Raw genomic sequence first — 576716 nt, forward strand, 5'->3', positions numbered from 1 at the left:
ACACGTATACAATGGTGCAATTTTTTAAAAGGTGAGAAAATATATATGCTGTGAAGACATTAGTGGTATAAATGCTGTAAGACTATATTAGTACCAAAAAACCCATAAACTTTATAGAGAAAATGTCAGTAGAGACAGGGAGGATTTTTAAAATAATGAAGCATTCAATATATACCAAATACCAATATGTACAGACAAGAGGAAAGTACTAAAATTCATGAAAGAAAAACTTATATAACTGAAAAAATGAATAATAAATGAATAACAATTATAGTCTTAAATATATTCCCTCAAAAAGTAACTTTTAAAAACTGGGCGGAAATATTCTATTAATATATGACTTAGTATCATATAATACATACAGCTTGACAACTCATATCTGTACAGCTCACCAAAGAATAGAAAATACATATTTTTCAATAGTGCATGGAGAACTTTCTAGCATACACCATATGCTAAGTCATATAGTAATATTAATATATTTTTATACATGGCTGTTATAAGAATTAGATTCTTAGAATGGGTGTAACTTAGAAATAAAATTTTGGAAATATACAAATATTAGAAAATATGCCACTGTACTCTTAAATAACTCATAGGTCATAGAAATCACAAAGACTATTACACAAACATTTTGAACTAAATAAAAATGAAACCATAACGTTCAAAATTTATTACGTAGCCATTAAAGTACCATTAGGAGTGAAATTTATCACTATAAATGCCTATAATAGGAAAAAAGATATATTGCAAATACATAACCCAAGTGTGCTGGCTGGTTTTGTGTGTCAACTTGACACGAGCTGAAGCTATCACAGAGAAAGGAGCCTCGGTTGAGGAAATGCCTCCATGAGACCCAGCTCTAAGGCATTTTCTCAACTGGTGGTCAAGGGGGGAGGGCCCAGCCCATTGTGGGTGGTGCCGACCCTGGGCTGGTAGTCTTGGGTTCTATAAGAAAGCAGGCTGAGCAAGCCAGTAAGTAACATCTCTCCACGGCCTCTTCATCAGCTCCTGCTTCCTGCCCTGTGTGAACTACAGTCCTGACTTCCTTTGGGGATGAACAGCCATGTGGAAGTCTAAGCTGAATAAACCCTTTCCTCCCCAACTTGCTTCTTGGTCATGATGTTTGTGCAGGAACAGAAACCCTGACTAAGACACCAAGCTTTGAACATAAGAAAGTAGAATAAGGGTAAAATGTACTGTGACCCCAAAACAACAAATGGAAGTCATAATAAATATTAGAACAGAAAACAATGTTCTCTCTCATGTGTAGATCCTATGGGAGCCTAGAAAAGGGCCACTGCTGGAAAGGTTTCTTTAGGGATGAGGGAGGGGTGAAAACATATGCCAAAGGAAAGCCTAGAGGGAGAAAATAGGGGGTAAGAAAGTTAAAGCTGGAAAGCAGTGATAAGTGGAAGGAAGGGATGAGGCAATAAACAGGAAAGTTAATCAAAATGAAAACTGTATGAAGAAGGTATATGTGAACCTACTTCTCTTGTCACTCAAATAGTGTGTGTGTGTGCATGTGTGTGTGTGTGTGTGCGTGCATGTTTAAAAAGGAGTTAGAAGGGAGTTATTCTATGTGGTTGGACAATATATGGTTGAGCAATGCTTTCCCCAGAAGCTATGAGTTACTAAAAAAGAGACTCGGTATCAGATGTGGGACACCTCCATATGAGCTATTGATCAGGAAATCCCCACAGGACCCAACGTCAAAACACAAGTTCTCGTTATTCTTTTTGGTTGACCAGAGCTAGATGATAAGGCACTGGCTATTTACAAGCAAAGCAAAATTGAGGAACTGAAAGCAAGAACAGTACCAAAGAGATAAATTAACAGATGGATGAATGGGTGGATGGATGGATGGATGGATGGATGGATGGATGGATGGATGGATGGACAGACAAATGATCACTAGTTGCCTTTGAGAATTGTTGGATCAGTATGCATTCTGGTGCAAACCTAGAAATGCTTTCATAGAATAACTAGCATAATTGAAAAACAGGAATGGGAAGTTAATTCTTGAAAGAGACAAGTACTCATAGGAGGTTATGTGACACCAAAAAGCCTTTACCCAGACTCCTTCAAATGGTATTGGATGTGTACTTTGGGCAGACTATATTATGGGTGGAATTACATTATGGGTGGTGGGATAGGGCAAACTTGGAAATAGTTATTTAGCAAGTGGGACACCAAATAGAGATGTGAAGTCTCTAGGCACAAGAACTGAAAATATACTTTATAGATCTTTAGGTCCTAAGAGGACCAGGACCAGATATTTTCAGTGGGCCCAACTGGCACCCCTCTTCACCTGTATAGTGAGTGGCAAGACTGCTTACACATCCACCTCTGGAAAGTGAGTAATTTTAGGAGAGCTTGAGGGCAGGTACATTCTGAGTATGATGAAAAGAGGAACAAGAGTTGAAATAAAGGTGATTCAGGGGGTAAAATCTGAGGGAAAGATGGTCGGGAGACATAAAAAAGACTTCTATGAGATTTGTTTTTCTCTCATAATTGAGAGTGTTTGTGGGATATGTAACCTCCTGTTCTAACTTAAGCCTGAGCAGGGTACAAATTGATAGGTATGACTCTATCATGGGAGGGTAATGCTTTGGACATGATAGGCATAAGCACCTGAGCATGGGACATAAAGATGTAAGGACATAAAGCAGTTTCTTTTTTTCATTCTAGTCGCCACAGCAAACAGAAAATATTAGAGGAAACAGAACTTGAAGAAGACAGTGGAAGGAAATTCTTAGCAAAACTGAGAGCAAAAGAAACATAGTTTTATAAGAGATGTCTCTTCTCACGGTCAGGTATCACTCTCTGTTTTCTGATGAGAAAACCAATTTAAAGCCAGAAATATGAATGTCTATCGCAGAGATGTCAGGACTCGCAATATCAGGGTTGAGAAGAGGCTTAGGGATAAGAACAGTCCCATAAAAGTTGCACTAGTACTCTGAATTATGTAAAACACAAGACTCGAAAATAAGAGGCAGAAGTGGGATTGTTTATGGGGGTCCATTGTGAGCTTTGGCCTAGCTGGGGTATACTAAGAAGGAACTGGTTAAGGTTCTCTTTAGGTTGTTTATTTTAGTGTAGTATTATTAGGAACATCTTTTATAACGTCAAAATGTACAATGATGTCATCCTTCCAGGTGGGGGAGCTCCAGTAAAAAAAAAAAAAAAAAAGGCTCTCCCAATAATGTTTGCAGTAGCTACTTTCTTAGCATCTTTTTCAGGTGAAGTGATTATCTCTGGCTTCAGTGACATAGGAGAGTGATGTGCACTGTGGAGAGGAAAGTGAAGACAAAACGAAACAAGTTGGAAGGAATGTGCTCTGGTTTGTTTAATTCAGTCTCCCACTTGTGAACAACTTTGGTCTAATCTATAATGGCTTTCTGCCGGAGATAAGCTCAAGTTATGTATCACATCTTTTTTCCTTTTCCTTTCCCCAAATTGGTTGTTTTATTTCCTTGCATTTCAAGTGTTATTCCCATTCCCAGTTTCCCCTCCACAAACCTCCTAACCTCTCCCCTGCCCTGCCCCCTGCTTCTATGAGGGTACTCCCCTACCCATCCACCTACTCTCTTTTTCTTTTTTTCTTTTTTTTCTAGCATTCCCCTATAGTAGGGCATCAAGCCTTCACAGGACCAAGCGCCTCCCCTCTCATTGATGCCACATAAGGCCATCCTCTGCTTTACATGCAGCTGGAGTCATGGGTCCCTCCATGTGTTCTCTTTGGTTGGTGATTTAGGCCTTGGAAGCTCTAGAGAATCTGGTTGCTCTTCCTATAGTGTTGCAAACCCCTTCAGATCCTTCAGTCCTTCCCCTAACTCTTCACTGGGATCCCTGTGCTCAGTCAGATGGTTGGCTACAAGTATCTGCATCTGTATTGGTTGGGCTCTAGCAGAGCCTTTCAGGAGACAGCTACATCAGGCTTCTGTCAGCAAGCACTTCTTGGTCAGCAATAGTGTCTGGATTTGGTGGCTCCAAATGTGATGGACCACCAGGTGGGACAGTCTCTGGATGGCCTCTACTTCAGTCTTTGCTCCACTTGTTGTCCCAGTATTTCCTTTAGACAGGAGCAATCCTGGCTTAATGTATTTGAGATGGGTAGGTAGCCCCATCCCTCACCCAGGGGCCACATCTAACCTCTGGTTATGGTCTCTAAAGGTTCTCTCTCCCCTTTGTTGGGTATTTCAGCTAATTCATCCCCATTGGATCCTGGGAGCCTCTTGGTTTCCCCAGGTTCCCCATACCCCACTACTACACACCTCTGTTCAATTTCCTGACCCTCTGTATATCCCCCCTGTCTCTTCTCACACATGATCCTATCCCCGTTTTCACTCCCCCTCCTCTCGCCCGCCAAGGTCCTTCCTCCCTCTGCCTCTCATGATTATTTTGTTTCCCCTTTTAAGTAGGACTGAAACATTTACATTTCAGTCTTCCTTCTTCTTGAGCTTCATATTTGGTCTGTGAGTTGTATCTTGGGTATTTGGAGCTTTTTGGCTAATATTCACTTATCAGTGAGTACATACCATGTGTGGTTTTTTGTAACTAGGTTACCTCACCCAGGAAAGATCTTTACCAGTCCTACATCGGAGGAAGGGCTAATATCTAATAATATGTGTGTGTGTGTGTGTGTGTGTGTGTGTGTGTGTGTGTGTGTGCAAAGAACTCAAGAGGTTAGACTAAAGACTTCCGGGGGGAATCACTATCCCTGAACTCAAGCAGTATTACAGAGCAATAGTGATAAAAAAAACTGTATGGTATTGATACAGAGACAGATAGACCAGTGGAATAGAAGTGAAGACCCAGAACTGAACCACACACCTATGGTCACTCGACTTTGGACAAAGGAACCAAAAACATCCAATGGAAAAAAGATAGAATTTTCAGCAAATGGTGCTGGTTCAACTGGAGGTCAGCATGTAGAAGAATTCAGATCGATCCATTCTTATCACCCTGTACAAAGCTTAAGTCCAAGTGGATCAAGGACCTCCACATCAAACCAGATACACTCAAACTAATAGATGAAAAAGTGGGAAAGCATCTCGAACACATGGGCACTGGAGAAAATTTCCTGAACAAAACACCAATGGCTTATGCTCTAAGATCAAGAATCGACAAATGGGATCTCATAAAACTGCAAAGCTTCTGTAAGGCAAAGAACACTGTTGTTAGGACAAAATGGCAACCAACAGATTGGGAAAAGATCTTTACCAATCCTACAACTGATAGAGGGCTTATATCCAAAATATACAAAGAACTCAAGAAGTTAGACCGCAGGGAGACAAATAACCCTATTAAAAAATGGGGTTCAGAGCTAAACAAAGAATTCACAGCTGAGGAATGCCGAATAGCTGAGAAACACCTAAAGAAATGTTCAACATCTTTAGTCATAAGGGAAATGCAAATCAAAACAACCCTGAGATTTCACCTCACACCAGTGAGAATGGCTAAGATCAAAAACTCAGGTGACAGCAGATGCTGGCGAGGATATGGAGAAAGAGGAACACTCCTCCATTGTTGGTGGGATTGCAGACTGGTACAACCATTCTGGAAATCAGTCTAGAGGTTCCTCAGAAAATTTGACATTGAACTACTTGAGGACCCAGCTATACGACTCCTGGGTATATACCCAAAAGATGCTCCAACATATAAGAAGGACACATGCTCCAGTATATTCATAGCAGCCTTTTTATAATAACTAAAAGCTGGAAACAACCTAGATGTTCCTCAATAGAGCAATGGATGCAGAAAATGTAGTACATTTACATAATGAAGTACTACATAGCTATTAAAACAATAACTTCATGAAATTCACAAGCAAATGAATGAAACTAGAAAGTATCACATCTTTTTCATGCAGTAAATTGGCTAGAAGCACCAAATATTGCCAACTTGCTGTATATAAATGGAATGACACTTAGTGGCCAAGTACAGAGGCTGCGAACAAAGATTTCAAAGGGGACTGAACAGCTGAAGAGAGGCAATGGTTTTCAGTCAACCAGGCAATCAGTCCCCATCAATAGTGTGATAAAAATTCAGTTCGGCCCCTCATATGAACCATAGGCCCCGATGCCTGGATGACTGGAAGAGAGAAACATGGCTGGGATTCCCTGACTGCATCCTAGAAGTCTTTGCTTTTCCATACACAATTAGTCATGAACAAGGAGGAAGCAGTTCGTATAACAGAGTTTCAGTTATTTCTTATCTCAAGATTGCTTATAGATGTGTTTGAGGAACAGAAAGGCTTTTTCCCTAAACATATGAATTCCCCTTTGGTCCCCGTCTTATTTTCCAGAACTTTCTGTCCATCCATCCCATTAGCCAGTGAGCTCTGTGAGATCAATGATTGTGTGTCTACTCTTGTCTGCTGTGTCACCCAATCAAAGGCAAACTTTAAGAGTAGTTAATGTACAGAATTCAGAATCTTTAGCCACATGGGTCTGCTTCCTCTAGCTGCACATCATGGAGAACTCCTAGGGAATGCAAGACTAACAATAGGATGCCTGTTTCCAGAAAAATGAGACATGTAGAGGAGTGTGCGCAGCTAGTTTTTTTTTTTCTTTTAACTGTGACATTAGCAGCCATGTGTCATTCATGTGTCAGATTCCTTTGTATAAACACTAGTTCCCTTGGGTGAGTTAGGTGCTTACATACTGAAGCAATGTTCTAATTTCCTTGGAATCAAATTTCACAATTACACTGCAGAAACTGTCACGGGTTCAAACAGGACCCACCATCTCAGGGGCTTATGCTACGCAATGTGTTTAAACTGCTGGGCTCGAAAAACTGGCATCTTGGCTCCCTCCTCCAGGAGCTGTGGCTTCATTATACGCTGATTTGTACTTACAATGCTAAGGAAGGAAGGGGAATATTTAATGGGTGAAATCAAGAATCCCTCTTTTGTACACCATCCCTCAAAATGATCCTTATTTGTGTGTTTCACTCTTCGTTTGGTTTCTTCAGATCAAAGAGATTCAAAGGAAGAATCAAAGGAGGAATGAAAACATAAGCAAGTATGTTTGTTTCAGCATTTCCTCAACCTCTCCTGGTGACAGCTTATTATCAAGGAGGGAAGAAAAATCAGCACTGAGACCTGATCTGTCATTGTTTTATATATGACATTTCACATGTTAATGTTATTCAGGAACTATTTCTTCAGGGATAACTAACCTTGTGGGGGATATTAAATGGGCAGGAAGCTCTGGTCACAGTTGGACCAGATGTAGTTGCCTACATCTGGAACCTAAGTTACGTATGTTAGTAGATATAGACCCACTATAGAGCTTCCCAACCAGTAAGTTTACTTAAGCAGAAGCTCTAGGTTGAAAGAAAGAAATCTGTCTGAAACCAGAGACTGAATGCAGTTCAGAAAGTCATCCAACATCAGCATCTGGCTTTCACACACTGCAGTACACCTATGCATATGCATCTGCTTGCATATATGTGCTTATGTACACACACACACACACACACACACACACATGCTGTGCTACAAACAAAAAACAATAGTATTATTAAAGACATCTGTTCATGTGCAAATCATTATGAGCAATATCTGCTTTACTTTTTTGTTTGTACTACACTAATGAGGTTTATAAGATATTTCTAACTTTTGTTGCTTGTTTCTGATTTTCTAAATACCTTGAGCTAAACTCCAGGTATTATAGTTTCAAGAAAGTTATACAACTTTCTAACTTTCTCCACTGAGCAATCTAACCCATGTCATGCCTTTCCCATAGAATTTGAAATTCTTTACCCTGCTACTTTCATGCAGGAAGGAGTTCTATCCTCTGAAGCCTTGGACTGACTGACATCTGAGGGATGGGAGCCATAAAGGGATTAAGGAAGGCAAATTTAAGGAACAGAAGATATCTTAACAATTATGAGTCTTAATTATTAAGAATTTACATTCACATGGGGCACACTGACTATTACAATTCAGAATGTGCAATAAGCTAATTTGTAACCTTGAACAAATGGATTAGTAAAGTTTCAGTTCCACTCTCTGTAGAATAGAAATAAATATAATATTGTTTTAAATATTATATGTGGTAAACAGACTAATTCTCCAGCATATAACTTCATAATCACTAAGGAACATACCGGAGGGGAGAACAATTTGGTTGTGACTTTTTTAATATAGCTTACTTTTTATTGGATAATTTATGTATTTACATTTCAAATATTATCCCCTTTCCCTCCCTCTTGCATCCCTACTCCCTCCCCATGCTTCTACGAAGATGTTCCCACCCACCCACTCCCATCTCAACACCCTGGCATTCCCCTACACTGGGGAACCAAACCTTCACAGTACAAATATCTTCTTCTCCTATTGCTGCTGGACAATGCCATCCTCTGCTACAAATGTGGCTAGAGTCATGGGTCCCTCCATGTGTATTCTTTAGTTCATGGTTTTGACCCTGGGAACTCTGAGGTGTCTGGTTGGTTGATATTGTTCTTCCTATGGGGTTGCAACATCTTTAAATACACTGACTATCAGGCTCAATCTGGCCGATCTGGCTGGCAGTGGAGATGTTCCCATTCCTCCTACACAGCTCCATGTGAATTCCTCCTAATGTCGTGCACTCAGTAGAAAGGACCACAGTCCTCAAGCAGAGGAGGACCATCTCAAAATCATTAAGGGCCATGAGTAGTAGCATGCCCAGGCTAAACCTCCAAACAAGCTCTCAAGAAATAGATCTGTAAGATACCTTGTGTATTGTAGACTATTAGTAAGGAGCAGTATTGCTAGCTCATATTTTAGTGACTCATATTCTGTTTTGTATTTTGAAATGGTGTGTTTCCAGAAATTCTGGAGAAAACACCTGATTTTGCTTTTAAGAAGGCATTTATATACTTACCCAAATTAGAAGTATCTATGAAAAGAAAGAAGCTAGGATGGGCTTTGGAAATATATTTTCTATGTATACATTAAACACTTTTATTTAAGATTTTATTTCCTGTCAAATATTACAAAATATAATCATTGTTTTTATCAGATAGAGTCTGGCTTTGTGGTTGATCTTTCAGTTTAACCATAGGTCTAGTCAATAAGATTCTGTTACATAAATATTCAATAAACTTCAGTTTCATAAGACTTTTATTAGAGGGCATTATCTTTTTATTGTAGACAAGCAAATAGGCCACCAAGATTCCATCTCATGAAAGGATGTGCTCCAGTTGCCAGGAGGCATCCTAGGCAAAAACCACCCAAGGACACACACACTCTGCCGAGTGGCTTCATGTATAATGACTAACAAGGCAGAAGCTAAAGGGCACTTTTGGCCCTACCAGGGAACAACTCTATGTGGGATGTAACTTTGTTAATCCTGTATCCCTGTTCAGCTTCTCCATCTACCTAATTCTTCTCTCACCTCTCCTCTCCTATCCTCCTGAATGCCAAATATTTCACAAACCAATTGGTTACTAAATATTCTGTGATTGGGCAATGCTTTACTCTGTAGACTCAAGTAAGTAGAGTTGAATGGAAAAGGTTGCTTCTAGAGATAGAAAAGGCCTTTGAAACAAGAAATAAAAGGGGGCAAAATGGCATTTTCAAACATAGAACATTGAAAGGTAGGGTCAGTGACAGTAGAAAAAACTAGTGGGTTAGCATAGGTTACTCCAGCTTATCTTGGATATAAAAAGATAAAGGCAAAGAGAATTTATTATATTAATTAAAATTGTTCTCTTTTGGAAAGTTCTCTGTTGGCTGTCTCTTGATTGCTTACAATGTCGAATAACAATTTTCTTTCAGTTTGGAAATACTAAACTTAAGCCACGGCAGCTATACTTGATTTTTTTGGTGTCTTTGTTCTTCTTGCTTTAATACTCCATGGAAGACACTAATTCAAAACAATGACCTTCTGTGATGTCTATTGAACACCAAGCTGTGACATAGTATGTAGGATCTAAGGTAATGTATGAGTTCTTATATTTGAGGAACTACTTAGGAAGACTCTACCCATGTAAGCATTTATACTCCTCCATACATGCAGTTGTAGTCACCAAATAACTAAGTAAGAATGTAATTTTTAAGTGACAGAATCTGATCCAATATAATCACATGGCAAAAATAAGAGACATGTACCCAGAAAATTAACAATTGATCAGGCAAATTTGGGGAAACAAGATTAGCTTTTGTGGACTGTGAAGATGGTATATAAATACTCTCATATGTAAGCAATTTTTTAAAAAAAAATAATTCTCTATGGAAGAGAATTGGTAGACTGGACCTCTCCCTTCATGATAAATGAACTGATTCAATTCCTGTTACTAATCCCACATGTCTTTGCAGTTCTTCTGGAAATTGAAAACCCAGAGTCTAAAAAAATCACTGTAACTTTAGCAGGATGGAGAAGCCATGCTGGTTTAAACGCGGCTGACCCAGCACCTTAAGGTCATCATGATGTATTAGTACAGAGCATGTTTGGTACACTAAGAAGATCTGGAAGGTTGTAGATAAGAAATCTTGGCACAGACAAGGGCCACACTGTTACTGCACTGCACAACTACCTCCCAGACAACTTTCCACCTGCAGAGCTTAGGTCAGACTAAATCCTCGGTCCTGAATGCATACCAGGAAAGGAAGCTAGACAGACATTTTGCCATGGCCCAACAAATGATGTGATAAAACAGAGAACTCCTCTGCATGCTGCAGTAAGCATTCATTCATTCAATATCCATTTGATCTGATTCAGTCATTCATCCATTCACTGACAAATGTCAGGAGGGTTGTTAGTCCTGCCTCTGGAAGTCACTAAGATCTATCGGGATATAGAAAACAGAACACATCAACAATCAATGAGATAATTGGCATTTAGACAGAATCTATATCAAAAAAATAGGCTGAAATAGGGAACCAACTCCATAACTCAGGTTGTGGGGAAGTACTTTCCAAGGAAAGAGATAAGAACTGGAAACCTAGAGCCAGTAAAATTTGGCCAGAGAGAAGGGTATCAGGTGTGTACTGGGGAATTAATTTTAGGAAATGAGAAACAATATGCCAGGGAAATCAGAGAATGCAGAAAACATGACTCATGAGAAGAAGTGGAGAAGGTCACATGATGACAGCAGACTTTGAATGTGTTATTTTTTTCTTTTTATTTCACACAGTATATTTATTTTTATCATGTTTTTCTCCTCCCCCAATCTTCTCCCATCCTCCTTGTCTCCCTATCTACCAGGCTTCACATTCTGTCAGTATCTCTCTCTTTCTCTCCAAATAATACAAAACAAAGTGGGAATTAAAACAAACAAAAATAACACAAAATACCAAGATAACACCCCAAAAACCTAACAATCAAACAAGCATGGAATGAATTCTGTATACTCTGGGGCATAGGGACTGCCCAAGAGTGTGGTTGATATACCTACTAACTGTACTGGAGAAAACTGATTTGGCCTTTCTCAACAGGGATCAGTAGTAAATAACTTTGTTGTTAGGGGTGTGACTTTGTGTCCCCGTCCCCTTCTCAGTGCTGGGATTTCTGTCTGGTTTGAACCTGTGCAGGTCTTCTGAATGCTGACACACTCTCTGTGATTTCCTATGTATTTCTTCTTCCTTTTTTCTCCTTCACCTTCTCCTTCCTCTTCATCTTTTTCTCCTTCCTCTCCTTCTCTCCTTCTTCTCCTTCTTCTCTTCCTTCTCTTCCTCCTCCTTCTTTTTCTTTTTCTTTTTCTTCTTCTTTATCAAGTCTTCTTATCTACCTTCAATAGAATTATTGGGCAAATGTCTATAGCATTATAAAATGTGATAAGGCTCTTTTCAGTGGCAGTCCTATAATTCAAGTAAAAAGCAGTCTGGAAAGTGGAATGATAGAGGACACGTCTTTTGCAAAACTGAACAAAGGAGCTGGGTACTCTCCCCTTGGCTAATGCTGATAATTATCTGTGAAGATCTCTTCTGCTCCCAAGATGAGTTTCTGCAGGTTTCAAAGGAGCTCATTCCAGAGCAGCTGTAAGGGGTAGACAAGAGGTTCTCAACACCTAAAGCTGTCTGGCTTAAAATAAAGTATTCTGAAATTCAGTCTGAATGAACATCTTTGTAGAGGCCCTATTTAATATTTAAAAGTTATAAAGGCTAAAATCACAGCTATATTCATCATAAAATATTTATAAACAAGCCCATGGTTTAATTTTATCCTTATTCTCCATTTGCAACTTAACTGTGGTAATGAATTCAATGGAATAAAGTATCAGAAGTAAAAAGACTCTTAGCAGCTACTCCGTGCTCCCTTTTACATCAGAGGGAGGATGCCGACCCAAAGATATGACAGGACAGGGACAAGGTCACATAACAGATGAGAATCAAAACACAGGTTGAATTTTTTTGTCTCAAATTTTATTTTCTTATAGTAGAAGCTAGATTTGGCAGTATAGATTTGTATGGTTTTTTGTTTAAAAGTATGACAAATACTTGTTATTGAATGTCCCTTCATAATGAACCATAAATGTATGAGCATATCCATTTTCATAGAGCTTAATTCTGTCCCTTTAAGAATAATACTACATCATTTCTTCTAGTGACCACAATTGCAGTAGCACTTTAATAATACACCACCTAGTGGAGATGTGAATCGAAGCATATTTCCCCTTCATGGATCACTCCAGAAGAGAAATACCTTCCTTGGGCTCACATTTTAATCAATATCATTATCTCCCTGAGTGCTACATGATTAAAAATAACACCGAAAATTGTCCTACTTCCAGAACCCAGCAGGGAGGATGACACTGCTCAAAAGCAAGTTGGTTCACAAAAATGAAGGTATGTGAGACCGCACTGGAAACTTACCTGCAATTTATGCAAGGAGAAAACAAAACAGAAGCAGGTTAACTGTGCTGCCACTTTCCCATGACAAAGATACCCAAGGGGACATGGAAAGCAGTGGATCTAAGCTGAACACTTTACCTTACCTAACTTGGAAAATAAAAATAAAAATGGAAAAAGGACAAGAGTGGGAATGAGACAGGAAGGGAAGGGAGGGGACCATAGGGGAGGGGACAGAAAGACTGAAAGAAATCTTCTAGAGCAAGAAAAATCTAAGCATGAAGAAGCAACAAAAGCATGATCATATCTTAAATTGGAATTGGAATATAGTGTGCTCAAGTACAGAAGACGTTGGTCCCTATCTTTGTTTTGGATGGGGAGGATTGAGCAATGGCACACAAACAAGGAAAACCCTTGGCAGAACCCTTAGGGAGACCAACAACTAGAATGGCAGGTTTGGTGGCTTCCTCTGAGGCAATGGAGGCAGATGAACACACCTGCCAGGGTTTTGTTATTAAAAGAGAAAAGATATACCCTTGTATCTAAGGCTTTCTTTGAGTGAGAGTAACACCCACAGTTGAACATAGCCACCAAGGAACAAGGGCCTTAGCTCTGAAGGTTCATGTGGACAGTTCAGGATGGTACCCACCACAGTCTCCTCTCCTTGCCTCTTTATAAGGTAAGGAAGACATACTCTCATCATCTTCCAAGGCTGCATAAGTCAATATGCAGCACTCAATGTTTTACATATGCCAATGTCAATCATATCTTAGAAGCCTACATGATGATAAGATGGAAACCTAATTTGTTCTTCCCTGATATTGATCACATATTTACACATCACTTTGAGTCTTGACCTCACTGTAGCTCATTTCCTGTAAAGTGAGGATGGTAATAGCATCTCTTTCTTGAGAAATATTATAGAGATTTAGTGAGTTAGTGACCATGAACTAGCTATCCATTCAAAAAGATAGTTTACATTGTGCACAGGTGTTCATGCACACACACACACACACACACACACACACACACACAAATTCTCAACATCCTTGTCTAGCCGATGGCTTTAGAAACTTCAAGACACATTTTGGGGATCTAAGAAATTAAATTTATTTCTATAATAGTGCTGTGACATCAATTACCTTTTTCACTCTTTTGTTTGCTTGAGTGGAAAAGTTGAGTTTACCAAGATTGCATGACATATGTTAACATGATATATATTGAGTTTTTCTTTCTGTATTAATATGTGATATAGTTACTAATACCATTTAAAAATAAAAACCATTTAAAAATAAAACATATTAAATAACTTATTTTGTCTAACTGCCAATGCAATTACTATTGATCAAGTCTTTGAGGATCTAGATAATTATCACAATAAGGCTCCAAACCAAAAGTATTTGAGCACAGACTAGGGTGGACTCATTTGCTGCCTTCTAATTCTCTTTTCCTTCCTCTCCATACCACCAACACTGGGACTATCCCTCCCTGACTCTTAGAAGGATGCGCTTAGCTTTGAACAATAAGATCAAGACAGGATTTAATCCTGGTGATGGGAATGAAAGAGCAAAAGCAAAAACAAAAAAGAAATCTCCATTAACTTTCCTAAGTTCATCATTGGGCATATTCCTGAATTCAGAGACAGTTTCATTTCTCCCTGGAAATCAACTCTCAGAATGCAATGGCTTGGAACTCTGTCTTAAATAGTATTTCAACAAAATGCCATCAATCTCGAGTCAACAACAAAGTGAAAGGAAGAGTAGGACCAGGCTTCGCAAGAGATAGGAAAACTGAAAACCAACCAACAAACAAACAACAACAAAAACCAAACAGTAATACCTGTTCACAAGTTCCACTGGCCCTGCTGGCACCTTTTAGTAAACTGATAATTACTCATGGTTCTGTCTTTAGATTGGAAAATGGAGGAGATGATACGAAGACCTTTGGTCCCCATGAAATTCTATCCTGTTACCAACCAGAGTGTTTGTCTTCAGCCCAACAATTCTCATTTTAAGGTGACACGTTCACCTTTTATTCAGGGATCAAGGAAGAAGATAAAGAATATACAATATGCTCTGTCCCTCAAACAGTCAAATGGATGATTCTGGAATATTAAGTAATGCACAAGAAAACTGTTCACTTCAGTAAGGACTTGAGCCATGAATAAATAAATACACAAGCAAGCAAACAAACAAAACAGAATAACCAGGTAGCATCAGATGAAGCATGTTCAGCTGCCTAGGAGCTGACTGTTTGTTCCTGGGCATTGGCATTGGCAGAACAATGTGAGCTCTGTTGTTCAATATGTTATCGGGTGAGGCTGTAATGATTACTACAGAGGTGAATCACTCCTGTCAGTTTGACAGCTCAGCAGAGCAGCAGCAATACCATGTTAAGCTTGCAGAATTAGAAGAAGAGCCACTTTTACAAAACCTATAAAGACCTTCTGCTTTTCCTCTTTCTGGGCCCTTACCTCTGAGATTTCAAGATGGAGGAAAGGAAATAGTAATAAAGATGTAGCTTGATTACAGAAAATGCTTCATAAGAAAGAACAATTAAAACTGTTAAGAAAAATTAAAATAATACATAGCTGTTCTGCACTTGTACAGCGTCACTCTGGGCTCCAGAGCTCAGGGTCACATGTGACTCATAAATCCTACAAGCGTTCTATACAACACTACACACAAGGATGTGACCCTCCCTTCCCATACTAAGTCAATATTAGCCCAGGAGGGCAAATGGAGCAGAGATGATGGAAGTGGGTGTGGGAGTCCTGTGAATACTTATGGTACTGACAACACCAGGACCAGCTGCAGGGAGACAGATCAACTTCACTTGAGGTGATTCAAGGCTTATATAGACTTGGGAACTGGAGGTCAGAATATCCAGGATGGGCAAAGGCATTGGCTAAAGGCTTAAGACACTGAGATGCCTCGTGAGCATGGAGAAGCATGCTGGGAATCTCAGGAACTAGCTGAAGGGATTCTTATTGGAAGAAAGGAAGTTAAACGTATAATCTTAATCAAGGCTACCTGACATTCCGAAGGCCGAGGTTTGTGTGGGGATTTGAGCTCCTCAGACAATGTCTGAAAAGAAGAGGCCCCTTTGGTAAAGAGAGTCTGCCATTTTGTGCTGAGTCCAGAAGGCTATCAGAACAATAGTAGAATTTGACTTTATTTAGCAGGGCAACACCCTTCCTCAAAAGAGTATTCTCCTAGTCTTCAGGAAACCTGAAGACCTGTGTGGTTTATGAGCATTTGTTACAAAAGAGGATGTCATCTGAGGATGTTGCCATAATAAAACATCATGACCAAGTGCAACTTGACAAAGAAAATGTTTATGTCAGCTTACAACTCTCAGGTCATATTCTATCACTGACATAAGTGATAGCAGAAACTCAAGGTAGAAGGGGAAACTAAAGCAGAGACCAGCGATACTTCCTGGTTTGTTTATGATGGCTTGCTCAGCCTGCTTTCTATACAATTCAGGACCCCATGCCCTCCCACATCAGTTACTGATTAAGAAAATAGCCCACAGACTCGCCTGAAACTAGTATATGGGTGCATTTTTTTCAGTAAAGATTCCTTCTTATATGACATTATTTTGTGTCAGGTTAACAAAAACTAACCAAGAAAATGTGTTTCTCCATCTTTCTGTTAGAATTACATACTCTTTCTAGGCAGTGTCTTTTAATGGCCAAGATGTGGGAGTTATAGGTCAAATAAGAGTCACCCAAACATGTCATAAGCATTAGATTGCAGAACTCTGGAGAGGGAGTTAGGGAGTAAGAAGTTGTGTCAATCACTTGATGGTGCTTTTGTGCATTTATCTTAAGATTGGGCACAACAAATGGTCTTCAGGAAAGAAAAAAAGAAAGAAAGAAAGAAAGAGAGAGAGAGAGAAAGAAAGAAAGAAAGAAAGAAAGAAAGAAAGAAAGAAAGAAAGAAAGGTTATTCAGAGACGAACGTAGCAATGAGCAAGAGGAGGAAGGAAGTGGCATGTGAAAGGGGTTGGTCAGAGATTTTAAAAGACTGAAAAAATGAGGAAGCATTACCAGAGCTGAAAATGTGAGCAGAGTGAAATAGCAAAATACTAACATGTATAGGAAACTCTGAAGTAGACAAAAATCATGGAGGACAAGGAAACATGACAGATAGGGTAAGCCCACACAGATGCACTGTGTGTCACTGAAGATGAAATATTCAGAGAAGCTATGAAGAACAAGAGGAAAGAAGAGTGAGATTTCTTCCTTGCAATTTTGACATCTCAGAGATACTTTGTCCTAGAGAGAAAGCCTGCTGAGAAGTCCTGACAGACTTTTGCTTTCTGGCCTTTTTCTCACCAAACAGCATTTTCTGTCTCATCTGTACCTTTGATGCTGTCTTGATTGCTTTTGTAACTTGGATACCTACTGTTACTGTGATAAAATACCAGACAATAGTAAGGGAAGGAAGAAAGAAGGGAGGGAGGGAAGGAAGGAAGGAAGGAAGGAAGGAAGGAAGGAAGGAAGGAAGGAAGGAAGGATTTATTTTCGCGCGGAGTTTAAGAGTCTATCCATCACAGTAGGGAAGTCAAGGTGCTGGAAACTCAAGCATCTTTATCACTTCTATTCTCAGGGAAAAGAGAGTCATGAACTGCATCCTTTGTATTTTTTCCAAGTTGAAAAATATTCAATTGTATGAATGAGACTATATGTGGCTGCTTGTTTGTAAGCACACTGTGTATAAAGGTGCCCTTGAAGGTGGCAGATGCCCTGAACTGTCTGGGAGCAGCCTGGGTGGGTGCAGAAAATTGAACCCAGGTCCTCTGCAAGAGCAGCAAGGACTCACAACCCACAAGCCAGCTCTTCTTTAATTTTTTTCATTTTGAATAATGAAATTTAATGTAACTGATACATAAAAATATAAATTTACATAATAATGAGACATGTTTCTATACATGTGTATATTATGTATCATTTAGAAGAGTAAACACTTATCTCCTCAGAACTTATTATTTATCATAAAAACACTCAACATGTTTCCCTACATAAAAAAGTTTGTATTTATTCTTTGTAAACATCTTACAAGTATATAATATATTATGAACACATTCACTTTCTTTCCCCTACCTTCCTATAGGTCCCCAGACACACTCCCCTCTAAGTCCACGCCTCATCCATATTCCACTGCACCCAAGTCGTGTTACTCCTATCTTCTTCTTGATGGAGTCCAGAACTCAAGCCCATAGAATAGTGCTATCCAAATTTAGGGTGGGTCTTCCCTCCTCAATTAACCTAATCAAGTAAAGTTTGTACAACAGGTTCAACAATGTTCTGCCTTCTTGGTTATTTCACTGAGACTGGCTCATCACTAGATTGTCAAGCCATTTTGAAGTCCATCAGAGCATCTCTCCAACAAGGCCATCTTTTTTTCTGCATAAACTACCTTTCCGAGGCTTCCAGAAGTCAAGAGAGCAATTATAGACCGACCCAGGAAGCAAATGCCACCCTGGACAGTTCTCACTCCATACTCTTCACCCCTCTGCAATTGACAAGTTCTTCCATTTTCCTCAGCTTTCAAGTGGTTTCATTATGAAATTCTGCATGGCGAAAGCAACCCGCATCTCACTATTATCTTCATTTCCAACTTCAAATTTCCCAGAGCCTCTCTGTGATAAAATATGAATGTCAATTTTGTCCTGTCCCAAGATGCTCTCTTAATTTAACAATGGATTAATAGACTTATCAGGTAAGACTTGAAGAAGAAGTTAGCTTGCAAACTGCCTTGGAAGAGCTGCTTAAGTTTTATTCGTTTATTTAAATTGCTTTTGTTTAAGTTTTGAGTAACATGCTATTTTTTTCACAACAGTTAGCCTAATTTTCAATCAGTTCTTTTAAACTTATGCTTTTAAACAATTTTTATACTGATTTGACTTCAGAACACTCTCTACTAAAATTATAGCCAATACTCAAATACTTTGAGAAGTTCCATTCTCCACTAAACAGAACAAAAGGGTACAAAAATTAAAAGTTTAAAGCAGTAAATACTAAAACTTTTTTCCTTCTCCCTTCTTTCCTCTTGTACATGTCTGTTCCAACATTATCTTTGCCCTCAAGAAACTTTCTCTGATCCCATTAAATGGTGTCCTTTACTTTTCCTATCCACTGACCTCTCTCTTCTGGCCTTTTATTTCACAGATTGTCTTAGGATCCCTCTCAGTGTGAATCACTGCTTTTAGAAGAGAGAGAAATTGATCCAGCAATTTTGGGAATCTCATTTTTGTAGCTGTGTGCACTTGTGTCAAGTGTTCTAATTCCCACTTTCTGGTCCCACTAATGTGATGTGGCTTAACCTCAGAGCCCTTCTCCCACACAACAGCACTCCATAGATTCAAGGAAAGACTGCACCCACCCACTTTTCTGCCCTTGTACTACCCAGGCCTGCTGTGAAGTCATTCCACTCCTGGGGCTTCATACACAACATATGTTGCAAGCATTCTATGCAAAGGGGGCTGAACTAATAGAATTTGCAGGTCTGTGAAATACTTTATTGGATAAAGTATTGGCCCTGCAAGCCTGAAGGCTAGAGTTTAGATCCCCAGAACACTCAGAAGTGTCAGATGGGTATGGATGCTCCCTATAGTAGCAGTCCTCTGAAAGTGGAGACACTGATCTCTGAAGCAAGTCGACTAAATGGACTACTCATATGGATGCACTCTTGCTTCAACTGAGAGATTCTGCTTTTGAGAATAAAGGGAGATATGATCAATGATGGAGGAAAACTCCAGATATCAAGTTCATGACTACACACACACACACACACACACACACACACACACACACACACCTTCATATATATTACACATATCACACATATGCATACAAGAAAAATAATGGAGTTCGGCATTGTTGTCAATGCCTGTTAATTAAACATTCATATGTTGAACAAAGCATCTTTCTATATAAAGTAAAATGAAAAGACATTAAAGCAAAATATTTGCTGATTCACAATGAGCATTTCATGTTAGTCGTACTGCTTAGTGAAGATCTTTGGAAAATATAGCATGCAGGTGACTAATGCAAAGGAAACAATCATGTGGCAAACTTGAAGTCAAGTTCAAAGACCTTCAGATGGTTACAGTTTAGCATGCTCAAGAGAAAGGGGGATAAGGAAAGTTTAAGATGCTACAACACGGCACAGTGGTCATGGGCCTTAGGGTAATAGCACTACTCTCTGCTCTTATCAAAGTCTTATAACTTGGGTAAGTGATTCCCCAAAGACTGATGTGCTGAAGGTTTGATCATAATCATACAGCACTATTGGAAGGTGGCAGAACTTTTAAGAGGTGGGGCCTAGAAATTGGTCTTGATGACAGTACTAAGGCACTGGTCCAAAAAATTGCCCATGATCTGCCTTTTCTCTAGACATCTGCTGTGACATTCTGGTTCTAGTGTGTGTCACAGTTTTCAGCTACACTGACCCAAAGTTGCTCTACCAGGAAAATGGAGGGTCATTTATAAAAAGTCACAACAAATATTTAATAAGTAATTATTGTGTGCTCTGCCCTCTTCTTGATGTTGGTGTCACAGAGATAAATAAATAAAAGGGTATTTTCTCTTCCTGTGACATTCCCACTTAGAAGGAATAAATGAGTGAGATCAAATAACATTTAAAGGTATGAAAAAATAAAGCAAAATAAGAAAGCAAAAAAATCACTAGGCACTGTGCCAAGGAGAAGGGGCTCTTAAAAATATTAAATCTATGCAGAAGTGTACTAAATACAAGGCTGTTCGTTATACTAAATAGGCTTGTATCGGCAAACATAGTAATACCAGGAGTAACTCAAACATCCATCTGTAAGGGCCTGATGAGTTAAACCATGATACATTTGTGTGACAAAACACATGGTCAATAAAAATAAGAGTATTATAAAAATATTCAGTTCTGTGATACTGTATAAAAATATACTGTTAAGAAAAATTAAAAGCTTGCACTGAATAGTTCACTCAGCAGTTAAGAATGCTTGTTGCTCTTGCAGAGTCAATTTCTAGAACCATAAGACTACTTACAACCATTTGTAAGTCTAAAAGTTTCTTACACCTTCTTCTGACATCCGTGGGTACCAGACATTCATGTAGTGGACAGTGGTGGACATAATACATGCAGGCAAGACATGTATACACACAAAATAATATAATATTTTATTTTTAAAGTAGTTTTAGAGCAGCCTTTGAAGTGTTACATCTATTTTGAGAATTATTAAAAAAGAAATATATGTGATTGATAGGTAGGTAGGTAGATAGATATATGATTGATAGATAGATAGATAGATAGATAGATAATAGGTAGGTAGATAGATAGATGATAGATAGGTAGGTAGATAGATAGATGATAGATACATAGATAGATACATAGAGATATTTATAAACAGATATATAGAGATGGCTACAAATACAGGCAGGAGAGAGAGAGAGAGAGAGAGAGAGAGAGACAGAGACAGAGACAGAGACAGAGACAGAGACAGAGACAGAGCGCAAGCTTAAGAGCTGGAGATACGGTTCAGTTCCTACATGTAGAGCTTGCAAGCATCTTCAGGGTCCTGGGTTCAATCCAATCTCTAGTTCCACAAGAAAGAAAGAAAAAAACAAAAGCATAAATATTATTAATGTTTATGCTTATCAATATAAGAGGTATTTGTTTGTTTTCGTGTGTCATTCCATACAATTTTAGAATTTGCAATATGTAATTTTTAATTCATAAAACAAATACATTTAGAATTTTCATTGCACGTAAATTAAATTTTTTCCAGGGTAGGTCATGGTTTAGGAATAATACCATAATAATACCTAAGGAAAGTTGCTTGTTCAGAAGACGTGGCTTCTGATATGCACGGCATCAGAGCATGACTTGAAATAGGAGTCAGAAAGAAAAACCATGCCATCTGTTCTACCCATGTCACCTGGCAGACATTGCCTCCACCACCAAGAGTAAAATCTGCAGGAAGACATTCAACATGAGAAGCTCTATGAGTACCAAGAGTGGCACCACATGGGACCAGCTGCCAGGATTAGCCTTGAGATCATTTTAGCACAGAGAGATGGCCCTGCAGTGAGACAAAATATATATTTGTGAGTGCCAGAAGGGGACTCACCCCAACAGATCATAGGAGTATCTTCAGAAAGGAAAAAAAATAACATATGACAAAAAGAACTGAAAAGACCTAGAAGCTTATGTGAAGATGTACATTTATGTCCTCACATAAGTGACATGACCTTCCAGCCAATCTTAAGCCTAAACCCTTTGATCTGAGCCAAGCCAGGAGCCTGTGTTGATTTCATTTAAGCTTAGGGTCCCCACTTCTCTGAACATGTGTTTTGTAAAACCTTCATCTGTTACGAATCAAACTCATATTTTTAACCGGTCTCCAGGGGAGGCTGATTCAAAGCCAAATTCAAGAACATAGCAGACTGAGTGGTCCGATAGCCATGTATAGGACCTGCAGCCCACAAGCCTCATGAAGTCTAGGATAGATACTATTTCAGTCCAAACTTTAAAAAAAGGCATAAAGTTATTTAAAACATTGTGATATTTTCTACGATTTTTTTATAACTCAGTTGTATGATCTTAAATCTGAACTTTGTAGATGAAACTGTCTTATCCAGACGTCTAAAAACCACAGGACCAAAGGTTAGGGGAGAGGAAAGAAGGTGATTTCCTGGTTGCTGATTTTTTTTTTTGGCTTCGTGTTATGTCTTCTTATTAGTAAATGTCATATGTTTAGTGATGAGAAGCAGGGTGGTTTCTGATAAATGGTCTATATTTTAAAAAATAATAGATCAAGATGAAGAAAACAGGGTTTTTCACACATGGAAGATTTCATATACCTGAAGCATTATAAGAGCTTGTACCTCACTATGGCATGTACAGTACCCCAACAAGAACCACAGAAGCCTTAAGCCTGCAACTTCTTGATACCCTATCCATTTTTTTTCTTTATTAACTTGAGTATTTCTTATTTACATTTCGATTGTTATTCCCTTTCCCAGTTTCCAGGCCAACATCCCCCCTGACCCCTCCCCCTCCCCTTCTATATGGCTGTTCCCCTCCCCATCCTCCCCCCATTACCGCCCTCCCCCCAACCCCAATCACATTCACTGGGGGTTCAGTCTTAGCAGGACCAAGGGCTTCCCCTTCCACTGGTGCTCTTACTAGGCTATTCATTGCTACCTATGAGGTTGAAGCCCAGGGTCAGTCCATGTATAGCCTTTGGATACCCTATCCCTTAACCATGCAGGTTCAACTGTATCTTTTAGTTTCTTTCTCCCTTGCCCAGTGGATTTCTAAAGTAGAAAATTGGACAGGGAAGGCAATGTAAGAAAAGGGTTGTAAATTATCCAGTATTCTGAGTTTGCTAGCCCCATGCAGCTGCTATGGCCAGGCCTTTGTTTTGATTCTTTGCATCACTTCGAGAACCAACCATGCCAATTCTCCTGGCATTTTTACAGTGCCATATGTGTATACAGTATGTTAGATCATGTCATCACTGATAATTGACTGCTAAGGATCTGTTCATTTGAATAGAATACATACTGATACCGAAAAAAAGCCCATCTCTGCTCATGGATCACTGTCATTGAGGAAAAGTGAAAACTTATGACTTCCTACTGAGTCACATTCTTGAGATTTTTTTATAAGCCTTTAAAACAACTGTTTGTAAGGAAGAAGAATTTACTTGTTAATATGATAGGTCAGAGGTCAGAGCCACAATTATGTACTATGAAGTCCATGGGCTGGGACCTCCACATAAAACTGTAACCCAACTTCTACTACATAGACTATGGGCAGAGAGGCAAGTCAGGATTAGCTCTTAGCAGACATGTCACTATCTTGTCCTCAAACCCCATGGACCACTTATTCAGCTTCCCTTGGACTGACTCTCTCTCACTCTCGCTCTCGCTCTCTTCCTCCATGATAGGTATGCTTCATGTTGAACTAGGTTCACAGCTCACTTACCTGCAATGCATTTTAATAAACAACATGTTTTAACCAGCCCCTGTGTTCAGAGCTTATTGTGGTTCCATGCCTCTAGCAATGTATAAAGAAAAGCAGAATAAATATGACTTTCTCATAATTAGTAGAGCTTATCAGATAACAGATTCTTCAGAACCAATATGGTAAGAAGACTGCAGAGAGGAGGCGTGGAAAGAAGATGAGTTCTTGTCTTTGGCTAGATGGTCAGGAAAGTCATCGCTGAGAAGGTGAGAAAGAAAGTGATACGGTTGTTGTGGAGAGCAGTACAGCAGATCTGAAGTGGATAAACGTAAAGAGGAAACATACCCATGTCTGTAGATGAGGCCAATGTGGCTGGAAACAAATAGCTGACAGGTGGAAGATCAGGTCACAGCTGCAATTATCTGAGTTACAATGTGTACTTCAGGAAATTAATTGCAGAGGCTCATGGTGATGGCTAGGTTTACTTGAAATGAAAAAAAAATCACAACCCCTGTAAGAGGGATGCTGGACGAGTATGAGACAGAGAGTGGAGTGATGTTCTGTGAAGGTGGAGACAGTAGCAATAGGCAAAGGAATACCGGAGGGAACAGAACCTTGGAAAGAGCAAGTGCACAGATTGTCTTCTCATGCCTCCTGGATGAACCAGGGCAAGCCAGGATAATGGCTGCATCTCAAGGTCTTTAATTTGATCCCATTTGGAAGTTTCTTTTGCCATAGAAGGTAGCATCATAAGTCTCGGGATTAGGTTATGCACACAGCTAGAGGATCATCATGCACCTACCACAGGTACCCTGAGAGTATGTTGAAAATGAACTTGGGACGGAAGAGTAGAAATGAAAAAAGCAGTTAAGTGGCTCTTGTGACATCTCAGGCAAGAGTCAATGATGCTTTACTTCAGGGAGTGGCAGCAGAGGTATTGCAAGTCCTATCTTGAATGTTTTGAAGATAAAATCGATGTGTTTTGCCAGTATGGAGAGTAAGAGAACGATAAAAATGAAACTTGAACTTCCAGCTTCCCCAGTTTGGGAAGCTAGAAAAATAAATAAATAACCCTATTGAAGGAACAGGTTTGGAGGGAAAGTAGTAAGTTTGGTTTTTTTACATATTAAATTAAAAATGTCTGTGAAAGAGCCAAACTGATGTTTCAACATTGTAGTTAACTGTTAAGAGCTGAGACTATCCATATGAGTCAAACTAGACCTTGTCATGATTACATACTGAGTTATTATATATTTTACTTTAAATACCATTTACCATTCATTTAGGGCTCTTCTCTTGTCCGGTTTCACTCTCCATGATTTCAGCTCCCTGTAGTCAACTGTGGTCTGAAAATGTAAAGGAGAAAATAAGTATTTTACAAATACCTTGCTAAAGCCTTTTATCATGGCTGTGTTTTGCTGTTACTCATTGTTGCTAATCCCTCACTTTACCTAGTTTATAAGTTGAACTTTTCCATAGACACATAACTATAGGCAAAAAAAATCTTTATCTAAAGCTCAGTCCATATCTGAAATTTGAGGCATTTAAGATAAAGATAGACAACTGTAAATTACATGGGAGTAATGTGGGGTAATGCGAAGCTGAGCAGTAGTGAGCCAAGATTTGGGAGCTATTCAAGCTCCTGCTGTAATGCCATCAAAACATCATCATAAATATCCACAGTATCATTTAATACTGACACACCAAACACAGCCAATATAGCTGTGTGTCACAAGGCTGACACAAAGTTTTCTTATAGCTCAGTTTATAGTCTAGTTGAGTGACCTGAACTCTGGTTCCATCAGGCTTACAGAATACCAGGTCCAAGTGCAGCCTCCTTGAGTCCATCTTCACATCCTTACTCAGGACATCTAGGTGGTCACAGTAGAAGGTAAAGCAACAGTGAAAAGAAGACACCATGGTAAGTAAGTATATGTGGTGTGTGTATAGAGTGTTTGTTTCCAGCTAAGTATTCATGGATCATTTACCATAGATAGATATGATTCTGCTTTATTCTATTAATACTTTACGAAGTGGAAAGAAAATACTACTATTAGTCTTATTTTATTGATGAGAAAACTGAAGTCAGGAGAAACTAAAAATTTTCCTCATTTCATTATTTTTATTATTATTTTATTTTTTTTACAATCTAGCCATTCCCCTACCCAATCCTCTCTCCCACAGTTCTTCATCCCATTCCCCCCTCCCCCCGCCAACCCCGTCTCTAAGAACATGCTCCCCAACCCTCAGGCCTCCCCCATTCCTGGGACCTCAAGTGTCTTGAAGATTAGGCACATCTTCCACTGAGGCCAGACTAGGCAGTACTCTGCTATATATGTGTCAGGCGCCTCAAATCAACTTATGTATGCTGCTTGGTAGGTGGTTCAGTGTCTAGGTGCTCCCAGGGGTCCCAGTTAGTTGAGACTGCTGCTCTTTCTGATTTTATAACCATTCTTTTTGACCCTTGACCTCAGAGTCCTGCTGGTACCTACTGTTTTTGTTGGGGATGATCACATGGACTGATGAGTGATCATCAAAAGCAATAATGTCAAGGTGTTGCTGATAATGCCTAGACTTTTGTTGAGATTATTAGCATAGGCTCTGGGGCCAGGATGCTCCAGATCTGGACACTGGACATGTCAGCAATGTGACTTTGACATGATATTTGACCTGAGTATAACAGTCCACCTCTACAGATGGAGAAACAGACAGCATATAAATCATAGATCACTGTACTGGTTGAAAATAATGCATGAAAGGCTGGTTACTCGTGGCCTATGCAGGCCCACATGGTCTGTTACCCTGTATCCCCCAGGCTCTTATGTGTACTACACTCTTCTACTCTGAATTTGCTCAAAGATACCATCTCTTTTATACAAATCTGGCTGCTCTGGAACATTTTTTAAAATGTTCATCTTCCAGAGAAACTCTTCCCACACATCTATCTATGATATGGAAATATTGTTCTTATCCACTGAGGTCTAATTTTAAACACTTGTCCCACTGAGAAATTTTCCAGCAAAATATAACCCTCCCTTCCCCATCACTATCAAATTGATGTATTTCACTTGTCTTTTCATGATATCAACAATCATATGAATATGCATTGTTAACTTATATCTCATCATTATTATATCCTCAACTAGAATTAAAAGTATGTGATGTCTCTTGCTCACCATTTAAGCTAGAACTCTTAGAGCAATACTGGGTCAACAGAGAAAGCTCAGTAGACATTTGTTTAAAGGAAAGAAGGAAAGTGGAGGAAGGGAAAAAAAACAGAAAGCTCTTGGCATGCCACTTAACATATAGAGATATTTTGAAAAGTAGTCATGCTATCATTGAGTAACTATTAATTTAAAATCCACTCAAAGCTCCACACTTTGCTAAACTATGTTAGTTGGCCTTGCAACAAGGATTTTTAAGCCACTGATGAATATGGAGTCAAAGCATAAGGACAGTATAGTCCTTGACTCACTTATTAAACCCAGGACTAACAAACACATTTTTAATATCTTGAGAAAACCCACTCCTTACTGGAATCTGTCCCATTCACACAGTCTTTTCTCTAAGTACCTATCGAGCTCAGTGACCAAACAGATGGACTCTGCATTGTGTCTGGGAGTCAAGCCAGCTCTTGCTGTGCTGGCTACAGCAGAGACTCTTACAGAAGTGGGTAGAATTCACCAGTTTCTAAAACGGACTGAGTTCTCGGTCCCATTTCCAAATTTGATTCACTTGCGTTCTGTATTTTAAATGGACTCCTCATTGTCTATCTTCACTTAATGTTTGTTCTTTTTCCATCTGAGATGAGCTACTCCAGTGCTTTAATTATCCTCTTGGCAGAGGGCAGACGCTGAGATGCAGACTACCCTCAAGTCAACGCTGCCTCCAGATTTAGCCAATTTGAAAAGAGTTCTCAAACTACTAAGGAGAAAGCAACAGGTTGAGACAGGAGATGATGGTGGGATTTTAAAAATAGTGTTATTCAGTAACATTTAGCCAAAGATGGTGACAATTAGCTATTTTCATCTAAAATCAATCTCTCTCTCTCTCTCTCTCTCTCTCTCTCTCTCTCTCTCTCTCTCTCTGTGTGTGTGTGTGTGTGTGTGTGTGTGTGTGTGTTTGTGTGTGTGTGTGTGTGTGTGTGTGTGTGTGTGTGTGTGTGTGTGTGTTGGGGAAAGGGATAGATGAAAGTGAAATGAGTCAGCCAATACTCTGAATTCTATAGTCCTTTGCTTATTTTCATTATAGTTGTGGGTTTGTTTTTTTTTTTTTTTGTAGTTGCCACTAATACAGAAAAAAATCATTAATTTCCTTTTCTATGAAAAAGGTTGAAATGTAAGAAAACAGGAAAATACAGAGATAGCAAGTTTTTCAAGAGTCCTAGCTAGATGGAGACACAGTGAAGGTGACCTAGAATAACTGACTTAAGATACTTTCACAGTTTAGATGCCACTATTCTGCAACATACACAGAAGTCTCTGATTATGTTCAACCCAAAGGATGGCTTAAGGGCAATTCACATCTCAGTTAGATCTTTCATTCCTTCCATCCTCCTGCCCCACATCTGGATGAACATACTCCTCTAGCATAGACTATATTTGAATCTATCCTACCTGGAAGTCTTTAGTTACATGTTTCGTGTATTTCTCTGTCTTACAGTCAATCGGCAAGCATGTATTTCTTTCTTCTTCTCTCACTTTATTCACAAGGTCTTGAATAGCTCATGGACTAGTGCATGAAAAAAAGAGAACAGAAGAATGAAGTTGGATGTTTTAAAGTCATAGCCTTCTTTTTCATTGTCAGATCTTTATGCAAAATAAGAAAAATCATGTCTCCTCATAGATACCCTGTTATGACCGATTTTTTCCACAAGGGTCTTAGATTGTTGACCTTATTGCCCATATGCATAGAATACATTGCAAACTTGCACTTATCAAAACATACATGTCTTGTCATTTATAAATTTTCAGATTTTCAAGGTAAAACTATGTTCCTGGCAAATGAACTCATAGTTCAGCAATTGACAACTTGTGATAACGTCAGTAGACTACTCCAATCTTATAGAAGAATTTGTAGACAATTTCCTTTATGAAGAGGTTATATATCTAATTCTAGACTTGTTAATTGACCAAAGAAAGGAAAATCCAGTGTTGAAACTTTTTAGTGTCCTCTAAATCTCTCAGCCCAGAGCCTGTTTTGAGCTCAAGTTAAAAGCAAGCATCTATACCATGAATATGAAAACTCAAGATTAAAGAAAGCATCAATCATCTGATTTTCAAAAAAAAAAAAAAGCCTAGGTGACTGGTGCCAAAAGCCTCATAAATGAGCAGCTGTCTGAAAAGAACTTGTCTCTTGTGCATTTAAATACATTCATCTTGAAAATGTGACCAAGAAAGCCATGAAGCCGAATGTTTGTTTACTGTTGAAAGCCTGGATCTTCATGGTGCCCTCCTCCACTGGATTCTCCTACATCTGTCATTTTGTAGTAGGTTGCCAGAACTCCAACATGGAAATGATCATTACAACTTAAATAGGCCATTTCAGCTAAAGAGATAAATCCAAATGGGAAGTTAGAGGGAGACATAAATCTGCCCTAGACAGTATTAGAAAAAATAAGGTCACTATGGAGAACGTATTTCTGCTTCTAGGTGAGAGACTGAAAAAAAAGCTTAATGTTTAAGATTATCTGTGGGGTTCATAGTGAAAATGATTAGCTGAATGCAGAAATTAAGAATAGTGGAAAATGACCAAACAGTATCTTTATACTGTAGCAAGATGTTGAAATGTCTGTCTGTCTGAGGAAGTGTCTCATCTCTTTATGTAGTCCTGGCCAACCAGGAACTCTATATAACCAAGCTGGCTTTGATCTCACAACCACCTACCTCAGCCTATTGAGAATAAAATGGGTGCGAGCACACTTGTCTTTTTGTTGTCGTTGTTTCTCTTTGTTGATTGAGTGAAGGTCTTCATTACTAAGATATTTTCTAGAACCAAAGATATATTGGTATGGGGCTCCAAGTTGTGACATATGATAAAGGAAGATTTCCAGTCAATATTTCTTTGGAGGATGTTCATAGTCAAGAAATTCAGAAAATGACTTGCAGTGCTTTAAGCCCATCAGCTCTTCTAAAATCTCTACTTGTCCTCTTTTTCTCCTGTGGGGGTCTCAGTTTGCTTAGGAGATGAACAGAAGATTCTATTCTCTTTAGAAATGAAAATAAATAAATAGGTAGATAGATAGATGGATAGTTAGATAGATAGATGAATAAATATGATACCTTCTCATCATTGAGTCAAACCATATATTTTGCTTTCTGATTTTGCTTTTACAGATTGTGAAAAATAAACTCTCCACCCTGAGCAATAAACTCTGTATCTTACCCACACATACAATTTGTCTAACACAATGCGTCTACGGCTTGCCTTGAAAACCAACTTTTTGTCATACTAATAGGCGTATTGCTAGTCAGGAGATTGTTCAAACACAGAATTACTTTTGAAAATGAAGGCACTATTACAAAATTGGGGGAAAACACATGTTGGCAAAATATAGTCATTGTCTCTGTTACTTAGTCATTAAATATCCATTGAATTCCTATTATTTCCCAGGTGCATTCTGAGGCACTAAAATAAAAAATAAGACAAATTGGTCTTTTCCCTGAAGAAGCTTATAAAATAGAGATATGACTCCAGTATAGCTACAATCAACCCATAGTTTATCTATAGTAAACCTTTGTGGTTTGTGTGATATGGATTCCATATCAAAGTTAGGTATTAAGATAGCTTGCCTTTGATAACGATGCTCAAAAACTCAGGATGTTTTCATTTATTACCATGGCATCTACTACAGACTATCAAGGTGCCCTTTCTGTGTCATCAAAATGACATTCCAGATGTGTCCAAAGAAAGAAAGAGTAATCCCCCTTTTTATTGTGAGTGTGGTTTTCTTTATTTTGCCTAAAGTTCTATTATTACCAATTATAATAAATAATAAAAATAATAGAGATGATAATAATGATTGTGATAAATAAAAGTAAGGATGATGCCAAAATTCCGATTGCTTGGAGTAAACTATTAGCCATTTCTGCCTTTTTTTTCCTTTAAGAGCATAACTAAAGCCACATATGGCTCTGTGGTTCTGTGTGTACCTGTTACGAAGGAACCTCGAGTAGGCAGATTTCCAGGGCAACGGGTCACAAAGTAAGTTCAAGTTTAGACTGGGCAACTTAAAGAATTGTCCTGTCAAGTTGTTCTGTCAAGAAAGAGAGAGGAGGAGGAAATGGTTGGGTAGAGGATGGAAAAGAAAGGAAATGGAGGAAAGGACTCAGTGGCCAAGTGTTTGCCTTGCACCTACAAAACCCTGGGATCAATCGCTGTAATATATACACACATAGACACACACACACACACACACACACACACACACACAAACACACACACACACACACACACACGAACTACATTGAACATAGTGAAGAAAACTAGATCTCACCAGACTCCCTTCAAGGTTCTGTCTTTTCTACGGGATTCTCTTTGTCCAGTCCCTGTTGGTAGACCCTTTAAAGCTCTAGGCACTATCCCTGACATCATCTCTTTCCCAAAGCTCCAAAGCTTTAGAAAATTTCCCTCTTATGAACTTTACAACACTTTGTCTTTGCTTGTCATCCTGCCCATTGATTGCTTAGATCTATGTAACTGAGGGATGGAAGACAGAACATGCCTATGTTGTTTGAGGCCAACTAAACATAGCTCTAATTGGAACTATAATTCAGGAGAAAGCATAGATCTGCAGGAGATAGATAGATAGATAGATAGATAGATAGATAGATAGATAGATAGATACATACATACATACATACATACATACATAGATAGATACATAGATACATAGATAAATACATAGATAGATACATAGATAGATGATAGAGAATAATCTCAATGAAAATTCTTATACTAGACTTAAATAGTTTTTTTCTACTTGAAGAAATATGACATATTTTGGCTATGAAATTAGAAAAATGAAGATACATGATTGAAGGCTTATTTGCCTGAAAGAATATGGAAGGTGAGACCATCATATGCAGTTATAGATGGCTTTTCAGTGAGCTGCTTAAATTTCAAAGCCCTATGAGCCCTAAGCATGATTCTATTAGAGAAAGAAAAAGACCATACTATTCTCTTCTTAAAACTCTGTTAGAAAGGTCCTCACACCACCAGGTAAAACCGAGTGAGCAGCAGAATAAGTAAGACTGAGAGCATTGATAGGTAAGAGATTGTGACTTATGTCCCTTGCTAGTTGTGTGATCTTACATTAGTCACTTAGAACCTCTGGGCCTCACATTATTCTGCTGCAAAATGGTGGTGTCATAGCCTGTTGGATTATTTGAACTACTGCATACTGGCGACCTACTGAGCTTCCACTTGTTAGATTTCCCTGATTTCATGTCTAGGATTTAATATTGTCCAGTCCTAATACATACACAGGGACACAAACGCCTAAGAAGAAGAAGAAGAGTTAGAAGAGTTTTGAATCAATATCTCTCAACCCTTGAGAGTGAGCAGTCCCATCTACAGGACTTGTTACATTAGGCATTGGTGAATCCAATTCCCAGTCTTTCTGATCCATAAAGAACAGGATAGGACTGCCAAGTAAATATTAAGAAGTCCCCAGATGGCAGAGATAATTTCTATCCTCAGCCCAAATGCAAAGATTATCATTAAAGCAGCATTACATATACATATGCCAAACACACAGAACCTAGATGATTCTTTGGAGCTTAGTAAATGCTCAATATGCGTAAATATTACTTTAGGGTGCTCTAAGTAAGGCAATGAGAGAAAATGCAATTTTCTGTAGAACAAACCCCAGACTGCTTTCAGTAGTAGTAGCTCCTTGATAAACACTTCAGAGACTCAATGCTTCTCATTCACTCACTACTTGCTAAAAGTGCTCTCTTCTCTTGAGAATTAAAGTTCCTTTCTTCTACTTAACTTTCATTTTGAAGTTGTTCCAGTATACCATATGTTTAAAGAGTAACCCTGGATTTTCTAAATGTGCGCTACTAGAAATGCAAATACAGAAGAATGTCTGTGGACTTTTTTCAGGCAAATAAGATTTTACTCAAGAAGTCATCTGTTTTCACCAAAGACACAAAGAAAAGAAGGGCTAAAACAGAGAGACCTGAAAAAATGATTTGAACATCTAAATTTTAAAAAAATAAATAAATTCTTCATTGTGGGGTTGACTATGCATCAGAACAATGATGCAAAAGATCACAGGATGTGGACCAATTTGCATCTCAAGAGTGTCTTAATATCAGCATCAACAAAGGAAGAGACTAAGAGTCAGGTAAACTACCTCTCTGTCTAACCATGAAAAGTACAAGGATACATTTTTTTAAAGTTCCAGTGAAATTCTAGACACTGCTACCAGTTACACACTTCTGAAAGTAACTAGGAGAATTCTGCCTTAGTAATAAGAAAGGAAAAAAAGTAGCTTGGCCTCACATAAGGAGGTTCATGGACGCCTTCTTAGGAATCATTTTGCTGTAGCTTGTTTCTTAGGACTCCTGCAAAACTAAAAGTTGAGTTAACTTTGTGGTATCTGAGTCAGCCATTAATTCTTTTACCCATTCACTGTCAAGTGTTGTGCTGACTCCTGGGACACTGATGTCACCTCACTTGATTTTTGTCTCTGTCTTGTCAGGCAGAACAGTTTTAGTAGTGGAGATGCTCTTGTCTGACACAGAGTTTTAAAGAGACAATATCTATTGGTACAGAGGATACCAATTTTCTATGGTGTCAAGGTGTATGTTCCAGGCTTTTTCTCCAGAGAGTTCAGTAAATACAGGGTGAAGCCAGAATCTTAATTTTTACAACCTTTTCAAAGACCTAACATGTCCCGAAAACACTGCCCTGTTAAAGGGCTTCATTCTTTGCAGATGGATTTCTCATGCAGTCCCCTAAGTGAAAGCAAGACAGATTGTATTCCCTTCCATTTTAATAAAAGAGTGAGTCAAAATTAAATCTCTGTGCTTCACTTGTTTCCTCTGGTATTTCGAAGGCCTGTGGGGAGCGGTTTTAATTAAGTAATTCAAGGAGAGAACACCTGTTCAGGTACATCTTGGATTTATTTGGAAAACAATGATTAAAAACCAAAGTCCCACTGTTACTTGGAAGAGATAAGTATTTGTTTGTTTGAAAGTACAGATAATATTTGCAATGCAGGAGAGGACCATGGGTATGTGCATTCAACTGCGTGGAGATCAAAACTTAACATTGATCCACACTGAGAAGGCCAAGCTATCATCTCATAGAATTAGTCCAGCAACTGATGGTGGCTTTGGGTAGTACTGTGATTAACACAAACCTAAAATCATACGTCTTTGGTATAGAAGGTATAACATTGTGGGGTGAATATTTAGTCTTCCAAGCATTATCAGTCCCTGCTCCTTCTAGCCAAGGGTACAAGTCAGGACAAACCAAAGGAAACACGGGACCAGAGTTAGAACAATTCTTTTTTTTTTATTATTGGATTTTTTTAATTTGCATTTCAAATGTTATTCCCTTTCCCATTTCCCAGACATAAGTTCCGTATCCCATCACCCTCCCCTTCTTCTATAAGGGTGCTCCCCTCCCACCCCCTTTCCCACCCACCCCAACATTCCCTTACACTGGGGGGGAGGGCGTCCAACCTTGGCAGGACCAAGGGTTTCTCCTTCCATTGGTACCCAACAAGGCCATCCTCTGCTACCTATGCACTTGGAGCCGTGGGTCCGTCCATGTAGAGTCTTTGGGGGGTGCTTTAGAACAATTGTAAGATAGAGAAATCATCAGGCTCCGCTCCACCTGAGGCCTTCCGGGACTGTGAAAGACTTTCCAACACTGACTATTGTCCCAGAAAGCAAGATTATATCTACAAGGGCTGATTTTTTCTCTCTCTCTGGCTCTCTCCACATTCCCCAATGGCACAGTCAAATGTTCTGCTAATGGTCTTTATGTGTACTAAGGCTTTTGCCCTCTCCCTACAAGAGAGGTGGGGAATGTGGGCACACTGTACATTGTCAGAGTAGCTGGACAAGACACTAGCACAACCTACAATAAGAGAGGCATTAAATACAAAACTTTAGTTTCTCAAGAAAAGTTAACTGGACTCATGACACATTTACAATGGTTAGAAGTTTTTAGAGTCTAGCTTGGTAGGAAAAAAAAAAGAGGTGAAGAAGTATCTGGGCTTTTGTCAAACCAGAATACTTTGCATTGATAATCTATGCTCATAGAGTTGAAAATTAGTTTGGGATGATCAACATAAAGTATGACCCAGGAAGCATTTAGAGAGATGCTTGGTCTTCATTCTCTTGTTAATATATCCACACAGCAAATCTCTACAACTGAGTTACCCATTAACTCAAAAACCACATACCTGCTGTGCCAGTGTGTCTCACCAGTTGACATCTTTTGAACTAGAGCTCATACAGATCACGGAGGGAGTGCTCACTATTGATCAAAAGACATCTAATTCCTAAGAGGTCATCCTCACCCTACAGGGATACAAAGTGATGTGAACCACGTCGTCCTCCATATAAAGATATCTCTGTCCACCTCCTCATTGACTTCTTGTAGAAAGCAAGGGCGATAAGGTTGCATTGGCTCTAACAAAGCAGTCAGGCCAAGAGTAAATGCTAAGCACCCGCTACAAAGGATTGGTTTTATTCAAGCGTTCCTTTTTCTAATAAAAGGACAGAGGAATATTGATGAGTAATGAAGTAGAACTGTAGTTATCAAATGCAAACTAAGAACAGTATTTCTCACTGATAAAATGATAAAATTGACAACATGAAATGTGAGAAATGAGGGCTGGCAAACCATGTACTGGAGTCAGGCATAATTAGCTACATTTTGAGAGAAAAGCATAAATATTGGCCAATGGCAATAATATCTATCATGTATTTTCAGACAAAATACCCATCTAAGGAAATTATGCAAACATGGTCAATTATAGAGGACTTGTAGAACTTTTATGAAGTGGGAAATTTTTTAAAACTAAACATTAAAATGACCTTGTAATTGGGTAAATTACAATTACTCAATTATAATTAGGAGAATAAAAGCTTGAAAATAAAACACCAATAAAAAGTAATCCATCTTAAGATAAAAAAAAACAGATCAGGGAGACTTAAGTAGGGAAAGAAAATGAACAAAACAGAAGACTAGAGAAGGAGAATTGATAAATAATACTCAGATGTTAGAAGACACCATGGGAGCTATAGTATTTCATGTCTTCTTAAAATTACTATATATGTATATGTTTATATGTATTGTATAAATACATACTCATTTATATAGCTTCATTTAAGTCATGCCAGTTGGGGAGACAATGCCCCCTTTAAGTAGACTTTCCTGTGTGAAACCTTTTGAGTTGTTGGTCAGGAGAGTCCAAGAGACCCCAAAACAACATAGACTATTGCCAGAAGGTAAGACCCTATTCCTGAAGACACCACCTACTTTGAGCACAGGATTTCAAGAAATGAATCTGGATCTAACCTGGAAGCCTATTTATTGAAGAATAGCTCTCATATTTTCAGAAGAAACTGTGCAAGTTACCAACAGAAAAATGTAATCAAAATCCTCTCCAGCCATAATGCCAATGAACACAACAATGACAGCCATCCAAAGATATTCCAAAGGGGGAAACAGTGGTACTTAAATCCTCAGAGTAACCAACAGTTACCTAATTGGACTTAAGGATCTCTTCATACAACGGGACATGGCTAGCACTATAATTTAGCCAACTACCTATGGCTGCTGAGACCATGGAGCCTAGATGAGAACTACTACCAGTTTCCTAAACCAACATAATCCCTCACTGCCTTTTGAATACTGACACTTACACAGGTAAGTGTGTAGTTCTCATGCCTCGTTGAAGAAATATCTCCTTACAACAGACAAAGAGGGAAAACCAGAAAACTGCCATTAATCAAAATGCAGAGACTAACTGATAGTGGATGCCTGGCTACAATTAATACATTTACAACACACCCCCTACACACAGGGCTCAGGAAACAACAGAAGAAATGAGAGACAGATTGCTTAAAACCAGAGAATTAAAACAGCTGCTGTGAGATAGTTTCTTTTAAAAAAATACAACAAAAGGAAGAGAAGAGGAGATCTTGATGGAGTGGGGAGGGTGTAATGTGATCAAGATACATTGTATGAAAATCTCTAAAAACATTTTTAAAAACTATATTAAAATAAATTTTAATTAAAATTACCTAGAAGTCTAAATATATAGTCTCCAAAGTTGGTGAAATATCACTCCACATTGTAGAGTTAAGACCAGTTCACATCTTTCCTTTTCGTTAGCAATCATTCCTAAATTTTCTATAATGAAGATACAACACATCAGAAACTTGAGAAGCATTCATTTAGCCATAAAAAAGATTTATATGGATGAAGATGGTTTTCCCATAGCTTGCAGTAGAATGATGGTTTCCACCTCAGCCTCACTCTCAGCTCTTTCAACTCTTGCCCTGCAAGTCTCCAAATATTTCGCAGTAGCTTTCTCCCCCAGACCTTTACTCTAGGAAATTGTATTACCTTCGCTGTCGCTTACTACTTCCCACTAACATGCAGTTGCCCTAATGGGTAAAGTGTATCCCTGTCCCATTTCTTTTTTATTTTAATCCAAGGAACAAACACAGACACAACAGGAAGCCACATCTAAACATATCCTCAGAAGCAAGGCAAGTTTTCACCAGGCCTTTTGGTCTCACTTCATGACACCACCATGACCCATAAAGAGCTGTCTCTCCAGCAGAGCTTAGGAGAGCAGAAGAGCTACAGTCAACTCACAACATCCTTGTGGCAAACCTTTGTGTTAGACCCCATGTAGATTTAAAGATCACTTGTTACTGCAGCAAAACTGACCGCTACATACAGGACAAGGTCATATTCTGGAATGGTTGACTCAGTAAGACTGCTACACAACATGAACTCAATTCCAGTTTCAGTCAGGTCCAATCCTCATAAATATGATTTCACAGCACCAAGAACCTCTTTCTTAACATTTGTTACAACCGCAGTATCATAACGATTGCATGATTGTCAGAGTGCTATCCCCTTTACTGTATATTCCCTGAGAACATGGGAATATAACTTTATTTATTCACCACGTCTCCCCAACAGCTAGCATAGTTCTCCGCAGTCTTTGATCTTTGATCCAGGATAGGTACTTGAAAACCTATAGGAAATGCAGGCTAACTAAGAAACAACATTGAACATAGAGTTGAGAAGCATATATCCACAAAATAAATATTCTAGAACCTAGTGTATTATAAGTCAGAAAATATCAGGAGTTTTTTTTTTAATAATGAGACACCTGTCTGGGATCTCCTAAATAAGCAATAAGAATAATAATGATAAAATACTTTTACTATTAATGTATCTTTATTATTAACAGCATTGGAGTAAGTGTATGTCATTTTTCTCCAAATTCAGTACTTGCAAAACCATTCATCTATGAACTGGGAAAGCAAAGCTTTGGGACAGATAACCCTAAAAAACCCATAGGTCACCTGAAGGTGGCAGTCGTTAGAGGCCTGAGCCTCAAATGGAGCAAGAATGACCTCTGTGCTGGTGCAATAGCTGTCAGGACATCACTTATAAGGCCACCTATATAGCTTTTGCGTCTCTGAGAGTAGGCGTGCCTAAGGAAGCTCACTTGTGAGTTGAAAGAAGAATTAAGGTATTAGAATCAGCCGGGAAATTCTTGTAAGATAGAAACAATGGGGAACAGGTCCTGATCCCCTAACTTTGTCTCAAGAAGAACCAAGAAATGCCAAGCGGCAAGACCACTCTGGGAATCGGTGAGGGGAATTTTTTTAAATTCATAGTCCTGAAGCTTGAAGAAATCCATAGTTTAAATGCCCCCCAGATGATATTCAGGAATCATAAAGTCTGGCAATCTCTCATCAAGAAAGATAATGCTAATTTTTACTTCCAGAGAAGGAAAATAAAATCTCATAGTGGAAACTGTATGGTAAGTACTACTTTTTAAGAGCAATTTACATCTTTATCTGTAAGACCACCCATGGATTCCATGGACCAGCAATTACCTTGGGAGAGTAACTACAATGTAATTTAACACACACAACCTGCATCTATCTGCTGGCCATTCCTTTCTCCTGGCTTCTTCACAGCTAGGAGGCTACAGTAGAGCCATGTCAGGCTAGGTGGGCAGATTGGTTGTTCATGGTCTCTGCTGAGAATAATCAGAAACTAAGGGTGCAAATATGGTTCAGCTTGACACTACAGGTGGAGCCCCCTTAGCCTGGAATGAAGCCCACCTGTAGCAGCTGCTGAGTTAAAGCCCCCAAGTCCTGATATTTATCCTCGATATGCCCACAGCTGCTTAAGCATGCCCCAGAAGTTGGAAAGTCTTCACGTTCCCGTGGTCTGGCCAAAGTTTCCAGTAAATTGCAGGAGTTTATGCAGGCTGGCGGGGACCAAGGCCAACCCAGTATCAACTAACAACCCTGCTTAAGCAGCCTCTCTGAGGCCCCGGAACTGGTTAGGCCAGTCCTGCCAGGAGCCAAGGAGGGAGAGGAGGGAGGAGGTGCTGGGATTGGAAGGGAACCAAGAATGGATGAGGAAGGGTGGGACCTAGTAGGTTTCTGCTACAGGCCACAAGAGAGCCAAGGAAATCAGGAAGGAGAAATTGTGCTCAGGTGTATAAAATTCAAGACTGAACTTGTAGACGTGGTTGGGGCTATTCTGCCCAAACGAGAGACTTAAAAAGGAAGTTCTCCCTACCATTCCTATTGGATGGCATACCTGGGGGATGATATCATGTTTTCCTGATGTCCCAGGAGAATAGAGAAGGACAAAGAGTGCTGATATCTGCCATAGAGTGGATCTTGCTGCACCCTGGAGAGAGGAGGTAAGACAGCAGGGAAGAAGGGAATGCTCTTTTCTCTTCAACTATGTCATTTCTTGCTGGTCTCGAATTGAAAGCTGAAACTAACCTAAGAGGCCTGGGTCTAGGGGCCAGAGTTGTGTCCACCAGTAATTCCAGGAACCTTCATTCCTCTGTCTGCCTGAGATGTTCTTAGTCCAAGCTAGCAGACTCATGGTATATAGGCTCCTAACTATGAGAGCTATTGCAGGTGGTGATGCTGTGAATAGAATTGCTTCATGTTGGTGAAGAGGCAGCCTTAGTAACTCACCTAGTTACTCATGGTCTAACTACATGGTCCAAAACATTCACTACCCTTTGTTTATAAATAAGTTACCTGCATCAAGATAAGATATCATAAGGTATCAATCAATACTCTTTCAGATCTCTTTACAAGTACTTACTGTAGGAATTTGAAGGAAACAAAAAGAATGTAAGAACCTAAAAAAAAAATATGTGTCATAGAATGGTGTATAATAAAATTGGTAATGGTAAAGGCTGATTGAAATCTTATATGCAAAGCATGACTATGAAATACATTATATATTTCTGCAAGCCTATGAGGTAAGTTGTTATACCTGTTGTTATGGCCAATGAAGAAGAAACTCAAGGATGCTAACCAAAGCCAGTTTTCGTTCAATGCAGAGTCCATGCTCTCTGCATTGGCATGGATGAGGCTGTCTTTAGCCAGTAGCCTTTCTGATTCAGAGGGTGTGGGGCTGGTGCAGGACAACTTGAGTTTGTAAAGAGCCTCTTTCCAGACAGAACCAAACTTATAGCATCACCCCCTGTTTCCATTCATATCCTCTCAGGACTCAGGCTTTTGTGACCCTTTCTTGTGGATGTGAAGACCATTGGCAGCCTGTGGGCAGAATTATGCGGTCCGTGTGACCTGTGGCATTAAGAACTCTGAGGCTGTGTCACTGGAGTGGGGCACTAATCTGGAAACTGTAGAACCGGAAATAGAAAGGGGAAGGAGATAAACTTGAGAACAATGAACTGGCCACTGCATTGGCGTCCTGGGGCACCTAGAATTAAATCTCTAGTCACTGCTCATGGTAAATCAGTTAGGCTGGCTAGCCTGTTCCTTCTCAGGATCTATACACATGGTCATCCCTCTGCCTGGGATGCTTTTCCCCAGGTTTTCCTGTAACTGAATCCTCTCATTCCTCCAGGTTTCAGCTCAGATGTTGTTTATTCAGTGAACTCTTCCAGATCATGGCATCTAGACTACGGTCCCTCGCCTGTTCATTGTTTCTATACTGCCTATCACTCTTAGAGGCTTCTCTTATTCAACTGTTGTCTCTAATGCAGTGGTTCTCTACCTGTGGATTATGACTCCCACAGGGTATATCAGGTATTCTGCATATCAGATATTTACATTAGGATTCATGACAGAAGCAAAATTTCAGTTATAAAGTAGCAAAGAGATAATTTTGTATGGTTTGGGGGCACCACAGCATGAGAAACTATATAAAAGGGACGCAGCATTTGGAAGGTTAAGAACTACTACTCTAGGGCTGGAGAGATGGCTCAGGGGTTAAGAGCACTAACTGTTCTTCCAGAGGTCCTGAGTTCAATTCCCAGAAACCATATGGTGGCTCGCAACCATCTGTAAGGGGATCTGATGCTCTCTTCTGGTATATCTGAAGAGAGTGACAGAATACTCACATACATGAAATAAATAAATAATAATAATAAAATTAAAAAATAACCACTACTCTAAGAGTATAAGAGTTTCAGAAGGTCAGAAACCTGCCTCTTTTTTATATAAATTGGCATTTCCACATTCTTGGGACTAAGCAATATTGTTATTTATAGCAGATGCCCAGTTAATATTCAGTGGGTGAGTGGATAATAGAAAACATGTGGAGATCTCTAGGTCACTAGTTTGCCTCCCTCCCATTCAACACCTCCATCCAAGAGGAGACAAGTATGTGCCTCTAAAAGCTGATGGTATTCCAATATCTCAAGAAACAGCTGGTTCCATTCTCAGGTGATACAAGAAAAGTGGTAAAAAGGCACCAGCTCGACTCTGTTCAATGAGGAACAGAAAGACTAGATGTGCAGGCCAGGGGGATAAGCTGCACAACCTGAGACTCACTGTAGTTTGCCCTCTCACCTATACAGGAGAGACGGAAGGGATCTCATGTTGCCTGGGTACTTATCATGCTGATCTATCAGAGAGCATGGACCACTTATACTCCGGCTTTTCCAAGCCATCTTTGAAATTCATATCAGACTCCCTCATATATCAGATGCTTTGGGTGTGTCACTCATTTTTAGGATGGCAAGAGGATCATATTTGAAACTAGAGGATGAAAGTGCTTTCTGTGGGCTTTACTGATCTCTGAAACTGGTGTCTCCATCTCCCCCTCCCCCATTTCTGGTCTCTATGAGTGGAGTGAGAGCCATATTTCTAATAGCAAATGGGTGAAATTCAAGTGGTGAAAGTGCTCTCCCAAATATGATTGGATTGGTGATATAGGAAGCATCACAGACTCTCTCTTGCCTTCAAACTCCCAGCCCGGCAAGAGATGGGGAGCAGAGTAGACACAGGGAAGAGTGTTGATTTTGGAGGATTTTGCTTGCAGAAAGGCTGCAATTGCAAAACGGGGTCTATCAGAGAGATTCCTTTTCCCAGACGGGTACCTCAAAAATCAAACCGCATATCTTAACTAGTGCCTAATACACTCACATTTCAGAAAAGCACGAGACCAGCTTGCACAGTTCTGTTTCTGGCATGCAGAAACCATGGCTGGCACCATTTCACACACTGCTGGGTTTTATGGGTCCCTGTGAGCCCTTCCATGCTCTTCTTTGTAATGGCTGTTAAGCCTTGCCAGCATCAGACCTGGCCCTGGCCTGTGTGATTTAAGAGGCAGCTGATTCCCTCGTGGGCTCTGTGATTCTTTCTAAGATATTGTGTATGTTGTTCCATTCTGTTCCCTTGTATAATTCTTGATTTGCAGAATTTTAGGGAAAAAAACTTTTTTAATCAAGAAAATAAGTGTTTAAATCCAGATCCAGGCCCGAGTCCTGTTGCTTTCTGGAGAAGTAGGAAGCCAAAAAGCAGTGTTGTATGTGTGGAGAGAGTCACAGTCAGTGTCTACATAATCTTTTCTCAATGGTGCTGTGATGACAGTAAGGGCAGAAGTGGCAGTGCGGCCTTGTTGAGACATTTCTAGTTTCTAAGGGCTTGCCTTCGATGACCTTATTTAATTTCCATTCCTCTTGCTGCCATATTGGGATAAAGAGTCTGTGAGGTTTGGAGGGTGGGATAGCATGGCATAGCAAGTGATAGATCCCAAAGTTGAACAGTGCACAGGTTAATACGAGAGTCTGTGTTCCTACACATGTAGGAAGGAACACAGCAGTCTACTGTAAAGACCACATAGAACTCATCTTTATGCATGGTGTCAGCCAATGAGATCACGTAGAACTCATCTTTATGCATGATGTCAGCCAATGAGATGGTGCAAAAGATGATCAATGAAAATTATCAACATACCTCACCCTCATCTTCCTTACCGAGGTTTGCAAATGTGTTGGAATGTGACTCCTTTTCTCTGGACATGTCCTTGTAACCTTTAATAACTTGACAAATACTTTCATAGAGACAGACAGTGCATCTTTCAAGGAGAAATATAAAAATTAGCCCAGTCATAGCCTATGCAGTCTATACAGTGGGAAAATGAACCGTTTTTACATTTCTAAGCCTTTAGAAGAATTTTAAGACACTTCATCCTGCCATAATAATGCTAATCATTTATTAATTTATACTTCATGCTTCATACATAGCACTGATAGAGGGGCTTATCACAGGTAATATCATGTGTTAAGACAATTTATCATAGTGGCTAAAAAGCATAGGTTCACAGTTTCAGTGCCTGGCTTGGTCTGTTTTTAGCTGTGTGATAGTGATCAATTTTTCAACCACTCTGTGTCTTCTTTTTCAGTTTCTGCTGCTTTTCCTATTAGTATTTCATGAGACAGGTCCTTTCAGGATTTCTAGGGGGGGAAACTGATGAATAGTTAGGTCAAATGGCTAAAAGATATAAGACTTCCAATTTCTATAATAGTCTCAATCCAGGACCCACTCTCTTATTTCATTTAAGGTTCCAAGGAGATAAATTCCTTTAAGAATCCAGTTTAACAAAATGTATAGTCTAAAACCTGACTATCTTCCCTCCATATTGGCAATCACTTACTGGCCTTGTGTCATCGAGGGGCAGTGAGTGAAGCAATTGACTGAGAATACGTTATAGATCTAGAATTTCACCTAAGGCTCAGAACTTTCTCCTTTGTTTAGAACTCTTTCCAGGGCCAGACAATGAACCTCGCTTTGGGGTGAAAGTTCGTCAACTACAAGCAATCAAAGGAGCTCCTGATGCCATGATCAAGTGCAAGATATGATTGGCATGGTTTTTAAAGCAGCTTTCTTCTATCTCTGTAATAAAATTGTCCAACATGGCTCAAGTCTTTTAATATCAAATCTCTGGAGGTACCACTCACCCCATTATTGAAAGAAACCGCCCTTAGGTCTAGTTAAAGATTATTATTTGTCTATGTGCTCTGTAAACCATTCCAAAATTACCACTTAAAACTGGAGCTGTTTTCCTAAGTCAGTCTTCATACTTGGTTCTCCACAGAGCACACAGAGCTCTCTGATAATTCCCAGGTACTAATAGTAATTAATAATTGAGAATAGCTTCCTTTTTATTGAATTTTGCTGTGTGTGAATTTAATTGGTGCATGTAATCTTAACTCAGCCACACTCTGGAGAAGGTTCTCACCCATCTGACGCTCCATATTTTAAGGGAATCTGAAGTTCAGGGAGCACACAAGCTCGGCCAAGGTCAACAGACTGAGATTGGCCACACTGAACGGAAACCTCAGAAGCATTCGTGGCCTGTGACCCAGTACATGTGCTTCACCTCTGGGCTCAGCTCCCACAGCAGATTGCTATAGCCTGAATCACCCTTCAGAGATAGTTTGATAGCATGTTACAGATTAGCGTTGGAAAAACTTGTCCTGCTGGCTGCCTCATGGGGCAGTCTGTGCAAAAACCTGTCTTACCTGTTTCCCCTAGTCCTTCTGGTTTTGCCCTACCTGAGTCTTTATTTTCCTTTACCTTCTTCTCTGAACATGGTTGAGCATTTCAACTATTCTGTCTAACTTTCATCCAACTCTACTCATTGGAGATACACAATAAGATGTGAAAAATGAGGGTAGAGATTTTTTCTCCCACCCTTTTTCTTTGAATAGCACTATCCCTGCTTTTTTTCTGTTTGTTTGTTTGTTTGTTTGTTTTCTTCTTTGTTCTTTTCTCAGTATGGCTGGATGGGAAGCTGCATTTCCTAGCAGAGCTCACAGCTTATTTTTACTGTGGTGAAATAGTTAAAATGATTGGCACCTTAGTTTGAAGCCTGGCCTGCAAGAACCATCATTTAAAAAGTGTGATTGCATATAAGAAACATTCCTTTCATAATAGATATTTATGCAACTGGGCTGTTACCATAAAGTATGTAGAGGGAGGCAGATAAATCTAATTAAAGTGTGGCCACCACCCTCTTTGCTTCCTGTATGAGCATGGGCACAGTATTTCTACAGTATTTTCTAATCTCTGTATAAACACTATTTATTTCATTAATGTTCACTCCAATCTAGCAAAGTAAATACTTCAGTCATCGTTTCACAGATATGATTGCTTAGGCTAGTTTAGGTAGATGGCAAGGTTGGATTTGAACACAGACCTTTCAATGTCAACATCCATTCTCAGGGATCAGTATAGCGATCATGATATCAATTTGATGTTCAACTCTTCCTTTTCTACTTGAAGACCAAGTACAAATCATCCTCATGTTCTTTTGGAAGCTCATGCTGGGGTCATTTTTTAATGATCCATCCAACTGTCCTGCTCCTCATTTGCCAACCTTCTGATTAAGGATGGAGCAGCCCCAGCCTACACCCTCCCTAGCCTTGACTCCTTACCCCTTCTGTTCACCCAGCTCTCCTGTCACAGGAAGATAAAGCGTCAGTAACTGTAAGTCTTGTTTCTTTCTAATAATTGAAACATCTCCCAAATAAATGCTAATGCTCACCTCCAAGGGAGAGATGAACGATGGCTTTTTTTCTGTCCTGCTGTATGGCAAGATTCCCTTCTCTTGTGTTTCCAGTACACTCAGAGTTTTGAAGGGGATTTGCAAGCACAAGTAGAATGGGTCACAAACTTGGATCTTGGGATAGTATCATTGGGTGGTAAGCTCATGACTTTAAAGACCTTCTCTGTCACATCTGTTACCATGCTCTGGCATCCACAGTTCTGGCCACACCGTGCTCAAATGTGTCTTTTTTAAATTGTTCTGGGTTAGCTGGTTCTAAATTAGCTACAAATTTTTCAGATTTGTTGACTTATGAGCAAACCATAATAATTTGAAACACTGCTGTTCTTGTAGGGACATATTTTCTTCTATTAAATCTCTACTAAGGGGTTTTCATACCAAGTTGGTCTGGACAGACACTGGTGGGGAGCAGACTGTATGGTGACAATCTGAGCATCCCAGGGACATACTCCTCACCTACATGGCCCTACTTCCTTGAAGTAAAAAGTGAAAAGCCCAGAGCTGTTAGATTTTCATTTCTTGAACAGCAACAATGTCAGAACACAATAGCAAATGCCCATGCCATCTATAGATCTGATTTAATTCTCAACTCAACATCTATCAGGTAAGAAGAGCTGATGCACAGAGCTGGTAGGTGGTAAATCCAGACCTCAGTGGCAAAAGTCTCCAATTTCAATCTCTTATCCTTGAGCTACATAGTGAACCTACCTCCTGCATTTGCCCAGAAGCATTCTATGTAAGATACAAGTTAACACTTCTCTGGGCTTGTTTCAAATTGGATGCCCACTTGAATTATCATGTCCATACTATACTGTGTCCGGGGTTAGGTTTCCTGTCTCCTTTAAACCTTAGAAAGGGTTTCTTAGGAATTGTAAGTTATGAGACTCAAGAAAGAAAAACTCTTGTGTGGTTCAGACTCTGGATGTTTAGATCAAGTATGTATTGAAAAGACAAGGAGCTGTTCTTGGCTTCAGGTTTTTACTGCAACATTCATACAATATGGCATAGACAAATGCAGGCTTCACTAAGACCAAACACAGTTGTCTTCATGGATCTGGGGTGTGTGTAGAAAGAAAAGTTCTCCAAGTGAAAAATGAACGAGAGTTTCTTATCATGAATAGAGTAAATGTAGAAATAAATACAATGAACTCAAAGCACTGTAAAGAAACTCCAGCTAGGCCCTGCCTCCTGCATGCTGTGAACCTAAGACAAGTTCTAGTTCTTTTTAAGAGTGAGTACAGACTGGCAACAGTTAGCAGGCACAGAGCAGGATGGACCCCGGGCCTGGAGATGGATGGTAGCAAAGCAGTGTGAATATGCATACTGAAACATTCAACTGTCCACTCCGAAATGGTGAGAATGGCATATATTACAGAGGCAGCTCTTCATGTGTAGTTAGGAAGCAATCTTTATGCTATAGTGGCAAGTAAGGGAAACACAGAGCTAAACTGAATGTTATCATCTGTGAATTGTTAAAGGATTATAGATATATACATTTCTATTGTTTTATGGGCAGGGTCCCCTCTGGAAGAATTTGAGTCTGTTAAGGGAAAGAGATTCTGGCAGTTGGAATGAAAATAAATGGAGCTCACTGTTCATGGATCACCATTTGATTTGTATTCTGGTGACATGGAGAGCTTGTTCGTACAATTTTATCCCTTCAAAAATGTTAGCATAAAATTGAGACTTCTTGAAGGAGTGGTTCTCACTGTGCCTGGACCTGGATTCTAGTTGTTCAAAGTAACATCCCTAACCAGAATCATGGACATGGCATGACATTATTATAGACCACCAGCACTCCCAACTCCATGCCATCAGAATCTGCTTCCTCCCGCCCCTAAGTTCTGTGTCTGAACATTATAACCTGAGAATGCGGAGGAGACAGATACTTAAATCATTATCTCTCGGGTCCAGCATGAGCCTGGTAGTTTAAGACTCCCCAGATGATTTCACAGGCAGATGACATAATGTAAAAGGGGAACACTGAAGCAAATTAAAGTAAAGCAAATTTGCTACTGTGTGATTTCATTTTATTCAGTGTGAGGCCCCATTCTTAGGAGCACTGACTAAAATGCTGTATTAGGTCTTGTGGATGTCACACAGGAACATACAATGGTGAGGCCCTCCTGGCCTCGGTAGGGAAGATGTCCACACGTATTGGCTTTGAATACAATTTCCTCCCTAGCTAAAATGGAATTGGATTGGGATGCAGCTTTGTGGCAGTGTGATTGCCTAGGGTGTAGCAGCCCCTATATTCAACACTTGGTACTAAATGAAGAACAAAAATAATAAAACAGACTTTACCATCTAATGCTAAAGCTTTGAAGTCTCTTTGTCAGCAACAGAGCATAAAGTCAGGGTGATAGTTTAAAAAAAAACCTAAAAGTCAGAAAGATGTAGATTTGAAGGCCTCTCTGAGTCTCTGCCAACTAAGCTTCCTACCCAGCCTGTAGGGCTACCATATTCAAGCCCGAGAAAGATAAGGGATGCTACTTGCTCTACTGGGGTTGAGCAATAATAGGTGATAATTATGTTTGTGCCCTCTCGTTTGCCCACTCCGTGTCCTCAGCTGTCACTGTCTCTTTGTGCTGATTCATTGGGTCTTGAGCATTTCATGACCAAATGACATTTCTCATATTGCATTTGAAGCCAAGGAACTTGCATTCTGCCTCCTCCATATCTTGACAGACAGAAGGGAAAAAAAAACTACAATCTCTAACCAAATGATCTGCCATATTTCTAAAATATAACTGAAACCTCATTACATGGATGAACGGCTTTCCATCAACTCACTCCAAGCTTTGGTATTAATATAATTGTTGTGGGGATGTTGTGATTAGCCTCAGAGGCAGTCTAGAAGGCATCACTGTTAGTAACCTGAGCTGGCTGCAAGTTTAGGGAGAGCTGATGGGACACTGGATTTTTTTCCCCAGGTAGATGATGCTACGTAAAGGACTCTCTTGATCCTTTCTTCTGGTGACAGGTATCATTTGAAGGCAGGTACCTAAATCAAAGCATAGTTCTCCTCTATAGCAGTCAGAGCATTTCAAAGTGGAAAGTTGGACCTGCTTTGATCTCTGATTATGACCGTCACAGCATCACACTGCTTTGAAAACTGTCAGAGTATATCAACACTTTGAAAATAAAGCATAGCTATATGGATAGGCTCTGTAAAGTCTAGCATCTCACTGCTCCTCTGAATCGTCTTCTCCAGCTCCCACTTGTCTGTTGTGGTCTTGAAGAACTTGCTTTATGTGAGTCCTGGTTCCGAGGTCAGGGATGAAGCCTCATCTGGTATAGTATCATGTGTCTAGGACAGATTTTCAACATGTACTCATAGAGAGAGTAAACATGATCAAGCATATCATACAAGGGTTCCCTGCCTACTTTACACTCGGTGCTTAGCTCTGTGCCTCCCACTGAAGTGGAAAACCTGGTATTGTCTGTCTAGGTAGCAAGGTATTTCCCAATGCTAAGCTCTGCCATCTTCTCTCCGACTTCCACTTGCCTCTTGGGGAAGCTTACTCTCAGCCAGTAGTCATCTCCTGTGCTAAACTGTCATACTAGACTAATTTCTAAGCAACCATGATCCTCACTGATGCCGCTGCTCCCAATTTAACTTCTCATTGCACTCCCCTTTGTGCCATGTTTGTGTCCTCCTATCTAGCGTCTTGAGGAAACAGAAATGACGAAAACATGTGGTTGGAGATGTGGCGTATAAATAGGATTTGTGTGTACACGGATGCCTGGTCGTACTTCATACAGTGTTTCTTTCATGTGGCTTGGGCACATTACACATATCCCTCCCTCTACTCCTCCTAGTCATCTAACACCCTCAGGCCTCCCATCGCTTAGACTATTGACCATACATATATTCCTTGCCGTACTTCTTAGACTTAATCCTGTACCCTGTTGATGTTTTTTCTAGCACCCATGGTTCTTTATGTAGATTCTCCATGTTTCCAATGATGCATTTAATGTGATTTAAATGCTTCCCCCATATCCAGGAAGCTTTATAATAGCTAACTTTCCCTTAATACTCCACTAAGGTCATGAAAATGGCACCAGGAATCTGCAGAAATAGCACACTGGAATCACTACTGGGCATCTGCAGCCTCCCTGGGACCTTGTATATGTGAAAGGTATAGGCAGAGTGAGGAGGCCCAGCCTCCTTAGTCACTGGGATCCTGGGAAGGTGTGACTGCAGAGCCAATACATAGAAACTATGCTGTGTCCCATCATGTTGCCAAGGACTGCCAGGAAGTCTGTGGCTCCTGCTCCCACTCTGCCTCATGCAGGGCCTCTCCCTGCTTAAATTAGGTCACATCTCCTGGGAACAGGCTCCTGGGAGCTCTCATCCATGACCATCTGCCAAGAAAACAAAGGATATGACAGCAAACTGAGAGGGAAAGCAAGTGTCAGAAAAGCCAAAGGTATGACTTAGAAGAAGCTCTGAAATCCCCAGACATGATCAGTGACCCGGAACAAGCCTCAGCAATTTCTGGAGAACTTTGTAGTAAGAGGTGCCATCTTCTTCTGTCCAAAGCAGAAAGGTGGTACAACTTCCTCTGATGACTGGAATATTCTAGGTGAGCTACCTGCTTGCTCTCATCCCCTAGTCTCTTTCCTGTAGCTAACCATGTTTCTATTTTGATCTTGTCAGAACATGGATGTTTCTAACTGATAAATCCTCCTAAACTTTTTTGTGGTATTTGCCCCACCCAGAAAGCCTGCCGGGACTGTCCCCAATCAGCTCGTGGTTTCAAGGATTTAACTTTAATGCAGTCAGGAGAAAGGCTTACAGGGATATGGATATAGATCATTGCTCCAGATGAAATAGGGTTTGGCCTGCTACAATGAGGAGAAACACATTAACATCTAAGTACCCAAGGAGTCTGGACAGCACGGCTAGCTGGGCCTCTGATACATTTCATGTCTTGCCACCTGTTAACTATACCTCATCTTCATCCTGAAAGATAAATGGACAAGAATGGATGAGTGGTTTTCACACCATTTTCTTTGGAGCTTTAATATCTGAAAGAGATGGTTTTGAATTACTGTGATAAATAAAAGGTCAGATTCTGAGACATTCACCTCACTTGCTGATTCTTATGTTTCTCACATTCTTACACACACACACATACACACACACACACACACACACACACACACACATACACACACACGTACACACATGTACACCAAGAAAACTGCAAGCACCCCTGTTCTCTTTTACGTTCCACCCCTCTATAAGGAGCACAAAGCCCTATAGGTAACAAGAAAATAGACTGGACCACGGCAATGTTCAGAAGTCATTGAACCAGATGACCACTGAAGTCAACCCGCTCCTTGAGTCTTCAGCTATAATATGGGATGAACATCTTCTAGCCATCTATTAGAAAGAAGCATGGGGCTATGTGACTAGATTGCCTGGCTTTAAATGTGGCTTTTACTATCACATTTCTGAGTGTCTGTTGAAATATTTAACCTCCCTCTGTGTACTTACCTCACAAATGCATTGTCATTAGAGAAGTAAATATATAATATCCTTAAAACAATGAAAGATACAATAAGCATTCATGAGTATGGACAGTTATGATTTTATTCCTTAACAGTAAGTCAGTACTTTTAATCTCCAGGGGACCAGAGATTCCTCCATAGGTCTATTAAAGCCATGCGCTTGCTCCCTGGGTAACTGTGTACCAGAACATCTATTGCATTCAATAAAGAACATGTGGCCCATGTCCTCAGTGGGAAATTGAGGCTCTAAACAAGAAAAGGAACCACCATTCAAAAGAATGCAATAAATACAGAGACTGGTTCCTCACCTTCCCAGTTCCTAGGCTGGCGCTATCGTCAGGACTATCATCTTAGCATAGACTTAATGAGATGGTCATGGACAGTCACTCCCACTGTTTTCCTCTGTGGGCTACTTGTAACAACTGGGAAATTTTCTGAATGTCAGTATCCATCTCTGTGAAACAGTACTGTGTATTTCAGCAGTTCCTGAGAGACTAGAGAGTTACCAAAGACTCTGTGAACACAGAGCAGGTGAGCAGCCATCAGTTGACCCTGTGTTTCTCAGTGACAGAAGACACATGAAAGTCTTCGAATGCTAAAGCTTTACCTCCGCAATACAGACTTGTCCTGGAAGTTAGGTGAGTGTGCTTGATGGGCAGCTGTGGGCTAAAATGTTGGGAGAAATATGTTTGAGTATTTCTGTGATGTCTCCTTGCCTAGATATCAAAAGAAAAAGGGCTCCCCTATAGTACTTGCCTCAGTCTACCTTTCCTCCCCATTGTCAGTGCTATCTCTTTGAACTTCTTTTACATGTTTAATAAGCCTTTTATTTTTTAATTTTTTTATAATTTTTATTTTTAGTTGAATATCTTATTTATTTACATTTCTTTTTTCCTTTATTATACTTTTTACTGGATATTTTTTATTTACATTTCAAATGTTATCCCCTTTCCTGATTTCCCATCCATAGCCCCCCCACACTTCTTCTATGAGGGTGTTCCCCCACCCATCCCCTACCCCTTCCTGCCTCCCCACCCTGACATTCCCTTATACTGGGGGATCGAGCCTTGGCAGGACCAAGGGCTTCTCCTCCCACTGGTGCCCAACGCCATCCTTTGCTTGCATATGCAGCTGGAGCTATGGATCTGTCCATGTGTATTCTGTGGATGGTGGTTTAGTCCTTTAAACTGTCATCTGATAGGTCTTGCATGAGGAAACTACTTGTGAGACTGTTTTGGTGACGTAGGACTTGACTCTGAGATCAGCAGACTTGCTCAAATCCAGCAAGCAGCACTGCCTATCTAGAACCCACCTGGGATGCTTAAATTGGCCTCTAAATTATATTTGAGCATGTCTCCAACTAAACCATCTTCTGGGCTTTGTGAAACACCTGTGACAAGCCTTGTCTCAGCACACAGTAGCTTTAGATCTGAAGCTGGAATGGAGTCTTCTTCGGGTTTTCTTAAAAGAAAGCACCACCATACGTTTTGGCCATTTGTTAAAACTGCAAAAGAAAAAAAAAAGCATCATCATCATCATCATTGTCATAGTCATAATCCCCATTCTCACCTACCTTCATCTGGTATTGGCAACCTCTTTCCCTAAATAGCACAGAATTGATGTAGGGCATATGATCCTGGCCACTTAAAGCCTTTTATCTAATTGGTACATTTTCACAATTGCACAACTAACAATGAGATTTATTACTGCTCTGACTCTCTGCCTATGTTTCTGTGTGTGTGTGTGTGTGTGTGTGTGTGTGTGTGTATGCATGTGTATGAGTGTGTTTTATAAGTGAGGATACACATGTATGTATGTATGCGGACACTTGCCTGTGTATGTACCTGTGAAGGGCAAATGTTGACATTCAGATGTCTTCCTCAATTGCTTCTCCACTTTTGCTTTTCTGAGACATAGTCTTTCCCTTAAAGGTTGCTGTTACAGCTAGACTAACTAGATGACCAATTCCAGGGATCCACTTGTCTTTGTCCCCCAGGGCTAGGGTTATAGGGCATGTCAACATATCTGGCTATTACTGGGTGCTAGGGATACAAACATGGGGCCTAACGCATGCTCACCAAGCACTGTACCCACCAAGCCATATTTCCCCCCAGGCACTTCTTTTTTTAAATGCAATGCCTTGCTGTATAGATCAGGCTAACCTCAAGACCCTTCCGTCTACACACAGATGTCATCACCCCTAAGTTTATAGTGTTCGTTAAACATCATAGTGCTGTTTTATAACCTATTTGATGACTTTGAAGCTTAATATATATTTGCTTACCCGGGCATAGCTTAAAACCTACTGGTATGCATATGCATAAATGTGCATATCAGTATACATGCATATTGAAGGGGAAATAATTTACATTTTATAAAGTATTTTAATATACTTAGATAATTAATAAAGTTATATGCACCATGTAAAGTTTAGGGAACATGCATGCATTGTGTGACACTTAAATCAGGCTAGACATCTCTTTCCTCATTCATCTTTTGGAAAAGCGTTTTACTGATACAACCAGACCTGTCAAACAGTGAACAATCTGGCAATTAACGAGTTCTGATAAATGGCTGTTCATTAAATTTTATGATACATAGAGCAGAGCCAATCTATTTTAATGTTAAAAGAACACAATATTTCTCTTGAATCATTTGCAAATGTTTCAAGCAAGGTATACATTGACTTAAGCATAGTTCAAGGGGATCTAGTTTCAGGAATTGCAATTTTCTGAGCAACTAGTGTAGATGCTTCCATGGCAAATAAATAATTCCATTTGCGTCACCTGGTGGCCTGGTAATATGACTTCCCCTGAATCACTCACTACTGTATGTGCAAGGCCTCCAGCCTCATAAAAGGTATGAGAGCAATATGGGTGTATAAAGGAAACAGAATACTGTGGTTCCTTGAATTTCCTCAGGCTGATTATGAGTACTCTCCTCGGAACTTCCAGTGAGAGAACAATAAAATACATGAGCTGCACAACCAAAATCAGATGGGAGATTTGAGCAAAGAAGACAGAGATGAAGGAGATAATGAGCACACTGGGCTAATGAGCTCTGAGAGGCCAGCTTGCTAAAGCAAACACTAGCAAACACTGGTCCTGTAGTTCTTTATTTTTCCTGAAGCTTGATGGCTTTAGGCTGAGGCCTCTAGAGCCAATCTCTCTCCACGGTCTGACAAATTTCTGAAGGAGGGAAAGAGCTAACAGGAGCCAAAATAGAACCTCTACCCTCTAGCCTCCCATTTTCTCCATCAAATCTTAGCGTCTAGGATTTTAAGAGGGAAACAAAGAATTACCAGTCCCCCTGGTTTTAGAGAATGGTTTACAATCTTGTTAAAAGTCGCCCATGCATGTAACTGAGACCCAAGCTTGCATTTGGATCTTCAAATTTTCATGACTATAATAGTTATATAGGAAACCAAGGAAGAGATATCTTGCCTTTCTGGCTATGTGGACACCTCTTAAAAGGTTTCTCGTTGCCTTAAACACAGCTAAATACTTTGATCAGGTTGGGATGTTGTCACTACCTCCAGAGTAGCTGGAGCATCCTGATGCCACCTTGTAATTGAATTGCACCAATCATGGGTTGGTGGCATCAATAGCTGTTCTCCCATCCCAGAATTATTGTCCATTTAATTCTCAATACCTGCCAACTGTAGGAGTACACACCCAAATTATGTTATTCCCATTCTTTAAGGCTACACATGCAAAAGGAACATGTCCTGGGCTGTGAAACGTAGACCTGAAACATACTACTCTGGAGTTCTCAGCATCTCAAACGATAGGAAAAGCAGAATGACTTAATGTCATTCCTGAATCTTAAAATCTACAAATCATTGCTTCCACCCCACAGGATCCCCTATTCCCTTGGATGTCTTATTCTTTGTTACTTGTAGCTTGGCCCTCTCGTCTTCATTCAGATCTGTGAGTTCAGTTGAAAGGCCAGTGCACAGGCTCTGTCTTATCTGTCTCTATTTCTAGCCACTCCTCCCACAATCACATTCAAAACTGATGTGCATACAAATATATGAACACACATAAGTGATTTCCCTACTGGCATGTTCTTTGGTAATGGCCATTTTTCTCTGTTTTTACTCATCACACTGTGTTGTATTTTAGAACTAGTATAGGTCAATAACCATGATATTAACCAACATGTTTCCACATGTAGCACTTCACAGATGCTGGGCTATAAGATGTCTTTATATATCATGTGTTTTACAAACTGATTAGAGTTACCTCATAAGACAGTCACTTCTGTGCCTAGATAAACAAGCCTGGGTCAGATGATTCTTAGACACAGATGTCCCAGATGAGCCTGCCTCTTGGACCTACCAAAGAGGAACTTTATCTCTTTCTCTCGAGTGTCATTAAAGGAGGTAAATCTCTCATGGTCTTCTTTATAATATTTACTTGTTTAGCCAACTTCATAGGCTATCAATACATGAGGTTCATATATGCCTACAGTCAAGTTCCAATGTACCTAATCATGTTCACACCACTAACCACCCAAAACCAAGCCCTGTGATTAGAACTAACCTTGCAAGTTGCCCAGTCCACCTCCTCCTTCTGCCCATCTCCATACTTAATGCAGGGGGAGATTCTGTCATTCATAATTGGTCTCAGCCCATGCTTTTCTCACACCAAATCTTCCTGGTGCAGTTGAAGCTCCTGATTCCTCCTTTTAGAGTCTCACCCATTCTCTTAATATTGGAGTACATGAGGTGGATACAGTATGTAAGGAATTCTAGAAGTACCCAAAGAATCTAGTTTAAGTTGCCCTTTTCTCTATTTGGTGAGCTATGAAAACACTGTCATATATTGTGCTAGCCATAGGTGACCCTGGGAAATAAATGACAGAAGGATTTCTAAGCCAGTCTCTACAACTGATGAGCCACTGGCAAAAACTTTACTCTTTAAAAAATAAATATCAATGAACCTTCTTTTTTTTTTATTAACTTGAGTATTTCTTATATATATTTCGAGTGTCATTCCCTTTCCCAGTTTCCGGGCAAACATCCCCCTCCCCCCTCCCCTTTCTTATCGGTGTTCCCCTCCCCACCCTCCCCCCATTGTCCCCCTCCCCCCAACAGTCTAGTTCACTGGGGGTTCAGTCTTAGCAGGACCCAGGGCTTCCCCTTCCACTGGTGCTCTTACTAGGATATGCATTGCTACCTATGAGGTCAGAGTCCAGGGTCAGTCCATGTATAGTCTTTAGGTAGTGGCTTAGTCCCTGGAAGCTCTGGTTGCTTGGCATTGTTGTACATATGGGGTCTCGAGCCCCTTCAAGCTCTTCCAGTTCTTTCTCTGATTCCTTCAACGGGGGTCCTATTCTCAGTTCAGTGGTTTGCTGCTGGTATTCGCCTCTGTATTTGCTGTATTCTGGCTGTGTCTCTCAGGAGCGATCTACATCCGGCTCCTGTCGGTCTGCACTTCTTTGCTTCATCCATCTTGTCTAATTGGATGGCTGTATATGCATGGGCCACATGTGGGGCAGATTCTGAATGGGTGTTCCTTCAGTCTCTGTTTTAATCTTTGCCTCTCTCTTCCCTGCCAAGGGTATTCTTGTTCCCCTTTTAAAGAAGGAGTGAACCATTCACATTTTGATCATCTGTCTTGAGTTTCATTTGTTCTAGGCATTTAGGGTAATTCAAGCATTTGGGCTAATAGCCACTTATCAGTGAGTGCATACCATGTATGTCTTTCTGTGTTTGGGTTAGCTCACTCAGGATGATATTTTCCAGTTCCAGCCATTTGCCTACGAATTTCATAAAGTTGTTGTTTTTGATAGCTGAGTAATATTCCATTGTGTAGATGTACCACATTTTCTGTATCCATTCCTCTGTTGAAGGGCATCTGGGTTCTTTCCAGCTTCTGGCTATTATAAATAAGGCTGCAATGAACATAGTGGAGCACGTGTCTTTTTTATATGTTGGGGCATCTTTTGGGTATATGCCCAAGAGAGGTATAGCTGGATCCTCAGGCAGTTCAATGTCCAATTTTCTGAGGATCCTCCAGACTAATTTCCAGAATAGTTGTACCAGTTTGCAATCCCACCAACAATGGAGGAGTGTTCCTCTTTCTCCACATCCTCGCCAGCATCTGTTGTCCCCTGAGTTTTTGATCTTAGCCATTCTCACTGGTGTGAGGTGAAATCTCAGGGTTGTTTTGATTTGCATTTCCCTTATGACTAAAGATGTTGAACATTTCTTTAGGTGTTTCTCCGCCATTCGGCATTCCTCAGCTGTGAATTCTTTGTTTAGCTCTGAGCCCCATTTTTTAATAGGGTTATTTGTTTCCCTGTGGTCTAACTTCTTGAGTTCTTTGTATATTTTGGATATAAGGCCTCTATCTGTTGTAGGATTGGTAAAGATCTTTTCCCAATCTATTGGTTGCCGTTTTGTCCTAACCACAGTGTCCTTTGCCTTACAGAAGCTTTGCAGTTTTATGAGATCCCATTTGTCAATTCTTGATCTTAGAGCATAAGCCATTGGTGTTTTGTTCAGGAAATTTTTTCCAGTGCCCATGTGTTCCAGATGCTTCCCTAGTTTTTCTTCTATTAGTTTGAGTGTGTCTGCTTTGATGTGGAAGTCCTTGATCCACTTGGACTTAAGCTTTGTACAGGGTGATAAGCATGGATCGATCTGCATTCTTCTACATGTTGCCCTCCAGTTGAACCAGCACCATTTGCTGAAAATGCTATCTTTTTTCCATTGGATGGTTTTGGCTCCTTTGTCAAAAATCAAGTGACCATATATGTGTGGGTTCATTTCTGGGTCTTCAATTCTATTCCATTGGTCTATCTGTCTGTCTCTGTACCAATACCATGCAGTTTTTATCACTATTGCTCTGTAATACTGCTTGAGTTCAGGGATAGTGAACCTTCTTACGTCTATGTTAAGCTTGTCCATTTTTGCCATTGACATTTCTTGTCTAGATGCCTTATAAAGCCATCCATCCAACTCAGGAAGATTCCCTTTACCCTTTTACACTCCCACAAAGCATTATACTTTATCAGCCTGTCACTTTTTAAAAACCCGTCTTCATATTGAAATATTGAAAATACAATAGTTATTCTGGCTTTTTTATAGATCAGTTTTGCTACTTGGCAATTAAACAGAATTACAAAATGTATTTGGATGACTGTCTCCCTCACACCCTCTCTGTTCTCCTTTCCATCCCTATCAAGACCATTCATCACTAGCAGATCCAAGATCTGTGCCTCTGGTATTCATATTGTGCTAACCAGGAACTCTGATTTGACTTTTGGATTAGAACTGTCCATTGAAGCCTCCTGGGGTCATCCAAATGTAAGCAAAATATAATACCTTTTGTTAAACTACAGGACAGCAAAAGCCTGGACAATACTAAATTCTCTGGACTGTCTTAAAGGTTGTTACCACCTTCAGAAATTGTTCCTTTACCTCCTTACTCAAGATATACCCAGGTCTGACTTCAATCTCATTATTGAGGCTAGAACACTGAACAAAATTGATTAGTCCTTATGAAATTTCTTTCTACTAGAGAGGGCTAAAAACACATATTCAAAGAAGGGAGGTGCCAGGAAGTGGAGACACCATGAATGAAACGAGACGAGGTAGAGTAGAGTAGGATGGGAGGACTGGCTTAGGAGTCAGAGATCGCCTCTCTCTGCCTGTCTCTTCTAGAAGGGAAGAAGATGGAGAAAGTGCTTCAGGCAGTGATCAAAGCAACTCAAAAGCCTTGGGACAAGCTTGTCACAGTCAAAAAGGGGAGGTGCTGGAGAAACCAGGCAGGGAGGGAAGGGGGCAGGACCAGGCAAGAACTAAACAGATGCCAGATGATGCAGGACCTCCTACACTGTGCAAGGGGCTGGATTTTAATATACAGCGCCTGGCTTTCAGATTCAGAAGCTAAAGCACAAAGGGGGAGGGGCTTAGTCTGGGTCACCGCAACACTCCATGGTTGAGAACTCATGCATTTTCATTCTGGACAGTTGTTCTGTTTCTTGGATCTGCCACAGCCATCAGTGTCCCTGTCACTCAACTGAGACCTTTGGTGGAAGCTGACATAGCTCTCTACTCTGTACTTTTTTATTTTCACAAATCCTTTCTCTGATGTAGGATGTCTCTCCTAATTACAAGGAGTAGAGTCCAATCATGTAACTATTTTATAAACAAAAGAAAACGCAGGAGTGACTCCAAGCCAGTTAAACCCACATCAGTCTTTTAAACACTGAAATGCTCATGGTTGCTCAGAAACAAGATCTGGTGGGTGGCGTCTGTTGTCTTCTGAGCTGTCTCTGCCACTGCTGCTTCCTTCCTTCCTGCAAGTTTCTGAACTCCTGCTTCTCCAGTTTGATTCACATCTGCTAGAGACTCTATAGCACAAACATTTAAACTAAAAGGAGTTAAGTCAATTGTCTGATGTATCTTTCTCAAGTATTTAAATTCTTGGACAAATGAAGAATTGGTCAGCCCATATATATATATATATATATATATATATATATATATATATATATATACACACACATATATATATGTATGTATGTATGTATATATATGCATGCATACATGTATATGCACATATATGTACACGTGTATACACATACATATATATGTATGTGTATATGTGTGTATATATGTGTAAATGTACATCAATGTGTGTATATATGTATATGCATACATATATACCTGTGCATATGCATATCACTGTATGTGCGTATGCAGAGATCAGAGGACACCTTTCAAAAGAGGTTTCTCTGTTTCCAATCTATGGGTTCCAGGAATCAAAGTTAGATCATCAGGTATGGAAGCAGTCTTTATCCACTGAGCCATCTTCCCAGCTCATAAAGAACTCACATTGCTACAGAAGGGTACCTTCCTGACAGTCTGGGCTGCAGTGCATCTTAGAGGCCTCAGAGCACTTTGTCCTTCCCCTACCAAAGTCTTTTCCTCATTGCACCCCAGTTCCCTGTATCTCTGTCTGAACCCCAAGAGTTCACAAGCACTCTGAGGTGATTATGTTATCAGGTAGGTCCACCACTACACTTCAGAGCCTTGAACAGTACTTGGCACATAGCAAATATTTGGTTAGTATTTAGTATGCAGAATACTTAATATATGCAGCTTGTAATGGGTTGCCATGTCTTATGATATTATAGTCATGTTACAGTAGTGTCAAAAAAAATACCTTCAGTAGAAGCCATACATAAGTTCACATCTTTTTCTGGGTCAATGACAATTGGTCCTAGACCCTCTCTTGATGCTGGGCAAGCAAGCTGCAGCTTCCAGTTAGCTCATCTGCAATCTCAAAGGGAAATAGCCAGGGCTCACAGTGTACTGAGATGAACTTATTGGAAGCATTTGCAATCTATAAATGCTTTGTTATTATGTCGCTGTATATAGGTGGAGGACAGTCATATTGACTTGAGTTGAAATCAACTTCATTACAATGTAGTGTGATGTGTGGTAAATATTATGGTTGTAACTTAGAGCACTGACCAACAGAATAAGGAAATAATAAGCAATCAATTGAGTTCCAATTTCAGTTCATAATCTCAGCTGAGTGATGAGGATGAATACAGTAAGATTAGCAAAATCATTAAAATAATGAGAACGTTCTCATGCTGGGAGCTGAGAGGTAACCAAGGGCTTTGTCTGCTTCCAAACTCCATGCCTTTCAGATGCCTATGGTTTTCCTGCTGAGAACAGAGTAGGTGCTGCTCAAATGAGGCTGTCCCTAAGGTCCTGTAGTGACGAGATCTCTGTGAGGGAGCAAGTGGGGAACAAAGCCGTCAACAGTGTCAGTTGATATCATTTGGAGGCAGATTAGTATCTCACAAGGAAGCATGGAGATATGTGGAGTCTAAGCATGAAATTAAGTCTGGGTCCATGTTTTTCCACTTGCTAGTTCAATGGTTATTAGGAAAGCGGCTACTCGTTAAGACATACAAATAATCTTCATTACCTTGTGTGAGGATTTCACTGTTGCAATAGGAAGATCTCTACAGCACCCACAGTAGGACATCCGGAAGGAAAAGTCTAGAGACAGTCAAGCTAGGAGTACAACTGAAAAATGAGCATTCTTTGGTTGCTGTAACTTCTTTTGTGTGTAAAAAGCTAAAACTCACAATCGGATGAACCAGAAATGACTGCAGATTCTGGCTCGGCTAATGCATTTGCCAGGGTCATTGACTCAAAGTATAGAGCAGACAGATTCCAAATTTTAAGAGAATGGCTTGCTCCTCCCTGTGTGCAGTATGGACTGGGAGGTCAGGATCTAACCTATACCCCAACATCTCCAAAAAAGAGTAAAGGAGGGGGAAAATACATCATTTGTTTGGCTCATTTAGTCTCTCTGTGGTCCTATCTGGACCGCTCCTTTCATTACTGGTTGCAGGCCCTATCTAAATATACGGGAGCTTGTGGAAGGAATTAAGTAGCACACAGTGAGCTACCAGTTACAGAGCATTAGAGAGATTGCATCACCCCTTACCTCAGTTTTCTTGATTTTAAACTGAGATCAGTAGTTCTTACTACAAGAACCTTTGCCAGAATGACACCAAATCATGCGTGGGAGGAATGAGCACATTTACTGGAAGGTAGAACCTAGCTAGTATCATTGCTGTTATGAAGACTAATCAATGTCTGGCAGGTTCCTTGGCTATGGGCAACTGAAATGAGTTTTAACGTAACTTCAGAAAATGATGAAGTTTATTGGAAAGATGTGAGGAAACTTATGGAATAGAAGTGAAGAACAAATGCTTTCATTGTGAAGGAGCCCAAACTGGGTCTCCATGGCAGAAATTTCAGGAAGTGACTTCATGTGGGGCCTTTGGCAGGCTAAGGGCTTGGCCTTCCTTTTGCCTTCTAGAAAACTCCATTAAAGGGAAGGGAAGTTCTTGTAAAGGAAATTTGGGTAGTATTGCTAGAATAAAAGAGGGTAGACCTTATGTGGTCACCAACTATCCATTTCCTCTCTTATTTAGAAATGAGTCACATGCAAACCAAACAAGACCCAATTGTACTGGCTTTATGGGAGTAATTAACTGATGTGATAAGCCCGTGATGCCCTCAGGGCCATGTGTTATAGCCTTCCTCTTTCCATCCTTAGCACGCTAGTCTCTCATCCCTGTACTAAACTGCTTTTCTCAGAAGTCTTATGGGACACAGTCTTTCACGTCATAACTGAGTGCCCAGATCCACAAGAAGGGAAGTGGCTTGCCTAGCTATTAATTGAGCTGAATCTCCAATTTAAAGCTGAGCTATTCCACTAGATCTCTTACCAATGGCTGAACATAAAGTGATACAAATTTAGTATCTCTTACTCAAAATGATTTGACACCCAAAGTTTTCTGGATTTGGAGTATGTGGAGGTTTGAATATGCTTGGCCCACAGGAAGTGGTACTGTTAGGAGGTGTGGCCTTGGAGGAGGTATGTCACTGTAGGGGTGGGCTTTGGATGTCTCCTCCTATGCTAAGGCTCAACCCTTTGAAAAAGATAGCTTCCTTCTAGCTGCCTGAGGATCCCAGTCTCCCCTGATTGCCTTCAGATCAAAATGTAGAACTCTCAACTCCTTCCCCAGAACCACGTCTGCATGCAGGTTGCCATGTTTCCTGCTATGATGATAATGGATGTTTACTCTGAAACTGTAAGTCAGCCCCAGTTAAATGTTTGTCCTGGTCACAGTGTATCTTATAGCAATGGAAACCCTAATTAAGACACGGTATTTGCATATATGTAGTAAAATACACTAAAGATAGGATTTGAGTCTAAATGTGAAAGCATATCCCAAATCAACTACTCCCCAGTAATGTACAAAGTAGATATTAAATCCACTTCTACTAGATAGGTAAGAGTATGACTCACAAAGAGATCAAGTGTTTACCTACCTAGGAAATGGAAGCAGTTCAGTCTGACTTCAAAGACTTTACCCTTACCATCATTGGACTTATTCGAGAATTCTGAAGTTTTCTTAGCTTTAGGTGCTTGGCTCACCAGACCTGCTCTCTGCATAATGGAAGCTCAAAGGGAACAGGACATTGTGTTTCTGTTCAGTTCCTTATGTGCTGTTGAAGGGAAAAGCCAAGCTGAAATCTTGTCAAGCCTGTGACAGAGACTCCTAAAGGATGATGATTGCGCTACAATGCCCCGAGTGGAAAAACACATTAAGAGTAGACTGGGGCATCTGAAGTATTTCACTTTTGGTGGCTCATCAAATGGTTAGAAAGTCAGCATTTTGTGTAATAGGAAAGAACAGATTTAAGTTATCAATTGGTTTCCATTTACTAAGGGGTATGCTCTGTGTCCCTGGACCCCTGATAGTTGTGAAGGCTATTCCTACAACAAACAATATCTCTATTTGACCTATGAGAGTTGGATACCAAAACCCTGTCCTCCAACCACAATGGATGGCAAGGTAGGACCACATCCAGCATATCTTTAAGCTCTCATATCAGCCATCTTCTCGGGCTCACCACAAGGAGCATGATAACAGATCTAGCAAGTTAGGAGAGTTCGGTGCAGTATACCAGATTCTAGTCTTGCATTTGACTCAATAAGCTCCAGATGACTGGACAAGCTGGACTTTCCGAACCTCAGATTCTTTGTCTATAAGATAGAAGGGCAGACTGGTCTTTAAAACCATTTATACTTTATTCTACCACAGGACTAATGAGAAGTCCTCTCAATATGGTTGTTAAGAGTTGGAGCCGGATGTAGATCTCTCCTGAGAGACACAGCCAGAATACAGCAAACACAGAGGCGTATGCCAGCAGCAAACCACTGAACTGAGAATAGGACCCCCGTTGAAGAAATCAGAGAAAGAACTGGAAGAGCTTGAAGGGGCTCGAGACCCCATATTTACAACAATGCCAAGCAACCAGAGCTTCCAGGGACTAAGCCACTACCTAAAGACTATACATGGACTGACCCTGGACTCTGACCTCACAGGTAGCAATGAATATCCTAGTAAGAGCACCAGTGGAAGGGGAAGCCCTGGGTCCTGCTAAGACTGAACCCCCAGTGAACTAGATTGTTGGGGGGAGGTCGGCAAGGGGGGAAGGATGGGGAGGGGAACACCCATAAAGAAGGAAAGGGGGGAGGGGGACGTTTGCCCGGAAACTGGGAAAGGGAATAACACTCGAAATGTATATAAGAAATACTCAAGTTAATAAAAAAAAAAAAGAGTTACTATTAATATTAGGTATGGCAAAGTAGTTTTTCCAACACATCTGCAAAATCAATTACTACTGTTCATGTGCACTCACAGAATCAATTTACACACACCCATTCAAATAGAAGTAGGCTCCTGTGTACTTTGCTGTACACAAAGTGTCCCCATGCTTAATTGCTGATGACAGATTCCTGAAGCCCCTATATGAGTCCCTTCCATATGGGACCCTTTCGACATAAGACTTTGTATCATTTCTCTATCATCATGTCTCTGCTGTTTCATTGCCCTTTCTGTCTCTCAGAATGTACCAAACTATCAAGTTACATTTTTTGAATGTGTTAGATCATCTAATAGGTCCCATGGGTGAAATACAGTAGAGAGAACAAGTGATTCTATCAAGTACACCATAGCTGTTTAGTGGAGGAAAATGTCAAAATTATTTATCATCTTCAGTCCTTGTATAGATACTTCTTGTTTTCTATCATAAGCTGAATCCCTTTCTCCCAACCCTGTATCAACCAATTTTTAACTATGCGTTATTTAACTCTTCAAATGTCCAATGCTTCTCTATTTTCATGGACTATTAACATCTGCCCTAGCTTTACCCACACATTTGCCAAAAGCTCTTCTTGTTGAGTGTGTGACAGTAAGAGTATCACTGGGGACCCTGAGGTCAAGAGCAAAAAAAAATTTTCTATAAGGTCACATAGAAAATCTATTCCAAGAATAACCTGAGGTTTTAACAATGAAATGAGACTCAAAAATTGCCCTCGTTTTTTCCCCTTAAACAATTGTTCAAAACTTCATCTCATATTTAAAAGGACAAATGGCTTCTATAAGAGTACCATCTAGTTTTTCAATCTCACAATGTAAATGGGAACGTGTCTATTTTTAGTTCCATAATTAAACCTTTTTGTATACCTGTATAATTTCTTACACACTTCACTCTCTCAGAAATCAGTAGAAGCAGGTGCATCTTGGAGATTACCCAAATGATACTGACTAAGATCTTGGTTCTCTTACCAGCTGCATGGCCTTGGGCAAGTTCACATTTATCTGAAGAGATTCTTCATCATCAAAATGTGGGGAAACAAAGAGATATTTCCTCTGGCTATGAGGTTAAATGATGTGGAATTCATGCAGCACAATGCTTAGGAGATAATGGGAGCTCCTTAACCTATTGTATAAATCAAGTTCAACTATTTGTCGATTTTCCCAGTGTGTAGAAGGTTCTGTTGGGAAAGGAAGAAATGACTGACCCATTTGTTCCTGGAGCAAATATTTGAATAATTGCCATGAATTTCCTTTTTTCTTAATTTTTTTAAATTTATTTACATTTCAAATGTTATCCCTTTTCCTAGTTTCCTAGCCATAAACCCCCTATCCTACACTTCCTTCTTCTACATCTATGTGGGTGTTCCCCCAACAATCCACCCACCTCTTCCCACCTCCCTGCCCTACACTGGGGACTCGAGCCTTGGCAAGACCAAGGGCATCTCCTTCCCTTGGTGCCTAACAAGGCCATCCTCTGCTACATATGCAGCTGAAGCCATGGATCTGTCCCTGTGAACTCTTTGGATGGTTTACTCCCTGGGAGCTCTGGTTGGTTGGCATTGTTCTTAAGGGGTTACAAACCCCTTCAGCTCATTCAATCCTTTCTTTAACTCCTCCATTGGGGTCCCCATTCTCAGTTCGATGGTTGGCTGCAAGCATCTGCCTCTGTATTTGTCATGCTCTGGCAGAGCCTCTCAGGAGACAGCTCTATCAGGCTCCTGTCAGCATGCACTTCTTGACATCAGCAATAGTGACTTGGTTTGGTGGCTGGACGGTCTTTCCTTCAGTCTCTGCTCCAAACTTTGTCTCCCTATTTCCTCCTGTGAATATTTTTGTTCCCTCTTCTAATGAGGACTGAAGCATCCATACTTTGGTTGTCCTTATTCTTGAGTTTCATGTGGTCTGTGGGTTATATCTTGGGTAATCCAAGCTTTAATGCTAATGTTTACTTATCAGTGAATACATACCGTGTGTGTGTGTGTGTGTGTGTGTGTGTGTGTGTGTGTTTGAGTTAACTCACTCCAGATATTTTCTAGTTCCATCCATTTGCCTAGAAATTTCATGAAGTGATTGTTTTGAATAGCTGAGTACTACTCCATTGTGTAAATGAACCACATTTTCTGTATCCATTCCTCTGTTGAGGGACATCTGGGTTCTTTCCAGCTTCTGGCTATTATAATTAAGGCTGCTATGAACAGAGTGGAACATGTGTCCTTGTTATATACCATGAACTTCCTATTCAAGTCTCCAAACCCAAAATTCCCACTCTCAGCCAAAATATCATGTCTTCAGATAGGTCGTTCATAGCCACTATAGAAACACTGATCTCAGCTTGTGTGCTTTCTTCATGGGACTGTTCACAACTCAGCCAGTTTTGTATGATTACACATTTACTTGTTGACCAGAGAGGTCTAGACTTTGATTATATTCTCATTATAAGTCCCTAGCATTCAACCCAACATTGAACGAAACAGAATTTTTAAAAATTTCTTTTATTTTTTAATTGTGTGTGTGTGTGTGTGTGTGTGTGTGTGTGTGTGTGTGTGTGAGAGAGAGAGAGAGAGAGAGAGAGAGAGAGAGAGAACTTTCATGTGTGCAGGTATTTGCAGAAACCAGATGATTCCCAGGAGATGTTACAGAAAGCTGTAAGCAGCCAAAAGTGGTGTCAGGAACTGAACTTTGGTTTTCTACAGGACCAGTAAGCATTTTTAACTACTGAGCCATCTCTTCATCCCACAAATCAGACATTTCAACTGTAGATACAGTTCATTTCTGGGTACTTCTTGAGAAAGAAAGCAAAACTTCGCATGAACTGATTCACAATCAAATGCATGAGTGTAAGGATTGCTAAGTGAGAGTTGTAAAACTACCCTTTCTAATCACATATTACTGAGCTAAATGTAAGTGCCTACCAAGCATAGAAGAGGAAGGGATGAAATGACAGGAGGTGAAAGGCATGAGGGCCACATGGTAGAAGTTAGTACTTGAGTGACACGAACATTTGCAAAGCACTCCTAGAGCAGTGCTTCTCTGTTTTTGTTTAGAGTAACTCTTTTAAAAAGAGCCCCCATTCTGAACCGAATGCCAAGGTTACTAACAAACATGCTATGGTTTGCACCACCAATTTTTCCCTGCCATTAGAACGCCCACAGTTATGTTCCTCTCATTGGAAGGAAGAGATGTCACTCACTATTTGGAACCAAGTTTGTAAGAAAAAAAGACAGAGGGGAGGGTCTTCTTTTATCTTTTATCTTTCTCCCCTGAAAGGTGGAAATCTTTCAGAGATCATTTCTGGACCATTTTCAATGACATGAGCAATATGTGTTCATCCATGAGTAATGTCTGAAAAAAATAAATAAACCAAAAAGAAAGTAAAATTTCCCATGCTGTGATTATAACATTGATATTTGGTGTGTATGTTTCTACTTCATGGTACATGTTTGCATGGATATGAAAGTATATAATTATTAAAATGTATTCTTAACAGTGTACACTAAATATTTTTCATGCCAAATAACAAATTTCTACCACATTATATTTATAAACACATAATATTAAATCTAGTGGTGATAACACATGCGTAAATATACATACATAAATATACACATGGAAAGTGGGGAAATAAGAAGAAACATTGCAAAAACTATTTCAAAAGAGGTATATGGGACTGAAGCATTGAGACAGATGAACAACAGGTCCAAATCCTCATACTGCATAGATAAGAGACACGATACCAGCCACAACCCTGTTGCAGAGTCATTTTGCTCTTCTGTCAAATGTGAATAATCATGATCATAGTTTCCCATGTTGGTATTAGGGATGAAACAGTCTAATTAAAACTTTTAAAGCCAACCTGGTCTCCATAGTGAGTTCCAGGCCATCCAGTGCTAACATCATGAGACCCTGTGTCAACCATAAAATAAAACAGGGAGTGTTTATGTCCTCACAGCATTCAAGTAACACTTACCAAATAATGTTAGTAGTGTATTTATGATAGAATTAAGCCAGGTAGAGCAGAGGAAGCTTGAACAAAGGAAGAAAAGAAAGAACAGGGCTTATGGCATTTAGGGATTGCTTGTCCCTAGAATGAGAGACTTACATAGTCTCTAGAAGGCTGAGGTAGGGATGGAGGGCTTAGGAGAGGTGATGCTACTGACTTTCTGGAAAGTCCTGATTTTACCCAAAGCTGTGGATCTGTGGATTGTTACAGCGAATCAACAAAGGGCTATAACAATCATCAGAGAGTAACTATTCCTGATTGGACTAGAAAGCTTGTTTGAGTAGAGAACCTAGTGTGGACAGGATCATTGGTCTCTGGCCTCCAAATCAGGGAGCCCTCTTGAGACTTTGAGGAAATGACCTCACAAGTTCCTCTTCCAGAATTGCCAGGGAAGAAAATGAGGTTCGTTATTATCTCCACCTATAGAAACTTGGATGCTGAGAGCACCAGCTAGAGAAACCTATGATTTGCAATTTTTTTCTGTTGTTGATTTCATCACATTGTTTAGGTTCTAGCAGCTGTATTGAGGTAGAACTGCCATATAATAAACTATACATATTGAGAAGATGATATTCAAGTTTATGCATATACAATGAACTAGAGCCAAGATCATGGAATAGTAATCACCCCTCCACTGTTCTTTTGTACACTTTTAATTAAATTTTAACTCCATCCTACTATTCTCCTTTTGAAATGGTTGTATTATTCAGCCATTTCACACATTTCAATGAAGGTTAGAGACCTTGATTTTATTTCCTTCATGAACTGCTTTTTCTGGAAGGAAGATCTTATAATAATTTTCACCATATCTTACTAAAGATTTTGGTGCCCTCTTGCTCCAATACCAGTCAACTTCTATAAAGGTGGGTGCATCTCTTTTTTTTTTTTTTTTTTTGGCGTTTTTAAATGTATCTGTGGGTATGCATGCCACAGCGTAAGTGTGGAGTTCAGAGGACAGAAGATAGAGGACATCTTACAAAAGTTGATTGTCTTCTTCAATCGTGTGGGTTGCAGAGATTTAACTCAGGCTATCAGGGTTGACAGAGACCTCTACCCACTGAGCCATCTTTCTGTCCTCACACAACTGTGTCTTTTCATATGCCTTACTGCAGATTCTGAGTGTTTTACTTGTAAGTAAAATTTTATAAGAATGTAACCCAGGGAGTCTCATCATCAGTGCATGTATTTACAGCTGTCATATATTCTGCTAAACTTATCTTTGAGTCAGCATGCAATGACCTTTGCCTCTTAATCGTTTTTCAATTTTATTAGCTCTTTGAGAGTTTCATATGATGTGTTTTTCTCATATTTGGTCCTTCATCAATTCCCAGATCCATCCCTCTTCCCTACCTACATATCTTCATGTTCTTTATTTTTTTTAAACCCAATAAGACTAATTTGTGATACCCACATACTTTTTGCATGTGTTAGCCTTCTACTACAGAGTGGTCAACTTACCAGGGGCTGCGTTCCTAGAGAAAACTCTCTTCCTCTCCTAGTGGCTAACAATAGACAGTAGTTCTGAGTTTGTGGGACTGTATGCCTAGCTCCTCTCTCAATGCTAGGATTGTGTCAGTTTGGGGCTTGCACAGATTTTGTGGGTGCTGTCACAGCTGTTGTGAGTTTCGATGTGTATCTGTTCTGCTCTACCTGGAATTTCAGGTTATGTCTATGTCTGGCTCTTAAATTCTTTCTGACCCCTCTTCTGCAATGATCCCTGAACTCTGTCTTATAGCCTTTTATTTAAAGCTGTCCTTATAGGAAAAATGCATAGCTGATTGTTCTGACTATTGGTTTTCATTTCCAATAATTTATCCTCTCTTAATTCTTCACTTTTAGCCTTTGTGAACTTTTAGCAGAAAGTAGAAGTTTTTTTGTAGGCAATATAGAGTTGACTCTCTTTGATTTATCTATTTGGACCATCTATTAATTTATTTGTTTGATTAATTTTTGTTGATTTTTAGATAACCTCATTTAGGGCTCTAAAAGGTAAAGTACTAATAACACAAGAATATACCACCAAGCCCAGCTTAATCTATGCCTTTGATTAACAAATTTAATCCGTATTTATTAACAAGGATGAACTTTGTCCTATCATTTAATTTATATGATGTCGTGTTTTATTTACACATCATCATTCTTGTGATTTGATGGTTTTCCATTGTGTTGTTTTGATTCCCTTCTCTTTCTCCTCCATGTGTCTGTTCTTCTAGTATATTTTGTATGTTAATATTTCCATAGTACCATTGTCCTTTTTAATTCTAGGGTAGGTCTCCTGAGAACTATTATGGTAGGAAACAATGGCCTACCCTGCCCACTAATAGAAACTTTTTGGCATTGTATCATATCTTTTAATTTTCCCATGGAATTGGAAATAAGACAATTGGAAAGGACCTGGTTTAATTAGCTAGACAACCAAGATTTCTCTCAGAGGTTCTGTGCAAAGAGAAAAATACCTCACAAAGTTCCTAGTTTAGAAAGTAAACCAAACTGCACCACAATAAAGGGGCCAAGAGGGGGAATTGTTTATGAAAGGAAAAAAAACCAAGCAGAGTAAGAAAGTTGTACTTTCATACTTCACTGTAACACACAGAGAATGGTGCATGTCTGAATACAGGCAGATAATTAAACTAAAGACATTTTCACTCTTAAGCTCCAAATCCTGGAGAAGTCTGGGGAATGATATGCTGGGACTGGTCACCAGAAGGGGTTAAGGAGTTGAGGCAGTAGAGAAATGAGTGTCTCACAGTATTATATTAACAGCAAGACTAGAGTCATGAAAGAGAAGGCTAAGAATGCAGCTAGAGTAGAAACAAAGGCATTCACATTAATTCATGAGGACAGTCTAAAGAATTTGAGGTTTATTCTCATTGTAAAAAGAATGGGTAACTTTAAACACAATTTGATATTAAAGATTTCTAGCATCAAAGACACATAAATGAAGAAAATACCAGTTTTCTAGCTAAAATAATTATGGCTCTAAAATTATCCTCTATCCTATGGTACCTTTCCTTGGATGGAAATATGAACTCCTTTATATAAAGAGTACATTTATTAAAGGTCTACCAGGATCCAAGATCTACTAAATATGTCCTATTTCTATTTTTCAAATCATTAACATTAACTCAGAGGTTAAATAACTTCCCCAAATGTATACAATTTTGGAGTAGACAAAGTAAACTAATAAGGCCAGAGAAAATATCTCTATCAAAAATTTCTCTATAACATTTTGCTATAAGAGTATGTTCAAAACCTGTTTTCTAACCTCCATAAATAATTTCAGCTTTTACAAGGAAAATAGGTCATTTTATGGAAGGAGAAGGTAATGGAGAAAATAATTGGAGATAAAGGCCATGTGCTAATGGAATTCTAGGGCCAGTGACAGAGTGCCCATAATGGTTACCCAGATATTACTACTCCACCTAACCGAGGAACATAAGCCTGCTATAGATATCTGACCCTGATTACCACAGAATCTTAGAAACAAAAACTAAGATTCAGCTAGCACAAGGACAGAGCTATCTAATCATACATAAAAGACCTTCAGAGTTAAAATTGGGATGATAATTTGACCCAGAAATTCCTTAATTCCACTTCTTCAGGTATGCTCAAAAGATCTGAAAAGTAACACTCAAAGGGCAAATAAAATTGTAAATGAAGGGCCCTAGTGAGTCCATTAATAATCAGGGAAAGGTAGATAAAAGCAACCCTACATGACCATGAAATGATGGCCGAATAACTTTGTGCATCTATTTAAAAAACAAAACAACGCCACCAAAAAGGACAGGAATTTTTGATACAAGATGTAATGCAAAGAATCCACAAAAACATCATTAATGAAAAAGTCAGGTATGTCGTACACGGAAGATTCCACTTATATGCAAATGCAGTTCAGCCAAGCCGAAAGAGACAGGAAACCCAGCGAGCTGTTGCTAGGGCCCAGGGCAGGTTGTGGTAGTGAGTGATTGCTTGTTGGCCTGGCATTTTTCCCTTTGGGATGATAAAAACCCTGGGATGGTATTAAACAGTTGGCCACATGTTGTGAATATGCAAATACCACCGTACAATTTTAAATGATTAATTTTATGCTGTATGAATTTTACAAATTTCACTGCCAGCATGAAAAGCACCCAGTCCCTGGGTGGAGGAAGAAAATCTTAATGTTTATAAAGATAATATTCATCTCTCTCTCTCCCCTCTCACCCTCCATTTCTTCTCTCCCCTCTCTCCCTATATCTCCCCTCTCCCCTCTCTCTCTATACAAGATAGGACCAGAAATGACAGGATTCTGGTTTGTTTGGTTTTTTTGATAGTTTCATGCATTTACAGTGTGAACTTCAGTTCCTTTCACCCCAATCACACTCTACCATGCTCCTCCTCCTAACACTGGAGTCTACATCCCAGCAAATCTCTTCTTCCATGGCACTTTTTCTGTACAATCCACCGAGCTTAATTCATTTCTTACCTGATCATGGATGGGAGGTTATTAGGTAGAGCAAGAACAACTTACCAACAGTCACACCACTTAAGAAAATGATAGCCTCCTCCACAACCTTTAAATGGCAAAAATCCCTCTTGGAAGTGTGGGGCCTCATGGACCTCTCCCATCCTGATGATCCAATGTTTAAAAACCCAATTTTCTGTGGATTGTCATAGCTGCAGTGAGTTCATGAATTTAGTGGCTACATAATACCCCCAAAACATCTTTTCCTTACACATCTTCCAATCCTATGGCTCTTACTCCCAGAGGGAACACTCTTCTGAGACCATCCCTAAGCCTTGAATCCCCTTCTTTGATCTCCTTACTCATTCTCATAATTACCTACCCCTCCATCATAGTAAGGCAAACAAATACCAAAGGCCTGTAGAGGATTTGTGTTCTAGTGGCACATGAAATATATGCTTATCAAATAACAAGAGTGTGAATCCAAGGATGTAATTCCCTGAAGGCGTGCCATGTTGGCCCAGGAGAACAGGCAAAAACTCCTTAATGAAGTGACAGTTGAGGAGTTTTCTGAAGAAATTTTTTAGGGACACAAGAAGGCATTGGAAGGGAGCAGCATTGTAGAACTAACACAGTTTCCCTCTACAGAGGTCAGGATCTGAGAAAAGTTTGTGAAGCAGAACTGTAGATGTTTGAAGACATATATTTATGGCAAAACTAGAAAAAGCCTTAATCAAATGAAGCAGATCCCATAGACCCCCTGAGGATTTTAGTCCTAGCCTTCAAAAAGGTACAAAACAGCCTCCAACTAACCCTGTTCACAGTTTTGCAATCCCTGTCCTTATAGCATCTCTTGCTTAATGTTTGTCTCTTACTCCTCTTCAAATTCCAAAGAAATAGACCCTGCTCTCTGATTGGTCATGATACACAGCCATATAAAGTATGTTCAAAGCCTTCAAGTACATGGAATACCATACTGAAAATGCCACTCGGGTTAAATTGGTGGAGCTTACACAAGAGGTAATCCAGATGAACTATCAGCCGCTCAATATAGAAAAGGGAGAACTGGGGTCTGGGCCGCTCCTTCTGAGACCTCCTATGTGAACTTTACTGCCTACAGATGGTCAACAGGTAACTAATGCAAATATCAGTTTTTATCCTGGAGAGTCGGAGACTTTTACAGATGAACACTTTGGCTCTTTAATTCAGACTGCCCAATCAGTACTTTGAACTTTTAATATTTATAGGTGGGGACTATCTATTTAGAAAGGAAGGCTGGAGAGTTTGCCAGGTTAGTGTGCTGACTGGGAGCATTCTAGAGTAGCCTGCTACCTGCAAACAACCATGCCCATAGTCATTCCCTCAATAGCTGTTGACCTCTTTGCTTCTCTCGGGAAAGGTAATTAAAAAAAGAAATGAATGTCCTCCAGGTGGCTTATCCCTATCTTGTCTTTTTCCCATAGATAACTTTGTTACTTGTAATAGTAGTGACATGTTTATTTATTTGAACTGGAGAGAGAGAGAGAGAGAGAGAGAGAGAGAGAAAGAGAGAGAGAGAGAGAGAGAGTCTATCTGACATTTGTTCAAGCTAAAGATGTGGTTGCCCATGAATTCAGACACCTGAAATCTCATGAATATTAATTCACATAATTCTTAGACATCTATAAGAAAGAAAGCAAATGATATCTAGACCTAGAGAGATGCTCGGTGGTTAAGAACACATGCTGTTCTTACCTGGGACCTACATGCACCCACATCAGGTAGCTCACAATGCTCTGTATCTCCAGCTTCAAAGAATTAAACATCTCAGCTCTCCAGGCATCTGTACCCATATGCACATACTACCACCAAGACACACATGTACATAATTTTAAAAATGAAATCCTGAAAATGTTTATGATCTAACAAAACCAACAATGGGAGAGGAACGAAATGCTTCCCAGCATCCTGTTCATTCTTCCCACCTTTTGTATTCTTCCTGATTGTATGCGGGTGGCTACATCTAATATCCCATTATCCCTAGAGAAAGGTCTTCCAAAGCTCGAACAGATTCCTTATTTGCTGGCCAGGTGAAACACTGTCACCAGTGGGCACAGCCTAAGGTAGTTCACAGAACAGCTACCAAAATAAGGATGATTCAGAGACGCTTCTTGGCCATGGGAGAAGCCTGTTGGCTACTCATTAACTTCTCAACAATAATACATTCTCCTTAACTGTTAGGTGAGGTGTGACTTCTCATGTGCTTATGGTAGTGAGTGCCTGTGGACCCAGGTTCATGACAAGCCCACACCTGTGATTGGTGCAGTACCTTTGTGCAGAGGCAGAAATAGACGTGTATCAAGAGTGAAGTACTTACAGGAGAGCCTCATATTGGCTTGACCTTCTGTACTAGAACTCAGCACAACAGACTAAAGGTTAAAATAGAGGCACTCATGCTAACGTTCTGTGTCACTGAAACTGAGTGATTATCTAACCTTCTGAGAAAACAGAAAAAAAATCAGAATGTATTAATAATTCTCCATGTTTTAATCCTCAACAAAACAGATAAATAATGACCCGATTTTAACCAATTGGTCAATCTTCCTTTGCTCTATTGCTTTATTCCCACTGTAAAAAAAAAAGCCTTGAAAATGACAAATTATTTAATTATTTTTGCTCTTTGTTTCTGATCTTTTAATCTTTTTGTTTTGTTTTCTATGAGCGAAGTGAACACATGTCAGTGTCAGAGGAGTAATTGGAGCAAATTAGGTGAGAACTTAGGAGCCCCACTTGGGTCCTTACTCAGTTCAGTGGCTCAGATGACTGCTCCCCAGGTCTATCAAGTCTTAGCCCCCAGCGTGGTACTATTAGAAGACTCTTTGGACCTTTGGGAGGTGGGGCTTTTATACCAGGGGATGTTTACTTCACCGATGCACACCTTTGTAAAGGATTGTCCTACTCTACTTTCTTCCTTTTTACTTCTGGGTTTGTGATGTAAGTGGTTTTCTCTGCTACACATTTCTGTGTATCATTCTTGCCAGAGAACCAAAAGAATGAGGTTACCTAACCTGACACTGTAACACATAGACCACAAACCAGAATATTCTGTTTATATAATTTTCTCATAAGTTTTCTGACAGAGTATTTTTATTTTGTGTACATAAGTGTTTGTCTGCCTGTATGTATGTACCTCACATGCATGCCTGATACCCACAGAGGCCAAAAGAAGGAGCCAGGCCTTTATGGTAGTTATGAGCTACCATTTTGGTGCTGAAAACTGAACCTGGGTCCTCTGCCAGAGTAGAATGTGTTCTTAGACACTAAGCCATCTCTCCATCCTTTCTCTAATAGTCATTTTAACACTAAATGAAATTAGGTCATGAATCAACTAGTGTATTGAAATGTGTTTTCTTTTTTATTACTTTCATTTTTTTACAGTCCAGTCATTGCCCCCTCCCTGTCCACCTTCCAATAGTTTCTCATTTAATACCTCCTTCCCCTGGCTTCAAGAGGATATCCCCCACCACCTCGATAGGCCTCGCCACTCCCTAGGGCCTCAAGTCTCTCAAGGCCCTAGGCACATCTTTTTCCACTGAGGCCAGACCAGGCAGTCCTCTGCTATATAGTGCCAGGGGCTCAGACCAGACCATGTATGCAGCTTGTCTGGTGGCTCAGCGTCTGAGAGAGCTCAGGGGCCCAGGTTAGTTGAGACTGCTGGTCTTCCCATAGGGCCCCCCTTCTCCTCAGATGGTCTTGCTATGGGGTTGCCATCCTCCTCAAATTCTTCCAGCCTTTCCCCAATTAAACCACAGGGATCCCTGACTTCAGTCCAATGCTTGGGTATAAGTATCAGCATCTGACTCAGCCTGCTGCTTATTGGACCTCTCAGAGGACAGCCATGCTCAGTTCCTGTCTGTGAGCACACCATAGCATCAGTAATAAATATGGTCAAGCCTTGGCGCCTCCCCTTGAGATGGATCCCAGGTTGGACCAGTCACTGGACTGCCTTTCCCTCAGTCTCTTCTCCATTTTTGTCCCTATAATCCTTTTGGACAAGAGCAATTCTGGGTCAGTTTTTGACTATAGGATGGCAACCCCATCCCTCCACTTGATGCCCTGTCTTTCTACTGGAAATGTGTTTTCTAATTTTCTAACTCATGCTCCAAACATTGGTTGGCTTTCTCCTGTGAGATGGTGCTTACTTTGAACAGTTTGTGGTATTTGGTTACCCAGGAATAAATTTCCTCCAGGAAAGAAAGGATAAAAGTTTGTTACCATTACTAGAGAATGTTCAAGTAAAGATTTTCTTCTTCTTCTTTTTTAAGTTCAAATAGAGACAAATGCACCTTGTGTTCTAGGCGAATTCTCTGACGATCTCTTTTGTGACCCTGTCTCATTCCTTATAATGCATTCCAGCCTAGGGACATTCTTCTGTAGTTGGAGACTTGCTTTGGATAATGCACTTATAACACCTGCAAGGAAAAGGCCAGCATTAGACAACTAATCTTTAAATCTCTTCACTAGATTTGGGAGTCAGAAGCCAACAGTCAGGTATAGATATTAAAACCCAGAACTGATAGCATACTGTCCTTGCTCCATGGCTTTTGTAATTTAAAGTTTAATTAATATTCTCTGGATTTGTAAGGCTCTGTGAAGTGTGTGCTTATATGGGCTTTGACTTATAATTGATATACTCTTTTAATGATGCCTCTTTCTACCCAGCACACACATGTACATGCATATGTGCACCTATACACACAAATACACATACTTACAAAATATGTTCTAGAAAGTATTATTGTCACTCTAAATGATCCAAATGTTTGCAAAGCACATATTCCACGCCATCTCCAAATTTTGCTGCAGTGTAATTTTCCTTGGGACATCTTTCTTCAAATGTATCCATACCTATTGAATTAGTTTGAGCCTTCAGTCAAATACACTATCAACCCGTACCTTTAGCAGCAAATCCCAAATATAAATTATGATTCCAGTTTCTCTGTACAAGCCCATCCTTTTGTCTTAACTCCTCTGCACTTTACCTCTTTGTTCTTAGATGTGTGCAAGTTAAATGTGCACATGTCTACCTCAGCCATGAGTTTGCAAATATTTTGAGAACAGAAACTAATTTTTTTTAAACTTTCAAGTCTGGTTTGTTGCAGGTCCTTGAATGTCACAGGAAAGACTTTATGGAACAGAAGTAGCAATTTTCAGATGCTACTTCTATTCACACACTTCTTGAATATATCTCAAAAAATCTATTGTTTCTTGAATATTTGTTGCCTGTAGAAAATATAAAATGAGTCAATAAGTAGGTCCAGCTTTCTGAAAGAGTTAAATCTAAAAACAAGATAGGATATGTATGCAGATTACCAAAATTCAAAATAAGATGTGTTCAAGTTAGAACATGGAGAATAATAGATTAAATCCACCCTGTCAATCTTCACTCTACTGTGGATATTTTCTCTACTACTATTAGTTATCTCATCAGCTATAAGCAACCTACCAAAGATAAGGAGGGATTTTTCTGTCTGCAGAAAAATTTTTTCAATGTCACACTGATGCTGTTCTTTAGTGGAAAACAAAGTCAAACAACTATGCTGTGATATTCCTGTCTTGTCAACTCAGAAACTAAGTTTCCACTTTGAATAATATTCAATAATTTTATCATCTACCAATGACAGATTTTTTTTTAATTTTCATGATTTCTAAAAGCCAGGAATAGATACATTTGATTTACAGATTCCATGAAAATCACTGTGAGCTCCAGCTCTCTCTGACTTGCCTAGAAAGTAATTTCCTTGTCCACTGTTTAGAGGGGATCACCAAGCAGACCTGCAAATGTATCTGGGGAGAATACCAACACTCTTTAAAGAACGCCTTTTCTCTAGTTTCCTGCTGGTTCTGGTTTACAGCACACCATCTGGGCCAGGCAGGGTACTATCTTCTTTGTTAAAATCACAGTGTGCTCTTTGCATCAAACCTCCTTATTAAAGCAGGAGGCTGGAAACAATCAGGGTGGTAGGATTCTCCCTCTCAGCTCATCTATTTCTCTTCTGTTTACTTATTCATTCACTTAGGTATTCATTTATTCAACAAATACTGATTAATTGCCTCCCCTTTTTATATACTCTGCCTATTTCCCAAAAGAATTGGAGGCAGGTTGTAGAATCAAATAGAATGCAAAACAGCATACCCAGGGATGCAAAAAAGAAAGAAGAAAAAGGCTTTATCACCTGCTCCCAAGGTGGTTAGAATTTGTCCCTGGTTTGTCACAGAAAAAGAGTTGTGTGATGACTGGAATTTTCCTCTCTCCCCACTCAAACTATTCAAATGTTGTGGAGAATATCTCTTTTTCCTCTGACTCATCATAGTCTCTGAGAATCCTTTGGAGTTATTTTACTCAAATACCTGCGGCACAAATCAAAAACTGAACTCCTTTGTTCCACAATGGGGGTATCAGCATGCCACCCTTACATTTTGTTTAAATTATGTAAAAATATATGTGTGTGTAACTTTTGCTATGTTTTATTGTTTGACAGATCTGTACATTTTTTAATCTACCAAAGAGCTGAACAAGAGTTGGCCTTTGACATGTCATCATAGAGGGGGGCTCACTCCAATCCACAGTGACTCTCGGCAATTGGCATCTATTGGTGTGGAGGGGGCGTGTTATTATTTTCAGTCATGTAGTCATGCATAAGTTGTCCCTGTCCTGCTTAATAACGACCCGATCCATTAGCTAAGTAACTCATATTAAACTCAGAAGGCTACATACAGAATGGAGATATATAAGCATGGGCAGGGCTTGTTGACAGGAGAAGTTGAAAACCCTAGGAAAGAGAAAATAAACATGAAGTAAATGACTAAACAACTTCTTCTTCTTCTTCTTCTTCTTCTTCTTCTTCTTCTTCTTCTTCTTCTTCTTCTTCTTCTTCTTCCTCTTCCTCTTCCTCTTCCTCCTCCTCCTCTTCCTCCTCCTCCTTCCTCCCTCCCTCTCTCTCTCTCTCTCTCTCTCTCTCTCTCTCTCTCTCTCTCTCTCTCTCTCTCTCCCCCTCTCCCTCCCTCCCTCCCCCTCCCTTCTCTCTCTGCTTATGTGTGTGTATGCTTTTCTTGAATTCTTTACTAAAAAAAGCATTTCCATTCCACTAGTGGAATATTTGTATCAATAAGTAAAAATGAATTAAATAAATAACATTGCCCTCCCAGGAAATAATAGCCTCTGAGTTACAGAATTTTCCCTTGTATTACTAGGAAGATTAAAACTGGCACCACTCTGAAATAGAGAATTCTTTTGATTGTTTCAATACAAAAGGAAATGGAAAAGGCCAGACCCACTCTGAGTATGAGCGCTATGTGATTTTTTTTTCTGAGTATCAGCTTAAGCCACCTCATTGATTCACTCAGTCACATGCCAGCACTTGTGAGCTATTGATTAACTAGCTGAATTTCATAAGGTTCAGTTTCTTTTCTGCTTTAAAGACATGAAAGTTCTTTGACTCTCATATATATTGATTTCATTTCAACAAGTCTGACAGAAAGTCATCTACAGTTACCCCTTTTGCAACTCTCAATCGACTTCCTCAAGATCAGTGGTGGAAGGTTTGCAAGGGGAGTGTTTAACAGCACCACATTTCTTATAAATAATAGGCTACGCTGAACTGAAAGAAAAAATGATTGATGGGTCAGTTAGAAAGGCTTAAAATTCAGGAATGTTTTAACACATTTACTAAATCCCCTGCTTTTGAGATGCTTGGATATAGGTCATGGTAATTACTTATTTTCAACATATAGCATGTTTACCTTACCTTCCTACTTCTCGAGAACTATGGACTTGGAACATAGACTGTACAAAAGGACTACGTAACATTAAGGACAGTGGTGTTCAACTGTTGTATGGTGTTCCCTGCATCTGGTTGAGTTGGTTGTTTTTTCTGGCAACTTCGTTGCTCCTATCTCCAAATTTATCACCACCCACTTCTCTCCTCCTTTGACTTGGATCATACCCTGCCCACTAAATTAATATTAAATTTTCCTAATGCTGTGTATCTCAAAACTGTGCCTTGAGAAATAAGGTTATCATAAATAAAGATCATAGTGAAATAGGTAGACCACTTATATGACTCAGGTGCTTATAAGAAATATCATGCGGCGTACCATACAAAGGGGAAACGTCTAAAGATGAGGTCATAGATCTGAAGAAAGTAACAACCACCCCACTCCACAAAGAGATGCTAATTGTCAATGGTCACTCTGATTGGGATCGAGCCCCCATCCATGATGACATGTCAAGTGACCCAATCTTCTTGTGCAGCTCTTGAGTAGATAAAAATGCATAAAACTGTCAAACAATAAATTAATAACAGTTATGCACATATTCCTTTTTAAATAATTCAAACAAAAAAAGTAAGGGTAGAACACTGATGCCCCTAACCATAGAGCCAATGAGTTCATTCATTGATTTATGCCACAGGTATTTGCATACAATTACTTCAAAGACTCTCAGTAATTATGTTGAGTTGGAGGGAAAAGTTATGTGTGTCTACAAAGCAGGAAATATCAAAGATTGCCCTCAAATTACTGAAGGCTCAGAGAGACACAAGCTAGATACTATCTTGAGGTCCTCAGAATGAATTAACCCTCAGGCTTTCTTGGACTTGCAGCCTCTGTTGTTGAGGCTACCTAGTACACGGGACGCCATTATGAATGACTCTTCTGTAATATGAACACCTCTCTTCTCTTGGACTGCTGTGGAAGGACAGAGCTGGAAGACTGACACCGCTCCACTTTCTAACACATCTTTTCTCCCAACTTTTGTCAGAGCTAATGTAGTTCCTGTTACATTATCTCTGCAAGTTTAGTCTGTGACTTGTAGTTTAAAAAAAAGTGTTCTGCACAGGTGTTCTTAGTATAATTTTTAAAATCATATATAGATCACAGATATTTTTTTCACTGAAGATGCTTGATAATAGCATCCTTTGTCTTTCACATTCAAAGATGTTTCTTTGTTACCTGTGTTTGACATTGATACTTCAGTTGGATATAAAGTTGTTAAATGGCGCTTCTTATCCCTGAGGATTTTACTGTCCTTCAAATTTCATGAAGTGATTTCCTCACTTTATTCAAGAATTAAACTGTTATTGGTTGATGCTCAATGGACTCTTCTTTAAGTATAGGGTATTAATGGCAACCATTCTATGTGACTTCTATCCTGGGTTAGTGTCGTGCCAACAAAATATACAACCATTTTTCTGTGTTATAATTTAATTAAATTATACTTATTTTTGAGACTGTACCTCATTTAGCCTAAGGTGGACTCACACTCACTGTGTAGCCAAGGATCACCTTGATCTCCTGATCCTGCCTGCACCTCCCAAATGCTAGGATTATAATTGTGTACCACTATGCCCACCTTTCAGATGGTAATTTTTAATGTATGTCACTTTCTCCACCCAAAATTACATATTGCTCGTATACTGCCTTTGTAATCCCTAGTCTTGACAGCATGCTTTCCCACTTGGTTTGAGCTCTCTCTCTCTCTCTCTCTCTCTCTCTCTCTCTCTCTCCTCTCTCTCTCTCTCTCTCTCTCTCCCTCTCTCTCCCTCTCTCTCTCTCTCTCCCCTTCTCTCTCTCTCTCTCTCTCTCTCTCTCTCTCTCTCTCTCTCTCTCTCTCCCCCTCTCTCTCTCTCTCTCTCTCTCTCTCCTCTCTCTCTCTCTCTCTCTCTCTCTCTCTCCTCTCTCTCTCTCTCTCTCTCTCTCCCTCCCTCTCTCTCTCTCTCTCTCTCTCTCCTCTCTCTCTCTCTCTCTCTCTCTCTCTCTCTCCTCTCTCTCCCCTCTCTCTCTCTCTCCCCTCTCTCTCTCTTTAATAGATCAAACAAATCGAATATATCCTTTTGAAGAACAAGAGTTTTGATTTGATCTACAGTGTTAAATCGCAGGTGCTTCCACTAGCTAGAGCAGTCATGAGTTCCCAGGGAAATCTTGGTCACAATGTGGTTCCTTCAGGCCATGTTGTATTGAGGGCGATTGGTGGTTGTTGATGATTTCCTCTTTCATTCTTCCTTTGCTCTTCCTAGCATTTAAATATTCATTAAAGTTGGAAGGGGGCACCTGTGTAAATATTTATCCTTATTGCCTAGCCAGTAGAAGAATTTTATTTAAAATGAGGTAAATATTTTTCTTAAGGATATGATTTTAGAACAGTTACATTCGCAGTAAAATTAAAAGGAAGATACAAATACTTCATACATATTTCACCCCTCTCTCCCTCTCCCCTGTCTCCCTCTCCCCTGTCTCCCTCTCCCCTGTCTCCCTCTCCCTCCTTCCCTCCCTCCCCCTCCTTCCCTCCCTCCCTCCCTCTCTCTCTGTGTTTCTGCTTTAGGTTTTGCTGGTGTGATATTATTTTTTCACATTTTCATGGGTGTAGTTTACCTTCTCAGGTTGGAATTTTCCCTCTAATACCTTCTGTATAGGCTGGATTTGTCGATAGGTATTGTTTAAAATTGACTTCGTCATCAAATACCTTGGTTTTTCTCATCTATGGTGATTTCACTGGGCATAGTAGTCTAGGCTGGCATTTGTGGTCTTAGAATCTGCGAGATATATGATCAGGCCCTTCTGGCTTTTAGAGTCTCTGTTGAGAAGGACTGTATAATAGGTCTGCCTTCATATGTTACTTGGCCTTTCTCCCTTGCAGGTTTCAATGTTCTTTGTTTGGTAGTGTTTTGATTATTATGTGGTGAGGGAAATTTCTTTTCCTTTCCAATCTATGTGGTGTTCTGTAAGCTTTATGTACCTTTAAAGGCATCTCCTTCTTCAGGTTAGAAAATTTTTCCCCTATGATTGTGTTAAAAATATTTATTCTGAGTCGTTAAGCAGGATTCTTCTCCTTCTATTCCTATTATTCTTAGGTTTGGTCTTTTCATAGTGTTCTGGGTGTTTTATGTCAGGAAGTTTTTGGAATTAACATTTTCTTTGACAGATGTATCAGTTTCGTCTACTGTATCGTCCATGACAGAAGCTCTGTCTTCCATGTCTTAGATTCTGTTGATGATGCTTGCATCTGTAGTTCTTTCTCGCTTCCCTAGAGTTTCCATCTCCAGGATCCCTTTTGGTGTTTTCTTTATTGCTTCTATTTGCATTCTTGGGCAGGTCTTGAACAGTTTTATTCTTTTTCTTTACCTGTTTGTTTCTTTGTTTTTATTGGATTTCTTTAAGGGATTTATTCATTTCCTCTTTAAGGACTTCTATCATCTTTCATCTTCATAAAATTGGTTTTAAGGTCATTTTGTTATGCTTCGGCTGTAGGAATGTGTATGAATATCTAGGGCTTCTCTAGTAGGATATCTGGATGTTGGTAGCTCCATATTTCTCTAGCTATTGCTGACTGTTCTTATGCTGGCCTCTAGACATCTGGATTTAGGTAATTATAGGTTTAGGTTCTGATTTCTGATTGTATCTTTAATAGGTGGATGTTTTCCTTTGGTTTCTGTTTTGTCTCTGGTCCTCTGGCCTTAGCATCTTGTAGTTCTGGTGAAGGGCAAGTTCTCAGGTCCAGTAAAGTGTCTCCACTGGGGTTTGGGGTGCCCATGATGTCTCTGGGATTCTGAAAATCTGGAAGCTGCTATGCCCTCTGGGTTTCCAGGCATCAGGATGGCCTGTGGTAGAGCAAGAGGCTTCTGGGGCTCCTAAATATCAGCGTGGCCTTCCAGCAGTGCAGGAGACTTCTGTTGGAGTTGTTAGCTGGGTTATGGAGATGGTTTGTTGTGTCTTGCTTTGTTTTGCTTTTTGTTTTGTGTTTAGACAGAGATATAAAGGAGCTCAAGCTACTCTGGAAATCAATGTGTATAACAGTATAGCCTTATAGCCTTGTGGCAATCCTCCTGCCTCAGCCTCCCAATTTGTAGAATAATAGGTGTAAGCCACCATGCCTGCATTGTGGCTATAATGGTACAGAGCATTTTCACCATCAAAACATTCCTCCATATTCTGTTCCTTTGTCACTTCCCCCTCCCCATCCCTGACAACCACAGATCTTTCTGTTGTCCTCAAATCTTGATCTCTCCCAGAATACCGTGGAGTTGAAATCACAGAGTAAGTAAACTGTTCTTAAGGTTTCTCCATATCTTTTCATGCCTTTGTAATTTATTTCTTTTTAGCTCTGAACAATATTCTACTCTCCAGTTCTACTATGGCTTACTGTTCACTGCTGAAGGAAATATCAATTACCTCCAATTATGAATAAAGAAGAAATATCCATGTGCTGGATTTTATACCAACATATAAGTTTTCAACTCTTTTAGAATATATACTATGAAGCATTATGGCTGGATTGCATTTTAAAAGTGCCTATAGTTTTCTAAGAACACAATTTTTACTAAGCAGCTGTGTCATTTTGCATTTCTAACAGTAGTGACAGTATCTGTCATTTTACATCCTCTGTAATTTGGTGCTATAGACGTCTTAGCTTTGGGACATTCTAATGAATGTATAATAGAATCTGAGTGAGGCTTTAACTTGTCTTTCCTGTTGAGTGACATCATTTTATAGACATATTTTCCATATGTGCATATTTTGGGCGACATGTCTCTCAGAAATTTTGCTTATTTTCTAATCAAGTTATTTTTTTTTCTTTTTTTTTTCCCTTTTTTTTTTTATTAACTTGAGTATTTCTTATATACATTTCGAGTGTTATTCCCTTTCCCGGTTTCCGGGCAAACATCCCCCTCCCCCCTCCCCTTTCTTATGGGTGTTCCCCTCCCAACCCTCCCACCATTGCCGCCCTCCCCCCATAGACTAGTTCACTGGGGGTTCAGTCTTAGCAGGACCCAGGGCTTCCCCTTCCACTGGTGCTCTTACTAGGATATTCATTGCTACCTATGGGGTCAGAGTCCAGGGTCAGTCCATGTATAGTCTTTAGGTAGTGGCTTAGTCCCTGGAAGCTCTGGTTGCTTGGCATTGTTGTACTTTTGGGGTCTCGAGCCCCTTCAAGCTCTTCCAGTTCTTTCTCTGATTCCTTCAATAGGGGACCTATTCTCAGTTCAGTGGTTTGCTGCTGGCATTCGCCTCTATATTTGCTGTATTCTGGCTGTGTCTCTCAGGAGCGATCTACATCCGGCTCCTGTCGGTCTGCACTTCTTTGCTTCATCCATCTAGTCCAATTGGGTGGCTGTATATGTATGGGCCAAATGTGGGACAGGCTCTGAATGGGTGTTCCTTCAGTCTCTGTTTTAATCTTTGCCTCTCCATTCCCTGCAAAGGGTATTCTTTTTCCTCATTTAAAGGAGTGAAGCATTCACATTTTGATCATCCGTCTTGAGTTTCGTTTGTTCTAGGGATCTAGGGTAATTCAAGCATTTGGGCTAATAGCCACTTATCAATGAGTGCATACCATGTATGTCTTTCTGTGATTGGGTTAGTTCACTCAGGATGATATTTTCCAGTTCCAACCATTTGCCTACGAATTTCATAAACTCGTTGTTTTTGATAGCTGAGTAGTATTCCATTGTGTAGATGTACCACATTTTCTGTATCCATTCCTCTGTTGAAGGGCATCTGGGTTCTTTCCATTTTCTGGCTATTATAAATAAGGCTGCGATGAACATAGTGGAGCACGTGTCTCTTTTATATGTTGAGGCATCTTTTGGGTATATGCCCAAGAGAGGTATAGCTGGATCCTCAGGCAGTTCAATGTCCAATTTTCTGAGGAACCTCCAGACTGATTTCCAGAATGGTTTTACCAGTCTGCAATCCCACCAACAATGGAGGAGTGTTCCTCTTTCTCCACAACCTCGCCAGCATCTGCTGTCACCTGCGTTTTTGATCTTAGCCAATCGCACTGGTGTGAGGTGAAATCTCAGGGTTGTTTTGATTTGCATTTCCCTTATGACTAAAGATGTTGAACATTTCTTTAGGTGTTTCTCAGCCATTCGGCATTCCTCAGCTGTGAATTCTTTGTTTAGCTCTGAACCCCATTTTTTAATAGGGTTATTTGTTTCCCTGCGGTCTAACTTCTTGAGTTCTTTGTATATTTTGGATATAAGGCCTCTATCTGTTGTAGGGTTGGTAAAGATCTTTTCCCAATCTGTTGGTTGCCGTTTTGTCCTAACCACAGTGTCCTTTGCCTTACAGAAGCTTTGCAGTTTTATGAGATCCCATTTGTCAATTCTTGATCTTAGAGCATAAGCCATTGGTGTTTTGTTCAGGAAATTTTTTCCAGTGCCCATGTGTTCCAGATGCTTCCCTAGTTTTTCTTCTATTAGTTTGAGTGTGTCTGGTTTGATGTGGAGGTCCTTGATCCACTTGGACTTAAGCTTTGTACAGGGTGATAAGCATGGATCGATCTGCATTCTTCTACATGTTGCCCTCCAGTTGAACCAGCACCATTTGCTGAAAATGCTATCTTTTTTCCATTGGATGGTTTTGGCTCCTTTGTCAAAAATCAAGTGACCATAGGTGTGTGGGTTCATTTCTGGGTCTTCAATTCTATTCCATTGGTCTATCTGTCTGTCTCTGTACCAATACCATGCAGTTTTTATCACTATTGCTCTGTAATACTGCTTGAGTTCAGGGATAGTGATTCCCCCTGAAGTCCTTTTATTGTTGAGGATAGCTTTAGCTATCCTGGGTTTTTTGTTATTCCAGATGAATTTGCAAATTGTTCTGTCTAACTCTTTGAAGAATTGGATTGGTATTTTGATGGGGATTGCATTGAATCTGTAGATTGCTTTTGGTAAAATGGCCATTTTTACTATATTAATCCTGCCAATCCATGAGCATGGGAGATCTTTCCATCTTCTGAGGTCTTCTTCAATTTCTTTCTTCAGTGTCTTGAAGTTCTTATTGTACAGATCTTTTACTTGCTTGGTTAAAGTCACACCGAGGTACTTTATATTATTTGGGTCTATTATGAAGGGTGTCGTTTCCCTAATTTCTTTCTTGGCTTGTTTCTCTTTTGTATAGAGGAAGGCAACTGATTTATTTGAGTTAATTTTATACCCAGCCACTTTGCTGAAGTTGTTTATCAGCTTTAGTAGTTCTCTGGTGGAACTTTTGGGATCACTTAAATATACTATCATATCATCTGCAAATAGTGATATTTTGACCTCTTCTTTTCCGATCTGTATCCCTTTGATCTCCTTTTGTTGTCTGATTGCTCTGGCTAGAACTTCAAGAACTATATTGAATAAGTAGGGAGAGAGTGGGCAGCCTTGTCTAGTCCCTGATTTTAGTGGGATTGCTTCAAGTTTCTCTCCATTTAGTTTAATGTTAGCAACTGGTTTGCTGTATATGGCTTTTACTATGTTTAGGTATGGGCCTTGAATTCCTATTCTTTCCAGGACTTTTATCATGAAGGGGTGTTGAATTTTGTCAAATGCTTTCTCAGCATCTAATGAAATGATCATGTGGTTCTGTTCTTTCAGTTTGTTTATATAATGGATCACGTTGATGGTTTTCCGTATATTAAACCATCCCTGCATGCCTGGGATGAAGCCTACTTGATCATGGTGGATGATTGTTTTGATGTGCTCTTGAATTCGGTTTGCCAGAATTTTATTGAGTATTTTTGCGTCGATATTCATAAGGGAAATTGGTCTGAAGTTCTCTTTCTTTGTTGTGTCTTTGTGTGGTTTAGGTATAAGAGTAATTGTAGATTCGTAGAAGGAATTCGGTAGGGCTCCATCTGTTTCAATTTTGTGGAATAGTTTGGATAATATTGGTATGAGGTCTTCTATGAAGGTTTGATAGAATTCTGCACTAAACCCATCTGGACCTGGGCTCTTTTTGGTTGGGAGACCTTTAATGACTGCTTCTATTTCCTTAGGAGTTATGGGGTTGTTTAACTGGTTTATCTGTTCCTGATTTAACTTTGATACCTGGTATCTGTCTAGGAAATTGTCCATTTCCTGAAGATTTTCAAATTTTGTTGAATATAGGTTTTTATAGTAAGATCTGATGATTTTTTGAATTTCCTCTGAATCTGTAGTTATGTCTCCCTTTTCATTTCTGATTTTGTTAATTTGGACGCACTCTCTGTGTCCTCTCGTTAGTCTGGCTAAGGGTTTATCTATCTTGTTGATTTTCTCAAAGAACCAACTTTTGGTCCTGTTGATTCTTTCTATGGTCCTTTTTGTTTCTACTTGGTTGATTTCAGCTCTGAGTTTGATTATTTCCTGCCTTCTACTCCTCCTGGGTGTATTTGCTTCTTTTTGTTCTAGAGCTTTTAGGTGTGCTGTCAAGCTGCTGACATATGCTCTTTCCTGTTTCTTTCTGCAGGCACTCAGCGCTATGAGTTTTCCTCTTAGCACAGCTTTCATTGTGTCCCATAAGTTTGAGTATGTTGTATCTTCATTTTCATTAAATTCTAAAAAGTTTTTAATTTCTTTCTTTATTTCTTCCTTGACCAGGTTATCATTGAGTAGAGCATTGTTCAATTTCCACGTATATGTGGGCATTCTTCCCTTATTGTTATTGAAGACCAGTTTTAGGCCGTGGTGGTCCGATAGCACGCATGGGATTATTTCTATCTTTCTGTACCTGTTGAGGCCCGTTTTTTGACCAATTATATGGTCAATTTTGGAGAAAGTACCATGAGGAGCTGAGAAGAAGGTATATCCTTTTGCTTTAGGATAGAATGTTCTATAAATATCCGTTAAGTCCATTTGGCTCATGACTTCTCTTAGTCTGTCGACATCACTGTTTAATTTCTGTTTCCATGATCTGTCCATTGATGAGAGTGGGGTGTTGAAATCTCCCACTATTATTGTGTGAGGTGCAATGTGTGTTTTGAGCTTTAGTAAGGTTTCTTTTACGTATGTAGGTGCCCTTGTATTTGGGGCATAGATATTTAGGATTGAGAGTTCATCTTGGTGGATTTTTCCTTTGATGAATATGAAGTGTCCTTCCTTATCTTTTTTGATGACTTTTAGTTGGAAATTGATTTTATTTGATATTAGAATGGCTACTCCAGCTTGCTTCTTCTGACCATTTGCTTGGAAAGTTGTTTTCCAGCCTTTCACTCTGAGGTAGTGTCTGTCTTTGTCTCTGAGGTGTGTTTCCTGTAGGCAGCAGAATGCAGGGTCCTCGTTGCGTATCCAGTTTGTTAATCTATGTCTTTTTATTGGGGAGTTGAGGCCATTGATATTGAGAGATATTAAGGAATAGTGATTATTGTTTCCCTTTATATTCATATTTGGATGTGAGGTTATGTTTGTGTGCTTTCATTCTCTTTGTTTTGTTGCCAAGACGATTAGTTTCTTGCTTCTTCTAGGGTATAGCTTGCCTCCTTATGTTGGGCTTTACCATTTATTATCCTTTGTAGTGCTGGATTTGTAGAAAGATATTGTGTAAATTTGGTTTTGTCATGGAATATCTTGGTTTCTCCATCAATGTTCATTGAGAGTTTTGCTGGATACAGTAACCTGGGCTGGCATTTGTGTTCTCTTAGGGTCTGTATGACATCAGTCCAGGATCTTCTGGCCTTCATAGTTTCTGGCGAGAAGTCTGGTGTGATTCTGATAGGTCTCCCTTTATATGTTACTTGACCTTTTTCCCTTACTGCTTTTAATATTCTTTCTTTATTTTGTGCGTTTGGTGTTTTGACAATTATGTGACGGGAGGTGTTTCTTTTCTGGTCCAATCTATTTGGAGTTCTGTAGGCTTCTTGTATGCCTATGGGTATCTCTTTTTTTAGGTTAGGGAAGTTTTCTTCTATGATTTTGTTGAAGATATTTACTGGTCCTTTGAGCTGGGAGTCTTCACTCTCTTCTATACCTATTATCCTTAGGTTTGATCTTCTCATTGAGTCCTGGATTTCCTGTATGTTTTGGACCAGTAGCTTTTTCCGCTTTACATTATCTTTGACAGTTGAATCAATGATTTCTATGGAATCTTCTGCTCCTGAGATTCTCTCTTCCATCTCTTGTATTCTGTTGGTGAAGCTTGTATCTACAGCTCCTTGTCTCTTCTTTTGGTTTTCTATATCCAGGGTTGTTTCCATGTGTTCTTTCTTGATTGCTTCTATTTCCATTTTTAATTCCTTCATCTGTTTGATTGTGTTTTCCTGGAATTCTTTCAGGGATTTTTGCCATTCCTCTCTGTAGGCCTCTACTTGTTTATTAATGATTTCCTGTGTTTCCCTAAGTGTGTTCATGTCTTTCTTAAAGTCCTCCAGCATCATGATCAAATATGATTTTGAAACTAGATCTTGCTTTTCTGGTGTGTTTGGATATTCCATGTTTGTTTTGGCGGGAGAATTGGGCTCCGATGATGGCATGCAGTCTTGGTTTCTGTTGCTTGTGTTCCTGCGCTTGCCTCTCGCCATCAGATTATCTCTAGTGTTACTTTGTTCTGCTATTTCTGACAGTGGCTAGACTGACCTATAAGCCTGTGTGTCAGGAGTGCTGTAGACCTGTTTTCCTCTCTTTCAGTCAGTTATGGGGACAGTGTGTTCTGCTTTCCGGCGTGTAGTTTTTCCTCTCTACAGGTCTTCAGCTGTTCCTGTGGGCCTGTGTCTTGAGTTCACCAGGCAGCTTTCTTGCAGCAGAAAATTTGGTCTTACCTGTGGTCCCGAGGCTCAGGTTCGCTCGTGGGGTGCTTCCCCGGGGGCTCTCTGCAGCGGCAGCAACCAGGAAGACCTGTGCCGCCCCTTCCGGGAGCTTCAGTGCACCAGGGTTCCAGATGGTCTTTGGCTTTTTCCTCTGGCGTCCGAGATGTGTGTGCAGGGAGCAGTCTCTTCTGGTTTCCCAGGCTTGTCTGCCTCTCTGAAGGTTTAGCTCTCCCTCCCACGGGATTTGGGTGCAGAGAACTGTTTATCCGGTCTGTTTCTTTCAGGTTCCGGCGGTGTCTCAGGCGCAGAAGTCCTGCCGCTCCTGGGCCCTCCCCCACGGGAGCCCAGAGGCCTTATACAGTTTCCTCTTGGGCCAGGGATGTGGGCAGGGGTGAGCAGTGTTGGTGGTCTCTTCAGCTCTGCAGCCTCAGGAGTGCCCACCTGACCAGGCGGTTGGGTCTCTCTCTCACCGGGTCTGGGAGCAGAGAGCTGCTGCGGGCCGGGATCCGCGGGTGTGGGACTTCCGGTAAACACAGACCGTGCCTCCTAGAGAAATTCTGCTTCCGTGTCCCAAGCTCACCAGGCAGCTTTCTTTCAGCAGAAAATTTGGTCTTACCTGTGGTCCCGAGGCTCAGGTTCGCTCGTGGGGTGCTGCCCAGGGGCTCTCTGCAGCGGCAGCAACCAGGGAGACCTGTGCCTCAAGTTATTTTTTTATGAATTTTAGGTGTTCCCTGTTAGGTGTTTTTTTGTTTGTTTGTTTTATTTTTTGTTTTGTTTTGTTTTTTATAAAATAGGATTTTTGTTGGGAATAATTTCTCCCTGTCTGTCTTATTTTCTTGACTGTCCTCGTTTTGGAGAACAGAAATTCTCTTGTTTTATTTGCTTTGATGAAGTCAAGGTTATTGATAGTAGCATGCATATAGGTGTTATATGGCTGCCAATTTGATATTTGTTCTTTTGATATGCTTTGAGACAATGTTGTGAAAAATGTAAGATCTTTCCCTTGATAATTTTAAGTTTTGCTTGTGGTGTCTAGGTGTCCACTACCATTTGTTTAAAATAAAGGTCTTAGCTCCAATGTTCCACCTTTTCTCATTTGTAAAGATCTGTTGACCATGTTTGTGAGGATATACTTCTAGGTTGCTTATGTCCCCTTGACTCTTTTCTTAGTTACTGTACTAATAATACCTTGTCCTGACTTACTTTAGTTTAGAATAAGTCTTTCATTTATTTTTGTTCTTAAAGTCTTAATTAATTGTATCTACAGACTGTACTTACTAATGCACTGCTGTGTGATCTTTTCCTATCTGAACAGAGTATGCACTAGTCAAGCCAGCCTTTCTTTCCCACCCTGCTCTCCAAGCCCTTCTCAATGCTTGCTGATCACTATTCTGCTGGCAGTTGTCTCTCCTCAGCTTCTGCATGTAAAAGAGAATGGAAGGGACTTGCCTTTCTATGGTTGCCTTATTCCACTTAACACGTATTATTATTATTATTATTATTATTTTTATTATTATTATTATTATTATTATTCCACTTATTCAGACCCCTGCATTCTGTGGCAGATGGCATGCTTTCCTTCTTCTTTGGAGCTCCATTATGTGTATAGATGATTTTTTTACCCATTCTTCTGCCAATGGGGACCTCCGCTGGTCCCATATATTTTCCAAAAGACATAGACTTTGTCCTTTTCACCACATTGATAGATTTAATTCCAATTGTCAGTTTTGTCTTTTATTTCCTGTACTTTGAACATCAAATCCACAAAATTATTGCTTTGTATCAGTGTCTAAAACTGCCTTACTCCCACCAGTTGCTCCTAATTTTTTCAAAGCTTCTGGTCTTAAGTTTAGGTCTTTTGATCCCTTTTGAGTGGAGCTCTGGGGAACAGGAATGAGACATATCAAGATTCCATATGTTTCGCATGTGTATATAACCAGTCTCTCCAGCAAAATCATCAAGACAGTGTTCTTCTTCTGTTACGTTCAGCCTGTCCTTAGCAAGAGCCAGCTGTCTTCAGGGTCCCAAGCTTTCCTTCTGGGATTTCTGGCTTGCCACATGGTCTGTACATCTGTTTCTATCCCAAGATTATGCAGGACTGAAGACAGTGACTAACACAGACATCTTGAAAGTAATGCTGGAATGCTATCCGCTCTGTTGTTTTGCTCGAGGTTTCTCTGGCTAGTCAGTACTTTGTACACTGCGTGTGAATTTATACTTGTGTTCCTTAGGCAAATCGTGTCATAAGTATTCTGACATTGATTGAACCTATGGTTAGCTTAAATATCTCAATATTAGTTCTCCCAGTCATGAGCATGGAAGGTTTTCCTTTCTCATTTTTTTGTCTTCAATTTCTCTCCATGGTGTTTTGTAATTTTTGATATGGATGTATTTCATTTCCCAAGTGAAGTTTATTTTGTTTTCTGCGGCTACTGTAGAAGGGTTTGCCTTCATGGTTTCCTCCTCATTTACTTTATTAGTGATATAATGAAAGCTGCTGGCTTTTGTACCTTTCTGTTTTATTGAATTAGTGAATTCTAATAGACTTTTGGGAGATTCTTCAGTTTCCCTATACATATCGTTGTGAAAATAGGATAATTTGACTTTCTCATTTCCTGTTCTTATGCTTTTTATTTCTTTCTTGCCTAATATTTTATCAAAACCCCCACTACTATATTGAGCAAGAAAAATTAATATGTCTTATTAATAAGATATTAATAAGAATATCTTGTTCTCCATCTTAGAAAAACTTCCCCCCACTTGTCTGGGTTGGCTGTGAGTTGGTCTCAATGGCCTTGATTATGTTGAGGCATGATCTTTCCTCCATACCTATTTTGTCAGGACTTTGTCAGGGATTTAAATTTTGTCCAATGCAAAATATGCATCAATTGAGACGATGAAATGATTGTTCATCCTTCGTGTGATGGCATGTGTATTGAGAGGCACATGCTAAGTCATTCTTGGAGCACCTTTGTCTGGTTTTGCTACACCAGGTAGTGAAGCATCACATAATGAATTTAGAAGGTTTCCTCCCTTTCAATACTTTGGAACAGTTTCAAAATTCTTTTTTTAACATTTCGAAATATCAACCATAGATGCCAGGGTTCAAGTTGCTAGAATAATTTTGTTCATCATTGGGTCCTTTGTTGGAAAAATATCATTATATAATCTAATTACTTATCAATCTGGTCAGGGTTTTCATAGTTTTATGGGTAAGTTTGAGGAGGTCATATGTGCCGAGAAGCCTGACTCTTTCTTCTAGCTTTCCCATTTATTAGCATGCAGGTCTTCATATTTATCTGTAATGGTCCTTAGCAGCTCTGTTGAATTATACATAATATCTATTTCTTATCTGTAAATAAGAAATTTATTGCTTCCTTCTCCCTTCTTCTTGTTTACTCTATCTAAACTCTTACCAAACATATCTTCTCCAAAAAGAATTCTTTGTTTGTTTTTAATGATTTTTATAATTCTAGTATAAATTTTGTATTTTTGGTGTTATGATTGCTTCTGTCTTATTAATTTTAGGTTTACCTTGTTGCTTTTCCTACATCAATAAGATACATCCTTTTATTTTATTTTATTTTAAAATCTAAAATTTACTTTTTAGAACGGTTACCCTTTGCTCTTAACTGTGTCCTTTTTTTTTACACTCCAGATTTTATTCCCCTCCCTGTCCACCCTCCAACTGTTCCATATCCCATACCTCCTACCCACCCTCCCTGTATCCACAAGGATATCCCCACCCCATCCACCCCTATAAACTCCCTGGGATCTCCAGTCTCTTGAGGATTAGGTGCATCTTCTCTGACTGAACCTAGACCCGGGAGTCTTCTGCTGTATATGTGCTGGGGGCCTCATATCAGCTTGTGTATGCTGCCTGTTTGGTGTCTGACAGATCTTGGGGGTCCAGATTAATTGAGCCTGCTGGTCTTCTTACAGGGTCGCCCTCCTCCTCAGCTTCCTCCAGCTTTTCCCTAATTCTTCGACCACAGGGATCAGCAGCTTCTGTTCATTGGTTGGGTGCACACATCTGCATCTGACTCTTTCAGCTGCTTGTTGGGTCTTTTGGTAGGCAGTCATTATAGGTCCCTTTTTGTGAGGGCTCCATAGCCTCAGTAATGGTGTCAGGTCTTGGGGCCTCCCCTTGAGCTGGATCCCCCTTTGGCCCTGTCACTAGACCTTCTTTTCCTTAGGCTTTTCTCCATTTCCATCCCTGCATTTCTTTCAGACAGGAAGAATTATGGGTTAGAGTTTTAACTGAGGGATAGCAACCCCATCCCTCACTTGATGCCCTGTCTTTCTGCTAGAGGTGGGCTATACAAGTTCCCTCTCCCCACTGTAGGGCATTTCATCTAGGGTGCCTCCCCTCTTTGAGTCCTGATAGTCTCTCACCTCCCAGGTCTCTGGTACACTCTGAAGTGTCCTCCCTACCTCCTGAGATCATCTGTTTCCATTTTTCTGCTGGCTTCAGGGCTTCAGTTCTTTTCCCCCACAGAATACCAGATCATGCCCACCCCACCCCCCGTGTCCTCTTGTCCCCTTTCCCTCCCAGGTTCCTCCCTCCCACTCCCCTTATGGTTGCTTTCTCATCCATCCCAAGTGGAACTGAGGTGTCCTCACTAGGGCCCTTCAGCTTTTTGACCTTTTTGAATTCTGTGAACTGCATCTGTCATATCGCACAAAGCTCAAGTCCAAGTGGATCAAGGACCTCAACATAAAACCAGATACACTCAATCTAATAGAAGAGGAAGTAGGAAAGAGCCTTGAACTGTTCTCTTAATTATGCTTTAGCTATACCCACTAAACTTTGGAATGTTCTGTTTCCACTTGATTTTTTAAATGCTTTCATTTTCTTTTTGGTTTTTTGTTTATTTGTTCATATGAAAATGAATTGTTAGTTCTCCATGAATTTTCAAAATATCTGAAATTTATTTTATTATTGATTCTAGTCTTATTCCATCAATAAGAAAAGATAGTGTTGTATTTCTCCTCTGTGTGGTTCCTTTTAAGTAGTTTCTCTACCACTGGCCAAGGAATCAGAAGCTCCTTTTGTTTGTTTTTTTTTTTTTTTTTTTTGGTTCTTTTTTTTTTTTCCGGAGCTGGGGACTGAACCCGGGGCCTTGCGCTTCCTAGGCAAGCGCTCTACCACTGAGCTAAATCCCCAACCCCACCTTTTGTTTGTTTTAATCAGGGAAGTTTTTTTTCCTTATTTTGAAATATAATGCCTAGTTTTGTTTAACATATTATCTAGATTGGCAGTTCCAGCTTTTAGAGGTCGAAATATGTTTCCTTGCTCCTCTGGCTTTCAAAGTCTCTGTTGAAAAATCTCTGATTCTGGTGGGTTTTGTTATGTATTATTTGGTGCTTCTTTGTTTCATCTTTATCATCTGTATTTATATTTTATAATATAAAATAAGGAGGTTCTTTTTAAATTTCATCTCTCAATCATTCTAGATGCCTTCTAAATCTTTATAATAATCTCTTTTCTTTTTGCTTTCATTTTATTGAATATATGATTATTCCTCTAGCCTGAAGTTCTCCTAGCTCAATGATTTATAAATTTATTCTTTAATGATATTTTATATATTATCTCATATATTTTATTCTTATTTTAATTTGTTTGAGTGTTCCAATTCATCTTCCTGTCTTCCACATCTGATAGTCTGTCTGCCACTTCATATAGTCTGAGTATTTTTTTGACTTAATGAAGTTTTTCTTTCATAAAGTATCAGGATATTGATCAACACTTTTGTCTCTTTACTGAGTTTCTCTTCCTTTTGTGTGTTCAATATATATGTATGTAAGTGTATATGTGTACATGCTATATGCGTATGTACATGTTCACATATGTGTATTTGTATATGCAGGCTTCACACATGTGCCATATGTGTGAAGCCCACAGTTCAAGTGTCTTCCTCTAATGGTTTGAACCTCAATTTTTGAGACAGGGCCTCTCATGGAAGGTGAAACTTACTGACTGTGAGAGACTGGCTGGTAAGCAAGATCCTCGGACCCTCCTGTGTCTTCCTTCCATAGAATTTCAGGCATGGATCTCACAACATTCAGCTTTTTACATGATTGCTGGCCATCTGAACTCAGGTCCTTATGCTTGTGTGGCAAGCACTTTACGGAGCATTCTCTCTAATCCATGCATCCTTCTCCTCTATCCTGTATTGCTTTTATGTCAGGCTCACATTTATTTGTAATCCCTTTGGATATATTTAGGAGCTGATTTATATCCTATTTAATTTTGCTAAAGCTCATGGCAAGCATTCTTTTGAATTCTCCATCTAGAATTCTATCTAATTCACTCTCATTGGGAGCTACTACTTTTGAGGTGATCACGTTGCTTTTATTTCTCATGTTTCTTGGATTTCTGCTTTGGCATTTGTATTTCAAGATATTTCAGTGGTTGTGTTTTTTATATATCAGTGACATCTTTCATTTGAAGTATTTGCAGGGTTCATGTAAAACTAGGTTGCAGCATAGCAAATGAATGATTCCTCTAGTGTGGACTAGTAATATAATTCATTAGTTAACCCTCATGTGCATGGCCCCGGGCATGATTTCCCAATGACATTCCAAGAAGTGAATATTAACGGCTTTATAAGACCACTATGCAAATATCATAATAGTTCCCTTAAACTTCAATTACTAGCAAGAGATAAAGGAATCAGGAGAGTGTTAAGGCCAAGTCTGGAAAAAAAAATTGTCTTAGTAGAGAAAGTTTAGATAGAACAAGGAAGCAGAGGTACTGTGAAAATCCTCAGTATTTAAAGATTATTAGAACTACGATACATGTTAATTAAGAAGTTAGTAAAACGGGAGAAAAAAAGAAAAGCAGAGTAGAGATGAGATGGAAAGTAGACAGGCTGTAATGAGAGGAATAGTATGAGTATTCAGTGGAATGGGTGTGACAACATACTAAAAAACATAAAAATCAGTGATATAAAACCAAAATCTTGATGCTGGGGAGATATTTTTGCAAGAATAAAGTTTGGGAGCTTTTTGACTTTTTTGTTTGTTTATTGTTTGTTGTTTGTTTTCAGGGTTTCAGCATATGCCTTTAATCCCAGTGCTAGGTATGGGAAATGCTTTTGTTTTCTATAAAAAGTAGCTAGCCCACCAAGAGTCAATATTGCCTAAACCTCCCTACCTGTTAAGAATTCCATGTGAGTGTTTAAAGTTTTTAAGACAAATATGTAATAAGAGAAAAAATTAGGCCACACATTCAGTGTCCCTTCCTTAGAGGGATGGCTCTGTGATCTTCTCCATGTGATGTTTCACATAGTAAGCTATGCCACCTGCACTGAAAGGGAAGTGCCAGCAGTCTGATGCTCCAATTCAACCCTGCAAAACCAGACTTGAGGGCATGCACTGCCTCAGTGGAGACAGTTCTATCACACTCACTGGATTCCATTTCTTCTCATTATCACCAGGCGTCAGCCCTTCCTTGGGTTGTTCCCAGACATCTGCATGGAAAGTTGCTTTGGGGACATTTCCACCTGTTCCTGTGCCCTGATGTCACATTTGCTCTGCTCTTGTTTGTTTTTTCCCCTGGAAACATTCCTCCTATCAGGTCCTAACTGTGTAGATATCCACTCCCGTAGTCTGTTCAGATGAGGTCAGTCCACATGTCTTTAGTATGGGGGATTGACACGGCTGGATTGAGTGTAGCAGCATACATCTTGGGTCCTCTATTGCCATTTGCAGTTGTGGATGTCTCCTGCTTGAGACAGTCTGTCTAGGAGGCCCATGAATAATCTCAACATTATTTGCATCACACAGAAGCCTCTGTCTCTATAGCTTGTGTTGGCTTTGCATCTCTCTATCATAGTATATTATATCTCTGAAGTCTGATCCATCATTCTGCAGGTTGTACCTATGGTTTCTGTCAATGTATATGGAACAAACGCTTCCCTTGATGGTTCCCACTGACTACAGACCAAGCCATGTGGTGACCAGGTCATAGAGTCTTCTGTTACTTGACAGAGCTCTCAGCTATCGAATTCTTCTCTTCTTAGTTGTAATCTCTCATATAAGGAAAGACTATTCTTGTTTACCTTAACTCTTTCAGCAACCTTTAGGGAAGGCTCCTAATCTTGTGTCATACTTGGAATTTGGATTACTTTCTATTCTTTGCTTAAATGATAATATTGCCTATCCATGAATATGAAACATCCTTCTGTTCTTTTGGTTTTTCTTTTTTATTTAATCAGAGTTCTGTCATCTTTTCTGTACAGATAAGTTTCAATTTCAGTTGATATTGGTTGTGTTTCATTTTTAAGGATCCTTACCTTAACTGAGAACTGTTTTTGCTACTTGTTCATCACACCTATACATCAAAGAAGTGGAACTCATATTGACAACCCAGAAGAATCCTGAGAATCATTTGTGAGAGATTCCTTCTTTCCTTTGTTCTAAATCAGTGAAACAAAAACACTGATTTTTAGACTTATCTACATAACCTAGAAAATGTGTGTATATATTTAATAACTTAAAAGAGTTCCCTTTAATCCTGGTTTACTGTCGGCCATGTAAAGAGCCTGGACTGTTGGTGCGATTCTGTTAAATGCTTTTGCTACAACAATTTATAATTATGTCATCTTTTTCTTCTTCTCTAACCTATTGATGAGATGGTTAGCTGATTTTCAAAAGCTGAACTGTCCCTTTTTTTTTATTCTGGATATAGTTTGTTTACATTTCAAATGTTATTCCCTTTCCCAGTTTCCCATCCATAAACCCACTATCCCATTCTCCCTCACCCTTCTTCTATGAGGGTGTTCCCCCTCCCCAACCATCCCCCCTTCCTGCCTCCCTGCTCTGACATTCCTCTACACTGGAGAGGACGGGCAGTCTTGACAGGACCAAGGGTTTCTCTTTCCATTGTGCCCAATAAGTCCATCCTCTGCTACATATGGAGCAGGACTCATGGGTCTGTCCATACGTAGTCTTTGGGTAGTGGTCCCTGGGAGCTCTGGTTGTTTAGCATTGTTGTTTTTATGTGGTTGCAAGCCCCATCAGTTCCTTCAATTCTTTCTCCAACTCCTCCAATGGGGACCCCACTCTCAGTTCCATAGTTGACTGCAAGCATTCACCTCTGTATTTGCCATGCTCTGGCAGAGCCTCTCAGGAGACAGCTATATCAGGGGCTCCTGTCAGCATGCACTTCTTGGCATCAGCATGTGGTCTGGGTTTCCTGGCTGTATGTTTATGGGCTGGATCCCCAGGTAGGGCAGGCTCTGAGTGGCCATTCCTTCAGTCTCTACTCCAAACGTTGTTTCCCTATCTCCTCTTATGTATATTTTTGTGCCCTCTTTTAAGAAGAACTGAAGCATCTACACTTTGGTCATCCTTCATCTTGAGCTTCATGTGGTCTGTGGATAGTATTTTGGATAATTGAAGGTTTTGGGTTAATATCCACTTGTCACTGAGTGCATACCGTGTGTGGGATTTTGTTGTTGTTGTTGTTGTTTTTGTTTTTGTTTTATGATTGGGTTACCTCACTCAGGATGATATTTTCTAGTTCCATCCATTTGCCTATGAATTTCATGAAGTCATTTTTAATAGCTGAGTAGTATTCCATTGTGTAGATATACCACATTTTCTGTATCCATTCCTCTGTTGAAGGGCATCTGGGTTCTTTCCAGCTTCTGGCTATTATAAATAAGGCTGATGTGAACATAGTGGAGCATGTGTCCTTGTTATATGTTAGAGCATCATTTGGGTATATATGCCCAGGAGTAGTATATCTGGGTCCTGAGATAGTACTATGTCCAAGTTTCTGAGGACCTTCCAGACTGATTTCCAGAATGGTTGTACCAGCTTGCAATCCTACCAACAATAGAGGAGTTTTGCTATTTCTCCACATCCTCACCAACATCTGTTGTCACCTGAGTTTTTGATCTTAGCCATTCTGACTGATGTGAGGTGGAATCTCAGGATTGTTTTGATTTGCATTTCCCTAATGACTAAGGATGTTGAACATTTCTTTAGGTGATTCTCAGTCATTCGATATTCCTCAACTGATAATTCTTTGTTTCACTCTGTACCCCATTTTTAATAGGGTTATTTGGCTCTCTGAAGTCTAACCTTTTGAGTTAGTTCTTTGTATATTTTGGATATTAGTCCTCGATCAGATGTAGGATTAGTAAAGATCTTTTCCCAATCTGTTGGTTGCCATTTTATCCTAATGACAGTGTCCTTTGCCTTACAGAAGCTTTGCAGTTTTATGAGATCCCATTTATTGATTCTTGATCTTAGAGCATAAACCATTTGTGTTCTATTCAGGAAATTTTCCCCAGTGCCCACATGTTTGAGGGTCTTACCCACTTTTTCTTCTACTAGTTTGAGTGAATCTGGTTTGATGTGGAGGTCCTTGATCCACTTGGATTTAAGCTTTGTACAGGGCAGTAAGAATGGATCAATTTGCATTCTTCCACATGCTGACCTACAGCTGAGCCAGTATCCTTTGTTGAAAATGCTATCTTTTTCTCACTGAATGGTTTTAGCTCCTTTGTCAAAGTTTAAGTGACCGTAAGTGTGTAGGTTCATTTCCGGGTCTTCAATTCCAATCCACTGATCTACCTGCCTGTCTCTGTACCAATATCAAACAGTTTTTATCACTATTGCTCTGTAATACAGCTTGAAGTCAGGGATAATGATTCTCCCAGAAGTTCTTTTATTATTGTGGAGTGTTTTTGCTATCCTGGGTTTTTGTTATTCCAAATGAATTTGCTAATTGCTCTTTCTAACTCTATGAAGAATTGAGTTGGGATTTTGATGGGGATTGCATTGAATTTGTAGATTGCTTTAGTCAAAATGGTCATTTTTACTATATTAATCCTGCCAATACATGAGCATGGGAGGTCAGTCCATCTTCTGAGAACTTCTTCAATTTCTTTCTTCAGAGACTTGAAGTTCTTGTCATACAGATCTTTCACTTCCTTGGTTAGAGTCACACTGAGGTAATTTATGTTATTTGTGCCTATATTGAAGGGTGTCATTTCCCTAATCTCTTTCTCAGCCTGTTTATCCTTTGAGTAGGGGAAGGCATTTGTTTGAGTTAATCTTATCCAACCACATTGTTGAAGTTGTTTATCAGGCTTAGTAGTTCTCTGGTGGAACTTTTGGGGTCACTAAGTATACTATCATACCATCTGCAAATAGTGATACTTTTACTTTTCCTTTCCAATTTGTATCCCTTTGACCTCCGTTCATTGTCTGATTGCTCTGGCTAGGACTTCTAGTACTATATTGAATTAGTTGGGAGGGAATGGGAAGCCTTGTCTAGTCCCTTATTTTAGCGGGATTGCCTCAAATTTCTCTCCATTTAGTTTGATGTTGGCTACTGGTTTGCTGTATATTGCTTTTACTATGTTAAGGGATAGACCTTGAATTCCTGACCTTTCCAACACTTTTAATGTGAAGGGATGTTAAATTTTGTCAAATGATTTCTCAGCATCTAATGAGATGATCATGGGTTTTTTCCCCCTTTGAGTTTGTTTACAAAGTGGATTACATTGATGGATTTTTATATATTGAATCATCCCTGCATCCCTGGGATGAAGCCAACTTGATCATGATGTATAATCATTTTAATGTGTTCATAGATTCAGTTTGTGAGAATTTTATTCAGTATTTTTGTGTTGATATTCATAAGGGAAGTTATTTTGAAGTTGTGTTTATAGTACATCTTTAGAAAACATTTCTTAGAAGGTTTATTTGATCCCGATTTAACTTTGGTATGTGGTATCTACCTAGAAAATTTTTCATTTCCTCCAGATTTCCCAGTTTTGTTGAGTATCGGCTTTTGTAGTAGGATCTAGTAATTTTTTAAATTTCCTCAGTTTCTCTTGTTACGTCTCCCTTTTCATCTCTGATTTTGTTTATTTGGCTACTCCCTCTGTGCCCTCTCATTAGTCTGCCTAAAGGTTTATCTATCTTATTGATTTTCTCAAAGAACCAGCTCCTGGTTTTGTTGATTCTTTGTATAGTTTTTTTTTTCTTTCTACTTGGTTGATTTCAGTTCTGAGTTTATTTCCTGCTGCCTACTCCTCTTCGGTGTATTTTCTTCTTTTTGTTCTAGAGCTTTCAGGTGTGCTGTTAAGCTGCTAATATATGCTCTCTCTAGGTTTTTTTTTTTTTTAGGTTTTTTTTAGGTTTCTTTGTTTGTTTGTTTTTTGTTTTTTGAGGCACTCAGAGCTATGAGTTTTTCTCTTAGCACAGCTTTCATTGTGTCTCATAAGTTTGGGTATGTTGTGCCTTCATTTTCATTAAATTCTAAAATCTCTTTAATTTCTTTCTTTATTTGTTCCTTGACCAAGTTACCATTGAGTAGAGCATTGCTCAGCTTCCGTGAGTATGTGGCCTTTCTGTCATTTTTTTTGTTGTTATCGAAGACCAGCCTTAGTCTGTGGTGATCTGATAGGATGCATGAGAATATTTCAATCTTCTTGTAATTGTTGAGGCCTATTTTGTGACCAATTATCTGGTAATTTTGGAGAAGGTACCATGAGGTGCTGAGGAGAAGGTATATTCGCTTGTTTTAGGATGAAATGTTCTATAGAACTATGTTAAATTAATTTGGTCCATAACTTGTTAGTTTCTCTATGTCTCTGTTTAGTTTCTGTTTCCATGATCTGTCCATTGATGAGAGTGGGGTGTGAAATCTCCCACTACGATTGTGTGAGGTAGAATATGTGCTTTGAGCTGTAGTAATGTTTCTTTTATGAAACTACCCTTGCATTTGGAGCATACATATTCAGGATTGAGAGTTCATCTTGGTGGATTTTTTCTCTGATGAATATGAAGTGTCTTTCCTTATTTTTTTGATAACTTTTGGTTGAAAGTCAATTTTATCTGATGGCTACTCCATCAAATAATGGCTACTCCAGCTTGTTTTTTGGAACAATTTGCTTGGAAAATTGTTTTCCAGCCTTTTACTCTGAGGTTGTGTCTGTCTCTGTCTCTGTCTCTGTCTCTGTCTCTGTCTCTGTCTCTGAGGTGTGTTTCTTGTATGCAGAAAATTCTGGGTCCTCTTTACGTATCCAGTCTGTTAGTCTAAGTCTTTTTATTGAGGAACTGAGTCCATTGATGTTAAGAGATATTAAAGAATAGTGATTGTTGCTTCCTATTAGTTTTGTTGTTACAAGTTGAATTATGTTCGTGTGGCTCTCTTCTTTTAGGTCTGTTGCAAGACAATTACTTTCTTGCTTTTTCTAGGGTGTAGTTTCCCTCCTTGTGTTGGAGTTTTCCATCTATTATCCTTTGTAGGGCTGTATTTGTGGAAAGATATTGTGGACATTTGGTTTTGTCATGGAATATCTTGGTTTCTCCATCTATGTTAATTGAGAGTTTTGCTGGTTATAGTAGCCTGGGCTGGAATTTTTGTTCTCTTAGGGTTTGTATGACATCTACTCAGGATCTTCTGGCTTTTATAGTCTCTGGTGAGAAGTCTGGTATAATTCTAATAGGTCTGCCTTTATATGTTACTTGACCTTTTTCCATTACTGCTTTTAATATTCTTTCTTTGTTTTGTGCATTTGGTTTTTTGACTATTATGTGATGGGAAGAATTTCTTTTCTGGTCCAATCTATTTGGAGTCCTGTAGGCATCTTGTATGTTTATGGGCATCTCTTTCTTTAGGTTAGGGAAGTTTTCTTCTATAATTTTGTTGAAGATATTTACTGGCTCTTTAAGTTCTCTTCTTTCTCTCTTCTATACCTAGTATTCTTAGGTTTGATCTCATTGTGTCCTGGACTTTCTAGATGTTTAGGGTTGGGGACTTTTTGCGTTTTATATTTTCTTTGATGCTTGTGTCAGTGTTTTCTGTGGTATCTTCTGCCGCTGAGATTCTTGTTTCAATCTCTTGTATTCTGTTGGTGATGCCTGCATCTGTGACTCCTGATCTCTTTCCTATGTTTTCTATCTCCAGGGATGTCTCCCTTTGTGCTTTCTTTATTGTTTCTATTTCCATTTTTAGACCTTGAATGGTTTTCTTCAATTCCTTCACCTTTTTGGTTGTGTTTTCCTGTAATTCTTTAATGGATTTTTGTGTTTCCTCTTTAAGGACTTCTACTTGTTTACCTGTGCTGTCCCGTATTTCTTTAAGGGGATTATTTATGTCCTTCTTAAAGTCCTCTATCATCATCATGAGATGTGATGTTAAATCTAAATCTGCTTTTCCAGTGGGGGTTTTTTGTACATCCAGTATTTGCTTTGGTGGGAGACCCAGGTTCTGATGATATCAAGTAGTCTTGGTTTCTGTTGCTTAGGTTCCTGAGCTTGCCTCTCAAGATCAGGTTGTCTCTGGTGTTAGCTGGTCTTACTGTCTATGACAGTGGCTTGACCCTCCTGTGAGCCTGTGTGGCAGCACTCCTGTAGACCTGTTTTCTCCCAGCAGGATCTGAGTATAGAGAGCTGTGGGACTGGGTCAGCTCTGGGCACAGGCAGTAATGGGAAGGATCTGTCCCAAACTGCTCCTGGGTTTGTGTATCCTGAGGGCTCCAGGCAGGTTGCTCCGGGCAGAAGTGTTGGTCTTCCCTCTGTTCTCATGTGTATCAGCATTCCTGACAAGTACCTTTCAACTCTGGCCACAAGTAGAGACCAGAAGTATCCAAGCCGAACTATTCTTGCATAACAAAATAAATCTCACTTGATCATGGTGTGTAATTTTTTTACTTACTGTTAGGTTTTATTTGTTAATATTTTACTGACGGTTTTGCATTTTTTGGTCCATAGATATTTATTTTGTTCATATTGTTATCATCAGTGTAGAATGTGAGCTTTTAAAGTTTCTTATACAGAGAATTAGAAACTAGAAGTATAAGAAATTTTTAAATTAGGGGAGTTTCTTGAGTGGATACTCGAGACATTTTCCCCTAGGGGAAATAATCAAATGCCTAGTTCTGTCTCACACATACTATTTTTACAAATTAGACATTTATGCTATTTTTATATATTCACCTTTTCTCAACCAAATGAGATTGGAGTAGGGTGAGAAATTATAGTAGCTTAAGAAGTGAATTGTGCTATTAAATTCTCGTACTGATAGAAAAATGAAAGCTGTTATATATGATATCTGAGTTTATGGATGAATAAGGCAGAATAGCTCCAACTACTATTAAATTATTTATCATACCAGGTTTACATATGTATGTGTACATACATATGTACTGTCACATATACAGCTTTCATGTAATTTTCATAAATCTATATAAAATAGATAATAGATACTGTGCTTATGTTGGAAATAAAGTAAAACTGAGAGATATAGTAACTTCCTAAAAATCTAATAAACACTTAAAGGTAGCAGAGATAAAAATTAAAATCTGGTCTATCTGAATCAATTTCATTGATAACGAATCAAGCCTTACAGGAAATCTGTGGCTTCCTTCTTTAATGGTTGCAAGTGAAGTTTGTATGTATGGGACTATGTCACTGGCACCATCCACTAGTAAAAGTCCCAAATCTTGATTATATTAATCTGCATAATATAGGTTTCCACCTCAACAAGTATAACAAGAATGTCAGGGCTAAGCTTCATATGTATCCTCAATGAATACCAGCAGTTACCAGTTTGTAGTTTTCCTAGCAGGCCATTTGCATTCCCAAAATTTAAAACAGTAATGTATAGTTGACTTCTTGAAAACAATAAGTCAGTACCCAATGGGTTCATGATAATCTGACCTCTAGCTTCCAGAAATTTATTTTTTCATAAAGAAAAAACAGAATTAAGACTATATTTTTATTTTACAGTATAAAATAGTTTAATGATATATGGATCTACCTTTAATATATGATTCTTACTGAAAAATAAGTGAGGTATTTTTTTCCATAAGATGGTCACAAACAGTAATCCTTTCGTCGAGTAAATTGTCAAATGCAGATGGAAGAAACTGCCTGAAGCCTCATTCTGAACCTTGTAGCAATGTTTACTTTTCAAATTAAATGAGAGAGAAAACATGAAGTGCATAAAACAGGCTGTTGGATTTTCCTTGAGTTAATAACCAACTGTTCAGTATCTTCAAGCCAGAATTTATGGGGAAAATTAAGCAAGAATTTCTTTATTTTTTGTTGATTTTTTTTTATCTTAAGAAAAAATTATCATCACCCCCACTCCATTATCGCTTCTCTTGAGAATAAAATGTAGTTGTGTGTTTGGTTTTATGTGGAGATTTGTAGGCAAGATAGAACTGAAATCAAGGTCTATTTCTTTCTGGATCATGTGATTCCATGATGATTGAGATATGTTTCATTTTTCCACCCCCTAGAAGTGTAACTCCTTTGTTCTGTTCAATAACATGTATGCAGCAAAATATGGAGCCTCATCATGATCTGCATACAAGAACTGCCTAGATGCAGTGCAATCTTATCATGCCCCTAGAGCTTTCGAAGCCATCAGTCACTACACTGTACTGTAGAACTGGTAAGAATATTCTCAGGATTTTTAGTATCTCATTAAAGACACGGGTGAAACAAAATTTCAGAATTATGAGACTATGAAAAAGTAAGAATATGTGGTAATTTGAACCTTGACTCTTCTGAAAATAATTGAAGGTATCTATCCAAAAGAATTTCTCTAAAAATGCAATCTCAAGGAAAGGAGACCATTAATCCATCCTGAAGTTGACAGAGAACCAGAATGAGACTGCTATCCTGTGGGGGTGTTTTGTTTGTTTGTCTGTTTGTTTGTTTTGTTTTTGTTTCTGTTTTCTCTTAGTTTAGTTTGTAATGTGCCACTGAGGCATAAATGGGAAGAGTTTACCATCATGACTGGTATCATGGCAACTAGAAGGTACACAGGTACCAAGACCAGGACTAATGCTAGAAATTAGTATGACCAAATCCTCATGCCACACAGATAATAAAATGAAGACGATAACCCAGAAAGACAATGAGATGACAGCAAGAAACCGGTAGCTGCTACTATTAAGTCTGTTAGAATGGAGAGCTATCCACTTATCAATGAATGCACACCATGTGTGTTTTTCTGTGATTGGGTTACCTCACTCAGGATGATATTTTCCAGTTCCATCCATTTGCCTATGAATTTCATAAAGCCATTGCTTTTGATAGCTGAGTAGTATTCCATTGTGTAGATGTACCACATTTTCTGTATCCATTCCTCTGTTGAAGGGCATCTGGGTTCTTTCCAGCTTTTGGCTAGGCTGACAGGAACCGGATGTAGATCTCTCCTGAGAGACACAGCCAGAATACAGCAAATACATAGGTGAATGCCAGCAGCAAACCACTGAACTAAGAACGGGACCCCCATTGAAGGACTCAGAGAAAGGACTAAAAGAGCTGAAGGGGCTCGAGACCCCATATGTACAACAATGCCAAGCAACCAGAGCTTCCAGGGACTAAGCCACTACCCAAAGACTAGACTGACCCTGGGCTCCAACCTCATAGATACCAATGAATAGCCTAGTAAGAGCACCAGTGGAAGGGGAAGCCCTTGGTCCTGCCAAGACTGAACCCCCAGTGAACGTGATTGTTGGAGGGAAGGCGGTAATGTGGGGAGGATGGGGAGGGGAACACCCATATAGAAGGGGAGGGGGAGGGGTTAGGGGGATGTTGGCCCGGAAACCGGGAAAGGGAATAACAATTGAAATGTAAATAAGAAATACCCAAGTTAATAAAGATGTAGGAAAAAAGAAAAAAAGAATGGAGCGCTATTCCCAAGATGTATGGCAAGGTTTTAGTGATGTCTGGGTGAAGTTGGATGTTCTCAGCAGACTTGTACTCTCTGGGGGGCTTGCTAATATGAAGGCACAATCCGAGATAGCACAGACTCAATAGTCCTGCTTCCGTCTTGTTGTGGCATAAAGAAAAACTCTTTGTAGATGAATCAAATGCTAGAATCTATTGAAAATGTCACATTGTGGCAGCAAAAGTCTTCTGTTCTTGGAACAAATTACCAAGAGATATTTCATATGCACTGACTGCTGGTCCCAGAAAGAGCAAACAAAATCAAGGTGTAATTAATTTAGAACTTGCTTACATTCAAGTTGAAGAGACTTCTAACACAATACTTTATGTTTAAATTAACTTATGATAAAGAATTAAATCCATTTATTTGTGATTACAAAGAATTCCATATAGGCAAATGAAAAAGAATGAAAGAATTGGAAAGGCTCCTTGGAAAAAGCATAAAAGATTCACTCAAGCCCATAAATTTCTGTGTTACCTAGTATGTTCTAAGAATGACAATAGGTACTGTTCCTTTTCTTTCTTTGTTTTATCTCATATATAAAAATTACATTATTACAACTGAAAGGACATTAAAATTGTCAGTGAATTAGCTACTGATAGCCTCCCCATATTACAGTTGAAGTCAGAAAGTTTGTGGAACTGAAGTAAATTGCCAGTTCACACAGGTACTAAGAAGTCTAGTATTAGAAGTGATAATTGTGTAAGCAAGCCACACCCCCCTAACCCCAAATTTACATTGTCTTCTTGGCCTTGATAAGGTTTATAAAACCCAGAATCACTACTGCTTTTCTTTATAATACTTCTGAGGTAGCAACGCAAGTGAGACTCTGTACTGCCTATAAACTGTCCTTTTTTTTCCTCCAAGATGACCTTGTACAAACCTAAGTTTGCTGGATTCTTTAATACATCTAGCTACACCATGAAATTCCATCTGAACTGAAGTTTAATAAGAGCTCAGAAAATACTAGTCCAAATGAAGTTCTAAGACGGTGGGAAACGTATGCTGTAGAATCGCCAAGAGCAATGCTATGCAATCAAGGAACAGTAAATACTATCTTCACTGCTAACTGAGCTAATAAAATAGCACTTGATTGATTGGTCATTCTAGGCTTGTGTATGGGATCATAAAAGGCAATGGCAGCCGACCTGGCATAAATCACATGAGCAATCTTCTTGCACAAATCACACAACTTTTGGAATACTAGGTGTTGCTCTAAGACTGTAACATCTTCCTTATGCTAAGACCTCGATTTAATATAAGCCATAGTGAATCAACCTTGTCTTCTCTATCTAGGAATTCAGTGCCTGTTAAAAATTGTAAATACCGTCCTGAGAAATTTAGAAGAAAAGCAACATTTTCTTCCTGGTTTGGATTTTCCTCCTTGGAAAGATCTGTTCTTAGAAACTTCCTTCAGCTACATTTTCTCCCGCTTCAAAGGGTGCATTTTACAATGGAATTATAATATTCTAAATCTGTATCTGTGTAGAATATTTGGCCTTCTGGTGAGAAAATACTCTTCTCTTAGGAGGTGCATACTCCTTGTAGTGAAAAATGCTGGCTCCAACATTTGGCTGCTCATATCACCTGGCACATCCAAAGTATCCCCTCTTGTGGTAACAGTGTTTGTCCCAGGGGCAAGCATCTTGCCAAAACTGAATGACTCCATCTCTTCTTTGGGGCTTTGGCAGGGTGACATACATCAGGAAGGCATTTCTACTGAGACTTCTAGGCTGATTCTCTGTAATTTTAACTTTTTACATTTAAATTTTGAAATTTTTTATTTTTATTTTTAAATTTTTATTTTTAATGATTCTTCTTAAATGCTTAAACCTCCCTGTTACTTCACCACCCACCAGAGGGGTGGGGGCAGGGAATGGACCTGTTTAGAAAGGGTTCTTTAGAACAACTCCTACTATGCTGTCTGGAAATTGGGAGTTCAGTACACAGATCAGAAACAGCAGCTCAATCCACTTGCAAAAACTTCATGGATGTATCAGCCATCCAGTTTGGTAGAGTTGGGATAGCAAACATGAATCAGCAGTGGTAACGCTACCTTGCCTGGGCACAAGTCAGCATGAGGGACCAGGGAGGAACTCCAGGAGAAGTTCTCTGTTGTACCTCTCTCAGGGAAGTGTAGATCAATGAAGACACAAGACCCACAGCGAGCTCTATTAGCAAGCCTGTTCCAGCCTCCTTCACTGCCCATGGAGTCCTGTGTTCTCCACAGGCTTGCTTTAGCAGAACATCCTTTCTCCTGTGTCTACTTCAGTAAAACATTCCTTCAGGAATCTGCCTTAGTCTTTCACCTGTGTCCACTTCAAGAAAACACTCCTTTATGTTTTTGCCCCAGCAAAACACCATCCAATACATCTGACTTTCCAAAGAACCCTTAAGTGTCCACTTCTATTCTGTATGCATTTCTAGAGTTGGCAAAGCCTTAGTTGCCTTTCAATAGAGTTATCCTTCCTATAACATTGAAGGAAAGAGTTGGTAATGGTATATGGAATCTTTGGAGATCTGAACCATTTTTTTCTAAAATACTGAATTATTTTTTTTCTTAAGTTATTTGAGTTAGGTGGGAATCAGTTTAAGAAAAATTCAAAAGGATTGTTGACCTCAATGTAGCACTCGGAAGCTCACAGATTAAAAGTTACAAGAGTCTCCATCTGTGCTGAGAGCTGGTCTCCTAGGAGCACTCTCACTCCTAAGCCCATAGGTGGGACTCTTCTTTTGCTCCACTGACTGTCCAAGGAGAGGCCTGCCTGGAGCAGGTGGGGCACAGGAGCCACAGGGAAGACTAGAACAGGACTCTTCCTGTTTCCATCTGCACCCAGAGCTGAAGGCTCATTGCCCCAGTGTAGGGGAATGGCAGGGCATTGAGGTGTGAGTGGATGAGTGGGAGCATCTTCATAGAAGAAGAGGGAGGGGGAGAGGAAATGGGAGACGGGGAACCAGGAAAAGGAATAACATTTGAAATGTAAATACTAATATATCTAATGAAAAATTAAAATAAAGAAATAAAAGAAATTACAAGATAGTCTTGAATGTGACACTGACTTGTAACCTCAAAAAATTACTTAATCTTTCTGGAATAGAGTCTTCTTCATCAATAATATGCTAACAGTGATTCACATAAATTCTGAGGCAACCTTTCATCATCTTATTTGTGACCACATGCATCACTTTAACCCTATTGATCTATGGTGATCTACAACTTCAAAGGTTTAGAATTGTTTATTGGTTAATTTTCTCTGTGGGGCAGGCTGACCTTAAACTTAGACATACCTACCTCTGGCTCCAGAGTGCTGGGATTAAAGGTGTTTGTCTATATTCCTGGCTCTGGTACTTTCCTTATTGCCATGATAAAATACCTTACAAAAACAACATAAGAAAGAAAAGAAATGTTTAGGCTCATAATTTGAGGATACCACTCAACGCAGTAGGAGATGGTGTGTCACTGAAAGCATATGGTAACAGGAAAGTGCTCATATCAGGAAATAAATGCTGGTACTCAGCTTCTCTTTGCCTATCTTTTTATTTGGTAAGGGAATCCAGTCTGTGAGATGCTGCTGTACACTTTCAGAGTAGTTCTTCCTTCCTCAGTTGAACCTCTCTGGAATCACCCTCATAGACATGCCTAGACGTGTATCTACTAGGTAAATCCATATCCAGTCAAATTGTTAATGTAGATTAGCCATCACAAAGCATAAACTATCCACCGTCCTAGCAAGCATATCTAGCTAGTACAAAGCTTTTATTTCTAAATGAAGAGTAGTCCTCTCTGTTTCTGGATATCATTCTTCCTTTATCCCAGTCATCTACCTTACAAACATGTGACGTTTGTACATGTGAAGTAGCTACAAGGCCTGGACAACTAGAAAAATCTACTGTGGATGAAAATGGCCCCTGTAGGTTCATATATTTGACCACTTAGTCACTAGGAGTAGAACTGTTTGGGAACTGCTGTTGAAGCAGGTGAGTCACTGGTTTTAGGTTTCAATAACCCCATCCCAAGCCCAGTCTCTCCTTCTCTCCATCCATCTGTTCGTCCATCCATCTGTCTGTCTGTCTGTCTGATCTATATGCCTGCTGCCTGTGGATAAGGATGCAAAGCTCTCAACTACTGCTCCTGCTCCAACATACTTTCTCTCTCTCTCTCTCTCTCTCTCTCTCTCTCTCTCTCTCTCTCTCTCTCTCTCTCTCCCTCCCTCCCTCCCTCCCTCCCTCCCTCCCTCCCTCCCTCCCTCCCTCCCTCTCTCTCTCTCTCTCTCTCTCTCTCTCTCTCTCTCTCTCTCTCTCTCTCTGATGCTGCTGCCGCTTCTGCTGCTGCCCATAGGTCAGGATATAAATCTCTCAACTACTGTTCTGGCACTATTCTGGCCTGCCATGATGATCATGGACCAATAACCCTCTGAAAACATAAGCAACCACCTAATTAAATGCTTTCTTTTGTAAGTTGCCTTGGTCATGGTGTCTCTTCACAGCGACAGAAGAGTAACTAAGACATCCACTCATCTACTTAGACAATTCAACTTGAAAACTTGAACTCAATAAATAGAGCATTGTGTACAAAGGCTGTTACAGGCTTTTTTTTATTTATATTCCTATAGTATCTTTGATTCCTGAAAAAGATACAGCTAAAATATCTAATACCTTATCATGGAAATTTGCATCTCTTATATGTGACAGGCTCTGAAGTGAAATACTTCAACATGTTAAACTAGAAACCATATCCTAGTTCTTCTTGGTGTTTTGTGTCGTTACCACATAGATCCACTTCTCTTCACATTATGCACAGATTGTTAAAGCCAATCATGGTGAGAGTACTAAAGGTGTGGAAGAGGAGAGGAGAACTTCAGGATCAAAACTAAGAGCTGCTAGTGAATGTGTGCTTTTTGATAAGAGGTCTCTCTGAGGAGAGAAGTGACAGTCTCTATTATTACTGGCCTTATATAATGATTGTGTTCAGCCATTCACCTAAGTGTCAAGAAAGGCTGTACAAAATATAGCCATATACCTTAAACTACATACCTTAAAGCAGCTCTTAAAGTGAGACAAAATGAACCTAAAAGGTCCTTGTATTTGTGAGGGTCCAACCAAAAAAAACCAAAAAACAAATAAAACAGGCACAGTTAGAGATAGATGTTAAGAGCCCTATTTTGGCAAACCAGCTTATGTAGTTGGGGTGGCTGGGCAAGTGTAAAGTCTCTGGAAAGGTCATGAGGAAAGGCACATCAAGCCACTGAGTCAAACCCAGCCAGAGCTTCAGGATAGTCTTTCTGATTTAAAGACAATTAATCTTTGTCTTTTTTATTTTCTTTTAACAATGGGGAGGATGTCATATCCTTTGGAGCTAGAATTACATGCAATTATGAGCTGCCTTACATGGGTGGTGGAAACCAAACTCAGGTCTTCAACAATATCATCTGGCACTCTTAATTGCTGAGCCATCTTCCAGCCCCAAGTCAAATGATCTTTAACTATTAGGGACTTTTATCACACCTACAAAGCACCTTCACAACATCCAGGTTGATGTTCAGTTAAATACCCAAAATTATAACCTTGCCAAATACATATCAGTGTCTCCAAATCCTTTCAAAGAGTCTATACATCAAAACCTTTCAAGCAGTGTATGAGACTAGATTTTCCTTCATAGAATAACTATAGCAACGTAATAACACAATGGATAAAATATATAAGCAGATATGAGAATCCAGCAAATGTGTTATCTTAACACTAAAGATGTTTTTAAATCCTCGTTTACTTTTTTTGTTATATAAAATGGTTATATATGACTTAAAATGTGGCATATACATTAGTACAAAGTAGGTATATTATCATTTAAAATAAAAATTACATTAAAATTTCTAAAATTAAGTCTCTCTTCAAGGAAATAGTTATACAATCCACATAAACAACTCATTTGAGTCCTAAATAATTTTGAAGAATGTAAAAGATCACCAATTCACAAAATCATATGAGAACCACTGTCCTATATAAATAGAATGAATATATTCCCAACAGCTCATTAATTCTCCTTACATTTGACATTAATCATTATAGATGCTATCTACTTCACAGCATAAACAATGCAAAACCTTGTCCATAGTTTATGAATATAACAATTAATCTCTTTCCCCCTCATGCATTAATTTGAGCAAATCGTTAGTCAAAGAATTCTAAGCTCTTTTGCATGACCTCCTAACGACGTGACCTGACTCTAGAAAATACGCATTTGAATTTTGGCTATAAACACATTCCATATCAGTATTCAATATTTTTATTCTGAAACTTACTTTATGCAAATGCTAGTAAGTTATTCATTAATTTACATACACAATAGGCAAAAATATTTATTTGAGGATGTTTGATTCATGGTTTTATATTCTGAAAATGAACAGGCTGATAGGATGGGTAGAAAAGACTTCTGTGGTACTCTACCCAAATGGCTAAAGTGGGGTCATCAGTTTCCTCCTTATCAATCACCTTTTAACTAAAAATTGGGAGAGAAGAAAGTCAGAGGAAGACTCGGAAAATGGTGAGTTTAAAAAAAGATGTGGGCAAAATATGGTATACACTTGACTTTATAGCAATTACTTTGGACAAAGTTTCAGATGGCTTTCTGACAGACATCATCATTATATCATGTCATACCGGTTGGCATAGGAGTATAAGCATGTGCTAGTAAGTTTTGTCAACTTGATACAAACTGACATCACCATGGAAGACGGAGCTTTGATTGAGAAAGCCATCAATCAAATATGGCCTGTAGGCATATCTATAAGTACATTCTTGATAATGATTGACACGTGAAGGAAAGCTCAGCCCGCTGTGGGTGGTACCATCATTGGACAGGTGGTCCTGGGTTGTTTAAGTGAACAAGCTGAAGAAACCATGGACAGCATGCAGTAAGCAGCATTCCTCCATGGTCTCTGGTTCATCTTCTGCTTCTGTGTTACTGCCTTCACTTTCTTCCCTAATGGACTGTATCCTGAGGTTGAAAAATAAAATAAGCCCTTTCTGGCCCAGGTTGGTTGGTCAATTTTTTTTCACAGTAACAGAAAACAAATAAGGACAGAACACAATCTTGTCATCCAGAAGCTATAATACAGTGACATAAAATGAGGCCTAGCTTACGGAGCAGGCCAGGTAAAAGATTCCTATAACTAGGTCCTGCCCACAGTAATTGTTGTTATTCAATAGTAGCACGCTCTTAATTTGTGAGACTAGGCTCCTGTTTTTGGCATTTGGGGGCTTGTTCCATAAAATGTGTGAGCCTGCTTTATAATGAGAAATCTCCCAACATCTAAGCACTCCCAATTAATTTAAAATTGAAGCCTGTGCCAATTAAGCAAAACATGTCAATAGGTCAGTAACCTTGTGTAACATCTGGTACAGGAACATTGACTTTTACATAAATTAGTAAATGGCAAAAGACCAAGAAATTCATTATACACTAAGGTAGTCTGCAGCTCACTGTTGGTTTTGGTTAACCCTTACTATGACTGTAAATACTGTGTAGTATGAAGATTTTTCATTGTTACTTTATCACTACCTGCAAAAAATTATTTAACAAATCAAATTAATTTGGTATAGGCCTATACCGAGACTTCACATGGCTTCTTTAAGTTTGCTTACCTTCTATCTGGATAAGGAGTCATAATTAGCTTGGAAAGGGGCCATAAACTTACGTCATTTACTCAATAAATCAAGTGTACATGTCCTCTTGCATCACCTGAGGAGTTTAGGGTGTATTTTGGGCAGGTATCCCAGCCTCAGAGCTACTGACATTTTGAATCAACTCATACTTTGAGGAGGAAGGTTGCCCCGTGTCTTGAAGTTGTATCTGCCAGCAGTTTCCTATGTGGCCGCCAGTAGACTCATCCGCTTCCCTGCCTGACATCCCTCCTCAGGTAGAAGAAAAGTACCAGAGCATCAAACAGCCTTTAGCGACTTTATGGTATAAATGTTCAACAATTAAAGCGGACCATAATACCCAGCCACATAGTGCCCAGAAGCCAGGGGACTCTGAGAGAAAAGAGGCGTAAAAGGCGCTCATATTTTGCAAAGGGTAAACTGTAAAGTGCCAAGATCCTCTTTTAAAAATTACAACCTCTGTATAATTGGGTAGATTTTATACTCTTAAAACTTTCTCTTTTTCTTTCTTTCTTTTTTTTTCTTTATTAACTTGGGTATTTCTTATTTACATTTCGATTGTTATTCCCTTTCCCAGTTTCCAGGCCAACATCACCCTAACCCCTCCCCATCCCCTTCTCTATGGGTGTTCCCCTCCCCATCCTCCCCCAATTACCACCATCCCAACAACATTCACCTTCACTGGGGGTTCAGTCTTGGCAGGACCAAGGGCTTGCCCTTCCACTGGTGCCTTACTAGGATATTCATTGCTACCTATGAGGTTGGAGCCCAGGGTCAGTCCATGTATAGTCTTTGGGAAGTGGCTTAGTCCCTGGAAGCTCTGGTTGCTTGGCATTGTTGTTCATATGGGGTCTCAAGCTCCTTCAAGCTCTTCCAGTCCTTTCTCTGATTCCTACACTTGATCTTAGCCAAAAGGCCGAGAAGCGATCCTTTCTCTGATTCCTTCAACCGGGGTCCCATTCTCAGTTCAGTGGTTTGCTGCTGGCATTCGCCTATGTATTTGCTGTACTCTGGCTGTGTCTCTCAGGAGCGATCTACATCCGGTTCCTGTCGGCCTGCACTTCTTTGCTTCATCCATCTTGCCTAATTGGGTGGCTGTATATGTATGGGTCACATGTGGGCCAGGCTCTGAATGGGTGTTCCTTCTGCCTCCGTTTTAATCTTTGCCTCCCCATTCGCTGCCAAGGGTATTCTTGTTCCCCTTTTAAAGAAGAAGTGAAAACTTTCTAGTCTGTATTTTACAGCTATTTGGATTTTTTTTTTATTAACTTGAGTATTTCTTATGTACATTTCGACTGTTATTCCCTTTCCCGGTTTCCGGGCAAACATCCCCCTCCCCCCTCCCCTTCCTTATGGGTGTTCCCCTCCCCACCCTCCCCCCATTGCCGCCCTCCCCCCAACAGTCTAGTTCACTGGGGGTTCAGTCTTAGCAGGACCCAGGGCTTCCCCTTCCACTGGTGCTCTTACTAGGATATTCATTGCTACCTATGAGGTCAGAGTCCAGGGTCAGTCCATGTATAGTCTTTAGGTAGTGGCTTAGTCCCTGGAAGCTCTGGTTGCTTGGCATTGTTGTTCATATGGGGTCTCGAGTCCCTTCAAGCTCTTCCAGTTCTTTCTCTGATTCCTTCAACAGGGGTCCTATTCTCAGTTCAGTGGTTTGCTGCTGGCATTCGCCTCTGTATTTGCTGTATTCTGGCTGTGTCTCTCAGGAGCGATCTACATCTGGTCCCTGTCGGTCTACACTTCTTTGCTTCATCCATCTTGTCTAATTGGGTGGCTGTATATGTATGGGCCACATGTGGGGCAGGCTCTGAATGGGTGTTCCTTCAGTCTCTGTTTTAATCTTTGCCTCTCTCTTCCCTGCCAAGGGTATTCTTGTTCCCCTTTTAAAGAAGGAGTGAAGCATTCACATTTTGATCATCCCTCTTGAGTTTCACTTGTTCTAGGCATCTAGGGTAATTCAAGCATTTGGGCTAATAGCCACTTATCAATGAGTGCATACCATGTATGTCTTTCTGTGATTGGGTTAGCTCACTCAGGATGATACTTTCCAGTTCCAAACATTTGCCTATGAATTTCATAAAGTCATTGTTTTTGATACCTTAGTAATATTCCATTGTGTAGATGTACCACATTTTCTGTATCCATTCCTCTGTTGAAGGGCATCTGGGTTCTTTCCAGCTTCTGGCTATTATAAATAAGGCTACGATGAACATAGTGGAGCACGTGTCTTTATTATATGTTGGGGCATCTTTTGGGTATATGCCCAAGAGAGGTATAGCTGGATCCTCAGGCAGTTCAATGTCCAATTTTTCTGAGGAACCTCCAGACTAATTTCCAGAATGGTTGTACCAGTCTGCAACCCCACCAGAAATGGAGGAGTGTTCGTCTTTCTCCGAATCCTCGCCAGCATCTGCTGTCACCTGAGTTTTTGATCTTAGCCATTCTCACTGGTGTGAGGTGAAATCTCAGGGTTGTTTTGATTTGCATTTCCCTTATGACTAAAGATGTTGAACATTTCTTTAGGTGTTTCTCAGCCATTCGGCATTCCTCAGCTGTGAACTGTTTGTTTAGCTCTGAACCCCATTTTTTAATAGGGTTATTTGTCTCCCTGCGGTCTAACTTCTTGAGTTCTTTGTATATTTTGGATATAAGGCCTCTATCTGTTGTAGGATTGGTGAAGATCTTTTCCCAATCTGTTGGTTGCCGTTTTGTCCTAACCACAGTGTCCTTTGCCTTACAGAAGCTTTGCAGTTTTATGAGATCCCATTTGTCGATTCTTGATCGTAGAGCATAAGCCATTGGTGTTTTGTTCAGGAAATTTTTTCCAGTGCCCATGTGTTCCAGATGCTTCCCTAGTTTTTCTTCTATTAGTTTGAGTGTGTCTGGTTTGATGTGGAGGTCTTTAATCCACTTGGACTTAAGCTTTGTACGGGGTGACAAGCATGGATCGATCTGCATTCTTCTACATGTTGACCTCCAGTTGAACCAGCACCATTTGCTGAAAATGCTATCTTTTTTCCATTGGAGGTTTTGGCTCCTTTGTCAAAAATCAAGTGACCATAGGTGTGTGGGTTCATTTCTGGGTCTTCAATTCTATTCCATTGGTCTATCTGTCTGTCTCTGTACCAATACCATGCAGTTTTTATCACTATTGCTCTGTAATACTGCTTGAGTTCAGGGATAGTGATTCCCCCTGAAGTCCTCTTATTATTGAGGATAGTTTTAGCTATCCTGGGTTTTTTGTTATTCCAGATGAATTTGCAAATTGTTCTGTCTAACTCTTTGAAGAATTGGATTGGTATTTTGATGGGGATTGCATTGAATCTGTAGATCGCTTTTGGTAAAATGGCCATTTTTACTATATTAATCCTGCCAACCCATGAGCATGGGAGATCTTTCCATCTTCTGAGGTCTTCTTCAATTTCTTTCTTCAGAGTCTTGAAGTTCTTATTGTACAGATCTTTTACTTGCTTGGTTAAAGTCACACCGAGGTACTTTATATTATTTGGGTCTATTATGAAGGGTGTCGTTTCCCTAATTTCTTTCTCGGCTTGTTTCTCTTTTGTGTAGAGGAAGGCTACTGATTTATTTGAGTTAATTTTATACCCAGCCACTTTGCTGAAGTTGTTTATCAGCTTTAGTAGTTCTCTGGTGGAACTTTTGGGATCACTTAAATATACTATCATATCATCTGCAAATAGTGATATTTTGACTTCTTCTTTTCCGATCTGTATCCCCTTGATCTCCTTTTGTTGTCTGATTGCTCTGGCTAGAACTTCAAGAACTATATTGAATAAGTAGGAAGAGAGTGGGCAGCCTTGTCTAGTCCCTGATTTTAGTGGGATTGCTTCAAGTTTCTCTCCACTTAGTTTAATGTTAGCAACTGGTTTGCTGTATATGGCTTTTACTATGTTGAGGTATGGGCCTTGAATTCCTATTCTTTCCAGGACTTTTATCATGAAGGGGTGTTGAATTTTGTCAAATGCTTTCTCAGCATCTAATGAAATGATCATGTGGTTTTGTTCTTTCAGTTTGTTTATATAATGGATCACGTTGATGGTTTTCCATATATTAAACCATCCCTGCATGCCTGGGATGAAGCCTACTTGATCATGGTGGATGATTGTTTTGATGTGCTCTTGGATTCGGTTTGCCAGAATTTTATTGAGTATTTTTGTGTCGATATTCATAAGGGAAATTGGTCTGAAGTTCTCTTTCTTTGTTGGGTCTTTGTGTGGTTTAGGTATAAGAGTAATTGTGGCTTCATAGAAGGAATTCGGTAGTGCTCCATCTGTTTCAATTTTGTGGAATAGTTTGGATAATATTGGTATGAGGTCTTCTATGAAGGTTTGATAGAATTCTGCACTAAACCCGTCTGGGCCTGGGCTCTTTTTGGTTGGGAGACCTTTAATGACTGCTTCTATTTCCTTAGGAGTTATGGGGTTGTTTAACTGGTTTATCTGTTCCTGATTTAACTTCGGTACCTGGTATCTGTCTAGGAAATTGTCCATTTCCTGCAGATTTTCAAGTTTTGTTGAATATAGGCTTTTATAGTAAGACCTGATGATTTTTTGAATTTCCTCTGAATCTGTAGTTATGTCTCCCTTTTCATTTTTGATTTTGTTAATTTGGACACACTCTCTGGGTCCTCTCGTTAGTCTGGCTAAGGGTTTATCTATCTTGTTGATTTTCTCAAAGAACCAACTTTTGGTTCTGTTGATTCTTTCTATGGTCCTTTTTGTTTCTACTTGGTTGATTTCAGCTCTGAGTTTGATTATTTCCTGCCTTCTACTCCTCCTGGGTGTATTTGCTTCCTTTGTTCTAGAGCTTTTAGGTGTGCTGTCAAGCTGCTGACATATGCTCTTTCCTGTTTCTTTCTGCAGGCACTCAGCGCTATGAGTTTTCCTCTTAGCACAGCTTTCATTGTGTCCCATAAGTTTGGGTATGTTGTACCTTCATTTTCATTAAATTCTAAAAAGTCTTTAATTTCTTTCTTTATTTCTTCCTTGACCAGGTTATCATTGAGTAGAGCATTGTTCAACTTCCATGTATATGTGGGCGTTCTTCCCTTATTGTTATTGAAGACCAGTTTTAGGCCATGGTGGTCTGATAGCACGCATGGGATTATTTCTATCTTTCTGTACCTGTTGAGGCCCATTTTTTGACCAATTATATGGTCAATTTTGGAGAAAGTACCATGAGGAGCTGAGAAGAAGGTATATCCTTTTGCTTTAGGATAGAATGTTCTATAAATATCTGTTAAGTCCATTTGGCTCATGACTTCTCTTAGTCTGTCTACGTCTCTGTTTAATTTCTGTTTCCATGATCTGTCCATTGATGAGAGTGGGGTGTTGAAATCTCCTACTATTATTGTGTGAGGTGCAATGTGTGTTTTGAGCTTTAGTAAGGTTTCTTTTACGTATGTAGGTGCCCTTGTATTTGGGGCATAGATATTTAGGATTGAGAGTTCATCTTGGTGGATTTTTCCTTTGATGAATATGAAGTGTCCTTCCTTATCTTTTTTGATGACTTTTAGGTGAAAATTGATTTTATTTGATATTAGAATGGCTACTCCAGCTTGCTCCTTCTGACCATTTGCTTGGAAAGTTGTTTTCCAGCCTTTCACTCTGAGGTAGTGTCTGTCTTTGTCTCTGAGGTGTGTTTCCTGTAGGCAGCAGAATGCATGGTCCTCGTTGCATATCCAGTGTGTTAATCTATGTCTTTTTATTGGGGAGTTGAGGCCATTGATGTTGAGAGATATTAAGGAATAGTGATTATTGCTTCCTGTTATATTCATATTTGGATGTGAGCTTATGTTTGTGTGCTTTTCTTCTCATTGTTTTGTTGCCAAGACGATTAGTTTCTTGCTTCTTCTAGGGTATAGCTTGCCTCCTTATGTTGGGCTTTACCATTTATTATCCTTTGTAGTGCTGGATTTGTAGAAAGATATTGTGTAAATTTGGTTTTGTCATGGAATATCTTGGTTTCTCCATCAATGTTAATTGAGAGTTTTGCAGGATACAGTAACCTGGGCTGGCATTTGTGTTCTCTTAGAGTCTGTATGACATCAGTCCAGGATCTTCTGGCCTTCATAGTTTCTGGCGAAAAGTCTGGTGTGATTCTGATAGGTCTGCCTTTATATGTTACTTGACCTTTTTCCCTTACTGCTTTTAATATTCTTTCTTTATTTTGTGCGTTTGATGTTTTGACTATTATGTGACGGGAGGTGTTTCTTTTCTGGTCCAATCTATTTGGAGTTCTGTAGGCTTCTTGTATGCCTATGGGTATCTCTTTTTTTAGGTTAGGGAAGTTTTCTTCTATGATTTTGTTGAAGATATTTACTGGTCCTTTGAGCTGGGAGTCTTCACTCTCTTCTATACCTATTATCCTTAGGTTTGATCTTCTCATTGAGTCCTGGATTTCCTGTATGTTTTGGACCAGTAGCTTTTTCCGCTTTACATTCTCTTTGACAGTTGAGTCAATGATTTCTATGGAATCTTCTGCTCCTGAGATTCTCTCTTCCATCTCTTGTATTCTGTTTGTGAAGCTTGTATCTACAGCTCCTTGTCTCCTCTTTTAGTTTTCTATATACAGGGTTGTTTCCATGTGTTCTTTCTTGATTGCTTCTATTTCCATTTTTAATTCCTTCAACTGTTTGATTGTGTTTTCCTGGAATTCTTTCAGGGATTTTTGCGATTCCTCTCTGTAGGCTTCTACTTGTTTATTAATGTTTTCCTGTGTTTCTCTAAGGGAGTTCTTCACATCTTTCTTGAAGTCCTCCAGCATCATGATCAAATATGATTTTGAAACTAGATCTTGCTTTTCTGGTGTGTTTGGATATTCCATGTTTGTTTTGATGGGAGAATTGGGCTCTGATGGTGCCATGTAGTCTTGGTTTCTGTTGCTTGGGTTCCTGCGCTTGCCTCTCACCATCAGATTATCTCTAGTGTTACTTTATTCTGCTATTTCTGACAGTGGCTAGACTGTCCTATAAGCCTGTGTGTCAGGAGTGCTGTAGACCTGTTTTCCTGTTTTCTTTTAGCCTGTTATGGGGACAGAGTGTTCTGCTTTCGGGCGTGTAGTTTTTCCTCTCTACAGGTCTTCAGCTGTTCCTGTGGGCCTGTGTCTTGAGTTCACCAGGCAGGTCTCTTGCAGCAGAAAAGTTGGTCTTACCTGTGGTCCCAAGGCTCAAATTCACTCGCGGGGTGCTGCCTACGAGCTCTCTGTGGCGGCAGCAACCAGGAAGATCTGCACCGCCCTTTCCGGGAGCTTCAGTGCACCAGGGTTCCAGATGGCGTTTGGTGTTTTCCTCTGGAATCAGTAATGTGTGCAGAGTGCAGTCTCTTCTGGTTTCCCAGGCGTGTCTGCCTCTCTGAAGGTTTAGCTCTCCCTCCCACAGGATTTGGGTGCAGAGAACTGTTTATGTGGTCTGTTCCTTCAGGTTCTGGCAGTGTCTCAGGGGCAGTGGTCCTCCTGCTCCTGGGCCCTCCCTCACGGGAACCCAGAGGCCTTATACAGTTTCCTCTTGGGCCAGGGATGTGGGCAGGGGTGGGCAGTGTTTGTGGTCTCTTCCGCTCTGCAGCCTCAGGAGTGCCCACCTGACCAGGCGTGAGGTCTCTCTCCCACGGGGTCTGGGAGCAGAGAGCTGCTGCGGGCCGGGATCCGCGTGTGTGGGATTCCCGGTAAACACAGGAAGTGCCTGGTCCTAGAGGAATTCTCAGCTATTTGGATTTTACAAGTTGTTTTTCCTTTGGTAAATTTCTATGTCCAGAATTCTACTTTGTTATCTGGAAAAGATACCTAACTAAATATAAAGTTCACAATTACTAACCCAGCTCTTTTACTCTGTTGCTATGATAAACACCAATATCAAAAGCAACTTAGAGGACGAAAGGTTCTATCTGACCTCTATTTCAAGTTCTAGTCCGTCATTGAGGGAAGTCAGGATAGAAACTCAAGAAGGAACTAATGTAGAAACCATGGAGGGATACTCCTTACTGGCTCACTTGTTCATGGGCTTATACTCAGCTAGCTTTTTGACATTGTTTAGACCTACATTGGGATGGTGCTGCCCACAGTGGTCTGGGCCCACCTTTGTTAACCATCAGTCAAGGCAATCTCTCGCAGACGTGATCACAGGCCAATGTGATTTGGATAATTCCTCAATTGAGGTTCTCTCTTGCCATGTGACTCGAGGTCACAACAAGTTAACATAAAAAAATTAACCAATTCCTCAGCAATTATGGCATGAGATATTTGTTTCTTCCCATATCTTCTGAGTCCCAAACTCCTCTTGCAATCTCCAAGGTAGGCTTGTTGACTATTCTTCTTTATCTGTTGTTTATGGGTCCATCAATACCTATCCATTATTCTAACAATTGACTTCCTTCATTACCCCATCTAGTTTGGTTAGAAGCAACTCAGCAAAAGGATCATACATGAATTGAAGCTATCATTAAACCCATAAATAATCCTGATTTTTTGTATGTCTGAAGTATGATATATTGGCCCCTCTCTTCAGATTTGATATAATCAGACAGTAATCAGCAGGAACTATGACTACTGCAGAATGACACTTCTGAAGCTTTGAGAGCAAATTCATCACCCGCACACACATAAAAGTCACTGCTAAAAGTCTTTTTTTTTCCTTAAGAGCTCTTGAAACCCAGCAACTGAATTCCATTCCAGGCCCCCAAATGAGAACAACAAGGTTATAATTGTCCCACACTTAACTACATGCTCCAAACATAATGGGCAAAGTCATTTTTGTACCATGCATAGAGAATGAAACCCCTTAGGAATTTCTATATGGCTAGCTCATTGATTGACAGAAAGGAGAAATGAATGCATGAGCCACATCTAACAGTGATGCTACTCTCTCCATGTGGAGCCGAGAGGAGAACACAGCCTTCACTGTTCTGGCCCAGGCCCCACACTCACAAGCTTGCCATTCTTCTCTCTTCACTCCTGGGTCTGGTGAGGCAGCTCCTTGTCGCCTTTTGTTGCATTGGCTGTGGTTATTTCTTTCCTGTGTCTCTTCTCTGAGTTACCAAATTGCTGTTAGCTTAAGGCCTTGCCTTGACATAATCAGAGAGATGAAAGATGCCATAGAAAAGAGAAAAACTTCAACCATGCTTTATGGCAGAGACTACACCACTCCCAAGGACTGTTTTCCATACCTTCTAATGGAGTCTGCTCGGTAGGGACAATCAGCTTTGCTGGGTAAGTAAAAGCTCTTTGCCTTCACAGATACAATGTCAGGATAATTGCCTCTTAGCATCATGGATTCTGAATTCTGAGTCAGGCCCATCATATGACTACATTTTTAACACCGTGTTAGAAATTTCATTTGGGTTGCTGGGCACACGATTCACATCCCTTCTCTGATAGAACATTGTATTATCTTTTTTTTTTCTGCAATTGATTTCATTATGATAAGCTGAAGGCAAATGTTACTTCCTTGTGTGACAGAGCTTGCAGCTTGGATGTGCCCGAGCATGTTTTATGATAAATAATATATCCTGCATTCAACCGGTGTAGCCTGCAGAAGCAAATGGAATTAGAGCCCTGTTCTCAAATAGAAAGAAAGGACAGCTTGGAGAAATAGAATGAGATCTCTGTATGGCTTCTCAATTTCCTCAAGATAAACTGGGAAGCTGGCACCCTGCAGAGTTTCCAAATAATAGCTGGGGGACTCTGGCTTTCCCCTAAGTTCAAAGGAAAAAGCTGTTGTTTTAAATTGTATATATGTGTTAGCTGTGTCCTGCAGGACAAGCTTTGTGCACACAGGTAGGTCTCTCAGATGATCGCTTTCAACCCAGATCTTCTTTGGTGTGCCATTAGCCTGGTGAGCACTGCATCTCTGAACCACCAGGTGAAAGGTTAATTTCTGAAAGCAAATTATTGAGGAGCTGAAAGCTTCATCTCCAGAAATGGACATATGAAGATGTAACTTTTTCTCTACACTGGCTGTATAATTCTGACCACGGGAGTCAAAGTGGAGCGTGACTTCCAGTCACGATCTGGCACCTGCTTCCTTCTTCTCCCCTGCCTCTCTGTTTCCAGATCTTGCAAATGCAGTCTGAGCACATGTGGAGTGTTATTCCATTAATACATTCGCTGTTACATTAAGCTATTAGTCAGGCAAACCACAGATGTTGTTTTCTTTCTACATGTTACTATAATTACCCTTAATAACACCGACTGAGTTCCTCATTTCATTGCCATCGATGGCTTTTTAAAACTGTGTCAGATATTTTATTTCCTCAGCTTGCAACCTAGTGATGCTAGATATCTACCTTGAAGGAGTCGGGATCTTTTAGACTTCCCAGTGTACTTCTTGTAGAATGTAGCAGCGAAGTACACATATGCATGGATTAATAGCCCCGTCACTGAATATTGAGCCCCACATGCTGAGTTTACATTCAAACTATATTCTCCTTATGCTAAGGGGAGCATTATCTTTTAAGGCACATGGCTTTAATAAATCTGTCTGAAAAAGGCCGCCACTCCAAAAGAATAGAGCTAGGAAGAAGACAAGGGGCTTGATGTCTGCTTTAAATGAGACGAAACTGAAATCTAGGGAAATGAGTTCTGGGTTACTTACACAAAATGCGAGAGCCAGAGGCCCTAAGTCCAGGGTTGTTGGATTTACTATGTAGCCATTCTCCATAGCACCTATCACATGATAAGAAATAACGGTTGTGACTCACATAAATTCATGCAGGTTGGACTTCCAAAGCTGGTTTTATCTACTCACTCTCTTAAAGGTAAAACTTAGCTAGACAGTCCTGCGTTAACCTCTATGTCTAACAATTCCTACTAATTTCTTCTTTCTCACATTTGCTTCTGAAGGGCTAAACCTTCTGGAGCTTCATTGTGCTCAGATTTTTGTTTGTTTCTCTACATCACTTTGTCTCATCGGGTCAATTCAATGAAACTGCCAGCTCCATGCCCCACTAACAAGCTCGATGGTAAACTTTTTACATATATATATATGCCAAGTATAGCTCAGGACAGTGGTTTTTCCAAATGTGGTTTCTGATCCAGATATTCTAGAATTCCTCATGAACCAGTTAGAAATGCAACCTCTTGGGCCCTTAACCCAGACACACCAAAATCAACGTAACTCAAGGTCTGTTTTAAACAAGGCTTTAGATGAGGCTTCTGGTCTCTTAAGTTCAGAACAGCATCATGTAGAAATCTACCCTGCCACTTTATGAACTGCTGTGGTCCTCAAAGTGAAGACAGACACCAGGACAGTGCTCAGAACACCCTGGATGAGACGATGGTGAGCAGGTGACAACTGAGTACCAGCTCAGATAGGACACATTATCTCTTCTTATCTTGACTCTGTTCTGAAATATCATTGGCTATGATTAGCTTCTATTGGCTCTATAACCATGCCATAACCATGACTGATCTCTTAACTACAAAGAGGGGTACAAATTCAGTGTCCTCTAAAATTTAATGAAATCTTGTTCAAGTTCTCATTATGGCACTCTTAGAGGGTAATTTTAAGATTCGTTTGTTATAAGTATTCACATTTTCATTTATAGAAAAAAGTAAGACAATTGAAATTCTGTACCAGGGATAAGAGGCTGAGACACTGAAGAAAGCTTCATTATGTTCATACAATTCCACGATTCTAACCTTTTGTTATCTGTTTAATCCATACCCCCCCGTGTGTCTCGTGTATGTGTGTGTGTGTGTGTGTGTGTGTGTGTGTGTGTGTGTGTGTGTGTGCACTTAAAGACCAGAGGTAAATCTCAGGAGCTTATCAGGAGTCATTTACCTTATTTTTGTTTTTGTTCCTTTTTTATTGTTTGGTTATTTCAAGAAGGATCTTTTGCTGGGACCTGGAATTCACAATTATGCTGCTCGCTGGCCAGATAGCCCCAGATCTATCTATCTCTGCCTCTTCAATGCTTGAATTACAAGCACTCGTCACCATGGCTGGTTTTGTACATGGGTTCTAGAGATCAAACCCAGGTCCTCCTGCTTGAGCAGTAAACACTTTATCAATGGAGTTATCTCCCCAACCCTGTGTTATCTCCTTACCCCAAGTTTTCTCATCTACAAAGTGACAACGACACTGCCATCATAGAAGAAAAAGGAGGACTGACATCGAACATGAATGTTATAGGCCTCAGAATTCATTATGTCCTTGCCACGTACACATTGCCTCAAACCTGATTTTAAAACAACTTATTCTTTGACAATTGCATACATGTGTACAATGTACTTTAATTAGTATTTTGTTTATATCCAGACTCCTCCCTCCCCCATATCCCTCTGTCCTCTTTTTTTTTATAACCCACCAAGTCCAATTGGTGCTGCTCATATGCACATGGGTGTGGCACTATCCAGCTAAGAACACGAGTATCTTACCAGGAGCCACATCCCTGAAGGAAACTGACTTCTTCCTCTCCACCAGCAGTCATCAACTTACGCTAAGCCAACTAAGATTGGGCCTGATATCAAGCCCGATTTCAAAGTTTATGATCTTTAGAGTATATTTTATTTGTTCATTTGTCAGATGATAATGAAGAAAGCAACGAGGTTCAAGGTCCTGCTGATTCTGAATATGTGTTGGTGCATGTGCATTGTACATAGGTATATACATATACAGACAATAAATTCTGCATTCCCTATGAGTATGACTTTGGTACCAGTAGCTCTATTCCCCTGACATCAAATTCAAGTGCTTGGGAATAACATTGAAAATAGATGGCTGTGTTGGAAAAATAAAAAATCAAGACATGAAGGGTGTGGAGACTGATGTACATTTCAGAGCTCAAAGGTAATTTCGCTGTATTTTATTATCATCTGTCAGACTTAAAGCATTACCGAGACTAGAAAATAGATTGTCACAGAGGTTTCTGAGGACAATGGTTTCCCTGAGTTGGTGTAAATATATTCAGAGAGACTTGTTCCCACTTAATAACCTGCATTTTTCCTTCGGAATCACTGATGCGTTCACTTACAGCACTTGAAAGGCAGTTTGTCCTCTGCTGTCAAGTGAACTTGATAGAATAACAGAAAAAAAAACTGAAAAATTCAATCAGATCTTGTTACTTCTCTAGGGACTTGCTTGACTACTTACTCTATTTAAGAAGGAAAAAATGGAACACCGTGTTTCTTTGGTCTTGTACAAAATACAAACCCAGTTGGACAGAATGAAATCTTCTTGGCAGATGCCAAGTTCCCCTCTCCACATGTCATGGCGTGGTAGGATGGGATGTGTGGCACTCTGGAGGGCGAAGACTTGAGTAAGGGACTGCACCAACATGGTCATGCTATGATGTCAGAGACTGCACTCATCAGCTTATTTATTGCTTATGACATGATTACTAATCTAGACACCTAAAACATTAATAAGAAAACAATAATGAAAAATATTCCCCTAATCAGAATATAAAGTTGTATGTTGACTTTCATGTAATGGTCTATGAAAAAGGCCCAGCCTTCTGTCAAAACTACTCTACTTGAATCAGTAGACATTTAATTGAAAATCTTTGTGTAAGGCAAGGGTTAAAATTCTTTGCCCATGTGCTCCAGTCTCCTTATCTACAATCTAAGAAAGCAATGTCATGGCTTCACCACTTGTTCTGAGAATTAAGATGATCTTGTTGGAAATCACCAGAATAGATAATGTTCACTGAGTTCTCCTGCCAGTGCTAGTCCATGCCTAGAGAGGGTCATTTACATTTATCATTTAACTCTGTGGCATGACCATGGTGATGGACCAGTTTATCCATCAGGATGTGGAAGAAAGAGGTGGAGCCAAAATTAGAACCCAGAGAATCTGGCCTTCAGTACCTTATCTTTAGGACCTAAATCATTGTTCTGTGTCTTGGGTTACATGAGAACCCATGCCAGGGAGCTCACAGCAGCCTATACTCTGATTCCCACGACTGCTACTGTCTTCTGACTTCCATGAAAACACACACACACACACACACACACACACACACTCACACAATTTTAAGCTAAAATCTTTTTATAATTTTGTGTGAGACTTTACATAGTTTTTACTATTCAATGATTTTATTTATTTACATTCTAAATGTTGCTCCCCTTCCCGGTCCCCCTCCCAGAGTTTGTCACCCTCTTTCCCCCTCCCCTTTACCTCTGAGAGGGTGTTCACCCTTCCCTCCCATCTTTACAACCCCCACCCTCCCACCCTGTGGCTCCCACCCCTACCACCCACCCCCCACCCCCCACCCTACCACCTACCCACCTATCACTCTCACCTATCAACCCATCCCCACTTCAACCCCCAGCCCCAGTACTCCCCTTCCCTCAGGCATCAATTCTCTACATGATTATGTGTGTCCTCTCCCACTGAAGCCAGGTAAGGCAGTCCTCTGCTACTTATGTGCCAGAGGCCTCAGACCACTCCATGTATACTCTTTTAAAAATGCATATGTATGCATGCATATATATAAAATCTAGTCAGAAACATGGCTGTCAAATATTTTTTTTCATTCTGTGAGATGTCTCTACATGCTGGATTTTTTGTTTTGTTTTGTTTTGTTTTGTATTCTGTGTTGTACAAAAGTTTCTTTTAATTTCATAAAATCCCACTGGTCAGTGCTTGGCCATTATTTCTTGCTTGGAAGTATTTTCCTGAAAGCCTTTGTCTATACTTATACCTTAAAGGTCAATACCTTTGTTTGTCTCTAGCAGTTTCAAAGTTTCATGTCTTACACTAATGTCTTTTGATCCATTCTGAATACATTTTTGTGCGAGGTCAGAGGTGTCAATCTAGTTTCATTCTACTATGCATTGATAATTGATTTTCCCAATACTATTTCCTTGAAGAGGCTATATATGAAGAAGCTAATGTATGATTTGTTGGTTTGTTTGTCTCACATTTGTCAGAAATCAGCATAGGTTTATTTCTGAATATCAATTCCATTAATCTGCATGTCTGTTTTGTGCTAGTAGCATGCTTGTTTTTTTTACTAAAGTTCTGTAGTTTAATTTTAAATTGAGTATGTGTGTGTGTGTGTGTGTACATGTGCATACACATGTGAAAGTACCTCATGAACAGCTATATACATATGTGCAAAGGCCAGAAAACAATCTCTCATGTCATTCCAGAAGACTCTGTCTTTCTTTTGCTGGTAGAATAAGGTCTGGAACTAGAAAACTATGCTCAGCTGACTGGTCAGCAGGTCCCATAATCTGTCAGCATGTGCTGCCCCAGTGCTAAAATTACATGGCTATATGCTACTATGTCGTCATGGCCAGCTGTTTTACATGGCTTCTGAAGATCAAACCCAGGTCCACATGTTGGTACTTGATCTAAAGAACTATCTTCTTAGCCCCATCTTTCACAGACTTTGAATACATGGTCATATAATCTACAAATAAAGGGACCATCTGGGTTTTGCCTTTCTTATGTGTATCCCTTTTGTTTCCTTTGTTCAATTGCTCTAGCTAACAGCCCTTGCACTCTGTTCAAGAATGAAGAAGAAAAAGACAACCTCATTAGCATCCCTAGTTTTGGAGCAAATGTTTTCAATATTTCTTCATTTTTTATATTGCTTATATATTTGTCATATGTAGCATTTATTATGTTGAGGTATGTTTCTTTCCTTCCTACTCACATCGGGGATATTATCACGAAAGATTAAAAAGGTGTCAGAGATACTTTTTGAACTCCACTGTGATAACTGTAATTTCTGTCCCTACATCTATTTATGTACTAAGCTACATTGAGTGATTTCACATGTAGACTTGTTCTTTCACTCTTAGAATGTAATGAAATTGATCATGTTGTATGATCTCTTTAGTGTGTCATTCAACTCAGTTTTGAATTGTCCAGTCATCTAGACAGATGTCTAGTCATCAGGGAAAGTGAAGTAGCATTTGCCTTCGTGGTTATATTATTATACAGCCTGGAAAGCAAGGTAATTCTTGCTTCATTAACTGAATTTTATAGCATTCCTTCCCTTTCTCCTTTAAGAAGTTTGAAGAGATTTATCATATTCGTGTGTGTGTGTGTGTGTGTGTGTGTGTGTATTAAGAACTGGTAGAATTCAATAAAGACTCTATCTACCCTGAAGCTTTTCTGGCTGACACTATTAATGTTTCAGTTGCACTGCTCCTTATACACCTGTTTAGTTTGTTTGTATTGTGTTGATTTAACTTCAGTAGGTCACAGGTGTCTTGAAATCTATCTAATTTTCTAGATTTCCAGTTTAGTAGAATGTAAGCTTTTAATATTACATAATGATCTTCTGAATTTCATTAGTATCAACTATAATGTCCCCCTTTCACCTCTTAGTTTTATAAATTTGTCGTCTTTTATCTTAGTTAGTTTGAACAAAGACTTCTCAATCTTACTTACCTTTTCCAAGAGCAAATTATGTTTTATTTCTTCTTTTTAGTATTTCTTTTAGTCTCTTCTTTTAGCACTTTTTTTTTCGTAGCTGGGGACCGAACCCAGGGCCTTGCGCTTGCTAGGCAAGTGCTCTACCACTGAGCTAAATCCCCAACCCTTTTAGTCTCTTCTTAATTTATCTCTGCCCGTCCTTTATTTTCCCTCTGCCTATTAATTTAGATTTGCCTGTGTAAAATGAAAGTTTATAGCTATGAGTGTTTACCTAAAGGGAAAAACTCAGAGAATGCAAAAAAATAATTTAATGATATCTATCAAGGACCTAGAAAAATAAAAACAAGTCAAACTCAAATTATTTTCAGCTTCTGTAGATTTCATCTGCTGATACTGACTGGCTCATGGGCTATACACTGCGTAATGTTGGAATCTGCGTATGTAGATAGTAAAAAGAAAAATCATTGTTTTGTATAGTTTGTGTTCTCTTCCCTTTATAAATGTTCTATCTTTGGGGTTGGGTATGAATAATCATAAATAATGAGAATCTGTCAAAGAAGAATCTATATATGAGATGAGAGCTGTGTTACTGAAGCATTTGAATAAGGTGGGGAAAGAAATATACATGAATCAGAATCTATTTTAGTTCACCCATAAATCTTTTGTAAGATTTATTTTATTTTTAATTACATGCCCCCTCACTCTGTACAAGTTGGTGTGTGTGAGGAGAGGGCGGAGAGGGGCGAGGGAGAGGGGAAAGGGAAGAGAGAGGGGGGCGGAGTGGGAGATGGAGGGGGAGAGGGAAGGGAAGACAGAAGGGGAGGGGGAGGGGTTATGTAGCTAGGAGTAGTGCATGTGCCCATGGAGACCAGAGGATGATGTCAGAGACTCCTGAAGCTTGAGTTACAGGCATCTGAGAGCCACTTAGTTTGCGTACTAGGAACTGAACTCTGATCCTTTTCAAGGGCAATAACCACTTTTAACCACTAGATCATTTTTCTAGACCACTCCTGCCTTTTTTTTTATTTAAGCAAGAATTAGATACTTTCCATATATCATGTTTGAATAAATATGGAATTAGCAACAAATAAGATATGTCCATCTCCTTCCAAATTTCCCAATCTAGTCAGAGATGTAGGAACATAAAGTCATAATTACAGACTAGTGAATATTGTGTTGAAGGAAAAGGACAGTAGTCGTCCCTTATCTGTCATTTCACCTTTCTATGATCATACTTATGTCACTCAAATTTAACCCAAGGAAATTATATAGAAAATTCTAGAAATAATAAATTTTAAATAAGCCTTATAAAGTAGAATGTTGTGATTTTGTTGAATTATACTATATAATGAGTATATAGGGAAAGTGGAACACATAGTATTCGCTACTATACTTTCTTATAGGGTCTTATACTTCCTTGGGTATATAGAAACACTACATTTAGTTTGTCTTCAATTTGAAAGACAGTTCAACATCTGATGTGAAATTCATTAGATTTGTTGTTCAGAATGATTGGCTTTATATAATATTTTATTTATCTCACATACACACTGAGAACTAATTTCAAGCATATAGTTTGATGGTTTCTATACGAGTAAACATGTCCATATAACTGCTATCTGATGCTGGTAGTCTTATGTTTTCTTCCTTCGCTGGGTCTCAGAGAGTTGACACACTTCTCCATCAAAACTTATGCACAAGTATACACAGAGATGTGTCACAGTGCCCTGAAACACTCTGTTCCATTGTTCCTATCCTATGCCACCAGCCAAAGTATTTCTGTGTCTCATTCTTCCTCTCTCTATATAAACTTAAGTAAATGTGTATATATTTTCTCCTTACCCCTTCTGTCTTTTCCACGACATAATGTGTAACAACTTTGAAAAAGCTTCTTTTTTCATTTAATAATAACTTCTCAAAGATAGCTCAATCTATGTAATGAACCATTTACCCTGTTTACTCACAGCTAGGCAATGATCGGATCAATGAACGCATGTCCTATCATTTATTCAGCCAGTCTCCTATGCTTACATCTTCCAGCAGTTTCTACAGATGCCCTTGGAATGAATAGAATGGTGACATGTCCTCCTATTAAGGTTGTGTCTTCAGCATAAATTCCTAGAACTGGGATTGCTGGGTTGAGGGAAACATTTTATTGTAGTCATTGTTATCTGACCAATTATATGGCTCAGAAAAAAGGAGCTTGCCCCCAAGCCTGATGGCTTAATTCAAGCCTCAGAACTTATAGTAGATGGATAGAATCAAGCACTGAAATTGTTATCTGACTTCCACATGTTTGTATTTCTCCTAGTAGTGCCTATAGGAGCCTATTTCCCCACAGCCCATTGAGCAAACTATATTGTCAAGCTTTGAAGTTTTGTCAATCTGAAGAATGAGAAATAACATCTCAATGAGTTGTAGCTAGTGTTTGTCTCACTGTAAGTGAAGCTGTTTGCCCTTTCATATAAATCAAGCCCCATGTCTTTATGATTTTATGTTTTATATTTATTCCCTCTGCCCATTTGTCAACAGAATTATAATTTATTTCTACACTCCTACTTGTGTTAATTTTTTTATATGTTAAGGACATTCAACTTTTTCTGTGGTGTGTCAGGAATACTTTCCATTTGCAATTGGTCTTTTGATTTGTCTCAAGGTGATTTGCCACATATAGTGAATTTATTACTGTTTTCATATCTAAACTTTTAGTTATAATTACTTCACAGGTTCAAATTAGAAAAATTTTGCCAATATTTCCTCCTGATGCTGGCAAAGATTTTTTTATGCACATTTTTGAATGTTGATTTAGTTTCTCTTGTACATAAAATAAGTTGAATCTATTTTAATTAGCGAAATAATATTCCTTAAGGCTTGTTATCCAACAGACTGGTACCATTTATTAAAAACACATTCTTTTTTTAAAAAAAGTTTCTTTGGCATCATGAAAGTGCTTGTTTCATTCAATTCTAGACCTTGAAAGTCTCAGTCAAATACTGTGAGGTTCTCAGAGCAGACTTGGAATGGTACGTGACCAGGAAAGTGAAGGTGGTTGGTTTTGCATGACAGATGAAGATTTGTTTACCTGTTGAGATTCTTCTCATTCCCACTTTATAATTTAAGAACTATTTCCACACCTCATTCTGATGATCTATTTAGGCCTGATTACTTACATTCACTGGATTACTCTAACAAGAACAAGGATAAGGATAAATTCTACACCCAGGAATAACATATCCAATATAAGAAAATTCCAATCATGATATGATGTCATTGTTTTTAACAACTGAGTAATCCCCCATTGTGCAAATGTACCTCATTTTCTTATCTATTCATTGGTTGAGGGACATCTGGGTTGTTTCCAGTCTCTGGCTATTATGAGTAAAAACGCTATAAACATAGCTGAGGATTTGATAGGATGAAGTGTCCTTTGGCTATATGCCCAAGGAGTGGCATGACCCAGGAGGGCAGGCCCAAGACAATGACATGTCTCAACGTAGATAGAGTTCCAATTTTCTGAGAAACCATTTTGCCTATTTCTGGGACCTTTTTCCCTCTACTGGATTGCCTTGTCCAGTTTTGATGTGATGGTATGTACCTGGTCTTATTGTAGCTTGTTATGTCATGGTTTGTTGATGTCCTTGTGAGGCCTGCTCTGTTCTAAGAAAAGATGTGGAAATCTGGGGATTGGAAGGCAGGAAAGATTCAGGGGAAAGGGGAGGTAGGGGAGATCTGGAATAGAGAGGAGGAAAATGGCAAGGGCTGGAGGGATGAGGGGGTGGGGAAACTTTGGTCAAGGTATAATATATGAAAGGATAATTCTTAAAAATTATTTTAAAAAATATATAAAGAATATCTTGTACCAACTGTACCATGCGATTTTACAAACTGATGCTGCAAGAAGCAGAAAATGCATTATGAATTAATAAAATATTCTTTAGAAACCTGAGGCTTTAAAGAGCATACCAGATTCTTTTAGAAAGACAACCAAAGTTGTCTTTAAGTCTTGACATAATCCTATAAATCTAACATGAGGTTGAGTGAGAGAACTCAGTTTCTAAATGTTCCCACAATCTCAGTGTGCATCACCAAATCCTGATGTGGAAGAATGTGGCTCTGATAACTTTGAGCACATGTTTGAGACATTAAACACCTTTATGAACAGGAGTAGTTAATCCATTCTAGTAAACTAATAGTAAATATAGGAATGTCTTTAAGGAAACCATGAGACTAATCATGGAGAGATAACTCAAAAAACAAAAAGTTCTCTGAGGCTAAGGCATGAAGCAGATTGGTGGATATTTATTTTTAAAGTAATAAATTGTATCCACTTACATTCCTCCTCTGAAGGCAATGTCTTTGTTTTCTGTAGGATGGTTTCTTTGCTAGGGATTATTGACTTGAGAGAGTATCACTAACAACAAATTATATTTTAATGACTAGCAGGAAAAAAATGTTACATTTACTATAATTTCACTAAAGAAAAACGTGTCTTGGTAGAGAGACTTAATCATACTTTAGAAGCTCTGCTGTGTTTCAAAACAATGACATATTTTAGGGAAAGAAACTATAGTATGTTCTTTTTCCCTTTCAAAAGTTACCCCAACAGACATTTTACAAGGTTTTTGCTTTGACAATAGCATGGCACTATGCTAGTAACTTAAAGGGCAGGGAGAAAAGTAAAATATAACCCTTGATCTCAAGGCATTTATGGTCTTGTAAAGAATCATCTAAAATCATCCCTGTTTTATATCAAACTATTCACAATAGGATAGGTAAAGACACAGTCCACTTATGTCTATAGTCATTGGCCTTTTAAATGCTTCCTTTAAAAACCTTCTTAGTTGGAAAAGAGAATACACACACACACACACACACACACACACACACACACACACACACACTTTCTTAGAATAGTAAGATACCTTGCAGCCTTCAAAGACTGTAACTAACAATGACAGGAAACAATCAAGACCTGACTGATGAGATGGGATGTTCGGAGCTACCTAGGGAAAGCTAAAGGCATTGGAAGTGAGTTTCTCAAAGATGGCCCACCATGTTTCATGGCCTACAGTGGGTGAGGTCTAACAATGCAGGGTCCTTAGAGACTTCATTCCAGGATTGTTTCTTGCTGCTGATGTGCTTTTCCTGTCACTATGACAGAGCCTAGTGATTCCTGGGCATTAGTCCACCTTATTGAGCAAATTCTCTGCAGATCAACATGAAGATGAATTTTCATGAGTTAATGCTGTTTAGATGAATTGATGACTTTATAGAATTCCTGATTTGAGTCTAATTATTTAAAGAAGAAACTTGAAGGAGATTATTTTAGTTGTTTTGCCAGAAAGCTGTAATAAAGTTAGAACCCAGAACAGAATGTGCCCTCTCCTGATAGAATAGTAAGGAAAGGCTGCATAAGAATGAATTCAATGAGCCTTCACAATTACATTAAGAGGAGACATAGTCTTGGGACATATTTGTGATCAAGAAAAAACATTCATTCAAGGTCAGATCCAAGGATGAAGCCACAGGTATATTCTATGATAAAGCAAGGCCATATAAAACTGTTGCTTTGAACTTACAATGAGCTTATAGAATAAAACACTGCTTTGAACTTACTATTGACATTCTTCTGTAACTTCCCTTTTGGTAACAATTTATCTATGAGGTAGTTTTCTAAGGAATTTTTGTTTAAGAAGATATAAAAAGGCAAGAAAGAATTCATAAAGTGGTGGCTTGAGGGATTCTGCCCATCCATCCAAATGTATGTGTGTGGCATTTGAGGCTCAGCTCCGTGTATCAAATGTGTTTATACATCTATATGGTTGTACATACATAAATACATGTGTAGGTATATGTACATTATATAAATATGCATGAACACTTATGAAATTGTCATTGTTGAGATAGGTGGTTGGACCCAGTCACTGTGTGTGTGTCTGTGTGTCTATGTTGTCTGTGTGTCTGTGCCTATGTGTCTGTGTGTCTGTGTGTCTGTGCCTGTGTGTCTGTGTTTCTGTGTGTCTGTGTGTCTGTGTGTGTCTGTGTGTCTGTGCCTGTGTGTCTGTGCCTGTGTGCCTGTGCCTGTGTGTCTGTACATGTTATCAGTGTAAATGATTTCTTTCTTTTCCTTTCTTTTTCTCTTTGGTTCATGAAGAGTTAATAAGTTCCAGAACTCTTGCTGGCTAGGCAAGAGGTCCTAGAGCCAGAGACAAAAGAACTCTAGCAATTAAACCTTTTTTTCTTCTTAATTTCCTGCTGCTGCCAGCAGTTTATTACCAGAAACCAGCAGAATTAGCCACAGAATAGTAAGAAACAAGCACTTATTAACACAACATAGTAAGAGAAAAGGAACTAGCACTTATTAGCACAAAACTGAAAAAGTTAGAAGAGTTAAGCTTCTAGAGGCCATCAGCTTCTGGCCCCTAAAATAGTAAGAGAGACTTACTACAAAGTCAGAGGTCATCAGTCTTTGGCCTTTTCCAATACCTCAGTACTTGTGATACCAGGAAGGTCCCCAGCAAGGGGATACTTTTGATCCCCTGAAAACATGACAGGATTATGGTTTCATATACCCAGAAATCAAATAATGATTTTTGTGAAGGGTTGTCATAATGCAAAACTCTCAACATACTTTCAACTTGATCGTGGGAATCTTCTGCTTTTACACAATGAGAGGAGAACCTGTTGACACAAGCTCATAGTTCAGGGAATTATAAGAAACAATGGAAGTATGGAATAAGGGAAAAGAAGGTACAGCTTGTGGCTAGAGATCAGTACTGAAGGAAAGTTCCTTAGAACACATAGCGTTTAATCTGAGTCTTGAAGAATATGGTTAGTCAAAAGTAAATATATAAAGCCCTGGGTGTCTTGGGAATCTTGTGGAAGGGAATGATTTTTCTCTCTTGATGTGTTACGTTGCAGAAGCAAAAAAAAAAAAATGTTGCAAACGATCCTCAGAGGGTGTCATTCAATTAGCAAGGAAGAGAAGGTGAAGTGTAAAGATACTGTTATGAGGCCAGAGCTTTGGAAAGCTCACTCTGAAAGTACAATGTAAAGGACTAAAGAGAAACAGGGTCAACCATGTGACCTTATTTTGTCCTCCTCAGTAAAGAGCCAGTTGATGAGTGCATGGCAGGCATTCCACAAATATTTCACTCGATCACAGCAAGTCCACCACAGTCAGGAATCTGAAATCTAGAAGACTAGAGAAATAATCCATTGTTTCTAAGAAACTTAATTGATTTTACTGAAAAGTCAAGAGCCAATCGAGGATCATTTCAGGAAATGGTTTGCATTTCCTTTCTGCGGGATAAAAAGTCAGCACCAAGTTTAAGGAACGGGAAATACAAAACATGAGAAATTTCATGAAAACAAACATTTCCCTCTCTTATTTTTCTTTATTTCTTTCACCCCCACATTGACCTTGTTTTTAATAAGCTTTATTATTAAAAAATATTGTATTAGAGAAGAATCCATTTTCAATTAAAAAATAAAAATAGCTTGCAAATAAAAATACCACACATCAAAATCATCCACACCCAGAATCTGTATACAAGTTATTGTACTTATATACAGCTAGAATTGATATTCATCACTAAAACTGTTAAAATTCACATTAAAGGTTGTACTTTTAGTATCAAATATATTGTATATACCTGTCTACCACAAAAATAGAATTAGAATTAGAAAACCACTTAACTTTAGGATCTCTGTCATAACTTGTGCCCTTGACCTAAATTCATATTGGCTCTATTGACTTATTTCTGCTAAGAATCAAACAGTCTCTATGAAACCAGAATGTGTACCCAAACATCCTATCTGCCTATTTAAAAAGTGACTGAAACCCGTGCAGGCCCTAATATATTTCCAAACACAAGAGGAAGAAGAAAAACTCTACATGAACATCAAATCTCCTAAGTCACACCCAGAATTCTTTTTGCTTCTCACTCAAACATGATAATACTTTATTGGAGAAATATTGGAATTTGAAAGAGGAAAGTCACTCTTTGATTGAAAGTGCTGTGGTACGTCTACATCCTCACCCTGCTATGTATGACCTCAGTTTACCCTCACCCATGACTCCTGAGCAGAGACATGATTCAAGCCTGTGGGTAGAGAAAAGAGCTCATTCTTCTTCAGGCTAAGTAGTACTTTACTATATAAAGCCTGTTTTCTGTTCCCATTCATTTATTTGTGGGAAGCTAGGTTGCTACCTTAACTGTTATATAGTGCCACAAAAGCCATATGCATTCAGAGAGCTCTTTTGTAGGCTGACTTGCGAGATGTATGCAGCTATGCATCAAGAGACAGGGTAACTGGATTTTGTAGCAGCCCTATTTTCAGGGTCTTGAGGAATGACCCTACTCTTCTTTACATTGACTATACTACTTTGCATTCTTTATGACAGTGCATAGGAGTTTCTAGTTCTCTATATAGCTGTCAGTATGTGTCACCTTTTATCATTTTTCCTATTAGCTATTCTAACCAGAATGAGATGTCCTGTTGTAGTTTTGATTTGCATTTCTCTGTTTGCAAAACCTACTGAGTGGTTTTTTTTTTTAAATATGCCTGAATATTTGTATTCTTTCTTTGGAGACAAACTATTCTGATTACTTCTTCACTTAATTATTCGTTATTTTTATGTTAAGAGGTTTTGGGCTTCCTTATTTACTCTGGATCCAAATCGTGTCAGATGAATGGCGGACAGCTCATTTCTTCCTTTTAGTACATTGGTCTTCACTCTGGGTTTCTTTTGCTATGCAAATGCTTTTTAGAATGGTGCCATGGTTAGTATCAACTGACACAAACCTCGAGTCACCCAGAAAGAGGGACCCTCAGCTGGAAAACTTCCCAGATCAGATGGATTTGGGACCATGTTTGGGGGGCTCTTGTAGTTAAAATTAATTGGGGTTTCTAACCCATCTTAGATCATTTAGTTTACAAATAAAAGACACGAAATTTGTATATTTACAATAAGCCTTAAAAGCACTAGAGCTGGGCAGATGTCAACCCTCTGTGCTATTTTGTTTACTTTCTTATCAATATCACTTGCCATGTTCTGCCTGGGCCACTCCTACTCCCAATCAGCCAGCCTTCATGGCCATACTCTCAAGATCCACCTACCCTAGGACATCCTCCTTCTTCTCTCACTGTCTTTTTCTCATGGTCTCTGCCTCAGATCCCAAATCTGGCAACCAAAGCCTTGTCTACCTCTCTTCTTCCCAACTATAGATTGTAGGCATCTTTATTCAAGGAGGGAACAAGGTTACATAGCATCATTTGGTAAACAGGAGGATCTCCTGAGGATTTCCTCATGAGGGAGACCTATTCTTGGGAGTCAATATTTAGCATTACACTGCATAGCAACAAACTAAGCCTCAACAGGGCGCATTTTCTTAAGAGCTCTTTGACATAGAAGGGCTAATGTAGGCAATTCCATCCTTGGGCAGATGTATATGGATGATAAAAGTAGTAGCTGTACAAGCCAAACGGAATAAGCCCATAAGTAGTTTCCATTTTAAGCTCGTTCTTTAGTTCCTACCTTGGCTTCTTTTGATGATGGATTATAGTCTGTAAGCATAAGCCTCTTTCCTCCTCAGGTTACTTTGGTCATGGTATTTACCACAGCAGCAGAAAGCAAACTCCAACAGTTGTATTCTTGCTTGCCAGCTGTTTGCTCTTGTTTCCTGGTGTGGTTTCTTTGTGGAGAATTATTTAGAAAATTGTTGCCTGTGACAATGTCTTAAGTGTTTCCTCTCTAGAGTTTTCTGGAAGTTTTAGATTCTTGTTCTTTGCAGCTGTTTTCTTTGGGTTGGATATAATCATTGTCATCTTCATCCAGAGCACTTTGGTCATGGTCACAAGACCCTCTCCATATTGGCCCTACTAATGTTCCCACACAGAAATGCTAGCAGGCTCACAAAACAGATGTAGTCTCTCCCTTCCACTGATATATAAACAATTAACAATCGCTGACAAGGAGTCTTGGCGTTGTCTTAGTCATTGTTCTATTTCTGTGCAGAGACACCATGACGAAGGCATCTCTTCTAAAAGAGAACATTTAATTGGAAGCTTGCTTACAGTTTCAGAGTTCAGTCCATTATCTTCACAGCAGGAAGCCTAGCTACATGCAGATAGGCATTGGAGCAGTAACTAAGAGCTCCCTTCTGAACCATAGGCTACCTGGCTTGATCTTTTGAAATCTCAAAGCTCACCCCAGTGACCCACTTCCTCCAACAAAGCCATGCTTCCTAAAGCTTTTAGTCCTTCTAAGAGTTCTTCTTCCTGGTGACTAAGCATTCAAATATATGAGCCTGTGGGGACCATTCTTATTCAAGTCATCTCTGGTGTAGTCCCTTCTCCAGTAAGTAACTCTTCATCTGTGTTGGGTAGACTCATTTCTTTGATTTATCATTGCTTCATTCTCTCAGGTGACCGGAAACAAAGTCACTCAATAGACTTATCTTCAGTGCTTTGGTTCACCTTAAGTTTGTACTTTTCCCTTACAGGTATCTTGGAATAGCTTAATAATATTATGTTGGAGTAAGGATTTTTTTCCTGGTCCTGTTTTTTTCTAGAATCATATGAGGCTCCTGCACAAGGAGGATTTCCCAAGATTGAAGAAACTTTCTGTAATTATTTCATTAATAGATTTTCTCTGCCTTTACCTTTTCACTTCCTAGTATTCCAAGTGGAGGTTTCCCCCTTTGGTTCTTAGTCATGTTTCCCTGTCTCATAATATATATTGCATGAAAGACACACACACACACACACACACACACACACACACAAACAAAAATAAAACAAACAAAAAGCAACAGCAGAGAACTAAGGGAATATTGACTCTGTCAAAGGAGAGTCTTCTTCCTCTTCAGTCCACTGATGTAGAAGTGAATATGAATCTATCATATAATCTTTCATTGAGGTGGATCTAGAATTTGCTGCAGCAAGAAGTTAATAAATTCACCCCTCACATCAAAAGATTCAAAGGCAAGGTCGGCCTTGCCTCCATCAGTGTCAGAGAATTAGCAGTTGTCTCAAGTTTTCTCTGCAACCTACAACACAGCTTCCAGCTTTCAAAATGTGAGAGATAATTTCTCTCTCTTCTTTCCTATACAAGAATATGCCACTGAGGCACAAATACCTTTGTGCCATGTAAAAATGGTCTCCCATGCTACCCTGCTACCCAGCCTTCATCAGAGAGATACTGAACATTTACTGAAAAGGCCCTATAGCTTGTAAAACTCTCTGCCCGGTCTCCTGCTATATCCCAGTATTTGCCACAGTATCTCTGTGTACTTGGTGATGGTTCTGTAAGAAAGGGTTAAAAAATAGAGGCAGGCTTGATTAGCTTAGAAATGGCATCTCTTACCCATGAGAAGACGGTCACAAATGGCTCTTGTTTCTCCTTATACTCTTTATAGCAGGTTTCAGTCTTTTTTCTATGTTTTGTGTTAGGGAAGCAAGCGTGTGCTCTGTCCTCGGAATTTAAGTTTCTGTGTCCTTACCACTGGTATGTTTCCCTTAGAAGTGGGCCCCTAGATTTTCTGGCTCCTTGTCAGGAAAAGTCTTATCATTTTCTACCTTCAAGAAACAAAATATTATATAATAAAATTGATAACCAGTGTCTTTGTCTCCTGTATGTGTGTATGAACACATTTGTTCTCTTGTACATGATGATCCAACTAACTTTGGAAATAAATATTAATCTCACTGTGCATCATTCCTATAAGTTGAATTCTTACCCAGTGCTGTGTTTAATATATATTCCCTCAACGGGATTTGTACCTTCCTACTTCTTTGGAACATTTGCCTAATATTACAACAAATAGGTAAACCATCATTTACTCAAGCAGTGTTTTTTTAAATAGTGGACATTTAGCTAAGTATGTGCTCTATATAGCGTAGACATGAAAGTCTCTCTCAGGTGTTCAGGTTAGAGGATATCCCTATAGCTTAGTATATACATACATATATATATGTATGTATATGGTGTGAAATTTCTTACTATCTTTTGAAAGCTATCACTAAGTACAACCTAGTATTTCATAGTGCTCTAAATAACAGAGATGAAATTTAAATAAAATCTATCCAATATCAAGATTTACCTTTAGCCATTATACTATCCTATCCTGTGGGGTGTGTGTGTGTGTGTGTGTGTGTGTGTGTGTGTGTGTACAGAGGGTCCATGTGTGCATGCATGTGGGTATGTATATATGCCTACGGACAGAAAGGGACTGAAACTGAGCAAAGCTATTGTTTTGACTTGTCAGGTGATCTAAACAATAGTCAGAGATAAGATCCATCTAGTGCTAACACCTATGTTATTTCCATGGCTCCTCTGGACCATCCATCAGCATCAGCTGCAGAATGCTTGAGGGAAATCTGCAGTGCAGATAAGGGATTAAAGAGATCTCTGTACTAAAAAGAAAAACCCAGCTCCGAGTTTCATGTATTGAAATTTGGCTCAATTCCTAATGAATTTAGATTATGTGAAGTCCACGGGGTTTTCTTTGTGGATAACCAATCAATATAAGTACAAAGGAAGGCTGAGATTAATTTTCAGCTAGATAGCATGCTTGAGAAAGCAAAACACAATTTTTCAAATCTCAAAAAAGACCCTAGGCCTATTTGACCTGATGCTGTGATTATAATTCATCACATGGAGAAACACATATTCAGTCATTCCACAAACATTCATCGAACATTTCACTTCCAAGCCATCATACTCATTATCACAATGCCTACATAAGCACATGGTGATTGGAAAGAAATAAGAAGTGAACTCTTGCATTTGGAAAGTTTATAAAAATGGGAAAGACTGAAGATAGCATAAAAATGTGAGCTACCAATTTCTAGTACACAAAGAACTAGCAGGAAATAATTTAATGGCATTGGTGAAAGAAATTTCCTAGTAGAAATCTCATATTATCTTTCAATGGGTATTTGCTGAACAGTTATTACATTGTAGATGTAACTAGGTCCTGGGAACATGAGGGATATTAGAACACTCCTAAACTCAAACGGTATGTAGCTGAGGGGAAAAGTAGACCTAAAAAGGATAGTAGTAACATTTATATAATAATAGCATAAGCAAAAGATGAATAGAAATCCTGGAGATTAGTTTTATCTTCCTACTGGTAGAGAAACTGTATACGTGACCTCTAAGATGGGAGCGAATGATAGGACAGTGTTCTATACCAGAGAGGATTCAAGATAAAGAGAGAGTAGGGTGCTTGCTCAAAGCTGTGTTTGAACAGGCTGGGACTATAAAGGTTCTTAACATCCCAAGCTAGTGCCTTGTCACAATATACCCAAGACCTTTGTTAGATATCCGAAAGCCTGTTTCTTTCTCTAATCCAGGTCTTTTTCCCAGAAAGAGTTGTAGTTACTGACAGTCAGAGACTGGGATAAACATTTGTGAGCATGTCCAGGGAGTTGCCAGAGTCAAAGGAAATACAAACGCTTTGAAGTAAACATTTTTATTGAAGAATGTGACCAGGAGTCCTTTTGTGAACTGTTTGCCATTAGAAACTCCTGCCAGAGTCAGAACTGCCCACATTTACTGAAACCTGCCTGCTTGCCTTACCAGAAATTCAAGTATACAACAGCTCTTTTTCTGCCAAGTCATTGCAGGACATTTTTGTTAAGAGATTTCTTATTGCTGGGCTAGTGATAAAAAACAGCCTCTTTAAAAAAAAACCATCTTTTTAAATATTATGTATCAAATAATGAAAATTAGAAAATCAATATTCTGGCAAAATTGTCTGAATCCTCCTTTGGCTTTATTCAGTCAATTACTGAGATATAGAAGGAAAAGTAACATCTAAAAACCAAATAAGATTCTTAAACATGTTCATTTACTTCAAGCCAATGATTCCTCTTGGTAGAACTTATCTAAGAAAGCATTCTCAAATAGAAGGAAAGATGGATTGAATTAAACATGCTTCTCTAAGTGAACTGATTATAATAGCAAAAAATATGCAAAGGATTTAAAAAACAAGCATTGGAAGAATGCTAGAAAAATTAGGTCGATTTTTAAAACAAGCTAAGGCCATTAACAGTTATATTTATTTGTAGCTGCACGAAGAATTGTTTAGTGATATGCATGTCCTCACTTCTGATGGTATAGCTGAGAAAATAAGTGAGAAGCTTATAAGAAACTTTGATTACATGCCAGGGAAGTCACCTAGAAGTGAAAAGTCAACAAACGCTCTTTTAAGATCCAAATAAGCACTTTGTTTTAAAAAAAGGTTTCAAAGACATCTCAAGGAGTGGCTGAGAAAATGGATCAGTGCTTGAATACTACTCTTGCAGATGACCCAACCTCTATTTCCAGCACCTCTATCAGGCACTCACAGCTGCCTGGAACTCCAGTTAAAAAGCATCCAATGACTTCTTCTGACCTCTATGGACACTACACTCACTTGCACAAACACATACCTAATTAAAATACAAAATACACAAACAAAAACATAATTCAATATTTTTAAAAAATCTCTAGGAACATAGGCATGGTAAAATAAGACCATAATTCTTATACCTAAGTGGGTAGAAGCTAGAGGATCGGGTGTTCAAGTCATCCTCACCTGAATAGTAAGTTGAGGTCAACCTTAGCTGTGTGAGCCTTTGTTCATTTTAAAAAAAAATCCCAAGAGAGAGAGAGGTGAGGGGAGGAGGAGGAGGAGGAGGAGGAGGAGGAGGGGGAGGAGGAGGAGGAGGAGGAGGAGGAGGAGGAGGAGGAGGAAGAGGGAGGAAGGGAGAGAGAGAATAAGAGTTAAGTATTTAAGGGGAGTTATGGTCATAGTGTGTATATGCCACTCTCTGCTGGTTTTCCACTGACAGATTTTATTTATGAACACCTACTTGTGTACAGAGACCAATATTTGTTACCTCAAGCATTTGAGAAATCTTAATTGTCAAGATAATCTCAGAAACTTCACATGAAAACCAATTCAGTCAACAAGCTAGATGGGAAGAATGTTCCCGTCAGCAAATTACATTGGAAGCTGATGTAGCGCACACCCAGAGAACAAGAAGTAACCCAGAATGTCCTCCCATAAAAGTGTACTGAGTTTGCCTGTATTTCTCTTTGATGACCAGTTCATATAGCATCAGCTTTTCTCAAGGTTTTAAAAAATATATTTTAATTATATTCCAAAAGTATTCACATGTATATTGATGGGATACCACGTACTATTTTGATAATGCATGTGTTGTGTAATGTTAAAGAAAATGAAACATCTCCTCAAAATAGTTCTTTGCTTTGATTCTAGAACATTCTACATGTGCCACCACAGCTTTTCAGCTGAGTTAGATTAGGTGTCATAGCTAAACTGTCCTAGAATGTCTTTAATACTTCAGAGTCACATCTAATGCCAGCAGAACCTTTATTTCAAAACCTGACACTCATATTAAGAAGTGTAAAAACCTTGACCATCTCACTTGAGACAAAGATCATCTGAAATAAAGCACTGGGCTAAAATTTTCCATGTACAATTAAGGACTATCCATTCATAGCCCACTGACAATAATAGCCAGAAAGCCTGGTTTTGTTGTTGCTTCTTTCTCTTTTCTTTTCTTTGTTTTTTTATGAACTATAAGCTAAGAATGTTTTCTGTATTTTTTAAAAGATTGAAGACAAAAAACATCTTCGTTGACCATAAAGATTATATAATATCTACACAAGCCCAAAATATTTTGTACATAGCCCTTTACAGAAACAGTATTTTATCCTTGATAGAGCAGTTATAAAATTATCCAAGAGGCTTTATGCCTTTGTAAGGAGAAAGCTGGATAGTGGTGTGTCCATGGAGAGATGAACAGAGGCAGAATAATATCTTTCTCAAGTCAATGGCTTCCAAGGATTGCCATGAAGCTTCCAAAGCTAAGGAGAGGCATGAAATAGCTCTTCACCACTCCTACTCCTAACAACACCTTTGTCTCAAACTTCCCACCTCCAAAGATAGAACAGGAAGCTTTTGCTCCTTTATGCCACTCACTTTTGGTACTTGGTGATGGTGGCCCGAGCAAACTAGCCCACATTTCTTTAAAGACGTTGAATGAAGGTGAAGGATCTGCTGAGAATATCTTGGTTTGATTGACATGGGAGGATAAGACTGATTTAGGCAAGGCTGAATGTTTAGGGTGAAGTGAAGGAAGTAGGTCAGACCATTAGAGCAAGGGAAAGCTCACTTAGAGCTCTTCTGGGGATTGTTGTTCGCCATCAGCAGTTAATACCGCATCCTTGCTTGGATGGTCCTCTCCATGCTCTAACTTCTCCCACACTACATCTCTGGGTTTTTGTTTATCTTTTAAATTTTCTCACACTCTTTTCCTCTTGTGTGGAGAATTCTAAATCCATAGAAATCAAAACTCCAGTTAAGATAATTTTGACCGTGAGGTAACTGAAACATTTACTAGGTAATCCTAACATTTAATACCCTTGCTTTTCCTAGAAATTTCCAGAAAGTCTTTTGTTTTTCCTTTGGGACAGAATCTCCTGTAGTCTAAGCTGGCCTTTTACTTGCTACATAACAAAGGATGATTTAACCAGCTGATGCTTCTGCCCTTAACTCGCTGGGGCTGGTATTACAGATGTCAATCACCACACCCAGGTTATCTAAGACTTCCTGCAGGTTAGGCAAGCAATTCACCATTTGAGCCCCATCCCTAGTACCAAGGCTTCTTTTTTTTTTTATCTGTATATATATATATATATATATATATATATATATATATATATATATTTATATTTATATAAAAAGACCAATAATAGCAGTGTGTTATGCATCAACAGCAGCAACAGCTTTTCCAGGTTCTGCAGTCATCTGAACAAAACTGTAGAGACATCCAGCACACTCCATTAAAAAAAAAAAAAAGTAAAAAAACAAAACCCGAGAAAACAGCACAGTTCTGTTACTCTTGTGGTACCTGGCACCATTTTTTTTTAAATTAGCTTCTCAATCATCATCTGGAAAGAAAACATTCTGAGCAACATCATTAAAAACAGCTCTGATAAAGCACGGTCACTACTACGTATCATAAAGCAGGTACAAGCTATTTTACATCCACAGAGGTATGATACAGTACTGTCCTACATCTATAATACTAGAGGATACAATTTAAAAGGCAGTATTTGAGACTTGATTCTACTTTTCCAGCAGAGGGCCCAAAGGATGGTGTGACACAGCTTTGTAAAGAATCATACTCTAGACAGGATTTCCTTTCACTAGTGGCACAATTCTAAGGATTCATTCTCTCCATGAATGTCAGCTAAAACCGTTATTAAAAAAATGAAATATCCCTAGAACAAAACCGTATAACCACCGGATTCACATGAAGATGACCTAGTGGAGACAAGCTGGACCTCACCTTACCAACAAGCTATCAAATCTGTTATGTTTAAACAGTGAGACCTCCAAGGAAGGAGATGCCAAGTAGTGCTTCAAAGCTTCGGACCACAATCAAACACAGCATCCTTTTCAACAGAAGCAGAAGCTCATCTGAATATGCTCATAGATGCTGACATCAACATTTAATCATCTCCTCACTCATCCAGGAAGAGGGGGAGATCAGTTACTACTGTACTTTATTGTGTTCAACCAAATCACCATGTTACAAAAATAGCAAGCTGCCATAATAAAAAATAAGGCTCCTCTATCCAGCACCATATAGCATCATTTTGCTTTCAAGCCTAGAAATTGCACACTTGTATATAAACGAATCGAAGATGAGGATTGAGAGTTCATCTTGGTGGATTTTTCCTTTGATGAATATGAAGTGTCCTTCCTTATCTTTTTTGATGACTTTTAGGTGAAAATTGATTTTATTTGATATTAGAATGGCTACTCCAGCTTGCTTCTTCTGACCATTTGCTTGGAAAGTTGTTTTCCAGCCTTTCACTCTGAGGTAGTGTCTGTCTTTGTCTCTGAGGTGTGTTTCCTGTAGGCAGCAGAATGCAGGGTCCTCATTGCGTATCCAGTTTGTTAATCTATGTCTTTTTATTGGGGAGTTGAGGCCATTGATGTTGAGAGATATTAAGGAATAGTGATTATTGCTTCCTCTTATATTCATATTTGGATGTGAGGTTATGTTTGTGTGCTTTTCTTCTCATTGTTTTGTTGCCAAGATGATTAGTTTCTTGCTTCTTCTAGGGTATAGCTTGCCTCCTTATGTTGGGCTTTACCCTTTATTATCCTTTGTAGTGCTGGATTTGTAGAAAGATATTGTGTAAATTTGGTTTTGTCATGGAATATCTTGGTTTCTCCATCTATGTTAATTGAGAGTTTTGCAGGATACAGTAACCTGGGCTGGCATTTGTGTTCTCTTAGGGTCTGTATGACATCTGTCCAGGATCTTCTGGCCTTCATAGTTTCTGGCGAAAAGTCTGGTGTGATTCTGATAGGTCTGCCTTTATATGTTACTTGACCTTTTTCCCTTACTGCTTTTAATATTCTTTCTTTATTTTGTGCGTTTGGTGTTTTGACAATTATGTGACGGGAGGTGTTTCTTTTCTGGTCCAATCTATTTGGAGTTCTGTAGGCTTCTTGTATGCCTATGGGTATCTCTTTTTTTAGGTTAGGGAAGTTTTCTTCTATGATTTTGTTGAAGATATTTACTGGTCCTTTGAGCTGGGAGTCTTCACTCTCTTCTATACCTATTATCCTTAGGTTTGATCTTCTCATTGAGTCCTGGATTTCCTGTATGTTTTGGACCAGTAGCTTTTTCCGCTTTACATTATCTTTGACAGTTGAGTCAATGATTTCTATGGAATCTTCTGCTCCCGAGATTCTCTCTTCCATCTCTTGTATTCTGTTGGTGAAGCTTGTATCTACAGCTCCTTGTCTTTTCTTTTGATTTTCTATGTCCAGGGTTGTTTCCATGTGTTCTTTCTTGATTGCTTCTATTTCCATTTTTAATTCCTCAAACTGTTTGATTGTGTTTTCCTGGAATTCTTTCAGGGATTTTTGCGATTCCTCTCTGTAGGCTTCTACTTGTTCTCTAAGGGAGTTCTTTATGTCTTTCTTGAAGTCCTCCAGCATCATGATCAAATATGATTTTGAAACTAGATCTTGCTTTTCTGGAGTGTTTGGATATTCCGTGTTTGCTTTGGTGGGAGAATTGGGCTCCGATGATGCCATGTAGTCTTGGTTTCTGTTGCTTGGGTTCCTGCGCTTGCCTCTCGCCATCAGATTATCTCTAGTGTTACTTTGTTCTGCTATTTCTGACCGTGGCTAGACTGTCCTATAAGCCTGTGTGTCAGGAGTGCTGTAGACCTGTTTTCCTGTTTTCTTTCAGCCAGTTATGGGGACAGAGTGTTCTGCTTTCGGGCATGTAGTTTTTCCTCTCTACAGGTCTTCAGCTGTTCCTGTGGGCCTGTGTCTTGAGTTCACCAGGCAGGTTTCTTGCAGGGGAAAAGTTGGTCCTACCTGTGGTTCCAAGGCTCAAGTTTGCTTGTGGGGTACTGCCTAAGTCCTCTCCGCGGCGGCAGCAACCGGGAAGATCTGCGCCGCTCTTTCCGGGAGCCTCCGTGCACCAGGGTTCCAGATGACGTTTGGTGTTTTCCTCTGGCGTCTGGATGTGCACAGAGTGCAGTCTCTTCTGGTTTCCCAGGCGTGTCTGCCTCTCTGAAGATTTAGCTCTCCCTCCCACGGGATTTGGGTGCAGAGAACTGTTTATCCGGTCTGTTTCCTTCAGGTTCCGGTAGTGTCTCAGGCGCAGGGGTCCTGCCGCTCCCGGGCCCTCCCCTACGGGAACCCAGAGGCCTTATACAGTTGCCTCTTGGGCCAGGGATGTGGGCGGGGTGGGCAGTGTTGGTGGTCTCCTCCGCTCTGCAGCCTCAGGAGTGCCCACTTGATCAGGCGGTGAGGTCTCTCTCCCATGGGGTTTGCAAGGCTTCTTTTTAATGCTGCCTACCTGAGCCATTTTTTTTTGCTTCCATTCTCACTCTCCCAAGTGCCTCCTCCCCATCCTGTTCTGACTTCATGTAAGCTAGGGGGCAGCAAATCTTTGTGTTTTCTTCTTTTTCTTTGTAGATATTTTTTGGGCATCTGAGAGTTTCAAAGTCCTCCAACACAGCCCTGATGCTTCTGTTCCACCGAAACTCACTTTGTCCTCAGCCATAGTTAACTCTTTAGAAGGAGCATCAGTCAGGCTCTTCAGTCAGGCTCCTTGGTTTTTGCTCGTGCAGCAGTAGCAGTGTTATCCATTTTACTTTGCTTCAACCACATCTATTTTAGTTTCAGATACTCAGTAGTGACTCTCACAGTTGGAATAATATTATAAAAGAATGTTTAAAAGCTAGGGAGTGACAGCCTCTAATCCTACCACTCAATGCTTAGCAGACAAAGGCAGGAGGGTATTTATGAGTTAGAGGCTAGCCTGGGTGAAAGGCAAGGTGAGGCAAAGCAAAGCAAGACAAGGCATGGCTCCAGTGAGACTTTTCCTCACTGTTTTGCAAAATATGCCAGGTTTTTGGTGCTTCATCTGGTGGACTATTAAGGACTTAACCTCCACCTGTGCACAATCATCATCATCGTCGTCATCATCATCATCATCATCATCATCATCATCATTATCATCATCATCATGTCCATCATCATCATCAAAAAATGTCTTACTATTTATATGTCTTAATTTTTCTTTTTTTACTTTATTTTTCTTCTTGAAATATGGGCCTAATCCAGTAGCCTTGGCTGTGTGTTCCTTTCTTTCAGATACCACAATGTCAAATCCCTCTATCTTTCCAGAAGGCTTATAATGTGGTAGATTTACATAGACCGAATTGCCACATTTTCAAAACCCTTTCATTCCCACTGTGTTTGACATTTTGGAGAATACCTCTTATGATAAAATTAGAAGCAACACTACGAAAGACTAATAGCTGTAGCCAAAGCTTTTAACAGTCTCTATACCTTATTGAGAATGTGAATAAAATTTATTTTAATAGTTAAGAAAAGGGAATGGTTTTAAGGATCAGACAATGATTAAATATAACGTTTTCAGGATTTAGAGGAATAAACAACTACTAACTAGAATATCGAAGGTAAGTCTTCCTCATACATTTTAGGTCACCGAAGCCATGCCCATGGTACAGGATCCCCTGTAAACCCTCAGATAACTTAGCATTGCATGCTCCAGGTTTGTCCTTATAAGGACTATGATGAAACTGCCATGTTCAGCCATTTTGCAATGACAAAATTATAGATTTCTAAGATGAATTAGAAATCCCAATCTTCCTTCCAAAGTACTATTCGCTTCTCCAATACTGTAGCATTATATTTGAAAATTCTCTTCTGTTCACACCTCAGAACACAGCTGGATCTAATCCTCACCTCTACATTTACAAAATATACTTTTAATAAATCATAGCAGTACAAGGTGCATAATTCCAATGACAAGACCAAAACCACTTAGAGTATTAAACCTCCCTTCTTTCCTCTTCTTTCCCAAATAGTATTCTTACCAAAAAGCAACTGCTTTTAGTAGCAAAGTCCTGTATTGTAAAGACAAACACAAACTTATTTGAGGAATGGAATAGGAGAATCTATGCTCATAGTTCTGTCTCTGTCCCTTCGTTTTTGTGGAATTTCACGTCCCGTTTTCCCCTCTTGTTATTTCCATTTGGGTGTTAGAGAACTGCTCATTCTTTTATCACAGCTGTATGTATTGTTTTCCATTGTGATTCTAATTTGTTGTTAGATTCTTCCTTTCACTAGGTTGAACTATGCATCTCTGTAAATTTGTTCCCCATTTGTGTTTCTCTTTTCCTTGAAAATGAAGCTAATCTCACTTACATTCTATTGAACTCCTCCACGCGGGAAGGAGTCCACCCCTACCCTAACAGAAGGCAAGCCAGCGTTCTGTTGCCACAAATATGTTCAAAGGGCACAGTGAACTCCAGAGACAGTGTAGCATATTGATAACGAGTACAGATTGCTGGAATCCAAATCTGGACTCTGACACTTCCAGCAGACTGAACTTGGACAACTTGTATATATGTTCATCTCACCCCAGCTTCCCCTGACTGTGAGATGGAAACGACAGTAGCACCCATGGGGACAGGGTGGAGAGTGAATTAAATGGCATATTAGTCAAATGCCTAGCACATGTAAAAGTTCCAGCAAGGCTATGGGTTATTATTCTCATGACATCACCATCTTCCCTAGAGAATGGAATTCATACTCTGGAGATCTCTTGGGCAATATTCTAAAGTATCAATCAGCTTGTATTTCTGTCTTCTAAATCTTAGTCGCTCTAAGGGGGAGGGTACCTGTATTTCTTTATTTAGGGACAAATTCAAGCTCGACTACATTCCAGAACTCTCCTGGTAGCTGCTCTTCTTCATATCCAATCCTGAATAGCTGCTGACCTTGATCCAATGTCAAAGGACACAGATGTCCTTTGTGCCAGAGGAATGTCACTGAATTCTCAGTTAGCTTTACACAAAGTCCTCCTCCCTGAGAGTGATATATTTTATACATCAACTTGACCAGTCCCAAGGTGCCCTGAAATGTGGTTAAACGTTGTTTCTGGATGTGTTTATAAGACTGTTCCCAGAAGAGATTAACATTTGAAGAAGTGAACTGAGTAAGAAAGTGTCTATCCCTACTATGAATGGCCCCATTCTAATCTGTTTAGAGGCTAGGTAGAACTAGAGAGCCAGAGAGAGAGAGAGAGAGAGATCTCCTCTCACACATACCCTTGAACCATCCATTCTTCCAGATCTTAGGCTTCGTGTTATGAACACAACTGGCTGGCTCTCCCGGCTCTCCAGCTTGCAGAGGACAGGACTTGTCAACCTCCACTATCAGCTAAGGCTGTCACTCATCCTCCTGTTGCTTCTGTTCTCTGGACAGCTTCTATACAGTTCCAATCTCAAATCTAGGTCTGTTTTCTCATACACATAGCTGTCACCCACAGACAGAAGAGTAGACTCCTCTGTGGTATCCCAGGCTGCCTTAAGTACCATGTAAATGCTTTTAAAAGCCTCCTATTTCTCTGTGTCTGGTGTCTTGGCAAACATCAAGACAGTTTTCTGGCTCCTGAGTTTGTGGATTAGTCCCAGGCAGCTCTCCCGGGCAGGTGCACTGCAGTCAGAGATGTCCAGTTCGTTTCTGCCTAACCAAACCAAGAAGCATTGAGAACAGCATTGGTTCAACATCTAGACTGAGCAGACAACTTAAAACCCAGTAATGATCTAAATAGTTTCCTTAACATACACTTAATTTAGATTTAACAAGACAATTAAATTTAACAAGATCTCATTAAGTCCCAGAGATAGCTTAATATGGATATGTTGAACTGCCATGTAGGCGGCATGCCCTCGTATTAATTATGGCTACATAATTTTAATCACCCCCCATTTAAATTTTAGTATTTCCTATCAAATTTGGACATTCAATATTCAGACTGTGAATTTGATGGGCACAACGTATAGACTTTAAACCCCTTCTTAATCCAAAGGAGAGTGAAACACGTCTATATGCAGAAACATACAGTGGGCTAAGCACTATTCTTACCATTCACATAACACCATAAGATGCCTGATAATGTTTGATTCTTATTTTATATACAAAGAGGTTAGGTCACAGAACAGGCATGTAGCCTCAAGGTCAAACAACTGAGGAGTCAGCACAGCAGACTGAATCTGAAGTCTTCAGGCTTCACTGTTGATCATGCTCTCTTAGATGACTGCAGAGTTGCACGTGGCTAGCATTCAAACTTGGGATCAGGTTAAGCCCAAGTTATAATCCTGACCTACAAGCTGTATTTCTATGGGCTCCTAAGACTGCTTCCTTCTTTGGAAGATGTTATACTAATACATGCTCATGCGACTAGAGTGCCTTAGAGATTAGTACATAGTAAGAATTGAAGTTTGGACACTGAAAAAATATTTATAGAGCATTACAGAAGGAGACATGGGGAACCAAATAATGAACAAAATTGGTCCAAAACAATAGGACAAATGTCATACTCTCTCAGAACATGACTTCTTCTATACTGAGAAGGATAGGTACAAGCTACCATGAGACTAGAAAAATAGGACTTGAGGCAGTTTTTTTAAAAATGGATCTTTGGGGTCATAAGGACATGTAACCCTCATCTATTCTAGGGGTAATTTGGCCAAATAGACATACTCATCTCTATGGAAAAGTACATGTGTAGAATATTTTACTCATCTGGTTTGGGTTTTGGCATGGACTTTAGCCTTTAAACTCAGGAAGCCACTAGAATATGGTAGTCCGGATCAAGGATAGGTATCAGCACTTTGATCTCTGACTCTCTGTGAATTCCAAAGGGATAGAATTGAAAAGACCTTGGTATTTATTACCTCTAGCACAGTAAACATTAAATTAAGGTAAAATATACAGAGGTATTCATTAAATGTGAGTTACATGAATAAAATATAGCTCCTCATTATCTAGAGTTCCTTTTCTCTGATTGTTAAAATAGATTTCCAAGGCTAGATCAACAGGTTTCAATTATTCTACAAACAGTAGGACCTTAAAGGAAGCATCACTTACCTTTGGGATGGGGGGGGGGATGAATTATGGTGAAGATCAAACCATATAATACAGCCTTAATACAGTTCTTGGAACTAGATGATCCTCATGTCAGTATTCATTGGGGTGATAGTGGACATAGGGAGTAATGAAACCTGCTTGGTGGTATCTTCCTCCTACATACAAAGATTCATTAAGTCTCAGGTTATATGGTAGCTACTGAAGCTCAGACCTGATGGTTATAAGCGTGGCATTCCAGATGTGCCAACAGAAGCTCTTAGAGTAGGAGAGTGCCACAAGGAAGGCACTATGGAAGAGGCTGTTCCCAGAGCAGGTGCAGGCAGGCAAGTAAGTTGGAAGTGAGCAGACAGCTGAATGCTTTCTGTTGACCTCTAGTTGTTTTCCCTCCTGTGCTTACCTGGGCTGTGTTTGCAAGAGATGCAGAATAGAGATACCCATTCCCTCTCCTGATCACAGCAAGAGAAAAATGGAAAGCCATAGGAACACAGTGTGGTCACTTTGACTAGGGAATGCCCCGTCCTGCTGCAGTGCCTGATACGAGTGTGAGCCTGAGCTACCTCCCCAAGGACGCACTCAGAGTTCAGGACGCTGCATTCTTTTAGCAAGTTGCCTTTCAGCCAGGAAATCAAAAGAACTCAAATGCCTTATGCAGTGGATACTAGGCTTCTTGTGTGGACTTAGCAGGTCCCTTGACTTTGTGTTGGACTGGTCCAGACCACAGTATCCCAGCCTCAACTCCATTGTATCATCTGTAGGGATAATGTTCCATGTATTTATTATATGATGTTCAGAAATAGCTGGTTTTCTCCCATTCAGTTAGCAGTAGAACTGCTCCATTCGTGGCAGTAAAATGTCTCTAGGTGTTGTCATGTGACCTCTAGAGGACAATGTGACCAACTACAAACTATTGATAGAGGTAGATTTGAAAACAAGCTATGGATTTGACATGTTCCTGGATTTTTACCTAGAGACACAGTAAACAGTGTCTGGTACAATAGTCCCTAAACAAAAGCCCCATGCCATCTAGGCTAAATATTTGTGTTAGGTCTTCATAACTTTGGAGATTTCAAAATGCATTTACCTGGTGTAGAAGGAGCCATCCGTGAGGTGTTCATCTCAGCTTAATTTAGGCTTTTTAAAATCCATCTGTATGTCTAGCAAATAGTTTCCCAGCACATACTGTAAAGTGCTATGAAGTATGTCCAGGGAGATAAGCAAAGGGAGGGGTGTAACCTCTTCCACACAAGTGCCTGGAGCACTTATCAAAATAAGAAGACCTCCACCTTGCTTGTTAGTAACCTTGACTAGCCTGGCTGCTCATGCTTGCCCTTATCCAACAAATATTTCCTGCGCACATCTTCCTTGCTAGGCACTACCAATTCTAAAGTTTCAGATCTCCTTGGGAAGATCCTGTGGGCTTTGTTCTCCTAACTAATACTTAAACTTAAACTAGGAATCCACCTTTGCTGTTTATCTGATTGAGGACCATATCACCAGGGCCATGGTGGATGACTGGGCTCTTCCCTGCAATCTACTTGAATGCATATCTTTCTGTTTCTATTCTAGATCCCTAGATATGGCCTTATGAGTTCAGGAGAACAGATAGGTATTTATTCTGTCTGTCCATACCATTGCTGCATTCCACACCATGCTAACTCTGAATACAGAAAGGTGAATACAAAACACCGTCTGTTCCCTCCTGGAGTTTAGCATCTCATGGGGAGGGTGAACATTAGGCATAAATCTCAGAAGATATGTGATCTCTATACTAACTGAGAGCTACACATGAAAAGATCTGACATGTGTCTGTTGCTCCGTCTGTCTACAATTGGCTGGGACAGGTGCTCCACACAGTCTAGAGGAGCAGATGACATGGAACGACTTGAGATACAGACACTGGTCGATCAATGAGATCAAAGCAAAGCCACCAGTTGCAGAGAGTGGCAGTATCCCAACTGCTACAGGAAAAGTAGATGCACTCTAGTCCCCAGTGGAATTTTTATCTCTGGAAGCTTCTATGGGCAGACTTTGTGCTCATAGGCAAACCCTGGCTGCTGAACACATCACAGGCATCCAGGGTCACAGAACCCAAAGCAGCCAGAGCTGCACAAAATCACTTTAAGCTTCTCCCAAGAGCTCCTGGAAGGAACCATAGGAGAGTCTGACCAAAGGCTCAGACTATAATACTTAAACAGGACTAAGGTCCACTAAATTCTCCATTATCATCCTATGTAATGAGTAAAAGGAAACCCAAGGGCAGAGGGCTCTATAGGGATCCAAAGGACAGAGAAATTTCAAAGCTTTCAGGAAAAGGTAAGTCTGGCCTTTGAAGTGTGCATGCTTTAAATGTATTTCTTCAACTGATATCACCTTTCCTAAATGGTAGAGTGAGAGCACTTTGCACTGGACTGAGGAAAACCTGAAACTCTAAGGGGAGACACCTACCTCTGTTGCATTGATCAGAAATTAATTCCAGTTGTTTTAGCCAAATCAAGTATAAAGGGAGAGAAAAAGGAAGCAACAGTCAAAATTCTTCTCTTGTAAGAATATATTGCCTATGATCTGTCAATCCAAAACCACTTCTTTGTCTGGGACTTTGTGTAAAACATTGTACTAAAAACTCTGGATTATAGTACTAACGATAGTTAGTGTTAGTGGATCAAATCCTCCATCCTGCCACATTTTAGCTTATGCCAAATGTCAAGTTTTTACTATGCTTTTAATCTGTGAAATAGGGATAATTAAAAAAAAAAGTATGTGTAGAGGAATTTCTGGCATATAGACAATTTTTACCATTACTATTTTTAAATCATTAATATCTTGATTATAGGCCTTGCAATATTTTATGATCACATTTAACCCTTAAATATTGCTACTTTTCTTAATTCCATTTTATAGACGAGGAAACTGGGTCTTAAACAGATAGGTACTAGCCAGTTATTTAGTGACAAATTTCCAAGTTCATACATGGACTCCCAACCTTGAAATGCTAGGGTTTTCTGAGATACTGTACACATAGCTTCAAATCAAGGTATGAAACCCAACATGTAATCTCTGTTCTCATTTTCATCATTATAACATGCCAATTTTCCTGCTTTGGTAATGCAATAAATAATGTGATATGTAATTGAGTATCCAGCACATCACTGGCATCCCATCCAATGATGTCCAACATCCTAATCAGAAAAAATAAACAAACAAAACAAAACAAAAAACAAGCTTGAATGGATGTGCATGGTGAGTGAATCCACAAATCAAAAGGAAGAAAGAGAAAACCATTCCTCCCACTGAAAACTCTAAATTCTACCAAGTTTTGTAAAGCTGTGCTCTTCAGGGCCTTTGGCCTTATTGTCCAATTGGCCACTCTTCTCATGAGTTATGTATTTCCTGCTGAAGAGTTAGGCAGTAAGCATTCATGAATGGCTTGATTAGGCACCTGAATCTAGTCACCCAGTCATTGATTTTCGACTCATATTGCAAGCCGTGTTGAGAATTAGAAGAGCGTGCTCCATCCCTTAACTAAGCACTTTTTATTGAAATGTCAGCAAAGAGCATCAGCATTAATTAACGTCACTTCGGAATGTGTGATGTGTGATGCTTTCCATTAGAGTTGAAGTGAGCTAGAGAAAGACAGCAATAACACGCGGCACTACCATCTCTGTGAGGACAAAGGGCCTAAATTCAAAAAGCAGAAGGAAACCCCTAGATGCTTAACAATAGAGAGGAAAAGACTATTTAAAACACATTTTAAAAAATGGTCCTAATTACTAACCTAACACCCTTCAGTGAATTTCCATCTCACTAATAATGATGGCCAACCATCTCCTTTCTCATAATTCACAGAGCCATTGCTATAGAATGCTCTGCCCCAAATTATTACAAAGTAAGTAGTTGTTCAATAATAAAACCGTTGAGTATCTCTTCTGGGCAAGAAGGAGTGCTATGTACCTGGGGAGACATGAACTATATGAAATAAAAGTCATAGGCCCAAAAGGAAGTGGGCAAGACCAGAGTGAGATGCAAATAACTATGAGATAACATGTATTAAGGTCAAGCACAGAGGGACTGAAAAATGCCACAGGAGCTACTCAGAGCAAACAAGTTACCCAAGCCAGCTGTCTCGGGGGAGCAGAGAGACACAGGTGGGGATAAACTGGGACAGTTGCTTTCAGAGCCAAAGAAGCAGGTATTGATGTAAAAATTGAGCACAATCCATTGTGCAAGCAACCACAGGTAGCCTCCAGGGCATTTGGCACATCTGTGGGATAGATGCAGTGGGACCATGTGGAATGGATGTCTAGGCCCAGCTGCTGTAGCAGGCAAAGCACTCAGGGGTAAGACACAGCATATGTTGTCTGTCCCCAGAGAGGTCCCTGACTCCTGGGTCTGCTAAAGGTGATAGATGAGTTCTGACACCCATGGGCAACCACAGAGAGTTTTTACAGCCAGCCTTTGGATAGTCTACTTCCTGGCCATTAGTGCCTTTCTCCCTCCACCTCCAACCCTGGAAAGATTTTTTTGTTTAAATTCCTGTCAATTAATTTGCAGGACAAATTTCACTCTTATCTTGTGGCTGTGTTCACCTCCTTCTGGTCCACCATATAGCCTAAAGGTGCAGGTAGATGGTACCAGGTAAAATGTTCACCCGCAAAACTCTGGCTTCCCATAAGACTCTGCAGTAGTCAACATGGCAAAATGGACAGCAATTGCTTATAGTCCAAAACATATAAATTGTGAAGTCTCTGTGTAACTGGCTGGTTCCGGTCAGATGTCCTCCTGGAGGAAGGGGTCCTTTAGGAATGCAGTTAGTGCTCGCACTATGGCTGTTCCTATTAGTGTTTTTATATTATTTGTGGAAGTGCAAAGTTCTAGGCACCTAGGACAAGACTGAACCTCCTGAACTCTTGTTACTATATTATCTGAAGTGAGTTGGAAAGTGTCAGCGATCCCACATGTGTATGCGCATGCACATGCATGTGCACATGTGCCCATGTAGAGGGCTCAGGATGAAAGGTTGAAGAAAAAGAAGCAAGGGGACGGAAAAGTGCCAACTACATGGAAAGAACATGCAAACACTGTCTCTTTTAAGGAGGGCTTGTAGTGGGATTTGTATACTATTGCCTACCACATCTATTCCTGCTACACCACAACATTAATCATATTGTGTTGGCCCAGTGAGCTCAGTAGATGTGATGACATTAGAGACTGACCACAAGGAGAGAGTTAGGCTTATTAGGGTTGCAGCTCGTAGACAACTGCTTATTGGTTTCTTAGTGTTACTGTAGCAAAATGCCACAGAAATGAATTCCTTCACAGTAGTTCTGCTGTCTGGAAACTCCAGGTGACATAGAGCTATGCTTATGTGTTAGGGACACAAGAGAAAAACCATCAGTCACCTCTTCCAGCTTCTACTGGCTTTTGGCATCCCTTGACTTGGGCTTCATCAATATAATCTCTGCTTCAAAGAAAGGTCAAATTGACTTCTGTGTTCAAATTTCCCCTGGCTTCTGTCTCATAAGGAACTTCTCATTAGATTTAAGGACTTCTTGGATAATTCAAGAATATTTCCTTATGCCTAGATCCTTAAATTAATTCCATATTCAAAGACCCTCAATTTTTCTAAATGAGGAAACATTACCAGGATTTTCTAAATAAGAAAACATCGTAGGAACTGGGATATGAACTTACTTTTTGGAATTATTCTTCACCCTGAGTATCCTGGGGCCAGGAGACATTGTGTGATTTATCAAAGGTCTCAATGCTAACACGTATAGGAGGTAGATGCCAAAATTTGAGAAACAGAGGTAGGAAATAATTTACCCAACATACTAACTTGCATTAGATGAGAGAACCTGAATCAAAGTTTTGTTCACACAAGTAGTCAGTAGATGTACATAAATACATTGGTAATCTATGACTCTCCTATAGGAATTGTTTGGACAAGTTTTTTCAGGTCTGGGAAACTGATGAAAATGTTTTACTATTGAGATATGTGCATGGTAGGGCCATAGCTCAGGAATACTTGCCTAGCATGTGTGAGGCCGTGTTCAATTCCTAGTGCTGTCAGAGAAAAAAAGAGAACCTTCAAATTCAACTCAATAAATAAATACTACTTGAATGAAGACTGATTTAGAAAAACAAACAAACAGGGGGACTGTGTTAGGATTGGAGTAGGAGATGGATTGCTACAATGTAGCATGGACCTCATTTTTACAATCAATATGAAGCTTTGACACATTTATCATTCAACATTGGGGTTACCATGGGAGGAGGCCTACTCAATGCCAGGAGGAGAATACATTTACAAGGTGAATGCCTTTCTTATAGCTGCAGATCATAATGCAATATGAATACATAGACAACTACAATAAAACCAGAGTGTAATTTTGAACGTTTTTGAAATTGCTGTTAGTAAAACATACAGTGTAACAAGGGATTGTATTGGTGAGAATGTTAGATTATGTAGAGGAAGAAGAGAAGGTGTTACTTCTTGGGTGAGAATGAAGGAATTCACTACACAGAGATATTTGAGAAGGTCTGTTATTCCAAACATGATATATTAAGGTGCCAATAAGCTTGGCGTGTCTTGGTGTAATTGAAAGCCACTGTGACCAGAATTTAAACATGAACAGAGAATGCCCAATGTGCAAAATTGCAAAAGTAAGCAAATAGAACTTTTCACTTTGTAATCCAGGTGTGATGCTGTTAAATGATATTCAAAGAACCACTGAAGGCTTTTAAGAATGTGTGTCAAGAGATGGTGGTATAATTAATCTAACTTGCATTTATTCGAACTATCTCTGTAGATAATGGACCATGAAGGACAAAAATAAAGAGAAGACATACAGCATGAGCCAAGTGTAGAGATCAGGAATTGAGCAATGACTCAATATGGCAATGAGGAGGAAAGATTTGAGACAGCATTCCAGACTAGATCCTACAAGACTTAGTTGATGTCCTAGATACTGGGAATGGGGAGTGAGAAAAAAGGCTAAACCAGAAACAAATGGTAGGCAGTTGTAGAATCGACAGAGATCATGCAGAATAAGGAAGGCATAGAATGTGGGTTAAAGCAAGTAGAGATTATTCTGGGTAGGTTTGACAGAGCCATGTCAAGTTAGAGATGTCTACGATCTCCACCCAGCATTGACTACTCAAGGGAAGGTCTAAGCTACAAGTGTGACTCCAAAATCATCAGTCTGCAGGTGGTATCTAAAACTATGAGAATGGATGTAATCTCTCCTAGAGAAGGAAAAACATTCTTACAGGAAATAGGTCTTACTGTGTCCTGATTTGAGCCTTGGGTTCTGATCAGTTTTGGACTCTACCCTTTTCTATGTCACAGATAAATTCTCCTCTGCTCCTCGAAGGGCTCTGGACCCTCAAAGTCACATGAATAAATCATTGTGATTCTACCACTGACTCTGCATAGAGAAATCAGAAATATCTAAAGACAGCCAGTCTGATAAGTTCTTGAGCATGGTTTCTACTACAGTCCATCACAAGCAGAGAGTTTGAGCAGTCACTCTGGGTTCTAATGGGCAGCACCCTTATTTATATCCTAAAACACTGTGTCAGTTCATGTACAGAGTGATGGGTTAGTCTCGTTAAGAATGAAGTTCACCAACTTTTCTCTGGTGAGCAAGCTTCTGTTTACTCTACAGCTGTCTCCTGCTTCCTTTATGGAGAAAGCTTGAGAGAAGTCTTTCTCTGTCTCTAAGTCAGGTCCATATACCAGCAAAGATACAACAGGAGAAATGAAATGCAATCAAACTGTGATTGCTTTTTAAAAAATTAATTCACTTGAAATCTCCCCTGACAACATTTAGTGAGCCTTGGTAAGCTGAGAGCTTTTCAAGGTAGCTTTAGCCCTTTCATGCTTGCATAGCTGGCTCCTATTGTGGTGATGACATCATAGTGAAGTTTGAGTGGCTAGGGAATGAGGTTAGCCTCTGTCACATCCCCCACCATTCTCCCTGCCCACCTATACCCTGCTACAGAGCCTCCTTTCCATCCCTCGAACACATTGAAGCCTCAGTCTTTGTATCTGTAGGTTACTCTGCCTGAAGCACTGTGTTAGATTTATCTAAGTTGGCTCATTCATTTCCCTCTATAACAGATTAAAAAGTGCTATTAGTATCTGCATGAAATGGTCACAGGTTCTGAGATTCAGACCTCAGAGAAATAGGTCTTCCCTTAGAAGCCTTCTTGTGGTCTGAGAGGTCCCATTCACCTCTCTCTCTTCTCTGTTATCTCCATGGCCAGGATTGTTTCCTCAGACTAGCTGTTCGTCTGTGTGTTTTAGCATTGCCAGCTCATTCCATGGAGGTAGAAGCTCCTTGAGGTCAAAGCCTACATCTCTCTCATTCTCCTGTATCCGTAGCATTGAAACAGGGTCTGAAGAAATAGAAGCTGCTCAATAAAAATTGGCATCGTGGATAAAAACAGCACAGGCACTTTCCTACACATCAGCTGTCCAGCATAAGCCTGCACACGGACATCTCTCTACTCTCCCCCAAAACTCATAGGATGTGGTGGCATATTGGTTTCTGAACATTGCTCAGCCAGCTGCTTCTGAAGTCATAAATCGAAGCTTGACCTGCCTGATGATGTAAGGCCTTTTTCTTCATGACTGCTCTGTTCTGTCATACTTTGAGAAAATGGGTAAAAAATATTAAAAAAAATATTGGTCATCCTCAGTTGTGAACTCCTCTTCACCTAGTTGGAAATATAGTCATACAATGCTCTTCATTCATTCATTCATTCATTCATTCATTCATTTGAGGACTAATACCAAGCACATTTTCTGCTCAACAACTCAGCCAGATGATGAAGGAGCTTTTGAGTAATATTCAGCTCAGTAACTAAGTTACAAGCACTTGCTATGTGCCAGTCGATGTGCATTGTACTATCTACCAGCCTATTCTATATGCCAGTCAGCGTCGTAGTATTTGACCAGCCTATTCTTTCTCCTCCCAAATTATCACCCCTGCCTGCTCCTCAGTATCTACCACTCTAGCAGCCCCCACACATACTTCTTCATGACTGTGAAGTTGCAAAAGCTGTCTCTCCATACATGTAGGAAGAGACACGGCCACAGTTGACTGCAAGATGACATCATCCCTGCCAAATGTGACAGAGAAGAGCTCGTCTCTTCAATTTCCTAAATTCTAAATTCCACTAATTCCCTCAATTGGCTTTCTTTGTGTCATAAGACCTTACGTGCTCCAATCACTGAGATGAGCAGATATCCGTACTCGGAAAAGCCAGAGTCGAATTATCTTTCTTCTGTGGATACCAGCCCCATTAGAATCATATGATAGAGACAGAAGGACAACAGTTGCCCAGAGAAGATGTACAGACAGCTACCATCTGGCAAACTGTGACTCACATGCTGCCCACTAGATCCTTCCAAACAGGAATACTGCCTGTCTTATTTATTGCTCTGCTCCCAGTGGTGAGGAGCATTCTTCCTCTTTAAGGCTCTATGAAATGACACACACAAAAAAATATCTCATTACCTGAAGCAAAGACCTGTACGCAGGACAGTGTTCTTCATAACAGATAGCTCCATACTGCCATTTCTCCACTCTGGTTGGGAGCTGTGGGTCTGCAGAGTAGGAATATGAACATGAGTGAAAATACTTAAGCACCGCAACTTTGCAAGCTTCTTAGGTGAAATGCTATTAGATTATGAAAGGGCCTTGAAAAGTATTAAACAACATACCAACACAAAGTTTTATTGTTAACACTCATCCAGGAAATGAATGCTCAGCAGAATTGCCTAAATAGATTCCTAAGAGAGAATGACAGAAAAAGAATGGAACTTTGTAGAACATCTCCAAAGGCAAAAATGCTTAGGCAGCAACAGACAATTTTCTAAAATGATGGGTTTAAGAAGAATGAATCAGCGAATGTCAGTGCAAAACATTATTTAAGAAGACTGAACATACTCCTAATTAAAAATATTTTGAAGAGTAACTTCAACAGCAATAATAGAATTCTAGAACCAAATCTCTTTGTTTATCCCTCCTGGTTAACCAAGATCAAAAATCTGAGCTTATGGAATAGATGCCCCAGCTGCCTCTAGGGTTTTAACCTATAATGCCACCTAAGTGGCCAGAGGTGCCATTTTGTGGTAGATGTCACTCTCCCGGTAAAAGGACAGGGTTGGCAGCTCTATTCTTTCCAAGAAAGACCAGTTAATCTTTTGAATGAGGCAAGGCACAAGTAAACTGTTATGGAGACCGGGTATAGCCACTGGGAAGAATGGGCTTAATCCAAGATGGGGGAGCAGTCTAGAGAAATAGATAGTTCGAAGAGGTCATCTCAAGTTACAAGATGGATAGTTCACTATTCTCAACCTGAGCCTTAACAACATAGGACCACAGGAGATAGAACGTTCTTTCCCAGTTATCACAAGAGAGTAGGGAGAAGGGACTGGGCAAGTAGTTATGTCCTCATGGAAATGGCCTTAGAACTTGTATCCACACTTCCACTCACATTCCATTGGCCCTGAGATAATTACAAGGTTGTAAACAACCACGGGATGATTAACAATGAAGTCTCTAATTGAGCAGTTACAAAGAAGGAGAAAATGATTTCTAAAGGAAAGGAATGTGGGTACCAGAACTCATAATGGTGGTCTCTTCTATGATTTATTATTCTCTTAGTTCACTACCTGTACAGAGTCATTGTAGAAAATCAATTGTATTTTTAAAAAATCAAGAGACAGGCAGAAACAGGCAGGCAGGCAGGCAGGCAGAGAGAGAGAGAGAGAGAGAGAGAGAGAGAGAGAGAGAGAGAGAGAGGGAGAGGGAGAGGGAGAGGGAGAGGGAGAGGGAGAGGGAGGAGAGGGAGAGGGAGAGGGAGAGGGAGAGGGAGAGGGAGAGGGAGAGGGAGAGGGAGAGGGAGAGGGAGAGGGAGAGGGAGAGGGAGAGGGAGAGGGAGAGGGAGAGGGAGAGGGAGAGGGAGAGGGAGGGATGGAGGGGGAGGGAGGGAGGAAGGAGAGGAGGGGGCAGAGAGGCAAAGAAAAGGAAAAGCAGAGAGGCCAAGAGAGGGAAGAAGGGAGGAAGAGAGTCAGGGAGAGAAAGAGACCCTATACAATAGTGACAAGGAGTAAGACCAACATTGAGGGTTTGGGGGAATGAAAGGATTATTTCTTTCTGAGTACAATTTCAGACAAGTTCTTGGAGGAAATTGGAATTGAAATGGGTCCTCGAGATTGAATAGAACTAACAGAGACTGGAAAATGGGGTTAAAGGCACAGCAAGCAGAGAAAGAGAGTCTTTGGTCAATCTAGAGTGAAATTACATTCCAGGCAGGGTCATTTTCTAGCTATGGTCCCTTGAGACATCCTCTATCTTCATATAAATGACAACAGGAATTCTAATGCCATTCATCTCCCCAAATCCATTCTTTCTTACTCCCTTAAGAATGAAAAGTCTGAAAAAAAAATTTTTCAAAAAAATTTTAAAAAGTGAAAATTCTGTCACGATTTAGATACATTTTGAGGGTATGGTTAGGAATTGTGGTGCATACTTACGTTGATGTATAAAATCAGCAATTATTATATCTGTCACTTTATGAACTTTCTGTGTTTGGAATAAGAACATTCAAGGGACTCTCTTTTCACTATTCCAAAGTGTACCCTATATCTTCATGTTAACCACAGTCAGCACTGGGAGTACGATAAGACACTGAAGCTTATTTCTCCTGCCTTCTTACCTGGGATCTGCTGACGGCCTGCCCTTTGCTTCTTTTCTCATGCTCGCACCCTTACACTCTGATAACCACTGTCCTACTGTCTACTTCTATGAGATACATTTTATAAAATTCCCATATGTGAAAGAAACCATGCAGGTTTTTTTTGTTTGTTTGTTTGTTTTTGCTTTTTATGTCTGGTTTTTAATCACTTAACATGACATATTCCAGGTTTAACCATTTTTTTTAAGTATTATGATTTCATTTTCCTGGCTGAATAGGATCCTATCATATAGATGTAACACATTTCTCTGTGTATATTTATATATTGTTAGGTATTTAAGTAAAATCTAAGTCTTGGCTACTGTGAATAGTCCTACAATAAACAAGGCAGTGGACCTATTTCTTTTTATTAGTTTCTTTTCCGTTGGCTATATTATCAGTGCTGGCATTGCTGGGTAATTGCGTGGTTCTAATTTTAATTTTTTGAGAACCGTCCATAATGTTTCCCCTCATGAGCTAAATCAAGTACAATCCCACCAATTTTGTAGAATGGTTTGCTTTTTTCTGCATCTTCATCAATGGTTGATTCCTTTTGTCTGTTTTATAATAGCCATTGTAATTGGAGTAATTCTAATAGGGAGGAATACAGTGAAATTTAATTTGCATACCCTTGAAGATTCCTAATGTTGAAGATGTTTTCACTTACCCATGGCAGTTTTGCATGCTTTCTTTTGAGAGGTATGTAATAAAGGGCTTCTATCCATTTTCAATCAAATTCTTTTGCATTGCAGTATATGCGTTCCATGTGTATTCCATGTCTAAAGTTCTTGTCAGCTCTACAGTATACAAATCTAGCCCCCCATTTTGTAGGCTGTCCTTTTATTCTGTTATGTATAATTTTCTGTACAAAGTCAATATATCTATATATATATTGATATATGTATAGATATATTGATATTTTAATACAACCCCATTTGCCTAAGTATACACATTTCTTTGTACAAAGTAATCAGTACCAAAAAAATCACATAGACATCCTCTCTTCAGTTGCCTGTGCTTTTCTAATCTCACCTAAGGAATCCTTGTCCAGGCCAGTCTCATGAATCAGTTTCCTGGTTTGTTTTTTTTTTTTTTTTTATTATTAACTTGAGTATTTCTTATATACATTTTGAGTGTTATTCCCTTTCCCTGTATCCGGGCAAACATCCCCCTCCCCCCCTCCCCTTCCTTATGGGTGTTCCCCTCCCAACCCTCCCCCCATTGCCGCCGTCCCCCCAACAGTCTAGTTCACTGGGGGTTCAGTCTTAGCAGGACCCAGGGCTTCCCCTTCCACTGGTGCTCTTACTAGGATATTCATTGCTACATATGAGGTCAGAGTCCAGGGTCAGTCCATGTATAGTCTTTAGGTAGTGGCTTAGTCCCTGGAAGCTCTGGTTGCTTGGCATTGTTGTTCATATGGGGTCTCGAGCCCCTTCAAGCTCTTCCAGTTCTTTCTCTGATTCCTTCAACGGGGGTCCTATTCTCAGTTCAGTGGTTTGCTGCTGGCATTCGCCTCTGTATTTGCTGTATTCTGGCTGTGTCTCTCAGGAGAGATCTACATCCAGCTCCTGTCGGTCTGCACTTCTTTGCTTCATCCATCTTGTCTAATTGGGTGGCTGTATATGTATGGGCCACATGTGGGGCAGGCTCTGAATGGGTGTTCCTTCAGTCTCTGTTTTAATCTTTGCCTCTCCCTTCCCTGCCAAGGGTATTCTTGTTCCCCTTTTAAAGAAGGAGTGAAGCATTCACATTTTGATCATCCCTCTTGAGTTTCATTTGTTCTAGGCATCTAGGGTAATTCAAGCATTTGGGCTAATAGCCACTTATCAATGAGTGCATACCATGTATGTCTTTCTGTGATTGGGTTAGCTCACAGTTTCCTGTTTTTTTCCAAAACCTTTCATCATTTGGTATCTTGCATCTGAGTTTTATTCCACTTGAGTTTTGTACAATGTGAGAGGAAGGGCTTCTGTCTCTTGAGCATCCTGACTTTAGGTTGCCTGCCTATGCTTTCTGAAAGCTCTATGTGATCATGTGACCAAGGTTTGGCAAATGAGACAGAAGTAAAAGTATTACGTTGAAAAACCAGGACATATTTTCTAAAGTAGCAGGGGTTCTTTCCTCCTTCATCTTGCTGCCCAAAATATGTGTGATGTTTTTAACCTCTGGTGGGGTTAAAAGAATGCTAACTACACAGCCAGCTTGAGTATGAGTCAAATCAGAATAATGGGAAACACTGGAATGGCTATCTATAGAAATCTCCTGGGCAAATCCTAATAAAAGTAACAGTGATACTTCGAGTACTTAAGACAGTCTTATTTGGAATTTTCTGCCTCACTCAGTGACAACAAATCCTCAGTAGCAACGCCCCAACCCCCCAAGGTCTACCTGGTTTTCAGTCAACAGTCACATCTCACCGTCAGCAGCCCAAACCATCACAGGTCAGGGGACTGGTATGACAGCTCTGTGTCCCCTGGGACCTGACTTGGATCTGGTTGCTCACTGTAACCTGAAGCCAGTGATAACTGCTTGGCTTTATGGGGTTCCATCAAAATAGTAAGCGGAAGGTGCCTAGCAAAGTCTCTAGCAGGGCTCACATCAGTTCTTAATGTTAGTGCAAGCCATCTACTCTGGTCCAAATAGCCTTCAAATGTAATAATCACCACCTACTTCCACTTGTTTCCCTGAGCATTTCATGAACAGGTCTAAGCATGTGCAAGGTCACAGATAACTCAGGGGCCAGAGCCAATTTCTGTGCCTTCTTTTCAGTGGTGCTAACTCTATGCCTTGTGTCAAAAGTTATCTTTTCATTTTAGGAATTTTAAATGATGATTAAGTCTGTGTTGTATTTCTCACATACAAGTGCTTCTCATGAGATTTGGAAAAAGAAACTACATATCTTAAAGGGAGGGGAGTTCTGTATAGATGATGGGTGGGTGGGTGGGTGGGTGGATGGATGGATGGATGGATGGATGGATGAATGGATGGATGGACAGATGGATGGAAAATTAACTATGTTCCCTGGCAGCTAGTCAGGGATTTATTATCTTGATACCCCCAACTAATCTGATGCCTTACCTGCAGTGGGAACTCACTAAATTTGGTTGGATAGGGATAAAGGACACAGAAGATCAGAGAGATAATCAAGAGCCCTCTCCACCTGGAACCATTCTCCTTTCAGGGCATCCTATTGAACAACATTATTGAGTGGAGAGGCAGGGAGTTGACAGCCACTCTCTGGACTCTCTCCCAGGGCCTTTTTAAAACAGGGAAGTTAATTATGGAACCAGATTAACAGTTTCTTTTTTGATACAGTCAAAGTAAAACCAGCAGGATGCAATTTAGCTCGTCCCCACTTTCCAAATAGCAGCAAATTTTCATACAAAACAAAGAGACACTTGAATTGCAAATTACTTAGAGAATCAGCTACCAACCCTAAGGGAAGAAAATTTCTGCTACTTTCAAAGCCAGGCTGTTGCCTTTTCAGGTTTGACTGTGTATAGGGCTCTTCACAAAGGCCCTCACACTATGCTGCTTCCCAGCTTAGCCCACAGGAAGGAGGAACAATTCCTTAAGGTTTAAAAGAATGCTTCAAGTTATCTCCGCTACTCAGTTATCATCCGCTTCTCATAAAAGGAGGGTCCGGAGGTCTATCTCATCCAAGGGCATCAAGAGAAAGTTCCAGTGAGGCAAGGCAAAGACATAGGGACAATAAAAAGTGAATAGCCTATAAGTATGTGCTCTCAGAGTGGGTAAAGAATGGGAGGACTCATGTTCCCCATCATTATGCACGAATTTAGGGAGAAAAACACTGTTGAACTGTTAAAGTCCTGGGAAGTCTGTAATCTGGATTATTCATTGAGACATTCCCTTTAGTTGTGTTTACTTAGCAAAAGAAGGATAGAGCCCAAATAACTGGCTATAACCATAACCCATGGATCACCAGCTCCTAACTTGTGACCCAGCAGCACCTCCCTATCTGGTAGCCATGGGAACTAAAGTCAAGAGAGGACAAGAATTGAGGACGATCACAATAGCCAACTCTTCTGATATTCTCTGCATTGCCTGATACATGGAGCCCCAGCTTTCGTCCTCTTTCTGCCCCCAGACGGAAACAGCAAAGCTTCATTTTGCACAAATGTACTTACAAACCCATTTTTTTCCTAATCTAATAAATAATGTATGCTTTGTGAAAGGGATTTAGACAATAGAGCCAAGGGTATGGACAAAAATAAAAGAAAGCCACGCAATGGTGTTTATGGAGGGACTGGAGGCTGAGATGGGAACCTGGCTATACCCAAGTCTTTCAGATGCAGCCACTGTGGGGCAAGATGGGCTTAGCAGAGGTTGACCATTCACTAGGCTTGCAGTTAGCCCAGCAGGTGGCAGAAGTGAGCAAAGAAGATCACATGGAGGATAGAGCAAAAGAAGCAACCTTGCCCTGCTTAGAGACTGCAGACACCACTCACACACCCTGTGTCATCATGTGGGAAAGAAGACTGTATAGACTGTCCTTTCAAGCTTTTTTAATGTGAAATCTATAATCTTTTAGTATAAAACTTTTCAACATTTGAATATAGATCAATTTAGGGTTGGGGACTGGAGCTGGTTTCTTCTTGACCCTTATTCAGTGACTCATGGTGAGTAAATTGGACCCTGGACAGGTCAGTCAATGTTGTATGTGATCATTTCTGTCACACGTCAGCAGAGACACCCGGCATAGGGATGACCAGGTTAGCAAGACAAGATGAAGGAAATAAAGACCCATTGTAGGCTTAAGTCAGCAGTGCCCTGCGAAGAGACAACTAGAGTCAGCTAGAACCAGACTACATCTGACCAGATCTTTCTGAAAGAAGATCTGCTTGCATCTAAAGCCCTCATTTGCATGTGTTTGTGTGTGTGTGTGTGTGTGTGTGTATGTGTGTGTGAGTGTACACGCATGTATGTGAGAGTGTGTTTAAGTATGTGTATATTTGTGAGCATGTGTGTATATGTACGTATATACATCTGAGTACACATGAAGGTGTGCATGTGCCTGTTTATGTACACACATGTCTATGCATGTGTTTGTATGTGTGTTTGTGATCTTTATCTTCTTAGAACGATTTAGATAGCCCCTCAGTGGTTCTTTGCAGGACCACTCCATTTCCTCTGAAGCAGAAAGGTTTTTAATATTTTTAGTAGAAATAGAATTACATCACTTCCTTCTTCTTTTTCCCATCTCCAGCCCCTCCCAGCTATCCTTCCTAGAATCCCTCCCATGGCCTCTACTCTCAAACTGTTAACCTCTTTTTTCTTTATTATTTTACATATATGTGTATATGTATACATGTGTATAATCATAAATAGATTGTGCAGAGTCTTTGGTTATATGTGAGGATATGGTTCCAAGGCTAACTACATATATGTATGTGTGTGCATAAATGTTTATAAATAGGTTCTGCTGGGTCTGTTTTGTTTTGTTGTATATGTGTATGTTTCGCTATATGGTTTCAAGGTTTTGCTGCAAGGTTTCACTTTGCATTGGACAACCAATAACTAGGCTCATCCCTGGGAAAGGCTAATCCTCCTTCCCTCAGAAGTCATTAGTTGCCTGTGACTCTTTGTCTACAGGTAGGCATTTCCTACATGAAATTTTTCTCCTTAAATGTTAGTATGTCTATTGATACTGCCATTGCTCTGGTCTTTTTTTTTTTTTTTTTTTTTTGGTTCTTTTTTTCGGAGCTGGGGATCGAACCCAGGGCCTTGCGCTTCCTAGGTAAGCGCTCTACCACTGAGCTAAATCCCCAGCCCCTGCTCTGGTCTTTTTTATACAGTCATTTCTAGGAAAGACTGTTTCACTGCAAGACAGACAGTATACAGACAGGCACACACACACACACACACACACACACAGAGAGAGAGAGAGAGAGAGAGAGAGAGAGAGAGAGAGAGAGAGACCAGAAATTCATCTTCTCCACATCTAGCTCCATAGAAATAGACCTTCTCTTTTCTTCCACGTTTTCAACACAAGTTTAAGATCTTACTTTCATTAAGTTGGATAAAAATCTCATCTTCTTTCTGAACCTGTCTATGTGGCAAAATTGAAATGCACCAAGCACTTGAACGGAGATGTGTCCCATGGAGTGAAGAGGCATTTAGATTGACATCCAAGGGAACACGGAACATCATTTGTATTCTTCATGTTGGCAGATAAAACAGTAGACCCGATTCCCTGATCAGAGCAAACAGTTGCCATTGAAGCAGCTTCCTGGGAAAATGTCCAGCCTGCTTGTGAAGTTTATTTGTAGCTGGAGTCATCCAGCTGGAAGGAAAAGGGCAAAATACTTAATTACTGCCAAAATGAGATTGCACATTTTATATTTATTTTCTCTCCTGTGTCTTTCAGCCTCATAGTGGCAGGAAGATCATGACTGGCTGGAGAAACGTATCCCAGTGAAGGAAAGAGTCTGAATTGTAGGTAGGTTTTCTTCTCATTGGTTGATCATACAGTAGAGACTCCCATGGTGCCCATGAGAGATTCCTTCGGTGCACTTAGGCAAGAATCGGCTGACATCACAGGTAAATCAGATGCCAATATATGGCTATGGCTTACGTTTCTCTGCAATGTTGACATATGTATAATATAAGCATACATCACTGAGCAATTCAGAAAGTATCAGGATACATATCATGTGCTTATCTTTAAATAACAGAGAATACAGGCTCTGCACCGTTTGAACAATATTTTAAGTTATTTACTTGTATAACAGAAAGTCCAAAGATAGAGCAAGTCCATAGAGAGAGTGGAGACAAATAAAAATCCCACCAAGACCTGGTTCTGACAACATCAGACAGATATCTCTTCCATATCTCTCCTTTTAATGCACTTTTTTAGAAAACCCCAAGCAAGCTTCTACTTGTGTTCATTTATCTGAATGTGTCACACGCTCTTGCGACAGAGAATGTGGAACCAGCCGTCATGATTGTCTGAAATTAGTCATTAATGCTCATGAATCTAGAGATGGTACCTCTGAAACACCAGGGTCTTCTGGAGCAAAGTAGAAACGTAAACGAAGTGAGTATCTTATTAGAAAGGAGACGAGAGGGTGAATGTTTATAAAGGCAATGCAAATTTTATCAGTCCTTCTTCTAAGATCAAGCTGATGAATACCCACTTCCAAGGTCTCCAGCTGAAGAAGCAGGAGCACAGCCTTGACTAACCTCCCCTCAAGTCACAGGTGAAGTTAAGAAAAGAATAGAAATACTTTGACTCTGGATATAAAACCCAAGTCATTATCATTATACCATAGGCAGACTGTCTCTTCAATTTGCATAATTATAAACTCCCCCTCAAAGAGTAAACATTGCCGCCAACTTAAAAAAAAACTACAAAGCAGCATTAAATATGCATTGCTAATTTGACTTTCTAATTTGTCTGGGATCTTCACAAAGATGTACATAGCTCCAGAGATGCTGGATGCTTAATAAAACATTCCACCTGTCGGAAGAGAAGTACTAGAAAAGAACGCCTAGATATCAGGGTTGGAGTGGGAGTAGGGGATCAGCTAAAGGATTTTAGTTGGTGCTGTGAAATTACCTGTAGGAGCACACTCTATTAGCATGATTCTCAAATTTATTTTTCTGAGCACAAACTCCAACACACCTAGGAGATTACTTTGCATGGCCATAGAAAATAACATGTCCTTAAATTGTTCCTATTAAGTTTTAAATGTCAGATGTAAGCTGGACATATATTTGGGCAATTATAGGATGTAGTTGAATTGGTTCATAAAGACTCCATTATCCTCCAAATCACTTTTACAGATCTATCTCAAACATCCATGACAGCGCTTGAACTGGGCCTTGAAGGCCACCAACTATAGCATAAATTATACCCAGGCAAGATGAAATATTTACCTACTACTATATTCTTTGACTTAGATTCTCCAGGTGGTAAGAGTGATAACGAGGATATGGGCTATAGATCCGTAAACATATAAATATACATATACATACTCCTGAAGTTTCCTTACAGGTTACATATACAAAGTATACATTGTACACTTAATGATGTATGTATATTTTACTTTGATAACTGCATTTTAAGTTCAACTATATATCACAGACATATTCCCTTTGCAGTGTTTGTATGCGTGTGTGTTTCATGTGTATACATCACTCTTACTGTGGGTTAGATTATATCTCAGGTAACAAAGGCAACCTATTTATTCAATCCCTTCTTTAAAAATATTTATTTTAGGTCATATCAAAACATTCTTATACAAATCTTTCTCAACATACATGGTTATCCCTTTGGTGACCATTCTGGGTCTATGAGTAATCCCCCGACTTTGCCAAGGAAAGAGTCATCAGAAGTAGACTCATGACTCTGTCTGTGGGCTACCAGAACAGAACCCTTCTGGATATGCTTGCCAGACATTGGACTCCTGTTAAGAGAAAGGAAAGATAAGGTGAAAGGAGGAAGGGAAGGAGACAAACCATGCTAAGAGCACTAAGGAGATTGCTGTTAAGGCAAGCGACCAGCACGGCTGTTCATGTCTTTACCTCCAGTATCATCCCTTCATCCAGGCAATAAGCCTGCTGCGAGCCGGAGCAAGCTCTTTGCTACCTGTTGCTCCCTAGTACACAGCAAGTGTCTATTATAGGAATACCAGTATGTGTATGCACTTGGGGAATAAAAGTTGAATCAATTACAAAGAGTAAACTTCACGATGAACTGAAGAAACATTAGTCAGAAACATAAACTTCATTGAGGTGTGAAGAATGAGTTCAAGTGCTCTATTGTATTAAGGAGCGACCCCAGCCTGCCACCCAGGGCTTTTGCCAGTTGCTCTTCACTCTGACCTCTTACATGAATACGGCCACTACGAAGGGAAAAAGAAAGCACAGCACAGGGAACCTCTTATTCAAGGGAGCACAACTAGGAATGCGCAGTGCTGGCATTTAGACGAAGGCCTGTCTTACTTTAAACCAGATTTATCATTTTCTTCTTGAAAACCACAAAGTGTAGGTTTCAAGTGTTGACTTCACAAAAAAGACTACAAATTCATAAGGAAATATATATGGTAATATATTAGCTCTATTTAGCTGTTCCACAGTGTACACATTTGCAAATAATGCATTATTGATTATATATATACATATATATATGCAGATCGCAATTGTTAATTTAAAAAATAAACTTCACTAGGAGTGATTCTGTGACTGTGTCCACAGAATCTGGGCTTACCATGAAAACTATTTTGTCATTGGTCCTAGGCAGCATGGATATGGGATATATAGATATAATATATGCCATATATTTATTTTCTATTTATTTTTCTTAGATTTATATATTTCTTTTTATTACTTAAATTTTTGTTGACTTTTTATGTTCACGTATCCCAACCGCACTCATCTCCCCTTTGTACCTGGCTTCCATCCATCTCCCCCCAAAAGAAAATCTCTCATTGTGGAAGCTATAGTATTTCACAGCATGTCCTACATATACCCTTTGTCCACACTTCTTTGCTTGCAAACATTCATTGAAAGGAGTCATTGGTCTGGTTTGAGAACTCTGGCTTCTACTACACTACACAAACTCTCACTTGTCCATGACCTCTGCATCATCTCCTACCTCCAGGTTCTTGCTCCGCTTGAGTTCCTGTCCTAACTTCCTTTGGCAATGAGCAGCAATGAGGAAGTCTTTTCACCCCAACTTGCTTGGTCATAGTGCAGCAATAGAGACCCTAAGTATGACACTGATTGAAAAACACATCAATATGCAAATGAGGACTCAAAGAGAGACTTCGTACATTCTAGCATGCCATTCCTTGTTGCTTTAAAAGGACCTCTGTGTATATTCTAAGTAGGAAGTTCATGTTACAATAAAAATATATTTAATACATAATCAATGTTTAATTAAAAATTAAGTTCCCCAACAATGCCAACCAACAAGAGCTTCCAGGACTAAGCCACTACCCAAAGACTATACATGGACTGACCCTGGGCTCCAACCTCGTAGGTAGCAATTAATAGCCTAGAAAGAGCATCACTGGAAGGGGAAGCCCTTGGTCCTGCCAAGACTGAACCCCCAGTGAACGGGATTGTTGGGGGGAGGGAGGTAATGGGGGGAGGATGGGGAGGGGAACACCCATATAGAAGGGGAGGGGGAGGAGTTAGGGGGATGTTGGCCCGGAAACCGGGAAGGGGAATAACAATCAAAATGTAAATAAGAAATACTCAAGTTAATAAAGATGGGGAAAAAAATTAAGTTCTCCAGATGTTCTACTTTTTTAAACCCAGATAGCTTACCAACTATATATATATATTATATATATATAATATTATATATTATGTGCATGTATACATGCATAAAAATAAGACATACATATAGATAGATAGATAGATGATAGATAGATAGATAGATAGATAGATAGATAGATAGATAGATAGATAGATAGATATGTATGCATATACAAACTATAGAGTTTATTTAGCATTGCTTCTGTGTACAAGCATTGAGGACTGACCACTAGACATTGTACAACTCATGTTTGAATTCACCCTAAAGGAAACTGAGTCTCCCTCTCTATATAACTATTGACTTCCTGCAACTTTCCATCTAGGTGTGGGACACTGGCATGTCAACTTGTATATTATATCAATCTTGTTCAGACAACTATACTGTTACATGTGAGCATTTCAAGGGGATACCATGTAGCAGCAAAATCCTGGTTTTCTTATAATCCTTCTACCTCCTTTGTGATGTTATCTGAGCCTTAGAGGTAAAAATTTCATTGTCAGATGCCCACGAATGCTTGTTCTCTGTATTTTGACAATTTTGAATCTCTGTAATAGTCTTTATCAGTGGCAATAGAACCTTCTGTGATAAGGATTAACAAGTGTATACATGTGCATATAAGTATTTAGAATACATTTAGAAAGTATATTAATTTAGGAAAATTACTGCAGTGGGTTCTCTTCTGGGGCTTATGACTTCTCTAGCCATGGGTAGCTGTCCAGGTTTACAGTACCAGGTATGAATTATAATTTTTTTACAATTTAGCAGGCTTTATGATCATTTAGACAGCTGTTGGTTGGTAACCCCAAGATAAAAGTGCTACTATTATCCCATTTGGGTATCTTGCCTGGTGAGTCATTATTGTGGTTAGTTGTTGGCTATTGTTTTTATTTTTACATAATATTCTATTGTATGAATGAACTAAAAACACATATTTGGTCCCCAAGTACCAAATATTTAGTTTGATTCTGATATGTTTTTATAAGCACGGTATAAAAATAAAAACCATATCCATGACATAAATTTTTTGCAAACATTTTACTTTCTCCATATGTGTTTCTAAATTTCTAGTAACATAGTACTCACTGATGGCACTAGGTTGTGAGGTATGTCATTGAAAAGCAGAAACATAATACTTCCTTTTTTCTCCAGTGTGATTTATGGGTTCTCCTTGCTCCAGTACTTGATACCTTAGCTAACTAAGCCCTGCAAAGCTAGTAAGAGAGAAATATTGTGCAAATTTCCTTGAAGTCTAGAAGAATGAAGGACTTACCTTCCATTTTTGGATTTCCCAATGAAAATATGGAAAGTGTGGATAAGAGACCTACCATGGACTATCTACCAACCTTTATCTGAAATATCACAAGTGTCCCCCGTCCATGACAGCACGGTATGGTAGGGAGAACATGAGCTCAAACATTTAACTTGTGTGGGTCAGTTCCCAAAACTGGGCACTGTCACCAGAAAATGATGACTGAATGACAGACAAACTAGAGTGAACACCCTGGGGTTCCAACTCATGTGTCATCTCCATTGCTTAGCTAATTCTAGATATCCTCTCAAGTTTCCTGAACTGGGACTAGATGACCCCCGTGGCTCAGGGCATCTCTAGTCTTCCCTAACTTTGTGACTTGCTTTCATGTGTTAGGACATGAGGCCACGCTCTGACAACTGCTCTCTCCTGTTTGACCCATCTCGTAAGATCACTCAGAGCTCACTTGCCATGGAAACCTGCCTCCCTAGTGCCTCCTGAGGTCTGAGGACAACAATTAACAGCTGCTTAATTGAAATGGCTTCTGAAGGCATACAGCATTCTGTCCAGGAGGACACACTCACTCACACACACACATACACACACATACACACACAGACACACATACACACACAGACACAGACACAGACACACACACACACACACACACACACACACACACACACACACACACACACACACACACCGAAACCCCAGCCTCTGAGTTCTGACTAAGCAAGATTTTTCTAGAGTGAGCATAGTCTTTTAATCATGAAACTAACTAGGTTGCTTGGAGTTTTCACTTGTGTCAAGCGTCACAAGAAAATAATCTAACTTAGAATGCCACAACAATAATAGCAGAGGCTACTTTTTTTAAATCTTTATTAACTTGAGTATTTCTTATTCACATTTCGATTGTTATTCCCCTTCCCAGTTTCTGGGCCAACATCCCCGTAACCCCTTCCCCTCCCCTTCTATATGGGCTTCTCCTCCCCATCCTCCCCCCATTACCACCCTCCCAACAACAATCACGTTCACTGGGGGGATTCAGTCTTGGCAGGACCAAGGGCTTCCCCTTCCACTGGTGCCCTTACTAGGCTATTCATTGCTACCTATGAGGTTGGAGCCCAGGGTCAGTCCATGTATAGTCTTTGGGTAGTGGCTTGGTCCCTGGAAGCTCTGGTTGCTTGGCATTGTTGTTCATATAGGATCTCAAGCCCCTTCAAGCTCTTTTAGTCCTTTCTCTGATTCCTTCAACGGGGGTCCTGTTCTCAGTTCAGTGGTTGCTGCTGGCATTCACCTATGTATTTGCTGTATTCTGGGTGTGTCTCTCAGGAGAAATCTACATCAGAGGCTACTTTTAAATTCCTATTTTACTAGAACTTATAGAAAGCCTAGAGCATGGTGACTTATGATTGGGGATGTAGCTTAGTGGATAGCTTTCTTGCCTAGAATACACGAAGTTTTGTGTTTGATCCTTAGGCCTGCATAAACCACACCTGTAATCCCAGCACTAGGAAGGCGGAAGCAGTAGGATCAGAAGTTAAAGTCATCCTCAACTTAATGAATCAAGGTCAGCCTGAACTCCATGAACGAGACCCAGTCTCAAAAAGGGAAAAAAAATATGGAAACCAAGAATATGGAGAAAATATACCTGAGTTGGGTTGGGACACCATCGGTAGTTGTATTACCTGAATGCCTCTTGATCTCTTTGAACATCAACTATGCCATCTATGGAACAGTTGTAACTGGACCAAATCTCACAGAGGTATTGTGAGAATAAAATGATGTAGTCTACAGAAAGTATTTAGGAGGCACCTAGCACATACTGAGCAAACAATACCAGCTCCTCTAGTTACCATGTCTTAAATTTGTCCCTGAAAGTTTGTTCCTCACAATTTCATAAAAATACAAGCTCATCATTAGAGATGACAACTCATCCAATACAAGAAATAATAACCCTGGAATTTGAACTTAGGACTTTCTGTCTTATTAATTCATTAAATATTGATCAGGAACCCACCATGTTCTAGGCAGTGGAGATACTGAAGCAAGGGAGAAAACAATGTCCTGAGCCTCAAAGGATCTATAGCTTGATGAGAGGTCATGAGACTCCTTGATGTATCTACCACCCACCCCCTTTGCAAATATTTCTAAATCTCCTAACTTATATACCTTGGAGTCTCTGGACAGTTGTTGTAAAAGTTTTGGCTCACTGGGTGATTACTGAGGAACCACACTTTTTCCAATGGCTCTGAGAGGTAGCTATAATTGCTGCCTTCACTTGACAGATTAAATTTCTTGCAGAAGACAAAATGACTTGCTGGGCTTCATGGATGGAGTTGAAGTATGAAATGTGGGAACAACATTACTTGGTCCATTATATTGTTCAAACCAATCAAGATGTTTGAAACTGGAATTACACTAAGAACAAAAACTTAAGGTATTACTACAGCCCAAATCTCATATGTGCAAGGCATTTCCCATGTTCTTTGGCCCTACACTATGACAGTTGCTCTTAAAGGTTAAAAGCTTATGGGAAGAGGCATAAGCTGTGAAAAGGGAGGCATAAATCACTATAAAATTGAAGTAAGGGTACAGTATTTACATGGACTGATTGCTCTCATAAGCACTACTTAGCTATGTTTTCAAAAATATGAGAGTATTAGATCTGCTAGTCCTGTATGATGTCCCCCTTGAAATTTTGGACATGGAATCTCTTTTGGCTGGAATATATAGGCATGGCTTGGGAAGACTTATGTCCACACAAAGTCTGGGGATAAACAGCCCTGGCTGATAAACAACCACGGCTTAGTAATCTCTACAGGGCCAAAGTACATCATGGGGAGGGCCACGTTCAAAGGAGTTGAACAAACCAGTTCTGTCTTCTTGACTCAGAAGATTCAGAAATCTCTACAGGAGCCTGGTAGGACAGGGAAGTATTGATGCGAGCAATAGGTGGCAAGGCACCAGCGTGATTTCCTCCCAATGGCTGGCATTATTCATGGCACACAACTACAACCAGGGACGGAGTGGCTCTGCAACCTTAAGACTGTGAACTTGACTAGAAGTCAAAGCAAGGCAGGGAAGAGAGGATCCCTGGGGAAAGCAACCAGGATTTGACCTTCACACACAGAGCCATACACAGCTAGAGTCTAAGTTTAGACCTGCTTTGCCTATAAAACAGAACACCCAAACAAAACAAAAAGGAGACATTAAAGATTTATCTTCTGATTTCAAACTGAAAGTGAGAAACCTGAGGCAATAAATCCTTCATGGATGAATTCTCTACCTCCTGGCCAGAAAACCCTCATCTTCTCAGGAAAAAGAATGACCCACAACTTTCCTGAAGAGGAGAGGCATGGGTCGTAGAGTCATGTCTTGGCAAAGGCCATCATCTTTTGCAGCTTATCAATAGCGTGCCTCTTTGAAGACTAACAGCACCATGGGAGGAAACAAAGGCTCCTTTTTTTACTCATATTTTGTTTGTACAAATTTCTGAATACCCTAGCAAGGTTGAGAGCTGCCTGCAGTCACATGGAAATGCGATGAAGAACAGAAGCCTGCATCTCTCTGTTCCTGATGCCCACTTAAGACTTCTGATCCTCCAGGAACACAGTGATGATGCGTAGAGGGTGCAGGCACAGCTAGCCCAATCTAAGAAGCATTTAGTCTTCATTAGCTGTCATTACTTTGCCAAGACCTCCAGTCACTCATCCTTCAGGGCAAAGCTAAAGACCAGCATCATTTACTTTGTATGTATACCTCCTGGGGTTATACTGGAGAAGTCGCTAATGAACCATAGCAGAAGAAGGCAGCAGGCTCAATTAAATCCCTAGGAAGGTCTGCTGTGATACCCTAACTGTAGAAGAAAATACTAAATGGAAAATGTGTGTATGAATAGAAAAAAGGGACCTGGTATCTGTGTGAATTCCCCCACCTTTACAATGGCAAACAACCCAACTGCCTTCAGAGCTACCATATTGGATTTTGTGAAGAAACTTTGTTGTTCCTACATAGAAATTCCATGTTTAAATGACCTTTGAGTATTCTGCTTTATATTCAAAGGAGTTAACAGGTCAGGCATCTTGTGACCACTGGCCAGAACAGAGATGGTTCCCTGTGGGTGTCTTATCCAAAGCATGATACCATTTTACTGAGAAATAAACAAGAGCTGGTTGTCAGGAATGAAAGAGAATTGGAGTCAAGGTCTAGATCTGACTCTTCCTAGCCGTGCAAACCTGGAGATAACTACTCCATATCCATATTTCTGCAGATGTACAACGGAGCTGCTTATGTACCTAACACCGAATACATTAAGTATGCTGTGGAATAAATGAACATTCTCATTAGTCCCAGCATCCTTGTAGCAGAGATAAAAGTGACTCAGACCTCGTCTTACTTAGAATCTAGCTGAGATGTACATGGCTGGATCCTTGCTACCTGTGTGACCTGATTTCATGATCTCAGTGTTACAGATCTCCTACTGCCTTGGTGGATAGTTACTACAATATCTGTGTACACTACACACTCCCCCCTAGCCACGCCTATAAATTGTTTCTGAGTCTCTGAATCTAGGGAATAAGTGTGTCTACTTTTCAGAGCTCCTTGGGTGATTCTATAGCTATCAAAATCCTCAGCATCAATCTTGAGGAGGATCTTGGATCACTGTCCTGAGCTCTAGAGAGGCTCTGTTCAACCTGCAGGTCTCAGAACAATAGCACAATCTAAGTAAAAGCACTGAATAGATTCTCAGTTTTTCTGACTTCAAATTTAGTGATCTTCTCATCAAATCAGCCGCACAAAACTAAGAGCTTTGGGGTCTTCTTTGCTAAGTGTGGTCCAGATTTTCCAGTTCACCCATGTGTTAGCAACTGCTCAAAATTGTCAGCTCATTGTTTACTCCCTTGGGACTTTACCTTGCAGATTCCAACAGGAATACTTAACCCAACAGCCTTCAGGGTTGGGTTCTTAAAACTCTCTGAGTTTTAAGACATCTCTGACTCACCCCTGACCACAGCCCAGGCATCTGTATACCAAAGAAACTACATGAGCTTAACTTCCTGAGTGACTGGAGGAAAGGAGCTGCTAAGAATAACAAAATATGGCAACACAGATGCATGGACATGACCCAGTTGGAGGCTAATATCTAGAGGAGCCTGGGAAACAAGTCACCTCTCCTATTCTAAATTTTACTGTTTTCTTTGTAAATAAAATAAATTGGTACAGCCCAGACAGAAAAATTCATGAACATTTTTCAGAAAAACTAACAAATTCTAGTATGGCCCAGCAGCGCAACCCCAGCCTCCAAGTGTTTTAACCCAAAGACTTGATAATTCAGAACCTAAGTGTCTCAGGAGATTAACATATGAAGAAAATTATATATACATGTATATGTGTGTATTATATATAGTGTGTGTGGATGATATATATTATATATGTGCATTTTGTGTGGAATATATATACATATTCTACACATAATTCATAAGAATATCATTCTCTTCCCTGCCAAGGGTATTCTTTTTCCTCATTTAAAGAAGGAGTGAAGCATTCACATTTTGATCATCTGTCTTGAGTTTCGTTTGTTCTAGCGATCTAGGGTAATTCAAGCATTTGGGCTAATAGCCACTTATCAATGAGTGCATACCATGTATGTCTTTCTGTGATTGGGTTAGCTCACTCAGGATGATATTTTCCCCCATTCAGAGCCTGCCCCACATGTGGCCCATACATATACAGCCACCCAATTAGACAAGATGGATGAAGCAAAGAGGTGCAGACCGACAGGAGCCGGATGTAGATCGCTCCTGAGAGACACAGCCAGAATACAGCAAATACAGAGGCAAATGCCAGCAGCAAACCACTGAACTGAGAATAGGTCCCCTATTGAAGGAATCAGAGAAAGAACTGGAAGAGCTTGAAGGGGCTCGAGACCCCAAAAGTACAACAATGCCAAGGAACCAGAGCTTCCAGAGACTAAGCCACTACCTAAAGACTATACATGGACTGACCCTGGACTCTGACCCCATAGGTAGCAATGAATATCCTAGTAAGAGCACCAGTGGAAGGGGAAGCCCTGGGTCCTGCTAAGACTGAACCCCCAGTGAACTAGTCTATGGGGGGAGGGCGGTAATGGGGGGAGGGTTGGGAGGGGAACACCCATACGGAAGGGGAGGGGGGAGGGGGATGTTTGCCCGGAAACCGGGAAAGGGAATAACACTCGAAATGTATATAAGAAATACTCAAGTTGACACCCGCGGATCCCGGCCCGCAGCAGCTCTCTGCTCCCAGACCCGGTGAGAGAGAGACCCAACCGCCTGGTCAGGTGGGCACTCCTGAGGCTGCAGAGCGGAAGAGACCACCAACACTGCTCACCCCTGCCCACATCCCTGGCCCAAGAGGAAACTGTATAAGGCCTCTGGGCTCCCGTGGGGGAGGGCCCAGGAGCGGCAGGACCCCTGCCAGAGACACCGCCGGACCCTGAAGGAAACAGACCGGATAAACAGTTCTCTGCACCCAAATCCCGTGGGAGGGAGAGCTAAACCTTCAGAGAGGCAGACAAGCCTGGGAAACCAGAAGAGACTGCTCCCTGCACACACATCTCGGACGCCAGAGGAAAAAGCCAAAGACCATCTGGAACCCTGGTGCACTGAAGCTCCCGGAAGGGGCGGCACAGGTCTTCCTGGTTGCTGCCGCTGCAGAGAGCCCCTGGGCAGCACCCCACGAGCGAACCTGAGCCTCGGGACCACAGGTAAGAACAAATTTTCTGCTGCGAGAAAGCTGCCTGGTGAACTCAAGACACAGGCCCACAGGAACAGCTGAAGACCTGTAGAGAGGAAAAACTACACGCCCGAAAGCAGAACACTCTGTCCCCATAACTGACTGAAAGAGAGGAAAACAGGTCTACAGCACTCTGACACACAGGCTTATAGGACAGTCTAGCCACTGTCAGAAATAGCAGAACAAAGTAACACTAGAGATAATCTGATGGCGAGAGGCAAGCGCAGGAACCCAAGCAACAGAAACCAAGACTACATGCCATCATCGGAGCCCAATTCTCCCACCAAAACAAACATGGAATATCCAAACACACCAGAAAAGCAAGATCTAGTTTCAAAATCATATTTGATCATGATGCTGGAGGACTTCAAGAAAGATATGAACACACTTAGGGAAGCACAGGAAAACATTAATAAACAAGTAAAAGCCTACAGAGAGGAATCGCAAAAATCCCTGAAAGAATTCCAGGAAAACACAATCAAACAGTTGAAGGAATTAAAAATGGAAATAGAAGCAATCAAGAAAGAACACATGGAAACAACCCTGGATATAGAAAACCAAAAGAAGAGACAAGGAGCTGTAGATACAAACTTCACCAACAGAATACAAGAGATGGAAGAGAGAATCTCAGGAGCAGAAGATTCCATAGAAATCATTGACTCAACTGTCAAAGATAATGTAAAGCGGAAAAAGATACTGGTCCAAAACATACAGGAAATCCAGGACTCAATGAGAAGATCAAACCTAAGGATAATAGGTATAGAAGAGAGTGAAGACTCCCAGCTCAAAGGACCAGTAAATATCTTCAACAAAATCATAGAAGAAAACTTCCCTAACCTAAAAAAAGAGATACCCATAGACATACAAGAAGCCTACAGAACTCCAAATAGATTGGACCAGAAAAGAAACACCTCCCGTCACATAATTGTCAAAACACCAAACGCACAAAATAAAGAAAGAATATTAAAAGCAGTAAGGGAAAAAGGTCAAGTAACATATAAAGGGAGACCTATCAGAATCACACCAGACTTCTCGCCAGAAACTATGAAGGCCAGAAGATCCTGGACTGATGTCATACAGACCCTAAGAGAACACAAATGCCAGCCCAGCTTACTGTATCCAGCAAAACTCTCAATTAACATTGATGGAGAAACCAAGATATTCCATGACAAAACCAAATTTACACAATATCTTTCTACAAATCCAGCACTACAAAGGATAATAAATGGTAAAGCCCAACATAAGGAGGCAAGCTATACCCTAGAAGAAGCAAGAAACTAATCGTCTTGGCAACAAAACAAAGAGAATGAAAGCTCACAAACATAACCTCACATCCAAATATGAATATAACGGGAAGCAATAATCACTATTCCTTAATATCTCTCAATATCAATGGCCTCAACTCCCCAATAAAAAGACATAGATTAACAAACTGGATACGCAACGAGGACCCTGCATTCTGCTGCCTACAGGAAACACACCTCAGAGACAAAGACAGACACTACCTCAGAGTGAAAGGCTGGAAAACAACTTTCCAAGCAAATGGTCAGAAGAAGCAAGCTGGAGTAGCCATTCTAATATCAAATAAAATCAATTTCCAACTAAAAGTCATCAAAAAAGATAAGGAAGGACACTTCATATTCATCAAAGGAAAAATCAACCAAGATGAACTCTCAATCCTAAATATCTATGCCCCAAATACAAGGGCACCTACATACGTAAAAGAAACCTTACTAAAGCTCAAAACACACATTGCACCTCACACAATAATAGTGGGAGATTTCAACACCCCACTCTCATCAATGGACAGATCATGGAAACAGAAATTAAACAGTGATGTCGACAGACTAAGAGAAGTCATGAGCCAAATGGACTTAACGGATATTTATAGAACATTCTATCCTAAAGCAAAAGGATATACCTTCTTCTCAGCTCCTCATGGTACTTTCTCCAAAATTGACCATATAATTGGTCAAAAAATGGGCCTCAACAGGTACAGAAAGATAGAAATAATCCCATGCGTGCTATCGGACCACCACGGCCTAAAACTGGTCTTCAATAACAATAAGGGAAGAATGCCCACATATACGTGGAAATTGAACAATGCTCTACTCAATGATAACCTGGTCAAGGAAGAAATAAAGAAAGAAATTAAAAACTTTTTAGAATTTAATGAAAATGAAGATACAACATACTCAAACTTATGGGACACAATGAAAGCTGTGCTAAGAGGAAAACTCATACCGCTGAGTGCCTGCAGAAAGAAACAGGAAAGAGCATATGTCAGCAGCTTGACAGCACACCTAAAAGCTCTAGAACAAAAAGAAGCAAATACACCCAGGAGGAGTAGAAGGCAGGAAATAATCAAACTCAGAGCTGAAATCAACCAAGTAAAAACAAAAAGGACCATAGAAAGAATCAACAGAACCAAAAGTTGGTTCTTTGAGAAAATCAACAAGATAGATAAACCCTTAGCCAGACTAACGAGAGGACACAGAGAGTGTGTGCAAATTAACAAAATCAGAAATGAAAAGGGAGACATAACTACAGATTCGGAGGAAATTCAAAAAATTATCAGATCTTACTATAAAAACCTATATTCAACAAAATTTGAAAATCTTCAGGAAATGGACAATTTCCTAGACAGATACCAGGTATCGAAGTTAAATCAGGAACAGATAAACCAGTTAAACAACCCCATAACTCCTAAGGAAATAGAAGCAGTCATTAAAGGTCTCCCAACCAAAAAGAGCCCAGGTCCAGACGGGTTTAGTGCAGAATTCTATCAAACCTTCATAGAAGACCTCATACCAATATTATCCAAACTATTCCACAAAATTGAAACAGATGGAGCCCTACCGAATTCCTTCTACGAAGCCACAATTACTCTTATACCTAAACCACACAAAGACACAACAAAGAAAGAGAACTTCAGACCAATTTCCCTTATGAATATCGATGCAAAAATACTCAATAAAATTCTGGCAAACCGAATTCAAGAGCACATCAAAACAATCATCCACCATGATCAAGTAGGCTTCATCCCAGGCATGCAGGGATGGTTTAATATACGGAAAACCATCAACGTGATCCATTATATAAACAAACTGAAAGAACAGAACCACATGATCATTTCATTAGATGCTGAGAAAGCATTTGACAAAATTCAACACCCCTTCATGATAAAAGTCCTGGAAAGAATAGGAATTCAAGGCCCATACCTAAACATAGTAAAAGCCATAAACAGCAAACCAGTTGCTAACATTAAACTAAATGGAGAGAAACTTGAAGCAATCCCACTAAAATCAGGGACTAGACAAGGCTGCCCACTCTCTCCCTACTTATTCAATATAGTTCTTGAAGTTCTAGCCAGAGCAATCAGACAACAAAAGGAGATCAAAGGGATACAGATCGGAAAAGAAGAGGTCAAAATATCACTATTTGCAGATGACATGATAGTATATTTAAGTGATCCCAAAAGTTCCACCAGAGAACTACTAAAGCTGATAAACAACTTCAGCAAAGTGGCTGGGTATAAAATTAACTCAAATAAATCAGTTGCCTTCCTCTATACAAAAGAGAAACAAGCCGAGAAAGAAATTAGGGAAACGACACCCTTCATAATAGACCCAAATAATATAAAGTACCTCGGTGTGACTTTAACCAAGCATGTAAAAGATCTCTACAATAAGAACTTCAAGACACTGAGGAAAGAAATTGAAGAAGACCTCAGAAGATGGAAAGATCTCCCATGCTCATGGATTGGCAGGATTAATATAGTAAAAATGGCCATTTTACCAAAAGCAATCTACAGATTCAATGCAATCCCCATCAAAATACCAATCCAATTCTTCAAAGAGTTAGACAGAACAATTTGCAAATTCATCTGGAATAACAAAAAATCCAGGATAGCTAAAGCTATCCTCAACAATAAAAGGACTTCAGGGGGAATCACTATCCCTGAACTCAAGCAGTATTACAGAGCAATAGTGATAAAAACTGCATGGTATTGGTATAGAGACAGACAGATAGACCAATGGAATAGAATTGAAGACCCAGAAATGAACCCACACACCTATGGTCACTTGATTTTTGACAAAGGAGCCAAAACCATCCAATGGAAAAAAGATAGCATTTTCAGCAAATGGTGCTGGTTCAACTGGAGGGCAACATGTAGAAGAATGCAGATCGATCCATGCTTATCACCCTGTACAAAGCTTAAGTCCAAGTGGATCAAGGACCTCCACATCAAACCAGACACACTCAAACTAATAGAAGAAAAACTAGGGAAGCATCTGGAACACATGGGCACTGGAAAAAATTTCCTGAACAAAACACCAATGGCTTATGCTCTAAGATCAAGAATCGACAAATGGGATCTCATAAAACTGCAAAGCTTCTGTAAGGCAAAGGACACTGTGGTTAGGACAAAACGGCAACCAACAGATTGGGAAAAGATCTTTACCAATCCTACAACAGATAGAGGCCTTATATCCAAAATATACAAAGAACTCAAGAAGTTAGACCGCAGGGAAACAAATAACCCTATTAAAAAATGGGGTTCAGAGCTAAACAAAGAATTCACAGCTGAGGAATGCCGAATGGCTGAGAAACACCTAAAGAAATGTTCAACATCTTTAGTCATAAGGGAAATGCAAATCAAAACAACCCTGAGATTTCACCTCACACCAGTGCGATTGGCTAAGATCAAAAACTCAGGTGACAGCAGATGCTGGCGAGGATGTGGAGAAAGAGGAACACTCCTCCATTGTTGGTGGGATTGCAGACTGGTAAAACCATTCTGGAAATCAGTCTGGAGGTTCCTCAGAAAATTGGACATTGAACTGCCTGAGGATCCAGCTATACCTCTCTTGGGCATATACCCAAAAGATGCCTCAACATATAAAAGAGACACGTGCTCCACTATGTTCATCGCAGCCTTATTTATAATAGCCAGAAGCTGGAAAGAACCCAGATGCCCTTCAACAGAGGAATGGATACAGAAAATGTGGTACATCTACACAATGGAATATTACTCAGCTATCAAAAACAACGAGTTTATGAAATTCGTAGGCAAATGGTTGGAACTGGAAAATATCATCCTGAGTGAGCTAACCCAATCACAGAAAGACATACATGGTATGCACTCATTGATAAGTGGCTATTAGCCCAAATGCTTGAATTACCCTAGATCCCTAGAACAAACGAAACTCAAGACGGATGATCAAAATGTGAATGCTTCACTCCTTCTTTAAATGAGGAAAAAGAATACCCTTGGCAGGGAAGGGAGAGGCAAAGATTAAAACAGAGACTGAAGGAACACCCATTCAGAGCCTGCCCCACATGTGGCCCATACATATACAGCCACCCAATTAGACAAGATGGATGAAGCAAAGAAGTGCAGACCGACAGGAGCCGGATGTAGATCGCTCCTGAGAGACACAGCCAGAATACAGCAAATATAGAGGCGAATGCCAGCAGCAAACCACTGAACTGAGAATAGGTCCCCTATTGAAGGAATCAGAGAAAGAACTGGAAGAGCTTGAAGGGGCTCGAGACCCCAAAAGTACAACAATGCCAAGCAACCAGAGCTTCCAGGGACTAAGCCACTACCTAAAGACTATACATGGACTGACCCTGGACTCTGACCCCATAGGTAGCAATGAATATCCTAGTAAGAGCACCAGTGGAAGGGGAAGCCCTGGGTCCTGCTAAGACTGAACCCCCAGTGAACTAGTCTATGGGGGGAGGGCGGCAATGGGGGGAGGGTTGGGAGGGGAACACCCATAAGGAAGGGGAGGGGGGAGGGGGATGTTTGCCCGGAAACCGGGAAAGGGAATAACACTTGAAATGTATATAAGAAATACTCAAGTTAATAAAAAAAAAAAGAAAAAAAAGAAAAAAAAACAAAAAAAACAAAAAAAAAGAAATACTCAAGTTAATAAAAAAACAAAAAAACAAAAAAAAAAAGAATATCATTCTCCCTTTAAAAGAAGATTTTGTCATTTGTGGCAACATCAGTGGAATTGAAGAATATTTTGATAGGTAAAACAATCCTATCTTGAAAAGCACTAATTACACATGTATTTGTTTACTTGTGGAAGCTGCAAAAATGGAACTTAAGAGAAACAAACAGTGTAAGGGTTGTTTCAGAGACTGGAGTATGAAGGAGAACTGGGACAGGATGGTAGAAGGACACAAATCCTCAGTTATAGAGGAGGAATAAGCTTTTCTGTGACTTCAAGAGGTACTGCCCATTGATGTAAATATAGTAACTAAGATTTCAAAAATCACTGGGAGTAAATTTTCAATGTTCTAGCCATATAAAACAATACGTATTTGAGATGATTGATATGGTAATTAGTCTGATTTAATTATCCCACACAGTGTTCATAAATCATAGCATTACATCTATGCCCTGTTAATGTAATTTGTCCGTTTACAAATAAAACAGTACAACTTACAGAATAGAAGAGGTGACTTTTTGAATGGCAGGAGTATTCTGAGCCCTGAGGTACTGATTCCTCAGTAGACTTAGAAAGACAGTACTGTGGCTTAGTCTGTACTTTACCCCGTGGTGCTCTCGCTGACAAAAATGAGGAGATGTGACCTCCAGGTACACAAATGAAAACATAAAAGCATATACCAACACCAGATGAAAAATCCCACCTTTTAATAAAAGATAAGTGTTAGTTTTTAATAAATGCTACAACTGGATAATGACTTTTCCTTAAAGCAACACAATGTCTGGTGGCTATAATCCTCATCCATGTTTTAGTTTCCACATTTGTAAGACGATTCACTATGTGCCCACTCCAAAGGTTATGAAGACTAAGTGAGTCAATGCGTAGAAAGCACTTAGCAAGATGAACACATCATAATTGTACAATGGATGTTAGATTATTACGATAATTGCTGTTAGACTGTGGATTTGGTCTTCATAAGCAGTAAAATTCACTCATCTGAGAGTGAAAAATACAGTGAATGATTCAGTTGAATGCATTATGTGTAATAATATATTACACTTAAATAATTAGGGCTAACATTTATGACTTTAAACACTGTATTAGTTTCCTATTACTATCTTACAAATTATAGAAACTTCACAGCCGAAAACACTACCCATTTATCAAGCCCCACTTCTGTAGGGCAGAAGTCCAGAGAAGGTATGGCTGATTGGGTTCCTTCCTTAGGTCTACATGGCTACAGGATCTTGGAAAAATTCCACTTTTCAACCCACTCAGACTGTCAATCAAGTCAGTTCCTTGGAGCAATAGCATGGCAGTTCACATGTCCTGCTAACTGTCAGAACTGGGACCCTCTTATCTCCTATATGTCATCAACATTCTGTGCGCTGCGGCTCCGTCCATCTATCCATGCATTCACTAGCAGTTGGAAACCTCTCTTGTGCTGCAAATCTCTTTCCAGGAGAAGCCCTTTGAGACTAGTCATGTCATCCAGGTTCATCTATTTTAAGGACAACTGTGTTGAAATTTGAAGTGATCCACCAATTCCCTTGCCAGCCATATCTACAAGAGTACTTAATGAATTGTAAGAGTTCCATTTTATATATGACAGCAGCCAGGAATCCTGGAGGTCATTTTGCCGTTCTTCCTGCCACAAAGTCCTTTTCTCATCCTTTCTTGCTTAGATCAAAGCAAGAAGGCAAAGAGAGCTCATGGGGAAAGTATATGGCTAGTAATACACTAGAAATTTCCTAAGATTGATTTGTTAACATTTACACATAAGATAATGGACATCATGAAATGATAGACATCTTAGTTTATTTGACTGTCATAAGCATCTCACATCATGGTCCCACACTTAACTACATATAACAAAGATAAACATTCTATATTTTTGAAAGAGTAATATGAGACATTGAAAGAAGAGTAGAAGAGTAGCCAATTTGTTATGTGCAGTTTGCCAAATAATGATGTGTGGGTTTTTGGTTTGCTTTTTTGGTTTTGAAAGAGGGTCTTACAGAATTACCTAGGCAGGCCTTGCATGCGTTCTATATCCCAACCAGGACCTGAATGTACAATTCTCCTGCAGTTAGCAAAGATTACGCTGACTTTCCAAGCACCTGGGATTACTAGCCTGACCCAACTTTATAACAATACTCCATAATCACACGCCACATGACTAAGAGACCCCAAGGCTCAGGGTTAAAATATTCTATGGTATTAAATGATGCCTAGCGAGAATCCCAAATACAACTGGGTGTAAAGGGAAGAAGTGCATGTTTGCCTATCAGGACTGATCTGAGTGGATAAAGTCTCTTTTATAAAGTAGACACTGCAGCTCAACCTCTGTCACTGCATGCCACTTTGCAGTGTGCAGACACCCTGTGTCCTTCTAAGGACACTGTGATACAGTTGAAGGCGTGGAGCTCCGGAACTGAGGCCAGAGCTGTGTTTAAACCACAGCCCTGGTTCCTTTAGCAGATTTACTAAACATTTAGAGAGTCCATAGCCTTAGGAAGTGGGAGCAGAAGGAATAAATGACAGAAGAAATGTGGGTCCTGGTGTGTGGCAGCTCCCCAGTGTGTAACAAATACATGAGTGCTGGCTCCTTCTACACCCTTAGACATTTAAATATCACCTGTATGATTGCTTCCCAAACTAAAAAGCACGTATTCTATGGTTTTTCCATTACTGTAATTTGTTTTGCTTTTTAATATGTGTGCATAACATGTGTCTTGGGGGCTTTGGCATAATGTTCATGTACAGATTAGAGGGCTTCTGATGTTGGTCCCCACCTTCTACCTTGCTTGAGACAGCCGTCTTTGCACTGCTGCAGAATTCTTCTGCTTCTGTCTCTTGTCTCACCAAAGAAGCATGGGCGCTACAGTTATATGATGATTTTTACATGGTTTCTGAAGATTTAAATTCATGTCTTCACGTTAAATAACAAGCACATGGTACCCAATGAATGACTTCTAAAGACCCCTGATATTGTTGAAATCAATCTTGTGTCTCCTTATCTATGAAACCATGGTTTTGGGGTGCCACTTTCATTTTCTATAAAAAACAATGCTAACAGAAATACTTAGCCATTAAATTAAAAACATATGACACCAAGTTTCCTTGGGGCCTGCATGTCGGAGGGCTACAGGAAAGAAGCAAAAAGATCCCTTTTAAATACATGCATGTCCATCAGAGTCACTGGTGAAATTAATCAAGAGCTAACAGTATTTTAGATAATTTTATATTTTTGAGATATGCCTCCAAATAGAATTCATACAATTTCTTAATTAGGCCCAAGAAATAGGGAGTGGGAGAACCGTCTAGTGGAGAAGCTTCAGTAGCAGACTTCAGACTCAGATATACCTGACTCCATTGCCCATGTATTTACAACATAGGAAGAAGAAGGCTTGTTAAGGAGCAAGGGGAGGAGGTGAGAGTGAGAAAGAGCGAAGAGAGAAATGCTGAGGAAGACTAATACAAGTGGGAGGTGGGGAAGGAAGGGGGAGAGAACTTAGAGCCCAGCCAATTACACGTGTTCACTTCACCACACTCCTCAGCTCCTATGGGCTTCTCTTTCTTTATATGTGTGAATACGTGTATATGCATGTGTGCGCGTGCGCATGTCATAGCCAGAGGTCAACCTCTACTGTCATTCCTCAAGCACTGTCCTCCTGGTTTTTTATTTTGCTTTGCTTTGCTTTGAGACAAGGAGTCTCCCTGGCTCATCAGCGAGCCCCAAGGATTCTCCTGGCCCCACCTCTCCAGGCCTAAAACCACAAGTGCACACCCATCGTTCTCTTTTTGTGACTTCTGGGTATTGAGCTCAGAGTATTGAGTAAAAAAAAAAACTGGGTATTTTCCAGTTTTCAGAGCAAGTACTTTACCGGAAAAAGCTATCTCCCCTGCCCTCCTCTGGGACCGGATGGCAGTTACCCCCTATCACTTCTTGCCTGTTACTTGGGTGATTGACAGCTCTCCAGCTTTTCTGCTCAGCCTTTAGAATTCCACTAAGAATCCAGGTGACGTGGCTGTGCCCCCGGTTAAAATTGTGAACAGTACAGCTTGCTCATAATCAACACCATCCGACTCCAGCATCTGAACCATCAAGCTGGGAGCCTTAACGGCCCCTGCCCTGGAACTAAAACACAGAAGTACTAATTGCATTGTGGAGGCCAGGTGAAAATGGCCTTGAACAAGAGAAGAATTGTTTCCTTTGACTTGCCACTCCATGCTAAGTGGTTCTCAGGAGGTGGATTTCACACAGCCATTTGCGTCTCCCGACTGGAATTACATTTTCTATCTTTACCATTTCCTATCCCAAGAAGCATAGCAGCACTGTCTGCTCAGTACCAAGGGAAGAGCACTTTCATTCTCTATTTTAATTAGGCCCTGACATCTGGTGTGGCCCATGAGCACTTATTTGCACACCTGCAGGCTATTGGCTGTAAAGAAGCCCAGCCTGTGTGGAGATTATGTGCGCAGATGGAGTCTATGGTCGTTTAATTTAATAGAGCAATTGTGTGGGCCTTGTCAAACGTTCTGCAACTGTGAAATGTGGGCCCCTCTCCACTCCAGGTACACTGGGCTGCGCCTTATGTAATACGCACTGCACCTTCCCCTGCCAGACTTCATAGAAAATATAGTCATTTAGAACAGAAGCTTGACAGCCAAGCAATCTTGGTAACCTTTCACAGGAGCAGGGAGAATGATGGTACTCTGAGGGGCAACAGATCTTAGGAAGCCGACGGGATTTGTCAAGTATCTAAGTGATCGTCTACCCTTGTACGTTAAGCAAATGGGCTGTGTGGAGCCCCAGCCTCCTCTAATGAGGACCAAGAGTGAAGCCGAAGTGACAGGAGGTGGGCAGCGTGTACTGTGCTTTTCCAGATCTGGATTGCCAACCAAGGCTCAGGCCAATTTGATGGTGCTTCACTGTTATTCCTACCTCTCACGGTACCCTAGATACTTTAGTGTTCCATAAACATCTACAGAAGACTGACTAACAACCAGAGGAAGCAGTGTGGCCAGACATAAGGACCCATTGACTTCCCACGGGTGTTCTCAAAGCTCTGAACGCCCCCCCCAATCCCCTGATGTTCCCTAGCTGTGACCCTTATATGCTCAGGGTTGGCTTATTCTGTGTCCCAATTATCTTCTCCTGCCTGGTGGGTCTTGGCTGGTTTACAATTACCTCAGAAGACAGGGTACTTATAAGAGAGTAAAGGAAAAGACTGCACAACGTAGTATTGACGAAATGTTGAGAGGAGATGGAATTGCCTGTGCTTAAGACCTCCATTCACGGATAATGAGGAATTGTGGGAAATCTCCACAACACCATGACATTTACATAAGGCCTGGAGAAATGGCTCAATAGCTAACAGTACTGCCCTCCCAGAGGATCTAAATTTGGTTCTAAGCACCCATGTCAGTTGGCTCACAACTTCCTCTAACTCCAATGGCCTCTTCTGGCTTTTGCATACCCCTGCACTGCTGTATATACCCACCCATTTGCTCATACTTTAAGAGTCAATCTTTTTAAAATGATTTACATGAGAAAAGAATTTTATATAAGTAGCACAATTTGCCTAAACTTTAATTTTCTCACTCAAAAAAATGGGAATAATTATGATAGCGCCATTTCTAATCACACACACACACACACACACACACACACACACACACACAAACCCACACGTGCACGTGAGCGCACACAAAACTTCAGACATATAGTAAATGCCTTGTTAGTTACAGGGATCATTGTGAGAACAAGGACAATGCAGATAGTAACGAAAACAGCAGTGGCCAAGCTCAGAAGCAGACCATTGAACAGAAAACAGGAAGCACTGGTCATACCTGGAGAAGGGAGTGGAAGTTCCTGGGGTGTGGCATTAACATAGGGCAAGGCAGGAAACTGAGTCCAGAAAACTATATATATGTGCTGAACATTTAGGGAAGAAAGGAAGCTTGGCTTCCCAGAAGGCAAGTGAGTAGAGCTTCAATGGCTGTGCTCCCCAACGGAAGCACAGGTATTTAATGAAGTAAAAGACAAATTTGCCAAAAACACTGGATTTCTACTCAGAGTGGAAAAACAACTTCATGAAGATCATGCATCTGCATCTCAAGAATCCAGGATTCTGTGTTTGTTTTGTTTTGTTTTGTTTTTGGTGGTGTTGTTAAAGAAACAATGTGAAATAGGAGGACCATGACCTTAAAAGTAACCTGTTACTTTTAGATTAATGAAAATGCCCTGTCTCTGCTCCTGTATAAGAAGTGAACTGTTCTCAGTTATTCCAGTATTTTTTCTTTTCACTGACCTGATACTTAAACAATTCATTTTCTGGCCACAGATTTTTAATTCCCAATCAAGAACTCTGGAGTCTCGCTTGCTTGGGTTCAAATACTACCATTCTCCTTAGGAAGTACTGTAATCTCAGATGGGTTTCTCCGGATTTCTGGAATACAACCTCTTTGTCTGTCCAAAATGTATAGAAATAGCCTCCATTTCCTTTATCGAACACATCTGTAAGCACCAAGCACAGTGAATGAGAACAAAGTACTTCGTCAAAGGTCACTTTATTATAACCGCCCAAAGCAGGGCTCTTTTCAGACTGCTCAAGTACTTGAGAGAAATTGGAAGCTTGAAGGTGAGCCCATTGCCCTGGTGAACCTGAGAGCCTGGGACTTCTCCACTAAGATTGGAAAATCCTCTGGAGACTGAACAGGGGCAGGTGTCAAACTCCAGCTCCTGCTCACCAAGGTCTAGGTGAGTGTACACATATAAAATGGAGCCACTAAAATCAAGTCACGGTTGCCCTCCAGGCAAACTGCAGTCCAGTGAGAAAACATAAAGACTTTTTTTTTTTTTGTCCCAGAGAGTGAAATTTAACACATGTACAGGCTATCATTTAAAGTAAGATAGCGTCCTTCCTAAGGTTTCATGAGAGTAAAATCAGCGGGTTGATTTCCGTTTTTACGGTTTTTTTAAAGTGACCTTCATGGGAAAGGTAAAAGTGTTAACACTTTAGAGCAGTCGCCAAATGGCTTTGACAATAAAATGTCAAACTATGGGAACCTTGGTCAGCAAAGCAGAAACCTCCTGTTTTGCTGACTGGGATGGGAGACCCAGTGATAGCATCTTTTATCAGAGGGTTTTATCATATTATTGAGGATACACAAGAAACACCTACCCAGGAATTACCTATTTCAAGTGCACCTTCCTTCCCGATACCAAAATACTTTAGTACCCCTTTTGAATGAGCCAGTTATGATACTGAGTCGTTACATTATGGCTTATGAGTGGCAGGGTATTCAGGCTGTATGGTTTACCTAGCATAAGGAGACTTGTTCATGCTCTTGGGATTCAGAACTTGGGAGCCCTACTTGATATATGATGTTCCCTTGAATTAACAGACATCAAGCACTCTTACAGAGCCTATCGTTATGCCTACAAAATAAGATGTCTTTGACAGTTGCTATGCTGTAGAACTTCCTGCTAATGAGAGCAAGTGTCTAAGATAATCAACCTTAGTGGAAGACAGGTTGATATGGGCTCATGGTTTCCAGGAGACCTGAGCCACCCTGTTCCCTGCGCCCTCATGATTTGGAGCCTGTGGTGAAACTGTACATCATGATGGGAATATGTGATAAAGAAGACTGCTCACTTCATCACAGTCAGGGGTGGGGGGCTTCTATCTCAATACCTTCTTCAAAGGCATACCTTCAGTTATCAAACCTTTTTCTACCAGGTCTCATTCCCTAAATGTGCTGCCACCTCACAATAATGCTGTAGGCTTGCAATTAAGGCTTGAATGCATGGTCCTAGAGAGGACCCTCAAGATCATAAGTACAGCATTTGAAAACATGAGATTTAAAAAGACCTGGGATGTAAACTCATGCCTTGCTAGGTTCAATAAAGCATGTTGAGAAACAGTACTCATAAAAAATCGACCTTATACCTTCAGTGAAGAAAATGATTACAAACACATCATTGGGGATGAACACAACTGGTCTTTCTAGATTTGAGCTCAGAAGAAGTTACTGTGCTAAGTTGTACTTTCTCTTCATTACACTCTTAAGGACTGAAGTGTTATTCAGAAAGTGAACTCTCCTTCCAGGAGTGGTTTTGAAGAAATTATAATACAGATGGATCTACTAAACCAATAACTGTCCAAAACTGGCCTTATTATGCAGGGTACAAAATAGTTAATATTACCTATTCCTAGAATCCTATTCAAAGTCAGATAACAAGGCAAACTCAGAGAAAATAATTAGGCCTTTAAAGGACCCTAAAAGGCAAACCTGAGTGTCTTTTAGAGATCCTTGAATTGTAATTTTTATAATTCAAAAGGAATTTTAATGGTTGTATAATAATTTACTATGGATTGAACTTCTGCTTTTGGATGGCTGTTGTAGACTTGAAAGTCGTGTACACGAAGAGTACCAAATCCAGCTTAAAATCTTTAGGGATTCCACAAGAAAATCATGCATCATAGCTAACAGGAAAAATAGGTGCAAATTGCTGGAGTATTGATAGCTGTGAGCATTTTGTAAAGTTCTGATAAAAGCAAATTAGTTAGATTGACTCACAAGACTTTCTGAAACCTAAATTAGTATTCTTACATGTATGCTCACATATTCATGTGTGTTCCCCCCACCCATGTCTGCCTGCCTGCCTGCCTGTCCCTGAAATGCTAAGCGAAAACAGCAAGTCTACCAATGTCTGCTTCTAGTATTGCCAGCTCCATCCTGTCATGTCTAGGAAAACACAGTTATCCAACAGTCAGCCTGCACACCCACAAAGAACTCAAAGGCAGCAAGTGCTTCTGTATCTATCAAGCATCAGTGACATGATGGCCTTCTGAGGTAATCGTCATTATTAAGTATGGACTGAGTTGAGTCAATTATCTTGTCTGAGGCACACAGCATGGAGGAGGTCATCTGAGTCTCTACTTGTTGGAAGGCACCATCTCAGCAGATCTTTTATTTGCCTAGAATGTTCCTCTGTCTTACCCTTGACTCACAACATCTTTATTTGTCTATCTGACTACGTGTCTTTGAAAGCTTGTGTGAGTTTTCACAGTCTCTTTCCTGACCAAGCACTGTGAGACCCTGAGCCACCTAGATAACGTGAAGGTAACCGTGAAATGAGACATTCATTCCCTAGCAACTCTCTTCTTCTGTGCAAGTGAAGCATGTGTTCAAAAGCTACAAATTTATTTATTCTGTGGGGAGGAGCTGGGCCACAGCTCAAGTGTAGAGATCATGGAGTTGGTTCTTTCCTTTCACTATGTGGATCCTGAGGATGGAGGTCATCAGGCTTGGCTCTTATCTGCTGAGCCATCTTGCTGTCCCTCAAAAGTTTCATTAATATCAGCTTTCTCTAGGTCTACATAGGAGGCATAAAACGTGCCTGTTCTGTGTAGTATACACGAGTCACCTTGATAAAGAAACTGTAGCAAAAAATCCTGTCTAAAAGATCATGTGATTAGTGTCTCAGAAACATGACCAAGTATCTAAACTTCTAGCATCTTCAGTTTTCAGGAAAGTGGGATTATTGTAAAGATTTGGTGGTATATTTAAAGAACCTAGTACCTAGTACTGTAAGAAATCATAATGCAGGTGATAGGATGTGAAGCCAGGCAAAATCATTCAATCTGGACCTGTTTACTTTGTAACGTTCTGTACCTAGGTTTCTTCATCTTAACACTGGGGTCAGAACACTATTTTCACAGTTTGGTAGGTGAGTTAACACATGCGGAACATGAACACCAGTTGCTGGCACAAATGGAAATTCAGTAAATCTTAGCTGTTATCATTATTATTATTACCAGTATAAGATACACCGTGCAAAAGATATTGAATAAATGGTGAGCAATTTTTAAATTAAACTTCTTTGATATTCAAAGTCACTTCTGTCCCATATAGCTGCCCCATTGAATCCTGGGAAGGAGCTCCAAACAATCTTCAGATGGCTGTGAGAATGGCACCTTCCCCTGCCAGTTAGTGTATGTTGTGCAGCAAAGCAAATAGAATAATAACCAATCTGATATTTTAATTATCACATATGTCAGTGATGCTGCTTTATAAATCAAAGCTAATTGATTCTGAGCACTTGCTATTTCTTCAGCCCTCCTACCGGCTCAGGAGCAAGCCTGCTATTTTCTGTGTAAACATCGAGGGTGGTTCCAGAACGCTATTCAGAATCACTGGAGTGGCTTTTCCACGTGAGCAAACTCGAAGCCAGGAATTAGGAGTTAGTGTACTCAATTCCACCCACCCATGGTATATATCCAGAAGAGGCCATGATGCTCCTCTCTGTGATGTTTGAACAGCTGCGCTTAGACTGAACCTCCAGAAAATAGTCCAAAGTTTTAAGTCAGTTTTTTCTCCATAATCCCGTGGCGCACTCGGTAATTTAAGTGGCTGTTACGTAAACCAGTACTTTTGTTTATGTGGATGCTTGATTTTCAAGCTTATGTTTGTTCACGGTAGATCATGCATAGAAATGCAATTCATAGAGCAAACAGTGGGTGCTGAGAGATACAGGTTGAAAAATGCAGCCAAGCTAGCAACTACCCGGGCCCCTTTACCATGAGCATGCTGGATTCCTGCATCTGATCCCACAGTATGCTATGTGGCACTGCCAGCTCTCTTCCTATCCCAAATCCAGAGCCACTGCTTTACCGTAGTGCCTGTCACTCAGTTTGCCAAAGAAGCTTCTCTATCAGTGCATTTGCACCTGTCAGGGAAAATTCAAATCCCCTTGACGTTGCAGTTTCTGCTTTTAAGCAGTTCAACCATCTGATTTTAAGCCTTTAAGCTTTTGCATGTTCCAAAACACAAAACTCAAGGTTCTGGAGTGTAGCTCAATGGATGAACTATCACATGCTCAAGGCTTTGGGCTTGAGTTCTAGAGAGAGAGAGAGCGCACGCACACACACACACACACACACACACACACACACACACACACACAAACTGTTACATTTTTTGAAAATTCATTTGCTCCCTGATTTACATATGATGTGCCCCAATAAACTCATGTAAAAATGAAGCCCAAAATGCATTTACGCCACCAAACCTACTGAAAACCACATCACAGCAGCCCGGCACACTATAGGTGTGTCTGTTGTTCTCTCTGGCAGTCATGTGAATGACCCAAAGCTATAGCTTCCTGCTGCTGCCCAGCATCGTGAGAGGGTAGAGTACTAACACCACTAGTTTAAGAAAAGACCAAAATTCAAATGGCACTTTTTAATGAATGCTATTGCTTTCACACTTTCTTAAAGTCAAAAAATGGTTCTTGTTTCACTGTAGAGGAAGGGCTGTCTGTTGAAAAGTCCTCCTCTCCCCACCTTTCCATCTATTTCTCAAATCCTTTAAATAATTTGGGGGGCAGGGGAAGAGAGCATCCCATTGAGAAAGAGATTGAGATTGAAGATTCAAAGATCCATTAATATGGAAAGATATGAAAGAAACTTTGGAATTAAAGAGTCACTATGGGGCTAGGAATAGGTTTGTTCAGCAAACTCTTGACTCGTGGATCTAGCCAAAAATATTCTCCCCCTGTAGCTTGAAAATGAAGATTTATGTGGAGTGTGATAACTTATTACAGCAACCAATATAGATCAAAAACAGAAATCATTTTCCAAGAGACTAAACAAGTAAACAGAAATGATAAACCTGTCAATGTTTACTGCTCATTTAGTCTGGGTTTGTGAAACCTGTGACAAACTTGCCCCTCTTCCATCCACAATGCTCAAGGCATATGAGCAAGGTGTAGGGGGTCTGAGAGTCCCACATGACCAGCATGCCAGATAGCGATGCTAAGTCATTAATCAACACTAGCACGTGATATAGAGAGGTGCCCTGCCAGTAATCACCCACCAGAGTTTACATAGGAGAAAGCAGGCCAGAAAGGTGGACAGCTGGTCCTATATTGCACTGTAGTTTAGAAAATGATCATGTATTTTACCAATACAACTCTTGGTTGTATTACACTGAGCATGCTAGGACATTGATGAAATCCTTTTTGAGAAGTCTCGTATTGTTACATCTGAGTATGAAAGTAAGGACATATTCAACGGCACCTTCTAGATCTGAAGTTGTTGCAGAAGGTTGATACTCTTGTGCTCACTGGGGGCTGGAGAGATGGCTCAGTGGTTAAGACCACTTGATGTTCTTTCAGAGGACCAGGGCTCTGTTGCTAACTTTCCGATCAGTCAGTTCACAATTGCCCGTAACTGCAGCTTCAGGAGATCCAGTGCCCTGTTCTGGACTCTGACGGTACTTAGACATATACAGCATGCAAATTAACATTTTTGAACTTCCATTTCCTATGTACAGAGTAGATACTGCAAGATTCATGGATGCTCCAAGATTCAATCAAGCTCTCATCTGGTAAAGCCTAGTATGAGATTTGGAACAGGATGATAGGCAGAATATTCCAGTGCAAGACTTTTCTCTCATTTCCCTGCCTGTCATGCCCATCTTCTCTCTTCCTGGTAGCGCCACAAGTTATTGATTCTTTAATCTCAGGTAAGGAACTTCACCTTTTTGAAACTCTTTATTTTCAAAGCAAGGGATCACATTAGTAATGAGATCCCTGTGCCAGGAGGATCACATGAAATTACAGCAGCAATAGCAAACTCCATGACCACATGGTTACAGCCTCCATACATAGAACATTCCAGAATATTATCTAGTATCCCATGCTTAAACTTTTAGTCCCAGAGAGTATTGTTACAAACATTTATGTCATGGCTAGTATATAGGGCAAAATAATAGTGATAAGAAAGCCAATGTCTCTCCTACAGTGAATAAGATGTTCTCTTAGTCTAGAGCTATAAAAAAAAAATCTTTTAAGACCAAGTAATTTGCAAGGAATAAAAGTTTATTTATCTCCCAGTTGTAGAAGTCCCAAATGTCTCACAGCACTTGATGAGCATCTTCTTTCCTTCCTGTGAGGTCCTTGTAACAGAATGTGAAAGGTTAGTGAGTACCTGTGGAAGACGAGGAAAGAAGAGATAACCTGGTTTTATAACTGCTCCTGTGATAACTAATCCAGGCTAGAGAATGAGAATTCACTTGTTCTCACAATATATCATTAGTATGTTCATGAGGACTCTGCCTTTGTGATCCTAATGACTTCCACGAGTCCCCTTCTCCCAACACTACTGTTTTGAGGAATTAAGCTTGCACTTGAGTTCTTCTAATGGGAACAAATCATACTCCAGCATAGAATTGTACTGCATAACAAATAAGCAGACCAGGATTCTCTCATCGAGGCTGTTATCATCTGCCTCTATGACTTTTGAAGGCTATTTCCCCTCTCAGAACTTCAAGCTTACCCACCATTTGCATTAGCAAATGAAAAACTTTCCAGAGAAATCTAAAGGCTCAATAGATGTAAGGAAATGGTTAGTTCCTTTTGCTTAGATCAAAAAGTAGAGACATGCCCAGCCCCCAGGGTCTGAGCTGGCTCCAGAGTGTCCTTATTTTCTTGCATGTACAAATTCCTCACTGTGCAACAATATATTTTTCCTTTTGCTTGAGAACTGGGGAAAAAAAGTTGCCCTAGTTAAAGTGAAGAAATGGCTATGAACAGCTGTCTTTCACTCCTACCCATGTAGCCAATTAGACAGACTGCACACTAATCCCAGGCCCCAGAGAATCTTCTCCTGATCTTTATGCAAATGAACTTGTGGTTAGAGAACTCTAGAGCAGTTATATCTCACATCTTAGTTCAACGAAGACAAAAATCTAAGCTGTGTAACCCCTGCTGACTGTTCCTCATCACAAACATGTGCCTGCACACAGTACACATACATGTACAGGGACTTCTCGTCAAGCCTTGTGAAGCTCCAGTGTGAACACATGAACTAAGATAGACCATTAAGACCAGTAGCAAAAAGTTTTCGAGATTGTATAAGAGCACTAGATAATTGAAAAAGAATCTTTCGGGCTGTTAGGTGTCTAACAGATAGTAGGATAAATTCTCATATCTTGCTCATTAGAGAAAAAAGAGACATTTTTCCCTCTATGAAAGAAAGTGAAAGGACTAGACCATTATCAGTTACCATGGCAACTGAGATTCACTGCATGCTTAGTTCATCCTGCCACTATGGAAGACATGAGGGAGGGAAAAGTAAAACTAAGCTTTTCTGGGTATTTTTTGTCAAATATTTCAAAGTGAAAGTTCATGGAATGAGCCCAAAACACCTTTATAAGAGTGAAAGGAAGACAGGAGAACATGAGAGAGGAGGATAACGGGACAGCACTCGTCCTGAGGATGCTGAGGATGTCTCAGATGAAACAATTGTGGCTGATGAGGTCAGTGCCAAGCAAATTGAAGGAAAGAAAGGAAAGTAATAAATATTTATTGTCTGCCACACACTCCCTGTGCTATGCTTCAAAATGTCAGACTCTCAGAGCTCTGTATATGGAAGAAAAAAGATGGCAAGTAAGCAATGATAATCAGAGGGACCAAAGCTTATGCATAACGGGGACAAGTTACTAGAATGCTCTCCTAGATCCTTACAGGGATATATATAGTTGAAGATTTCCCAAGGAATCATCTGAAGATTGTGTAGGGACGGCTGGGTGAAAAGTCAGGATCTACCTGATTAAGAGACTGAAAGGCCTTGGGGAAAGAAGTCTGGCATTTGAAGTTCGTGGTGTCTACAGTTAAATGTGAGCAAGCTTAAGGTGATAGAGAGCTCAGTCACAAGTTTCCAGGGGCTAAAATGAGATGTTGCCACACTAAGGCACATTTAAGGATATAAAATGTATCTGGAAGATAGTGAGGATCCATTCAAGTGTTAGAAGATAGTTTGTGGCAAGGTCGTGCCAGCAGCAGACTGGAGGATGATCCTAGAGGCAAACAGAAATGAAGGAAACCTCTGGGGCTAACTGTGGTGATAGGTTAGACAAAATCTTAATGACTTTAGGACTGAAGTGATGTGCGTTCTGGATCTTTAGTGGACCTAGAACTAACAGCACTGATTGGGATAGAACAAGAGGGCTGGGTATATGGGTCATTCAGCAAGTTCTTTCCACACAAGCATAAAGACCGGAGTTTGGTCCCCTAGCATTCATGTAAAACTCCTAGGTAGCATGGCTGCATATAACCATAATCCTATCCACAGGGACGAGGAGGCAGGCATATCCTTGGGCCTTGCTAGCCAGCTAGATAAATTAGGGAGCCCCGGATTCAATGATAGGCCCTGACTCATAAAGCAATGTAGAAAATTTTATTTAAAAAGATACCTGGAAAGAGAGAGAGAGAGAGAGAGAGAGAGAGAGAGAGAGAGAGAGAGAGGGAGAGGGAGAGGGAGAGGGAGAGGGAGAGGGAGAAGGAGAGAGAGAGAGAGAGAGAAAGGGAGAAAGGAGGGAAAAGAAGGGAAAAGGAAGGGGAGAAAGAAAGGAAAGAAGGAAAAAAGGAAGGAAGAACATCTGGTCTAAGCACAAACACACACACACACACACACACACACACACTCTCACACACTCACACACCATAACATACATACATACATACATACATACATACATACATACATACATACATACATACGTAAATACATACATACAAAGGTCCTTCTCTGAATTGAAGGGCTAATTGTGCCAAGAGTAGGCTTTATCTAGTCAACAGTAATGAAGAATTATTAAAATAAGACTAAGGAAAGAGTTGTAGAAACGGAGCTTAGGAGCACAGTACTGACATGGCAGCTGGATTATACAGAGAAAAGGAACTAGCCCTAATTGCATCTTGCTGCTGTTCTGCCATGTATAATATCCAGATCTACCTAGGAAGCATGCCCTTAGAGCATCCTTGAGTGTCCTGTGGGAGGATACTGAGGTCTGAGGAGACTGTACTCAATAAGTGTGATGGAACTAAAAGTGCCAAGACAATAAGACTCTTGCACCTTCCATATGTCAACCCTCCAAAGTAAAGTGGCCTTGAACACAGTCCCTAAATATGGCTACTTAATGCACATGCAGTCCAAGAAGCACCAAAATAACTCAGATTTGGATTCATTCTACCTAACCCAATGCATGGTGTCAACAAATCATTCAATTTGTTGGAGTATCTGTCTCTGCATCTGTAAAGCAAATGATGTAATAAGAGTTAGAGATCATTTATACAAAGGGTCAAATGCAGGACTGAAGCCAGAGTAGGCACTCACTGGGTAGAAATCCATCAGCCCTGCTACCTTCAAATTTCCTGTCAACTAACACTGCTGGAGAATACTCTCCTACAATCCTGAGAGAAGCATGTAAGCCCTCTGGCTGTGAAACATCAAGAAGCTTGAGAAAGGATAGTGAACGAACGTCCTATGTGTGATTCTGGGCCTGATGCTGCTTAGACGATTCAAGCTGAATCACAGGATGTTATCTAGATGCTTCTCCTACTTTGCAGAGCACTTTTGCAGAAGCCAGGTCATTGGGCGTGGGGAGGGGGGGACCCCTCTCTGCAGGCAGAGAAGGCAGGAGGCAAGAGAATCAGAGAGCTCTCGGTTTGCACTATATTGCCAGCGCTTTTCCTTTGTACTGAGCGGCTGTGTGAAGGGTGGATGAAGGGTATTTGGTTTTAATTGGGAAATGCTATCAATTGTCCTAGACTCATTTAAAAATCCATTAGTATCAGGAAGTGGACAGATTAAGCAATGAGGAAAGGAAAAGAAAAAAAGCTGTCAGTACCCTGCTTTGTAGGGAGCGCAGTCTGTCTAAGCTTCACCAGCGAGGGCTGCTACTGAATGCTAAGAAGCTGCAAAAGTCAATTTCCAGAGGCTGGGAAGGGAGAATAGGTGTCTGTGCCAATTCCTATGAAGCCCTAAGCAAGCTTGTTGTTCTTACAGCTTCCAAAGATGATATTGCCAAGATCCACACTACATATGACAGGCCATTGCAGCTGTTTCTGGCAGCCTGGTGGCTGAGCCATCCAGCTGTAAGCCACTCAACACCTGCAGGCAGCTTTCCCCTTCACTCCCTCCTCAGCAAGCTCTCAGACAGGCTGTCTATGGACCTGGGGGAACTGCAGTCTGGAGATGACACATGGGCTGTAGAAATGTGCTGGAAGATGAATGAGAGAGGAGGAGGGGAGAAGAGAAGACAATGGTGAAGTATGTAGGGGTTAGGATGAAGGCTCAGCCTGGGAAGCACTTACCATGCAAGCAAGAGAACCTGAGTTCAATCCTCAGAACCATGTTAAAAAGCTGGCTGTGGTGGTACAAGTGTGTAGTCCTAATGCTGGCAAAATGGAGACAAGTAGACCCCTGGAACTCTCTAGCTGACTATTCAGCCTAGATGAATCAGCAAAAGTTAAAGATGCTGTCTTCTAGGAGATGTGGATGTATTGAGTAAGATGCTTGAAATTGAACTCAGACTTTCATATTCACACACATGCACACATGTGCACACACACACAAGATAAACAAAGCTATGGAAGCAACTAGAAGGGTTGTGTGTTCATTTTGTAACATTTATATAATAAAACAGCACAAACAAAATATATTAAAGAATAGAAATAGATTCACTTGGACTGTATAGACTAGAAATTGGAAATTGAGGTGTCATTGGGACTAGACTCCGCACTCTGCCAATTGTGCTAGACCAGATCCCCTTTGCTGGGTTAGCAAGCATCACTCCCGTACCTGGCTCTGCCTTCTCATGGCCATGTCCCTTCTGTTTCTGTGACCATCTATTCCAGTGCCTCTCAACCTTCCTAATGCTGTGACACTTCAATACTGTTTCTCATGTTGTAGTGACCCACAACCATAAAATTTTTTTCATTGCTATTTCATAACTACAACTTTGCTAGTGTCATGAGTCATAATGTAAATATCTATATTTTCCAAAAGTCTTAGCCTACCCTATGAAAGGGTGCTTTGACACTGAAAAGGGTCATGACCTACATGCCGAAAACCACTGATCTATTCTTTTTACAAAGGCAGGTTACCCAGGGTTAGAGTCTGCCTCCCCCTGTGTGTCTTCATCATACCTTGATTAGATTTTTCAAAGCTCGTTTCCAAAATAAGGCTCCATTCTTAGCTACTGAGAGTTGATACCTGTGAGGAAACACAAGTGAACACACTCTAGGCTGTTTAGGAGGTCTCTGTCTGCATAACAGTCCAGCCCTGGGGTGGTGCAGGAAAGATTAGACAAGTACTGCTGGAATCCATGACAGCAGTTGAAGAAACCACTGTCTTAGCCCAGTGGAATTGTTGGGAGCCCAGTCAACTACTTCATCCCCTTGATCACAGGAAAGGTTACTCAATCTTACCATTTATCACTGTGTGGGAATCAGACTCAGGGATAGCAGATCTGGTGAGGAGCAAATATTCTGATTTCTATGTGAAATCCTTCAACCCTCGTGTAAACTTTAGTACCCAAGTGTGGTACCAGCCAAAAGAATCCCATCTGAAAACAAGACTGAGCTATAAGCAGCCATCATCACTATAGAGAAGCTTAAATTAAAATGTCATTTGCTGTTGACCATAGAGATCTTCTTCTTCTTCTTCTTCTTCTTCTTCTTCTTCTTCTTCTTCTTCTTCTTCTTCTTCTTCTTCTTCTTCTTCTTCTTCTTCTTCTTCTCCTCCTCCTCCTCCTCCTCCTCCTCCTCCTCCTCCTCCTCCTCCTCTTCCTCCTCCTCCTCCTCCTCCTTCTTCTTCTCCTTCTTCTTCTTCTTCTTCTTCTTCTTCTTCTTCTTCTTCTTCTTCTTCTTCTTCTTCTTTTTCTTCTTCTTCTCTCTCTCTCTCTCTCTCTCTCCCCTCCCCTCCCCCCTTTCTTTCTCTGTACACCTGTCTATGTCTGTGTATGTCTCTCTGTGTATCTCTGTGTATGTCTCTGTGTCTCTCTTTCTCCACCACCCCAGGGCACAATGTCCTAATGGGGAACGAGGTTGGTCCTAATCACTTCAGAGACCATAATGAGAGTGTTCAGATGGCTGGGATGCAGACTCACCCTGAAAATGCTAACAGCTGAGATTAAGAAACTAGACATACAAATATGGGGAAATTGAGCAACACCATCTGGTGACTCTGAGCATTATGTCAGTGGATTGATTTCAAACTTCGAGAGAATGCTTCACCCACACTAGGGCCAAGTAATTTCTCTACTTATATTCGACCCCTTTGTGCAAGCTCCTCTCTAAATGAGCCTGTTTAGTATAAGACTGAAAAGTATGTTTCTAAATACAGAGAAGTGAGTGAGACAGCCTGGAAAAGAGCTGACTGGAGTGGGGACAAAGCCTGTGTCCAGTCTCAATATCACCAAGGACAACACCCAACTACCATTCCTTGAACTCATTCTGTGTCTGAGGCACTGCATTCGCATCTGAGCTTTCTTCAGAGCTGTTCCTCATTCTGCTCCAGTGGACAGTGACTAAAATTCACAATCACCCCTATTATATTCATGAGGAAATAAGAGGTAATTCTGAAATTTTTAGGTAAAATCTCCTGATTCCTTAATATTGGGACAGCTAAAATCAAATAGTGCTTTCGCACTATCTTGAAGTCTGAAAGTTCAAGTCCATCTGTGAATTGGGTGGAACCTAGGACCATCCAGTTTGCAAACTTTGGTCATGATTTCTGGTCATAACTTTTCTATTTTCTATTTTATGTGATCTTGAGTAAATAACATTCTCATTTATATTCTCTATCTATCTATCTATCTATCTCACATAAAACACACCTTCATAGCTGGCCAAGGTCACAAAGATTGCAAGTGACGTAGGCCATCATATGAACCCAGGCAGTACAATGTCTCTAAGTTCAGTCATTACACAGTTTTCAATAAGCTTTTCTGACACAATTCTAAAACCCTTCCACCAACCAGGCTATGCAGGTGGGACACAGGATACTGACCTGCTTGTGCTGGATGGGGATCATTAACAACCTCCACTGAAGAACAGTGAGGTCAGCCTAGAAGGTCACAGAAACTTTAGTGAAGGAAATAAAAAGCAAGGAAAGCTGAAGGCTGAAGGCCCCTCTTGAGCTCTGCATCTGTTGGCCTGAGACTGCAAATATGGAGCTCCCTCCTTTACCCTACACCAATTTTGATTTGTACTTCAGAATAAAGGAGATCTAGCTTGAATGTTGGATGTCGTTTAATCTTAAAAGCTCTTGATGTGAAAATGAAGGTACCCAGTGGTTTTTCATATTTATTTTTAGCAGAAAACCTTTTTTAAAAAAAATGTGAAGTCGTTCTAGAATGCAAGCATATAAAATAGAATCAGCTGGCGTCTATCATGTGCTCCCAAAACATAATAATGATGACGACAGCAATAACCGAATCAGCTCCTCTTGCTGAGAACCTGCCTGGTGCCAAATGCTTTTTATCCTAAGTCCTTGCCATAGTGACTCAGCCTTCTAGCAACCCCACAAAGAAACTGAGGCATGGAGACATCAAGCTGTCTACTCAAGGTCACAGCATTTCTTCTCAATGTGGTAGACGGATACCATAGTCTATATCCTTCCTCCATCCCCAGTCTCCTGCCCATCAAGCCGAGTCACACAAGAAGCAGCTGACTAGAAACAGCAGCCAGACGCTGAAACACCAGGTGCTTGTGATTTGGAGTTGTATTTTAAATTGCTGTGATTTGGCTGTCAGAGGGGACTTGACATGTGTGAAATGTCTGTCCCAGTTGCTGGTCACACAGACCTGTCATTGAACCTTAGCCTTAGCTAACTTGCCATGAGATTATTTCACAGGATCTATCAAAGAGAAATTTCTGTTAGCCAAACCAAGATCAAGGCCAAATTATATTACCTTTATGAAGACAACATATTGTTGTCTCATGAAATTCATTGTTATAAAGGACAAGAGGACTTACAGCTTGACATTCAAAGCCACTAGAGAAGGCATCTTCAGGAAAGGATAGACTCTGAAAACCTGATCAGAAAATCCTTCTTCTGACCAAATAAACATAAACCTAGCTGCAGCCCCTGGGAAAAGGAGAGAGTTGTCTCCTGAGTCCAAAGAGGAATGACAACATTCAGAGGGAGGAACATCTTCCAGGAGACTGGAGGGGACAGTAATTCTTGGCTCTACTAAGGTACAATTTCAAACAAAACATGGAAGGGTTTTGAGAGATGAACTAGAGCCATTTTTCCTCCTTGGCACATATACAGTTTGGACTGAGTAGCTCTGCTCTGGGGCTAGTCTATGCATTGTGGGTGCTCAGGAATATTCCAAGCCTCTACTTACTAACACACACACACACACACACACACAGAGAGAGAGAGAGAGAGAGAGAGAGACAGAGACAGAGAGACAGAGAGACAGAGAGAGATACATTCTCTATTTCTCACACACACTCACACACATATATATTCAATCACACAATTCTCGTATACACACACACTTATACACACACACACACATACAGTCACTAACACACACATTCTTTCTCTCACATATACACATATATACTATGACACACACACAAACACCATTATTAACAATCAAAAATACATTCAAATGAACCCCAATAGAGAGCACAGAACAAGATTGTATCAGAGTCATTATTTACTTCTGGGATTCGTTAAGATACTTCATGTGACTTAAACAAAAAGTTGAACTCATTTTGTTCTGCACTGCTAAATCTATCCCTCAGTGGGGCGGCTGGCACTTAGTTTGAGGCCAGGGCACAGTCCTTTGCTGTCCTTCTGTCTGCCCTGGCTCTATGCCCTCAAGTCAGTTGCACAATGTTTAGTTTAATCATCCTGTGGATAGACCTCTTTCTACATCCTGCTGCCTCTAACCCCTCTCTTCCCACAGTTGTGAAGCTGGGAGAAAAATGAAAATAAATGTCAAATGTCTCAGCTAAGGAGCTTAACTCACTCAGACAGCCTTTCTCTTACTATAAGCCATCTTTTTTCCCCTCTAAACTCCAAGATTGTCTTCCTCCCATCAACCTTCTCCAGTAATGACTACTTAGCTGCTTAAAGCACAGGCTCTGGGCTTGGTGTTTAGAGCTGAAACTGTAATCACACCACAGGCTGTCTGTGTCCTGACTCACAAATCTGTTTACTGTTCCCATGATTGTGGGTGAGCTGCTAAGGCTCTCTGCTTATTTTTCTGTTTGTTTGGTTTGGGATTTTATTCACTTTTTTTTACAGTCTTGTATACACATATAATTCATTATATAATACATTTCATTTACTCACTCCTTTTCTGCCCCCATCCCGCCATTACTGCCAGCTCCTCCTTATGATTCCCTTTCCAAGGTTCCTACCTCTTTATCTTATTTCGTTAACTAGTAAGTTAAAGTGGGGACATCTACATGACCTACAGTTTGGAAATATTCATATAGAGTGGTAGGTGCACCAGGGAGTGCTCGATTGAAGACAAGGATACTGGAGAGGTCCGGGAACCTGTCAATAACCAATAGCCCAGCATGGAAGGGTACCGCCCCCATTGCCTTCACATGCGTTGCTTTGAACTTGACCTGACTGGTGCAAGGAGAGGCTTAAGAAAGTACAGACACACAGGCATACATAAAGGCTGGGATTGGGTAAGCCAATGCATTCTGATGGATGCAGCAGCAAGAGCCTGGAGCTTTGGCCCATTTCTTTATACATCTGGACGGAGGCACATTTATGATGTGCAGATGGATGGAGAAGGTAAGTTTAACTTATCCCTGTAGGGGGTCTCTGTCGAGGTCTCAGACTGCAAACATCTGGGAGAAAGAATCTGGGGCCAACACTTTATGCTGTCAGCATCTGCACACAGACCAGGGAGTAACCTGCCAGTTCACTGAGCCTTACCCAGAGAAGGCTTTGCCAATCCCATGTATCTGAAGCATAGATACCACTGGTACGGCCATGATCATGACAAACAATACACACTCACCCAGGATTTTCTCTGCTTCCCGATCCCCTACTAACTTCTCTCTAGGCCGTGATTGGCTGTTGACAAACACGGTCTTGTGCAGGCCCAGCGCAGACCACAGCTGTTGTGAGATCATGAATGTAATGGCCGTTATCGTGCCCAGGAGGTACCATTTTGCAGGACTCCTTTCTGTCTTTGGCTCTTACTTTACTTCCTTGTCTGTGATGTTCCCTGAACCTTGGAGGAAGTAGTATATAAATGTCTTATTCAGGGCTGAGCAGTCAACTGGCCCTTATTCTCAGCACCTTGAGCAGCAAAGAGTCTGCACTCATTGCCTTTCATTGCAAAGAGGAGCAGTTCTGACTAAGGCTTTGAGTATCTGCTTTAGTTTATTTAGAAGCTGAAAACAGTAAAAATGTGCCGGCCTTCTAGAGTCATGGCTATGATTTACTAAAACTCTATGTATACAATGTTCCCCCAAAGCACTACACACAGAGAAAGGACACATAGCACACCTCTACCATCACTTTAACTATCATCACTATTAATCATTAGTTCATTTCATTTCTCCCTGTTTCCCTTAGAAGTACATAACTTCAAGTCCCCAATGGATTGCTTTGAGAACTTCTGTCAAAACAGAGATTTTTTTTTAAAAAAATCAATTGGAATTATATCATTATACCTTTCAGTCACTCACAGGTCAATAGCCAAGGTGTGTACAAGGTATACAGAATGTCTACAATGAACTCAGCTTGAAAGACAGCAAATCCCAGGAGGCTGTCACTGACACCCCAAAGCAGCCTTCACTGCTTTCTTTCCCTGAGCCCCTGAAGAGGCCCTGGACCATTCTGTCTTGATTTCCATTTATAGAAAGTAACTCCCACTGTCTTTACAGTGATGATGCCTGAATCCAGGATGACAATGGGGTTGAAAGGTTATTATCTTTATTATAATAATGATTATGCAATGTTTAATAATAGATGTTTATAATATAATGATAATTACTACTACTAATTTTCTTGCTAATATTTACTTGCTTATCAAGTGAAATTCCTGCCCTGGGATGGGTGAACAAGTAAAGTAGCCATTACATTTTTATCAGCCACCAGTCTTTACTCCTTGCTGCTCATAGTTCCAGTATGAGGAATTCATCTGTATTGGACAAAGAGTTCAGAAAAATTACTGGCTTTTTTTTAAATCATCACAACATAAGTGTTTCTCATCAAGTCCTGTTTCTTTTGTACAGGTGATCAGTAGCGAGAGGTCTGAATAGTGGAGAGAGCATCATTAGTGTACAGTGTGGCATTGTGCTAACACCTTCAGCCTAGAAACGCACAGGCTTGGATCATAATCCCAGCCCTGCCTGCAATTTATTAATGTGAGAGAAGGATTGCCACTGCACATATCGCAAAATATTTTTCTCTTCACTGGTACAAATAGCCTCAAGGTAGCTAGCCCTCTAGTTACTAGATGTAGATACTGTATATTATTAACCCTAGTAAACACAGAGTCAGAGAACACATCAGCTTCTCAGGATTCTATATCAGTCTGTCGTGTATTGAAAATGACAACCCAAGCAAGCTAATCATTGCATATTCTGTGTTTGTAGCTGTGTATCTTCTGCATATGCTTATTAGGATGGTTCAATATACAAATAATGTTTCTAAAATACTTAGCCCAAATCTTAGGACTTAGTAAATAATTTAAAAATAACAGTTATCTAGATGATGATAACAATGGTCTATAGGAAACAGCTTTATAAAAAGACCTGTGAGCTGTCAAGGAACCAGACCTGTCTCTAATTGCTATCATTCACTATTCTCAGTTTCTAGGACATTATTGCAGGATGAAATGTAGCTAAGATTCTTCACTCTGTGTGTGTGTGTGTGTGTGTGTGTGTGTGTGTGTGTATACATGTATGTACACATGTACACATGAGTATAGAGGTAAGGGATTAACATTGGCTATTGGCTATTGTCTTTAAAAACTTCCCTTTCAAACAAAGCCCTTCACTCAATCCAGATCTCACTAATTTATATAGGCTGTCAAGCCAATGAACCCCAGGGATGAACTCAGGTCCTCATACTTACAAGTCAAACAGTTTTACAGACCGAACCATCTCCCCAGCCCCAATATTATCCACCTATAATTGCTTGTAATAATAAGAGGCTCCCTCGTTTCTTTCTCAGCCTGTTTATTCTTTGAGTAGAGGGAAGGCTACTGGTTTGTGTGAGTTAATTTTATACGTAACCACTTTGTTGAAGTTGTTTATCAAGCTTAGTAGTTCTCTGGTGGAACTTTTGGGGTCACTGAAGAATACTGTCATATCATGTGCAAATAATGATATTTTTACTTCTTCCTTTCCAATTTGTATCCCTTTGACCTCCTTTCATTGTCTGATTGCTCTGGGAGGACTTCGAGTACTATATTGAGTCAGTAGGGAGAGAGTGGGCAGCCTTATCTAGTCCCTGATTTTAGTGGGATTGCTTCAAGTTTCTCCATTTAGTTTAATGTTAGCTACTGGTTTGCTGTATATTGCTTTTACTATGCTTACGTATGGGCCTTGAATTCCTGATCTTTCCAGGAATGGGTGTTGAATTTTATCAAATGCTTTCTCAGCATCTAATGAAATGATCATGTAGGTTTTTTTTCTTTGAGTTTGTTTATATAGTAGATTACATTGATGAATTTCCATATATTGAACCATCCCTGCATCCCTGGGATGAAGCCTACTTGATCATGATGGATGATCTTTTTGATGTGTTCTTGGATTTGGTTTATGAGAATTTCGTTGAGTATTTTCATCAATATTCATAAGGGAAATTGTTCTGAAGTTTTCTTTCTTTGTTGGGTCTTTGTGTGGTATAGGTATAAGCATGATTGTGGCTTAATAGAAGGAATTCGGTAGTGCTCCATCTGTTTCTATTTTGTGGAATAGTTTGGACAGTATTGGTATGAGGTCTTCTATGAAGGTCTGATAGAATTCTGCACTAAACCTATCTGGTCCTGGGAAATTCATAGGAAAGTGGATTGAACTAGAAAATATCATCCTGAGTGAAATAACCCAATCATAGAAAAACACACATGATATACACTCACTGATAAGTGGATATTAGCCCAAAAGCTTGAATACAATACACAGACCACATGAAGCTCAAGAAGAAGGATGACCAAAGTGCAGATGATTCACTCCTTCTTAAAGGGGGGAACAAAAATATTCATAGGAGGAGATATGGAGGCAAAAATTGGAGCAGAGACAAAAAGAATGGCCATTCAGAGCCTGCCCCACATGTGGCCCATATATATATATATATATATATACATACAGCCACCAAAACTAGATAAGATTGATGAAGCCAGGAAGTGCATGCTGACAGGAACCAGATATAGATGTCTCCTGAGAGACACAGCCAAAGCATGTCAAATACAGAGGCAAATGCTAACAACAAACCATTGAACTGAGAATGAGACCCCTGTTGGAGGAATTAAAGAAAGGATCGAAAGAGCTGAAGGGGCTTGCAACCCCATAAGAACAACAATGCCAACCAACCAGACCTCCCAGAGACTAAACCACTATCCAAAGACTATACATGGACTGACCCTGGGCTCCAACCTCATAGGTAGCAATGAATATCCTAGTAAGAGCACCAGTGGAAGGGGAAGCCCTTGGTCCTGCCAAGACTGAACCGCCAGTGAATGTGATTGTTGGGGGGAGGGTGGTAATGGGGGGAGGATGGGGAGGGGAACACCCATAGAGAAGGGGAGGGAGAGGGGTTAGGGGGAATGTTGGCCCGGAAACCTGGGAAAGGGAATAACAATTGAAATGTAAATAAGAAATACTCAAGTTAATAAAGATGAAAAAAACAAAAAGAAAAAAATATTCAATAAAAAAATAGTTAAATAATTTTTACTACTTCTTCAGGACCATATAATGCACCTTCATATAATACTTTTAATACTATTAATACTTTTGTCATAAACTATAGTTTGTTAGTTAATGATACTGTTTTATTAGTTTAGGCCAACTAATATGCCTGATAGAATAAGGAAACTGTGTTCATCACTATATGACAAAATTTAATTTTATCTGTGATTATAAAAATAAAATGGTATAAATAATGGCTCAAAAAAATAAGAGGCTCAAGAAATAGACCTTTAGAAGTGTGAAGTACGGCAGCAGCTCTCTGCTCCCAGACCCTGTGAGAGAGAGACCCAACCGCCTGGTCAGGTGGGCACTCCTGAGGCTGCAGAGCGGAAGAGACCACCAACACTGCCCACCCCTGCCCACATCCCTGGCCCAAGAGGAAACTGTATAAGGCCTCTGGGTTCCCGTAGGGGAGGGCCCAGGAGCGGCAGGACCCCTGCCTGAGACACCCCCGGAACCTGAGGGAAACAGACCGGATAAACAGTTCTCTGCACCCAAATCCCGTGGGAGGGAGAGCTGAACCTTCAGAGAGGCAGACAAGCCTGGGAAACCAGAAGAGACTGCTCCCTGCACACACATCTCGGACGCCAGAGGAAAAAGCCAAAGACCATCTGGAACCCTGGTGCACTGAAGCTCCCGGAAACGGCGGCACAGGTCTTCCTGGTTGCTGCCGCTGCAGAGAGCCCCTGGGCAGCACCCCACGAGCGAACTTGAGCCTCAGGACCACAGGTAAGAACAAATTTTCTGCTGCAAGAAAGCTGCCTGGTGAACTCAAGACACAGGCCCACAGGAACAGCTGAAGACCTGTAGAGAGGAAAAACTACACGCCCGAAAGCAGAACACTCTGTCCCCATAACTGACTGAAAGAGAGGAAAACAGGTCTACAGCACTCCTGACACACAGGCTTATAGGACAGTCTAGCCACTGTCAGAAATAGCAGAACAAAGTAACACTAGAGATAATCTGATGGCGAGAGGCAAGCGCAGGAACCCAAGCAACAGAAACCAAGACTACATGCCATCATCGGAGCCCAATTCTCCCACCAAAACAAACATGGAATATCCAAACACACCAGAAAAGCAAGATCTAGTTTCAAAATCATATTTGATCATGATGCTGGAGGACTTCAAGAAAGACGTGAAGAACTCCCTTAGGGAAACACAGGAAAACATTAATAAACAAGTAGAAGCCTACAGAGAGGAATCACAAAAATCCCTGAAAGAATTCCAGGAAAACACAATCAAACAGTTGAAGGAATTAAAAATGGAAATAGAAGCAATCAAAAAAGAACACATGGAAACAACCCTGGATATAGAAAACCAAAAGAAGAGACAAGGAGCTGTAGATACAAGCTTCACCAACAGAATACAAGAGATGGAAGAGAGAATCTCAGGAGCAGAAGATTCCATAGAAATCATTGACTCAACTGTCAAAGATAATGTAAAGCGGAAAAAGCTACTGGTCCAAAACATACAGGAAATCCAGGACTCAATGAGAAGATCAAACCTAAGGATAATAGGTATAGAAGAGAGTGAAGACTCCCAGCTCAAAGGACCAGTAAATATCTTCAACAAAATCATAGAAGAAAACTTCCCTAATCTAAAAAAAGAGATACCCATAGGCATACAAGAAGCCTACAGAACTCCAAATAGATTGGACCAGAAAAGAAACACCTCCCGTCACATAATAGTCAAAACACCAAACGCACAAAATAAAGAAAGAATATTAAAAGCAGTAAGGGAAAAAGGTCAAGTAACATATAAAGGCAGACCTATCAGAATCACACCAGACTTCTCGCCAGAAACTATGAAGGCTAGAAGATCCTGGACTGATGTCATACAGACCCTAAGAGAACACAAATGCCAGCCCAGGTTACTGTATCCTGCAAAACTCTCAATTAACATAGATGGAGAAACCAAGATATTCCATGACAAAACCAAATTTACACAATATCTTTCTACAAATCCAGCACTACAAAGGATAATAAATGGTAAAGCCCAACATAAGGAGGCAAGCTATACCCTAGAAGAAGCAAGAAACTAATCGTCTTGGCAACAAAACAAAGAGAATGAAAGCACACAAACATAACCTCACATCCAAATATGAATATAAAGGGAAGCAATAATCACTATTCCTTAATATCTCTCAATATCAATGGCCTCAACTCCCCAATAAAAAGACATAGATTAACAAACTGGATACGCAACGAGGACCCTGCATTCTGCTGCCTACAGGAAACACACCTCAGAGACAAAGACAGACACTACCTCAGAGTGAAAGGCTGGAAAACAACTTTCCAAGCAAATGGTCAGAAGAAGCAAGCTGGAGTAGCCATTCTAATATCAAATAAAATCAATTTCCAACTAAAAGTCATCAAAAAAGATAAGGAAGGACACTTCATATTCATCAAAGGAAAAATCCACCAAGATGAACTCTCAATCCTAAATATCTATGCCCCAAATACAAGGGCACCTACATAAGTAAAAGAAACCTTACTAAAGCTCAAAACACACATTGCACCTCACACAATAATAGTGGGAGATTTCAACACACCACTCTTATCAATGGACAGATCATGGAAACAGAAATTAAACAGTGATGTCGACAGACTAAGAGAAGTCATGAGCCAAATGGACTTAACGGATATTTATAGAACATTCTATCCTAAAGCAAAAGGATATACCTTCTTCTCAGCTCCTCATGGTACTTTCTCCAAAATTGACCATATAATTGGTCAAAAAACGGGCCTCAACAGGTACAGAAAGATAGAAATAATCCCATGCGTGCTATCGGACCACCACGGCCTAAAACTGGTCTTCAATAACAATAAGGGACTAATGCCCACATATACATGGAAGTTGAACAATGCTCTACTCAATGATAACCTGGTCAAGGAAGAAATAAAGAAAGAAATTAAAAACTTTTTAGAATTTAATGAAAATGAAGGTACAACATACCCAAACTTATGGGACACAATGAAAGCTGTGCTAAGAGGAAAACTCATAGTGCTGAGTGCCTGCAGAAAGAAACAGGAAAGAGCATATGTCAGCAGCTTGACAGCACACCTAAAAGCTCTAGAACCAAAAGAAGCAAATACACCCAGGAGGAGTAGAAGGCAGGAAATAATCAAACTCAGAGCTGAAATCAACCAAGTAGAAACAAAAAGGACCATAGAAAGAATCAACAGAACCAAAAGTTGGTTCTTTGAGAAAATCAACAAGATAGATAAACCCTTAGCCAGACTAACGAGAGGACACAGAGAGTGCGTCCAAATTAACAAAATCAGAAATGAAAAGGGAGACATAACTATAGATTCAGAGGAAATTCAAAAAATCATCAGGTCTTACTATAAAAGCCTATAGTCAACAAAACTTGAAAATCTGCAGGAAATGGACAATTTCCTAGACAGATACCAGGTACCGAAGTTAAATCAGGAACAGATAAACCAGTTAAACAGATTCAATGCAATCCCCATCAAAATACCAATCCAATTCTTCAAAGAGTTAGACAGAACAATTTGCAAATTCATCTGGAATAACAAAAAACCCAGGATAGCTAAAGCTATCCTCAACAATAAAAGGACTTCAGGGGGAATCACTATCCCTGAACTCAAGCAGTATTACAGAGCAATAGTGATAAAAACTGCATGGTATTGGTACAGAGACAGACAGATAGACCAATGGAATAGAATTGAAGACCCAGAAATGAACCCACACACCTATGGTCACTTGATTTTTGACAAAGGAGCCAAAACCATCCAATGGAAAAAAGATAGCATTTTCAGCAAATGGTGCTGGTTCAACTGGAGGGCAACATGTAGAAGAATGCAGATCGATCCATCCTTATCACCCTGTACAAAGCTTAAGTCCAAGTGGATCAAGGACCTCCACATCAAACCAGACACACTCAAACTAATAGAAGAAAAACTAGGGAAGCATCTGGAACACATAGGCACTGGAAAAAATTTCCTGAACAAAACACCAATGGCTTATGCTCTAAGATCAAGAATCGACAAATGGGATCTCATAAAACTGCAAAGCTTCTGTAAGGCAAAGGACACTGTGGTTAGGACAAAACGGCAACCAACAGATTGGGAAAAGATCTTTACCAATCCTACAACAGATAGAGGCCTTATATCCAAAATATACAAAGAACTCAAGAAGTTAGACCGCAGGGAAACAAATAACCCTATTAAAAAATGGGGTTCAGAGCTAAACAAAGAATTCACAGCTGAGGAATGCCGAATGGCTGAGAAACACCTAAAGAAATGTTCAACATCTTTAGTCATAAGGGAAATGCAAATCAAAACAACCCTGAGATTTCACCTCACACCAGTGCGATTGGCTAAGATCAAAAACTCAGGTGACAGCAGATGCTGGCGAGGATGTGGAGAAAGAGGAACACTCCTCCATTGTTGGTGGGGTTGCAGACTGGTAAAACCATTCTGGAAATCAGTCTGGAGGTTCCTCAGAAAATTGGACATTGAACTGCCTGAGGATCCAGCTATACCTCTCTTGGGCATATACCCAAAAGATGCCTCAACATATAAAAGAGACACGTGCTCCACTATGTTCATCGCAGCCTTATTTATAATAGCCAGAAGCTGGAAAGAACCCAGATGCCCTTCAACAGAGGAATGGATACAGAAAATGTGGTACATCTACACAATGGAATATTACTCAGCTATCAAAAACGAGTTTATGAAATTCGTAGGCAAATGGTTGGAACTGGAAAATATCATCCTGAGTGAGCTAACCCAATCACAGAAAGACATACATGGTATGCACTCATTGATAAGTGGCTATTAGCCCAAATGCTTGAATTACCCTAGATCCCTAGAACAAACGAAACTCAAGACGGATGATCAAAATGTGAATGCTTCACTCCTTCTTTAAATGAGGAAAAAGAATACCCTTGGCAGGGAAGGGAGAGGCAAAGATTAAAACAGAGACTGAAGGAACACCCATTCAGAGCCTGCCCCACATGTGGCCCATACATATACAGCCACCCAATTAGACAAGATGGATGAAGCAAAGAAGTGCAGACCGACAGGAGCCGGATGTAGATCGCTCCTGAGAGACACAGCCAGAATACAGCAAATACAGAGGCGAATACCAGCAGCAAACCACTGAACTGAGAATAGGCCCCTTGTTGAAGGAATCAGAGAAAGAACTGGAAGAGCTTGAAGGGGCTCGAGACCCCAAAAGTACAACAATGCCAAGCAACCAGAGCTTCCAGGGACTAAGCCACTACCTAAAGACTATACATGGACTGACCCTGGACTCTGACCCCATAGGTAGCAATGAATATCCTAGTAAGAGCACCAGTGGAAGGGGAAGCCCTGGGTCCTGCTAAGACTGAACCCCCAGTGAACTAGTCTATGGGGGGAGGGCGGCAATGGGGGGAGGGTTGGGAGGGGAACACCCATAAGGAAGGGGAGGGGGGAGGGGGATGTTTGCCCGGAAACCGGGAAAGGGAATAACACTCAAAATGTATATAAGAAATACTCAAGTTAATAAAAAAAATAAAAAATAAAAAATAAAATCAATTTCCAACTAAAAGTCATCAAAAAAGATAAGGAAGGACACTTCATATTCATCAAAGGAAAAATCCACCAAGATGAACTCTCAATCCTAAATATCTATGCCCCAAATACAAGGGCACCTACATACGTAAAAGAAACCTTACTAATGCTCAAAGCACACATTGCACCCCACACAATAATAGTGGGAGATTTCAACACACCACTCTCATCAATGGACAGATCATCGAAACAGAAATTAAACAGTGATGTCGACAGACTAAGAGAAGTCATGAGCCAAATGGACTTAACGAATATTTATAGAACATTCTCTCCTAAAGCAAAAGGATATACCTTCTTCTCAGCTCCTCATGGTACTTTCTCCAAAATTGACCATATAATTGGTCAAAAAACGGGCCTCAACAGGTACAGAAAGATTAAAACAGAGACTGAAGGAACACCCATTCAGAGCCTGCCCCACAGGTGGCCCATACATATACAGCCATCCAATTAGACAAGATGGATGAAGCAAAGAAGTGCAGACCGACAGGAGCCGGATGTAGATCGCTCCTGAGAGACACAGCCAGAATACAGCAAATACAGAGGCGAATGCCAGCAGCAAACCACTGAACTGAGAATAGGCCCCTTGTTGAAGGAATCAGAGAAAGAACTGGAAGAGCTTGAAGGGGCTCGAGACCCCAAAAGTACAACAATGTCAAGCAACCAGAGCTTCCAGGGACTAAGCCACTACCTAAAGACTATACATGGACTGACCCTGGACTCTGACCCCATAGGTAGCAATGAATATCCTAGTAAGAGCACCAGTGGAAGGGGAAGCCCTGGGTCCTGCTAAGACTGAACCCCCAGTGAACTAGACTGTTGTGGGGAGGGCGGCAATGGGGGGAGGGTTGGGAGGGGAACACCCATAAGGAAGGGGAGGGGGGAGGCGGATGTTTGCCCGGAAACCGGGAAAGGGAATTACACTCGAAATGTATATAAGAAATACTCAAGTTAATAAAAAAAAAAAGAAAGGGACAAAAAAAAGAAAAAGAAAAGAAAATGGTATAAATAATGGCATAAAAAAAATAAGAGGCTCAAGAAATAGACCTTTAGAAGTGTGAAGTACAAAATAAATGTAACTAATATGTTTAATGAGGAATCAAAGACTCCTCATTCTTTGTAGGCTACTGCTGTTAACTATTTTTGTTCCGAATGATAGTAAGTTACAAAGGGGGTTAACCTAGTATCTCTGCTAGCATATGCCTAGACAAGAGATCAATATAAGTGATCCTGGAAGATAACTGAAAACAGAGTCAGTATTCTGGGCCTCTCTGGAGGCTAAATGTATTGACTAACTACATTAGGACGACACGAGGAATTGGAGTGTGTATAGCCATTCTGTTTGCTAAGTGTGCAGAAGCGTTTCTTCAGAAGTGTTTGTCTTTCCTTCCTCTCTCTTCAGGGTAAAAGAGTGTTTGTAGGCAGACAGCTGGTGGTGTGCTTACTTGGGATCAGGTCATAACGCATGACTGCTTCCAGGAAAGCTGTTTGTACAAGCCTGGGAGAGGGCTCAGTCCAGTGTTGGAAGCAGCAGAGACTGTCTGCAGAATAAACACGCAACTTCCTAAAGATCATTTCTGTGTTTTGAATAGCTCCCTAGTGGAATGGGAGGAAGGAACAGGGAGGCCATTTCTACTCCACGAGCTTATCACATCCCACTGAGATGAGATTGCCATGGCAATCAAGAGGTATGAAGGGATGGTACACTTCCCAAAGGTGACTGACGGCAAGATGGGAATGGGGTCAACCAAAGACCCAAACACTCTTGCTACTGCTAATTATTCTTGCAGGGATAAATTAGGAAAGACATAAATATTAAAAGAACTCTTGATACTCAAGAGCCTTCCATATGTTGCAATAATTAGCATTAAATAAGCTGAGGACAGGCAGTTCCAAAATAATAGTGCCTAATTTAACACTGGTTTGGGGTTGGGGGCACTGGCTATTTCTGGACCAATTACAGAGGAGAAGCAAAAAATGTAACTAGCTATGGCATCATTTAGTGTTCTAAAGAAACCAGATAGCCCTTCAGATACTTAAAGAGAACCTCCATTGGACAACTATAAACCCTCAGTGGGGCAGAAACCAAGGCCAATAAATGACGGTCACAACATGACTCCACAGTTGGGAAACTGTCCATAATGAAATGAAATGCTTTGCCAAATAACAGCTTCACCATCAAAGATGAACAAGCACAGAATGGCCTGCAGGCTGTGAGGATTTATGGTGCTCCTTGAATTTTAGTCAAGTTACAATGCATATAATATAAGAATGGGCTTTGACAGTTGGCCCTTAAAAAAAAAAACATTTTGGTCTAAGTAACCTTTGAAAATCCTCTATGTTAAAAGATATAATATGTGCATGATTTTATTTATTATAACCTTGCCAGTTAAGGTCAGAGTGCCTCTGGGGGAAATGCTGTCAAAAGGGTGTTTGCTATTCCCTCTCAGTGGGATTAGAGGGTTTAAAGCTGAAGGGATTGTGGCAATTAATGTCTTTACCTGTGTGTTCTTTGGGGAATATATTTTAAGAGCAGATGGGAATGACAGGAGGAACATATGCACATCAATATATGCTTGAGTGTGCACCATATACAATTGAAAGTTTCAGTATAAAATCAGATACACTGTTAGCCTATGACTCACATAGGAACCAGACAGGGGTAAAATATGAACCTTCTCATCCTTGTTAAACTTCCAAAGACTATACTCACCTCTATCATATGGATTTGGATTGAATAACTCATCTTATTGGGGACATAATAGAAAAGAATAAACTTTACTTTCATATTTTTATTTACTGTTTCAGAATTTATTATGTAATATATTATGATTTGATCTAATCTACCCTCCACCCACATTTTTATGTATTTTAGATTGATACCATCATGAGAAAAGGCAGGAAATTTTTTATCACCATCAGAAATCTCCCTCGAAGCTAGACCATTTACAGTTACCTTCCTGTCTCTTTCTTACCCTTGGATATTGCAAACCATGGATCTACCTTCCACTAATAGAGATTTGCCTTCTTTAGAGATGCATATAAATTGATTTAAAATAATGTCTGAAACGGATTCATATTGTTGAATTTCTCCATAGTTCTTTTTTTCTCATTATTAGTAACAGGACCATACATCTTACGGCTTTGGTGGCTCTCTGAAACTTGGGAAGAAAAAAAAAACATAATTCCAATACAGTGTATCCTTTTTGCCTCCAAAGCCATTGCCATGGGCACAATACTGCCAAGTCCCACTGCCAGCACAGGATAGACCTGATCTCCTTGAATCATATTCATGATTTTTGTATGCAGTTGCCTTTTAGGAGCAGAAAATCACTTGAGCCTCCACCTTTCACAAGCTGAAAACTTAGCTAGGTGGCAACTTGCTACAAAGGTACTTTTCCCACAGTTCTGCTACAGAGTAAAAAGTCTCTACTTAATGGGACTAATGCCCCTTAACAATTACAGCCTCTCTTTCAACTCATGCCTTGGCTGTAGCATTAAGCATCCTGCATCTCTTTTTCTTGTCAAGCTGTACATGTTGTATTTCTTTTTGCTCCACTTGCTCCTTTTCATTGTGGATATGCATAAGAATTATCAGTAATAACCATGCCATCAAAGCAATCAGTCCACCATCTTTTAGTTTAGTCTCGGGATCATAAGACAGCATGACTGCCAGAATATCATACGAATAGCCTCTCGACCAGTTGCTAAAGGAGAGTCTGTGATCTTCTGAGACCTCCTGAGCTGTTTTTATTGCTCTCACAGTTCGGATTACACTGTCTATATCTCACAGTTTGGTTTACTCTGAGCAGTACTGCCATGCAGGCAGCTCCTAGAATGGCTGATAAAGCTCTGCTTGTAGAATTCAGCCACTTTTCTGCTCCAATGTTCTCAAGTCTTCCACATTCCCCTCAAAAATAACACATTGCTGCTTTCTTCGCAGCAATGGCTTCACATTTTCTGGCACCCACTTCTTAGTCATTGCTTTTCGTTGCTGTGATAAAAACCCCATGACCAGAAGTGACTTAGGAAGAGTTTATTTTGGCTTACAGTTTCAGAGGAGAGTCTATGACGGATGTGGGACGCACGGCAGCAGACAGCTCGAGCAGGAAGTGGAGAGGCCACAGCTTCTTCTACAAACATGAAGCAGAAAGAATAAACTGGAAGTAAGGTCAGGCTATAAACCCATAAAACCTTACCCCCAGTGGCATATTTTCTCCAGCAGGACTCCAGGATCTAAAGTTCTATAGCATCCCCAAGCAGCATATTCAAGTACATGAGCCTATAGAGTGTCTCATGTAAACCACCACACCCCACTGAGTTAGCATGGCACCTTTGCTAAAAAAAATAACAAACCAACGAAGACCTACTTTTATGTTGTCTAATGTATTCCATTGATCGACATATATTTAATTCAATAATTTCATGTCTTAATTTATACTTATAGTAACTACTGAAGTCAGACTAAGTTGTCAAGGATCTTTCCTTTCAAAATGGTGTTGACTGTTTCATGTCCTTTGAAATTCGGATAATTTTTAAATGTAATTTGACAGCATCTTTCAAAAAATTCTGTTACAGCTTTGACTGGGTATCACTAAATATATAGTACAACTGTCAACATAGTACATAATTATTACTTTAAGTCATTTTTCTTTCTTTGATCAATATTTTATGATAAGTGAGAGAACTTGATTTTCTAACTGCATTTGTGCTATAATGTTCTAATTATGTTGCTCTTGGATATGTAAAGTCAAAGTTAGTCTTCTTTTAGCTATTATTAATATATAAATATAATGGATTTTTATAGATTGAGCTTGTATTTTCCAACCGTATCTCTACAGAAAAATCTTACATCTCAGGATTCTCAATATACATTTTCAGACTGTGCACAAATCAAGGCAATTTTACATTTCCCTTTTAAACACATACTGCCTTTAGTAGTGTGTCTTACTTTCTTGCACTGCCTAATTCTTTGTATAGAAGATATTCTTGCTTTAATCATGATCTTGGGTAAACACATTCAGTCTTTCAGGCCCAAGTACGCTATTGGCTAAAATTAAATCTCATAAGATTACCCTATGAAGTACAAAGATTCCGGACAGAGCTGCCTGGATGGTTCAGCAAGTAAAACAACTGTCACGTAACCATAACAACCTGAGTCCAACCACTGCAACCCATTTAAGCTAGAAGAGAACGAACTCTGTGAAGCTGCCCTCTAACCTCCATATGTGTGCCCCTCTACATATATCACACACACACACACACACACACACACACACACACACACACACACACAACTAATAAATAATTTTAAAGGGCCCAGTTTGCATGGTTTGTTCATAAACAAAAGTTGGATTTTTGTCAAAAGGTTTTGTTTTTTCTGTTAAAATGATCCTAGATTTTTACCTTTATTTTATTAATATGCTGACCTAAATTGAGTTTTATATGTTAAATCCTGTCTTGTGTTTCGGAAACAGTTCCTAGTTGACAACAGTCTATTACCCTTTCTGTATCATACTGGACTAGATTTGTTAATATTAATAAGGGATGTTTTAGCCTGTGTTCATGAGGGATATTGGTATACAGTTTCCTTTTGATGTATTGGTAATAATAAACTTATTAAACCATTTGAGGAAAGTTTCCACCTCTTATATCTCCCAGAGGAATTTGTATATAGCTTGTCTCACTTTGCTTTGAATGTTACATGGAGCCCACAGTAAGGCTATCTGTGCCTGTTCTTCAGGAGACTTTAATTTTATTTTTATGTGTGTGTGTGTGTGTGTGAGAGAGAGAGAGAGAGAGAGAGAGAGAGAGAGAGAGAGAGAGAGAGAGAGATCCTCTGGAGCTGGAGATACCAATGGTTGTGAGCTACCTAGAATGGGTTCTAGGGACCTAACTCAGATTCTCTGAAACAATAGTACCTGATCTTAACCACTGAGCCATCTCCCTAGCCTCAAACTTTTTAAAATTAAGTTTTGTAACTGGCATAAGATTCTTTGTAAATTTGGTTTCTTTTAGGGTCAGTTATAACTAGTTAATGGTTTTTAAAGAGTTATGTTCATTGTTAGTTGTCAAACATATTGTCATGAAATATTCTTTTATCATCTTTTCATTACTGAAGAGTGCAGAGTGCTTAGTGACAGTGGCATTCATTCCTTTTGTCTTCTGGAACCAAATAGCACTTTATAAAACATCTCAATCTTTTCAATGAAAACTATTTGGTGTTTGAGTAATCACATACCTATAATTAACTATCAATAATTCTGTATTTGTCTTTATTTTCTTCCTCTTGTAAAAACAGATTTACTTTGGTGTTTTCTAATTCATACATTCAAAAATTAGATCCTTGACTTTGTCGTTAGCGTATATTCATTGTATAAAATAGTGAGACTTTGTTATCACACTTTCTTGTGTGTGTGCACAATCTGCTTTGGAATTATTCATCCCCTTTTGCCGTTTCTGTGCCGTTCTCGTCCCTTAATGCCCCCTTCCTCTTTCCACAGAGTCCCACATCTGCTTTCAAATGTAATTTTGTTTTTGGTAAGTCTGGATTCCATATATTAGAGAAGAGAAAATATGACTTTTGTTTATCTGGATGAGGGTTCTTCTGCTTAATATGATCATCTATAGTACTACCCATTTTCCAAATAATATCATTTATTTCTTATTAATGGCTAATGGTGCCATTACAAATATCACATTTCCCTTTTCTAGTCAAGTGTTCATAGTCACCTAGGTTCCATAACTTGGCTATTGAACAAAGTACTTTATAAAAGAGAATGGACAGGTATCTCTGTGTATGCTCATCTAGATTCCCTCAGGGGTTCACCTAAGAATAGTTTAGATGAGTCATAATTCAGTTTGGGTTTTAGCTTTTTTATGAATTCTCACACCAATTTATATAACATCTTGTCTAAGTCACATCTCTTCCTGCATCCCTACCAGAGTTTCTTGTTTGATTTCTTGATGACAGCTTTTTGACTGGGAGGAAGTGGCTCTTAGCATTAATTGGATTTATAGTTCCTTGATGGGTCAGTGTGTTGAACATTATAGACTTATTGGCCATGTGTATTCAATCTTTGGGGGATTAGTCAGCTTATTTACCTACTTTAAGCTTATGTATATAAAACAGCTCCCTTCTCTGTGCCTAGAATCCACTGCTTATAGCTCCATCTGATAAAGGAAAGCTCATTCAAATGCCAAGGAATTAACTTCTATCCGGTAGAGTAGCCTTAAACTAACTACTTCATCTATATTTGTCTCATATCCCCCATCTATAAAATGAGAAAAGAGAGATCTCCTTGTTCAGCATGACAAGGAACTGAGCTAGCAGACCAGAGGATGCTGACATTTAAAGCATGAAGTAGACATGAGACCTGCAGACATAGTCTTGTGCCTAAAGTCTATGATACTTAGGCCCTGCACAGAGCTCACCTTTCCTTAGCTGTGTTTTGCCTGTCTACAAAACAAGGTCGGGCAATTCCATGATGGGCTGTGTCCACACTGAATGAGTTACATCAGTCACCAGGCACAGTGCTAGGGTTGGAACTTAAATTATGTTGTTATGCACAAAACACTTACTGATGCACACTGTGAGTTTTTTAAATTCTGCTTGTCACTCTGACATATCGTCAGACTCATCACTGATTTAAAGAACCATGGATAGGAAAAAGAACAAAGAATGTGTAGCTTCAAAGTATAGTTTTATCCTTTCTTCTTTAAGATTCTTCACATCTATGGAGTAAGACTGAACTGTATTGACTTGACAGCCGAGGCTCTCTGTGCCCTTTTATTTCTCTTATACTTTCTCATTTCTATAGGTCTATCATGGTCTATCCCCACATACACTATATTTCTAATATCCTTGCCTTTCCTTTTTGTTCTCCTTATTCCTGGAAAGACTCTGTGCTCTGTGTCTACTCCTAGAAATTCTTATTTCAAGTCCAGTAGAATCTAATAGGCTCTTTCTACTGTACTTTACTTTCCATTCTGTGCTGTACTCGCCTTTCTTCTGTTTCTGCCTCCTAGATGATGTTTTTCAGTCCCTCGAGTCTCACACCTCTTTTCCTATGTAGCCCTTATTCAATTTAGCTATTCTATCTAGTTGCATTCATGACACAACCCACCCTCTAGCTCTCCTAACTTCCCTCTGGTGCAGAAGAGCAGGAATACATTATAATCCTCTTTGGAATCCAGCTTGGCTATTACAGAGCTTGGTACACAGATGGTCTCAGTAGTTACTGGGGAAAAAAGGGGGAGGGGATAACAAGATGGACAGAAAGAATCGTGTTGTAAAAGGCTCTCTGTGAGTTCAGACCTGTGGTCACAATAAGTGTGAGCACATTTATACCTAATATCCTAATGAGCTGTCCAGCCTAGCAATGGTATCCAGAAATGAAAGAACACGTGTCCTTTCATTATAGCCATCTGGGTATGCTGGTCCAACCATGAGATCCTAGAAAATCTGGATGCTTCAGGGACCTGATGATAATTTAATTCAGTGTCTGCATATTATAAATATACAAAGTAAGGTGAGGGTAGATTTATCTCTGCCCCCCCCACCAAATTCCAGAGAAGAATTTAACAAATAAGCAGCCATGACTAGGATTGGAGGATCTTGCCTGTCATGACACTTCATTCATTCCTACTCCCATCCCAAGACTTTGTCCCATTGCCATTGTCCTGGACAGTGCCCTGGCCTTCCTGTGTTAAGCCTGTGATATAGTGGTAGCTCATTCCAAGAGTCTGGAGACAGTAGATTGTCACATTCCAAGACATTAGAGCTGCCAGCCTTAGGACTGGTCTGAAGAAGTTGAAGGAACAGATCCCACAGACAATGTTCACTTGCCTTCTCTGTTTTTATAGTATACTAGCAGAAGTCTAAAACTCACAGAAAGCTATTATGCTGAGAGTGGGCTTTATTACATGGGAAGGGCACTAGTTAAAATCATCTAGGAGACAAGGCCAAGGGAGTAGAATCTACAGGTGCTTTAAAATTCAGCCTCCATGTCCTCTTTCTATAGAGTCACAGAATTTCTTTCATAGCACTCACATATAACAACACATATTAGAACATTATCAACCAGGGATGTTCACTTCAGGCCTTATATTAAGATTCCACTGGGACTCCATTGCATCAAGAAAATATAAGTGAATGTCCACCTACCTGATCTCAGACTCCAGCTCCTCTTGGAGGATGAGCTGACACTTCCTGACCCATGACCCAAAATCCCAACCCTAAATGACACTGTCAGATTCTCCAGAATAACTCTGCACCTCCTTGCAAACAAAAAAACTCTCAAGTATGAATTCTAAAAACTCAGATAATACTTCCCAGAGATGTGGACAAAGACAAAAGTTCCTTGGAACAAGGTTAAATTCTCTGCTACTGACACCCAGTAACAGATATGCTTCCTGGCATACTCTGATTTCAGCAAAGCGCTTGTAGAATGCTTGTACTTAGGAATTAGCTAAGCCTGTGTAAACGTTATCTACACCCCTGAGACCTTCTCCCATACTAGGGATGGGTCTGAGTTTTCCTCTTAAAAAAATAGAGCTAGAGATACTTAGCCCCACAGTATGTTTAAAGTTCCGAATTTGTGCCTTCAATGGCCAGGATAGGGTGCTAATAGACAATAGGAATCCTAGGAATGTTAGCTCATGTTAATAGCCTTTCTAATTCCTTCCTTTCTCAGTCTCCTTTCTCTTTTCCCTGCTTCTTTACCCCACTTTCTATCTTCCCTTGACCTCAGAAGAAGCCACTCCACTTGTGAATAAAGAAATTTGAAATTCAAAGGAACCAAATTCTCACAGTACTTGTGGGTAACGCACCCCAAGGGATGGCCTCTGACAGTGTCTGTTTAACAAAACAGGTTGTCCATCAGGGCTGATATGAACAGGACTCACACTTTGTGATGACTTAGCTCTGCTCTGGGACTGGTGTAAATTGAAGAGGAAAATGTGTTTTCCAAAAATACTCAGAAGCTGCTGATATCTGCACTTGTCTCACCTTTGGTTATGCAACGCAACGATCTTGCCTAGACTCCTCTTCTGAGCCCATATAACCAGGGTCAGATGCCAGAAGATTTCTCTAAAAAAAGAGCCTAAGCCTCTCCTAGATTAGGCTTACTACACAGGGATCACCTAGAGCAGACTAGAATACTATGGACCATATGAAGAAAATTCTTAGTAAGACCATAGACCTGACATTATGCTGAGCTGGGCTTCCACATCTTCAACTGACCTTTCTGATGTTCCCTGAAATGGTCCACGGATTTGTAGAAAGGAAAAGTTTGTCCAGACCCATACCCTACAATGGAGATAAGCCTTCCATGTAAGTACTCAACAAAATACCTTGTTCCCCCATTCTCCACCCCTAAGCTTTATAGATCTGTAGTCATAGAAAGAACACAACTAAATTTTGTAATTCACAGCTTCTATTTCCAAGCTGTTGAAACTCTGAGTCAGCAATTTTACCACTTGCTTCCCTTCACCCCTTCACAAACTTGTCACATCCAGATTGATCAGTTACCGTGGGACCTACACACTGTCCACCTGAGAATCTGGTGGTAAAGTCTGTGATGCCAATAGGCAACCAAGCCTTACACGAGGACTGAACACTCATGCACTGCTCTTATCTCTGCTGCAGCAGCATGCTAGAGAATGTGCGTCTCCAAGCTCACAGCACGGTGATCTCTGAAGAAATAACTGATGTACACTCAGCCAAGCATTTGTTTCTGTAAATTCAACCTACTTATACTTTGCTTCTCCTGCCTAGCTTCAAATTATACTTCTGTAAATACTTCTTCATCCGTCTCGTGGTGAGTCATTTTTCTTCTCTTCCAGATCAGACATCATTTTTTTTTCATTTGTAAACTCCCTATTGATCAAGTCAAATGTGTAGGTCTTCTTGCTTAACTCATTACTTGAGTGGATTATTACCTCCTACATGCAAAGAATTTGTCTAGGCATTCTAAAAAAGAAAAGATTAATGGCCAAAATTTTCGCCTCTGTTTAGTTTGTATTTTAATAGTGGAAAGTAAGCTATAAGCAAACAAGAAAATAATAAAAATGGTCTTTCAGGCGATGATAAATGCCCTTTTGTTCCTAATATATTTTATTTCAATTTCCATAATTACTATCTGCCAGCAATTGCAACCCCATTATTTTCTAATTGCTACACATTGTATTTTTCATTATTCATTTTATTTCTTGAGATTATAATATAATCACATCATTTTCCTTTCCCTGCAAACCTTCCTATATACCCCTCCTTGTTTGCTTTCAAATTCATGAATTTATTATTGATGGTTGTACAGATATGTACCTATCTACTCCAAATATAACTTGCTCAGTCGGTATCATGTTACTTGTATGTTTCAAGGCTGACCATTGGGTGTGCTGTTCCCTAGGGTAGACGATTTCTCCTGTGTCAGCATTCCTTAGTTGCCTGTAGTCCTTTGTGTAGCGTCAATACCTCAGGAGCTTTTCCCCACTCCTGTCTACTTTAACTTGTTTCTCGTTGTCCTTGCATGTTTAGGCAGGCATGTTGTTGCCATGTGCTAGTCTTCAGTGCTGACTTCCTTTGCAGAACTAAAACGAGTCCGATAACGTGATCTATGTTCCTTCATCTTCGAATCAAAGCAAAGACTTCATGAGGATGATGACTCCATCCACATGTCCCCTGCTATATTATCAGTGCTCTAGGCTCACTGTACATTTGATGAGTATTTATGAGAAGCATGAACAATATCAACACCCAGGCAGACAGCATTTCTCCATATCGCTATCTTGAGAATGAGCATCGTTACTGTTTGTCTCACACGTTATCTCTTGTGGTTTGGGGGAAAACAAATCTCTCTTTGCCTCATCTAGATCAAAGGAAAGTTTGGCTACCTGCCGGCATCAGCCAAGATTCCGGGCACGGCAGTGTAGCCTGCTCCTTCTGAGGCTGAAATCGATGTACCCAGTTGTACTCTAATTAGAAATGTTCCTACCCTGCCTCCATCCCCGGATTCTGCTGTCAAGGTGTCCCACGTCTCAGGGCTTGCTTTCCTTCCCTAGATGGCTTAGCTTGCCATGCATAGCTGGAGAAGGCAAGGAAAGGGCATGGAGCCAATTAGATTGAAATGGAATGTAGTCTTTGGAGGCCCTTGTCAGGGTAAAGAATATTGGATGTTCCCAAAGATGACAGATGCTTCTTTATTTGGGCTGACCTCAGAGGTTAAAGGTCATTTGTAAATAAGATTTGCTCCATTTGCTATGGCAAGTTCTGTTCTCTGTGTCTGTTTCTTCCTTCTTTTTTTTTTTTTAATCCCTGAGTCTTTCCCGGGATGTTGACATGCCTCCTTGCTAACAGAAAGGCCACTTGCTCTAGAATTAACATTTCATGTCCTCTGTGACACCTTGAGGGAGTAACTAACAGTTAGGAAGGGTTTGGAAAGGCTCTGGCGATCACCTTACTCTGCGCTGGGATAACATAGTGGAAGGGAAGGAGGAACTAACGCCGAGGTGATCGCACAGATGGGTGAACCCCTGACAGTTATTTCTCCTGGCTTAGCTGGGAGAAGGTAAAATAGGCTAAACCTCACTATCAAGCCTTTAGGTCGTTGATAAACTTTTTGATGTGGATGATACTCCATGAGACGTACGCTTCAAAGAAAATAAGACCACATCCTATGTGTGAACAACTATGTTTAACTCAAATTAACCCATATTTATGGACTCTTTGAATATATGCATTCATAGACATATGTGTCAAATATATTTAATTATCACTTGAAGGAGTGTGTTCACTGAGCATGGGGGTAGCAATGGTCCCAATGCTTTGGAATGTTATTTCCTAGCAGCCTATGACTTAGCATCAGTCAGTATCAGTCTTACATAAAGGTCTTGCCTGAGGTCCTGGGTAGTTAGGAAGAACTGAACTCTTTGAGTCTATGGGTTGTAGCTTGCTTATTTCAGATTATTAAGAGCTACTATCCACTTATAAGTCATCACATACCATGTTTGTCTTTCTGGGTTACCTCACTCAGAATGTTCTTTTCTAGTTCTATCCATTTGCCTGCACATTTCATGACGCCATTGTTTTTAATGGCTGAGTAATATCCCATTGTGCAAATACACATTTCTTCTTATCCATTCTTTCCCTGAGGGACATCTAAGCTGTTTCTAGTTTCTATTACAAATAAAACTCCTATGCACATAGTGGAGTACGTGTCCTTGTGGTAGGGTGGAGGTTCTTTTTGGGATATGCCTAGGAGTGGAATAATGCCCAATTTTCTGAGAAACCGCCATATTGATTTCCAAAGGGATTGTATAAGTTTGCATTCAGCAACAGAGAGGTCTTCATCTTGCTCTGCATCTCTGCCAGCATCAGCTTTTGCTTGAGTTTTTGATAGCCATTCCGATAGGTATGAGGTAGAATCTCAGAGTCATTTTGATTTGCATTTACCCGGTGACTAAGGACATTAAACATTTCCATAAGTGCTTCTCAGCCATCCAAGATTCTTCTGTTGAGAATTCTCAGTTTAGATCTGTACCCCATTTTTAAATTGGGTCTTTTGATTTGTTGATATCTAGTGTCTTGAGTTCTTTATATAGTTTAAATATCAGCCTTCTGTCAGATGTGGGACGAGTGAAAAAGTTTCCCACTCTGTAGGTTGCCGTTTTGTCCTTCTGATGGTGTCCTTTGCTTTATGAAGCTTTTCCGTTTTATGAGGTTCCACTTATTAGTTATGATCTTTGTGCCTGAGCTGTTAGTGTTCTGTTCAGGAAGTGACTCTGTGCCAACGTGTTCAAGACTTCTGCCCAGTTTCTTTTCTATCAGACTTAGTGTATCCAGTTTTATGTGGAGGTTTTTGATCCACTTGGACTTGAATTTTGTGTAGGGTAATATGGACCTATTTGAATTCTACATACAGATGTCCAGTTAGACCATCACCATTTGTTGAACAAGGAGAGGATGCTTGGATCTCCCCGAGAAGGAGGACTATATCACTGGTGGATTGATAGAGGGGGCTTGGTGGGGGAGGGCAAGAATGGCAACAGGAGGGATGAAGTGGGGAGAGGAGAGAGGGAGAGAGTACGGGGAGAGACAACTGGATTGGGGGCATTTCTAAGATAAGCTACCAGCCCAGGAAAATGGGATTCTATGTGGGTGACCTTGGCTAAGACCCTTAGCAATGTGGGATATGGAGCTTAGACTGGCCTTCTCCTGTAACCAGGCAAGACTTTCAGTGGAGGGATTGAGACACCAACCCAGGCACAAAACCTCAGACTACAAGGTGTGTAGAGGTAAGAAACAGAGCAGAATTTCAAGAAAGGGACAATGACTTGCCCAACTTGAGACCCATGCCATGAGAAAGACCACCTTTCTGCTGTACTGGCAGAAAGGAGCCTAGCATGAACTGTCATCAGCAAGGCTTCAGCCAGCACCTGATGGAAACAAATGCAGACACTCACAGCCGAACATTAAGTAGAGCTTGGGGGATCCCGTGGAAGAGGTAGGAGAGGATTAAAGGAGCCAGAGGGTTGCAGCCACCACAAGAAAACCAACAGAATCAACAACCTGGGCATCTAGGGACTCATAGAGTCCAACTAGAGAGCATGCATGGGACACACCTAGGCCCGCTGGCACATATGTAAGAGGTGTGCAGCTGGGTCTTCATGTAGGACTCCTAAAGTGGAACCAGGGGCTGTCTCTAATCGGGTGCCAAGTCTTGATGATATTTATGGGAAACCTCCCCTTTTCTGAGAAGAAGGCAGGAAGAGGATTGTGGGGTGGGGGGATGAGAGGGAGGGACTTGGAAGCAAGGAGGAAGGGGAAACTGTGGTTGGGATGTAAAATAAATAAGTAACTTAATAAAATAATAATAATTATTTTACGTGACAGCACCGTATCTGCAATGGAGTAAGATACATTGAATTGTAGGAAAAGGAATCAAAATCAAGTTCTGAATTGGATGGTCTATAAAGATAATATGCTGAAAGTCATTAGGGAAATCTCAGAGAATTAGAGAACAAAGGTATCAATTGTTTACCTAAGGACCTGCTGTCAAACAATGGAAAGTCCTCAAAAGCCTTGGCAAGCACATACTAGTCTTTTGGCTCTTGCTTTTCTCTACTCTGTGAGCTCACTCACAGTTGGAAGGTTGCCTACTGGGAGTGAGTACAGTAGCCCCATTCTTTAACCACTTCTATTTAATCTCAGACTTCTCATCTCCAGGTCAAGTGTGACTTTAAAGATAACAAATGCGAACCCAAACCAACAGGTGTTTGTAAGTTTAACTGTATAAGTGCCATTAGGAATACTTGGTTATGGATGTAGATCTCTCCTGAGAGACACAGCCAGATACAGCAAATACATAGGCGAATGCCAGCAGCAAACCACTGAACTGAGAACAGGACCCCCGTTGAAGGAATCAGAGAAAGAACTGGAAGAGCTTGAAGGGTCTCGAGACTCCATATGAACAACAATGCCAAGCAACCAGAGCTTCCAGGGACTAAGCCACTACCTAAAGACTATACATGGACTGACCCTGGGCTCCAACCTCATAGGTACCAGTGAATATCCTAGTAAGATCACCAGTGGAAGGGGAAGCCCTGGGTCCTGCCAAGACTGAACCCCCAGTGAACATGATTGTTGGGGGGAGGGTGGTAATGGGAGGAGGATGGGGAGGGGAACACCCATATAGAAGGGGAGGGGGAGGGGCTGGGGGATGTTGGCCCGGAAACCGAGAAGAGGAATAATAATCGAAATGTAAATAAGAAATACTCAAGTTAATAAAGATTAAAAAACAAAGGAATACTTGGTTATTATTTCAGCATTTTGGAGTGATCCCCAGATCTATTCCTCTTCTGCCTCTATGCTCTAACACTTATGACCATGAATATGGCATACAAAGACACATGCATATACTTTATCCCAAGGCATGACCAGATTAGAGATCTAACAGTGCCCATTTCATACCTCCAATTCCTATTTTCCCATTTTATAAAAACCAACACTGTGGAGACTAGAGGGCTGGAAAGTCCTTTTCCAGAAGACCCAGGTGTGGTTCCCAGTACCCATGTCAAGTAGCACGTATGTCTCTGTAAGTCCAGCTCTAGGCAATGCAATGTTAGATCCAATGTCTGAGGGCCCCTGTATGCATATGGCAAAACCAAGGATACACACTCATACATAAAAATAAAATAATAAAAAATAAGTCATGTAAAAGTCATTACCAGGATTATTCCACAAGTTTTAACCTTCCATAAGGATAGAGCAGCGGTACCCATGACTCTCTGTATGTTCTGAAGCAGTCAGTGCTATGGCTTAAGCAAGCTCAGTCTTTTAAAACCTCAGTCTCCAACTTTTCCATATCTAAACTGTTTGTTTTATATGAGTGAGTGTCTAGCCAACTGCTCCATAGAGAAGCAGAACAAGATTCAGGATACCCTTGGAACTGACGTTACAGATGATTGTAAGCCACTTTATGGGTACTAAAACTCAAATCTGTGTTCTCTTGTAAAAAGTAGCAAGGGCTTTTAAGTGTTAAGGGCCCCGCCCACCTTCTCTCTCTTTGGAGACAAGATCTCATCCAGCCTGGGTTAACCTGAAACTGACAGAGACTACCCTATATGTGACTCCTAGGTATTGGGATTAAAGATGTGTACCCCATACATAGCCCTGGTATTTTGTGGGGAGGGTTGTTTTGTTTTGCTTTGCTTATAAATAATGTCTGTGCACACATACTTCTGAGGAAACCCATTTCCAATGGCCTACCCATTGCAGTCAGCTCTTATGCCAATTCTCACCTGAGGGAACCGGCACCAAGCCAGCATAATCAACAGTCATAAAAAAGGGCAATGAACTGAGTCACAAAATGGAACTGGTTTTGACCGCATGGCTTTGGAACTAAACATGTATATCCTAGACTTCTCCGCCAAAGTAATATGGCTGACCAGAAAAGGAAAACCCAGTTGTGAAAAAAAATGAAAAGGAGATATGGTATGGCATCCAGAAAAGACTCAGTAGGAGCAACGAGTGATTCAGCCTCTTCAGGAAGAGGGATCCATATACTCAGGAAACAGGCGCAAACAGAGCGGGGGCCAGAGAAGCATCCTTGCCAGACTGACCCGACGTCCTTGGAGCCAGCTCTAAGACTTCAAAGAGTATTTTATTTCACAAACAGATTTCAAAACTTTTTAACCAAACCTAGATTTCTGGGGGTTTCAGTCATATTGACTCATAAAGAAAAGTTTTTTAAAGAGAGTTAGCTTTAGTTTGAATTCAGTTTGAGGACCCTGGAATGAAGAAGAATGCTTAAGAAGTCTGTCAGATCTTTTCCAGGAAAGAGAACTGGTGTTTTCATTTCAAACTTCATTGTATTTAGGTGGGGCTTTTTTTACGTCTTTTAGAATAGAAATTTAAAAATTATAGTACATCCTTACCGTTCAATATTTGGTTTTTGCTCCTTAATATGTGTGTGTAAAGACAGGTATTTCTGAGGTCCATTGTTTTCCCTTCTCTTCTGTTAATGATTAATGTTGGTGTTTTGTGTCATGCGAAGAATTTTGACATGCACAACCGCAATCTGCAACCTCACACCAATGGAAATAAAGGCTCGCAGCACATGAGTCGATTTACCAGCAGGAAATAAATAGGTTAGGAATTGCTGCTGGAGTATAGAGTTGTACAGAGAGAGAGTCGCATTAAAGAGTATTTTCTCAAGGAGAAACGTTGTTCCTTGGCTGCCATTTTGTTGATGCTGTAGCCTAGCATTTAAAAGAGAAAAGGGTGAGTAGTTACAGTAGGTCTCTTACTTTTTCTAGGATAGCAGAATTGTAGAATTTGGGGTTTAAGAGACCTGCCCACATGTTGATCCTAAATGAAATGACCCTTTGAGATTTGATCTTTGAGAAATCAATTTATCCTTCTAAGACTGGGTCTCTTCATTGTAAAATTTTAACAACGATGCTGGCGGCAGCGGCGGCGGCGGCGGCGGTGGCGGTGGCGATGGTGATGATAATACTATTCCAGACAACACTAAGTTTTAAAGATAATCTTCTTAGTTGAGTCTGGCACAGTCTGGCACACAGGATGAACCAAATAAATGATAGTCACAGGTTTGTGGTTTTGTTTGGCTTATTAAAAATTTGAGGTCGTTTTCCCTAATGGTGGCTCTTTATGTATTCGCTATTAATAAAAGACGGCAGGTTTTAGAAACGATGCTGAGTGAACTGACCTTAGACATGCTATATCAAACGAGTTAGAGTTAGGCATAGGCAGCTTCAATAAGGCCTTGAAGGGTGGAGAGCAAGTCTTTGGGTTCAGAGAAGAGATTTTTAGGAGGGATAGCACAGATATCAATGACAATGGTCTTAAAAAGAAAGAACCAGAACCTTCAGTTTTCTTCACTTCTCAGAATATTGGGACAGATAGGGCACCATGGAAAGCATCATGGGTTCCGAAGGGAGACATCCTTCTGTTCCTGAGAAATAAAGGCAATCCCTTGACCTTATAGGTTTGAGACAGAGGAGAAGGAGTTCCACACCATGTGTCCTAGCCTACATGTAAAGAAGGTGCTAGATCAAAGTAAAGTTATAATTCAAGGTTATCTTGAGTGTGGGACAGGGAGCTGAGCTCACAGTTCCAAGGAAGAAGCTGCAAGCCTGGAATGAGCTGCTTACCGACTCTTTTTCCGAAAAAATGAGGTTTTTAGGGGTTAGGATTTCAGGGAGAGAGAGCTGGAGGATCTGTGTACTAAACATATCTGTGTGAAATGTTCCCCTACTATCCCTGACCAACATTAGAAACCCCTCTTTTTTATTTGATAACCCATCTTGGTTCTGTTCTACAAGATCAGGATAGTAGCACATGCCTATAAGCCCAACACTTTGGGAGGCTGAGACAGGAAGATCATGAGTTCAAGGCCAACCTAGGCTATGTGAACAATAAGTCTCATCCCAGCTTAAGGTCCCTGTCTCAAAAATCAACTCCATTGTTTGGACATAAAGCTGTAGAAAATCACATAAGTGTGAATAATGCCTTGGCCTTTTCTCTACCTTCAATTTCAGAACTCCAATGCCTCCGTTTTCACTCTTCTTGGCAGGACATTCCAGCCTTGGTTACCTCCCTGGACTATGCCCTGCAGAGCCAGCCTATGACTAATAAAAGATTTCCTTTCTTGTGTAACTTCTGAACTAGAATTTCTCTCAGTGACTGCTTGCTTTTATCTTTACCTCAGCCAAACTCTATGTAGCCCTCCCAAAGTAAGGCTCCACCAGACACAGGGTAAAGCCAACCTTTCCTTCCATTCTGAACCCAGCACCCTACCCTCACCATTGTGTGCAAGCATCAAAACATGTACTTGCAGTGTCACTATACAGTGTGATGTTTTCCTGGCCAGGTCCTGAAGTCTCGTGGGCGTAGTTTCTAACCTAGGTCCTGCCTTTGAAGTGGGGAGTCTGAGGGAAGATTCTTCATTTCTCCAAGCCTTGGTTTCTTCATCTGTACAGATGAAAAAAGATTGTTCTCTCTTTTTTTTAACACCAAGGATTCTGCTGAGGGTGAAATAAACTAATACTTATAAATAGCTTATTTTAGTTTAAGATGTTTGACAGCATCTCAGCAAATTTATTACTGTAAAGAGTGTGTGCTACAAAAAAAAAGTTTCATTTTTGGCATTATCTCACAGCCGGTGAGGACTTGAGCTTCCAACAGAGGAAATCAGTTCTTTGAGAGCAAGACTCTTTTTCTACCGAGAGACAGAAGAGGAAATAAACTATACAAAAGATGGAGAAATATAGGCACACACGTATGTCCCCTGGAGATACATAGGCCCTGACCTCCATCCAACTGATAAGCCTTTAACAAGCCATTCTTGAATTTGATATCTTTTTAGATTGGTTTATCACATATCCCCTTTCTTCCTTCTTGAAATGTGCATTGTCCTAAATTTGGTATTAATTTCCATACACATGTTTATTTAAGTATTAACTCTAAAAGGATATTTTACATGAATAATCTATAGTTTTGTTTGAAGCATTATATGTAATCACATACGTGATATTTATTTCAGAAATGTTCATTGTCTGCTCAATATTTCCTTTTTCTATATAGAACATAGAGTTCATTCAAACTCTAACTAAAGAACTATAGACCCCAACTTCTCTTGAAAAGAGAGGGGCAGCCAATGAGATTAAAGCTTTTAGGCCATGAAGCCTTTTCTTAAATCTTCAGAGGGACTACCCTGCCAGGCAGGTATACATTTGTCTACCCTCCCTTTTTTCTTCTTCCTGCTTACAAGGAACATGACTGATGGATGAAGCTCTCAGAGCCCCATGGTTCTTAACATTAAACAGCAAGTCTAAGGGCAATGGAACAGAGAAGTCTCGATCCCTCATGACTTAGGAACCCCCCGTTATGTGCCTTAGATTACCAACTTCTCAAAGGGTTGTATGTCATAAGTAAACACCTTGTTTATGCCACTATTTTGTTAAATGCAGCGAAACCTAACCCTAAACGAGATATACTCCATATATAACATTCATAGTTGAATATTTAAGCTAATGCTATACTTTTGTTTGTCTGCTGAGACGAGTGTAACTCTTAAAGAAGCAATTCTAAAGTTAGAGGCTGGCCTGTGGCTCTGTTCTGCCACTGACAACTGGGAGATAAATGGGCGATTAAATTTCTCTGTACCTTATTTTGTTCATGTATAAAACACAGATGCTAATAGTGCCCCTATCATGGGTTTGTTATGAAAACTGTAAGTTAATAGTCATAGTATTTATGGAGTTACCTAAAGGAAAATAATAACTCTTCATGAAACTCGCTATTTTTACTATTTTCTATTGTCTATTTCTGTCTTCCATACAAAATCCCATTCTATTTATGTTACCATTTACTTTTTCTTTCTATAATTCACACTTCCATTTATAAGTTTCCTAAATGGTGATGGAATTAACATTTCCAATTATGTTTCCTTGTACACGTTTGGATAGGTTATTCCAGGATAACCACTAGGAGTAGAAATACTAGCCTATGAGCCTATGCACTTTCAACCTGCCTTCTAAAGTTAAATCGCTTTCACATGTACCATAACAGTTTACAAATGGGGGCTGGAGACATGGCTCAGTGGTTAAAAGCACTGACTGCTCTTCCCAAGGTTCTGAGTTCAAATCCCAGCAACCACATGGCAGCTCACAACCATCTGTCATGGGATCTGATGCCCTCTTCTGGCCTGCAGGTGTACATAGAGCACTCATATACATAAAATGTATAAACCTGGGGCTGGAGATTTAGCTCAGTGGTAGAGCGCTTACCTAGGAAGCGCAAGGTCCTGGGTTCAGTCCCCAGCTCCGAAAAAAAGAACCAAAAAAAAAAATGTATAAACCTTTAAAAAAAAAAGCTTACAAATGAAAGTGTCTATTGCAGGGGTTGGGGATTTAGCTCAGTGGTAGAGCGCTTGCCTAGCAAGCACAAGGCCCTGGATTCGGTCCCCAGCTCTGAAAAAAAAAAAAAAGTGTCTATTGCACCTCATCTTTGCCAAATCTAAAATTCACTAGGCTTTAATGTATTTGCCAGTCTGGTAGTGTGACAGTTACCACTTTATTGTTTTAATTTGTGGGACCCTGATTACTAGTGAAGCTAGGAATAACTTTATATGGAGTCGCATGGGTTTTCCTCTTCTCCTTCTATCGTTCATCTTTCTCCTGCCTTGTTGACCATTTCCACATTTTAATATGGTGCAGATTCATCAATCTTTAGTCCAATTATTGATGTCCTCAGCATTTCTTCCATGCCTCAGAGTTACAAAGCTGCTCTCCTGGGTGTGTTTTAAATCTATTCCTTCTTCCCTCAGGAAGGTCTTTGATATACCTTGAATTTACTTTCTATGTGTGATAAGAGGGGAAACTGTCCCTTCTTGTTATTACTAATGTTAGGTTAGTTATCAATGAGATCGATGTGTGTGAGTCTGTACTGACTTACAAGGCTACGTCTGTCAAGGGCTCAGTCCCCATGCATACGCCGGCTGGACTGCTTACCTATTCTATAGAATGTATTATTTGGGTATTTGCCACTCCAATGCTGGTACTCACTGAACAAATGTAAGTCTCCTGAGGGTCTTCAATATACAAGATAATATACAAGCTTTGCTTGGTTGCATTTTGAGTATAAATATTAGTGTAGATACACTCCTCTGGTTAGACTTCTAACTCTATGTAAGATATCCATAAGAGCCAAGGCTACCTAGCAGATGAAGAAACATTTTATTTACATTTATCAAAATTGCAGTTTGCCTCTCTTCTCAACACTACCTTTGATGTCACATACCCATCATCCCTCTGCTTCCATCAGAAACTGCCTCACATGATTCCGGGGTCAGCAATAGTCCGCCTCACATTGATGGATAGCAAGGCCATTTGCCTTCCTACTGGTCTACAGACGGAAACGTTACCTGGATACATTTATAGCCTCAGTCATCGGGGAGCATCTGTTACAGGAACCATTCTGTAAGAGACATGAGACATCAGCTAACTCTACAACAGCTCTTAGAGGAATCACAAATGTAGAAATGCATTTCTACTCATCCATTTACCCTTCGGTGAAAGGACAAAATGAAATTACTGAAAGGCGAGATAGTCAGTTGAGTACAGTTATCAGCACATGTTTATTCACACCGATTTCCGGTATCAGAAAAATAAGCCAAAAGACCCCAGACATGCCACTGATTCTGTGCCACCAGTCAGATAGTAAAGCCTCCATGACACCCAAAAGCTGGCTAACTGGATACCAAGTCCGCTGGGCATCAGGAAATGTGTTGAGTCAGTGTCTCCTTCCTCAGTCAGAATATAATCAGAGTGTGCACTTCTGACACTAGGCATCTCTTGCCAACAGTTGGAGCTTAATGAAATGGAAAAATTAAAGCCTTGGAGACTGAGTTTTCAAGAGGATATATTTCCTGGAGGCCTATGTATCCTCTCTAGCCCTGTTCATGCAGTCTGGCCTGGGGCTACCCTACTATCTTCCTGAAGGCTGCTGGTTACTGGTGGTTGACTTGTGACTGCTCTGCTCTCTCGGTCTCCAGAGTCTTGCCAAGTAGGCCAGTAGAGTATTCAAATGATAAAGCCATCTACACTTCTTGACATTCCTTTTTATCTGTTTCCTTCCCTGGTTGCTAGGCTTATGATCTCATCATAAAATATTCTTTTTTAAAAAAATTAGTGAATTTGAAAAAAGGATTTATTTATTTGATGTAGATGAATACACTGTCACCATCTTCAAACACACCAAAAGAGGGCAATCCTATTACAGGTGCTTGTGAGCCACCGTGTGGTTACTAGGAATTGAACTCAGGACCTCTGGAAGAGCAGTCAGTGCTCTTAACTGCTGAGCCACCCCTCCAGCCCATCATAGGACATTCTTGTTCACGTTTGCTTTTACAATCATATGAAGCCTCTTATAGGGTCCTGTAGATTTTATAGGATTGAGGGAGAAAGAATCTCCTGTGAAGGAATTCTCTGTTTTATTTTTGCAGCATAAAAGGTTATTTTTAAAACTATTCCCCCAGGGTAATCACAAACAGTGAAGTAAGCATAGGTATGTATGTTTCATATATGCAAAACTAGGAGCCACAATGTACACCTGAGTGTAAGGCTCATTGTCTTTGTGATTTCAAGCAAATTATACAACCTCTCTTCATCTTTATTATCATTGTAATATTTTATTTATATTTTATATATTATATATAATGTTATCATATTCTATTATATATCATATGTTATTATTGCTCTTATTCCAGAAGAAAGGGAAATTAGTCTCATCTGCACAATAGGGACAACTTTCGACCTACTCACAGTCACACATCCTAAGCCAGACTCCATCTTCTATGATAATTCATTACAAGTGCAAACTCATTTCTGAACCTCTTCTAAATGACCTAGTCTATTTCAGTTCCAGTCTATACAAATATCAAGTCACTTATAAAAGAAGAGGGGACTAGAGAAGGCATCTGAGAAATAAAAGATAAGGCACAATGAAGATTGTGAATTGTGATTGTGAAGCACACTCTGGCTCTACTGGGGAAGAGCTCGCTGAGAAGCAGGGGCATCCTATGAGTACGTCTACTAGAATCCTGAGCAGAAGACTAAAGGGTTTGTGGTCCTGAGCAATGAGAACAGGCCACACACACTTCCCAATTAACTCCTCTGTCTCAAAACTCCAGTCACTCTTAGTCACTGGGATCCCAGGAGACCAAAGTGATAAGATCAGAGTAATTTTGTTAAATGCTTTGTAACAAGCAGCAGCTATGGAGAAAATTAATTTCAAGTTTGTTGTGTCAAGAGAGAAAAACACTAAAAAATTCTAGGGACTAGGTCCTTGGTGAAATTATATCATATACTTTTATTATTATTTAAATGAATTCCGTGTGCTTTATTGATGTTAGTTACTATGCTCTCTGGATTGTTTCATCCCAGTGCTTCATATTGTCCTCTCAAAATGTGCTCCCAAGCCAAGTCTCAACTTCCTTAAACTCTGATGCACATAAACAGGAATATTGGAGAATTTCATTCTAATATTAAGAAGAATCGCATCACTCAGACATTACTGACCTCAAAGAACTATTTGGAGGGGAAAGTTCAATAGCGAGGATGCTTTTTGGAAAGTTTTTAAATCATTGATAAGTACAAATTATTGGTTTGCATTCATCATACAACCCTGGCACTTCCTAGAATTGGTCACTATAGCTGGGCACATGTAAATGAACAGTTGTTCCCAGGAGGCACTAGGGTAGAGTAGTGACTGTTCCCAGGAGGTGCTGGGGTAGATTGTGACTGACATGAAGCCCTCAATTCAGATAAGCACATAGCTGATTACACAGGACCGAGAGCTAAAATGGGATAACGACAGAGAACTATAAGACAATCACACTTTTCATGAGAATAAACATAAATGAACATCCATTTCCAAACGGATGTAGGGATACAGTGTGCTGGTGTTAATGCTGAGAAAAAGATGTACACAAAAGGAAAAGAATAATCCATGATTAGATTAGAGGGTGACTTGTAGATAATGAAACAAAAACCGGGAAGACAGGCTAGGTGTGCTGGAACATTCTGTAAATTATATTAAAGTTTTATTTAAAGTTATATTACTTATACTTTATTTTGGGAAATCCAAAGCCAAGAAAGCAAAGTACAGTGGTACCTTGAATGGATTTACACTTAGACAATGTCTTTCTGACTTACCTGAAGAACAAACTAGGTGAGAGAAAACTTACTTAGAAAGAAGGGAACAAATGTAATGATATTCAGGCAACTGAGACAAGAAGGGAGCATGGCTTGGTGTGGTGGGGGCGGGGTGGGGGTGGGATGGGAGGATGAAGGTGGGATAGGACTTGGGGGGATGTGGTTTGGTGTGGTAGGGTACAGTATGGTGAGGTGTGGTGGGGTGGAATGGACTGTGGTGTAGTGTGCTATGGTGTGGGATGGTGTGGTGGGGTGGGGTGGGGTAGTAGTTGAACCCAGGGAAGAACAAAACTGACAAGTGTTTGTAGTTGGAATCAATAGGAAAGTGTTTCAATACAACACAGTCAAAACTGAAAGCACTCGGCCATTCCGTGAGATATGAAAGCTAGCTATCACAGATGTATCGGGAAAGATAATGAGTCTTTTTGGAAGCAAAGTGAAATTTGCATCCTTAAGATATCCACATGGCAATGACTAGAAAGAGCTGGGTTCTTCTTGAGATTCCTCCTTGTGTTCGGATGAGAATTTGAGAGCTATTTTAAAATCCCGTTATATTTAGAGAGGACAGAGATGAGAGCGTTTAGTTGTTTATTTTTAAAGTATGAGAATGCTCATACCCAAACACATATGTGAGTAGAGTAATTCAACCAAAGCAAAGTAGATGAAAATGTGGTCTTTTCTGGAATAAGAACTATGTCACATGAGGTCCTTTTTCCTCTAAAAAGAACCAAGGCTCTAATCTGGATGTTGGGGAGGAAGGTTATTCTCAGGCTGCCCAGACAGGTCTGTGTGAGAACCTAAATGAAAACATAGGAAATATGCATGGGCCATAGCAATTCCCTTGACTTATGTAGAAGGAACTAGGACTGCCCAGGATCGCACAACTGAGTGTAGGATGAATAAACCAGATTCCTTCACTTGACCTACCCTGATCTCAAGGATCCCTATGAGATCACCGTGAGCCCTAATCCCATGTCTCTAGTTGGTCTGCGGTTGGAACGGCCAGCATTTGCTGTGTTTCTCCCTCCCATCTGCCTGTCTCATGGTCCTCCTTGTATCTTTTTCCCTTGCATTGTCCTAAGCCTAGAGACATCTCCTCCTCCTTGCCCTGGAGACCTCTCCTCCCAATCAAATGATATCATCTGAGGTCAATGACCCTATGAGGTAAAGTTTTATTAACTATTTTAAGGTTACACAGATAGACATTATACATTATTACCATATCATATGTATTTTAAGTGAGCACTTCACTTGTCTGCTGGTAGTCACCAACACCTACCTATCTTTAATTATGATTTTCCATGCCTTTACTAAGTAATTGTCCCCCGCCCCTTGCCTTTTCCTCTCCCTCTTCCACTCTTTGACTTCCTGCTCAGTGTGTGGTCACAGACCATCTCCTCAGGAAGAATCCTCTGGAGGTAGTAATCCTGCAACATTTTTTTCTCACTTTACTTTACAGGTCTGGCCAAAACAGGTAGTTAGTTCATTTGTCTTTGATAAAGCTCTTCCCAAATTTCCTGTCCCCTGCTGCCCCCACCTCCATCTTTCCTGGATGTACTTATCAATGTGTTCCTTGTTCCACAGAGATGTCTTGTCAATCAATCTGGCCTCTTGTCTTTTAATTGCTTGTAGCCCTGTGAACTTTGTACAACTCTCTCCACCCTTCAACAAAGCACTGATTTATTCCACATCTGTGAGCAATTTATTCCCTTTTAATTAGACACAGCTTAATTATTTTGCCATTAAAGCAAACCAAAAGAATCTGTAAAGCAACTTTTAAGTGAAATCTCATTTCTGCCTGAAGGGATATTAACATGAAATAATGCAGCTCTTTTTACCTGTCTCATACAAAGAAAAGATTGCCTGCATTGTCTTTTCATTTCCCCGGATCGTTTATCTTTTGTCAGAAGGATAGCTGGGAAATCAAGGTTAGACTAGGGAGGGAAAGTGGGACAAAGCGGCTTCAGTTTTCAACAGAGAGCAGTCATGAGAGTGCGGGAGACTGTGTTGCTTCAGGTTTGCCATGTGGTAACGTCTACGCAGTGGTTAAGAGGGTAAGGATCTCACATCTGTCCACAGAGCTCCTTACACAGAATAATATTAGGTAGGATTAAAAAGTAGAACTTTTCCCAGTTACCTATTCTGGCACTTTCTGGGTCTGTGCTTGCCTTTAGACACCCAGATCTGATTCACTGAATTGCCAACTCTACTTGTTCAGGAATCATGTCTTCCGTTTCTTAGAGTCTCTATATCAGTCATTTAGTCAATTCACCATTGATTTTTTTTTCCACCCAGCTAACTGTGCATGCGAATATATCCTAACTATCCAATCATTTCACTGGCTCAAGAACTCTGCATTCTGGTGCATAATCCCTGTGGCAGCCAATTCTTTCAAGAAATCCATAATGGCCTTGAAGAAATGTCTAGTACCTGGAGCATATATGAATTTTCTGCTGTCTGATTATTAGTAGACTACCTCAGGTCAATGTGTTTCAGGGATAATCTCTTGAGTTCACTTTGGAATATAGCACTCAGTTATCAGAGAGGCAGAACAGAAATAGAAATTGTAGAATATCTATTGGCTAAAATAAAGAGGTGGGTATGCCCATATCCTGTTGTCAGGCTGTACACTGCCCCTGTGGGTCTCACTGAACTCCTTTCCTAAATGTCCATATTCTTTCAAAGTAGCCAAGCCACCAATACAGTCAGGATGAGGCAAAGAGCTGGTTCTGGCTGTAAAAATTAGACTGAACAAGTGCTATTTAACTTCTGGTTCCCTGACCTGGCTATTATATAAAACCACAATGTTGAAATGGTGAGGTGGAAGGAACTTGGTTCTCTGAGTCACTGTATAGAGGATAGTCACCTCCACTTGAAAACTTTTCAGATGTTACTTTAAGTCAATGGAATTTGTTCCTTGATTTGGCTCCTAGCTTAGTTTCTCCTACTTTGACTCATATGCCAAGCAGCATGAGCAAAGAATGTTCAAGGAAGAGAAGTAACCAGAAGTCTAGGCATGCACATACAGTAGCATCTGGAGACTATAGAGCCAGAAGGAAAGAGGTAGGCAAAGCCAGCCAGACTATATGAAGCCATAACATAGATAACAGTGGAATCTAAAACCTAGATCTTACAAAGCTGTAAGAAGAAAACTGTTGTGGGCTGACTTCTTCGTTAGAGCAATAACAACTCTGAAGCTATATGAGGGCTGCTTGCAAAAGGAGTGAACAAGAATGCAAGAGGAAATTAGGAGTTTGTAGTTTCATAAACTATTTAGGAGGCAAATATGGTTGGAACTTAAAAATAGACTGGCTACAGTAGAAGAAGGGGAGTTATTATGGATGTCAAATCATCAGAGAGTCCCTATATTAGAGATGAGGCTTACTAAAGTCAAATTGAACTTTGCAGACAATCTCGGTTTTAGGAACATTCATGGTATAACACCCAGAATGCAAGAGAAAAGACAGTGGGATACTGTGATCCAATTGATGAGAGAGTTCTGATCTCCAAGGATACCAAATGGGAGGCCAACTTGCTTCGTAAGAGGGACATCATGAGTTCTAGTGATCTTTAGAGATAGGGCATAGCACAATAAACTAGCAGTACCTTTTTGTCTACTCAAAAATGATTTTTTCCCTTGAAAATCTGTTGGAGTAAAATTTACTAAAAATAAAAATCATCAACTCAACTAGTGATGGCTGAGCATGGCCTGCTGATGATTAGGGAGTTTTAGAGGTCTCCCTTTTAATCATTTTTCTCCCATATATTATATGATCTTCTACAGAATTGTATCCTTTGTTTAATCTTATTTAAGGCCTCTACTCTTTCCTTTTCATTCTCCCAAAAGCCCTATTCTCTCCAACCAAAGTCAGCAATCCCTTCTCTTCTTTACACTCATTCTAACATGGTATTTCCTCCTCTCTGTTAGACAGCATCAGCATATGGCACCTTAATTATAATTATATGTCATATTATAATTATAATAGGACGTGCTTTGTAGTCTATAAATGAGGCATAATCACGGCTCATACTCTTCCCCCTGGGAAGATTTTTAGTGCCTAAAAGATCTGGCTACGAAGATAACTCCATCCCAGAAGTGCTTGCCTTGCAAGCATGAGGACTCAAATTCAGTCCCCAGGACCCATATTTTTAAAAAAGCCAAATATTGTGATTCACACTTGGAATCCCAGAACTGGGGAATAAGAGACAGATGGATCTCTTGGCTCCCTCTAAAATTTTTACCTATTCAGGAATCATTATAACTTATTCAGTCGTTGGCTAGTCTGTTCCCATGAAAACATGGTTGATTAGTTGTGGGTCTCAGAATCATAAAATTAACTAGAGAATCTCTCCAACTCTGATTTTTGTCTTCTAGAATATGCTTCTACAACTGAAACTATTTTCTTGAATAAACTATTTTAAACTATTTTCTCAATCATAATTTCAGGGAATGAAAGAAATAATTATATGATACAGTCAAGGTTAAAATGCTCAAATATGGGCAGAAAAAAAAAGGACATCTTGGTATATAATAAACATAGCTTTTCCTAAGAGAGACTAGAAAGAAAGAAAATGTTCTGGAGAGAAATTATTCTGCCCTCCCCTGCTGACATCCATCTCTGCACCTGTAAAATAAGCAAAAGCCTACATGCAAAACATTTTGAATCCAATCAAAATAAGTGGGGGAAAAAAAAGAAACAAGATAACTATTTCCTAGGAGTCCTCTGGCCTACTTGAATACATGCATAATGAAAAGGGCTAGTTGAATTTTAATTTATTTCAAGGCTAATGAATACCTGCTCCTGTGGTTGTTGTGACCCTTCTGTGGGGGTGGAAAGTTTCTAAAGCTGTTAGGAGCTTCCTCCCTGTTAATAGGCAAGCTTCAACGTGAGAAGGACCAAGGCTTCTTGGGACATTGAAATGCTTCTGAACCTATTCCCAGGACAGGAGACTGAGATGGTATAGACCAATACTGTAATAGACCACTTTAAAGTTTTTATCTTAATGGATTCAGATCCTGTTTGTGCCTACTTAAGACATTAAAAAGTACATCAAAATCCTTAATTTCAGTTATCATTGTGTTTACACATCGTCAAAGTCAACATTTAAGACTCAAGATCAGTTGACTTAAATTCTATCACATTGGTTTAAAGCAACGGTATTTGGACAAGCTGGAAATAAGAAAGCAATTCAAGAACAATTACAGTTTGGGAGTCAGTGATAAAATGGTTGGTTTGAAGCTGTGAAGGATGCCCACATGCCTACTCCAGATCCTTTCTTCTAAGGCAAATATTGCTGGTTAATCACATGTTGAATAGAAAAGTATTTTTTTAGATTCTCACATTTAGCCCTCAATACAGAGCACTTTGAAAATTCCTGCTTGCTGGCTTACTGATGTCTGAACTTTCTTGTATTCTAATTCAAATATCAAGATAACATACTATTTATTAAGAAATAGAGAGTCAGGGGTGTGTATGTGTTTTAAGAGGTTGGGGGATTATAATGGGTGCACACGTCATGGATGGCAGGGATCAACCTCAAATGTTGTTCCTCAAGATGGCTACCCATCATTTATTATTTTATGTTACTTTACTTTTGAGGCAGGGATTCTCACTGGAACCTGGGAGTTGCTGTTTAGACTAAGGCTGGATGACCAGCAAACCCCAAAGATCCTCCAATCTCTGTTTTCCCAGTGCTGAGATTATAAATGAACTAATAACTCTCCCACGCCACAGCTTTTCATTGGGTCCGGAAATCAAACCCAGATACTTATGGTCACAGAACAATCCCTTCATAGACTGAGCTATCTCTCCGGCCCAAGAAATTGAGTTTAAATTTAATTTTTGAGTTCTTCATTCCCCCTCATGATCCTGCCCAACTTGAACATTTTAGTACATATGTTAGAAAGTTATACTATGGAATGTCAGTATCTAGCTTTTCCTAGTCTACTTTCTAGCCTTCTTGGGTTACTTTGCATCCTCCCCCCATGCCTGGTATGACCACTGCTTCTCAGTACCCTTGGTGGACCTCCCCGACCCTTCTCACTCACACACTACCTGTACACCCCTCCTTAGCCGTCTCCCATTGATCTCCTGACCTCACAGAAGCCCCATCTCCTAAGAAACAAAATTCTATCCTCACTGAGTGTGATGTCACTGACTAGCCTTCCTTCGAAAACTCCTCCATGCTGGTGAATATACATGTTGCTTCTATAAATAGGCACTTACAATTTCTCAACTACAGTAAAGTAATTTCAGGAGAAGGACGCCCACGTGGCTCTTACTCATCCTATTCAAAGCAAGGGTCCAATAAGCATCTGTTGATTCCATGAATAACTAGTTGACTCCTTACATGAGAGAATGAAGTGTGCTGGAATGGAAATGAAAGGAAATGAAAAGGAAAAAAATCAATAAGTAATGTGAGATAGGCAAAACAAGGAAGTTAAGGTCTGAGAAATAACATTCCTTTTTAATGTATTAGGCTAGACTAAGGACCACCTCATGAGAATGCGCCTACTATCTAAAAGAGATTCTGCACAGAGAAAAATAATTCTGGTACTCAAAGGCAGGGTGGTTTTGTGCATAAACTAATGAAGCTGGATAATCCTCAAGTTTACTGGTAATGGGAGGCACCCTTTAAAGAAGTGAAGAAAGACACAACTTTACAACAAGGAGGACCTTGGGCCATCATATATGCCCTTCTCTACCATTCTGAGAGCAGTAATAAACCACACCTCAGATAAAACATCACACAGCCCTCATTTCCTGTTTCACTATGAAGAAGCACATAATAATTGAGAAGCACATAAACGGGGTAGAAGGCTACAGAGCTACCTCCCAGCCCTCAGCCTCAGTTCCTCGGCTCATCCTCATGTTTGCAGTCCATCTCCGCCATCCCATCATACCTCTGCCTCACACTTGTCAGGACTCCCGCTCCTCTTCCTCATGCATAAAAGCTTAAGGAGTCATCCAACCCAGCCCAGTCTTCTAGCCTCAGCTTCTGGCCTCTGCCACCATGAGTGGCCAAGCCTCTTGACCTATGAAGAAATTCCAATTTCTGCTTCTAGATCCAGCCATCTGCCTGTAGCACCATTCCCCATAGCCTACCTGACTTTTCTCTTCACATAATGCTTTAAATAATGTTGCTTTCAAGGAGTCTCCTCTGGTTCAGTAAATCTGTGTGTGTACATGCATGTCTGTGTTCATAAGAAACATGTTTTTATAAATCATGGTGCTAGCTTGTCACCATTCTTAAATAGTTCAGAATGAATCCCCTAATAACAAGTATATATATATATATATATATATATATATATATATATATATCTCACTGGAAATAGCCTGAGATAATTAACATTACTAAATCACTACACTACACTACACTACCTAATCTGCACTGTGTTTTCAAATTTCACCCATTTCCTAATGATGCTTGTATTTTCTTAATGCATGGAAGCAAGTCTTCATTTCTTCTGGATTTGTTTTGATTTTGTTGTTTGTTGTTGTTGAGATGGGGCTGGCCATGGATCCCAGGCTGGATTTGAACTCTAAATCCTCCTCTTGTCTCAGTCTCCCAAATGATTGGATATTATGTATGATCCAACACACCCTGCTCCTTATAATTCATTTACCTCCTGCCCTCCAGCCAAGAATCCCATTCAGAATAATATTCTATTTAGCTTTTAAACTTCCCTCTCCCACAAGCAGATCCATGGCTTTCTTTGATCTATGACACTTTAAAAGCACAGGCTAGTAATTTTGAGAGCTAACCCCTAATTTGAGGGTTTTTAAAATAATGTTTCTGACTCATAAGTGATGTTATGTTCTCTTTAGATCGTATCAGAAAGACACAAGATGTCAAGATTTCCCAGTATCTTTCTTTAAAATTGTGAAAGTATCCAATTCATTATCAAACGCTCCTTCATTAATTTGACACCCATTATCTTTATCTGCTGTCTCTTCTCCCCAGTGCTAGGGATTAAATCCAAGACCTGCATGTGTACAAGACAAATAGGCTCTGAATGAACAACATCCTCAGAGCCTCATCTGCTTTACTTTTAGGGAAGACTATCATACTTCGTTCTTTAAATACTGGTAGGATTCAAGTCCAGGGCCTTACAGATGTTGGACAAGCCCTGTACCACTGAGCTGCATACTTCTTTTGATCCCCAATTTTAACTTTTGTGGTGAACCTTTCCTACATTGCCTGAGCTGACCTTGAACCTACGCCATAGCCCAAGTAAAGCCTTCACACTGTGATCCTCCTCCTTCATGCTCTTGAGTTGCTAAGATTATGGCCCTGTACCTCGAGGCCCAGTTGGTTATTAAAAATAAAAGTGTGATTATGATAAAGAGCGGTTTAAAACTACCCCACAAGCAAACACCTGCATCTCCTGCGTCAGTCCAATGTCTTTATTTTAAAAGGCCTTTACCACCCAAAAGAGAGAGGTCTCTGATGTGTAGGCTGTTAGCCAAGGCAAGATTTCTCATTTGCATTTTCAACTCTGTTCATGAATTATCTTTTCATTTCCTTTGCCTTTGCAATAAAAAGGAGCCCGTGAAAATAGCATATCTTTTTGTAATGAGAAGCAAGGCACACAATATTTTTTCTGGCTTCCAAAATGTCATAATATTGCTTTTGGTCTCATTATGATGGGCATCTGTAATTACATTTATTTTTTTTCCATAGCTGATACAGGGGTTTATGTAGTCTCTAAAGAGCTCCCTACAGCTCTGATGTCTTTGGGTTAAAAAAAAAATTATTCAGATTGATTAAAGCCATGAGGAGAATGAGGATGAGGTCATATAAGCATCAGGAAAGTAAAATATCATTTAAACTACAAATGGAGTTCCCCCCTTATCCCCCCACCACCACTAAGTGATCAGATTTACAATAGCAGCCTGGATTATTCATTGTAAGATTAGTAACAACTGACATAATTCATGTATTTATTCAAGAGAAAATAATCCCATGAGCCTAGTAAATGAAAAAGACCATGATATACAACTGCTAACTTCGCAAAGTCTATCTTTGAGAGATTTGCTTCTAGGATTTCAAGCAAAATTGGTCTAGAGGAACTTTGAGGGTTTAGTTGTAGATTCCATTAAGGAGCCTGGCAGTTGGGAGATCTGGAGCACAGCACCATGCTCTACAATTGCAGGTTACCTTTAAGTGACTGTGACCAAAATACCCAAGAAAAGCAACTTCTGCAAAAGAAGATGAGTGGGTCATAGAGTTCAATCCAAAGTCACTTAGCTCCTATTGCTATGCATGGCCAAGGCCACTTAGGAAAGAAGCATTTAATTTGGGGATCCAGTTCCCAGAGCATTAGAACCCATGTCCACCATGACTGGGAGCATGGCAGTAGGGAGGTAGGCATGACAGATGATAAAGCAGGAGAGGGAGAGGGGGAAGGAGGGAGAGAGAGGGAGAGAGAGAGAGAGAGAGAGAGAGAGAGAGAGAGAGAGAGAGAGAGAGAGAGAGAGAGACTGGGGAATGGTATGGGGTTTTGAAAACTCAAAACCCATCCAGTGACACATTTCCAACAAGGCCATACCTCCTAATCCTTCTTAAATAATTCCATCAACTAGACACAAAGTATTCCAAAATATTTGTCTATGGGAGCTGTTCACATTCAAACCACCATGTACTTGGGCAGAACTCGGTGGTGGACAGAGCATAGTGTAAAGGCTCTGATGGTGGCCAAGCATCTTCTGGGAAGGACCTATGAGTGTAAAGCAAACTTACAGCCTGAAGAGCATGGTCCCCACATGGCAAGGACCCGTGAGGATATCCATGCACCACAATCTCCTGGCCTTTCCAGAGAGATTGCTTAGTTCACTTTGTCTTGTATTTGCATTTTTTTTTTGGCTTTACTTCTACTTTGTCTGTGACTGACATTTCCCTAGAATCAGAAAAAGAAAGCTCCAGCCATGATTCACTCTCCTTTATCTCTGAGGATCGTGGGAGCAGAAGAGATCACTATTCCTCTGCTTGTCAATAAGGACGATTTGGTTGAGTCAACACAAGGGCCTGGTCTGGGTATGTCAGCTGATGTCCAGATGTTCTCTCCCGATGGGAACTTGGCTCTGACAACACTTTGCCCACGCAACTGTTCCAAACAACCATTAGGTGATTATCAAAACTTTAGAAAGGTCTTACTGGATCGTTGCTTCCAAGAATAAATGGGAGCAGTCAAAGATTCGCCAAGCAAGGATGAGGAGCTGTTTAGGTTACTAATTTGCTGAGAGCCCTGTCCATCAAAGGAACTAGACCGCCTGGTCAGGATGTGGGAAGACATTTCTTACCAACAGTTAAACTAGAATTTCCTGGATACGTAGTCTATTACCTCTTTATACTGTAACTGCAATTACTGCTAACTACTCACTTGGCTATGTACCGGTGTGCTGGGTTAGATATTAACTGCTTGCCGAGGCCAGGTGGATTGTGGGTTAGCAGAAAAAAGCATGGATTGAGGAGATGAAGGAAGAAAAAAGTACAGTGTGCACATTATTGAATGTAGGAGGTTCTTAAAAGAGGCTGTTCTTGAGAAAATGAATGTAAAACATTTTCAGCTGTGGAAAAAAATAGACACATGAATAAAGGTGCTGCACTGGCTAGTTTTTGGTTTTTTTTTTTGTTTGTTTGTTTGTTTTTTTTATTAACTTGAGTATCTCTTATATACATTTCGAGTGCTATCCCCCCTCCCGGTTTCCAGGCAAACATCCTCCTCCTCCCTCCCCTTCCTTATGGGTGTTCCCCTCCCGACCCTCCCCCCATTGCCGCCCTCCCCCCAACAGTCTAGTTCACTGGGGGTTCAGTCTTAGCAGGACCCAGGGCTTCCCCTTCCACTGGTGCTCTTACTAGGATATTCATTGCTACCTATGAGGTCAGAGTCCAGGGTCAGTCCATGTATAGTCTTTAGGTAGTGGCTTAGTCCCTGGAAGCTCTGGTTGCTTGGCATTGTTGTTCATATGGGGTCTCGAGCCCCTTCAAGCTCTTCCAGTTCTTTCTCTGATTCCTTCAACGGGGGTCCTATTCTCAGTTCAGTGGTTTGCTGCTGGTATTCGCCTCTGTATTTGCTGTATTCTGGCTGTGTCTCTCAGGAGCGATCTACATCCGGCTCCTGTCGGTCTGCACTTCTTTGCTTCATCCATCTTGTCTAATTGGGTGGCTGTATATATATGGGCCACATGTGGGGCAGGGTCTGAATGGGTGTTCCTTCAGTCTCTGTTTTAATCTTTGCCTCTCTCTTCCCTGCCAAGGGTATTCTTGTTCCCCTTTTAAAGAAGGAGTGAAGCATTCACATTTTGATCATCCGTCTTGAGTTTCCTTTGTTCTAGGGATCTAGGGTAATTCAAGCATTTGGGCTAATAGCCACTTATCAATGAGTGCATACCATGTATGTCTTTCTGTGATTGGGTTACCTCACTCAGGATGATATTTTCCAGTTCCAACCATTTTGCACTGGCTAGTTTTATGTGTCAACTTGACACAAGCTGGAGTTATCACAGAGAAAGGAGCCTCGGTGTGGAAATGCCTTCCTGAGACCCAGCTGTAAGGCATTTTCTCAATTAGTGATCAAGGGGGGAGGACCCAGACCATTGTGGATGGTGCTGTTGCTGGGCTGGTAGTCTTGGGTTCTATAAGAAAGCAAGCTGAGCAAGCCAGGGGAAGCAAGCCAGTAAGTAACATCCCTCCATGGCCTCTGCATCAGCTCCTGCTTCCTGACCTGCTTGAGTACCAGTCCTGACTTCCTTTGGTGATGAACAGCAATGTGGAAGTGTAAGCTGAATAAACCCTTTCCTCCCCAACCTGCTTCTTGGTCATGATGTTTGTACAGGAACAGAAACCCTGACTAAGACAGGTGTCTTGAGCTGTCTCCGTGCCACAGTGTATGAATTGCACTCCTTGATCCAAGTCTTTCTTCACAGACTTCACAAATCCTCCTTCGGGTCCTAAACTCACTGGAGCTGGACTCCAGCCTCTGTTCTTTATTTTCTGATGGTTAGGAAGCAAAAAGAGAAGTTCATACAGCATGGGACCAAAACAAGTTACAGCCAAGAGACCTACTTTATCTGCAAAGAGGCCCCACTCCTAGTTTTCACCATCCCACAATAATGCCATTGACTGGAGCCAGAACCATGAGAGACACAGGCATCCCTCAGAACAGTGCTTCTCAATCTTCCTAATGCTGTAACCTTTTAATACAGTTTTCCTAGGTTGTAGATCCCAAATTCATTTTCATCGCTCCTTTATAATCTTGCTACCATTATAAATCATAATGTAAATATTTTTGGAGTCAGAGGTTTGTCAAAGGAGTTACAACCCACAGGTTGAGAACTGCTGCCCTAGACATGTCTTAATCCAAACATAGTAACAGCCAAATCAGCCACCTAGAACGTCTTCTTGGCCAGGCACTCAGTTTTTAGATCTACCAAATGGAGTTATGATCCCCAAGCCAAAGAAGTTAGAAAAGGCCAGCTGATAGTTACAATACTAACAATGATCACAAAGCCCAGCCACTTCGTGTCCAGGTGTCCTAGAAAAGTATCTTTCTGCCCCATTCCACTTTCCATTCTCATTTAAAGAGTTTGGAAAACAACAACAAACAGAAAGATAGAAAGGAGAGAGACAGAGAGAGAGAGAGAGAGAGAGAGAGAGAGAGAGAGAGAGGGAGAGAGAGAGATCTCAGGTAACCACACAACCTACTAAGCTACTAGACTGCCGTTCAAGTTGCTGTATAGTAAACAATGACATTGAGCCGCCTGCCTTTCTCCTGAGTCCTGGGTTACAGCCGGGTACTTCTATACCAGGTTTATTTATGATGGAACCCAATGCCTCATGCTTTCTATTCTCTGCCTACAAGCTACATCCCCGGACCCATCCATTTGATGTCTTAATCTAAAATGTTAGAAGGTTGAAATTTTTATAGTCCAAGAAATCCTAAAGACTAAAGTCATGGAAACTGAAGGAGGCGACTCTGAAAGGAGGAATGAACCAGAGGAGGAAGTACAGAGAGCAGAGAGAGGGAGGGTGGGTGGGGCAATTACAACAAAGCACGATGACGTATATGGATAATATGTTATAATAAAACTCATTACATAGTTTGCTAACTTTGTTTTGGTTCTTTGTTTTTTGAGACAGGATTTCTCTGTGTAGGCTTGGTTGGTTGTCCTGGAATTCTCTCTCTTTAAATCAGACTGGCTTTGAACTCATAGAGATCCACCTGCCTCTCCTTCCCAAGTCCTGGGACTAAAAATATGCACCACCACTGTCCAGCCATATGCTAACTAATTTTTTTTTAAAAATCAATTAAGTATAACATTTCTCATTTTGTCTTAAAATATGTCAACACAATTTTATGTGCTGCCCAACTTGTTCCTCTCAAATTTGTTCCTACACGAATAGGGTTAATAATATGACTATTCTTCCAGAGGACCCAGGTTCAATCCTGATACCCACATAGTGCCTAACAACTAATTGTCTGTAAGTCCAGTTCTAGGGACTCCAATAACCTCTTCTGACCTCTGTAGGCACCAGACAAATAAGGGGTACACAGACAAATATGCTGATAAAATATCCATATACATAAATAAAATTTCTAAAAATTTAATCACATGAGCAGAGAATGGTAAAAATAACTTTCTTCATTTTTTAAAAGCCAATTCATTATTTTCAAGGTTTATTTATTTTTATATCATGTGTATGTGTGCATGCCTGAATGTATATATGTATGTAAGTATATGACATGCATACCTAGTGCCTACAGGGCCCAGAAAATGGTATCAGACCCCCTGATACCATTTAATTGACATATAATTTGCATATAATTGACAGCCATCTGATATCTGGGAACTGAACTAAGTTTCTCTGCAGGAATAGCAAGTACTCTTAAGCACTAAGCCATCTCTCTAGCCCCTCTTTCTTCTTTGTATGTTGAAGATGAACAAGGTGAATGGAAAAAGTTTACCATTAAGAATGAACCAGATTTCATGATATAAAGCATACCATCCTTGCAGACCAAGATTTGACTTTTCTATGACAGCACCAGCCATGTCACCAACACCTGCCACACTGACCCCATCACTCGCTTTCACAGCACTGATCCTTGTGGTAGTTATATATTATTTTTATTGGTTATTTAATGTATGTGACCTTAAAAACAGATGCATTGCAGGGACTGTTTCTATTTTTCTAAAATTGGACCATGCATGGACAAAAAAAAAAAAGAGACGCCATGTTGTGTTTTCCTCCTTACCATAGTTACTTCTGTTCATATTCCACTCAGCTCTCCTGACCACGGCAACTTCCTATGTGTTTGCAGACTGTTGTCACCTGATTCTGGAAATGACTTTCTCCCTGGACTTTTCTTGGCTCCGGTGGAAATGGCGAAGTCAAAATGGCTTCTCCCAGTCCCCTTCAGAAACCACACCGCTGCTTTCTCCGGAGACAGGCAGGCAGAGCTACAACCCAACAGAGCAACGGGTGGTGTACCCCAACAACAGTATGTGTCACCAGGACTGGAAGAAGGTCTCCAGGAGGTACCCAGGCAACAGCATCTGTACAACCAAGTACACTCTCCTCACCTTCCTGCCCCAGAATCTCTTTGAGCAGTTTCATAGGTATGCAGCAGGGTCCCCCAACAATACATACCTTGGCCTAGCATTGCCACTGAGACAAACTCAGAGATGCAGTTCCCTTTGATATCCAAATGTACATATGGAGCAAGCTTCTCTCATTTATCAAGTGTTGACTTATCATGTCATGTGTTGCATGGTAAACATATATGGGAAGAAGAGACTAAACTCCTTGTTTGCCCCATCTAGTGAAGGAGACACGCATTAATTTTTAAATTACCAAACTGACTAAAAACTATAGAAAAATATACTTGAAAGGAAAGGTGTGTGGTGCTTTATAGGGCGAATTTGGTAAACTAAACAATGTCGGCTAAGACTTCCTTGAAGGTGTAATGATTCAGACTGGATGAAAAAATAGAGTCACCCTGCAGAGTCTTCACTCCCACCTTGCTTGTCCCTCTAGGTGGGCCAACCTCTACTTCCTGTTCCTGGTGATTCTGAACTGGATGCCCTCCATGGAAGTCTTCCACAGGGAAATCACCATGTTACCACTGGCCATTGTCCTGTTGGTCATCATGGTCAAAGATGGCACAGAAGACTTCAAGAGATATTGCTTCGACAGAGAGATGAACAGTGCCAGCATTCAAATATATGAAAGGTAAGGAGGGACTCTGTATGGTTTCCTCTGTCGCAGAAGGTTAAATAAACTCACCCGCATATTTAAGGGACTGATCTTTACTAGCAATATGACTTTTAAACTTTATTTATTTGTGCGTGTGTGTCTCTGTGTGTGTGTGTGTGTGTGTGTGTGTGTGTGTGTGCACGCACCAAAATAAACATATGAAAGCCAAAGGCCAGCTTGTCCAAGTTGGCTTTCCCTTCTACTATATAGGGTCTGAGTATTGAACATAAGTCATCAGACTTGCTGGCAAGCACCCTCACCCACTAAGTTAACCCTATATATTCTATTAAAATATTTTTTTAATTTCTTTTAAATTACTAGTTTAAAGATAATAGTATAATTACATCATTTTCCCCTCCGTTTCCTCCCTCAAACCCTTCCATATACCTCCCCTTTCTCTTTTTAAAATTCATTGCCTCTTTTCTCATTAATTACTGTTATATATACATATACATATATGTATATACATATTCTTAAATGCAATCTGCTAAGTCTGGATAACGTTACTTTTTGTATGTTTTCAGGGATGACCATTTAGTATTATGGAGCACATTAGTAAGCTCTTCCCTGGGAAAGACTATTTCTCCTGCTCTCAATATTCTTTAATTGCCTGTAGTTCTGTGTTAGGGTTGATGCCTTATAGTCTTTCCCCAGTGCACATTAGCATGTCTATTATTGTCATTCAGCTTATGTTCGGGTAGTCATGTTTGTGAGACTTTGTGTGTAACTTCTGACATTACTAGGAGAGAGTCTCACAGCAAACTCCCCTGTCGTCTGGTTCTTATATTCCCATCCCCTCTTCCCCAATGATTCCTGAGCCTTCAGTGAGCGAATGTTTTGTAGATGTATTAGTTGAGCCTGGGCATTTGATTAGTTGTGGTTTTCTCTAATGCTTTCTAGCTGTTGAAAAGATGATGGGTAGAAATAAGTCCTTATCCCTTAGTGAGGGTATAAGGGTGACATTCATATGTGGGTATAAAGACAAACATTTAAAGTGTAGTTAGGTATTATGCTGGTTTAATAAAGTGGAGGTCGTAGGTTCTCCTTCAAGATCCATGACCTTTAATAGCCTCGAGTAGTTGGGGATGATTTCCCTCTTGTTTCGTGGGACGTAGTCTAATTAGTGAGTTACTACTAAGGTGTACATGTCTCTGCTGATCATTGAGGGTTACTATATATATATATATATATATATATATATATATAGAGAGAGAGAGAGAGAGAGAGAGAGAGAGAGAGAGAGTTGTACTGTGGGGCTTTTCTTAGATAATAGTTTGATTGCTTAAGACTTTTGTTTTTAGACATTAAGTTTGCTTAAGTCAGTGATGATCAGCTGGAGGTGATTTTGACACATACCTCCCCCCACCATCCCTTTAAACATATGGTGATAGGTTGGGCATAAGTTGTAGGTAGAATACTACTGGCATCTAGTGGATGGAGGCTGGGGGTACCAGGACATATCCTAAGAGAACAACACACACACACACACACACACACACACACACACACACACACAAAATCTAGTCAAAAACAGGGTTGAAGTTGTAAAACCTCGATGTAACTCATGAAAACCCTCATATTCTTAGCCACCCAGACACTATGTTATTTTTAAAATTGGGTTAGAAACCCAAGAATTAAACTCTATGACGATTAGATCATTATAGGAGACTAATTTCCTAAGAAGCTTAAGAAGCTCTTCTGAGGGTGTTGGGTGAAATCTCAGTCTCTCTCTCTCTCTCTCTCTCTCTCTTCTCTCTCTGTCTCTCTCTGTGTGTCTCTCTCTGTCTCTGTCTCTGTCTCTCTCTGTCTCTCTCTGTCTCTCTCTCTCTCTCTCTCTCTCTCTCTCTCTCTCTCTCTCACACACACACACACACACACACACACACACACACACACACACACACACACACACACAGTGTATGCCATTTTTAAAGCATCAGGGTGCCTGGCTAGAAATCGGTTTGTTAACTAACCTGGTAGGTTTTAGGACCCAGCGTTAGTGCACCTGTGTAGGAGAGGAAGACACCTGTGGATGATGACGCCTACATGCCAACAGGTGGAGTCTCAAACAGGCAGAAGGAAGTGCCGGGTGACAAACCCCCATTCTCTGCAAGCTCCTTCCCGAGAGTTCTCCCAAACTGCTCGCAGACCAACTTGCTGGTTTTCTTCTTTCTTTTCTTTTTTTTCTAACTTTTTTATTGTTAGTTTTGGAAGAAGAAAGAGAAGTTTTAAGCAAGGGAGAAGAAAAGATGCTAATTAAATTATGAGAATCGAAGAGACAGGCTTAAGCAGAGATGAGGGAAGGGAGGAAAAGGAGGAAAAAGAAAGAAGACAAGAAGAGGGTCGTGGTCTCCAATCTGCCTTTCGAAGGATGGCCTTACAAAGAAAACCCCAACCGCCATTATCAGGGAAACCAAGTCAAGACCAGCAAGTACACGGTGTTGTCCTTCGTACCCAAGAACATTTTTGAGCAGCTGCACCGGTTTGCCAATCTCTATTTTGTGGGCATTGTCGTTCTGAATTTCATCCCCGTGCTCAATGCATTCCAGCCAGAGGTGAGCATGGTTCCGGTCTGTGTCATCCTCACCGTCACAGCCATCAAGGATGCTTGGGAAGACTTTCGGAGATACAAATCTGATAAAGTCATCAATAACCGAGAGTCCCTGGTCTACAGCAGGTAAATCTAAGGTCTCTGGGGCAGTCTCACCTCGACTTTCAGCCTAACTTCCTCCGGCTGCCACCCCTGCTAGCAGAACGAATGGGGGCAGAGACTCTGACCGTTTTACCTGAATGAAGTGTTAGCAGAAATGCTGAGCAAAAGAAGACTAAGGAAGGCCTTTCAAATGAGAAAGTCTTGGGTTTGTAGTAATTTCTTGGAAGATTCTTCTATAACTTGTCTTTCCTAATTATTCCGGTGTCGCTATGACTCTGTTTAATTCCGGGAGGAGAAAACCATCAATGTGTTTCAGGAGACAGATAGAGCTTTGAGTTACAACCAGAGCCTGAGGATACATCCCAGGTGGAGCACTATCTGCAGTCATGTGGTGGCCTCAGGCAAGTGATGTAAATGTCCTGCCATAATTTCTATAGCTTAAGGAATTCTTGACGTGCTCATGAGACTGATACAAAATACTCCTAGGGATTGTGTACTATTAATGCCAGACACATAAATAGGGGCCACACTCACTTTTAGAATGCAAAATTCCTGTCCGCCCAGCTATGGACCTGGAATCTCATTTCTACTGTGTGATATTCCCCCAAAACATTGCCTGCCTACCCTGCTCTCACCACACTGTTTAATACTGTTATGTATATGCAGATATTTTGCAAATTTCTGTTGGCCAAATGGCCCAGGGGGACTCTGTGGGGCATGCTTTTCTTTGATGAGGGGAAAAGGACAGAATCAAGGAATGTCTCTATTTTGTAACAATGTGGGTGACTACAAAAGAACTAGGAGAGCTGAGTTCAGACTGGATGAAAGAAAGTGTGACAGGATGCCTATTGAGTGAGGTAACAGCCATGGATACCTGAACTGCCTGGAGATGAAAGGCTTAGTTTCTTATTAAATAGAGAATGTCTTTTTCATTCAGTCATCTCTCTTGTTCATTCTCTCTCTCTCTCTCTCTCTCTCTCTCTCTCTCTCTTTCTCTCCCTCCCTCCCTCCCTCCTCTGTCCCTCTCCCTCCCCCTTCCCCATTTCCACCACCCTTTCTTCAGCTCGCTCTAGGACGGTGTCCTATTCCCTCTAACTTTATGAACTGCATCTGCACAGGTTTCCCTGTTGCCCTGGCCACCAGCAGAAATGAAAGGGAATGACTCTGAAGTGCCCACTCTAGGATCTGCTAACCTAGAAGACACTCTCTCCCCTGGGGGAATGAAAGTTTAGCTACTGGAACTGGATTATGGAAGGGCTTAAGAGACAAGGTCCACTAGAGAAGTTATGGCCAGGGGGAAGCCTCCAGGGGGACTACCACATACAAAGAATCCCTAAGTGAAACCATGCTCCCCACTCAGGAACACTAAGATGTGGCCATCTTGGCTGACAAGGCCACAATTATATGTCTAGAAAACTTAGTCTAAAGGAGAGTTAGTTCCTTTCTTCCTATCTTTGCCTTTTTTTTCCTTTCCCAGCTAGACCTAATCATCAGGAGAACACTAGTCAGTTACAGGAGAGGAAGTCTAAGTGCAAAGCCTTTGCTTACAGGGAGAGCTATTAAGAAGCATTCGTTTTTGCTGCCCCAACACACCCATCTTACTTTTTTTTTTAACCGCCTTTCCTCTTTATTGTTCCTGCACAAGTGGCACAAAGGCAAGCAGGAAGCTGCTCCCTTGCGAATCCAGCTCTTCCTGCTTTACCAGACTATCCCAGAAGAGTGCCCCTATTCTTGGCACCAACCTGCTATTGATCAGATCATAGGCTCACCTACGCTTCGAGGCAGACTGACCTGTTGTTCTGTTCTCAAAATAACTTGGGAAAAAGCAAGATGACAACAACTGAGGAAAGGTCATAGCATGACTATCTATTAGTTATGTCTAATAGATAAAGTATGAGTGCACAGGCCTGTAATCTCAGACCTGGGGAGGCTGAGGCAGCAGAATCAGGGGTTCAAGGCCACCTTGGCTATATAGTTCAAAGCTAACCTGAATTACATGAGAACCTGTTCCAAATAATAATAATAATAAAAGAATTTAGAAAGGTGTTAGACCTCCCACTGTTAGGGAGAACAAAAATGAGTTTTAGCATCTCTAAAGGGATGTTCAGTAGAATGACTGAAAGGGACATATTCTTAAGACATCCCACCCCAAAAGAGTTGCCGCTCATCACAAACTATGGCTCATGGTTGACAAAGGAAAAGTACACAGTAAAGAAATCTGTTCACTTTTAATTAGCTTCATGTTGCTCAAAAATAATTTTAGAACCTATGTATGGGAATGCTTGCTTTTTTCAGTAACAGCAAGATAATTAACTATGGGGGCCAGACAGGTGAGGAGTATTGGGTTGTGGTGGAGATGGTGTGACCTCCGAGGCACAATCTCAGAAGCTCACAACAGAGCTGGCTGTTAGCTAACATGCTTTGCTCCATGGGAGACATAGCCAGTGCTGGATAGGCCAGATTGCCTGAGTCTCTTAGAAGACTGACTACAAGTTGCATCTTTAATGGGTCAAATTAATTGATCCTTTTACAATTTCATGCACATATATGCACATATATAAATGTAATACTTTGATCATATTTCCCCATCATTCTTTCTTACTCCTGTCTTCCTCCTATTGAATGCCTTCTTCTCCTCAGCCACCCCCACTCCTAGACCGTGTCGTCTTCATTCTCTTAGGTGTCAGGCTTCCCACTCTACTTAATTAGAATTGCATACATGAACTTATTTGTGTATTTACTTGTGTAAAGGTAACATACCAGGTGCTACAGGCAGCAGTATCTGATCCCCACCCCCGCCCCGCTTCCTCCAGCAATCATTAACTGCCTGTTGCTCCCCTTCCAGGGTTGCTAATGACAGAATGGATGTAAAAGTTTCAGATAGTTTATTTGACCTAAAGTACTGTTCCTACCTGGAAGCCTATAATTCCCCCCACTTTGTTTTACAATGTGCGAGGAATCAGGAGTCTTTGCAAAATAATGATTGTGTTCTTCTGAGGCCAACCCTCTAACCCTCGATGGAGGGGCTGTCTTTGAAAAGAAGGAGTTATGATTTTTGGGGAACAGAAGGCTTGGGAGTCAGCTGCCTGTCCTCTAGGCTCACATCCTCAACTAAGCTTGAATACCCTGGGAATCCTCAGCTAACTCTGAGTATACTGGGAAGGTCATTTGAATCTCTGCATTCCTTAAGGCTTTGGGTCCTGGGAGATGTACTACTAAAAAAAAAAATTCAAAATATATCATCTATATGCTACTGTGCACTGGTCTAATAACACATGATAACATAATTATGAGTCAGACCTGACCTTCAGCAAGAATCATGTCTAGTACTGTGTTGCCTCAGTTGTTTTTTTCCCACCAGTGGTAGTAACCTCAATCAAAGAGGTTGTGATGGCTAAAGCCGGCACAGGTGACTTGAGATAAACAAATACTTCAATGAGCTTCTAGATCCTGATTCACCATTTAGTCCTTGTCTTTGTTGGCTGAACCCTCAGACAATTGTGCTTCATGACAATGACAGGGCTGCAGCAGGACTAGCCCCCAGAGCTACTTCTAATAACCCACAAAGGGATAAAGATAGATATTTCTGGTGGCCTTCATAGAAAGTCAAGAGAGGAAACTTACTCCAAGCCCCCTCACATCTCAGTGCCCCCTGCCCATCACTGACCCAATCCCTGGGGGCAGGAAAAAAGATTATAATAAGTTATGCCTAAGGCAAGGTTCTTATCCAAAGAGGCCCTCAATTCTGTCACTTCAAAATCTGGTCTCTGTCAGCTGTTTTCCACATAGTGATGGGAACATGCCCACCCTGGAGCACCCTACACTGGATAGATGTTCCTAAAGTTTGTCTTATTCTGGAATACACAGGTTCTGTGAAAAATCATGACAGGAGAAGCCAAAATGCAGCTTGTGTGTTAATGATTATCTGAACCAATGAATACTAAGGGACCTGCCCTGTTGCAAGAGATCAGTGTCACAGGATAAGCTATCAGACAACCGAGGGTTGAAAAAGTGAGTGTTTCTGAGGAGTACCTAAAAGCTTATGTCTCAAGCACCCACACTTCCCTCTGTGATCCTCTGTGAATCTTTTCTATACCTTTCTCCTCTTTTGCAATTAAGCACAAAGGCCTGTAGAATTCTGCTCACTACCTAATCCCATGCATCATCCAGTCTAGACTCATTTCTCCAGTGAGGAAATGCCTTTTGCAAACAGCAGAAGCCTTGTTAACAGAATTACAATCCTGTTAGAGCATTTTCTTTTAATATAGCAACAGTGCTTATGGTCGAGAGGTGACCCATTAATCAGATTTATGGAATGACTTGGAGGGGAGATTAGCTTTGGAATTGTATTAGCTTAGCTTCTCCCAGGGCTCTGTTTAATGAATCCAGAAACTATACCCAGCAAGAGACTTGTATTTTTTTCCAGCTAGCTTAGGGAAATTGTATTTATATTCAAAAAACACGCAGTATAGGAAGAATGTGAGCTGAGGGATTTGGGGTGGGATTTGTCCCCAAATTGAAATAGAGAACAAAGTCCAGCCTGACTTACAGCAGCCAGACACTGACTTATTTAACTGTCTAGCAAACTGTGTGTGTGTGTGTGTGTGTGTGTGTGTGTGTGTGTGTGTGTGTGTGTGTGTTGTAGAGGAAATATGTCTATGCATAGATACACATGTGTGCATATGTATAGAGACTAGAGGTTGACATCAGGTGTCTTCCTCCTTTGCTAAGCACTTTAGTTTTTGAGACAGGGTCTCTCACTAAACTCAGCACTTATAGGTTTGATGGGATGTCCATTAAACTCTGGAATATGCCTGTCTCTGCACACATGTTGCTAGAGTTACAGACTCATGCTACCACACTTGGTGGTTAGTGTTGGGGATATAAACTCAGGTATTAATGTTTATATAGCAGACACTGTCCAAACTAAGCCACTTCTCCATCCCCTGTTCAGCAAATGTTAACTGGTACCATAATTAATAGTGTGTGGCATCATGGCAATGTGTCCTCAAGGGACTCTCGGCCCAGGGTACATGAGATGCTTACAAACAGTCATAATCCGCCCCCATGTACTTCGGTGTCCTATATTCAAGGAGGCAGGAGACATGGTACTATGGAGGAGAATGTAGGGATTCAGCTACCTGCATGAAATGTCAAAGCTAAGGAAAGCCTTCCTCGAAGAGGTGACCATTCAGGGGACATCAAAACAGGAGAAATGCTTGGCCAGGCCTAGGGAGCACTGTCCAGTTTGTAGTCTAGTCATATGTCAACTGAAGACTACACATGTGGATTATAATGGTATCAAAAAGACCAGGAAGGACAAAGAAAGAAATGCTTGAAAGTTGAGAATGAATGAGAGAATACATTACTGGTTTTCAACCTTATTCTCTCTCTCTCTCTCTCTCTCTCTCTCTCTCTCTCTCTCTCTCTCTCTCTCTGTGTGTATGTGTGTGTGTGTGTGTGTGTGTGTGTGTGTGTGTGTGTGTGTTTCATATTAGCATGAACATGCCCATGCAGCTTTGTGTCTGCGTATGCACACACTTGTTTTCTGGGGGTCAGTGTTGGGTATCTTCCTCCATTGTTCTTCTTATTGGTTGAGACAGTGTCTGCCACTCAACCTGGAGCTCACCAAATGGCTAGGCTAGCTGAGGAACAAGCTCCAATGATTAGTTCTGCCAATGACGGCTCATCTGAACAATCTGCTGGCATGGTAGGCATTTTACAGACTGAACCATCTCCCCTATTCCTAAATTTGACATTTTAGCAGGACATGGAAAGTCTTACTTCTAGAAATAAGGTACCTTTGATGTCAAGGTAACTCCATGTGCTGCAACACAAAAGAGGCCAGCAGTCACTAGTGCTGGCTGCCTGACTGGGCCTTCAGCCTGGTTTTGGCAGTTGCCTGCCCTGACAGCACCCACAGTGAATAGCTTGAAGATGGAAGAAATAAACATGCTGGTGTTGATTGTCTTGCTAATTATCTAGTGACCTAAATAGAGCCACTTCAATAATGGGACCCAACTGGTCTCACCTTTAAATGCTGATCGTAATTCTCCCTGAGTTCTGTTTCATGAGGAAATGGGCAGATGACATATAAGAGGGCTCTGAAATGGCGTTCCCATAGAAACAAGCTCTAGAATACATGGCCACAGGATGTGGAGTACAGGAAGAAAATAGTTTCATAGTGACTTGACTGAACACAGCCATCAGATAGTCCACATCAAACCTGCACTTGGCCAGAGCTGCCCACCATGGCCCTATCTAGTGAATGCTTCACATGAGCCTCTGTTTCAACATTTGGGCATCCCCACACTGAATATCTGGTTCAGGGAAGGCAACATGTGTCCTCCCTAGCCCAGACCCAAAAAGAGTTGGGCCATATATAAAATCCAACATGCCCTAACCATAAGAATGTCATGTGTGTGCTGCTACCAGGAGAGTGGTACTGTGGCCCCCATTTGCCTTTATGTCTCCTCAGTAGTGGTCTAGAGAATCTAAAAAGGAGAGATGAGCAAAATTTGGTCTTTCCTGGAGTCATGCTAATATCAAAATACCATTATAAATCTACCTTCATGCCCAAACAATTTCGGGGGGTGTTCTTTGTACTAAGTGAGCTGGTGTATATTTTAGCATGTACTGCTAAACCCTTGGTGTTGTGCCTAGCATTCGGCAGCCCTTACATAATATTATCTAAAATACCACTGACGAGACTTTCCGCACCTTGACAGCAAGGACTCTCCATGAATTTGACCCAAGGAAAAGCACAAAAGAAAGGCTGATGGCTAGAGTTTAAAAATATGTGAGAGAAGTGGGGAAAAGATTGGATCTGTAGAGCTTAACTTCAAGCTCCAACATTCAGCCAAACAGACATCAGGGGAGAATCTGAGAAATGCAGACAGCGGAAAAACATCCAGGGTCATTTGAAGTGTGACTGTGAAAATTACCACAGCCTGAGGGTCACAAGCCAACAGACCATGGTGTTCACGGCCCAGGTCTTGGCTCTGCATATGGCAAACCCAGTATCCATATTACCAATGTCTCCCACCCACACACTAGCACCTCTGCCTTGCTTCATGCTCACAGAAATAAAAACCACTTGGGCCAATTTAGCTTGTCATTTCAGAAGAGACTGCATTAGGTCCCCCAAACTCAGAGGCAGGAGAGCCATAAAACAAGAGTCCAAGTGTGCCTGAAGCTCTGAACTCTTGTCACCAGAAATGAGATATGTGTCAGCAAGGGGGAATTCATGGCCTCTGCCTTGCCATTACTGAGCTCAGGATTCTAAAAGGTGACACTCATGTTCTCATTTAGCCTCCATTAGGCTTCCATCACCATCTTTCCCTTCATCTACTGTGTACCTCATTTCCAAACAGAGTGTCTATTCCACATTGAGCTATAGTGCCCCTCACTGCAACTCACAAATCCTTGTGTGATCTTACCTGAGTAAGGTAGCTCCTCCCAGCCCTGTCTTTCTCATCTAAAAAAGAGAAAAAATAGTAGTAATGAAAGTTTCCTAATTAGGTAGATAAATGGTCATGTACGTCTGGTGCTGGGCTTCTTATCAGCACTCCATTTATGTCAGCCAATAATATGAGATCTCATTATTATTATTAGAAGTCTTCAGTGGGGAGTCTGTATGACTAATTGTCAAAACGGCTTCAATCAGTTTCTCATTTGCATAAAATTCAAGATGAATCTACAAGATATCATATTTAACAAATACTCAGCTTACCCAATCCTAGGAGCATAAATATAGACCTTCTCATCTCTCGGCAAGGTCATCCCATAGTGAAAATAAAGGGTGCATGAAACTATAAGGCAACAGAAGGGTGATATGCAAGCAGGATGCCAACAAGCCACGCAACACTGATGTTCACTGCCTCAGGGTGTGAGGAGAGAGGTTAGAGAAAGTTCATACGCACTGTGCTATGCGCCCACAGATACCCCTAGGCTACTTAGTCATAATCCAGCGGCCATGGGCTTACAGGAATGCTCCTGTGACTCCATGTCCTGTGAGGCATGGTGTGCCTGTGGCCATCACTTGTTAATGACGGTCTGTTCTAAGTTATTCTCTCTGAATGTGGCAACTACATAGTCAGTGAAGTTAGAGATGAGTGCCATCTCAGAGCTTGGAGCTTTGACACCTAGCATCTATCTGAGAGCCTGTGTGGCCAGACTTCTGTGGACTCTGGCAGAGAACAGGGCAAAACAAAGGCCGAACTGTTAGGGACGCTCAGCCTCAACATGTTGATTTAGGAGTTGGATCCTCTCCTGCCAATCAACTGCCAGCTGTCCAGGATGGGGCCCAGCATCTCTAGTGCAGTCAATGTAACTTAAGTCCCACAGTGTCTCCAGCCCAGACGTGGTTCCCGCTTCCCTCTGTTCCTGTACCCCAACTGCTCCTTTATAGAGTTTCCTTAACTCCTCCATGTCTAACAAACTCCTCCTGTGTAGTCGGTACCAGACAAGCAAGTATAGACAATAAAGGATTTTAAGGCAAGTAGGAAGTTGTACTGTCTAGCCCCAGCCCCAGCCCCAGCCCCAGCCCCAGCCCCAGCCCCAGCCCCAGCCCCAGGCTATGTTTAATGCAATTCCTTCAGTCTCAGTGTCATTTACTTGGATCAGGTCAAGAACTAAGATGGCATCACCCTTTTCAAGTCCTACTCTCTCTCACCAGACATTCCTCCCAGCCAACAAATCCCATACCTCACGTGTATCTGCTAACAAAACAGGCAGCTACCATAGTTCCTAGTCCTCTGTTACTACGCAATGCTGCATTCTTCTCCAACCTAGAAACAGCTACAAGGAGAAGATGAGCAGCTATAAATACCAGTGTGGTGAACTTTCAGCTACAAGTACCAGAAGTCCCTCATCCCATTTGAATAACCTGAGGGTCAGACTAAGAAGGTGCTGGTGAGAGCGCTCACTCAGTAAAGTGTTTCTTATAAGTCAGATCCACGGAAGCCACAAAAATTCTGGGCATGGTACATATTTGTAATCTAAGAACTGGGGCGGGCATAGAAAAAAGGATTGCTGAAGCTCATGGCACACACAACCTAGCCTTCGTGGCAAGGTGTAGGACAGTGAGAGATCCTGTCTCAAAAATAAATGGTAGGTAGCACTTAAGCAGTGACAACTGAGGTTGACCTCTGATCCCACACATATGCACAAATAGATGCACCTGAGAGCATGTTAGCACCTGTGCACGCCTGCTCGCTCGCTCGCTCTCTCTCTCTCTCTCTCTCTCTCTCACACACACACACACACACACACACACACACACACACACACAAGAAAAGTTCAATGCTAGACAGCTGTAAAAGTTAGAATTATCCTTTAAACGCAGCTCAAGTGACTCTGCTGTCCCCATTTTACCATATGCCTCAGACCTCCACACTCAAGTTCTCAAACAACCAGGTATTATAAACAGGCTTGAACCAGCCACTGGCTATGGAGAGAACAGTGGGTCTAGCATGAGCTTTTTCATCAATACCCTCACCTTGGTCAGACCTCAACAGCCTTCGAGTAAAGAATAGGGATAGGACTATATATCTAGCCTACCCACCCAGCTCAAACTTGGAGCAGCCATGCTCCAGGGCAGGAACTGTTCAGTTTACTGAAATGGTAATCTCTTTCTATTCTGGGTCTGGGGAAAGGTTTATATTTGTAGAGTTTCAAGAGTTTATACACTATTATTGCCTGGGCCCAAACCATAAAGCTTATGAGGAGCATGAAGAAGAAAATGTAAGGGCACAAGAAGGGTGGGAAGCCCTCACCATACCACAAACAATCATTTCTCTCAGCACTGTGAAGGAATCTGTGTCTAATGAGAACCAGAAACAAAGCCCTAAATGCACTCCCTCACGTGGATTAAGCCCCAGTCCCCAATCCATAACCTTGTGAGGTGATGCAGATAAAGAAATACAGGTTCTGAGAAGTTCTGTAATTTGCCTAAGGTTTCACAGACAATATTCAGTGCTGCTTGGATTCAAACATACTCATTTTTTTAAATAAATTTATTTCATTTTTATTATGTGCATCTATGTTTGGGTATGACAGCAGGCGTGCAGGTACCTGCACAGGCCGGAAGAGGGTGTCAGATCCCCAGAACTAGGATTATAGGTGGTTGTGAGCCAAGAGATGTAGGTGATATGAATCAAACCCAGATCCCCTGCAAGAGCAGTGTGAAGTCTGTCATTGAGCCATGTCTCCAGCTCAAACACACATTCCTAATCCCTGGACTGCCTTCATTCTTCTTAGTGGTCCCCATTCACTCTAGATAGCCACCTGGGACATTCTAGACTTCCTATATGAGCATGCTGAAGGACAGCCCAGGGTCATAAGTTCCATAAGTTTATCCTCCTGACAGGTCTAGTCTTCTCCAGTCCCCACAGTTCTTTGCATCAGGACCCAAGCATAGGAGCAATAGAACCTTGAGTATCCCCTTCTCGATCTTTCCCTCTCACCCATTTCCACGTGGCATACAATGGGTTAAAAAAAAAACCTCTCTTGCTGTTTATTTTACCTTATTTGTTTAAAGGCCTATCTTCTCCCACAAAGCTGTTTAGCACTGAGCCACTTAATTTCTCCTCAAGGTAGAATCTGCCAGATGGAGTCTTTGTCCAAAGCCACGTAAATTTGTCTTCTGTTTAAACAGCAGTGAACATTGCAGGCAACTAGAATAGCAGTGAGTCCCCAGGCGCAAACTCACCGAGCAGGGGAACAACAAGGGTCTGTGAGCATCCACCTGGGGCAGCTGTTCCAAGCGGGCCATATTAATGAGGGAATGACTCCAGCTGGCAGCTCCTGGCCAGCTGCTGGTCACATCCGAGTGTCACTCGGTGTAGAAGCATGCCACTTTTACGCTTCAGCTAAATTCTGCTGTTTCTCACCGCCCTTGGCTGGACACCCTCGGGCTATGCATCCCTGGCTGCTCCGCAGACATGCTGCTGACAGATGAACTGACGAAGTGTACCCCAAAGCATTGGGCAACCAGAGAAAAGTGCCCAAGTGTGGAATGGAGGTGTCCCTAAAGGTCCAATGAAGTATGTCTATCATCCTAGAACATAGCTGAATTAGGTTACTGTAACATATCACCTTATAACACCACTACAAATAAAATTTCTTAGATGATGTACCCAATAAGGAATGTCATATGCACATATTAAACTGCATGCCCCCAAAATACCTTTTAAATGAACACCTATAGCCCCAGTATTAGTCTCCCTCTGGGGACTCCTGGAGAAAGCATGGGACTGTTGGAGAAGGGACAGTATTTCTGGAAGCTTGTTTCAGGAACCACACTGCAGACCCTGGAACATCAATTTGCTGAGATCCTTCTTCTAGTCTTGAGCAAAAGTTTCTGGGGCAGGGGTTAGGGTTTGTGTGTGGAGGTAATTGTTGCCTGATCCAAAGCCACCGGATGTAATTATAAACATAAAAAGCACGAAGGAGAAAGACAAGGTTGGCAGAGTAGTGACAACCTGCATTACAGAAGTGAAGAGACAAACCTCCAGGAATAATCATGATGTCCCTTCTCTATCCTGTTTTGTCTGAGAAAAGAATTGGCATATAGAAACAACTGCCCAGCATGGTGGTGGCCTCACTGGGATCCAAGCAGTATCAAAAAGAAGACAGCACAAGTCTAGTCTAGTGATATGTGAATCATGACAAAGACCAAAAGAGTAGCACTTCAGCCCAGTTTGACACCTAAGTGTGTATGTACCCAAAACTTACCTCCAGAGCCTCCCATCTTTCCTTATCCCTACCTATACCCCATCCTAAGCAGTGGAGACCTTTATTGGGAAGTGGAGAGAGCAGACTTGTTTTCACCGATGGAGATGCTTTGGTTTTGATTTTGCTCTGCATGTAGCAATCCCATCTAGCATATTTGTCACAACTTTCAGAAACTCTGAAAATGATGACCATTCAGATGACGCTCAGATTGAAGGATGTTCTCCCTAGTCCATCCTGACACACCAGGCGGGATGCTGATGTTGTAGTAATCAACAGATACCCCCACAGGCCCGAAGGCTTTATCTGATAGATCCCAGCTACCGCCACAGAAGCCAAAGGCTGGGAGGAAATAAAGGGAGATGTGAATAAACTGGTGCAAGTTTCCTTTAATATTAAGAATCATTTTTTTCCTCTCAAAATGAAAAGATAAAGCAGTAGAAACCAAGCCCTCCTTCATTCTCTGAAAGTTCATTTGGCACTGAGAGTTTAGTCTATCTCACAGCCTTTAAAGAGCCTTGTACCTGAACACTCAACAAGTGATCCCAGGGCTGAGTTGCTGTGACTGTTTTGCTCTTTGGATATAACCTAAGTATACAAATGAATATATTTTTTACTGTGTCTGTGAAGGGATAAAGGGAAATAGAGGTGATAGGACTGTCCCCATTCTTCATTTTTAAGAAGAGATATGGAGTACAATGGGTGTGTGGATGGAACTAATCAACAGTCATGTGGAAATCTGACACATGCTTTATCACCTAAGAAATACTGAGAATGCTACAGAGAGACTGTCCCCACATTTGGTAGCCATGTGGGTATCATTGCCGTGGATTAGACCAGTAATGTTACATTTGGCTCCTAGGGTCAAGGAATATTTCTGCAGACCCTGTAGTAACCTTGAGATGTAAGGCTGTTCACCAAGCCTGATGACCTTCTACTCTGATGGGCTCTTCCTCCAGCCTTTCAGGTGGAAACAACTTCATTTCAAAAGCTGGGAGTCTTCTGTGGGAGCCATGTATGATCCAAACTATTAGGAGGGATTTGCTAAGATTCTCTAGAGAACCTAGAGAAGGAAAGGCAACAGTCATTTGGACCTCTTTGAGAACTTTCGTTCACATCTCAGATTCCAGCAAAAACAACATATCCAGAGGAGTTCAGCATCTAGTGGAAATGGCACAGAAGTAAGCTGTGTCCCTAGACCCAGGTCCACTTAGCGATATCAACTTTAAGCCAGCAGGGCTCAAATAAAAAAACCACACAGGGAATACTGGTCTAGTTTCAAATCTCACGTTGAAGGAGGAACATTAGAGGTACGATCATAGAAGAACCCACATGTCTAGGATAGGTCTTGAAACCACATGATCCAAGGAATAATTAAGGATATCTTAGGCTTTAGACATGGCTTGGCATGGACAGAAGACTTTATAGGACCCTGAGGGATAGTTTTAAATAGTTTTTTTTTAAGATAGAAAATAAGAGCTTCTGGATTACTTAGGAGAGCAAAACTTGTAAATAGTTGGCTGGGTGTAACAGACTTTCTGATAATGAGAGCTCTTTGTAAATGCAATGTGCTATTCAGAAAGAGGGAATGGAAGAGCTAATGTGTTATACTAGCTGGGAGTGGCTAGCAGTAAAAGCCATGAGCTTTGACATTAAGCTGGATACAAGCTCAGGTTGTACAACTCTGGTTTTATGAGACTTGAGGAAAGAAAGATTTGATCCTCAGTTTCTTTGTTTGTGAAATTCATATAATGTCTGCACCAAGGAATTGTCATATAAGCGAGCAAACGTTGACACCAGTACTCAGTGTGTTGTAAATGTGAAATTGGCAGGTCTTCTTGCTACTGCTATTATCTAAGTTGGATAAATGACAGAAAGGTAAACATATCATTTCCTTCTCGATCTTCAGTCCTCTGATTTCCAGTTACGGTGGGTCCCATGCTATCAAACTCCCTGGCAATTTCTTACTAATGTTCTAAATGTGTCTGGAGGTTGCCATTTTATCAGTGTGCCATCCCATACATTGCCATCCCATACATTGTTAATGATCAATATCTTCACTTTTATTGCCTCCTTGCTCCCAGTAATTTAGAACAATCCTTTCTCTATCTGTGATCTTTGTACCTTTGCTTTCTCCTGTGATAACTGCCACAGTTCCCTTCCCTTCCCCCTTAAAGAACTCTTCCACCCAGGAAAGAAAGGCTCAGCACAACACCTGGTCAGCACTTGGTAATTGCTTACAACTCTAAAAAATCAAAGGAAGAGATTCTATAAACCAAAAGTAACTTAGGGGAGGAAGAATTTTATTTGGCTTACAGGTCCAGGATACAGACCATTATTATAGGGACATCAAGGCCAAGAGCAGAGAGAAAATTAATTTCTAGATGCATGTTTGCTTGATCACTCACTCTCTAGTTTATACTTAGTCAGCCTCCTCTTCTCTTACACCACTGAGGACCCCGACCCTGTGAAGGATGCTACCCACTTTGGGCTGGGTCATCCAATAATCAAGATATGCCCACAAGCCAACCTGATCTACCCATTTCCTCAGTGGAGACCCTTACTGTTGACTTTTAGATTGTGGTAAGTTGACATCTAAAGTAAGCCATTGCACTGAGGAATCTCAAAGCTTACTGAGACCCCTCTCCTCCTTACACCCTAGAAAAGAACAAAGCTACATGCAGAAGCGCTGGCAGGATGTGCGTGTGGGAGACTTCGTCCAGATGCGGTGCAATGAGATTGTCCCAGCCGATATCCTGCTTCTCTTCTCCTCAGACCCCAGTGGGGTCTGCCATCTGGAAACTGCCAACTTGGATGGAGAGACCAACCTCAAGCAGAGGCGTGTTGTGAAGGGCTTCTCACAACAGGTAAATGCTCTCTCTATAAAACCTTCCATGGTGAGATAAGAGACAAGAAGCAAGCTTATCTCTTGGAATGCTGAACCTACACTGGCAGGAAAAAGGGGGAGGTAGCAGATGCCTCTTTAGAAATTCAGTCATCCCAGCAACCTTCTGGGTAGCGATCATGCCCATATCACAGATGAGGAAAACTGAGGCTAATAAGTCTGAAGGACTGATTTCAAAAGTGATGATTAACTGTCCTCCTGGAAAATCTACCTTGTATTGAAAATCAAGTCCCACAACTGCTCAGCTAAGAACGCAACCAACCCTCTCCTTTGTTCTCAGGTGACCCTGTTCATTTTGCTCAGCTCAAACACGAATCTTTAATATTCCTTTGGCTCTCCCTTAACTACAGCAAAGAAGTAGTTGTTATTCCCAGTTGCCCCTGCCCCGTGTGTGTGTGTGTGTGTATGTGTGTGTGTGTGTGTGTATGTGTCTGTGTGTCTGTGTGTCTGTGTGTGTGTGTGCACACATGCATGTGTGTTCCAATATGGGTGCCTATTTGCATAAATATCTGCATTTGATATCAGGTGTGTCCTCAGAAGCCATCCATCTATTACTGAAACTTATGAATGTGGGCCTTACTGTATAGGCTGCTAGGTGGCCCGCAAGCTCAGGGACCCACCTGACTCTAGCTCTCCAGCACCAGGATTACACTTATCATGCTGAGCTTTTCTTTTTTTTTTTAAAGTAGGTTCTGAAAATCAAACTCAACTCCTCTCCTCATGTGTTCACAACAAGCACTTAACCAACTGAGTTGTGTCCCAGTTCCCACTTTCCCTTTTGTGAACCTACCACATTGACAGCCCTAATCCTCTCCAAAGTCAGCCATTGTTGACACCTTTGTTACTTCTTCACACATAACCAGCAGAGCAGGGTGGTAGAGGAAACACAGAGAGTTTGGTGGTGACCAGCTCCGACTCTAGGTTTTGACGAACTGGATTTAACTACTAAGTTCTGACATGGATAAAGTGTCTCATTTTACAGAAGTTACCACTCTCTCATACTTTGGTTACTTTATTATTTAAAAAAAAGGTAAAAATAATACTTCTCCCTAGAGTAATTCGAAAGACTAAATGGTATAGACCTGATTGCTTAGCATGAAGAGAACACTGAAAGAGTAAGTAGTTGCTATTAATATCAATGATTTTCATAAACAGTTTTTATTGGCTAATTGGATGTGATATTCTGGTTTTCAATTGCAATTCTCCTTATATAGCTTGATTTCCAACCTCTATTGATGGGGAAAAAGAATTCTGTCACTTTTTTATTCTGCCGGCTTTTGGCTATGGAGGAATTAAATGAGTCAGGGGATTTGGGAGAAAGAAAGCAAATGTTCCAGTCCTCCAAGGGTCTCATGAGCTGTAGTTCTGTGGTCTATACCATTTCTCAAGATGAAACCGTGTATTCTGACTCAGCTTGCCTCCTCTATGGTACCTGATGGGCATGTCTCAACCACTTCCTATGTGATTGATAGCCATCTTCAGTCTGGTCCCTCCTCTCCACTGTGGGCAGGAATTCTAACAGATACCCCATAGTTTTTCAAGAGAATAAACGGAAATAAGGGGGAAATAAGAGCTTGTACCTGCTGCAGACACAGTAAATGGTCTCTCTGGCCCTCAGAACAAGAACATACCTGCAGGGCACCATTACATCTCCACTCACTGATCTCTTGGCCTCCAAGCCCCGCCCACTGAACTGGCTTGGCCTCTGAGTGTTACTTTCCTTGGCTTGTCTCTCTCCCATTCACTGAATCACTTTAGTGTTTATAAGGAGGAGAACAAAATCTGGTGTATGGTCACAAAGTCCTTCAAGGCAGGCAGGAACAATCTACATCTGGACTTGGGGCCCTGTGACCTACTTCCTTGATGAGAAACCTTTTTAACTGATACTTACAGGAAAGTTTTCACAGGACACACATCCATTACATGGGCACAGGGAAATCTGATACCTTAGTCTGGGGACAGGCAAAGATCTGTTAGACATGGTATTTGATTCTATTCCTTTTCATTTAAGTCCTGGAAATCATAAAGCTTTGTTTGCATAGACATCTCTGTTTTAACTCCTATGACTTCATCCTCATCTAATTTTGAATCTCATTTCCTCTCTTACTTCAAAGCTATTGAATTTCAGCCATTGGCTTTTCTTCTTCCTTTTGCCTCAGCTCTGGACTGTTTCTTGTATATACTTTGGGATTTATCTAAAGGGAAGCTAGGTGAAACAATCCTCATATTCCAACACCATAACCATTCGATTTAATAAACTTTTCAAATTCTCACCCTGAATTCTCACGGGGTACTTAGCATTTCTTAAAAATGTATATTCATATGTGAAAAGAACATTTACCAACTTGGCTTCCAGAGTTCTTTGTCCTTATCCTGATTTTCCTTTGCTTAAGAGTGTCTGTGATTCACTAATGACAATAATAAACTTGAGCCCGTGCTAAGTAAGAGCTTTGTATGATTAACTAATCCACAACAGCCCAACCAATGGACAGGATTATGGTCCTCATTTTACAAATGCAGAAACTAGGGCATAGAGAACTCATGTCTCTAGCCCACAGTCACTGAGCTTTAGAGTTAGAAACAGAATTTTTTTTCATCTTTATTAACTTGGGTATTTCTTATTTACATTTCAATTGTTATTCCTTTTCCTGGTTTCCGGGCCAACATCCCCCTAACCCCTCCTCCCCCCCCCCCCGTCTCTATGGGTGTTCCCCTCCTCATCCTCCCCCTATTACCACCCTCCCCCCAACAATCACATTCACTGAGGGTTCAGTCTTGGCAGGACCAAGGGCTTTCCCTTCCACCGGTGCTCTTACCAGGCTATTCATTGCTACCTATGCAGTTGGAGCCCAGGGTCAGTCCATGTATAGTCTTTGGGTAGTGGCTTAGTCCCTGGAAGCTCTGGTTGGTTGGCATTGTTGTTCATATGGGATCTCAAGCCCCTTCAAGCTCTTTTAGTCCTTTCTCTGATTCCTTCAATGGAGGTCCCGTTCTCAGCTCAGTGGTTTGCTGCTGGCATTCGCCTATGTATTTGCTGTATTCTGACTGTCTCTCTCAGGAGAAATCTACATCTGGTTCCTGTCAGCCTGCTAGAAACAGAATTTAAAACCATGTTTGTTCTTAAAGTCTATGGTAGCTCACCTTCTTGGCCCTTTGGCTATTACCTTGTATTTATACAGAGGTGCATATGGAATGCACGTATTTATCATTTACAGAGTCTTTCCATAAGTAGCAGGTTGCTGGAAGAACAAAAGCAGCAGGATTAAAGGATTAAAGTTCAGCCCAGCCTCTGGACTGGGCATGTCCTGGCTGCTCTCAGCTCCCTGCTTCTCCCATTGTTTTTAATGCCCAAGGTTTCCATGTATACACAGAATTCACTATTAGCTAATGCTGTACCACAGAGTTTCCCCAATGTATTGAACAAAGATACAGATGAAAGTTGCAAGGAAGGAGAACACTGCAAAGAAAAATAAGACCAAAAGATAATAATAAACACGTTTTAACTTCTGTATCCTATAGGACTTCTCTGATCCTTTAATGAGCCCGAAGGAGGCGAAGAAGCATGTAGCTTCCTAAATATTTGAGCATAGAAATCTTTTATTCCAAGGAAGAGATCCAAGAACTGCCATAGGAAGGGTGGGAACACCACTCAGAGACTTGCTGCAGCTACATAGTGAGCACTCAAAATGTGCCATCACTGTCCCTCAGGAGCTTTCACAAATATCTGTACCCTCTCCCATCCCACAGTGAGACAGTGCCCAGCAGGCACACCTTGAAAATGTTCCCCGACATTTTCTTGATATAGACTCACTGACAATTTCTTAAAAACTGAAACAAAGAAAAGGCATCATTCTGGTGGAAAAAATAAAAGCAAACAGAAAAACAAAACCCAAAAATAATAATTCCCCCAGACAAACAAACAGGTAAGAACAACTATCACTATAGTAAGAAGGAATGGTAAATGGCCATCCATCCATGTTCCTTACTGTATGGCCACCCTTCTGAACGCATTATCCTTTGGGTCCATACACACCCCGTGAGGAGAGCATTGCTACCCTCTTCTGAGAGATGAAATTCTGGGGAACAATAAAGGCAGATCTCACTATTGTCTCAGGAGATTTTGAATACCTCCTAATATGATTTCTGTAGAAACTTAAGAGTTTTGAATAATGAGTTTCCATGACTTTTTGTTAATGTATTTTCTCTCTAAATTTATGTTATTCATAAGACCCTCACTCTCCCCCAATGGTCTTTTACTAACCTCAGATGTTGCTAGAAGTCCCCACCTCAAATAATATTTCCATTATCTAGAAATGGTGAGAAATTGAAGGTGGCTTCCTTGAACAGGCATTCCCAAAGGTAGAATATGCCCAACACAGTCCCTAGCTCTTGAAAAACGTGGTCAGGTCAAACTAATAAGCTAGAATCCCACAGACACCAACCTCATAGAGGGTTCAATGTACAATATATTCAGGTCCCTGGGTGCATTTTTTTAGAACAAGTATTTATTTACATTCCTATGAAATTTTAGGAAAGGGGACATTTCCTGGATTTGACACAGACAGGGTCATGATAGGTGAAAGTGACCATTCATTCCCCTGGCTCAAGAAGTTTCTTCTTCTCTTTCTGCAAATGAAATTCAAGTACAATTATAAACATAGTAGCCACTGACAAGTATCTGCTTTCTAGGACACTGTGGGGACCAGAACTGTTGTTCAAACCCTTTTCCTAGAACTAAAATTAGGCCAAAGTCATCGCTTTTTCAGCTGGAATCTTCTTGGGAGGAGTCATTTTTTAATTCACCTTTTCTTTTTTTTTTTTAATTTTTTTTATTAACTTGAGTATTTCTTATTTACATTTCGAATGTTATTCCCTTTCCCGGTTTCCGGGTCAACATCCCCCTAACCCCTCCCCTTCTTTATGGGTGTTCCCCTCCCCATCCTCCCCCCATTGCCGCCCTCCCCCCAACAATCACGTTCACTGGGGGTTCAGTCTTAGCAGGACCAAGGGCTTCCCCTTCCACTGGTGATCTTACTAGGATATTCATTGCTACCTATGAGGTCAGAGTCCAGGGTCAGTCCATGTATAGTCTTTAGGTAGTGGTTTAGTCCCCGGAAGCTCTGGTTGCTTGGCATTGTTGTTCATATGGGGTCTCGAGCCCCTTCAACCTCTTCCAGTTCTTTCTCTGATTCCTTCAACGGGGGTCCTGTTCTCAGTTCAGTGGTTTGCTGCTGGCATTCGCCTCTGTATTTGCTGTATTCTGGCTGTGTCTCTCAGGAGAGATCTACATCCGGCTCCTGTCGGCCTGCACTTCTTTGCTTCATCCATCTTGTCTAATTGGGTGGCTGTATATGTATGGGCCACATGTGGGGCAGGCTCTGAATGGGTGTTCCTTCTGTGTCTGTTTTAATCTTTGCCTCTCTATTCCCTGCCAAGGGTATTCTTGTTCCCCTTTTAAAGAAGGAGTGAAGCATTCACATTTTGATCATCCATCTTGAGTTTCATGTGTTCTATGCATCTAGGGTATGAATTCACCTTTTCAACAGTGAGTCCCATATCGTATCACCGGTGAAGAGGTGGAAGCAAACAGTTTAACTTACTACTATTCTAAGTTCTGCTCAGAATACAATTTGCCCAGAGAGTTAATTTGTTTACATTTCTTATTTGTTACATTCTGAATCTTGATTCCTCTAGAAATAAAGACCTTTGCTTCTTACTTTAGTAAATACACAAGTCGCTAAAGTGAAAGAATCAGAAATGAATTCTCCAAATCAATACTCTAGCTCAAGCATGCTCTTGGTTGTCTGGCATCAAAATGATTGAAACTTAAGTCTATCAAAGCATGTATCCAATTATTTTCCCATTTGTGCTAGGCTAACCCCAAACCTTGCCTGGCCATTTCAGCATCATCTAAGAGCTACCCAGCAATGGGGAATCTCAGTGATTTTAACAAGAGTCCCTGGTAGTTCACATGCATATTGAACTTGAAAGGCACTGTCCCAGGGCACCACTGATTAATAATTACATTTTCAACTCTTTGTTGAATATCTGTTAACTATTATAGCTTCCACCCCACCAATAGTTACTGCTTGAAAGCATTTGCTCAGTTAGAAACAGTCAGTTATTCTCTGCAGGAGAAGTACTCATTTTAGCATTTTTTAGAAACATGAACACTTGCCTACAAAGGCGTTGTGCTCCACTAAGGGCAAAAGAACCACCATCTCAAAACCTCGCCATAGTCGCCAACCCTCTCAACCTCGCCCGCCCTGAGAACCAGGCAAAATTTGCTTCCCTAGTAGAAATGGAATCTGGTAATGAGTCCTGCCCACGCATGACAGGCTGTTCAGAATTTCTATCAAGAATATTTAGTGCTTTCTAGTTTATCACTGTTAAACAGTGGTTATATTTTTGTGGGTCATTTAGTATATAATCTATATAAAAGTATATAATTCTATGAAGCATCAATGTGTAACTTAAATCAAGCTTGTACTGTATGCAACAGGTATTTTGTCTTGTAATTTCGCACAAAACCCTATGTGGCAAACACCTCTACGGTGCCCATTAGAAGTGAAACAATAGCAGCTCAATTACCCTGCTAGTAGTGGACTAAACTTGCATAAAACTCAGGAAGGTTTCTCACTTATGACTTTTATTGTAGAAATTTTCAAGTATACATAAAATCTAGAGGATAATCTGATACATGTTCATGTACCCATCAAATAATTTAAACAAGCAGCACATACAGAATTAAATCTAGTCATCTTCCCCCTCCCTCTTCGCCTTTGGAAGGTATTTTTAATAATCAACGTTTTAGCATTTCGCCAGCAAATATCTACCATGTATCTCTGAATGATAAGTTCTTCCTGAACACCATCATCATGCCTGCAAAACAACAATAATTCTCTGATATTAACTTTTAAGTCAGTGGTCTTAACTGGTTTACCAGTGTATTTGCTTGAACCAGGCCAGATACTGAGGTTAATATCTTGTATTTCTTTCAACTTAACATGTCTAGCTTATCTCTCTTCTTCCTTTGCATAGCTGGTATCAAGTTGCTTAATAAACCAATTTGTTTATTGTACAAAATTTGCCATAAACTTGACTTTTTTGATTTTGTTGTGTTTCTGTAGTATCATTTAACGTGTTCCCCTTTCTAGTCTATTTCTATAAATTTGTGATTGGATCCAACAAATAATCATTCTTTAATGGACTCTGTCTCTCTCTCTGTCTCTCTGTTCTCTGTCTCTCTCTGTCTCTCTCTGTCTCTCTCTCTGTCTCTCTCTCTCTTTCTCCGTATGTGTGTTGTGTGTGTGTTGTGTGTGTGTGTGAGTGTGTGTGTGAGTGTGAGTGTGTGTGTGTGTGTGTGAGTGTGAGTGTGTGTGTGTGAGTGTGAGTGTGTGTTGTGTGTGTGTGTCTGTGTGTGTGAGTGTGAGTGTGTGTGTGTGTGTGTGTGTGTGTGTGTGTGTGTGTGTGTGTAAAGACAGAGGGGTCATAGGAAACTGTGTTAGTTATTTTTCTGTTGCTATGTTAAAATAGTGAGCAAAAGCAAGTTAAGGAAGAATTTATTTTGACTTACAGTTTGAGATAGAGTCCATCATGGCAAAGAAGTGTGGCATGGGACAAGAGCAAGAAACTAGTTGATCACATTTTCATCCACATACAGGAAGCAGCAGTAAAACAAGAAGGCGATGAACCTTCAAAGCCCTTCCCCCATCATATACTTCCTCTGTCAAGGCTTTATCTCCTAATGGTTCTATAACCTCCCAAACAGCCAACTGGGGACCAAGTGCTTCAATACGCAAGCGTATGGTGAATATTTCTTACTCAATCCACCACACATAGTGTATGAACATCTCACAGAAGATGGTTGTCTTTTCTGCCCTGTTGATAGTCATTGGTGACAATTGGTTAGATCTATAAGTTCAATGGAGTTTTCTCAGTGACTATAACCTAATTTAATTTCTTCTATGGAGAATTTATTTTTGCTGAGATGTCTCCTGCCCAGAAAGTGCAGAAGACAGGATAATTTTCATTCATTTACCAGTTTTTAAAAGAACCTTTCTCCAGCATCTTTCAAAGATGTCTAGTGAATTTAAGTTTTGCTGCTCTAGTGTGAATGAGAACTCTAAGGATTTAAACAGAAATGACACGTGTCAAATCTGTGCAGTTGCTGTCTTTACTGATTGTCCTCTTCAGCCAGTGATAAGTTCTTCAAAAGAAGTGTCACAGGTGTCACATGACTCTTCAGTAGTCTCTGGTAGATCTGGTTCCTCTCTGTATGAAGTTGTATTCAGTGATCACGGTCAGTGCATGCTGGTGGTGCTTGTTGCTTTCTGTGATAATTATTCCTGTGCATTCAAGTAGAAAAAACTTAAATTCAGGACTCAAAAATTTAACTGGACCTCACCCACACACTACATGTATATCTTCCTGTTACTTCAGATAAAGTCCTTACCCAGTACATTGACCAGTCCCCTTTACTAGCTGTCACAGCAACTTTCTCTTCTAGAAGAACAAGATGTTGGAAACATTTTAGAAATGAAAAAAATCAACTTGAGAGATGCTAGATTTTAGTAAAGCTTAACTAGTTAATATAGTGTTCAGTCTGAATTAAAACTCAATTTTTATATACCTGACTGCTTTCACCAATGCTAAACTAATTATATGTCCTTTTATTTGTCATTCCCGTTTCTTGATTGATTATAACTTTCCTGTACATGAAAATATCCAAGTTATATAAAATTTAATTACTTGTACACTAATGATAATTTAGTGACAGAACAATCCAATGAGAACCAAATAATTTTACCTTTGACTTATGTTTTGTGAATCTCCGGTCTCTTTTTTTAATAGACTATCTCCTATATTTTTTCCTAATGTATAGACACACAAATATACACACACACACTGAAGGAAATTTGTGTACATATATACACAGAACAAGAGATAGTCAAACACAGAAACACAGCAGGCATATATGCATAATAGCACACACAGATGCATGTAGACAGATTAACTATTCATGTGACCTATAGATACACACACAGATCCATGCACACAGACACAATTGTATGTGTCCATATAGACACACATGCACAGCATCAACATTGAATACCCTCTTCCCAGTGTTAGCATTATTTACACACAACTATTTAAAAGTGCTTTTCCATTTGTATTCATTCAGAACCCACTCTGCCAGGTTATGTGAAAGATGTAATCACACTAAGGTACTAATGGATGATAGCACAAAGATTTAAGATTTTTTCCATTCCACCATCTCCATAGCTAAACATATTTAGATTTAAATATTGGCCTACACAATCTTAACTGGTAAGAAAACTCATGTATATTTAAACTCAATATGGAAAACATTTCTTGTCTCACATGATAACCATACCTATCTAACATGTGGATTAGTCAAAAATCTTAGTTGCAGGATGGCTCAGGCAAGTAAATGCTGCACAGCCATCCCTGAGGACATAAATTCAATCTCCAGCGCCCATGTTAAAACACAAAGGTGACCTGAGCCTGTAATCCCAGCATCAGCAAGGTAGGGCTAGGAGGATTCCTCCCTCAGCGTGCGTCATCACCCAGTCTAACCCAGTCAACAAGCTCTAGGTTTAGTATAAGATCCTGACCCAAAACAGTTTGTGGTAAGAAATGAAAGAACATAGCCATGTCAACTTCTGCCCTATACAAACAAAAACATACATATACATACAAATGCACACACACACACACACACACACGTGCACATGTGCACACATGAAAAAATTCTTTGGTTACATATAACAAAATACTGACTAAAAATAACTTGCCCAGAATGAAAATTGTTGGAAAGATGTATGGTGAGTGAGCCTTAGGCCTTGTGGTACCAGGAAGTCAGAATCCATCGGGATAAGCTCCACCTCTTGTGTTATTTCTTTTCATCTTTGACCCCTGCTCCCATTTAGCTCCCAGAGAGGAACAATCAGTCTTCTTGACACCTACGTCAGGAAAGCATCCCAGGGAAAAAGACGGATTGTCCCAGGTTGGGTACCACATACTGGTTCCTGGACCAATCAACTATGCCCAGTTGCTTCCTCTGCCTGAAAGTCATAAGGAGGACTGATCTGTGGAGAGAGAGGTTTATGAGCAGCAAAACAATGGACATCCATCCTATTCATTATAGACCCAGACTGTAAAATCCTAAATTACCACACTGGGGCAGGTCTAGATGTCCTCTGCCTCTCTCCTGTAGCCCCCCCTCCCATGCTAGACTTTCTTCCCCAAAACCTGTTTCCTGTCTTAGCTCCTCTGCCTTCTCAATATTGTGTAGAGAGTACTCTTCTCTGGGCTTCTACAGATGTTGCTACTTCTCATTTTTCCTCGCTACTGTCTTCCAGTTAATCAATCCACTTTCTCATCCAATGCTATAGGATGTCTAACCGTTACCAAATGCCTGGCTTGGATTTTCATTGCCATTATTTATTGACAGAGGTGACACATTATGATTGTATCTTCTGTGAACAGCTCAATATAGCTTCTCCAGTTGAAATTTATACCCTGCTTTTTACGACTCCTTTTGCCAAAAACATGGGGTTTTCCCATTGTTTTATTGTGTTTTTCTTATCTGTAACAAGACAGTTTTATACAGAGAAGGTTTGTCTTTGCAGTGAATACTCCCTTAGGACATCACTGCCCTCTGAGGGCACCCGTCCAGAGTTTATGCCTCATGTCACATCAGATGAAGAACCTTCTCTGTGAAGTATGCAATAATATATTCCTGGAGTCAAAGAGAAAATATACACAGGGCAGGAGATAGACTGAGCCTATGTGTTCTAATCAGAAATTAATGACTGAATGACACAGTCCTTGGTAAACAACTCTACTTATAATTCCTTTTGGAAATGATCAGGGGACAAAATCATTCTTTTTCCAATATTTGGTTGGAATGTCAAACCCAGACTTTATTAGCAAAATGTCACAGCAGGACCTTAAGATTTATTAGCCTTGAATAAAAAAACAGAATATCCATCTACTTGGTAAAAGGAAACCCAATCTGCAAAAAATCATTAGGGTCCCATTCTGATGGCCTTCCAGCCCAAGCCATGCTCTTGTATGCCAGTGAGTGTGGCAGGAAGACTGTCAAGGTTCCTCGGGCTATATAGACTAGCCCCTCCTCCAGAGACAGAGGGAAGGGATTACTCATCACTCCCAGTGGTTATCTTGAAAAGGACAATCATCAACCAGGAACTAGAAAGGTTGTCAAGTGCCAATAAGTGTCAGTAGTTTCAGATAGGATTCTCAGAAATTAGGGCTGATCTCATTTGCATCCAGGAAGGAAACAGACATTTAGCTCAGCAGATGAGGTGTGGCGAACATTTGCTTTCACAATTTAGATGCCCTATTTTTTTTCTTTTTTTTTTTTTTATTAACTTGAGTATTTCTTATATACATTTCGAGTGTTATTCCCTTTCCCGGTTTCCGGGCAAACATCCCCCTCCCCCCTCCCCTTCCTTATGGGTGTTCCCCTCCCAACCCTCCCCCCATTGCCGCCCTCCCCCCATAGTCTAGTTCACTGGGGGTTCAGTCTTAGCAGGACCCAGGGCTTCCCCTTCCACTGGTGCTCTTACTAGGATATTCATTGCTACCTATGGGGTCAGAGTCCAGGGTCAGTCCATGTATAGTCTTTAGGTAGTGGCTTAGTCCCTGGAAGCTCTGGTTGCTTGGCATTGTTGTACTTTTGGGGTCTCGAGCCCCTTCAAGCTCTTCCAGTTCTTTCTCTGATTCCTTCAATAGGGGACCTATTCTCAGTTCAGTGGTTTGCTGCTGGCATTCGCCTCTGTATTTGCTGTATTCTGGCTGTGTCTCTCAGGAGCGATCTACATCCGGCTCCTGTCGGTCTGCACTTCTTTGCTTCATCCATCTTGTCTAATTGGGTGGCTGTATATGTATGGGCCACATGTGGGGCAGGCTCTGAATGGGAGTTCCTTCAGTCTCTGTTTTAATCTTTCCCTCTCTCTTCCCTGCCAAGGGTATTCTTGTTCCCTTTTTAGAGGAGTGAAGCATTCACATTTTGATCATCCGTCTTGAGTTTCGTTTGTTCTAGGGATCTAGGGTAATTCAAGCATTTGGGCTAATAGCCACTTATCAATGAGTGCATACCATGTATGTCTTTCTGTGATTGGGTTAGCTCACTCAGGATGATATTTTCCAGTTCCAACCATTTGCCTACGAATTTCATAAACTCGTTGTTTTTGATAGCTGAGTAATAGTCCATTGTGTAGATGTACCACATTTTCTGTATCCATTCCTCTGTTGAAGGGCATCTGGGTTCTTTCCAGCTTCTGGCTATTATAAATAAGGCTGCGATGAACATAGTGGAGCACGTGTCTCTTTTATATGTTGAGGCATCTTTTGGGTATATGCCCAAGAGAGGTATAGCTGGATCCTCAGGCAGTTCAATGTCCAATTTTCTGAGGAACCTCCAGACTGATTTCCAGAATGGTTTTACCAGTCTGCAATCCCACCAACAATGGAGGAGTGTTCCTCTTTCTCCACATCCTCGCCAGCATCTGCTGTCACCTGAGTTTTTGATCTTAGCCAATCGCACTGGTGTGAGGTGAAATCTCAGGGTTGTTTTGATTTGCATTTCCCTTATGACTAAAGATGTTGAACATTTCTTTAGGTGTTTCTCAGCCATTCGGCATTCCTCAGCTGAGAATTCTTTGTTTAGCTCTGAACCTCATTTTTTAATAGGGTTATTTGTTTCCCTGCGGTCTAACTTCTTGAGTTCTTTGTATATTTTGGATATAAGGCCTCTATCTGTTGTAGGATTGGTAAAGATCTTTTCCCAATCTGTTGGTTGCCATTTTGTCCTAACCACAGTGTCCTTTCCCTTACAGAAGCTTTGCAGTTTTATGAGATCCCATTTGTCGATTCTTGATCTTAGAGCATAAGCCATTGGTGTTTTGTTCAGGAAATTTTTTCCAGTGCCCATGTGTTCCAGATGTTTCCCTAGTTTTTCTTCTATTAGTTTGAGTGTGTCTGGTTTGATGTGGAGGTCCTTGATCCACTTGGACTTAAGCTTTGTACAGGGTGATAAGCATGGATCGATCTGCATTCTTCTACATGTTGCCCTCCAGTTGAACCAGCACCATTTGCTGAAAATGCTATCTTTTTTCCATTGGATGGTTTTGGCTCCTTTGTCAAAAATCAAGTGACCATAGGTGTGTGGGTTCATTTCTGGGTCTTCAATTCTATTCCATTGGTCTATCTGTCTGTCCCTGTACCAATAACATGCAGTTTTTATCACTATTGCTCTGTAATACTGCTTGAGTTCAGGGATAGTGATTCCCCCTGAAGTCCTTTTATTGTTGAGGATAGTTTTAGCTATCCTGGGTTTTTTGTTATTCCAGATGAATTTGCAAATTGTTCTGTCTAACTCTTTGAAGAATTGGATTGGTATTTTGATGGGGATTGCATTGAATCTGTAGATTGCTTTTGGTAAAATGGCCATTTTTACTATATTAATCCTGCCAATCCATGAGCATGGGAGATCTTTCCATCTTCTGAGGTCTTCTTCAATTTCTTTCCTCAGTGTCTTGAAGTTCTTATTGTACAGATCTTTTACTTGCTTGGTTAAAGTCACACCGAGGTACTTTATATTATTTGGGTCTATTATGAAGGGTGTCGTTTCCCTAATTTCTTTCTCGGCTTGTTTCTCTTTTGTATAGAGGAAGGCAACTGATTTATTTGAGTTAATTTTATACCCAGCCACTTTGCTGAAGTTGTTTATCAGCTTTAGTAGTTCTCTGGTGGAACTTTTGGGATCACTTAAATATACTATCATGTCATCTGCAAATAGTGATATTTTGACCTCTTCTTTTCCGATCTGTATCCCTTTGATCTGCTTTTGTTGTCTGATTGCTCTGGCTAGAACTTCAAGAACTATATTGAATAAGTAGGGAGAGAGTGGGCAGCCTTGTCTAGTCCCGGATTTTAGTGGGATTGCTTCAAGTTTCTCTCCATTTAGTTTAATGTTAGCAACTGGTTTGCTGTATATGGCTTTTACTATGTTTAGGTATGGGCCTTGAATTCCTATTCTTTCCAGGACTTTTATCATGAAGGGGTGTTGAATTTTGTCAAATGCTTTCTCAGCATCTAATGAAATGATCATGTGGTTCTGTTCTTTCAGTTTGTTTATATAATGGATCACGTTGATGGTTTTCCGTATATTAAACCATCCCTGCATGCCTGGGATGAAGCCTACTTGATCATGGTGGATGATTGTTTTGATGTGCTCTTGAATTCGGTTTGCCAGAATTTTATTGAGTATTTTTGCGTCGATATTCATAAGGGAAATTGGTCTGAAGTTCTCTCTCTTTGTTGTGTCTTTGTGTGGTTTAGGTATAAGAGTAATTGTGGCTTCGTAGAAGGAATTCGGTAGTGCTCCATCTGTTTCAATTTTGTGGAATAGTTTGGATAATATTGGTATGAGGTCTTCTATGAAGGTTTGATAGAATTCTGCACTAAACCCGTCTGGACCTGGGCTCTTTTTGGTTGGGAGACCTTTAATGACTGCTTCTATTTCCTTAGGAGTTATGGGGTTGTTTAACTGGTTTATCTGTTCCTGATTTAACTTCGATACCTGGTATCTGTCTAGGAAATTGTCCATTTCCTGAAGATTTTCAAATTTTGTTGAATATAGGTTTTTATAGTAAGATCTGATGATTTTTTGAATTTCCTCTGAATCTGTAGTTATGTCTCCCTTTTCATTTCTGATTTTGTTAATTTGGACGCACTCTCTGTGTCCTCTCGTTAGTCTGGCTAAGGGTTTATCTATCTTGTTGATTTTCTCAAAGAACCAACTTTTGGTTCTGTTGATTCTTTCTATGGTCCTTTTTGTTTCTACTTGGTTGATTTCAGCTCTGAGTTTGATTATTTCCTGCCTTCTACTCCTCCTGGGTGTATTTGCTTCTTTTTGTTCTAGAGCTTTTAGGTGTGCTGTCAAGCTGCTGACATATGCTCTTTCCTGTTTCTTTCTGCAGGCACTCAGCACTATGAGTTTTCCTCTTAGCACAGCTTTCATTGTGTCCCATAAGTTTGGGTATGTTGTATCTTCATTTTCATTAAATTCTAAAAAGTTTTTAATTTCTTTCTTTATTTCTTCCTTGACCAGGTTATCATTGAGTAGAGCATTGTTCAATTTCCACGTATATGTGGGCATTCTTCCCTTATTGTTATTGAAGACCAGTTTTAGGCCGTGGTGGTCCGATAGCACGCATGGGATTATTTCTATCTTTCTGTACCTGTTGAGGCCCGTTTTTTGACCAATTATATGGTCAATTTTGGAGAAAGTGCCATGAGGAGCTGAGAAGAAGGTATATCCTTTTGCTTTAGGATAGAATGTTCTATAAATATCTGTTAAGTCCATTTGGCTCATGACTTCTCTTAGTCTGTCGACATCACTGTTTAATTTCTGTTTCCATGATCTGTCCATTGATGAGAGTGGGGTGTTGAAATCTCCCACTATTATTGTGTGAGGTGCAATGTGTGTTTTGAGCTTTAGTAAGGTTTCTTTTATGTATGTAGGTGCCCTTGTATTTGGGGCATAGATATTTAGGATTGAGAGTTCATCTTGGTGGATTTTTCCTTTGATGAATATGAAGTGTCCTTCCTTATCTTTTTTGATGACTTTTAGTTGGAAATTGATTTTGTTTGATATTAGAATGGCTACTCCAGCTTGCTTCTTCTGACCATTTGCTTGGAAAGTTGTTTTCCAGCCTTTCACTCTGAGGTAGTGTCTGTCTTTGTCTCTGAGGTGTGTTTCCTGTAGGCAGCAGAATGCAGGGTCCTCGTTGCGTATCCAGTTTGTTAATCTATGTCTTTTTATTGGGGAGTTGAGGCCATTGATATTGAGAGATATTAAGGAATAGTGATTATTGTTTCCCTTTATATTCATATTTGGATGTGAGGTTATGTTTGTGTGCTTTCATTCTCTTTGTTTTGTTGCCAAGACGATTAGTTTCTTGCTTCTTCTAGGGTATAGCTTGCCTCCTTATGTTGGGCTTTACCATTTATTATCCTTTGTAGTGCTGGATTTGTAGAAAGATGTTGTGTAAATTTGGTTTTGTCATGGAATATCTTGGTTTCTCCATCAATGTTAATTGAGAGTTTTGCTGGATACAGTAACCTGGGCTGGCATTTGTGTTCTCTTAGGGTCTGTATGACATCAGTCCAGGATCTTCTGGCCTTCATAGTTTCTGGCGAGAAGTCTGGTGTGATTCTGATAGGTCTCCCTTTATATGTTACTTGACCTTTTTCCCTTATTGCTTTTAATATTCTTTCTTTATTTTGTGCGTTTGGTGTTTTGACAATTATGTGACGGGAGGTGTTTCTTTTCTGGTCCAATCTATTTGGAGTTCTGTAGGCTTCTTGTATGTCTATGGGTATCTCTTTTTTTAGGTTAGGGAAGTTTTCTTCTATGATTTTGTTGAAGATATTTACTGGTCCTTTGAGCTGGGAGTCTTCACTCTCTTCTATACCTATTATCCTTAGGTTTGATCTTCTCATTGAGTCCTGGATTTCCTGTATGTTTTGGACCAGTAGCTTTTTCCGCTTTACATTATCTTTGACAGTTGAGTCAATGATTTCTATGGAATCTTCTGCTCCTGTGATTCTCTCTTCCATCTCTTGTATTCTGTTGGTGAAGCTTGTATCTACAGCTCCTTGTCTCTTCTTTTGGTTTTCTATATCCAGGGTTGTTTCCATGTGTTCTTTCTTGATTGCTTCTATTTCCATTTTTAATTCCTTCAACTGTTTGATTGTGTTTTCCTGGAATTCTTTCAGGGATTTTTGCGATTCCTCTCTGTAGGCTTCTACTTGTTTATTAATGTTTTCCTGTGTTTCCCTAAGTGTGTTCATGTCTTTCTTGAAGTCCTCCAGCATCATGATCAAATATGATTTTGAAACTAGATCTTGCTTTTCTGGTGTGTTTGAATATTCCATGTTTGTTTTGGTGGGAGAATTGGGCTCCGATGATGGCATGTAGTCTTGGTTTCTGTTGCTTGGGTTCCTGAGCTTGCCTCTCGCCATCAGATTATCTCTAGTGTTACTTTGTTCTGCTATTTCTGACAGTGGCTAGACTGTCCTATAAGCCTGTGTGTCAGGAGTGCTGTAGACCTGTTTTCCTCTCTTTCAGTCAGTTATGGGGACAGAGTGTTCTGCTTTCCGGCGTGTAGTTTTTCCTCTCTACAGGTCTTCAGCTGTTCCTGTGGGCCTGTGTCTTGAGTTCACCAGGCAGCTTTCTTGCAGCAGAAAATTTGGTCTTACCTGTGGTCCCAAGGCTCAGGTTCGCTCGTGGGGTGCTGCCCAGGGGCTCTCTGCAGCGGCAGCAACCAGGAAGACCTGTGCCGCTGTTTCCGGGAGCTTCAGTGCACCAGGGTTCCAGATGGTCTTTGGCTTTTTCCTCTGGCGTCCGAGATGTGTGTGCAGGGAGCAGTCTCTTCTGGTTTCCCAGGCTTGTCTGCCTCTCTGAAGGTTTAGCTCTCCCTCCCACCTAGATGCCCTATTAACACGCTTTTTTTTTTTTTTAAAAGAGTGGGTAAAGGGGAATTAAAAATTCCCCAATTCTATAGCATTCCTCCACACTTCTGTGTTCTACCAGCCTTGTAACCCTTTTTTTGGTGTGACTAGGCAAGGTGTCCTTGCCCATACTTTTTGTTGGGCTAATTAATCCAAGTCCAGGAATTTTCATGGTGGCCCCCTCACCTGAGCACCGTGGATAAATGGACTCAGCAGTAAGCAATCATAGTGATAACTGATTCCATTCTTCTTTTTAACAGACATCCTTGGCTCATAGTAGAATCTGGATGAATAAATGTGTTCTGTGTTAGAGGAAAGCCTGGCTGTTTCCTGTCCTTTGATGAACACAGAATGTCTTGAATGACAGAGGGGTTTCCAAACAATCTGAAACATGAATCTTGTAGTCAAAGAACATATAACTGTGTGTCACTGTTACCTTACAAGTATGGTTCTCAATTTTCCTAATGTTGTAATCTTTTAACGCAGTTCCTCATGTTTTGGTAACCCCCAACCATAAAAATATTTGTGTTGCTACTTCAAACTGCAGTAGCATAAACACAGTTTTGCTACTGTTATGAATCATAAGGTAAATATCTGAAATGGAGGAATTCTGATATGAATGACCCCCTGATCATTCAACCCCCAAAGGGGTCACAACCCACGGGTTGAGAACCACTACTTTATAGCTTCAAGACCTTGTGTGACTCCACAACATGCAGTAATGCTTTCAATGTTCATTAGCAAAGAAAACACAGATTTAGCGAAACTGCTGTGGAATTGGTGACCTTCTGTGGGAATTAGTCATTTACCAATCTTGATTTAAAACATGAGTCTCTAAACAAAAGGGTGTTAGTATAGGAAGGGGTACGTATAGTAAAATCAGGAAGGCCACACTGTGAGTGAGGTAAAATGAGGGGCAGAGAGAAAATAAACAGGATTATTAAACGTGTATCTGAAGTTGTCATGGAACAAATGTAAATACTTAAAATATAAACGATTTGGAACAAGAATAATTAAAAATAAAATTCTCACAAAATTTGAAAAGTACATCTATGTTAGGAGTCCTGGTTTTGCCCTACAGATCACATTGGAAGTCATTAAAGGGAGACCTAGGGATACTACCGTATACCAAGGAACAAACACAAAAACACTTAGAGATTTGACAATTTAACAAGATGTTATAAGTACATGTGAGTGATTAGATATTAAGTATTGTCTAAGTTTAAAAACACAGACTACTACAGTGTGTGGTGAAGAGATGGGGCCTTAGGAGATTAAAAACCTTGGGCTTACATCCAAAAATGCAAGTTTTGAAAGAATAGCAAATACAGAAAATTTGAAAATAAATCAACACTCAGTTTTCTCTCCAATAAAAATGGGACTAATTTGTTTTGAATACTTGGTAAAAATCATTAAGACTAAAGATGATAAAGTAAATAAAGGGTGTCATTCTGTGAATTAGAATTAAAAACACCCAAAAGAAAGTATGCCGTGTGGCCATGAAATTCGGTGGCCATTACAGTGACTTAGTGTTCTTTTCTTCACAAGTAAAAGAATTCTGTGAGACTGGTTCTAGATAATCAAAAAAAAAAAAAAAAGGAATTGTTATATGAATGTGGTAGGAAAAGGAAGGGAAGGAAGAGCATATAGTAAGGTTCAGAGGTCAAAAAGAAAACTTGAGGGATTGAGCTTAGAAACCACAACTAGGAATCCACGATGACAGTGAAGAATTGGGAGCAGTAGTAAGTTAACAGTCTTGGGTGATTTTCCTTCCTGGAGTCATTGCACTCAGCTCACAGTCCCACCGCAGGACAGCATAAGAGGCAGGACACCTTGGCTTACATCGAGATGTGAGCAGGAGGATGAAGGCACTTCAGTAACTTGTTTTGCAAAGAACAACAATGATCTTTGAGATGAGTAAACATGGAGCAGTGGTCCACTGGAATTTCAAAAACTAAAGCATGGACTTGTCAACCAGTTTTACTGAATGTCTTGAAAATCCATTGTGAAAATAGTTTAACAGAAAGTGAAGTTAGAAAAGTAAAACTGGAAGAACATGCAATGGGTTTCCTGTTCTAACCTTTTCTAGCTGTTAGAATGTGCTCCGGGAGATTGCTTTAGTTTACACTTCCTGGTAGCCTTGACAGTGGCCAGTTTGTTGTATCTGAGACACAGATCAGCCAAGAGTAAGACGACACAACCTGGGTAGTTATGACACCCTGACTTTTGGCCCACTTTGTTTTGATTCCAAAGGTAGCACGGGGACACGCCTGAGCAAGACTGGGAACTGGGCGTTATTTCTTTGCTATCAGAGTTGTTTTGTGTCAATACCTACTTCCTCCTCTCTGAGTCTCTTCCCCTTCCCCCAAGATTCAGATCCTGATAGTCAATAAGTACTCAAAATCATGAACGAGAAAAGAAGGAGTGCATGAGACCTCAACTTTGAAGACAGTTTTTGTGAGTGAGCTATCCTAATTTGCATTCTGTTACTATAGTCAAGACATGACCAAAAGCAGTTTGGGTTGAAAAGAGTTTATTTCCTCTTATAGCTTATTCATCATAAAGGGGAGTCAGGGCAAGAATTCAAGGCAGGAACTGAAGCGGAGACCATGGAGTGCTGTTTACTAGCTTGCTCCTCCTGGCTTGCTAACTTTACTTCCTTATGCCCTAGGACCACCTACCCAGGGATGCCACTACCCACCATGGGTACTTCTGTATCAATCAAGAAAATGCCCCCACAGATTTTTCTCACAGGCATATCTGATGGAGATAATTCCTCAACTGAGGAGCCCTCTGCCCAGACAACTCTAGCTTATATAAAGTTGACACAAGGACTAATCAGCACGTAGGTCAAAGAATTCCCATAAAAGAAGTGGTCTTGTTCCTACAAACGGAGGCTACGGTTATACCTGGGACTGTCCTGATTGTGTGGCATAGTCTTCACAATGTAATCTATTACTGTGTCCTTACCCATCACCTTCCATGGACATCCCTTAAAACCCCTCTCTCCAGCACCAACGTCACACTCTAAGACCATGATGGCATACCAATTGAAACAAGGAACTCTAAGATTTGCCCTAAAAGGAAAGTAACAGTCTTTTAAAAGCTGTATAGACCTAGGCATGTACATGTGAAGTAGACACAGCACATTTAAAAAAAAAAAAAAAACAGCTAGCTCCTCTAATTGGCTAAAGTGAAAGGATCTACCAGGAGTAAGTAAACTTCACAGAAGATAGTTTTTTAAAATGATAAATTATTATCCCCACAAACTATTTTCTTACCATTTTAATGTAACACAGGGATAGTAAATGGAACCTGGCAGCTGACAGTAACTCCAGCTCAAGGGACACAACATTCTTTTCTGCACACTAAGGGCATCTACACTCACATGTACATACCACGCACGCATACTTTAAACAATAATAAACATTTGCAAAAGCAGTGTTCTTGTGTCTTCTGCATCCATTTTGGAGAGTGTGGGAAGGAACCAAGGAGGCAGGTAGCAAGAGAGGGCAAAAACAGCCCTCTGCGAGATGCAGACAGAGGATCCCACGAGCAGTGCCTAGAAAGAAGGAACCAGAAAAAAGACACAGGAGAGGGTTTGCTCTGAGCAAGCACAGAGTAAGAGACTCAACCTTCACCATGGCCATGACCAGAGCCCCACAGGGTGTAATTCAATGAGCAGTAGGGACTCAGAGCTGCTACGGGATTATTAGCTGCCACTGCTTTTAGAAACCCAGCAATGAACTGAGTGCTATGGGTCAGGACCAAAGCACATGGCTTAATCAAGAGCACAAAAGCAGCTGACAAATTACAACATGATTTGTCATCATCTCAGGACTCACTGTCCCTGAAAGAATCAATACCTGGAGGGACAAGAGCCATATTTTTAGTAACTCCTGGATGGGCCATTTATTTCAAGTGAGTAGAGAGTTTATTTATGTTGGCGCCCCCATGGGTGTAATGGACAGTATATTTACACAAAGGCAGAAAATGCTATCATTACTTCTAATAAAATTGCCCCTTTGAAGAGCTGTAGCTTACCACCCTGAGTGATAAATTTACTAGCTCAGATGCTCGGAACTCTACTCAGGGACTGTGCCCACTTCAGTCTTCAACATTGCTGCCTTCTGTTTGGATAGAATGATATGCATTGCAGAATTCTTCCATACAGATTCTATCTACTAAGGCACCAACGAGGCAGGCAGGGCTGGCAATATTAACTGCATTCTACAGTTGGAGAAACCAAGGCTCAACTGTTAAATGCATTGGTGAGCACTAGAGCTGGAAAGCAATGTCTCATCATCTCTAGTTGATTTTACCCCTGTTTTACTATATCTGAAACAACTTCAAAGAGAGAGACTTTCTATAGTCAAAACAAATGATAAAAATATTCAATCTGAAAAGAACGTAAAGAAATAGGGTATATCTTTGCAATAGGCTTTTTTTTCCGGTGTTCATAAAAGTATTTAAATTAGCATTCAAAATGTTCAAGGCAGGCTGAGAAAGAGGGCACAGTAAGTAATGTGCTTCCTACGGGGACATGAGGACCTGGCTTGGAATCCCAGCACCTATGTAAAAAGTTGGGCATAGCAGTGTCTGTTTGTAATCTTGGTGCTAGGGAGAGTGGGCGAGGAAGAACTAGAGCATGTGGGCCAGCTGGACTAGTCTAATCAGTGATTCAGTAAGATACGCGGTCTCAAAATAAAATAAATAAGGTATAGAGCATTAAGGAAGGCATGAGATATTGACTTCTGACCTACTCACATGCAGACATACATATACATCACATGCACACGTGTTGTCTGAAAGAGTATTCCAGATACAGGACCATGAACTCATTTTTGAAATGCAAAAATGTATATGAACATGCATACATGCATATGTATGTGGCTATTTCTAAGCCCTGGAAATGTATTATACATAAACCATGTTGGCTGTGGCTGTCTGTAGTTAACGGGCCTGTCACCCCTTCTTTTACTGTTGTAGGTGTTGTTTTAAGACAATGTCTTGCTTCACCCCTTCTTTTACTGTTGTTTTCATCTTGGCACTGACTCTTCTGCTTCAGTGTTCTGAGAGCGGAAAGGGCTACCATTACCATGAAAAGCCCTTCCTTAGCCCCATATGTTTCTATGTCACCCAGTATGGTAGCCACTAGCCACATGTAGATACTCAAGCTTAGTTTCAATTCAATTACATTTGAAAAACTGCAATTGTCCAAATCAGCATACTTCACACACTCAGTGGCCACACTGATGGCTTCCATACTGGATGAAACAGACTTAGATTGTCCACCATTGGGCAGCTCTGGACTACACACAAACCCAGAGATGCTAGAGAAACATCAATACCATCACATTGCTTTCTGGTACTTTTTATTCTTTGACAGTGTCATACACTTATACCATGAATATTAATCATATCTACCCATGACTACCTCTCTCCAAGTCATCCTTCGCGTCTTCAACCCAATCTCCCTCCCAATTTCATATCTTTATTTACTGTTATTAATAAGCCCTGAATCCAATTAGTGCTGCCCACGTGTTCATGGCCTGCTCCGTGGGAGGGATTCTAAGCCTATTATTGCGGAGCCTATGGCTGCGGAGATCATAGGCCTTAGATAGGAATCTACAGTTATTTTTGCTGACTGTCCATCCTAACAAACTGCAACCTACGACATGTTCTTGCACAGCTTGGGTCTCAAAAGCCAGACTATGGATAACAAAGAAATGAAGAAATGACAGAAGAAATGACAGAGACATGTATAGTAGAGCTGGGATCTCAGACGAGGAAGGTGCAGCACCCTAGAAGCTCAGTGTGTTTATTATGCACAACTGATTAAGGCAGTGGATAAAATAAATTGCCTACAGTTAAACAAGTAGGTGGGGTTATTACAAACATATAAGCAATGAGATAGCATTATTGTATAGAGCTGAACAAGGAGGTAGGTTTAGCTAATCTTGGTGTGAGGGATCTCTGTAGGGTACCAGTCTTTAAGCCATAAACACGGGAAGGAGACCTATGCGAAGATTTTCTCCATACACTGTCAACATTCACACTCATACCAGAGGAAGATTTTGCTGCTTCCTGTGTCTAAGGCATTGATCTCTTATGTGACTATACCCATGTTAACAACACACATTCATTCAGAAATCATTTGCTCCTTACAGTTCTAAGTTATTTGTTTAAATTCATAGATTTGTGCTGTTCTCAACTACAGTCAGGGAAGGTTCTTTTTACAGTGGGTGGGGGTCAAATGAAACTCATGAGGTCAAAGCAACAAAAACAGTAACTGCATAGCTGAATGGCTATGGGTGGGCTTTCAAGGCCATCCTCCCATGGGAAAGATCTTGAACCTGGTATTGTAGACTTTGTCAAAAGCCTGGGACTATGGAGATCATAGGTCCTAGATAGGAATCTACACTTATTTTAAGTGAATGTTCATGCTATCAAGGTTCAGGGAACATCATGGAAGAGGGAGGCAGCAAAACTGCATGAGCCTATGGGCAGGAAGAGAGCTGTGCAATGCTGACTTGTGCTGCATCCACCTACCTTTAGTCTACACCCAACTTTGTGTTCACATCATCTTTGAGGAGGTAACTGTAACCTGACATGCTTGAAGCATCACAGTGTGGCAAAACACAGTGACCGCATTTGTGATGTCCATAGTAGCAATTAGCTTTCTCTGGGAGCCTATGGAGACTAGCTCCCTTTGACGCAACTGCCTCACAAGGTCTTCTTCTCTTTCCCAGGAGGTGCAGTTCCAACCAGAGCACTTCCACAGTACCATCGTGTGTGAGAAGCCGAACAATCATCTCAGCAAGTTTAAAGGGTACATGTAAGTATCCAGGTCCCCTGGGCTGCTAGTAAACATCTCCTCCATATTTCCTTGAGATGACCAGACAATTAAGGGTCCAGATCCTGAGGTTATAGATATTTGACTAGACTAGGGCTTATGTCGTAGTTCTCCCAACAATAAATGGGGTGAGCTGGATCAATTTATTTACCTATGTGTTCCTTGGTTGCTATCTTTGCAGTATAAAATGTATAAAACCTATTTAGCAGCACTTCTCGTCCCTAAAAACCAAATTGTGTAACATATGCAGAACTCAGGTTTGCAAAACTGGGCCAAAAAAAATGCCATTTAATCATAGATGTTTGTGTTCGAATTGTTATTCTTCAGCTTTGGTTAAGCCTCAGAATTTCACACTAATTCTGGCCCACATGAAAAAGTTGATCTATGAGTAAATTCAGTAAGAATCAAAAGCATGGCTATGAGCAAGTGACTAGCCTTGTCCAAGGCCACAGTAGTTCTCCGAATACCATCTTATGTGGTCTTTACAGCCACCAAGGATATAGGGACTATGTTCTCCATGTTTCAGATGGGGAATCTTGTGCTCTCTAGACCTCTGAATTCACCCAGAATTTCACAGCAGGTAGCAAACATCTCGAAAATGATGTGTTTTCAATAGCCCTGCTTCCCACAACAGGTTCACTGTATCCGGAACAGTGTTGCCCCCACACCTCACCAATATGGTTCCAGTCTACTGGGATGCTTTCTTCCCAGACTCATGCTCAGCCCATGTGTGAACTCATGAGGATAAATGTAAGAGAGGGAAAAAAGAATACAGATGCATACAGTACCCTTGAAGCTATTTACCTTTCAAATACACAGTAAGGGTGGATGGAGATATTGAGAGAAATACGGGAGCTGGGGAAGAGTTCTTTGTATACATCTGTCATGGGAAAAGCTACTCATTGTCTCTGGCAAACACAATGCCCATCATGCCTGAGATGCTGGATTTGGTTGCTCCAAGTGATCTGTGCCTTGAACCAATCTCCCTATTATCCTAGAGATCAGCTTCATGCCTTGGTTTTCTCCATGACTCTTTCTCCATCGAACTCACACTATTGCAGGTGTCCTGTCTCATTGTCATTGATTGCAGTCTCAGGCCTGCCTACCCGACCCAGACCTCAGCACTGCCCAGCACCACTCATCTGAAGGCTGCTGCTCCTAAAGAATTGTATTCCCCCTCCCTCTGGGCCTTGAAGAGAAACCTTAAAGTCTAACTAGCCACCCCATGGTCAACACGAAAATTATAAAAGTTTTGACCATCTTGGCCTCTATCCCTACCTATATCAGACAAGTAGACAACTTTTAGGCCCAGCACCCATAAATGAAATGTCTAATAATTCTGTATACCAGAAGCCTTTATGGATTTCCTTAAGTTAGGAATCCCTGGTTATTAGCTAGCCTTAGCTGGAAAATGAACTACTTCTTATGGTCTACTTGAAGATAATGAGCTTAAGATTTTAAATCAGCCATTTAGGCTGGGTGGGGTAGTTTAATAGAGTCTTTATCTACACAATCCTGAGTTCAGTCCCCATAACCATATAAATTGGAGATAGTAGCATGTACATGTAATTCCAGCACTTAGAAGTTGGAGGTAGAAGGATCAAAAGTACAATGTCATCCTCAACTATATAACAAATTCAAGGCCAGTCTTGGTGTATATGACACCTTGTCTCCAAAGAATAATTGATTAAACAAATGAATTTCCATAGGACCACAGTTCTCAGTCTGTGAACTTAATCAGGAGTCTTTGGCAATGTCTGGAGGCAGTATTGGTTGTCATGCTGGAGAGCTATAGCACTGGTCTTTTGTAGAAAGAGGCCAGGGTGCTACCCAATACCCTACAATATAAGACAAATCCCACAAGAAGAAAATGGCCTGCCCGAGTGTTAATTCAAGGATATAGATGCTGCAAGTTGACCATGAACATCTCTGTTCACAAAAAGTCTCAATGGCAAAACAGCCATGAGACAGCTAAACATTTTTCCCATCTATTAAAAAGTGGACACTATGAGAGAGAAAAGATGACTATCCCTGTGCTACTACATCAGGCTGTCACAAACTACAAGCTGCAAACAGTCTGTCACCTGCAGTCCAGAATCCCAAGATGTCAGTATATTAGGTGTTTAGTCCTTGGAAAAATTCTCAGCCTCTATAAGCTTTAGCTTTTATAAAACGAACCTGCTATCCTTACTGAACCACACAAAATCATGTAAGTGAATAGAGTTTATAATTGGAATAAGGAATTGTTAGCATTTAAAAAGTTATTGAAGTTGAACACAGTGGCACATGCCTGTAATTTCAGTCAGTGTGAGGTTAAGGAAAGATGATCACAGCTCAAAGCCAGTTTGAGCTCTATAATAAAACTATATCAAAAAAGACTAGCTTTATCAATTATACATCTGACAGAGGATCAGTCAACCCTCCTCAGAGAAGTTTCTTCTTGCAGTAGAAGGTAATTAACACAGAGACCTATAACTAGACGATGCAGAGAGAGAGACTGTGGAGAACTCAGGCTTAAATGAGATGTCTTTATCAAACCTCAAGGCTCAGGGATCTATGTGGAAGGAAGGGCAGAAAGATTTTAAGAGGCAGGGCTAGGGATAACTCAAAAGAAAAAGCATCTTCCGCATACAGTGAACCTGATCCACATATGGATTCATGGAAATGCTGACAGCATGCACAAGACCTACAACAAGTTCAAAAATCCCAACATGGAGAGGCGGAAGTGGACTCAAAAGTCCCACCCACAAACAGGAAGCTGTTTGTAATTGATACCCACTGAGAGTTTTCTTCAGCTGAGTGACACTGAGCTTATCAACTACACTTCAGGACAAGCCCTGTGCTCAGGAGTAGTTAGCCAAGACAAAATGGAGTCCATGCTTTTAGTGTTCTTTTTGTTCTGGTATTTTGTCTTTGTTACTTGTTTTGATTTCTTTCTTTTTTTGCTTTTGTTTTGTTTTTGTTTCTTCGACAGAGATAGAGAAAGTGCATGAAGGTACGTGGAGAGGGTGCTGGAGAGGCTTTGGAAGCAGTTTGGGAAGGGAAAAGAATTTAATCAAAATACACTGTATGAAAAAAAGACTTAACACAACAAATAAAAAGACAATCATTTGATCGATCAATGGGCATATGCTGCCTATGAGTCCTGCATGAAAGAGCAAGCTATTTTACAATCAAAGACATAGTGTGTCACATATGAGAGCTATGAACTCGCCTCCATTTTGTTTTCTCTAAAGTGGATATGATGGCAGGTCCTGGCTTATAAACTGCCTTCCGCTTAACAGAGAGGAGTAGTCACCGCTGCACATAGGAAAATGGAGTGTTGGTAAACCACAGGGAGAAGGGATTCAGTGTAAAGATTGCTGCTCTCCTGTCCCCTCAGCGACTCTAGCACGTTACCTTTAAACCTGGTGAAATCCCAGGGGAAAGGAGTCAGGTTAGAAGGCCAGGCCGAAGGTCATAAATGGACGGAGTCACTAAGCCTCAGAGCTTCCTAACATGGAGTGAGGAGCCAAAATACTTCCTGAGGCTGGAGGAAGAGAGGTGCTTTGCTTCCTCTTTAAGGCTCTGCCTCCTGTAGTTAGACAAAGGATCAAAATGGCCTCCTAGGAGTCCTGTGTACTTTATGAGGGGCTGAGTAATGGAAGGAATATATATAACAAGAGAGACCCAGTGAGGGAGGGGGCTCAGATGGGCAAGAGCTGTAACCCACCCCCTCTAACTTTATTTTACTTCCTACTTCTGTGTCATGATATAAAAGGCAGGATGATCTGGCATCCTCTACAAACCAGGATGCTCAGCCAGTATGCTTCCAGTCCCCAGCATTAGACTTGGTGGGGTGGGGTGGCGAACACAGTCCAAGGGAGACACAGCACCAGCCCTCCCTAGTACAGAAACCCATTCCCTGCATTGTATCCCTGCAACCAATTTGAAGATAGGAATTAAGATCTGGATTTTTTTTTCTCAGCACAGTTCTGCCTTTAATGTGAGTAAATTAGGGATTCCTTGAAAGGAAAAGTTCTCTCTGATGTCCAACCTTACCCAGTCTCCCGGAAACAATGGTGAGATTCACCTTGACAGAGTTGGGATTCCCAAGAGCAGCCATAGTTCCTGGATGGGGAATATGGATTGCAGCATCTAGTTCCATTATACTGACCAGAAACCACATAAGGAAACTAGCAGGAAATGCGCTCTAATCTTCTCTCCTCATTCCCAGGGAGCATCCTGATGAGACCAGGACTGGCTTTGGCAGTGAGAGTCTTCTGCTCCGAGGCTGCACCATCCGAAACACCGAGGTGGCAGCAGGCATTGTCATCTATGCAGGTCATTTTCTCTACATTCTTTCTTTTTCCCAACCTGTCTTCCCTCTCCAGCCTCTCCTCTAAATTCATCTTCAGACAATGGCAACTCACAGGAGTTCCCAGGGCTTTCCATTTCTCAGTTAAGCTTGCTGAGGCCGGGAGCCACAGGAGCTTACTTAGTCCACAGGAGGCACAATGAAATTCCAGTCAATGCCATGTATTCCACCAGACAGGGAGATGGACTCAGGTCATCACCCCAATGGTGACTTGGGGACCTAAGCATGGGCAGGTCTTCAGAATAACTCCACAAATGGATAGCTTCTCCTGTCATATCACAGTTTTCCTATATGTAGAAGAGGAAGAGCATTTGTATCTCCTTTATAGACTCCTGAGATTCAAATGCCTAATCCCATGCAAGTCACCTAGTGCTGTATCTAGTGAAGGGAAGGCTTGCTAAACTCCAGTTACTGGTGGGCTTTTTTTCAGTTATGATTATAATGTTGTCTTTATTCACTGTTTGGTTATTCACTGGACATGGAGACATTTTCATCACTCTACATTATTATACTACACTAACACTGTGATTCCAGTGTTTAGTTGTCCTTTCCCATTGGACAAGTTCCTTCTAACCTGATCCTCAGTTTCCCCAGCTAGAAAAGAAATAACTAGGAAAACTGACAGTCTTCCAAGTCTGGCAATTTTTTTTCTTTGAGTAAGATGTTATGTGGACGTGTAGCTGGTGAACACTAGGTTGGCAGATTTTGGCTCTACTGCTATTCTGCATGAAGCATCAGCACCTTAAACACAAAGAAACAAACAGGGAAACTACTGGCCCTAAGCTCCTGCAGACGCATTTCTTCCCACCTAAATCTCTCTTCTCTAACTTTTCTTTCACTCTCTCCAAGAAGCTCCTGCTGATCACTCATCTAACTACCATCTTGTGTCTGCCTTAGCCCTTTGGTTACTGTTATTATTGATCTCAGGGGACATATTAAGAGCTACACTGATCTTATTTGTTTGTCTCCACCAGACCAGGAGCCACTGTTTATCATCATATACTACCACGAGCCTAAAAGAACAGGGAGATCATGCTCTATGCAAATTAGGAAAGGACCCCTTTCTCCAGACAGCATTGTCATAGTAACCACTCCAATGCACAGTACCTAAAAAAATAAGGGGTTCCTTTTAAAGTGATGTAATGTGCATCCCATGACATAGGGGGTCTGGTGCTGTCCACCACAGTGCCTGGCATGTAGGTGATGCTCAACAGCTGATCTTGCTGACTGACTACGAGTCCTGCTGACTGACTGTAAAGTCTACTGACTGACTGAATGAAGCCTGCTGACTATCTGAGGCCTCTGCTACCTGTTCTGAGCAGACTCCCTGAAGCAGAATAGGTGTAGCATAGCAAATGCTTTTATCAGAAACACCTGTATGAGCCAAGAAACTGATTTTCCCAATTTTCTCTCAAAGGTCATGAGACAAAAGCCATGCTGAACAACAGTGGCCCACGCTACAAACGCAGCAAAATTGAGCGGCGCATCAACACAGATATCTTCTTCTGCATCGGCCTCCTCTTCCTCATGTGCCTCATTGGAGCTGTAGGTATGGGATGTTCTGCGAAACACAACACAGACATCTGTTACTTTGGGCAAGTCGCTACAATTCTGAGCTTTAATTTGCTGAAAGAAAAATCAAGTCTGTACTCCCTACTTTAGTGGGGGACTATGAAAATCCCCTGAAAGTGCATGTGTTCTTAAATGTTAGCAATGCTGTCAATCACCGATAGGTTAAAAATATCTCCCAGAACCAAGTATTCTCTGATCATGGAAGGATAGTGAGATGAGTGATTCACAGGATTGACCCTTGGAGAGCCCACAAACTGCCTACAAGGCATCAAACAAGAATGTACTCAAGATCTCAGCCTGCCCTTCTAAATAAGGGACCTCACCAGGTACCTTCACATTAGTTGCCTGCTGTTGCCCTGAAATTACCACAAACTGAGAGGTTCAAAACAACCAAAATTCTTTTTGCAGAATTCTGCCCTAAACATCAGAAGTCCAACTCTATTAGGTTAAGATCATGATTTCTGCAAATCCGATTCCTTCTGAAGAAACAGAAGGAGGAATCCACTCCTGTCTTTGTGGGTTTCTAGAGGCTTTTTGTGTGTCTCTGTTTATTAGGATGACATCATCTTCCAGTCTCTGCTCACATCTCCCCAGGCTTGTCGGTATTATCTCCCTTTATAAACAAATTTGTAATTACATTCTTGAACCCACCAGGAGAATCCAGGCTACCTGTCATTTCAAATTTCATGAGTTAATCACGTCACAAATTCCTTTTCAGCTCATAAAAGAGCCTCTTTCCAGGGCCCACCAGTTAGAATGTATCTTAGCAGGAATGCAGCGTTATTTTGCCTCTCATGGGCACTGTGGAAACACCAGTGAGAGTAGTCTTTCCTGGAGAGGCACCTGCTCTAACTGATTTGTAAATGGGGTAGATGTTTGTTACAGGAGATAAGTGGCAGACAAAGTTCAAGAGCACAATGTGGCAGGGAACTCTGGGGAGAGAAAGACTACTTAGCCACATGGGCAGCAGAGGAGGGCACAGATGTGGGAAGGAGAATGACTGTGGACAGACAGCAGTTGCCCATCTAGTGCATAAAAGCAAGACAAGGCTTCAGAAGGCACAGAGGGAATGAGCTAGAGCCATTTAAGTTGATCTTCAAAGTGGAGACAAAAAAGGGTCCTTCATGGAGCTCTTCACAGTCATCTTAAATCTATGACTGTTTCACAGAATGCTCATGGAGACCCCACCATCAATCAGGAAGATCAAGAGGAAAAACTCATGAGCTCATACACACCTGATGTCCCTGACCTAAAAAAACAGAAAGGATGTTTGCTGCCAGCCTTATTCTGAAATCATAACCGTCACCATGTTTAAAAAAGAAGCTGTCTAAAAGACAGAGAGAGAGACAGAGAGACAGAGAGAGAGACAGAGAGAGAGAGAGACAGACAGACAGACAGAGAGAGAGACAGACACAGAGAGAGAGAGAGAGAGAGAGAGAGACAGAGAGAGAGAGAGAGAGAGAGAGAGAGAGAGAGAGAGAGAGAGAGAAGACAGATCTAGCGTGTCAGTACAGTGAGGTGGTGGAGTTTGTCTCAAGGTGCCCATGAGTGTTTATTTAATGTATGTCCCATGTGAGTCTAACAGCTGTGCCTGAGTAGGTGGCACACAGCAGGAAAGGTAGCAGAAGAAGACAGAGGAAACCATAACAGGGACATAACTCCTACCCACGATCATACGGCCATAGGAACTATGTCTCCAGATTGAGTGGATTTTTCAGGCACAGTAGAACTGAAAGGACATTTGAAATCACTATGTCTCCAGGAGAAAAAAAAAAAAAGTTCATGATCACATGGCCATGCAGATATAAAGCACAGCCACCCAGAATCAGCTTTGCTGGGTCTCCAAAATGATAAAGAGAGAATATCAATGGAGAAAGGAGGAAAATCCTCTATTGCAAATAGCATCTTTTATGAAACAGGACTCTTGGCTGCCTCATGAAAGCTTAGCGCATGAAGAGGAGAAAGTTCTCCCGTGCACCTGTCATTTCATGGTTCCTTACCAAGGGTTCCCCTTGTCTTTATAACAAGGTATGACTGCCTGCTTTTCCCATAACACCCTCCTACACACACACACACACACACACACACACACACACACACACACACACACACTTGCCGAGGTTCTAAGACCCCTAAGGCCTCCTGTTTCACTTTCTAGCTACTCTGACTTCCTCTGATTTCTCATCTTACTGCAGCGGCCCCTCCTCTGTGTATGCCTGTGCTCTATACTATCACCGTGAAATTATAGCATATCTGTAATTCCCCTGCCTTCCCAAGTGACTATGAAGAATTTGGCCCAGCTTCAGCAGGGGGGTATGGACAGCTGCTTTGGGCAGGATGACATATTCTCTCTGTGAGCTCTACTCTACAATTCATGCCCTGAAGCCAAGAGCATTTGGTTTAGTAAAGATTTATTCCACATCACAGTCCATCATTAAGGGAAGTCAGGGCAGAAACCTGGAGGCAGGAACTGAAGCAGAAGTCATGGTGGAGTGCTACTTACTGCCTTCTTCCTCATGGCTTGCTCAGCCTTATTTCTTATACCACACAGGACTACCTGCCCATGGATAGTATCACCTCATTGAGCTGACACCTCCTACATCAATCATCAGTCAAGAAAATGAACCACAGATTTGTCCATAAATCAATCTAGTAGGGAAATTTTCTCAGTTGAGGTTTCCTCTTCCTTGTATTAAAGCTAACAGAAAACTTGCCGGCATAGAACTTTACACAATGGGTAATTCCAGTTTCACAATACCCCTATAGGATAGCTATTACTAATTACCATTCAAGGACATTCAAGTTCAGATAGATCTGTAGCAGGTGCTGAATGCAGCTCATCTTATATACTCGTGTGATAATGGGTGTTGTCAGTCCTTTAGCAAATAAGGAAACGAAGAGTTCAAAGGGCATAATATGTGAGTTCTGTGGACTCTCACAGCATTCCGTGTTCTGGCACACATACCCTCACGGACCTTCAGGGTCATGGTCCTTTGCTTAGTGGGAATTATTAAGATCAAAAACCAGGACTGATGCAATTAATGATTGTTGGATATAGGAGGAAAGATTGGGAAGAATTGGGTGGTGGGGTAGATGCCTGGATAAAGGGATGGGTAGATAGGAGAAGGAAAACGGGAGGGCAGATGCATCAAGATTGCCCAACCACACACTTCTTACAGCATGACTGAAAACTATGTGTTACATTAAAATATAGGTAATCTTCATGCTAATCTTACCCAGTAAAAACAAAAATTAGTGGCCCTCACTCCATCAAGGGACTAAGAGTAAAGAATGGGATACAGGAGGGATCACTGTCAACTATAGAAAAAGAGGGAGAGGAGGAGACAGCATTGTGACATGTGGAATAAGAATGGGCTCTTCGGGGGGCTCTCCCAAACGCTATTGCCAAGTCATGGGATGTGTTCCTCTAGCTGGACTGCCTTGTCTTCCTCAGTGAGAGAGGATGTGCCTAGGCTCGCACACAGACTTGATGCACCAGAGTAGAGGGATACCTAGAGCCCCCTACCTGCTCAGAAGAGAAGGGGAGGGAGAAGGATGGAAGGATTGTGGAAGGATTGTGAACAAGAGGGGGGCAGTGAGCAAGATGTAAAATGAATAAGTAGAAAAAATAAATAAAAATAAATTTTAAAATTGAAATAATAATAATAATAATAATAATAATAATAATAATAATAATAGAATTGTCTCTTCAAGTACCCACCCATGTCCAGGGACAGGCCATAGGTACATGACAACTTAAGGACTAAGTAGAGATTGTGTCTCATTCCTAGTTTTGTTTCTTCTCAGGCCACAGTCTCTGGAATGGTACCTTTAAAGAGCATCCTCCCTTCGATGTGCCAGATGCCGATGGGAACTTCCTTTCTCCTGCCCTTGGAGGCTTCTATATGTTCCTCACAATGATCATACTACTCCAGGTAGGAGCTCTCGAATGTCTAACGCTTTAAAGAAAAATAAGTGCTAGCCTCAGAAAGAAGTAACAAGGACAAGATGGGAAGATCGTTACCCCTTTCTGATGTACTATCAAGTATTCACATTAAAGGTGATGTCAGGACAGCCCCTCAGATAGCTGTAAGAGAAGATTGAAAGAGTGAAAAAGGTTTAAAGAGTGAGACTGCAACATGTTTGCATCCCTTTGCCAGACACGGAACAGGAAAAACACTAAAACCCATGACCAAAGGAAGATTAAATAGCACAGGGAGTTACCAAAGACCCTCCAGCCCTAAGAGTAGGAGATAAAAAAAATCAGAAGTTAGAAGTTAATCTCTCAGGCATTGGAACATAATCAGCGAAAGCCTGAAGACTCACAGTGGTGCTCGTGGCTCTCCATAGATCCATAGAGATCTGAGGCTCTCAGAGGTCTCTCAAAGGTAGTGCTAGAAGTCCTATACTCCATCATACTGTGGTGAGCAACCAATGACAAGTGCCTGCCTCATCCAAGCCACCAAGTGCAGAAGAGGCGTGTCTCCTCTCCATATGCCCTGAGAGTTCCGAGAGATGCTAGAAGTCTCTGACTTATAATTTCTCAGGAAAAGTCATGCTGTGGGCTGTCCTTACCTTTCTTTCAAATGCCTTTGCTAACCACTAGTGAGGCTCTGGGAGCAGGATTCAAGGTGGTTTATGACACAGTGTAAATCCATCTCCCCTCAGGTGTTGATCCCGATCTCCTTGTATGTGTCCATTGAGCTGGTAAAGCTTGGGCAAGTGTTCCTCCTTCACAACGACCTTGACCTATATGATGAAGAAACTGATTTGTCCATTCAATGTCGAGCCCTAAACATTACAGAGGACCTGGGACAGATCCAGTACATCTTCTCTGACAAGACAGGAACCCTGACAGAAAACAAGATGGTGTTCCGCCGTTGTACCATTGTGGGCAATGAATATTGTCACCAAGAAAATGGTATGAGGGTCCATAAGTGAACAGGGGGACAAGGACACTATCCTGATCCCATCTCCCCAACACACACTCACACAGAGGTTCTTGTAGCATTCTGGCAAGTTACTTTACCCTTCCATATAGCAAAGGATGTTTACATCAAGGATGGGCTAAGATTGAATGTCTCCCAATGTGTATCAGTCATGAAGCCAGGCTGAGAAATTTCTTCTGTGACATTACCTGGTATGTCAGAACAGATCTAGATATAGACACAGGGCCAATTTTGGCATATTTAGAAAATGTTGTCCTTTTTAGCAGATGTCTTAGATTTTACCAAGTCAGTGTTTTGTTTTAGAATGTGAACCAGGCTGAACTGTTACATGCCTGAAAGTAACCTATAGAACTGAAGTAGTACACACAACACACACACACACACACACACACACACACACACATCTCTACCCCCTTTGCTATGGTGATCATTCACCATTTACATGGGACCTTCTTATTTCTTTTTAATAATATAACAGCTACTGCTACAGGCCCCCAGCTCGCTAATCACTGTCACATATTAGGTTACTAAATCTTCAAAATGAGCCTAAGTTGGAGTCGAAGAGCAAGGTCACATAACTTTCTCCATTCTCAACAGCTCAGATAGAGTTTTCCATAGAACTTTCCTGTACTCTACCCCAACCCCTGAAGTCTAGCATCCCCCAGACACAGCTCAACCAGAATGTAACAAAGATTCCTTTTTCACAGCCAAGCGACTGGAGATGCCAAAGGAGCTGGACTCAGATGGTGAGGAGTGGACCCAATACCAATGTCTGTCCTTCCCACCTAGATGGACCCAGGGCCCAGCAACAATCAGAAGCCAAGGAGGTGCCCAGCCTCTAAGGAGATGCCACAGTGCCCGGGTTCCTATCCAGAGCCACTCCCGACAAAGATCCGTGGGGCGCTGGGAAACCTCGCAACCTCCTGTGGCCTTCAGTAGCTCAATAGTAAGTACCTGCCTGTGTTCACTGAATCACAAATTATGTCAGGAAAATACCAGAAGCTTCTAGGATATAGAAGAGCCTCCATAAACCCTGATCAGTCCAAGGTCAAGAGCAGAGCTTAGTTGGAAGAACGATCTCCGAGCATGAGTGAGGAGACCTGGGTTCCACCCCGGTTCCTCATGAACCAAGAGCACACCTATAATCCCAGCGCGTGCTGCTCAGTCAGGTTGAGGCCAGCCTGGACTACATGAAACCGTGTACTTCATAAAAAAAAAAAAAACATTTAAAGTGTGAAGACCTCTCAATGTGGCCCCTCTCAGTTCCATGTGGTGTTCACATAGTGTTCTGTCAGCATACATTTGTTATTTCCAAATGATGTATATTTCAAATGTCCTGCATTTGAAAATTTGGAGGTCCTTTTGCCTTAAGTATTAGTTTCTTCACTTCTGGAAATGGAACTAGGAACATCCCCTATACTAACCCAGGGTTGCTTCGTGGCAATAATTAGGTTGCGTTAAGGCATGCGTCCCACATAGACTGGCACACTCCGCAGTGCCCAGAACTCCCCCCTCCTCCATTTTTCAGTGCCAGGGCTGAAAGCTGGCAGCCTCCTCATTATGCATGCTTCTCCAATTATAGAGCTAAAAGAAAGAATAAATATTTGTTATGTCTGTACTTCCATAAACTAGCAAGACAAAAGGTTTAAGTCTTTTAAGCTTTGTGTACTTGAAGAAAGGCGAGAGAAAATATTTTAGCAGCAATCAAAGAGGAATTTTAAAAAGCTGGGAAATGAATATCTATATTCAAATTGTCCAGTTGCTTCCTTCCCTTAGATTAGTCCCACGGTTCTGATGGGAAAACTCAACTTTGTTCTGACTTTTGTCTTTTCATTTCTGATCCCTTCAAAGTTACTGCTGGGCATCCAGTAGCAAATGAAGGCTCTGAATTCAGTCCTGCCCAGCAGTCCCTGGAGGTCAAGGCCCGAGCTGGGGCCTTCCTGACTCCTGTTCCACTCCTTGCTCTGAACATTCTCAAAAACAGAGCACCACAAATCCTAGAAAATGCCACAGTGTGGACATGGAGAGAAGGCTAAGCAGTCAAGCATTCTTGCTGCCTGTACTGAGAACCAGAGTTCTGTTCCCAGCACCCGCTTCTTTAATTCTACACCTCTGAATGAAATGCTCTTCTAAATTTTTAGATAATATTTTTTTCAGTTACTTAAATGAAGTCTCATTGGACCTAGTCTATATGTCTTTGACACTTCACAGTTTTAGGTATGGCAGTCATCTTATGTGTCTAATAATGAATGTCCCCAACCCCAAGGACACGACACGAGGTGGGAGATTTGGAAACATTCTGACAGCAGTGATAAAAAAAACAAAAACAAAACAAAAAAAAAAACAAAAAAAAACACCTCTTCTAGTCAGTTTGATGGAGGGCCTGTAACTGATGGCAATGGGTGAGATGTTCTGACCACAAACTGTCTCCAGAACGTAGACTATACTCAGGGTTCTGTACTGACTTGCAGTTTCAGAAGCAAGTTCTACATTCATTCCAGAGCAATAAGGAAAATGGATAATGAATTATGACTCACTGCCTATGGCATGGATAGATAGAGACAGTGGTGTGTTCTCTTTATGTATGGCCAAGAATCTGGCATTAGTAAAACATCATCTTTGGGTTTGTTCAGGAAGAGGCTGGACTATAGATCTGAAAATGTAGGTTTATAGCTATGCTGTTGGCTTATTAATACATAATATGATTAATCTATTTTATCCCTTTTTTAATCACCTGAAAACACATAAAATTCTTACTAGGATGTTCCTGATATCAAATAAGACAATGTTTGTGCTGACCAAAAAAAATTCTGTCCAGTTACAAATCAAGTCCATCTGGGTCCTCAGCCTCAGGTCTCCTTCTCAACTCTATTGTGAATAAGGGAACTTAACACTCAGCAAATAGAGTGAACTAGAAACATAGCCACCCCTTCATTAAATTATGGGCAATTCCAATTCATCACATTTCTAGGAAGATAGACATTAGTATACATTTGAAGTGGCCTTTGTAAAGAAGAGGTCTTATTCAATGTCATGTATAAAAATGTATGTTGTTATGAAATATTGCTCTTACTCCCCTGAGATTCTGATACATGTTGTCTATGGATATGAACATTATAATTTCCATTTCTAGTGATTCTAGCGACAGGCAAGACTGAGGTTCTCTCCAGACCATTGGCATCCCGACTAAAACTGTACTCACATGGCTCAGATAAGCACTTGAAACCTTGGCTGAGAGGGGAGACTTGTGCTGTCTCCAAAGATGCTCAGAGGAGTGATGGCTCTGTGGTTAAGAGTACTTACTGCCCTTGTAGAGGACCCATGTTCAGTTCCCAGTATCCATATGATGACTTGCAACCCTCTGTGACTCCTGCTCAATGCCCTCTGGCCTCTGTGGGCAGAACACAAACATGGTATAGATACATACATGCAGGCAAAACACTTATACACCTAAAGTACTGGCTCTGATTCTCTGCTGGCTGCTGTCAGGTTCTAAACAAGGGCAGTGCAGACTTGGTGTCAGCCCCAGGTAGTTCTCCAGAGCTCTGTCTCCATCTACTTGTGGCAGGTTTACCTAGCTTGCACCCTCCCCACCTGTCTTGGTGCTTTCTTCCATCTACCCATTCAGCATCCAGCCTGGCATAAGCACCTCTCCTGACCACCCCATCTCTACCTTCCCTTTGGAACTGAGTCAGAGCTTGCCTCAGAAACTCCCAAGGTACCAGGAGTTGTCAGCAGTCTATAGGCTTCTCAAGAGACCAGCTATTGGTCTCCCTGGCCCTTGAATCCAAACCAAAAATAAAACAAGAATCGACAGTAGCAAGCAACAAACAAAGGGGTTTGCTTTTTCTCTTTAGCTACTAAAGAAAACAAAGAAGCATCCATAATGATCTCCTATTCAGCTGCTATACACCTGTGGTTTTAAGGTGGGTAATATACTTATGAAATTGGCACATCCCCAGCCAATGTTCAACAGCACTAGCAGATGGAAAGTAAAATGCCTTTTGCCCTGGTCTGCAAGCAGCCAAGATTCAAGCAGAGCCCTTGATTTCAAGAACCACTTGTACAACGTTTCACACACACACACACACACACACACACACACACACACACACATCCTCAACCCAGAGAACATCATCTCAACCATGGGGTGGAGCTGTACTGGGCCCCTCCAGTCTCCTCCAGCACTACCCTCTATGAACATGTCCCCTACCCTGACATCTCTAGAAGGAAATCAGTAGACACTATTAGAAGGAGTGCCTAGCATCTTTCCTAGCAATTCCTCTGTGCAACACTCCCAGACTCCTGCAGACTGGCAGGGCAGCCAGCATATGCCTGCTGCCCCTGTGAAGTTAGATAAGAGTCCTGATTAAATCAGGTAGGCACATATATCTTTCTGCAAGTAATGTGACCACACGGGGCAGGACTGTCCTTAGTCTCCAGGGCCCCAAATGGAAGAAGGGCAAAAACTATCAGAAAATACCTTGTTGGGTAGCCACAGTGAATTTTCCGTATACCTACCTATACTTAACAATCTTGTGTGTGATCTGGGTGAATGTTTATGTTTTCCTGGTTTTTTCATCCAAACCAAATATCATTAAGACCGCAACCTTAGTAAAAAAAAAAAAAAAGTCACTATCTTGAAAAATAATTCAACCTTCAGTTTCCCCAGCAACCAGAAAGTCCTAGTTCCGTGCTATTAATACCAACACACAGCTAGGAACAGAAAGGGGATCAAAGGCCACATGGCACTGTATTCCATCCCCCTCCACCACAGACAAACATCTTCACAGTGGCCTATACAGCCTTTCCAGAGGAGCCTTCCTACACAGAAGCCTCTATAGAGCATAGACACCTACACCTACACACACACACACACACACACACACACACACACACACACACACATGGGCACACACACACATGGGCACACACACATGCACACATATATAAATAGATTATGATGCTTTGAACAGAGAACTTTTGGACTTTGTCTTTTCTCTGTTTTCATGTGTGTCTGTGCGTACATATGCAGGTTAAAATGTGCAGGCACACATGGATGTCCACATGAATGTGCATGCCTATGCTTTGTATGTTCATTCACATGCACGTATGGAGACCAAAGATCAGCACATCATCCTTAACTATGCTACTACCTTATTCATATTGTAAGGTCTGTCAATCAAATGCTGAGCTGCTGATAGGACTACTTTAGCCAAGCAACTTGCTATGGGATTTCCTGTCTGTCTGCTGAAACTGGAATTACAGGTGGTCTGCCAAGTTCAGAAGTACAAGGAGTCTGGACTCCGGTCTTCACCCTTCAGAGCAAGCACTTTAACCACCAACCCATTTCCCCAGCCCAAACTTTGCTATTTAAAAAAAAAAAAAAACAAGTCCTAGAAAATGCTTCCTATGTTAGGCACACTGTGAATTCCATAGAAAGCAACCACTGCTTTCTTTTTTAGTGGCTATTGGAACTTATTGGATAGATGAGTGGTCGTGGGTTTATATGTACATAGCAGACCTTTTACAATATCAATTTTTAAAACATTATTGCTAAGTTGGAGTGTTTGTGCAGGTTTTAGTCAATTTACTTTTCCCAAGATGTTGTACACATCCCCAAACAACAAACAGAAGGGCTTGCTTCCTCCCTACTGTGTCTGACTGTATCAGTGGTTACTGTCAGCATTTCTTTAGAATAGCCTTTCATTTATTTGGTCAGCTAATCCATCAACATTTGTTAACATCTATTCAATGGCAGATACAATAGCTAGACAGTGGGGATATAAAGTTTCATAGGGCAGTGGCCCCTCAATTTAGGTATTTACAGACTAATGAAGGAGCAAGTGGGACACTAGCAACTTCCTTTGGGACAGTGGGTATACAGAAGTATTATAAGAGATCAGCAGAGGGGAGCTCCAGCCTCCTCTTGGCCTCTGGGGAGCTTCCTGGTGAAGCTAGCACCTGAACTGGCCTTTGAGACAAGAGTGGGGGACAAACAGGGAAACTCAACCAGTAGCAGCCATCTAATGAGGAACGGGTGCAAGAATGTAAGTTGTGACAGGAGCAAAATCTGTGCAAGCAAGGTGAAGCCTTGGAGGTGCTCATCCATAGCTGGAAGGAAGGTGCAAGTCAGAGAAGTGAGGAAGATGGAGTCACAAGAGACTAGGAACCAGGCAGCCTACTTCTGTCTACCGGTGACTTAGTGGACTTCTGTATTGAGAAGCTGCTATCCCCAATCAGTAGCAGTGATGTTGTGATTCGAGTGGATTATTAAAACTTATTCAAACCAACCTAGGCAATCAGCGAACTCCATGTTCAGTTTAAGCCCTTGTCTCAAAAAATAAGGTAGAAATCAATTGAGGAAGACACCCAGCATATAGCATGATCTCTGACCTACACACACACACACACACACACACACACACACACACACACACACACACACATGAAAGGAGAATAGCAGAATGGAGGCTGACCTCTTCTATCCAAACTTCATTGTAGGAATATATTCCACCCAGAAAGGAAGAGCAATCACAGGACCGCCATGTGACACACACTCTGGCTGTTCCAGCTGCTCCTCCACCAGCAGCACACGCCCTCCTGTGAGCTAGTTAGACATGCAGGAGCCCTGGCCCATTAGAGGTCGCGTGAATTCAACCCCAGTTTTGGAAGCACCACCTTAACATTTAAGAGGTCAGGTTTAACCTAAAGAAATGTTCAACATCTTTAGTCATAAGGGAAATGCAAATCAAAACAACCCTGAGATTTCACCTCACACCAGTGAGAATGGCTAAGATCAAAAACTCAGGTGACAGCAGATGCTGGCGAGGATGCGGAGAAAGAGGAACACTCCTCCATTGTTGGTGGGATTGCAGACTGGTACAACCATCCTGGAAATCAGTCTGGAGAATCCTCAGAAAATTGGACATTGAACTGCCTGAGGATCCAGCTATACCTCTCTTGGGCATATACCCAAAAGATGCCTCAACATATAAAAGAGACACGTGCTCCACTATGTTCATCGCAGCCTTATTTATAATAGCCAGAAGCTGGAAAGAACCCAGATGCCCTTCAACAGAGGAATGGATACAGAAAATGTGGTACATCTACACAATGGAATATTACTCAGCTATCAAAAACAACGAGTTTATGAAATTCGTAGGCAAATGGTTGGAACTGGAAAATATCATCCTGAGTGAGCTAACCCAATCACAGAAAGACATACATGGTATGCACTCATTGATAAGTGGCTATTAGCCCAAATGCTTGAATTACCCTAGATGCCTAGAACAAATGAAACTCAAGACGGATGATCAAAATGTGAATGCTTCACTCCTTCTTTAAATGAGGAAAAAGAATACCCTTGGCAGGGAAGGGAGAGGCAAAGATTAAAACAGAGACTTAAGGAACACCCATTCAGAGCCTGCCCCACATGTGGCCCATACATATACAGCCACCCAATTAGACAAGATGGATGAAGCAAAGAAGTGCAGACCGACAGGAGCCGGATGTAGATCGCTCCTGAGAGACACAGCCAGAATACAGCAAATACAGAGGCGAATGCCAGCAGCAAACCACTGAACTGAGAATAGGTCCCCCGTTGAAGGAATCAGAGAAAGAACTGGAAGAGCTTGAAGGGGCTCGAGACCCCAAAAGTACAACAATGTCAAGCAACCAGAGCTTCCAGGGACTAAGCCACTACCTAAAGACTATACATGGACTGACCCTGGACTCTGACCCCATAGGTAGCAATGAATATCCTAGTAAGAGCACCAGTGGAAGGGGAAGCCCTGAGTCCTGCTAAGACTGAAACCCCAGTGAACTAGACTATGGGGGGAGGGCGGCAATGGGGGGAGGGTTGGGAGGGGAACACCCATAAGGAAGGGGAGGGGGGAGGGTGATGTTTGTCCGGAAACCGGGAAAGGGAATAACACTTGAAATGTATATAAGAAATATTCAAGTTAATAAAAAAAAAAAGAGGTCAGGTTTATGGATAAGGAACTTTGGGATCCTGGGACAGGATCGGAGATCATGAGCCTCCTTTGCCTCATAATCAAAACAGAAAATGATAGAGATGATATAAGATGAGGGTACTTCACAAAGGACTTGGTATGTATCGAATATCAGTAAAGGTAACCTCGTGATACAGCTTCCCTTCATATGGGCCCTGAGCTCACGAAAGACCTGTATGCTCCAGCTGACTAACAATAGAAGGAAACCAACCAATTGAGAGTCTGGATACCACAGAGTTCTGGCTCAAAAAAAAAAAAAAACCTGTAAATGGCCTCCTGTTTCTTTTCCTTCAAAATTACCACCCCTGGGGGAAGGAGCTGCCTTTTCTTCTGTGTTTTAAGGGCTAACTTCCCAAATGCTAATAGACCCCATAGAAAAAGAGTGGGCCGGAGCAAATAGCACTCTGAAGAGACTTGAGGGGCAGCGGCTGGTCTGGTGACTAGGTAAAAGTTGATTGCCATATCTTCCAACACCTGCAGAAGCCTTTTATAACACAGCACCATATAATTTAGAAACAATTTAAAAAGCAGTTCTAATAAAGAAATGTCAAGGGCCAGTGAAATGGCAAAGCAGGAAAAATTGTCTGCCACCTCGCATGCTGGTCTAAGCAGTCTGATTCTCGGGAGCCACATAGTGGAAAGAGAGAACGAACTTCCAGACATTGTCCCCTGACCTCTATTCACGGTACCCCCCACACATGGACACACGCTCAAAATAAAGTGAACAACAAGAACAGAAAGAGTCAAGAGCTCATCGGCGGTGAGCAAGCACAGTACTCTAGAAAGGACTCATTCAACACTCTGCATGTGCCTAACTCCAGAAAACACCTCAAGCACAAGCCATCATCCGCACGGCACTTATAGACTCTAGAATACCTGAACAAGGAAAAAGTACCTGCTATATAATTCTGGCCTCTCTGCAGGGAAATAGAGGATTGAACGTTGATGGCCTCTGAACTTTCTTCCCACTTCTGAATGTTTGTGCAAAGTTTTAGAATCCCATTCATGCACCCTTCCCCACCCACAAAAAAATCCATTTTCAGGAAGAGGAACATTCGCATGGTCTCCCAAAGTGCTAAGAACTCAGGTTTGATATTTGAGCCAGTCCATGACATCTGGGATGGCAGACACTCAAGGCTCCGTCTCTCACAAAATCCCAAAGGCTACTACTCCCTCCTAACGTATAGGAGTGATGAGATATTCTAGAGTCAAGCTACCAAGAGTCAACTGAGAAAATACCTTCTGCTTATTGTGAGATTTTCCATGAGGCATTACACTTTGCTAGGCATGAGTTTCCTAATCTAAAGTTAGAGGTAACAGCACCAAGACAATGGCAACACCAATTGCAGAGATGCATTAAATGGTGGGTGTACTAGGAACATATGAAACACTGCATGAACAGGAGCTCTCATTATCAAGATAAACTGGCTCAGTGTTTAGACAGTATTGGCTAATCTGACTACAGAACTTTAGACAGAGTACTAATGAACCAACCCCCTGTGCCATAACCCCAGGGGAAAAAGATGCTGCACCTGTTGCACAGGGATCCCATATGTAAATTGAGCTTCACCCTGTCTAGCTAAAAGCCAGTGATTAAATCAGCCCATATCTCTGGGCTTTGGTTGAGAGAGGATTACATACATCTGCACCTGAACCTGAGACAATCTGATAGGTGTCACATAAATGCCCTGAGCTTGGGAAGGTGGAAAGCACTTCACAAATGTGAACTGCTTTTAGAAGTACAATATTCAAATGCAGAGAAGATGGATAGCACCTATTCCAGAGTGACAGTTCAAATGGAACGTTCTACAGAAACGTGAAAAATTGCAGAACTGTGGATCAGCTTCGGCTCAGAAAGTTCAAAAAGAAGCAAGAGAGAAAACGGGTCACTTGTCATCTCTGCTTCCTCCTAAAGAGTCAGGATTCTTGGCAAAAGGGCCTTGGAGCATTTTGCTAAGCAAAGCTGGCAGCACCGTTTAGTATGGCTTGCCAGGTCAACAGCACCTTCCATCCCATAATGAACTCGGCTGTGCCTTGGCCTACTTCCCTCCTCTGCCTTACAGCCTGTACCTCTGGACACTGACAGGGTAGAACTTGCTTCTGTCATCCAGAAGACATCACCGTGAGTTGAATAGAGCCTAACAGGCACCTGGCACTTCTGCGGTCACTAAGCTCTAGGTGAGACTCTGATGCGTGGGAAAGGATTCTTCTGTTGATGTGACCGGAAGCATAGAAGGAGATTGTGTGTCCAGATTGCAACCGATACCTCTAGGGTCTGCCAGAGGTAAAATTTGTGAAGAGGTATAGAAGCAGGAGGAGTTGGCAGTGCTGATGGTGATGATCTGGAGATCTTTCTAGAAGCCAGAAGTTGCAGGGAGAAAGTGGTATCTTAGGAACATGGCATACCACATGTGCATGTGCAGGGTGAGAAGAGCTGAAAGAGCCCAGTGGCAGCATTACTAGTATAAAGTTGGTGCAAAAATATTCAGGTGAGGACAGGAGGGCCCAGGCTCTACTGGAAGCAAGAGGAGGAAGGATCAAGTGATAAGAAGATGGCAGATGAGAAGAAATATTGGGGCCTCGTGACTGATGGTTCCACAGATTGACAATGAAAGATTGAATTAAAAATGAGCGGTGGTCAGTTCAGCAGAAGGGGAGGAATGTGCTGGATGCAAGACTACAGGGATGATGGTGTCATCCTTACCCTAGACGGAGCCTGCTGGGAGGGACCTCCCTTCCCAGTCCTTTCAGGAAAAGACTTCACTAGGGGCTTCTTTTTCTTCCAGGAAAAAGATGTGACTCCTGACAAAAACCTCCTGAGTAAGGTGCGAGACGCTGCCCTGTGGCTAGAGACCTTGGATACCAGACCTGCCAAGCCTTCGCACTCCACCACTGCCTCCATTGCTGACTTCTTTCTCGCCTTAACCATCTGCAACTCTGTCATGGTGTCCACAACCACTGAGCCCAGAAAGAGGGTAAGGTCCAATGATGGTTGAGAGTTGGGGGAAAGGCAGATGGGAGAGGGGAAACCCCTGATCAGAAAGACACAACTCTTTGGCACTAGCTGTAGCATCAATCAGCCCATCACTGTGAACGTTGGATCTTTCCTGTAATCTTCCTAGGTCTGTTTCCCTGATTGTAAATTAAATGGGGAAAGTTACACAGTAGCTGTTTGTGTAACCTTCAACCTCTGTCTATCCAACTGTGGGGCAGATACTGAGTAAAGAGTTATTGAACATTTGATTGTGTGCCAGGTCCCATGCTAACTACTTTCTCTATATTATTTACAACCCTGAAATTTGGATTTAACAAGTGAAGTCTCAGGTCTTAAGTAACTTAACTTAGAAAGCATGATTAACACATGGTAGAACCACATGTGGACTCTACTGTGGTTCCCAATGATATCATATCATACTGGAATCTGCTTTTATATAGGGGTTAAAACTAATTAGCTTGTGTGTTATGTGCTTGCCTTGGAAACAATGCAGAAATGTGGTTGTCTATATAGAGTTAAACAATGAAAACTTCTGAGGGTATACGGGTCTCCAGTTATCTATAGACCCAGCCAAGATCCCTGCAAGTCAGTGATAAGACTGATGATTTGTCTGCCACTAGAAGCATTGCAGGCATGGCTGCTGTGTCATATGTGCATCTGTGGGTGGCAGAGAGGAGTTCTGAACATCTGAATGATTAGTAAGCCTAACAATTGTATGGGGGAAAAAGCAAGCCTGAGATGACCACCAGTCTGCAGCCATGCGGATCCATACAGCTCCAAAGAACAGAAGCAAGTTTGAGACTAGAAGAACCCCATCTGGGACTGAGGGCCCTAGGTGGGAGTAAGCCTCAGACAGATAAGCCTCACATGAGGCCACTAGGTCAGGCAAGCGAGAAGGGAGCCTGAGATGACCACCAGACCAGTGCCATGGGGAAATGACCATCAGTCAGACCCTGAACCATCTTGTGTGGGAATGGGGGAGCAGACCATGCCAGAGATGACCCTTGTCTGGCACCAAAATTCACAAGTGAGGCATAATATTCCTGAAATGACTCCAGACACTCAGACCTCAAGCACCTCTAAGAGGAGCATGTAAGTGGTTGAGAAAGCGAAGGAGATGGGTACAATGAAGAGAGAAAAAACTGGAGATTCAAGGGTAGTGAGGAACACCCTGGTGATGCCACCTGGGACCATGGTGGGGTCCTAGCCTGTGCTGCCACTGGGGGCCATGTTTGACTGAGTCCATGACCCTGAAGCAGCAAGGATCTGTTATCACCAAAGGCCAGGTGGACATCTCTGGTCTGCTGCCTAGGGACATGTTGATATCTGAGAGCTGCAGAACTGGCTCCACTCCTTGATTGGGCATCTTGGAAGAGCTACTAGCCCTGGGGTCCTGAGAGCAGAAGAGCTGTCCCTGCCCCTCAGCAGCAGCAGCAGTTGGAAGACCAGGCCCTGCACTTCATATGGGTAGCACAGTAGAACCTGATGGCAGGGGTGCAGGTGAGCCAGCCTGCTGGTGTGAGTATGGGAGAGCTGGCCCTGCTACTTGCCTGCTGTGCAGTAACATAGAGAAGGAGAGAAGAGCCCTCTTGCCCCTTTCCATCGGTAGCAGACAGAAGACCTGGCCCCTAGGTTATCAAAGTGGGAGATCTAACCCTGCCCCTCACCTGCTGTAGCACTCGGGAGAACGGGCCCTATACCTCACTTGGGCAGTACAGTAGAACTAACCCTGAAAGTGGGGACTACAGGTAAACCAGCCCCAAAGACTTGAGTGTGGGAGATCCAGCCCTGCCTCTCCTCTGCTATGTAGTGGTGTCAGAGAGGGAGAGATCTCCCCTCCCTTTTGCCCTTAACACTGGTATTGGGCAGAAAAGTTGGCCCCAGTGGGGTCATGAAAGCAGAATTGCTGAACCTGTTTCTCATCTAAGTATCTCAGTAGAGCTTGGTCTGGGTGTGGAGGTTGAGGGTGAGCCAGCTTCAAGGATGTGAGTGGGAGAGCGACCCCTGCCTCTTGTCTTCTGGGCAATGGCACAGATAAGAGAGAGATGCTCTTCTCCCCTCTCTTATCTGTCAAAAACTATGGGTAGGCAGGAGAACTGAATCCTAGATCATGAGAGTGGTGGAGCTGGCCTAATCCTCTCTCTCAGGCCCAGATCCAGGGCTTTGAATTGGTTCACCTCAACATCTACCCCATCGATGAACTGATGGAGTACATGAAGGGACTGGTCCTACAGATCATAGCTGCAGAATCTCCATGACACAGGGCAATCATAGGATACCTGAGAGGAGTCCCAGTGAGGTTCCAGTGTTGATAGAGTAGCAGAAGCCAGAAGCCTTGTACCAAACCAACAAGTCATTGCAATGAACATTTGCAAGCAAAGAAGCGTGGGCAAAATGGTACGGTGTGAGACACACTGTGACCCACTATAGCTTCCACAATGAGATTTGTTTTTTCTCTATTGTGGAGGAGGTTGCAAGGGTGGAGGGTGGATATGAGGAGAAGGGAAGGTGAGTGGGATTAGGGTGCATGAAGTGGAATTCTCAAAGAACCAATAAAAAGTCAAAAAAAAAACCCAAAAAACAACAATGATTTGGTGCAAACTTGTGGCTATAAAACCAAGAAAATGGGATTTGTTAAACTATAACTTCTCGTTATACCAAGCTTTCAAACCACCCAGAAAAATACCCTCATGATCAAACATTTTCTGTGATATAGAGGAGGCAGATAGCACAATCTGAGCAAGCAACTGTTTTTGAGAAGAACTATTTTAGGAAAGCTGCTGTCCAACTTCGGTTTTCAAGTTAATGAGAGGGCTGGCACTAACACATAGCTCCAAGCTAATTGCTGGACCCAGACTCAGGACTGAGTCCCAACTTTATTACCAAAACACTGAGGTGTCCTGGCAAATCTCTTCAACATCTGGGTGCCTGCTTTCCACACCCATACTCTCGGTAGCCCATGGAATTTCAGGGAAAATTGAATGTAATGATTCACACGAAGAGAAAGCAGCTTACCATATGATGAGTTGGGAGAAAGAGTGCTGTAGAGAGACTCGCTTTCAACCCCTTTCTTCCTTTCCACCACGACCAGAGTGGGATGTTTGGAAACTATACAAATATGAGCCCTGGCCACACCTAGAAAGAAAAGAAACATCTGCATTAATGCTCTCTTTGTATGGGTGGGAAGGCTGAGATCCACAGAACACATGGGCCTGTGTGTGACCATGCTACAGGTCTATGACCACAGAAGACCCAAATAATGCTCTGATGGCAGAATGACTTTCATGTTCTGTATAAGACAGCTTGCATGCTTGGAGTAATATTGTACTTTCCTCCCTCAACCACAGGTCACCACTCCACCAGCCAACAAGGCTCTGGGGACTTCCTTAGAAAAGATTCAACATCTCTTCCAGAGGCTGAAGCTTTTGAGTCTCAGCCAATCATTCTCATCCACAGCTCCCTCTGACACAGATCTAGGAGAAAGTCTGGGGCCCAATGTGCCCACCATAGACGCCGATGAGAAAGATGATGCATCTGTGTGCAGCGGGGACTGCTCCACTGACGGTGGCTACAGGAGCAGCACGTGGGAACAGGGTGACAACCTGGGGTCTGAATCAGGCACTTCTCTGGAGGAGGGTCTGGAGGCCCCAGCTCTCAGCCTTGATGGACCAGAGCTGTGCTACGAGGCTGAAAGCCCTGATGAGGCAGCCCTAGTCCATGCAGCCCGGGCCTACAGTTTCACACTAGTGTCTAGGACACCTGAGCAGGTGACTGTGCGTCTGCCCCAGGGCATCTGCCTCACTTTTGACCTCCTTTTCACCCTGGGCTTTGACTCTGTCCGGAAGAGAATGTCAGTAGTGGTGAGGCACCCACTGACAGGCGAGATCGTCGTCTACACCAAGGGTGCGGACTCAGTTATCATGGACCTGCTGGAAGATCCAGCCTGTGGTGAGTTACCATTATCGGGCCCAGAAACACAAGTCCTAGAGGCAATATGGAAAGGTGACAAGGAGCCCAAGTTAAAAGTCACTTACTCTAATGTCCCAATGGGACCCAAGCCCATGAGATACTCTCAAAACAAAGTCTTTAGAATACACTGAATTATCCATTACCTAGACTTAGAGAACTGAGGTGTTCATTAATACGTTCAAGACTCTGTAGAGTGTTTTATAAGAGAAGCCATTTTATCTTCGCATTTCCCAGTTTGCAGGTTTCTACATTCACTAAAATATTCATTAGTCATGCCCATATCCAGGTTTCTTGCTACCAAAACATCCATTAGTCACATCCTAGAGCGCATTGCAGTCCCTCAAGTATCTCTCTATATTATCATTTTCCCCAGTGCCCACCCCCACCAAGATGGGTTTTCATAAACTTGTACAGGGCCAGAAAAAAGTTCCAGAGTCCCTGCGTATCCGTGTCCAATTTTGGAGAAGCATGAATTGGTGTGCAACCGCATCCTGGTTGCTAACAAGGAGAAGACAGTGATAGGGTTATGATTCTCCCTGGATACTGGATCCCAGCCAAGCTTCAGAATTGCCCAGGCAGCCCGAGCCTCCTGCCTTATCAGCTGTGGATCACAGCCAAGAGGTTCATGGGGACTGATTAGTGTTTAGAATGAGAAGGGAGCTAATTAGTTCTCTTCAGCCTCGGACTCTGGCAGACAAGTGCTTCGGAGCTGACTGGGGAAGCCATAGCACCCTGGGCAACGGAGCCACGTTGCCCTGGAGATGTTTATTTATTCCGTCTTCACCTGATTGCAGAAATGGGTTGGAGAGGCTGCCAATAAAAACCACAATCACAGTGTTACTGCCTTAGGAGAGAGAGGGAACATTTTGAAAGGGAGGAGAGAGATAAGATCAAGTTTAGTGTATCAATGATGCTTGATCATTCAGTTTGACTGTGAGGTTCCTGGCAACCTGATGGGAGAAAACCAAAGGGCTCACAAGGGTGAGCTTCAAAAGGGATGGCTCAATTTGGCGTTGCTTACATGAACACTGTACTTAGGTCATTTGATCAATGAGGAAATAATATGTGAAAAGATGTTTATATTGGACAAAGATATACTTATTGGACTTCCTTGTACTTAGGGCACTATTAGAAACTATCTTTAGCTTGGCATGGTCTAAAGGAATGGGTGTGGTGCTCAAATTCTTTTCATTCCTGAGGATCTCTCTAAAACCTCTGTCCAGCACTGGTAAGGGATTCTAAAGACTTCATTGCTCAGATTTACAGAGCGCTGTAATTGATAACTGATGCCTATCACAGTTTGGATGACGAAAGGACAGTGTCAGGTCCTGTCCCCAACCATCCCAGCTGGTTAGACTACTAGACTATTCTTACTATCTAATAGAGAAAATAAAATAAATCTTATTTCTTTGGAAAGAAATAAGCTATGTGGAACTTTAACACAGGGATTTTTGAACAAGGAAGTGAGGTATTTTTCACACTAGAGTTACAGAAAATGTGAAAGCTATTTTTTTTCCTAACACCATCCTTCATATTGAAAAAAAGCCTAAGTCAGCAAACCCAATGCACTGAAGAAGTCTGCTAATGAGATCCAGGTTTGCAGCTGTCTTGGAACTGAGCTTGACAAGAACTACTGTAGATGACAGGGAGGATGATGGGTTGTCTAAGTTTCAGAGAAGAGTTTGCAAAGTTGGGGAGCTCTCCAGACAAGGCTAGATACTGAAAATCTACCTTGGGTACCAAAAACACAGAAGTTCCTAGCCCCTGACCCTCCACCTGATGTTAGCATATCGTTGTATTAACTTTCTAGGCGGTTCCCTTGTAAGCAGATGTATTTGAACAATCTCTTAGATTACCTCCCTTCCTTAAGTAGCACTTTTCCCAGCCAGGCTTTTGAAGAAAAGCTCTAAGAAGCAGACAGCGTGGAGACTCATAGAATTATCATTTTCCAAGGCAGTCTGTCATCAGAAGATCTCTTCCTCGTTCCTAGGGAGGGCTAGAAAGGGGACTCCTCTTTTAAGACTGTTGTAGTTAACCAGAAAGACTCCAGGAAGTTGAGGGTGAAGCTCCCTGAGCATTTGCCCATGGCTTCATGGGGAAACAACAACTATTTGACAGGGAATGATATTGATGTGGAAAAGAAGCTGAAGAGAATCCGAGCCCGGACCCAAAAACATCTGGACTTGTATGCAAGAGATGGCCTTCGAACCCTGTGCATTGCTAAGAAGGTGAGAACTGATCGGCCTGCTGGCGTGCCCCAGATGTTAGCGTAGCTGAGTGGCCTTCACCTCAGTCTGTGTGTGTGTGTGTGTGTGTGTGTGTGTGTGTGTGTGTGTGTGTGTGTGAGAGAGAGAGAGACAGACAGACAGACAGACAGACAGACAGACAGACGTCAACATTTACCTCATTCACTCCAAACTTATTTTGAGACATAGTCTCTCACTGAACCTGGAGCTGCACAGAATGGCCACCAAGCCCCAGGAATCCCTCCAGTCTCTGGAGCCTCCACAGAACTGAGCTTACAAGAAGCAGGTCTTCAAGTTACATGGCAAGCACTTTACTGACTGATTCACCTCCCCAACTGTTCTTCCTTCCTTCTTTTCTTTTTTCCTTCCTTCCTTCTCTCCTTCTTCCCTTCCTTCCTTCCTTCCTTCCTTTGTTTCTTACTTTCTTTATAAAAAACTTCTGGTTTCTTTTATTGTTTCAAAGTTAACATTCTTGGCTATTAACTCTAGGACCATGCACATATATTAAATAAGGACTCCACCACTAGGCCTTTGCTTGGTGGTGGTAATTATATTCTTAGTAGCTTTTTGGAGCAAAATCTCACTGAGTTGTCCAGGCAAGCCTTGAACTTGTGATCATCTGCTTCAACTTCCTAAGTCACTGGGATTATGGTTCTACATCACACCTGGTTAGATTTAACTATCTGACTCAAGACCAAAATCTATAATTGTGACAATTTTGCTGAGGCAGAAATCTGAACAGAAAACTACATATCTGTGCCTTTAACCATTCTCTATCTTCATTGTATCTGTAATGGGTGACCTGCACTTCATAAAGGTATTTATTTATTTATTTATTTATTTATTTATTTATATTTATTCTTTGAAAATTTCATGCATGTACTCAAGGTGTCTTGATCCCATTCATAAATTTTATCTTCAAAGTGGTCTTTTAATTTTTGAATTATTTGTCTACATTAAAATTTGGAGAGGGTGTGTATGTGTATGTGTGTGTTCACATGAATGAAACCTAGCTTTCTCGTTTCTCTTGAGAATCTGAGTCTTCATTGATGGCACCAATTTGCATAACTATGTAGCAGCTGACCCCTGTGATGAAGATGTGTTCAGCTGTGTTCTGATCTTGCCTAGCAGCCCCACCATTAGCTATTGCTTTACCCTTGGCTCTGACGTGGCCATACAAACCCCTCACCTCTTGCTCTCAGATACTTGACTTTGCAGCCCCTACAAAAGAGGTAGGAAGGGGGGACAGAGCAAAAGCGTCTGATGAGATATGTAATATCTGGTAGGAATGCCATGATGCTCATACATTTTTAGGTAGCCAGAATCAGCTTCCCTTCCACAGACTCCCAGAGCTGCCTATCTGATTCATAGAGATTAAATATACTCACTTTAAAACCAGGTCCAGCTCTTACTCTTGCCCTCTTCCTCCTTTGTCCCTTCTCTCCCTGTTCCCCTTCCCCCTTCTTTCCACGTGCTCATGGCCAGCCTCGTCTTCTACTCTTTTTCTTCTCTCTCTCTCTCTCTCTCTCTCTCTCTCTCTCTCTCTCTCTCTCTTTCTCTCTCTCTCTTCCTCTCTTGTCCCTCTCTCTTGTCTTGTCCTTTCATTAAACCTCTCCACATTGGAAAAAAAAAAAACAGGTCTATCTAGGTACAAGTCCCAATCTTACTACTTTTTGATGCGTCTTTGGGATAGCTTATTACAGGATAACTATACCCTCAGCACTGTCTGTTTTCCATAAGTCTGTGCCTATTGTGTCTCCTGTTGTACATGGCCCAGAATGGTAGCGTAGGCCTTTAATCCTAGCTCTTAGGAGGCAGGGGCAGGTAAGAGTTCCAAGCCAGCCAAGCCTACATTATGAGGTCCTGTCTCAAAACAAACAAACAAAAAAGACCTATGTACCCTTGATTTTTCCTATTGTGCCACACAGAAGGACTCAATTAATATTTGGTGCTTGTATAAAAAATCATTTATAAAAAGAGAATGTATACATTTAACATGGTGGGCCAAAGGTTCTCTGAGACTCCAAAGTAAAAAGACTTCATGTCTGTATATTTGGTCTACAAGCCACGGAAAATATGGCTGCTGCTTTCTCGGTGCAGTACTGGATCAGAAATGGGGTCAAGTTCATTGCTCCTTCATAGTACTTCCATTTTCTCTTCCTCATGACTCCATGTGTCCTTTTAAATATTTTTATTAATTCCTTGATAATTTCATACAATATATTTTGACCATGTTCACCCCCTCCAACCCCTCACCTTAACTTCTCCTGGAATTGCCCTACCTCTCTACCACCACAATAACCCATCAACTTCATATTATCCATATTCTGGGCATAAGGCTATCTAAGGTTTAATCTTTCATCAACTTATGCATTCAAAATATCACTGTGGAGAATTCCATGCCCAATTCTGTGAAGTCTACAGGCTTACAGGAGGCCAGCATATCAGTAACAAGGAAGAATTCCATTTGCTGATCCATTCAAGGTTACTGATAATCCTCTTCTGTCTCATAGGTTGTAAATGAAGAGGACTTCCAGAGGTGGGCCAGTTTCCGGCGTGAGGCTGAGGCATCCCTTGACAACCGAGAGGAGCTTCTAATGGAGACAGCCCAGCACCTGGAGAATCGCCTCACTTTACTCGGTAGCTAAAAATAAGACATCACTACAGTAAAAACAGAGAGAGGAATGCTACAAGTTAAGAAAGGAACTCTTAGCCAGGATTCTGATGCTGCTACAATTTTGTCTCAATTATGAACCTTCCCTGGGTTTTCCCAGATATTTGGCATAATTGGGCCATGCCAACAGCCAGTCCTGTCCTGAGAGGATTCCTGGACTCCCTTTTGGAAGAAGACGCCCATGAGTTTGGCTTCTTCCCCAACAGCAAACTCCTCTGCTCAATCAAATGTTGGTTGTACACCTACCATGTGCATGAAGTAACATGCTAGGCTTAGCAGCTGGAGTGAGAAATGGGGATCACAGCCTCCACATTCTCATAGCTCAGAATCCAGCCTGGATGACTATACCAGTCATACCATCACATGGGAAGTGATAAGAGCTGGGACAGAAGATGTACAGATTGGGTAGGAATGAAAAATAGGAGGTACCAACTCACACTGGGGCCAAGAGGGTTTGGAGAGGCCACTAACTAAAAAGATAAGTTATTCAGAAAAGGGGAGGGAGACTCATAACAGAATACAGAGGCTAAATGAAAGGCAGGAAGTAAGGTCTGAGGAGAAGTGGAAATGCCAGAGATTTGCTTTAGCTGGACTACAGAGTATAAAGGAGAACTGATAGGAGGCCAGAGGATCCCAGTTAATGAAGGGCCATGTAAATCAAGTGCTCATGGGGTGCTTTAGTAAAATCATGGGGCTACCACTATATAAAGGATAGGCTGATGATCCAGGGGCAAGAGGAGAGACTGGTTCAAAGACAGGCTGGATGTCTGTAGGAAGAAGAGCATTGCAGAGTTGAAGAGTGAAAAGCTTTGCTTGGGAAAATTAATCTCCTCCTGTCTTGGGAGAGACACCCTTGTCTCTAATCACTCTGAGGCCACTAGGACAGAAGAGAAGAAGCAGGAAGGAGTTTAGGTTTAGAGGATTTTTGCACAGACCCCCAACAAGAACGAATTAGGGGTGTGCACTGGCCACTAAGCCAAAAGCCATCTTTCATTGCAACAAGATGGTGAGACCTTGACACGTAGCAGCAGATTACCCGGACAGCCTTCAAACAGAAGTTTTACTCCTTAGCACCTTCTGCCTCTTGCCTTGTGTCTTGGCTTCAGGGAACCTATATTTGCTGCCTCAGAAGCTCTGACACTTCTAAAGCTGGAAACAAGAATCGTTTTTACAAGAACCAGAAGGCGCTAGTCCAGAGCAGTCTACCCTCCATACAAGGCCACAGGCAGTCACCTCATCTGGGGTTCCCACCACTCTCTCACCTCCTGGATATGTCTGTGGCTTCAGGGTAGCACCAAGTCTCAGCTGCAGCATGATATTCATCAGCTGGCTCTACTGAATGACTCACTTGTCAAAGCCTGTCAGCTTCCCTGTCTAGGAGAGGCGTTCACAACCTTCCTGTTTCATTTTCTCTTTCACACAAATAAATGTGTTTTTCCTCTTCCTTCCACACAGTCTCCCTGTACGGTAAATCGATTTCCTGAGCTCACCTTGCAGGCTAAACCTCACAGAGAAAGATGATATTTAAACCATCACTGCCCATAGAGTTGTTTACCTATGTATTTGTACCTGAAATACAAAACAGGCACATTTGAAGAGAAATTGGTCCCTTTTTTTCACCTCAAGGTGGCTGGGAAATGTGACTCAAAGGCAGAACCCCATGACTGCCAAAAATGCTTTGCGGCCTTCACATTACATCTCAAAATACAAGTTCTTTTTTTTTTTTTTTCAATATGCAGCCAATGTAACTGCTTTGCCAACACTTCAGCACTCTGGATTGTTCAAAGAGACAAAACCTCTGCTTCTACTCTAAGTGAAATGGTTAGCCATTAGCGTGTGATTCAGAATGAATCTCATTCTAAATGCAGATTGAGTTTTGATTAAGCATTTAGTAACTATCTAATATGTGGGTATATATTCATCAGGGTTGAGACAAAGCTCTAGATCATCCACAAATGATGGCACCTGCGTGTCTAAACTGCACCATGAATAGTAGCAAAAACAAATGGGAGTCCCTATTAAGTCTGCTCTGATCTGTGCCAGAGCAAGTTTATGTCTCGTCTCTTCAATACTTACTACCTTGGGTCAGTACACACCACCACCAGGTCTCCTCTGCATTCCTATTTAGTCCCTGAGAATCTCTTATCTGGACTATTTAATTTCCAATCCATTTTCTAGAATGATCTGAAAAGACACACCTGATCCTGTCCCTCCCCAACTTAATGCCCTTTAATGGATTTCTTTGCACCCAAATGAACCGCATATCCCTCAAGGCCCTGACACGACCCCAAAACCCCTTTCCCTCTCTTTCCCTCTCTCACTTCTTCTGACTTCTTTCCAATCATTTCCTGCTTTGAATTCTAGGCCTTCACACATATTGGTCCCTTTACCTGGGATGTTCCTTTACCGCTGCCATTGATCTTCCTGGTCTGAACAGAAATGGTCTTTCATCAGCAAAACTTTTCCTTGACTTTCGAGGTGAAGCTGTGTCCACTCACAAAGCACTCAGATCTTCTTGCCATGTAGCTCAATTATAAACCTTCATCCAATAACGAGTTCTGGACAGGTAGCAATTGTCCTCCCTAGGGTTGCTAGTGTTGTGATGAAACACCTTGAACGAAAGAAAGCTGAGGAAGAATGGGTTTATTTGGCTTCTGCTTCCACATTATTGTTCATCCTTGAAGGAAGTCAAGTCAGGAACTCAAATAGGGCAGGAAACAGGAGGTAGGGGCTGATACAGGGACCAAGGAGGAGTCAGTTTACTGGCTTGCTCCTCATAGCTAGTTCAACCTGTTTTCTTATAGAACCCAGGAGCACCAGCCCAGAAGTAGCCACACCCACACAATAAGCTATACTGGGCTAGGCCTACCCACATCAAACACTAACAAAATGGCCTATTGGTTTGCCTACAGCCCAATCCTACAGAGTTATCTTCTCAATTGGGGTTCCCTTCTCCAAAATGACTCTAGCCTATGTCAAGTTGACATAAAATTAGCCAGCATACCAATCATCTCTATCTGGTTCCTGGTTGCATCCAATGTGCATAGACTAATACAGAAAACATAATTGATGAATGGCTGTGTAATGATGTGGGGAAAGTAAGCTGCCACACACTTGACATACTGTGCTCCCATGTCTTTCCAGGAGCCACTGGGATTGAAGATCGACTCCAAGAAGGGGTTCCAGATACCATCGCTGCACTGCGGGAGGCTGGAATCCAGCTCTGGGTTTTGACAGGAGATAAACAGGAGACAGCCGTCAATGTCGCACATTCCTGCAAACTGCTGGATCAGGCTGACACCGTGTACTCCATTAACACAGAGAATCAGGTGAGGCCAAAAAGGGATTGAATGTTGATATACTTAGCATCCCCTCAGTTAACTCTTTAGATCTTGGTTCTCAGATGATCTGAAAGACATTCAACCCATCATCCAATAGTCCATCATCCACATACTTAGTAAATTGGTCATTTTGATGTTGCTACTTAACAGAAAGTGGGCCTCCCAACTGCTCACCCCACCCCAGCTAGTCTGCTAGTCTAGACACCAAATCTAGCATTCTGCTCTCTTGCCAGGCTAGTGCAAGTCACATACCGCACTCGTTTACTCAATTGTCAGTGTCTTGCTGGATAACATTTACCCCCCTATAGAAAAGTCCCACGTAAACTGAAATTACCCAGCGCTAAACTTTCAACATCAATTTATATGTCATGGAGCAGCATCCTGAAAGGAATAATGCATTATGGGGGTATGTCATGATGGGATGGGAGAGAAGGTTTAAGAAACAAAGCCAGAAATTAGTATTTTCCACAAGAGTAGGTTGCGCAAAGTGTGAGGATCAGGAAATTATAGAATGAAACCTAATGAATGTCTTCCAAGCTATCGTGTTTGTATTCAGGAGGCAGGCATGGAAAATGAAGTAAGGAATGTGGAAAGTGAGTGTATCCCCTGTCAGTGGAGCAGGGATGGGATTCAGCAGACCTGGATAAAAGGAGCAATATACCCATGGGTCAGTTGGAAGAGAGAGCCTGGGAACATAGTGTATACCATGGGAAAGGAAGAGCAGAAAGGCAGGTGAGTGGAAGCAATCAGAGTGGGAGAGAGAATGCTGGCCTCTCACTGGCTGAGCTAGACCCCAGAAGAGAAGTTTGGCTTTTATACTATGAAGAAAGATGCATTATTTGAGGGGGGTTATAAGATTCTCTTCTTTGGGAGAGAGTCATTAGGTCTATGACTGGAAGGAATCACCACAGCACTGTTTACTGCAGGCTCCTGACAATGTTAAATATTCAATAACTACAACTATTGTGATTAAAATGTGAGAACAAGCGGATTCATGTTTAGCTGTGAACATCACAGTTCCAGTGACTGTATGGTTCAGTCCAGAGGAATTTATGTAACTAGAACCAACATCCAGCAAGAATCACCCCATTATCTTTCTTAAATTAATGCTCTGGTAAAACTTTATACTCCAGAACCAGTTCCTGTGGCCCCTCCACTGTCTGCAACAAGCAATTTAGCATCTCCTAGGGGAAGACTCAGGAAAATGAGCTGTATCTGCTCCAGGAATTACTCCACTGATTGTTAGACAGTAGATCGAGCTGCCCCAGATCTGTCACTTAAAGAGTAACTTTGCAAAATCTACCAAAGTCTACCCAATCTATCCACATATCACCTGAACTACTTCTCTTAATGATTTTATTTAAATTAACTCATTTGAATAATACTTTACTTTTAGAATATATTTTTGGCATTTTGACTAATAAAGAAATACCATCCCTTATCATGGATAAAAGAACCTGATAGGCTCAGGGGATGGCTCAAAGAATAAAGTACTTGTAGCACAAGTACAGGATCAGAGTTTAGGTCCCTGAAACCTGCATGACAAGTGGGCATGGAGCATGCCTATAATTCCAGCATTTAGAAGGGTAAGGCAGGGAATTTCCAGGGCAAGCTGGCTAGATAGCCTAGCCAAATTGACAAGTTTTAGGTTTAGTGAGAAGAGACTTTGCCTTGGTAAAGTGGAGAAAGATCACGGCAGGCAACAGACATCCCTCTGCCCTCCACATGCACAGGGCACGGGCACACACACCTACACATTCACCAACACGTATGCAAACATCCATACAGAAATGCATGCATGCCATACTTACATGGAAAATACAGTTCATTTAAGTACAACATGCTATTAAAGTTGTTTTTATTATTATCTTCTGCCTTCTCAAGCTTTATTCAAAGGTGATGTTTACAAGAATTGAAGAGATACCAGAAGAACAATTAGTACTGTGATTGGATTTTACCACTGATATAATTCAAAGTGTTAGAAAAGAATTGCTAATTAAAAACAACTTCCTCTCTGAATTTCAAAATAACATCACTTATGAAAAATCATAAAACTAACATGATAGTAGTACATCTTTAATCACTTGAAAAGCGTAGTATCACAAGTTCAAGGCCATCCTGAACTGTATCAAAAGACCATCTCAAAGAAGTAGAAAAAAAATCACAGAGAACACTCTTTGAACCAGTAAGAATTTCACATTCATGGTCAGTTCAGACCAACATGAAAAACACTGTATAGCACAGTTCTTAAGACCTCTGTACAATACACCATAGAGCTACACAGGGTGGTAGATTTCTTTTTAAGTTAGGAAACCACATTTGAAGAAGTAAGGCTCCTGCCTCACTACTGTTTGGCTGACATTGACTAAGGTACTAAGTTACTCATTGTTTCAACCTCCTCAACTCTAAACCAAGACTACGGATACCTACCACAATGTGTAAAGGCACAACGGGGAATTGGGGAGGACTGGAAGAGACAGAAAACTGCTCATATAACAGCATGAAATATTGTCAGTGTCTACCAACATATTAGTGCTGATTTTTATCTTATACCCAGCCCAACTCAGTTGGCATCTTGCAACAGCCACTTCTACTCCTAATTACCTCCTATTCCAGCCACTGATGTCTCAAAAATTAGTATGGCTTAATACTGCTTCAAATACTGCAGAGAAATGTGCATTGAACTGAGAGAAAAAATTCCTGAATAACTTATATGATAGAGTTTTATAATTATCTTACTAAAAGTAAGGGTATGGTTTTAACAGGCGAGGTTGTTTACTAATACGTGATTACATGACACTGCAGGAAACCTGCGAGTCCATCCTCAACTGTGCATTGGAAGACGTAAAGAGATTTCATGAACCACAGCAGCCAGCCAGAAAACTCTGTGGGTACTGCATTCCATCTAAGAAGCCATCTGTTAACTTGGGAGCTATGGCTCCTGAAATTGGACTGGTCATTGATGGGAAGACACTGAATGCAATTTTCCAGGGAAAGCTGGAAAATAAATTCCTGGAATTGACTCAGTACTGTCGGTCTGTCCTGTGTTGCCGCTCCACCCCACTGCAGAAGAGTATGATTGTCAAGCTGGTGCGAGACAAGTTGAGCGTCATGACTCTTTCCATAGGTATCCATCATGCTGGGATGTGGGTGGTATCTTGGCAGGAATGGTCTGACCTGGGTCAGCTATGAATACCCATATGAGTAGGCAGAGGTTCCTTGTCTTTGTCAAAAATCACGGTCAAGATGTCAATGTTAGGAGATGAAACAGGGGACACTAGATTAGAGCAATGATCAAAGCTCTTAGAACTGGCCAATTAGCTAAATAAAAATCATATTTAGATGGAGGCCTAGATTAGAAGGGTCTTGAACTCAAAACATGAAATAGTTTTAAAAATACTTCTTCCAGAAATAGACAAGCAAGAGAGCTCCACTCAGAGACATCATCCAGTACTCTCCCAAAATTATTTTACCTGTGGTAATACCTAGGATATATATAAATTTGCTATTCTTCTGGGGATAGTAGGCTGGTAGGGGTATTTGAAATCTTTAAATCGTCTTTTTTAATTTGGTATGCTAGTGTCTACATCCAAAGTCATTTCAAAGCATATTCTTAATCTACTCTCATTGGTTGATGATACATTGGTCAGACTAGTCATATCAAGCACAGAAATAAAAATTTCCCACTGAATACCTCCCAGGAACACCAAGCCTGGTTTGTAGGAATCTTTATGATCTGCTCTCCACTAACTTCCGGATGGTATTTCTTATCATGGCCAACTTTCATTTCTTATCACTGGGCTCTTCATATTCTGTCCAAATTAAATTACTAGCCATTCTCCATGGGCCTTCTTCCTCGCCACCATTTCTCCAAGCCTTTGTACAAAATGCTCTGTAAAACACCCCACCACCATTCCTATCTTGCCCTTTGGGGGAGATCCTCATTCCCCATTGTACCTACTACACATAAGTTTACAGGGACAGGGTGTGTTTCATTCACTTTTTGACCTCATGATGAGTACATTCCATACATGTATTAGAAATAGCCACTCCCCTGCCCCCATCTCTCAACTCATACAGCAACCTAATCTCACCTTCTGCAATTTTAGCTGCCTTTGGACCTAAGAGTAGAAAATTATAGAAATTATCATTCATGAATTTAAATAACTATTATAATGTATTGTTATAATTTGCCATAATGTTATATTATTAGCTATTGTTAATCTTTTATTGGACATAATTTATTATTTAAAACTTACTATCATTGCCTATATACACAAAAATAGTCTATAGAGTCTATCACTCTCCATGGTTTCAGACATACAGGTAAGGGTAGCTAAGTTATTCTACTTAAGATCATATCTCTACAGATGTTCTAGCCTCTCCTTTTTCTTCTCTCCTGTTTTAGAGCTCGGGAAAATATTATATTCTTTTTCCATGTGCAATATAAAAACTGAATTTAAAAACTAGGAGGACCAGGCACAGTGGCATATGCCTATAATCTGAACACTTAGGAGGTAGTGGCAGTGAGAATCAGAATTCAAAGTTATCCTCACCTACACAGAGAGGTCTAGGCCAGTTTGGGATGAGATCATGTCTCAAAGAAAAATAAAACTAAAAGGAACAGATCCTTAGCAACTACACCACTACTTCAATACTGTGAACTGTCCTCTTCTATAATTCAGATACACAATAGACAATAGCCTAGCACATATTCTCTGAGGTTAGATATTGGCTTCACTCCTATAGCAACAGAAACAAAACCAACAGGGTGAGAAATGGCATGATTCCACACCTCTGCTTCTCATGGTGTGCCAACAGAAAAAGTTAAAGCTTAGGTTTATTCTGCCTTTGAGAGGATTAAAATTATGGACTGCTGTGCTATCAAGAAAAGAATCACTATTATAATGACAAGGTCTACAAAGAAAGTCAACTACTACATTTTTAATTGGCCCATAAATTATATAAATTTATGGAGTACAATATTAGTGACAACACTTTAAAGCTCCATATATTTGTTGCCAAATAATTGTAGAAGAATTATTCTCTCTCCTCTCCAATTCCATTATTTTCTATGGTGAACCATGTAAACTTAATTACAACTTAAATAGGAGAAGCTACTAGGCAAAAACAGTAGGTTCCAGAGGAGGATACAGTAGACACTGTCTCTAATAGGAGTTACCAAAACATAGGCCACAGGTTGATTCCAGCCAACTATATATTTTTTTACGGAAGCTTATAATGGTTTTTGTATTTTTAAACATACAGTTTAATACTACCAGCCTTTTGACAATAATCATTTCACTTTGCTTTATAGTTTACAAAGCTGAAAATATTTATCTGATCCTTTAGAGTTTAGTTTGCCAAGCTCTGGATTACAAGATAAATCACTGGGGAGATTTTGGCTCTGTAAGATGCCCTCACTATATAGAACTGTATGTGGCTTCTTGAATTAAATAGACCTTCATCAGCTACATTTCAATAGATATAATATGGTAACTATTTCTATATTGTAGATGCAGAATTTTTTTTACTACATAAGACAATAGTCTATTCGATAGTCCTGGTATCAGAGGTAGGGTATCCATGTGTACGTCTGTGTGTGTGTGTGTGTGTGTGTGTGTGTGTGTGTGTGTGTGTATCCCTGTGGTGTGTGTGTGTGTGTGTTTCATGGCCTTGCCTCCAATTTCATGAAACCTCAATTCATTCAATGTGACTACTATATCCCAGCCAAAAAATATAGTGAATAAATCCCACTTTTCTACATTTATACAGAAAACTGAATCCCATGGGTCTCTGATGAGCTGTCTATCCCCGCATTCTAGCTATCTTGATATGGTAGTTGGTTCAAGCCAAACTAAGATAGAGAAGATTCTTAGACCTTGTTTCAGTCACCTCTTTGTCATTGTGATAAAATATCTGACATGAACAGCTTCAAGTGAGTGAGTGTTTATTTTGCTCATGGTTTGGGCAGTTTTGGCTACATCTTCCTGAAGTGTGAGGCAGGATCTCAGGGGGGATGATCTAGGAATATAATCCCATGGTACAATCTCACTTAGCATTTGTTCTAGCTCTAACACACACACACACACACACACACACACACACACACACACACAGAGTCATGATGGAGGGAGTATAATGCAATAGAAGTGCCACCTCATGACAACCAAAACTGAGAGAGAGGCAGGAAGGGGCCTAAGAGAAGACACCCTTCAAAGGTATATCCCAAGTCACCTACTTCCTTCAGCTAGGTCCCACTTCCCACCTGTTCCCAAGAATGCTATCAAATTATAAGTCTATGACTGGATTTCTCCACTCATAAAATCAGAGCCCTTATGACACAATCACTTCTCAGTGGGTAGTTCCACCATCTGGAGACCAACCCTTAAGCACACAAGCCTTTTAAGTGACATGTTATATCAAATCCCTAACAGCCCCAGAACAGAAAGACCCAAGTTCCACTACTACTTCACCGGATGGACAGACTTCACCATGTCTCAAAATTGGTCAGAGTCTCAATTTACTCTTCAGCAAAATCTATTCTGAGATTTTCAAAGGCCTTTCTGTACATTGTGAAGGACCATTCAAGATGTTTTTGATCACCATTGATGGAGTAAAAAATCAATAAGATCATTGAGAGTTTTAAAATAAAGTGGGGTTTCTTATCCATAGTTGAAGAACAAGAAAACCTTCAGGCCAAATATGGTAAAAGTGGTATCCTATTTAGGGAAATGTTGAAAGGATTCAACTGTACAAATGGGCCACTCTGAGCATTCTCATCACTGAGTGGTTAGACTGAGTATAAAGACGCTCGATGGCCTCTTTTCTTTCAGGGGACGGAGCCAATGACGTAAGCATGATTCAAGCTGCTGACATTGGCATTGGAATATCTGGGCAGGAAGGCATGCAGGTACTGTGCCCTTTATCTCGTCTTTCTTCTTGTCTGTTCTCCTTTCCCCTTGCTGTAGATTTGAGGAATATCCCACAGTGCTGAAGAAACCTTTGAGCTTCACAGAATTATCAACTGACTGCTGAGGCCTTCCCAAGCATCTGTGTCCTCTTTCATCAAAATCCTGCCACTCAGTCCTTTAAAAACAGAGGGACATTGAGGTTATGTGGCTTTCTACAAACAGCAATGGTAGCTATAGTCTAAGGATACACAGCATATTTAAACCTTTCTCTGACTCCACATATCCTTCTTGTGACTTCTATAAGGAGTGACGGACATAGGGAAATTTGAACATATTTTACTGCCTCATAAATTAATTGGTACATTTTCATAGTGTACCTAATTCTCTAAAAATTCAATTTGGAACAAGCATACTAAAGTGAGATCAGACCCTGTTAAATCAGACCTTGATTTTTGAAGCATCAGTGTTCATAGTCTCACCACTAGAGAAGATATTGCTTTAAGTTGTTGCTGAGAATGAGAATGGCTGCCTTAGTTCTCTGTCACCCGTTGGGTGTTGACCATATGCCAGCAGTGTTATATACTTTATATGTTACCACATGGAATTTCAATAATAATTGTATATTATAGATTGTCAATCATTTTTTCAGATAGTAAAACTGAGGCTTGGGGAGTTAACATAATCCGAAAGTATTCCAAGATTCCTAACAAACACATCTAAACCTCCTATTCTTAAGAGATCTTTGTATCTTATTATAAACGACCCCAATGACAGAACGTCCATCTCAGCACCGTGTAAATGAACTTCCCAACCAATTGTGTCATCTGTATATTATGCCAATGATCTACTTGAGAAGCACCCAAGAGTACTCAGAGGTTTGAGAATCACCTGGTGAATTTAGTTCTTTCTTTTACTCCTAGAACAGAAACTGCCACTGGTCCTTAATAAATAGTTGCTGGTTAAATGGATGGAAACAAGGGCGAAGTAGAGTTCTGGCCCTCCTGGCTTCCCCCTCTTAGATTGTAGTAAAGTTTCAGCTTCCAAACTGATCCCTGCCTGATGACAAGGGATCAGGCAGGCCCTGAATGCTGCAGACCTAGAATAAAGCACTGTCTTCAAGAGAGCTTCTTTGGGGGCACTGATGGTTGTAAATTGAAAACTAATGCCTCCGCTCTCCTCTTAGGCTGTCATGTCCAGTGACTTCGCCATTGCCCGCTTCAGCCACCTCAAGAAGCTCCTGCTTGTGCATGGCCACTGGTGTTACTCGCGCCTGGCCAGGATGGTAGTGTATTACTTCTATAAGAACGTGGTGAGTAACCCCAGTGTACCCAGGGTGGGAACACAGATCACAAAGTCCTTGCAAGAGCTCTGTCTCCTCAGAATACTGGATGAAGTATTTCTGTGTGAGGAAATCAGGCAGGCTCACCTGGATTTGCTGTCTCACTAGCTGTGCAACTTTGGGCATCACTGTTCATTTCTGCCTGGACTGTGGATTCCTCTTTCATCTTAAAAGAGGAAAGGGGGCAGCTATTGCTTGCCGGAATGTTGTCATAAGAATTGGTAATGCTGTCCAAAAAGCATCTGGCACACAGGAGCAGCATGAATGCTTGTGAATGTGGATCCTGGAGTCAGATATATTCAGTTCCAACCCAGATTCTCATGTTAGTGAAGGTCTCCAAAATTCTGTTTCTCCATCTATAAAATGCAGGTGGTAATGGTTCCTTTCTCACGAGTGCTCTGATTGGTCAGTTCTCCTTCAGTGTAGAATACCTAGGATAATCAACTTATAAAGGAGGAAAGGATGATTTTGGCTAATTCTTCTGGAGGTTTCAATTCATGGTTGGTTGATCCATTTATTATGGGTGTGTGGCCTGGGATATGCTGTGTATCCTAAATGAAAGCTGGTTTCTATCCTAATAAGGCCCCAAAGTAAGTACCCCAAGCAAGGCCCCCAAAGCAAAGACCAAGCTGAGGCATTAGAGCTGTAACAAAGGCTTTTATTTTGAAACTCTGTATTTAACAGTGAGTATAAGAAGACATCAAAGGATAGTTGGACTAAGGGAAGGAACAAGGGACTGAGTTTCCATCACCTACTTCAAGGATCTTTGATGAGAATAGAATTTGATTCCTTTTCCCTTAAGGAAGAATGGACAATTAACACTGGGTGATGAAAGACAAATATAGTAGCCTATAAAATGATATCATATTCCTCTTACTCTATGGTTTTAGGCTCTAACAGTCTTCCTTGTTCAGAAGTAAACCTCTCTGTCCGAAGTCCAATGCACACACATGTAAACGAACCACACAACAAAAACTAGGTAAATCCAATCAGCTGGATGGTGATATTGTCTCAGCACTGTCTATGAAAGCGAGTCACTCTAAGAATGAAAGGCAGTTTACTCGGAATTCAAAACATCCTGTTTAGGTTTTCTTCTGTTGCATCCAAGGAATCATCCTTTTGAATTAGCACAGCCTCTTCTCTGCATTAAATTTGTGAAACAGAAGGAAAACCTCTCCAGCCAGTCATGCTCTCAAAGCTCAAATGATATTTATTTCTAGCATGTTGCCAAGCTCAAAACTGCAGTACTGATGCTGTATTATCTCCCAGCTGTAATTAGAGGGTGGGGAACTATGACTTCCACATCCGAAACCAATTCCAGAGGGGATTAAAACCCTGCCTTCTCTGAAATTTGAACAATGAATTAATTACTGTAATGGAGCATCTAGGGAAGAATGGGCACCCAATCTCAACCCTGCTGTCACGGGATTCAGCGTGCTCCCTGCGAGATGCAAAGACCAGAGGGAAAATGGAAACCAGACTCTAGGGGAAGAATACACTCTGGATGTTAAAATTTTCAAGATGCATGTCAGGACAAAACAAAGATTTATTTCATCTACTCAAACAACTATTGAATGTCTGCTGTGTGCTAGGCAGCATGCTAGCCAGCGGACACAGTGTGTGGACTGAGCCAAGAAGAAAATTTCGTTACCCTGAGGAAATGCTCTGTCCATATTGAGATGAAAATCTTATTCCCATAAAGACTAGGCAACAAATATTGTCTGCTTTGTTGGCTACGGTTGTCTAGATGAATCTTACTACGTAACCGAAAGATAGGACCAAGGACTGGAAAAGGCCCAGAGTGAATGAAGAGAAAGAACCTTGAAAATTCAGATGCTTGTTTCTAGCTCTCAACTAGGATAAAGGGCAGCTGAATATCTTAGAGCCTCATTTCTTGACAGGAGCTAGCAATATCATTGCTATAGTATTGATATTTATTAATAACATACATTTAATGATATTAGCATTAACCTCACCCATGGTTATAACTAATGCTAATGGGTACGGCACATCAATTGTACTAGACACCAGTCCGGTGTACCTCACATGTAATATAGTGTTAGAACTAGTGATAGTATTCAAGTCTTATCATTAATAATGATAATAATAATAGCCTCTTCCAAATAACATTGACCTTGTCAGATATGTCGGCACTTAATCCCAACCTTTGGGAGGCTCACATAGGAGGATTGAGAGTTCGAAGCCCTACCAAGACCATGCATGTCTTTTAAAAACTAATAATAACCCAGCAATTAGTAAATGAAGGTGCTAGTTTGGCACAAGTCTACTGAGTAAGTTCTTGTGAGTCATCCCCTCCCACCCCCATTGCTATCTTTAAGCCTCAGGTCTTGAACTTCTCAGTTCCCTGAGGCTAGACCCATACTTCAAACCATTTTACAATACAGTTGACCAGCACACTTCCATTAAGAGGATCTTGGACAGAAAAAGAGCTGTCAAGACAAAAGTAAATCCTGCCATGCTGACATACACATTTAGTCCCAGCTCTTGGGAAGCAGAGGCAGACAAATCTCTAAGTTTGCAGCAAGCCTGGTCTACATAGTGAATTCCAGGTCAGCCAGGCCTCTGTATTGAGACACTGTTTTAAAGAAAATGGCCTATTTAAGCCTTATAACTCACCCTTCTGAGTTATAAGGTCATCAGGAAGCACATGGTAACTGTCATGAGGTCACCTTCCCCTGAGGGTTCCTGCTCGTGGACTAACTTGTATTAAGTTTTTTCAGCTTGTATACATAGTAATAGGTTTCCTCATGACCTCTTCATACACTGTTATTATCCTTTATTCTTCCAACCCATGCTATGCCAATGTCCTCCTCCACCCTCCAGCTGACCCCCTCTGTTCTCTCAATTATCCCCCTTATTTACATATTACATTACCCTATCCCCCAACCACCATGATTCTTTCTAGTTTCACGAGCTAAGAACACACATATTTAAATACCTATAAATATATACATTATTTTCCATATCCATTCACATGATTCCATTCCCTGGCCATCATGCATGGTGCAACTATGAACAAAGCCAGGAGTATCTCTGTGAGTATGGACTTAGGGTCTTTGGGTTTTTATCAAAGATGAGTCACGTGACAGTTCTAGTTTCATTGATAGAGAAAGGACCCTCCATAGAAATTTCATTGTAATTGCCCAAGTTCTGTTCCCTCCAGCTGTGAACAAGGGTTCCTCCTTCATCATCCTCCAATCAATCAATCGATCAGGGTCATGTACTTTCTTGCTGACATCAGCTTAAATCTGCACTTTCCTGATAGCTAAGGATAGTGAACACTTTTTCAGATATTAGCAGTTTGTGTTTGTTTTGAGGATATTCTAGCCGGTTAATTAGCCCAGTTATTGGTAGATGGTTATAGGTGGTTAAAACTGCAGTCATCTGGGTATCCTGAGTGTGAATACCATTTCTGGTGCACAGTTGGCAGTCTTTCCTTTCGCATTACAGAGACAGTGTTTTCACAAGGGTTGTGGTTTTGAAGAAGCCTTGCTCTGCCAAAGCTTAACTTCACCTAATTCTCAATTTAGGGAATTATTGCCTGAACCACTGAAGTCCTAGTCATGAAATCCTTTCCTGTGCCTACATCTTCTTTCCTCTCTCAGACATTTCAAAGTTTCAGTTTTTACATAAAGATCTTTGGCCTACTTAGAATTTACCTCCACACAAAATGACAGATATGACTCTAGTTTCATTCTTACACATGTGGATATACAGTTTTCTTAGCACCATTTATTGAAGAGGCTGCCTTTTCTCCAGCGTACAGTTTTGACAGCCTTGCCAATGGTTAGACAGTTAGAACCCTAGAAGATTGCTCAATGGAAGACACTGCTAGTCTTCCAGAGGTCTTGAGTTCAGTTCTCAGCACCTGCATAAAGGGTTTTTCAACTACCTGTGACTCCTTACTCAAGGGAATCTGACTGCCCTTTTCTGACCACAGCACACACTGCACTCACGTGCACACACACACACAGAGAGAGAAAGAGACAGAGACAGAACTCTTATTTAATTAAAAGATAGTGCTCGACATTTTTCTACAAAAATCAGACTGCTATTACTGTGTAAGTTTATTTTCAAATCCCCTGACCTATTTCATTGGTCTACATGTCCAATGCCAAGCTGTTTTGTTACTGTGGCTCTGTAATATCATTTGATTTGGAGTGCTAACTTGTCACTGGCATTGCTTTTTCTGGTAAGAATCATTTTAAATTCCCAGACCTTTTAAGTGTCCATATGAATTTTAGTTCAGTTCAAGTGACATAACTTCAAGATGTGCATTTACTTGTGGGGGTGGGGAGGAATGTGTGGATGGGTGCATGTGCACGTGTGTAAACATAACTTTAGGCAAATATTTAATGTTTCTGTATGACTTTTTCAAGCATTCTTGGTGTCATTACTCCTCCCTTCCGCTCCTATTGATGTCACTCCTGATCCCCAAATAAGCCCCATGCTATATTTCCCCATTCATATCACTTGGATCTTACTAGGGACTTCTCTAGTATCCCCATGGTCCCTTTTACTTCCTGGCTTCTTCAGTTTCCCCAGCTTTTATATTCCCATGTGAAGACTTGAAGACAGCAACCACAAGTGAGAATGTGTAACATTTGTCTTTATTTCTGTCAAATTGAAAAGTGCTAGGTACAGCACTCTCGGTTGCCAGTTATTTAGTCTCAGGGATTAAGATAGATCATTGCATGATATCCTGATTTTGACTGTTTCTGATTAGCAATCTGGTGTTATTGTGGTGTTACGGTGGTTTTTGTTCTCTCTCTCTCTTTTTATTTAATTTCTTTATTTTACACTCCAGATTTCATTCCCCTCCCAGTCCACCCTCTGACTATTCCATATCACATACCTCCTCCCCATCCCACCCCCACCTACCACCTCGTCTCCATGAAAATGTCACCACCTCCCTGCCCTCCATCCCACCAGACCTCCCCACTCCCTGGGGCCTCCAATCTCTGACTGAACCCAGACCCAGCACTCTTCTGCTGTCTATGTGTTGGGGGCCTCATCTCAGCTGATGGATGCTGCTTGGTTAGTGATCCAGCATCTGAGAGATCTCAGGGCTCTAGGTCAATTGAGACTGCTGGTCCTCCTACAGGGTCACCCTCCTCCTCTGCTTCTTCCAGCTTTCCCTAATTGAGCCACAGGGGTCAGCAGCTTCTGTCCATTGGGTGGGTGCAAATATCTGCCTCTGACTCTTTGTTACTTGTTGTGTCTTTAGGAGGGCAGTCATGATAGGTCTGTTCTTGTGAGTGCTCTATAGCCTCAGTAACAGTGTCAGACCTTGGGGTCTCCCCTTGAACTGGAACCCACTTTGGGCCTGTCACTGGACCTCCTTTACCTCAGGCTTGTCTCCACTTTTGTCCCTGCTGTTCTTTCAGACAGGGAAAATTATGGGGTAGAGTTTTGACTGTAGAATGGCAACCCTATCTCTCACTTGACACCCTGTCTTTCTGAAGGAGGTAGACTCTACAAGTTCCCTCTCCCCACTGTAAGGCATTTCATCTAAGTTCCTTCCCTTTGAGTCCAGATAGTCTCTCTCACTTCCCATGTCGCTGATACATTCTGGAGGATCCTAGCCACCTCCAACACCTCCCCAGGTTGCCTGTTTCCATTCTTTCTCCTGGCTCTCGGGGCTTCAATCTTTTTCCCACACCCAATACCTGATCATGTTCTTCTATTCCCCCTCCCTATGCCATTTTCCACCCAAGTCCATCCCTCCCTTTCCCTCCTGTGATTGCTTTCTTCTCCCTCTCAAGTGGGATCTTGGGCCCTTCAGCTTGTTAACCTTTCTGAGTTCTGTATCCTGGGAATTCTGTACTTTATTTGGCTAACATCCACTTATCAGTGAGTACATACTGTGCATGTCCTTTTGGGTCTGAGTTACCTCACTCAGGATTACATTTTCTAATTCCATTCATTTGCCTGCAAAACTCAGGATGTCCTCATTCTTAATAGCTGAGTAGTAGTATTCCATTGTGTAAATAAACCACATTTTCTGTATCCATTCTTCTGTCATGGGACATCTGAGTTGTTTCCAGCTTCTGGTTATCATAAACAAGGCCACTCGAACATAGTGGAACATGTGCCCCTGTGGCATGGTGGGGCATCTTTTGGGTATATTCCCAAGAGTGGTATAGCTGGGTTTTCAGGTAGATCTATTTCCAATTTTCTGAGGAATCTCCAGATTGATTTCCAGAGTGGTTGTACCAGTTTGCAATCCCACCAGCAGTGGAGGAGTGTTTCTCTTTCTCCATATCCTCGCCAACATGTGTTGTCACCTGAGGTTTTGATCTTAGCCATTCTGATTGGTATAAGGTAGAATCTCAGGCTCATTTTGATTTGCATTTCCCTGATCACTAAGGACTTTGAACATTTCTTTAGGTGATTTTGACTGGGTTGTTTGGTTTTTTGGTGGTTAGATTCTTGAGTTCTTTATATATTTTGGATATTAGCTCTCTATAAGACGTGAGGTTAGTGAAGATTTTTTTCCCAATCTGTAGGTTGTTGATTTGTTCTACTGGCTATGTCCTTTGCCTAACAGAAGCTTTCCAGTTTCCTGAGTTCCCATTTATTAATTCTTGATCTTATAACATGAGCCATTAGAGGTCTGTTTAGGAAATTTCCCCGTGTGCCCATGAGTTCAAGACTCTTTCCAACTTTTTCTTCTATTAGATTCAGTGTATCTGGTTTTATGTTGAGGTTCTTGATCCACTTGTACTTGAGCTTTTTGCAAGGTGACAAATATGAGGCTATTTTCATTTTTCAACATTCAGACAGCCAATTAGACCAGCACCACTTATGGAAGATGCTTTCTTTTTTCCATGTATGATTTTGGCTTCTTTGTCAAAAACCAAGTGTCTGTAACATTTTTCTCTTACAGCTTATTTTTTTAAAGATTTTATTAAGAATTTTTACTTTTAGCGTGCATGACATGGGATTTTTGTATGAGAGTCCAGTGCCTGCAGAGATCACAAAGGACATCTGATTCCTTAGAAATTAAGTAGAAGTCAGTTGTGAATCTGGGTGCTCAGAACTAAGCTCAGGTTCCCTCAGAAGCAGTTCATACCACTAGTGTGATACACACTTTACCATGGCACTGTCTCCCCAGGCCTCTCACTACCACTTTTAATGTCGTTTCTTAGCTTTGTATTTTTGTCATGTTGACTGTAGAGCATGTCATGGTTCTCTAGTCATATCTATTGGGGGTTCTAAATGCTTATTTCCTTCTCTAGATTTGGAGATTTTTCTGTTATAATTTTCACCGACTAGATTATCTGTGCCTTCAGTTTGCCTCAGTCCTTCCTTCTGTTGCCCATGTTAAGTTCTGTATCCTGGTCATACCCCACAGTCTGAGGATGTTGCGATCATATACATTTATTGATGTTTGAATGCAGGGTTTCATCTTTCCTTTCCCGCATCCCTGACATTTTTTTCTGCTGCTAGCTTGAGTCTTTGGGAAATGCTTTATACCAGGTTTTCATTTTGTTCCTTGAGCTTCCTTTCTAGCCTTTTTTTTAAAAAGTCTCTTCCAATATCCCTTTCCTTTTTTCATCCAAATCTTAATTTTCTTCATGAATTTTCATCCTGTGTTATGACTTTCCTCTCTAGGATCTACATTGGATTTAGCAACCTACTTGTATGTTCTTTTCAGGGTTTTGAAAGCTTCCACAAGTGTTTCATCCATGTGGGTATCTTTGAGTCCCATTGTTGAGAAACTGTGTAATTATGGAGGAGTCGTTTTGTCTTGTTTTTCATGTTTCTTGGATTTCTGTCTAGCAATTTATGCATATCTCTTTGTGCTTGTATGGAGGAAACCTCCTTCATACTGAGCTCCTGAAGGCTCAGTCCCCACACCACTCAGCCAGGAGAAAATGAATACATCATCTCAGCAGGCAAGGTCGAGAATTACAATTTACAGTCCATCAATGAGCACAGATCCGAAAATGAGAGTAGCATGGGCTATGGAGTTAAAAATAATTCAGAGTAAGGATGAAAATAGTAATGGATGTGATGAAGGAGGGAGATGGGAGGAAGAGAGAAGGGAGAAGCCTGATGGAATTGATGGAAAGGAGAGGGGTGGGAAGGATTGTTATAAGTAGGAGAAGAAAGAGCTGTGAACCAAAACTAAAGAAAATGTTAAAAGTTCTCCCAATAATGAAAAAGTTCTAAATTAGATCAGTATAAGGGGGGAATAAAAAAGACATTTAAAAGGATTACTTTTTAAAGACCTGTAAGGTAAATGAAAGTATGACTCAATGTAGGGGAGGGGAGAGGAAGGAAACAAGGGAGGAACAAAAACACAAATAAATTAGAAAGTGCATAAATAAAAATTAGATTGATGATGGACTGAAGAGGTGGTTCAGAAGCTAAGAACACTGACTGCTCTTCCAAAGGTCCTGAGTTCAATTCCCAAAAAACCACATGGTGGCTCACAACAATCTGTAATGGAATCGGATGTTCTCTTCTGGTGTGTCTGAAGACAGCGACAGTGCATTCACATACATAAAATAAATAAATAAATCTTGTTTAAAAATCAGGTTGATGTAAATTAATACAATACAGTAAATAAAAATCCTATGCTAAATGTATATTTTAAAAGGGAGTGGGTGACAGGGTAGCTTCTTTTTAGACCTTCAAACTGGAACTACAAGTATGTGTAGAGGGGACCAGTTAAAATGTGACCCCTTACCTGTCCTGTCAGACAAGTATCTGATGTTCCCCAGAGTTTTCTTCAGAAGGAAGCATTCTCTTTCCTTGCACATCAGCATGACTGCTAGCCACAGTTAGGTTTGCATGATATGGAAATATGTTCTACCATCCTGGGGTGGCTGTTTTAGCTGGGGAAGGCAGGGTCTCACAGAGGACCTGCTTTCATATTTTTGGAACTTTAAAGATTGGTGCGCTGCAAAACAGGTGGTTTCATAATTTGATCTCACCCCTGACTTCAGACTCAGTTATCATCACCCTGAAGGGTAATTCTGAGTGGGTAAGACATTCCCTCTATTCATGCTTACCCCACCATCAACACCACCACCACCTCCAGCCCCGACCTAGCCACCCACACAGCATCTGAGCCTTCTTTCACCCAACCCTTAAGGCCAGCTACATCAAAGCTCCATGATCTTTGGATATTCCCTAAACTCAGAACCCCAAGTATATTTTTGCTCAGTCTTTAATGTAAGATCACTCTCTTTATGACGTTTGGGTTCTGTCCTCCTAGTTGCAGTGTGGCAAAATGGGTTTTATCTCTACTGCTAACCTATCTGCTGGAGGAATTTTCTGTCTCACCAGAATCCACTGGGTTTGACTCTCTAAATGTTGTGAGAATGTCTTGGGGGATAACTCGAAACTTTTATCTGTTTTACCTTTTGGAAGCGGCATCTGAGTCTCCTCCCTCTACCAGGCTGTGTCACCTGTGTCTCTTGTGTCACCTGTGTCTCTTGTACCGTGCATCGTGATTCCTTCCACCTCTGTCATAGATTTCCTAAGCTTTTCCTCTGTCTTTAGGATGAAGTCTCTTTATCCTTGCTTTTACTCTCTCCCTTACAGACTCACACAGAGACAACCTGTGTTCTACCATCTTTACCCGGAAGTCCACTGCTCAGCTTCCTGTCATCCCTTCCCACTCTCTGTTACCACTGGGATACTGTTTGTATGTCATGTGCCATGATTGATAATAAAATGTTCAGAGATGACATAGCTTGCCCAAGGTCACAGAGCTAGTAATTGATACACCCAGGCATGTAAAATCCAGCCTCTCTACTTCCCAAACCTGTGCTCTTAACCATCATAGTCCACCACAGGGCACGCAAGGCCCTCGCTCACGAAGCCATGCTTCCTGCCTGCAGTGCTATGTCAACCTGCTGTTCTGGTACCAGTTCTTCTGTGGTTTCTCGGGCTCCACCATGATCGATTATTGGCAGATGATATTCTTCAATCTCTTCTTCACGTCCTTGCCACCCATCGTCTTTGGAATCCTCGATAAAGATGTCTCTGCAGAAACACTCCTGGCATTGCCTGAATTATACAAGAGTGGCCAGAACTCTGAGGTGAGGAACTCCAGAAGGCATGGGGACATAGCTTCGGATTCTCTCTGACCTCTGATCTGACTGTTTCCTGCAAGTCAGAGAAAGAGTATTGCGCTACTAGTCAGGAATTCTACTGCCTAGCCACAAATATGTCACTTTCCTCCTTTGTGGCTTTGGCTGACTCTAGACTGTTTCAAACTTGCAGCTAAGACTGTTAGATAAGACTGGTAAGTATATTTTAATAACATCATAATTATATCACATCAGTTGCCATAGCTAAACTGTGGAGTACATATGATAAGATCCCATCCCTCCAGGCTGTGGAATGGAGCAATTAACCCTCCAAGACCAGTTATAAGACTGTTTTCTGTTCCTCTAACAAAACACCAAGGGCTGGATATCACTAAGATTTTTATGCAGCTCATAGTTTTGATGCTAAAAGTCTGAGATCAGGCAGCTCTGTCTGCTCAGCCTTTTAGGTGAAGGTATCCTTGGCTCCATCACAACGTGAAGGTGGCATCATGCTGGAAGCATATGTGAGAAGGGGAGATCAGATGGTGTGACAGGAAGGTAGTGAGATTCTGTTTTAACAGCCCATTCTCATGGGAACTAACTCACTCTGTAAGCCAGCATCAATCCAGACGCACCTTCCTTCAGTGACTAAACTACTTCCCACTAGGCAACATGTCTTAAACATAATCACACTGAGGACCAAGCTTCCAACATGGGACCCTTGGGGATACACTCAAATCATGTCCAAACCATTGCTCCTGGTTTGGGGGATCCCTATGACTAACAGCTAATTTTCTCCTCATTAGTAAGGCATGGGGTGAATGCTTCTATGTCACTCTAAGGAAGGCAGAACTAGACCTAAGATTATACAGAGTCTAGAACAAGTTTAATCAAATAAACTTCAGAGGGCTTAGGAAGTCATCATGTAGGTTTCTACAAAGGCCATACTGAAGCTTTGAATGACTTGAAGATATAACCCAAGTAGTGAGACTAGACAAGGCACAGACAAGGAAGCTACACAGAAGAGATAGGGGCAACATTGGGCTGCCCACAAGGGAGCTGTAAGGAAAGAGCTTCGAAACACCTGAGAGTCCAGTTCATGCTTTGGCACCTGGTGTGAAGAAGAGCAAAGGTGGTGTCTTAGAGTCATTGATTATTTTTGAGGACAGCCAAAGAATCAGACCAAGTCCTAACCCAGAGGAGAACAATACAGCAGTCCAAGCAGCCAAGATAAAGAAGAAGAGGAGGGGGCATAGCCCATCTCAGGCTCTTCTGATTTTACCCCCCCCCCATAGCCATGCTGGCTACCTAATGAGGTCCTTCAGTATATAGCATACAGAGAGAGAGAAGAGAGAAGAGAGAAGAGAGAAGAGCAGGTATAAGATAAGAAATATTGTCTCTTAAAGAGTTGATCTCTGACTTTTGGGAACACTGATCCTAGTCTATGAATGACTTCTCCATTGCATATGGCACTCAGTGACTTCAGAATAGCAGTAGTAGTGACAGAGCTAATATATGGCACTGATAGTGGCATTGACAACACTTCTTAGAGACCAAAGCATTTGGTGCCCTTGAACTCCATATTTTATGGGAAAAGGAAGCAGTTCTCAGAGAAGGTTCATAATTTCCACTAAACTATGTGTATGAGGCAGAGCTAGAACTTAACTCCCTTGTGGCTAAGAAGACAGGTATGCAAAGTATCATATTGTCAAACCCAGCCACACACAAGGAAGATGCTTGCAAATACTAGAGGCTGAGTTATTAATGTGTTCTCACTTGCAGTGCTACAATCTGCCAACATTCTGGGTTTCCATGGCTGATGCATTCTACCAGAGCCTCATCTGTTTCTTTATCCCCTACCTGGTAAGTCATAGAGTCCCATCTAGACACACAAGGCACATGTAACACTAGTCTTAGTTAGACAAAATCAAGACTAATAGTATCTTTGTTGTGTACATCGTGGCAGAGACTGCAAATTACTAGCTGAGTACATCCAACCCAAAGTGTTTGAGAAGACAGAACAATGTATGCCAAGCTTCATTTTGGATAGCTCTTGAAAAACCAAATATTGTCATTACGCTGGGTTATCATCCCTTGTAGGAAAACCGTTCAGCGTTGGTTCATGGGATTGTATTGTTAGCGGCCATGTTGTCTGACCTCCTCTGCCCTTTCATCTTACTGTGGCAGCCCCTTCTCTGTGTATGCCTGTGCACTATGCTATCACCATGAAATTATAGCATATCTGTAATTCCCCTGCCTTCTAAAGTTACTATGAAGGTGCCCAGCCTCCCTAAGGGAGGAGGTACCTTTAGGCATGATCTATCCTATGCTTTTTAGTATCTATAATTCCTGCCCTAGAACTGAAAGCATTTATTATAGTTAGGTTTCCTACTGCTGTAATAAAACACCAGCTCGACACTTCTACATCACAGTTCATCGCTGAGGGAAGTCAGACAGAAACTTGAGGCAGAAACCTATAGGCAAGAACTGAAGCAGAGGCCACAGAGGAATTCTGCTTGCTGGATTTCTCCTCATTAATTGATCAGCTTGCTTTTTTATAGCACCCAATACCACCTGCCTAGGAGTAGCACCCTCCCACAACAAACATTAATCAAGACAATACCCTACAGACTTGCCTAAAGGCCTATCTTATGAAGGCATTTTCTCAGCTAAGAATCTCTCTTCCCAGATATGTCTAGTTTCATGCCAAGCTCACAAAATCCATCATACTGGCCACTCCTAGACTTGCCCTCTGTCTAGACTATCATTTCCTTTATCATAACCCAGTCTCAGCTAACAAAACCTCATCTGTGCTCCCAGGGTATCTAGTCCTTACAGCACTCTCTCATCCTCTTAAAGTATACCACCACCTGCCCTGCCTGAAAGACCAAATTCCTTGAAGGGAGACACGCCTTCCCTCAACAGTTATGCTGTGCCTGGGAAATGCTCAGGAAGCCTTTGTGTACCACTCCACCATGGTTTTCCTCTTTGACCAAAGCAAGCATGTTCCTAAGCAATTTAATAGCATTTCTTACCTTTCAGTTCCTTGAATGAACCCCATCTTTTCCCCTCTCTTCATCATGTTACTTCCCCTCCCTTGACTCCCGGCCTCATTGTATTGAAAGCATAGCTTTAAGTCTGTGCATACCCAGATATGCCTACTTGACAGTGCCCGTTTGTTCCTCCTTAGACCTACCGAGGTTCAGACATAGATGTCTTTACTTTTGGAACACCAATCAACACCATCTCACTCACCACCATCCTCTTGCACCAGGCAATGGAAATGAAGACATGGGTAAGGATCCCACAGGCCATTTAACTTAAAACCTGTATTCTTGTTCATTGACTGCGCTCAGATTTCAGAGTTCTTTTACTATATATAGTTGATCTAGCTCAATAAATTGATTAGTTTCTCGCTGTGCCCTTGTAAAGCAGTAGAATTGGAATTGTTGGCCTCAGGATCCAGCCAGGCTGACAACACTAACAAACATAAAGCAATGAGACAGTTGCAAAACCAGAGATACTGATGAAAACTTCAGGAGGACTGCAGAGCTAGGAAAGGCTGGCCGAATACAGCTGAGGCTGTGCGCACAGGACTATTACTCATTTAACTTATTTACCACACATATCAAGCATTTGCAAATATCATATTTTGGTATCTTAAATCATAAAGGCAGGGTGAGGAGGTAACTCAATCGGTAAGGTAAGGGCCCGAATTTGATACCCAGGACCCACATTAAAGCCAGATATGGTGGTGGGTACCTATAATCCCAGTGCTAGAAAAAAATGGAGATAGGAAGAGCTTTGCAGCAGATGGTTGACTAGCCAGTCTAGCAGAATCAGTGATCCATGTTCAATGAAAGATCCTGTCCCAAAAAATAAGATGGCGTTTGAGGAAAACAGACACTAAAATAAACTTCTAAGTTTGGATGGATAGATAGATAGATAGATAGATAGATAGATAGATAGATAGATAGATAGATAAGGAGAGAGAGAGAGAGAGAGTTCTCTTACTAAGTTTCCCTAATCAATAACTCTAAAGAACTCAAAATCATATGCCCAGTATTAATCATCATGAATCACATATATATTTCCTCATTAAAATTCACTATGCCCTTAGTGTTAGGTTCTTTTTTATACTCCTACTTTATAGATTTAGGAACATATATAAGGACACGAAGTTGGGAAGGGACTATTGTCTAACTCCTCCATTTCCAAGATGGCTTACTTGGGGGATGGAGTCAAAAGTGGACACTATATTCTTTATTATAAAGGCAGAATGTTCTCCCTCCAGCCTCTTCTATAAATCCATTCTCTGCCCATAGCCCTTATGACTCAATTGCTTCCCCAAAACACCCTATCTCCTCTGGTCTCACGTAGGGCTGTAGGTACCTCCTAAGAGCCTTGAAGGAACACCTACATTCAAATGACAGTTACACTTATTCTATGACTAGAGTGATGCAAGTAAATCATTCTGTTTTGGTAAGACTTTACAGCAGACTGTTAAAGGTGAAGAAGTACAACAGCTTTCTTCTTCTATTAGCAGACTGTAAACTGCTAAGAACCTCAAGAGCAGCAGTTCTCAACCTGTGGGTCATGACTCCTTTGGAGGTCAAATGACCCTTTCACGGGGGTCACCTAAGACTACTGGAAAACATAGATATTTACATTATGATTCATAACAGTAGCAAAATTAGTTGTGACATAGCAAAATTAGTTGTGACATAGCAACAAAATAATTTTATGGTTGGAGTCACTACAACATAAGAAACTGTATTAAAGGTCACAGCATTAGGAAAGTTGAGACTCACTGCTCTACAGGGTGATTTTTTAAAACAATCGAAGGAGTTTAAAGCACCACATGCTATGAAAGAATTTCACTTCTAAGTATGCACCCTACAAATAATAGTAATAAACAAATAATCTTACATATGTGTAAGGAAACATATAAAATGTTTGCTGCAGCATTGCTTTTAATTTTATGTGTGTGTATATATATATATATATACACACACACATATACATATATACACATAATAAAAGCTTAGGAATGGTAAATTTCACAGTGGTATTTTTTGGACAATCAAACACATGTAGTCCCATCTTAGCAACAGTTAAGCTTATATCTCGGTTTTGTTTTGTTTTGTTTTATGGTGGTACCAGTGCTACACTGGTAGGCTGGGGTGTTCAGAAGGTCAGGTATAGTCAGAGGCATTTGTGTCATACACTATTTTCTACTTATAACAGGTTTATAAGGCATAACTCTGTCACGAGTCAAGAAGCTTCTAGAGTTAAAATTTACAAGCTAGAAATATAACATCTGTGCGCACACGGATCTCAAGAAGAACGTTGAGTGAAAGAAAATGCAGAGTTATTTTAAGTCTGCCTGGGGCTCATAATAAATGCTGTAGATAATGGGGCTTAAACAGGAAAAAAAGTTATAGATTACCATTCTCGAGGTTAAAAGTCCAAAGTCAGCATCCTAGCCCAGGAATTGTCTGGGGAAAAGTCTTCCTTCCAGGTTGTAGACAGCTATCTTTTTTTTAATACATCCCTGGAAGAAAGAGAAAGAAAGATGTCTTTTCTTTTGGGTCTCCGAGAGCACTAAGTCCATTAATGGGAACAGGGCTTCTAAAATACTTCCAAAAGCCTCTTGTTCAAACTCTAGCAATTGACAGCTTCATTATATAGATTGGGAAAGGCACAAACATCCAATCCATACGTAAAAGGGATTCCTATAGATGATGAAGTTAGAATTTATCCATAAACACAATGTGTAAACATGTCTGAATCTTTCCTAAACGTGTTGAACACTGAAATCTAAGCTCAAGAACAAAGATAGGCAGGCCATTTGCCAAGAGATATGTTGTTACTTTAATTTTATCTTAGTATGCTTGAAATGTTCATCTCAAATTCTACTGTCTGAGATGCTCTTAGCCACTATATTTTCTTTAAACAGCATTTTACAAGTTGAGTCAGTTTTCACAACCTAGCTAGGCAGAGCTTGATCCAAGATGTGCTCATTTTGTGAGTGTTTGATATGTGTATGCCTCTTCAAAATGGTTTAAAACAAAGGTTAACTAAGCTGTGTGCATTTTGCTGCCCCATAACCTAATTAGACCCTCCAACAGCATCTTCTTTGTCCCCTCACAGACTGTCCTCCATGGCCTTGTCCTCCTCGGCAGCTTTTTGATGTACTTCGTGGTTTCCCTAATATACAACGCCACTTGCGTCACCTGCAACAGCCCTACCAATCCCTACTGGTTGATGGAAAGGCAGCTCTCAGACCCCATGTTCTACCTCACCTGTCTCCTCACTCCAGTCGTGGCTCTTCTACCAAGGTTTGAGTTCTTGGGCAATGTCCTTTGAAATTCCCAGTCTCCCCTAAGTTCACATACCTCAAATGTATTCGTCTCTGTGAAGAAATTCCTGGCAAAATCAACTTAAGGATTTCACCTCACAGTTTGGAGATAAAGTTTGTCATGGAGTCTGTCACATTGCACCCATGCTCAGAAAGCAGAGAGACATGACTACTGGTTCTCAGCTTACTTTCTCTGCATAGCCCAGGACCCCAGCCCACCTTAAAGACGGCTCTTCCCTCCTCTTCTAAACCTTTCTAGAAACACACACACAGATATACCCAGAAGTGTGTTTCAATAAAGCCTCTAAATCAGTCAAGTTCACTGGGGCCTTGGGATCATTGTCCAGAGTTGAGATGCTAGGATAAAAGAACAATAAGCCAGAGGGTAAATAACATGGACTCAGGTCCCAGGTCAGCCATAGAGAAACAAAATGACCTCCTTTATAACATATGGAATGCGGGAATGATCACTTTACCTCCCTGGCTATAAATTTTGTTGTGTGGTAAGGGAGCATTTTTTCAAGCTCTTTCAAGATCTTTTTCTATTAGTCGAGGAGTCTTGCACGTGAGGGCCTGTAGGAAAGGCAGCAGTCCCAGCAAGCCACATGCAGTGCACACATGGAGACAAGGAACTTCCTGTCATCACAGGGAAGATTGTGCAGCAGAACTTCAGATTTCTCTCAGAAATTTGCATTTTTATGAAGTAGCCAACATTTTATCATCGCTTAAGTTTAAAGCACGTGTAACATTTTTTTAAAGGCTCTGTTTTCCTGATTAATCATTCATGCTCACATACTATTTCTTGACACTTCCCACCGAAAAACGTCTGCTTTCACATTTTCAAAGAAAATACCACAATAACAGTACTTCTCTGTTTGAAGAGTGAGCTCATGTTTGAGACACACTCTATAGCCTCAAAGCCAGAAAGAAATTCATAAACCCAGCATTCATCAGAAAAATGATGGGAGCCAGAGTCTTACAAGGCTACAGCAGCAGCTTAAGAAAGGTCACTGAAACATGTGCGAGGACTGTTGACACACATGGAGAGAACAGATGGGCATCAGGTTGATGGCTTGCTGAACAGACGAGGGATGAGTTAGGGAAACATTAGCAAGTATGTACGTGCTAGTGACCACGGTATACAGGCCAAATCTTTGCTTACTTATCACCACAACGTTGAATTCTTGTTTAATTCTATTTACTAAGGCCAAAGCGATTTCTTCTGATAATGAAGGGATTATTTTAATAGTTGTAAGGACTCCTGACTTACAACTTTGGCATAATTCTTGTTTGTTTATATAAATCCACACGATAGAATGTTTGCTGTAGAAAACTGTTCCAAGCTTAAAGTTGAAAGTCACATTACTCATAATGGGGATTGATCTCCTTCGCCAATCTTATGATAATCAACCACTAACCTTAGTCTAGTTAATCCACTCAGGTCAAAAGGACATTTCAAATTCCCTTCAACTAGAGCACAGATGTACGCAAACTATTTTTTACAGATTTAAAAGCAGAATAACATACTGAGCTTAAACCCTCATGTATTCTCTTAATCCTTTCCACTGGCTGTAACAGTCTAACAGTCTTTGGGCCCTCTGCCCCTGACTTTTTTTTTTTTTTTTTTTGCAGGTTGTATTTCTGTATTTAGGAATGTGTGTGTGTGTGTGTGTGTGTGTGTGTGTGTGTGTGTTTGTGAGAGAGAGAGAGTGAGTGTGTGTGTGTGTGTGTGTTTGTGAGAGAGAGAGAGAGAGTGTGTGTGTGTGTGTGTGTGTGTGTGTGTGTGTGTGTGTGTGTGTAAAACAAGTAATGAAAATGAGGTTATGAGCTTGAAAGAGAGCAAAGAAGGATATATGGGCCACTTAGAAGGAGGAAAGAGATGGGAGGAAATTATATAATCTCAAAAAATAAAAGAAATAATTCTGACCTAGAATATAGGTCAGATGGGCTGGAGAGGTGGTTCAACATGACCTGTGATTGGAATCTCTTCCAACTTCTCTTTCTTTCCTTTGCCACTCACACCCTAGGTACAGTGGGTGGCAAGCCTTTATCCCAGGCTCTCTGGTCTCCTAATTTTATATTTTCTCCATGGATATAAAAATCACTGTTCTGAACTGAAAAATCTTTCCCAGATGCTTCCCAACACAGGCCTCTCGTTGACTCCAGCTGCATTTCTCTAGCGCATTCATCAACTGCATAGAGTCTAACAAAAGCAGAGAACGTCTATAACTTCCCTCGAGGTTTGCCCTCTAAAACCAGTCTCTTCAGAGCTCCCTTCAGCGAATGCCAGAGCCCAGATTGCCCTCCAGCCATCATCCTTGGTATCCCTTGGGGTTGTATATCCTTAGTTTATATAACAGCAAATCAACACTACTACCTGCCATATCTTTCTCAAATACATCAGCAATTTTCATTTCTACAGCTGTCATCATAAACAGGCTACTTCCCTGACACCCCAAACTATAGTTTGTCTCCTCTTGGGACTTTTCTCACTATCTATTATTATGTATCAAAGTCTGGTCTCATCATGTGTTTGTCAGTCACCAAAAGTTTCCCTGGGCCTCTATAATAAAATACAAAATGCAAACCATGGCCCACAGTCCTTGCCTGCTCTAGTCATCCCCTCCCCATCCAGGATCTAACTGTCACTTTCACACTTCAGCTAGTTTGCCTCGGTGTCTCAAACCCCATCCCACCCCTGACCTTGACTGTACAAAAACCTCAGTCATCTGCTCAAGCGCTTCTTCGAGAATAGTCTTCAAATGAGAGCAAGTAATTAAATGTTCTCTCTATCAGCAACTGATATAACTTGACATCAGTAACTTATGCAACAGGAAAGTAGGAGTTCTCTCTTGTCCAAACCTTAATCCTATAGGACCTAACTGCTGTGGGAACTTAACACATATTTGTTGACTAGAGGGTGGAGGAAAAAGGCTCTGTCCTGGGTAGATTTAGACTAGGGAAATGTCAGTCTCCAGATAAGAAATCCAATCTTTCCCGAAGTATATACTTGGCCCCCTATCTACTCACTGGTGAGATCTACTATAATCTTGAGAAAACCCTTGACCCCAGTGGGTTCATCATGCAACTTTGAAATACAATAATGAAAGACACTCTCTTAAGAGGCTTTAAATTTAACATTCTCATTGTCCTCCAGGCCAGGTGGGCTGCTTCTTAGATAAGAAAGGGATGTGGGTGGCCTGTGATGCAAGATAACACATACTTAACATTCTCACCCTTCCACCTGGATAAACTGGGATCCAGAAGTGAGAGTCTCCCACAGGCTATGTGCAGCTTGGCAGGAAGAAGACAAGTCAGGGTGAGCTATAGACTTTTCAGGAGACCTTGGCAATCTCTCCTCAGCGTCTAGGAGTGTCTTTACTGGGCAAAGACGAATTATATAAATAAAGTTCTGTAGAAAATGCTGGCATGGCAGAGCGGAAGAGACCACCAACACTGCCCACCCCTGCCCACATCCCTGGCCCAAGAGGAAACTGTATAAGGCCTCTGGGCTCCCGTGGGGGAGGGCCCAGGAGCGGCAGGACTTCTGCGCCTGAGACACCGCCGGAACCTGAAAGAAACAGACCGGATAAACAGTTCTCTGCACCCAAATCCCGTGGGAGGGAGAGCTAAACCTTCAGAGAGGCAGACAAGCCTGGGAAACCAGAAGAGACTGCTCCCTGCACACACATCTCGGACGCCAGAGGAAAAAGCCAAAGACCATCTGGAACCCTGGTGCACTGAAGCTCCCGGAAGGGGCGGCACAGGTCTTCCTGGTTGCTGCCGCTGCAGAGAGCCCCTGGGCAGCACCCCACGAGCGAACCTGAGCCTCGGGACCACAGGTAAGACCAAATTTTCTGCTGCAAGAAAGCTGCCTGGTGAACTCAAGACACAGGCCCACAGGAACAGCTGAAGACCTGTAGAGAGGAAAAACTACACGCCCGAAAGCAGAACACACTGTCCCCATAACTGACTGAAAGAGAGGAAAACAGGTCTACAGCACTCCTGACACACAGGCTTATAGGTCAGTCTAGCCACTGTCAGAAATAGCAGAACAAAGTAACACTAGAGATAATCTGATGGCGAGAGGCAAGCGCAGGAACCTAAGCAACAGAAACCAAGACTGCATGCCATCATCGGAGCCCAATTCTCCCACCAAAACAAACATGGAATATCCAAACACACCAGAAAAGCAAGATCTAGTTTCAAAATCATATTTGATCATGATGCTGGAGGACTTCAAGAAAGACATGAACACACTTAGGGAAACACAGGAAATCATTAATAAACAAGTAGAGGCCTACAGAGAGGAATGGCAAAAATCCCTGAAAGAATTCCAGGAAAACACAATCAAACAGATGAAGGAATTAAAAATGGAAATAGAAGCAATCAAGAAAGAACACATGGAAACAACCCTGGATATAGAAAACCAAAAGAAGAGACAAGGAGCTGTAGATACAAGCTTCACCAACAGAATACAAGAGATGGAAGAGAGAATCTCAGGAGCAGAAGACTCCATAGAAATCATTGACTCAACTGTCAAAGATAATGTAAAGCGGAAAAAGCTACTGGTCCAAAACATACAGGAAATCCAGGACTCAATGAGAAGATCAAACCTAAGGATAATAGGTATAGAAGAGAGTGAAGACTCCCAGCTCAAAGGACCAGTAAATATCTTCAACAAAATCATAGAAGAAAACTTCCCTAACCTAAAAAAAGAGATACCCATAGGCATACAAGAAGCCTACAGAACTCCAAATAGATTGGACCAGAAAAGAAACACCTCCCGTCACATAATTGTCAAAACACCAAACGCACAAAATAAAGAAAGAATATTAAAAGCAGTAAGGGAAAAAGGTCAAGTAACATATAAAGGGAGACCCATCAGAATCACACCAGACTTCTCGCCAGAAACTATGAAGGCCAGAAGATCCTGGACTGATGTCATACAGACCCTAAGAGAACACAAATGCCAGCCCAGGTTACTGTATCCAGCAAAACTCTCAATTAACATTGATGGAGAAACCAAGATATTCCATGACAAAACCAAATTTACACAATATCTTTCTACAAATCCAGCACTACAAAGGATAATAAATGGTAAAGCCCAACATAAGGAGGCAAGCTATACCCTAGAAGAAGCAAGAAACTAATCGTCTTGGCAACAAAACAAAGAGAATGAAAGCACACAAACATAACCTCACATCCAAATATGAATATAAAGGGAAACAATAATCACTATTCCTTAATATCTCTCAATATCAATGGCCTCAACTCCCCAATAAAAAGACATAGATTAACAAACTGGATACGCAACGAGGACCCTGCATTCTGCTGCCTACAGGAAACACACCTCAGAGACAAAGACAGACACTACCTCAGAGTGAAAGGCTGGAAAACAACTTTCCAAGCAAATGGTCAGAAGAAGCAAGCTGGAGTAGCCATTCTAATATCAAATAAAATCAATTTCCAACTAAAAGTCATCAAAAAAGATAAGGAAGGACACTTCATATTCATCAAAGGAAAAATCCACCAAGATGAACTCTCAATCCTAAATATCTATGCCCCAAATACAAGGGCACCTACATACGTAAAAGAAACCTTACTAAAGCTCAAAACACACATTGCACCTCACACAATAATAGTGGGAGATTTCAACACCCCACTCTCATCAATGGACAGATCATGGAAACAGAAATTAAACAGTGATGTCGACAGACTAAGAGAAGTCATGAGCCAAATGGACTTAACGGATATTTATAGAACATTCTATCCTAAAGCAAAAGGATATACCTTCTTCTCAGCTCCTCATGGTACTTTCTCCAAAATTGACCATATAATTGGTCAAAAAACGGGCCTCAACAGGTACAGAAAGATAGAAATAATCCCATGCGTGCTATCGGACCACCACGGCCTAAAACTGGTCTTCAATAACAATAAGGGAAGAATGCCCACATATACGTGGAAATTGAACAATGCTCTACTCAATGATAACCTGATCAAGGAAGAAATAAAGAAAGAAATTAAAAACTTTTTAGAATTTAATGAAAATGAAGATACAACATACTCAAACTTATGGGACACAATGAAAGCTGTGCTAAGAGGAAAACTCATAGCGCTGAGTGCCTGCAGAAAGAAACAGGAAAGAGCATATGTCAGCAGCATGACAGCACACCTAAAAGCTCTAGAACAAAAAGAAGCAAATACACCCAGGAGGAGTAGAAGGCAGGAAATAATCAAACTCAGAGCTGAAATCAACCAAGTAGAAACAAAAAGGACCATAGAAAGAATCAACAGGACCAAAAGTTGGTTCTTTGAGAAAATCAACAAGATAGATAAACCCTTAGCCAGACTAACGAGAGGACACAGAGAGTGCGTCCAAATTAACAAAATCAGAAATGAAAAGGGAGACATAACTACAGATTCAGAGGAAATTCAAAAAATCATCAGATCTTACTATAAAAACCTATATTCAACAAAATTTGAAAATCTCCAGGAAATGGACAATTTCCTAGACAGATACCAGGTATCAAAGTTAAATCAGGAACAGATAAACCAGTTAAACAACCCCATAACTCCTAAGGAAATAGAAGCAGTCATTAAAGGTCTCCCAACCAAAAAGAGCCCAGGTCCAGATGGGTTTAGTGCAGAATTCTATCAAACCTTCATAGAAGACCTCATACCAATATTATCCAAACTATTCCACAAAATTGAAACAGATGGAGCCCTACCGAATTCCTTCTACGAATCTACAATTACTCTTATACCTAAACCACACAAAGACACAACAAAGAAAGAGAACTTCAGACCAATTTCCCTTATGAATATCGACGCAAAAATACTCAATAAAATTCTGGCAAACCGAATTCAAGAGCACATCAAAACAATCATCCACCATGATCAAGTAGGCTTCATCCCAGGCATGCAGGGATGGTTTAATATACGGAAAACCATCAACGTGATCCATTATATAAACAAACTGAAAGAACAGAACCACATGATCATTTCATTAGATGCTGAGAAAGCATTTGACAAAATTCAACACCCCTTCATGATAAAAGTCCTGGAAAGAATAGGAATTCAAGGCCCATACCTAAACATAGTAAAAGCCATATACAGCAAACCCATTGCTAACATTAAACTAAATGGAGAGAAACTTGAAGCAATCCCACTACAATCAGGGACTAGACAAGGCTGCCCACTCTCTCCCTACTTATTCAATATAGTTCTTGAAGTTCTAGCCAGAGCAATCAGACAACAAAAGGAGATCAAAGGGATACAGATCGGAAAAGAAGAGGTCAAAATATCACTATTTGCAGATGATATGATAGTATATTTAAGTGATCCCAAAAGTTCCACCAGAGAACTACTAAAGCTGATAAACAACTTCAGCAAAGTGGCTGGGTATAAAATTAACTCAAATAAATCAGTTGCCTTCCTCTATACAAAAGAGAAACAAGCCGAGAAAGAAATTAGGGAAACGACACCCTTCATAATAGACCCAAATAATATAAAGTACCTCGGTGTGACTTTAACCAAGCAAGTAAAAGATCTGTACAATAAGAACTTCAAGACACTGAAGAAAGAAATTGAAGAAGACCTCAGAAGATGGAAAGATCTCCCATGCTCATGGATTGGCAGGATTAATATAGTAAAAATGGCCATTTTACCAAAAGCAATCTACAGATTCAATGCAATCCCCATCAAAATACCAATCCAATTCTTCAAAGAGTTAGACAGAACAATTTGCAAATTCATCTGGAATAACAAAAAACCCAGGATAGCTAAAGCTATCCTCAACAATAAAAGGACTTCAGGGGGAATCACTATCCCTGAACTCAAGCAGTATTACAGAGCAATAGTGATAAAAACTGCATGGTATTGGTACAGAGACAGACAGATAGACCAATGGAATAGAATTGAAGACCCAGAAATGAACCCACACACCTATGGTCACTTGATTTTTGACAAAGGAGCCAAAACCATCCAATGGAAAAAAGATAGCATTTTCAGCAAATGGTGCTGGTTCAACTGGAGGGCAACATGTAGAAGAATGCAGATCGATCCATGCTTATCACCCTGTACAAAGCTTAAGTCGAAGTGGATCAAGGACCTCCACATCAAACCAGACACACTCAAACTAATAGAAGAAAAACTAGGGAAGCATCTGGAACACATGGGCACTGGAAAAAATTTCCTGAACAAAACACCAATGGCTTATGCTCTAAGATCAAGAATTGACAAATGGGATCTCATAAAACTGCAAAGCTTCTGTAAGGCAAAGGACACTGTGGTTAGGACAAAACGGCAACCAACAGATTGGGAAAAGATCTTTACCAACCCTACAACAGATAGAGGCCTTATATCCAAAATATACAAAGAACTCAAGAAGTTAGACCGCAGGGAAACAAATAACCCTATTAAAAAATGGGGTTCAGAGCTAAACAAAGAATTCACAGCTGAGGAATGCCGAATGGCTGAGAAACACCTAAAGAAATGTTCAACATCTTTAGTCATAAGGGAAATGCAAATCAAAACAACCCTGAGATTTCACCTCACACCAGTGCGATTGGCTAAGATCAAAAACTCAGGTGACAGCAGATGCTGGCGAGGTTGTGGAGAAAGAGGAACACTCCTCCATTGTTGGTGGGATTGCAGACTGGTAAAACCATTCTGGAAAGCAGTCTGGAGGTTCCTCAGAAAATTGGACATTGAACTGCCTGAGGATCCAGCTATACCTCTCTTGGGCATATACCCAAAAGATGCCTCAACATATAAAAGAGACACGTGCTCCACTATGTTCATCGCAGCCTTATTTATAATAGCCAGAAAATGGAAAGAACCCAGATGCCCTTCAACAGAGGAATGGATACAGAAAATGTGGTACATCTACACAATGGAATACTACTCAGCTATCAAATACAACGAGTTTATGAAATTCGTAGGCAAATGGTTGGAACTGGAAAATATCATCCTGAGTGAACTAACCCAATCACAGAAAGACATACATGGTATGCACTCATTGATAAGTGGCTATTAGCCCAAATGCTTGAATTACCCTAGATCCCTAGAACAAAGGAAACTCAAGACGGATGATCAAAATGTGAATGCTTCACTCCTTCTTTAAATGAGGAAAAAGAATACCCTTGGCAGGGAAGGGAGAGGCAAAGATTAAAACAGAGACTGAAGGAACACCCATTCAGAGCCTGTCCCACATTTGGCCCATACATATACAGCCACCCAATTGGACTAGATGGATGAAGCAAAGAAGTGCAGACCGACAGGAGCCGGATGTAGATCGCTCCTGAGAGACACAGCCAGAATACAGCAAATACAGAGGCGAATGCCAGCAGCAAACCACTGAACTGAGAATAGGTCCCCTATTGAAGGAATCAGAGAAAGAACTGGAAGAGCTTGAAGGGGCTCGAGACCCCAAAAGTACAACAATGCCAAGCAACCAGAGCTTCCAGGGACTAAGCCACTACCTAAAGACTATACATGGACTGACCCTGGACTCTGACCCCATAGGTAGCAATGAATATCCTAGTAAGAGCACCAGTGGAAGGGGAAGCCCTGGTCCTGCTAAGACTGAACCCCCAGTGAACTAGTCTATGGGGGGAGGGCGGCAATGGTGGGAGGGTTGGGAGGGGAACACCCATAAGGAAGGGGAGGGGGGAGGGGGATGTTTGCCCGGAAACCGGGAAAGGGAATAACACTCGAAATGTATATAAGAAATACTCAAGTTAATAAAAAAAAAAAAATTTTTTAATTCATCATCTAAATTACATTCAATAATTGTTTAAAAATTATTATTCTAGGGGAGGGACTAAATTCAGATAAAGATACAAGTTATAAGATAAAATATAAAGCTAATTGTTCTTCTAGTTCTAAATCTGCTAAGGAGTTTTTGTTTTGGTACAAGTTATAAGATAAAATATAAAGCTAATTGTTCTTCTAGTTCTAAATCTGCTAAGGAGTTTTTGTTTTGGTTAAATACATAAGAAACATTTGACAGTGAAATTGTACAATTTGCTGTTAGCCTCTATTTCTTCAGAATGGTTGTTCTAGCTGTAAAGAAGTTCAGTAAAATGTATAGACTATGGAACTGATAATCCTGACGTGTGTTGTTTATGTTTGTAGGTCTGTTTTTACAATAAAGTTTGTAAAATTAAAAAAAAAAAAAAAAAAAGAAAATGCTGGCATAAGTACAGTAAACGAGAGACTAGCCTGTAGATCTAGAGTCCTTAGGTCTGACCATAACTTGACATCAGATAGACTGCTGGATTGGTTTCTACATCTGTATACAAAGGGAAACAAAGGTATAGTTATGCATTGTACAAACACGCTTAAGAAATGAGAGCCACAGCATCAGGCAATTTCATTATAGTACAAACGTCACAAAATACGCAATGTCTCCAGCTGATGGAATCATGTGTGCCCTATCATGAACAGAGAGAGCCTTTTGTTCCTCAAGTGTACCAAGCACATGGATTTTTTTTTTTTTTTAGGAGAATTGAGTCAGTACTCAGCAAAGCACTTCAAGCAGTCCTGGTACAGAATAAGCATTAACTGTTGTGTGTCGCTGGTGCGTTCAGGCTTCCTCTGCACTACCAGAGGCAGTCACCATTAACTTTGAGCACTCAGAGTCCAATAATGACAGTCTCTGCCAAGTTAGATTCTAAGAGCCCTTTTAACAATGACATTTTAAGAAGTAGACAACTGTTATGGGAAGAATCCACTCAGGACCCCCAAGACCAAGTTTTCAGCTCAAAGGAGACTAATTTGCCCCAGAGGGTCAGAGGGCAAGAAATAAGAGACTAAAGACAAGAAATGGAGGATGGGGGAGAAAAGGAAGGGAACAAGGGAGAGGGGGAATATTTATCCTGGAATGGGACAAAGGACAGTCTCTGGATAGAAAGGAGACAGACTTAATGCATAGGAAAATGATGTTTTATAAAAGTACCAGAGGAAACTCCCCGTTAGGATGGGGGTATCTAATTTTAATTGGGTGTGTTAATTAGATGAGCCAAAGGAAGCTTTTGATTGCTAGACTTCAATACTTTGATAGCTAGACCTTGGTAATCAGCCTGGGAAGGAGGAAGTGGCTAAGAGAGTAGACCTGGGTGGCCAGCTTGAGGAATCTAATCTAATGAGTATTAGCAAAGCAGAGGGAATGTGAGAGAAGGGCAATGCCTGCCAGACCATGCTCCTCCAGCTGGCCAGAATCCCTTGGTAAGGCTCCAAAGATCTCTAAAGGAAGACCCTAGATTCAGCTAGTATGCAAAGGCAAAGAGCATTTATTCTGCAGAAATTATCAGCACGCAGGGTCAGACATTCTCCGAAATGGCAACCCCAGACAAAGGCAGGCAGACCTTCTTATAGGGAACTAGAGGTCTAGAAGGATTAGGTAATCTCTAATGTGATTGGTAGGGGCCAAAGCGGTGACATTAGTATCACTTTGATTAGCTACAATGTTAGTTCTTCTATATTTAGAGAGTGGGTTGGGTAATCTAAAACTGTATTGTGCTGGGGAAGACACAGGGGTCAGCTTCTGATTAACTTGTGCTGAGTGGTCAGTGGTCTGCATTTCTATGTCATGAGTGGTTAGCTATAGGATGCAGTAGGACTGTCCGGCACTGATGATCCATCCTGGGAAAAGACATTTTCCCATTTCTGCAATTATCCTGAGGTTATTCTTTAGGAAGGGGTTTTATGGTCTGTTCCTGGAGCTGGTGTTTTATGGCCTAATTTTTGGGACATATGGTCTATTCCTAGAGCTAGTAACTTATGGCCTTCTTTATCGAAATCAGGCCTGGTCCTTAAGTAGAGACAAATGGGATTTATGTTGTTCTTTTACCTTTAACAACAATTCAAAAACCGTCCCCTTTTTTTTTTTTTCCTTTTATTTCCCATTAGGTATTTTCTCCTGTCTCTACAAGGGACATATGGGAAGTCTCTAATCTCAAAAGCTCAGAAAATTGACAAGCTGCCCATAGACAAAAGAAACCTTGAGATCCAGAATTGGAGAAGCAAACAGAGGCCTACCCCTGCTTCTGCTTCTGCCGCAGCTCCTGCCACTGGCACTGTCCACACTCAGCCCCCGTGTTGTCCAGTACCACCTGAAGCCCAGCAGGACTTTGGAGCCAGTACCTCAAAGAGCTCTAGCCCTCCCAGACAGAAGCAAGTCGAAGACTGGGTTCTCCAAGGTCCAAGGTGCAGTAGAGAGCATTCTAAGGATGACACGTGCTCACGAGATACCTTGGCTAAACTTTCTTCTGGAGAATGCCTTCTGGACCCAAACAGGACAGTGGCTCCCACTGCCTACTCCAGGGGTCAGAAGGATGCATCTCGACACTCAAGCAAAGGAAGCCATCGCAGATCTCAGAGTTCACTGACCATATGAGGGTCTACAGAAATCAGAGACGGATATAAACGCAGAAGAGATGACTCAATCACTGAGCAATCACTCTGTAGAGAGATGACTGACAGTTGTATCAATTCTCCTCACCAGGGTTGACTGCCTTCAGGAAATGCTGGCCCCTAAAGGGTTGGAGAAAAACTTGACTGCTGGGCCAGTTGACTCTGGCTTTATTCTGCTGCCAGGAAGCACATCTTGAGAACGATAGTCTGGATGCAGATATGGTTTTGCTGCATTGTGTTCTCACAGCCCAAGCATGCCCTTATGAGCTTCTAAGTAAAGCCGTGACCTAATGCAACTGGGCAGTACGTATCCACGCCTCCAACCAGTATTATAGACCTTGGGAATGTATCAGAATGTGGAAGTTACTAGGTTTGTCAAACCATCACTTCACCTCAGGAGTTCAAGCTTCAGAAGAGACCTGCACACACTAGGGCTTCATCTCAAGATCACTACAACACCATCTCTTCCACACACAGAATGGGTTTGCTTCTTTCGTCTACTCCATTGGTTCTCAACCTTCCTAATGATGCAACCCTTTAATACACTTCTTCATGTTCTGGTGATGCCCCCCCAACCACAAAATTATTTTGTTGCTACTTCATAATTGTAATTTTGCTACTGTTATGAACCGTAAAATAAATACCTGATATGCAACCCACCAGGTTGAAAACCACTGCCCTAGGCCAGCCGAAGATGAAAATGATTTACACACAGTACAACAGATACTGCCAAAGGCTGTGGGTTTGCAACTCATGTAAGTAGCAGAAGAATATGCATACTAAAGGTTTTCACTAGTGGACCACATGCCCCACCATCTAAGGAATATTCTAAAAAGATATGGCATTCTCTTCATCAAACCACTTATTTATTTTGAAATAAAATTACCCATCCTCATTCATCGCTTTCAATAGGAAAAATCAGAGATGAGATCTTAACACTGCTTCACTCAGGAAGAGACTCACATGACAGAGCAACTATGAATGCAAAGTGACATCTTCAAGTTTAAAACCTACACCAATCAGCTTATTCAAGAATGTCACAGCCATTGCTGACCCATGATTCAGCTAAGTTAAGCAATCATGGGGAAAGAACTATATGTACTTCGTATCCCTATAAATTGTAAATGCTAAAAATGTTAAAGAACTCAAAGAAGTATTTCTCCAAAAGGTTGTCAAGAGAATCTAGATCTTCTATGGCTTATTTTCAAGTCTTCAGGGTTAAGTCAAGGAGTGTTCTTTACCCCAGTCTTCCTAAGACAGTGCCTATATATTGGACAAAAAGTCCAAGGATAGCCTATCATTGCATTAAACCTTTGTACCCAACTCATCACCACCAGGTATGAGTTGCCCTGTCACTTAAATAATTTCTCAACAATGACCCAAAGAGCTCCACAGTCAAGATGGCAAATGGCAGAGTGACTTCGTGTCCAGGCTGGTGAAAAAACAAAAAGCTGGAAAGGCCATTTGGAGGACTATCCTAAACCTCTCCTGTGTAATGATGCCAGCATGAGGCAGAAGGACTTGAGTATCCTACAGAAAAATTGATATGGTCATGCGAGAGGTAGGAGGATAGGGTATAGGTAATCCTACCAATCAGGTATAAGTTGCTCCAGGTGAAAAGATTCACCAAAACTTGGATTTCGCCCCATCCCAACCCCAACCCCATTTTCCCTATGACACTCCCTGTCTGTAATCCCAGCAATATTCTAAAAAATAACGGAGCATTGGCTCTAGCAGATTGGAGTTTAGGTGTTTGCTTTTTCCCAGAAGTCCTTAAAGGACCTTGAAGCAGGTCACCATGCTTGCAAATTAAGTTTAAGCAACTCTACCTCCTGGCAGAAGGACAGAATCCAAATCGCATGCAGTGCAATTCGAAGCTTTCAGAAGCACGGGCAGTACACAGTAGGAACAGAGAGAGTCTCACCCCAGAAGGAAAAGAGGGATAGGAAAACCAAAGGAAAATGCAACACCCAAGCCCTTACAAAAACCCATGCTCTACTCAGAACTCTGATGCTGCTTTTTTCTTGCCTGACCAACCAACTCCCTTTGCCTGTGATGGGCCCATTTTTACAGTTTCCCACGTGCTGGGGAGCCTGGGCCAATCTGGTCACAAGTGGCCACTTTTGCCATTCTTCATGGACCAAACCAACTGTGTGACTGTCTGATATGCCACCTCACTCAGAGGGAAGCTCTAACGTTCCCTCTATAATGTAATGCTAGTAACTGTATGTAGTATATGTTGTATGTGTATAATCTTTGTACTGATAGACCGGAAACATGTCATCATTTTTTTAGAAAGAAAAATAAACTTGGTTTTTCCATAGTTCCCTACCAATCTGAAACTCTTATTAGTCTGTCAATACATTATCATTACATATCATGACTATTCATTCATTCATTCATCCTTCATTGCATTCACTCATGCATCTGTCCAAATAACTTCAGTAAATCCCTACTGGATACTTTTCAGTGTAACTTGGGCCTGCCCTCACTTGTACCTACATTCCCAGAGTTCATGGCATTAGGAATACTTGGCCCAGCATGAGAGTGGAGCACAAACTACATCTCTGGGCTGCAAGAACTGGAAGCAGCCCATGAAGCACAAAATACAAGAAATCAAACTCAGCTACTTCTCTCCTGCAAACCTAGCACACACACCCAAAACCTAGGCTGACTTCGGCATCCTTCTTTTCCTTCATTGTCAGTGTGAGTGCTTATAGCACAAACATGAGGGTAGACTTTAAATCTCTGATACCTACATAAAAGCCTATGTGTAGTGAGATGCATTCGTAACCCTTGTACTGTAGCAGAGATGTGAGGAGGGCAGAAGGAAAAGAATCTCTGGGATTTGGTGGTTGCAAACCAAGTTCAGTAAGAGCATTTGTTTCGAGGCAAAGAATGATAGAAGATGGATATCCACTCTTCTCTGTCCTCCATGTGCACAAATACCACACATCAGACACATGCACACACATACATGTATGCATGGGGACACAGACAGACAGACAGACAGCAGAGAACAAAGTGATCAGTGTGACTAGAACTCAGACAATGGCCTGGATGCTAATAACTGTATTGGGTTACTTTACTGTGTGCTATATAACATGCATCACCATCTAACACCACAGCAACCCTGCATGGTAAAGACTTATCTAGCCTGGTCCGATAGCTTCAACTACACCACTACTAACTCAAAGCTCCATACATTGGCCTCGCCCTTACTTTGGCTAATGTCAATGGAGCTCATATGTATCTGGGACCCCAGCTGAAGAATCGGTATCTTCTTCCTTCATGGTCTCTCATCGTCGAGGAGGCCAGCTAGGTCTTGTCACATGGTTTCAGAATTGTAAAAAGGAAAAGGAGTTGTATGACCTCGTAAGATCTATGCTGAGAACTTGTATACTTGCTGACCACCAGGCTCCATGAAAGCAGTCACTTCTTTCAAAAATACTCACTATCTTTTCATGAGAGGCACCATAAAGAAATTGAATGCCATTTGCAGTCATCCATCCCCACCTCGTAGAGGAAGACAGTGAGGTAGAGAGAACTCACACAACAATGCAGTCCCATGGTTAGCAAGTGGTCAGGTGGTATTCTAACCCTGGGAGTCTGAAAGCAGTGGCTGTGAGCTTAGCCAGAGATGCACGACTCAAGGTAAGACCAGAGGTAGGGAGATCCCGATGACATTCTCTTGAGAGGCAGGGCTTCACAGTAGTGAGGGTGCCCTAATTTCATCCAAATCTGGCACAAGCCAGCAATGTGGCCTAAAGAAAGACAATTCCAAACCATGTCAAGCCAGGCTGCAGCCCAAAGTAAAGTAAGCATTTAGCAGGAACCTAAGCTAATCCTTACACTGCCTTAAAATAATCTCCTGTGCAGCCATTCCCAACTCCAAAGTGGGCACCACTGAGCCCTGTTGAACCCTTTCCACTGAAGCCTTTTGGTGCCACCTAGCAGGATAGAAGGAGGTACTGCACCTGGGGTTGGGGGTTGGGGTGGCTTCAGGCATTGGTATCCTGTTGAGGACATTGAGTCGGCCTAGAGCTAAGAACTAGAGACCAGATTTCAAGTCTTGGTTTTGTGGTTTCTATGGTGACTCGAAACAAATTCTTTCAGGAGTTTTTTCCCTGAAACTGTTCATCTCAGTTTCCCCAGCCTCTCGAGTTGGGCCCTCAGTTGATTCTAGAAGCTATCTGGGGAAGCTGGTTATGATGTAGGAATGTTCTCAGACATAGCCTAAGACTGTGGTCTACTATCCGTGTGGCTGTATGAGTCTGTATCACATGCACACATAAACACAGAGAATGGAAAAGCCCATAAAGACATTAGTTTCCTGCTGTGTCCCTGGCGCTTAGAATATAACATCCTATGATATGCTGCCATTGGAGACATCATGAATGGGATTGGTTTCAGGGATAGAGTGAAGCTGAGGAGGCATCAATCCTTTCGGGGAAGATAACAAACCTCCAATCCTTTGGAGGACCTTGGCTGACTTTTCAGATCAGTAGATAGATGTTGAGAAACTGTTGTGTAAGGGGATCCATAATGAAGGGCTGAAGCACTCAACCCTTCCAACCGTCAAGAAGGAAGCCAGAGCAAATATGTACCTTTCTTTTACATAGACCCTCAGGCACCTCCTCAACCCTTCCATCTACCCTCAACAAATATGATTGCTTACTATGTGAATGATGCCCAGAGCCTATATTCCTGTGCCCCTTCAAATACAACTTTTCCTCAAAGTCATACCTCTGTGGATAGCTGAACAGACACTGTCTCTACAGCAGTCTGTAAGAGGGTTCACCCCTCACACGAAGGCCTGAGGAAAGGTTCCTCTGACATAAATTACAGAAAGGCTAGCCAACCAAACACTTGACTGAAATCTAAAGAAAGTATTTTCCTACACTTTTTGAACAAATAATCTTAATTAGGGTTAGTTGTAGGTGAATGGGTGAGTGGGTGTTTTTTTTTTAAATCACCTAGCCAGTGGCTGCAATGCTAAATAAAATGTCTCTTCCTTACCCAGCAACCATAATTACCTACCAACATAATTATCCCTTCAGAGAGGGGTGGAGCCTTGTCTTAGTCACTGTTCTATTGCAGTGAAGAGACATCAATGACCAAGGCAACTTTTATAAAGAAAAACATTTAGTTGAGGACTTACTCACAGATTCAGAGGTTTAGTCCATTTTCACTGGGGTAGAGAGCATGACGGCTCTGGAGCAATAGCTGAAAACTACATCCTGAGCCACCAGCCAAGAGAAAGACTCTGGGCCTAGGCATGGCCTTTTGAAACCTCAAAGCCCACCCCCAGTGACACACATCCTCCAACAAGTCTATACCTCCTAATCTTTTTCAAATAGCGTCATTCCCTGATGACTGAGCATTCAAAACTCTGAGGCTATGGGGACCATTCTTACTTAAACCACCACAATCCTTATGAGCACCTCTGGCTCATAATGTTAAAGGGGCCCAGTCTTGCACATGAGACTGGTAATGGAAAATGTTTTTCTTTAGGTCAACAGCCATTTCTCCTACAACTAACCTGTGTATTCCCACAGATGAAAGGTTGCTATTAAATGTGGATGATGATTACCAATCCTATAACAGATAGAGGCCTTATATCCAAAATATACAAAGAACTCAAGAAGTTAGACCGCAGGGAAACAAATAACCCTATTAAAAAATGGGGTTCAGAGCTAAACAAAGAATTCACAGCTGAGGAATGCCGAATGGCTGAGAAACACCTAAAGAAATGTTCAACATCTTTAGTCATAAGGGAAATGCAAATCAAAACAACCCTGAGATTTCACCTCACACCAGTGAGAATGGCTAAGATCAAAAACTCAGGTGACAGCAGATGCTGGCGAGGATGTGGAGAAAGAGGAACACTCCTCCATTGTTGGTGGGATTGCAGACTGGTAAAACCATTCTGGAAATCAGTCTAGAGGTTCCTCAGAAAATTGGACATTGATCTGCCTGAGGATCCAGCCATACCTCTCTTGGGCATATACCCAAAAGATGCCTCAACATATAAAAGAGACACGTGCTCCACTATGTTCATCGCAGCCTTATTTATAATAGCCAGAAACTGGAAAGAACCCAGATGCCCTTCAACAGAGGAATGGATACAGAAAATGTGGTACATCTACACAATGGAATATTACTCAGCTATCAAAAACAACGAGTTTATGAAATTCGTAGGCAAATGGTTGGAACTGGAAAATATCATCCTGAGTGAGCTAACCCACTCACAGAAAGACATACATGGTATGCACTCATTGATAAGTGGCTATTAGCCCAAATGCTTGAATTACCCTAGATCCCTAGAACAAAGGAAACTCAAGACGGATGATCAAAATGTGAATGCTTCACTCCTTCTTTAAATGAGGAAAAAGAATACCCTTGGCAGGGAAGGGAGAGGCAAAGATTAAAACAGAGACTGAAGGAACACCCATTCAGAGCCTGCCCCACAGCTGGCCCATACATATACAGCCACCCAATTAGACAAGATGGATGAAGCAAAGAAGTGCAGACCGACAGGAGCCGGATGTAGATCGCTCCTGAGAGACACAGCCAGAATACAGCAAATACAGAGGCGAATGCCAGCAGCAAACCACTGAACTGAGAATAGGTCCCCCGTTGAAGGAATCAGAGAAAGAACTGGAAGAGCTTGAAGGTGCTCGAGACCCCAAAAGTACAACAATGTCAAGCAACCAGAGCTTCCAGGGACTAAGCCACTACCTAAAGACTATACATGGACTGACTCTGGACTCTGTCCCCATAGGTAGCAATGAATATCCTAGTAAGAGCACCAGTGGAAGGGGAAGCCCTGGGTCCTGCTAAGACTGAACCCCCAGTGAACTAGACTATGCGGGGAGGGTGGCAATGGGGGGAGGTTTGGGAGGGGAACACCCATAAGGAAGGGGAGGGGGGAGGGTGATGTTTGTCCGGAAACCGGGAAAGGGAATAACACTTGAAATGTATATAAGAAATACTCAAGTTAATAAAAAAAATAAAAAATGTGGATGATGAAATCCAACAGAGAGACAGATAGCTGTGTCCCGGGTCATTCGGCAATCTGTAAGCAAGACTAAGATCAGAACGCTTCTCTCCTGACACCCATCTTCAACTATTTCATCAGCCAAAGAGAGAAAAAAATACCAATGCTTTCCAAAGCTGTTTGCACATTTTAAGAGACATCCTCTCACAGACATGAACACAGGCAAAAAACAGCAATGCACATTAAAAAAAGATAAAGAGGATTGTTGCACCAAATGCATAGAATGATATGAGGCCACATGATAAACGAGAGAAGAGAAATCCTGAATAGAAATCCGTGTGTAGTGCTTGGAATAAGAATATCCCCCATAGGCTTGTGTATTTGAATACTTGGTCACCAGTTGGAGGCACTGACTGAGCAGGGCTGGATTGCTGGAGGAGGTATTCTTTGGGAGTTGACTTTGAGAGATCATAGCTTGACCTACTTCCACTTTGCTCTGTGTCCTTTATAGCTGCATTTGAGGATGTGATCCCTCACCTTCTTGCTCCAACCATCATGCCTGCCATAATGAACTCTTCCCTCTGGAGCCACAAGCCCAAACATACTCTGCTATGATACTTTATCACACAGACAGAAAGTTAACTAATGCAGAGTCCTTCTAGAACTCCTCATGTTACCATGTTTGCAGAGGAATAGCCTGAAGGGGAAGAGAGATGGGCTATACCAGCAAAAAGCTTCCTTCAGAGTTCTTTTGTCCTGCTTGCAGAGGCAGAAATGAATTCTAAAAGCTCCATCAAGTGCTGCTATAGAGCCCCAAGCCTTCAGAAGAACTCTCTCTCTCTCTCTCTCTCTCTCTCTCTCTCTCTCTCCCCCTCACTCCCTCCCTCCCATGCACACACACACACACACACACACACACACACACACACACTTTTGTCCTTTTCCTGGATGTATAAGACAAATATGTGAAAATAAGCATGTACTGTGTTCTCCCATGGAAAACATTCAAGCTGGAAAATCAAGAGTCTTGGGCAAAAACAGTCACTAAGACTCTAGTCAAGTGCAATTCCTTTTAAAGAGTAAGGGAAAAAGCCCCAATGAGGATGCAAAAGAGTCACTTCTGAGCCTCAAAGTCTCCATGCTCTTTCTCCACAGTGGCATTGGAGCTTTCCAAGGTAAAATTTTATGCCACCCTCCTGGATCACTATCAGTTGGGTCCAGACCCTTCATGATCATCATGACCTAACAATGAGAGGTTTCCTCCTTGGCAAGCCATCCTTTTCAATAGCACTGATTTGCTTTATGGCAAAGAAGTAGGCCTAAGAATTCTCAAGTCAGGACAGCAATTAAGGATGGAGAGATAGACACCTTTATCTAGGCAACTCCATTGGACAGGACTGCCTACATCTGAGGTTGTTGCAGATACAACAGGAGATACAGTGGGATGGACATTTCTGTTCTTGTTTAGGTGAGTATGTGACTGAGTCAAGAGTCAAACCTGTTGCACTAGCTAGCTTTGTGTGTCAACTTGACACAAGCTGGAGTTATCACAGAGAAAGGAACCTCAGTTGGGGAAATGCCTCCATGACATCCAGCTGTAAGGCATTTTCTCAACTAGTGATCAAGGGGGGAGGGCCCAGCCCATTGTGGGTGGTGCCATCCCTGGGCTGGTAGTCTTGGGTTCTATAAGAAAGCAAGCTGAGCAAGCCAGTAAGAAACATCCCTCCATGGCCTCTATATCAGCTCCTGCTTCCTGACCTGTTTGAGTACCAGTCCTGACTTCCTTTGGTGATGAACAGCAATGTGGAAGTGTAAGCTAAATAAACTCTTTCCTCCCCAACGTGCTTCTTGGTCATGATGTTTGTGCAGGAATAGGAACCCTGACTAAGACACATGTGTTGCTCAACTTCAGGCTCCAGAAATAAATTATCAAGCCACCCTCCTTCTAAAAGAAAGCTTTCAAAGGCCCCCAATTGGATCTAAGAGTCAGGAGATCATTTCTCATTCTTGCAAATTTCTTATTGTGAAATTTTTCTTTCTTATCTATTTAAAATAAGGAGGTTGGTCTGAAGGACTCCCGAGCCAGTGATTTTCCTGAACTCTGCCTTCTCATCCATGAAAACATTTATGAAGTCATTCTAAAAGCCCTTAAAACTTTTATTCAAGAGATCTCACTAAGAAATCTAATTTTTTTGTAGTGACAGTGTTAGAAGCCCAGATGGAACTAACTCTTTGAAAGGAAAATGAAAGGCACTGGGAGGTCAACAGAAAACCAGCTGAGCATTAGCAAATTGCAAATATAGATTGGAGGAGGGAGGAATAGGTAGGTGGTAGGAAATAAACCTGAAGGATATTGAGATAAATAAGAAAAGAGTCACTAGGGCTTCATTCACAGGCCTACCTCCTAAGCCAGGTATTCACTTGACCCTTCATCACCTGACCTTGCCTGACCTTGCCTGACCTTGCAGGCTTGGAGGCTGGGCTGTTAGGAAACATAGTAAATCTCCTGCTTACTATTCTGAGCACACTCTGTATCTCCCAATCCCTGTACCTCTGCTGTTCCCTTCATGGGCTCTACCCAGAGCAATGGTTCAATGGCCCCATCTCCAATTCAGACCTGCAAACAGATACTTTATTGCATGAAGTTATTTCTCCAAAAGCTTTTGCACATCTCTTGTAGAAGCCAGCACAGACCTCTGCTAGTTACCTATGCCTCTTGGTGTTTGTCACTCCCAAAAGACTGGTGTCATCAAAGGTTCAACGTTAGTTCTTCCGAGGCTTGGCAATGAGCACAATAGGATAGCTCAGAATAATGTCCTCATATCTAATCCTAAATACAGACCCAGAAGACAGAAGTTGAAGACCTATCTTCCCTGACTTGTCCTACTTCTTTTTCTCTCCATATGCAAAGACCAGATGATGACCCAATGTTCAAAAATTCAGGGAAATTAATAGTTCCTGGTACCCTATGTATTCAAGGGGCTCAAGCCACAGAGGGCTCGCTCTCTCAAATTCTCATTCCCTCTACTCTTCCTCCTTCCATTTCCTGTCTTTCCTGCCTCCAGAACACCTCTTACAAACTATTTTCTCTCTCAAAAACATCTCTAGGTCAGTTGGTATAAATGGGCTGAGCCTTATCCCACAGGAATAAGAAAATCCCATTCTCTTTTCTGGCCTTTTCTTTCTAGTCTCTACTTTTGACTAATAGCCTCAGTCTTCTCAGTCTCTGTGTTATAAGACTGGGGACAGCCTAGGAGGGAAATGAGGGCATGAAGAGGAAAGGGGACTCACCATGTACAATACAAAAATGTCTTAGGCAAATGTCCACCGATATGCCATCAGAGTTTCTATTGTTATTTATCCTCACTTTATAAGGAAGTACTCCAAGGCTCAAAAGAGCTAAGTGGCTTTTCCAAGAATGTACTGTTAATAAGAACAGAGCCGACATTCTGATCCAATCTTGGACTGCTTACTGAACCACTAAGGAACCTGGTCTTTTGGCAGCAGTGGGTTGTGCATATGATTTTCTAGAACAATCTTATGTCCGTGACCTCCCTCCAGGTGTCAGCCTGAAACTCTAGCTGATTAAAATCCCTGCCTTGTTTCTTCCCAGAGTTCCCACTGGGACACGCTCCACACGATGACTGACACGGAGCCTGGGAGAAGTGGCATGGGGGAAGACATGTTGACATTGGCCCAGCTCTAATGAGAGCTCCAATAGCCCAAGCTGTACCTACTAGACAAACCAGACACATGTTAGTCTCGGCCTCAGCTCCCTCCCCTCGTGGGCTTGCTCACATGGGCACGTTCAAGGGGACTCTGTCTGAACCGTAATACTGGAGAAAAAAATACAGGCATCCAACTCTGACTCTCTTCTTATTTTTAATTAGAAATTTCCATTAAGACCACTACAGCAATGAGGCACACACCAGGCAATATACTTCAGGACAATTAGCACACTCCTCAGGTGGCTAAAATGGCCCGGCTCTGGCCTGGGGCCCACATAATTGCACCAAAACATACAGCCCACCAGGAGACTCCCGTTTCAAATGGAAAAAACAATTAGTCATGCATCTATTGGGCAGTTAGATCCATAGGACATAATTTAGTATTCATAATTTAAAAGATTGCCAGGAGTGGGAGTATATGGAAATCATTTCCGTGTGTTCATAAACAAATTTCTATCCTTCACATCCAACACGTGACTAATGCTGAGGTCAGAGAGGTAAGTGTACGAGGCAGGCTGGCCTTAACTGTGTGTTGGGATCACCAGAGGCACAAGCATTCCATTCTTGGAGTGTGTGAAATAATTAGTGGGGCAAGTAGCTTCTGGAACCCCTATGTACCTCCCTGAATTCCCAAGCCACTAATTAAAACCTGCCCGTAAGACAGCTCCTGGCTGAGTCACTGTGATGATTCTGAAGAGTAAATAAAACGAGCAAATTACAAGAGCAGAAGGACCTCTCGGAACATCGGGAGAGCTGTAGCAAGCCACCCCCAGGCTCCCAAGACTCTGTTTGAAGCCTTCCTCTTGGATTCCACAAGCACAAGCATTCTGAAGGTTTTTGCTAGTCCCTCTTGGCTCACGCTGAACCGATGCACAACTTCAACAAGCCGGCAGCGCAGCTGTAATTATTATTCAACTGGCATTTCCACTGCGCACTCAAAGCCTTGTTCCTTCGGCCTTTTCAAATCCAATTCAGACCAAAGTAATCTCTGCCCTTGCATCTGGGTTCAGGCAGAAGCAATTGTTAAGACTGCAGATTACCGTTTATTAGCATTTATTGAACAGCAGAGGAGCCCTGCACGTTACTGGTTGTCACTAGGTCTCTGATTTTCCAACTAAAATTAACAAGCCAGCAAGGCATTTATATCGGGGCAGGAGGGAGGCATTTCGGGGAGGGGGGAGAATGCTATTGATGCTTTTCATAGGGACCTATTGACAGACTGTGAGACTTTGAAGGGATGATGGGTTAATAGAAGGCAGCCACTCTTTGAATGTTCCCTTGAAAGTCCCCTGTAGTCATTCTTATTTGTGGATCTACAGAAAGCGATAAAGCTAAGAAAGCATTGATACAAATCCTGAACTAATCTACTGGATGACCTTGAGCAAATCACTCTATCTCCTTCAGGACTCTGCTCATCTCCAAAAAGAGTTAACAAAATCAGTTGCTATGCTCAAACAGTGTTCCTCAAAGCCACTGCGCAGACGCAATCCAATCGGAGAATCGGGTTCCCTTCTCACATTACCCTAAGCGGCTGTCATCCTATGTTTCACATTCTAGGGCTTACATTATATAGGTATTTTCTCCATCTTACTCTGTGGACCACCAATGTTACAAGCTAAGACCTGGTCTCTAAAATTTGCTATAGCCTTGGAGCTGGTGAAATGCCAAGAACCGGAAAGGTGAAAGGAATCTACAATGCTTGGGGTTTATCTGAGTGGCCAAAGAGATAGTGGAGTGATCCAGAAGCAGCAGATGATCAGGAAACCCCAACAGAGAGATCAGCTAGAGGTGGGGTGACTGGTGTGGACATGTACAGAGGGTATGGGGGATAGGAAAGTATGCCATCCCAGCAATAATCGATGGCAGGTTTCCTTGGCCAGATGAAGCTCCTTTGGTCCAGGTTGACAGATCCAGGAGCCTGACAGACTAGAGGAAAACCACCCAGATGGCTGCATAGAATCCAAGCCAACAAAGGAAAAACTGTTTTTTGAAGACAGTGACAAAGAGAAAAGTCTGGAAATGAGTTAGTAAATCATTGGAACCTTAGATGGCAAGAAGGAAAGTCAACCTGGAGAAGTTGCAGCTCGTGACATCAGCCCTGGCTCCCTTGTGAGGGATGAGGGATTGAGGAAGTAGGAGACAAGTGAAAAGTGACAGCAAACAGGACAGCACTACCCAACAGATACAACAGCAAGAGAACTCCATTGCCATTATAGCTTTTCAATACAGTTTAGGATAATCTACCTAAGGGTAGCCATCGTGTTTCAAAGAGAGAATGTACTTCGAGTCTCACCCAGCTCCCCAAACCCAAGCCATTACAACAGTCAGTGTTATATACCTTCTTGGCTTAGGATTTGCAATTGTTCCCCTCAGAAGAACCAGAAACCTTGGGCTGACAGATCACTCATATGGAAAAGGAAACCTCTCAACATCCTACAACTTGAAGACCTGTACTGAGTCCCAAGCTCACTTGCTTGTCAAGAACTAGGGGAAATTTCTTCCCCAGTCCATAATCTTAGTTCCTGCTATGAAGTTCTGACTCCATCTGCACATGTCTATTAGGGGTCAGGAAAATCTCTGCTGATTCTCGGAACTCAGGAATGCTTCCTGGCAGCTCCAAGAACATTGATATCAGTAGCCCAAACCTCTGTCACCAACTGGAATCATATAACCAAAAGACAGAAAGACTGCCTTTCCCACCCAAGAAAGAACTTGGATGTATAGCTTCTCGTGAAAAAAAAATGGCATTCCTCTGGCTTATCCCTAGAGAGCAGAGGATATCTCCATGCATGTTCTAGAGCTCTAGAAGTATTGTTACTGTGATTTTAAGCTTCTGCATCAGAGCTTGGCTCATCTAACATAGGAGCATCTCCATTCATATACAACATTGCCCGGCCCATATTGACAAATCCATGAGCCCCATACTCCCTCAGGACCTAAAAAATATCTTCCTCCATGGCTGATACCTTCAGGACCACAGACATGAATTTCACAAGCCCAAACATTACTTATATGTGCCTAGGAAAGAAATTATGTATTGCAAGCCTTGGAAGTAAGTAGTTGCCAACAAAGACGGCTATACCGGCTGTACTCATTACTTTTCCGTTGCTGTAATAAACAAACACAGCCAAGCCAACTTATAGACAGAAAGGATTATTTGGCCCAGGGTTCCAGGTGAATGAATCTATCTCAACAGGGAAGCATGGCAGCAATCATCAGTCATCAGCACGATGCTGATCCTGAAAGTTTACGCTGTGAACAATAAGCAGGAATCAGAGGAAATACCCGCCCTGAGAATGACTGCAAGGCTTTGAAACTTCAAAACCTGCCCCCACCCCCAACGACATACTTACTCGAGCAAGGCCACACTTCTTAGACCTCTCCAAACAGCACCATCAACTAAGCAAACAATCGTTCAATTATATGAGCCCACTGGGAGACCTTCTCATTCAGACTGCCACACCAGAAGAGCTATCTTTGAAAAATCGACAGAGAAATAAAGACACTTCAAGACACTGGTCAAGAAATCAAGGCAGCCCATGACCATCGGGCCAACACTGCAGAAGATATATAGTTTTCAAATACTGAGCATAGGGAAGGACAGTCTACCTCAAACAGGGGAAAAGTCAATTTCAGTCACAAGAGCATAAGAAAGCATAACGCTCATGAGAGCAAGTCCGAACAAAGGAGAGTTAGGGTGGAATACGTCACATCTAATACAACAGCTTCCCAATGGTGTAGGAGAGGATGAAAGAACAGACAATAATCTAATGAGTCATAACATCCCACCCCAAAATCCTGCATTTGTAAACACCTCTCAAGCATAAATGTCCTCAACACACCGAGAGAGAGAGAGAGAGAGAGAGAGAGAGAGAGAGAGAGAGAGAGAGAGGCAGGCACATTGGCTGACTGGCTTAAAAACTAGATCCACGTATTTGTCCCCATGAAATGTATCTTAAGGATAAAGACACCTCAGACTTAGAACCAAAGGATGGAGAGCAGTCAGTCAGGTGAATAGAAACAAAGCAAATTGTCATAGCTCTTCTAATATCTGATGAATAGACTTTAAACCAGAATTAGTCAAAATAGGTAACAAAGACCGCTATGGAATGGTGAAGAGAACAATCAGGAAACAGTTGTAGGGCTGGTGAGCTGGCTCACTTAATTGCCAAGCCTGGATGCCCTGAGTTCAATCCCAAAACCTACATAATGGAAGGGAAGAACTGAATCCTGAAAGTTTGCAACAGAACATGCACTGCACGTGTGTGCACACTTGTACACAAACACACACACATAACTAAGTAGATGATAGATAAATAGATATATGGATTATAGATAGATAGATAGATAGATAGATAGATAGATAGATAGATAGATAGATAGATAGATGAATTTTTGGAGAAAAAGGGCTTCTTAAAAGAAGCAATTTCAAATTAAGAATCAACATTGATGTTTCCAATTTCATAAAGCAAACATTAATAGACATAAAAATGTCAGGTCCTGATATTATAATAATAATTTCAATATTCCACTCCATCCCAGATAGGTTATGCAAACCAAAAACAGAGAAATGTCAGAATTAAACTATGTCATAGGGACTGGAGAGGTAGCTCAGCAGTTAAGAGCACTGGCTGCTCTTCAAAGGACCTGGTTTGATTTCCTAGCACTGACATTCCCAGCAATTCATAATTGTCTACAATCCAATTTCCATGGAGTCCAACACGCTCTTGTGGCCTCCATAGGCACCTGGATCATACATGGTCCATAGACATACATTCAGGTAAAACACTCATGCACATAAAATAAAATTAACTAAACCACAAATCAAATGGAGTTAACAGATATGTATAGAATATTCTATTCAAATATAACATACATTCTTTTCAATATCTCATGGGACCTTCTCTAAAATAGGCCATAGATCAAGTCTTACCAAATATAAAATAATCTCAAGTTCATAATTCAATAAATCTAGAAATCAATAGCAAGAAAAGCTATACAAATACACAGAGACTGGATCAGTCTTGAATGAAAAGCAGGTCATTGAAGAAATCAGTGAGGAAATTAAAAGAATCCTATAACCAAATGAAAATAATGTATAACTCATTGAAATCCAGGAGATCCTGCAATTCTAAGAAGAAAGTATATGTTTATGACTGCTTATAGTTTAAAAAAATGGTAAAAAAAATCAAATAACTTAATGATATATATACCTCAAAGTCCTAAACAAAAGCAACCCAAGCTTAGTACATATCAAAAGAATATTGGCAATCATGCTAGAAACTAATGAAATAGAGATTAAGGAACAGCACACAGAATCAAACAAAACATTGGTTCTTGAAACGATAAACAAAATTTGTTGGTCGTCTAGTCCCAAACAGCCCTGAAAAATACATACAAGTAAAATTATATGTATATACATACAAGTAAATTGAACAGGCTATATATAAGAATTTAGAAATATGTACAAATACATATATGCATACAAAGCAACAATTAGTGAAAAAAAGAGGCCATAGTGTACAGGGGTGTAAATAGGATTATATAGGATGGTTGAGAGGGAGAAAAACAAAGGGAGAAATGTTTGAATTAAATTACAACCTTAAAAATAAAAAGATAAAAAGAATTTGACAAACCACTAGTCAAACTAACTAAAAGAAAGATCAAAACTAAGAAAACTGGGGATATGGAACCTGAAGAGGTCACCTCCTAATGCCAGGCAGGAGCATCAGTGGAGCATTATGGACAACAACCCACCCAAAAACTTTTGACCCAAAAAGTTTTCCTGTCTACAAGAAATACAGAACGGGGGATGGAGCAGAGACTAAGGAAATGGCCAACCAATAATCGGCCCAACTTGAGACCCATCCCATGGGCAAGCACCAATCCCTGACACTATTAATGATGCTCTCTTATGCTTGCAGACAGAAGCCGTGCATGGCTGTCTTCTGAGAGGCTCCACCCAGCAGCTGACTCAGATACAGATGCATACACTCACAGCCAAACAGTGGATGGAACTTGGGGACAAGAGTAGAGGGAAGAACTGTGGGCCCCAGAGTGGATAGGAACTTCACAGAAAGACCAACAGAATCAACTAACCTGGACCCTTAGAGCTCTCAGAAACTGAACCACCAACCAAAGAGCATACACAGGCTGAACCTAGGCCTCCCTGCATATATGTAGCAGATGTGCAACTTGGTCTTCATGTGGGTCCCAACAACATTCTCTCCCAAAAGCTGTTGCCTGTCCATGGGGTATGCTTTTCTTAGCTGGGCTGCCTTGTCTGGCCTCAATGAAAAAGGATGCACCTAGCCCTTTGGGAATTGATGCACCCTATCCAGAGGAGACCCACAAGAGAAGGGAGAAGGGAGAAGGAGGAAGGGTTGTAGGAGGGAGTGACCAGGATGGGATATAAAGTGAATAAGTAAAAAAGAAATAATAAATTTTAAAAAATCAATTACTTTAAATGAAATTACAAAGCTTAATCAATAAATAAGTTTTACTTCACTCTAAAATAAATAAAAAGGTAAAAAAAAAACCTGAAATCCTCTAGTCAAATTAACTAAAAGAAAGATCAAAGCTAAGAAAATTAGTAATTAAAATATTGGAGATCAGATGGGCAGTGGTGACGCCCACTTTTAATCTCAGCACTCAGGAGGCAGAAGCAGATGGATCTCTGTGAGTTCAAGGCCAGTCTGGTCTATGGAGGAAGTTCTAGGATAGCCAGGACTACAAAGAGAAACCCTGTCTCAAAAAATAAATCATTAATTAATTAATTAATTAATTAGAGGTCACTATAAATTCTAGTAAAATATAGAAAATCATTAGAGAATACTTGAAAACATATTCTGAACACTGAAAATATGGAAATTTTGATAAAATCTTAGACATGTATAACCTATCAAAAATCAATTAAGATATGAACAACTTAAATGATCAAAAGACCAAAACAATAACATATCTTTCAACAAAGACTGGTTGTATGAACCCAATGTTTGGCTCCAGGATAGGAGGGATGTCTAACATCCCTAGGCCCAAAGTGATGAGAGAGGGGAGTTGTGGTGCTTTATTGGTCACAGAACAGAGAAAATCTTCCAGGGGCTGAGATATTCAGGTGAGGAATGAAGTTACACCATAGCAGAGAGACAGAAAGACATGCCCCAACTTTCTCTCTCTCCCCTTCTCCCCTTCTCCCCTTCTCCCCCTCTCCCCCTCTCCCCCTCTCCCCCTCCCTCCCCCCTCCCTCCCCCTGTCCTCTCTCCTCTCTCTTCCCTCTCCTCTCTCTTCCCTCTCCTCTCTCTTCCCTCTCCTCTCTCTTCCCTCTCCTCTCTCTTCCCTCTCCTCTCTCTTCCCTCTCCTCTCTCTTCCCTCTCCTCTCTCTTCCCTCTCCTCTCTCTTCCCTCTCCTCTCTCTTTCCTCTCCCCTCCTCTCTCTCTCTCTCTCCTCTCTCTCTCTCTCTCCTCTCTCTCTCTCTCTCCTCTCTCTCTCTCTCTCTCTCTCCTCTCTCTCTCTCTCTCTCTCTCTCTCTCTCTCTCTCTCTCTCTCTCTCTCTCTCTCTCCCTCGACTTATTTTATTTATGTGAGTACACTGTAGCTGTCTTCAGACACACCAGAAGAGAGCAAAGGATCCCATTACAGGTGATTGTGAGCCACCATGTGGTTTCTGTGGTTTCATGTGAACTCGGGACCTCTGGAAGAGCAGTCAGTGCTCTTAACCACTGAGCCATCTCTCCACACACACCCCCAGCTCATTCTAACTCCTTCCCTCTACCTTACGCTTCAACCAGAAACTACAGAACTCACTGCCATACACTTATGGTTCTCACACTTGAAGAAGCATCCTAATTACCCAAGGGCTATAGAAGATTACAGTCCCCTACCCCGCAGAGCTTGGACTCACTTGGTCTGCAGTGGCACTCAGGAATATCACAGGTACCAGTAAGATGCTGCTGCCATGAGTGAACTGTAAGAAGCATAGTCTCAGGCATCCACCCTGAGGTGGGTGCAAAACAGGGTGGAAGGAGTGTGATGATGACCAGCAGAGTGAAGGGGCCACATGGTAAAGCAGTTTTCTATTCATATTGTCTCTGGGATTGTTATCAACGCTCTACACATGATGTTTCAACTGCACAATGGTTTGAAGAGTATTTTAATGCCTTGGATGCCGTATTTGGACTTTTCATCGTCTCTCAAACTAGTGATGAGCCACATGGGCTGCTGTATGTTGCCAGGCCCTAGCTAGCCACAACTTATCTGCCCAATCACCAGCATGAACAACTGATCCTCACTGTCCTCTGTTATTAAGCCACACTCTTTGACTGGACTATTGGAATACATTTTCCGCCTCTGACGTTTTTCTACTTATAATGGGTGTGTCTAGCTGTAACCCCATTTCTGGAGAAGTAGTAGACACAGAGTCACCCTGGAGTTATAGCACAAGGCGTTCATGAATGACCACAGCTATATTTTAACTCAGATGTCATTCTTGCTTTACAAATGTGTGTTCTGTGAACTCATCTAAGCTTTACCTACCTTTCAAAAAATGATCCCCAGAAATCATTCCCTGAGTCTCCATATATAAAAGCCAGGAACTTTACGCCCCTTATCTCTTGGCTTTGAGAGGACCTGGCTTGGATCTCTTTCTGTTAGGATTAGCCCTCGGGCAGCTCTCATTTTAGTTGTTAATTGAAATGTTCCTAATCTAATGTGTTCTAGGAAGCATGTTAGTCACTCAGGGTCCTGGGGTAAAGCAAACATTGACAGTTCCCTAGCTTGCTAATGAGAAAGTAAGTGTCTGTGAAGGTTTTCTGGTTGCCAACAATGGATATGAGCCCAAGAAACTTAAAAAGAAAAAGGGGTATAAATCTCCTGTTAGCGTTGACAGGTCTAGAAAGGAGAAGGTAGGAAGTGAAAGTAATCTGAATACACTATATATAAATATATATGCACTAAAGATAAAGTAAAATCTATTTGTAAAACACTGGAATGGGAATTAAACTTGAAAGACAAACAGGTCAGCCATTTGCAGGGGAAAGGACAAAAACCAAAACAAATATTTATGAGACTAGGTAACCCATCCTTCTCACCCTGGATCCCTTAACTCCATCTTGGATAAGACTCTAGGTCAAGTAGTTCTCAAATGTCCCAAAATTTTACCAGCTATGGTTGATAAAGGCTGCTGTGGACTCTGGAAAAATGTTTACACTTTTCTCCTGGTTTTTAGTAGGACACTGGCACTTGAGGAAATTCTCCAACTTGCTACAAACTAACAGGTGGATGTACTGTGTTTTGGACATCTTTTTCTTTCCAAATTATCACAAGTGTCTTTATCTTGAATGACACTAGGGACTACCCTGTAAGAGAGACTGGTAGCATGGCTAATGATTGTTTCCTGCTCCATAAGATGGGGAAACTGAGGCTCAGGTAAGGCTATACCTAAACTTAAGTATTTGGTTACCAGTTGACGGACTGTTTAGGGAGGATTGAAGATGCAGTATTGTTGAAGGGAATACAGTCTTTTTTAGCTTTAAGTTTTCAAAAGCGCCTCCCCCCCTCCAGTTTGCAGGTCAGTATGTAAGCTCTTAGAGAGTTCTCCAGCTCCAGGTCTACCTGCATGCTCACCATGGTTCCCGTCATGGTGATCACAGATTCATCTGAAACTCTAAGTAAGTCGGCCACCATGGTTCCTGTCATGATGATCACGGATTCATCTGAAACTCTAAGTAAAGCTCCCAATTAAATGCTTTCTTTTAACTTGCCTTGGTCATGATGTTGCAGCAATAAAAAAAAAGTAACCAAGACACCAAGTTCATGCCACAAGCATGTGGCAGAGCTGGGACTAGAATCCAGGTCTCCCTGGGGCAGTGGATCCAACATCAATGTAACTGAGATAAACAGGGACTATGAGTGCAAATACCTTGGTGGGGGGTTGGGGATTTAGCTCAGTGGTAGAGCGCTTGCCTAAGAAGTGCAAGGCCCTGGGTTCGGTCCCCAGCTCCGGAAAAAAAAAAAAAGAACCAAAAAATAAAAAAATAAAAACCTTGGTAGTTCTGATACACATGGCCCCAAAAGTTCAGTTAGTGAAACACCACCATGAGGACACGCTTAAGCCATGTCTTTGAATAGTTTTTTTTTTTTTTTTCTGGACAGAAGCAATATCTGTCCAGATAACCTACTTCAATATCCTTTCTCAATCCAGAGTACTTCATCTGCCATTTCTTTGTTTTATTACCTGTTTATATTGCCTTTCCAGAGAAGTCATAATCACGAATTGTAGATCAGCAGTGGTCATTGACTTCCCCTTCAACATGCCAGCTTACATGAGCCAGCAGTGATGACTTAGAGCTTTAGATTAAGAAGCAATAAAGCTTCATCCAGGCCAAGCAAGAACATAGATTGTTCTGTTAGTGATGCCTGTTGTGGACACAGTGAGGATTTTGGTAACCTAGTTGCTTTGATTATTCTATGTAGGATTTTATCCCCAGTCTTTGTCTGACTTTTCTTAAAATATTTCTATAAAGAGAGACTGTGATTCTGATGAGAAATGGTTTTGTGAAACTGTTTCTATGATGGCTGTACACTGCAGGCTCTCCTTGAGACACTGTAGATGTCAGGATTTAAGTATAAGTATCTTCAGAAATCCATCAATGTCTGGGTAGCTGATTAAGCACAATGGACTATAACGGTGTTCTTTTTTCTGGTCTTCAGGCAATTTTGATCTTTGAGAGCTGATGTATTACCATGATCAGGGACTTTCTTACACATTCTGTGCGTGATAACGGATGAGGTGTGAAATTGGTTCTGAACACTAGGAGGGCTATATTTATCAGCACACATTAGGCCTGGTGGAGTGCTCCTGAGTGAATCACAGCTACACTCCATATTCCTACCTTCTAGAAGAGAAATCTTAGTGATCCCAGATATGTTATATATAAAGCTTTCACACTTAACATGCATAAATCATATTTCATTTATACAACATACAAATATTAGCTGAATGCCTAACTCAGCCTAGTGAAAGCCAACCCCTTTGTCATGAGTTTAACACTTATCCTTGGTCAAAGCACATGCCTGTAGAAATCTCTCCTGCAAGGTCTTTCACTTGAACCCCTCAAGCACTCACCGTGATGTAGAGGGGAATCAGAGACAAGTGGAACACCCGGAAGATGCTAAAACCAGCAGAATTGCTGGCTCTTCAGGAATCCAGCATCAGTCTGACACAGCAAAACTGTCTTGTTTTGGTGCTTTGGTTTTGTTTTGGCATAAGCACCCCCCAAGTGTTTGTACCCTTGCCCCCCAGGTCCTGCCTCTCAAGTTCTGGATTGCATCTAGGTGTGCCCATTTGGGAAAGAATGCATGGGTGATTCTCATGGTCTCAATAAAGACTAAGCCTCTGTCAAAATATAAGCCACAAATTTGTCTGAGTTTGGGGGGTCAGATTATAAACCCACTGAGTTAAAAATCATGTGTTTTGAATTTTTATCCTGACTTTGCCTTTAGCCATCCAGCCTCACACCAGGCCACTTCCAGCCTCTGAGGCTCACTTTCTCTATATGTGCTAATATGCCTCAAAGAGTTGAGGTGACATAACTATGGTGTTTGGGTTTTTTCCTGTTTGTTTTTGTTTTACATTTGCCAGCCTCTTTCAGGCAATAATTGATTAATTCCCAGGATAACTTGCCAGTGTATGATAGTTCTTATAGGAAAGCAGTGCATATTTAAAACACACGAGTCTGCCAGATCAGCCCGCAACCTCCTTACATGGCTTCAGGATCAATAATTAAGATTCTGAGACGTTCAGAGCAGAATTTTTATAAACCCTTTCTGACCTCATCCTTGGCTACATATCTTGCCTCCTGCTCCCCACCACCTCCCCTTCTTCTGATGGTCAGTAATAGAGAGCACTACATTTCTCTAATATCTGTACTTCTCATTACAGAATCTGATGGCTGTCCTTTGGCTGTTGACTGGTGTTTGCTTAACCATTTCTACTTAGTATTGCCTATCTCTCTATACACAACACCCAGGTACTCTCAGTGGTGATAGCTAAGATTATTCACCAAACAAGAGAAGTAACATGAATCCCTTTGTGCCTATCAACTTTACATAAAGACTTCTTAAAAAAAAAAAACTGGTCATTGAGTAGAATATGGTTTTCTTGCCCATTCAGACTATGTATGTATCTAGCCCATGACTCTCTTCTCTTGCCAAGACACTGGCTAAAGGACCCAAGGGAACTCCCTGGGGATTTAGCAATTGAGTTGACTCAGCCAACATTTGCCTTTGAAAGGGGATTTGCATTTCACCACTCCCCAGAGTCACAGCACCCCACAGAGGTTCATTTTCTCACTTTAGCACCTGCTCTATCTACTACATCTGGAAGCCTCTGGGCTGGGTTTCCCTAATTCTCAGGCTGAGGCTTTCAGTCCCATTCTGCTTATGTAAATCATCACAAGGATGAAAAAGAAAGTCATCCTATGTCCATAGATCTGCAGTCCCTTCAGCAGTCCAGTAGCAACTGAGACTTTGTTCTCCAAAGTACCAAATACATGGCCTTCTGATCAGCAGCTGAATCTTTGTTAATTAGGCCTTTCTTTCTTTCTTTCTTACCTGTCCTGAAGCACAGTTCTTTCTTCTATTCCTCCAGCTCTAATACTTTTATCACTAGGATAGATGATAGTCCTCTCTTACCCATGAGGGAGGCCAAGACCCCAAAGGATACCTGAAACAGCAAGCATGTCAGCCATCATACATACTGCATGTCTTCATGTGTGCATAACTATAGCAAAGGTTAACCCATACATTAGACACAGCCTAAGATTAACCAGTGATTACCAGGCAGTGGTGGCATATGCCTTTAACACTCAGGAGGCAGAGGCAGGAAGATTTCTGAGTTCACAGGGAGTTCCAGGTTAGCCAGGGCTACACAGAGAAAGCCTGTCTCAAAAACAAAGACAAAAGAAAAAAAGATTAACCAGGCAGAAAAGGGCATCTGAGGCTCTGGGACTGGAATTAGAGTGACCCTAGTGAACCAAACCCAGATCCTCTGGAAAACAGCCAGTGCTCGTAACCACTGAGCTATCTATGTCTCTAGCCCCTCTAGCCCTTACTTTGAATGATATGCCTTCTCCTTCATCAACTTTAGTTCTGTTGAAAGTTAGGCAGCAACTTCTTTACTAGCAGAAAGTTTTCTGGTTTTATATTTCTCTTATATCTTTCAACCAATGTATGTATCTAAGAGTCTGGGTACAGGTATGCCTAACAGATACATGTGTGTGCATGTGTGTGTTTATGTGCAGAGGTCAAGCACTTAAACACATGAGTCTATGGTGGCCATTCCTAACAAAGTTGGAACATATTTTCTGTCAATGGTCACATACTGGATGGCTTTTCCAACTCAGTGAAGGATTCATCCCTCACTATGACTGTAACTTGTACAGCTTCCAATGCACAGCAAAACTAACACACATTTCTTTTCTTAATCACATTTCACCGTAAGATAGGTCTTACTATAAATCTTAGATGTTGCCCTAAAATGGTGACTCTGGCTATTCTTTACCCTGAAAACTTGCATCTCACAAAAGCATTTGACTCCATTTTGAGTGCACATGCAGAGGCAGGGTGACTCTATACCTTTAAGGACACTTACACTGTCTTCCAGCACCACCAGAAGACTGAAAAAGGATAACTATCTCTAAATGTAAGAAGGGCATCTCCCTATAATTTATTAAAATAAATTATTAGAAAGACCATGAACTTATCAAGCACAGCAGACTGAGGAAGGATATAACATCTTCACCTGAATCCCATTACAAAGGAGGACATCTAACATTATCGTCTTAGCTAGGGTTTTATTGTTGTAAAAACACACCATTGCCAAGGCAGCTCATATAAAGGAAAACATTTAATTGGGGCTGGCTTACAGTTTCCAAGATTAGGTCCATTATCATCATGGTGGGAAGCATGATAGTTTGTGGGCAGACTTGGTGCTGGAGAAGGAACTGAGAGTTCTACATCTTGATCTGAAGGCAGCCAGGAGAAGACTGTCCTCTGCAGAGGTCAGGAGGAGACTATGTTCTGCACTGAGCAGAGCCAGATCATTGGAAACCTCAAAGCCAACCTACATGGTGACACAGTTCCTCCAATAAGGCTATTCCTCCTAATAGTGCCACTCCCAATGGCCAAGCATTCACACACATGAATTTGAGGAGGCCAAACCTATTCAAATCACCACAAGTATGATAATGACACTAACCTGTCATCTAACCAGCCAGTGTGTGATCCAATGAATGATGGGTAGAAAACTCTTGTCCTAGAAGCTTTGGTTCTACTTGGTCCCCGTTATCATTACACACTATTCCAAGTGATCTGTCACGGGTACTTCTGGAAAACCTCCAACAGCATTCATTATCTTATTCCCACAAGAACTGTCTCTGGATCCCTAACTCCCTACTTCTGCCTCTAAATTGACCCACTATGGAACTCCTTTACTCTGTTGAGACCTCTTTATCCCTTGCTGCCATCCTGTAACCTATATAAATGCATATCTAAATAGATGACACATTCATGGTATGGTGTCTACTGTGTCTTATAGTTGATATCAACAGTTGGGATTGGAACAGTTGGGATTGGTCTGTGTTTGCCTGAGCCAATTTTCCAAGGATTGGGACTACTTCACAGGCTGCTTTCAATAAAACCACTATACCTTGTGACTTTGATAACCAATAAATTCTGATATTTTTTTTAATATTTATTTATTTATTTTGTATATGAGTACACTGTAGCTGTCTTCAGACACACCAGAAGAGGGCATCGGACCCCATTACAGATGGCTGTCAGCCACCATGTGGTTGCTGGGATTTGAATTCAGGACCTCTGGAAGAGCAGTCAGTACTCTTAACCACTGAGCCATCTCTCCAGCCCAAATTCTGATATTGTTAAAAGACATAAATACTTTTGTTCATGCTTCCAAGATAATGCACATTTAACTCTAGCAATACCCTCATTGGATTTTTTTTTCTTCCCTTACTAAAAATTACTCTTTCGCATAGAAGAAACATGCTACGGCTTTTTCTGAGCCTGGCTGAACTGCAAGCATCAATGCTCTTGTGCTTTAAGGCTGTGAAAGTAAAACCAGGGTTACTGAACCCAAACATAGCTAGGCCATGATGGTCAGCCTAATCAACAGAGATGGTGACAGGGTGAGACAGTGCAAGATTGCATCGTGGTACTCAGAAGGCTGTAACTTTTAAAAAGCCTTCTAGTTTTTTTCTAAAGTACATTTTTACTTTTACTGAGTTTTCCGTCTCATATTTCTAGACCACATTTGATCATAGGTTGCTGAAAGCATTAAAAGATAAAGTAGTGGATCAGGGGCTACTATACCAGTAGTCACAATTAACATGTCCCTTCCTAAAGACTTCTGAAATATACTATTAAAGATGGAGCTGTTTCTCTACCGCTAGAGCACAGTAAAAAGTCTTACTCCTTTTTTCAGCTCATAAGTCATAGTAAACACAATGTTATATTAGTTCTGATTCTAGATCTAAATAGACTTCATGCTTCTGCTCTTGCTTTGGAAACCCAATAACCTTCCTGACATATTAATAAGCCCAGGCTTACCTACTGGAAGATGAGAAACATCATTAGAAAAACCAAATTGTACATAATCACCCAGGCCTCACGATCAAAGCCATCTCGCTGACCTGGCATCCAGCACAGACATATGAAGGAGTTTAGTCCAGACCAGGAGACAACAACCTACTAACTGGAGAACTCGTAAGTCATAATAAAAAATTGCTATATTAAACTACTAGTCTTAGGATCTTTTGTTATACTATACAGATAGCTCATACAGTTATTGATTTCTTGCATTAAATATCTCCCATTGTTTCTCTAACTAGACCACGATTGATAAAGGAAATACATTGAAAATAGAAATCACCAATTTAAGTATTCCAGACAACTTCGACTATATGATCTCGGACTTTTTCTTGCCAAAGACAAGTTTCACGGTAAGAAACCCACTTTCCTACTTACTCCCCTCGAGTAGTTTATGTGTAATATTATTTTCAGACAAAAGTTCATCCTTTTAATATGTGTTATGGCAAGTCTCAGTTTCAAGTGACGGTCACATTACAATAAAGGATTGTGGGGTTTTGGTTTTGGGTTTTTTGATTGTTTTGTTTTGTGTTCAGAATTGCTTGGGTTCTCAGTACAACAAATCTAACTATGAGAGATGATGGATAAGCTCATTACCCTGACTGGGGTAACTATTATCACCATCCAAATGTACATCAAAACATTGTCCACTGAGCTCCTCTTCATTATCAACTTGACGGGATTTAGAATCACCCAGTAGACACACCTTTGGTTGTAGCTATGAGCTCCTTTCCAGAGGGAACTGACTGAGGCAGAAGACTCACCCTGAGCATGGGTGGTACCATGCCAAGGGTTGGTGAACTTGGGCTGAATAAAAGGGCAGAGAAGAAAGCCAGAAGACAATAAGCATCCCTCACCCACTCCTTCCTGTTCTGCAGAGATATGAAGAGCCCTAGCTACATCTGCCCACAGCCATGAACTCTGTCATGCCATCCCTGCCAAGATGACACTACCCTCTCAGATCTCAAGCCAAAATCATCCTTCCTTCTGTGAGTCACTTTTTGCTAGGTATTAATCACAGCAGTGAGAAAATAAGATAATACACACCCATTGAACATAATTCTTATTTGTCTATTATATTCTTGCAAAAAACATCAATTTAGCACTCTACTTTTAAGCAAGAAACAACAGGAAAGAAACAGAACTGGTGGCTTTAAGGAATGAGGCTAGCAATTTGAAAATTTCACACTTATGCCCAAAATATATCTGTTAATACTTTAAATACATTGATCACTGGGGAAATATCTGTGAAGGGAAATGGGGGACCAGGACCTCCTCTTCTCTCCCTTTTGTTTCACAGCTACCAGAGTGAGCGGTTTTGCTCCAATACATCCATCAGGACAAGCTGCTGATTCAAAGCATGAGCAATGGGATCTTCCAAATGTGAACTGAAACCTCAGAGCTCATGAGCCAAAATAAATCTTCCCTTCTTCCTTCTATCCTAATTTACCTCTGGTATTTGAAACAGTGGTGAGAGGATGGTAAATGACTCCCTTAGGACCTCAAGCAGCCATCTGTTTTCATTACTTAGGCTTTCATGCCACCCTCAGCAAAGTATTTCTCTTAAGGATATGAAAATCACTAACCAAGAAAGACCACGATAAATGGAGTTGCTTCACCTATGTGTATGTGTGTGCATGTATACAATAGTCTATAGTTGAACTCCCAAAGGCACAATGAATACTAATACCTATAATTACACAGAATACAAATATATGGTGCTTCAAACTCTGATTAAAGAATTTGGAGGGAATGCCAAGAAAATGAAAAAAAGACATCCCACATTCATGGACTGGGAGAATTAATATTTTTTAAATGTACACAGTATACAAAGTAACATAGATTTGGTGAAATCCCCATCACAATACCAAAGACATTCTTTACAAAGCTAGAAAAATCCATCCTAAAGTTATATGGAGACACAAAGGAAAACGTACAAAGCTGGAGACATTACCCAGCCTAATGTCAAAAATATCTCAATAATGCTAGCAGAGTACACACAAGAAGAAGAGTAACTGCACTGGATTCCAAAGACTGGGGTGGACCTCTTTCTTAATGTCCAGTGTCCTTTGTCATAAGATTCGGTGCAATAAGTCTTTAGAAAAAAAATATATATCTCAAAGTTACAGTGCTCCAAATAGCATGCTCTGGGCACAAACACAGGCACATAGATTAATGAAGCACAATAGATTGATCAGATGTAACTTCATATATTTACAATTAACTGAAATACTTTTTACTAATGGTATTGTAAAGCTTGTATATGTATATAAGAAGATTAAAACTTGATCCTTATCACTCTGAACTTAAAAAAAAAAACAACTCAGAATGGATCAAATCTAAGTAAAAAGCTGAAACTACTAGAGAAGAACAAAGGGCAAATACTTTAAAACACCAGTATAGGTGAGAACTTTTTGAACAAGACCCCAAAAGCACAGGAATCAAAAACAGAAAATCATTTGTCGATGAGATTAAGTGAAATCAAGGTCCTTCTCCACTGCGCAGGAGTCAGAATAAAGAGTGAACCTACAGAATAAGAAAACTGTGAGCTACTGAGCCAATAATACCTGGAGTCATACGTAGGATGATGTCATTAAGCAGCAAGGCGGGTGCAGGATAAGGCATAGCCTATCATTGGATGAGAAGGAAGGGTAGGCGGGGTAAAGGCAAGGGAGGAGGGGATTCAAGATGGAGATGATAGAGGAAGATGATTCCAATTCAAGTGGTCTGGGGCAATTTTATCTTGTCCTAGGTAGGCGGTTTCTATTTTATTAATTGGCAATGAATTTATTCTGTGGATGTATTGTGGGTTGAGTATTTAACATATAAATCTAATTACTAAACTACAAGTTTCTAGAGCTTTGATCTTACCAGGCTACAGGGGATGTGAGCAAAGAACGCGCGGGAACCAGTTCAGCCGCTTATTTAATCTTACGGCAACAAGTACAAACACTTAAAACTCAAGAAAAATATCCTGATTTAAAATGGGCGAATTATACAAAGGAAGTAGACAACAAATTTCGGGACAAATGCTTAGTAGCATTAGTCGTCAGTAAGGTGCAAATAAAAGCCACAGTAAGATACTATCTTATCCCAGTTAGCATGGTGTCTTAGTCAGTGTTTGTGTTCCTGCACAAAACATCAAAGCCAAGAACCAAGTTGGGGAGGAAAGGGTTTATTCAGCTTACACTTCCACACTGCTGTTCATCACCAAAGGAAGTCAGGAACTCAAGCAGGTCAGGAAGCAGGAGCTGATGCAGAGGCCATGGAGGGATGTTACTTACTGGCTTGCTCCCCTGGGCTTGCTTTCTTCTTTTTTTTTTTCTTTTTTTCGGAGCTGGGGACCGAACCCAGGGCCTTGCTAGGCAAGCGCTCTACCACTGAGCTAAATCCCCAACCCCCTGGGCTTGCTTTCTTATAGAACCCAAGACCATCAGCCCAGGGATGGTACCACTCACAATGGGCTGGGCCCTCCCCTCTTGATCACAAATTGAGAAAATGCCTTACAGCTGGGTCTCATGGAGGCATTTCCTCAAGGGAGACTCCTTTCTCTGTGATAACACCAGCTTATGTCAAGTTGACACATAAAACCAGTCAGTTCATATGGCTACTGTAAAAAGAGAAAACGACGGAACTAGAGAGAGGACTCAGTGGTTAGGAGCGTGTATCGCTTTTACAGAGGGCTCAAGTCCTGTTCCCAGCACCCATGTTGGGCTGCTCACAACTACCTGTAACTCCAGCTCTAAGGAAGCTAATACCCTCTTGCCTCTGTATGCACCATCCATGTACACAAACCCATAGTCAGAAATACCTGCATAGGCATGACTGAAAATAAAATATAATTTTTAAAAATACAAAAGATGACAGCTGCTGGAAAGAATTACAGAAAGGGTGTTTCTTCTACAATGTTGGTAAAATGTAAAATCATCCAACCATTGAGAAGGACCATGCAGTGTTTCCTCAACACACTAAAATTAGATCTGCCATCTGACTCAACCCTATTTCTGTACACACATAAAGAAAGTGATGTCAGCATGTCAAAAAGTTACCCAACTAGTCACAATAGATATGCAACTGACCTAGATATCAATCCATGGGTCAGTGAGAATACAGTCCCAACAAACAATGGAATATTGCTCAACTATTTTTTAAAATTATATTTTGGGAGGCCTTAGAAAGTAGGCAGAGGAAGTATCAGACAGAGTGGAATAGGAATGTTTCCGTGTTCAATAGCACAGTGGAATGACAGCAGTTCACAGTAATCTCTCATATATCTGACAAATAGCTAGAAGGAAGGAGCCTTGAAACATGATATGAGAAGGAAACATTAACGATCATGGTTTGATCCATATACAACGTAGATGTGTATTAAATACCACAGCGTGATCTATATCTACCTGCTTAGAGGCTGCCCTGGTCTGACCCTCTCCTAAAGTTCACAGGTTGGAAATTTAACCTCAGTTCTTGGGAGGTGGGACTTTTAGGCAGTGATGAAATCATGCAGGCTCTGACTCCAGAATTGGGTCAGGAGGTCAGCCTCTCTGGTTCTATTTCTCTCTTTCCTTTTGACCGTCCTTCCCCACTTGCTCAATCTCACTCAACATGGACTTTTTGGCCCACTCACTTTCTGTTACCACAGTTAACACTTATTGAGGTAGTTCCTGAATCTTGGATTTTTTTCAACCACCAGAACTGTGAGGCAAATACATTTCTATTCATTGTGAGTTTTAGATACTATTATTGTAAGATACTATATTATAAGAACATGAAATTGCCCAAGACAATTACTCCTTCCCATGGCCACAAAGGAAGAGTCACTACAGATTACTGAGGAGCCAAACATTGAGTGATGGATGGCTATTTTTAGAAAAGAGTGTGGGACTAGGTGTAGGTAGTACTCCAGATTGTGCGGTTTGGAATAGATTTTGTGTATAGTTCAATTCAAGCAGGATCATGGGTTGCCAAACTACATCTGTGTTTGCCTACCTCACCATGGACTGAATGTGCCCCCAAAGTTCTTATGTTAGAATCTCGACACCCAAATTTACATCTTGAATTTATCTGGAGTCATGGTCTTGGGAGGTCTTAGCATTAGATGAGGTCCTGTGAATGAGGCCCTATGCTAAACTCAGTGGTTAGCTCTACTTGCTCCTTCTCCCCATGTTATAATCCAGTAAGAGGATGTCACCAGATGCCACTCAAAAGAAAATTAACACTTCACTTTATAAATATCCCTCATGGCTAGCCACAATTTGTTTGTCCCAAAGATGCCCTCTTGTGTAGCGCAGCTATTCTCCTTCACCTAGCTCTCATCTGGGTTCTACTCCAGAGTCTTTCCCACCATGGTCATAATCCTTTCCTTGCAGAGAATGCCAGATGGTCTCATTTAGTCCAGTGGCTGAACAAGGACTCCCCTCTTTAATAAGCAGGCACTGAAGACTATTTTGCACTTTCTGCCTTAATCAACCTTTTTTTTTTTTAACTGTCATTACGTTCATTTTACGGTAAATGGGAAGTTCTAAAGGTCACCATCATGAAGACAGAAACTCAATTAAATGTTCTCTGAATCACTTTTTTCTCTTGTTTAGGAAAACAGTACAGTTTGGGGGTTTGGGGGAGATTCTCACAAAGGTGTTCTGTTCCATGGACTATTCTAGGCTTCTTTCTCAGGTTTCAAAAGCCCTCTTGTTGACTGGGAATTTAATCCTTTGGCCTTCAGTCACCTTTGTTTTATCTTCCTAAGGCTCAGCCAAATGCTTGAGAGCCACATGACCTTTATAGAAAAACCCATCATTTTTTAAAGGGCATAGTCCTAGACCTGGATTTCTGTAAACAATTCAGGGAGTGAAATCTAAACAGATCTCTAAAATTAAGCTACAGGTGGGCACACTGGCTCTCTAAGAATAAAAAGACATGCAGCTAGTATCTCGGTTTTTACAATGATTTTTATATGCAGAGCATAGACAATGCTACCTCCAAACCACAGAGGCTCAGGATTCAACAAATATACGGGGTGCCCAAAGCCTCTCCCAGATGCTGGTCTCTTGGGAGCAAATGTAAATGTGCAGTAAAGCTATGGTTCACAACCAAAGGCTAATAGAGATTTACTCATGGATAGTTCAGTAGAATAGTGTGCCTACAAATTCTTTGTAGACTCTGCTATGGAGGAAATTCCTTCCACTGACCACCCCCCACCCCCAATCTTCTAATCTGAGATAGTCTTATAACTGGCTGTGACTTGTGAAAGTGAGGAGTAAATTAATGTTGTCACTCAAGTTCCAGAGCCTGCACCTCTGTATCCAGTGTCTGGGAATGCTTTTCTGAGAATGATACCAACCTGCTGGAAAACAGGAAGCCACATGATCCAGACGCAAGGAAGCTCACAGTCCACACTTAGTATCAGCTGCCAAGTACAGACAGGAGGCTGTCTGCCCTCTCCAATTCAACAGCTCTCCGGCATTTATGTGAGTGAGCCCAGACAAAAGCAGCAGAGGACTCACCCAACCAAACTACAGAACAATAAGGAACGAGACTTTGATGAAATTAAGCTAACTTGATACTCATAAAGCCTGAGCCTGTTGCTCATTCAAGTGGGATGATTCCTGACTAACTACCAATGCATTTAACATCTATTGTGTCATACTTATAAGTGTTCATACACAGTTTGAGAATCCACTGAAATAACAGATACTAATATTCCCAGAGTTACTGTTGGTGTCATTGAACTCCCACATTTTTAACCATTTAAGTTCATTCTGTTTAAGATCTTATCAAGATTCAGAGAATACTGTTGACAGGACCTGATCTATTGACCCTTCACCTTCTAATTTTCAAAACACTCAGGTGTTCCCCTGAATGCACATCCTGTAGAATTTCTCCCTACAAGGGCAGAAGTTTACCCATAACCACTAGCATGTAATCCATACTGCAAATCATACTAGTATTAGTATTCCATGTAACCTCATTCAGAAGAGGTACAAAAGAGGAGAGGAGACCGGAGGACCCTTCAAAAGCCCATCTTTCCCATACCGATGAAAGATTTACCTTTAAATACAGGGAGAGAGGTATTCAAAGCTTTGCAGTACTGGTTAAGGTATGGCTCTGCCCATCATTGACCTGTTATAATTCTAGTTTCTTCTGTAAGGTGATTTGACAAGTTGTCAGAACTGTGGAAAATCTCTTCCTGGGATCCAAATCTTCCCTTTGGCTCTCACTGGACTTCATCCTTTCCTTCTTCAGATATACCCTAATTGGAGTACATAGCACTTCCCTTAACACTACCCTGGTAGGAGTACATAGCACTTCACTTAACACTACCCTGGTAGGAGTACATAGCACTTCCCTTAACACTACCCTAATTGGAGGACATAGCACTTCCCTTAACGCTACCCTAATTGGAGGACATAGCACTTCCCTTAACACTACCCTAATTGGAGGACACATCACTTCTCTTAACACTACTCTAGTTGGAACACAGAACTCTACCCTTACCACTCCCCTGATCTGCCTGAATCTTTCCATGACACATATCTGTGTTGTTCTCAATTCCTGTCCAGATATGTGATGTCTTTTCATGCTAAGATCTATGACAATGAAGTTATAAGAGCCTTAGGCAGGAATTCTCCTTCTCTGGACTTTGGCCTATACCAGATGAAGCTCATGAAGGGTTAAATGAGATGATGTTTATCATCCCTTCTGACCTAAAATCCAAGAAAGTAAAACTTAAAATCAAGCAATAAAAGTTTAAAGGTCTCGTTAAACTTTTATTTCTTCTTAAATCAACTAGAAAGCATTAGGTGAGGAAAGACAGATTCTATAAAAGTAATGTTTACCAACTAATACAGGAAAATAAAGAGGAATTGGAAAGAAATTCCACTTATATATCCCCTGAGGATTAAACCACAATTCACGCTGCTTGATTTTTTTTTTCTAAAGCAATTCATTCAGATCTAAGATTCCGAATAGGCTACTCCTGAAGCCTGACACTGGATGAGGTAATTCAATTAAAATGGTCTTGGGCTTCTCCAAGAACTTATATTCCATGAAGATTTAGATCTACTACAAGGGATCTAAATGCTGAGATTTCAGCATCAGCATTGGCCAGAACCATGGGAAATCATGGGTACAGTGTGGCACTGAGTGCTTTATTTATTTGATGTGTGTGTGTGTGTGTGTGTGTGTGTGTGTATGTGTGTGTGTGTGTGTGTGTGTGTGTGTGTGTGAGAGAGAGAGAGAGAGAGAGAGAGAGAGAGAGAGAGAGAGAATGTGAGCCCTTAGAGGCCAGAAGAGGATATCAGATCCCTTGGAGATACAGTGACAAGTGCTCTTAGTCACTGATTCATCTCTCCAGTCCTAGCAATGACTGTTTCTGGGGACAGAAGAGCAGGTGTGTTCTGGACTGCCTAGAAGTGGGCCGACATTACAGGAACTACACCTGTAATGTAGAAAGACACATACTGTGGAAAGACAATACCCCAACACCTCCTTTAAGTTCCCAGAATTGGACACTCGTTTGCTCATATTGCCTCAGATAAAAATCAATATTGCCAGAGCAGGAAATGAAGCTTAATAATTGTCAGTAACAAATACCATTTGCCCAATTCTGCATGAGCTAGCACCTGTGTGACCCAACGAAGGAGTGTAATCAGTATGAAAAAGAAATCACAACTTCAAAGAGGGAAGGGCGGAAAAAAAAAAAAAAAAAAAAAACCAGGGCTGGGGATTTAGCTCAGTGGTAGAGCGCTTACCTAGGAAGCGCAAGGCCCTGGGTTCGGTCCCCAGCTCCGAAAAAAAAAAAAAAAAAAAAAAGACCCAAAATAACCAAAGAGGGAAGGGCAGACTTGAGAAATTCACCAAGACAGGGAACAGCCTAAAGGTGTCAATATGCACCAGAAAGAAAGAACTCAAATCAAAGGCAACTCCAGCTACACAGTTCCTGGTGGGGGGGGTTAAAGAAGAGGCCTCATCAACAGGAAAGTCAAGCAACCCTGTAAAGAGACAGAGTCCCCTGTATTTGTCAGGTTCTGGCAGAGCCTCTCAGGAGACAGCTATACAGAGGCAGATGCTCTCAACCAACTATTTGACTGAGAACGGGGTCCTCAGTGGGAGAGTTAGAGAAAGGACTGAAGGAGCTGAATGGATTTGCAACCCCATATGAAGAGCAGCAGTATCAACCAACCAGACACCCCATAGCTTCCAGGGACTAAACCACCAACCAAAGAGTACACATGGAGAAGACCCATGACTCCAGCTGCATATGTAACAGAAGATGGCCTTGTTGGGCATCAATGGGAGGAGAGGCCCTTGGTTCTATAAAGGCTCTATGCCCCAGTGTAGGTGAATGCCAGGCCAGGGAGGCGGGAGGGAATAGGTGGGTGGCTGGGGAAGCACCCTCATAGAAGCAGGGAGCAGGAGAATGGGATAGGGAGTTTCCAGAGGGGAAACCAGGAAAGGAGATAACACTTGAAATGTAAATAAATAAAATATCTAATTTAAAAAAAAAAGAAATCACAAAAAAGAGAGACAGACAGAGTCCTCAAGACAAATAACAGCCCTCGAAAGCCTTAAATCAAGTCATGGGTTTTGGTGAGACCCTATATCTTCGATGGACATATAAGCAGGTGGAGATAATTTCAATTTTGTCACTCTATGACTCAGAAGGCAATGGCCAGGTGCCATCTTTCATGGGAGCCTGCTATTTAAAACTGAAATAGCTGGGAGAGGGGGCTGAGACTATTAATGACCATGATTCAGGGAGCCTGAATTTAATCCCTCACAACTCCAGGGTAAGAGTTAGCATAGCTGAGATGCACAGGAGGTTCTGCTCTGGCAACCAATGCATAGGGAATGGTGACCCCCACCCTGATGCCCAGGAGTAAATGCCATCAACTAATGAACAGCATTGAAGTTCAATAGTGCTGAACCTGAGGGCAGTGTGGGGGCTAACCCCTGAACACGCCTGTCGGCCCTTCACTGACGCAGGTGCCAAGAGTTTGAAAGTGCATCCCCACAGTCGGGTGATTAGTTCTTAGGAGATCATTAGCGTGGGAAAGCAAGTACTCTGCCTGTACAAAGCTCAGTCTGTGTTTGTTCCGACCACTCCCAACACGTGTGGGAGAAATCTTTCCAGCTGGAACGTTAAATACCCTTGGGAATATAACCTAGGGAGTCAGAGAAGGGTGAGACACCCTACCCAGCCCAAAGACTACAAAGCCAACTGTGTGCACTGGTCGTCATTGTTGTTGTTCACAGGCATCATAGCTGGGCAACACATTTGGTTATTTCCTTCCTTCTGGTACTATGAAAGCTAGTTCTGAGGGAGGAGGCTTTCCAGTCAGCTTCATCCCAGAGGTCTAAATGATGCACGATGTCCTCAGCAGTAAGGACTTACCTTCCACTTCTGGGCAACCAGAAGGACAACTTCAATAATGTTTGGGGCATCTCCTGGATGACGGTTACCAACAACTCAAAGTGAGGGCTTCTCATGCCTGGTGTTGGGGCTTCTGTTAGATGGCATTTAGCTCTTGGAAGGAGCATTGTCAGCCTGGGTGAGAAACAAGTTTAATTTAATGTTGGAAATAAAAATTAATCCCTGGGCTGGAGAGATGCCTCAGCGGTTAAGAGCTCTGACTCTTCTCAGAGGTCCTGAGTTCAATTCCCAGCAACCACATGGTGGCTCACATCCATCTGTAATGGGACCAGATGCCCTCTTCTGGTGTGTGCCTGAAGTCAGCTACAGTGTACTCATATAAATAAAATAAATCATTTAAAATAAATAATCCCTTAAATCAAATAAAAACACCAAATTACAATCAATAGACAAAAGGAAAAGTACCAGAGATAGAGGACATGTCAGAGGAAATACTACACTCTAACACTGATAAATAAAATGAAACAAGTGAAAATGACTACAATGTCCAAGAATTCTGAGATATAACCAAAAAACAGAAGCAAAGGATCCAAAAGACAAAAGGTGTTGAGGATTTCTTAAAAGTATAGGCAAAGAGGATGTATCATTCACTAAATTAGGGGGAAAAAAACTCAAATATAGAGAAAGAATTCACATCCAAACACAAGAGGCATTTAGAATTAAATAGATGTTATCAGATAAGAGTCACTCCGTGACATATTATAGTATAAGACAGCAAAAAGAGCAAAACAACAAAACATTCAAATCTGTAAAGGGAGTAAACAATAAGTATACACACACACACACATACACACATGCGCAGAGGGAGGGGTGGGGGAAAGAGAGAGAGAGAGAGAGAGAGTCCTCTGAAACTGTAAAAACATGCAGGTATAAAAATTCCTCAAAAATTAAAGGCAGAACGGTCATATGACCCAACTATGGCTCTGCAGGACATAAACACAATGACCTTTACGTCAGCACACCACAGAAAATCTTACACATCTGTTTTTATTGCTGTCCTACACACAATAAATAGGTAAGAAATGGAACTAGCCTAGATGTTTATCAACAAATAAATGGATCAAAAAGTAGAGTACATATACACCATAGAATTTGTTTTTTAAACAGGGTCTCAAATCTAATCCAGGTAACCCTAAAGCTTACTTCATAGCTCAGACTGTCCTTGATCTCAGCCTCCTGAGTGTTGGGACTACAGGAATGTGCCTGCTCAATCAAAAAGACAACTGAAGCATAGAGCTCAATTGGTACCCTTCTACTGGGGAATTAAAAAGAGTAAGACACCTACCAGGTCTGAAGGAACAGATGTCAAAAACCAAGGTAACTGCTCTGAGCTCCTCACCCTACATCAGTTGCTCTAAAGCTGATACAAACTACAACCACCAGGAAGTTCCTGAGAGCAAGCACTGATGGCCCTAAAGCTTCTGACTCAGTAGATCAGGGAGGGTTTGCATTTTAATGAATCCCAGCTGATGCCAATGCTGCTGGCTGCTTCCTAACATCCTGAGCTTAGTACCTGCCTGACTTTCATTGCACATAAGAATCATCTTTGGATCTTGTAGAAACACCCAGGCCATACCCCTCATCTAGTCCACCAGAATCCCGGTAGATGTGAGTCTCAAAACAGAGCAAGCAATTAAACACAGTAGTGTAGGTCTGTCACCCAGCATTCAGAAGACTGAGGCAGGATGATCTCACCTGGACACTGGCTGAGTAGCATAGCAAAAGCTTGTCCCAGTAATAAATAAGATCGGTTGATTTCAATATACATCCGAGCCACAAGGAATAATGCAAATGGTCTGGGGGGGGTTGGGGGGGATGGTGTTCTATGGCTAAGAGCACTGGCTGTTCTTCCAGATGACCAGGGTTCAATTCTCAGCACCCACAAAGTGACGCACAATCAGGGATCCAACACACTCTTCTAGCCTCCCTAGGTACTGCTCACGTGTGGTACACAGACTAACATACAGGCAAAACAGCCAAATACATTTTAAAAAAAAAAACATTTTAAAGTGAAATAATCCAACATAGAACACACCAGAGAGACTACAGTGAACAGGTACTGTGTCCCTGTGAGTCATCCCACCAAGCACATGACTAAAGATTGTGCAGTCCCCAAAGGAAACTTCACCTAGGGACTATTGCTCCTATTTTACTGATAGGTCAGGAAGCACAAGTCATTAATCACCAGGCCATAAACTGTGAAGCAACAATGGGAAGTCGAATTCAGGTCTATATTCTTAAAGATATAATTCCCAAGAGACTAATGCTGAAAACAAAGCAATCAGAAATGAAGCCACTTGAACCATCCTAATCCATGGCACCATACAAACCAGCACAGACTTGCAGTCAAGGGCCCATGAATGAGTAAACACAAGTCACGGTCTTCGTAGCCAAGTCACCTTCTGCTTATGCTTGTTCAGTGACTCAATCACTCCAAGAAAACTTCAAATTCCAAAGGTGACACCGAAAGTTGCTCCGGGATGAGAGCACCACCTCCATTCCTCCCTCTTCTGTTTTTATCAGCTGATTTCCGGTACTCCAAATCCAGCCATGTGGCTATATAGCCCATAATTCTCCCCTTCCTTCCTCCCTGATGCCATGGGTGGCTTCTACCCATTTGTTAAAATGTAGGCCACCTTTCACCTCTTCCTCACAGTCACCTCAGAGGACCCATTCTCTAGTAATGTGTGCATTCACTACTCATTTTGATGGACTTGGATATCATCCCCTATATGTTTGGACTATTAAAGAGGAGCCATTTGAAGAGACCCCAATGCTCCCCTGAGAAAATCCTTCAAGTGAAGTCTGTGTTCTCTCCTAGCCATCAGTCACCTCTCCAGCTTGAGAGATGACCTGGTATCCTTCTCCCTCTGTTCCAGACCATTTCCCCCCTTCCCCTCCCACACCTTTGAGTCTCCTGGTATCCAGTTGTACAGTCTGCCATCCTCTTCCCTTGCATCCTAAGGTTGGACCTTCCCCTCGACCAGTCAGTTCTTGGCTCACCCACTTTTGTCTTATTAATGACTTTAAGAATTGCTTTGGTGACTCTTTTAATAACCTGTTCATTCCATTCCCTGTCTTATCTCCCGTGAGCTTAGCCTCAATCCCTCTTCAGGCATTCATTCCCATGACTTCAGTCCAAACCTTGTCATTTGCAGTCCCTGTAGGTCCTCTGAAATCTCAATTTCAACTATCTTCCTGTGATTGTCCCACCCCTCAGGGAATTATGATCCCTGGGTCCTACCCCTCTTCCTTATACCTCATCTTTTCCAATACCATGTCCTCTCTGGCTGTCATTGCGTGGATCCCTGGTCCGTGTTTGCCTTTGTTGTCCAACTCACCTGACTAACCCACACCTTTACAGTTAAAACCAAGACTCCTTTTTTTCTGCATCTGTACCAAGAGTTGTAAGTGACTGAGGAAAAGTATAAGCCAGGCCTATCTATCCATTAAGTACACAACTTAGAGTAGATCCTAATGTGAGTCCTTCATGCTCTCTCCGGCTGAATGTTTTCTCCAAGCTTTTTCCTCCATCTTCAGACCTCAAATGCTGAGCCAACCTCAGCCAACAACTTTACTTCTTTCTCTAAATCATCAGGAAGACCCGCCCCTCCCCTTCTCTCTGCTAAGCACTCTCATCCTGGCCATCCTGCAGGATGCCTGAGACCATCCCCTCTGGCTACTCAGGAATTCCAGCCTGTTCAGTAACATTAAGCCACTGTTCTGCCACCTTTGAGTCAAATTCCCTAGCTTCCCTGATTATGGGATGATACCATAGAGACAGAAAATGAACTGTGTTTGGGGATGTAAATCTCTTTTCTTTCGTTAAATTGACTATTAAAATATTCCATTGTGCTTTCTACCCAAGAAGGATAAGCCTCTTGATATGCTATTATTTCAACCAACAAAAGCCTAAGCATCCCCACACTGCTCCTCCATGGTCTATTCATCCAGTGTCTACCGATTCCAAGGACTGATTCCAAGTACGGTGACCCAGAGACGGAAAATAAAATAAGACTTGAAACTCTTAATGCATTGTGTGTTTATCTGGAGTCACAATGAATCATTGTTAGGCTGAATTAGGAAATAAGATACTCAGTCTTTTTCTCCCATGATCATTGCACAATCTGGGTGAACAGTGTGGGCTGGCAAGTATGCAGGGAGGCAGGAGGGAATAAAGAAGGCCATTTTTTTTTATCAACTTTAACTTCAATTTTCCCAAGACACTGTTTGAAAGGGGGTACTAGGCATGGTTTTTCCAGCTCAAACGTTTAACAATTCAAATTCCTCCATTCCATATTGCCAGAGCCATAGGGAAAAAAAGAAAGAAATCTTGGAAGGAAGTTGAATTCTAATTTACATAGAGCACTTACCATCTGCCCCAGAATCACAGAAATGATTTCTGTCTGTATGGCAATCACCCTGCTCACAGACTAGGCAGTATTTTAGCATTACTGGGGCATACTGAAGAGGCAATGGAAATTGACACTGGGGTGATGTAAGAATTCAAGGTCTTTAGCCCACTAAGCAGGGCAGCTACCAGCCAAGCCTGAGCAGCAGGACTCTTGAGCAGGTATCCAAGGATGTGCCCTCTCCCGGACTCTATTCTCTGTATCTTTCTGCCCATTTGGTAATTTAAAGGGGAAGTGGGATAGAGGAACAGAATCAAGAGGATTCAAGGTCCTCCAAGACAATTTTTAAAAGTGGGTTAAGTCTGACCAAAAGGACCAACTTCTTCAGGAAGAGATTCGACAGGGGTAGGGGGTGAATTTGGCTAATACAAAAGGCTCTCTTTTTTTCTTTTTTTCGGAGCTGGGGACCGAACCCAGGGCCTTGCACTTGCCTAGAACCCAGGGCCTTGCACTTGCTAGGCAAGCGCTCTACCACTGAGCTAAATCCCCAACCCCTCTTTTTTTTTTAATCTTCACTCATACACTACAGTTTCCTGTCCCTCCATCCCTCCCTCCCCTGCAGCCTCACCCTCTCCTTCCCCTCCCCTGCCCCCCATCCACTCCTCCTAGGTCTCCCTTCAAAAAAGAGCAGGTCTCCTAGGGATATCAACTGGACACTGCATCACAAGTTACAATAAGACTAGGCACAATCAAGACTGGACAAAGCAACCCAGTAGAAGAAAGAGGGCCCATTCTTTAATATAACATTTTTTACTAATTCTTTGAGAATTTCATATGTGCATATTTTTATTTCATATGTGCATTTTGATTCTCATTCCCTGTTCTTCTCTGGGCTGCCTAGTTTTATGTCAACTTGACAGAAGCTTGAGTTACTGGAAAAGAGGGATTCTTAGTTGAAAAAATGCCTCTCTCTATGACCAGGCTGTAGACAAGTCCATAGAGCATTTTCTTAATTAGTGATTGATAAGGGAGGGCCTAGCCCATTGTGGTTGGGGCCACCACTGGGTAGGAGGTAGTGGGTTTTATAAGAAGGCAGACTGAACAAACCGTGGGAAGCAAGCCAATAAGCAGCACCCCTCCATGGCTTCTGCATCAGCTCCTGCCTCCAGGTCCTTAACCCTGTTTGAATTCCTGCCTTGACTTCCTTCAATGATGAACAGTGATATGGAAGTGTAAGCCAAAAATTCTTTCCTCTTTAAGTTGCTTTGGTCATGGTGTTTCATCTCAGCAATTGTAACCCTAACTCCTCCCAGATCTACCCCACCTACTCACATATACCCTCCCGACTCCGTGTTGTCTTTTTGTGTTGACAATCTACTGAGTCAATTTTATGCTGTCCATATACACATAGGTGGGTAGCTATCTACTGGAACATGATGAACCTACCAGGGGCAAAACAGCCTTGAAGAAAAGAGATTTCCTCCAACCATCATCTATTGTCAATCGATCCTAGTGAGGGCCCATGAGCCCCTTACCCCTCCATGCTGAAATGATAACTCTTGACCCAATGCAGGTCTTTGGCAGTCCACCACCAGTACCATTTTTAAATTCTTATCTTCTAACATGTGGGCAAAGACAGGGTGGGCTCTGTCTCTGAGTAACTGAGGGAGGCAGTATAGGGAGTGATTTTTAGAATGTAACTGCCAAGATTTGAAGCCAGACTCGTCTTGCTGTGTGATCCTTGCTGATTTATGTCTTCACTGATCTTTGGACAAAATGGGAATGACTACAATAGCAGCCACTTCAAGATCATATTGGTACCCATGTCTACCAAAGGAAACTATTAAACTTCAAATGCAGCATGAGAGACTGAATATGCATATATCAAGCCCATATACAAATTAGAATTCTAATGTACAGACTACAGACAGCCAAACAAACCAACTCATTGTCTTCAGTGTCCAGAAAGCTAAACATGCGGAAAGTAAGACTCTGGGACCATTGCCTACTAGAGAAGAGAACTGGCCAGGGAGGCAAATAAGAATCCTGTAACAATGCACCAAAAACAGGATGCGTAGGACTGGTAAACTGACAGCTATATCCTAGGTCTAAGAGGGAGAGCTGAATTAGCAGCTTCACCAAGCAGTTCAGAGTATGGCTCCCAATGAGCCTGCCTCTAGTCGGAGTACACTGGAAGTCCTTCTCTTCCTCCATTCTGAAGCTTGAGCTTCCTCATCTGCCTTAGAGTCCCTGCCTGACTCCAGTAACAATGGCCAATTTCAATTCCATCGCTACGCTTGGACTTTATAGACAACATGTGATCAGGGTCAGAATGGTTTGTAGTTTTGTTTTGGGGTCTTGTTTTATTTTGTTTTGGGTTGTGTGTGTGTGTGTGTGTGTGTGTGTGTGTGTGTATGTGTCTGTCTGTATGTGTGTGTCTCTGTGTGTGTGTCTGTGTGTGTTTCTGTGTGTATGTCTGTGTATATGTCTGTGTATGTCTGTGTATGTGTCTGTGTGCATAAGTGTATATGTGTCTCTCTCTCTCTGTGTCTGTATATGTGTCTGTGTGTGTGTCTATATGTGTGTGTGTCTGTGTATGTATGTGTGTGTCTCTCTTTGTGTGTCTGTGTGTGTCTGTATGTGTGTCTATGTGTGTCTGTGTGTGTATGTATGTGTGTATGTGTGACTGTATATGTGTGTGTCTGTGTGTGTCTGTGTGTCTGTGTGTGTCTGTGTGTCTGTGTGTCTGTGTGTCTGTGTGTCTGTGTGTGTCTGTGTGTCTGTGTGTCTGTGTGTCTGTGTGTCTGTGTGTCTGTGTGTCTGTGTGTCTGTGTGTGTGTCTGTGTATGTCTATGTGTGTCTATGTATGCGTCTGTGTGTGTGGGTGTGTGTGTCTGTGTGTGTCTGTATGTGTCTGTGTGCATGTATGTATGTGTACATGTATGTGTGTGCATGTATGTGTGTGTATCTGTGTGTGTGGGTGGGTGTGTCTGTGTGTGTCTGTATGTGTCTGTGTGCATGTATGTATGTGTACATGTATGTGTGTGTGCATGTATGTGTGTGTGTGTCTGTGTGTCTGTGTGTGTGTGTCTGTGTGTGTGTGTGTGTGTGTGTGGAGGAGGAGGAGAAGGGAGAATATTAAGAGGGATTAAGCGCAGATCCCTGTGTTTGTAAAGCATACACTTTATCACCTCATCCATCTCCCAGCATCAAACTCAGAACACTTTTAGGACAGGCAAGGAAAGTGACACAGGTTGGGTAGTGGACAGACAGCAGACGTATGCACAGTTAGGGATGTCTGCATAAGATTCGCTTCCAAGCTGGAGAGCCCAAGCCTCATATCCACCTGCTTTCCCCACACACAGTAGCATATCTCCAAAAACCTTCTCTCTTAAAAGATACATCCCTCACCTGCATTCAGCTAGAGGATTGTTTCCTTGGACGGAAGTGCTTCTGGGGAATTTGCTCATGGGCTCTGGCTACAATTTCCATCCATGTACTGAGAACTCACCAACATCTCCAGCTCCCAACAACATCTTTCCAATTCCCTAATTGATATATGAACTGTCTCCACTGAAGCTGGCTTCAACCACAATTAGAAAACAGTAGATATCTAATATGTTTAAGTATCTATCAAGGCAAGCACAGCAAATAATATTTGTGATCTCTAGGTAGTGGTATCTCCAGCGACTTCATTTTCTTCTTAATAAATTTCCCTCATTTCTAAGCCTTTCATTATGAACACAAACTTTTCTTATTTAAAATACTCCTTAAAAATTATTTCTGGCATGGTTGATCAATTAGAATCTGTCAGTCCTGTATCCTTCGGCATGAACATGTGGCTCCTTAATGGAGTAAAATACAGGAGGCCTGAGGCGAGGGCCACCTAACAAGATCAAAGGCAAAGGAAAGCATTACCCAAATGCTTTGCAATGTAGCTGAAGACTGCCCCACTGAAAGTCTAGGGCCAGCTTACCGCACTCGCCCCTACTCTGTCCCTGCAAGTGTATGAGACAGTGGAAGGAGTTCAACCCAGCTGGATGAGCTGCTGAGTGTTCCTAAACACTGACAGAACAGTCCCTACAGCCTATTTCTTAAACAAATCACTGAATGGTTTGAAATGCAAACAGGCAAATTCAGAAATAGGAAGGTCCAAGAGAACCATGCCTGGTACTGATTCATTCCTGACCAGACTTCATGGTCCATGCCTGAAATCAGAGAGACAGTGGAATGTATGTATGTGTGTGAGTGCATTCGTGTGTGTGTGTGTGTGTGTGTGTGTGTGTGTGTGTGTGTGTGTGTGTGACAGAAAGGTGATTCTAGTTGTCCCATCTCTGCTCCTAAGAGAGAGGTCTAGCATTGACCAGCTCTGCCCTCAGTTCACTAAGGGCTATGAAAACCCTAAATGTTGATTGGTGTCCATATTTTCTTGGCCAAAAGAACAAGAATCTGTCTACTTCGCTTTTCCTGGACCTTGGCTATCAAATGTTCTTCAGTTGCCTAGTTGTCACTAAAGGGTTAGGCAGAGATGTCCTCCTAGGACATATTTCTCCTATGATGGGCACATAGACCTAGCACACACATAGGATGGATATTCAAACAATTAAGACCCACTGCAAACTGTCCAGCAGTATATCATCAGTCAAAATAGCAACATTTGAGCTAAGGCAGTTCTTTCTTTTCATTATCATACTAACACTTATTAAGAAAGATTGTCTAAAGCTTGTTGTAATAAAACATGATAACTAATGCATATACCCGTTCAATAGCATTGTTTAAAAGATTCACTAGAAATTTATTTAATTACCTGGGACTTCGATTATTTTTTGCCATTCACTATTCAATCAGAGAACAAATGTGAAAATAATGTTAACAAGCAAATCTTTGTCCCAAAGGTTACAATTTTTTTGCCCTATAAGACCTTAGCTGGTGATGTATATATAATCAAGTTTAACACCATATTCCCTTGACTAATTCCCTAAATAAATCTTCATTTCTCAAATTTGTTATGAGCCAAATGTGTCTTAGCAACTCCTTCAAATCAGGATTTGAGTGAAATCATGAGTAAGTATTCATTTTCTTCTGTATTACCTTAGTTAGGGTTACTATTGCTATGATAAAGCTCTATGACCATAAGCAGGTTGTCAGGGGAAGGGTTCATTTTCTTTATGCTTCCACATCAGCATTCATCATCCAAGAAAGTCAGGACAGGAACTCAAATATGGCAGAAACCTGAAGGCTGGAGCTGATGCAGAGATCATGGAGGGGTGCTGCTTACTGGCTTGCTCCCCATGGTTTGCTCAGTCTGATTTCTTATAGAAACCAAGACCACCAGCCCAGGGATGGCACCTCCTACAGTAGAATGTAACCTTTCCCATCAGTCACTAAGTAAGAAAATGCCCTAGAGGCTTGCCTGCCACCCCATTTTATGGAAGTATTTTCTCAGTTGAGGTTCCCTCCTTTCAGATGACTCTAACCTGTGTCAATTTGACATAAAAACTATCCATCACATGTATAAATGACAACTTGTTCTCTATTTTGCAGATCAGGGAATCTAAGACTCAAAAGAGGTAGAGCCACACTTCATCAGAAAGTCAGAAAAGCCTTGAGACCAATCTGCCTTCCTAAATGCCCATATTCAATAGCTGGGTTTTCATGATCAAGTCACTTGGTCTATGTTTGTTTCCTTGTAAGTAAATTGGATTGAGTGGCATCAGGGATGGCTACAGTCCTTCCCATATCCAGTACTCTCCAGCAAGGTCAATTTTTCTCTTCAACTCTTCTTTCCCATCTCACCCCCACCTCAATGGTAATGAGACTTCCTAGGAAGAACCTTTTCTTCCCAAGCCAGTCCTGAATGTCATCTCCCCATTAAGGCCAACCTATTGCTATTCATCAGGAAATGTTTCTAACAAGGTCTCTGATTAGATTACAAACTGTTAAGTAATCAATGCTGGGGATAAATGTGCTTGCACCCATCCCTCATAAGTAGTGTCTCAATTCAATTTCCAAGAAGGAAAAAAATAAACTATCATTCAAGTGAAAGAACTACCAGCAAACAGACAGCATTGTGAGGGTAGGAGACTCATAACAACCCTGTGGGCCCATGCGTTGGCGAGCTGGACATGCTGACACAGGCTTCCGAGCCCAGCTTTTAGAAGATGGAAATACTTGTTTAAATATACAGGAGACCCCAAAATTCAAGGCCAGTCTTGGCCACATATGAGTTTGAGTCTAGCCTGGGCTCCATGAGGTCATGTTTGATAAATATATGTGTTTGGCAGACTGAATCAGAGCAAGGAATTGACCAGACCCAATCTTCCAGAGCTACGTGAGATGTTTTGTATCCTGAATATCATCACCTTAGTGTCTTCAGCTTGAGTCTGAGGGTCCCCTCTGCATCTGCGTCTTGTCATCGATTTTCAAGTCCAGAATGTACCATCTGCACTTGAACACTACTGTTGATTAAAATGATTAGACTTGATTCTCATTATTGTTTGTTTAATTGAAAATAGATGCTTTAAGTGTTTTTCTTTTCAGTTATTAATCGTGACCCATGTTTCAGTGCTGAATATTTTTTCATATATATATATGAAAAATATATATATATCCCCTCCCTGGCAATTAAGAGGCAAGTATATTTGCCAGAGAAGGGTGTGTGCACATGCATTTTAGAGCAAAGGAAACAAATGGACCCCTTGCCCCTGCTGCTTTGCTATCAACAGTGCACACCTAGACTTCTGGCATCTATACATAAATCTTGACAAAATACAACGGTGAACCCTCTCGGCATCAGATCTCAAAGAAATGTCATGAACTAGTCCAGACACCATACAAGGGGTCCCAGATGCATGCAGAGCAGTTATTCCTACCCTGGGTTACACATTAGGGTCACTTTTTTCTGTGTTTGGGCTATACTAAAACCAATAAAACCAAAAGCTTTCATAAGACTCAAGCTTAGGAAACTCTCCGGGAATCCTAAAACACAGTCAGAAGTCTGAACTCCAGTACAGAGAAATGCTCACAAAGCTTTGTGCATAGAAGAAAACAGATATGGCCAGGTGGAGTGGAACAAACCTGAAATCCCAGCACTTAGAAAGCCCTTGACAAGGACCTGGGCTACAACATAGCAAGAGTGTGGAAAGAATCTATAAAGAGGAAGGGAAGGAAGGACGGAGAATAGAAAGGAGAGCGACAAAGCTATCAACTTATGTCTTATTGATTGGTTGTGACTGATTAAATTCTAGTTCAGACATACAATTAGGATACTGTCTGGTACAGTTTTGTTAAAAAAAATAGAAAAGGTACAGTGATTAGGTTTGGGACCACAAACATATTATAGAACTAGACAATTATTGATTATAAAATATACAAATTGAAACTTTGTAACCAGCAAATGTAATGTCTGTTTTAACAATAATTGTGCTATTCATAATATCTTTGTTATATTTAAAGGAGATGTTAAAATACATTCTTACAGGGACCCCCATATACAAGTCAGTGGTCCCCAAGATATAACTCCAAGAACAATAACAGTAGGGCCATCACCTGGGAACTTGTTTGAAATGAAAATTTTGGCCCTTACCTCAGACCCACTGAATCAGAAATTCTAGGATGAACCCCAACAGGAATAATAATAATATAAAGTTAACATAAAAATAGTCATAATTAAGCAGTAACAGATTAACAAGTAGCCTAATTGGAAAATATTTTCAAAAAAAGTATTTTTTTAGTGTTTGTGACTCCTATAGTGTGTGTGTGTGTGTGTGTGTGTGTGTGTGTGTGTGTGTGTTCGTGCGCGTGTGCATGTGAAGACAAGAGGAAAAACTTGGGTGTCATTTGTCAAAAACCATTCACTTTTGTTTGAGACTGAGTCTTCCATTAGCCTAGAATCTTCCAAATAGGCTAGGCTGGCTAAATAGCAAAAATGTAGAGATCACCAGCCTCTGCCACAGCACTGAGATTACAAGCATCCAACGCCACACTGAGGTTTGTAACATGGGTTCTAAGGATCAAATTCAAGCCTTATGCTTTCTGATTGAACTATTATTCCATACACCTGGAGCTATTATTATAATATGTAGATATACAAATGCTTTAAAAGTATGTGAAATTAGCATATCTGAATGATAGCCAGTAGGAATATGAAGAATATATAGTAAGGAAGGATAGTGTCTCCACATTTAGGGGAACCACTGGCCCATCCATATATGTGGGAATTCTCAATTATGTTGGGGAAACCTGATTGCCACATACAAAATAAAAATAAAAGTTCATGCTACATCATCCAGAAAGATGAACTCAAAGTAGAGTAAATATTTAAACCCAAAACCTGAAACAAAAAAATCCATAGAAGAAAACCATCACAACATTGACTTTTGCTATGGTTTCTTAGACATGACAGGAAAAGCAACAGTAACAATTAAATGGGCTCAGTAAGTTTTATTTCCATGTATATATATGGAAATATATAATATATATAATATAATATTATGGGAATATATATACATGGAAATGGGTAGGTAAGTTACATATATATAACAATAACAATTAAAGAAGAGATCATGAATCTCACAGGGGGTGGGAGAACATGGGAGGAATTGGAGGAGGGAGATGATCAGAAAAAATAATGTAAATATAGTACTAATGAATAAAATTCTCCCAAAATAAAAATAAATGTTAAAAACAATAGTGAAAGGGGGTTGGGGACTTAGCTCATTGGTAGAGCGCTTGCCTAGCAAGCACGAGTTCCTGGGTTCGGTCCTCAGCTCTGGAAAAAGAAAAAATAAAAAAAACAATAGTGAAGATGTGGGACCAACCTAAACGCCCACTGCCAGATGAATGGAAGACAAAATATGATAGGTGTTATCAAATTCTCCTTAATTATGGAAATCCCAATACACACATGAAAGACATGAGCCAATCACACTACATGTTTCGCCTTAGAATGTAGTATCTAAAAATAGCTCAGCAGGTTGCCAAGGGATAGAGGGAAAAGGGAAGAGAAAATCACTGCTAAGTGATAAAAAACTTCAGTCATATGATGAGTGAGTTCTAGTAATGTGCTGAATGGTGTTATACTTAATGATAACGACAACACCATATTGTCAATTGTAAGAAGATAAACCTTGTGTTACATATTCTTATCACAATAAAAGGAAAAGGTTACTGTGGTTCAGATGAGTGCCCCTCCCCACTGGTAAGTATTTCTGGTCCCCAGAATGATGCTGTTGGGAGGGTCTGTGGGACTTTAGGATATGAATTTATGAAGTCTTTAAATCATTGGGGTCATTCTCTTACAGGGGACATGGAACTCTTAGTATCTTCCTTTCTTTCTACTTCTGTATCATGAGATGACCATTTGCTCTGCTTATTTTCCCATCAGTGTGGGTCATCCTAGCCAACTGTCAAAGCAATGAAGAAATGGATCTTGTATTACAACCTCCAGAATAATAAGCCAAAAACAACCTTTTATCTTTAGAATGTAATTGCCTCTGGTATTGTGTTACAGCGATACAGAGATAAGTACCTCACCATCTAGCAATTCTACTTCCAGACACACATACTCTAAAGAGTTTTAAAAGGAACTTCAATAGATAACTTGTATACCCGTGTTTACAGCAACATTATTTATAATGGCCACTAGGGGGACTTAAGTATTAAGATTAAATAAATAATATATAAACATGTAATGAAATACTTAACATCAAAAGAGATAATTTTTTTCACATGCTGCAATGCGGATAAATCTCAAAAACATTACATGAACTAATGCAAGCCGACACGAAAAGGCAAATGCAGTAAGGTGCTACCTCTGTGAGATCCCCGGAATAGGCTCGCTCACAGAGACAGAAGGCACAACGGAGGTTGCCAGACGTAAGGGAGAAGGAGAAATAGACACTTATGCTCAGTGGGTGCGGAACTCCTACATGAAGCAATAGGAGCATTTCAGAAATAAAGGCTTGGTTCACTGGATTTCCTTACTGCTACTGGCATGTACTTAAAGGTAGAAGAAATGGTGAACTTTGACATATGTGTGTCTATATGCACACACAAGTATAAACACTTATTCGGTATGATTGCTACCTTTCCTAAGACTTATGGTCTACAAAACCCTTGGTCATCACTTAGAAATTAGACTGATGCCAGAAAGATGGCTCAGCAGGTAAGATAGATCACTTGCTGCCAAGCCTGATGACCTGAGTTTGCTTCCCAAGATCCAAATGGCAAAAGAAGAAAACCAACTTTTGTTAGTTATTTTCTGACCACACATGTGTCCATGTGGGTATGCACATACCTATACATACATATATACACACAAAGATAGATAGATAGATAGATAGATAGATAGATAGATAGATAGATAGATAGAGATAGATAGAGATAGATAGATAGATAGATAGATAGATGATAGATAGATAGATAGATAGATAGATAGATAGATAGATAGAGATAGATAGATAGATAGATAGAGATAGATAGATAGATAGATAGATAGATAGATAGATAGATAGATAGATAGATAGATACACAGATAGAGTCTTAGGGTTACTATTGCTGTGATGAAACCAAAGAAACATGGGGAGAGGTGCTTACACTTCCACAGCACTGTTCTTCATTGAAGGAACTAAGAACAGGAACTCAAACAGTATAGAATCCTAGAGGCAAGAACTGATACAGAAGCCATGGAGGAGTGAGGCTTACTGGCTTGCTCCTCATGGCTTGCTCAGTTTGCTTTTTTATAGAATCCAGGACCACCAACCCAGGGTTGGCACCACTCACAATGGGCTAGACTCTCCCCCCTCAGTCACTAATTAAGGAAATTCCTTAAAGACTTGCCTACAGACCAGTCTCAGATGACTTTAACTTGTGTCAAGTTGACATAAAACTATCAAGCACAAATAAAAAGTGTCAAAATTTAAGAAATAAGTCTAAATAAAGTTTCAAGATGTTTTAGTGATTTTTCTATTGCCGTGCTAAGGTGCCATGACCAAGACAACTTATAAAATAGTGTTTAATTTGACACTCACACCTGCAGAGGGTTAAAGTCTATGACCATTCTAGGAGAGAACAAGGCAGCGGCCAGGAAGTCACACTGCTGAAGCAATAGCTATCCACAAGCAAAAGGCAGAGAACAGGGAAAGGTGAGGGCTTTTGAAATCTCAAAGCCAATAACATGCGTCCTCCAAAAGCCCACACCACCTAATCCTTCCCAAATAGTTTCACCAACTGAGGGCCAAGTATTCAAACATGAGCCTATGGGGACATTTCTCATTCAAACCATAACACGAAACAGGAAGGGTAGTTCAGTGGTCTAACACTTGCCCACAACTTACAGGGGCCAGGCTTCTATCCTATACACATATATCCTGCATACACTCATACACATGTGCACACAAACACACACACACACACACATACACACACACCTTTGTGTACACAGCAATCAAATTATTCTGTCAAAAGTACTTCCTCTTGTCAGTGAAACCTTTTATGATCTCTCACACACAGACCAGCCCTAATCTGTACTTTCTTTGTTGCTCTCTTTGTACAACCTCAACACTTCTACCCACTTCTTCAACATCCTACAACAGTATACTAGAAGGTTTGTTTACCCCATAGACTGTAAGCTCTTTGAGAGCATGGACCACTGTTCATGAATTTCTAATATAGCACCTGTACCTCAGCAGTTAATAACAAATATGTGAATGAGTGTTAAGCGAAAGATGAGTGGGTGAACAAATGGCATACACAAATGATTGACATATGTCTTCAAGTGATCTATAACTGTCCTAGCCAACCTTAATTGCCAATTTGGCATGGACTTGAGTCATCTGCAAGTCAATTGAAGAATTGCTTATATCAGATTACTCTATGAGCATGTCTATGAGGAACTGTATTGATTATTAATTGATGTATTAAATGATGTAGGTGCCATTGTGGGTGGCACCATTCCCTAGACAGGGATATCCTGGAATGTGTTCAAAAACTAGGTAAGCATGAGTCAAAGATCCTGCAAGTTACATTCCTTTATGGTTCCTGCCTTGACTTTTCTCAAGCTGAAAGTGTAAACTAAGTAAGCCCTTTCCTCTTCAAGTTGCTTTTGGTCAGAGTTTTTCATCCCAGCAATACAGCAAAACTACAACAAGTATCTACAGGGATTTTGGACAAAATTTGTACCTTGATTTTTTGAGATTCTCAATGAGACAAAACAACACAAAGAGCATAAAGTCACGGGTGTGGATGCTCAGATAGTAAAGGGTAGGACTAGATATTCTACAGGCGGAGTCTAGCAAGTGTTTCAACTACATTAAATAATAGAGATGAGCATATTACACTGTCAATAAAAGCAAGAGAGGAAATCCAAATCTACCACAGGCCCTGTCTCATCCAGTGACCACCCCTCTTTGATTTCTGAAATCTTATCAGCTCTCCAATTTTGCAACAGCAAACAAACACTCTGATCATTGCTTCGATTTCTATTCTGGCAATGTCTATTCCTGCAGGCGCTGGCTGGACACAGCTCTTTCTACTTTTTTTTTTTTTTTTTTTTTTTTTGAGCTGAGGACCGAACCCAGGGCCTTGTGCTTGCTAGGCAAGCGCTCTACCACTGAGCCAAATCCCCAACCCCTGCTTTCTACTTCTAAAAAATTTCAGGACTGAGTTTCTTCCTGGAACACCTGAATCCTCTGCTGAGGGAAGCACCTGGCATTGATCTCAGTCCCATTCAATTCAGCAGACATTTAATGTGGCTCTAGCCCGATAGAAGCCAGGGACACACCAGGAATCACACCATGGCCTTTCAGGTATTCAGAGTTTCTAATGAGAAAAAAACCTGCTCAGGCTCCTTAGTAATGAAAGAAATCAAAATGACAGCAAGCACAAGAAAATTATTGGACCTATATTATTATCTTTATATCATATATATATGTTTGTATGATATAAAAATATGTATATATGAAGATATTTGGCAATAGAGCCTAAACTTCAGCTAAATCCACAGTGTCCTGTGGCTGTTTACCATGTAGCCATCCTACATTGTTGGAAGGCAGGTGATAGCTTACCCTACCCTACCACTGCCTAGTGATCCTTTCCTGGGTGTGTGCTATAAGACATTAGTATCCTGCACTCCATAAGAGCACATGTACAGTTATGTAGAAACTCCAGCGTCTCCAGGTAAACAGTAGCACAGTACAAAGATATTGAGTTTTCACCCTCATGGAACTACAACTTCACAAAAGAAAAAAAAAAAAAGAAATCTGATGGATCCAAAGTGTCTTTTCTAAAGAGAACCTTCTTCAGAGGTGAATAGGTGACTCAGAAGTAAATTCACTTACTGTTCTTGCAAAGGACCAGGTTCTGTTCCCAGCACCCACATCAGTAGTTCTCAACTGCCTATAACTTTTGATGCAGGGACTCCAACTTCTTCCTCTGGCCTCTGTGAGAATCTATAGAATAACACAGGTGTGCACACACACACAAACACACACTCTCATAAATAAAAATGAGAATTTTTTTTAAAGAACCTACCTTTTAGGGCTCTTTTGAGAAACAAATGTAAAACTGAATGTAAACCATGTAGCAAACTTTAGGCAGGGAATAAATATTATTATATTAGCTACCTCTGGTTGCTATAATAAAACACCAAGACCAAAACAATTTATGGAAGATTTATTTTGGCCTACAGTCTGGAAAGAGGGGCTTTAATGCTGGGAAAGGCATGTCAAACTGGAGCTGGATCAGGAAAATGGCTAATCCCATTTTATCTGCAGAGAGATCCAGCAGGAAGTGGGGTGGGACTAAAAACTCCCAAAGCCTGCCCCTAGTGGCACGCTTCCTCTAGCAGGGCTGTGCCTCCCTAAAGGTTCTCCAGCCTCCCCAACAGCACTACCACCTGGGAACCAACTATTCAAATACAGGAGTCTATGGGAATCATTTCTCATTCAAGCCAAACCACCAGTAATTAGTCCCCATTGTCCCCATTCGTTATCTTTGCTAATGAAACCTACTAAGTCCCTCTTCACTCATGGGGTGAGTCATGCATGATGGAAACTGGACCAAGAAGTAGAACTTTGTGAATCTTTTGAATCTGGACAACTTATCATCCAACCTATATTTCTCCAAAGCAAATCCTAAGTGTTATATGATAGATAGATAGATAGATAGATAGATAGATAGATAGATAGATAGATAGACAGAGAGAGATATAGCTGATACATGCATGCAGACATACATACATACATACTAAAAATTAAAATTAAAAGAAAAAACTTCGGGGCTGGGGATTTAGCTCAGTGGTAGAGCGCTTACCTAGGAAGCGCAAGGCCCTGGGTTCGGTCCCCAGCTCCAAAAAAAAAGAACCAAAAGAAAAAAAAAGAAAAAACTTCCCCCCACCCTACTCAGGAAACTCTAGGGTATCACAGAGCTCAGCTGAACACTGTGTCTGATTTCTTCATCTTATGGCTAAGACGGTAAGGTTTGACAATGCCATTGCTTATGTGAGGTCACTCAGCCTTCAGGATCCAGAAGCAGGCTCTCCATTGTCAAGGAATTTAGCAACTAGCCATGGACAAGAGAGAAACATGGCTGAAGCAAATGGAGGCTAGAGACTTCAAAATCACATTAACGAAGGCCAGACTTTCAAACCCATCGCCCTTGACACAGATTTCTCCACTGAATATAACGCTCTTTGTAGTGTAAGCCTGAGTACCCATTACCAGGAAGAAAACTGCTCCTATGCACTCTTAGAAGTTCTCATACCAATTTTCCATTCATTATCTTTCTAAAACCATGGACTATTTTGAGCAGAGCCTCACTTTTGAGCCTTGGCTGGCCTGGAACCTACTAGGTAGACCTTGCTGACCTTGAACTCAGTTATGTCCCTGCCTCTGCCCTGGTTTTAAAGGTGCTGGGATTAAAGCCATGTGCCACCACACCCAGCCCCATCTTATGAATTTATTATTCCCTCATTAAGACAGAAATACAAATGGGATGGCATTGTACTTTAAAAAAGTGTTTAGGATGATCAGACATCATTACGTAATTTAAAAATATAGGGAAGAAACTCAGCAAATATTTGAGACTTATATGGAGTTTCCATTATTTGCCTGTTTTGTGCTTTGAATGATAAAACGTGCATTACTTTTCTGTAACTCCGAAGCTTTATTTTTAAATACTTACAAAGGAGCGTTTCAAATATGCAAAATAAGCTCTGCTTGCCCTGTCTAATGCCTGACTAAGCAGTAAGAGGCCAACTGACTGACTGATTATACTGCAGGTCTTTCCAATGTCAAGAGCAAGGATCCAAGGATTTGGATACTGAATGCTTTCAGAACATCCTTCTGGGACAAGGACGACCAGAGGGAACTGAACCTACTTCAGTGCACCATCCTATAACCTGAGGTTGGGAGCTGGATGAGGGAGCACCACCCAGCCGCCCTGTTAGGTGCCCCTCAATGACACATTCGCTTCCCTGACATCCTGGTCTATGTTTTGAATCTTACTTTAAAGATGTCAAACCGGAAGTAGAGTCAGACTTCCAGCAGAGCCCAGATCAGATGTAACACGGCTTCATTCCCCACTATATTACCAGCTGCATACACCACTAGTAGGGGGTTTTCCCCTACACATAGATTCAAAACTAAGGAGGAGGCTGCCTCAATCCTACAGGAAAGGTCTGTACTCTGATAGGGAAACAATTGCAAATAAGCATTTTAGGAGACGCTGAGAATGCATACTACGCGTTGGTAGTATTTACAAAAGATAGCGAAAGGGAAAGCCCACGAGTTAAGCCTTAAAGGATGGGGTTGTTCCGGGTAGGGGAAACTGAGTAAGCAAAACTGAAGCAGGAAAAGGCAGGCTACATGGAAGCAAGAGGAAGGTGATTGAGATTTGAGGGTGAGAAACAGAAACCAGGGCCAAGCTGTGAAGGGTCTTCCATGAAAAACCTTTCTTTCTCCTTTGTCCTTGATACTAATCTGACTTGGCCACTTGCAGAGATTAATGTCAGGTGCCTTGCCTGCCTCATCCTTATGAAACCCAGGTTGACAAAACCCTTCCCTATTCCATACAAAGCCCCATCTGTTGACAGAAGCTACCTGGGAAGCTGTTTTGAGGAAGAGTCTGAGTGCACAGAAAGCTCTGTGAATTATTGTTGATGTCTGTGGAAGAGAAAGCCAGAGGAGATGGAGAATACGCTCCTCTATATCTGCCTTGGTTAACAATGCCAACTGTGCATTTTCCAAAAGGCACGATGATGACTGAGAAACTCAGCCCTCAAGGTTGCTTAACAGAGAAAATGTGGAGTAGTAAAAGCCTTTTTGAGGCCTGCTAATTACTAGGTCATAGCCACTCTTATCTATGCTTGACAGCAACCCCAAAAGAATGTTCTTACCCAGAGTGCAAATGGAATATTAGTTGCTTCTCATGCTGCTGCCAATATATTCCTGACAAAATCATCTTAATGAAGGGAGGACAAAAGGAAGGAAAAGAGGGAGGAGGGGGAAGAGGGAGGGAGGAAGGAATTATTTTGGCTCACAATTTGAGGGTTCAGTCCATCATTGCAGGAGAAGCATGGCAGCAGGTGCTTGAGGCAGCTGGTCACGTTGTATCTGCAGTCAGAAAAGGGAGCAATGAGCGTCGTTTTCTTCTTTTTACTCAGCTCAAGACCGCAGCCTAGAAAACAGCGCTCTCCACAATTAAGGTGGGTCTTCCCACCTCAGTTAACTTAATCGAAATAATTCCTCATAGCATACCCAGAGGCTAACCCAATCTCGATTATCTCTCATCGATATGCCCAGAGGTATGTCTCCTATGTGACTGTAGCGCCTACCAAGTTGATAATCAATATAAACCGTCACAGAGAGTAACATCTCACATCATTAGTAAGAAGTGCTGTGATTGATTAGCCATGTCTGCCATGGAATCCGAACTGAGACACAGTACTATACACGCTATATACTTACTATCCCTACCTTTACCCAAGGGAGGCATACTAAAAAGTATCTCAGGCATTAGAAACAACTCAAGCAGGAAGATAAATAATGTGGTTTGGTTCTGGTTGGCTTTTAGAAAAAGATATGGGGTTGGTTTGTTGCTTGGTTGGTTTGGTGCAATTTACCTAACCAAGATAATACATATTTGATCAGTGTAAAACACCAGGCCAAAAGCTGAATATTCTGCCCCAGAATAAACTCAAGGCAAGAACATAAAGCCTCCTAATCTCAGGGCTCTGGAATTTAACAACCTCTGATCATATCAGTTTTGTTTATCATGACTTATCCAAAGCTTATGAACTTCTACCCACACCTGCCAGTTGTGCATGGTGTAAATCAGCCCTGGCAGGCAGCATCTCATCCTAGCTCTGAGGTCCTGGTCTCTCTCCCTCCTACTAGAAACCCTTCATCCCCTTCTATACCACACTTCTAAGGGGGATGGAATGTATCAGCAGAAAAAATCATTTTCTTTTTTTCCCTCCTCCTCTTCTCCTCTTCTCCTTCTCCTCCTCCTTCTTTTTATTCTTCCTGTTGATGAAAACAAGCACCCCACAGTACAAGAACTTTCCTATCTTCAAACATTCCAGGGTACTTTGCAAAAGAAAAAAAATTAATCTGACCAAAACTATAAAATATATATTCACCTGATTCGAGCACAGGGTGACGAGAGGTTTCTCTCCCTACCTCCACACAAATGACTGTGCAAACTGCACCAATTACCAGAGCCACTGGATAAATCTCAATGTCACAGGGATTTTCAGGAAAAGAAAGTAAATAAAATACATCTTGCAAGAGGCCTGTTTGCATAGGAGAGACCAGGCGGGGCTTGTTCAGACAAGGCCAGGTGGTTTGAAACTTACCACCTTCCCTTTGTGATTCTGTAGCTCTCAGAGACACAAAGCCCCCACTACTCTTTCCCAGAGGCCTTTCCTAATCTGAACTCTGTGTACAATGTCTGCTATTGTGGGAGAAATTTGGGTTGCACTGGTTGGGAGAAGGCAGAGTGCAGGGCAGGACTTCTGCATGTTTATATACACAAAAGGTTTGCCTTCCTTCTTAATGAATTTTTTTTTTGTTTAGTGTGGAAACTTTACAGAATACAAGGGAACAACAAAAAGAAATGAAAAGTCACCCCCCTCAATCCCTCTAATCCAATAACACAGTTTGACAGTTGTCTTAGGCAGGGTTTCTATTCCTGCACAAAACATCACGACCAAGAAGCAAGTTGGGGAGGAGAGGGTTTATTTAGCTTACACTTCCACATTGCTGTTCATCACCAAAGGATGTCAGGACTGGAACGCACACAGGGTAGGAACCAGGAGGCAGGAGCTGATGCAGAGGCCATGGAAGAATGTTGCTTACTGGCTTGCTTCCCCTGGCTCGCTCAGCTTGCTTTCTTATAGAACCCACAGTAGGCCCTCCCACCCTTGATCACTAATTGAGAAAATGCCTTACAGCTGGATCTCATGGAGGCATTTCCTCAAGGGAGGCTCCTTTCTCTGTGATAACTCCAGCTTGTGTCAAGTTGACACACAAAACCAGCCAATACAACAGTAGAGCCCCAGTACCATCAGGAGGCTACAGAGAAATCAGCTGATGCAAACAGGACATGAGGACTCCCAGGCTACTCCTAATACACTGGTACTCTCTTATTTCTCCTTGTCTTCCCCTTTTATCCTTTGTGGGCCCTCAGCCTCTGGGTCGTGACCCCTACATTCAAGGTGGCTCTTGTTGCCGTTCTTCTCTGGAAATGGCCTCACAGATATCATCCGTGGCAAGTTCTCCTAAGGGGTTCAAAATGCAGTCAAGTTGACCAAGAAAGATTAACCATAAGGTGTTTGATTAGGCAAACTTATCAAAACTCACTTGGGAAACTGAGTCCGGTGTTGGTCGCACATACCTGAAAGGCTGAGACAGGAGGGTCACAAGTTCCAAACCATCCTGGATTACATAGTGAGACCATGTCTCAAAAGAAAGGAAAAAAGAAAAAAAGGAAAGGAAGGAAGGAAGGGAAAGGAAAGGAAAGAAAGAATTACCAGGTGATTTCCTCTAATTATATAATACTGTATAATAAGTATGCCCAAAATTGTTCACCATTATCTCCTCAGAATCATTTCCTAAAATTGAATTTGCTAGGTCAAAGGATATGAACGACGTCAGAGCTCCTGAGCTGTGTTGTCCTGTGGCCCCTAAAATATTTGAGTAAAGTCCATCTGTCACCAGCAGGAAGGTATCCCATAAAAAAGGTAGATATGCTAACTCTGTAAAACTACGTAGTCGTGCCTGCGTAAGAACTGTAGGATTCAGTTCTTGTCTGGCTTTAGGTATGCCTCACAGGCAAAAATTTGGGAACAAAGAATCAGCAAGGAGGCAGAACTGAGTTCCCCTGGCATTGTGTCCTTATCCTGAGTATATCGTGGGCCTTTGTCTTGACTCCATGCTTTTACTTAAGTTCCACTTCCAGTTGTTTAGATACCCCTGTGCATCCCACCAACTCACTGCCTTATGGTGCCCTCCGGACTCAGCCCTGCCTAATAACTTGCCCAAGATCACACGGCAAAACTTACTCCTTCTGTCAAGAAAAACCTTAGCTATGAATCGATCATTGCTGGAGCTGACAGATATGGCAACCCTGGAGGCAGAAAAAAAAAAAAAAAAGTAATGACTTCTCCATAAACAGAATTGGGGACTGGAAAGATCCTCTACCTTTTGTCCACACATCCTAAGTCCCTCCTCCCTGGCTTCAATCACATGCCTCTGCTGAAACAGAAATCATTATTGATCCAAACTGTGGCTCTGATCAACCATGACCCAAGCCCAGTCTGCCCTGAGTAGTGGCTGCCTCCTTGAGCAGCTCCTTCTGCCTCATGTCTACACTGGGAAATTAGAAGTTAAAGTAAAAAGCAGAAAGAAACGGACTTTAGGCTGTGGGAAGGCACAGTGCATAAAGACTATTAAAGTGTATGGAGGGCTGGCTTCTTAGCATCTAGAGAGGCTTCCCCTGTGTCTCTTTGATCTATGCAAGTCCACTGGGATGCAGGCCATGTCTGTCACTCACCATGCTGCTGTCTGTTAGGAAAGTGATTGATGGAGAGGTCGTGTGAAATCGTTCCGTGTCTGTTATTTTTCTGCATGAGGAGTTCAGAGGAAGGCAGCCTCCCAGTCGGTCTCACAACTGATGTAAGTCCCACTCTGTTTCCATTCGAGCTCCCTCCTATTGACTTCTCCTCCATCGGATGCTCACAGTCCACAAAGCAATCCCTTCTCCAAGGCACACAGATGGGGAAAGAATAAAAATTTCCTGGATGTCCTGCTCATGTTTGTACCTTTTGTTAGAAGGGTCTATCTTTCCTATCATGTCTTGCAGCTTAGGATTGTACATTCAGTAGGTAGGAAGGAGATGGGGTACTATGCTGACTCATTGTAGAAATTCCGTGAGTCTTTACTATGGCCATATTTATATCCCCAGGAGCTAGAGAGATGGCTCAGCAACTAAAGTGACTGCACCCCAGCATGAGAACCAGAATTGGGATCCCCAAAACAGACATAAATGTCAAGTGCATGTGACAGCCTGCCTGTAATTCCAGCCTTCCAAGGTGGAAATGGGGAGACCCAGAGCAAACTGGCTAGCAAGACTACCCATATTGATATCTGGATTTGATTAATACTACTTCAGTAATTAAAATGAAGAGCTTCTATAAAAAATTCTCCCCCCATCTATCTATCTATCTATCTATCTATCTATCTATCTATCTATCTATCTATCTATATCTCTCTCACACACACACACATACACACACATAAAAATAAATAATAAAAAGCCCATACCCCAAATATAATGCATATTCTATGGAAAAAGTGCCACGCCCACCTGCATAGTCAGCACCCAATTTTCCTGGCATGTGGGTGTCTATCAAGTACACTCCAATAAAGTCAGCCGAGCAGATGGCCTGGAACAGAGCAAGTGTGCAATGAGAGCTGGTTAGATGAACCAATGAGCGCCTTAGTTCTATAAAGACAGACAGGAATACAGATTGATAATCAGGGCCAAAGAGGGGAAGAGAAGATGTTGGACGAATGAAATGGCATCTGCTTTTATGTTTGGGGGCAAATATCAGGTTAGTTGTGAGTAGAAAGACCAGAAATTGATGATAACATAGCCCATGAGCATCCTTGTGATACTTCAGGTAAAAAGAAATGGCTTGGCTCTCATCATGACCCTGCTCACAAGAGCCCAGTGACACAAAGCACAATGCTAGTAAGGCCCTTTTCTCTGCAGTCTTCTGCCTGGAGAACTGGAGGCTTCAGGACCACCCAGAAAGAGTGCCTTTGGCATGGAAAGAAAGTGTACAGTGTCCTCATGCAGGACAAGAGGGACAGATGTCTGGCCAGGCATACACTCACTAAGTTAGGCAGAGGCCAGTGGAGAAGAGAAGAGGCCAACGTAAAAGCCAGCTGTTGGTACCAGAAATAATCATCAAAAGTCCAAGTAATATGTGAAGGGCACCAGTGCCGGCTGTCCATTGAGAAGACGAGGACTTAAGGTAGCATCCTCTGCTTTTCACAGCCTGGAGACACTTGACTTGTAAGTGGACAAACCAGAGCTTATAGTTTTCCTACACTGGAGGACACTGGCTAAACAGATTATCAGAGCAGATGGCACAGCCAAAGGGAAGCCTATCCAGGAAGCTCTACTTACCCGTCACTGTAGGGATATGAGCAGCAGGACCACAGAGACGGAATAAAGGGGCCTCTAGCGACCAAGTCTCCCATCCCCTGGAACCAGGCCTGGATTTGGGCTTTCCTGCTTCTCGTTGGTTTAATGGTCTCTTCTTCTCCTGAGTCTTAGTTTCCTCAATTCTAAGAGAAGAGGGTCACAGTCCCTAAGATCTTTTCATAACTGTGTGTGCTGTTATTAGCTGAGGAATTTATGAACAAGAAAGACAAGAAAGGGATTGTGCTGGGGTAGAGGAGACAGCGGTCGGGATATAAAGCAAATAAATAAATAAATAAATAAATAAATAAATAAATAAATAAATAAATAGTGGGGAAAAACAATGACATCCCATAAAATTGAGAATTTACATAATGGAAAGAAAGGGATTGTATTAGGTACTTGTCTTATTACTGCAACAAAATACCCGCAAAAGCAGGTATATTCCTATCATATGGTAAGTGCCAGTGATACACTAACTTATATGCCACTTTAGACAAAACAAAAGGATGAGCCCTGAAGAGACTGCCTACCTCCGGCTTCAGGAATCTCGCCATCCTATTTTAGTTTCTAAACCATCGTTGCAAAAGAACTGTCCATTTCATAGCCGTAGAGCTATTTGTGGCAAAGGAGGAAGTCAGCACCCTGGGTCGTTTGTAAAAGCCATGGAGGGCTTCGTCACCCTTAACTATATGTGGGGGGTTGGGGAGGTCCTGAGGTCCTCTATCCTGGAAGTGCCCACCTTCCTTCCCTCACAGGCCTTGTCTTGTTGTGCAGCCAAATGAAAGACTGCCCACTCACATTCAAAACTTCACTCATTAATGGGACATCACTTCAGATGATCCCACTAATTACCTAAGGAAGGCAGTAAGAATTAATAAGGAACTACAGTGTAATTATTCCATAATGGCAGGGAGTTCCAAAGTGCTCTCTTGAGTAATAAAATGAACACTGAAACTAGTTCAGTCAAAGAACTCTCTCCTAAACATAACTCTTTACTATTAGGGCGGCTTATGTGCGCATGTGCTCTTTGGCAGCCATAAAACAGCACAAATGGAGCTTTAACACTCTCCCCAGTGTTCCGGCACAATGGTAGGCAATGTCTCCAGTGTTTCGGAAGAGCCATTGTGCCAGCCCGTGTACACACACGCACGCACGCATACAAACAGAAACACAAACACAGGCACAATTGACTTTGTCCTGCCCTTATTTAATTGAGGGTAGAGATGCTTGCTTCTGGAGAATCAGTGCATCTCCTTAAAGAGTGACAAATCTGCGGGCAGCTGTCAAATTGCTATCCAAGGAAGGCTTGGTTAGTGGGTGGGTGAGTGGAGTGAGTGAGTGAGAGTGAGTGAGTGAGTGAGTGAGTGAGTGAGTGAGTGAGTGAGTCTTCTGTAGCTTAGGCTGGCCTCAAGCTCACTGTGTATCAAGAATAAGCCTGAATGACTCCTCCTGCCTCTATGTCCCAAGCACTGGGCTCATCGGGCCTGGCTTCATGGATGGTCTTTCTAGATCTCAGGAATACGTTGTTTGCTATGTTGCTATTCTCTCACATTTAAATGTATACCCCTAACCCAGGGCCCTCTCTGCTTAAAGGAATGAGGTAACTTTAAAATGTTTCAGTGAAAAATAGCAGCCACTTCCCTGTACTCACAGGAAAGATTTAGCAATTCTCTTCCAACGAATAAAATGAGGGGAAAATGATGCTGTGTGGCTTCCATATGTATACCTTGCCATCTCTTTCACCTGCTCCTGACTTACGTGTGTGTGCAGGTTCGTGTGTATCCACCTATCGTCATACCCCTGTACGTGTGTGCACATTTGTCTGGCTGTCTATCTTTTGACTCTCACCCTTGGACACATTATGAGGATGTGCAGACACATGGGAAAGCCACACTAGCCAGGCCCTCTGTCATCCACAGCAGAACTCCCAGAGTCCTATGTGAACGGGTCTAAGATTCCATCATCCAGTGTCTACCCCAATCCCATGAGACTTGAAACATGAACCACAAGTCGACTCTCTCTTCTCAGGCTCTGTCTTTCTTACCCACAGAAACCTACAAAAGATAGCAATTACCACATCATGCCACTAAATTTTAGAATAAGCCATTACACAGCAACAGAACACTAACACGGGGAAGTTTACAGACATTGGTCCTCCTGATTCATAAAGAAAAACCCCAAGACAAGGAAGAACTTGTCCATGTAGGGCACAGAATGCAGAAGGGGCCAGCTGCGCCTTACATATATGTTAGCCGCTAGTCCTCCATCTTGCTGGATCACCCCCACAAAGAAACCCCTCAAAAAGCTCTTTAGCTCTGGGCAATTTTAAGGTTGAAGGATTTTCTTATAATTCCCAGAGATAGGGCTAAGCACAGTTTATCAACCTAGAATGTTGGCTTTCCCTAAAGGGCTAAGGATTGGCATCGATAATCCCTTGGAAATGGCCTTTCAGCGAGTCCCTTCGTGCCGTGGCTCATTTCACACATGTTTAGGAGCAGAAGAAAGCCAACACAGAGGAGGTGGCCATGCCCAATCCCCTACACTCACTCCAGCTGCGTACCTCCTACCCACTTATATTAGTATTGCTTATTCTTCCAAGCCAAGAAACTGTCTTCTTATTGGCTCACTAATTCATTCAATAGCTATTAGGTGCTTCCTGCATCCAGAGAAATAGAAATTAAACAACCAGCTACCATATAAATATAGGATCTTAAGCATGGAGGGAGAAGGATGAGACCCTCTTTAGATCTGGGGACATCTGCCAGGAGGGGAAAGTGCAATTAATAGAACAGGTGGGGGTCAGGTGGCTACTGAGTGTCCCCCAAAAAACAGGATGGCATATATAAAGATCAAGTGCTAGGCAGAATATTTGGCCTATCTAGAGACCTAAAGAAAGATGATCCGAGATACAGAGAAGCTAGAAAGAAAGTGCCATAGAAGGATCTGGAATGGAAAGCAATAAGCCAGTCATAGGAGCCTTGGATGTAGATTTCTATCTGCGGTCTAAGAACGAGAAGGCTTGCGGCAGGAGTACCAGGGTCACATTTCATTACATCAGGTTAGTCTTTTAATTTCTTCCCATCCCCTCTACATAACCCATAACACATTAGGCTGCAGCCAGCAGCTGAGGTTTTTTTCTTCCTTACCACATCGGTGGCAGTTGAAAGCAGGGACCGTGTTTAATCATATGTGTAACTCCATTAGGCCCTCTGTTGCTCCAAGATCAAGTACAAACTCCTTTTGCAGTGTGCAGCCCCTGCACTATCAGTCCTAGAAGGTTCTGATGTGCTCTGAGTGAATCTCCTACAGTAGGAGATTTCACGGGGTAGAAGCTTCAGCCTCTGTTTGGCGGTGCTGAGGTGGTGGGATCTAGTTCAAGGTAACTCTGCTGTTGAAGGCACTGGCCTTGGAATGGATCAGTGTAGTACTCTCAGGATCCAGATGATTTCCTAGTTCTATAAAAATAGCAAGGCTGACCCCTACGTCTCTCTGGCTTACAATTTCACTATGTGTGCTGGACCCAATTTTGAATTGAATACTTGTGCCCCGTTGCTTCATTCTCTAGCCACAGCAGACATTATTAATCGCTTCCATACCATTTCCTATCACAACCACATTTGGCTTTTAAATCATGCTGATACCAATGTTCAAGCCAACCACTTGCATGCAATCAGGGGCACCATGGCAAATAAACATCATCTAACCATTCCTGCCCTATGTGGCCCACGGATTGCCTGTTTGCCCAATTCATGCCAATGGTAAGGAAATATCTGTGCTTTTATTTCCAGCCTAAGGAGCAGTCAGAGAAAGGTCATCTCCAGGTAAATTCTTCCTACTCACCCAGTCCCCCTACAATCTTCCACAGCATAAACCTTTAGTGCATAACAGAAGTAAATCCAGTGACCTACGTGTGTGTTCTCAGATGTAATGTCAGAGATCAGATTTGGGAAACTGCCCTGGTTGGCTGTTTACTTTGGTTGGTTGGTTGTTTGGTGGGTCTGTCTGTCAGTTGGTTGGTTTGTCTTGACATCCTCCATTCCTATGGCTTGCCTGCTCTTGCTATATGTGGTCCTAGTGCTTTATTTGTGGTAGATCCTTTTGCTTTTCATTGCTGTCTGCTGTTAAACAATAAGATTTTCATTCCTTCAGCTTTTATTGTTTTCCCCCCAGAAAAGTCCAAACCATGACGAGCAGGCTGAGCTCTGACCTCTAAGTGGCCATCACAGAGTGGCCAAGGAACAAAGAGAGAGTCAATCCCACAAAGAAAGATAGGCATCACTGTGAACCTTCTCCCCACCTCCTCTGTAAAATGCCCATTGAAATGTTTATACACCTCTGCTTACAGACTGCAGCTCCAGACTCATAGATCGTTGGTGTAGAGTGGCCCCCGGGGAGCATCAGTCCCATCCACAGGTTAGCTTGAACAGACAGAAGATGGTCTTTTGCTCCATCCGACTCATGTGAGTTGGAAGAGCTAATTCATTCTCATGTGCTATTTCCAAGAAAAACAAACAAAGACAGGTAAGGTCCTTAAGTTGAAAAGATCAAAATACATTAGCAGGAGGGTATGCAGAGAGGAGATATCAAATAAAAATACAGTATGTGTGTGTATGTGTCTATTTGTGTGTCTCTGTGTGTATGTGTGTGTGTCTGTGTCTGTGTGTGTCTGTATGTGTCTATTTGTGTGTCTCTGTATCTGTGTGTGTGTGTGTGTGTGTGTGTGTGTGTGTGTGTGTGTGTGTGTGCAGAAGAGAAGAACTGCTATAAACATGAGAGCCATAACAATGTCAGACTCTCACTATTCTCAACTATCACAGTCACCTAGCAGTGAACATCAGTTGAGAGTCCTGCAGAAAAAGGAAATGAAGAATTCAACTCACTTTTCGAAGAAGGTATTTTTGGTTACTTGGGAGCTCTAGTGAATTTGAGAAAAAGAATTGGTGGTTTCTGTTGATTTGTTAATCCAATCAGGACATGGTAGCAGTTTCAGGAGGAGTCAGGGTCATGAAAGGGAAAGGTGGGCAGGTTAAAAATATGTCTGAGTCAGGTCATCAAAGCAAGGCTGTGGATGGCATTTGCAAGTGAGGAAGAGGTACAAGATTGTGATAAAGTCTCTGACTTATTTAACTGCATTGTGGTTGCTATCCAATGAGATAAAAAACATCGGTGGCTGGTTAGCTCAATTGGTTAGAGCATAGTGCTAATAACTCCAAGGTCATGGGTTCAATCCCCGTATGATCCACATATGTGATGTATGGATTGGAGAGATGGCTCAGTCATTCAGAGCACTGACTGCTCTTCCAAAGGTCCTGAGTTCAAATCCCAGCAACCACATGGTGGCTCACAACCATCTGTAAATGAGATTTGATGCCCTCTTCTGGTGCGTCTGAAGACAGCTACAGTGTACTCATATATAATAAATAAATCTTTGGAAGAAAGAAAGAGAGAAAGAAAGAAAGAGAGAGAGAGAGAGAGAGAGAGAGAGAGAGAGAGAGAGAGAAAGGAAGGAAGGAAGGAAGAAAGAAAGAAAGAAAGAAAGAAAGAAAGAAAGAAAGAAAGAAAGATTGATCGATCAAAGGTCCAGAAGGACGACTGCAGGATCACTCTCAAAATGCTGATTTAGAGACATCCAAAAGGTAAAGTCAGGTATTCCATTGCAGCTGGGGGGAAACAGAAGTGACTTTTATATTTAAATGTGATTCATAGAAACAGAAGGGAAAGTTGGGCCTGCTTAAAGGCACACTCCTTTTAATCCCAACACTTGGGAAGCAGAGGCAGAAGAACCTCTGTCAGTTCAAAGCCAGCCTGGTTTACATAGTGAGTTCCTCGGGCTAGTTAGGTACCATATAATGAGCTCTTGATTCAGGAAAGAGAAGGAAGAACAGGAGGAGGAGGGGGGAAGAGGAAGAGGAAGAAGAGGAAGAGGAGGAGAAGGAGGAGGAAGAAGAGGAGGAGAAAATGAACCTCTACAGAAACATGAGGGAAATTCAGGCACAGAAGAATTTCGGACTGGTATGTTCTTGTCAAGAGAAGGAAGATCAGTGCTATCAGTGCTAAGAAAGTTGAAATTTGCAGACCTTCAACAGACATCAACCCCCCCCCAGCCTTTTCAAAACACTAATTCCTCCCTTGGTCCTATTTCTAGACCATTTGCACACAAGGTTTGCAATAGATCACCAAATTCTGGAAGAAGAAAAAAATCTGCTTTCCTATTTCAGCATGACAGCTTTTGGCCTTGACTAAGCCTGTACCCCCCTGGAGATCCCAAGCTGCCCTCTGTGTTAAGAATCCTCACAGCCAGAAGGCAATATGCAGCATCAGACCTTACCATGAGTCACTTATGAACACATTAGCCCTGGGGCTCGCAGTCTCTATGACAGCCATTCCCCAGTTCCCAGGACAGCCAGAGACCTGGGTTCCTCTGCCCACCGTGTGTCTCCATTTCCAATTGTCCTGTAAGGAAGGCAGAGCAGCCTAGATAATACAAGCCTTAGTGTGCCAGCTCCTCTCTGCCCTTGATTCTATGTCCCTGCACTTGGCTGCATGCAGCCAGCTCACCAGACTATTACATCTGTTCCCGGTATTGATGCTACATGCAGCAATTTGCTTTGAAAATCAAAGTCTGAGGATTGTAGGGTTTATCTGAAGTGCAGACCCGGCGCTCTGCTGAAAGGGTATGGCTGACTCACAACACTTTCATTTGTTTGGCTTACCCTGTCAGACACACACACCCCGCCGGTCCTGCCCAGCATGCATGATCTGTGAGTCTCCTCTGGAGTTTGATCTGGGAGGATAATAAGCTAAACAAAGGAGCAGATAACTGGAGGGGCTTACCCGCTGTCCGCAGGGTTTATATTTAGCTGTCTTGTGACTGGGCCTTGTCAGTGGTGACAATCGCCCTTAGGAAACACAGTCTTGGGGGAACACACAGGTGGGACAGGACCAGGACGGGAAGAGGATAAGGAGAGTTTAAACTGTTCAGGGACACAGGAAAGAGGACCAGACCAAATGTGCCATATAAGCTGCCATCTGGGGATAGTATCTTGGACACTTGAAGCATAGAATACAGACACAGCGAATACAAAATGGTGAACAAGAGACATTTCCCCCAATGCTCTGTGAATCGCCAGCCCAGAGAACTGTGAGGTCCCTTTGTCTTTCCTTCCTGATTACACTCCACGATTGAGTTGCCAGCATAGCAGGTGGGATTCCAAAAGCCTGTGTTCGCATGCAGATCTCACAGGAGACCAGAGGCCATCTCCTTTTGCTAAACAATGGAAATGTTGGAAAAGATAATCTGTCTTCCCTGGCAAGGTCAAGGAGAGCGACCTGAAGGGCATACCATAGCTGGGGTCAGCAGGAATCTGCCCATTACAGATGCCTGGAACTGTCATCACAGGCCACCCTCCAATTGTTAAAGGTTCATGGCTGGTACCTTCAAAAAAGAGTCAATGTTTTTTTTATTTAATTTAATTACAACATTTCTCCTCTCCCTTTCTTACCTCCAAACCCTCCCCCACTCTCCCTCAAATCTATGGACTCTTTTTCACTAATTGTCATTTGCATGAGATAGATAGATAGATAGATAGATAGATAGATAGATAGATAGATAGATAGATAGACAGACAGGATAGATATATAAATATATATTCCTAAATATAAGTTGTTTAGTTAGTCTGATTAATGTTACTTGTATGTGTGTTTACAGGACTGACAGTTTGGCAATGGGCAAACCAGCTGGTGTGCTCCTCCCTGAGGAGGACCGTCTCTCCCACTCTCAGTTTTATTCAGATGCCTAGAGTTCTTTAAGTGGGGTTGAGATCTCATGGGCTTTCCCTTATTTAATTTGGCATGTCTATGGGTGTCCTTCTTGTTCAGTTCACATTTGGGCAGTCATATTAATGAGACTTCATGAGTATAGCTTCTGACATTACTAGGAGACACAATCTTAGATCCAAGTCCCTAATCCTCCGGCTCTCGCAATCTTTCTGCCCCCTCTTCTACAATGCTCCCTTAGCTTTAGATGTGGAACTGGAGTCCACAAACCTGCATTTTGATTGGTTGTGGGGTTTTTTTTGTGGTCTCCATCTGTTGCAAAGAGAGCTTTCCTTGATGACGACAGGGCAAAGACAACACTTACCTGTAGGTATAAGAGCAAATGCTTACAGATTTTTAGGGATTGTGCTGGTTTAGTAAATTAGTGGTTGCAGATGCTTCTCCAATAACCATGACTTTACCAAGTTCACGAGTTTACCAAGCTAACTAGCTAGGTTTCTAGTACTAGGCATGAATTCCTTCTGGTTCAGCAATGAACTTGTCTTGAAGTCCAATTAAGAACATAACAGTGACTGCCAAGGTTTGCAGACCAGTATTCACCCTTAGGGTTACATGCCATGCTGGTCATTGATGTGGCTCATTACTGTCATAGTTCAATGGGACTGGTGATTGCCTCCCTCCCTTCTTTGGAAACTTGGCACCTTCTAGTACCATGAAAATGAGAGACCCCAAGGGCTTTTCCAGTCCCACACCTTCCTTACAGCTTCCCGCTCCCACCTGGGGACAAGGCTAGGCCAAGTTCTATTCTCCACCCATAGGAACACTCTTGAGTAAAAAGTCCTCAAAATGTACTGACTGACCCTCTGAAACATCCCAGGTAGAGTTCAAATGCATGTCATGCTTGCTAGCCGATAGATTTAAAGGTCAATAGGCTTACCAATAAGTTTAAACTGTAACCTTGCTGATGTAACCTGTGCCCCCTAAAAAGTATAAAAACTGCTTGTAATAGCCAATCGGGGTCACCTTCTAGTCACTTGACACAGGGGGCTGATTGAGGGTCGACCCTGACGCGCCATAAAAATAAACCTCTTGCGTTTGTGTCGAACTCCGTTCCCGTGTCTCACTTGGGGGGTGGGGGCTCTCCCAGTAGTTAAGACTCACTTCGAGCCTTACAAAAGCTAGTCCTCAGGGCAGGGCATTCAGGTCAGGTCCAGCTCAAGGCCTGATGTGCCTGTTTCTAATGTGCATGATGTTTTCAACAATAAGGATTTACTTTGATGGAAGTAATTTTTAAAGAGGGCAATGGTGTTACTCTCTGTGAGTTGAGACTAAAGGTCTTTATTTACAATGTCCTGCTAAGTGAAAATGGCAACAGAACAGAGAGCAGACACTGTCAATCAGGCAGCTGAGAAACGTGAAGAACGATCCCTCAGAGCTGGACAGCAGCAAGCATAGGCTAGGCAAAGACTCAACTCCCTATTGCCAAACCTCCATCTGCGTTAAGGAGCAGGGAGTCTGAGACACTGAGGCTGCTTGAAAGAGAAAGTTTTACCCAAGCTTGGGAGTTTTGTTTGTTTTATTTTTGTTTTGTCTGGTTAGTTGGTTGGTTAGTTGATTGTTTTTCTTGGTTTTTTTGTTTTGTTTTGTTTTGTTTTTTGTTTTTTGTTTTTTTATTTTTTGTTTCTTTGTTTGAGACACCGTTTCGCTAAGTAGCTCTCTGGCTGTCCTGGAACTCACTATGTAGAGTAGACTAGCCTCAAACTCACAGAGATCTGCCTGCCTCTGCCTCCTGAAAGCTGGGATTAAAGGCTTTATATAAGTTGTTTTTGTTTTGCATCACTTGCTTTGATTTTTTAACTTCTCGGTGTCTCATGGATGAGAATACAGAAAGAGAGCCAATCCTCCATCTTGTCCCCATGTGGGGCAGCAGGAAGTGCAAAGAGTCTTCTCACAGGTCCTCCTTGGGCTCCCAGGTTCATCGGAATATCTTTTAAGGAAAAAAAATTCATAGGTTTAAGCAAAAGCCCTACCACCTATCATTGCATAGAAACAAATATAATCTACAACAAGGTAGAAAAAAAAATCTTCTAGACCAGCAGTTCTCAAACTGTGGGTCAAGTTAGCCGTTCATAGGGATTGATACCAGATATCCTGCATACCAAATATTTACATTACAATTCATAACAGTAGCAAAATTACAGTCATGAGGTAGCCACAAAATAATTGTATAGCTGACATTACCACATGAGGAACTGTACTAAAGGGACACAGCATCAGGAAGGTTGAGACCCCTGGTCTAGACATGCCTTACTCCCAGAGTACTTTTATATCTACACCATTCCAGGCAGCTAGCCAGGGCCGGGTCAGTAAATTCTGGCTTAGGATAAGAAAGGAGTCGACGTGGATTTCAGGATAAGGAAGGAGTCGACGTGGATTTCAAGACAGCTTCAACGGTCACAGATGCGCACTAACATCCGCTCTCAGAGCTCACTACCACCAAAGGGTGCAGACAGGAACAGCGCGAGCGGTAAAAGCCAAGAGTGCCCCTCTCACCTCTTACCAAGCTTCCACCCCAGGTTTTTGTTCTTGTGTGTAAAGTGCAGCCACCTGTAGAAGTGTGGAGATTCCAGAGTCGAGAAAACAGTGTGGGTTTGAGGGAGCGGATTTAAAAGTCGTATGGGGAGGTTCAATGGAAACCACCACGTCTGCCATCTTTGACCTTTGCCTCTGAATCAGAAAGGACTTCCCCGTCATCTCCACCTTTAAGAAGTCATTTAGGCCCAGGGAAAGATCGTGGGTTAGGCTTCTTACAAAAGGTCACACACTGTGTTGGAAGCCGAGGCTGAAATCTTACAGTGCCCAAGAACCTCTTTAAGAACTGTGAAAGGTTAATTCTTATACAAGATGCCTCTACTTTGTTTCATAGGCAGTAGGATCCTACATCAAAAGTCCTAAGAAATTTCTTTTCGGGGCCTAACATCTGTAGCCACGGCACTTTGGTGCATGAAATCATCAGAGCAAGTAGGTACGCAGTGCATCCAAGATGAGACACAGAGAGCTGAGATTCAGAACTTGAACTGTGCCCATCACAAACCCTGTTGTCTTGCTACCTGCCAGCTTCTTTTGCGGATTACTTTAGTACTTTGCTTTGGTGCTCCTGCCCTCTAGTGGCGGGGAACTGTACTGCAGCTACTCTCTGTCACTCATTAGGCAGAAAGACCTTGCACGGCCCACTATCTCTTTGTTTATAAAAACAAACCTCGCTGCGATTTAAAATAAAACAGCAGCAACAACAACAAAACCACGATCGGATAGCCCGACCTTACCCACAAAAATATAGTTATCAGACTTTAGCTGAGAAGACAGCTGAAGCTGAGTACCAAAGATTCTAGTTTGAAAAATAACAAGTATCTATCTGACTTAAGGACGGTGGAATGAGGGTAATACGGGAAGTTGTGCAAGGGAGGCTGGGACAAGTTAAAAAGGGCAGATGAGGGCAGTGTCTTAGTGAATTCCAACTAACACCAACAGAAATGCTCAGAGCCTTGCCTCCCTCCCTATCTTTGCACCCATTGGCCTCCAGCCTCCAGCCTCCACCCCCCATCCCCTATCCCTACCCCCACACCCACACACATCCTGCCCTCACTTGACTGAAGTTGGCTCCAGAACCTGTCTCCGCTCTCTGCAGGTGAAAGGGACCTGCATCTTATATTTTCATAGCATCCAGAGCAAGACTTTCTCGCACAGTCCTTAATTCGGTGTTTCTCTGGTTATTTTCAAGGTCACCATGAAGTCCTCAGAGAATGAACACAGAGGCCACCTTGCCGGTTCTCAAATCTGTGTCCCAAAGAATTGATTACCACATAGGAGGCCCTATTTAATAGTGCTCAATAAAATTAATGAAATCTTAAGCATTGGGTTTATGACTGACTGACTTGCCTTTGTTTACAGAATTACAGACAGGCTTCCGAGGATGAACCAGGCAAACTGTGTCTCTGGTTTTCATGGATCTATGACTCAGAACTGTAGTAAGGATTTCCCCTGTTTCCCATATCTAGGTTCGTCTAACCCATAAAGGTCACAAAAACTTCAGGGAGTAGAAACCTCTTTGAGTACCACCCCAATTGCTCCCAGGACTGGGGAGCTGGGCAGCAGTCTTTTCTGTAATCACACATTGTAATGGGCAGCAAACACAGGCTCATCCTTACTGCCTGAGACCTAAAACCTAATGGCAAGCAAACTGAGAGGCTGCCAGCCCCTAGACAGCCCGACCTTCAGTGCCACCTCGCTTTGTGGTTTAGTGGGGCACCTCACTGCTATCGGCTTCCCCTGTCCCTGCTTCCATTTAGAAGGAACCTTGGAGCACGAGACATTGTCAGAAGCCCCAATTTCTGGCTTACAAAGAGAGACTGACTACAAAGTCAGTTTAGGACCCACCTAGCCCAGGATATCAAACCATGGAAACAGCTTCACATGTGAGCAACTTCCTTCTCTAGGGGTCTCCGGCATCTCTAGAATTTCATCCTCACTGCAGAAAAACTGCAGAAGCCTCACAGTCCTGCCAGACCGAAGTCCAGAACTGCCTACATCAGTGTCCCTTGGGCCATGGGCTCATCCCTGTGCCTGCCAGAGAGGCCATGTGCTAGTTTTCATTCTGTTGCTATGATAAAACAATGACCAAAAGGAACTTGGGAAGGAAAGAGCTTATCTGCCTTACACTGTCACGGGGAGAAGTAAAAAAAGAAACAAACAAACAAAAAAAAAACAAACAAAAAACAACCACCAACAACAACATACAGATAGGAACTCAGGCAGAGGCCAGGGAGGAACGCTGCAACCTCATCTACCCTTCTTATACCTGCCTAGGGATAGCACCACCCACAGCAAGCTTGGCTCTCTCTATATCACTAAAAATGCCACACGGTCATGTTCACGGAATAGTATGATAGAGAAAAGTGCTCAATTGGAGTGCTCCCTTCCCAAGAGACTCTAGTTACTGTTAAGCTGACGAAACTAACCAGCATGAACAAGACGAATTCCCAGCTCCGAGTGAATCATGGAAACCCCGAAGACCAGAGAGACCACGCCCTCCTGAGGCCACGCCCTCCTGAGGAAGATCCAGAGGCAATCTCTGGGCGTAGGTGCTTGGAGAGAGTCTCTGGACACACAAATGCAAGGGTGGCGCTGTGGAGTAAGTGACCTTCAAGGATACCACAGCTATTTTTTTTTCTCATTCTGTTATGAGGTAAGGATTTGTATGCTGAGGAGAGTGAGGTGGAAAAAACCTGGAATGCTCCCTAAAGTGAGACCCACCGCAACTGCTTCCTCCAAGAAGCATAAACAGGGGCCGGTGCGGCAGCACCCAGAAAACCTGTGACCCCAACACTTGAGAGATAAAAGCAGGTCAGCCTCAGCTACAGGCAAGTTTAGGGTCAGCCTGGATTACATGAGACCCTGTCTATAAACAAAACAGAAACAAGAAACCTGCATATCAAGTAAGAGCCTTCAACCTATTCTGGAAAAGAAGGTATGACATCCACAGCCCTGGAAAGCAAGCGATGACTTTGACCCTCTGGAAGCCACAGGACATTAAATGATTGGCATTTGATAACACCACTAAAATAGAACATTTCTATCCCCAAAAAGACGGATCCTGTCAATGAGATTCCTTTTTGAAAAATCTTATTAAACTTTCTCTTTTGCTGCTTCTTTGTATCTCTGGTTGAAATGGAGCAGGATACAGGTTACCATAGTGACAGCTTAAAAAAGAAATAACAGGGCTCAGGAGCTCTGACTACTGGTGAGCAGAGGCTGAGAGAGAAAAGAAAGAAAGAAGCAGGACTCATCCCGGGGTGCCAACTTGTTCTGTGACACTAGGGTGGGAGTCAAGACTCAGCTGCCTCATTGGATGAAGGAAGCAGAAGCCGAATGCATGTGGGAAACTCACACATCTTACCCTTCCTTTACATGCTCCTTCTTGTGGAGCCTTTCCCACTACTCGTACAGCCCTCCCCACTCTCAGTTACGCCTTCCACCCAAGTTTTGGAAAGTCCCCCGAAAACCAAGTCCAAAGATGTGATAAAAGAAAGTTGAAAAATGGGGTGCTGGAGAGACGGCTCAGTGGTTAAAATCATTAACTGCTCTTCCAAGAACGGAATGGTGACTCACAACCAACGGAATCTGATGCCCTCTTCTGGCACGTCTGAAGAGAGCAACAGTGTACTCATAAATAACCGGCTGCTTGGGCTACCTTGTTGCCTCAGATCCAGGAAAGATATTTCTTCATCCAGGCTCATTAGCCTCCTTGCTTCTGCTTCCGGAGCTGTCGAGAAGAGTTGGTGAAATCCATCCAACTCTCTTCACTCAAACTTTGGAAGTGTGTTGCAATACCAAGACAAGAAAATCCGTAATAACGTGGACTGAACGCTTGCTCAGTGTTCAGTGTTGGTCGGAAAAGGATCCTGTAACTCAGAAAAGCAGCTGGTTCTTGATCATGCAGTCACACCCATGAGACACAACATGGATATTTGACACCGGTGTCTAGAGGTGGCCACCCATCCACAAATGCTTGAATCAATCAATGTTCAGCTGTCCTGGACCTGTACCTGTATGCTCCAATGTTGGAGTTTTTACTGAAGGCCATTCAATGAGGATCTAGAGGTCCCCATGAGCAAGTGACAGAGGAGACTCTCACTCCTGGAAGTTTTTAATCGCATAGTGAAAAGTAGGCTCCGGGATTGACCCCTAACTCAGAAAGGAGTGTAACAAGAAGCCCCAAGAAAAGCTCATAAAGACACAGTTTGTTTGTCACTACCCTAGCCCCAGTGTTACCATGGCAACATAGTCTCTGATGCCCACCCTCAGTCCCTGTTCCTGATCTGCAATGCCTGCTGCCTATTTCACACTTCCTCTTTTAGTCTCTTCTTGAGCTCAGGAGCTCCACAGTTCTCTACAGTAGATGAAGGTCAGGAGCCAGTCTTGAAGGAGCAGAGACACACAGCCCACACCCAGCAGCCCAAGCCCTCCTCAAAGCACCCAGAACTGCTTGGGTCCCATGCTTTCTGTCTCCCTTTTCCCAGACCCCGAATCTAGTATTGCCTCTGGCCATATATTCATATCTACTCTATCTCCTTCAAGTACCTGGGAAGACTGTGCCTTCCTGAAGCAGGCTGAGCCACGCACGCTAAAGGAATTCGTCCCTTAGACCAGAATATTAGAAGACATGAGCTCCTGGGTGATAGCTAGAGCATCTCGGGCCACATAAGACAATAGACAGGGTTCTTCATTTGTAAGCTGTAACAGGGTGGGTTTCTATGAGTATAGGCATGTATATTATCACGTTGGGAAGCCATGGTGTGATCAGAGAGATTGGCTTACAATTCTGGGTGGCCAGTGTGTACAGAGGTTTGGCCTGGTGCTGCTTGTATTCTAATGCTAATATTGGGTCTCCAAAACCTGGTTCTCCCAAAGATAAGAGAGCCCACACTTAGATCCAAGTGACACTGTGGTCACTGTGTGACCTCGTCCCAAGTTATTTTTGATTGGTGAATAAAGATGTCGACAGCCAATAGCTGGGCAGAAGAGACATAGGTGGGGTTTAGGATTCCTAGGCTTGGGGTCAGAAGAGAAGCAGGAATGGTGGGAAAAGGGTAGAAGAGGAAGGAGAAGCTGCCATGGTTTAGCTGAGCCATAAAAACATGTCTGATTGGGCTGGCCAATTAGAGTTAAGAGCAGCCCAGATGAAACTCGAGGTTATCAATAGGAAAGTAGATTCTAATAGCAAAGATGGTAGATCTCTGCCCAGCTCTCGTTCTGCTTAAGGCTTATTGAAAACACAAAGGGTGTGTGTGTGTCTTTTATCTGAGAACTGAGTGATCAGGGCAGGGTAGAAACCCTAGACTGGGATTTAAAATTTCTCCAAGTGTGAGCTTCAGTGCACGTCACTGTGTGATCTCTGCTGTGCCAACCGGGTTGTTTAAAGTCTGGTCCTGGTCAAAAAAAAATCAGTTCACAGGGTACTGGGCATCAGTTCCAACATGTCAGTTTACAGCATTCCTAGGCTCACGGGACCAAGTTCCTGTAACCTAATAGACTAGTCCTACTGTCTGCTCTCTTACTAATGACCTTCCTTCACTCTCGTATTCTGCCATGGCATTGTCAAATCTCATCTTTAGGGTAATCATTCTGAAACTTCAGAATGCCTCAGGTGGAACAATTTTGTGGAACCCCTCAGTGGTGGACTCAACCCCAAAATGTCTGATCCAGCGAGTCCAAGGTAGACCTAGAAATGGACAGTTTCCATACGCCCTGCTGCTGCCTGAGGCTCTCACTGAGAAAAATCATTGCTCTACACAGACATCCTCACTCCTTTGAACATCCCTTCTGTGTGAGAGCCTCCAGGCATCTGTGCCCTCGGAATCAGTCTCCTAGGGACCCCTCCTCTAGCTCACCAAAGTATCCTCTCTTTACAAAGAACAGATATTCCCTCAGGCTAGTAGCAGGAAGTACTTAAGATAAACCCCGAGTGAAGCCTCAGGAAGCTTCTTGGGGACAGCAGAGTTGACAAAGCAACTGTATTTCTTCAGAAATGAATAGAGATGCCACCGTTTCCTCAGCAAACTCAAGTTGACCTTCAGTAAACCCCGCCTCTTCTATTGTTTCTGCTGTGGCTAAGGGTTCCTGCTTCCTCATTCCTATCCTGTTTGCCTTAAGGTTTCCACATTCCTTCATCCGGCCTCTGTAACCGCATGGTCTCCTCCAGAGAACAATTCAGCTTCTAGACCTGTCACACACTACCTGAAGTGCAATCATTCAAATTCCCCCAAAGAGAAAGGATCAGAGTGTATGCCCTGTCTCCATTTAGAGAACGCTCTTCAAAGCAGCCTCCAGATTGGGCATTAGTTAAGCTTTTGTGACGGGTAAAAGGATGGGCCTTATGGAATGGTGACCCCTTGGATGAAGATGGTGGGAGAGGCCTTCAGTCTGTTGGTCCCCAACACTTTGCATGACAACTCCATTCAAAACACCTGGCTGTTTTAAACGCTGTGCACAAAAGTTGGTTTGTGTAATGCAGTTTGCTTGTGGCATTTGCTCAGCCTGTATCCTAGGAGTCTGTCATCCTGTCATAAGTATGTGGTCTGAGGAGAGAAGCTAAGCAATCACCACCTTCCTCCTTCTGACTCTCCTTGTTCTGTTTGTGAGGGAGAACTAGGACCGCTTTGTGTAAATAGCTGGTTCCTACAATGGCTTCACACTGAACTTCAGCCACAGAAAACCCTAAGCCTCCGACTACTTCGGCCTTTCCTTGTTGTGCAAAAAAAGAAAAGGAAAAAGTAGTAGGACCTAATAGGGAGATTTTACAATTTCTCATAAAACAGTTCATCTTGCTTAATTTAGCCTATCACCCAAGTCTGTTGAGATCTTCTGAACATGAACGATGTCTTTCTCCAGCTTATTTGGTAAATTGCTCAAACTCCATCAGCGGCCATCTGCCCATGAAAGGGAGGTTAAATGTATAACTTATCTTCTCAGGGCTGACACGAAGGTGGATTTAGATGGCTCATTTCCACGAGCTCCCTTGTAGCATTTGAGGAACAGTTGCTCCAAATTTATTGTAGACCGAGATACCGATCTTATACATGCATTAATCCATTGTGTTCGTGGCAAGGAAAATCAGATATAGTCATGTCATGAAGATAGCTAAATCATTATCTGTTGTTTAATGAACAATCATTTTAAGTTTTGGATGTTTTAATATATTATTTATAACCCTTAATAACCTAAGGACATTTGGTTGGTTTTACTTGTTTTATTTGACTTTTCAAGACAAGGTCTCACTGTGTCAGAGACTAGCCTTGACTCCATTAAGTTGTACAGGCTGGCTATAAACTCACTGTAATATTCAACAACCTAAGTGCTAGGATTACAGACATATACCACCATACATACATACATACATACATACATACATACATACATACACACATGCATACATACAGACATCACATGCACACACACAGACATATATATATATATATACGAAGATTGATTGCTTGATTGATTTCAGCCACCCAGATGCTAGGATTACAGATTGCTGTACCTGGCCCAACAAAAGATATGTTTTATTGTCTCTTTTTTTATACAGATGAAACAACTGCATTTATAAAGGGTTTATTAACTTCTCAAGATCTAACCACTAGAGTGTGATTGAACTGAATCTCCGTGCCAGACTCCCGACCCCAAACCATGTGTCCATTCACCGTTCCACAAAGGCTTCCCCGAGAATGGCTTTAGGGGTAAAACTGACTGAAGGTAGAAATCAGGGACTCTTCGTGCATAGTTACCCAGGGGTTTCAGTTTAAAAAAATACACACACATGTTGGGTTAAACAATCATGATATAGCCATACTTGGGATATTTAAATTAAGAGGCAGATAAATCCACATGTGTTTTATCAAAGACCCAACTTACACTCAGGATTATCTATCCTTGTTCTTCATTTTTTTTTTTTTGTTTTGCTTTTTATTTGGTTGGTTGGATGGTGATGGGAATTTGTTTGTCTTCTGTCTGTTTAGAGACATCTCTGGAATTCACCATGTAGATCAGGCTGGCTTTGAACTCATAGAGATTCACCTGGTCCCACCTCCCTGCTGGGATTAAAGGTATAAACCACCAAGCCCAACTTCATTTCTTAACATAACACTAGCATATTACTTAAGAGGTAGATATTATGGACTTCCAGTTTCTATTCTAACCTTTCCATTTTGTTTAAATTTTTACATCCATCTATTATTTGTCCATCCAAAAGAAGGTATGTTAGAATCATCAACTACCTTTCTTTATCGACTACAACTTTGGAATTTCATGTATATGTAAGATTAGTCCCAGGCCTCCTGTGCCTTCAGGCTTCCAAGGTAAGATCAGAGGCATCTCAGGACTGAGTCAGTGAACCCCCGTGGTTCAGCCATGGTGAAACATTTTTGCATTCTCCCATCCTCAGCATGAGAACTGATTCACGCACATCAACACCTTGGAGACCACCATGTCTTCCCTTATATCTCTTCTTAGCAACAATCCATACAAGACACTCGTGCAGCCAACTGCTCTGTTCATGGCTTTTTGGTTGGATCACATCACATTCCCCTATTAATCCAATCACCAGTAGAGGGTGACATCGCCAAGTCTGGGCAAAACAAATGCCCCCGGAGCTGAGGAACCCCACCTCCTTTGAGGCACACACATCTACTATCTAAATACTATTTTGGTTCCACTGTCAAGAAAAAAAAAGAGAGTGTAAAATTGGGACATATTTGTGCCCTAAATGAATTCTGACCCCATGCTTATTGTGACTCTTCCAGCCTGTGCGCTCCTCCCACCCTCTCAAAAGCACTCCATTCCTGAGCCAGGTGCATCGGGTGTATAGACTATTGGACTTTTAAAATGTCAGTGAAGCACTCTTGCGTTTGCTCCTGTTACATAGACTGACAGCGACATTCATAAAAGTCTCTGGGGTGGACGCCGGGAAATGTCACCATGAAGATGACTGAAATACACTCATGGGAATCTACTTTGCTAAAGATCTCAAGCCACGGGCTATGGGTTTCAGAAACTGTGAATCCTAAAACTGGCTTTTAGTGGTATTAATATATGGCTCCATTTACCAGGATATATGGCATTTGACAAGGATTAAGCAGAAGAGATTTGAGAGAATTTGAAGAGCAGGAGAGCCTGTCATGAGTATGTTAAGATGGAGCTTTTAAAAGGAAGGGTTATCTCCACACTCTGCCAGTCATCTGAGAAAAAAAAATGTGGAAGAAACTATCCTGGTTAGGTCAGCCAGTGGTCCATTAGACAGTTGCTGAAATGGAGTCTGAATGCAATCAGTGGCCTGGGGGACAAGGGGTAAGGGGGAGTTCTTCCCTGGCCTGAGAAAGTTCATCTTCGTCTTTACCTCTTCACCCACACATCCTCACTGCCCCAGGAGGGAAAGTTTCCTCTGTCTTGGTTCAATAGTTCAGTCTTAGTCTAGAACGATGGAAAATGAAGGGAACACAAGAAGGGAAAGGAGCCCCTCCCTCAGGAACTCCATTGTATTTCCTGCTAGCTGGGAGTCCCAAACTCCAGCACGACTGACACCATCAAGGCTGCCATTGCTTACAAGGACAATATTGCCTTTGCCAGGAGAGATCTCAAAAAGGGATGTTAGACGCAACAAATAGAGGCCGGAGAAATGGCTCAGGGGTAAAGGAGCTTGCAACAATACCTGAGGACCGGAGTTCGATCCTTGGAACTCACACAGTGAGGGAGAGAGCCAGCTCCGGAGAACTGCCCTCTGATAGATAGATAGATAGATAGATAGATAGATAGATAGATAGATAATAGATAGATAGATAGATAGATAGATAGATAGATGATAGATAGATGATAGATAGATAGATAGATAGATGATAGATAGATAGATAGATAGATAGATAGATAGATAGATAGATAGATAGATAGATAGATAGATAGATAGACGGACGGACGGACAGACGGATAGACCGACTTTAAGAGACTTAAATTGGTTGTGTATAATGGTACTCATCTTTACTCCAGAGCTTAGGAAACCAAGGCAGATGTCTATCTCTGTGAGTTCAAGGCCAGCCTGGTCTACATTGTGAGTTACAGAACAGACAAAGCTGTGAGACCCTGGAGAGAGGGAGAGAGAGAGAGAGAGAGAGAGAGAGAGAGAGAGAGAGAGAGAGAGATATCACTCCCTTGAGAAGCCTGCTCCCATATACACTCTTTCTATAGCCTTTTCCTTAAGCTCTCTCCCCAACCCCACGCTTAAATATGAAGCAGGTGGTAACCTTAGTCTACTTAATAAACTCATTCACTTCACCTCACTCTGACCTGCTCTGAAATTCTTTCCTGAACATAGTCAAGGACCCAGCTTTACCTGAGTGAAGGTTGAGATTCCTGAGGGGAAAGGGATACTCCTCTTTCAAGCAGCCAGCAGTATTACACCGAAGCTCTCTGATGGCACTGACAGCCGTGCAAATACAGCACCAAAATGCAGATTAACAGGAGTTGGGGAGCAAGCAGACAAGCTGTATTTTCTGTTGCAAGTTGTGTGTCTGTGGAAGAGGAGTTGATGGATGAGGAGCAAATACCCCCAAAGTGGTGAGGCATAAGACAATATGTGTGGGGTGGGGGTAGGGGATAGTACAAAGAAATGGGGTTGTATGCTTCCAGGTGCTGAAACATGGGAGGCTAAATAAAGAAGGGGAGTCATGAAATGAGGGCTAGCATGGCCATGTTTCCATCTGTTTGCATAGACCAATCTCCACAGATCTCCATCTTTCCAGGGAAAGGGGATTCCTGGCAGCCCGCCATCCTCAGAAGTTTCTGCTTTGGTCACATCAGGGAGGGTCCTACATCTATCTATCTGCTGAGCCTCAAATGCCTTCAGTGTAAAATAACACTTCTTCGGAGTCACATGCTTCACGGCAGCACCTTGACCTTTACCCAGCAGCGCTCTTTGCTGGGACATCCCCCTGGGTTGCTGATTTCACCCACCCCTCCTGAGCCACCATTCGCTCTCTCTTCTCCACTGTGTGCTCCCAGACTGCTCTACAAGAATACACTCATCGGCCCTTTGCTTCCAGTTGCCAAACATGTTTGTTCCGAGCTAGAAAAAGCAAAGAGAACTCAGAGGGTGAAATTGGGACTTCCTTGGGCTCCCTGCCAAACTCCAATAAGCTAGCCATCTCCCCAAGTCCTGCCAAACTCTCCACTTCCTGGAACTCGCCCCCTTATATGCCCTCCAAGGGCCTAGGGGAGCTGTAGAAAACAACCGTTTCTAATTTGAAGTCCCACCGCTGTACCTTGTGGTTTCCCTCCGCTCTGCCCACGCCTTTGTAAATAGTTTCTATATGAACCAGCATTATCCTAATTTAAAGGTGCCATCTGTTTCCTGCCCAAATACCCCTTTAATTTGGTGTTCTGTGGGGTCGATGTGTTTGCTAGCTGGTATATCTGTGTTTCTGCCTCCTGAATTGAAGTTCCGTAGGATGCCAGAGACCTCAGTCTCCGGGGCTGCCTAGAACTTTGCTCCTAGCCTACTCTACCTGCTGGTCTGGAAGTCCTCGGGCAGCCTGCTGCCGCTGTTCGAACCTCAGTTTCTTTATTTGAAAATGACGGTTAATAATAAAAATAACGATAATGGTAATAACAATACTGGTGTCTGGCCATTGAGACAACATGTAGGTCAAATGTGACAACAAAGAGTGGCAAGGAATGTGACTAATTACAGACCTCATGCTTCATCTATAGGAGATGCTGGCTCCCTGCAGCCAGGTGAAAGCTACCACGAAGAGAGGCCATCCAGAATCACCATACTGGTGCTTTAAAAGGCCAGAAACCTAACCAGGCAAGGGTGTGTACCGGTCAATAATCCTCGAACTGCGAAACCTAGTACAGGAAGGATATCAGTTTAAGATTAGCCTCAGCGAGAATGAATCCTTAGAACTGTGCCACTAGTGAAAGGAAATCCTGTCTAGAGTATGTTTCTTTACAAAGCTGTGTCACACCATCCTTTGGGCCCTCTGCTGGAAAAGTAGAATCAAGTCTCAAATAATGCCTTTTAAATTGTATCCTCTAGTATTATAGATGTAGGACAGTACTGTATCATACCTCTGTGGATGTAAAATAGCTTGTACCTGCTTTATGATACGTAGTAGTGACCGTGCTTTATCAGAGCTGTTTTCAATGATGTTGCTCAGAATGTTTTCTTTCCAGATGAGGATTGAGAAGCTAATTTAAAAACAAATGGTGCCAGGTACCACAAGAGTAACAGAACTGTGCTGTTTTCTCAGGTTTTGTTTTTTTACTTTTTTTTTTTAATGGAGTGTGCTGATGTCTCTACAGTTTTGTTCAGATGACTGCAGAACCTGGAAAAGCTGTTGCTGCTGTTGATGCATAACACACTGCTATTATTGGTCTTTTTATATAAATATAAATATATATATATATATATACAGATATATAATTTGAATTTTTTGAAACTTTAGCTGTGCTGTCAACTTTGGAAAAAAGTATCCCCGTTTATTGTGTTGAGTTGGCACTGTATAGAAATTAACAGCCATATTGGTCTAGAAATGTTGAACTTAAGTTTTTTCCATTTGTACAGGGGTAACACACTGTATTAAATATGTATGGTCTTATCTACGTGGGTTTGATTACAAAAACTAATAAAGTATTCTCTAAATTTAAAAAAAAAGAAACAAAAGGATAAAGTAAAAAAAAAAAAGATTAGCCTCAGCAACATATCAAGACGAAAGAAAGAAAGAGAGAGAGAGGGAGGGAGGGGGGAAGGAAGGAAGGAAGGAAAGAAAGAAAAGAAGAGAAAAACCAGCTTTATGCACAAAATCCCCACTATCTAAAATCTCATTCCATAAGAACATTCACGGCTACTTTAGGCATCCACGTATCCCCACTGACAAGAATTGTCAGTCTGAACCATTCAGAAACTAGCCATAACTGAAAAGCATTAGTGAAGATAGATCCTTTTTGGAACTTACCTGATATGCTGGTGTGGGTACCACCATCCTTTTCCGACATCTCTGCTGTCTGGTTGCTTGCTCATGTCACCTGCAGGGGAGCACTTGATGACCACTGAACTTCCACGAAGAGATGCTACAGCTGGCTTCAACCTCGCAGCTCACGAATCCTTCACTCCTGGGTCCCAGCCTGGACAACCAAACCCTGTCAGCTCCTGGTTTTTTAACAAGTTTATGAAAGCCAAGGAAATGGGTCTCTGGGGGAAAGAGAGAGAGAGAGAGAGAGAGAGAGAGAGAGAGAATGACTGACTAGATACACTATGTGGTGCTTGTTAATACAGTTGAAAGACGTTAGCATTTATGAAATGGTGCTACATTCACAAAAAGATGAGGTTTGACAGGCCCACCTCTTAACCTAAACCAGAGCAGTGAGAAAACAGCAGATTTCTATTGGTTCTTGGCTCCAGTGTGAAGAAAAATATGAGGGTCAAGCAAGACCAGCTCTCCAATGTCTCCTGGTAGCCAGTTATCTCAAGACAGCTCAGCTACTAGCATAAAAAAACAACCCCCACGGTCTTGGGGGTTTAGTCAGAGATCATGGTCGCAGTATAGCCAGGATCTAGTCAGGGCCCCCAGTGACCCTCTTGCTGCATCCTCATATACAGGAGCCATTCAGGATCCGCTTCCCCATCTATGGTGATCTCCACAATCGCAACAAGAGGATCCAAAGAAGGGGCACAAGGTCAGTTGGCCGGAAGATAAGAGACCACAGGCGTCAGTGAGCATGAGGAGACTCTTGGAAAGCAGCTTCAGTGAAACAGCTCATTTTAATGGGGGAAACAAAGGCTATTTAAACCTTTGGAGGGTGAGTAGGGGACATTGGACAGAGTGCACCTCATTTGCCAGGGCCAGGGAGCTGCGGATGCCTCATTTGCATGAGGAGGAATTCCAGATGCTGCTTAGACATGACCTTACAAGGGGAGAGGAAGTTTAACCTGGCTACCTAGCTACATGACCTCCTAGGGTGGGTAAAGAGGGATGTAGGGATACATACATAGCTCCTTGCGCACGCGCACGCGTGCACACACACACACACACACGCATGCACGCACACAGGCACCCACACACACACACAGGTTCTCTACAGCTCCAGCTGGCTTCAAACTAACAATCCTTCGGTCTCTCCCTCCTAAATGCTGGGATTACAGGCATGTATCAACCCACCAGCTTCTCACATAATCTATAACCATAGAGAGCCTAGACATGGAATCAGAGTCTCACATTTATGATCTCATCCTCCATCATAGCCTTTAAAGGACCCATCTCCAATACATTCCCGCTGTCCTTAAATCTTGAACACACAATTTGTGGGGAGCGCAATTTCCTCCATGCCACCACTGCTGGATGACTGATCTAAAGCAACCCCAAACCCCTCTTTCCCAGTCACCTCCCGTTCCGTTCTAGAGGTTGGAAAAAGTAATCATTTTCCCAGCCTTGCCTGCGATTAGCCAAGATCAGGTAAAACGTGTGTGCAGAGGGAAGAGAGCAGCTTCGGGGAACGCATGCTTTCCGGTAAAAGGAACAGATGTGATCAGTTGGAGTCTTTGTTGTCCCATCTTTCTCTCCTAAATTAGAATGTAAGTTATCTTGAACTGCTTCAGCTATCTTAAAACACAACAGAAGGAAGCTGAGACAGAAACCTTCACCAAGCTTCTGGACCAGTGTGTGTCTGAATCCACACTAGTGTTTTTCTCTAAACAAAAGAATTCATTGCGGGGCTTTTACCAGGCTGAGCCCTATCTCATCGCTGGGGTGCCTGAGTGCCACTAGCCCACTGCTGGGACATGTGGGGGAGGCAGGGGTTGGGAGGAAGCGGGGAAGATGCCGTCCATAATGGGGGTCCTCAGCCTGTGTTTCCCCATGGTCCCCAGTCTCCTGGGTAGGCACTGCTGGCCAACTGCTGAGAGCTGGGAACAGGGCTCCCCATCCATGCTTCCCCTCAGGCTGTCCACGCAACCAGGCAGAAAGGGGAAGGCAGAGCCCAGGACAAAACAGAACCTGGTTTGATTCTGAAGGAGTTCTGAGAGTATGGAGGGGCTGGAAGACAGAAGGCCTTCTCTTTACCATGAAGACCTCCCCACTACCTCGGAGATCCTTGATGAAAAAAATGTCCCTTGTTTGTTCAAATTGCTTTATTTGATGGCGAATGTGGATGCATACACCTCACTCAGGGTGAACCAGGGAACCTTTTAGGGAAGGAATGTCCAGGAAGGGAAGCTCATTGGTTGAACGCTCAGGGTCTCTCTTGATACCGCATTAGCATAGAGAACTCCAGGTTTTTATGCTAAGTGGCTGATTGCCATGATCTTCACTGAGGCGTCATGGTTACGTGTTCCAGAGCAGGTAGAGTTAGGCCGAGAGTGATCCCACTCCTACCATTCTCAATTCTGAGATTTACGGAGTTTGAGCTCACTCCACCTTACCAGTTCTTCTGTCTGGTGGTCCACTTGCCCCCCAGGTGTGGTCTGGTTTGGTTTCTTTTCACATTTTTGTATCAAAAATGGGCTTTATTCATATACTATATTCTGATCGTGGCTTCTCGTCCCACAATCCCTCCCAGATCCTCCCCCACATCCCTATCCCCCCAAATCCACACCTTTTCCTTTATCTCTGCCATTAGAAAACAAATAGGCATCTAAAAAACGAAGAAAGATCAGACTAGTCAAATCAAACAGAAATAAAGGAGTCAAAGAAAAAGCACACCAAAGCATACAGACTCAGAGACACACATTTGCGCACACAAAAATCCCATTGAACACATATACAATTGATATATATACATATATATATCAAACACATATATATATCAAAAACACCTATAAGGTTAAGTAATGCCCAAAGCATTATAAGACAAAAAGAAAAACAAAAAACAAACAAACGAAAGCTACCACTGAGTTCATCTTATATTGCCCATTTACTGGTACGCAGTGTTGGCCTGTGTAAGCATAGTTTGTATAGCCAGTGAGACTCGGAGAAAACTTATTTCTCTTTTGCAAGCAGTTATCACTTGGAGGTAACTTCTGGATTAGTAATGGGAATTTCTGTCCACTTCCCCTAGCGGTGCTGGGACCCCATCTGGCTTAGACTGGTGCAGGCCCTGTGTTCACACAGTTTCTGAGTTCATAGGTGTCAGTCCTGGTGTGTCTATTTCTTTAACATTGTTTCTCACATCTGGGTCTTACAATCTTTCCTCTTCCTCTTCCAGAGTTCCCTGAGCTCTGAGGGGAGGGATTGGATAAAGACAATCCATTTAGGTCTGAGTATTGAAATATCTCTCTCTCTCTCTCTCTCTCTCCCTCCCTCCCTCCTCCCCTCCCTCCTCTTCACCCTCCCCCTCCCCCTCCTCCCCCCACTCCACATTGTTCAATTGTGTCTCTTATGTGTTCCATCTACTTCAAGAGGAAGCTTCTCTGACGATGGCTGAACAAGACACTGATCTATGAGCATAGCAGAATGCCATTAAGATTTATTTGATTGCTATGTTCCTTTCATTTGATTTTCCTGTAGGTCAATGGCCTATCTAATCTCAGCTTCTTTGTAGCCTCTTGTATTCTCATGCTAATTATGTTCCCCAAAAAACTGTTTGCACAGTGTCTGCATTAAGACTCTAAGGGACCCTGCCCTCAGTTGGTTCTGATTGGTGATTAGCAGAAAGCTAATGGCTGGGCAGGGCAGACAGAGACAGGACTTTTAGGATTCCCAGGCTAGGGACAGGGAGAAAGGAAAGAAAGAAGGAGATCTGCCATTCTGGGAGAAGGAGAGGAGAGCCGCCATGCCTGAGGAAAGTGGAGGGCAGAGAGGCATAGCTGGCCTGTGAAGGAGCTGGGAGAGCGTGGCCCAGCTAGGCATCACTCTGGGTCCAGACAGCCAAGATAGAATGTAGGATTTAGGTAATAACTCGGGATTATCGGTGGGGTGTGGGGGTGGATGGGTGAGGATTAACATCATGGAGGTTAAAAAGTAACCCAGCCATTGAGCTGATTAAGGCCTATCAAAAAATAATGGCCGTGTGTGTGTGTGTGTGTGTGTGTCTTTCATTCAATACTCAGAACTCCTCGGGGCAAGTAACACAAAGAACTTGCAGCCAGGATTTATTTAATTGTTTATTTGGGAACATTAAGCATCGGGGCGGGTAGCAGGAAGGAGCCCACAGCAGGATTTATATGTTAAAAACATTGCTATAGTTCTTTAGCTACCCAGCAATGCCAAGCATGAATTCCATCTCGTGGAGTAGACGTTAAATCCAATCAGAGAGTGGCTGGTCACTTTCAGTTTGGGGGCCACTACTGTATCAGTGGTACAGTGGTAACCACAGGCAGGTCCCCACTGTAGGTGGAAGGGATTGTAGCTGGATTTGTGTTTATCTTTCTCCTCACAGACTATGTTCTGTAGCATAAACACTAGTCAGTAGGAGTGAAGGCTCTGGGTGGGCACCATTTTGATTTTCCGTGTTCAGTGAGTTACATAGGTGTTGCCTTCAGCAGTGGGGCCCTTGCTGTCAGTTTGTGGAGAGCAAGCAAGAGCTTTGGCAATAACCTGGATGGTTTGGGGATTTCCATAGGACCCATTTAGCCAATAACTCAACTAGATGTAAACTATTCCAGGAACTAAAGGTTTTATTTGATGTCAGGAGATGTCTAGTTGGAGCTTAGTCTTCCCCATTATTCCCTGACTCTGTTTAGATTTCTTTCATATATATAAATATATTTTAAGAAGCTTCTACTGTAGTAGGTTTCCATTTGACCCCTCAAATGGCCCTTAGCATTGGATGTCCCTCCTGATACTCCCTGTCTTACCCGCTTCTTCCCTTCTCCTCTCTATTTAATCCTCCCATTCCACTCTCCCATCCACCCTCTGTCCATCCATAACTATATAGTCTATTTCCCCTTCCTCAGGAGACCCTTCCTCCCCAATCCCTTACTCTTTACCTAACCTCTGTAGTTAGATGGATGGTAGACTGCTTATCAAAGACTTAACAGCTAACATATATGCTTATATGTATAAACAAGTATATATCATATTTGTCTTTTTGGGTCTGAGTTGCCTCACTCAGAATGATTTTTTTCTCTAGATCCACCAATAAAACCAAAAATTTCATGATTTCAGGTTTGGTGGTGGTGGTGTTTTGTTTTGTTTTTGTTTTTTGAGCTGAACAATACTCCATTGTGTAAATGTACCATATTTTTTTCATTTATCTGTTAACAGACACCTATGCTGTTTCCAATTTCTGGCTATTATGAATGGAGCAGAAATGAACATAGATGAGCAAGTGTCTCCATAGTAGGATGTAGACACCTTTGGGTATATGCCCAAAAGTATTATAGCTGGATCTTTACGTGGATCAATTCCTCAATTTCAGAGGCACTACCTCACTGAATTCAATACTGGCTGTACACGTTGGAAAGCATATTTTAATATAATATTTCTTTTTTTTTAAGATTTATTTATTTTATTTATATGAGTACACTGTAGCTGTTTTCAGACACACCAGAAGAGGGCATCGGATCACATTACAGATGGTTGTGAGCCACCATGTGGTTGCTGGGATTTGAACTCAGGACCTCTGGAAGAGCAGTCAGTGCTCTTAACCACTGAGCCATCTCTCCAGCCCCTAATATAATATTTCATTTGAGAATTTTATATATCCATGTAAGATATGTGGGTCCCTTTCCTCCTGATTTCATGTCCCATTTTTTTTTTAATAATCCACAAGTCCAGTTTGTGCTGCCCATGTACTCCATGAGGCCACCTGCTAGAGCATAATCTACCAACCAGAGCCCCAACTTTAAAGAGAACCGACTCTCCCTCCTCTAGCAGCAATTGACAGTCAATAGCTCCTCAGCTATTGGTGGGAACTCATGAGTCCCTCCCCCATCCATGCTGAGATGTTGGTTAGCTTGACCTTACGAAGGCTTTGTGCAGACCGACACAGATGCTGCAACTTCATGAGTGCACATCTAGAGGGGCCTATTTTGCTCTGACCTTCCCAACCTCTGGCTCTTAGAATCTTTGTATCTGTCTTTCAAGACTGTGTCTCTGAGCCTTGAGGGAAAAAAAAAAAGATGGCCCATCTATGGGTGAGCACTCCACTAATACATTCTCTGCACTTTGACCTGTAGCGGGTTTCTGTTATCCACCATCCATTGCACAGAGAAGCCTCTCTCCTGAGAGCTGTAGGAAGGAATATTTTCTAACCCTTCTCCTGCCTGTGCCTCTGCCACCTCATCTGCATCATGGGAATAATCTGAAAGGGTGGTGGGAGGTAGGAGCCCTCATGAGAACCTATTCAGGGTCTTCAAACAGCTTGGCATGTCCTATGTCCTCAACACTAGCATCGTTGGTGTTAACAGCTAAGTACGTGCTACTCTGTTCTAATCCTCCTGAGGAGTAGGAAGGAGGAGGAGTGTATATGATATGCATATATGAAATTACCAAGGGAATAGTAGAGTTTGTGGCTTTTACAGATAGATTGATGATTGACAATAGATGGATGGATAGATGGATAGATGGATGGATGGGCAGATAGATAGATAGATAGATAGATAGATAGATAGATAGATAGATAGATAGATAGATAGATGAATAGATAGATAGATAGATAGATAGATAGATAGATAGATAGATAGATAGATAGACAGACAGACAGAGAGACAAATTTGGAAGTCAGAAGCCCTAGTTCAAAATATACAGCCACTCCACCTCCCCACACAACAGACACAGCCATTTAGAATACAAAAGCAGGCCATATAATATAAGGATATGCTTGCGATAAAATGTTAAATAATGAAAACAGAGCACAAACACATAAATTACCTTGAAGAAAAAAGGATGAACTTAAAATGATAATCTATGTGCTATTTGTGAATAATTTTTCTCCTTCATGATTTTCTAAATTGTCCATATTCCTAGACATAGAACATATAATCAGTCTATAATTTTAAATGTTAATAACTGTGTTTTCTTTTATGCCCTGCCATATTTCCAAATTTAATTGTGATAAGCTCATGATACTTACATATAATATTTACATGTTTATTACTTCTATGCAAAAAGGATGTTCAGTTTAAAATAAAACATAACCAGGTATGGCACAGTATCTCTGTAATTCCATCGGCTCAGGGGGCTGGTGTAGGAGGATCACTGCAAGTTTAAAGTCACCCTGGTATATATAACAAGTTCAAAACGAATCAGGACTACATTTTGAGACAGTTTCAGTAAACAGAAAGAGTTAGCAAGATGGTTCAGAGCTATGAAATGCTGCCTTCTAGACATGACATAGCTGTTGGATTCATGAATTCATGTGGTCACCTGCACAAGACTTGCACAAGATAAAACCAGTCCCTATTTCAACACAGATGGGGGGAGGGACTAATGAGGCTCCACCCCATGCTGAGAAACAATTGATAGCTGCTGGCTGCTGAGAGAGGGAGAATAATTTTTCTTTGCAGGTGTGACTGCAGGTAGGTTGCTCATTCTTGGCCCCATCCCCATACAACACGTAGGCAACAAATGGTCTCAGTGGGTAATTAAAACAGAAAGAGGACTTGAAAGGGGGTTGTCCTGTTGGGAGTTCTAGAGGGAGTTGGAAAGAAGAGTGGGGGGGTGGGGTAGATATTATCAAGGTACATTATACATATATGTGAAAAAGCCAATGAATAAATAAGATATTCTGGGTTGAGAGAAGCAGAGTTAACTTCTATTTGGAAGGGTTCCCCCAAGAGATAGGGGCAGAACTTCCTTCCAGAACCTGTTGTAAAAATCAGCTTAGTTTGAAGAAGAGCAAAGAGGAACTGGACAAGATGCCAAGTTCCCTAACTTCCACCCCAGAGTGTTTTTTTCTAGATTCCCTGACCACATGGATACCCCAAGCATGGGCCTTCCTGAAATTCTAAAAGAAAAGAGAACAAGAAAGTTTCCACGAAAAACCAATCATGAAAGGGGAATTTTCCTGTCTGATTGGTAAAGAGTTGGCTGCTGGAAGAGTCATTAAAAGCCGTTGTGTCTGGAACCACTGGATCATAGCAACCTGGGAGAGCCATGGCTACACAGACGGTCACGTGTCCAACTTCCCAAACAGCCTATCGTCGTGAGCCGATAAATCACGCCCTTCCTTGTTGTCTGAAGATGGCTAATCAATACCTCCATTATGATTATCATTACTCCCAAGACTCGTCTCCAGCTGCATCTGAGCTGTTCTCCCTGAAGAACTGAGGATGATGAATTTGCTTCAGAGGTCCCATCAATCACAGAAATAAAGGGGGAAAAAAGAACTGGAAAGGAACATAGGGATATAGTGCTTTCCTAAAAACTGCTTGATGTAATCCATCCTGGGTGGGGGTTAAAATGACAGATCCCTGGAGAGGCTGAGTGCCTGGGAGTGACCTAGGACTTGCCTTCATTACAGCGCTTTCATGTGATTTAATACACTAAAAGTTGTGTCTTAAGAATACTGAAAACCAATGTAATTGAAGGCGACTGCCCCTATCCTACACAAGACTGAGCCTGTCAACAGCCAATAACAGAATAGGGAGGAGCTCATGAGCCCCGTGCTCCACGATGCACTATTGGCTACTGTTAGATTCTTGGGAGGGACATTCACTGTCTTCAGCTGTTTACCAGGGAGCCTGCCAGTCTACTGTGGACAGTTCCAAACTCATGGCCATACAGGCCCAGTTCTGACTTATACCAGCAGGTCATAGGCTAGCATGCCTGAAAAGGCATGTAGAGAAGAGAGGGGGATAACATGAGGGAAAGTGCAAGAAGAGTAAACAGAATTTACTAAAGAGATGTATGAAATTGTCAAGGAACCCATTTGAACATTTTCTCAAACGAGTTTAGAAGAGACTCTCCTATGATGGAAATCCTCAACCACAATCTGGAAATTCCGTGGCCCAGCTCTTCAGTTCTCCGAGATAGACAGTTTTTGCATCTGCTTGTATGGGCCCAGAGTCTCCCAGGTCTCTGAGCTACAGTTCAATTCTGTCAAATAAGGATATCTTTTGACTGACATCAGCAGCTGCAAATGTGAGAGTCACGCGATGGGCTAAGTCCATGGAATTGCTCAGCTCCGCCCTGCTTCCATTTCAATGGGTCTTTCTTTCCTCTCCAGTAGGATTTGGGCAAGACTAAGGATGGGCACTGCTAACCAGTTTCCAGATTCAGTGATGCTGCTGGTCCATGATATGTGTTGAAAAGCCACCCGCACGCATAGGAAGCAGCACATCTACGCCATGTTCTTGCTATTGTTCTGGTTGGTTGGTTGGTTTTTGTTTTGGTTAGGCAGAAATAATTATTTAGCAAACAAATTACTTGCTACCATATACCGGACAGACACACACACACACACACACACACACACACACACACACACGCAGAGCAAGCAACATACCAGTCAGTAACTCCTCTCCAGTCACCCCTCAGTGACAGAACTGTCTGGAATCAGTACAACTGCGTATGAAGTCTTCCACAGTAATTTATTTTAATTACAAATGCCCAGAGTAAGGGTCAAACCATAAAGAAAATTACAAAGAAAGAAAAGAAAGTGAATCTCAAGTCTTACCCTAGAGAAAAAGTCTCTGTTAATAAACTGATAATCGTCTTTCAATATACTTACTTCTACATCTCATAGTAGCCTATAATTTATAATCACACATCAACTCAAACAGAATATGACCTTTGGGGTAACCTGACTTTTCCGCTTACACACAATAAATCTCTTTTTATTGTATGTGTAGGTCTGAGCACATGAACACAGATACTCACGGAGTCCTGAAGAAGGCTTTGCATCCCCCCCAGAGCTATAGTCACAAGCAGGTAAGTGCTGAAACTGAACTAAAAAGGCAGGATTCACTCTTAACCACTGAGCCACCTCTCCAGCCCCTAAAGTAAGTTTTGATAAAGCAAATACAACCTTAAATCAACAAAAATCCTTAGCAAATCGATTACTTAATGAAATCTTAACCCATACCTCAACTAAAACGTTTTCCTTTCTTTTTGCAGAGCTGGCAACAGAACCAAGAACCTTGCTGATTATGGTAGGCAACCTCTAAGCTACACCCTGAGCCTGAAGCATCCTTTATTTTGTAAATTCCCATTGACTCCTCACCGGTAGAGCTTAGCCTGTGGTTGGTCCCTCAGCTTCAGGAAGATTCAACTGTGATAAGATCAGCCTCTGTTAGAAAGGCAGACCTCTAGGTGTCATGGGCACCAGTCACACAGAAGCACTGAGCCCAGGGCCCTGGGAGTTTCAGATTTAAATCCTAATCCTCCCTTGCAATCTGGGTGTCAACACTGACCTCTGGTCTCAGCTGAGATTTGCCAAAGTTGCGATTCTAGGACAAGTCCCTGGCTAAAGATTGGATAAGCACGGGATGGAAGCAGGCAGAGGGGGTTGAGAGGCCTTGATTCGATCAGTAGAGCCCAGGCACCAATCACCAAGCAACCCCTTTCCATCAGAAGAGCATTGAGAATACAATATATTCTAGTTACAGTTTCCCTCCACTGCCCCTCAGCTCCTCCCCATGGCCCTGCCTCCCATCCTGCTCCACACCCTTTCTGTCTCTGCCTAGAAAACAAACAGGCATCTAAGAAGTGATAATAAATCAAAAACGAGAAAAATCAGGATAAAACAAAACAACCAAACAAGAAAAAGAGCCCAAGAAAAAGCCCAAGAAACTCATAGATGCAGAAACTCATTCACCCACGCAGGAATCCGAAACAAACACAAAATCAGAAGCTTTAATACATACACAACAGGCCTGTATGGTTAAAACAAACAAAAAAGCCCTGGTTTACACATTATAAGACAAAGAACCTTGAAACATACTGCTGAATTGGTTTTGTGTTGGCCATCTATTTACTCCTGAGCGTGGAGATCGAGAGTGCTTTGTTTCCCCATAAGAAGACTTCCTTAGAAAACACTAATCTTTCATTTGTGAGTAGATGTTATTTGAAATAGCTTCTGGGTTAGGGTTAGAGCCATGGGCCCACTTCTCCTCTTAGCTCTAGAACCCTATCTGATACAGAGCCTAAGCAGGCCCCTTGCAGGCTGCCATCCTTCTGTGAGTCCACTGTATCTCAGCCCTGTTGTGTCTAGAAGGCCTTGATTCCTTGGTGTCCTCCTTCTTTTCTGCCTCCTACACCCTTTCAGCTTCCTCTTCCCCAGAGTTCCCTGAACCAGAAAGGAGGGATTTTATGGAGACATTCCTCTCAAGGTTGACTGTTCTGAGGTCTCTCATGCTCTGCATATATAGAGAGTCTGGCTCTGGGTCTTTTGGTATCGACTTGACAAGATCTGAAATTATCTAGGAGATTTATCTCCAGTCATCCCTATAAGGGGTTGTTTAAATTAAGTTACCCATGGAGAATGCCTGTGAGGGGACTATCTTGACTAAGTTAATTGTGGTAAGAACCACCATAAAGGAGGGTGGCACCCTCCCCTGGGTGGTGTCCTGGACTGCATGCAAAGGAGAAAGTGGGCTGTGAACATCTGCAGCTCTCCCCTTCTTGTCTGCAGCTGTCCTGTGACCAGTAGCTTTCAAGCTTCTGGTGCTTCGATTTCCTCCATGGTTGACTGTACCCTTCAACTGTGAGCCAAAATCATCCCTTTCTTTCATAAGTTATTTTTGCCAGGCCATTTTATCATAGCAACAGAAAAAAATCCTTTTGTTGACTTATCCACGTTACAGAGATGAGGCTTAGTAAAATTCACTGAGATCACACAGGCAAAGCCCTGAATTTAAGAGCTAGTACCCAGTAAATGCCTATGTCCCCGGGAAGAAAGACTGAGCATGTGCACGCTGTAGGGTCTCCCACCTCACGCTGCCTCCCTCTCTTTTCATTCAGAGACAAGAGTGAGAAGGAAATCCCAGGACACCAAGGCATAGCAATGAGTCAAAGAGGATTTCCCAAAAGACAGGGCCATTCCTAAATCTTTGCCAAGTCAAAAGCTTAATAAAGTCCAGATACTACATCCAACAGAAATCATCATCATCAAATCAAGCCTAACTCTCAAAACAGACCCAACATACTTGGTGACAGAGGTCTCTACTGCCTTTCTACAAAGACCTGAGCCCCAACATTTCATGGACTATGTGTCCAAATAGACTTTCTAAGCCTTCCTAATCCTCGTCCCTGGAAGAAACTGGAAGTTACAGTGGAGTCTAATTACAACTTCTTTGTCTTGTTTGGGGGTACAAAATGGGTCGAAATAAACAGAATAAGGGGTCATAAGAAGGATGTGTTCTTTATCCTTTTGAGCTACATATCTGAAAAAGCAGCCAGATACCTCAGCAGATCATGCTAAAGGATAATTGTCACATACAATTAATTCCATCTGGTCCCATAAAGAGACTGGAAAATCACTGCTTGGTAATGCTGTGTGTCTCAAGCTTCATTAAAATGGTGTTTCCCAAGAGTCTCCTATAACAGCATGCACAGTACTTAGTCCCCTTCATACCTGACTCATCCTAAATCATCAGTAAATGTAAACAAAAGTCACTGAAGCAAGAATCACTCAGTGAGGCTGTTTATAGGATGCTGAGCTTTTCCCAAACAGAGGAGGAATTTCCACACTACATTGCTCAGCACTGTCAACCTGATACAATCTGGGATCAAATAGAGAGAGTCTTAGTAAGGGACCCTCTAGATCAGGTTGACCTATGTATATCAGTGGGTGTATATATTGATTATATCAATTACCATAGGAAGATTCAGCCCACTGTAGGCAGCATCATTCCCTAGGCAGGTGATCCTAGACTCTTTAAGTATGGGGGGGGGGGGTGTCAAGTACCAGTAAACGTGTATGAATTTTTTTTCCTCTTTATTTTTCTCCTTTTTTTTTTTTCTTTTTCTTTGTTGAGACACAATCTCACTATATAGCTTTGGCTAGCTTGGAACTTGCTCTGCAGATCAGGCTGGCCTATCAGAGAGCCACCAGCCAAAATTCTGGGAATGAAGATATGTGTCACAATGTCCAGGTCTCTTTTCCTTCTTGTCTGTGGATAAGACTAGCTGCTTCGAGTTCCTACTTCGTCTTCCCTATAATGATGGGCTATAACTTGGAATTACAATCTAAATACCCTTCCTCCCCTAAATTGTTTTTGTCAAGATATTTTATCAAAGCAACAGAAATGAAACTAGAACACACATCAATCGAACATGGATCCCTGTGGGGCCACCAGTCCCATCCTTCACCCCACTCTCTCCACTCTTCAAGTTCCTTGGCAGAATAAGAAAGCCTTCAGAGGTTGTCCTAGACGGTGTTCCTCAGGTCCATGACGATAGAGCTATCCCAGCTAAAGAACTGAACTTCACAGGTCTGACATTGCTATAACCCATGGAATTCAGTTCTCAGAGCTGAGGATACACACAGACTCTCCAGGTAAGGCCTGGTCCTTCCTCACAGGTCAGATCCTGCCAGCCCTGTAAAGACAAGAGAAATCTCTGATAAATCCAGAGGCACTCCCTCTGCAGACTGAACATTCTTGATGCATATGGATCTGGGACACAGATAGGCAAAGTCATAAGTAGTCACTAAGCATGCTGGGCATGTGGTACAGGCCTGTAACCTCAACACTCACATGCCTGCAGCATGTGAAGTCATGTGAAGCATGTGAAGAATGTCAATTTGAGGCCACCCTGTAATCCCAGCACAGAGGAAACTGCATCAGGAGGACTGAGGATCCACGGACAGCCTGAAATACATAGCAAGATTTTCTTAAAAGCAACCAGTAATGTGACAGATGGTTTTTCCTGCCCCCACTGTGCCTTTACACATGTGCCCCTGGCCTGGAAAACTGTCCTCCTGAGGCCCTCACCCACTGTATCACCTCCTCAGCCAGACCATCAATAGCAGAGATGACCGAACAGTAACCCTGTGTCTCTCGTGTGTTCACAGAGCCCCCAGGGTACACAAACTCCTGGCATAAAAACCTCATTTCCCAGCCTCAAGTAACCCAGTTCTACATGGGGCCAGAGGACACGGTGCAGCTGCACTCAACCCATGCAATGTGGGCCATGCACCGCCCACGGTGGAGCATGGCACTGCACTCGATGATCTTTAAAACTGTACTTTTTCCCACCAGCAAGAACAGGACTTTCCCCTTTCAAACCACTGCTATTTAAGGGTCATTGAGTGCAACAGCTTCACTAGTACCTCTTCTCCATCCCCCGGGGACACCTGCCATTCTCCTGAGTCATGTCCAATCCTTCCCTTCATAGAACAGACCATAGTTTATAACTAACTGATACAGCTTTTGATGTAATTGTTGATAAATACCATCTCCCAAACAAGTTATATTTTCACAAGGGCATCACCCATGTTAGTCCTTTTTTAAAATTATATAAACAGAAGCTAGGCACAATGGCATGCTCCCGTAACCCTAGCACTCTTGAGGCTGAAGCAGGAGGATTTCTGAGTTCAAGGCCATGCTGGGTGGCCTTATGGGTTCCAGACCAACCAGAGTTATAGAGTAAGACTCTGAGAGAAAAAAAAATATTCCCCACAACAACAACAACAAATTATTTTAGAACTCACAACTATAGAATTCACCTACTCATAAAGAGTGGAACTCAATGGCTTTCAATATTACCATGAAGTTGTTTGATGGTCACTATAGTTAATCTAAGAATGTTTTAATCGTCCCTAAACTATATGCTAAGTACATTTACTCAATCTCTAGGAGATATATATATATACATATATATACATATATATATATATCATATAATAATATAATTAATATATAACATATAAATGCCTATTAAGAGCATTTTTTAATGAACAAATACAGTCATGTGTGGTCTCTTGTTCTTATGTTCTCAAAGTTTATCTGTGGCTTAGTGTGTGTACCAGTGTTTAATTCACTTTACGGCTTTAATGGGGAAAGATATTCCACTATATGGAAAGTCTACGTTTCTTAATCCATCAGCAGTTGATGGACATTCATATTATTTCTACTTTTCCTAAATATTTATATTTTTATTGTTTTTTTAAAGTATGTGTAAGTGTGTGTGTGTCCATGTGTGGATATGTGCACATGAATGCAGGTGGCAGAGGAGGCAACAGAGTCCACTAGAGCTAAATTTACAAATTGTTGGGTGCTGAATTAAACTTGGCACCCTCTGCAAGAATGGTCTGTGCTTTTAAACACAGCCCTCTGTCCAGCCCATCTCTACTCTTTCTCTGCTACAGATGTTTCTGTGACCATTCTCAGCTCTGTGCTGATACATGCTGTCATTTCTCTTGACTCTATACCTAAGAGTAGAATGGTGGGGTTACATTAACCTGTGTCCCTTTAGAGAACTCTCACACTCTTTGCCAAAGCAGCTACACCATCTGACATTTCCGCCAGCAGGGTCTGGGGCTTCCGTTCTCCACATCCTTGCTACAGTCTGACTTTTTGATTGCAGTTCTCCTGGTAGGTACAAAGCGGTACCTCACTGTGGTTTTGATTTGCATCTCCCTGGTGGCTAATGAGGTTGAGCACCTTTTCATCCATTTACTGCATTCGCACAGCTACTTTGAACAGAAAAAAAAAATCTATTCGCATCTTTTGCCACTTCTAAACTGGGCTGTTTGTCTCTTTATTATTAAATTGTAAGAACTGTTTATATACTCTAAATACATCATATGATTCATATTTCCAGGGGTTCTTTTTTTCTGACTACAAAAGCTTACTTTTAACCTTTTTTATGGGGGTGAGGGGTAGGTCTTGGTTCCATATTGTCCCCAGCTTCGAGAACACACCTGGATCATAGAAGATAGTCCAGAGATTTTTCGAGAAAGGAGGCGGAGTAAATGCTATCTGGGGTTCTTAAATTCATTTACCTACACTCTCATCCCTGTGGTGTGCATCAAAATGAGAGGTCACCTCCATTTCGGTTTTTCCTTCAGCCTGTGTGCCTTCACAAAGTTCCTGTGCGAGCCGGACTCCAAAGATCCAAGATGGCGTCATCTAAGTCCTTCCTTTGGAAGCTTTATGAGCAGAGGGGAACAAGAAAGTAGGATGCACAGCATGCAGAAAGACCAGAAAGCATCTTAAAAACACAGCCAATACGTCTTTGCCAAAGAGAAGAAATAGCAAGGCAATCCTCTCGCTAACCCTTTCTGTGAAGGAAAACCATTAAAACCATAAAGTGGGTCCTTGAAACAAAGAGAGACTTTGTGAAGTATACGTGACCAAACAAATGATTGCAGACTATGTATTTTGTGCTGGACCCGGGGCACCTCTAGGTTCTAGGCCTTGTTGCCCCAGATGCAGCAGTGCCTGACACAAAACATGCTTGAAGGCATGGACACTATAGGCTGAGCTCACTAAACCAAAGTGGTCAAGACATTTCTCCTTGGTCCTCCTGCCTGACCACTTCAAGTTTGTAAATGTCTACTTACTGGGGGGGTAAAAGCTCTAAATTCTACCTCTCTTTCCACTGTTATGACGGTCTACCCCCATGTGAAGTTTTACCTGTGTCTTGGGTCTAACCTGTGGTGGTTAAAACTCAGTTCCTGGAACAACTTCTATTCATGTTCAGGCTGCCACCTCTCAAAAGGTTTCTCTGGCCCTGTGGCCTCACAGTGGAAATACTTTCATTCTAATCTCCAGACAGTAGACACGTTGTAAGCACAAGAAATATCATACAGGACTAGAGTGAACGCTTCATCCTGTCCCCCATACATCTGGCTCACAAACACAACTAAATACGTCATAACGATATCATCATAACTAACAACCAATAAACACTTATGTTCCAGCCACTGGGCTGCATGGATTAGAACGCATTTCACAACAAAGTCATGAGGCAGACTGTACATCTTTCCTGAGAATATCATGTGACTTTCTCTCTTCATTGTGTTAATCAGAACGAACAAAATGAGAATAAGCAGGAAAAAAAATAAAAAAATATAAAAAACCAAATCCAAGTCCTCGAAAAGAACAATACGTGTTCTTAAGCAGTCTACCATATTTCAGACCTTAATATGGTGTATTCGTTTCAAGCAGCCTTATCTTAAATGTGAAGATTTGATCACCAAAACACAGGAATGATAACAACAAAAAGAATAATTTGGAGGAGAAAGAAGGGAAGGATGATATGTTAATGCTTCATGGTGGCTTACGGGGCTCTGTTAAGAATCTGATCCAAATAATCACATTCAACTTTTACAGTAACTCTTTAGTGTATTAGCCATTCTTTCACAAAAGAATTCTGAGACTTTGAGAAGTTGTTGGTCAGCAGTGGTTGTCTTATGCCTTGCCAGTATGGTCTATGCCACCTCTAAACAAAATAGAAGTAAGGAAGTGGCCTCTTCATTTCACAACTTTACACAACCTACCTAGTGAGGGAACCACTAGGTACTAACATTACATTGTGTGTGAGGAAAGCAAGACTTAGGAAGGTTCCACGGCCTTCTACAGCAACTGGGCACTTAAATATTCCAAGTCTGGAACCCATACTCACAGCTACTATATTACCCTGACTGAGGGATGAACTGAGCATAGCTGAGGGAGTGTCCATGTTGAGTCCAGCCACCCACAACATCAGCATCCCAGAACAGAGCTCCCACCCCTTTCCAAACCACATCCCCAGCGCCACCCAGTGCTGGAACTGATCCCTAGGGGCAAAGATAGAGAGAGTACCAGGTCTGCTCACATGCTTAAATTATCTCAAGAGGGGCTTCATTCTCAACCTTAGCCACCAACACTGCTTCTCAAAATCCACTGTTAACAGAGAGGGGAAAAAACACAGGCACTAAGTAACGTGTATGCTGGGAAGCGAGGGTTACCTCTACAAACTCCTTCCCACAGCCCAATAGGACAGTGGCTGCTAACAGCAAATGAACAAACTATCATTCAGTTCCCCCAAACTATCAAGTTAGTGACTTAAGTTAATCCTCAGGCTTCACATCCCAGATTTCTATCTCCCCCACACTGGTGTTACTGACTTGCTTACAGAGTCACTTCTGGCCTTTCTGCTATTCCATGGAGTCAGCTTGTCACTTAAAGCTCTGTTAACTAACCGGAATTGCCATTTCTGCAGCCGCAAATAAAAATCCACGTGTGGTTTTGATGAGTTTATCATGGGAGCTGATTAAATGGTGGCTGCTGAGCTCTGAAAAGAGAGCTGCATTTCATTAACATGGGCTTTCGATTTGGGCTGAATATCATTGTGATTTAAACACATTCACTCCATGATGGGGAGGGCATGGGTGAGAGAGAGCGTGTCCATGTGAGTACGAGGAGAGGCACTATGACACTATGACAGAGGGAAGATGCTAAAGTTGCCCTGGTCTGTCCTGCCAGGTCTGCTCTGCACATCTGACGTGTCCTCAGGTACATTAGTTCAGGTCCCTAAGCCTATCCCTAGCTCAGGAGATAGGCAATATTACTGTTTGCCTTGGGAGGAAATGGAGACTTGCACTCAGTAAACAGGAGGGCCAGGGTGCAGGTTCTAATAGGAATCCTACAGAGCAGTGGTTCTCAACTGAGGACATTGGCAGTGAATGTAAGTGGTTTTGACAGCCATATCAGTGTGTCTTGAGTCTATGGGAAAAGGCCAGGGATGCTACTGAGTAGCCTATGAGACACAGGACATCCCTCAGAGCAACAAGCAGATGGTCAACATCTAAATATTAATAGTCTCAAAGAAACTAAACTACGAAGCCTGGCTTTCGGTACTGTGACCCAGGCCTGATTTAGAGAGACCATGAAAAAGTTGGCCACTCACTCTTTCCTACACATTAATCTCAGTAGTTACTGGCAGCCAAACTCTATACACAGGATTAGTGCTTCTGCCCTTACTTAGCTCCTGAATTTTCTCTCTCAAATTCTCTGTGCTATCGCAGGTCCCTTGCACAAAGGTAGCAAATCTCTGCCAATAACCATTAAGGATGATGGGGAGAGAAATAACAAAAGTGTAGGCTAGGAAAGTTATTTCTGAGGCTCCACCCAGCAGCTGACTTAGAGGGATACAGACACCCACAGCCAAACAATGGATGGAGCTTGGGGAGTCTTATGAAAGAACAGGGGGAAGAATTACAGGCCCAAAAGGGGATAGGAACTCTACAGGAAGACCAACAGAGTCAACTAACCTAGACCCTTGGGACTCTCAGAGTCTGAACCATAACCAAAGAACATACATGGGCTAGACCTAGACCTTCCCAGTCATATGTAGCAGATGTACAGCTTGTTCTTCCTGTGGGTTCAAACAACTGGACGGGAGTCAGGGGGACTCAAAAACTATTGCCTGCTCATGGGATATGTTATTCTAGTCAGGTCTCAGTGGGAGAGAATGTGCCTAGCCAGAGCACATCAATCAATCAACCAACCAACCAACCAACCAATCAATCGATAAGAAAGTAAGTAACATCTACAGAAAAACGAACACCAGGTCTGTGTCAAACTTCAAAGCTAGAAAGGTGGCTCGGTTGGTGAGGTAGACACCTTACGAGCAGGAAGACATTAGCTAAATGCCTTGAGCCCACATTTCTGTGGTTATGACATGGTTTCATGATATAGCCCTGGCTGGCCTAGAACCCAGAGAGATCTGCCTGCTTCTGTCGCCTGTATACTGGAATTAAAGCAGTGGCTCTCAACCTCTGGTCTCAACCCATTTGGGGGTCAACCAACCCTCTTACAGAGGTTGAATATCAGATATCCTATATAACAGATACTTACATTATAATTCATGAAAGTAGCAAAATTATAGTTATGAAGTAGCAACAAGGATAATTAATTTTATGGTTGGGGGTTGACACCACATGAGGAACCCAGGCATGGTATATTTATAATCTCAGCACCTGGGAGACAGTTGCAGACAGGCAGGTCACTGTGGCTCCAGGCCAGTAAGGAAGTCAATCTTAAAAAATAGCCAAGGACTAGAAAGATAGCTCACCAGTCAAGAGCACTGGCTGCTCTTCCACAGGACCCAGGTTTGATTCTCTGTACCTTCAGGTCATGGCTGTGTGTGACTCTCGTTCCAGAGTACCCAACATCCTCTTCTGGCCTCTATGGGCATGCACATGGTACACAGATATTTATGCAAGCAAAACACCCATGCACATAAAATGATAAGAAAAATAATAATAACAAAACCAAAAGGTTTCAGTTTAATAAAAAGAAGATAAAAAAGAAAAAAAGGTGTGGGGAGAAACAATGGCTCCTGAGGAACACATATGCACATGCACATGCACATACATGAACATGTAGACACATACACACACACAAGCAAATAAACAACAGTTCCAAAGTGAAGGTTAAAATTACTCTTTATAACCACCCCTTAAAGAAGGCCTTTTTGGGTGAGGCTCGAAAAGCCTCAAGAACACCAAGACAGGCTTGAGGTGCCCTTTGTAGTGACACAGACATGTGCAAAGAGGTTCAGCTCAGTTTAAAAAAAGAACCATTGCAACTGTTTGTGCAACACTCCTCTAAGAAGAAACTTCACAGACAAAACTTTGAATCTCTGGCTACAGAAGTCAAAAAGACAAGCCCTTGACAGAATCCCATGGATACTTCTCCCTAATTAGCCTAGAGTGGTCTTTCCTTCTCTCTGCTGCTGGTTGTAGCCTTTTCAAGACTCTCTGGTGAGCACAGACATCCAACCTAAGAGTCTAATTTTGCTACAACCGAACTCTTTTCTTTTGATTTAATGCCTGAACTAATATGAGTGACATTTTCTCAGGCAGTGGGAACAACTAGTGACATTGTTCATAGGGCAAACACTGCTGACCCCTGAATACTAGGCTGCCCCAAAATAGTAACACTTCTTGACCCACCCAATGGCCCAAAGAAACAAGGCAACACACTTCCTTTGTTAAACCCCTGCAATTAACTTCCTCTGAGGACTCTAAAGCTCATGCTCAAACCTCCAAGACATACTACAAGCTTAAGAGAGCCAATTGTTTTCCACCATGAACTTGGGGCTTCACTCTACCAAGGACCAGATCTAAGTAGCTATATCCCTAAGGAAATGGGATTTTTGGCAATAAAGAATCTAAGAACGTTCCGTATAGAGTGGTAGACAAGTCACTTTGCCACTGCTCAGATGGGATACCCCCATAGTTGAGGACTACTCCTTTGAAATTGTTTGACTCCCGTTGCTAGAAAGCTCCACCTAGACAGTCAAGACATTCACTTAGACATAATCTTTCTTTGGTTTTAAAGAACACAGAATGGGTAGAGTCATCTCCCCAGTCTAAGGTAAGTAGACTTTATTGAGTCATCAATATGGTGTAAAGCATGTAAATTAACTCCCTGGAAGGCAGTGTGTCTGCCTAAAATAAACACAAAAGCCAGGGAGCTGGCTCACTGGTAGAATACTTGGCTAGCATTCGTGAGGCTCTGGGTTCAACCCCCAATGCTAAATAAACTGTAATCTCACTACTTGGGAGGCTTGAGACTGGGGATCACAAATTCAAGGCCTGCCTGAGCTATGAAGCATGTTTTATGCCAACGTTGACAATTAGCAAGACCCTATCTCAAAGAAAACATGAAAAAGGTTCCGGATATAACTCAGTGGTAGAGTGTTTGCTTAGTGTTCATGAAGGTGGAAAGCTGTGAGTTCAAACCCTAGCGATGCCCACGGAAAGAAAGGAAGAAGCAAACCCTCGTAGAACAGGGACCAGTCTGATATTCAGAAAAAAAATAAAAGAGATATCTAGCCAGATGTGGCGGCGCACACCTTTGATCTGTGCGCTCGGGAAGCAGCAGCAGGCAGATTTTTGTGAGTTCAAGGCCAACCTGGTCTACGCAAGTGAAACTCTGAAGAGAGAGAGAAAAAACTAGGTGAGGAAGCCTTGGTTGGCATGTAGCTTCTTTTTGTATAAAAGTTGTTATGATCTCTGAATCCCTCACACCCAAGAAGGGTTTGTGACCAGTCTGTCTTTCTTCCTGCTGAACTAACATTTCTCTAATTACTTTCTTTGTCTCAACACCTTATCTCTTTTGATTTAACTGGCCTGTGGCCGGGTAGCAGTCAAACAGCTAATGGAGTATACAGATGATTTTACAACAGTCCTCTCTTACAGAATCAAAAGATAACTTTCTGCACAATGAAGAGCAAATGGTGATCAGAAAACCCAGCCTGGTGGCTCAAGTCTGCAACTGCAGAATTGAGGAGTTGAGGCAAAAAGAATGCCGTGAGTTTGAGGGCAGCTTGGTCTATTCAGTGAGTTCCAGGCCAGCCTGGGCTACGAGGTAAGATACCATCTCAAATGTGTGTGTGTGTGTGTGTGTGTGTGTGTGTGTGTGTGTGTTATCAACACTATCTGAGCTAGTGTGGCATGGTAAAATCAAGTGTGATTTTACCTACTGTATAATGAGGCTTTGGATAGATAGCTTGATCTGCTTAAGTCTCCATTTCTTTAGCAACCAAATGGGTACATTTCATCCAAGCAATAAATATCTAGTAAGTTCTCCATGATGCGACAATTTCACCGCCATGCTTCACCTTCCAGATTTCATGGACGGGTTATAGGAAAAAACACATGGAATCACTTTACCAATTGTAAATTATAAACAGGTACCATATATTATTAAAACAAATTTCTTATTGACTGGGATCGAAGCTGAGGCCAAATAAGAAAATCCTGCCAGATTCTAGAACAATCTGAGAGAGGAATCATGATCACGATTCAAAAAGTGCCCAAAGCTGGCTCTGAGGAACCACACCCTATAACACAAATTGCTGACAGTCAGAGGAAACAACACTGCCTGAGCGGAGGAAGTACATTCCTGACTCCCCACCCCGGTGCCTTAGAGAAAGTGGAGCTTAGGAATTCAGAGATGAGGAGACCAAGGTTATATCACCAGAAGCCCCAGTGGCTCCTCACCTCATCCCCTGCCTTCTAATATCTGAAATTAAGGGCCAGAGGCTAATCCTCCACCTTCCAACAACACAAGAAAATCCAGTCTGAGCAGACCCCAGTCAGAGATTCAACGTCCCTTGCTCCCTCCGAGTTCTCCCACAAAGATCCTCAGTGCTTATCCTACACAAACAGTGAGTAAGTGCAGCAGTGAGATTAATAGTAATAATAATTAATAACAAGAACGTTGCTTCGGCTCAAAAGCCCAATACAATACCGGGAACTCGAGGACAGAGTATCAGCAATCAGAAAAGTCTGAGACAAAAACCAAAGCTGAACAGTAACAGATGAGTAAAACAACATTGACTGGAAACATCTCAAATGCCAAGAAAACGTTGTAATAAATAACCCGGAGGCCCGTGGGTTTCATGAGAGAAACGTTACATTACTGTCAATTAAAATACAAGTCGTTTAACAGAGAAAAAAAATGTTTTAGAAAAGTAAAAAAAAAAATTCCTTCGGCAGACAAGACTGAAGGAGATTGAAAACATTCGTACAATAAACAAAATTATATGTCTTAATTCCCATGTACCCCCCATGCTCCATATTTGACAATGTAAGATTTTCTTATTACTGTCACTATAAGAAAGTTGGTGACTTGCCAAATAGGAGCCACAATGGATTTAAGGAAGCATACTACTGTATCACCCACACTGCCATCCCACCCAAGTAACAAAAGATTAAAATTATTTTCCTTTCAGAAACCGTCCCATGCTTTAACTCTATTACTGGAAATATTTCTGAGCCAATGACATTTGTATATTTACAGCCCATGACAAGTCTCACCTGCTTTAACTCTAGTGTCACTCACTACGCCTTGAACATCTTGATTAGAATCTTTAATGCGCCATTTGCTCTGCAGTCATCCACTGTACAAAAGCCAGCTGACTCTCAGACAAAAGATAGGTGCACAGTAAAACAGCTGGCAATGGTTATTTCTCTAACTCCTGTTCTCTGAGCTCAAATTCCAGGTTACCTATCTTTTCCAATTTTGACCTTCCTTCTTCTCCCCACCCCTCATTTTGCTACTTCCTCCCATTCATCCTACACTCCCCACCCCCTTGCCATGGCTGCCTAGCTGGTGTTACCACTCCAACGGACCCCCCGCTGTCGCCATCCAGGGAGAGAAGAGAGATGGCAAGGGCCTTGCAGAAGAGCATCTTTCTCTTGGCTCACTGGGGCAGAGGAAGGAACTCACAGGCAAATTTGCATATGCTTTTATTCCATTCCACACCCTGCGAGCTAACTCTCTCTGGAAAGTCCCTTCTCAATTCCCTCCTCGTGGCAGCAAGGGAGGAAGTGGCTGAGCCGGAATAGAAGGTTCCAGCCCAGCCAGTGTCAGCATCTCAGGGCAAAAGCCAGCAGCTCCCACCTTAAAGCCAACAGAGTCTAGATCCATGCAGATGCCCGCAGGGGACCCTCTCTTATCCAGGTGGGCTGCTGACTACAGATACAATGGCCTGCAGGGTCTAGACAGTTCGTTGCAAGACAGAGTGAGCTCCAGCCTCCCCTGAGGAAGTGCTGGTCAGGCGCTGGGTCCCTGGCTTCCTGTCTGTACTCTCCCCTGCCAGTGGGGAAATCCCGAGAGCTTTGTCGGCTGCCCAATGAGCCTGTTGGCTTTTCAAGTAGGCGTAAGACTGAGTTTCGACCAAAAGCCTCAATTTAACATTCGGATGGCAATAAATAAATAAATAAATAAATAAATAAATAAATAAATAAATAAATAGCTAGCTAGCTAGCATGTGTCCGGGTATTTTAAAAGAGAAAGATTTGGTCTCTGGAGTAGGGCTCGAGAGGAAAGATTTCTTTCTAGCTTCAAACACACAGGCCTGGATTGGCTCAGCAAGGGGAACAAAGAGGCGCTTTCAACTATGAACTGACAGCTTAAAGTGAATGTGGGCCTGGCAGGCAGGAAGAACACTCAGAAATCCATCCCTTCCCAAGCATCCTCCTGCAGAAAGGCAGACCCTGCAGAAAGGGAGTTCAGGCAGCGGCAACCTCTACATTTTAATGAGGTCCCACCAGACAGCAAGCACTCTGACAAGTGTTTCACAAACATGATCTTTCCATTCCACTATTTTAATCTTTGGTGTGGTTAGGGGACTCGCCTAAGGTCACATAGCCCTTCCGTGGATACCCTTTGCTGCTTATAGTCCCAAAGTCAGAAAACCCTTACAGAGGTCTTTGGAATGTGCAACGACCAAGTTCAAATTCCTAGTCGAGATAAATAGACAGAGCCTCCCTGGGAAATCACCCGCAGGCAGAAAAGAGACAGTTCAAGGATTCTGCTCCTGGCACAGGTGGTCAATGCCTGACCTCTCCAGATGGTATCTAGAGCCCATCTTGCTGGGATGGCAACGCTTTTGCTTAAACTTCTCTTGCACCTAGCTTTTTGGAAAGCAAATATTTGTTGAGCATCATTGAAAGTCAGACACAATGCCCTATTTAATCCTCCCAATGAAACACACACACACACACACACACACACACATACACACACACACACACACACACACGCACAAATGTCACACATGAATGTAGTTACTATTTTCATTCCCTGGATTATAAATAAGGAAACTGGGACTCTGAAAGACACTTGCCCATGGCCATGAAATTAGCAGAGCTGGGGTTAGAAATGTTGTTTGTTGTCTCCAGGTCTCTTGTTGTCCCCGTATGTTACCTCATGCCGACTCTCAGGGAGTTCTACATTCTGGAAAGGGACCTCCTTTGGGTAGAGGCCTGGCTCCAGGCATCTGAGTAGATTCTCGGCTGAATTTAGTATTCACTGAAATCCTGGGTGTGTAGAAGAGATGAAGCACACTGGTAACCAGAAAGTCAAGGCCCATGTCTTTTAAAGTGTAAAAGACCTATTCGTGAAGCTTTATCTAAAAGACCAAAAGCTACAGCATGTCAGTTAGTAATGACCCCATTTAAAGAAAGCTGAAACCATTTGGAGCCATTGATGAGGGGTGTGGTGGGGGGATGGGTAGACATGGACTTGAATGGAATTAACAGTGGGAGCTTGAGTCTGCCCAGTGTCTGCTGACACTTTCACACCCCAGTTCTAGACTGCTAACTCCTGCAACCAAGGGTCTCCTTCTCAACACCCAGGCTCATTCACTGTGGCTTTCAGAAGCGGTCTGGTGGATGCTCAAAGCCAGATGCATAACCCTTTGCTGCCACCAGCTGTGTGTGCTTCTCACCGTCTTCCTTTTGCCTTGGGAAGCAGAGACTAAAACCAAGAGGCAGGCTTTCATAGATGAAATGTGAATTAAGCTTCCCCGTCTCACAAAATCTTTAAGGTCTTTTTTGGGGGTTGGGGTGCAATGCAAAAAGATAAGCCTAAATATCATTTGTGGAAGTTATGACGCACACAAAGAAGAATGCTACACATTTTACCATCTACGTGACATTCAATGCCTACCACATGACTATTTCTAACCCCTAGAAATAAACAGAAGACAGAAACTGAGACGAGTGAACTACTTAGAGGGTGAGTCCAGAGGGGCTGGGGAAATAACTGTTGAATGAGTAGGAGGCCGTCCATGCAAGAACACTCACTATCTTTCTTGGTTCAGAGCCCCAGTCTAACTAAATGCCATGGCGGGGGCTGTGAGAATGGCTCTGTGCTAGTTATGAGTTCATACTGGCCAGTGGGTGGTTTCACACCCCTTTAACCCCAGCACTTGGGAGACAGAGGCAGGCAGATCTCTGAGCTTGAGAGCAGCCTGGTCTAAAGATTGAGTTCAAGAACAGCCAGGGCTACACAGAAAAACCTGTCTCAGAAAGAGAGAGAGAGAGAAAGAGAGAGAGAGAGAGAGAGAGAGAGAGAGAGAGAGAGAGAGAGAGAGAGACTGTGTTAGTTCATATTGCTCATCCAGGACACTTAAGTTACCAGCCATCTTCAATTTTGACTTGTTGAATCTGGCTGAGCCCTGAGTTCCTCCATTAATTCCACTCAACATCTTTTTGAGCCCTGCGTGGTTTTTGTTTTGATTTCTAGTATCACAACTCCTTCCAAATATCTCACCTCCTACTCAGTCCTCAGTTCTCCATTATATTACACATCCCGAAACACACACATCCCACAGTCAATATTGCAAACCAGCCATTCTCAGTTCACGGACTGCCTGGGTCTGAGAGTAAGTATTTGGGGGCAATGTGGAGCCATTGAGAAAAAGATCCCCCACAATGCCATGCGGCTCCATGAGCGTCATTGCTGGGATAAGGTTACCAGTAATTTAATATTTACCACAATGTGTCATTTAATTTCTTGGGGGAAAAAAAATCTTGAGGATACCAAACACACCAAAGAGTAGTAAAGGGTAGCTATTTGTAGTAGACTAGCAATAGATCCAGGAAAGGTCTTCCTTCATTTTTCACCCCTATTTTCTATGCTAATAAATAAATAAGAAAGGAAGGAAGAAAGGAACGAAGGAATGAAGGAGAAAGGGAGGAAACAGAAAAGAAAGGAATGAAGAGAGGAAGGGAGAAAGGAAGAAGAGAAACTGCCAGGGAAGCAGGTAGGCAGTCTTCAGATTTTCACTCTTCCTCCTCTCATCTAAGACCCATCCTCCAGATCTGTAGCAGAGAAACCACTGTGCCCTCTGCCTCCACCTCCAGTACAAAGCAGATCTCCTACAGGTTCCCTCAGCACCTCAGCCCTTTGTCTCAGCAGCCAATTCCCACAGACATTCCCTAGGAACCTGACATAGCTGTCCAGGGAAACAGGGCACAGAAGCAAATCGGAGATCTCCAGATCTTCACTCAGCCCCGTCTCTTCCAAACCCAATCCCGCAGTCTCATCTTCAGCTCTGTAGCAGACTACTAACTGTGGGCTCTCCTCCCTCTCTGCCTCCATCCCAAGTCACTAAACAGATCCTGATGGCCCACCCCCTCTACTTTCCATCCTCTTGTGGGTCTCATTTAGCCCATCTGAAGCTCTAAGTGTCAGCTCCCAATACCAAGAAACATTCTATCTGGAACCTTCAGTGGCCACAGGTGGGGGGATCTCAGAAGCATTCCCTACTAGAAATATACAGCCTCTACACTCTCCTAAGAACCACAGAGGGCAACAGGAAATAAGGATCGGAACGCTCAGCTAACAAAGACAAGACGGGATATAGGCTTCTAGAATTACAATCTTGGCAAACCAGATGCCTAGGCACCAATGTAAAAACATGATTAACAACAACCAGGATACTTTATCTCTATTACAGCCCAGCAGCCATACTACAGTAGACCTTAAGTAGACCTTAAGGCATACAGTACTGAAGGAAGCACAAGACAAGGACTCCAAAATAGCCTTTATCAATATGTTAGAGAGCATTAGAAAGGAAATTAATTAATCCACCAAAGAAATCTATAAAACACAAGCACACAGGGGAAGGAAATGAATAAAACAGTTTAAAACTTGCAAGTAGAAATAGAAAAATAGAAACAATAAAGAAACCCCCAAACTGAAAGAAACTGGAAATGAAAAATTTAAGAACTCCAACAGAAAACTCAGAGGCAAGCCTTACCAACAAAATACAAAAAAAAAAAAAAAAAAAAAAAAGGAAGAGAGAATCTCAGCCACTGAAGACAAGATAGAAGAAATAACTCTGTCGAAGAAAATGTTAAGTGTGTGTGTGTGTGTGTGTGTCTGTGTGTGTGTGTGTGTGTGTGTGTGTGTCCAGACACAAAGCATCCTGAAAATCTGGAACAATATGAACAGACAAAATCGATGAATAATCTCAGAGGAAGAAGAATATGAGACCAAAGGCACAGAAAATATTCTCAACAAAATCTTATAAGAAAAGCTCTCCAACCTAAAAAAGGAAATGCCTATCAAAGTAGAGGAAACATTTAGAGTACTACATATACTGTACCAAAAAAGGAATTGTGTCCCCACAGAACATGATAGCCAAAATGCTAAATGTACAGAACAAAGAAAGAATATTAAAAGCTGTAAGGGAAAAAGACTGATAACATATAAAGGCAGACCTATTACATAATATCTGACATTTCAATGGAGACACGAAAAGCCAAAAGAGCCAGCACAGATGTTCTACAAACTCTAGGAGACCACAGATATCAGCCCAGACTACTATACCTAGCAAAACTTTCAGTCAATCAAAACAATAGATGGAGAAAGATATTCCATGACAAAACCAAAATAAAGCATTATCTATCTACAAATCCATCCCTATGACAGGTGCTAGAAGGAAAACTTGAATGCAAAGAGGCTAACTGTATTCAAGAACAAAAGGAAAACAATCAGAAAAGTAAATTAAAAAAGAGGGAAAAAAACCCATATCACAACAACAAAATAAAGGGACTCGACAAACTCTGTTGGATAATAACATTGAATAAACTAACAGAACAGAATCGAGAGAGAGAGAGAGAGAGAGAGAGAGAGAGAGAGAGAGAGAGAGGAGAATATTCATCCTGCATTTAAGAAACTTAACTTTAACATCAAGATAGATATCATCTCAGGGAAAAAGATTAAAAAAAGAGAGAGAGAGATTCTAACCAAACAGATCTGAGAAGCAAACAGAGGTAGCCATTTTAATATCTGACAAATTACACTTCAAACCAAAACTAATCAGAAGGGATAGGGAAGATCACTACACATTTATCAAAGGGTAAATCTATCAAGAGCTTATTGCAGCTCTTTTTTTAATATTTATTTATTTATTTATTTATTTATTTATTTATTTATTTATTTAATGTATGTGAGTACACTGTAGCTGCCTTCAGACACACCAGAAGAGGGCATCAGATCTCATTACAGATGGTTGTGAGCCACCATGTGGTTGCTGGGAATTGACCTCTGGAAGAGCAGTCAGTGCTCTTTAACCGCTGAGCCATTTCTTCTGCCCCTTTATTGCAGCTCTTAACATCTACATGCTAATACAAAGACACACAAGGAAGTTCCTAAAAGAAACACAACTACACCTTAAATCACATATTGACCCTCACACAGTGATGGGGGGGGGATCTCAAAAGCCCATTCTCACCAGTAAATCATTCAGACAAATGCTATTGGAGCTAACATGTCATAAACCAAAGGGACCTAACAGATATTTACAGACTCTTTTTTTTTTTTTTTAATTAACTTGAGTATTTCTTATATACATTTCAAGTGTTATTCCCTTTCCCGGTATCCGGGCAAACATCCCCCTCCCCCCTCCCCTTCCTTATGGGTGTTCCCCTCCCGACCCTCCCCCCATTGCCGCCCTCCCCCCACCAGTCTAGTTCACTGGGGGTTCAGTCTTAGCAGGACCCAGGGCTTCTCCTTCCACTGGTGCTCTTACTAGGATATTCATTGCTACCTATGAGGTCAGAGTCCAGGGTCAGTCCATGTATAGTCTTTAGGTAGTGGCTTAGTCCCTAGAAGCTCTGGTTGCTTAGCATTGTATTTACAGACTCTTTTACCCAAATACAAAACAATATACCACATCAAGAAACTTTCTTCAAAACTGATCATATACTTGGACACAAAAAAGTCTCAACAGATACATGAAAAAATTGAAATAGCATCCTTTCTGAATACCATGGATTAAAGCTGGATATCAACCACTGCAGACACACCAGAAAGCTTATTAACTCATGGGAACTGGACCACTCACTACTGAAAGAAAAGTGGATCAAGACAGAAGGTGGAAAGATGGTAAGGACTTGCTAGAACTTACTGAAAATGAAAAGACAACATACACAAACTTACAGGACACAATGAAGTCTGTTCTAAGATGTAAATGCATAGCACTAAATACCTATATAAAGGGGGCAGGGGGGATCCCAGTAACTTAACAGCACACTTGAAAGCCCTAGGGGGAAATGTGAAAGAAAAAGGGAAGGAAGGAAGAAAGGAAAAAAGGAAGAAAAAAAAGAGCTCTTTCTCTTCTTTCTCTCATCCCTTTCCCCTTTTCTCACTCTCCCATTAAATCTCTCCATGTGGAACCATGAGAAAAAAGAAAAATAAGAAAAGAAAAAAGGGGGGTTGGGGATTTAGCTCAGTGGTAGAGCGCTTGCCTAGGAAGCGCAAGGCCCTGGGTTCGGTCCCCAGCTCCGAAAAAAAGAACCAAAAGAAAAAAGAAAAAAAGAAAAAGAAAAGAAAAAAGGAAGGAAGGAAAAAAGAATGCACAAAGGAGTAAATGGCAAGAAATAATCAAACTCATGGTTGAGATCAATAAAATAGAAAAAAAAAGAGGAAAAAAAACCACAATCAATGAAACAAAGAGTTGGTTCCTTGAGAAAAATCAGTAAGATTGAGAAACACTTAGCCAAATTAACTAAAAGGTAAAGAGAGAAGATCCAAATTAACAAAATTAGAGAGAAAAAGAAGAAATAACAGATACAGAGGACATCCAGAGAATCATAGGAGTATACTTTAAAAACCTGTATACCACCAAATTAAAAAAATCTAAGATAAGTGGAAAATTTTCTTGATATATACCTACCACCTTATTAAAGTTAAATCAATATCAGATAAGCAATTAAAACAGACCTAGTGAAGTCAAAGTAGTTATTAAAATTCTACCAACCAAGAAAAGTCCCAGGCCAGATGATTTTAGCACAGAATTCTACCAGGCCTTCAAAGAAGAGTTACCCTTCCCCCAATACTCTTCAAATTATTCTACAAATAGAAACTGAAGAAATGCTGGTGAGGATGTGGAGAAAGAAGAACACTCCTCCATTGTTGGTGGGATTGCAAACTGGTACAACCTCTCTGGAAAGCAGTCTGGAGGTTCCTTAGAAAATTGGACATTGCACTACCTGAGGACCTAGCTATACCTCTCCTGGGCATATACCCAAAAGATGCTCCAACATACAACAAAGAACTATGTTCATAGCAGCCTTATTTATAATAGCCAGAAGCTGGAAAGAACCCAGATGCCCTTCAACAGAGGAATGGATACAGAAAATGTGGTACATTTACACAATGGAGTACTACTTAGCTATCAAAAACAATGACGTCATGAAATTCATAGGCAAATGGATGGAACTAGAAAATATCATCCTGAGTGAGGTAACCCAATCCCAGAAAAACACACATAGTATGCACTCATTGATAAGTGGATATTAGCCCAAAGGCTTGAATTACCCAAGATGCAATGCACAGACCACATGAAACTCAAGAAGGATGACCAAAATGTGGATGCTCCCACTTCTTCTTTAAAAGGGGAACAAAAATATCCATACGAGGAGATAGGGAGACAAAGTTTAGATCAGAGACTGAAGAAACGGCCATTCAGAGCCTGCCCCACATGTGGCCCATATATACAGCCACCAAAACTAGATAAGATAGATGAAGCTAAGAAGTTCATGCTGACAGGAACCGGATACAGATCTCTCCTAAGAGAGACAACCAGAACATGTCAAATACAGAGGCGAATGCTAGCAGCAAACCACTGAACTGAGAACAGGAACACCCCCCCCCCCCGTTAGAGGAATTAGAGAAAGGACTGAAAGAGCTGAAGGGGCTTGCGACCCTATAAGAACAACAATGCCAACCAACCAGAGCTTCCAGGGACTAAACCACTACCCAAAGACTGTACATGGACTGACCCTGGGCTCCAACTGCATATGTAGCAGTGAATAGCCTTGTTGAGCACCACTGGAAGGGGAAGCCCTTGGTCCTGCTAAGGTTGGACTCCCAGTGTAGGGGATTGTTGGGGGGGTTGGTAATGGCAGATGGATGGGGAGGGGAACACTCATATAAAAAGGGAGGGGAAGGGGTTAGGGGGCTGATGGACAGGAAACCGGAAAGGGAATAACATTTGAAATATAAATAAGAAATACCCAATTTAATAAAAATGGGAAAAAAACAATAACAAAAAAGTTAACATAATAAAATAGATAAATAAAAAAAGAAACATTGCCCATTTTGTCTTATGAAGCCACAGTTACTTTGATACCCAAACTTCACAAAAAAATCAATAAAGAAAGAATATAATGGGCCAATTTCCCTTAAGAACATAGACGCAAGAATTTTCAATAAAATACTTGCAAACGGAATCCAAGAACACATCAAAAAAATCATTCACCATGATTAAGTGTGCTTCATCTCAGAGATTCGTGGATGGTTCAATGCGTGTAAATCGATAAATGTAACTCACCATATAAACAGATCAAAAGATAAAAAACACATAATCACCTCATTATGTACAGAAATAGCCTGAGATAAAATCCAACACCCCTTTATGGTAAACGTCCTGGAGAGATTAGGGATATAAGGGACATACTTAAACATAATAAAGGTAATTTACGGCAATATTAATTTGAATGGAGAGAAACTCAAAGCATTCCCACTAAACCTAGGAACAAGACAGGGTCATTCACTCTGCCTGTGCCTATTAAATATAGTACATGAAGCTAGATCAATAAGACAACTGAAGGAGATCAAGGGGACACAAATAGGAAGAGAAGAAGTCAACTTGAAGATGATATGATAGTATACATTAACAAACCCTAAAAATTCCACCAGAAAACTCCTACAGCTGATAAAAACTTTCAGCAAAGTTAACAGGATATAAAATTGACCCATAAAACCAGTAGCCTTCCTTATAAATAAATGACAAAGAAGACTGAGAAAGAAGTCAGGGAATCAAAACCTTTTGCAATAATCTAAAATAATATAAAATATTTTGGGGTAACTCTAACCAAGCAAGTGAAAGACTTGTAATGATTTAGTTTTAAAAAAAAAATGAAGAAAGTTTTGTTGAAGAAAAAAAAATTGAAGGAGCTATCAGAAGATGGGGACATCTCCCATATTCATGAGTAGGCCAGGGACCGAGGCAAAAAGCTAATACTACTGTTCTGATGAAGGAATGCAGTAATGAAATGACTCCTAAGGACATGCTGCCACAGTCACAGCTATGCCTTGCTCGTTCATCAATGGAGAGGCCTCCTCCAGTAGCAGATGGGAACAATTACAGAGACCTACAGCCAGACACTACTCACAGTGAGAAACCTAGGGACACTCAATCCTAAAAGGGAGGTCTAGATGAGACCCTTCCCCTTGGGGCTCAGGGAACCCTGTAGGCTGGAAGGCCAGAGGAAATGGGAGACCCCAAGGAATCCAGGCCTTCTAGACACATCAGGACTGAGTCATATATAAACCCATGCATGACAGCATGGGCAAGGTCTGCACCAGATGGAGTCCTAGAGTTAAAGGGAGAAGTGGACACATCTCTAACCCACAAGCAATCTTCAACTGGTAGCCACCCATTAATGGACAGTCAATTTTCCCCTAGGGGCTCTCACTGGAGAAACAAATTACTCTTAAGATAGGCCCAATGCCAAGATGGCTGAACAAAATGAACTCAATGGCATCTTTGGGGGTTCTTTGTCTCATAATGTTAAAATAGGGCTCCTTTCTCTCCCTCCCTCCCTCCCTCCCTCCCTCCCTCCCTCCCTCCCTCCCTCCCTCCCTTTCTTTCTTCTTTCTTTCTTCCTCCCTTCCTTCTTTTTCTTTTTTTCTTCTTCCTTGTTTTCCCCCACCCTACATGTCCTTGGGTCCTTTGTTTATAGGCTGTGGCTTCTGGGCTGTGTTTTTCTGGGATTCCTGTGTATGCAAACATGTATGTCTATGCATCTATATGCACTTCTTGGGCTTTTCTTCCCCCCCCCCCTTTGGCTCTTTTTCTTATTTCGTCGTTTTGTCCTATCCCAATCTGTTTGTTTTTGGTTTATCATATTTTACTTTATTATTATTTATTAGATTCCTGTTTGCTTTCTAAAGAGAGACAACGTATGGAGCTGAATGGAAGGGAAGGAGGGGAGAATTGGGGGAAGAGAAAACCATAACTAGACTATATTTTTAGTCTGGGAGATAAAGGAGGAAAGAGGGAAAAGGGGAAGGGGTAAAGAAAGAAAGGAAGACAGAAGGTAGAGGTCACAGATACCTCCCACCAAGCTCCTCCCACCGAGCTCCTCCCACCGAGCTCCTCCCACCGAGCTCCTCCCACCGAGCTCCTCCCACCGAGCTCCTCCCACCGAGCTCCTCCCACCGAGCTCCTCCCACCGAGCTCCTCCCACCGAGCTCCTCCCACCGAGCTCCTCCCACCGAGCTCCTCCCCAGGCTGTGAACCTCTCTGCTCTGCCTCTTCAAAGCTTCAGGGCAAAGCCTGACAACACTGGCCAGGCTGCTGGGAAAAGATTCCAGATGATGAACTAGGAACTTGCTGGCAGCAAATACTTATAGATAAAAGATAAGTGCAATCTAGTGGTAATTTTAAACACAAATTACTTTGTTTTTTCTACAGACTGCTAAAAGCATGAAAACAGTCTGAAACTACTCAAAGGTTTTCAACTAAATGGAATGGCACACAGCAATGTGGCAGCATCATTTTCTTCTGAAAGTATCTGTGGGGAGTTATCATTTCCAGCACGGAATACTAAGGAAATGGTTTTATGGGCCAGAACCTCTTAGAGAGAAGGTGCCACCTGTGTAGGGTAAACACCGTGACTTGGTGTTGTTATGGGGAATTGTACTGCCTAGGGCCATAGGAGACAGGGTGGACACCTTCCAGATCTCACGATTCTGCTGCTGTTTCGTGCTGAAGATTTTTAAGATAGCATCATCTCAAGTGGTTCTTCCTAGGATCAAATTAGTTGGTACAACCTGTTGCATGCTGGAGTCCCTCTTTCCCTTCCGGGACTATCCCAGATCGCTCTAATAGAAAGGCAACCTTGTTATTTTGGGTGGAATTGATTTTAGTCTTACCTCCAAATCTTGGCACCGATTGGCTTCAAACTTCTAAACAACGAGGATTGTTTCAAGAAAGGGGCCATGATCCTGACAAGCCATGAAGAGAAGAACTACCAATCCCATCTTCAGAAGAGACACTGCTGTAAATAAACATGGTACCATTGGGCTGGCATGATGGTACAGGGTGGCTAGTGGGACCCTTGTGACAGAGGGAACGATGACATCAGTGCTACAAGAAAGCACTTGGTGATTGAGGAAATCCCTAGATCCAGCCTCACCCAGCTCAGAGCTCCTGTGGGACATCCCATTGAATATGAAGAATAAATTGGCTGTTATTTAAGCTGCTTGGTTTCGTCTTCTATGAGCTGTGGGTAAGAAGCTTTATTTGATTTGTTTTTCTGAGTTGAATAATTCTTTGCACTTCCTTCTCTGCACAATGACCACAGTCAAGGCATTCTCTACCTTAACAGGATTAGATATGGAGAACTGAAAGAAAATGAAGGCAAACCCGGCTTCCACTACTGGTCCTTAACTGTTTCAACCCATCACAGTTTCCAAGGTAGGCGCCTTCCAAACATAACAGTAGGAGACATGGGTGGTCGAGGCATTTGGAATAAGAAACCCAGGAACTAACTCAAACATGTGAAACTCTGAATTCAAATTACTAGTGTGTGTGTGTGTGTGTGTGTGTGTGTGTGTGTGTGTGTGTGTCCAGTAAGTAGCTGGGAAAAGCCAAGAAGCATGTCTTGCAACAATACAGTTACTCATTTGGAGAAGGTTCCACTGTGGATGTTTCTGGGATTGCTGATGAGCTCCTAAAAGACCGAGGCACACTGATCACACAGCTTTGACTCACCCCCCACATGCAGGCTAGAGTCACAGCTAACAGATGCACACCACGCTTGCCTGAAATGACCACCGCATAAGGGGCACCATTTCACACATCTGCAACCATTTGCTATTAAGCACCCACCACCCGCCAAGCACTGGGCAAGTACCTCAGAGCACTCGTACATGCCATGTCCTGATCCTTCGCTCCTATTTATATAGGAGGAAATAGGCTCTGGCAACTTGCCGGAGTCCAGGCAGGCAACAAATGATGGTGCTAAGATTAGAGCCCCGCCTAATATGTAAAAGATCCACTGGTAGTGAGACTCGAGTCATGTGAGTACCAGTGGCTGTGTTAAAGGCCATATGATTGCAAGATTCAAAGGTCAAGGGCAACGAGATTTCCGAAGTGGGAGGTGGGGTGATGTAGAAGGGGAGGAAGCAGAAGTCTGTACAGCTGGGGCGCTGTCAGGCCCAGTGACGTCAGCAAAGCATCCATTTATGCTTTTGTTCAGTAAGTACTCATTAAGTGTCCTACCTGTGCTTAGCACTCAGTCGATAACAGTTAGTGGAACAAGTGTGGGTCTCCTTATGACACTTTCGATCCCTCAAGAATCCTAGAGCTCAGAGACCACCTCACCTAGTTCTCCTTGGACACTGGGATGGACTGAGACCCAGAGGCAGGCAGAGACTTGCCCACAGTTACAGAATGAGCTGCTCAGTAGCAGAGCTGGACTAAAAGTCAGTTTTCTCCAGTTATCTCTAATGATATTCTACTATGCTCATAGATCAGTGCCTAGCCCAGTCATCAACAAAGAGGCATCTTCTAGTAGCTAATGGGAGCAGATGTAGAGACCCACAGCCAAGCATTGGGCAGAGCTCAGAGAATTCTGAGGAAGAGGGGGAGGAAAGATTATAGAAGCCAGAATGGTCGAGAACACCAGAAGAACACAGCCCACAGAATCAACTAAGCAGGGTTCATAGGAGCTCACAGAGACTGAACCAACAATCAGGGAGCCTGTATGGGTCTAACCTAGGCTCTCTACATATATGTTATGGTTTTGTAGCTTGATGTTTTTGTGAAACTCCTAACAGCACCAGTGGGTATTGCTCTGACTTTTTCTGCCCGCTCTTGGGACTACTTTCTTCCTACAAGGTTGCCTTATCCAGCTATAAGGGAATCTGCCTACTTTTACTGTAATTTGTTATGATGTGGGTTGGGTTTTTTTTTTTTTTTTTTTTTTTTTTTAATCCCAGGATGGCCCAGGGAGGCAGGTGTAGCAGAGGGATATAAGTATGAGAGAAGAATGGGGTTGGGGATTTAGCTCAGTGGTAGAGCGCTTGCCTAGCAAGCACAAGGCCCTGGGTTCGGTCCCCAGCTCTGAAAAAAAAATAAAAAATAAAAAAGTCTGAGAGAAGAATAAAGAAAACTTTTCAAAAAAATTAAGTCAGTTCTCCATTTGGCTCACACTGCTTCAGACATGGGAGGTTTCACAGCCTTATCCAGCCCAGATAACCGACATAGAGGATCTGAAATCAGCTTAGAAGGTTCACTGTGGTGAATAAATGGTCCATCCCAGCAGTCTGGAGGTGTGCATACACAATGACACTAGACTGCTGAACTGTGCTCCAAGTGAAGGGCTTGGTAAGTAAACTTGGCATATCAATAGAACGCATGCTTTTGCCACAGAAAACGAAATGAGAGCCAAGGTTTAATGTATTGTCTCAGCCTGGAAAATAAGGAAGGTGTTTTGTTAACTTAGGAAAAGCAAGCTGCAGACTAGTGAATTAACCCCACCTCTTGTTCCTTGTTTTCTGAAGAAAATTCAGATGTGTTTAGATGTTTTGTGCACCCATATCCGACCACCGGAAGAGCTGTTAAAGAGGTATAAAGACAGCTTTTCTCAGACAGTGGGAGTGGAAGGTATGAGCAGGGAGTAATTAACATCCTTTTAAAAACTGGGTATCGGGTTTGGGGATTTAGCTCAGCGGTAGAGCGCTTGCCTAGCGAGCGCAAGGCCCTGGGTTCGGTCCCCAGCTCTGAAAAAAAAAAAAAAAAAAAACTGGGTATCACTCTAACCCTGGCTAACCTAGGGCTCACAGACATCTGCCTGCCTCTGGTTCCTTCGCTCCAGGATTAAAGGTGTAGATCACTATGCCTAGTTTTTAACCTTTTCTTAATATACAGCTTACATCATCTGACTTGAGATAAGTATATACATTTGTTTTCTTCTTTGTTTTTGTTTGTCTGGTATTTTTTTTTTTTTGTTTTTTTGTTTTTTACAATACTGCAGACTAAACTCATGGCTTGCCACACACAGGGCTTCTCCCTAGTTCCCCCTCCCCCTTTTACGAATTTTTCAAAGTCTTGGTAAATAATTCAGTCGGCCTCAAACTTTCAACCGTGTGGTAGAGCATGTGGCTAGAATGTGTTCAATCTCTAGCACCATAAAATTAAATGGAAACCAAAAATGTTTCTAAAGTATCATGCTCTATACTGCAAAGTAAGCACTAGGGTTCCCAGCTGCCATCAGTTTCCTATGTACTTCGACAACTTGAAGTCTTGGATGTCATGTTAGAAGTTCAGGCTGCTATAACACCGCAGGGTGATGTACTGTATAACACAGTAAAACATTTATTTCTTGTGTTCTGAGGTTTAAGTCTAAAATCAGAGTGATGACATCCACTAGGGTTGATATGGATGCTTTCTTGTTGAATTGGAGTAGTGGGAGGGGTGAAGGAAGGGGGGAAGGGGTGTCTCAAGACTTAAATTACCTCCCAAAGACCCCACATTCTAATACCACCACCTTGGGGATTAGGTTGTAAACTCTAAATCTGGGAGAGGAGAGTTGTAGAAATATTTAATCTCACTCTGGCTTACCCACTTGACCATTTAGTTCCCAGATAACACACACACACAACCTTTCTATTTATGATAAGCCTTAATCTCAGCACAAAAGCTGGGCAGAGGTCTATCCTCTATGCTATTATATCTGTTTCCCAGCTAACGATCCCATTACTTAATTTGCCATGTTTTGTCTGGGCCGCTCTTAAATCCAATTAGCCAACCCACATGGCCATTATTTTAAGATTCTTACCCCATGGCACTTTCTCCTCTCTTCACCTTCTTTCCCTCTACCCTCCATGATCTCCTCCAATCCAAAGCCTGGGAACCTAAACCCCACCTATGTCTCTTCTGCCCAGCATCTTTATTTACCAGTCAGGGATAACTGGGGGGGGGGGGGTCACATAGCATTACCTGGGTATGGTCTCTGGGAGCAACCAGTGTTAAGCATACCAAAAGACCAAACCTCAACCGTGAAGCAAATATTCAGTTCTTAGTTCCTACCACATCACATAGGCTATGCTTTCTCTGCTAAATCTGTGTTTGTTCAGCCAACTGCTTACAGATGACCGTCTAAGTAGCTTCTGGCCTTTACTTTAGTAAATAATGCTCAAAAAATAACTTTTTTTGAGACAGGGTACCATGTAGCCCAAGTTGGCCTAGAACACACTGTACAGCCAAGGATGACTTTGAGCTTCCTACCTCCAGCACCCAAGTGACGAGAGCACACACATGTGCTACCACATTCCCATTACACAACACTGGGCATTAAACCCAGGGCTTCACGGGCCCAGATAGGGACTGTACTGAGCCTCAGAATAACTTTTAGAATAACCTTTTCAAAGTTATTCTTCTACTCAAAAGTCTCTAGTGGAAACTAAGAATAAAACGCCTTCCTCTGCCCATCCCAGTGGAATCTGCCCCCTTACTTTACCCTTCAACCCTGGGACCTTATCTTCTACTACAGGTCACTATCACATCTCCCTCAAGGGCTCACTCCAGCTTCTCAGTGGCTTACCCACACTTTAATCAGCACATGCTCCAGGGCCATTACTCCACTCACTCCATTTTTATCCAGTGCTAACCATCTTCTAACACTATCTAAACTGCCTATTCCTCATATTAGTTCTTAACCCTTATTCTCCCAACTAAAATGTAACCGCCTTGCAGGTCAGGATTTTATCTGACTTGTTCACCAGTGGGCCTCCGGTTCCTAGAATATAGTAATGAGCCTGAAGGACCATAGGGGCTTTCGCCAGCCTTACACCTACCTGCCTCAGGTCAAAGCTAGGCCAGGTTCCATTCTCCACCCACAGTTCTCGGGAGGAGCAGGAACATTCTTGAAAAACCACAGAATGTACTGACTGATAGTCACCTGACCCTCTGGTCCCAGATAGAGTTTGAATGCATGTTATAATCTACCCATGCTTGCTAGCCAATAGATTCCAAGGTCAATATGATTAGCTAATAAGTTTAAACTGTAACCTTGCTGATATAACCTATACCCATAAAAAGTGTAAAAACTCTTTGTTACAGACATTGAGGTCGCCTTTTAGTCACTCCTCGCCACAAGAAGCTGTTTGAGGGTCAACCCCGTCACACAGGAAAATAAACCTCTTGCATTTGCATTGAACTTTGTTCTTGTGTCTCGAATGGGATGGTGTTTGGGAGGGGTCTCCTGGTAGTTCAGACTCACTTCAAGTCTTACAAGCCCAAGGTAGACAGTAAATAAATATTGGGTGAGCATGACTATATACATGTAAGAAGCTAAGAGAACACCAAATAGATTGGAGCAGAAAAGGAAATCCTCCCACCACATAATAATCAAAACACTAAATGTACAGAATAAACAAAGAATATTAAAAGGGGCAAGGGGAAAAGGTCAAGTAACACATAATGGCAGGCCTATCAGAATTATACCAAACTTCTCAACAGAGACTCTAAAAGCCAGAAGAACCTGGACAGATGTCTCACAGACTCTAAGAGACCACAGATGTCAGCCCAAACTAGTATACCTAGAAAATCTTCCAATCAATGTATATGGAGAAAACAAGATATTCCCAAAAAAATGTAAACACTATCTATCCACAAATCCAGCCCTACAGGAGACACTAGAAGGAAAACTCCAACCCAAGGAGGCTAACTACACCCAAAAACTACCCCACAGGAAACAAATAAACCCAAACCCAGCAAACCAAAGGAAGAGAAACACACAATACACACACACACACACACACACACACATATCACCACCAACATAAAAATAGCAGAAATTGACAGTTGCTTGTTATTAATATCTTTCAACATCAATGGACTTTAATTCCCCAATAAAAATACACAGGCTAACAGAATGGATGCACAAACAGGATTCTTCATTCTGCTGCATACAAGAAACTCACCTCAGCAACAAAGATAGACATAACCTCAGACTAAAGGGTTAGAAAAAGGTTCACCAAATAAATGGACCCAAGAAGCAAGCTGGAGTAGAACCTCTAATATCTAATAAAACATAACTTCAACCAAATTTAATCAAAAGAGCTGGGGAAGAATATTTCATACTCAAAGGAAAAATCAACCAAGATGATGTCTCAACTCTGAATATCTCTGCCCCAAATGCAAGGGTACCTACATTTGTAAAGGAAACATTACTAAAACTTAAAATCACACATCTAACCCAAAATTCTACTAGAGAACTCCTATACCTGATAAACACTTTCAGTGAAGTATCTGGATACAAAATCAACTTTAAAACAAATCAGTAGCCCTCCTTTATTCAAACCATAAGTAGGCTGCGAAAGAAATAAGGGAAACAATACCTTTACAATCACCAAAAATTATATAAAATATCTTTATGTAACTCTAACCACGCAAGTGAAAGTCCTACATGACAAGAACTTCAAGTCCCCAAAGAAATTGAGGAAGATCTCAGAAGATGGAAAGATCTCCCATGCCCGTGGATTGGTAGGATTAACATAGTGAAATTGGTCATCTTACCAAAAGCAATCTACAGATTCAATGCAGTGCCCATCAAAATTCCAACACAATTCTTTACAAATCTTGAAAAAGAAATTTTCAACTTCATATAGAAAAACAAAAACACCCATGATAGCTCAAACAACCCTGTACAATAAAAGAACTTCTAGGGGTATCGCCATCCCTGATTGCAAGCTGTACTATAAAATAATAGTAATAAAAACCACATGGCATTGGCATAAAAACAGAGAGATTGATCAATGGGATAGAATCAAAGACCCAGAAATAAACCCACACAACTATGGACACTTGATTTTTGACAAAGAAGTCAAAATCATACAATGGAAAAAAGAAAGCATTTTCAACAAATGTTGCTGGTCTCTCTGGATGTCTGCATGTAGAAGAATGAAAATAGTCTTATCTTTATCACCCTGCATAAAACTCAAGTCCTAGTGGATCAAAGACCTCAGCATCAGACCAAACACACCAACCCTCCTCCTTTTCTCTTCAAAAAAGGGGAGTCCTCCCATGGATATCAACCAGACTTAGCATACCAAGTTGCAGAAAGACTAGAAATATCCTCTCCTATTGAGGCTAGAAGAGAAAGCTCAGTAGGGGGAAAGGGTGCTAAAGGTGAGCAACTGAGTCAGAGATAGCCCCTGTTCCCGTTCTTAGGGATCCCACATGAAGACCAAGCTTCATAACTGGAAAGTATGTGCAGAGAGTCTAGGTTAGTCCCATGCGATCGCCTTTGTTGGGGTTCAGTTTCTGTGAGCCCCTGTGGTCCCAGGTTACTCAATTCTGTAGGTTTTCTACTGGTGTCCTTGACCTGCTCTGGCTCCTACAATCCTTCCTCCCCCTCTTCCACAGGGTTCCCCAAACTCCATCTAATGTTTGGCTGTGGGTCTCTACATGTGTTTCCATTAGTTGCTGGATGAAACCTCTCTAATGACCATTATGCTAGGCTCCTGTCTGCAAGTGTAGCACAGTATAGCAGTGTTGGGGGTGGGCTCTCTTTCATGGCATTGGACTCAAGCTGGACCAGCCATTAGTTTGCCACTCCCTCAATTTCTGCTCCACCTTTATCCCAGCGCATCTTGTAAGCAGGACAAGAAGTAGGTCAAAGGTTTTGCAACTGGGTTGGCGTCCCAATTCCTCCACTGGAGGTCTTATGTGGTTACAGGAAATGGCCAGCTCAGGCTCCATATCCCTCATTGCTGGGAGTCTTACAAGCTTCTCTTGACAGTGAGTGGAACTCCTTGCTCCGTAAGTGGCTAGGATCCCTTTCAGACATACCAATGTCTGAAATGTTCTCCATTCCAGAGAACAGGCTTGATCATCATCTGAGCAGTCCTTGATGGCCATCCTCAAAGCTATTGGTACGGTCATTGTACCATCTGAGTAATCGTCACTGTCAGGACCCATCAGCACTTCAAGGGCCTTTTACGGATGCCCTCCACATCTCCTGTCAGAAGGCCATAAATCAGAGTTCTATCTTAAATGATGTATCTTTCCAGGACAGCTGACTCTTAACCTGCCACGGATCTGGAACAAGCCGTTTGTGTCTCTACTGCACTTGGGAGTGGGGAGGAGACAAAGAATTGGGGCTACATTTCTTTCTTTTTTTTTTTTTTTTTTTTTTTTTGGTTCTTTTTTTTTTTTTTTTCCCCCCTTCGGAGCTGGGGACTGAACCCAGGGCCTTGCGCCTCCTAGGCAAGCGCTCTACCACTGAGCTAAATCCCCAACCCCAGGGCTACATTTCATTATGAGTGAATGCTAGGCTTTCATCTACTTTAAAAGACATCAGCCTGAGAACTGGCATAGACACCTCTGGGTCTGTTCTCCTTGAGAATCCACAGCTGCAACATGGGCTGTAAACGTGGGCTTAGTTCCTCTCTGCACACAGGCTCTGACCACTACTCCAGACAGCCCTCATTTCTCACTGGGCCTAGCTTGTGCTGGGGTTCCCCAAAAGAGGGGGGACTAAAAATGGAAAAGGAATGTTTAAAACGAAATAGCTGTTTCAAAAAAAAAAAAAAAAAGCTGAATTGGTCTGTATGATGAGATAAGCTTTTGTTTTTCCTCCAATTAAATTTGTGGTTTTTATTTCTAAGTCAAACACCAGAATAACTCCACATTTAAGCATTCTAATCTAATCCCAAAAAAAATATAGAGGCTTCTGACCACCTCCCTCCAATTCTTTGTTCACAAGGTTCCCTAAAAACCGTGGCTTCCTTATTTAAAAGGGAATCGCTCGGACATTCCCTCAAGGGTCCACATTTACATATAAGGAAATACCATAGTAAATGATACTGCCCATCAGTATTTCCCTCACTTAAATCAATCGCAAGCCTAAAAACTCCACAGAATACTGGGCTGCCCTCAGAGCAGTATTAAAGCAGTAGACTGAGTGTGTGTTAAGTGAAACCAGCTCCAAAATCCATTTTCTATGTGGAAAAAAAAAAAAGGAACAGGAAGAACCACATTTACACGGCTCCCATGTGAGCTTGTTCAATGAAATCTGTATTCTGTGTGCTGATTTATACATGGAATTTTTCCAGAAGGATAAACAAGAAACCGTTCCTAGTAGTTGCCTCCGGGGATTAGACTGGGCAGCCTGGATGCAGGGAAGGAAACTTAATTTCTCTCCATATGCACTGTACTATTTATCATCCATGCACGGAACTTCTGTTTGACCAGATTTATGTACCATGTTGTTATCAAACCTTAGCGACGGAAGGTAATAGAAGATCAATTAGAAACCATTCACTGCCTGAAGACTGATGGCCATCTACCATATGTGTGCACTAGCCATGCAGAGATGTTCTCGACAACCTCCCTCAGTCAGGAAGGTACCCGAGTTATCACCTCCAGCCCCAGAAGGAAGGAGGATAGATTCAAGGTGAGCTCCAGCACTCACCACTTCTTTGGTAGTGACTGAAGGAAAATTGAATCACAAAAAAATATTCTAAGAGCCTACTATTCTCTACCACCTCAGCCCAGTGAAAATTGAAGGTGATACATCCCGGGTTCTTTGCAAGCATTGAAAACATGGGGCATTGTGGTGATAGTTTTTAACCTCTGGATAAACTTATGTCCTGGATCTTCAGAAACCAAAAACCTTTTTCTCTTTTGCAAGTGTATTGTGTATAGCGCGCGCGCGCGCGTGTGTGTGTGTGTGTGTGTGTGTGTGTGTGTGTGTGTGTGTATGTCCCATGTGTTGGACACATGTGCGCATGTGTGTATAGCCTTGAAGTTGACATCAAGTATCTTCCTCTACCATTATGCACTTTACTTCTTGAGATAAGGTCTCCAGAACCCAGAGCTCACTAACCCAGCTGGTCTAGTAACCCCAACTGAGGCCCCTGAGTGCTGGGGCATGAAAGAAACCAACACTAGCTTCTCCCATGGGTTCTGATGGTCCAAATACCAGTCCTCATACCTGTGTCCCCAGAGTTATATCCATTGAGCCAATTCCCCAGGCTCAGGAACCGGTTAACTTCTGATAGGTCACTGTCACTCATTCAAACTTGAGAATGAAATAGTCAGAGAGTAAAGGTCATCTTACTCTGCAAAAACTTAGAGGAGGATCTGAGATAATTCCAAAGAGAAAAGTAGAACTTCATTGGACGGGGCAGAAGGGAGTAACATCAATATAGACATGGCGGCAATAAACATACCTATGGGAAAGCTAAGAATCCAGAGTCAGCCTGGAGACCAACGAGTGAAGTGGGGTAAAGTTCCAAATGCTGGAAGGAGAAACCTCCAGAACACAGTGAAAGATAAAAGTTTTAAAGTTGCCCCCCTAGACACAAAGTTTAGAGCAGAAAAAAAAAAAAAAAAAAAAAAAAACAGGTTAGGCCCCAGAATTGTATGTTCCAAAAAGCCTCTCCTAGGGCTATAGAATGGATAATTACATTGGCCAGCTCAACAGCTTTCTCCCAGAAACTAGCTGACCATAAATCTTAGAGAACAATCTAGAGAAGCAGGAAACAACTTCTCCTAGGAACTAGCGGACCATGAAGTTAAACAATCTGAGAAGTAAGAGACAGCTTCTCCTAGGAAACAATCTTGGGAGACAGAGAGTTCTTCCTTGTGATTTTTCACTGTTATTCTATGACGCCATCCCTGCCCCCTTGGGTTGTGGTTTCTCCCTTTAAATACCTCTTCTCCCAGCCTCTCAGGGTCGAACTCCACTGCCCCTGTGTGGGATAGGAGTCTCGACCCCAGTGCACTGGTTGCTATCGATAAACCTCATGTGATTACAAGAAGGACGGTCTTGTGTGAGTTCTTGGGGGGTTGCGTCATCCCGAGACTTGAGTGAGGGTCTCCCCACTCCGGGGGTCTTTCAACAGTAAATATTGATGCTGGTGGGTGAGAAGCAGTTTTCTGTGAGAAGGCAGTCACAGGGCAATGCACTGACAGTGCAAATAATGCAGTAAAAGCTGACTGTGACCCAGGACATGGCTGCCATCTACATTATCTAAACACTGGTGACCAGATGATGTTTAGTTAGGAAGTTAAACATCTAGAAACAAAGGAATTAACAAACTGGTTAGTTCAATAAACCCAAGTTATCCCATGAGAGGAAGAGGGAGAAATGGGAACTTGTGAATGTATGATGCGGCCAAGCATGCTTTGCTCCTTAGTATCTAAAACTCTGGAATCCCTGAGCAAATCTTTTTAAAATTCTTTCAACAAATGTAACCAAAAATAAGCCATGAAGAAGACATGTATTTCTTGGAGCGTGTGTGTGTATGTGTGTGTGTGTGTGTGTGTGTGTGTGTGTGTGTGTGTGTGTGTGTGTGGACAACATGCATGTGGGTACTCACTGAGACCCAAAGAGGGTGTCAGGTCCCGTAGAGTGGAGTTATGAGCAGCTGTGGGTTACTCAATATAGATTCGTAGATCCTCTAGAAGAGCAGCAAGCACTCTTAACCCCTGAGCCATCTCTCCATCTCCTATCTCTTGGGTCTTTAAGATTTCCTAGAGAGTTCCAGATAAATGAACAGCCCATCACCATCCTGCCAGGGTAGGATAATCCATGGGAGATTGAGGTATCAAGTAAGGGCCTGTACTTCAACTTGGATATCAGCATAGGATTCAGAAATGACTTCAAAGCTGAGAACAGAAGGAGAAGTTTGATTTAAGAGATGAAAACCAACGAGGCATGGTGGCCCACACCTTTAATCCCAGCCTCAGGAGACAGAGGCAGGTAGATCTCTGAGTTCGAGGCCAGTCAGGTCCGAAAAGTGATACAGGACAACCAAAGCTTGTTACATAAGACAAGCCCTTTCTTGGGAAGGTGGAGGGGGGAGGGGGGGAGGAGGAGGAGGAGGAGGAAGAGGAAGAGGAAGAGGAAGAGGAAGGTGAAGACCAAGGAAGAATAGAAAACAGCAAATGTGGTTGCTGAATGGGTGAAGCATGGCTGATTGGAGAACAGGGATAGGAAGAGAGTGGGTGGAAGGATTCTTTGAACTTCACAGAAAGAAGGTATTCTGTGGGCGTTTCTCAGTACCAGCACAAAGCTGCAGGAGTCCTGTGCCTATCATTCCAGTATACATCCTGAGAAGAACTGCCCCGGGCATACAATCCCCACAAGCTTTTTCCCAAACCCTAGCTAGCCATCACCAAGCCTATGCAGAAGTCCAAATCAGACCAATGAAAGAGTAAAGTTTTGATTTGAAATGATGACTTTACTTTTGTATTTGGTTTCTAAATAGGGATTTTTCTTTTCCAGCCTGATCAATGTCACGTGTACTAAGTGTCTCCTTTCACCTATCATCTTTGAAGAAAAAGGAAATAAAAACCCTTATGCGAACATTCTATCAGTATGAAGGCAGGTACACAGACATGACAAAATGGGACATTTAATAGCACAGAATACTGATTCTTTGAACTATGGCAAGTTCCAAGATGTTCACAACAATCACTCCTCCCTCAGACATAATAAGCTGTTTTCATTTGGTGTAAGCGCTGATACTTTGTTATGTAACTTGACCAAGGTCATCTAGCATTCTCTGGGTTCCTAAGCCAGAATCCTTGGCTTCCTGATTTACTGCGGAACTCTCCCATTCACCTCTGGTCTACTATTTTTATCTTTCACACTCTTAGTTGCATACAACGAAGACTCCCCTACCACCTCCAGTGATGGAGGGAGGGTGAAAAGTGCAAAAGAACCTGAACTATAGAGAGCAAAACTACTGCAGAGAACAGACTGGAAGATTCTGCTCTTCTCCTAAGGAAGCCCTAAGCAAACATAGTCAGAGGTTCCCTCTCTCTAATCTCTGTCATTTCTGAGTCAGCCAGTTTCAGAAAGTTGCCATTCCATGCTGCCTATTACCAACCAGACTACAGTATTGTGTCTCAAAATCTGGTCCTGGAGTGGACCAGTGTCTCCTAGATATGACAGGGCTGCTGCACCCCTGAACTCAACGGTGATCGACTGCCTGCACAAGACCTACACAAGAGCAAGCCAATCAACACTACAGGATGGAGCCAAGAGGGCTCAGGAGTCCAACCCCTAGCTGAGGATGTATTGAAAGTTGATGGTTTCTTGGGGGAAGGAGAGTCAGGTTTTTTTCCTCACACTTGTGACTCCTAGTTGATTGATCATGCTCTAACAGATGACCCCATACTCATGCGTATAAAGACAATACAAATTGGACTCGATATTTTTTGATAGTGTTGTTCTGTTTTTTTTTTTTTAAAGGAGGACACAAAGTTAAGAAAGAGGGGATGGGAATTTATCTAAAAGAAATTAGGGGAAATGGGGGAGGAGTTGGGATAAATAATATCAAAATATATTGTATGTATATATTAAATTCTCCAATAAAATACTATATTAAAAAGAATATCAAAACTACAGACAATTATACATATAAAATAAAGACAATTTTTAGTGGACAAAAGAACTGGATCTGGGGAAAGTGTAAGTGTGTGTGTGTGTGTGTGTGTGTGTGTGTGTGTGTGGTGACCTAAAGACCCAGGATTATGTGAATAATATAACAAAGCAATTTAAGTTATATGCTAGAGTAAAATGACCAATAATTGCCAATTTAAGCTTTAATGCCATCCTCCAGCTACATGAATTTTATAAGATACCAAAAACAAAAACAAAAACAAAAAAAAAAAAAAAAAAACAAAGGTCAAGAATGTCCTAAGTGCAGGTTTTATGGCTTTATAACAAAAACTCAAGTAATTCAATTTCATGAAGAATTTTGTAAAAGAAAGTAAAACGGAAACCAGCAAGTGTGAAAAGGAGATGTAGATTACAGGCATAGAAATGTATTTCTGGTAAAAAGAAAAAAATTTTTTTAATAAAGGGGCATTGTATGGTGAAATACAGTTTGGCTCTACAATTAAGGAAAGGACTTGTTTCAAAATGGAAACAGGAAAAAATAAGCAGAACAAAGCCAGGAGGTTAAAGTATGTCACAAGAAGTTACAACTTAGAGACGTTATAGCCATGACTAAATTGGCTATTATTCAAAATTATTAAAATTTCCTAAGATCAGAATTCAATGTACTGATGCAGAACTGGAGCCTGATTTTCTGTCTACGGAAAAGGTTTCCTTAAATGTCGACCTATTCTTTATAACAGTTACTAAACACGGGTTTAGAGAAAAGGAATTTTACATTCTAATAAGGTAATTGCTTATATTATCCTCTGTGTTTGTAGGGCTTTTAACTACTTAGGAAACACTCCCAATAGAGCAGTAGTTCCCAATCTTCCTAATGCTTTGACCACTTAATACAGTTCCTTAAATTGTGGTGACCTCCAACCATAAAACTATTTCTGTTGCTACTTCATAACTCTGACTTTGCTACTGTATTTCTGGAAATAGAGGTTTGTCAGGGAGTCGTGACCCACAGGTTGAGAACCTCTGTAACAGACCCCCTGCTTATATAAAAATCTGTTTTGTTCAACTTTATCTGAGTGTTATACAACAACTATATTTTAAGTCACTGTGATTCAAAACTAGTTTTTCTAATATGGCGGTCCCTATAATCTCAGTACTTGGGAGTAAAGGCAACAGGATTGATAATACTCAAGGTGATCCTCAAGTTTGTAGCAAGTTGAGACCAGCCTGGAATGGATGAGACCATGCTTAAGATGACGAATACAAATAGAAACACTAGTTTAACTGATCAGAGTCTTCATCAGTCACACTTGTACACCAATCCCAAGGGGCTAAGACATTAGGCAAGTCCCACAGAAGACTGGACCCCATTAAAAACATCCTAAAGCTTGGGAAACTCACATCTTCTTGATCAGAAAGGTCATGGACTTTCGGTTAGTTAGGACTCTAATAGATTATGTGAAGAGAAGAGTCAATACAGAGGCAAATGTCCTCAGTGCCCCCAAGTGTACCAAGTGTACCCACAGTCAGTGAGACCCCAATACACCTCAGCGCATGGTAAAATGAATCGAGCAAAAACTAAAGTCGATAAGGGACCTTTCCCATATCCCTAAAAGTAACCTCGAGGAGCTTCAATTGACCTTCAGCAGAAGAAAACAAAAGGCTAACTTTCACCCGTTCTCTTAATCTTTAACACCCATTGGGCTTTCCAAAAGGTGTAGTGATTTGCCGCAATCCGAAGTAGAAAGAGGTAGTCTCAATTTTTAAAAGGGAAAAATAAGTATTAGGATCTTACAAAGCTCCTCATTCATCCTGAAGCATGGCTACTGGCCTGCCCGGTAGGGACCTTACAGCCACCAGAGCTATAGTGAGACTGAAGGATTCTCATGCTTTTCCTGTTACTGATGCATTCTGCAGCCCGAAGCCTAGGGAAGGCCTTCACCCCCTAATCAGTGATGTCTCTATTATGGGCTTTTAACTCCCTACAAATCACCCATTAATACCCCGGTGTTGGCCAAAACGTTTAACAGAGACGGTGAAGCTGTGTGCCCCGGAGTCCCAGTCCTCTGTACACAATTCCTTTATAATGCCCAATGATCACTGTCCTGCATCTTAAAGACACCTTCTTTCTGTATGTCCCCATAACATCTGTGTCTCAATTCACTTTTGTCTTTGGATGGACCAGTGTACAACGTCAGAATAAGTCAACTAGCCTAGAGTTTTCTTCCCTGGGTTTTGGAGTCAGAATTTACACTTTTTGGACAGCTAGGGGCCTAAATGACTTAACCTTAGATAACAGGATGGTCTTACATCGCATGGATGAGTTCTTGTATCTGGCCTCCTTCATTAAATGAGTCCTCAAACCACCTAACGCAGTCTTTGAACTCCCTAGCTGACAGACAGTATGGTAAAATCCACAGACCCAATTATTATCCCTAAAGGTATTAAATTAGAATTTATCTTAACTCCAGAACACAAGGCTCTTTGGCTGATTGTATTCAAGCCATCCAGGCCCTTGCAACACTTAGAAAATAACCCAGGGTCTTCTGGGGCCTTTGTGGGACTAATGGACTACTCATGGCTTCTACTGTTCTAATGCTGGATAAGATCTAGATATGGCCTTGTAGCTAAATTTCTATATGGATCCCCAAAGGGGAATAATGACAAGAATAACAAAAGCATGTGATAAATGAAAAGCTCCTTTTTCCAAAACCCCTTCTTCAGGGTTATTGTAACTTAACGAGCCTTTAAACTGAATGTCAGTGAATAGCCCTGAGAGTCTCACCAATACCTTGAATCAAAGCCATCTGTCTGCCTGTGGGACATTTATCAAAATGCTTGACCAGGGATGACCAGGATTCAGTAGACTATCACCTGCCTCTACCAGCAGGAGCACAGAACTGTATAGCTTCAGAGAACCTCACCACTCAGGAGCTGTTACTACTGTGCCATTGTTATCAAGGTCAAACGCTGTGTGTATATTCCCCATAATCCCACTGCTGCCTTATCTGTACTAAATGATTTGCAAATTCAAATTGAAAACATGTCAGATGCCACCCATATCTTCTTGCTAACAGCTTTTGAATTGGATCTCTCTCTCTGGGCTTTTGTAGTGGAAATGTGTTATGCCTATTACCATCCAAGAGATGATTCTATTAGTCCGGGCTCCTCTGTGCTTACCTCCTCTCCTAATTTTACCTCTTTCATTTATAGTCCTTCCACCTCTGAACAATGTCGCATCGGCCCACCTCCATGTTCTGACTCCCTTGATCACTTTCTGAGGTCTGAAAGTTAGCAAGAGTAGAGACCCTAAACCCCAGTGACACACCTTCTCCAACAAGGACACACCTACTAACAGTGTCACTCCCTGGGCCAAGCATGTACAAACCATCACAGGAAAAGAAGGAAGGAAGGAAGGAAGGAAGGAAGGAAGGAAGGAAGGAAGGAAGGAAGGAAGGAAGGGGATTTATAGTAGGCCTACAATCCCAGCACTGAACAGGTGGAGACAGGAGAAACAGGAGTTCAAAGCCAGCCTCAGCTATATAGCAAGTTCAAGGCTAGTTGGCTACAATTAGGCCTTGTCTCCAAAACAATTTTTTTTTTACAAACATTGGGACCTTCATTTTTCTAGAGGAGTGATCTATAACTCATTGCTTGTCAAACAGAGCCAAGATCTATCTATTACAAACACGGAGACAGGTTTTTACTTAAGAGCCACTAGGAAGGTCTATTCTTTCATTTGAAATGAAGAAAGAAACACTAGAGGTACTCAACATCTCACCCAAGGTGACAGCTCTGATGACTGGTGGAGATAAGTAAGACGTAAGTCCAAACCATCAGCTTACATGGTCGAACACTCTGTGCTTCAGGGAGCATCCACACTATCCCCTGAAAGGCTGGTCTCACTCAGAGACGTCTACCTGGTCAGGAGAATTCCGGCACTGCAGCCCATTCACAGGCAGTTTTGGAACATGAGTACCTTGGACCTCCACTGCCCCCCTGCCCCAGCCCACCCAGGCTAGAGGAGACCCAAGCACCACCAGGGCAAACACACATTTTCTGTTTCTCCTGCTCTTCCCCGCCCACCCCCAAGTGCACACGCAGGCACACATTGGCAGTCACCTGTATATAGGAAGCAGACATACCCTGGGGAGGCAGTCTCCCCTGGTTGCCTTCAGATCAAAATGCAGAACTCTCAGCTCCTTCTCCAGCACCATGTCTGCCTGCACGCTGCCATGCTGCCCATCATGATGATAATGGACTGAACCTCTGAAACTGTAAAGCAGCCCCAATTAAATGTTTTCCTTTATAGGAGTTGTCTTGACAATGGTGTCTTTTCACAGCAATAAAACCCTAACTAAGATAAGACAAGAGGACACGAGTCCTCGGTTACATAGCAAATTCACAGGCCAGCCTGTGATATATATAAGAGACTTTAATCTAAAAACTAAATAACTCCTGGAGCTGCTGAGACGACTCAATGGGTGGTAAAGGCCCTTGCTGCCAAGCCTGACAATCTGAGCCTGGTTGCTGGGACCCACACAGTAGGTGTCTTAGTCAGGGTTTCTGTTCCTGCACGAACATCGTGACCAAGAAGCAAGTTGGGGAGGGAAGGGTTTATTCAGCTTACAACTCCAGCTTGTGTCAAGTTGACGCACAAAACCAGCCAGTACAGTAGGAGACAGTTGGTTCCTCAAGTTGTCCTCCGACATCCACACCCATGCTGTGGCACACACATATGCACATAAACACACAATAAATAACAATAAATAAATGTTTAAAATATATCATTAAGACCATCCTAAAACCCACACAAACACATCTGAACCTCCCATTGCCACCAAGACCATATGAGCATGTTGATCATTTACACCCCCATTCACCTGTCCTGCCCCAGGCCTCCCTCCTTTCTGAAACTCATTCCATCTTGGCCAACTAAAGCCACAGAGAACTGGGCTACCAAATAATTTACCCGAAGACTGCTAAGATTTTCAAGTTTTTTTCTTAAAAATAAAATCTCCAGAATTAGCATAGTAACAGGAATAACTCCATCAACCGGGACAGACGCTGTGTAAACAGCTGGCCTGCTCACTAACGAGTTAAGTCTTCACAGTGGACACAACCACATTCCGGACTTACACATGGCAAGACAGTGCCCAGCGCGCTCAGTCACTTGCTCAAGCCATAATTGTTGAAGAAGTCTGGAGCAAGGCTCTGTGTTTTTCATCTCCAGCCTCTAGCTTTCTTAGAAGTTAAATTGCTTCCCCAGAAGATGGGGTATCAGCTAGAGTGAAGCTCTGAAGCTTTCTCCAGACCTTTAAAGCTCCTAAGTCATCAAGAGGCTGCCACCTCTTCCAATGAGAACCGGGACCTCAAAGAATCGTAAATTATTAGCTCCAAGAATTTAGAGATCTACTCCATCTTCTTCTGGACGCTGAGATATAGAGACCCAGAGAGGGCATGTGCACAGAACAGAACACACAGCTCTTAAGTAGACCCTACCTACACTCCTTGTCCAGAGATCCATTGACCACCCCACCCCCCCACACACACACCCATGAACGGCCTTTCATGCACAGGATATGGAAAGTGGTTTGAAGGCTGAAGGATGCTTTAAATAATGTCAATATACACAATGGGAAAAGTATATCCATGCTGCATTTCTGCTCATCCGGCTGACTACTTTAAGGACAGTCAGGGTCCTGCACTAACATGTCTTTAATGCAGATAAATCTTTCCCTGGACAGAGTTTTAGTGAGAAAGAGACCAGCCAGGGTCAGCAAGAATTTAGTGACACAGTTTGTTTTCTTCTCTCTCTCTCTCTCTCTCTCTCTCTCTCTCTCTATCTATCTATCTATCTCTTACCTCTAATTATGGCAAATGATGCAAGTTTTATGCCTATATATAGCTTAAACATTAAAAAGTTTTCATTTAAACACATGTAATATCAGATTAATCAAAAGTTTAAGTCAATCTAAAAAAATTATTCAGTGAATACTGATCACTGGCTATCAAACCTAAAAAAAAAAAAAAAGCTATTTCAATGAGAGTAAAATGCATTAGTTCATAATCACCTTGCCAAAAAATGACTTAGTAACAAAATTAAAACTGTCAAGCACATGACTGAAGTCATGGTAAATACCATGTGACTAGAAATCTACCACACTAACGTGGGGGTCATCTCTATGCTCTGTGACTTCCTTTCTTCACTTCCCTCTTCACCCGCCTCACCACTCAGGGGACCTCCAGTCTTCTAACAGGGGCCCCCTTGTCACCACCAAAAAAAAAAAAAAAAAAAAAAAAAAAGGATTAGGAACGAACGAAGTAGTTTGCACGGGTTGAAGAGGATATACCGCCCTCTGGTGGAATACGTGGGAATTGGTGCCCACGTGCCACGTGCCGTTGGTATTGGCAGCAAGTCATATAATTTTTAGGCTAAATCCTTCTTCAGCTGGCTGTATCCCCAGTGTTGAGTTTACAAGGATGTGTCACCACGCCCGGCTTGGGGTGAGATGGAATCTCAAAAGTCAGGTTCTCGCTTTACTGACTTAGCTATTTCCGGTCCCGGGATTCTCACATGGGGCAGCTCCAAACATCAGAGCCGATTCTGAGAACTCCAGCCAACAACACAAACGCACAGCATTTACAGGAGAAAGAAAGTGAGACATAAAAAATAATTGGCTACACCTTTGTCGTCAGCCCAGAGCTCAGTTGCAACTTAGTTAATTGGCTGCAGGGCCTGGGTGATTGAATTCCACATTGGTTTGGTCTGGTCTGTTCAGCTCAGAACAAATGGCCAGCACAAATTACTTAGCACAGAATATTTGTTACAGAAAGCGCTGCGTCTGATAAACCTGGGAACCACTCTTGTAGAACAAAACCCAAAACCTACCCTGGGCTTTTCTTACAGCCAGCAGGCATAAGGCCCTGGGAGAGCCGCTCATAGTATCAAATGTCCTCTCAAGATGGATATAGCAGAGATTACATAAGGAACTAGAATCTGAGCTTGCTTCTTAGGATACAAGGACAGCGCACCTGCACACACTATGGCCCCGAGACTCCATGAGATGTGTGTCAAATGCCCTTGGCATAGATCTGGTGAGAAACAAAGGTTCTGGAAAGGCTGGGGGACTGCAGTGACCACCAGCCCACCAGCCCAGGTTTATTTAAAGACATTTCAGTGGGGCTGTCGAGATGGCTCAGTGGTTAGTACTGAGATTCCATTCCCAGCACTCACATGGCAACTCACAACTCCAATATCCAACGTGCCCTCACACAGACAAGCAAGCAAAACACCAGTGTACATAAAATAAAATAAAATTTAAGGCATTTCAGTAAGCACAGGTGATTGTAAAACCAAGAGACAGACTGGGTGTGGCGAAACAAAAAAACCAAAAAACAAACAAATAAATAAAAACACATGCCTGTCATTTTAGCACCTGGCAGAAGTCAGGATCCAGGAGTTCAAAGCCAGCCTCAACTACACAGCAACTTTAGGGTGGGCCTGGGCTACGTGAGCCCCGTGTCAAAAAAAAAAAGACGAATTCTCAAGCAAAATTTAAAGCAGCCATCAAGCTTAAACACGTCCTTCAGATTTAGGGTCTCCATCTCCGCTAAGACTGCAGAAAAGAAAGCAAATGAGCAAGAAACGAAGGTGGCGCCCTCTAGTGGCATGATTACACTACCACAGGAAGACAGACTCTGGGAAGGAGCAGAGGAGGACTTGGTGCTTGTTTTTTAAGAAAAAGGAAAAAACCATCTGATTTAATGGACGGTATGTCTGAAATGGACAAGTGGAAATTTGTCGTCTCTTCAGTGTACCTTAATAAAGGCATATAGTCTGGCTTTTTCCCAAAGGAAGTGACTAATTCAAAATCAGACCATAAATCCCAGTCAGACCAACAGTCTGGACATCTCGGCTCTGCTGAGTGACAGGACCCTTTAGAGTGGGAGCTGTGACGCTCGCCATTGTACAGCCTTTGCAGCACTGAGCAGTTACCCACAGAGCTGACATCCCACCTTTTTATGATTAAAAATATAACTGAATAAGGAAAGTAACATAGTCTGTAGATAAGGAAATTAAGTCTCAAAGAAAGTAACTCACTTAAGATGACAATGGAGGGGTTTGAACCCAAACACATAAGCCCCAGAGTCGATAGACCCATATCCCGTGCAGTTACAATTCTCAAGTGGGTTGGTCTCCAGAGTCTGTTACACTCTTTACAATCCCACAGTAAGGGCTGTGGGATGGCTCCATCAGTATGGTGCTTGCTTGTAAGCACAAAGACCTGGGTTCAATCCCTATTTCAAAAGAAATAAAGGGCTGAAGAGATGGCTCAGCCATTAAAAGCTAGGCTCACAGCAAGAAACAAAGAAGGAAAGGAAGGAAGGAAGGAGAAAAAGGAAGGGAAGGAGGGAGAAAGAGAGAAAGAAAGAAACAAAGAAAGGAGGGAGGAAGAAATAAAGGAGGGAGGGGAGGGAGACAGGGAAGGGCTGGCTGGCAAGATGGCTCCGGGGGTAAAGGTACTTATCACCAAGCCTGGTGATCTGCTATTTGGGTTCCATGAAGTAGAAGGAGACAACCAATGTCCTGCAGGTTTGTTCTCTGCTCTCCCTGTGTGAAATAATGGCATATATACCACTCCATACCCATGAACACAAGCATGTGCACACACTTGCACACACACACACACACACACACACACACACACACACACACACAAGATAAACGTAATTATCTGTAAAGCCAGGCATGATAGTGTGTTCTTTTCATCCCCGCATTGTAGAAGCAGACAACAAGTTCCCAGGTTGTCAGTTGGCCACTATAGTGATGTGCTGAGGCCCAGGCTAGTGAAATAGTCTGTCTCTACCCAGTAGTAACGGTGCACACTCTAATCTCGGCACTTAGGAGGCAGAAGCAGGCAGATCTCTGAATTTGAGGCCATCCTGGTCTACAGATGGAGTTTCAGGACAGCTAGGGCTACACAGAGAAACCCTGGCTCAACAAACAAAAGTGCCTGGCTCCAAAGGCCTAAAGTTGTCCTCTGCCATGTCCCCCAACACACACACACACACACACACACACACACGTGAATACAAACGCACCCTCAACAAAGATGAACATACACACACACAAAAATATTATGCACGAAAGATTACTAAAGACCACAAAAGATTTTATTTGTAAGGATTCCGTCGATGTGTATAGTGATTAAAAAAAATAAACCTGAGGAATTCTTTTAAACAGTTGCTAATTAATTTAAACATGGCTATAATAAGCCTGTTAGTGTCAACACAAAATAGTCTATGAAAGACAATCCTCTTCTCAAAGGAAACAAGCGAGTGAGAAGGCCGGTGTTGCTGACCATGCTTTCAGGTCTCCTTAACAGCTGGATTCTTAGATTTGTTTCTGCATGCAGTCGGCTGTGATCTCACACTTAAAAGTCCCCGTCTGGAAAATACCACCGTGCTCCTGTGGAAGAATGAGAGAGAGATAACTAGGTATGTAAGTGCTATCAACAGAATAGACTCGATCTCATGAAATCCTACAAAGGTCTGGAGTACCCCTGGGGTTCTCTAGACAGCCATTGAGAATAACTACTCTAAAGGGTAGATGGGCAAAGGCCTCTGCTCCTCCAGTAGCCTTGCATCCCAGGGAATTCGTTGTGCCTGTCATTTTCTTGTCTGCTTTTCCTGACAATGCTGGCATTCTGAGGCAGATCTCTTCCCCGTGTGTTCTGCACACAGCCACCAGCCACCAGCGAGATGATAACCCTGAAGAGAATCCATCAAGCAATGAAGATGGCCTCTGGCTCAGTCCTAAACGACTCTTGCTCGTTATGACCAAGAATAATAACCTGTTGGCTCCTATTCTGTCTCTAGGAAGAGAACTCGTGGAAAATATCCACACAATCCCATGGAGTCTAAGAAGCTTGGTATCAGAAGGGACGCCATCTCTGCATGTTAATTAAAATATGTAGCTGGATGTGGTGATGCACACCTGAAATCCTAGCATCAGGATGCTGAGGCAGGAAGATCTTGAGTTCAAGACTAGTCCCGGACACATAAGGAGACTTTGTCTCAAAATGTGTAGCGTGTGTGCGTGCATGTGTGCAAAATGTGCGTGCGCGCGTGCCTCCTTACCAGCAGTGTGCTACTTAGTATTTTGTTAACTTAACACAAAACCCAGTCAACAGGGAAGAGGAAATTTCAATTGGGAAAAACCGCCTCCATCAAATTGGCTTGATGAATGGTTGATGAGGGAGAGCCCTCGCTGCAGCTGGTACAACCCCTAGGCAGATGGTCCTCAGTTGTGCAAGAAAACAGGCTGGGGCTGAGACAATGGCCCAGCTGGGAGAAGCTAGGCTAATGCCAAAAAGGTAAGAAAGCGGGCTGAGTGAACCATTGAGCAACTCTCCCGTGGCCTCTGCTGCAGCTCCTGCCTCCAGGTTCCAGCCCTTGAGTTCCTGCCCTGACTTCCCTCAGTGATGCGATGTTACCAGGATGTGTAACCAAGAACTCTGCCCTCCCCAGGTTGCTTTTGGTCCAAGTCTTTACGGCAGCAATAGGAATCAGACTAAGGTGAGCCGTTTCGTTCAGGACATACCTCATACCCAGAGTACCAGGATGTCCTCTGGACTCAACAGCCTCTTTACTCACTAAACCTCACGTCTCCCCGAGCATCAGTGGAGAGAATCTCTGTTCCGCCGTCTTCTCATCCCCTCACTGGGGTACCAGCCCACACTCCTTCCATGTGCCTTGAAACTTCAGGTCGTTTTGCAGTAACGTTATTTTCTTCCTCCCACAAAGACATTGGTCCGTTCTGGTACAGATCCTAACTGCAAGTCAAAGAGGCCTCGAAAGGAACCAACCTTACACACATCTGGGTCTTGAATCTCTAACTCCAGAATTGTGAGGATATATCTCCAAGGTTTCAGCTACCCAGCCTGGCATAGTGCCCTACAAGAGCCAGAGTGAACACTATACGCATCCATCGGGGTCATTGTTAACCTTCAGAGACACAAACCAGAAAGTTCAACAGCGCCAGGTTATGTGATCTTATGTCTGCTTGGTTAGAATTTACTTTTAATAATGTGACTTCAGAAGGAAGTTTGGTGCGCATGCGTGCAGGTGCTCACAGAGGCCGGAAGAGGATGTGGGATGCCCCTGGAACTGGAGTAATGGGGGTAATGTGAACTGCCTGATGCCGTTCTCATCCCTAACTGATGGGCCATCTCTCCTTATTTATATCTGCTTTCTTGGTTTCCAGTTCCCTCGCTTTCTACTGTCATGTGAAAGTTTGTATATGCTCGGCCCAGGGAGTGCCACTATTAGAAGGTGTGGCCCTGTTAGAGTAGGTGTGTCACTGTGGTTGTGGGCTGATAAGACCCTCATCCTGCTGCCTGGAAGTCAGAATTCTTCCACTAGCAGCCTTCAGATGAAGATGTAGAACTCTCAGCTCCTCCTGCACCATGCCTGCCTGGATGCGGCCGTGCCCCTACCTTGATAATGGACTGAACCTCTGAACCCTGTAAGCCAGCCCCAATTAAATGTTGTCCTTGTGAGAGTTGTCTTGGCTATGGTGCCTGTTTGAAGCAGTAAAACCCTATGACCTGTCATTTCTCTATCCAACTGTCCTATTAGCATCTGACACCCATTTCCCTCTGCCTCAGTTACAAGATGGGGCTGGAACACAGCTGCTGCTATGTTGCCCTAGCTCAGTGGCTCTCGACCTTTTTTTTTTTTTTTAAAGATTTATTTATTTATTATATATGAGTGCACTGTAGCTGTCTTCAGACACACCAGAAGAAGGCCTCAGCTCTCATTACAGATAGTTGTGAGCCACCATGTGGTTGCTGGGATTTGAACTCAGGACCTCTGGAAGAGCAGTCAGTGCTCTTAACCACTGAGCCATCTCTCCAGCCCCAGTTCTCAACCTTTTCAATTCTGTGACCCTTTATTGCAGTTGCTCATGTTGGGGGTGACCCCAATCATAAAACTACCTCCTTCATAACTAATGTAGCTACTGTTAGGAATCATAATGTAAGGGGTTGGGGATTTAGCTCAGTGGTAGAGCGCTTGCCTAGCAAGCGCAAGGCCCTGGGTTCGGTCCCCAGCTCCGAAAAAAAAAGAAAAAGAAAAAAAGAATCATAATGTATTTCATATGTGACCCCTACGGAAGGCTTGTTTGACCTTCAAAGGGGTTGAAACCCACAGGTTCAGAACCACTACTCTAGCCACGCTCCAAGTTTTCAACCTGGAAATATGGAGGAGGCTCAATTTCATCTTCCCAGGAAAATGAAGGTGTTTCCCAAGCCAGGTGCCCTTGCCATCACTTCTGGTTCCGGCCCCACTATGCCTCTGGTCGTGAGGTGCAACTGTACAGGAAGACAGAAGCCAGCTGCAACCGGATCTCTGAGCGGCATGCCAAGGGCAGGCAGCTCCCACTTCTGCATGCAGCAGCAACTGTGAGGTGAGCGATGGTACAGGCGATCACCATGGAAACCCCTCCATGGCTCTGCATACTGGAGAGCCTGCGGCCGGTTCCACTGTGTGGTGTGAGAAGTGGACCATCAATCCAAAGTTCCTCTTACAGGACAACGTGGTAACACAGGACAAAGCACTCTCCCTGTGGGAATCCAATTCCACAAGCTGATGGGACTTGGAGACTAACAAAGACAAGACCCTTGGTTAGAGTTTACCCTAGCTGGACAGAGGAACAGGTCTTGCGTCTGGTTGTTCCTGTCTCAAACACATGTGGCTGAGCTCTCCAAAGCTACTGAGTATTGAATTCAAAATCAGCACTGGGGCTGGCAAGACGGCTCAACATGTTATACAGGGCTTTGCTGCCAAACTTGACAATTTAAGTTTTATCTCGGCGACCCACAGGACGAAAGCAGAGACTCCCACAAGTTATCCTCAGACCTATACACACCCCTATACACACACACACACACAGATTTAAGTTAGCGTTGGGCTGTGATGCGAGCCCTGTGAGTAACAAGCACCCTGAGAGGATTGAATAGGCTCCAGTGGGCATTTACCTGAAACTTGAAGACTAGCTTCCTGCTTCCACGTCCAGGTATTTATCAGCGTAGGACACCTGCTAAAGTAGTCCAAGCCTTAGAGCCTGGAGATCCTGATAAAGGGACACCTTCATCTACCCTGGTTCTCTGAGGTGCTAAGAGCATTGAAAGGCTATGCTTGGAAGGGCAGATTCAAGATGGCCCCCCTGTGGTGGGTATTCTTGATTGTCAGCTTGATTAGGTTAAGGAATGTCTAAGACATCAGTGAGGATCACCTGAGAGTAGCTGAGGGTTTCAGACAGGATTTAGAGAGACCCACCAACTCTGGAATGTAGATGGCTCCATCCCTTTGGCTGGGGTCCTGGATTGACCAAGAAGGGAGAAAAAAAGCAAGCAAGCTAAGCACCGAGCCCATTTTTTTCCCTGCTTCCTCACAGAGATTTAACCTGATGCCACAGCGAGGAGGCGCTCCAGCCTTGCCTTCCCGACTGTGATGGATTACATAATACTAAAAAGTGGGACCAAAGCATGGACCCGCTGCTGTAATAAACATGACAGTGTGGCCTTGTAGACCTTGGGGAACACATCCGTGTGAGGGAGTTAAGAGTTTGGAGAAGCAGGCTGAGTGGACCGTCCTGGGAGGAGTTCAGAAGACTGGATCGCTGCTAGAAAGACGGACAGGAAGGACTGCCCCCTGGGTTACAGAGAACAAGAGCTCTTTGCGGGAACTGAAGACCACTCGTGTTACGTTTGGTAATGAATCCAGCTCCATTCCAACCAGATTCCAAAACCTGAGTGGGGCTGAATTCAAAAGTGGCTTTATTATTGCTGGATAAAATTAGGACAGCATAATAGTGACTGCGTGACTTAGTTAATGCTATACCCAGACTCAGTGAGAGCAGCGAGCACAGAAAGGAGAATGTGCCATTTCCCAAGGACCTTGAACCCAGTTAGAGCAGAGGGCAGGGCTGAGGCAGGCGTGGCTCTGATTTAGACATCACCCCCATCAAGGAAAAGCTTCAGACTTCACACCATCCAGAGCTCCATGGGACAGTAATTAAAATTCATTTTTAAGGGAGAATGCCCGGGAAAGGAAAAGTCTTCCAGGTACACGACTGGAAAGTGGCGTCCCGGAGCACTGTCTTTCCAGTGGCAGATACAAAAGCAGACCAGAGGACCTCATTCTTCCCCCGCTGAAGCCCCTTCCTCCAGGCTTCTGATCACTCTTCATTTCCGCATGTATCCTATACCATACCCTCAAGAGGTAAACTGAGATGTAAGGCCCTCCCCTCCTCGGGGCTGGAGCCCCACATCTTTTGCAAAACACATCATACTTCAGAGACACGGGCCATGCTGTGGTAGTTGCAAAGTATCGCTCACTCAAAAGCATAGGTCCCAGCTCCTCATCGTTTAAGAATATAGGCTTAGACATCAACAACACTAATGCTTATCAAATACTTATGTCCACGATTGGACACACAACCAATTCCTATAGGTGGGGAGTGAGCCCTACCGTAAGTAAATTACCTACAGTGATCGTCAAAGTATCTGACTAGTGAGCCCAAGGAGACTGGGTTCTCAGAAGGTTTAGAGCCTTTCAAATTCTGGCTACCAAATAGTAAAGTCATTAGTATACGGTAAGTGAATACTAATGACTAAACCGAGCTGGTGATAAAGAATGCCACTTAATGAGTTGGAAGGGACTCTTCTAAGACACCTGATAACTGTCACTGGTTAACAGCCACGAAAAAGCAACAGAGTACATGTTGACGGATATACTTCCAAAGGAAAACAGAGCGTCTCCCAACACCAAGAAACACCAAGCAGGCTTTGCTTTGGGTTAGGTAGTCAGAGCATACACACAAATGCTTTATTAATACAACTTACATAAACTATAAAGGAGTAAGACGTTTAAATATCTGCATCGTAACAAACAGGCGGCAATTCAACATCCAGAGCGGAGAGGGCGCTGGGAGGAGACGGCAACGGATCTGGAGGAAGAGGGATTCCTCATTGGACTCTGCACTTCCGTTATAGCCATTATCCATAACAAACATTAGCTGCTAATTTCATCCTACATTCATGTAACGAATCTCACTCGCACATGCAGGTTTCCCAAACGACGGGGGGTGGGGGGGGTGGTAGGGGTGGAGGGGTAGGGGGTGGGTATGTGGCCTGGGAACTGACCCTCCTCAAGAGGCAGGTCTTTGAAGTACTCGAAGCTTCTTGCTCTCCTGAGCATAAAGTCTCACCAAATCATAAAATCAGACTGGCAACCCACCTCATCAGAACAGGAGGGAGGCACTTCTGACCACCGGTTCCCACTAAAGCCTTAAGCTTTCAGAGGTTACAAGCTAACTGTCGGTCTACACTGGTCCTCTGACAGCCGAGGACAGAAACTGGAGTGTTCGTCCAGTCTCAGTTACTTTACTATAGGCTTCAACTCATAGCCTAAGAAGCTGTGTGGTAAACTCCACCCTCTGCTATCACCAAAGGCTTACCAAGATTCCAGAACACCTTTTTGGACCCAACCACAACGACCAAGGAAAGTTACTGTTCTAGATGTTGTCCCTGTATCCCCAAAGCTGCACACTGGCTCACCCATACAACTGTCCCTACAACAACACATGCCATTTAACAAGTTGCTTACAGCCCATCGAGAGGGCATGGCCTCACTCACCAGATTCCCACGGTAGGAAGGGCTTCTGCAGAGGGGAAGGGGGGTCCAGGTGCAGCAGCTTCTCAAGCCCCCTCTCTTCATTCAGGATCATGAGAGGCACTCCATTCAAGGGGAGAAGTGAGATCTGGTGCTCTTCAGGCAGGTCAAAACTCTCAAAATCTGTCACAGAGGGGAGGCAAGCATCAGGGGAGTGCTCCCTTGGCCCCAGTGAGGTCCACCAAGTCAAACTATTCTTCGCCACTATTCGTCATTTAGAATATTGTTAAGATCCAACTTAACAATAGCCAGTTAGATAATAAAGTTACCACCCTAATTTAACTATTACTTTTGCCAGACTCAGGAAAAAGTATAATTTTAACGGCCCAGCTCTTGAACATTCTTTAATAGGTTCTGGGATGCAAGTATTATGGTGGTGTGGGAGAGTGACTGTAGGCAGATCGCCGTGAGTTCAAAACCATGCTGAACTGCAGAGCAGGTCCCCATTCCCTGTCAAAGATTCTGTTACAAAACTACGGTGAGCATGCTGATGCCACAGAAAAAGGGATTTACAGTGCTCTGAGCTGCAAGCCAAGCCAGGGTTGTTCTCCTGGGAGACAGTTTTCATCTGAAAGGCAAACTACAGTCAAGAGAATGTATTCCTTCCATACTCTCTCCTCAAGGAATGAGGGAAGTCTACCGCACTTCAAGGAAAATGTTGTCACCAATGAGGAATTCAGAAACGGGAAAAAGTTTAGAATCGTGGAACACTCACCTGTAATAGTTAGCATGACATTAATTTGAATTTTTATCTTACATTATTTATACTTGGCCTTTTCTTTTTTGGTTTGTTTGTTTAAGACAGGGTCTCTCTACATAGCCCTGGTTAGCCTTGAACTCGAGAGCTCTGCCTGCCTCTGCCTGGGACTAAAGGTGTGCACCCCCAAGCCCACTACACTTTTTCCCCCCACAGGGTCCCTTCTACATAGCCCTGGCTGTCCTGGAACTTGCTCTGTAGATCAGATTGGCCTTGAACTCACACAATGATCACCTTGAACTTGATGTTTCCTTGGTATCTTTGCTCCCATTCTGAAGGTGATACAAGTGAGTCCACCTGAACAGTCTATGTTTTCAAAGTAACCCAGGTTCAGACAGTCTGGGATTCTAGAGCTGCACATTATAGTCGCATGGAGAAATCAGTCTGAGAGAAATCTCCAGCAGAGGGCCTGCCCATCATACCAAAGGCATTGTTACCTAGAGGATCGAAGGGGAAGAACTTTTCTATTTCTGGGTAGGCATCATCAGGAGCAGGAGCAGAGCCTTGTGTCTTAGTAGACTTCTCGGTGATCTAGAAAAACCAAAGAGAATAAGCACTGTGAGAACGGAAGTCTTGCCCACCTGCATGGTAGCATGAGATTGGGCAGCCTCTTCAAATGCTGACGTCACTATTTAGAATTTGTCAATTCAGTGCTGTCTTCTAAGAAGTCACAGTACTTAGTTTTCAGGATTCAGTGTAAATGTAAGGAGAGAACTGACTCCTGGAAGTTGTCCTCAGACTCTGACACACATGCCATCACATGTGCCAGCCCTGCCCTACGCGCACGCGCGCGCACACGCACACGCACGCGCACACGCACGCGCACACACACGCGCACACACACACACACACACACACACACACACACACACACACACTGGAAAGATGGCTCTGTGGTTCAAAGCACTTGCTGTTCTTACAGAAGACCAAGGTTCAATTCCCAGCACCCACAGGGTGGCTCACAACTATCTTTAACTCCAGTCTAAAGGAAACAATGTCTCATGTCCTCCTCAGGGATGGTACACGTACATACTGTGATGCTTTGTATATGCTTGGCTCAGGGAAGGATGCTATTAGGAGGTGTGGCCTCATCATTGGAATACGTGTGTTACAATGGACGTGGGCTTTTAATACCCTTGTCCTAGCTGCCTGGAAGCCAGTCTTCTCCTAGCCACCTTCGACAAAGATGTAGAACTCTCAGCTCCTCCTGCACCATACCTATCTGTACACTTACTACCATGCTTCCTGCATTGATAATGAACTGAAGCTCTGAACCTGTAAGCCAGCCCCAATTAAATGTTGTTACATTTACTGTTCACAGCAGTAAAACCCTAACCAATACAATAGCATACAGACAAATATCCAAACGCATAAATTAAAAGTACTCCTATTGGGGCTGGGGATTTAGCTCAGTGGTAGAGCGCTTACCTAGGAAGCGCAAGGCCCTGGGTTCGGTCCCCAGCTCCGGAAAAAAAAGAACCAAAAAAAAAAAAAAAAAAAAAAAAAAAAAAAGTACTCCTATTAAAGTCACGACATCTTAGCACCTGTCAACAGATATCACTAAGAATAATGAGCAGGGTTAATTCAAAGTTAATCAACTCAACTGTTCAAACCTAACAGTGAGCAAAACAGGCTTGAGGCACCCCCAGAATAGTCGCTAATCCTGGAAGTCACTTTTACCTTATAAAAGTGTGATTTTTCTGCCACTGTTACCTTAATTACTTTGTTAATATCAACAAGTTCGTGTTCCTTAAGCAGATGGAATTAAGAAGCAGCAGAAACATCCGATCTTATCCACTCTATGTGTATACCAAAGTAGGGAGGAGGGTGTGTAGTTCAGGCTAGCCTCCAACCAGCCTCTCCTCCAGCTTCAGCCTCCCAAGTGCTGGGATTGCAGGTGCCTATCACACCCAGTTAAATACTTCACACGTTTGCTTCAGGCCTCCCAGCCAACTGCTTCCTGGCACTAGCTAAGAACAGCTGAAGCAGAAGAATCAGCATTAGCTACTGTCCCCGAGAGCTGCAATCTCAGGGTGCTGAGAAGTAGCACAGCCTGACGCTTCTGCATTTCTGGACCTCTATTTACCTCGGACTCAGAGGAAGAAAGGCAGGGGGAAGTCCGCTTTTAAGCACTCGAGTGCTACAGCGGGGCTTAGGGATGGCTCGGTGGTTAGCACTTGCCACTCTGCTCTTCCGAAGGAGCCAGACTCAGTTCCCAGCACCCACGTAAGGCAGCTCACACCTGCTGCAACTCCTTTTCCTAAGAACCCAGCGCCCTCTTCCGGCCTCCTTGGGTGCCTTGCACACATGTAGTCTGCTTGTACGCAGATACATATACATGAATAAAAACAATAAACTTTTTTTTTTATAAAGCGCCAACACATGTGCAAGTATTCGCAGCCCTCGCTCACCTTTTTCACACTCAGAGTCGGCTGTTTCGATTGCAGGGGTTTACTACTCTTCACTGGCTTTTCAGTAACTCTGTTGACAGTTCCCAGAGCCTTCCTGCTGGCTTTAGGCAAGCCTGGGGCACCGAACACTTTGCCGACTCGTGGCGTTGAAACCTGCAATTTCCCATCTAAGGCTTTGACTGTTGAAAAAAAAAGGACAATCATAAAAGTATAACATACTCAGTGGGTAGAGGGCTTTCGGCCATACCGGACAACCTGAATTCAACCCCCAAAACCCACATAGCATAAGGAGAATGGACTCCCACAGGTTGCCCTCTGATCTCCACAGACACACCATGGCATGTGTGCACTCCCCCCCCCCCATACACAAATAAAGGTAATAAATACATTGTTCTTCAAGGTCAGGCCATGTAAACACCTCATCAACTTAATTCTCACCCACAAACCTGTGCTTCATTTTGGGCAGTGACTTAGAACCCTTCAATAAACTCATTAAGGCAATAAGCATGAAGCCAGGCACCGTAGCAACACACATTTAATCCCATCACTTTGGAGGCCGGGATAAGTGGATCTCTGAGTTCAAGGCCAGCCTGATCTGTATAGCAAATTCCAGGTCAATTAAAGCTATGTAGGGGAGCCCCATCTCAAAAAATGATTTAAGCATAGTGCCTGGGGATGTGACCATTAGGGAGAGTGATTGCCTAACATTTGAGAAGCTCCAAGTTCCATCCCCTACAGCGCATAAGCTGGGCACAGTGGCCCCTGCCTCTAATCAGTGCCCTGGGCTGGGGGGGAGTCAAAAGGATCAGAAGTCCAAGACCATCCTAGGGTTACATAGGGAACTAGAGACCAAGTCTGAGCTACATGACACTGTATTCTAAAAAGAAAGATAATAAGCGTGAAAATATATCAAACCTGACTCCGGTCAACCACAAAAGTACACTAAATACTAGGGGCCATAATCCATTCACGACACCTGTGTATCTCAAGGCAGCTGATACTTACCACCAGAGCCCAGCTTCAATCCATCCTTAGATGCCAAACGGCTGCCTGGCTCTTCGTTATCCTTATCAACAAAGATCAGAGTAGCCATCCTGGATTACTGAGGGGAGAGACCTGCATATTATAAAACTGGCATTGAGGAAGACTGGAAGAACTAAGCAGCAACAGAGACCAGAGCACCTATGCACAAAAATTTAGAAGTAGCTGGAGAAGTCAACAGGCTTAATCCAGACCTTAAATCTTCACGCCAGGGTCATAAACGCTAAACTACAGAAATCGTTTGTTGATGTTGGCACCCAAACAACTGTCTCCAGCCTACCAGCTCAGCGATAGGAAGGAGAAGCCAAGAGGATCAGATGCTCAAGGTTGGCCTCAGCTACATAACAATTCAAGACCAGTCTGGGTTGCTTGAGACCCTGAAGTGTGTGGGAAGGGAAGAAAGAAAATGAAAACAGCGTCGCTTTGGGTCAAGCACGCCAAGAGCGCCCCGGGACGCCGGGCCCAGTGAAGCACAAGTCCCGACCCTGCTCCAGCCTCCAGTCCCGGGTCTTCCTGCCCCGCCACCCCGAGTTCGCCCAAGACATCTTTGGCAACGACACACTCGCAGCTAAAACTCACCCAAGACTACGCCACCAACGACCCGGCGCACCGCAGTTTGAATTCCAACTCGCGCTTCAATTGGTCCATCCGATGGGAGGCGGGGCCTAGTGTCTGAGAACCAATGAGAGCAACGGAAGTTTTCAACCACCGCCCCCTCCCGGAAAAAAAAAAAAGAGTAGTAGTAGAGACCAACATAAACACAAACACTTAATTAAAGAAGCCCAGAGGCTTAATCCAGACCTTAAATCTTCAAGTCAAAGTCAGAGGCACCAATCTACTGAGATGGTTTGGGTCGGCCCCCATCAAAACCTGAGACTGGAAAGAGCACTTGCTCTCGAAGAGGACCCTGACTGTCCTGGAAATCACTATGCAGACCAGACTGACCTAGAACTTAACACATCTACCTGCCTTTGCCTCTTAAGTAGTAGTTAATTTCTTATTTTTAGAAACTGGGAAACTCGACAGGTTTGGAAACAAAGAATGGACATTTGAGAAGCCAGGCCTTCCCGTTGAAATCGGCATTGTTAATAACCCTTTCTGCTATGTGTGTGATTACGTTTAATTAGCTTAAAAGTTCCTTAGTCTCCTGAAAACATTCTAAAGTTCCACGATTGACAGTGGGATACTTGAGCTAGGATTTTCGCCCATCCCCCTCCTGCTGGGCAGAATCTTTCTAAAATGGTCGTGACAGTTTGTGAAGTCCTCAGCTCTATGGAGCCACAAGAGATGCTGATGTGTAAGTGGTGAGCGGTAGATCAAGAAAGCTTTCTATTAGGAATAAGATAGCAAAATTTCACAGCCCTAGTCAAATCCTGCATCTCCTTCTCTGTGACTCTTCCTCAGTCTAGACACAAACGGACGCCGTTGTTTATTCAATACCAACAGATCCCGTTTAGCTTCGGGATCTTCCCATAATCCTATCCAAAGAGGTCCTTCAAAATGAAGAAGCTGGGCGTGGTGACACACACCTTTAATCTCAGCACTTGGGAGACTGAGGCAAAAGAAGGTCTGTGAGTTTGTTGAGGTCAGCCCGGTTTCCATATTGAGTTCATGAAGCTATACAAGACCACATAGGGAATATCTGCAAAAGAAAAGAAAGGAAATATTCAAAGAGAAGTGGTGGATATAAATCTTGGTTTTGTGAAGTGATGAAGGCAAACATTTTGGTACTGATAAAATTTAAGGAACTTACACTTATTTTGAAAAGTTTCATATATATATGTGTGTGTGTATATATATATATATATATATATATATATATATATATATATAGAGAGAGAGAGAGAGAGAGAGAGAGAGAGAGAGATAGCTTACCTAGAAGAGTGTAAATCCAGTGATGTGGTAGACAGGAGGACCAGGTCATTCTGTGCCACATAGCAACTTCAAGGCCAGCCTGAGAGAGCAAAGATAGGAGAGGGGAGGGGACATGATCTTTAACTCTAAGAAAGGAATTATGATCTGACTTATGTCAAAACACACTTTTTTCCAGAGATACTTTTTGGGCATGATGTTCTTAAGTAGTCTTTTGAGGGCTGAGTATGTAGCTGGGTAGCCGTGTCTGCCTAACATAAGAAAGGCCCTAACCAGGGTGCGGGGAAGTGGGGAGAGATATTTAGAAACTCAAAGCAAGAAAGTGGCAAAACTATTTTCCTAACGTCCACTAAAATACTGTTCACCCAGAGAATAAAGGAATCAAATCTAAATTTAAAAGGAGAAAAAACAACTGAGGAATGGTTTTGTAGCCGTCAGTCTACAACCAAGAGAAAGCAAGCTTGTGATTGTCTAATCAAATTTCAACTGAAAAAGGGGTTGAGGGGAACACTTATAAAGTGAGATAGGAAAACAGTCACTAGCAGTAGAATAGGATCCAAAAAAAGTAATCTGGGTAAATGCGAGGACAGTTTGATGTGTGCGAGTAATTCCTTTACCATTGTGGTTGAGAGCTATTCCCTACACAGGGCTACCCTCGGCACACCAGACTGGGATCTGTCTTACTCTACTTCCTCAAATCTGTTTGTGAGCAAAGTGATGTTCCTAATAAATATGTAACTCTAGGAGTTGAATAGAAACAACACATTCAGGCATGATGGACGCATGGATGTATGAACACGTGGACACACACACACACACACACATACACACACACCACTTATACCTTTACTGTCCCATCTATTTCCTGTTCCTTTTATCCCTTCAACCTGTTATTTTCTCTCTGCATCTATTTCTGAATTGCAGTTTCTTCATATTAAATCACCAGCACATAGAAGTCTCGCTTTCAAAAATAAATCTGTATACACTCCCACAGCTTCCATATGAACATTGTCTAATTCCTTGAGAGGTTTTCTTCCCCTCTCACCAACAGGAAACATTGCTTTTCCCCAGGTCCACTGCAAGTGTAAATTCTATCACCACCCTGTCTTTAAAAGTCCATGGTTTTCTTAGTGATGGTATCCCTAGGCCAACTTTGTGATTCCCCGCTTGTTACTGGGGAATAATGTATCTGGTTGGTAAACCCATGTATAATATGGAGTCCTCAGCTAATACAAGTCTCTCCTAATCTAGCTTTACAAAAAAGCATTCATCCAAAGATGCTCTCTTCTTGAGAACTCAAGCCTTGGAAAAATTCCTCCTTTCTTGCCCTCTGAACAAGTCAGCTGACTTCTGCTCTTCCTTTACCTGCCTTGAAAAAACTCAAAGTCTTACATTCCTAACTCCAGGCCCTTCAAGTTCTTAAAAAAAACAAAAAACAATTAACTACTTTGGGCTCTTTGAGGTGGGAATGTTGATTATAGTCCTGTTTATTTGAAGAGCAGTTCATGTAGGGGAAGTATAAATAACCACAAGACAGCATGAGGAAAAATTTCCAAGCAATGGCTCGGTAGTCAAAACAGCTCGTTCTTGCAGGGGTTGGGTACTCGTGCTGGTTCACAGTCTTATATCTGTATTTCAAGTCACAGACGATCTGATGCCGATGATGTGCAAACTTACACACATAAAACAAAACATGAATCCTTTTTAAAAGGAAAAAACCCCAACCAAATCAACTATTTTCCAGTAGTTTGTTTGTTTAATATTTTCCCTTTTATGTTTTGTCTTTTAACTTTTTGTTTGTTTGAGAAAGGGTCTTACTATGTCACTGGCCGGGAATTCAAAGATACGCCTATCTTGGGGCTGGGGATTTAGCTCAGTGGTAGAGCGCTTACCTAGGAAGCGTAAGGCCCTGGGTTCAGTCCCCAGCTCCGAAAAAAAGAACCAAAAAAAAAAAAAAAAAAAAAAAAAAAGATCTATCTCTGCTAGGATTAAAGCTGTGTGTGCCATTGCGGCGACCCTTGGGGCTTTTTACAGTAAACATTTTTGCTAAGATTCTGCAGTTCCAGAAAGAACAACGGTTCCTTGCGCGGAGCTCAAAACTGCACTGCCATCACTTCTCCGCAAGGTGTACAACTTGCGCGGACCGCCTCTCTGGGTCAAAAAAAAAAAAAAAAAAAAGCCAAGCAAGTGCGCAGGCGTCGATCTCCCGGAAGTTATCGCTGCACTGCCAGAAAGAGGCAAGGAACCCGGAAGTAAACATTGTCGGGTCGCTTCGTTTCTGGCGGATGGTTTTGAGTGGTCTGTGGCGGGACTGGGTAAGTTGGGGTTCTGCGTTTGAGCAGATGAACTGGGGGCCCTGGGTCGCAGGTATCCCCTACAGTGGGTCCTCGTGGTGATGAGCGGTCGTGGGACGCGGACCCGGGAGGAGACTGTGGCCCAGGACGCAGGCGCCACCCTCGCGTCCAGCCGGACAGAGGCTGAGTCCTCAAGGAGTACTGGTCACTGTGGGCCGGACATCCTGGGCGGCCTGTACCGAGGCTGACCCCTCTATCCCCAAAAGAATTCCTTTAAGGTTCAATTTTCTCGTTAGATGGAGATGATCTTATTATGTGGGGGTCTAATTAGAATGCCTGTATTGCTGTCAGTGAGTGGCAGTTGTTGTTCTAACCTGGAGAGAGTAGGACCCTCGGCAGAGCAGTGTAATCTAATGACAGAACACTTCAGTCTGTCTTAATCTTGAATGTGACAGGCCTACACTCCAGTGTCTGTGGTTTGTAACACGATTTAAAGGACCAACAGTAAAGTCAGGCTTGGGTTTGAGATCTGTCTCTCTGACTAATGTCTAGTCGTCTGAAGGTGTTTAACCTCCCCGAACTTGTTTCCTCGCCACAAAATAGGGTTGTTGTAAAGATTTGGTGACGGTGTGCACGGCAAATTAAAGAAATCTAAATTGTTAAAATGAAGCCGATTAAGTCCTCCCAGTATACTTAGGCTACCACCGATTTCTAACACTTCTATTTTTGTTTTTTAAGTCAATTTTATTTTAGTTATGCGTTTAAGTGGGTGGGTGGGCTTGTGCCCTTGTAAGAACATGTACTGTCTTCTTGGAATCCCTGTAGCTGGAGTTAGAGACAGTTGTGAGGCACCTGATGCAGATGCTGAGAACTAAGCTGTAAAGTCAGTACTTGGGAGACGGAGGCAGGAGGATCCGAAGTTTATTCTTTGCTACCTAGGCTATGGGACATCCGGTCTCAAAACAAACACCCATGGATATTTTCAGTGGGTCACACACAGAAGAGAACTTTGAACAGCACCTTAGACATCTGGTCACTAAGCACTTAGCATAGAAAGTCACCCGTTGACTATAAGAGAACTGCTACCGAAGCTTGGTTGGTTGTGGCTTGGGGGAGGGGGAGGAGTGTTCGGTGAGAATTAATCAATTAGCTGTGAGGCTAGAAACCAGGTACCAGACTTTGGCTGATGGATGTTACCAGTCTTGGCCTATAGAATTGGAATAATAGCATCCACTGACTCTGCACTGTCTGGTGTGATAGCTGCTAGTGGCTGTTGAGACTGGAAATGTGACTTGTCCGTTTAAAACTAAGAGTTTTCGCGACAGGATTTCTCTGTGTAATAGCCCTGGCTGTTCTGGAACTCACTGAAGATGGCCTTAAACTCACAGAGATCTGCCTGCCTCTGCCTCTCAAATGCTGGAATGAAAGGCATGCACCACCACTTCCCAGCCATAGCAGATTTTAAAACCAAGTTGATTTTTCTGTTGTTTATTGGAAGTTGAAGTTATGCTGTGTTGGAAATATTTAGCTAAGAAATTTTTCTGAAAGCTGATTTATTTATTCTGTGTATTTTTTTTTTTTTTTGGTCAGAATCCTGCTATGAAGGCCATTCTGGCCTGACTGACATGATCCTCGTGTGTTACAGGCATTTACTACCGTTGGCCCCGATAATTTCTTTAATAATGTCAATCAGAAACAACGAGTTATATATGTTGTCATCCCTACTTTTCTATATTGCTCTGGAGAGATGTTGAGCTTGAACAGTGGGCATGTGATCAGATTTGTATTTTGAAATATTAAACTGTACAGTATGTATAAATTAATTGGGTAGAATCAGAGGAGACTGGTGAGTCTCAAAAAGTCACAACATGCACTAAATGCGTAGGGTTCGATATGAAAGGAGTATGTAAACGGTGATATTTAGAAAGTGAAAATTTCTATTAGTAACAACATGGATGGGAGGATACACTGAACACAGAGAGCTGTCACTGAAAAGACTCAGTTTCCCAGGAAAGGCCTGGAGCTGAAGGCACGCTGTGGAGAGACTCTTCCGAGGGTCATAGGTGGAGATGTCATGTACGCAGTTGGTTATGTAGATTCAGAGATGAAATGAAAATTCTGGAGCAGAGAAATAATTCAGAACAGTCCTACTGTTCCCCCTGTGTCTTGGCAGCCGGTATTGTTTGGAGTGAGGAATCGGTCTCTAAATAAATGTGTACAAATGAGGAGCCTGCCAAGGAGTCGAGAACAGGAGAGGGGTTCATGGAGAACCAGTAGGATGTTATAGAAGCCAAGAATGTCTGACAGAAGAAGAAACATGTGCAAGAAGGAAAGATGTGCAGTAGATTTACACGGTGATTGGTAGTCACCTGGTTAATGTAGCGGTGGCCCTCGGTGGATTGGTTTGGAATGGAAGCGAAGTCAGAGTGACCAGGGCTGAGAAGGGCAGAGGTGTAAAAATAGACACACTATGAATGTAGGTGATTGGGGGGGGGGGGTGCTAGGCATCCCTGAATATAGACTGGCCCATCTACATTTCTTTCTGATAAGGACTCATGTAGCACAGGTTAGTCTTGAACTCTCTGTATAGCCAAGGGTGATCTTGAATTTCTGGTCCTGTATTCACATCCAGATTGCTGGATAACAGGTATGCACCACCATGCCTAGTTTTTGCCACACTGGAAATCAAACTTCTGTGCATGCTAGGCAAACGCTCTATCAACTGAGGCTTTGTCCCCAGCCCCTGAACTTTGGTAATTGCTAAGGCACTGGGCCTTCAAGGGCAAGAGTGATGGGCTCTGTGGTGGTTTTTTTTTGTTTGTTTGTTTGTTTTTGTTTTGTTTTTGTTTTTTGTTTTGTTTTTTTTTTTTGGTTCTTTTTTTTTCGGAGCTGGGGACCGAACCCAGGGCCTTGCGCTTCCTAGGTAAGCGCTCTACCACTGAGCTAAATCCCCAGCCCCTGTTTGTTTGGTTTTGGTTTTGTTTTTTTTTTGTTGTTGTTGTTGTTGTTTTTTTTTTTGACTGTGGAAGAAAAGTTTGAGAGATGCAGGAGGGCTAATTTAGGAACACCTGTATGAAAGTCTTTGAAAGAGCATGTGCCTTTCTCTGCTTACAAATTGGAGTGTAAAGAAAATTGGTGCTAAGAATATGTAAAGACTTTTTTTTCTTTTTTGAGACAAGGTCTCACTATACAGCCTTGGTTAGCTGTGGATTCTATATGTAGACCAACCTAGTTCCAGACTATCCTCTAACTCCCAAATATCCACATGCCTCTGCTTCCCAAGTGCTAGGATTAAGATCGTATATTCCAGTACTCGGTTTTAGAGCCTTTTGAGTAAGGGAAAGAAGCCATTAGAACCAGTGAGATGGCTCAGCGGGTGAAGGCATTTACTGCCAACAACCTGTTGACCTGAGTGTGATCCCTGGACCCACATGGTGATTAGGGGAGAACCAACTCCTACAAGTTGACCTCTGACAGTTGTAGTGATAGTTTTGGAGTTTTGGCTTCTTTAAAACACAGAAATATAAGAATATGTTCTCATTTTAATCCCAGGTGTAGGGATATGGGGCTGCTTCAGACTGTTGCAGCAGCTAACTGTGATTCGCGTCATGCGCTAGCAAAGTCATGGTTTTGCCAGCAACTGCAGATAGTTTCTGCAGTCATCTGACATTTGGAATTCTGGGGGCTTTTTAGAGGGTATATAAATACTAGGGCCCTGAGATGTAGGGTGGGTTGTTAGTTGTTGGGGGGCTGTTGTTGATTGTTGGTGGTCGAGGTGTGTTAGGTAATCATGTACAAAGAAGAAAGAAGAAGAAAAAGAAATTAGATATCCTGACAGCAAAGATCAGACTTCCCCCAAGGAACTCGATGACCCATCAGCAGGAAGTAGGCTAACAATAACATCTCCCCCTTTCTGACCCCTGACTTTATTCAGAGATCTCTTTTCTTTCCTCTCTATCCTTTTCTCTCTTTTATCTAGTCGTTAGAGGGTTGAAAGTGTGAAAGAAGGGATGAAGAAGGTGGAAGAGAAGAAGAGCCCACAAAGAAGCTAAATCCAGCCACAGACCTGCCCATACAGTCCATGGCATATGCAGTCCTACCCAGCCCTTCTACACACCTGCACACAAAACAAATAGATAAAATGTAAAGACGCCCTCCTCTATAGGCACGTTGAAAGAATAAAAACAGGAGACTGGAGAGTGCTGTTTAGTGCAACAAGGACCCAGTTTTGATTGAAACACCACAAAAAGTCTGAAAAGTAAGAGGGAGAAAAAAGTGTAAGCAAGAGAGACCCTGGTAAAGCTCACAGTGTGTTGCTTGGACACGGTTCAGTAGTCTCACTGGGTGTATTCCTCCTCTACTGTAAAAACTTCCTTTCTAGAGGAAGCCAGTTCATCATGTCGGCGGCAGCTGTGGACCCAGTTAGTGCCACACCCATGACGGGCTCAAAGGAAATGAATTTGGAGGAGCCGAAAAAGATGACCAGAGAGGACTGGAGGAAAAAGAAGGAGCTAGAAGAACAGAGAAAACTGGGCAATGCCCCTGCAGAAGTTGATGAAGAGGGAAAGTAAGCCTTTTCTCTCGTGATCTGTTTCAGTTCATGCCCAGTTCATCAGGTTTCCACCCTTTGCTTTGCTAGGAGACCGTCCTACCATTTGCAAAATTTGTATTCTTCTTTCTTGTTTTCTCAAACTCATATGTATATAGTTTAGTAGACAAATTATACCAAAGAGCTTATAGTGACTAGCAATTGTCCTTTTTTACCTTTTTTTAGTCCCCAGCTACTTTTACATGCTCTCATTTTGAATTTTTCACATCTCTGAATAATAATGCCAGTGTGATAATTTTAATCAGTTGGCTGTGGGCTCTAGTTTAGCTTTAAACTCTGTCTCCTTGCAGTTGTACCCTCAGTCTCGCTTCTCGATTAGAAAGTCCCTCCATGTAGTATGTGTACATCTTTATCCTTAGTTCTTCTGTTCGTGGAAATAGCAACCACCTTCCCTCTCCCATCCCACTGCAGGGTCTCCGTCCTTAGCCTCTGGGCCCACACCTTTGTGCTTAGAAAGCCATTTTCAAACTTCCTTCCTCACAATTCCACTTAAATTTTATTACAGAGATATCAACCCTCATATTCCTCAGTATATTTCTTCAGTTCCATGGTATATCGATCCATCCAAGAGACCCACTTTAAAGCATCAGAGACCACAGCCAGAGAAACAGAAGCAATTCAGTTCATCTGGGGAATGGTACAAGAGAGGTGTAAAGGAGGTATGTGGCAGCCTGTGTGTCATTTTGTTGATGGAGATTTTTGTGAAGAATTTAAAACTTTTAATGTGATGCTGTTTAAAATAGGAAGGTATTGTGTGACCGTGGTGTTGAACTTCAGAGTCTATACAAATGTTAGACTTTTCTTTCATACATTTTATATTTTTGAAACCCTTAAACTTGGTCATCTCAGAACATGAAGGCTACCTGGTCTTTTTAAGGATTTATTTATTATGTATACAGCATACAGTATATGCCTACATGCCAGAAGAGGGCACCAGATCTCATAATAAATGGCTGTGAGCCACCATGTGGTTGCTGGGAATTGAACTCAGGACCTCTGAAACAACAGACAGTGCTCTCAACCTCTGAGCCTTCTCTCCAGCCCCGGTCTTCCTTTTAACAAATTAAGTCAGTAGACAAGATAATGAGAGTCAAAGTTACTTGTAAATGACTCTGATAAAAGAAAGATGTCTGTTCTGTTCTCTCTGTCTTTGCACAGAACTCTATAACTACCAAGTACCGCAAAGGTGCATGCGAGAACTGCGGAGCCATGACACACAAGAGGAAAGATTGTTTTGAGGTAAGTTAGCTCCCAGCCTGCTGCGAAACCGTCAGCCAGCATTTTGTGTTCCCCTTGTCGGAGAGCTTCTGCTTCCTAAAGTTATTTAAAAAAATAAAAAGTAATTTGCATGAATGTAGTCTGGAATCATCAAAGTTTCCTCTCAAAGACTGCCTGGTAATTAAGGACATTAAAAACGCCACAGTGCCACACTGACTCTGGGCTGCAAGTTCCTAGGGAAGATCTGTTGTCTTTCAGAGGCCAAGGCGGGTTGGAGCTAAATTCACAGGTACTAACATCGCCCCAGACGAGCACATCCAGCCTCAGCTGATGTTCGACTATGATGGGAAAAGAGACCGGTGGAATGGCTACAATCCAGAAGAGCACATGAAAATTGTTGAGGAATATGCCAAAGTTGACCTGGTGAGCCAGTTCCTGCTTTCTGCTTCCCTAGAGAGGATCTATTCTGCTGTGTCTCTAACCTGACAACGCTTTTGCACACCTTCAGGCGCTCTGAACATGGCGCTGTTTCTTACAGTAATGTCTAATTCAGTGGTGAAGGTAGTGTAGTGCAGCACTCACCCCCCCTGCCCCCTTTTTTTCCCTGAGACAGGGTCTTTCTATATAGTGCTAACTGTCTTTTATCTTGTTATGCAGTCCAGGCTGGCCTTGAACTCTTGCATCTGCCTCCCAAATGCTTTGATTAAAGGCAGGAACCACCGCACCTGGCTGGCAGCAGTTTCCTAAGGCTTTTATTCTTTAGTTCCAGTGTGACCAAAGGCATTAGACGTGTAAAAACAGACTGACATCCAAATCTTCTTATATTTACTTGTTTGTTTGTTTGTTTGTTTGTTTGTTTGTTTGTTTGTGGCAGTCTCATGATGTAATCCTGGCTTGCCTAGATCTCACTGTGTAGACCAGGCTAAAACTCCAGAGATCTGTGTGCCTGCTTCCTGAGTGCGGGATTAAAGAAAGGTGTACATCACCACACAGAGCTGGTTTTGGCTTTTTGGAGCTCTGAAATCTTCATGCCTAAGCTACAGCTTGTGTCTAAGAACTGCTTTATGGTTCTCTGGCATCCCACATAAGAATAGCTAACCTGTTTAAGAAAACTGAATATTAATCTAACTTCAATTGTTTTCTTTTAAATAAACAATGACTCTGTCTTTCTGTCTTCTTACCCAAATTCTTTCAGAACAGTAGTCTATTCTGCAATTTTTTCATTTTTTTTTTCTTCTTTTAAGGAATTACAGATTATTTTAAAGCTCATGTGTTTTTGTTTTGGGGGTCAGTTTCTATTTTGTTTTCATTTTTATGGGTACCATGTAACACCCATATAGCTAAGGATGGTTCTGAGCCTCTTCCTCCTCTATACTAGGATTAAGGGCATGTGCCACTCTTCCTGGCAAGATCATGGGACAGCATATAAACATCTAGATGTCATGTTTTCCTGAGCATTGAAATATCCAGTAATCTGACCCTGACAGAAATTAGTCAGCCAGTCACTGGGAGTCAACAGCGTCTGCCACAGTTGTTGGGGCTCCCTCTCTGCAGTTTACATCAAGGCTCATTCATGCAAGAGGCTAACTCTCTATAAGCCTGTCTGCCCTTCCTTTACCCACCTCTTCCTTCCTCCTCCTCTTCCTCTTCCTCTTCTTCTTCTTCCTTCTCCTCTTCCTCCTCCTCCTCCTTTTTTGAGACTGGATATCCTACAGCTAGGTCTAAGGACCATTTCAGAAAGCACTAAAATCACCCACATTGAGTATATACAATCCAAATGGCCACCTGAATGTTGTAACTAAAATTTAAATGTCATTATTTTTCAGGCAAAACGAACATTGAAAGCACAGAAACTGCAAGAAGAGTTAGCCTCTGGAAAATTAGTGGAGCAAGCTGTAAGTAAAGATACAAGTTATTTAAGCAAAATATTCATACTCTTTAAAACCGTGGTTCTCGGCCTATAGGTCATGACTCCAAACAACTAGTTCACAGGTCACCTAAGACCATGGGAAAACACAGATATTTATATTATGAATCATAACAGTAGCAAACAGATAGAACTAGCAACAAATATTTTTATGATTAGGGGTCACCATAACATGAAGAACTGTATTAAAGGGTCACAGCATTCAGAAGGTTGAGAACCACTGCTTTTTGAAATGGAACTTAGAACAAGAATTCATTTTATAGGTCTATAGTTAGGAAGGATCTGAACTTCCTGTCTCCATCCACTTTTTGCATATGTGCTGTACTGTAGTGGGGTTTGAACCTAGATTGCAAACATTCTGACAGCATTTTCTATTTGAACTTGATTTTTAAAAAACTAATGAGGTTTGGGGTCAGTGAGATGGCACAGTCAGAAAGGGCACTTGCCATGGAAGCTTGGCAGCTTTGGTCTGAGCCGCAGAACCCACGTAGAGGTGGCAGGAGAGAACTGGCCTCCACATGTGCACAGTGGCATGCGCTGACCCAAGACTACATGGAAAGGGAACTAGTCGGGATTAACGAGCATGATGCAGCTAAAGCCTAACCAGATGGAAGTGAACGCACGCCGGGTCCTTCAGTCCTCTCAGTCTTCCTGTTTGTGTGACTGACCCTGCACCCAGGGGCTGGGGAGGTGGCTCGGTGGTTCGGAGCTCCTGTTGCTCTTGCAGAACATTCCAGTTCTATTTCCCGCACACACATGAGGCAGCTCACAGCTGTCTGAGACCCCAGCTCCAAGCAACTCACTCTTCTGACCTCCAAGGGAATGCACACACACATGCGTGCACACCCACAGACACTACATATGAAAGACATTCTACACCAATAAAGTCTGTTTGGCTTCTGGTTTTACAGACACTAATAAAACTAATTGTTCACAATTGCATGCTTGTGTCAGAATGTATGTGCTTAGGACAGGTGAGAAGCATGAGAGCATGTTGTTGAAATGAACCAGCCAACCTCCCCCACCCCCCTTCCTTCAGTGCTGGGGATCAAACACTCACCCATGCTCATTTATAGTATGTTTTTAAAATGCTAAATAACCTGTAAACTAAATGAAAAGGATGTATAATTACTTTCCTTCTTTCCAATGCAGAATTCTCCAAAACACCAGTGGGGAGAAGAGGAACCCAATTCTCAGATGGTAATGCCTGCCTGCCTGCCCGTCCGACTGCCGCTCTCTCTAGTTTCAGTGGCTCGTAGTCATAGTAATAGCTTTAAGTCACACAATAAGCCTTTGTTTAAAGGGGAAACAAGACCACAGTGCTGCGTGTTTTTGCTTAGTTTTCTTGTCCCCCACTCTTCTTTCAGGAAAAGGATCATAACAGTGAGGATGAGGACGAAGACAAATACGCGGATGACATTGACATGCCGGGGCAGAACTTCGACTCCAAGAGGCGCATCACTGTTCGGAATCTCCGGATTCGGGAAGATATTGCAAAAGTAAGTCAGGCCAGCGTGACCTACAGCTCGGACAGATGGCCGGTCCACACTTGCCCCTGCTTGCGCAGTGCCTGTGTGTGGTTTGATTAGTGTAATTAGAGCTGCTGCGAAGGACGGCAGCGTCTGCTGCTCCCTCTGCAGGAGCCTGCGTGGATGTTCAGTTTCTCGGAGCCTACCCTTCTGCCCTGCTGAGTCCTTTCTTGCTGTAAGTCAGTGGTAACTCAATCTTCAAATGTTTTCCTTTCAGTATTTGAGAAATTTAGATCCAAATTCTGCCTATTATGATCCAAAAACTAGAGCGATGAGAGAGAACCCTTACGCCAATGCAGGGAAGAATCCAGACGAGTGAGTATCCAGTTAAACTTTCGGACTGGTGCAAGGGGCCAATGCTTTGATTCTGTAAATGAGTTTTTCTTAAAGGAAAGCAATCTCTGAGACAACTCTACCTACTGTGCTTTCAGAGTGAGCTACGCTGGAGATAACTTTGTTCGATACACAGGCGACACCATTTCAATGGCTCAAACACAACGTAAGTGTTTGCTCTATACCAAAGCCTTGTGTATAGACTTTAGGGTTGAGGACCAGCAAGATGGCTCAGGGTGCCTGCTGTCAGGCTTGAGGACCGGAGTTCTATAAAACAGACATGATGGCATATGTCCATGACCCTACTACTTGGGAGACCAAGAAGATGGCCACATGCCTGAGGCAACTGTCTCAGAAAAGCCGGCAGACAAGAAAGAAAAGAGGGAGAGGGGATGGGAGAGGTGCTGTGAGCATCTACTTAAAGCTTGCTCTAAAAAAGCAGAACCACCATGAGCTGGCACTCATTGAGACACTTTGAATTACTCTAGTGTTTGCGTGGGAAGCCTACGACAAGGGGTCTGAAGTGCATCTCCAGGCAGATCCTACCAAACTCGAGCTGCTGTATAAGTCCTTCAAAGTCAAAAAAGAAGACTTCAAAGAGCAGCAGAAGGAAAGCATCCTGGAAAAGGTACCACCAAGAAACGGCTTCACTTACTGCATACGAAGCATTAAGCTTGGTGTACAGTACGGAGAGCCCCTTTCACCCATGGACCATCAGGAACCATGGTCCTGTCCTTCCACCAAGTCCCTTGGTACAGACTTTTGCTTCAATCACAACCCTCCAAGATGGAGTATATAAGATAAATGCGTATTCTTTCTCACGAGTCGTCATGGCAGTGGGTCCCTAAACAGCCCCTCACATCTGCATCACAGCGTCTTGCTGTCTCATATCCTAGCCCAGCATTCTAAAATGCTTTCTGAGGGTTCCAGGGCAAGGGTACAACATGTATGTCCCCGTGCACAGCACACGCCTTTGCTTTGGTCGAGATTCCTAGCTTCCCTTTGGTGGGAGACGTAAAAGGGTCACATCCAGACTCCAGAGATGGAGAAATCAGCCCCATCTCTCGATGGGAGAAGCAGCAAGGTTGGGAGGGAGCCAAAGGATGTCCGTACGCACCCAAAGAGAGTTATGGCCATCTTGAAACTACCTCACTGACCAGATAGCTACCAAGGGAAACATTTACCTCAGAAGATTTCCTGATGCTTCTCAGTTTCCTTAGGAAAGCTAGTTAGAAACAAAACCCAAAATATTTTATTTGTTGTCATTGAAAATAAGCCCTTCCATAGAGATTTGATATAAAAGCTTGGTTGTAAATGTATTAAAAACACTCAATGTCGTTTTAGTATGGCGGCCAAGAACACCTGGATGCCCCTCCGGCTGAGCTGCTCTTAGCGCAGACAGAAGACTATGTGGAGTACTCCAGGCATGGGACTGTCATTAAAGGCCAGGAGCGGGCTGTGGCCTGTTCCAAGTACGAGGAAGACGTGAAGATCAATAACCACACGGTCAGTGCTGGGCTCTGTGCTGTTTCCCACAGAACTTCATGGTTGAACCTTGATTTCTCTTTGTTGTTGACATTATAGCCTTGCTTATAAATTTTTTTCTGGAAGTGAGAAAAAATGTTACTATATTTATTGCATGCTTACCCAGAATCAAAACATCTTCTGTCTGTTATACCATTTATACTTTGTCTGAGTTTGAATGTACACTAGTATGTATATTAACACATGCATGTTGTATTTACTAACTTTTGGCAGAAATATTTGGAAGTTACAGATCAGATATGACATTTCACTCAAACAGTTTATCATACATCTAAAAATGAGAACTCTAGATAACCCTGCAGACCTGCCGTGCCTCAGAAACTGACATTAACTTCTTAATTCATTCAGCCTTACTCAGGTTGTGTGCGTGCGTGCACACACATGTGCAGAGGTTAAGTTAGAGTTGATTTTCTGCTTCCACCTTTGTGTGCATTCCAGGAGTCTACACAGGCCCATCAACCTTGTGGGGAGCACATTACCCTCTGACCCCTCTCAGTTAAGCCTGTATTGATCATTTGTTGGTGGTTTTCCCTTGTCCAAGACGATGGTCATTGGCCAGGTCTGGCATGTAAACTGTCTCATGCTCTACATTCGACTGTTCCCTAACAGGATCATAACTTCTCCTGTTCCCTACAGGTCTAAAACAAGAATTTAGATCCAAAGCTCAGACTAAGGAGAACCTATATTTTTTGGCAAGAATGTGTAGTAGGTGATAATGTGTCCCTTCGTGTGTTAACATCATAAAGCATATTTCTATGTCTGTATTTTTTGGCACTGAGGATTGAACCCAGGGCCTCATACATTCTGCCACCGAGCTACAATCTTGACCCCATTTGTTGTGAACCTAAACTAATAAAACTTTTATACATCAAGGACCAAAGAAGTTAAAAGCTGTATCTGTACTGTGGAGAGTAGAATGGGTCAAGCAGAACTCAGACACTCTCAGCAGTCAGCACTCAGTGCAGTCTGTCCAGGATCTATGCACTGTCTAGCAGCGCCACTGAGTATCAGTAAAGACTTCCTGAGACTTTTCTGGGAGGTTGTGGGGTGGGAGTCAGTTTATTGAGACATGGTTTTACCCAGGCTGACTCAAACTTGAATGTTCCCTCTTCTGCCTCCTCAGTGCTGGGATTATAGGCACATGCCACCGTGCAGGCTTTTGAGAAGAGAACATAGACCGTTATAACTACAGTGCCCAGCCTCCCAGCATTTGGAGTTGATCTAGCCTCTGTCTCTGTTTTACTTAACAATGTAATATTTTTCTCCAAAAATGCATTCAAGGTGGCTACATCATTTTGTACTCCTGTCAGCAGGATGGGAAAGTCTCTAATCGTAGGCTCCTTTCCAAATAACCTGTGTCTCTCTCTGCAGCATATCTGGGGATCTTACTGGAAAGAAGGCCGCTGGGGATACAAATGCTGCCACTCTTTTTTTAAGTATTCCTATTGTACTGGAGAAGCTGGGAAGGAGAGTGTTGTAAGTATTACCCACTAGCTTTTCTCTTTGTGGAGGAGATTGGTAAGGAACGAGATGGGGTTTCATGTAGGCATGGCCAGCCAAGAATTCACTCTGGCCAGGGGTGACCCTAAGCTGACTGTATTGCCACCACCTCCCAGATGCGAGGTTACACATGTGCTCTGGCCTGGCTTTAGGAGATGCAAGGGATAAGACCCAGGGCTTTGCAGGCTAAGCCAGGACTCTACCAACCAAGCCCCAGCCCCAGCCCTTGTTCTCTAGTTCTTAAAGGTTGCATAGATCATATCTTCTTACATTTCAAATTCTAACCTGTTCTTCAAATGACTCAAAACTATAGTCTTCAACTCAAATTATATTCTTCTTCCACAGAATTCAGAGGAATGTATTATAAATGATGCGACTGGAGAAGAGCCTGTGAAGAAACCGCAGACCCTCATGGAGGTCAGTGTGGAATCCTCTGCTCTGAATCTCTTGAGTCCTGAGGTGGGAGTTGAACCGTGTACCAGAGCTCTGTATTCACACAGCCTTTCAATTCTCCCTGTCAGCTGCACCAGGAGAAACTAAAAGAGGAGAAGAAGAAGAAAAAGAAGAAGAAGAAACACCGAAAGAGCAGTTCTGACAGTGACGACGACGAGGAAAGGAAGCAGGAGAAACTGAAAAAGGTACTTTATGACATTTCAATAAGAAAAGTGACAAACAGCAAGCCAAAAGGGGGCGGGGCGAATACTGCCATTCCTGCCTGCCTACCTGCTGAGTTTTGGAAATGAGGAGACCGCCCTGAGTATGTGTTGTTTGCCCAGGTCACATAAGTGGCAATTGTGTGAGTCTGACTCTGTGTCTGTATATGTGTATGTGTCTGTCTGTCTGTCTGTGTGTATGTGTGTGTGTCTGTGTCTGTGTGTGCCTGTTTGTGTGTCTGTGTATATGTCTGTTTGTGCACATGTGTGTCTGTGTCTGTATTTCTGTGTGTGTGTGTGTGTGTCTGTGTCTATGCCTGTGTGTATGTCTGTTTGTGTGTGTGTGTGTGTGTGTGGGTCTGTGGGTCTGTGTGTATGTCTCTGTGTGTGTGTGTGTGTGTATGTGTGTGTGTGTGCCTGTTTCTGTGTCTGTGTGTATTTCTCTGTGTGTGTGTGTGTGCGTGCCTGTTTGTGTGTCTATGTGTATTTCTGTGCCTGTGTGTGTGTGTGTGCCTGTATGTGTGTCTGTGTGTATTTCTGTGCCTGTGTGTGTGTTTGTGTGTGTGTGCCTGTTTGTGTGTCTATGTGTATTTCTGTGCCTGTGTGTGTGTGTACCTGTTTGTGTGTCTGTGTGTATGTGTGTGTCTGTGGGTGTGTGTGTACTCATGAAGAGGTCAGAAGACTGGCAGGAGTTGGTTCTTCTGTCATGGGTTGTGGAGATTAAACGGGAGTCCTCAGGCTTGGCACTAGTTGCCTTTATGCACTGAGCCGTCACACCAGCCCCTCGACAGAATTTCTTTAACTGATTAAAGAATGTCATAGACCATTCTGTGCTCTATGGGAAAAGTCAAATGTGTCCAGTAGTGACGGTTGTTTGGCAGTGCAGGGACTGACTCCTCTATTCTTTCAGACAGTGGGGTTTACAGAGCACTCTGTCCCATGGGGTCTTCTGTGTCCGCGTGGTGGGGATTTATGGTGCTGAGTTTTCGTGTCTCACCACAGGCGTTGAATGCAGAGGAGGCTCGCCTTCTTCACGTGAAGGAGATCATGCAGGTTGATGAGCGGAAGCGGCCCTACAACAGCATATATGAAACCCGAGAGCCCACAGAGGAGGAAATGGAGGCCTACAGGATGAAACGGCAGAGGCCAGATGACCCCATGGCCTCTTTCCTAGGACAGTAACTAGTCAGGGTCAGACACATACACAGTGTTCTTTTCAGCTCCTCTCGGCCTGTAGATAGAAAGTCTTCATCTGTCCTGCTGTCTGACATTAATAAAGTTTTCTGAAGTCTCCAAGTCAGTCTCAACAGTCAAACAAAGCAAGCAAGAAAGACCATACAGTTATGATTAGGGTTAAAATCATCCTTCCTAATCAACGATTTGGAAGGAGAGTTTGGATCTCTTCCTCTCTAGTGTCTGGCATGATGACTCATGCTTGTAATGCCAGCACCTGAGAGTGGTAGAGCAGGGGAACCAAGAGTTCAAGGTCAGCCGAGGGTGGTGCACACCTGTAATCCTAGCACTCAGCACACTGAGGCAGGAGACTCCCAGCATTAACTACATAGCAAGGTTGGAACCAGCCTGCAGTGCATGAGGCTGTCCTAAGCTACATAGCAAAATGATCGGAAGGGAGGGAGGGAGGAAGGAAGGAAGGAAGGAAGGAAGGAAGGAAGGAAGGAAGGAAGGAAGGAAAGGAAGGGAGGAAAGGAAGGGAAAAACCAAGCCATCTGTTCCTAGTGAGGCTCCGGCTGTGTGCTGTCAGGTCTCTGGTCTCTTGGGTATAGCCCCACCCATGTAGGGCCTCTCAGAGGCAGAGCTCCAGTTCTTAAAACCAGCAGTTCCAATCGTGACATCATTAGTAATTTAACTCCATAATTGCAGTTACAGCATTTGGTTTTGCCGTCTAAGAATGTCTTGGTTTTAAACAACAACAAATATCCTACCCTCATCTGCATCACCAGAGCAAAAGCTACAGGGCATGTAAATATCTGTGTCCCCTTAATTCTAATAATAAATCTATTTTTCATTTGGTTGTTAAATGTTGGAGTTTTATACATTTCCTTATCCCTTATATCTGAAATGCTTAGCTTTTAATGGTCAACTTTGATTATTTCACACCTTGCTGAACGTGAACTTTCAGACATTGAAGTCACTTTTATGATCTATGATGTGTTTTTACTACTGTGTGTCATTTAAGTCTGCTCTGTTAACAGTTACTAAGCTAAGGTTGATATCCAGTTACCTAGTCTGTGTACCCAGCAGGTATCATTTCATAAAAACAGAATGGAAAAACTTTAAAGACGTGAGGACGGTTTCCAACACATGCATGCCAGTGAGACCGCTGTGATCTAAAGCTGGCCTGGCCTAGAGACGTGGCAAAAACAATGCCAACGCCCCTCCATTGTGAGAACATAGTCTGAGTACACTGACTCAGCGAATGTGTTCCAAACTGACTTCCAGGATACTGTGTGACGTCAGCACTTCAGACAGGCAGAAGATAAGCACCAAATACCTGGCTCTATGTCAGCATTCAGCCTGATTTAAAACTACAGTTTGAGGGATTAGCTCAATCAGAGAGGGGCTGGCTTTGCAAGCATAAGGTTGTGAGTTTGAGCTCCAGGACCCACATTAAAGGGAAAGCAGGCCAGCCAGATGCAGTGGTGTATGCTTGTAATCCCAGCCCTGGGGAGGCAGAGAAAATTACCTGAGGCTCAAAGGCTAGCCAGCTCAGCCAAATCTGCAAGTACCAGAACAGCTTCGGAGGAAGAAGCTATTCTCCAACCTCTACAAATATGCCATGCTTGTACCCACACACGCCCACACAGTTATAATGCAAACAGATCTCTGATCATAAAAGCCAAAGTTGTGGTCTGTATCTACCCCAACATAGGTGGCTCAACAGAAAATCAGTTATTGGTATCTATTTTGTATATTTTGTTGATGAATGTGCAATCGACTATTTTGCTATGAGTTATTTGCAGTGTCTTAACTGTTTGGCCGAGGAATGGGTTATAGGAATGCTGAAGAAAGTGGCTAACTTTTGAGTTTACAAGAAACTTTCAGCATCCTTTGTGGTAATGTTTCCCCTTCCTCTCTGAGACCTGATTTATTCTGATTTTAGAATTCTCAAATGTCCCTAATCACATTACTGTTAAATTGGGGGATGGAGGGTGTAATGTACAGATCTTGTAGCATATTACATTGAGGACAAACATTCTACCTCCACCTCCCAAGTGCTGGGGTTGCACACAGGTGTGCACCACTGGGCCCCACTTTGTGAACTTTCATTTTATTATCTCAGAAATGGCCACCTTTTCCAGAGTTGAAACTGAGCTGGAACTGTCGTGTTGTCATGAATACATGTCATGGAGTGCAGGATACTTGTACAGTTAGCACAAGTCCTTACCTCTGAACAGCTTGCGTGACTGCTAACAATCAAAGCATTTCATCCAGCGTGTGTCAGATCCAAATGTTGCATTCCTCAGCTGTCAAGGCTTCCTCCGCTTCAGGCTCAGATGGCTGCTGGTCTTTTGCAATTTCTCTGACAGGTTTTCTAGTATCTGCATTGACATGGACATTGGCTTTTAATAAAACCTGTCATTTGAATTCATGGCATTCCCCAGGCTGGACGCAGTGGAAGAACACTTGCCAGACTCAAGCACGAGGCCCTAAGTCTGGATCCCAATACCACGTAAAAGCTAGCCATGACCTGTATACATTCCACTGACCTCCATGCACACTTAGCAGGGACACCAAGAGACATTCCCAGCTGTGCCTCTCAGGAAGCAAAGATCAGCAAAGGCATGAGACCCACAAGCGTTGCACAGCTAGCTGTACCAGCAAGCCAAGCTCTGTGCCCATCACTCCGTTGAGTCCTATTTATATCCTCCAAACATCACGTGTCCTCCACGTGTCTTGCCTCAGCATGGTCTTACCTCAGCATGTGCATCCAATCAGCCCAAGTCCTCAGAGTCCCAACAAATGGAATTCAACTATGCAGTGTAAGGCAGATCAATTACATGCATGTTGTTAGCAAAGAATCCTTCATCGTGTGTCCTTTCACGTGTTACTTTAGCAGAACATCCTCTCTCCTGTGTCCTCTTCAATGAAACATTCCTTCATGAGTCTGCCTTAGTCTTTCACCCGTGTTCACTTCAGAAAAACACCCCCTCACATGTTTATCCCAGCAAAACACCATCCAATACCACTGACTCTTCAAAAGAACCCTTAAGTTTCCACTACATACTCCATTTTGTCAAAATCTGCCCTTCCTGTGAGTATTTGGTGAATGGTTCCTTTATCTAGTCCATGGTTCTTCACCTAGTGGACGTAAGTCTTTGGTGCAGAATGTATGGGAAAGATGATCATGGGATATTCTTCCTAAGAGATTTGAGATAGACCAGGTTTATTTGTAATATTATTGAAAACACATTAAGTCATAAATACAGTTTTATAATAAAGGATTCACAGATATTAATAATTTGCCTGAGCCCCTGCTCTCCATGTGTGAATTGTTGGGAAATCACTTACACCCAGGACATTAGTTCTAAGTGGCTGGCTTTGAGTTGGACTGCCACGCTGCCTTGGTTTACTTTGAACAGATTTGTCACAGGATGGTTCTTGATGTGAACAGGATAGCATGTAGGGACAGACTAGCTTGTAATGCAGCTTCATTTTTAATTCAGTGTTATAATTTACTCAAAAGCACAGTTCTGTGGTGTCTCTGGAACATTCCCTGAAAATGTCGTGTCCCGTGAGAAAGAAATGCAGATGGAAGGACGAAGATTACTGGTTCTCCTGAACAATGATGAAGGTGGCACTCAGCATCCGAGGTGTGTGGTGAGTGACAGTGCATTCCAAACATCAGCCTCCAGCCATCAAAACTGTCAGTCTATTTCAACAGACATTGCAGTGGTATTCCCGGGCATAATCTCCATAGGCCTGAAGCATATATCAGCACCATCTGGCCAGTTGAAAACACTTGGATCACACGAGAGTACCTTACTACAGGCCTCATATTAATTTGGATATTTATGTGCCAAGGAGAAGAATCCTCACGCCATAGCTTAAAGATTAGTCAAATCTTGTGTACCCAAAACAGCACAAGTCAGAAAGAGCACAAATCCTTTGGGTCCCAGATGCCCAGAAGAAGCTTCAGCCGGTACCTTTGTCAGATGGTGTGATCCATTCCAGAATTGATTAAAGGAGCCAGGACATCCTACAGCAGGTTCTAGAAGATCTCAAAGTCAGTCCTCTTAAGGCAGGCACTCAGCTGGCTGAGGCATGACATGAATGACAGCAGCCACTAATGGCATTTGTGCAATATGTAAAAAGGAGACAGAACAAGGAGCTACTGTTCTTCGAACCTTTGTGGGTTATCCATGAAAGAAAGAAATATCATCTTTAAAATGACTTTTTAAAAGAAATTGAATAGACAAATAAACACCAGAACATTAAATATGGTCTGATAGGTTAGGAACTGAACCAAGAAGAGAGGATCTCCCACCTGTAATGGGTTGGCCTGATGCTGCCTGTATTTGAATGCTAACGTTGGTTCTTCAAGATTGGTTGCCCCGGAAGCGAGAGTCCTCAGGTAGACACTATGTGACCTTGCCCCAAGTTATTTCTGACTGGTAAATAAAGATGCTGACAGCCAATAGCTGGGCAGAAGGGAGATAGGCAGGGTTTCAGAAGAGGACCAGAAAGGGCAAGGAGAAGGTGAGGAGAAAGGAGAGAAGCCTGCCACGGGTAGGTGAGTCATGGAAATGTGGCCCTGAGTGCTGACCAATTGGAACTAAGAGAAGCCCAGATGAAACATAGTGAGTAATAACTCGGGGTTATCGATAGGAAAGTAGATTTTAAGAGCATAGAGGTTAGGTATCTGCCAGCTCCTGTGCTGTTTAAGGCTTCTTGTAAATATAATGGTTGTATGTGTCTTTTATCCAGGAACTAAATGGTCAAAGGTAGGGTAGAAACCCTGGATTGGGATCTGACAATTTCCACAACACCCATCCTTAAGGACAAACTGACAGGGGCCCCTTCCTTCTCTGTGAGGATTGTTACCAGGAGGCTAACCAATTCCCAATACCATTGTGGATTGTAAAGGAATACAGTGGAAGGAAGAACGTTCTGTATAACACTTTGCTTCTAAATTTACTCTTTGGAGTTAATCTCAGCGTCTACTCCTTTCTCTCCCATGCTGCAAATTCGATAATCCTGATAAATATCCTGATACATTAGCCTGTTTTTTTTTTTTTTTAAATTACGTCAGTGCTCAAAGTCAGCAAACCTGCCGAGGGCCTCCTGCACCTCACCATAGAGACTCTGCTGACTGTCGTGTGGTAAGAGGAGAGAAGTACCCAGTACCCAGCATGCACCAACCTCGGCTGCTTTTCCTACCCCTGTTCCTTCACCCGATATCCTCACATCACACATTTCCTTAGATGTACTTGTCTAAGACAGCTCAAAGATTTAGAGTGGCTAGAGTATAATTCATAAATAAGATGCCCTCCATACATGTGACATTCACACAAATGAAAAAAAGCCACATGCACAAATCTTCCATAATAATATCCATCTTGGACCAGATTGACCATATGTGTTTTCTGATTTTTTTTTCTTAAATTAGTTCAGACAGACAATAATAGATTATAGCCAGTAGATGTCACTGTCTGCAGGTTTGGGTAGACACAAGCTTCTGCTGAGTTATCAGATGTGTGACCTTAAACATTTATTAAAAAGGCATTAGGGGGTCTGGAGAGATGGCTCAGAGGTTAAGAGCACTGGCTGTTCTTCCAGAGGTCCTGAGTTCAATTCCCAGCAACCACATGGTGGCTCACAACCATCTGTAAAGAGATCCGATGCCCTCTTCTGGTGTATCTGAAGACAGCTACAGTGTACTTACATATAATAAATGAATAAATCTTTTTTTAAAAAAAGATATTAGGGGCTAAAGACATGGCTCGGCAGATAAGAGTATGATCTTACAGAGGATCCAAGGTCTGTTCCCAGCACCCACACAAGTAGGCTCACAACCGCCTGCAACTCCAGAGAAACTGTCTTGAAAACCCAAAATGATGATGGTGGTGGTGGTGGTGTTGGTGGTGGTGATGGTGATGGTGATGGTGATGGTGATGATGATGACGATGACGACAACGATGGCTATGACAATGACTGGCCAATTGCTTGCCTCTTTTGACCTGCCCAACACCCATTGGTTCACTTGTTGCTCCTTTATTTTGCGTGAGACACTTTCCTTCCTAGCCTGTCAGTCCTCCTGATCTGCTCTTGGCTAACGAGATTCAAGCCAAGTACTCTCCCTGGAATAAGTGTGGAAGATGCCAACCACAGTGTGTCTAAATCTCCCATAAATCAGTGTCGCTACCTCAGGCAGAGGAGGTGCCAAGAAAAGCAGACAATGGTCAGAGGGAAAAGATCCCCATTCCGTTGTTCAGGTGCTAAATGCGGCCTCGCTCTTCTCACCGCTCGGCTCCTTGACGCCACACACTCCTTGCGTTGGAGGCTGCTTCCCATCACAAACCGTCCAGAGCCCACTTCCTCTGCTCGGCGTCCAATATTAGGACTGAGTCATGGGGAAGTTTTGATTCCCGTTTTGTTATGTGGTTTGGAGCAGCTCTTACTTCTTCTGGGCCCCGGTTTCCTCCAATATAAAATCAAACACTTGGAAAGTTTCTCCCTGTATAGACTCTTTCCCCCAAATATTTCCTTAATAATGACGTTTTTCTTGCACTAGCTGTATAAAGACATTTTCCTAGCTCTACTCAGAACTAGGACGTTGGTTTGTGATATTTGAGGACTTTTTTGACATAACATCAGTTCGATTGGAGCAGTCACAAATCCACTAATCTATGTTCTAACCAAAGCTCTATCTACATTTTCAAAACTCGATCTCCCGTGTCTTTGTTTATTCTTAGTGCATGTGTGATATGTGAGTTTGTCCACACACATGTGACATGGCACATGTGTGGAGGTCAGAGGACAACTCAGGGGAGTCAATGCCACCTCTACTTGGTTTCCTGGGATCAAACTCAGGTGGCCAGGCTTACCCAGCCAGTGCTTTTACCTCTGAGCCACCTTGCCACCCCACCACACCCCACCCTACCCCAGTGTTTTATTATTAAAGATTTCATGTACAGATATATATACATATATATGCATATATAAATATAAATTTGATATATAATTATCTAGTATATAATATAATAATTACCTAATATATAATATAAATATATTACATATAATCTTTTTGTTTTGTCTAGTATATATTTATTATATTTACATAAATACATATTTATGTTATTAAATATATGTGCTATGTATTGTTAAATATATTAAAATATATTTGTATATGAAAATATTTCATACACATTTGAAATCATTAATAATAAAACACTGGTGGAATTAATAGTAATATATATATTGTTTTTATTCAGTACAATTTCAAATACATATGATATATTATAAATTATATATATAAAGTTGGAACAGGAATATGGTAAACACTCACATGACTGTTTCCAGACTCAAAAATCATTAAAGTTTACCATAACTGTCTCTGTTTAAATGCGTAGTTATCTACCAGGGTCCAGTCAGGAAGCTGGAACCTCACGTGTTTTAAAAACAAGTAGAATCTAACGTGAAGATTCGGTAGCCATCAGGGGATCGTGAGGTATCACAGAGGCAGCAAATGCAGGACGCAACCAGCAAACCAAGGGCCGGCTAGGTGGCCAGGAGAGGCTGGGATCACTGGAGCACAGAGGAGTCCCTTGGATGAGACTCCTTGGTCTCAGAAGGATCTTCACCTTGAGTGACATTAATGTCCTAGGAGCTCAGAGGTCTGAAGAGCAGTTGCCAGTCTGCCTGTGCTGCCAGCCCGAGCGTACCGAGGGGCTCTGGGGAGTATGGAAAACCCAGGAAGAAGTCAACTACCACTTGGAAGAAACTCCTCTTCAATGTGAAGAATCTACAGCAATCAAGAGAGGTGAGCAAGTGTCCTGACCTCCTCTAGACGTCTCCTATGCCATGCACCTCAAATTTATAAAATAAGGGGTAAGGTGGGTGGTAAAGAATCGCATTTTGTGGGATTCTAGCCCCTGATTACAGAGCATAAAGTGCGAGAAGGTTAACACTGCAAGCATTAGATTAATAGCTAGCACACGCCACTCCTTTGGTTAGTTAACATTCATACCTTTCTACTCATATTGAAATTTCTACTGGGGGCGGGTGCTAGAGAGATGGGTAATTTCCACTGGGTAAACAGTTTTGTTAAACAGAATTGCCCTTTCTATAAAGGTAGTTTCTTCCCAGAATAGAAATGAAAAAGCGTCTCAATCCTCAAATTTAGTAGTAGCGTGAACTATTTTCCCTAAGCACTAAATTCTTATATTAACTCTAGTAGTAACCTCTACATAAAATAGTCAACCACTCCCAAAATCACTAATATGTCAGTGTTAAGTTACACACAGATCCTGTAAAATCAGGATATTTGGAAGAGCCAATAATAGCCTAAGTTCAGGAACTTAGGGGAGCTAAGGTTTTTAGATACTGAAAACCCGACTCTTATCACCCCAAGGGACTATAGTTATCAGTCCCAAGACCACTGTGTGCTCGGTTTGTGACACCCTTAAGAAATCCTGAGTTCCCCTTTGTGCAACATTGTTTGATAAGCTTCCCACTGACTTCATCCCATTATATGACAGCTTCCTGCTGACACTGCCCCATTTCTCCCTAAAAACTATACATATGATGCTGCACTTCTTAATAAACATGCTTAGCATATGGCAGCTTGTGCAAGACCTCCTGATCTCAGACTTTTCTATCTCATTATCATATGATCTTCCAGTCCTCTCTCTCAGAAACCTGTCACTGAAGAGTGACCTGTTGCTCCAGATCATCAAAGAAGGAATTAGAAGGAAAATTAGAAAATATTTTGAAATGATGAGAACAAAATGTCTTATGTCAAATCATGAGATGCACCAAAATCAGTGCTCAAAGGAAACTGTAGAGCTGTAAATGCTTATATTAATAAGAAGAAGATAGCCAGGCTTGGTGATGTACCCCTTTAATCCTAGCACTAGGAGGCAGAGGCAGGCAGAGTTCTGTGAGTAGGAGGCCAGCCTGGCTCTACATAGTGAATTCCAGGACAGCCAGGGCTACATAGTAAGACTGGGAGAAAGGAAGAGAAAAAAAAAGAAAGGAAGGAGGGAAACGAAAGAAAAGAAAGGAGAGAGGAGAACAAAAAAGAGAAGAGAATAAAAGAGAAGAGGAGAGGAGAGAAGAGAAGAGAAGAAGAAAATAAGATAATCTGAATTTGCACCTTCAGACATGAAACTAACCCAAAGCAAGAAGGAAGAAAAAGAGAGGGCAGAAATAAATGAAATAGAGAAAAATCAATAAAACCAAGAGGCAGTCCTCTGAGAAGATCAATAAGGAGCTAAGTACATGACTCTGTGGGTATGAGCACTTGCTCATCCTGTCAATCATATTTGTCAATTAGATAAAGTACTATTTATCCTGACTTAAAAGTTTACAATTCTATACTTGAATTATGTTTTGACTTTAACTTGTCTTACCATCTGAAAACTATCCTTTCTATATCATCTTCCTCAGTGTTCGACCATGAGACAATAATTAGTCTTCAACCTCATCAGAAATCCAAGAATGAATTAAATATTACCTGAAGATATAGGGAGCACAAAACATAGCTTTCAAAACTTAACCAATTTGTAGAGACGGCTGACTACCTGGATAGTCCCTCATTCCTCAAAACGTTAGAGCACCAGTCTTCAGCCTTTTGGCCCAGAACCATCTGACTGACCTTGAAACAAAGAAGGAACTATGAAGGACTTGTTTACTCTGTCTTGGCAGAGCTAAATTGTTGACTATCCCGCATCAAGAGTCCATTCGTGGACAGTAATTTTTGTCTGTAGATGAATAGTGGCTGCCTTACTATAACTGGAGCAACTCCATATGGGGCTTTGATGCTCCATTTCTTCTTTGAACTAAGAAGGAGAGGGGTACTGCCAGGAACAAACACGTCTCTAGTCAAATGATCTTTAATAATGGATTAATATTAAATGTCGTATTCTGTGGATTTGTGATGTTTCGAAGACTATCTATATAAAGTATATCTGAATTCTTGAACTTTGACTACTCTTTGCTATTTTTATTTGATTATAGAAAGCATCTTAATATAGTTACATCAGAATCTAATATAATCATGAGTTTATTACTCACTCCTTAACTTGCATTATTTAATCATCTTAAACAGTTTGTAATAGCAGTTATTAGAAGAACTGGGTCTAAACCTTGTATTCTCAAATGAGTTGCAAAGACACAATGCCTATCTAAGAGTAACAATATTAATTTCATATTGTGTAACAATATAAGAAATTTATATCAACGAAAACTTTAAATCTTTATCAATCCATAAACTCTGTATCAATGTAAAATTATAACTTCAATTTGTAACAATTATAAAAATTTCTATCAATGTAAGATTGTGGCTATATGTTTTGTTTAAGAGTAGATTTAGTAATCCATCCCAGCCATTTCCTTCCTGTCCAAAATCCATTAATTTATAAAATAACCATAACCAGACACCCGAACCCAAGAGATCAGGATGATGACCCTCCATAACTTCTTCCTGCTGAATGGGGGTGACGAGAAATTCTTTAAAGTGGTGGGGAAGGGTAAGAAAATTAGAAAATTTGGTTAGACTTAAGAAGCTAGCTCTAGCATCTGGTATTCAGTCTCTGTATGCTTAGAAGGCTGAGGTCTTGACCGAAGTTTTGATTGGAAAGACTGGATAAACCGAGTCTATCTGGAATCAGCAGCAATTCCTGAAGCTGTTCTGGAAGCAAGTCTCTGAACAGCATCAGGAAGAGGGGGCTGGAACAGCAGTCCATTCAGCACCCCTGAGGATAAATCTTGCCAGAGCTGTACATTCTGCAATATATAAATCTCATAACCAAAATGTTAGTACTATTAAGATATTTGTATGGATTGTGCAAGGTGCACAAATCAGTTAAGGATGAGTTTTGTTCCTTCTTTGAGTGGGTGAAGGATAACTGTCTTTTTATGAGTTACCTTGATCAATAATCAATTGTAATAAATCTTCATTCATGCCATATGAAGGAAGGCACGAAGAATCTTAAGAATTTCATAATCAACAAGATTTATTGTCTAAATTTAGGTTTTGGCTAGAGACATTTTTATGTCTAAGACAGTTGCTGGGCTGTTCTCCTATTGAGTTAGCAGATCAAGTTACCTGTCCTGTTTGGTCTTCTTAAGTTTTTCTTTTCTGTCTGTAGCCAAGATCTTCAGGGGATCTTCCCCGATCCACATCATTTTAGAAAGGGTCCAAAGTTTCTTCTCCTTTCCTGTCAACACAAGTACAGAGCTTCTCTCCCAAAATAACATGTCCTTGGTCCAGTAACTGGAAATCTTTAAATGTATAGCTTGACCTCTCTCCCAGAGGAGTTTTAATATCATAAATACAGTGAAACTTGTAGTCATCTACATTTTGATAATTAAAACAACTCAAAGCAATTAAAAACAATCTAAACAAGTATCTGTTGAGATAGTGCTCCCCCGCCATGTCCTGTTTTGTTCTTACATGATTAATTTTTAATAGTGAGATCAAGGCCTAAGTTTCTATTGTCTGAGATAGGTTAGGCTGCTTATCCCCCGCTTTTTGACCTATAATTTAAGATCAAAGCCTCAATCATTTATTTATCTAAGTATAATTAATTCCTCCCTTCTATGGGGATTACTATCTCTGTGGGTATATATTCCCTTTCTCTTTATATAATTTGAGTTAACATAAAGTTCTGTTATCTGCCCGAGGTAAGATTTTTATACTCAACCCCTGCTCTTGACCTACAATTTAAGATCAAAAGCCCCAAAATATTTATTCATCTATGTATTTAATTTTAATTAAATTCCCTTCTATCTATTGTATAAGTCTATATCCAGGCTCTATTTTTGTCATACCAGGCTAAACCCCTTTTAGACCATGTTCAAAGATTTTTGCCTTTGTAAGACTTTTAATTTTATTTTAATGCATTTTTTCTCATTCCTTTTATTCTCTCTCCTGCCTTTATTTCCTACACTGGAGATCAAAGGCCTGAGATTTCATTACTCCATGTTTACTCAAGAACAATTAAACAATTACCATTATTCTCCCTTCTAACCTTAAAAACAAGTAAATCAAATTTCACAAGAGCATATTCTTTTATTTTTTATATTTATTTATTATTTTTATTTTATGGCTATATCTTGACTGTGTTGTGACCACATGTGTGCCTTGTGCCTGCCGAAGTCAGAAGAGGACATCGGTTCCCACAATAGATGGTCGTGAGCCACCAGGTAGGTACTGGGATTTGAACTCAGGACCTCTAGAAGAGCAATCAGTGCTCTTAACCACTGAGCCATCTCTCCAGCCCTCACATGAGCATATTCTTGACCAAGTTTCCTTTTTAATATGTTCCAAAATGACTTCTCATGACCTCAGATGAGCTCTAAGATACATCCACATAGTGCACAGCTGTGTTTGCATCTCCCCAGATTCATATTGAGAGATCCTAAGCTAATTCTCTTATGTGTAAGGTCTACTCCATGCCTCTTTGTGAGTTCATGACTACCCACCAAACCTCTAGTGCTTAGCCCTTTTCCACTGCAACTTACACCCATCATTCTAGGTATTGCCTAGTTCAGACACAGTAGACACCACATATCATGCTCAGAACTCTCCCTGGGAACTTTCTGTTTTGTCAGGAGATTGGATTTGTAATCCATTTACAGCAATCAGTACTGTTGGTCAGAATAAACTGTAGACCAGGCCAAAGTTTCTTCCGTCTACTCAGCTTGTTACAAGGAACTGATGTGTTTATAAAGAGAGGGGTGATCCATTCTATGGAGGTGTAGTTAGGTATGGGGAAAGGGGGTGCTTCGGTGGGCCCATACCAAGGCATCCCTTCCCACGGATGGACCAGCCATACAACAGTATAGTATAAAATAGAGTTTTTTCAGGGCGTGGGGAGGGGAGTTAAGAGGGTAGTAGAGGCAGAAAAAGGCAGAGAGAGAGAGAAATAGAGGCAGGCCATGAGCACATGGAGAGAGAAGGGGGAGGGGAATGGGGAGAGAACTGGAGCAGGAAAGCAAGAGCAGGAGCAAGAGAGCAAGAGAAGAGGAGGCAAGCAGCCCCTTTTATAGTGAGTCAGGCTTACCTGGTTGTTGCCAGGTAACTGTGGGGCGGAGCTTAGACAGAATGCTAACAGGAACTCTTCACCCCTTGCAGACAAAGTTATAAATTAAAAAGAAGAGGAGGAAGGAGAAGGAGGAGGAGGAGAGAGGAGGAGGAGGAAGAAAAAGGAGGAGGAGGAAGAGGAGGAGGAGGAAGAAGAGGAGGAGGAAGAAGAGGAGGGGGAGGAGGAGGGGGGGAGGGGGAGGAGGGGGGGAGGGGGAGGAGGAGGAGGAGGAGGAAGAGATGACCGGGAGGAGAGGAAGAATGAGGGAGGAAAGGAGGAGGGGGAGGCAGCAGCTGCCTTGTGAGAGGAAAGCTCCCATTACATGACCTGGGTAAATCTTGTGCCATCTAAAGTTTCTTCCTTATCTCCTCTGTTTTATGTCCACTAATCCAAGCTATGAGCTGTAGAATCGAATAGCATCCAGCGTCTTTGTAAAGGGCTCAGCCTTCACAAGACTTAGCAGAAGACCGTGAGCTATTACTTCTCAGAGTGTGGATTTTCTCAAAAAGCTCTAAAGGTTCACCCCTACTGGCATTTGGCACAGGCTCCATCCAGAATCTCTGCTCATCATTGCATCTGCTAGGTCTGAAGCTCCAGATGGCGGAGCAGCTAGCACTGAAGCCAGGCTTGCTTCAGAGCCTTTCATGCTTTGCTCTCTGGCTTGTGGATTACTTGGTATGTGGGTTGGGGAAATACCCCTTCAGGGGGCCAAAAGGCTCTCACGCATCGTGCTTCACTACCGTGGTAAGGAATGAGAAATCATAACTTGCTTTTTGCCATTAAATGGCTGTTACATTACGCTCCGTATGTAGTATTAGAACATCAGAAACTCCAGCAAAGTGGGTTCTCTGACTCACAGGTATTTTACTGAAACATGGAGGGTACTTCGCCACCTTATCAGATCTGATCTACATAACGGCATTGATGAGATGGACTAACTTGGTGGAACGACATATGCTCAGGTCAAGGTCAGACTGGGCTACATAGCAAAGACCCTATCCTTTTTTTTAAAATTGGTTTTTCTTTTGACCTTTCTTTAATGAGCACGTTTCACTTTTAGTCTGTAACTCACACGCGTGGTACTTTGCAAACATCCCAGGTCCCAAGCTCAACTTCTCTGTGGCTGGAGCATGGAAGTTATAGATCATTAAAGAGACGACTATGCTCACAGATGTGGTTTACTGCGGGCGAATACACCTGCCAGGTGTGAGCAGAGCGGACCTGCAGAACTCCCTAGCAAAGTGCACGGAGCTCCCGCAGACACCAACAGCGGCAGCCATAGTCTCTTCCCAGACTCTAGCTCAGCTTGTGTGCACAGTTCAGCCATGTCCACTTCTGATCTGGGGTTTCTGCTTTTTCTGCCAAGCCAAAGTGCAGAGATGGAAAATCTCCTTTTCCTTTTCTCTCACACGACTACGTCGGCAGAAACGGGCAGGTCCTGTTCACAGCTGCTCGTCAAAGCTTGACTCTGCAGAGCAGTTTAAGACAATCCTTCAAACATGACCGTTTTGTTTGGTGACTAGGTCTTACTCTGTCACCCCCTATATAGCCCAGGCTTGCCCCCAAACTCAGCGATCCTCCTACATTAGTCTCACAGGGGCTGGGATTATAACCACCATGCCTGGTTCATTCCTTTCTGAGCCTTGCATTTGAAAAGCCTTTTCAAGTGCCTTTTCCTTGCCTTGTCTTTTCTTTTCCCTTTCTCCCTCCCCCACCCTCTCTCTCTTCATCTGATTCTAAAAATGAGATTTCTCCAGCCAAGGCCCTGCAAGTTACGTCTGGAATCTGGTTGGAGCATTTCTGGCCGCTTCCTGTTGAGGAGTTTCAGTGTCTATTTCGGTCTAATTTCATTTCTGTCAGAGCTCCAACCCTTTCGAGACTTCAGCTTTCCTGAAACCATTCTGCTGCGGGAGAATTCCCTCCGTTCACTTTTCCCTTTCCCACGGAAACTACGCTGTCTTGCTCTAGTAAAGGAACGTGTGCCCAGGACCAAGGTTGGGTCACCTCAGCTCCCCCTCACTGATGTAATCTTGGGGAAAGACCCGTCCTTGAGCTCCTCACATTTTTTTTCTCTCCATGAAATGGAAGAACAAACTTCCATCTCCGCTATTCCCCTAACTAAAACGCGTCATTGTGTACAGTTCACCGTAAGTCTCTGCCACACCCGCAGATCCAAACCCATCCATGTTAGCAAAAGGAAGACTCTCCAAGAACTGCCACACAGGACTTTTTTTTTTTTCTTTATCTGAATTAGAAAAACACTCCCATGGCTTTCAAATGCACATCATTCTGAGACACACAGTGGAAAATAAATGCGTCTCCAGTTTTTCAAGTTCCTCTCTCTAGGGAATGCAGTTCACTTTATGAGTTTCTGGTTTGCTTTGCTTTGTTTTGGTTTGGTTTGGTTTTCGTTTGGTTTGTTTGTCTGGTTGGCTGGTTTTTGTACTGTGTGTTCGCACAGCATTTCACTTGGTTGCCCAGTGAATCAAACTCCTTATTCTCCTGTTTCCGCCGCTTGAGTGCTAGCATAAAGGTTTGCTCCACCATACACAGATGAGATACTTAGTGCTCCCTTCTCGGCTTTGCTTTTGTGATTTGTTGTTTGTATGCAAGCGTGTAACAATTATTTAACTTCCTCCCTGATTGTTTAAAGTTCTTTCTGAGTTGAACAGATCGCAATACATGGGGCGAACTTCCAGAACAAATTCCTAGAGCTGCTGTATCTGAAAACACCACCAAAACAAAATTTATATGTCCAATAAATGTACAAACTTTCTTTTGGACTAAATGACGGTCTCGTTGCGTCCTGAGTGACAGAGGAGGTAACTAGTGTCTGCTTCAACTTCATGGCCTTTTAACTTGATCTTTTCCATCCAATGACGTTACAACCGTAAGCACGATCCCCCAGGCCCACCAACTCGGGAGCCCATACAATGGCAGCATGCCCACCTCACCAGCAGCTGTCTCCCCGCCCTGGCTTCATAACGGACACTCCATCTAGCATGATCTCATTCTGGAGAACTTCTCCAACACTAAGCCCTGTATTGAAGAGGGACATCTGAGTTCTTGGGACTTGGCCACTAGTTTTTGGACTGTCTCAATAATGGTTTGCAGACACTTTTGTGCTAAGGGCGGAATGAAGGAAGGGTTGAAAAGGGCAAAGAGAGTAACCCATGTTTTAGCGATGGGTGTAAGTCCAAAAGGACATTGGATGTCATACCGGCTCTACAACTATCAAGCCACTAGCAGTCTCTGGGCCTCTTGGCATTGGGCATGGAATGGGGACTTTGGCCTAAATTCTTCTGCAGGACCTCTCCTCCTTAGTGAGTCTAAAGACTCAGGTGCAGCCTGAAGCAGGGGATGTTTGCCTACCCAGTATAAGCAAGGGGTACACAAATCAGGACATGGGTCCAGCCAGTGGGAGGAGCAACTGAGAAGGGATCTAGAAGGTGATGTTTCAGGCAGGCAGGCCAGGGGCTGGTTCATACTGGTGATTTTCATGGTTCGTTTGTTCCCCCCTTACAACATGTCAAACTACCAACACAGCCATTGTTTGAGTTCAGAAGAGGGGCACAGAGAGGTTGCAGGGACCCAGCAGACCACTAGTTAATAATTCAAAGAAATGGTTTCATTCACAGTGTCTCACATTGAAAGAACTTCACACAAAAGGAAAGGTTTGAAGTATGTGTGGGAGACAGGCACTGCAGCGGATCTCCTTCTGTAGTTACTGACAGGAACTCATTGAAGCTCGTTTAAAGAGGGACTAAGAGCAAGAGAATAGGACATCTATCACAACTGTTACAAGTGTCAGAACAAAGGCTTTAATAAAGTAGCCAAGGCACTCTGTCCCTTCCAGTCCTTATGTGAGGATGTTACTGTCTCTTGTCATAAGCAGGTTCTTTCCAAGTGGCATGAAGCTATGGCTCACGGGAAACTAGGACTATACCTCTCAAGTTAATACTTCAGAAGAGAATCGGTACCTTTCATGACGATCGCATGGGAGGGGGAATTGGCCCACTTGGACACGTGCCCACCTTTCGGGTGTGGCCAGTCTGAGACCCACTGACCTCCACACACACGCATACACACATAAGTAAATAAAGGTAGCTTAATCTTTTAATTCGTTGCATAAGCACTGAGCCCACTAACAGATCTTTGTATCATTACTTATTTCGTATTATACAGCATATAACGCTATTATACACATGATGGCATTAGTATAACATTTGTGATCGTTACAAGTTATACATTTATGTAATATCAATGCTGATCTCTGCATAGCTAGATCGCTTCCTAAACACCTTACGGGTAGGTGTCACAGCTAAGGGAAGGACGGCGGGTGCAGGTGAGATCGTTATTCTTCTTCCGACATCTCCGAAAGTGAAGTACAGTCTATGCACTCCACTGACTTGTCTAGGGTGGTGGAGTCAGCATTGGACTTTAAAGTCATTTCTGCATTAAAGTTCTGACTGTAAAGTCTGTATCTCGTGACAGCTGTTAGCCAGATGCTCCTGCTGCCCCGTGGAATACTAGGAGCTAGAAGGGAGCAGAGGAAGAAAGGGAGAGAAGCTAATAACAGGCCTTTGGGGTTTCTTCTTCTAGTATCTGCTTGTTATCTAACTGAGATCTCTCTGATGTCTTGGGGACTGAGATCATCTAGTGGGTCCTGTCTGTCTCTGTCTCTGTCTCTGTCTCTGTGTGTGTGTGTGTGTGTGTGTGTGTGTGTCTGTGCCTCTGTCTCTCTGTCTGTCTGTCTCTGTCTCTGTCTCTGTGTGTGTGTCTGTGCCTCTGTCTCTCTGTCTGTCTGTCTCTGTCTCTGTCTGTCTGTGTCTTCTCTTTCTCTCTCTCTCTCTCTGTGTCTGTGCCTCTGTCTCTCTGTCTGTCTGTCTCTGTCTCTGTCTGTCTGTGTCTTCTCTCTCTTTCTCTCTCTCTCTCTCTCTCTCTCTCTGTGCCTCTGTCTCTCTGTCTGTCTGTCTCTGTCTGTGTCCTCTCTCTCTCTCTCTCTCTCTCTCTCTCTCTCTCTCTCTCTCTCTGTGTGTGTTTGTGTGTCTGTGCCTCTGTCTGTCTGTCTGTCTGTGTCTGTGTCTGTGTCTGTCTCTCTCTGTCTGTCTCTGTCTCTGTCTCTCTCTCTCTCTCTGTGTGTGTGTGTGTTTGTGTGTCTGTGCCTCTGTCTGTCTGTCTGTCTGTGTCTGTGTCTGTGTCTGTCTCTCTCTGTCTGTCTCTGTCTCTCTCTCTCTCTCTCTCTCTCTCTCTCTCTCTCTCTCTCTCTCTCTGCATGACTTGAGGTAGGCCTGAGAGTCAAACTGATGTCTACAGAGGAGAGAGATGAATATATGTGGACATTGACATCCAGAGAAAATCCACACAAACTTTCGTGTGTGTGTGTGTGTGTGTGTGTGTGTGTGTGTGTGTGTGTGTACAGAAAAGAAGCCACTGAACCACTGAACACTCGTCAATGCCACCTCACACAGATACTTAGTCACTATCAGACATGCCCAGTATATAATGCACACTCCAGTAATACACTCAGCACAGCCTTCACCATAAATCTGCACATGCATACTGGGGTCTGATGTATGTTTGGATGCATAAACCACACACACACACACACTACTAAACATGTTTGTATACCTTATAAGCACTCTCCAGTACACACATTAGTGTACAGGGAAATGTTCTCTCCTGACAGCCTCTGATTCACCAAGAGATAAATGCTCACATGTACAAAGAAACAGCTCTGCAGACGCTGGCAAACACAGCAATAACAACAACTCACGTACTAAACCTTCCAATGCTCTGACAGCTTTTACACATAAATGCACCGACACACCCAAGTTGCCCCCACTGCTGGAAGTCTTTCTGAAATCCGAAGGGAAAAAGAAGGCCAGCTGCTAGCCAGCGCACGTGACCGGGAAGGAAGGCGCTCCCGCCCATGACGGGATGGGAAAACTATGCCCGGGGCCGGCATCTCAAGCTGCTGCAAGCAGGACTGAGCACTACCAGAGCAGCAACCTCGGATGGCCCTGGACGTGGCACGCGCGGGGCACAGAGGGTGAGTGTTGTACCCCTCAGGACAGAGAGTGGGGTGGACCTGGAGGAACCTTGGATGCCGTAGGCGCAAGAGCTCACGCTGGGATGGGGATGGAGATCTGGATGGGCCCCTCTCCACCTCTGCCTTAGGCATTACAGCCCGAATTCAAACATTTCTAAGGAGCTTGCCACGTGCCAGGCTCTGACTGGTGGCTCACCGGTTAAGAAGGAAAAGTGCCCCGTGGTTTACTGAGAACCTATTTGGTACCAAACCCTCGGGCCCTGAACTTGTGGGGTGTGCTTTCGTTTCCATGACAACGACTTATCTATCTTCAAAAGAACTGACTCAGTCACTTTAAGGACAGGCTCAGGCCTGCGCAGATGGCAAAGGTACTTAACTGTCCGGATTGGATGTTTGGGTTCACAGAGTTAACATCAATTGGTCCCCATTATCCCATTTGTTCTGGACAATTCCTTAAATACATTAAAATGGGGAGGAGGGTGGAGCAGATTGTGCTCAGAAAGATATAGTAAATGTCAATCAGAAAACTACATCAAGTTCTTCACAATTCTTGCCTCTCTGCTTCCTTCATCAATCGACTTGTCTCTAGCCTTGTCTTTTGTTAGAGCCAGGATCTCCTACAGTCCATGTAGTCTGAACTCAGTATGTAACTGAGGATGACATTTGACTCCTGCTCCTCCTGCCCCTGCCAATGGAGTGGCAGGATTCCCCATGTGTGTCACCACCTCAGCTTTATTCAGTGCCAGGGATCAAACCCAGGGCTTTGTGCATGCTGGCCAAGCCCTCTCCAGCAGAGCCATACCCCAAACACCCATGCCTCACTTGTATCTATATATTACCACCACCCTCTGATCTACCCTAGGATCCTCAACGCTCAGCCAAACTATCACAGTGGCTGATGGTGGTCTCCCAGCCCATTTAGTCCCCCCTGTAACACCCAAAGGCCTTCACACATCTCAGTGTGCTACTTCTCTGCCGTGACCATAAAACTGGTCTGCAACATTCCAGAGGTCCTTCCCATAAATGACCATCTGTCAGAGACTGTCCGCAGTAGACCAGCGTCGTTAATAATGACAACGGCATTTAGCATCATTAAAAACCCCTCTTCTCGCTGTTTTATTTCTGCTCTCCCATCTGCGTGGGATTATTTGGTATCTGGTTGCTACATGCATTCCTCAGCTTGCCACCAACAACTAACTCAGCCCCTCCACACGTCTGTCCAGATAGCGCCTCTGTCCCTCTCTCCAATTTAACTAGCAAGCCTCATTCGAGCATGCGATGCCTTCCCAGATCCCCCAAGACATTTCTGTGTGTATGTGCTTTGCGTGTGTGTGTGTGCATCTGTGTGTCTGTATCTAGATGTATCTGTGTCTGTGTGTCTGTGTTTCTTTATGTCTCTGTGCACGGATGTATCTGTGTCTGTGTATGTATGTGTCTCTGTGTGTGTCTGCGTCTCTGTGTGTGTCTGCATGTGTATATCTATATCTATGCATGTTTCTTTGTGTGTGTGTGTGTGTGTGTGTGTGTGTGTGTGTGTGATGTGTTTATAAAAAGATAAAGAGAGGATATGTCCCGGGTTTCTGCACCAATGTTGTGCTAATTAAAAGAATAAACAGAGGGGGGATTATGTTCTAAGGATAAAGAGAGGGGGGATATGTTCTATGGAGGTCGGGAGAAAGGGGGTGCCTCAGCTGGCCCATGCTGAGACATCCCTTCCCCCTGAGGGACCAGCCATATGACAGTATAGTATAGAATAGAGTTTATTCAGGGCATGGAGGAGGGAGTTAAGAGGGTAGTAGGGCAGAGAAAGAGAGAGAGAGAGAGAGAGAGAGAGAGAGAGAGAGAGAGAGAGAGAGAGAGGAGGAATAGAGGCCAGTCATGAGCACATGGAGAGAAGGGGAGAGGGGAGTGGGGAGAGAAGGGACAAAAGGGGGAAGAAGGAAAGAGGGAGCAAGAGGGGGCAAGAGCAAGAGAGTGAGGAGGGGACAGGCAGCTCCTTTTATAGTGTCAGGCATATCTGGCTGTTGCCAGGTAACTGCGGGCAGAGCCTAGACAGAATGCTAACAATATGTGTGTGTATCTGTGTTTGTGTGTATGTTTGCTGTGTGTGTATTTACTCATGTTCTGCTTAAGTGTCCTGTGTGTGTGTGTGTGTGTGTGTGTGTGTGTGTGTGTGTGTGTGTGTGTATCTGTGTGTGTTTTCTATGTGTATGCATGTTTTTCTCTGGATGTGTGTGTGCTAATTAGGGCACATGCACTTCAGTCATGTAGAGGTCAGACCACAATCTCAGATGTTGTTCCTTAGGCTGTCCAATGCCATCATCCCCAGTCTGGGTCTCTCACAGGCCTGGAGCTCACCAAATAGGCAAGGCTGGTTTGTCAGGGAGTTCCAGAGATTTGCCTGTCTCTACTTCTCCAGAGATGAAATTACAAGCATATTTTACCAGGCTAGGTTCCTTTTAATTTTTTTTTAATGTAGACTCTAGGGATCAAACTCAGGTCCTCATACTTGCACATGTTGTTCTGCAGCCCAGGAAGTAACCCTGTTGTTGCGTTTATTCTTGTCTAGTCCTGGCCCTGCTGACTGCGCACTCTTTCCCATAATCTCGCACTGGTGTTTCCGTTCACTAGGAGGTAGCAGACTGATACTCATCCTTCTCCAATGTTTTCCTGCCCCTCAGAGCCCTGCAAACTGCATTAACTTCCATGAGAGGAACCCCGCACGAATGGAATTGCCTAGTTAATCCCCTTCTATTCTAGGTCCAGTGTTAGAAGCAATTCTATGCCAAACCCTTTCTAAAGCCAAAGATCCTTCCGTGGATTTGTCCTCTTCCAGCTTCGTTCTCTGCACACGTGCCCAGTCCTGGCGGCACTAACCTGCTCGAGACCTTCCTGCTAGCAAAGGGGCTAAGATGAAGGACCGTGAGTTCTGGGCCTGGTTTCCCGGATATGCTTGGCACGAGAAAACCATTTTACATTTTTCTGGGCTCTGTTTTGTCTTCTGCAAAATGGAGAAGCCAATATCAGCCTCTTGGACTGTTGGGAGCAATTCAAGGCCTACAGGATGCCAGGTCCTCAGAAAAGCTAAATATTTCCTTTTTCTCCCCCTTTCTCTCTCCTGATGACCATTCGGCAACGCGCACGCAGAGGACACAGAATAACTTTAAAAGTTGGGCCTTGCTCTCTACCTTACTTGAGGCTCATTCCCAAGTTTACTCCTATCTGTCCTGTGAATTTCCAAGGAGTCCTGTGTCTCTGCTTCTCGTCTTACCATAGGAGCCCTGGGATTGCGTACAGACTCACACTCCAGTCTCCAGCTTTACGTGGGGTCTAGGGATTTGAACCGAGCCCTTCACACCTGCACAGAAAATGCTTCGCTCACTGCGTCATCTCCCCAGCCCCTAGAAAATTTTATTTGAACACAAAAAATGACCTTAAAAAAAAAAAAAGGAAAAAGCCACAGAAATTAAAAGTACAGTGTAAAGCCAACTCCGGTGGCTTAAACCTCAAATCTCTGCACCTGGAGACAGAGGCTGAAAGGTCAGAAGTTCGAGAGCTTTCCCAGTTACAGCGTGAGGTCCAGGGCAGCCTAAGATGCATAAAACACTGTCAATAAAGCAAACAGTAGAGATGTGAGGGCTGGGCATGTTGGGAAGCAAATTCAGGAGGATTGCCGACAAGTTCCAGGCCAGCCTGCTCTATGTACATAATCAATTCAGACCAGCCAGGGCTGTATGCACAGGGAGACCCTGTCTCAAACAAATGGAAAAGTGCAGCATAATCTGAGGTGCACATAAGGCAACTGATTAGCAAGCAGCCAGCGGATCACTTTTTGTGTGTTCGTGTATGTATTAACATGTATGTGTGTATATGTACACATTGGAAACCAGAAATCAACATTGGGTGCCTCTATTGTGCCCAAGTCCTTTGGTGTGTGTGAGTGTGTGCATTTTGGTTTTTTGGTTAGGGAATTTGTTGTTGTTGTTGTTGTTTGTTTGTTTGTTTGTTTTTCATTTTTTGTTCTTTGGAGGTTTTGTTTTG

The 576716-nt window shown here is 41.7% G+C and overlaps 4 protein-coding genes, 5 long non-coding RNA genes, 2 other non-coding genes and 1 pseudogene across 23 annotated transcripts in view; 6 read left to right on the plus strand and 6 right to left on the minus strand.

Moving 5' to 3' along the window:
- The first annotated feature begins 125867 nt into the window (after window positions 1–125867).
- On the plus strand, window positions 125868–381940 carry Atp10b (ATPase phospholipid transporting 10B). 2 transcript variants are annotated; one of them, XM_017597619.3, is made up of 24 exons: window positions 125868–126148; window positions 175932–176003; window positions 265734–266031; window positions 266450–266644; window positions 283717–283921; window positions 308280–308365; window positions 312600–312706; window positions 314158–314289; window positions 318120–318247; window positions 318981–319233; window positions 319969–320207; window positions 330063–330251; window positions 333619–334219; window positions 336359–336468; window positions 339000–339126; window positions 342305–342489; window positions 345307–345628; window positions 349338–349414; window positions 350599–350724; window positions 360633–360833; window positions 362607–362687; window positions 364015–364119; window positions 366978–367165; window positions 379102–381940. In XM_017597619.3, the coding sequence occupies exons 3-24, from the start codon at window positions 265757–265759 to the stop codon at window positions 379586–379588; spliced, it is 4419 nt and encodes a 1472-aa protein (XP_017453108.1). In that variant the 5' UTR covers window positions 125868–126148; window positions 175932–176003; window positions 265734–265756; the 3' UTR covers window positions 379589–381940. The 2 variants fall into 2 exon arrangements, with proteins under 2 accessions (XP_017453108.1, XP_063126094.1); XM_063270024.1 differs by lacking the exons at window positions 125868–126148; window positions 175932–176003; window positions 265734–266031; window positions 266450–266644 and adding an exon at window positions 268693–269345.
- LOC134480671 (uncharacterized) lies at window positions 167317–249535 on the minus strand. Its single transcript, XR_010055324.1, has 3 exons — window positions 248617–249535; window positions 230219–230301; window positions 167317–167408 (listed from the first exon to the last, which is right to left on the minus strand). It is a non-coding gene; the product is annotated as an uncharacterized LOC134480671 (long non-coding RNA).
- LOC120095455 (small nucleolar RNA SNORA17) lies at window positions 330881–330959 on the plus strand (annotated as a pseudogene).
- On the minus strand, window positions 338666–342067 carry LOC134480672 (uncharacterized). Its single transcript, XR_010055325.1, has 2 exons — window positions 341551–342067; window positions 338666–339147 (listed from the first exon to the last, which is right to left on the minus strand). It is a non-coding gene; the product is annotated as an uncharacterized LOC134480672 (long non-coding RNA).
- LOC134480670 (uncharacterized) lies at window positions 349206–409643 on the minus strand. Its single transcript, XR_010055323.1, has 4 exons — window positions 406700–409643; window positions 402943–403054; window positions 366274–366378; window positions 349206–360900 (listed from the first exon to the last, which is right to left on the minus strand). It is a non-coding gene; the product is annotated as an uncharacterized LOC134480670 (long non-coding RNA).
- Snora81 (small nucleolar RNA, H/ACA box 81) lies at window positions 407941–408088 on the plus strand. The gene has a single exon (XR_005490936.1). It is a non-coding gene; the product is annotated as a small nucleolar RNA SNORA81 (small nucleolar RNA).
- LOC120095073 (uncharacterized) lies at window positions 408634–412606 on the plus strand. The gene is made up of 2 exons (XR_005490135.2): window positions 408634–408745; window positions 412270–412606. It is a non-coding gene; the product is annotated as an uncharacterized LOC120095073 (long non-coding RNA).
- A 62708-nt stretch (window positions 412607–475314) lies between these two features.
- Window positions 475315–490934, minus strand: LOC134480673 (uncharacterized). The gene is made up of 2 exons (XR_010055326.1): window positions 485748–490934; window positions 475315–481836 (listed from the first exon to the last, which is right to left on the minus strand). It is a non-coding gene; the product is annotated as an uncharacterized LOC134480673 (long non-coding RNA).
- Window positions 479135–479229, minus strand: Mir146a (microRNA 146a). The gene has a single exon (NR_031892.1). It is a non-coding gene; the product is annotated as a microRNA 146a (primary transcript).
- A 33144-nt stretch (window positions 490935–524078) lies between the features above and the next one.
- Window positions 524079–535549, minus strand: Pttg1 (PTTG1 regulator of sister chromatid separation, securin). 8 transcript variants are annotated; one of them, XM_039086789.2, is made up of 6 exons: window positions 535453–535549; window positions 534838–534934; window positions 533833–534011; window positions 531859–531952; window positions 530629–530787; window positions 524079–524395 (listed from the first exon to the last, which is right to left on the minus strand). In XM_039086789.2, exons 2-6 carry the CDS (start codon window positions 534923–534925, stop codon window positions 524361–524363), a joined length of 555 nt encoding a protein of 184 aa, XP_038942717.1. In that variant the 5' UTR covers window positions 534926–534934; window positions 535453–535549; the 3' UTR covers window positions 524079–524360. The 8 variants fall into 8 exon arrangements, with proteins under 8 accessions (XP_038942717.1, XP_063125884.1, XP_063125883.1 ...); XM_063269814.1 differs by having other exon boundaries at window positions 534838–534948; window positions 535453–535498; XM_063269813.1 differs by lacking the exon at window positions 535453–535549 and adding an exon at window positions 529836–529939 and having other exon boundaries at window positions 534838–535015.
- Window positions 535550–536046: 497 nt separating this feature from the next.
- Slu7 (SLU7 homolog, splicing factor) lies at window positions 536047–554392 on the plus strand. Of its 4 annotated transcripts, none has more exons than XM_008767642.4 (17): window positions 538921–539060; window positions 543019–543297; window positions 543421–543606; window positions 544154–544307; window positions 544807–544887; window positions 545125–545289; window positions 546693–546761; window positions 547946–547993; window positions 548161–548292; window positions 548540–548637; window positions 548754–548821; window positions 549144–549283; window positions 550000–550161; window positions 551572–551676; window positions 552046–552117; window positions 552222–552338; window positions 553356–554392. In XM_008767642.4, the coding sequence occupies exons 3-17, from the start codon at window positions 543437–543439 to the stop codon at window positions 553533–553535; spliced, it is 1761 nt and encodes a 586-aa protein (XP_008765864.1). In that variant the 5' UTR covers window positions 538921–539060; window positions 543019–543297; window positions 543421–543436; the 3' UTR covers window positions 553536–554392. The 4 variants fall into 4 exon arrangements, with proteins under 4 accessions (XP_063125033.1, XP_008765864.1, NP_001094020.1 ...); XM_063268962.1 differs by lacking the exon at window positions 538921–539060 and adding an exon at window positions 539182–539317; XM_063268963.1 differs by lacking the exons at window positions 538921–539060; window positions 543019–543297 and adding an exon at window positions 536047–536170.
- Window positions 554393–572464: 18072 nt separating this feature from the next.
- C1qtnf2 (C1q and TNF related 2) overlaps window positions 572465–576716 on the plus strand; it is a 17075-nt gene continuing 12823 nt past the window's right edge. The window contains exon 1 of one of the 2 annotated variants that reach the window (XM_039086544.2): window positions 572465–572675. The gene's annotated coding sequence lies outside the window, so the exon portion shown is untranslated. The remainder of the gene's footprint in view (window positions 572676–576716) is intronic. The other variant, NM_001191918.1, reaches the window with a different exon arrangement.

Source organism: Rattus norvegicus, chromosome 10, assembly GCF_036323735.1.
Source record: "Rattus norvegicus strain BN/NHsdMcwi chromosome 10, GRCr8, whole genome shotgun sequence".
NCBI classification, from domain to species: domain Eukaryota; kingdom Metazoa; phylum Chordata; class Mammalia; order Rodentia; family Muridae; genus Rattus; species Rattus norvegicus.

What these genes read in the sequence shown, in the direction of transcription:
- Atp10b (XM_017597619.3), top strand. Translation starts at nt 265,757, where the DNA reads ATGACTTTCTCCCTGGACTTTTCTTGGCTCCGGTGGAAATGGCGAAGT. An exon ending in GTGCCTCATTGGAGCTGTAG is followed by an intron (nt 314,290 to 318,119) that starts GTATGGGATGTT and finishes GTTTCTTCTCAG; the next exon opens with GCCACAGTCTCTGGAATGGT. An exon ending in AGAGTGGCCAGAACTCTGAG is followed by an intron (nt 360,834 to 362,606) that starts GTGAGGAACTCC and finishes TCTCACTTGCAG; the next exon opens with TGCTACAATCTGCCAACATT.
- Pttg1 (XM_063269813.1), bottom strand. Translation starts at nt 534,925, where the DNA reads ATGGCTACTCTGATCTTTGTTGATAAGGATAACGAAGAGCCAGGCAGC. An exon ending in CGACTCTGAGTGTGAAAAAG is followed by an intron (nt 531,953 to 533,832) that starts GTGAGCGAGGGC and finishes TGGTTTTTCTAG; the next exon opens with ATCACCGAGAAGTCTACTAA. An exon ending in CTTCCTACCGTGGGAATCTG is followed by an intron (nt 529,940 to 530,628) that starts GTGAGTGAGGCC and finishes CTCTTCCTCCAG; the next exon opens with ATCCGTTGCCGTCTCCTCCC.
- Slu7 (XM_063268963.1), top strand. Translation starts at nt 543,437, where the DNA reads ATGTCGGCGGCAGCTGTGGACCCAGTTAGTGCCACACCCATGACGGGC. An exon ending in TTCAATGGCTCAAACACAAC is followed by an intron (nt 548,822 to 549,143) that starts GTAAGTGTTTGC and finishes GAATTACTCTAG; the next exon opens with TGTTTGCGTGGGAAGCCTAC. An exon ending in AACCGCAGACCCTCATGGAG is followed by an intron (nt 552,118 to 552,221) that starts GTCAGTGTGGAA and finishes TCTCCCTGTCAG; the next exon opens with CTGCACCAGGAGAAACTAAA.